The sequence below is a fragment of the Diabrotica virgifera genome, chromosome 6 (genome assembly GCF_917563875.1).
Source record: "Diabrotica virgifera virgifera chromosome 6, PGI_DIABVI_V3a".
In the NCBI taxonomy this organism is placed as follows: domain Eukaryota; kingdom Metazoa; phylum Arthropoda; class Insecta; order Coleoptera; family Chrysomelidae; genus Diabrotica; species Diabrotica virgifera.
The window spans coordinates 37,314,445-37,891,160 of NC_065448.1; the positions used below are offsets into that span (position 1 = coordinate 37,314,445).

At 32.9% G+C, this 576,716-nt stretch overlaps 6 protein-coding genes and 1 long non-coding RNA gene across 16 annotated transcripts; 1 reads left to right on the forward strand and 6 right to left on the reverse strand.

Annotated features, from left to right (window-relative positions):
* Positions 1 to 7,623: 7,623 nt before the first annotated feature.
* LOC126886055 (zinc finger protein 235-like) lies at positions 7,624 to 16,785 on the reverse strand. Its single transcript, XM_050652895.1, has 3 exons — positions 16,416 to 16,785; positions 8,329 to 8,459; positions 7,624 to 8,160 (listed from the first exon to the last, which is right to left on the reverse strand). The coding sequence occupies exons 1-3, from the start codon at positions 16,783 to 16,785 to the stop codon at positions 7,624 to 7,626; spliced, it is 1,038 nt and encodes a 345-aa protein (XP_050508852.1).
* A 5,027-nt stretch (positions 16,786 to 21,812) lies between these two features.
* LOC126886861 (zinc finger protein OZF-like) lies at positions 21,813 to 67,267 on the reverse strand. The gene is made up of 2 exons (XM_050653973.1): positions 66,952 to 67,267; positions 21,813 to 26,105 (listed from the first exon to the last, which is right to left on the reverse strand). The coding sequence occupies exons 1-2, from the start codon at positions 67,190 to 67,192 to the stop codon at positions 24,757 to 24,759; spliced, it is 1,590 nt and encodes a 529-aa protein (XP_050509930.1). The 5' UTR covers positions 67,193 to 67,267; the 3' UTR covers positions 21,813 to 24,756.
* On the reverse strand, positions 58,847 to 63,064 carry LOC126886866 (uncharacterized). 2 transcript variants are annotated; one of them, XR_007698796.1, is made up of 3 exons: positions 62,086 to 63,061; positions 61,833 to 62,027; positions 58,847 to 59,028 (listed from the first exon to the last, which is right to left on the reverse strand). It is a non-coding gene; the product is annotated as an uncharacterized LOC126886866 (long non-coding RNA). The 2 variants fall into 2 exon arrangements; XR_007698795.1 differs by having other exon boundaries at positions 61,833 to 63,064.
* Positions 67,268 to 94,737: 27,470 nt separating the features above from the next.
* Positions 94,738 to 139,844, forward strand: LOC126886863 (zinc finger protein 501-like). 4 transcript variants are annotated; one of them, XM_050653974.1, is made up of 2 exons: positions 94,738 to 95,614; positions 138,171 to 139,844. In XM_050653974.1, exons 1-2 carry the CDS (start codon positions 95,374 to 95,376, stop codon positions 139,514 to 139,516), a joined length of 1,587 nt encoding a protein of 528 aa, XP_050509931.1. In that variant the 5' UTR covers positions 94,738 to 95,373; the 3' UTR covers positions 139,517 to 139,844. The 4 variants fall into 4 exon arrangements, with proteins under 4 accessions (XP_050509931.1, XP_050509932.1, XP_050509934.1 ...); XM_050653975.1 differs by lacking the exon at positions 138,171 to 139,844 and adding an exon at positions 126,134 to 128,112; XM_050653977.1 differs by lacking the exon at positions 138,171 to 139,844 and adding an exon at positions 120,397 to 125,046.
* A 29,798-nt stretch (positions 139,845 to 169,642) lies between these two features.
* LOC114333789 (CLIP-associating protein) lies at positions 169,643 to 440,791 on the reverse strand. 4 transcript variants are annotated; one of them, XM_050653965.1, is made up of 23 exons: positions 440,612 to 440,791; positions 422,195 to 422,397; positions 351,611 to 351,888; positions 341,861 to 342,117; positions 332,495 to 332,620; positions 328,407 to 328,451; positions 312,477 to 312,628; positions 303,623 to 303,859; positions 297,361 to 297,617; positions 291,620 to 291,804; positions 266,428 to 266,553; positions 256,900 to 256,920; positions 252,505 to 252,591; positions 245,621 to 245,898; positions 236,817 to 236,951; positions 232,911 to 232,970; positions 217,738 to 218,148; positions 212,956 to 213,388; positions 207,472 to 207,696; positions 198,480 to 198,630; positions 196,791 to 196,962; positions 187,622 to 187,825; positions 169,643 to 185,957 (listed from the first exon to the last, which is right to left on the reverse strand). In XM_050653965.1, the coding sequence occupies exons 2-23, from the start codon at positions 422,384 to 422,386 to the stop codon at positions 185,757 to 185,759; spliced, it is 4,233 nt and encodes a 1,410-aa protein (XP_050509922.1). In that variant the 5' UTR covers positions 422,387 to 422,397; positions 440,612 to 440,791; the 3' UTR covers positions 169,643 to 185,756. The 4 variants fall into 4 exon arrangements, with proteins under 4 accessions (XP_050509922.1, XP_050509924.1, XP_050509923.1 ...); XM_050653967.1 differs by lacking the exon at positions 328,407 to 328,451; XM_050653966.1 differs by lacking the exon at positions 256,900 to 256,920.
* Positions 435,523 to 436,315, reverse strand: LOC126886865 (uncharacterized). The gene is made up of 2 exons (XM_050653985.1): positions 435,903 to 436,315; positions 435,523 to 435,814 (listed from the first exon to the last, which is right to left on the reverse strand). Exons 1-2 carry the CDS (start codon positions 436,147 to 436,149, stop codon positions 435,597 to 435,599), a joined length of 465 nt encoding a protein of 154 aa, XP_050509942.1. The 5' UTR covers positions 436,150 to 436,315; the 3' UTR covers positions 435,523 to 435,596.
* Positions 440,792 to 450,771: 9,980 nt separating the features above from the next.
* On the reverse strand, positions 450,772 to 562,046 carry LOC114333790 (cuticlin-3). 3 transcript variants are annotated; one of them, XM_028283795.2, is made up of 7 exons: positions 561,796 to 562,046; positions 478,852 to 479,105; positions 476,771 to 477,032; positions 474,454 to 474,644; positions 472,223 to 472,476; positions 463,247 to 463,415; positions 450,772 to 457,291 (listed from the first exon to the last, which is right to left on the reverse strand). In XM_028283795.2, the coding sequence occupies exons 2-7, from the start codon at positions 479,090 to 479,092 to the stop codon at positions 456,984 to 456,986; spliced, it is 1,425 nt and encodes a 474-aa protein (XP_028139596.1). In that variant the 5' UTR covers positions 479,093 to 479,105; positions 561,796 to 562,046; the 3' UTR covers positions 450,772 to 456,983. The 3 variants fall into 3 exon arrangements, with proteins under 3 accessions (XP_028139596.1, XP_050509938.1, XP_050509937.1); XM_050653981.1 differs by lacking the exon at positions 561,796 to 562,046 and adding an exon at positions 489,485 to 489,592; XM_050653980.1 differs by lacking the exon at positions 561,796 to 562,046 and adding an exon at positions 487,998 to 488,307.
* Between the last annotated feature and the right edge of the window lie 14,670 nt (positions 562,047 to 576,716).

Below are 576,716 nucleotides of genomic sequence, written 5' to 3' on the forward strand. Positions count from 1 at the left end.
AAGAAGAGCAAGTAGAACGTCGAGATTGGACCGGGTTAGAAATGAGGAAGTAAAGCGAAGAATGAATTTACAGGAAACGGTTGTAGAGTGCATTGAGAAAAAACAATTAGCGTGGTACGGACATGTTCAGAGAATGGGGGAGGAGAGACTGCCAAAGAAAATTATGAAATGGACACCTACAGAAAACAGAAAAAGAGGAAGGCCAAGAACGACATGGATACAAGGAGTAAGACGATCAATGAGTGTACGAGGATTAGGAGATGAAAACTGCAATGATAGAATATATTGGCAACAAGGCATCGGACAACGTCGGAGGACGTTTTGAACCCGAATTTATATATATATATATATATATATATATATATATATATATATATATATATATATATATATATATATATATATATATATATATATATTTGTACAAATATTATCTACCGTACTGTGTTAAATAGTAATGTTTGAATAAATAAATAGAGTTTTCTTTCAACTGACCGAATTGCCGTTATTCAAACATTACTATATATATTGATGTGATCTTGATTATTGATATGAGATAATATTCTTATTTGTCATTTAATTTAATCAATGCATTAATAATAATTTAATTAATTAACCAGATCACATATCAATATGTTTTCAATCTCAGGGCGAATTATAAAATTAATTACTTACTTACGTGGCTTCTCAGTATTTCTCAATGGTTCCTAATCGGGATAGGAAAGAAAGGAGTAAAATAATACACACATATGGGTTACAATTATAATCAAAATATTGTTTATTTTATTTAAATGGCAATCACTGCTTAATATGTGCTAGATCTTATTATTCTTAAACATAACATTTACAAATGGGAATTTTATTTCCTTTTGGTTTCCAATTGAAAGTTTTTATTAACATTTAACTATTAGGATTTATTAGCAACAATTCTATTTAAGTTTGATGAAGCTTTTCTGATATTATTGATTATGTTCTTCAATTTATAATGTGGTATTTAATACGAAAAACCCATACATTCATGTCCAAACAAATGAGACTGACCTTTTTCTGGTGAACTGAGAATGTCTTTACACAAAACCCGTTTCCTGCTATCCTTGGCTGCAATCAAAACCTCGTCCTGGCTTTCAGTAATGTTCTCCTTTGAAGATTAGCTCGTATAGCTCTCGCTCCTGCTTCTGTCGTGATGCTGTGTTCTACCTTTTTCGAAACTGCAATCAGCTACCGGGACACTCTTGGCTCAAGGAGGTTCTTTACTCTCAACCTGGCCTACCTCTCGTTCCACGATAGATCTCCACACTCACGGAACTACACCGGCTTTCTCACTCTCCGTACACTACCGTCTACTACTCGACTTCACTTCTCGACAGCCCAAAACATTCTCCTCTCTCTTTTCAGTCATTCACCTACTTTCTAAATATCCCTTCCAGATTCACAAATCAACCTTCCACCACCAACTCTCATTCGCAGTATTCCTCAAAACCAATTTTTAATCTTTCTAAATATGCTTAATGGTTTTCAAAAAAGAAATAGTTAATTCCCATTCTAAAATTAATTTCTACTATTTACAAAATTTAATGACCTATTCTCTATTTCCACTAAGTCTTATTTAGCATCGGCTAATGATCGAACCTTCCGCGAACAACGATAATGACCTATTATCGATTCCAACTGAGTCTTATTTAGCATAGGCTAATGATCGAACCTTCCGCGAACAACGATAATGGTACGCGCCATTCACTTTGTTTATTCTAAGCGCATTTTCCCGAGTTTCGTTTAATCACTTCTTAAAATTAAATATAACAATTTGTTGTATACAGGTTGTTCCTCATTTATATGCCCGTGGTTGAGAAAATTGAAAATATTTTATATTAAATTGAATCCTTTTTATAATTATCAAAATTTAATTTTCATATCAACTAGAAATATAACAATATATATATATATATATATATATATATATATATATATATATATATATATATATATATATATATATATATATAACATAAGATGTAGATCTTTGAAACACACTCAGTGAACCAAAGATCCAAGGTTATTGGTTTAACGACCACTCGTACGAAATCAAATAGATGAAATAGAGAATGTGGAAAAATCCCCTTACGAACAATTCACACATCCACCATTTCGGGCTGGGAAAAATTTTTCGAATAGAATCAAAGATCCAAACACCAGTTCTTAGAAATGTGTTTCGCCCTCTTCAACCTCTCTGGGCTCGTCGGTAAAGATTACGCACCTTCTATGTCTAGGTCTCGAATGTTGTTTTTTGATTAGAATGTGTCTAAAGATATTCAACCTCTTGTCTTTACCGACGAGCCCAGAGAGGTTGAAGAGGGCGAAACACATTTCTAAGAACTGGTGTTTGGATCTTTGATTCTATTCGAAAAATTTTTCCCAGCCCGAAATGGTGGATGTGTGAATTGTTCGTAAGGGGATTTTTCCACATTCTCTATTTCATCTATTTGATATATATATATATATATATATATATATATATATATATATATATATATATATATATATATATATATATTTACCAATGTTTCTTGGGTTTAGGTTCATAAAAAAAGCTTGTCTATGATGTTATGACCATATTTATTGATATATTATCCGACGTTTCGGCAGGAAATCCATGCCTTTTTCAAGGATTGACTAAAACAACATTTATTGAAAGCTACAATACAATTTAAAAGAAAATCGACTTACCATGCAATCGTAAATTTAGTTTTGAAACAAGTACACAAATAGACGTCACAATTAAAACAATGTTAAAATGTTAAAGCATAGGAACGGACCCACTAAGTCATTGCGTTAAGAGAGTAATGAACTGTGTCAAAAATTATTATGGTGTTTATTGATGTTTGATTTTATGTTAAGTCAAAATAGTTGTCTTCGTCTCATAGGCGTGCTGAAATATTATATAGTTAATTTTAGATTAAGTTGAAATATACCCTATTAAGGTTTTTGACATCCCGTTTATCATTGACAGCTTTGTTATTTTTTTTAATTTCTATGGACTCTAGCAGTTCCCTCTTTTTTTTGTTGGGTTCACTTTTTAGGATTTTAGTTTTATCGAAATCAAACCTAAATTTACCTAAACTTCAACTCTCATCACCCGTTGTCCCAGAAGAAATCAGTAGTTATTGGCCTAGCCGACAGAGCCATCAGATTGTCTGATCCCATCAATAGACCTCATGCTATAAAAAAAGCAAAAACAGCACTAACACTTAATTCATACCCACATCACCTCATTGAAAACACCTTCAAGTCACGACTACATACATTTTACAACAACAAAAACAACAACAAAAATAATAAGGAAAAGAAGAAATATATGTCTTTGCCTTACATACAAGATTTATCTGAACAACTTTCGAATCTTCTAGCCAAGCATAACATTACAGTTGCTCACAAAGGATATAATCTCTTGAAAAGGAATTTTACTAAACTTAAAACTAAAACCCCGCAATCAAAAAAATCACATGTTGTATATGAAATTCCTTGTTCAAATTGCGATGGGGTATATATCGGACAAACCAGCCAGCTACTAAACTCTAGAATTCGGTCTCACAAATATGACAAAAATAACACTACAGCCCTCACAAAACATGAAAACGAAAAGAAACACAAATTTGATTTCGATAAAACTAAAATCCTAAAAAGTGAACCCAACAAAAAAAGAGGGAACTGCTAGAGTCCATAGAAATTAAAAAAAATAACAAAGCTGTCAATGATAAACGGGATGTCAAAAACCTTAATAGGGTATATTTCAACTTAATCTAAAATTAACTATATAATATTTCAGCACGCCTATGAGACGAAGACAACTATTTTGACTTAACATAAAATCAAACATCAATAAACACCATAATAATTTTTGACACAGTTCATTACTCTCTTAACGCAATGACTTAGTGGGTCCGTTCCTATGCTTTAACATTTTAACATTGTTTTAATTGTGACGTCTATTTGTGTACTTGTTTCAAAACTAAATTTACGATTGCATGGTAAGTCGATTTTCTTTTAAATTGTATTGTAGCTTTCAATAAATGTTGTTTTAGTCAATCCTTGAAAAAGGCATGGATTTCCTGCCGAAACGTCGGATAATATATCAATAAATATGGTCATAACATCATAGACAAGCTTTTTTTATGAACCTAAACCCAAGAAACATTGGTAAAAAAATATATCAAGGTTCAAGAATTAAACTCAAACTATATATATATATATATATATATATATATATATATATATATATATATATATATATATATATATATATATATATATATATATATACTGGATATTAGTGACTGTCAATATCAAACAAACAAGTGGTTTATTAGGGTTGCAGTCAGAAGTTTGACCAGGATATCAAAGAAACACTCTTTTGACTTTTTGTCTAGCTTTCGGGGTTGTTTGACCCCTTTATCAAGACTTAGTCGTTGGGATTATTAAAAAGAAGCTTGATGATGCTCAACATTTCAATATGTGTGAATTTGAAATGTTGAGCATCATCAAGCTTTTTTTTAATAATCTCAACGACTAAGTCTTGATAAAGGGGTCAAACAACCCCGAAAGCTAGACAAAAAGTCAAAAGAGTGTTGCTTTGATATCCTGGTCAAACTTCTGACTCCAACCCTAATAAACCACTTGTTTGTTATATATATATATATATATATATATATATATATATATATATATATATATATATATATATATATATATATATATATGTTTAAAAACATGAGATGTAGATCCTTGAAACACACTCAGTGATCAAAAGATCCAAGCTTAATGGTTTGACGACCACTCGTACGAAATCAAACAGATGAAATAGAGAATGTGGAAAAATCCCCTTACGAACAATTCACACATCCACCATTTCGGGTTGGGAAAAATTTTTCGAATCTTTGATTCTATTCGAAAAATTTTTCTTAACCCGAAATGGTGGATGTGTGAATTGTTCGTAAGGGGATTTTTCCACATTCTCTATTTCATCTGTTTGATTATATATATATATATATATATATATATATATATATATATATATATATATATATATATATATATATATATATATATTTAACCCAGAACTCATCACGATGATGTAGCTGCATGGCGAGTTCCACCCGCCCACTATGAGATGTATGTAATCTTCTGCATCGAAATTGATTTAGGGATTTAGGATACTATGAAAAAGCAATTTTTTTACCAGCCTTCCTATATTTTAAAATTTTTCTGACAGCAACCTCTCTAATACGTTAACGTGAATCTGTTAACATACAAATTTGAATGACTTCCGTTTGCGCAAATTGCAAAGCATTGTCTGGAATAACTTTATTGATAAATTGATGAGACATTACTCGGAAAATCTCTCGAGGCCTGTATTAATTTGCATAGATGCCTGACACCATATTTTAATCTTGGCCGAGTTTTTATCTCAAACCTCATACGAGAATATACTTATCTTGTAATACAAACTCAGCTAAAATCTTTAAGCTTTCACAAGGATCAGTTGCAGCTACATAAACTCTAAGAATGCGGTCCGCTGTCGTGAACCAACGTGTTTGTGCCATCTTCTCTGGACTTCTCTCTGTCAAACTTTGAGAACATATTCCATCTCAAATTATTATTATTATTATAATTGGAGAAAACTATATAATTATATAGTTTGAATAAATACTATTGATCTGGACTTAGATCATTTTCGTTTACAAGAGGCAGGATAGCTTCTATGGGTTTAAATTTAATAACAGGCATTTTTTTTTCGAAATTGGGAAGAGGGGATCCAATCAGCTCAGAATATGAATAGGGACCTTTTGTGTGGGCATCTAGTTTTTGCAGCAAATATCGCAAGGCAAGTTCAGTAGCATGCAACGGGCATACATTCCACTGTACTGGTTTATGCACTCGCCTTTCTATAATTCCAATGATTCCACCTTCCAGCCGTATTGACATTTGTACCATCACATCCCATAACACTTAAACTGCTTAGATCTATGGTATGGCTTTGTAAGTAATAATAGATATTCCTTCAACAATATCTATGACACGAGACTGGCTAAGAGCTAAGTACCCAAAATATAAATTACCGGGTCCTTAGATTAAAGCTATATGGTCTTCAGTTTTCATAATTTGTCTCGCGTTTCCGAAGACCATGGTTTGATATTTTCTTTCATCACAGTATAGCCCTTTAATTGACTTGTTTAAATTTTTATTCTCGCGCTGGAGTTGCCGTCTGTTTTCCTTAACTCCTCTCCGAGGAGTTCTGCGGGGTCCTTTCCTAATATAAAATTTATGTTGTTTCATCCTAAACCAACTACCCTGTGAAGTGAAACTGGAAAGAGATATGTAATAAGCAAAACGAATTTTAATAAATTATTTATTACAAGTATAATAGTTAGAATACAATTATAAAAATGAAAGTTTACAATGGTAGGGGAGCAAAGTATGCTAAATGTGCAGTCACTCGAGCGTTATGGGGACCTATTGGGTTGTGAAGAGTAGTTCCTAAAACCAAAAAAAGTTAAGTAAAGTTTTCCATTTTAGTGGGCGCTTGCCATTTTTTAATTTAATTTTCCATTTCCAACAACCGTTTTTTTCCGATTATAACGCCATCTATCCATAATTCGAAAAAATGTTTCGAATAAAAGTTACTTATTTTTACGTAACAAATCCAAATCTGCAATAAAAATGGGGGCTCCTATTTAAGATTTTAAAGTAACCTCCCACCCCACCTCCGTGGGTTGTCGTGTTTGATGCCATTCGATAGACTTTTCAAAAATATTGAATAAGTGTATTTTACATTTTTTCGATCTGATATTCATTTCGCGAAATATCGCGGGATTGGTAATTAAAATATTAAATTTACCCCTCACCCCTCTCCGTGGGAAGTCGTGTTTGGTATTATTTGATAGATTCTTAAAAAATATTGAGCACATATTTTTTAGTTTTTCGATCTGTCATTCATTTCGCGAAATATTTGCTTTTTTCTTGTGAAATTTTGGGACTCGCCCATTTCCTTACGCCCGGCTTAAATCGTCAGATTTTTGAAATATACACTCTTTTGTATGCACTTAACTTACCCTATCTTAATCTGACAATTTCGAGTATTTCTAAGGATAGATTTTTTTTCGGGCCCCCCTTAACGAACTCCCCTGTGTTAAGAGCCAATATATGGTAGAGGTACATTTGCAGGGTACCAGGTTTCTCCCCATATGATAATCTGACGCGCTCGAGTAACTGCAAAAATCCCCGCTTGGGCTCCCCTACTGTTGATAAGTACATATGGTTGCATAGATACAAAATAGTTTTTAATTAACTGAAAATAAAATTCCTAAGATTCATTTAATGGTTTAAAAAAGGTAGCATAACATTACTTGCGTTTGTACTGTTCAATCCAAAGTTAAAAATTTGTTATGTGAAAACTGATTTCGCACGTATAAGGTTTTCTAGAGTATGCACAGTCATATATTTTTCAAATTACTTGCTGCTTAACTGCCAAAAACAAATTTGAAATTTGCAAGCTTTGTTCCAGTGTCAACTATCGTATGTTCAAAGCTAAAGAACTGTTCTAAGTTAGTTAAAACAAATTGCGCACTTTTAAGGTTTTTCTTCAGTGTGCAATCTCATATGATGTTTCAAAGAAACTTTCCAAGAAAACCGCACAAAACAAATTTCACACTTGTGAGGTTTTTCCCCAGTGTGCGTTCTCATGTGTTGTTTCAAATACCATGCTAGAATAAACTGTTTATCACAAATTTCGCACTTGTATAGCTTTTCTCCAGTATGAACTTTCGTATGTTGATTTAAATGAGTTTTCTGAGTAAACGACTTAAAACAAATTTGGCACTTATAAGGTTTTTCTCCGGTGTGCGATCTCATATGCTGTTTCAAAGAACTTGCATGGGAAAATTGCCCAAAACAAATTTCACACTTATGAGGCTTTTCTCCAGTATGAACTCTTATATGTTCATTTAAATTTTCTTTACGAGCAAACTGTTTATGACAAATTTCGCACTTATGAGGTTTTTCTCCAGTATGAACTTTTATATGTTGATTTAAATTAAATTTCTGAGCAAACGAATTGAAACAAATTTGGCACTTATAAGGTTTTTCTCCGGTGTGCGATCTCATATGCTGTTTCAAACAACTTACATGAGAAAATTGCACAAAACAAATTTCACATTTGTGAGGTTTTTCTCCAGTGTGTACTCTCTTATTATGTGTTTTTAAATTACCTGCTTTATTAAATTGTTTAAAACAAATTTCACACTTGTGAGGATTTTCTCCAGTATGAACTCTTACATGTCTATCTAAATGATATTTACGAGCAAACTGTTTATGACAAATTTCGCACTGGTAAGGTTTCTCTTCAGTGTGATTTGAGTGTGCATGTATTGTCAATATTTCCAATGTGCGCGCTTCTTGTGGGCAGTCTAAAATAAAAACCAAATTATAAATTTTCAATTATACGCAATTATCTTTCATTAAACATTACATAGTCAATATTAATTTCAACAATTCCTAAGATTCTCTCACATTTATTTATTTACATTAAAAACACTATAAACTAATAGTAATTACATGTAAAGTGCTAACCAAAACTATAAACGTACAACTAATAAAATAAATGAAAGAAAAGAGAACATCTATTTTATTAGGCAGCGTTTAGACGCCGCGATACATCCGAGTAATTTATCGTCGGGTCTAAACGGCAGCGGCGGCCCGTCAGGTTAGCCAAGGTAGGCGCCGCCTAACCTCTTCAAATGTACCGGGTGTCCCAATAAGAATGGCTCTCGGCCATATCTCATACTACTCATACTCTTATACTACAGCTTTGGGAAAAAAATTATAACAAAAGTTGCCCCGAGAATAGCCTGGACATTATTTTCATAATTGTAAGTCCACCGCTAGAGGGCGTAATTGAATATCAAAAATTAAAAAATCGAAATTTTACAAAATTTTCCTAATGAAAGGGCACTAGAAATCTAATCATCGTATTCTTCATACAATTCTGTGCATATTTTATTTCACAAGTTTAAGTCTACCTGTGCAAATAAGAGGTGGGGGTGAGTGGGAACCTTGTTATGAAAAAATCGCTGTAAGTCCGGTTCTGCTTAATCGATTTTTACAAACTTGGTCTTGTTCAAAACAGCTCTTTTTCGTCAATGTAATAGTTATAATTTGGAAACAGCCTACTACGTAATCTGCCGGCTAGAAGACGCTATTTATTTTTTTTGAAATCTAGTTTTCTTTGGAAAATAATAAATACTAGTATGTATTTTTTTCCTGTATTACAAAATTAGACCAAATTAGCAACAGAATACCGAAAACCGCATGTCGATACCTTTGTTTTATCTCGAGATATCTTAAGAAACGTGTAAATTTTAAACATAACTGTTGCTGTCATATAAGCGGAAATAGAAGCACGTAGTGTGCTATGGAAAAAAACAAAGGAACATTGTCCAGATGTCACCGTGTATAATGAATCAAAACAACAATAAGACAAATAACACTATGAAATATAACGAAAAAAGAGTGTGTGTACTTTGTACGCGAGTAAGAAGTTATACTTCTATTATTATGATTTTAACGAAATAAATATATTTTAAACAGTTTAATTTTATTTTTACTTAAATATTACATCAATTTTAATACTTAAAACAATACCAAAAAAATAGCGTTAATATGTAAATTTTTATGAATTTGTTGCCTCCGCGCATTTGCTTTTCTCCCGATGAATCGTAGAAAATGTAAAAACGTCAGATTTTCTACACATTTTTAATTTTTATTTAATTATATTTTAATATCAATTATCCTATTCCTAACTAAGATAAATACATATACCCTATTCCACGAACATACGCCTATTTTGGATTACTTCAACAACGAATATTTTACTGTGCAAAATAAGAAGAACGAAAGTGAATTGCAAATTACATTGTTGTTTATTGGAATAATTATTAGCGCCATTTACTTTCGTACTTCTTATGTTGCACAGTAAAATATTCGTTGTGGAAATAATCCAAAACAGGCGTATGTTCGTTAAATGGCCCATAACTGTTATTGTCACCGGTAAACTAAGTTAAGGAAGTAAAAGTGGAAACAAGTAGTGTGCTATGGAAAAAATAGAACTATTAGAAGTATTAACTTCAAGAAGTCATCATGTGTCAAATTATGTGTCAAATCAGTAAAACATAAAAGTTTGTTCATTGATGGTTTGTTGCGGTTTTTTTCTGTTAAATTTTATATAAAATTTATACAGCGTGAAATTCAAGATGATTCTTACAAACTAAGAAGCATTTGACATGATAGCCACATTCTTTGAATGCTAAAGAAATGCAACTGTTGCAGCTAGAATATATGCAATGAAATATCCCCAAAGACGTCACCCCAGTAGTAGAGTTCTTCATATTTTGTTTTAATTTATTATATACGGTGACATCTGGAAAATGTTTCTTTGTTTTTTCCATAGCACACTACTTGCTTCTATATATTTGCACTTATATGACAGCAACAGTTATGTTTAAAATTTACAGGTTTATTAAGATATCTCGAGATAGAAAAAAGGTATAGACATGCGGTTTTCGGTATTCTGTTGCTAATTTGGTCTAATTTTGTAATACAGGAAAAAAATACATACTTGTATTTAATATTTTCCAAAGACAACTAGATTTCTAAAAAGAAAATATATAGCGCCTCCTAGCCGGCATATTACTTAATAGGCTGTTTCCAAATTATAACTATTACATTGACGAAAAAGAGCTGTTTTCAACAAGACCAAGTTTGCAAAAATCGATTAAGCAGAACCGGACTTCTAGCGATTTTTTCATAACAAGGTTCCCACTCACCCCCACCTCTTATTTGCACAGGTAGACTTAAATTTGTGAAATAAAATTTGCGCAGGATTTTATGAAGAATACGATAATCGGATTTCCAGTGCCCTTTTATTAGGCAAATTTTGTAAAATTTCGATTTTTTATTTTTGATATTCAATTACGCCCTCTAGTGGTGGACTTACAATTATGAAAATAATTGCCAGGCTTTTCTCGAGGCAACTTTTGTTATAATTTTTTTTTCCCAAAGCTGTACTATAAACGGTTCCTGAGATATGGCCGAGCGCCATTCTTATTGGGACACCCGGTACAATAATACATTATTTATTAATATACATTATTTAAAAATTGTGATTTATAATTTTTGACATCACACCTATTTAAAATAAAAAAGCTATTTTTTATAATATGTATTCTCTCCTTAGTTGTAACTATCTCCTTCTTTTTCTCTCCTCGTATACGCAGTTTGCCAGCTCCTCTTTGTGAATACTCACACTCGCATACATAGGTAGTTAGGCTCCCAAAATTCTCGCCTCAGAATAGAATAGAATGTATATATATATATATATATATATATATATATATATATATATATATATATATATATATATATATATATAAAAATCAAACAGATGAAATAGAGAATGTGGAAAAATCCCCTTACGAACAATTCACACATCCACCATTTCGGGTTGGGAAAAATTTTTCGAATAGAATCAAAGATCCAAACACCAGTTCTTAGAAATGTGTTTCGCCCTCTTCAACCTCTCTGGGCTTATCAATAAAGATGAGAGGTTGAATATCTTTAGACACATTCCAATCAAAAAACAACATATATATATATATATATATATATATATATATATATATATATATATATATATATATATATATATATATATATATATATGAAAGGAAACGGCAATTGCATTTTATTTCACTTCGACCACCACCGATATTCTACACGACGTGTTTCGAGCTCATGTCAAGCTCTCGTCAGGAACATCTAGGTGGATGGTCGAGGTGTAAGAAAATGCTTTTGGCCTTTCTGGTAATAATAAAATAACCAGACTTCAGTACACTTGGTACGACATCTATATTAATTAAACGAAAAGATTTCTCTGGTATACAGAAGAAATCTTTTCCGTAGCGGACGCGAAAATGTAAATTTCAAAGTCTTCATAAAAGACGATGAACGACAAAAGACACCTCTTTGTGTCACAGATTTGTCTACAAAGCCACGTTATTCGCTACACATTCGTCAATAACGGAGAAGAACCGTGATATGAAAGGAAACGGCAAAAGTCTTTTATGAAGACTTTGAAATTTACATTTTCGCGTCCGCTACGGAAAAGATTTCTTCTGTATACCAGAGAAATCTTTTCGTTTAATTAATATATATATATATACATATATATATATATATATATATATATATATATATATATATATATATATATATATATATATATATCAAACAAATGAAATAGAGAATGTGGAATATTTCATTTGTTTGATTTAGTTACGTTTGGTCGGTAAACCAATAACTTAGATCTTTTGATCACTGAGTGTGTTTCAAAGATTTACATCTTTTATATATATATATATATATATATATATATATATATATATATATATAAAATGATGTTGGATAATCGAGTACAAATATAAAAATAAATAAGCAAAATCATTGGCTAATACTCGTAAAGTGAATGTGAATTTAGTTGGAAATATATAAAATGATGAAGGGTCATCATTCCATACATTTCTGTGCAACTATATACACCGGTGTTTCGGCCTATTTGGGCTTCGTCAGTATAGTGTAGCAAGTTAAAAAAGTTGTTTGTTAACTTGTAAAAGGATTACTACAGGAGCAAGGTTACCAATTTTGGTCAGGTTGTTAGAAGACCCGCAGTCGCAAGGCTACAACTAACATTGCCAAGGAGGTAAAGCTACCTGAGGAAATGAAAAGCCATAACATTATTAAATAAAATGATGTTGGATAATCGAGTACAAATATAAAAATAAATAAGCAAAATCATTGGCTAATACTCGTAAAGTGAATGTGAATTTAGTTGGAAATATATAAAATGATGAAGGGTCATCATTCCATACATTTCTGTGCAACTATATACACCGGTGTTTCGGTGTATATAGTTGTATATATTTATATATAAAGTTTATATATTTATAGCCTTGCGACTGCGGGTCTTCTAACAACCTGACCAAAATTGGTAACCTTGCTCCTGTAGTAATCCTTTTACAAGTTAACAAACAACTTTTTTAACTTGCTACACTATACTGACGAAGCCCAAATAGGCCGAAACACCGGTGTATATAGTTGCACAGAAATGTATGGAATGATGACCCTTCATCATTTTATATATTTCCAACTAAATTCACATTCACTTTACGAGTATTAGCCAATGATTTTGCTTATTTATTTTTATATTTGTACTCGATTATCCAACATCATTTTATTTAATAATGTTATGGCTTTTCATTTCCTCAGGTAGCTTTACCTCCTTGGCAATGTTAGTTGTAGCCTTGCGACTGCGGGTCTTCTAACAACCTGACCAAAATTGGTAACCTTGCTCCTGTAGTAATCCTTTTACAAGTTAACAAACAACTTTTTTAACTTGCTACACTATACTGACGAAGCCCAAATAGGCCGAAACACCGGTGTATATAGTTGCACAGAAATGTATGGAATGATGACCCTTCATCATTTTATATATTTCCAACTAAATTCACATTCACTTTACGAGTATTAGCCAATGATTTTGCTTATTTATTTTTATATTTGTACTCGATTATCCAACATCATTTTATTTAATAATGTTATGGCTTTTCATTTCCTCAGGTAGCTTTACCTCCTTGGCAATGTTAGTTGTAGCCTTGCGACTGCGGGTCTTCTAACAACCTGACCAAAATTGGTAACCTTGCTCCTGTAGTAATCCTTTTACAAGTTAACAAACAACTTTTTTAACTTGCTACACTATACTGACGAAGCCCAAATAGGCCGAAACACCGGTGTATATAGTTGCACAGAAATGTATGGAATGATGACCCTTCATCATTTTATATATTTCCAACTAAATTCACATTCACTTTACGAGTATTAGCCAATGATTTTGCTTATTTATTTTTATATTTGTACTCGATTATCCAACATCATTTTATTTAATAATGTTATGGCTTTTCATTTCCTCAGGTAGCTTTACCTCCTTGGCAATGTTAGTTGTAGCCTTGCGACTGCGGGTCTTCTAACAACCTGACCAAAATTGGTAACCTTGCTCCTGTAGTAATCCTTTTACAAGTTAACAAACAACTTTTTTAACTTGCTACACTATACTGACGAAGCCCAAATAGGCCGAAACACCGGTGTATATAGTTGCACAGAAATGTATGGAATGATGACCCTTCATCATTTTATATATTTCCAACTAAATTCACATTCACTTTACGAGTATTAGCCAATGATTTTGCTTATTTATTTATATATATATATATATATATATATATATATATATATATATATATATATATATATATATATATATATATATATATATATATACAGGGTGTAACAAAAATACAGGTCATAAATTAAATCACATATTCTGGGATCAAAAATAGTTCGATTGACCTAACTTACCTTAGTACAAATATGCACACAAAAAAAGTTACAGCCATTTGAAGTTACACGATAAAAATCGATTTTTTCCGAAATATCGAGAACTATTCGAGATTTTTTAATGAAAATGGACACGTGGTATTATTATGGCAGCAAAATTTTAAAAATAAATTATAGTTAAATTTGTGCACCCCATAAAAATTTTATGGGGGTTTTGTTCCCTTAAACCCCCCCAAACTTTTTTGTACGTTCCACTTAAATTATTATTGTGGTACCCTTAGTTAAACACAATGTTTTTAAAACTTTCTTGCCTCTTAATATTTTTTCGATAAACCAGTTTTAATCGACATGCGGCTTCTTTTTTAATATGTTTACATAAAAATTTTATGGGGGTTCTGTGCCTTTAAACCCCCCAAGTGTTTGTGTACGTTTCAATTAAACTATTATTGCGGTACCATTAGTTAAACAGGATGTTTTTAAAACTTTTTTGCCTCTTAGTATTTTTCCGAGGAGGCACCTTTTATCGAGATGTGGTGTCTTTTCTAATATGGTTCAAAATATACCTCAAACTGTAATTAATAAAAAAAATTTCATATTATTACCAGGTCTCTACAATCGTACGTAACAGTACACAAATATGTGGTGGATTTGACAAATATTCAAAATATCTCGATAAAAACTAGCTTTTCCAAAAAGTACTAAGAGGTAAAAAAGTTTTAAAAACATCCTGTTTAACTAATGGTACCACAACAATAATTTAATTGGAACGTACAAAAAAGTTTGGGGGGGTTTAAGGTAACAAAACCCCATAAAATTTGTATGGGGTGCACAAATTTAACTATAATTTATTTTTAAAATGTTCCTGCCATAAGAATGCCACGTGTCCATTTTCATTAAAAAATCTCTAATAGTTTTCGATATATCGGAAAAAATCGATTTTTATCTTATAACTTCAAAGGGATATAACTTTTTTTGTATGCTCATTTGGACTAAGGTAAGTTAGGTTCAATCGAACTATTTTTGGTCCTAGAATATGTGATTTAATTTATGACCTGTATTTTTGTTACACCCTGTATGTATATATATATATATATATATGTATCTCTCTCTGTCTCTAATACGCTCACGCGCAAGCACTGAACGACATTTAAGTCAGCGAAATTCTTCCCTTGTTAGGCGCTATCTTCGTGCGCCTTTCGGAAAGTCTCGCATTCGCAGTCGGGATGAAATTCAATTCTTCAAATATGGGTAACTGAAATTTTTGATTTTGCTGTTAAATTGGGAAATCCAGGATCATATTGAAAAAATAGAAGGGGCGTCCATGGATTTTAATCAGCAAGACAATAGATTGTCTTGCTGATTACCTACATAAAAATGAAATTTCAAGAGAAATTACTGGCATAAAAGAAAATTCACAGTGAACTTTAACAATCCGTTTTGTTAACACAATTGGTCAGGTAACATAAATATTGTTGGGGTTTTCTGATATTAGTCGAATGAATGAGTGAGACGGAAACGTTCCGGGGAGAAGATCAAGAGGACGATCACCAACTAGAGGGTCCGACCAAATAAAGAATTCAGCTGAAAACTCATTCTGCGAAGCTCTTAGAGCAGCTGAAGATAGAGACCAATGGAGAAACATTGTTAGGAATATTGGAAGAAATCACGATCCTCAGTAATGGGAAAACGACAAGAGATATTTTCCATAAGATGTGTTATATTTTTATATTTTCCTTATAAGTGTGCGGTGTCCTTTGTAAGGTTTGTTAAAATGTGAATTATCGTATGTTCAGCTAAAAAACTATTCTGAGTAAATTGTTTAAAACAAATTGCGCACTTTTAAGGTTTTTTTTCAGCGTGCAATCTCATATGATGCTTCAAAGAAACTTTCCAAGAAAACCGCACAAAACAAATTTCACACTTGTAAGGTTTTTCTCCAGTATGAACTTTCGTATGTTGACTTAAATGAGTTTTCTGAGTAAACTCTTTAAAACAAATTTGGCACTTATATGGTTTTTCTCCGGTGTGCGCTCTCGTATGCTGTTTCAAAGAACTTGCATAAGGAAATTGCCTAAAACAAATTTCACACTTGTGAGGTTTTTCTCCAGTATGAACTCTTACATGTTCATTTACATGAGCTTTACGTGTAAACTGTTTATGACAAATTTCGCATTTGTGAGGTTTTTCTCCAGTATGAACTTTTATATGTTGATTTAAATTTGTTTTCTGAGTAAACTCTTTAAAACAAATTTGACACTTGTAAGGTTTTTCTCCGGTGTGCGATCTCATATGCTGTTTCAAAGAATTTGCATGAGAAAATTGCACAAAACAAATTTGACACTTGTGAGGTTTTTCTCCAGTGTGTACTCTCAAATGTTGTTTTAAATGAACTGCTTCACTAAACTGCTTAAAACAAATTTCACACTTATGAGGTTTTCTCCAGTATGACCTCTTACATGTTCATTTAAATAATCTTTACGAACAAACTGTTTATGACTAATTTCGCACTTATAAGGTTTTTCTCCAGTATGAACTTTTATATGTTGATTTAAAGTAATTTTATGAGCAAACGACTTAAAGCAAATTTGACACTTATAAGGTTTCTCTCCAGTGTGCGATCTCATATGCCGTTTCAAAAAACTTGCATGAGAAAATTGCAAAAAACAAATATTACACTTGTGAGGTTTCTCTCCAGTGTGTACTTTCTTATGTATTTTTAAATGACCTGCTTCACTAAACTGCTTAAAACAAATTTCACCCTTGTGAGAATTTTTTCCAGTATGAACTCTTACATGTCTATCTAAATGATATTTACGAGCAAACTGTTTATGACAAATTTCGCACTTGTAAGGTTTCTCTTCAGTGTGATTTGAATGTGCATGTATTGTTGGCAAAATTTCCAATGTGCGCGCTTCTTGTGGGCAGTCTAAAATAAAAAGCAAATGATAAGTTTTCAATTATACGCAATTATCTTTCATTAACCTTTTCACTGCGGGAACCGGATATACACGTAAAATAATTTCGGGCCCGTACAACGGGAACCGGATAAATACGCGAAGCCTTTTTCGACCTTCGCTACGGCAACCGCGTGAATCAGATATTGTTTGCGAATTTTATGTTGCCCATAAAAGAGAGTGAGGCATGATATATCAAACTTTACAATACATTTAAAAATTTATACATTTTAAGAATCTAACACCAACAAATTAACAGTCACAACCGGGTTGATCAGCACAGGCATGAAACAGCCGTACTGGAGACCATACTACCTTTATAACTAGCCGCAGTGAAAAGGTTAAACATTACATAGTGAATATTATTTTCAACAATTCTCAGGATTCTCTTACATTTATTTATTTACCTTACTAACACTATAAACTAATAGTAATTAAATGTAAAGTACTAACCAAAACTATAAACGTACAACTAATAAAATAAATGAAAGAAACGAGTACATGTATTTTATTATTTTATCGGAATTGGATTGCATCAATTTATTGTAACTATCGAGTTGTTTCAGTTTATAGTCAATCGCGACAATATATCGCAACGTCTAAACAAGCTTTAAAAAATCAATAAATCGTAGTAATTTATCGTCACAATAAATTGCCCGCATTTATTGCCGCGTCTAAACGCTGCTTTAAACCCCTTAAACCTAGCTCTGATGCGCAAGCGATGTCTTTCACTGATTTTGACATTAAATATATCTACATGAGTCAGTCTATTAAATACTTCATTACAAATTTTTAACATATTATTTGCTGGTGACGTGATTCAATAGGAATTTGTAAAAAATAGATCTATACTAAATTTACAATCAAGATGCAGTAGAAATAAACAAACCAAGACACGTTAAATGCTACCAGGAGCACTCCCGAATCATAATTTACAATGTATAAACTTTGGAAATCATGATTTGGGATTTACAATGTATATAGGGTGAGGGAGATAACTGGCCTATTATAAATATCTCGAGAACTAAAGGCAGCAGAATCATGAAAATTGGAATAAAGGGGTTTCGAAGGATGATCTATTAAATGAAAATATTTTCATCTCTTTGCAACTTCCGGTTATACCGGAAGTTGCTTATAACTTCGTTTTTTAAATGGGACACCCTGTATATTTTTACAATTTTTGGATTCTCCTCAATATCTTATTTCTTAAAATATGAGGTTTTGTAATATTATACAGGGTATTTTAAGAGAAAGGACATCGCACACATCTTATGGAAAATATAATGTCACTCAAATTCAATAAAATTTATACCAATAGATTCGTTTTAAATTAACGATCAAATCTTATCATTGCGGCAACTCTCTATTTTCAAAAGTAAGAGCAGAAATTGATATAAATAAATCTGAAATCAAATGGGTAGGTACACCTGGTTCCAAAAAAAACTGATACGACTCTTGACGCATATTTTGTAGAAAATTGAGCAGTGTATTTTGAAGGATAAATACTTAATATTTACATACTGTCAATGTCACTGCCAAATCTTAAAATTTGTCAGATAGCTTATTCTGTTCCACGGTTATTAGACTTTATTATTAATCTTTATTATTAATACTTTCTCCGCAACTGAGGGTATCAACTGTATTGTTTTTAAACAATAGATGATAAAATAAAAATATTGACAGTTCAAAAATGTGAACATTATTGCATTGTGTGTGGCCTAAGTTTGGGCTGAAAACTGAAATATATTACATTTTTACAAAATTTTGGAATATGTTTAATTACGTAGACCAATTTTAACAGTTGTTTTCAATACAGATTTGAATCATCTACAAATAGTTTCTAATGTCTTTTGATGTCAAATAATTAGGGAAGCTGGAATTCAACAGTTTAGAATTTTACATTGAGTTAATGCAAAATTGTGACGCATGTCAAAATTCTCAATGTATTTTAATTGTATTCATTTTTTTTTCGAATCCTGAGAAAGCTAATAAATATTTTTGAAAAATTTAAACTCAGAATGAAAGACTACATTATTACCGAGGGCTGAAAGTCCCTGAAAACTTCTATAATATTTATTTTAATAAGTTACAGGGCTGAAAATAAAAAAAAAGTGTGATATTTAATTTCAAATATTTCATTCAATAGAAACTGCTTGTTTATTCTAAGGGGCTTTCCGCCCTCGGTAATAATGTAATCTTTCATCCTGCGTTTAAATTTTTCTAAAATACCTATTAGTTTTTTCATGAATCAGTTGTTTGTTGTTTGTTTATTTTATTATTTGTGTGTCATAATAAATATAATGTCAGATCAATCAAATACACTGCTCAACATGATGAAATCTTGCTAAGAGTCGTATCAGTTTTTTTAGGAACCGGCTGTACAGCCAGCTGATCATCTGCTGTTTGACTTTAAGAGGCGTAACACCGAATCGAAGAGAAAATGCCGATAGTCTAATTTTTTTTTAACGGTGAAAGAAATTTGTATTGTGGTAACAAGTAGTGAAATTAAAAGTGTTGAAAGCTGTGAGTTGCAGTGTAAACAAGTTGGCAGTATTTGTAAGTAGAAGTCATTTACTATTATTGGAGTGAAGCACAGATGAGGAGCATTTTGGCCCAACAGGAGCAGTAAACGTTGATTAGAAGTTTTTGTCTAGAGTTTGGTTTTTGTGAGCAGAACCAGAGGAGTTTGTTTTGATAGGGAACTGTCTGCAGTTTTAGTTTGTACAGCAGAACCAGTGAAGGAGTTTGTTTGATAGGGAAATAATTAAAGCACATTATTTTAAAAGGGTACAGAAAAAAATTATGTAAAATAGACATTGAAGAACTAACTTTATTTTGAAATTTTTGTTAATTATATAACATGCAACAGGTTGCTTTAGGGAAACATTTTATTTATAAGGTAATTATTTCATGTATGAAAATCTACTACGTATATCATTATATTTTATTTTATTGCACAAATTGATTTCCTTTATTTATTTACTTCGACTCCTCTTTTTCTTTAAACACTATTGACAGGAAAGGTATTTTGTGAACTCAATTAAGAACCATGAGATAAAAAAAAGCATATATTTATTAATCTGGCGTCTGAAATAAAAATTTATTAAATTACCTTTTGTTTGAATTTGCTAATTGGATCATAATTAATTTGTTTATTGTTTTATCGAATTTAAAAATTACAATATCATTAACTGACACCAACGTAGAGGGTCGGAAAGAAATACCTAGTGGATAGTGTAGGATGAAACAGGAGTAGAAGCATATATGTTATATGATTTAATATTCTTCTTTTTCTATAAAATTCAAAACAATTGATACGCGTGAATTTACAAATATTCTACAGATTTATTTAAAGGCATTTAGTATATTTACAAATATTTGATAAAATTCGGGAAAACTTTAATCGAAGTGAAAGGTTTGCTTTGGTTTTTTTTAAACAATTTTTTTGGATACTAGAAAATTTGGCTAAACGAAAAATGTCGGTCACAAGAAAACAAAGTAAAAAGCAGGAAAGGAAAGAGGATAACAATGAGGAAGAAATAAATTCAGAAGTGGAATCTGATAAGGAACAAAATGACACTGTAACTGAGGAAAAACAAGAAACAGGAATGTTAGAAAAATTAATGATGATGATGAAAACGCAACAAGCGCAACAGGAAACAATGATGAACACACAGGAATCAATGATGAAAAAACAGCAGGAAGAAACCAGAACAATGATGAAAGTACAACAAGAAAATAAAAAAATGACAAGCCAAATAGAAAAGAAATTAGACAAATATGAACACGAAGTGAAAGGTTATCTACAACAAATACAAAAAGAAGTCGACAGAATAGCGGAGGAAACACAAATAAAACTAGAAAATCAGAGGAAAACAATAGAAAATTTACAAGAACAAATAGAACATGTGGAAGAGAAGACATATAAAAAATTAGAAGCGTGGATGGAAAAGATGGAAAAGAAACTAGACAGAACTTTACAAAAAGACAAGTTTGAAACAAAGAAGGAAATTAAAGAAATCCAGAAGATAGTAGAAGAAATGGGAAAAAGAAATGCTGTCCGGGAAAATCGAGAAGGTATCATACAAACTTCTAGTGACATTAAAATCAAATTTGGTGGCGACGTAAGAAAACAACATCCAGTGACTTTCATTAGAATAATTAAAAATCAATTTCAACAAATCAGTAATTTTGAAGATTGCAAAGAAGCTATCAGAAGTTATTTAACGGATGGAGCATCGCTGTGGTTCGAAATCAAGGAAAACACATTAGTCTCATGGATGGATTTTGAGAAGAAATTTTTGAAATACTTTTGGGAAAAAAAACAGATGGAAATTAATAATGAATTACAAAATGGAAAGTTCGATGAAAGGAAAGGAATATCAGAAGAGAGGCATGCTCTACAAATTTATAACAATGCACAACATCTAGAATATAATTATTCACAAGAACAATTGGTGGAATTGATAGCGCGTCATTTTGATGAAACCATGGAAGATTATGTGACGCTACAAAACTATCGTGATATAGACAGCCTGTGACAATTTTTACAGGTGCGGGAAGCACGTAGAAAAGAAAGAAAGGAGCGGAGAATTCACGACAGGAATCGAACAACACAACCTGCGAATAGATTTCGAAATAACGACCATTTCAATAGACCACAAGATAAATTTGATAATAATTTTGGAAATCATAGGCTCCAGGACAATCCTGAAAACCATAGACAAAATCGAAATGGTAACACTTTTAATCATAGACAAATAGACCGAGCTGCAGGAAATGAAAGGAATAGGGATATTTATTATGAAAACAATGGGAATGGACAACACCAAGTTTACAGGGATGACTATTATCATGAAAATAATAGGAATGGACAATACCAAGTTTTCAAGGATGACAATTATCATGAAAATAACAGGAATGGACAACACCAATTTTACGGGGAGGACTATTACAGATGTGGAATCAACAGATCACGAAGAAAAGAGTTAAACACCCACACGAATTCATCAAACTAAAGGAAACATGAAAACAGGAATCGAACATGATCGGAAAAGTCATGAATAGAGCAAGCATAAGTTCATTTTTTTTATTTCGTTGCGTATATACATTGGTGGGGAAAATTAATGAATAATATAGTTTGATTTTAAATAAAATTATTTCTTGTTTCTAGAGAAAAAGAAAAATTTGTATACAAAATCAAAGGTGGGGAAGTTATTATGATTGGAAATGGTATATAAAAAAAATGAACAGAGAAAAGGAAGAAAAGAAATTTGTAAAATTATTTTACTCTTATATTATATGTAGACTTACAGTTTAAATTTATTGTGTTGGTGCAGTGTAAAAGAGACTTTAGAAATTATATTTCGGTGCAGTGTAAAAGAGACTTTAGATTTATTTTTTGAAAGGGGTTTTCCTAATTATGTAAACCACTAGATGTAAGAATAGTTAAGGCAAATAATATGTTGCATTATAAACCTACCGTTTTCAAGGATTAATTTACCTTACCACGAAACAAGTCATTAAGTCGTATTAGGAGAAAGTTTAAGGTCTTTTGTTTGTTGCAGCATTGGTAAATAAATATGAAAAGAAAAAAAGTATCTAGTTGAATTTTGAGAATTTAGGAATTTGTTTTGAATGTTAAAAAGAAAGAATGAGTCAATTGGTTAAAAAAAAATGATGGAAGGGATGGAGACGAAAAATGATGTTTGAAGCGACGGAGAGATCATCTGCTGTTTGACTTTAAGAGGCGTAACACCGAATCGAAGAGAAAATGCCGATAGTCTAATTTTTTTTAAAACGGTGAAAGAAATTTGTATTGTGGTAACAAGTAGTGAAATTAAAAGTGTTGAAAGCTGTGAGTTGCAGTGTGAAAAAGTTGGCAGTATTTGTAAGTAGAAGTCATTTACTATTATTGGAGTGAAGCATAGATGAGGAGCATTTTGGCCCAACAGGAGCAGTAAACGTTGATTAGAAGTTTTTGTCTAGAGTTTGGTTTTTGTGAGCAGGACCAGAGGAGTTTGTTTTGATAGGGAACTGTCTGCAGTTTTAGTTTGTACAGCAGAACCAGTGAAGGAGTTTGTTTGATAGGGAAATAATTAAAGCACATTATTTTAAAAGGGTACAGAAAAAAAATATGTAAAATAGACATTGAAGAACTAACTTTATTTTGAAATTTTTGTTAATTATACAGGGTGTTTCATTGGGAAACGGAAATACTTTAATGGTGAATAGAGGTCACCAAGGCGGTTCTAGGTATACTACATTTTTTGCCCTACCGACTTTTATATCCGAGTTACAGGGTGTTTTATCGATTTTGCTCATTTCTTTCCTAAGCCATAACTTTAGAACCACCCTGTATATTTTTTTAATATTTGGTACACATATCTCTCATTCAAAACCCAAACGACCGACATACTAATCACAAGAAAAATCCAGGTCCGTATTAACAAAAAATTGTAAAATAATTGTGACCTTAAAACAACACCCTGTATATTGAAATTTTGAAAATCTGTTTGCATATTTGAAAAGAGCACAAAAAACTAAGTTTAATAGTTCGCTTCGATTTTTCGGCCAGACAATTTTTTGACTTTAATTTTGAAATTATATTGAATTTTTTTAAGATTTCCACATTAAAAAGCAGGTATTATTAACTTTTAATTATAAATTATTAAATTTATTGAATAAATACTCATTTTAAAATGAATCAATATTTATTTACCACATTGGAAAGACCCAATTATTAATCACAAGAAAAATCCAGGTCCGGATTAACAAAAACAATAAAGTAATTGTGATCTTGAAACAACACCCTGTATATTGAAATTTTCAAGATTTGTTTGCATATTTGAGAAGAGCACAAAAATCTGAGTTTATCGGTTTGATTTAATTTTTCGTGAAGGAAATTTAATGGCTTTAATTTTGAAATTAAATATATTGATAATTTTAAGAACACTGAAGTTAAAAAGCCGATTTTTAAAGCACTTTTAACAATAAATTATTAAAGTTATTAAATAAATACCCATTTTAAAAATAATCAATACTTATTTACGACATTCGAATGACCCACTTACAAATCACAATAAAAATCCAGGTCCGGATTAACAAAACAATATCACATATGATGATTTACAAATTTTATAAATTGTAAATCATGATTCAGGAGTGCTCCTTGTAACAGTTAACGCGTCTCGGTTTGTTTACTTCTACTGCATCTTGATTGTGAATGTAGAATAAGATTTTTCTCCAATATGCGTTCAAATATGTTCAAACGAAATGTTACACCTAACTGATTATCACAAATTTCTCACTTGCAAGGCTTTTCTACCGTGTGGACTTTTGTATGCCTATTCAAAGAATATTTCTTAGTAAACTGTTTAAAACAAATTTCACACTTATAAGGTTTTTCCCCAGTGTGTGTTATAATGTGTTGTTTCAAATGATAAGGTACACGAAACTGTTTATCACAAATTTTGCACTTGTAGGGCTTTTCTCCAGTATGAATTTTTATATGTTGATTTAAATGAAATTTCTGAATAAACGACTTAAAACAAATTTGGCACTTATAAGGTTTTTCTACGGTGTGCGATCTCATATGCTGTTTCAAATAAAATGCTACACCAAACTGTTTTTCACAAATTTCGCACATGTAAGGTTTTTCCCTAGCGTGTGTTATCATGTGTTGTTTCAAATGATAAGGTACACGAAACTGTTTATCACAAATTTCACACTTATAAGGTTTTTCACTAGTATGAACTTTTATATGTTGATTTAAATGAATTTTCTGAGCAAACGACTTAAAACAAATTTGGCACTTATATGGTTTTTCTCCGGTGTGCAATCTCATAATATGCTGTTTCAAAGAACTTACACGAGTAAATTGCCCAAAACAAATTTCACACTTATGAGGTTTTTCTCCAGTATGAACTCTTACATGTTCATTTAAAACATCTTTACGAACAAATTGTTTATCACAAATTTCGCACTTGTATGGATTTTCTCCAGTATGAACTTTTATATGATCATTTAAACGATTTTTATGAGTAAATGACTTAAAACAAATTTGGCACTTATATGGTTTTTCTCCAGTATGAACTTTTATATGTTGAACTAAATAAATTTTCTGAGTAAACGACTTAAAACAAATTTGGCACTTATAAGGTTTTTCTCCGGTATGCGATCTCATATGCTGTTTCAAATAAAATGCTACACCAAACGATTTATTACAAATTTCGCACTTGTAAGGTTTTTCTCCAGTGTGCACTCTCAAATGCCTTTCCAAATAACTTTCTCGAGCAAACTGCTTTAAACAAATTTCACACTTTTGAGGTTTTTCTCCAGTATGAACTTTTATATGATGTTTTAAATTAGTTTTCTGAGTAAATGACTTAAAACAAATTTGGCACTTATATGGTTTTTCTCCAGTATGAACTTTTATATGTTGATCTAAATTAATTTTCTGAGTAAACGACTTAAAACAAATTTGGCACTTATAAGGTTTTTCTCCAGTGTGCAATCTCATATGCAGTTTCAAAGAACTTGCATGAGAAAATTGCCCAAAACAAATTTCGCACTTGTAAGGTTTTTCTCCAGTGTGACTTGAATGTACATGTATCGTTTTCCTAATTTCCAATGTGTGCGTCTCTTGTGGAAATTCTAAAATAAAAACCAAAATATAAATTTGCAATTATCTCTCATTAAACATTACATAGTCAATATTAATTTCAACAATTCCCAAAATTCCCTTACATCTACATATATCTTTATAAGGTTACTACACTGTGCGTCATAGAAAACGGGCACCCTAAAAAATGGGTCATTTTTGATGTTACGTATCTCCTACCTGTTGTCCGATTTAAGTGATTTTTTGAATATTATGTTACAACCTTATTCTTTGTCAATAACCCTGTAATAATATTTTTGCTTAACAGGTAAATTTTCATTGTATACCGGGTGTACGAATCAAACTGTGTTTTTTTCTCAAAGTTCGCAACAACCTATTGAATATTCTAGCATTTATAAAATATTGAAATTAAAACCCAACTATAGTCTCAGGTTTTCTTAACATTTTGTTTTTTGATTCATTAGTTTATGTTGGATTGGATAATATACTACATTCGCTCTCGCGAGATTTTTTTTGACACTGACGTTAGTAATTTCTTTTTTGAAAAGTTCAGTTGTCAGAAGTGACTGGAAATTAGTACAAAACCAACGCACCTGCTCATATCCAATATTATAAATAGTAAACACAGTAAACAGACATAAAAATAACATAAACCTTACGCCAATCAATAATTATTTATTTAAACCGTTATAATGTATTAATAGCAAATGAGAAAATTATTTATTGTACAAAATAAAAATATTTTGTAGAAATAAACTTCACAAAATTTTATGAGATTAGTAGACACTCCCACTATTTCTAATAATTCTTCTTTTTTTAATAAAAGATTAAAAGTTGATTTGAGTTGATTTTAGCAGTTAATAGTGTGAAGTAGGAATTTTTGTGTTGTATGTTTCCTATTCCGAATGTGTCAAAAAAAATCTCGCGAGAGCGAATGTAGTATACAAAAATTATATACTTTAACAACTAGGCATGCTCTTTATCAGTACAGTACAAGAGGACTTTGTACCTCAGGGCAGTGTCCTAGGGCCATTACTTTTTATTCTCTACTTGAATGATATAGATCTGTTTGTTGATTGTGAGTTTGTTAATTTTTTTGCTGACGATACGTTAATAGCTTGTAGTGATGTATGCTTGGAAAATGCAGTGGCAACAAGCTGAAAATGCGAGCATTATCATAACGAAAACTGTGTATATATGTATTTAAATTCATAATATAGAAAATTGCTATTAGGAAAAGCTGTTTAGAATTAAAAATTATGTTTTAATGTGCAAATATATCATTCTAATTTAAATCTTGTGAACTATAAAGATACTTTACTCGAAATTCATATTTTTTACATACCTCGTATAAAATTAATAAAATTTGATTCATCATAAATCTTAGACCAAGAAGAGATTTTTATGAAGAATAACTTTTCTTCGTCAAATTAAAAATACAAGAGTTATAAATGAAAATGATGTTGGTATCCAGAATTTGAGAAAATTCGTCAAATATTTTTTTCCATTAGAAGGATGTAATTTCATATATCAGAACATACTTTTTTATTCCAAACCACATTTTAAATAACAATTTTCCAATATTGTAAAATAAATAATACATACATGATAAAGATACTTTTTACTGATGAACTTTACTTGGATCTACAGATCGAGCGAGTCTCGTAAATTCCACGGATTTGCGCCACGCTTCACGCAACCGTATTTACGTACTTGTGTTTTGAGTTGTGTGGTCGTGCGCTGGTCGAGTGGAGTTATAATTTACCAAATTTAAATATAATCGTTTCTACTGATTCATTATTAATATAGTATAATATGTATTATTGCTTTCAAAATATACTCAAATTGTATTTTTATACATTTATTACACATATTATTTTATATAATAATTAAATTCAATATAAAATGTCATTTATATTTTATTAATAGCTAAATAATTTAAAATTTAATTTGACATTCACGAAGTGTCAAACTCAAATTTAAATAATAACATTTGCTTTGCTTAACAAATTCAGATTAAAAAAGTAGCCTACTTCCTAATCAAAGATTTCAGCTGATGTTTAGTGCGTGGTAGGAAATAACCGGATTGTGACGTCACATTTTAGAGTTTGAGGTCGATTATCTCGAAGACGGTTAGAGATATCGAAATTCAGATTTGGATTCAGAAGACAAAACTACATAAAAATCCATCGATAGATCTAAGTTTTGCAGGAGCGGCAACGCAATAACACACAGACTTTTGCAAATTTATAAACGAAAAGTTTTCGTTGAAAATGAATTAAATTCTGGAGGCTGTTTATAATTAGAGAGAGAGATATACTTTATTGATACAATGTAACAAAAGGCCATCGACCGAAGTCTTTCAGCCAATTTACACAATTAATATACATTAATACAGTATATGTTTTTTGTTAATATTAATACAATACAATAATTAAAAAAAAATATTTTTATGTGGCGGTAATCACAATATCACTGACAATTAGTTACAATACAGATGATGATTTAAATAGAGTTATTTATTGTCTTGATGTGTAGCAGATTTCTTCAAAAAGAGTTCTTCCTGGATATCTACGGGCACTGTCCTCTGGTATCTTCACAATGTGGGGCTCAATCAAATTTCTGTTATTGTCATTAATAAAGAGATATTTAAACAGCGTATTGAGTCTCTCATTAATAGGTTCAATTCCAGTTTTCTCGTACAGCATTCTGTTGGATGGATTATGAAGTGGATTATCAGGATGACGCATTCTAGTAATTTGTCGAAGGCTAGTTGTTTCAGCCACTTTTATATTATTTTTTGCAGGACCTTTAGAATTATAGAAAATTGCAGAACCATACTCCAGCATGGGCCTGCAAATCATTTTATAAATATTGGCTGCTGTTTCAATCGTAATTCCCTCATTCTTGTATGTTAAACTTCTGAAGTGTTTTGCTCTAGTTATAATTTTCCTTTTTATAACTGCTGTGTGGTGGTTGAACTTCAATTTGTTATCTATTTCTATTCCCAAATACTTAACAGTTTGGGAGGGTTTAATAATATTGTCGCATATGTTTATAGTTGGTGAGTGATCTTGGATTCTATCGTTAAATATTATTAGTTTTGTTTTAGAAGGATTTATTGTTAATCTCCATTTATTCATCCAAGATATTGTGTCATCCACCTGCCTCTGCAATAAGTCCATTGTCTTTATTAAATTTTTTCCATATGATATCACTGTACTGTCATCAGCAAATTGTAGCAAATTAGTATTGGTTAGTCTCTTGTCGCATATATATCACTGCAATAGAGATTATACAATAGAGGGGAGAGTGGTGAATCTTGTGGAACTCCTTGTTGCACTGAAAATGAATGGGAATATGTTTCATTGATCTTAACTATACACCTGCGTCTTCTAAGAAATTCGTCAATAATCCATATTAGAGAAGGGGAGCATTTTATTCTGTGAAGTTTATATAACAATCCTCTATGCCAAACGGAGTCAAAAGCCTTCTTGATGTCCAAGAAAACTCCAGCGGCCTTTAGTCGTTGCAATCTTGCTGCCTGTATATTGGATGTTACTATTGAAAGAGGAAGGATTTTAGATGATTTTTCTCTAAATCCAAACTGGTGTGCCGGAATATGTTGGTTTAATTCATTAAATAATCTTCCTTGGATAATTTTCTCAAAATTTTTTCCAATTACGGGGATAAGGGTGATTGGACGGTAATTTTGGGGTAGTTGATGGTTAGTATAAGGTTTAGGAATAACTATTACAATGCCTGTCTTCCACTCATCAGGGAAGAAATGATTCATGATACAATAGTTATATATGCTCATTATCTCCTTATGAATATCTGGATCTAGTTGTCTAAGGATTTTACGATTGATGGAATCTTTGCCTGGAGCTGTATTTTTTCATTTATATAGAGCCTCGTCATATTCATCTTCTGTGATGTCCTGAAGAGCATTCAGATTACGACTATTTTCATAAAAACTTCCAAACCAAATATTCACCTCCTCTACCAAGGTATCTCTATCAAAATTGTTATCCTCATTAAATTTGTAGTTTCTTCAAAGTACACCTCAAAAGCACTACATTTTTCTTCATCTATACTATATGCTGGCCATCATAAATATCAGTTCTGAAATCTGTTGTCTAAACGATTTATATTTAGACAGTTTTTTATTTCATTCCAGTATGTTTTTCCTTTCATGGAGTTTATACTTTTACATCCATTTATGTTGTTTAAATTGTGATATACGTTTGTGAATATCTTTGTTTAGTTCATTAAATTGTGATTTTAATGCGCGTGTCTCATTTTTTGGATCTGCCTGAGTAACTGTCTCTTCAATTTAATCAGAGACAAAATGGAGGATGGAAGATTGTAATTAAATGGTGATTTCTTCTGCTTGGGCCAATTTTATATTATTAATTTAGACAACATAGTGTTGAAATTTTTAGTGTAATTTGGGCAAATGTCATGCCTTATATTCAAAAATTCTTTCATTCTACTATTTACATTTTGTACATTACATTTTGCTATATTGGGAAGATTAATTTCATTAATGTGGTCAGGATCATGGTGTAGATTAAAATCAAATTGCAAAGCCAAGTGATCACTTCCCAGATCTGGAGTTACAAGTATATTTGTGATATTATTTATAATATTTTTAGAACAAAATAATATATCTGGAGTTGTGCTTGGGTTACCTGCCATTATAAACATAGGAGGAGTAGGTATTTGATAAAAATTAGAATTTTGAAGAAAACATTTGATTTGCTTCATATGTGAGGGGCTCGATTTTGGGTTAAAATCGCCAATGATTATTGAATAATCATAAAGGGATGCTTTAATGAAGATAGTTTCTTCAATTAGTGAGGAATTGTGAATATAGACTACGAAAATGTGTAATTTGGAGTCTTTAAAAGGAAATGAGACATGAATGCAGTTATTAAGAGGGTTGTTTATTCGTGGAGGATTTTCTTTGCCCATCTTCCATGTTTTTCTGGATTGTATAAGACTGCCTTCTCTGAAGTTTTGGTTTAATATATTTCCTTTTTGTTGGATTATAGACCAGTCACAATATGGGTTAATAAAATCTTTATTTTTGCTTTCCACACACATAAAGCTATCGATATTGTTAGCTTGTAAATAGTTGTATATTAAATATTTCTTTGGTTGAAAACTATTGATATTTGAATAAAGAAACCTCACCTTATGAGCCATTATCCTGAAATATTGCAAGGACTTCCTGTGGCATAGTTGGTGAGTCATTGGTTGGTTTTTCCAGATCGAACATGAGTATAAATAGTCGATTTCCGCTAAATACTGGGGTAGTATCAATGTTATATAGATGTACAAATCTCTTTTTTAGCTTAATTATGATTTCTTGACGATCTTTATTTTTAGCATTATTTAGTTTGTTAGTATATGTTTCAATAATATGATCATGATATGTCATTGGTGAATGTATTCTGCTTGTACCAGTAATTTTTGATGACATTTCCGAGGATTTTTTGTTCATAGACTTAATGCGCGCATTAGGAATTCCTTCGATAGGTTTAGTTGGTCTGTTAGGACATTTAGGTGACCATGCTTGGTGGTCTTCGGCGTTGCATGACAAACACTTTTCTGGAAGAGGAGAGGTGCACATTTGTGTTGAATGTTTTCCTTGGCATTTCCTACAGCTTATTGATGTGGTGCAGTTCTCTGTAGTGTGGGTATATAGTAAGCATTTAGAACATGGGATAGGAGAAGGTTCGGGTGGTTGACTGGGATAAACAGGATAGTGGTAGTTCTTAAAGAACACTCCCTCGCTTAATAGTTTTTGAAATGATGAGTAATCTCCCGTAATTATTCTAATCAAAGGTGTCAGTTTTCCGGTTTTTCTTGATGTAATTCTTTTGCAGTATCTGTGTGTTATTCCGATATTGGTAAGGTGGTCTTTTATATGTGTATCCTCAATATCCAATTCTACCGATGATATAACACAGGCGAAAGTTGTGTTTTGTGATTTATGTGGTGTTGATTGATTTTGGTTAGAATTTGTTTCTTTGTATTCTTTGACCACACTTGACTGGACTAATGATTTCAGCTTTGTTTTAATGTGTTTATTATCCTGATTACTTTTTAAAATAAAACCACTTCTAGTTTTTATTATAACATCGGAAGAGTTTGGATCTCCAACACTCCAATAATTAGCCAACTGTAACCTTGATGAGTTGTTAAAAAAAATGTTTATAGTTTTTATTACTGATGATTTTCATTTGAAGTGAATAGTTTTGTGTGTTGTTATTAGTTACCTTTTTTTGGTGACTCGGAGTGTTGATATCTTTTTGTGAGTTTTGCTGAGTTTGTTGTGTTATGTTTTCAGAAGATTGTGGTTCAATTATTATATCTTGCACTTGCTGTTGAGATAGTTGTGTTTGTGTGATTCTTTTTTTTTTTGCTGGATTAACCAAATGTTTTTTCTTTTTCCTTTTCACTTTTGTCCACTGTCCGGCATCATCCATTTCCATTTCTTCCTCTTCTTCTGTTTCGCTGCTCTCGGAAGCCATGATTCTTAACTATTTTTTTGTATAAATCAACTAGTTAACAACCTGCTCACTAATTGCTTTGTAATGAATGAACTCGTCTTCAATGTGTGTGCTTACTCTATGAAGGTTCCAAGCATACTGTTTATAATTATTTAACATTAAACAAGTTAAAATTAAATGTATTAAAGACAAAAGCTCTAATTGTAACCAGTAGATATAAATATAACAAAATCAATATAAATAACATTAATTTATCCATGAATGGTGAAAAGCAGGGGCGTGCGGTAAAAATTGAACCCAGGGAAGCAATTTATAAAAAATTGTAAAAACTCATTTATAATGTAATTTAACTCCCCTACCATTTTTCGCAAACTGGTCTATAACTTCAGTGTACAAACGTGGATATTGTGACATTTTTTAACCAGATTATTGTCAATTGCTAAAAGGGAATAATTAGAGAGAGAATCTGGTCCTGTCAAGTTTCGCAAAGTAAGGCTTTAGTTGTTTTAGAGTTGAAAAACCACGTTCTACAGAGGCACTAGTAGTTGGAATGGTCAGTACTAACTCGCATAATATGCCGAATATGCTTTGTCCAAAGAAGTTGGTTTTAAAAACATAAGTAACTCACTGGCATTATTTTTCCATTCAATCTGTTGGAATATTTTATCGAAAATCTGATAGTATAGTCGGCGGTAGCACGATTCAACATCTCCAAAATTAGCAGTACTCAAAACTTGCCATCATATTCCAGCATTTTTCAAATTCATCTCTCTTTTTTTTAATAACATCTTTACATTTGCTAATTTTTTTACACAGAAACCAATCTCGTTTATCTTGCTTTGCAATACATTAAAAAATTATCCGAGAATGGACATATTTCAGAAAAAACCAAGATTAAAAAATCAAAATTAAAATCATTTTTTAAACTATCCAAAAATCCGCTCGAGCTATTTATTATGCTTTCTGTATCCCAGTTTCACCATTCTCCAATACACTAATATTTATATATTATATAAATATGTCATTCAATAAAATCAATCTTCATAATTCCACAAAATCAGTCGATGAACCCACCATCCTCAAGTGCTAGTAAATCCCATTTAAATTCACTAAAATATGACTAAGTTTTCACTCTAATGGCATATAAAACAACATAATGCTATTCTACATCCCACCAGAATGAAAACAATGGGAACCTTCTCTGGTTACACCTCCGAGGCTTCTACAATTTTCAAGCCATACGGATGCTGAGACTAAGGAAGATGAGGGAATTCTACAATTTACAATTCACGTCCCATCTGCTCAGCGCGGTAAAGTTACAACGAGAGGTTCCCTTCATACTCCACACAGAGTAAATGTAAATCAAAAATGAATAACCATTTTCAATTTCGTTGCAAAACGAAAATACAGCCGAACCATATTCTAGTCCAATCAGAGAGTGCTGCAAGCACCTCTACCGGTTTCGAAACTTATTAGTCTCTCATCAGGAGGCACATATGCTGCTCTCCCTGATCCAACCAAAACAAACCCCAGCGTGCAGTCCCGGATTGCAACGAACGAAATGGCATAGATGCCCTAGCGGCAACTGCTAGCAAAAATACTCAGTTTTCACTCTAATGGCATATAAAACAACATAATGCTATTCTACATCCCACCAGAATGAAAACAATGGGAACCTTCTCTGGTTACACCTCCGAGGCTTCTACAATTTTCAAGCCATACGGATGCTGAGACTAAGGAAGATTATTATTAAGGGAATTCTACAATTTACAATTCACGTCCCATTTGCTCAGTGCGGTAAAGTTCCAACGAGAATGGTTCCCTTCATACTCCACACAGAGTAAATGTAAATCAAAAATGAATAATCATTTTAAATTTCGTTGCAAAACGAAAATACAGCCGAACCATATTCTAGTCCAATCAGAGAGTGCTGCAAGCACCTCTACCTCTATCTACCTCTACTAAAATATCTTCATGTATGCAATGGACAGAATTGCTTATATAGAATAGATATGCCCGAAGTTTAACCTCGCTACTCAACGTGTAACCCTGGCACTTTTTACATAGGCTCGGGAGAAGCAAATTTGAAATCAGGGCCCGGATTACGTACACTCGATACGCATCGTATCCGCCATGTTTACCGTAGGGAGTGATTACGAAACCTCTTTCCCTACGTTGTCGATGCGAGTCAACTCGAAGGCACTGCTCGATACCTACGACCCTGTCGAGTTGCCAACTCGAACTATCTATCTCTCTCTGATAGATCGCTGATCTCCTATAACGCTTTCTCTCTTGCCGGTCCAAGTATAAAAATTAAGAAAAGTGAATACATAATGACATAACCTACTTACTTCATACTTTGATTTTTTCAATTTAAAAATAATGTAAATTGTTAATCAAACCATATTTAGATTATACACGGTTTTGATAATAATTCTCATGTTTTGAACATTAAAAAAATATATTGTTTAAATCTCCCAGTGAGGTGTTATTACACTCATTACACGGACAGAAGTTCTCTAATACATACTTATTCCTATTTTAAAAATATGTGAAGGAAAGCTCTGAGACAGAATTCGATGAAGTGAATAGGTAGTTAGCAGTGACCATTACGACCTTTAGTAATATTTTTATATAACGTCTCCCATCTTTCCCTGGCCATTTAATCTTTAACGGTAAAAAATCATAGTTAATCTCAAATTCTACTCAAGTTCGAAAATCATATATTTATATATCTAGGTACACGTTCACTGTATCATCCTTAGAATATAAAATAAACGTTTATAACAATTAAATATGTAATAAAAACTTTATTTTATATTCTATTGTAATAATGATTGAGGTTAATGAGAGAAATTCCTTGACATATAACGTGCACATCATTCCAGTTGTTCGAAATATTATCCCGTAGGTTCAAAAATACGAAAATTGCCGATGATTTTCTGACAGTCTACTCGAACCCAGTTCGTAATCACTTTTTGGCTTCGATGCGTATTCGCATCGTGTTTGCCTACGGTTCGTTTTGCGATCTCGCATCGAGTGTTCGTAATCCCGCTGCAGATTATTATGCCGACGTAACTCCGAGTACCACCGCAAAAAGACGATCATGAGTCTGCCGGTCCACGTATTACACGTGTAGTCAAATTTAAATTTTCCGCTAATGTTAGAGGCCTTATGGTTTCGGCATATCAGCCACAAGCCCTTTGACTGACTTGATGGACAGCTGACAGATTAGGATTAGGTTAGATCTTAGACAAGGAAAGAGAGACGGAGAGGACGAGTAATCCTATGACCAAAAGTGAAGCCAAACCGCCACCAGAGATTTTGATCATCGACGTATCTTTGGGGTATTGTTATGCATTGAATATTTAAAATGAAAACATGAAATGTATTTAAAATGAAGAATTTGTGTACGGTAAATGTTTTATTAAGTTGCTCATATTACGTACATATGTTTCAATACATACATATGTTTTTATTACGAATTTTAGATGAGGATTTACTTTATTTTTTATGAAATTTTAACCTACAACGAACACCCACCACTGGCAACCCATTGTTATATTTGACGTGACCGCCATGTTTTTGGTGGCAAACAAACCAAAAACTGGCTTCACTTTTGGAACGCGTGTTAGTCTGGGCTGATTAACGGAGAATAGGCCATTTTTGGGAAAAGTTATTTCCCAGCAATTTTATTGCTGGAATCGAATTATAAGATCCTATATATTAATAATATAGGTATGCAAAGTCCTCAGATAGTGTCCTACTTTTTTTATAAACAAAATGGCACCCGAAAATCGTGTTTTTTTCAATTATTGCTCTATAACTCCGAAGATTTTACTTCTACAACAAAAACACCCAAATAAAAATTCACCGCGATTAAATACTGCACAGAGACGTGTTTTTCCCGATCTGCTCCGATGAAAATTTTTCTCGGAAAATGCAGGTTTTCCCAACAAAATCTTTAATTTTCAAATAAAGTTTTAGATAAGTAATTATCTACCAATAATTAAATCATTTGGTGACTTAAAAGCCTTCTTGGTTTAGATTGTAGTTCCAGAAGCTGATGAGAATTAAACGAATATTTTAGCAACAATTCAATTGTTAATTAATAATTTACGGTCGCAATAATAACCAAAATAATTATGATACACTGATCAAACTTTGAAATCTTATTAAGATGAGATGGCTATTTAACATTTTGTCGACAAAATATAAATTTTTTATATTTTTGTATAATCTTTTAATGTTTAAAAAAATAGTTATAAACAAATTAACGTTTCTCAGACAGTTTTTATTAGATATATTGTAATTTTAAAACAGCTAAAATGCGCATTTCAAATATCTTGAAAATGAATGCTTTAAAACTTTTTTGCAACCATTTGCAAAAAAGGTATGAAACAGCAAAGTAAACATATAATTACTACGGTGTTTATATTTTTTTTTAATTCTTTCAAAGCGTAGAAGTGAGTTTAAAGTACAAGCTAATTATTTACAAAAAATATCGATTATCAGTTTAATGGTTATATTTTAATTAAAGATTATAAATATATTTTTTTGTAATTTACACGCGCGAAAGTAGAATAATACAGTACTGTAGCTAAAATTTTCACTCGGATCGACTACCGGCCGCGCCAGACGTACACTTTTATAAATAATGTATGCTGCGTGTCAGTCGCTTCGAGTGAACATTTTAGCTCCGACTCTGTATCAGGCCTACTTTTGCGCTAAAAATTACAAAAAAAGTATTTTTAATCTTTGATTAAAATATAACCATTGCACTAATTTTTGACATTCTTTGTGAATAATTAGATTGTACCATAGACTCACTTTTAAGCTTTGAAACAATTAAAACAAATCATAAACAACGGAGAAATCGTATATTTACTTTGATGTTTCTTAACTTATTTGCAAATGGTTGGAAATTTTTTTTAAAGCATTCATTTTCAAGACCTATGAAATACGCATTTTAAGTATTTTATAAAATTAGAATATAATAAACAATTTCTGAGAAATGTTAACTTTTTTATAACAATTTTTTTATTGATTTAAAGATTATGCAAAAAATTAAAAATTAATATTTTGTCGACAAAATATTAAATAGGCATCACACCTTTATAATCTTTTTAAGTTTGATCAATGTCTCATGATTATTTTGGTTGTTATTGCGACTGTAAATTGTTAATTAACAATTGAATTGTTGCTAAAATATTCGTTTCATTTTCACCGGCTTCTGAATTTATTATCTATACCAAGAAAGCTTTTATTTCACCAAGCTATATAATTATTAATAAATAATTACTGGCCCAAAAAATTTATTTGAAAATTTGAGATTTTGTTGGGAAAACCCACATTTTCCTAAGAAAATTTTCGTCGGAGCAAATCGGAAAAAACATATCTCTATGCAAAATTTAATTGCGGTGAATTTTTATTTGAGTATTTTTGTTGTAAAGTTAAAATCTTCGGAGTTATAGAGCAATAATTGAAAAAAATACGATTTGTCGGCGCTATTTTGTTTATAAAAAAAGTAGCACACTATCTGCGGACTTTGCATACCTATATTAATAATATATAGGATCTTATAATTCGATTCCAGCAATAAAATTGCTGGTAAATAACCTTTCTTTGTACTTTACTAATTAGACCAGCGTATTATAACTATATTTTTTTTTCAAAATTTAAAGATTATGCAAAAAAAGAAAAATTTATATTTTGTCGATAAAATATTAAATAAGCATCTCATCTTTATAATCTTTATAAGTTTGATCAATGTATCATGATTATTTTGGTTATTATTGCGATCGTAAATTGTTAATTAACAATTGAATTGTTGCTAAAATATTCGTTTAATTTTCATTGGCTTCTGGAATTACAATTTATACCAAGAAAGCTTTGATGTCACTAAGTTATATAATTATTGATTAATAATTACTTACCTAAAACTTTATTTGAAAATTAGAGTTTTTGTTAGGAAAACCCGCATTTTCCGAGGAAAATTTTCGTCGGAGCAAATCGTGAAAAACATATCTATATGCAGGATTTAATTGCGGTGAATTTTTATTTGGGTGTTTTTGTTGTAAGGTTAAAATCTTCGGAGTTATAGAGCAATAATTGAAAAAAATACGATTTGTCGGCGCCATTTTGTTTATAAAAAAAGTAGCACACTATCTGCGGACTTTGCATACCTATATTATTAATATATAGGATCTTATCATTCGATTCCAGCAATAAAATTGCTGGTAAATAACTTTTCCATGAATTTTGCTAATTAGCCCAGAGTATGTATTAAATGAGTGTTACCCGTCCTCTCTCCTTCCTTGTCTAAGGGTTAGATGATGAGATTATGAGGTTAGGGAAGAACACACTTTACGATTATGATTATGAAAGTTTTATTTTTGAAACAAGACCAACAACTCAGAAGTGGGATATGGAACGAAACAGAGGACGAAGCCAATATACCGGCAGGCCGGCGAAACCAGCGCTGCAGTGCTATTGCAGGAACAGTTTACGGTAGAAGATATGATCCAGTCGACAGTAAGAGCCCTATTAGTATATCAAGACAAGTCAAAGACAATAACGAGTACAGAGCCACGAGAAAAAGAGCGGTCCTTTAGTAACAAAAAAATAGGTAACCTGTTACCGGAGTTTTCTGGTCAAAACACAGACGTTACGCTATGGCTAGAAAGACTTAATGCGGTTCAAAGTGTATATAATGTGCCTGACAATATTATGCAAATTATAGCAATGGGAAAATTGACTGGCCATGCAAAAAGCTGGTTCAATTCCAAAGTTGACTACGTTATGATGGATTGGGAAACACTAAAGGCTGAAATGAGAAAGATGTTCTCTAACCAGGCAAATATCGTGGCGCTGCGCAGAAACTTTGAAAAGCGAAGGTGGAAAGCAGGTGAGAAGTTCACTAAGTACTACCAAGAGAAAATTACCTTAGGAAATGGCAGGAGTACCAGAAGGTGAGCTAATCCAGTATATTATTGAGGGTTTTGACAATCCAACACTTCAGAGTCAAGCTAGAATGATGTTGCATGAAATTAAAACCGTTGAGGATCTATTTAGCCGAATGTCCAATGTGGTAAACGAGACTGCCCCACAGCTTAATCATAATAGATTTCCGAAGAGTACAGCTAGCACTTCACGCCAAAGAAGTTCCACACCAGCAGCACAACGTCCTGGAATCCGTTGTTTCAATTGTAATCAATAGGGACACAAAGTAAATGATTGTACCAGGCCACGCAGGGAACGAGGTTCATGCTTCAAATGTGGAAAGATGGTTCACAGACTTAGAGACTGTCCAGAGCGAGTTCAGCCAGATAGTACAACGAATGTTGTGCAAGAAGCAGGAGTGCAACCCTATATGGTAAACAGAATACTCTGTGAAAGTAGGAAGTGATCTTTCTAGTTTTAACATTATTGCATTAATAGACAGTGGTTCACCTATTAGTATTATCAAACTTAAATATGTTCCACACAATTTTATTATACCTACAACAGTGGAAAACAATTAATTTACAGGGATTAATGGGACTCCTTTGGAAATAGTAGGTACATTTCAGAAAGATGTGTGTATTAATAAAATTATGGTAAAGGACCCCGCACAAACCTTATGGAAAATAGGTCCCAGTGGATTTCGTTCATACTTTGGGAAAATACTCTTTGGAGCATCCTGATAAAAAGTTCTCATGGGCACAACTCAATCGTATGAAGGATTTTCAAGATATAGAGGCCCAAACTAGGAAAATTATAAGATTTACTGGGTATTCCAATTTCGTGAGTTACTGGTTATTTGGCAATATGTAGAAGTTTGGATCAAAGAAAAGTACTAGTAGTCTATGATTTTTTCCTGGCTATCCAATGGCGACCTTTACTTTGACCTTGACCTTCAATGGACGTCATCTTCTAGAGTTTCGAGGGTTGTCGGCATTCAATTGATATAAAAAGATTACTCATGGGTTTTTGGGATCGCTAAACACGAATATGCCATCAGAATTGCCCTCCGGATGACGTGGTGGCCAGGGCCTCTGCAAGTGACGTCATCTTCTAAAGTTTCGATGGTTTTCGGCATTTAATTGATGCAAATGAATTACTGGAGGGTTTTTCGAGGTCGCTATACAAGAATATGCCAGCAGAACTGACTTCCGGAGCACCTGATTTCCAAGGTCAATGAAAGGGGCTCCTGGAGTTTCGAGGGTCTTTGGTACTACATTAATGCAAACGGATTAGTTATAGGTTTTTGGGGTTGCTAAACACGAATACGTGATCAACACAGACACAGCAGCACCTGGTGCCAAAGACAGGTTATCTTCTGGAGTTTCGGAGAAATCAAATGGATTACTCTTAGGTTTTTGGGGTTGCTGAACATGCATACACTATCAGATCCGACCCACGAATCACGTATTCGTGTTCAGCAACCCCAAAAACCTATAATTAATCCGTTTGCATCAATGTAGTACCAAAGACCCTCGAAACTCCAGGAGCCCCTTTCATTGACCTTGGAAACCAGGTGCTCCGGGAGTCGGTTTTGGTGGCATATTCGTGTTTAGCGACCTCAAAAAACCCTCCAGTAATTAATTTGCATCAATTAAATGCTGAAACCCATCGAAACTCTAGAAGATGACGTCCCTTGCAGTGGCCCTGGCCACCACGTCATCCCGACGGCAATTCTGATGGCATATTCGTGTTTTGCGATCCCAAAAACCCATGAGTAATCTGCTTATATCAATTTAATGCCTAAAATCCTCGAAACTCTAGAAGATGACGTCCGTTGAAGGTCAAGGTCAAAGTAAAGATCGCCATTGGATAGCCAGGAAAAAATCCTAGACTACTAGTACTTTTCCTTGATCCAAACTTCTACATGTTGCCAAATAACCAGTAACTCACGGAATTGGAATACCCCGTAAATCTCATAATTTTTCGAGTTTGAACCTCTATATCTTGAAAATCCTTCATACGATTGAGTAGTGCCCATGAGAACTTTTTATCAGGATGCTTCAAAGAATATTTTCCCAAAGTATGAACGAAATCCACTGGGACCTTTTTTCCATAAGGTTTGTGCGGGGTCCTTTAAAGTTTTATTGCTATATGCTGCTATAGTAGGTAGAGATTTTATTGCACAACCCATGATACTATAAATAAAGAGATAGTATTTTCCCGTAGCGCAAATACGTCCGAGCTCGCGCATTGATGATGTAACTGGAGACCGGAAGTTGAATTTGAATTCTTGTTTAAGTTAAATGGGATTTGTATGCATTAGGTGATGAAATTATTCAATTAGCAAAATAAAATTAAACTTCAATGTATTCGAAAAAAATTTAGTGTCGAGATTCCAGTCAAAATAACTGTCAAAGAAAAATACAACCGCGAACAATTCAAAGTAATCGGACATTACGAATGATTACGAACCATTACGTGCAATATATTATCTTGTTATTTTATAGTATCATGGCACAACCAGGTATACAAGTAACTTTTTTAAAGTCAGTTGAGATTCAGACTGAGAAAGAAGTTACTGATAGATATGAATTTCCTTTTTGTGTTTTATTTATTGAAAATAAGAAAGATGATTGCCTTAATTTAGATCCAGTTTTAACGTATGCTGAATCAAACATAATTAAAGATTCTTTTACTAGAAATTATCTACATGTGAAAAGACCAGATAAACCTATAGGGGAGTGCAATTAGAACGAAAAGATACAATGTTTCGGAAAAAATCAAACAAGGTTATATTTTTCTAAAACTTTTTTTGTTAGTTTATAAATATGTTAAAGTAAAAAGTTCTACTCACAAATTTCGCCGCTAATTGTTTATTAATTGTTTAAACAATAACAATTGTTTTGTGTAAATAATGTTAAGAATATGGGTGAATTCAACATTTTATTTTGATAAAAAATGTTTTTATTTTAGTTTTGATTACGCTGAACCCGAATCGGACATTACAATTTGCAAATTCAAAATGCCGGATTCAAAATGGCGGATTTTTTCCTAAAAATCCTTAAAGTAGTTGTAAAATCCGATTTTTTTATAAGACGTGTTTGTTTGCATATATGTGGATATTTTTGAGAGGTTGCTGAACCTGAATCAAATTTTGATAATTTAAATTATAAAATGGCAGATCCAAAATGGCGGATAACTCAAAAAATAGTTGTAAAATCATAATTTATTTACAAAATGTATTTATTTCTACATAATATTTATTTTTGAGAGCTTGATATAACATACATAGAGAGCTAACATAAATGTTAACATTATAAACTATAAAATGGCGGATCCAAAATGCGGATTTTCTAAAAAGAACATAAAAAAGAACATTTTTCTAAAACATTTATTTTCTTTATTTTTAACAGGATTTTGAATCTGAATTAAAGATTAAAAATTTAAGTTTCAAAATGGCGGATCCAAAATGGCGGATATTTAAATGAAAAACAAGTAGAATCCAATCAAACAAATATGGAATTTCATTCTTAAAAAAAAAGATAAACAAATAATTTTCACAATAATATTAAAAATTAAAATGTATTAAAAAGAATATTAAAAAAAAATCAAATTTTCGATTAGAAGGATATAATTACATATTGGAACATAGTATTTAATTCCAAACAACTTTTTTTTATAAAAATTTTCGATATTGTGAAATATAAAGGTACTTGACTCTTGAGTGAAATTCATATTTTTTGACATACCTTGTACAAAATTTAAAAAAATTTGTATTTGATGGTTGCATCTTCTGTTTTATACGATGCAAAGTATTTTATAAAGAATAACTTTTTTTCGTAAAACTGATATTAAAAAAGTTATCAATAGGTTCCAAGTTACGCAGACATACTGTATAAGAGCTAAAAAAAATTTTTTTGTTGAACATTTATTATTGTTGAAGCTTATTATTAAATGTATTTTAGGTAAGTTTTACAGAAAAAAGTTTTGATCACTCTGTATATACATTTTTTCAGCTGGTAATTTTCGGTTTTTGTATTACATTTTTATCTTTCTTAGTTTTCTCAAAAAAAAATTGTTTATTTTATTTTTAAACTAAAATATTTCAGTGATTTTTAAAGACTACATCCCAAGCTTTACAAAAATAGCAAAAAAATTGTATTAGATTTATTCAAACTTGAGTAATACCGTCTTAAAGTGGTGGGAATTCTGTAAAACTACGAAGTTTTCAAAAATTACATTTTTTGAGACATCGTGTTATTTGAATTAAATTTTTGAGATTTTTTTTGAATGAAACATTGTTTAGTAAGATGATTGAGAGGTAAGTTGTGCAAATTTGAGAGTTTTATAAGTAAAATTGTATTAGTTACACATTTTTAAATCATTTTTATACAAAATTCATGTAAGGCTCACTTTCCGCCCACGCCGTACTTATGTCCATACATTTTATTTCTGTATATTACAACCATAAGATAGCTTATTATTTCATCTTCTTTCATGTCCAATTTGTAAAATTTCTTTTGATCCATTAGTTAAAGAATTACATTTAAAAAACTCAACCGTGCAATTTTTCCAACGCTAGTTTACAGTGCGTCAATGTGTGTGAGAAGGGTGACTTTAGCGTTATAAATAAAAAATTACAGAAGCTAGAGATTTAATTTTAGAAAAATCTTTATGTAAGGTTTTTTTTGTAAAATTTTCTGAATTTTTCAATGGTCAAGTCAGTTTTTTTCTAAAAATTATATTTTCGGAGTTATTCAAAAAAAACATCTAACTTCGCTGTTCATTTGTTTAATAAAAAATGAAGCACCCACTTCTCGAGTAGAACTTTTTGATATGTTGTTTATTAAACATTTCTTAAGGTGATACAGTAGCGATCAACAGGTAGCCAAAACGCGTTCCAAGATTGCAGCTGTAATTTTGAATATTTTTTCGAGATATTTGGCACGCGTATTCGTAATATAATAAAGAATGGCGGTACAGAGCCCAATTTGAAAAATATATTAATATGTGGAAATTACTCAGTAATTAAATACAATATTAAAAAAACGAGCCTGTACCGCCATTAAGAACAACAAAAAATACACATTCTTCAAATAAACTTTTTTATCCGATGCCTAGATTTTGTGTCATTTTGGAACTACTAATGAAATAAAAAATTTTAATAGTTGCAAAATGACAAAAAATCTCATCGGATAAAAAAGTTTATTTGAAGAAAGTGTATTTTTTTGTTCTTCTTAATGGCGGTACAGGCTCGTTTTTTTAATATTGTATTTAATTACAGAGTAATTTCCACATATTAATATATTTTTCAAATTGGGCTCTGTACCGCCATTCTTTATTATATTACGAATGCGTGTGCCAAATATCTCGAAAAAATATTCAAAATTACAGCCGCAATCTTGGAACGCGTTTTCGATACCTGTTGATCGCTACTGTTTCCTCTTAATGAAATTACAAAAAGTTTTATCTTGTTTGATTTTTTCCAAAGTGAAAATCTAAATGCACTCCCCTACTAAAGTTAATTTTGATATGAATTTAATTTTAAATAAATCAGAACCTTTTGCGTTTCGTCCAAGACGTATGTCATTTGAAGAAAAACAAGCTTTAAATAAAATAATTACAGAGCTTTTAGAATATTATTCAGGAAAGTAGTTCACCTTATTGTTCACCAATTTTACTTGTAAAGAAAAATACTGGAGATTATCGTTTATGTGTTGATTTTCGAACTTTAAATAAAAACTTGGTAGTAAGAGATCAGTTTCCCTTGCCATTGGTGGAAGATCAATTGGATCAATTAAAAGGCAAAAAATATTTCACAAGACTAGACTTAAAAAATGCTTTTTATCATGTTAATTTACATACTGACTCAAGAAAATATACTTCTTTTATTACTCCTAATGGGAAATATGAATTTTGCAGGATGCCATTTGGTTTGTCATCCAGTCCGTCAGTTTTTGCACGTTTTATTAATAAGGTATTTGGTGAATTGGTTAAACAGAGAAAAATTCTAATCTATTTTGATGATATACTTATTGCTACTGAATTATTTTCTGAAAATATTGAAATACTAGAGACTGTTTTGCAAATTCTAGTTGACAATTTATTAGATCTTAGACTCGACAAATGTCAATTTTTGCACAAGAAAATTGAATTTTTAGGATATCTTGTTACTGAAAAGGGTATTAGTCCAAACCCTAACAATGTTAGTGCCATAAAAAATTACCCAGTACCAACTGATGTTAAATAGGTACACCGGTTTGTGGGTATGGCAAGTTATTTTCGAAAGTTTATTAATAGTTTTTCAATTATAGCTAAACCTCTTTATGATCTACTGAGGAAAAATTCAAAATTTGAGATTAAACAAGAACATATAGCTATTGAAACAATTAAGGATACATTGATATCTCAGCCTATTTTAGCTATATATAGTCCAAATGCAGAAACTGAACTGCATTGTTATGCTAGTTCACAGTGTTACGGTTCAATATTATTACAGAAACAAACAGATGGGAAATTTCATCCTATTCGCGGTGTGCAAGTACTTGGAAGGGATACGTGAAACGATCGTGCGCGAATAGCGGAGAAATATTGCAACTTTCTTAAATAATTCATATTGTCAATTGAAATTGTCAAATTGACGTACATTTCATATCTACTGTCATTGAAGGAGAAAAATTATATGTTGCTCCACAATATTGATACGATATGCAATTATTATATAAAGGTAAATTTAATGAATTGTATTTTGCTTGCAGTACTGCATTTTAATAACTAATTTTATTTACTACATACAATTGTTTACGTTTTCATCACATAACCTGAATCTTATTTTTTCTTCTTATTATTTTTTTGGGCTATGGCCTTGACAATTATCCAGCAACCAGGACTAACGTAATTGGTCAATACAATTAAAAGTGCGAATAAAAGTGCAGAGCGTAGAAATAGGTGTCACTTTGCGCAACTTGCACGGTCCCAATATTCTTTTTCAGTAAAAGAACTACTGATTATGAAACAAAATATCACAGCTTTGAGTTAGAATGTCTTGCAATAATTTATTCTCTAAAAAGATTTCATGTGTATTTACAGGGAATTCCTTTCAAGATTTTAACTGATTGTGATAGTTTTAAGTTAGCTATGTCTAAAAAAGATATAAGCCTAGAATCATGAGATGGTGTCTTACTCTACAGCAGGGGTTCCCAACTGGTGGTACGCGTACCACTGGTGGTACGCGGAAAGATTTCAGATGGTACGCGTCGCTTGGGTGAAACGAGCGATTACGATGGGCCTTTATCTGCGGAAGTGCCAGTGCTTCTCTTCACCCCAGCACAAGTCTTCACCCGTGTCTACAAACTAAGATCAGAAGAATGCTTTTAACTGAAAAAAATAATGACATGGAAAAGTTGTTGTGTGATAAAGAATGATTGTCAAGATTGGCGTATCTAGCTGACATTTTTGACAGAACCAACACGCTGAACATGGGTCTTCAGGGAGCAAACACAACAACCTTCACAGCCAATGAGAAAATAAACTCCTGCAAGAAAAAGTTGTTTATTATGTTCTTAAATACAGGGGAAGGATGTCTCTGCATTTCCTAAAGACTGTCATCATTTTTGGACGAAAACGAAATACATATCTCAAATACCAGATGTGGTTGCTGATATAATTCTTCATTTAGAATTTCTTTAAGAAAGTTGTAACAAATATTTCTCTGAAGATTTTTCCAAACTTGACTGGATCATAAATCCAGTTGCACATCCACAAAATGAGTTGGAATTACAGGATTTACAGGAAACATTCATCGATTTCACAGAAGACAACTTTAAAGAGAAATCCTTAATTGACTTGTGAATAAAATAAAACAAGCCATCGGACACATTTCTGATATATGTTTCTAAAAAAATAGGGGCTCTTTCCACTCCATGCGCCCCACCTAACCAGGGTTTGGTGGTACGCCAAAATCTTCAAAATGTATCAGGTGGTACGCAGTTACTAGAAGGTTGGGAACCCCTGCTCTACAGGATTATAACTACACCATTGAACATAGGCCAGGTGAGCGAATGAAGCATGTTGATGCTTTAAGTAGAATAAATAGTGTACTAATCTTAGAAGGAAATACATTAGAGCAGACTTTAGCTGTCAGACAGACCACAGATGAAAATATAGTCCATATAAGAAAGCAATTAAAAGAAGCTGAGCACACATTTTTTGAATTAAGGAATGGACTAGTTTATAGAAAGATCAAAGGAAGAATTTTATTCTATGTGCCAAAGGATATGGAAAGTCATATTTTACACACATATCATAACAATATGGGTCATTTTAGTGTTGACAAGACTTATGAATTAATTACAAGAACGTATTGGTTTCCCCAAATTAAAACGAAAATTAAGGAGTATATAAAAAATTGTTTGAAATGTATTGAATACAACCCTAAATCAAGTAAACAGGAGGGCTATTTACATAATATACCTAAAGGGAATCTACCCTTTGAAGTCATTCACATAGATCACTATGGACCTCTACCAGCAGTAAGAAAACAAAAGTATATATTTGAAATTATTGATGCATTTACCAAGTATGTCAAATTTTATGCTTGTAAAAGTACAGATGCAAGTGAAGTGATTAGACATTTAACTGATTATTTTGTTATTACTTGGTTCCCAAACAGATAATCTCTGATCGAGGATCCTGTTTTACATCAGGAGAGTTTTCTGAATTTATTGATGAATATGAAATCAAGCATACACTTATTGCTACTGGTTGTCCCTGAGAAAATGGACAAATTGAGAATAAATCGTTTAACTCCCATGTTGGGTAAACTGTCAAACGAGAATCAGACAAATTGGAAAAAACACTAAGTGAGGTAGAGTTCAGCATTAATAATAGTTTAAACAGATCTACACAAGAAACACCCGCTAAACTCCTATTTGGTAGGGACCAAAGAGGTAAAGTTAGGGATAATGTTAGAGAGACATTACAGTTGTTAGATGAAGAAGAAAGATGCTTAAAAGACATTAGGGCAAATGCAGAAGAAAAAATAGAGATTTCTCAGGAACAATCTAAGAAGATGTACGATAAAAGTCATAAACCGTCTCAGGTTTATCGACCTGGACAATATGTTATGATTGGGAATTATGATACCACACCAAATGTAAATAAAAAATTTATACCCAGGTATAAAGGACATTATGTTGTGGATAAAGTTTTACCGAATGATCGATATGTAGTTGGGATATTATAGGATTTCAAAATACTCAAATTCCTTATGATTGAGTAGTAAATAGTTCACGTATGAAGCTTTATGATGGAGGTAATTAATTATGCAAGTGCAATCTATAGCTAGTATGTACTTATTTTCTTAGAGTTAATGTTTATGATTTTTATATTTTCTTTATGATTTAGTTTCATTATGATTATGAAGGCAAAGTGATTAGTTTTTATGTAACCTGTTTTAAGGTAATCTTTATGGTCGTGAGTGAGATATTATGCCAATATTATACATTATTGTTAAAACTCTTATGTTGCTGACACGTTTATGATGATATTAAATGTTCGTTCCAAGACGACACATTTGTACGATCCCTTGAACCGCCACGAAATCGATTGGACTGTTTTAATGCGCAGAATCGCCCTTGAACGGTTTTCTTTCGATCTCGAACCGATTACCGGTACGTAACCCTCTTGGAACGTATTGGTGTACCATTTCAAGTTCGAGTTGCGCCTGAGCCATTTTCAGTACGAGTACCACTAGTAGTTTGCTAGATGGTTAGAAATTAATATTTCTAACATGTTCATTAAACATCACATCAGCTTCAAAATCGTCCTCAGAATCGATATCTGACATTAAATCGTTGTCTTCTATAAAAAAAAAATAATAAATTATCCATATTTATAAGATTAATTTGAAAAAAAAAAGAATTAATAATTATTTAAACGGAAATCAAGATTCACAAGTACTAATAGCGTAAATTGTGGATTATTCTATTATTGAATCATCAGCTGATCTCGGCAGTGACCAGTAAAAATGAAAACAATCCTAACTGCGCAAGTCAGTACAGTGGCGGCTCGTACCACTTTAAGAAGGTAGTGCCACAACTCGGGCAGCCGCCAAAATTTTTAGTGACGGATTCACGATATTGTCAAAAAAAGGTATACTGACAACAAAAACTAAAAAAAATATGCGCGGATACTTTTATCTTATGTACATATCTTAAGTTTATTGATCTGAGGTGCCAAGCAATTGTCCAACATTGATCAAAACAGTTCCGTAAATTAATTAATAATAAAAACCTCTTAACCTACCACCAGCATTTACTGCTGATAGTGCTTGAAAATTGTTATTACGATTTAGTCTCTATTTACCAATTTATAAAAATAATACTATTTCATTATTCACACACATGCACAAATTTTTGTAATGTCACTTTTAAAGTTTACGATATATGAAGTTCATTCTTCTATTTTTTGGTTGCAAAGTTTTCAATGACTTTATAATTAAAATTATCAATACAATTTACAAAATGCTTTTCTGCAGATAGCATACCTAAAGCACTAGGTTTCGATGTAAACATCGAAAAACAGCGTTCTGCTTCAGATGTTGATATAGGAATGGTAACTAAAATACTTAAAAGTTTAATAGTTTCTTCAAATGTGCTTTTTGAACCTTCCCTCTACAATAAAACCGATAGCGAAACAGCCCCAGAGGTAGTACTTAATTCGTCTCGCTAATACAGTACCTACTTCTAATTCAGTTTTAAACCGAGTTTTGCTTAAAAATTAAAATTGTCTCCATGGTTCATTAAGAAGTGATTCGGAGAACTGATGCTTATAAGCAGAAAACTTCTCCGACATAAATAAATTAGAAGCAACTAAATGTCCGGAGAAGGTAGACCTTTGAAAGATCTGGTACTTTGAATAATATGAACCTTTAAGTCGTTGTCTAATTCGGCGCTAAAATTGACCAGCTCCTTATAATATGCCTCTATTTTCTGAATTTTCTTTTTCGTCGTGACATCTTAAAGCTAACTCGAAAGCTCCACAACACCTTATAACATTTGTAGTTTTTTTTTCTAGCGAAAAACCACCAAAAAAATTTTTAAAATACTAATCTTTATTGTCAATTAATAAATTAAACTTAAGAAATAATCAAAATATTATCAAAATACCCACGATCATGATGCACCAAAAGTTTAATTATAAATACAAAAACTTTTTAACAGAAAATATACATAATAAAAGCGACAAACCAGCACGTAAAGAAACTCAAAAATAAATAGACCTGGCTTCATACCCTCGTGCCTGGCACAGAGATTCTAATGTTAAGGTATACTAATAGTCCAATATAGCTCTTTCTCTGTCACTTACATATAATGCTCGTAAAATCTTTCTCTCTTTACTCGTGCCAGTACTGACTTCGGCGCGAAGGAGATTCTCCTGTCGAATACTCTCCGCTGTCGGCAGGGATTGTATTGCGCCCATAGTTGCCATATTTTATATAATTTATGAAGATCAAAAGAAATACACACAAAAAAATTAATAGGAATTAATAAGTTTTGAAGATAAAAAATATGTTTATGGATAGTTAGCAAGGTAGTGCCATGGCTCTATGACACTACCTCACGGGCCGCCACTGAGTCAGTACAAATAGTTTCTGCTTGAAGGCATGTATCAAAAAGACCGTTCAGTTACCGATTTCGAAGCGGTACATGGATCGCTTGGAACAACACGGTGTACGATACCAATCATCGTTCATGTTCGCTTGGAACGCATTTTTTATAATGCACATGACGAGGGCGGTACGAAGGACGGTTTTCATGCCCCTTGGAACGCGCCTTAGGTTGACGTTATGATTTGTTGACTAACTTTATTGGTGTAAACCATAGCCTCCTAAAGCTTACTGTAAACACATTATGTTATGTTACACATTATGTCAGTTAATTGTTACTTATGTCAAATATTAAGATGTATCATTAGGTACATACTTATTTTGAACAGAATTTTTTTATTTTAGGAACCTTTTATCTGTTGTGGTTAATTTGTATTATGTATTGGGTTATGTATTTATTATTGTATTGCTTTAGCGAGAGTTGATCGAGGTCGATCAAAGTGTCAGGTATGGCCAAGTTGTAGTCAAATTTAAATTTTCCGCTAATGTTAGAGGCCTTCATGGTTTCGGCATACCAGCCACAAGCCCTTTGACTGACTTGATGGACAGCTGACAGATTAGGATTAGGTCAGATGATGAGATTATGAGGTTAGGGAAGAACACACTTTACAATGGGGAACTTGCACATTTTTTTTTTATTACATAATAATGTTCAGCTTTGTATAAAAATGAGATTTGCAAAATTTCCCGCTTCAAAAACTCATAATAACTTAGAAATACAAATTTAAAGACTTCTTTATTTTAAAGTAGTTCAAACGGCCCGTGACGTCATATAGTTTTACATTAGTTTTTTATATGGTTATATCAGTGATGTGGGAGGGTTATATGTAAGTATATTCTTCTTCTTCTTCTTTAGTTTATTGGCCTCCACCTACTTGGGTATTTGGCCACAGCATCGTCGCGAAATATGGGAAAATATTTATATTGTAATGACATTTTTTATCGTATGTCATTGTAATAATATAAAAAATATACCAGTTTGTTGGGATTGGAGTTTACAGTTTTTGAAGGAAAAAAGAGAAAGATTAATATGGAAAATAAAGAAAAACTTTATAAGTATTGTTTAGTGACATTCTGTACAAGTACAAGCATTCAAAACCCCAATAAAAATACTTAAAAACACTCAAATATATCAGAAATAGAAATTATCAAATATATTTATAAAACTTAGTGTCAGTGTCAAAACGAATGCCAAACCTATGAGGGAACTTACACATTTTTTTATTACGTAATATTATTCAGTTTCCTTTAAAAATAATATTTCCAAACTTTCACGCGGTAAAACCTCATAATAACTTAGAAGATAATTTAAAATCTATATATTTTTTTCTGTTTTCTGGCCTTGGTTTAGAAGAACCCTTAGCCAATGTAAAATAGTTCAAACGATCAAAAACGCTTGTGACGTTACATTACTGTATTTTCTACTGACGTTTATAATGTCTAATTTAAAATTATATACAATTTTGTTTACTTTGTTGGTGCAGAATGTACATGCACAACTATATGACGTCACTATGCGTTTTGGACCACCTGTTTTAATTTGAATTTTTAATCGTCTTTAGGGGCCAAACGAAAGACAAACAAAACTTTTTTATCTTTGATACATGTTTTAAATTATGTTCTGTTGTGATTTATAACATTTTTTTCGAATTTAAAAATTTATGCAAGTTCCCTATTATGATTATGAAAGTTAAATCAAGAAATATATTAAGTTAAGAGTGCCATCTGAGTTTTATTTTTGAAACAAGACCAACACACGGAAAGCTAGAAGCAGCATGCAGCTCTGCTTCTCCTTACGAGTATTTCATCGCTTTATTTACTGTATTACAAAAATAGAGTAAAACCAGAGAAAAAGACCTGTTGGAAGACCTAAAAAGAGATGGGAAGACGAAGTCGATGAGGATGCCAGGAACTTCCTGGGAACGCGTTTATGGAAGAGAACAGCGGCAAATCGAAATGATTGGAGAAGCTTGTTGAAGGAAGCCAAGGCTCGATTTGAGCTGTAGTGTCATTGGATGGATGGATGGAAAAATAGAGTAAAATATGTTTGTCTTTTCTGGTTGCTTTCTGCTCCTACTATATAATTATTTTGTCGTATGCAACTTTAAATCCTGCTTATGTATTTGTACATTTTTTTTAATAATCTCAGTTACAAAGTTGGTACGGTATTACCTACTATGGAAACCTAGGGAAGCAATGCTTCCCTTGCTTCCATGGACTGCACGCCCCTGGTGAAAAGATTGCAATAACAACTATTAAATACTTAAGATTTCAACTTGATAACACTCTTTCATTGGAAGATCATTTTGTTTATATACACACAGCAAGAAATTATACTTTTTTACAAGAATAGCAAAAACTTTATCTTTAGAAACTAGACTTACTGTATATAATTCAATAACCCAACCTCATTTTGATTATTGTCTTATATTTGTTCAACCTAAATAAAATGGGGCAACTTCAAAAATTACAAAATCGTGGTACCTATGCATAAAATATTAAGAATGGGCCGATTGACACCAATACATTTAATGCTGAATACATTGAACTGGTTTTCGGTATATCAAAGATTTGAATATTTTGCATTGATTTTGGTTTAAAAAATTAAAAACAATATAATAAAACAATTTATTAATTTTCCTAATACATACATACACAATACTCGAAATAAAAATAACATATACTTTTCTAAAATGAATTATAGCAGCTCAATGAATTCCTTAATTAATATTTAGAGGTTTCAGAGAATTCAATGAATTGCCTAATGAATTAAAAGACTGTAGGACAGTTAAAAGTTTTAAAGATAAATTCAAGGTTTTCCTTAAAAATTTAAAGTAGTATTTGAATTGGCAGAGAATGTCCACAATATTTTTTGTTTATTTTTATTGACTTTTATTGGTTGGTGAACTTGTGGAGTTGATTATAATTTGTTATTAATTTTAAGAATAAATTAAAGGTATTTTTAGGATAAATAGTTATATTGAAGTGACAGTGAAGGTACCTACATAATTTTCGTGGATTTTTTTGTTGAATTTTTTTATTGTGAAGCATTGTATTGATTGATTTTCTTTCGTTTATATGTAAAAAAATGTATTTAAGTTAAAAAAAAAATTGTATATTTAGTGCAGTCACTGAAGGTGAATATGAGCTATTACCTCCGATTTCGTTGAACCTCCATCGATTTGCACGAAAATTGGTGAGTGGTTAGAGGATATCTCAAGGAACAAAGGTGACATGGTGCCAACTTGCGCTTTTACCCTGGGGGTGGATGCCACCCCTCCTCGGGGGTGAAAATTATTTTATAAAAAATAACCCCACAATTCGATAGAGCGACAAATTATAAGCAAAATTTGTTATATGGGTGATTCCTATATAAGAGGTATCAAGTGCATAGAGGATACGGCCAAGGAAAAAAGTTGCCGTTTTGACATTAAACCCTTATATTACGATTTTTGTCCTACTTAACTATCTTTTCACACAAGGGCAAGTCAATTTATGCATATTTTATTACTTTTTACAAAGCCAGGGTAAATATATTGGGCAGGGTAGAGACATCAAGATTATTTGGCCAGGGGAGAGAATTTGTGGCAGTAAAAGTAACAAAATTAGTAACATCAACTTTAATTAAACAGGGTATTTAACATAGAATCAGACTATCATTTTTACCAATCACATTAAACATTAATCAGATTTATTTCAGCCAAATTCTTTGTATTTGAGTCCTTTATTTTTACAAGCTAAGCATTCTCAGGAAAAGCACTGTTCGTTATACCTATTGCAACAAATTATATTATTTATTTATTGCTAATTTACAAACTACATACTTCAATAAAGTAATAAGTAAATATGATGTATGTTCTTGGCTTGTGGCAGGTGTCGTCCATTGACGACTCTCTGGAATTTACCTAGCGGCTAGGTCTTCTGGCCAAAGTCTTTTGAGGCGTCTGTCAATTAGTGGAGGGTTGAATAATTCGTCTATGAGATGATTTGGATGGTCTACGCTGCGATTCATGTATCTTCTGGAGTGGTCAGCAATCACATCATTGATGAAGGAACAAATTATATGAAGAAGATTTTGATGCTTTGTACAGAGATAATCTTAGCTTGAAATAGAGCTGTGAGCATCAGATCCATATTGGCGTGTGTAATATACAAACAAGTGTCACATTTGTCGCAATTCGGTTATACTATCCAAAATGGCTTAAGGCGACAGAAGATGATATTTTGATGTTGCAGGTCTTCATGAAACAGATATCTTAGAGTATCCACAAGAACTCTCTTTTGTTTGTTATCTCCTTTCTTCGTCACATAATCTCTTTTGCCGGCACATAACATCGTATTAGAGTCATCTTGGAGAAAATTTATAATCTTTTTCTTCATTATTTCATAACAGGCTTTGGCGTTCCATTTATTTTTCAGTAATTGTTCGTATCCAATTTTTCTTAAAGGTTTCATATTTTTTCGTACTGTAGTATGCCGTCTTTTCTCACCAGTTGTCCGCTTATCATTTTTTTGAAAATTATTTTTTCTTTATTATTTGGAAGAGAGGAATAATTTTCTTTTAGTTGTTGGTTGAGCACTTCTGCAAAAAATTTTCCTTCACTTTTTCTCTGGAACTTGGAGAATTCAACACCTGTTCTACTTTGCTGTTAGGTGTCAGTTTTTCAGGCTTTCGTAATCTTTGTAGGTAACGATTTTAGTTTTAAGTTTATGTATGGTCTCATCTTTTTTCTTATTTTGTCCTCTAGCTTGGTCTGATTTAAGTTTGGCAGCTACAACCCTTCTATGAGAATTAAAACTTTGATAATTATTATTAACATCTGATATCGATGGTGTTGCCGAAAGATTAGTTATATTTTGAAGCGCAAGTCGTTACCTTCACTCTCTTGCTTCCTTTTTCCATATCTTTTGTGCCTTACGTTGCTCTCTAAATGAGTCCTTTGATAGACAGTCTTTATAAGTCCTTTCTCCTTGTTATTTAAATATTTTTGCTTTTGCAATTCATGTTTTCCTGGATCATTTTTAATCTTTTGATATTGTAGTTTCTCTGCTTCACGTTTCTTCTGTAATCTTTCCTCACATGTTAACTTTTTCCATGGTGCCATGATCTGTAACAATATTAGACAATAATTTAATAACAATATGAACTGAGAACCACCTTTATTTTTTAGTCTTTAACTATTTACCAGAATTATTTAAATTATGTATTTAAAACAGTAACACTGATGAACATAAGCTGTATCTGACTTAGTTTGCATTAACATTATCTCCCCTGGTCAACAAGTCTCTCCCCTGGCAGTTATTTTGCCAGGGGAAATATGGCAGGGGAGAGACGTTTTCATGATAATTTCTTATGTTCTAATTGACATAAGAAATGTTTCGGTACATTATGTATCACATTTTAACTCTTACACTATTATTAAATTAGAGCAGTAAATGCAAATAAATTAGATGAATAATATAACTTTTGTGACTTACCAGTGGAGAGACACAATCACCTCGCAAAGCCACCACACTCCTGGAACTTGTTGCAACAACTAAAAAATAGCGACTCTCTCATACAAGAATCTACAGGTCGAGCAAGTCTTGTAAATTTCACGATTGCGAGCCACGTTTCACGCAACCGTGTTTGCGTACTTGTGTTTCGAGTTGCGTGGTCGTGCGGAGTTATATTTACCAATTCGCGCAATCGTACTTGAGACGTTAAACTTTTGTTTTATTTTTTTTTGTTTTGTTTGTTTTTGTTGTTGCGAATATATCGCAGAAAGTTTTTAGATGAAGTAATTGTATGATAAAGATAACACAGAAAATACAAGAGGGCAGCATACTTTGCAAAACAATTGTTACAATTTGAAATCAACAATTTGTTAAGTTGTCTTGCAGGTAAAAAAAGTGACTTTTTAAAAAAATTATATCTTGGAAACTAAAAATTATTTTTATTTATAATTGAAACATGTAAAAGTATAGTACTCTCAAAAAAATTTCAGCCAAAAATATTCATTTTTGTAGAGTTGACTGCAATTTTTCCACAACAGCCCTTTTTTGCAGTGAGCAGCATAACAAGTCCAGTCTCATCTGAAATCAAAGTTTCTTGTAGTTTATACCTCTGGCTAGTGAATGAACAAAGGATTTTTTATTAGATGAGGTCATTTTTGTTTTATAAAAAAAACTACTTTGAAAATGAGAAAAATTGGGGTCAAAAATGTGTTTAAACTTATGTAAAATCTTCAAATTTCATTTTTTTTTAATTCCTTCGTTCATATTCTAGCCAGAGGTATAAACTACAAGAAACTTTTTGATTTCAGATGAGACTAGTTATGCTGCCAACACAAAAAAACTTAAACTCTACAAAAATGAATATTTTTGGCTGAAACTTTTTTTGAGACTACCTTAAGTACTATACTTTTACATGTTCCAATTATAAATAAAAATAAATTTTAGTTTTCGAGATATAATTTTTTTAAAAAGTCACTTTTTTACCCACAAGACCTATGTAACCCCTTAAAAAAATGTTTGGAAGAATATGTTTGATGGCCAAGATGCATACATATATTTAGAAGGAAAGTTCCTGATTTCTGTAGTATAATACATAATACCGAAGAGGAAGTAGCCCTAAGCGCCGGACTCCACTTGCGATTTGTAGTTGTGAAGATTGAACACATTCTTTCAAATAGAAGTCAATCCATGATTATTTAGTCACAAATGGATTGACTTGATTTGAAACAATGTGTTCAATCTTCCTGATTACAAATCGCAAGTGGAGTGCGGCGGTAATAACACCAAACTATTCCATATAGGTCCATAGAAGGTACACAGACATTGAAAAATTCCTGGAATATCCCCGAAAACATGTTCCCTGAACATCCCAGGAAAATCCTGTGTCAGCATTTTAAACATTACCTGAATGTCTTATTGGAACATTCCATGAATGTCCACGAATGTTCTCTGGACATTCAAAATATATTTTGTAGACATTCCCTGGATATACCAGAAATACAGTGATGAGCGCTCTAATAACCGGCAAAATAGCACAAAAGATGTATTAAGTAGTGAGATAAAAAGACATGAAACTAGTTGAGCTGGGAAATTTAGCGATATTAACTTATACATTTAGATTGTATTGATTGTGTACCACCTTCAGACGTATCAGACGAGTTTGGAAACTACCACTGTCACAGTGACAGTTTTAGTTGACATACTCCTCCGATATGTGTAAAGGTGGGATCAATATAACGTAAATTTAAAGGTTAATTTCGCTAAATTTCCCAGCTCGACTAGTTTCATTTCTTTTTATCTCACAACTAAATATGTTGCCCATATTTTGCCGGTTATTAGGGCACTTATCACTGTACATCCTTGCTGATGTGACAATACCTCCTATCTGTTTTTTCATGAGTTTTGTATGAGAGATGGAAAAACATGTTTTAAGGTCACCTCCTGTGTTCATATGTAAGTTTTGACTTGTTTTGTAGTTCATAGATAGTTTAATTTACTACAAAACAAGTCAAAAAATATATGAAAACAGGAGGTGACCCTAAGACAAGTTTTTAGTCTCTCTTACAAAACTCATGAAAAAACAGATAGGATATATTATTACATCACTGACGATATGTGGCCATACCAAATAATACATCCTTGATAAATATAAACATTTTTATTGAACAAAATCTTTTCATACATTTTTTTAATGCAATTTACTGATATTCCTAAATATTTCAAAAAAATGTGTCACATTTGCTTTGTAAACCTTTCTTTTGCCTTTCGTAGCCACATATTCCGTTTCCTTCCTGGTTTTTTGTAGACCACTTCTCTCAGCTGATTCTAAAAAAAATGAAATAAATGGTAATTCTTCTATCCTTTACAATTAACAATCAGAAGAAATATTATTTACAGATAATGATATGCATAATAATAATAGGTTTGTTCTAGCATCAGTTTGAAACCATCAGCGAATAGTGGACCAGCGCGAGTAGAGGGGATCGCACTGGTGACTGTATTATGTTCTTTTACTGACCAACTGTTTGCTGATGGTTTTTGACTAGTTTGACTGTTTGCTAGAACAAACCTAATAATATAAATATTTTGTATTTTGACAATGACATCTGATGTGGAAGTCAAAACATTAATAAAATTATTTTTTCAAGTTAACTTTCACATGCGCGTCTTAAAATTGTACTTTTAATACTTATATCATAAATAACTATTAAAACTATCTTAAGAGGAAACAGTATCGATCAACAGGTAGCGAAAATGTGTTCCAAGATTGCGGCTGTAATTTTGAATATTTTTCAAGATATTTGGCACACATATTCGTAATATAATAAAGAATGGTGGTACAGAGCCCAATTTGAAAAATATATTATTATGTGGAAATTACTCTGTAATTAAATACAATATAAAAAAAACGAGCTTGTACCGCCATTAAGAAGAACAAAAAAATACACTTTCTTCAAATACAACTTTTTTATCCGATTTTGTGTTATTTTGGAACTACTAAAATTTTTTAGAGAGAGAGAGACATACTTTATTGATACAATGTACCAAAAGGCCATCAACCGAAGTCTTTCAGCCAATTTACACAATTAATATACATTATTACAATATATGTTTTTTGTTAATATTAATACAATACAATAATTAAAAAAAAAAAAACATTTGTATGTGGCGGTAATCACAATATCACTGACAATTAGTTACAATACAGATGATGACTTGAATAAAGTTGTTTATTGTCTTGATGTGTAGCAGATTTCTTCAAAAAGAGTTCTTCCTGGACATCTACGGGCACTGTCCTCTGGTATCTTCACAATGTGGGGCTCAATCAAATTTTTGTTACTGTCATTAATAAAGAGATAATTAAACAGCTTATTGAGTCTCATTAATAGGTTCAATTCCAGTTTCCTCGTACAGCATTCTGTTGGATGGATTGTGAAGTGGATTATCAGGATGACGCATTCTAGTAATTTGTCGAAGGCTAGTTGTTTCAGCCATTTTATATTATTTTTGGCAGGGCCTTTAGAATTATAGAAAATTGCAGAACCATACTCCAGCATGGGCCTGCAAATCATTTTATAAATATTGGCTGCTGTTTCAATCGTAATTCCCTCATTCTTGTATGTTAAACTTCTGAAGTGTTTTGCTCTAGTTATAATTTTCCTTTTTATAACTGCTGTGTGGTGGTTGAACGTCAATTTGTTATCTATTTCTATTCCCAAATACTTAACAGTTTGGGAGGGTTTAATAATATTGTCGCATATGTTTATAGTTGGTGAGTGATCTTGGATTCTATGGTTAAATATTATTAGTTTTGTTTTAGAAGGATTTATTGTTAATCTCCATTTATTCATCCAAGATATTGTGTCATCCACCTGCCTCTGCAATAAGTCCATTGTCTTTATTAAATTTTTTCCATATGATATCACTGCAGTGTCATCAGCAAATTGTAGCAAATTAGTGTTGGTTAGTCTATTGTCGCATATGTCACTGCAATAGAGATTATACAATAGAGGGGAGTAAAATTTTTTATTTCATTAGTAGTTCCAAAATTACACAAAATCTAGGCATCGGATAAAAAAGTTTATTTGAAGAAAGTGTATTTTTTTGTTCTTCTTAATGGCGGTACACGTTCGTTTTTTAAATATTGTATAATTACAGAGTAATTTCCACATATTAATATATTTTTCAAATTGGGCTCTGTACCGCCATTCTTTATTATTTTACGAATACATGTGCCAAATGCCTCGAAAAAATATTCAAAATTACAGTGACAATCTTGGAACACGTTTTGGCTACCTGTTTATCGCTACTGTATTACCTTAAAACATTGTAATTTGCTAAACCAGTATATTTTACTCTACTACTACTCTACTAGCTACCTCATTTTCCACTGTTTCTAAAGACTTGTTTACATGGGTAGAGTTTTGAGGAGAGTAGAGTAGTGGTAGTACTCTACCAAAAATGGCTTGATACCATTCACATGAGGAGAGTACAAGTATAGTACTGATGCTAGTATAGTGAAACCGATTTTTGTATTTTTAAACACTCTTGATTATAAGTGCACCTTAAATTCTTAATTTTTTGCTTAAGCTTGTTTACTCCAAAGCCCCCTTTGCCATTCTTTCGACGATTTCATCCTCCGCAGCTTGCTGCAAACTTTTATTTCTGTAGTATACACTACCTAAATTCCATAAACACTGGTATTCGCCGTATTATAGCTCTACAAGTTTTAAAGTTTCATCTTCGGTGAACTTCATTTTCACTATTTACACAAAACACAATTCCATCCAGAATGACAGCGCCCCCATGTACTCTCCTACCTACTCTATTCTGCCATAATTGAGCGTGTTCCATGGGTAGAGTGTGCAGCCGAGTAGACATTTTGGCAATAGTGGTGGTCATAGAGTAGTTACTTTGCAATAGGTTGCTAGTCACTCTACTTTAACTCCAACTATACACTCTACCAGCTATTCTACTGTGCTGAGCATTTTTACAGGTAGAGTTACTCTACTCTATCAAGTACTTGCATCATTACTCTACCTGTGTAAACAAGTCTTAAATCTACTGAATGAAAATCTACTTAATCTTAATCTACTCTTAATGAAAAATGTCTAAAATCATTTACCCACCTAGTATTATTGTAGAATTTAAGACAGTCCAGTGCCTTATAAATAATTTCAATATGAATATTTTTTCCTTTAATTCTCCTTTGATACCACTCCATTTTAGATTTTGGGGAACTTATTTCATTGTGTTTATAGCCCATATTTATTGAAGGAACCCAATCTGGAGATTGTTATTATCGATTAAGTCGGCTGGTTTTCCTATAAGATTAAAATGTTAACATCTTCAAAAATCGTTACTGTTGTAATTGTAACTTACCAGATATAAAATGATTACAGCAGACAGGACAGGAAAATTTTCATTTCGCTAGTAAAACCTGTACATTGTATTGCATTTAATAACCATTGTTGTCTCTCAGATACCTTATTTAGTTCAGTTTAAAAGTGAACTTTATCTTGACTTTATCACAATTACTTTGCATTTCACACTTCAAAACACAACACCAATGAAGCATATTATCTTTCTAAATTAATACTTCCAGAGAAAATGTTAAATTAATCTTTGTACAACACAAAATTACAAAGAAATACAACTAAAATTATCTAAAACTCATTAAGAACAGATAGAATAAGATTTATCTTTTACACCAAGTAGCCATATTGACATATTGATTTAATTTTGACAGCATGTTGGAACGGATTTAAATTTGGTAAATATAACTCCGCACGACCACGCAACTCGAAACACAAGTACGCAAACACGGTTGCGTGAAGCGTGGCTCGCAATCGTGAAATTTACGAGACTTGCTCGACCTGTAGATTCTTGTCTCTCTCATGGCTCGTGTGTTTTGTATTGCTAACTACACATCGATAGATAATCTTGAGCACTATTTCGAATATATCTGTTTTATATTATGTTTTTAGTAGCTGAATGAAATTTGCCAGGGTAGATACACAAAACAAAGTGGGACAAACTTTAAATTTAAAAATTATTGGAAATAAATAAATATTGTTGAATTTTTTATTAATAATAATTAAATATATTTAATGAAGTTCGTGTTTAACATATTTTAGTTTAGCAACTGATATAAAGAAGTAATGTATCGTATTCAAATTAAACTGAAGTTGGCAAGAGGACAGGCCAGGGTAGAGACATTTTTAGACTTTATAAGGAATTTCAGAAAAATATACTTGAATTGGCCATTTAACCATAATGTTATTTAATAAAGTGCATTATGGTGATGTGTTTCATAGCAAAAAATAACAACTTCTAGAACAAAATTTCTATTTTAAACTGATTGCCGCACAAGTTACCTCTTATATAAGAATTACCCATATAAAGTTATTAAAATAAATCAAAACTTTTTGAGTTATTTAAGATCAAAGATTTTAATTTTTCGTGAGAAAAATGCACGTTTTTAACCGATTTTTCATAAATAACTCAAAAACTATAAGTTTTTACAAAAAAGTTATTATTGTCAAAATTGAGGCTAATAAAAAATCAAATAAATTCCTTACTAGAAAAACCTTTCAATGTTAACTGAAAGTGAGTTATAGGTAATTGAATGTATATTTCTTTCGTCGAGTACCCAAATCTAAGTATTCAAGCTTAAATACCAGGAAAATGATGCATTTTATAACATAAACTTATTAAACATTTGTCAAAGCTCATTGAAATATCTATCAAATAAGTGTTCGAACAAGTTGATAGCATTAAAGTTTATGCACCAAAAATGTTTCAAAATGTATCTTTTAAAAAATTTTCTAAAAAATGTTATTACTTTTTTGTAAATAACTCCGTTAAATTTTAAAGTAGCAAGTTCATCTAATAACTGGTTAAAATTTTATTCCAAGAGCTATTAAAAAACGTCAAAATAGTCATTTATACCTCTTACTTTTTTAAAAATAAAAGGTTAAATGGCCCCGGTTACATGGTTCTCGCAGCAAAATTGAAATTTTATATGTTTCTATCTCGGTTATTTTTTACTCTACGAAAATAGTAAAATGGGTAAAGTATTTGCTACAGAAAAAACTAAAATTTAGTTATTTATCATTTTTTACATATATTGAGTATTTTTGGGGTTATTATCAAAAGAAAATAAAAGTACGATAATTCTAAAAATTCTGATTTTTTCAAATTATACCTTTTTTTTCAAAAATATGCATTCTAAACCGGTCAAATTTGTTGAAATAATTAACTATGATAACATAAAGAAATTCTTGTGAGGATTACTACAAATTTTAATTTTTGCGGAAATGGCGTATGTTTAGTTTTTAACTTTTTCCTAAAAAAATCGAAAGGGTTCTCTTATTTTCATCATAACTTGCTTAATTTTGATGCTATTAACTTCTACTGAAGCTCATTTGATAGGTATTCCGAAGTACTTTGACATGTGCTTAACAAGTATATTCTATAAAATTCATCGTTTTCCCGTTATGTAAGCTGGAATACTTAGATTTGAGTACTCGTCGAAAAAAATATACATTCAATTACCCATAACTCACTTTAAAATAACATTAGTTTAGTTCTTTAAGTAGGGAGTGTATTAAATTTTGTATTATCTTTAATTTTGGTAATAATAGCTTTTTTACAAAAGCTTATAGTTTTTGAGTAATACGTGAAAAACAGCTTTAAAACATGCATTTTTTTAAGAAAAAATAAAATCTTTGATATTTAATAACTCAAAAAGTATTGATTTATGTTAATAACTTTATATAACAAATTTTGCTTAGAAGTTGCCCCTCTATCGATTTCTGGTTTATCCCCTCTATCGATTATTTTTAATAAAAAAATTTCACCCCCAAGAAGGGGTGGCAATCACCCCCAGGGTAAAAGCGCAAGTTAACATCTTGTCACCTTTGTTCCTTGAAGTATCTTCTAACTACTTACCAATTTTCATGAAAATCGATGAAGGTTCAATGAAATCGGAGGTGAAAACCTTCAGTGACTCCACTAATTAGGTTCACATCACATCATCCAGCCTCAAAAGTCCACTGCTGAACATAAGCCTCCTCCCCTCGTTTCCAACCCCATCTATCCTGCACCGCTCTCATCCAATTTTTATTTACCTTTCTTAAGTTGTCAGTCCATCTTGTAGGTAGTTGACTGACGCTTCTCTTGGTCTCCATTCTAATAACCTCTTCGTCCATCGCCCATCTGTCATTCTGGCTATGTGTCCTGCCCATCTCCACTTCAACCTGGCTATCCTCTTGATGATGTCAGTCACCTTTGTTCTTCTCCTGATTTCTTCGTTTCTGATTTTGTCTCGCAGAGTTATTCCTAACATTGACCGCTCCATTCTTCTCTGAGTTACTCTTAGTTTGGTAGCCGAGGCTTTAGGTAAGGTAAGTGTTTCTAATCCGTATGTCAAGACTGGGAGGACGCACTGATCAAATACCTTTCTCTTTAGGCATGTGGGCAACTCACTTTTAAAAGTTTCTCTCAGTTTTCCAAATGCTGCCCACCCAAGACCGATTCTTCTCTTCAGCTCATGAGTCTGGTTATCCCTATATTAGGTTACCTATTGGGAAAGAAAAATATCTATCTACCTATCATACCTCTGCACTAAGGCTAGAGTACTGGCGATTGAGTTTGTCTAAGACAAATTTCATGGTTGTGTCGGCCATTATCAAAGGCCATGCAAAGAACTTCTACAGCCAGTTTCACCAGGTGAAGAGTGGCAATCGACTCATTATTGAGCACTGGCCAGCCAGCAGAGAATTTGATCACAGAATCAATGACTATCAACGTTTTATCGATGCAATCTTTTAGGCTGCAGAAATGCTCTTTGAATAAAGAGGCTAATGAAGATGTGCTGTAACTTATTTCGAATATGACACGTTTGCAGATCCGCGCTGCTGGATCCGTCAGTTTGCTGGACCCAGCATGTAAAAAAAACAACGTTAGATCCAGCTAAATGTTGGATCTACACCACATTCACATAGCAAATTCCCAACATAAACAAAGGCACGTGTTAACGATTCGTCCACTCATTCGTCAAGAAGCTATTAAATATAATTTATCGCCCTAAACGAGGCGGTTTCTCATTTTACAGGTCCTAACTTGTCAGTCTGCATCTGCAAATTCAAATTGTATTTTTTAGCGTGTTGGTTTTTAAGATAATATTATTTTGTGTTATGTTATTTTACTTTACAGTAGTTATTGTTGAGTTATTAATTAAGACTGGTCGTGTTTTATAGTTTTTTATGTTTTATAGTCGTGACATGAAATTTGGCATACATATAGGTACCTAGCTAATATGTCAAAGAAAAAAGTAATACTGTGCCGATGTGTGCTTTGGTCCTGGCAAAAAATACACATTCAAAATAAGCCCGGAAATGGATGGATGGTTTTTAGACGGTTTTTTGCAAATATTCCAAAAAGTAAATATTTTATCGAAGAAAAAAACATTCTTAGCAAAAACATAACTTATAAATAACATAACCTTATAGTATGATGCTACTTTATTGAAAATGTTCACATTGTTATGTATATCTCAGTTAATAATAATTTAATTTTACCAAATTTTTCTTAAGGACATAGGCGCAAAATTTCGCCTGTCAATGTTCAATGTGTTTTAAATGTATTCATTTTTTTCGAGTCCTGTGAAAACTAATAAATATTTTTGAAAAATTTAAAGGCAGAATGAAAGATTACATTATTATTGAGGGCCGAAAGTCCCTGAAAACTTATATAATGTTTATTTTAATAAGTTACAGGGGTGAAAATAAAAGAGAAAATTTAGGGTGAGTTTTAATTGCCAATATTTCACTAAAAAGAAACTTTTTATTCATTCTAAGGGACTCTTGACCCTCGGTAATAAGGTAATATTTTATTCTGCGGGTAAATTTTTCAAAAATACTTATTAGTTTTCTCAGGAATCGAAAAAAAAATTAATACAATTTAAAACACATTAAAAATTTTGACAGCCGATATTTTGCGCCTTTCCCCTTACAAAGAACAAAATCTTGTTTACAATTAAATTTCAAGCAATTCTTACGGTATTAGTTTCAAAAGTAAATATTTTTTAAAAAACCTATGATACACCTCAGTACGGCCCTGTTTAGCTTCCACGTGCGTTTGTTTACAGTTAAGAATTTGTAAAGTGAATGGACTGTAGCAATTGCAATCTCTACCCTACTACATACCCTTAATACTTTACTAATACCCTTGTGGTTTACTTACCTATTTTATTTGTTTGTCTTTCTTCCAATGACATCAGTTCATGTTCATCTTGTCCTATTTCAGTCTTTATGGGAATTTTCTTTAAATCTGCGTCTGCAACCTCAAATGTATCATCATGTGTAGTTTCTATTTTGGGTTCCTGCTTAAATTCAATTTTAATACCATCCAGAAGAGCATCATTCATATCACTATCTATTTCTATTTTACATGTTTCTTCACAAACTTCTTGTTTAACTTCCATTTGATTAAATAATTAGTTTTATATTTCCATATATTTCTCGCAAAAACATATGCCAAAAACCCGCACTTTTCTTTAGGTCCCCCCAACTGTCAACAATTGTCTAAATAAATGTACTCGATTCTAGACCCTGACCCGATTATTAGCGGTGTGTAATTTGTGTTGCCTATATAAACTTGAATCGCGAAACGGGCCTGTATTATCGGTGGCATATATTATTATAGGTTTGTTCCAACATGAACTTTTGGACGGTCAGGGCCCTGATTCTAAATCAAATTTCGACACTAAACAAGTCGCTTTCAATATGGCGATGGCGACTGTCGAAATTATTTGACACGGAGATGAATGAATGGCCAAAAGCGAGGTTAGGTTTAGTTTAGATGTGTTTTGTTTATTTCTTGCAAGGAAAACTAAATCAAAAGGTATTATAATATAGCTGGGTTTAATTGAAATTTGCTTGTTTTGAGGAATTAGATAGAATAGTATTAAATTAGAAATATAATAATTGAGAATGTCCACAACATGAATCATCAACTCAATGAAAGATGTGAGGTAATAATCTGGGAAAATTAGTAAAAAACAAGGAAAATTAATTACCAGCTATTTTATTGCTGGACATGCTGAAATAAAATCTTCAAGATTTCCTATATTAGTAATATAGCTGTGCAAAGTCCACAGAAAGTGTGCTATTTTGTTTATAAACAAATTAGCGCTCCGAAATCTTTTTTTTTATTATTGCTCTAAAACTCCGAAAATTTTAACTTTAAACCAAAACACTCACATAAAAATTGACAGTAATTTAATTCTGCACATTAATAATTTATTCCAATTTCCTTCGACGGAAATTTTCTTCGGAAAATTCGGGTTTTCCAAACAAAATCTTTAATTTTCAACTAAAATTTGAGGGAAGTAATTATTTATCAATAATTAAATAATTTGGTGACAGTGACATAAATCTTTTTTGTTATGAGTGTCTTGAAGATATGAAAATTTGTATGTACAAAGAAGACCGGAATTAAAAGGTATCTAATGGTTCAAAGATTAAAATCCTGTTGTTTATAACTCTGTCTCAAATGCCGGTCAAATTTGACCGGTTATACCTGGAATCACTCCTCGCAATTCAATTTGTTTTTCTTCGAAAAGGACACAGAAGCCGTGCTCTTTTCAACAGCGTTAACTTAATTTAATTTAATCTAATATTTTCTGAGGGGTTCTATTTGTTTATAAGCCAAAAAATTGTTTCTTTATAACATTCCCGAGACCGCTCAAATGGTCCAATTTCAATCCTGTAAGGTACGTTGAATAGGTATAGTGCTTTTTTATATGAAAATCATAGTTATTCTGGTGTATCATAATCTTTCTGGTTATTATTTCGACCGAAATTTTTTAATTAACATTTTAATTATTGCTAAACTATTGGTTAGATTGTCGCCGGTCTCCTGATATACAGAGAGGGGCTAAATTATGGAATAAATTCATTTTCTCTAAAATGGACGATTTTAGAGAAAAATCCCGAAACAGGTCGATTTTTATTTTTAAATTAAATTTCTTGGCATATATTTCAAACTAGTGACGTCATCCATCCGAGCGTGATGACGTAATTATTTTTTTAAATAGGAATATGGGTTCGTGTTGTAGCTCATTTACAAAGGCGTTCAATTCTCTATTCAGTATTATAAACATTAGTTTCATTATTTATACAGGGAGGCCAAGAAAAATTTTGAATTAAATTAATTGACGCAAGAAGAAGAATGCATGTAATTTATTTAACTCAAAATACATTGTATTGCTGTCAGAAAATAGAAAAAAATGTTTATTTTGCAAATAAACATTGCTTTTAGCTTAAATTAAAAGTTCAAACTGCCAATAGGTAGGAGGGAGTCTGTTTGTGATTTAATTTAAGCGAAAAGAAATGTTTATTTGTGAAATAAACCTTTTTTTCTATTTTCTGACAGCAGTACAATGTATTTTGAGTTAAATAAATTACATACATTCTTCTTTTTGCGCCAATTAATTTAATTCAAAATTTTTTTTTGGCAACCATGTATAAATACCTAATGATATTAATGTTTATATTACTGAATAGAGAATTAAACGCCCTTTCAAATGACCTACCACACGACCCCTATTCCCATTAACAAAATTATCGATTACGTCATCACGCTCAGATGGATGACGTCACTAGTATGAAATATATGCCAAAAAATTGTAATTTAAAAATAAAAATCGACCTCTTTCGGGATTTTGCTCCAAAATCGTCCGTTTTAAAGAAATGAATTTATTCCATAATTTAGCCCCTCTGTATAATCTACTATAATAAATCTTTCATGTCTTCAATTATTTAATTATTGATAAATAATTAGGTACTTCCCTAAAATTTTAATTGAAAATGGCAGATTTTTTGGGAAAACTCGGATTTTCTGAGTAAAATTTTTGTTGAAGGAAATCGGAAAAAAAATAACTTTGTGCAGAACTAAATTACGGTGAATTTTTATTTGAGTGTTTTTGGCTCAAAGGAAAAAATATAGGAGTTACAGACCACTAATTGAAAAAAAAAAAGAAGATTTAGGAGTGCTAATTTGTTTATAAATAAAATGACACACTTTCTGCGGACTTGTCATACCCCATATTACTAATATATGCAATCTTAAGATTCGATTTTATTAATAGCAATAAAATAGCTGGTAAATAATTTTTCCCAAAAATGGTATTTTTTCGATAATTTTCCCAGACTATCAACAAAATCCAAGAAACCGAAGCGCCAACCCAAATTCTGAGCAGTCTCAACATAATAAGGTTAATATCCCCAAGAATCGCGCGGTGTCGAAATGAAATTGCGACTGTCGAAATGAATTAGAATCAGGCCCCAGGGCCCTGGGCCCTGATTCTAAATCAAATTTCGACACTAAACAAGTCGCTTTCAATATGGCGACGGTTGAAATGCGATTGTGCGAGCCTTGTGGATTTTAGTTGAACTAACGAAGTGACGTCATGAAATAGCGACTATCGAAATTAATAGCGACTTTAAAAAGGGTGTTGATATTATAATTTCGACTGTCGAAATTATTTGACACGGAGATGAATGAATGGCCAAAAGCGAGGTTAGGTTTAGTTTAGATGTGTTTTGTTTATTTCTTGCAAGGAAAACTAAAGCAAAAGGTATTATAATATAGCTGGGTTGAATTGAAATTTGCTTGTTTTGAGGAATTAGATAGAATAGTATTAAATTAGAAATATAATAATTGAGAATGTCCACAACATGAATCATCAACTCAATGAAATATGTAAGGTAATAATCTGGGAAAATTAGTAAAAAACAAGAAAAATTAATTACCAGCTATTTTATTGCTGGACATGCTGAAATCAAATCTTAAGATTTCCTATATTAGTAATATAGCTGTGCAAAGTCCACAGAAAGTGTGCTATTTTGTTTATAAACAAATTAGCGCTCCGAAATCTTTTTTTTATTATTGCTCTATAACTCCGAAAATTTTAACTTTAAACCAAAACACTCACATAAAAATTGACAGTAATTTAATTCTGCACATTGATAATTTATTCCAATTTCCTTCGACGGAAATTTTCCTCGGAAAATTCGGGTTTTCCAAACAAAATCTTTAATTTTCAACTAAAATTTGAGGGAAGTAATTATTTATCAATAATTAAATAATTTGGTAACAGTGACATAAATCTTTTTTGTTATAAGTGTCTTGAAGATATGAAAATTTGTATGTACAAAGAAGACCGGAATTAAAAGGTATCTAATGGTTCAAAGATTAAAATCCTGTTGTTTATAACTCTGTCGCAAATGCCGGTCAAATTTGACCGGTTATACCTGGAATCACTCCTCGCAATTCAATTTGTTTTTCTTCGAAAAGGACACAGAAGCCGTGCCCTTTTCAACAGCGTTAACTTAATTTAATTAAATCTAATATTTTCTGAGGGGTTCTATTTGTTTATAAGCCAAAAAATTGTTTCTTTATAACATTCCTAAGACCGCTCAAATGGTCCAATTTCAATCCTGTAAGGTACGTTGAATAGATAGTGCTTTTTTATACGAAAATCATAGTTATTCTGGTGTATCATAATCTTTCTGGTTATTATTTCGACCGAAATTTTTTAATTAACATTTTAATTATTGCTAAACTATTGGTTAGATTGTCGCCTGTTTCCTGATATACAGAGAGGGGCTAAATTATGGAATAAATTCATTTTCTCTAAAATGGACGATTTTAGAGAAAAATCCCGAAACAGGTCGATTTTTATTTTTAAATTAAATTTCTTGGCATATATTTCAAACTAGTGACGTCATCCATCCGAGCGTGATGACGTAATCGATTATTTTTTTAAATAGGAATAGGGGTTCGTGTTGTAGCTCATTTACAAAGGCGTTCAATTCTCTATTCAGTATTATAAACATTAATATCATTATTTATACAGGGAGGCCAAAAAAATTTTTAAATTAAATTAATTGACGCAAGAAGAAGAATGCATGTAATTTATTTAACTCAAAATATATTCTATTGCTGTCAGAAAATAGAAAAAAATGTTTATTTTGCAAATAAACATTGCTTTTAGCTTAAATTAAATGTTCAAACTGCCAATAGGTAGGAGCATTGATTAATAAGTACGTAGGAGGGAGGCTGTTTGTGATTTAATTTAAGCGAAAAGAAATGCTTATTTGTGAAATAAACCTTTTCTTCTATTTTCTGACAGCAGTACAATGTATTTTGAGTTAAATAAATTACATACATTCTTCTTTTTGCGCCAATTAATTTAATTCAAAAATTTTTTTTGGCAACCCTGTATAAATACCTAATGAGAATAATGTTTATATTACTGAATAGAGAATTGAACGCCCTTTCAAATGACCTACCACACGACCCCTATTCCCATTAACAAAATTATCGATTACGTCATCACGCTCAGATGGATGACGTCACTAGTAAGAAATATATGCCAAAAAATTCTAATTTAAAAATAAAAATCGACCTCTTTCGGGATTTTGCTCCAAAATCGCCCGTTTTAAAGAAATGAATTTATTCCATAATTTAGCCCCTCTGTATAATCTATTATAATAAATCTTTCATGTCATCAATTATTTAATTATTGATAAATAATTAGGTACTTCCCTAAAATTTTAATTGAAAATTGCAGATTTTTTGGGAAAACTCGGACTTTCTGAGTAAAATTTTTGTTGAAGGAAATCGGAAAAAAAAATAACTTTGTGCAGAACTAAATTACGGTGAATTTTTATTTGAGTGTTTTTGGCTCAAAGGAAAAATTTTAGGAGTTACAGACCACTAATTGAAAAATAAAGAAGATTTAGAAGGGCTAATTTGTTTATAAATAAAATAACACACTTTCTGCGGACTTGTCATACCCCATATTACTAATAAAGTAACGCATAAATCCGTTATTTCGTAAACTGGTTACTTTAGGAAAATTCCCGAAACACGTCGATTTTTATTTTTAAATTACGGTTTTTTGGCATATATATCATACTAGTGAAGTCATCCATCTGGGCGTGATGACGTAATCGATGATTTTTTTAAATGAGAATAGGGGTCATATGATAGCTCATTTAAAAGGGTATTCAATTCTCTATCCAAGAATATAAACATTAACATAATTATTTATACAGTGTGTTCAAAAAACATTTTTTAATTAAAATAAGTGAGACAAAAAGAATATAATGTAATTATTTAATTCAAAATACATTTTACTACTGTCAGTAAACAGAAAAAAATTTTATTTGACAAATAAACATTGATTTTCGCTTAAACGAAATGTTCAAACTGCCAAGCGACAGGTGGGTGGCAGCTTTAACATTGAATTTAAGCAAAAAACAATATTTATTTCTCAAATAAACATTTTTTTCCTGTTTTCTGACAACAGTAAAACGTATTTTGAATTAAATAAATTACGTACATTCTTCTTTTTGTTTCAATTACTTTAATTAAAAAAATGTTTTTTGAACACCTTGTATAAATAATTAGGTAAATGTTTATATTAGTGAATAGAGAATTGAATACCCTTTCAAATGACCTATCACATGACCATTCTCATTTAAAAAAATCATCGATTACGTCATCGCGCCCAGATGGATGACGTCACTAGTATAATATATATGCCAAAAAATCTGAATCTAAAAATAAAAATCGACCCGTTTCAGGATTTTTCATTAATGTCGCTGGTTTACGAAATAATGAATTTATGCGTTACTTTATGGACGCACTGTATATGCAATCTTAAGATTCGATTTTAGCAATAAAATAGCTGGTAAATAATTTTTCCCAAAAATTGCATTTTTTTCGATAATTTTCCCAGACTATCAACAAGTTCCAATAAACGGGAGCGCCAACCCAAATTCTGAGCAGTCTCAACATGATAAGGTTAATATCCCCAGTTGTAACTAATATCGAAATGAATAAGAATCGCTATATTCTGCGGCTGTCATGGCGGTGTCGAAATGAAATTGCGACTGTCGAAATGAATTAGAATCAGGCCCCTGGGCTTGGATTCCGTGCACTGTAGATATCTACAGTCGCCTTCTATCGATGTCAATTGTCATGAAAATATTTGAATTTTTAGCTTTAATTGAATTATTTTCTAGTTTTGCTAGGTTATACTCTAATTGATGCTGAAGTGACACTTAGTAAAACAAGAAAATATTTGAATTAAAACTAAAAATTCAAATATTTTCATGACAATTGCCATCGACAGAAAGCGACTGTAGATATCTACAGTGCACGGAATCTAGGCCCTGATTCTAAATCAAATTTCGACACTAAACAAGTCGCTTTCAATATGGCGACGGTTGAAATGCGATTGTGCGAGCCTTGTGGATTTTAGTTAAACTAACGAAGTGACGTCATGAAATAGCGACTATCGAAATTAATAGCGACTTTAAAAAGGGTGTTGATATTATAATTTCGACTGTCGAAATTATTTGACACGGAGATGAATGAATGGCCAAAAGCGAGGTTAGGTTTAGTTTAGATGTGTTTTGTTTATTTCTTGCAAGGAAAACTAAAGCAAAAGGTATTATAATATAGCTGGGTTTAATTGAAATTTGCTTGTTTTGAGGAATTAGATAGAATAGTATTAAATTAGAAATATAATAATTGAGAATGTCCACAACATGAATCATCAACTCAATGAAAGATGTAAGGTAATAATCTGGGAAAATTAGTAAAAAACAAGAAAAATTAATTACCAGCTATTTTATTGCTGGACATGCTGAAATCAAATCTTAAGATTTCCTATATTAGTAATATAGCTGTGCAAAGTCCACAGAAAGTGTGCTATTTTGTTTATAAACAAATTAGCGCTCCGAAATATTTTTTTATTATTGCTCTATAACTCCGAAAATTTTAACTTTAAACCAAAACACTCACATAAAAATTGACAGTAATTCTGCACATTGATAATTTATTCCAATTTCCTTCGATGGAAATTTTCCTCGGAAAATTCGGGTTTTCCAAACAAAATCTTTAATTTTCAACTAAAATTTGAGGGAAGTAATTATTTATCAATAATTAAATTATTTGGTGACAGTGACATAAATCTTTTTTGTTATAAGTGTCTTGAAGATATGAAAATTTGTATGTACACCTGGTTCCAAAAAAAACTGATACGACTCTTGAAGCGTATTTTGTAGAAAATTGAGCAGTGTATTTTGAAGAATAAATACTTAATATTTACATACTGTCAATGTCACTGCCAAATCTTAAAATTTGTCAGATAGCTTATTCTGTTCCACGGTTATTAGACTTTATTATTAATCTTTATTATTAATACTTTCTCCGCAACTGAGAGTATCTTATCAACTGGGTTTTTTTTTAACAATAGATGATAAAATAAAAATATTGACAGTTCAAAAATGTGAACATTATTGCATTGTGTGTGGCCTAAGTTTGGGCTGAAAACTGAAATGTTACATTTTTACAAAATGTAACATTTGTAATGAATGTAACTGAAATGAAAAATTACATTTTTACAAAATTTTGGAATATGTTTAATTACGTAGACCAATTTTAACAGTTGTTTTCAATACAGATTTCAATCCTCTACAAATAGTTTCTAATGTCTTCTGATGTCAAATAATTAGGGAAGCTGGAATTTAACAGTTTAGAATTTTACATTGAGTTAATGCAAAATTGTGACGCATGTCAAAATTCTCAATGTATTTTAATTGTATTCATTTTCTTCGAATCCTGAGAAAACTAATAACTATTTTTGAAAAATTTAAACTCAGAATGAAAGACTACATTATTACCGAGGGCTGAAAGTCCCTGAAAACTTCTATAATATTTATTTTAATAAGTTACAGGGCTGAATTGAATATTAATTTGTTTTGTTGTATAATCCACGTTTACAATAATTATGTGATCTATTTGATGTAAAAACTATCATTTAGATAGTTAATATAAAAGTTTAGATAGATTTAAAATAATATAAACATTTAGACCTTAATAATTAGTACAATTTATGAATTAACATAATAGTAATCAGTTGTTTGTTGTTTGTTTATTTTATTATTTGTATGTCATAATAAATGTCAGATCAATCAAATACACTGCTCAACATGATCAAATCTTACTAAGAGTCGTATCAGTTTTTTTAGGAACCGGCTGTACAAAGAGGACCGGAATTAAAAGGTATCTAATGGTTCAAAGATTAAAATCCTGTTGTTTATAACTCTGTCGTAAATGCCGGTCAAATTTGACCGGTTATACCTGGAATCACTCCTCGCAATTCAATTTGTTTTTCTTCGAAAAGGACACAGAAGCCGTGCCCTTTTCAACAGCGTTAACTTAATTTAATTAAATCTAATATTTTCTGAGGGGTTCTATTTGTTTATAAGCCAAAAAAATGTTTCTTTATAACATTCCTGAGACCGCTCAAATGGTCCAATTTCAATCCTGTGAGGTACGTTGAATAGGTATAGTGCTTTTTTATACGAAAATCATAGTTATTCTGGTGTATCATAATCTTTCTGGTTATTATTTCGACCGAAATTTTTTAATTAACATTTTAATTATTGCTAAACTATTGGTTAGATTGTCGCCGGTCTCCTGATATACAGAGAGGGGCTAAATTATGGAATAAATTCATTTTCTCTAAAATGGACGATTTTAGAGAAAAATCCCGAAACAGGTCGATTTTTATTTTTAAATTAAATTTCTTGGCATATATTTCAAACTAGTGACGTCATCCATCCGAGCGTGATGACGTAATCGATTATTTTTTTAAATAGGAATAGGGGTTCGTGTTGTAGCTCATTTACAAAGGCGTTCAATTCTCTATTCAGTATTATAAACATTAATATCATTATTTATACAGGGAGGCCAAAAAAATTTTTGAATTAAATTAATTGACGCAAGAAGAAGAATGCATGTAATTTATTTAACTCAAAATACATTCTATTGCTGTCAGAAAATAGAAAAAAATGTTTATTTTGCAAATAAACATTGCTTTTAGCTTAAATTAAATGTTCAAACTGCCAATAGGTAGGAGGGAGGCTGTTTGTGATTTAATTTAAGCGAAAATGAATGCTTATTTGTGAAATAAACCTTTTCTTCTATTTTCTGACAGCAGTACAATGTATTTTGAGTTAAATAAATTACATACATTCTTCTTTTTGCGCCAATTAATTTAATTCAAAAAATTTTTTTGGTAACCCTGTATAAATACCTAATGATAATAATGTTTATATTACTGAATAGAGAATTGAACGCCCTTTCAAATGACCTACCACACGACCCCTATTCCCATTAACAAAATTATCGATTACGTCATCACGCTCAGATGGATGACGTTACTAGTAAGAAATATATGCCAAAAAATTGTAATTTAAAAATAAAAATCGACCTCTTTCGGGATTTTGCTCCAAAATCGTCCGTTTTAAAGAAATGAATTTATTCCATAATTTAGCCCCTCTGTATATACTATAATAAATCTTTCATGTCATCAATTATTTAATTATCGATAAATAATTAGGTACTTCCCTGAAATTTTAATTGAAAATTGCAGATTTTTTGGGAAAACTCGGATTTTCTGAGTAAAATTTTTGTTGAAGGAAATCGGAAAAAAAATAACTTTGTGCAGAACTAAATTACGGTGAATTTTTATTTGAGTGTTTTTGGCTCAAAGGAAAAATTTTAGGACCACTAATTGAAAAATAAAGAAGATTTAGAAGTGCTAATTTGTTTATAAATAAAATAACACACTTTCTGCGGACTTGTCATACCCCATATTACTAATAAAGTAACGCATAAATTCGTTATTTCGTAAACTGGTTACTTTAAGGAAAATTCCCGAAACACGTCGATTTTTATTTTTAAATTACGGTTTTTTGGCATATATATCATACTAGTGAAGTCATCCATCTGGGCGTGATGACGTAATCGATGATTTTTTTAAATGAGAATAGGGGTCATATGATAGCTCATTTAAAAGGGTATTCAATTCTCTATCCAAGAATATAAACATTAACATAATTATTTATACAGTGTGTTCAAAAAACATTTTTTAATTAAAATAAGTGAGACAAAAAAGAAGAATATAATGTAATTATTTAATTCAAAATACATTTTACTACTGTCAGTAAACAGAAAAAAATTTTATTTGACAAATAAACATTGATTTTCGCTTAAACGAAATGTTCAAACTGCCAAGCGACAGGTGGGTGGCAGCTTTAACATTGAATTTAAGCAAAAAACAATATTTATTTCTCAAATAAACATTTTTTTCCTGTTTTCTGACAACAGTAAAACGTATTTTGAATTAAATAAATTACGTACATTCTTCTTTTTGTTTCAATTATTTTAATTAAAAAAATGTTTTTTGAACACCTTGTATAAATAATTAGGTAAATGTTTATATTAGTGAATAGAGAATTGAATACCCCTTCAAATGAGCTATCACATGACCATTCTCATTTAAAAAAATCATCGATTACGTCATCGCGCCCAGATGGATGACGTCACTAGTATGATATATATGCCAAAAAATCTGAATCTAAAAATAAAAATCGACCCGTTTCAGGATTTTGCATTAATGTCGCTGGTTTACGAAATAATGAATTTATGCGTTACTTTATGGACACACTGTATATGCAATCTTAAGATTCGATTTTAGCAATAAAATAGCTGGTAAATAATTTTTCCCAAAAATGTCATTTTTTCGATAATTTTCCCAGACTATCAACAAGTTCCAATAAACGGGAGCGCCAACCCAAATTCTGAGCAGTCTCAACATGATAAGGTTAATATCCCCAGTTGTAACTAATATCGAAATGAATAAGAATCGCTATATTCTGCGGCTGTCATGGCGGTGTCGAAATGAAATTGCGACTGTCGAAATGAATTAGAATCAGGGCCCAAACCGTCACGAAACTACTTGTACCGTTTGTTGTGCGCATGTTCGTAATTGTATCGCCCAGTTATCGTCCCATGACGGTAATCATATCTTTGTCATTTTTGTTGGTGACAGCTTGTGTGCTTTTAGTCGATCAAAGGCTCAAAAACTTTAAAGAATTAAATCCTAGTGCGCAAGTCAGTCCAACCAGCACATTATGCATTTGCCCGATTACTGAAATGATCATCACGAAACCGTCACCGAAAGATCACAATTCTTGTTGGAACAGTGTGAAGGACGATCCGATGACGATCATATTTTTGTTGGAACGGATTTTGTTTACTGCGCAGAAACGTTACCGTTTCGTGACGGTTCTCGGTCGTGTTGGAACAAACCTTATGTAATTCACTATTCCTGCCCTTTTTCCGCAATAAAACTAGCATTTGTTTCAAGCTCTATTTTATTCTTCCAAGAAATAAAGTCATCATGGTTGGAAAACTCTATTGTATCGTATTGCATAGGAATGCTATGAGAAGTTTCATAAAGTTTAATAAAGTCCTTTTTAAAAGTTGCATGATAATTACACAGAGAACATTTATGATAAAATGTTTTAGTTTCTGCAGAAACTGATACTTTTGTGACATGAAGGCCCCGTCTCACCATAGCGTCATAAAGTTAGCGAAACGGTTTTTTCAAAGTCGTTATTTTGACTTCTAGCATAGCTCAAAAAATTGCACCTCGTTTGCGGATAATTGCACCATTCAAAATTTCATTTGCGGAGTTTCCGTTTTCGAGATATGAGCAAATCAAAAGTGGAGATTTCGGCGCAGCGCTAAAAATAAATGTCGATTTTCAGGGTATAAAATGCCATAAAGTCACTAAATAACCATATCAAAAAATTGCACCTCGTTTGCGGATTATGAATAAACTGGTTTTAATTGAAAATTGTGAAAATTGAAAATGTTATAAAGGAAAAACGATTTTAATGTTGGTTGCCTATACTGTAGGGGCAAAGGAATGCCAGAATAATTTTCACTTTTGGTAAACCTAAACTGTAAAGTATGTACCATAGTCAAAATAACTCCTCCTGACTTAAAGGTAATCCCTCCTTTGAAATTTCATTTGCGGATATTCCATTTTTAAGTTATGTCAAAATGAAATTTCTCGGGACAGCGCCAAAGTATATATTTCCATTATCGGGATATTTATTAAAAGCTGTAAAAATAACAATAACTATATCATTTAATTTCTTCTGGTTTGAGGATTACGAATAGACCTGGTTTAAACTAAAAATCATAAAGCTTAAAAATTTTCCGAAGAAAAAAATTTTCCATTTTGGTGGTCCTAAACTGTATTTGCAAAAGTATTATCTGTATTGTAATGGTAGGGGAGCAAAGTATGCTAAATGTGCAGTCACTCGAGCGTTATGGGGACCTATTGGGTTGTGAAGAGTAGGTCTTAAAACCAAAAAAAGTTAAGTAAAGTTTTCCATTTTAGCGAGCGCTTGCCATTTTTAAATTTAATTTTCCATTTCCAACAATCGTTTTTTCCGATTATAACGCCATCTATCCATAATTCGAAAAAATGTTTCGAATAAAAGTTACTTATTTTTACGTAAGAAATCCAAATCTGCAATAAAAAATGGGGGCTCCTATTTAAGATTTTAAAGTAACCCCCCTCCCCACCTCCGTGGGGGGTGGTGTTTGGTGCCATTAGATATATTTTTTAAAAATATTGAATAAGTGTATTTTACAGTTTTTCGATCTGATGTTCATTTCGCGAAATATCGCGGGAGTCGTATTTAAAATAATAAATTTACCCCCCACCCCTCTCCCTGGTAAGTCGTGTTTGGTATCATTCGATAGATTTTTAAAAAATATTGAGTAAGTATTTTTTAGTTTTTCGATCTGTCATTCATTTCGCGAAATATTCGCTTTTTTCTTGTGAAACTTTGGGACTCACCCATTTCCTTACGTCCGGCTCAAATCGTCAGATTTTTGAAATATATACTCTTTTGCATGTACTTAACGTACCGTATCTTAATCTGACAATTTCGAGTTTTTTTAAGGATAGATTTTTTTTTTCGGGCCCCCCTTAACGAACTCCCCTGTGTTAAGAGCCAATATAAGGTAGAGGTACATCTGCAGGGTACCAGGTTTCTCACCATATGATAATCTGACGCGCTCGAGTAACTGCAAAAATCCCCGCTTGGGCTCCCCTACCATAATGTATATCTAAAATTACTGCTTCTGACGTAAGAAAATCCCTCCATTCGAAATTTCATTTGCGGATTTTCCGTTTTCGAGATATAACCAAATAAAAAGTTGAGATTTCGAATAAATTTTCATTTTCTGGGTATAAAAAGCCGTAAAATTGCTAAATAACGTAAAATAAATTGCTAATTGCCGTAAAATTTAAAATTTTATAAAGAAAAACGATATTAATGTCGGTAGTGGTTGCCTACACTGTAGGGGCAAAGGCAAAGGAATAGTAGTGATGTTGATTATAGTTACTTTCGAGGATTCGTTACAAATCGTTACTTTTGTACAAAGTACTAATTTACAAAATAAAAATGTTTACCATTCTTATTCAGTTACAATGCGAAGGCAAAATAATCTTACTTTTCAATTAGAATACGGAGTGCAATCCAGCTCTCTGAATCGAGATTTTCGATTCTTATAGGAATCTCATCGGAGAGAGCTTAGGCTGGTTCTTCATATCCTAACTGACCAGCACCGAGAGCTTTTCCCACACATTGCAACTGAAACAAATAGGGTAGGTGACTAGCGTCATCTGGCAATTGAAAGATGAAGTTTTTCAATCCTAATAGCAACATTAATAATATTGAAAAACATTAAAAATATTACTAAACGATTTTTAAATTGAAAACTTATTGGTCCACTTCCCTGGTGACACCTCCAAGGCTTCTACAATATGCAAGCCAAATGGATGATGCAGTGAAGACAAAGGGAAGGAATTCTACACTATGCAATTCACATCCCCGTCTGCAGCTTGGTAAAGTTCCAACGGAAAATGCACCTAGTTACTCTACGGAGTAATACGACTATAAAGTAAAAATGTATACCATTTTCATCAGTTGCCATGCGAAGGCAAAACAATCTTACTTTTCAATTAGAATACGGAGTGCAATCCAGCTCTCTGAATTGCGATTTTCGATTCTTATTGGAATCTCATCGGAAAGAGCGTAGGTTTGTTCTCCATATCCTAACTGACCAGCACCGAGAGCTTTTCCCACACATTGCAACTGAAACAAATAGGGTATAGGTGACTAGCGTCATCTGGCAATTGAAAGATGAAGTTTTTCAATCCTAATAGCAACATTAATAATACGGAAAATATTAAAAATATTACTAAAAGATTTTTAAATTGAAAAACTTATTGGTACATTTTCCTGGTGACACCTCCATCCATCCATCCATCCATCCATCCATCCATCCAATGGCACTACAGCCCAAATTGAGCCTTGGCCTCCTTCAACAAGCTTCTCCAATCATTTCGATTTACCGCTGTTCTTTTCCATGAACGCGTTCCCAGGAAGTTCCTGGCATCCTCATCGGCTTCGTCTTCCCATCTCTTTTAAGGTCTTCCAACAGGTCTTTTTCCCTGCATTCTTGCATTTAGCAATTTTCTGGGGATTCAATTCTCATGCATGCGGACCACGTGCCCTGCCCACCGTAATCTCTGCAGTTTAGTGTATTGTGCTAGAATTGGTTCGCTATATTGCTCGTATATTTCTCTATTATACCTAATTCGCAAGTTGTTATTTTCACTTATTGGGCCCAGTATCCTACGGTATATTTTTCTTTCAAACATATCTAATGCATTGGCAGATTTCTGTGTCACCACCCATGTTTCGCAGCCATAACTTACTATGGCCCTGATTATTATTTTATATACCCGGAGTTTTGTTTTCCGGTGTACGTCTCGCGATTTGAATATGTGGCCCATCGCGAAATAGGCTTTATTTGCCAGCACAAGCCTTCTATTTATTTCCGGTTCTTCTTCATTGCTTGCAACCAGATCCATTCCTAGGTACGTAAATCTATTCACATGTTGTATATCGTCAATAAAGTGTTGTTGCGCCGATCTATTTGATCTGGTTTGTATGAGTAGTTTTGTTTTATTTGTATTTATTGCTAGCTCTACTGCTTCTGCACTCTGTTTCAACTCAACGTAAGGTTTCTTCCGCTGCATTTATTGTTCAGCTCATTATGTTTATATCATCTGCGTATGCTGCTAATTGGGTAGATTTGTTTGTAAGTATGTTATTTCCTCTCACCGTCAACCGACTAATTACATATTCAAGAACAAGATTAAAAAGCGTTGGAACCAGTCCGTCGCCTTGTTTCAGTCCTTGCGTTATCGTATATAAACGCATCAGTGATCTGTCCTTGAATACATACCTTTGCTTCTGTTTCTGTCATTGTCATTTGCACTAGTCGTATTAATTTTGATGGTATGCTAAATTCTTCCAATATATTAGGTAGAATTGTTCTATCTATTGAATCATAGGCTTCTTTAAAATCTACAAAGAGATTGTAAACGTCCATGTCATATTCCCATGATTTGTTTAACTGTAAATAGTTGGTCAATGGTAGATCTATTTTGCCTAAACCCTGCTTGATATTCCCCGATGATTTTTTCCGTGAGAGGTTTAAGTCTTCGATTAAGGATGTTTGTGAATATTTTGTATCCCGAACAAAGTAAAGAGATGCCTCTATAATTCTGACACAACAGTTTGTCTCCTTTTTTATGAATAGGGCAGATTATACTTTTCTTCCATTGTTGGGGGATTTCTTCTTCTATCCATATCTCTCGTATTAGCTGGTACATCTGTTGTGTCAAATTCCTTCCTCCTTGCTTGAGTAGTTCTGCCGGTATTTTATCTATTCCCGGTGCTTTATGGCTTTTTTGTATGTGGATTGCCGTTTGGACCTCCTCTAGCTTTGGGGGTCTAGTTAATTCATTTTCTTCTCCATCTTCCCCCAGTTCTTGTTGTTGTACCTCCTGCCATGTCTGCTGCTGCCTCTGTTGTTGTAATGGTGGTTGTGCCCCTTTGTTTAATACTTCCTTAAAATATGTCATCCAGGTTATCTTAATTTCGTCCATATCGCTAATGATTTCACCCTTCTTATTTTTGCAGAGGCTAGTCTTCGGTTTGTATCCCTGTCTTAAATGTTTGATAAGTTGGTATGAACTACGTGTTTCATCGTTTCCTTAAACTCCCTTTCTATATTTAGTATCCGTTGGTTTTCGTACTTTCTCTTTTTCTGCCTGCACAGTTTATCTGCTCTTCGTCTTTTGTTCTCAAATTCTGTTTTTCTCTCTCTAGTACGTCTGAGTATGTAATTCTTATGTGCTTTATTTCTTTCCTGTATAGCTTGTTTGCATTCTTCATCGAACCATGTTTCTTCTCTCCGTTGTGTCTTTGTTCCTAGGACTTCTTTCGCTGTGTTTAGTATGATACTGCTTATGGTGTTCCATTGATTTTCTATTGTGGAGTCTGCTCTGTTTTCTTCTAGTAATTTTTCATCCACTGTTCTCTCAAATCTTTCTTGTACCTCAGGGACTATTAGGTTATGTAAGGTTAGTTTTTCTTGTTTTGGATATTTTTCCTTTACCTTTCGACTGATTTTGCATCTAAACCGTGTCTGCACTAGTAGATGGTCTGAGTCACAGCTTGCGCCACATCTGCTTTTTACATCTAATATACTCGTCGCCATTCTTTTTTCAGTCAGTATATGGTCTATTTGATTTATTGTGTTTCCCTATTACCCCTATGTACTCTTCTTCTTTTCCGATGTTGGCGTTTGTGTCGCCTATCACCATTTTAATGTCGTTTCTTGGTATTGAGTCATAGATTCGTTCTAGATCTTGATAAAAGGCTACCTTAGTGTCTTCTTCCTGTTCATTTGTGGGACAGTGCACATTTATAAGGGTTATGTTAAAGAAATGCATTTTTATCCTAAGCTTGCAGATTCTTTCATTGATGGCTTGAAAATCTGTTATCAGGTGCTTCATTTTATTATCTACGATAAAGGCTACTCCAAATTCTTTATTTCCATCATCTTTACCGCTATACAGTATAGTGTGTGTTTTAGTGTCCCGGCTACGTTTTCCCAACCATTTAGTTTCTTGTACTGCAGTGATTCTAATTTTATATCTTTTCAGTTCGTGTAGAAGGATCCTCTGTGTTCCTGGTCTATTTAACATTCTGACATTCCATGTTCCCAGCATAAATTCCATATTCCGTTGCCAAAGTCGTCGTCTTGATATCCGTCCATTCCGAGGCCTATCTGAAGGTTTCGTAGTAGTACTTTTTTACAAGAATAGGTTACTGGCCTATCGCCCAACCCCCTTTTCGGAGGACCATTTCTCCCTTCCTCGTCAGCCCTTACATACTTTCCACTGGGGTTGGTTACCCAATCTCCGGTAAGGTTGCTCAGGTTCTCCAGGGTTCACCCGTCGGTGACACCTCCAAGGCTTCTACAATTTGCAAGCCAAATGGATGCTGCAGTGAAGACAAAGGGAAGAAATTCTACACTATGCAATTCACATCCCCGTCTGCAGCTTGGTAACGTTCCAAAGGAAAATGCACCTAGTTACTCTACGGAGTAATACGACTATAAAATAAAAATGTATACCATTTTTATTTAGTTGCAATGCGAAGGCAAAACAATCTTACTTTTCTTACTTCATCTTTCAATTGCCAGATGACGCTAGTCACCTACCCTATTTGTTTCAGTTGCAATGTATGGGAAAGCTCTCGTTGCTGGTCAGTTAGGATATGGATAACAAGCCTACGCTCTCTCCGATGATATTCCAATAAGAATCGAAAATCGCGATTCAGAGAGCTGGGTTGCACTCCGTATTCTAATTGAAAAGTAAAGGCCGCGTCTCACCATCAAATAATTTGATCACAGTTGCGTGACGTCACAATTGCAGTTTTTTTGAAATTCTAAAAATCTGTGCTCTCACTATCAGTCTAGTTTGATCAAATTTTTTGTATTGAGTTGTCTAACTTGTTTGTACTTTATTTAAAATTAAAATTTTTCATTATTATCCACAATGAACACTCAGGATGTGACGTCACTAACTGTCACTTTCTTGTCACTTTCAGTTTGCTCAAACCAGTTTGATCAAATTATTTGATGGTGGGACGCGGCCTTAAGATTGTTTTGCCTTCGCATTGCAACTGAAAATGGTATACATTTTTATTTAATACGCTCTGAGCTTCGCTGGTGTCGCTCCTAGCGGATTACTAATGCAACTTTTACCGGTAATTTTTAAATTTATTATTTAATTGTTATCGCTTAATTCTTACAACACAAAAAAGTAATTAAATTGTAATCGATTCTTTAAAGATTTTGCTAACCATTTTAACGTTCTATTAATGAAATATTAATTTCTTACTTCGGATACTTTCACAATTATCGTGTAGATGGCGCTTAGATTAATTTATAATTACATATTACAAAATATTAAAAAAACTTAAAATTCAGTATTTAAAACGTAAGTATATTTAAGGTAAAAATATACACCAGAGCTTTGACCAACTAATATTATTTCCTATTAATGTTTTTAATTTAAATGTTTTAAATTAATCACTTTGACATTTATGTCAAATTTCCGGTAAAGGTTTACATACTTGTCAATACTGGCGCTCGCGACTTTTTAATTATCCCATCTACCTACGAGCTCACAGCGTATAATCGTATTACTCCGTAGAGTAACTAGGTGCATTTTCCGTTGGAACTTTATACCAAGCTGCAGACGGGGATGTGAATTGCATAGTGTAGAATTCCTTCCCTTTGTCTTCACTGCAGCATCCATTTGGCTTGCAAATTGTAGAAGTCTTGGAGGTGTCACCAGGAAAATGTACCAATAAGTTTTTCAATTTAAAAATCTTTTAGTAATATTTTTAATATTTTCAATATTATTAATGTTGCTATTAGGATTGAAAACTTCATCTTTCAATTGCCAGAAGTCCCCTACCCTATTTGTTTCAGTTGCAATGTGTGGGAAAAGCTCTCGGTAGCTGGATTGCACTCCGTATTCTAATTGAAAAGCAAGATTGTTTTGCCTTCGCATTGTAACTGAATAAAAATGGTATACATTTTTATTTTGTAAATGATTATTTTATACAAAAGTAACGATTTGTAACGAATCCTCGAAAGTAACTATAATCAACATCACTACTATTCCTTTGCCTTTGCCCCTACAGTGTAGGCAACCACAACCGACATTAATATCGTTTTTCTTTATAAAATTTTCAATTTTTATTATTTTCAATTAAAGCCAGTTTATTTATAATCCGCAAACGAGGAGCAATTAGGTGATATGGTTATTTAGCAATTTTACTGCTTTTTATACCCAGAAAATGAAAATTTATTTGAAATCTCAACTTTTTATTTGGTTATATCTCGAAAACGGAAAATCCGCAAATGAAATTTCGAATGGAGGAATTATCTTCAAATCAGGAGGAATTATTTTAGATTTGGTGGATAATACTTTTGCTAATACAGTTTAGGCCCACCAAAATGGAAATCTTTTTTCTTCGGAAAATTCTTAATTTTTATGATTTTTAGTTAAAAGTTAAAAATTTTAGTTTAGTAAAAAGGTATATTCATATTCATAATCCTCAAACGAGGAGGAATTAAAAGATATGATTATTTAGTGGTTTTATAGCTTTTGATATTTACAAAAAGGAAATAAACACTTTGGTGCGGCGCCGAAAATTTGGTGCTACTTCGGTATGCGGTCTACGGCAGAGTTTCTAGTTTGGTATGCGGTCTACCGTCTGATATGCGATCTACGGCAGTTTAGCTGATTCGGCATGCGGTCTACGTACAAAAACAAATTAGAGAAACTATTACAAACTTTTTATTTATTATTTATATTTATACTTTACTTTACTTGTCATACTTGTGCTTTACTTCACACTTCACGTGTTATTCTGTCTAAATCCCGAACCGAGGATTAGCGGCGTGTAATTTGGGTTGCCTATATAAACTTGAATCAACGAAATGGGCCTTGAGTGTTAATTTAAAACGCTGAAAAGACCGTTTAGTGATAATAAAAAGGGTGGGTTGTGATTGCGCGCAGCGATCAAATACCTCCTGCCCTGCGGTTTTCTCACTCTAAAGGCCCCGTCTCACCATCAAATAATTGACAGTTATTTGATCAAACTTGACAGTTAAGGCCCCGTCTCACCATCAAATAATTGACAGTTAGTTTGATCAAACTTGACAGTTAGTGACACAAAGTGACAGTTAGTATGTATAGTTTGTGTCACTAGTCAAGTTTGACTGTCAAGTTTGATCAAATTAACTGTCAATTATTTGATGGTGAGACGGGGCCTTTAGTGACACAAAGTGACAGTTAGTATGTATAGTTTGTGTCACTAGTCAAGTTTGACTGTCAAGTTTGATCAAATAACTGTCAATTATTTGATGGTGAGACGGGGCCTTAATACCCGTAAGTTGGGTTTGGACCGAAGGGTTAAGGCCCCGTCTCACCATCAAATAATTGACAGTTATTTGATCAAACTTGACAGTCAAACTTGACTAGTGACACAAACTATACATACTAACTGTCACTTTGTGTCACTAACTGTCAAGTTTGATCAAATAACTGTCAATTATTTGATGGTGAGACGGGGCCTTTAGGTCTTCCTCCTTTCAGGCAAAAACCGATATTTACTGCGGTTGCATGATATTTAATATTAAAATAGTATTGGATGTGGTAGAATGTAGACTCTTTGTATAATTTCCAATTGAACAGTGAAGCTGTTAGTAATAATAAAATAGTAATGTTTGTAATAGTTTCTCTAATTTGTTTTTGTACGTAGACCGCATGCCGAATCAGCTAAATTGCCGTAGACCACATATTAGACGGTAGACCGCATACCGAAGTGGCACCGAAAATTTTTATTTTTTATAACTCTAAAACGGAAAATCCGCAAATGAAATTTCAAAGGAGGGATTACCTTTAAGTCAGGAGGAGTTATTTTGACTGTGGTACATACTACTTTTAGCCTTAAGGCCGCGTCCCACGATCAAATAATTTGATCAAACTGGTTTGAGCAAACTGAAAGTGACAGTTAGTGACGTCACATCCTGAGTGTTCATTGTGGATAATAATGAAAAATTTTAATTTTAAATAAAGTACAAACAAGTTAGACAGCTCAATACAAAAAATTTGATCAAACTAGACTGATAGTGAGAGCACAGATTTTTAGAATTTCAAAAAAACTGCAATTGTGACGTCACTTTGACGTACTTCCTCAAGTACTTCAAGTTTGCTCAAACTGTTTGATCAAATTATTTGATGGTGAGACGCGGCCTTTACAGTTTAAGGCCCCGTCTCACCATCAAATAATTGACAGTTATTTGATCAAACTTGACAGTTAGTGACACAAAGTGACAGTTAGTACGTATAGTTTGTGTCACTAGTCAAGTTTGACTGTCAAGTTTGATCAAATAACTGTCAATTATTTGATGGTGAGACGGGGCCTTTATTAAGGCCCCGTCTCACCATCAAATAATTGACAGTTAATTTGATCAAACTTGACAGTTAGTGACACAAAGTGACAGTTAGTATGTATAGTTTGTGTCACTAGTCAAGTTTGACTGTCAAGTTTGATCAAATAACTGTCAATTATTTGATGGTGAGACGGGGCCTTTAGGTTTACCAAAAGTGAAAATTATTCTGGATTCCTTTGCCCCTACAGTATAGGCAACCAACATTAAAATCGTTTTTCCTTTATAACATTTTCAATTTTCACAATTTTCAATTAAAACCAGTTTATTCATAATCCGCAAACGAGGTGCAATTTTTTGATATGGTTATTTAGTGACTTTACGGCATTTTATACCCTGAAAATCGACATTTATTTTTAGCGCTGCGCCGAAATCTCCACTTTTGATTTGGTTATATCTCGAAAACGGAAACTCCGCAAATGAAATTTTGATTGGTTCAATTATCCGCAAACGAGGTGCAATTTTTTCAGCTATGGTAGAAGTCAAAATAATGACTTTGAAAAAACGGTTTCGCTAACTTTATGACGCTCCTTGTCTAAGGTATATGCCAATAACGTATGACGTAGATATATTAATATTATGTGACACATGACAGAAGCTCGAAACAAATGACTGTGAATGAAAAGCCCTATACGCTGTGAGCTCGTACGTAGAGGGGATATTTACAAATTCGCGAACGCCAGTAGTGACAAGTTTGTAAACGTTTACCGGAAATTTGACATAAATGTCAAAGTGATTAATTTAAAATTAAAATTAAAAACATTAATTATAAACAATATTAGTTGGTCAAAGCTGTGGTATATATTTTTACCTTAAATATACTTACGTTTTAAATACTGAATTTAAGTTTTTTTAATGTTCCGTAATATATAATTATAAATAATCTATTATAATCTTAGCGCCATCTACACGATTATTGTCAAAGTATCCGAAGTAAGAAATTGATATTTTATCAATAGAACGTCAAAATGATTAGAAAAATCTTAAAAAAATCGATTACAATTTAATTACTTTTTTGCGTTGTAAATATTAAGCGATAACAATTAAATAATAAATTTAAAAATTACCAGTAAAAGTTGAATTAGTAACCGCTAGGAGCGACACCAGCGAAGCTCGCTCAATCATTAATTGACTTGACAGTTCATTGGGTTTTTTCTATGGAGACCTACACAGAGGAGAGGAATCGAGATAGGACGACCTTGAAATTTTTGTACACGATTTTGCCTGTTTGCTTGGTTTCTCGCTAGGGCGGCGGTGGCGTAGAGATAGATGCTACTTTTGCATTGGAGTGAATGTGAAAATTTCGAAAATAATTAATTATTCGTAGTTAATATAAGATTATTGGTTTTGGTGGTTAATATTATTTAAATATGAGTTCCAAGAAAGCTTACACTAAAAGAACTTGCTTCGTACCGGGATTTATATCGAGTTATCGTTCCGATAAAAAATTCAAAAGGGAACTTAAGGAGGTATTAGTACGCTATGGTCAAAATAGGTGGCCAATTTTTAAACTAACGTTTAACAGTTCTTTGAATAGATGGCAGCACGTACATATATTTTATTATTAAATTTAGTTCTCTGAACGACACCGCATTGATGCCATGTATTGCAACTTAGGCTCGGCACATCTCGATCTTAATCGTACTTTGTATTTACAGACGACAGTTGTTAATCCTTTCTTTACCTGCCTAGGGTAAATTCTCATTAATAGATACTAAACGTTCATTCATTTGGATATAGTTTATTATTTAATATTGTATTATACGGCAATTCGTAATTCTTTACCTGCTCAAAAGGATTTATTTCAAACTAAAGAAATTTGCAATTATTTGAAATACAAGTAAGTGCCTATCTAAATGACCAAAAAAGAATTATGCTAATTCTCAGAATGAAGATCGAGTATAAAATTAGTATTTTTAATAAATGTAAAATACGTAAGTCAATTGAAAAACAGAGTCACTACAATAACTTTTTTCATATTGAATGTTTTTTCAACAGGGAAAGTTTTTTCCTCGGAAAATTTCACATTTTCATTTCATTTCTCATTTCAACATGCGAGGCAGAATAATAATTAGCCTAATGAACCACTTACTTAAAACATTTTTAAAAGTAATATACGGCAGAATACCTATATAAAAAATGCGAAGAACAAGTATCACGGACAAAGATTTGATTCCGCAATGCCTTGCCCTTAGGCACCCGAGAGGCTCTATTGACTGTCTAAGTGCTATATATTTGTTTTATCGACTACAAAAAGGCGTTTGATAGAGTACAACATGATAAGCTGCACATACTCATAAATTATCTTGGAGGAAACTGGATTAGATGATAGATCTAAACAACATTAGATAGGTATGCCGACGACGCAGTAGTTTTTGCAGATAGCCTAGATGATTTGCAAAGAATAATGTCGCGCATATAAGACATCAGTAGTGAACATGGAATTTCAATACGAAAAAAAAAGAAAGTAATGGTAGTCATTAAGAGCGAAATATATTACATACACGGCTTTTGGTTAACCAACAACCAATTGACAGAGTGGACAGCTACACATACCTTGGTACCTACATAAACAGTCAATGAGACCACTCTAGTGAAATAAAACAACGCATAGGAAAAGCGAGATCAGCGTTCATAATGATGAAGTCTCGTTTCAGAAGTCACATTTACCACTTGTTAACAAAATTTCTATTATCAGATCCTATGTATTTTCTAGATTATTATACTGAGTAGAAGCCTGGACTCTTTCCGAAACTTCTTTAAGAAAACTCAAGGCATTCAAGATGTGGTATTACAGTCGCATTTTAAGAATTTCGTGGATGGGTCGTGTGACTAATGTTGAGGTCTTACGTAGAATGGGCAAGGAATGCGAGATTATTAACACACATTATTATCAAAGAGCGCAAAGTAGAATATCTTGGCCATGTTATGAGGAATGAATAGAGATTGCCGCTACTCATTCTTCAGGGCAAGGTATTGGGAAGAGAGGACCAGGGAGAAGAAGAATATATCTGAGAAACTGGTTCAATACCTACATCGACAAACAGACTATTCCGAATAGCAGCATGCAAAGTTAGGATAGCCATGCTGATCGCCAACATTCGGAACGAATAAGCACCGTGAGAAGAAGAATATCTCATTTTAAATTCTTCTTCTTCTTCTTCATGTGCCTCGTCCGTTGCGGACATTGGCACGTTAGTCCAAACCATTGGCGTAAGTTTTGAAGCCATGAGTGTCTTCTTCTTCTGGGTCCACGTTTGCTCTCTATTTTACTCTGTATTGTCAGTGGCAGTATACGATATTTATCATGTCTCATAATATGTACGAGGTATTCAGGTTTCCGTTTCTATTGTGAAACAGATTTCTCATTTTTGTTTTCTCCTCAGCGCAATACCTCTACGTTGGTAGTGTAAAGGCCCCGTCTCACCATCAAATAATTGACAGTTATTTGATCAAACTTGACAGTCAAACTTGACTAGTGACACAAACTATACATACTAACTGTCACTTTGTGTCACTAACTGTCAAGTTTGATCAAATAACTGTCAATTATTTGATGGTGAGACGGGGCCTTGAGTCGTCCAGGACATTTTGAGGATAAGTCGGTACACCCACATTTCGAATACCTCGAGATCTAGCCTTTTCGATAATGTTTCCGTTATTGTCCAGGTCTCTGCTCCATACAACAAGACTGGAAATACATAGCATTTTAGCAGCCGTATTTTTAGTGTGACAGATATGTCGCAATGATTGAATATATTTCTCATGTTAAATGTAGCTCTGGCCTTTTCAATTCTACATCGTATTTCGGTTGTTTGATCCCATTTCTAGTTGACGACTGTTCCAAGGTATACATATACTTCTACGTGTTGAATTGGTTTTTTATTTTCAATTGTCTGGCAGGTTTTTGAGTTTTGCTCAGCAGTGTCCATTTTTGTTTTATTTATGTTGATGGTTAAAATCTCTTTTTTCACTCGCTCTTTGTAGGTACCCGGGTATGACAGGCCTGTCGATACTGCTAGCAACCACAACTGTATCGTCTGCATATCGGTTTATCTAATTATTACTCCAGTAAATTTCAATATTTTTTTTCACTTACGGAAATATTTGACATAAATTAATCAATGATTATACAATATTGTTTTGTCTACAATTTTTTTATTAGGATAATGCCTCAACAAATACTAATGGCCATTGGCATGTGTAATGTGTGTAAAAATGTCGACGTCATCGTCTTTACAAAGAGACGCTAATTGTATCCGAACAATGCATTATTTGCGGCCCTATAAAAATTAAATTTGCCAGAAAGTGAATAAAACTGAAATTGTTTTTAGATCCGCCCCACATAACATACTAGAGCTTACTTATGTTATTTATGTATTATGTCAAAACTAGTATAATCCCCCAGTAAACACTTTGAGTCATTTTGAACCTCGTTTAACTTTCAACCATTCGTATAACGTCACGGTTTCAAGCATAAAAAATGTATATTTGTATTGTTAAGACACTGTGACGTTATACAATCATGATTGAAAGTGAAAGTCAAACAAGGTCCAAAATGCGTACTGGGAGGGGGTGGGACCACTTTTCTAAACAAAACCGCGTGATTCATCGTATTTCCGTGGTTACAAAACTCGTTTTCAATTGTTTGTAGATTTTCTTAAAATCCGGCAAACGCGCATCTGTCTCCATTTAATACATCACTGCTGCCATCTACTAAATGACACGTGAACTCATCTTCTCATCTATTAAATGACAGCGGAACTAATCTATCACTAGAAAAATGCCAACTTATTGCTGTAATTTCAACAAAATCCCCAGATTGCAGCTTTTAACTAAAATTTTTACTTTTAGGTACAGTTAATTTAAAAATTATGGCAGTATGGACAATGAAATTTTGTTTAAAATAAAGCTTTTTGCATAGTTAATCGTTTCTGGTAGTTATTTTCCACCCAAGTTCAAAAATTATTATGCAAAACGAATTTTTATAGCAAGTTACTAAGTAAGTTATGACATGGACTCCTTTATGTACAGTTATAAAAAATATACTGCTTTCTTTGGAAATTTTAACTAGATACTATTAAAATAGAAAGTCTACAGTTCACGTACATACCCCTAAGTTGAAGATTGTTTTTGAAATAGTGACGGTAACTGTACCTAAAAACTATATAAATTTTAACACTGTGTCATACCACCTTAATGAAGTTAATAAAGACTTTTTATAAATATTTGTCTTTATGTTATTTATAACGTTCATGGAATATACCTATTCGTTTGTATGTTATTTCCTTCGGTGTAAATAAAATTTGTGCCTATTATTGGTTTTTATTTTAACCTGAAAATTATAGTGATAATAGTAGGAGGATCTTGCAAAGTTTTTCTGTCGAAACAATGCATTTTTTGAGACAAAATATTTCACAAAAATTAACATTAATTTTATAAAAGTCAGACTATCGTCTGCGTAGTTTATAGACATATATTTTTATTAACTAAATTTAAACATCTGATAGGTAAGCTTTCAGAATATAGATAAATGATAGTATTCAAAACAAAAAGCAGTTTAAATTTTGATAAAAAGAATAATTAAAAAAAAATTTATCAATAAACTTCAAATGATTTAAATAACTTTTTAAACTTTTTAAAAACAATTACGTACAGTTAAGTCAATTTTTTCAACTAACAAACTTTTTGATATCAGTTACAAAGATATTAAAAAATTAATTTGCAGTTGAAATACCATTGGTATATAAATGTGGCAGTTAGATAATGTGACAAAATATTTCCGCTTCAAAATAAGCTGTCCTACATATTAAAGTAATGACAAATTTAAATTTGATGTCACATCTCGATCTACAATGGTATAAAAAGAATACACTTTTTACCACACGTCGATATGTTATAAGGTTAAAATAATTTATTTTTGGCATAAAACATATTCAGCTACAATCCACCAATAAATTAATGTCTAATTACGCTAAAAACAAAAATAAAATGAGTTAAATATTAAATAAGTCCATAAGAGCTAATGTATTTGTAGCACCTATTCGAACACTTGCGCCTCTAGCGGCGATTGCTGAAAGTTGAATTAGAGGTTGAAAAGTTAGCCCACAAACGATGCATTGCGTTTCCACTCCTTCTTACAGGTCTCCATAGTTTTTTCCAATGAACTGTCAATACGGATTGACAGTTCATTGGTTTTTTCGGTTTTTGGGATTTCGGAGAATTTATATGGAAATATGAAACTAATTATTTAATAACATGGAAGTTAAACAAGAAGTTGGTGAAGAGACATGTAAAATAGAAATAGATAGTGATATGAATGATGCTCTTCTGGATGGTATTAAAATTGAATTTAAGCAGGAACCCAAAATAGAAGCTACACATGATGATACATTTGAGGTTGCAAACGCAGATTTAAAGAAAATTCCCATAAAGACTGAAATAGAACAAGATGAACATGAACTTATGTCATTGGAAGAAAGACAAACAAATAAAAAAGGTAAGTAAACCACAAGGTTATTAAAGTATTAACCCTCTAATGCATCAATTTTTGTTGGAACTGAAAAATTCAGGAAAGTTAGATTTTGCACTTACAACACAAATGTTCTAAGACAAAAATTGATATTACTGCCAGGTTTTTCTTTGAAAGGAAAAAACAAACATCCGCCCTGAGGCGGACTTGTGCAGTAACCATGCATTAAGGTAACTGCATTGAATTTTTTTAATTATCAAACTAAGCAAAAAGAAACATACTGAAATTATTGTTTATTATGAAAATCGTAAAAACATGTTCTTGTGGTTGAACTACATAAAGATAAATTGCGTTTTATACAAAATGCTTGGGTTTCGGATGTGGATTTTGGAAATTTGCACTGTTTTTACCAGTATGATCGTGAAATACACACCAGTGGCCTATTTGATTGTAATGGATGCCCTCCATCGGAAGATACGCTCTCTTTGGTGCTCTTGCAGTGGTTTTAGGTGAACAACTATAAGGTTTGCCAACGGGTCGTTTGACTGGAGCCATGACACACAAGCAGAGCGGTTCAGCTACTTGTGTTTTGAACACTGGCGACTCAATTTTTTCTTTTTCTGCATGAATCCTATGATACAGTAGTAGTATGATAGAATTTATTCAAAAAATGACATAACCCAGACATCCAAAGTGAAAGTTATCCTACAACACCAAATTGTTCTATATAGTCCATATAATGTTAAGAAAAAAGTCACACCTTTTTGAGCGTCATGTTTGGGGGGGAGAGGGGGGAGAGGTTGGTAAATTCATAGTTTTTTAGGTTTTTTGTCAATATTTCTAAAACTATGAGGTTTAGCATGAACAACCTTCTATATAAAAATGTTCTACATTAAATTTGAAATAAAAAAGGTCCTATACATAATCCTTCTAAAATGAACGGTTCCAGAGTTACGGAGGTAGTATAGTATAATTGGTCCAAAAAAAGGCCTAACCCAGACATCCAAAGTGAAAGTTTTCCTTCAACACCAAATTGTTCTATATGGTCCACATACTGTTCAGTAAAAAGTTACACCATTTTGAGCGTCCGGTTTGGGGGGGGGGGGAGATGGAGGAGAAGTCGGTAAATTAGTATTAAGTTTTTTGTCAATATATCTAAAACTATGTTTAAGCGTAAACAATGTTCTATACAAAAACGTTCTACATAAAATTTAAAACAAAAATGGTCCTATCCATAATTGTTATAAAATCAAGGATTCCAGAGTTACGGAGGGTGAAATGTGGAGGTTTTTGATACTTTCTATATTTTTTGGGCAATTGATGATGATTTTGGGTCGTGAGGTTAACGTTTCTTAAAGGGCTTATCACTAACATACAATCGGCCACTGAAATAGCAAATCATGTTAAAAAAAATGTCTTTCAATCAGTAAAAATATTATAAATTGCCCATAAAATATAAAAAGTATCGAAAACCTTCACTTTTCACCCTCCGTTACTCTGGAATCGTTGATTTTATATCAATTATGGATAGGACCTTTTTTGTTTTAAATTTGATGTAGAACATTTTTGTATAGAACATTGTTTAAAAACATAAAAAAACTACTAATTTACTGATTTCTCCGCCATCTCCCCCCCAAACCGGACGCTTAAAATGGTGTAACTTTTTACTGAACAATATGTGGACCATATAGAACAATTTGGTGTTGGAGGAAAACTTTTACTTTTAATGTCTGGGTTAGGCCTTTTTTGGACCAATTATACTATACTACGTTCATTTTAGTAACTTTGGAACCATTCATTTTAGTAGCATTATGCATAGGACCTTTTTTGCTTCAAATTTAATGTAGAACATTTTTGTATAATGGGTTGTTCATGCTAAACCGCATAGTTTTAGAAATATTGACGAAAAACTTAAAAAACTACGAATTTACCTATTGTGATATACCCGACGCTCAAAATGGTGTGACTTTTTCTGAACATTATGTGGACCATATAGAACAATTTGGTGTTGGAGGATAACTTTCACTTTGGATGTCTGGGTTTGGATCTAGTTATACCATACTATAGGTAAGTATTGATCACCGCCACATCTATGAGGTGGTTAAAAATACGATTACTCCATTTTCTTGTCTTCATATGAATGTGATACCGATCTAATAGTCCATCCATAAAATTAACACCTCTTTATGCCGATTATATTCTTCGATGATCTGTGTTCAATCAATTTCATCGTGAACTCTTTTTTTCTGTCCCAATATCGTTTTGGGATTTTACGCTATCATTTTTGGATGCAAATGGTTGCACGCCAACATAAGTCGATCAGAATCATAGTCACCTCAACATCTGTTGCTTCAGCTTCTGCATCAGTCATTTCAGACAGTCTGAAACCCCCTTGTATCATATCTGAAAAGGAAAATGTTCTATACCACATCTCACAACGCTTCAGTAATACCCCATAAAATAAATTTTTACTACGCCAGAATGCACAAGTCCGCCTACAGGTGGAGTATGGAAAATGGAACATAACAAAAATTTCAAAATTGATACAACTCAAATCAGATAAAAAATGTGTAATAGAGGTATTTAGCTACTCACCTATAATTTTTCCTGCTTCACTTAGCGTTCCACAAACAAGTACTTGTTTTACTAAAAATGTGTATTGGGGCCAAATTTTTTTTTCACACAATACTACTAATTGTTCCCATATAACTAACCGCCTCGGCTGCTCTGTGACCGATATGAAACTACGGACATCTCTATCATATAAAACAAGTCATCCACGAAACCGTTTTAAGTATGTATGCAACGCGAATTTCGCCCGTTGATCCCAATATTACTTTGATCACAGTCCGCCTCAAGGCGGTTGTATGGATTAGAGGGTTAAGGGTAGGTAGTAGAGATTGCAATTGGATAAGCTGGATCCAGCGTCGTTTTTTATATGCTGGATCCAACAGTGAGGATCTGCAAACGTGTCATAATCGAAATAAGTTACTGCATGACTTCATTAGCCTCTTTATTCAAAAAACATTTCTACAGTCTAAGAGATTGCATCAATAAAACGTTGATAGACAATCAGTACATTCAGACGACCACAACGGCTGGACAGCTGAGCAAGCGATAGCTGTCAGACGACACTGCTGGAAGTCAGCCACTGAGAGGTTTACTAAGCTTTCCATATTAGCGTTGGATACAACACTAAGCTGGTTTGTACTGATAGCCAGCCGCTGTGGTCGTCCAAACGCACCCATTGATTCTGCAATAAAATTCTCTGCTGGGGAGTGATCAATAATAAGTCAGTCAATAAAAGAAGATCAGACCTTCTTTTCTCCCTTATCTTTTTTAATAGGTTTTTTTGATTGTTGTCCATTTTTTTATTCGCATTAAATACATTTCTAAATGCATTTAATACATTCACGGACACACCTTCACATGCACACAGTAATGTCCCTTTGTAAGTGTCTGCAAGTCTGCATATGCAATCGTGTCTGCGAATGCATTAGAACTCTTTGCATTTCCATGTTTTTTGGAAAGTAAGTGTTTAGTGCAAATGCACCCCACACCAGTGTTAACGTTTTCTATATTATTTAAAAAATTATAATTTCTCAAGTGTGTTCTCAAGGTTACAATTTTATATTTCTTTTGTTTGAAATAGTAGGGTCAGCCAGGGCCCCTAAAGGCTGCTGGCCCCTGTGTGCAAAAAAGGATTCTGACGCCCCTAAGACATTTTGGTTCATGTTTATTTATTTTTTAGAAGGTAGGTCAATAGGTAGGTGCTTGAAATAAAGCAAAAAACTAAAGTTTAGAAATCATAATAAGTTTTAATGACTTTTCCATTTTTTTTGGTTATTTCACATTGAAGTATTCAATTTGGAATTTGACGAATAAGCATGTTTTTCTCATGAGCTCCAATTTTGCTTTTACTGGGTCTATATATAAACATAATGAATACACCATTTTTTTCGTTTTTTTATAAGCTACATTTTTGGTAACAATATTTTTCGATAAAATACTTAGGTTTTGAGATATTTACGAAAAACCGTCTAAAAACGTGTTTTTTTTTTGTTGAAAAATAAACATTTTCACTCGCAAAAACTCAAAAAGTATTGATTCAATTACAAAACTTTAAAGAACAAAAGTTGCTTAGAATTAGTCAGTTTATCCATTTCTGGACTTAGTTTAAACCTATATTTTTTCACCAGCGAGAAGGGGTAATATTCACCCTCCAAGCAAAAGCAACCAACGAAACAAGTCCAACTTTGAAGTGGAGGATAAGGGTAGAACCTACATCCAAATTTTCGTGCAATTCGTTGGTCACCCTGAAAATTACACGGTATCGCCGTCTTTCACGTCCATATACTGGGCTATAGGTACAATATAAAAATAAAAAATAGCTGTTGTAGTAGTGATATTTTCTGAGACTTTGCTGTTGCAAATTCATCTATTACATCTCTAACATTTATACCATCAAAAATTTCTTGTTCAATTAATATTGTTAGCCCAGGCAATCGTTCCTAAAGCATTGTCCAAATGATTTTTAACTTTAAAAAAGATCGCTCGTCAGCAGCTGAAGATACAAGTAATGTCAAAAGAATAGGGAACTTGCACATTTTTTTTATTACATAATAATGTTCAGTTTTGTATAAAATTTAAATTTCCAAAATTTCACGCTTCAAAAACTCATAATAACTTAGAAGTACAAATTTAAAGTCTTCTTTATCTTAAAATAGTTCAAACGACCCGTGACGTCACAGAGTTTGACTATGTGGTTCGGTTTATTGGCGAGGAACCGCAAAGTGGCGATTCCTGGTGGCAAATTTTAAAAGCATCAACTCAAGGAAAACATTGACTTTGCCATTAATTTGTGTACATATTTACGGTCAGTTTATGTTGTAATTAACAATAATTTCGACTTAAAAAAACTTGCAGCGTTCCTCAGTATTCATTCCTATTATACTCTACGTAATGACCTAAATTAACCAATGCCAAATCACACATTTTGTTAATTTAACATTTGTATTAAACGTAGTATTTTTTAATGTTTAAGCGACTGCAAAATTAAATAAATAAATAAAATGTAGTATATATTCTGTACATAGAATGTACATTGTTATGCAAAATATCCCGACCACCTCGTAATTTCCAGAACACGCAATTATTATAAAATAAATTCACCTACTTAGTTTCCAACTTTCCAGTTTTTATTTAATTAAAAATTGTTATCTGTTGGTGTATAATAGTGCACATATTAATTAAATTAAAAACAAATACACGCAATTATTATAAAATAAATTCACCTACTTAGTTTCCAACTTTCCAGTTTTTATTTAATTAAAAATTGTTATCTGTTGGTGTATAATAGTGCACATATTAATTAAATTAAAAACAAAATTAGAAATCCTAAGATAAACACTCCACAATTGACCAGATCCATCGAATAGTAACTGAAATAGAAAAAGCACTGGAAGGGGACGATTTGCGTAGAGATCTTAAAATCGAATCTATTCCAAATGAAATCAAGAAAGTCGCCAGGAGACATGAAGACAGGCTCCATAAGCATCCCAACCATGAAGCACTTCAGCTTCTTGTCAACGAACCCCAGGTGCGAAGGCTCAAGAGGACTAAACCGTTCGAGCTCGTGTAATGTGTGAAGTTGTGCCGGGCTTAGTTAGTGTTGTGCATTGTATTGTAGCCACAACAAATACGTGAGCAATTAGTGAAAAGCAGAGTCAGTGCTGTGCTGTGTAGCCACAACAAAGAAGTGGACATTTCATGTAAAAAAAAGCTAGGATGGACCAGGTGACATCTAGTTTACAAACATTTTTTAGGGAAATTAGGTTAAAGAAAAAATACTGATTAATCTTGTAGATTAGGTGTATTTATATTGTTTAAATAAATAAAAAAAAAAATGTATAGTAAAAGTAGAAATCCTAAGATAGATTACTAATTTTTAGAACGCTGTGTGATTATCGAGGGCCAGATTTTTTTATGAAAAAACGGTAAAAACAAATCAGTAGTTAGCATCAAATTTTAATGAATGCATACAGATTAAACATAATTTTGAGTCGTCTTTAACTTATAAGATGTCTTAGTTGCAAAACTTAGTGGTTACTTTGGCAAAACACTCCTGTAAATGATGTTAATTTAACGTTTTAGAACTGTGAATTCAAATGACAAAATGAATTGTTTTCCTAGAGTTGTCGTCCGTCTTTGAAATTTTGAGCGCCCTCTGTTGGAATTTAATTTTGCGAATAGTTATATTTACGTATATTCTTCTTCTTCTTCTTCTTCTTTAGTTTATTGGCCTCCACCTACTTGGGTATTTAGCCAGATCGTCGTCGGGGAATAAAGGAAAAATATTTATATTCTAATGACATTTATCGTATGTCGTTGTAATAATATATACCAGTTTGTTGAGATTGCAGTTTGATTCAGTTTTTGAAAGAAAGGAAAGAAGGTTTACTATTGAAAATAAAACCATTTTGTAAAAGTACAAATTTTCTATGAATAGTTCAAACGATCAAAAACATTTGTAACGTCACATAACTGTATTTTCTACTAACGTTTATAATGTCTAATTTAAAATTAAATATACAATTGGTGTGTAGAATGTAAACATACAACCCTGTGACGTCACGACGCGTTTTGAGGTGGCTGGTATAAGTTGAATTGTTAGTCGTCTTTAGGGGCCAAACGAAAGACACAAAACTTTTTTATTTTTGATACAGGTTCTAAATTATGTTCTGTTGTGATTTATACCATTTTTTTCGAATTTAAAATTTTATGCAAGTTCCCTATTCTTAGTGAAATGCTTACGTTTGGAAGATTGAAGATTAAATTGTTTTCAAACATACAGGGTGTCCCAGACTAATTTAGCCACGCTATATCTCTTAAACGGATAGAAATTTTCGAATGGGACAAAAAGTAATATATTCTACTTGTAATACACTTTAATATGGCGTAGAAAAAAACATCCCTTAAATATTCATCCCTTAGTTACAACCCCTAACTTTAATTTTTTTAATAGCGCCCTGTATATTTTTTTATAGTTTTGGATGTGGTGTTCTATCGTCTATTCAACACATTTTTTGAAAATAAAATCGGTTCGTAAATAACGAAGAAAATATCAGCTTAGTTTTGTTAATTATGTGTCCCAGACTAATTTATCCTGGCTATATTTCTTAAACGAATAGAGATTTTCGAATGGGACAAAAACTGATCTATTCCATGTAATACACTTTGATATGGCGTAGAAAAAAGTCATCCCCTAAATATTCATCCCTAACTTACAGGGTGCTATTTAAAAAAATAAAGTTAGGGGTTGTAACTAATTGATGAATATTTAGAGGATAATTTTTTTTCTACGCCATATTAAAGTGTATTACAAATGTAATAGATCAGTTTTTATCCCATTCGAAAATCGCTATTCGTTTATGAAATATAGCCTGGATAATTTAGTCTGGGACACAAAATTAACAAAACTAAGCTGATATTTTCTTGGTTATTTACGAACCGATTTTATTTTCAGAAAATGTGTTGAATAGACGATATAAGACCCCATCCAAAACTATAAAAAAATATACAGGGTGCTATTAAAAAAATTAAAGTTAGGGGTTGTAACTAAGGGATGAATATTTAGGGGATGATTTTTTTCTACGCCATATTAAAGTGTATTACAAGTAGAATAGACTACTTTTTGTCCCATTCGAAAATCTCTATTCGTTTAAGAGATATAGCGTGGCTAAATTAGTCTGGGACACCCTGTATATTGTAAAATACTTAAGGGGTCAGTATCATCAGGTAATGAAAATGACTTTTTAATTTCATTAAACAAATCATTACGAGTCTATACCTATCCCTATTATCCTGATCTGTCAGTCATTCTTCAAGAACAAAACAACGTTTTAAAAGATCGCTGTCACTTAATTTAAATATGTTTCGTGTGTATTTATACCTAATCCTATTTAATTTCTCAACTTTTGTTTTAAAATTAATTTTTATTAAACAAATTGAAGAGTGCACGCTTAAAAAAAATTGAAGAGAGGTGTGCACGCTAACAAAAGCTACTGAAGACGCCTGAAACGGTAGAAACAGCCTGTCTAGCGGGTGTGCAACCCTCTGAATCGAAAACAAGCAAAACCATCATTTATTATTTTAATTTTTATTGTTTTTGCAAATTATTATTCAATTTTTGACCCTGGGTTTTGGCGCCCCTAAAGGATGGCGCCCGTGTGCATTGCATACTTTGCACATATGGTAGCAGGTGCCCTGGGGTCAGTTTATTAGTACAATCCGTCAGATTTTACTATAGTTGGTGTGGCTACTTATGAAGAAGGATTTATCACACTCAGAAGCCTTTGTTAGTAACTTGAATTCGCCAATACACATGTAAGAATTATTTGTTTTTCTTTCCAAGGCTAGTTGAGTGTAGTAAGCTGTTTGTGCAAGTGACACTTCGAATTTTTTATTGATCAGAGATGGCTTGTTCATCTAAATTTCATGATTCTCGACTTGACCAAAAAGTGGCAAACCAAGAAAATAGTGACAAGGAGAGTGATAGAGAATTAAACGAAGGTTTTTAATAGACATTGGTGAAAGAAAAGTTCGACAAGGTCGGTTTTATTTCTGATAGAGAAAAAAGACCGAAAGGTCCGGCATTACTGTATTGTGTGTAAAAACTTTGTATGTCTCACTCTGTGAAAAATTTCAGGTTTGTCTTGCAACAACAATTAATTTTTTTTAAGAAGAAATAAGTACTTTGTTGTTTCATAGTATAATAAACAAGTTCTAATTATCTCAAGTAAATTTTCCCAAAATTCAGATATATAAAAATTTATAATACAGATGCATCCCCACACCATTGTTTACATAAGAATCTAGGAACCATCTTACAAGGGTTAATGAATGCATAAATATATTATTCTTTACCCAGCCATGACAATATCAAACTAAAAGTCAAACAATTGGGAATGCATGTCAGATTTAATGACATAACCCACCGGTACAAACTTGACAGCAAACAAATTCAACAAATTTTTCCTTATTTAATTTTTTATCTGCCCTCTCCTCCTGCCGTAAGCAGGAAAGCGATGTTGCCAAATAAAAAATATATATTTTTAACTATTTATAATGGGAAATAAGCCACAATATTATTAAAAAATGATTTTTATTAACGTTTCGACGCCCAAATCGGGTGTCGTTGTCAAAATACAAAATACTACTAACATAAACAAAAATGTTGTTGCTTAGTAAAAAAATTCTTCTAATAATTTATTTAATTTGACTCATTTATATCAAGACCATTAAACGTTAGAATAAGTGAACATCAATCTTATATTAAAAATAGAGAATTTGATAGATCTCAAATATGTCAACACGCATGGGATAATGAACATAGAGTTCAGTGGAGAGATTCAAGTATAGTCCTGAAAGAAACAGATAGTAAAAAGAGAAAAATCAAAGAAGCGGCTCTAATTATGCTAAACGAAACCAATTGTGTCGCAAATTCCTCGGTGGAATGCAGTAGGATGTGGATACCCATACTGAAAGAGGAAGTCAATAGAGAGAAAATACCACAATTAGTAAGTCAATAGTCGAGTTAGTACATATTTTATATTTTAGTATTACTTATATATCCATGTATTATTGATATTATTTATAATTTAAACAAAATTATAGTAAAGTCAGAATTTAGTATTAATTTTGAGAGTAAATTAAATGTAAGACCAAATACTTACGATGTCGGGATAGTATTACGAGGTTTTTCCTGGTTTTCCCTCGTGATTTACTATGAGATCTCTAACGCGAGAATTTTAATGTCACCGTTGCATATGGTTGTCTTTTTAAAGACAGATCACATGCTATGATTTTTTTGTGACGGATATTCTTGAGTTGGGGTTGATTTCATGTAATCGAATGAACTATCTTTCAGTAAAGTCGTTCCAGGAACGCAACTTATAAATATTGGCAATATCATTTTAAAGTCTTCTACTTTAAAATGTATCATATATATCTGAATTGCCGATATAAATGAGTCAAATTAAATAAATTATTAGAAGAATTTTTTTACTAAGCAACAACATTTTTGTTTATGTTAATAGTATTTTGTATTTTGACAACGGCACCCGATTTGGGCGTCGAAACGTTAATAAAAATCATTTTTTAATAATATTGTGGCTTATTTCCCATTATAAATAGTTAAAATTGTAAAAATGCCACAAGAAAATAGCTTCAGAACAACATTAAAAAATATACAGAGTGTCCCAAAAGTAGTGGAACGGTCGAATATTTCGCGAACTAAACATCGGATCGAAAAACTGAGAAATACATGTTCAATCATTTTCAAAAATCTATCCAATGACATTAAACACCAACCCCCACTACACCCCCTGGAAGTGGGGTGGAGGGTAACTTTAAAATCTCAAATGGAAGCCCCTAGTTTTTCTTGCAGATTTGGATTCGGTACGTAAAAGTAAGAAACTTTTATTCAAGACATTTTTTCGAACTGTGGATAGAAGGCGCTATAATTGAGAAAAACGATTTATCCTGATACCATAGGTAAATTATAGAAACGGTCTAATATCTCGAGAAATACACTTCCAAATGAGAAACCAAAAAAAAGGTTTTTAATACTTTTCGAAAATCTATTGAATAACACTAAACATGACCCTCCAACCCACCCCCTGGATTTGGGGTGGGGGTAACTTTAAAATCTTAAATAGCAACCCCCACTTTTTATTACAGATTCGGATTCGTCATGAAAAATTAAGCAACATTTATTCGAAACATTTTTTAGAATTGTTGATAGATGGCGCTTTAATTGGAAAAATACGATTTATTAGCGCCATCTATCATCAATTTTAAAAAAATGTTTCGAATAAATGTTGCTTAATTTTTCATGACGAATTCGAATCTGCAATAAAAAGTGAGGGTTGCTATTTAAGATTTTAACTTTACCCCCACCCCGTCTCCAGGGGGTAGGTTGGAGGGTCATTTTTGGTGTTTATCGATAGGTTTTCGAAAAATATTAAAAACCTGTTTTTTGGTTTCTCATTTGGAAGTGTATTTCTCGAGATATTAGACCGTTTATATAATTTACCTATGGTATCAGGATAAATCGTTTTCCCCAATTATAGCGCCATCTATCCACAGTTCGAAAAAATGTCTTGAATAAAAGTTACTTACTTTTAGGTAACGAATTCAAATCTGCAAGAAAAACTAGGGGTTTCCATTTGAGATTTTAAAGTTACCCCCACCCCACCTCCAGGGGGTGTAGTGGGGGTTGGTGTTTGATGTCATTGGATAGATTTTTGAAAATGATTGAACGCGTATTTCTCAGTTTTTCGATCCCATGTTTAGTTCGCGAAATATTCGACCGTTCCACTACTTTTGGGACACCCTATATAATATGTATTTAAGACAGCAGCTACCGGCTACACTGTTTCTCTTTGTCTCGTAAGAGTGTGAAACAAAGATAACTATCTATAATACAGTAAAACCTGTGTTACCGGCCACCTGCCAAAATCGGCCACCTGTACTAACGGTCAGTTTAAAAATTCCCCAAACCAATTATATGTAGACTACACAAACTGGTAAAGAACGCTGCCAAAGAGACCTTGGGTCTACAAAAAAAGGTCAAATCAACTGAATTGAAGTGGTTCTATGAAGAGTGTCGTAACATAACAGAGAGAAAAAAATAATGCATATCAACGACTACAACAACGACATAGAACAAGACAGGCAGAGGAGGAATATAGAATGCTAAGGAGGGAAGAGAAGAAAATACACCGTAGAAAGAAAAGAGAACACATAGAAAAAGAAGTCCAAGAAATTGAAGAATTAAATAAACCAACAGAAACTAGAACATTCTACCAAAAACTTAACAAAAGCAGAAAAGAATTTAAACCAAGAACAATGATGTGCAGAGACATAGAAGGAGATATAGTAACTCAACAGAGTGAAATTCTACAAAGATGGACTGAATTCTTCAAATAAAAGTTTGAACAAAACGGAGATCCACTATACGATGGAATTATACTGGATCAAACGGATACCAGAGAAACAAGCCCCCTACAGTAGCTGAAATGCAAGAAGCAGTTACCAGACTGAAAAACAACAAGTCACCTGGATTGGACAACATTAGCGCAGAATTAATAAAAGAAGGCGGAGACTCTCTATTGAATGCGATACACGAACTTATAGTGAACATATGGAATAATAAACAACTGCCACAAGACTGGAATACCGGAGTAATCATTTCACTACATAAAAAGGGATATCAGCTTCAATGTAAAAACTACCAGGCAATAACGTTACTGACTGTGGCATATAAAATACTGTCAAATATTGTGTATGAGCGATTGAAACCATACGCGGAACAAATAGTTAAGGGATATCAATGTGGTTTCTGCAGGCAGAAGTCTACAATAGATCAGATCTTCGTTTTGAGACAAAACTTGGAAAAGACTAGTGAATTTAATATAGAAACACATCATCACTTCATTGACTTTGAGAGTGCCTATGATAGTATCCATCCAGAATTTCTGATCAACGCCCTGAAAGAGTTTAATATTCCAACTCAACTAATTTATATAGTAAAAGAAACACTTAAAGTACAAAGCAGGGTTCGCATTCTAAACGCACTAACAGATACAATCCATGTTAGAACAGGGCCTACGAGAGGGAGATGCCCTCTCGTGTCTTCTATTCAACATCACATTAGAGAAAATAATTAGAGAGTCAAAAGTCAACACCAGAGGAACAATAATAACAAAAAGTGTACAAATATTGGCATTTGCAGATGATGTTGATATCATAGCTAGAAGCAAAAGAGAAATGATAGAAGCATTTAATGCGATAGAAAGAGCGGCACAAAACAGTGGCCTAAATATCAATGAAATAAAAACCAAATACATGAAGGCCAGCAAATCGACAGGCCAAAGAAACCTGCAGAATCTGACAATAGGAGACTATAACATCGAAAGCTTAAAACATTTTACATATCTAGGTTCACTAGTTACCGCAGATAACAATGTCAGCGAAGAAGTTAAGAGAAGAATACATATTGCTAATAAAACATATAATGGACTAATTAAACATCTAAGATCTAACAACATCACGAGAAAAAAAAATGCAAAATATACAAAACCCTGATAAAAACGGTTCTTATATATGGATCCGAGACATGGACACTGTCGAAAAGCGATGAGAACTTATTAGGTACGTTTGAACGAAAAATCCTTAGACACATATATAAGGGGGTGAAAGAAAATGACGTATGGCGCAGAAGATATACCTAATTTTGAACTATACGCAGCATACAACGAACTCGACGTCTTAACATCCATAAAGATCGGACGTCTGCGTTGGATGGGCCATGTTGAACGAATGTTGGAGACCGAAACACCAAAACATATAAAGAGGCAAACACCAGTAGGGAGAAGGTCAAAGGGAAGACCCAAACTTAGATACATGGAGCAAGATCTGAAAACATTTGAGATTACCCACTGGAAGAACAAAGCAAGGAACAGAACAGAATGGCGGAAAATCCTAGAACAAGCCAGGACCCAAAAAGGGTTGTCGAGCTACTGATGATGATGACACAAACTGGCAATACAGGCCACCTTTCTATACCGGCCAATAGTTCTTTCATTTTTAGTGGCCGTTACTGACAGGTTTTACTGTATAAGTGTCAAAGTTATGTTGTCCTATAGAAGGTTATGTAAAATTTTTGATTGTTTATTTTTTTCACTTCTTCTTTTATGATGACCTTATGAACCTTTGGGATCTGTGCCCATTAGCCAGCAACATTTATTAAAATTAACGCCTAACTAAACCTACCATACATACAGCAAGACTATTACGAACCTAATCAACCAATCAAGGATACGGAAGGGAAAGTGGAGTTGGTTAAAAAATAAACTGTACATAGTTAAAATATAAACTTGAATAAATAAATAAAATATAATTTAAAAACACTAATTTGACATTATATTTAACCTCCAATATTATGACAGACATCAGTTACCATTTACCATCTCACCAATATAATAATGACGTCTTATATACTTGTCACTACTTCTAGCCAACGAAATAGTTTGGAGCCAAATTCGACCAATTTGGCCATGTCGATGGCGGAGGTGTAAACCGGAGCGTTGTCTTGGAGGAACAGTATTTTTTTCTTCCCCAATTGGGGCTGTTTTTGCTGAAATTCGGCGTTGAAGCAGGCTAATAATGCGGCATAGTAAAGCCTTGTGATAGTTTTGCCCTTTTCCAGGAAGTGGATATAGATCAAATCTTGTGAAACCCAGAAAATGGTGGTCATCGCCTTTAAGGCCGATCGGACAGTCTTCGCAGGGCCGTAACTACCATTGGGGCAACCGGGGCAGTGCCCATAGATTTTAACGAGGAAAATAAGAATATGTATTTTAAAAGCCGATCCCAACGAAATATTTTCCAATGACACAATTTTAAAAAGACCGCATTATAGTTTTAATTTTTCACTGGGGAAATTAGTCTTTTAGACTAAAATGCAATTGGAACAGAACAGGGCCCCTGAGGCCTGAGCTAAGCTGGGGCCGCCGAGACCTTAACATAAAAATTTAAATTATTACTTAAGAAATTAGTTATTTCGGCGTAATAAAACCTAAAATGCCATTGGAAGAGGGGGCCCTGGCTAAGCTGGGGCCCCCGAGACTTTTCGTAAACATATAAATTGTGACTGAGGAAATTAGTTATTTTGGCAAAATAAAAACTAAAATGCAACCGGAATAGGGACCCCAGCTCCCAGCTACTTTGTCTTAATCAATTTACCTCAGACCACATCTTGGTACGTGAAAGGAACCACATATTGAAAACAAATGTATATCCCGCAATTTGTTCGTCCAGCATGGATTTACTTGAAATTTTCACAGAAGGTAGGGAATAGTCCAAGAATCATTTTCTATATCATGCTGCTGTACGCTAAAACATTGGGGGTAGTTGCCACCCCATCTCGGGGGTGGGAATTTTTTATTACATTTTAACTATGTAAATTGATGTAAAAACTAATTTTAAGAAAAAAATGTTTTTTACATTTTCTTCGTAAAACTAATATTTTTCGAGTTATTCGTGGTTGAAAGTAACAGTTTTTCGACGGAAAAATCGACTTTTTTAGAGGGTTTTTTGAGAATAACTCGAAAAATATGCATTTAATCAAAAAAACTGTAGATATCAAAATTGTATGTTTTAGTAACACAAACGAAACTGTTTTTCTATAATATTTTTACGACCAATACAAACCGAGATACGGCATGTTAAAGGTTAGCTTTTTTAGTCAAATGCATAATTTGAAATAATCAAAGCCAAATAACGGGAAAACTTTGCATTTTTCCGGGAAAACTTACATGATGTTTTTTAAGCATACAATAAGATCTTAAAAAAAAATAATAAAAAGTTTCTAGCATAAAAATTGAGCAATTTATGATAAAAAAAAGTCGGTACCTATTTTTCTCTACGAAAAAAACAGTGAAACAACCCCCTACCTACCCTTGTAACTAAAAATTAGTCTTCGCCTTTCTTTAATTCCTTTTATATTTATATTATCAATACACCCAAGAAGTTTGACCTATTTAAAAGGCCTAATTTTAGAAAAAATGGAGTTTAAAGAAAAATTTATTTTTTGCAATTTTGCATTTTTTATCACTTTCTTCAAAATATCTCCGAAAATACTGGAGATACGAAAAAAATGATGGATTACTAAATTGTAGCTTTTTTAATAGCTAAAATTTCCTTATGCATAGATTTTCATTACAGTGAACAGTTAGCGAGATAGAGCTGTTTAAAACATCTATTTACGAGCAAACATCCCCTTATTCGAGCCCTTTAAACCCACCTCAATTAAAAATTAAGGGATCTTACGGAATTTAATTTATACAGTTTTATTACCCTTCAAAAATCCTGCAAAACTGTTATTGAAAAAACTTTTTATCGCCAAAAATGAAGGAGCTATGTTTAAAAAACTATTTTTTTTTCGAAAAATTCGAATAGTCCCCTTATAGAGCATTTTCAATGTACCTATATAATACCACAGAGCCGGTTCGTATACTGGATGACTAAAAAACTATTTGTATGTGTATTTTTATATATTTGTAAATTCGTATTTTTCTATAAATAAATGTTTTTGTAATTCTTTAATTCTACCTTTTTTTCTGTATAGATCTATTAAATTGTCTACTTATAAAAATTGCAATGTTATTAAGGGTGGTTTTTAAGGGTTAAAATATTATATTATATCCTAAAGCATAAAACAATCATTATTTAACCAGTCAAAACCAAATTTTACCTACATTAAAGTTTACAATGCTTTTATATAATTTTTGACAACAAGGGTAGTTATCACCCCTAAAAATAATCAACGCCCTTGAGCATGATATAGAATATGAAGTACAGGGTAAGATGATCCTAACCCCAAATTTTTATGTAAATTGATGCAAGCCGAAATTATTCTTTTAGGATAAGTAAACTTTTCATATATAGCTCCAAAAGGGTGGTTTTAAGGGTTGAAATATTGTTATATTATATCTTAAAGCACAAAACAATCATTATGTAACTAAAGCAAAATGTAAAGAAGCAAATGTTGACAATATTAAAGTTTAAAATGTTATTTTATATTTTTTACAATTAGGGGTGGTTTTCACCCTTAAAAAACCAAAAGCGTACAACGGCTCAATATAGAAAATGAACTAAAGGGTGAAATGAGCCTAATCCCAAATTTTTGTACAAATCGGTGCTGGACGAAAAAATTGCGAGGTGTTGAAATTTTTCCAGCTTCATTTCCTCGACTATAAGATAAAATGAGTACATTAGGATCAGTCCCACCAGTACACTGATCAGCTGGACTGAGTGTGCTTGGCTCACACTGCATTAGCTTAAGGTACCTTAAGGTGCTTTTAAATCAATGTGAACACGATCGAAGGAACGAATTCGTAGGTGTTCGCTTGGTTATTCGTTCGGTACAAAGTAAGACCATTTACATTGTAGCGAACGAACGCGTTCGTTGATAATCCGTCCGTAATGTCGGATAGAGATGAAGCTGTAATCATTAGCGCTGCTAATTTTATAGTTATTGCAGGACATGCTGAAAAAAAAAAGAAAGAGAGCGTGGTGTTCATATAGGAGGGAAAATGAGCTTTCACGGGGTTAACAAACATTTTTCCGGACCCCCCATTGCGCTGGGGATAAATTCCCCAGACCTTTCGGTAGGGGGGCCCCAGATAACATTTGCCCCAGGGCCCCCAACATCGTAGTTACGGTCCTGAGTCTTCGCCCTCCTCCATAGGCGTAACTAGGGGCAGGTTTTGGGGGTTATAACCCCCCTTTTGGATGTTCTTTGAGCTCTATACGTTTAACATCATTACTATTCCATTCCCCCCAGAGACCATCAAGTAGTTGTAACCCCCCCCCCTTAGGATCATCCTGGTTACACCTCTGCCCTCTTCGGAGCACGTTCGCTGGGTGACGTCCACTGTATCGACTGTTTCTTGGACTCTGGTGTATACCAGTGGAACAAAGTTTCGTTGATGGTTATGGAATAACGTAGAAACACATTTGGATTCCGCTTAAACAGCATCAGACACTGCTCTGAAGTGGTCTCATGGTTGTGTTTATTGTTCAAAGTTTTTTATGCCCAAAATTTCATGTAGCGAGATATGATCATAGCGAGCCCAATATGTCCAACGAGATCTTTTGAGATTCCTACTGTCTCAGCTATCTCACGCACCTTCAGTCGCCGGTCTATTAATACGAGATCGTGGATTTCTTTCACGTTATCCTCAGTGGTAGCCGTTTTAGATGCACCTGGGAGTGACTTTTCAAAAACCGACGTGCTACCACGTTGAAACTCGTTAAACTATTTTTTGATGGTTTCCATCGAAGGAGAAGAGTCACCGTTTACAGCATTCAAGCACTTTTTGATTTCGCTGCGTGATTTTCCTTCTAAAAACAAGAGTTGAATCCTCGACTGATATTGCTCTTTTTTCATTGTGCTAAAATCCCCAAACACGCCCGCTTACACACACGGTCAAAACAAAACTATGAGTCCGATTTGGCTGATATTTTGACATAGGCCGTCTACAAGAATGTATTACATGATGGTTAATTTCTCTTGCGACAGTGGCGCTATCGAGCTGAGAGGCTAAGTAGTTATCGAACCACCCACCGTAGAATAGTTTTTTTTTACATGATGTAAACCTTGGTGAATTTAGTAACCTCATAAAGATATCTATTATGTAGATGTAAGAGAATCTTGGGAATTCTTGAAATTAATATGGACTACAGTCGGAAAAATGAAATAATACCCATGAACGATCACATCAATCACTTATTTTGTATTTGCTGTCATTTTTTTCTATAAATAACAAACATTTGTTATAGATAAAGATAGCAAATACAAAATAAGTGATTGATGTGATCGTTCATGGGTATTCTTTCATTTTTCCAACTATATGCAATGTTTAATGAGAGATAATTGCGTAAATTTGAAAATTTATATTTTGGTTTTTATTTTAGACTGTCCACACCAGACGCACACATTGGAAAATATGACAATACATGTACATTCAAATCACACTGGAGAAAAACCTTACAAGTGCGAAATTTGTCATAAACAGTATACTCGTAAAGATCATTTAAATGCACATGTAAGAGTTCATACTGGAGAAAATCCTCACAAGTGTGAAATTTGTTTTAAGCAGTTTAGTGAAGCAGGTCATTTGAAAATACATAAGAGAGTACACAGTAGAGATAAACCTCACAAGTGTGAAATTTGTTTTAAGCTGTTTAACCAATCAAGTAATCTGAAACAACATATGAGATTGCACACTGGAGAAAAACCTTATAAGTGCCAAATTTGTTTTAAATCGTTTACTCAGAAAATTAATTTAAATCAACATATAAAAGTTCATACTGGAGAAAAACCTCACAATTGTGAAATTTGTTTTGTGCAATTTTCTCGTGCCAGTTCTTTGAAACAGCATATGAGAACGCACACCGGAGAAAAACCTAATAAGTGCCAAATTTGTTTTAAACAGTTTACTCAGAAAACTCATTTAAATCGACATATAAAAGTTCATACTGGAGAAAAACCTCACAAGTGTGAAATTTGTTTTAAGCAGTTTAACCAATCAAGTTCTTTGAAACGGCATAATATGAGATCGCACACCGGAGAAAAACCTTATAAGTGCCAAATTTGTTTGAAGTCATTTACTCAGAAAACTAATTTAAATCAACATATAAAAGTTCATACTGGAGAAAAACCTCACAAGTGTGAAATTTGTTTTAAGCAGTTTAACCAATCAAGTTCTTTGAAACGGCATAATATGAGATCGCACACCGGAGAAAAACCTTATAAGTGCCAAATTTGTTTGAAGTCGTTTACTCAGAAAACTAATTTAAATCAACATATAAAAGTTCATACTGGAGAAAAACCTCACAAGTGTGAAATTTGTTTAAAGAAGTTTGCTAGAGAAAGTGATTTGAAAAGGCATTTGAGAGTGCATACTGGAGAAAAACCTTATGAGTGCCAAATTTGTTTAAGTCGTTTGCTCAGAAAATTCATTTAAATCAACATACGAAAGTTCATACTGGAGACTTGGCTGTTTACTACAGCAACTAATTTGAAAAATATATAACTGTGCATACTGTAGAAAAACCTTTTTAAGTGCGGAATTTATATTATTCAGTTTTCACATATAGTGCAGTCACTGAAGATTTTCACCGCCGATTTTGTTGAACCTCCATCGATTTTCATGAAAATTGCTGAGTAGTTAAAGGTTACCTCACGGAACAAAGGTGACATGATTTCAACTTGCGCTATTACCTTAGTGGTGGAATCCACCGCTTTTCGGGGTGAAAATTATTTTATTAAAAATAATACCCTAAATCGATAGAGGGATAAATTCTAAGCAAAATTGGTTATATAAAGTTACTAACATAAATCAATACTTTTTGAGTTATTAAAGATCAAAGATTTTATTTTTAAAGCTGTTTTTTACGTATAACTCAAAAACTATGCGCATTTTCAAAAAAGTTATTATTACCAAAAGTAAAGACAATAAAAAACTGAATACTCTCTTCACTTAAAGAACTAAACTAATGCTAATTCAAAATGAGTTATGGGTAATTGAATGTATATTTTTTTCGACGAGTACTCAAATCTAAGTATTCAAGCTTAAATAACGGTAAAACGATGCATTCTATAAAATATACCTGCTAAACACTTGTCAAAGTACTTCGGAATACCTATCAAATGAGCTCCAGAAGAAGTTAATAACATCAAAATGTTAAGCAAGTTATGATGAAAATAAAAACCCTTTCGAATTTTTTAGGAAAAAGTGAAAAATAAAACATACGCCACTTCCACAAAAATTAAAATCTATAGTAATCCTTGCAGGAATTTCTTTCTATTAGCATAAGTAATGATTTCAACAATTTTACCAGTTTAAAATGCATATTTAAAAAAAAAATAGTAATTTAAAAAAATCGGAAGTTTTAAAATTATCGTCTTTTTCATTTTCTTTTGATAATAAACTCCAAAAATATACGTAAAAATGATATATAACCAAATTTGGTTTTTTCTATATCAAATATTTTGCTTTTTTTACTATTTCTGTAGGGTGAAAAGTAACCGAGATAGTAACGTTTAAAGCTTAAATTTTGCTGCGAGAACCATGTAACCGTGACCATTTAACCTTTGATTTGTAAAAAAGTGAATGGTATAAAAGATTAAATTCAACGCTTTTTAATAGCCTTTAGAATTATCTTTCAAATTGTTTTTAGGTAAACCTGATATCGTAAAAGTTAACGGAGGTATTTAAAAAAATCGATACCATTTTTTGGAAAAAATTTAAAAGATAAAGTTTGAAACCTTTTTGGAGCGTAAATTTTAATGCTATCAACTTGTTCGGGATCTCATTTGATACACATTTCTAAGTACTTTCTCAAATATTTTATAAGTTTGTTATAAATGCATCATTTTCCCGTAATAAGCTTGAACACTTAGATTTGGGTACTCGTCCAAAAAAAAAACATACATTCAATTACCTATAAAACTCACTTTTAGTTAATACTCAGAGGTTTTTTTAGTAAGGAGTTTATTTCACTTTTCATTAGCTTCAATTTTGGTAATCATAACTTTTTTGTAAAACATGTAGTTTTTGAGTTATTTATGAAAATCGGTGAAAAACATGCATTTTTCTCACAAAAAATTAAAATTTTTGATCTTTAATAACTCAAATAGTTTTAATTTATTTTAATAACTTTATATAACAAATTTTGCTTAGAATTTGTACCCCTATCTAATTATGGGGTTATTTTTAATAAAATAATTTTCACCCCCGAGAAGGGGTGGCATCTACCCCCAGGGTAAAAGCGCAGCTTGTCACCATGTCACCTTTGTTCCTTGATATATCCTCTAACCACTCACCAATTTTCATGCAAATCGATGGAGGTTGAACGAAATCGGAGGTAATAGCTCATATACACCTTCAGTGACTCCACTAATAGTCTAAGAGCTGGGAGCGGATTTTGTGCGTGATAAGTAATATGGAAAAACTATACGGGGATATGTTGAATTAGTTGTGTACATGACTTTCACCAACGGTCGGAAACCAGAGTTGGGGCCGAGGGTAGTTATAAGGGGTCAAAGTCGCTGTTTTTATTATCTTTTTTATGACGCTCATGATCGAGATAGTTAACCAAAATTTGGGAATAAGTAGGTCATGACGTACCTAAGTAAAATCTCTAGGGGCTCAACGCTGCGTGGCCGACAAAGTGGTGGGGGTAGGGTTGAATATAAAAAATATAAGGGGTTTTTTGCGACGTTCGTGATTGAGATAGTCCACCAAAATTTGGATATAAGTAGACCATGACATAAATAATTAAAATCCCCAAAGCCGGAAACCAGAGTGGGGAAGGAAGGTAGTTATAAGGGGTCAAAGTTCCGTTTTTTATTTTATTTTGTGACGCTCATGATCTAGATAGCGCGCCAAAATTTGGGAATAGGTAGGTCATGATGTAACTAAGTAAAATCTCCAGGAGTGGAACGCTGCGTGGCCGACAAAGGGGTGGGGCAGGGGTGAATATAAAAAATGTAAGGGGTTTTTTGCGACGTTTGTGATTGAGATAGTGCACCAAAATTTGGGAATAAGTAAACCATGACATAACTAAGTAATATTCCCAGAGGCGGAAACCAGAGGGGCGGACAAGGGTAGTTATAAGGGGTAAAATTCGGAAATTTGGGAGTAAGTATGTTATGACGTACCTAAGTAAAATCTTCAGGGGCGGAACGCTGCTTGGAGTACAAAGGGGTGGTAGGCAGGGGTGAGTATAAAAATATATGGGGGTTTTTTTGCCGTCCGTGATCGAGATAGTGCACCAAAATTTGGGAATAAGTAGATCATGACCTTACTAAGTAAAATCTCCAGGGGCGGAACGCCGCGTGGGGACAAATGTTGTGCCGTGTCACAAAAAAATAATACACACTGCGACTTTGACCCCTTAAAACTACCCTCATCCCCAACTCTGGTTTCTGGCTCTGAGGATTTTACTTAGCTAAGCCATGGTCTACTTATTCCCAAATTTTGGTGCACTATCTCAATCTAGCACGTCGCAGAAAACCCCTTATATTTTTTATATTCACACCTACCCCCAACCCTTTATCGGCCACGCAGCGTTCCACCCCTGGAGATTGTACTTAGTTACCTCATTACCTACTTATTCCCAAATTTTGGTGCACTATCTCGATCATGAGCGTCACAAAAAAAATAATAAAAACGGCGATTTTGACCCCTTATAACTACCCTCATGCCCAACTCTGGTTTCCGGCTCTAAGGATTTTACTTAGTTATGTCATGGTCTACTTAATCCCAAATTTTGGTGCACTCTCTCAGTCACGAACGTCGGAAAAAACCCCTTATATTTTTTGAATTCACCCCTGCCCCACCCCTTTGTCGGCCAAGCAGCGTGCCACCCCTGGAGATTTTACTTAGTTACGTCATGATCTACTTATTCCCAAATTTTGGTCCACTATCTCAATCACGAACGTCGCAAAAAACCCTTTATATTTTTTATATTCACCCCTACCCCTACCCCTTTGTCGGCCACGCAGCGTTCCGCCCCTAGAGATTTTACTTAGGTACGTCCATGACTTACTTATTCCCAAATTTTGGTGCACTATCTCGATCATGAGCGTCATAAAAAAAATAATAAAATCCGCGACTTTGACCCCTTATAACTACCCTCGGCCCCAACTCTGGTTTCCGGTCGTTGGTAAAAGTCATGTACATAACTAATTCAACATATCCCCGTATAGTTTTTCCATATTACTTATCACGCACAAAATCCGCTTCTATCTCTCCGACTATAATAACGAATTTTTAACTAAAAATGCAACAATTGACCATGGTAGGGAAAAAACTTTTAAGGTGTGACAATCAACAGCTTATTCATAAAGTTCTTTAAATGAACATAAGAAAGTTCACATTGGACAAGAAGCATTTCAAAGTAAGCAGTTATCAAAAGCAGGTGCTCTGAAGTAACTTACAAAATTACACATTAAAGTTTGAAATTTTCTTAGAAGTTTTTCTTAAAATGAAGTTAAATGCATATACAGTAGGAAAAATGAAAGAATACCCATGAACGAACATATAAAACACGCTGTATTTTCCTGTCACCGTGTCAGACAAAAAATTGGCCAGCGCAAGTACATGTAATAATTATTGTTACATTGTACTTGCACTGTACAATTTCCTTTGTGACACGGTGACAGGAAAATACAGCGTGTTTTATATGTTCGTTCATGGGTATTCTTTCATTTTTCCTACTGTATCTAAGTTCACCCTGGAGAAAGGTCTTAGGACTGGTATATTTGTTCTTTTATATATTAGTTCAAGTGGTTTGAAAAAAAATTTACCTTTCAAAGGAATTTTTGAGATGTTAATCATAATGTTATTAAAAAATGTTGACTTAGAATAGTTTTTTTTACATGATGTAAACCATGGTGAATATCATCATTATCATAAGTAGCTCGACAATCCGTTGTGGAACTTCCCTCCATCTTCTGACCCCTAGAATCTTTAGGTCTTCTTCCACATCATCAATCCATCTTCTTCGTGGTCGTCCTCTACTTCTTATGCCCTCTGGTGTTGAAAATGTTAATCTCTTCGTGTATTCGTGATCTGACATCCTAGCAATGTGTCCAGCTCATCTAAGTCTCTGCACTTTAACGAATTTCACAATATCTGGATCGGTGTATAACTGATACAGTTCAAAGTTATATCTTCGACGCCATAGCCCATTTTCATTTACGGCCCCAAAAATCTTTCTAAGAATTTTTCTCTCAAAAATACCAAGAAGTCTTTAATCATTTTGAGATAAGGTCCACGTTTCAGCCCCATATATCAAAACCGGTCTTATTAAGGTCTTGTATCTATTGAGCTTTACTGCACGTTTTATATTTTTATTTTTTAAATGTTTCTGGAGACCGTGAACAGTTCTGTTTGCTATTGCTATGCGTCTTTTTATTTCGTCGCTTGTCGTGTTTATTGTGTTTACTATCGATCCAAGACATGTGAAATCCTTGACTTGCTCAAAGTATAGTTCTAGTATAGATGCTAGCAGAGTAATGCCTCTATAGTTCTTACACTTGGTGAATATGGTAACCTTATAAATAGATGTAAGAGAATTTTGGGAATTGGTTAAGTTAATAGTGACTATGTAATGTTTAATAAGAGATAATTGCGTATAATTGAAAATTTATAATTTGGTTTTTATTTTAGACTCTTCACAAGAGGCGCACACATTGGAGATTATGAAAACAATACATGTACATTCAAATCACACTGGAGAAAAACATTACAAGTGCGAAATTTGTCATAAACAGTATACTCGTAAAGATCATTTAAATGCACATGTAAGAGTTCATACTGGAGAAACTCCTCACAAGTGTGAAATTTGCTTTAAGCAGTTTAGTCAATCAGGTCATTTGAAAATACATAAGAGAGTACACACTGGAGAAAAACCTCACAAGTGTGAAATTTGTTTTGTGCAATTTTCTCATGCAGATTCTTTAAAACGGCATATGAGATCGCACACCGGCGAAAAACCTTATAAGTGCCAAATTTGTTTTAAGTCGTTTACTCAGAAAGCTAATTTAAATGAACATATAAAAGTTCATACTGGAGAAAAACCTCACAAGTGTGAAATTTGTTTAAAGCAGTTTACTCGAGTAAGTGATTTGAACATTCATTTAAGGCTACACACTGGAGAAAAACCTTACAAGTGCGAAATTTGTGATAAACAGTTTGGTGTAGCGTTTTATTTGACACAGCATATGAGATCGCACACCGGAGAAAAACCGTATAAGTGCCAAATTTGTTTTAAGTCGTTTACTCAGAAAACTCATTTAAATCAACATACGAAAATTCACACTGGAGAGAAACCTCACAAGTGCCAAATTTGTTTTAAGCATTTTAGTGAATCAGGCACTTTAAAAACACATTTTAGAGTACACACTGGTGAAAAGCCTTACAACTGTGAAATTTGTTTTAAATCATTTACTCAGAAAAGTTCTTTAAATACACATATAAAAGTTCATCAATGAGATGAAGGAGAGTACTTTTGAGAAAATAATTGAATACCAAATACCCATATATTATGGCATTTATAAATTTTGAAAAGGCACTCGACTCCATAGAACACTGGGCAGTGAAACAATCACTACACAATAGCAGAGTAGATTACAGGTATATACTATACAGAACTAATCTCTAATATATACAGTAAGGTCACAATTACGATTCAACTTGAACAAAATACATACCCCATACTTATCAAAAGGGCCATTAGACAGGGAGATACGATTTCGCCGAAACTCTTCAACCACTACACTAGAAGACATTTTCAAGAGATTCCAATGGGAATAATATGCAATCATCATTAACGGCCAATACTTAAAGCACCTAAGATACTCTGACGATATCGTGCGTATCGCTACAGACAAGGAACAACTACAAATAATGATACAACAACTAGACCAAGAAGTCAGTAAAGCTGGATTAAATATGAAGTACAACAAAACAAAAGTGATAACAAATCAAGAAGATGAGTTAAGAATAGTAGTTAAACAAAACCAAATAGAAGAAGTGAATGAATACATATACTTTGGGACAAATAATAAAATTGAATAGAGACAACCAAACAGCAGAAATAAAGATACGAACGAAGTTAGCGTGGGCCTCGTTTGGTAAGCTCAGCTTCATATTGAAGAATAAAAAATATCTAAAAACGAAACTCTACGACCAATGTATTCTTCCGGTCCTTACATATGGATGTCAAAGATGGACGTTCACAAAAGCGAATTTGGACAGAATTGCGAAAACACAAAGAGCAATGGAATGACAAATGATCAACATAAGACTGTCTGAGAAAAAGGAATTCCTGGGTAAGAAATATCACAAAAGTTAAGGATGCTACTCGTCAAACAGCTAAACAAAAATGGAAATTCGGCGGTGATACTATTAGACAAAAAGACGAAAGATGGAATAAAATTATTACAGAGTGGAGACCATGGACATACAAACGAAAGAGAGGGAGACCACAGATGAGATGGGTAGATGACCTAAAACACCAAGCCGGCTCAAAATGGATGCACATTGCTCAGAATAGAGAAAGAGGGAGGAGCGAAGGGGAGGATATGTCCAATATTGGATGTCGCAAGGCTGATAGATAGGTAGATAAAAGTTCATACCGGAGATTATTTCATTCATGACCAATAGAAAGCTACAGAAATAAAAATTAAAGTGATAATTTTTGATAATATCCCGTCGTCAAGCATTATTATATTAGTTAAAATGATTTAAGAAGACAGTTTTATTCATGAAATAATCTCGGCGAATTTCCCTCGATCTCTAAAATTATTATCGACTTGTTGCCCTCATGCCACTTTGCCATAATTTCACTCCCCTTCGGGTCATGAAATTAAAACTGTCAAAGTGTCACTCGGGAAACAAATCGATAATTTTAGAGCTCTCGTGCAATTACTACTGAAAAGCCATACAATTGCGAAATGTGTGATAAACAGTTGTAACACAACATTTGAAACAACATATAGAGGAAAAACCTTACAAGTGTGAAATTTGTTTTGTGTGATTTTGTCGAAAAGTTTCTTTGAAACGTCTAATGAGATTTCACACTGAAGAAAAACCTTAAAACCTTAAATAATTTACTCAGAACAGTTCTTTAGCTTTGAACATACGATAGTTCACACTGTAACAAAGCTTACAAATTTCAAATTTGTTTTTGGCAGTTGGCAGTTTTTAGGCTTGTAAATATTGTATCTTAGATTTTAAGTTCCTTGTATAGATTTTTTAAATTTTAATTATCAGTATGAACACGAAACGAGGGTCCGTCCACGCCCAAAGGGACAGATGTGTGGGTGGAACCAATCGAAGGGTGGCGGTGCTAAGATTGTGTTTATTTTCAATCGTAGTTAAGACATAATAATAACATTCGAACCCTTTGAACCAATTTTAATAGGTTAGTTCTCAGGAGAAACGGATTAAAGCATGAAGAATAGGGATATTAGATGTAACAGTTTTTAGTCGGTGTGTGTCAATATGTTCAGTCGGTTTTACCATCAGAACCTCGACGAACGTGTTATTTGGGATAATCGAAAAATACGCAACTTAGATGCTTTAAAACGGGTATTATGACAAGCCGATTATAATCAATAATATTTAGACGCGATTATTTCCAAATACTATTAAATATTATTTTTGTAAGAACGAGTAAAATTGTGGCCGCTTTAATTTCACTTTTACATTTCGTCAACTTATCAGTAATCTATGATTGAGTTGTCTATTTTATTAATTAAAGCTGTTAAGCATAATACGGACTTTTATTACGAGTGTATTTAACGAATCCTACCAGTGGCGGCTTTTCTTTATGTGCTGCTGAGCTGCAGAACTACCAAACAACCATAGCAAATCTTAATTATTAAAGAATAATTAATATAGTTTTATTTCAAATCTGCCATATTATCATATTAAACATCAACTGTTAATAATAATTCACCAACAACGATGATTAATATTATTTTTTTTACGTATTTACTCCTCTAGTGAAACCGTATAATTTTTTTACGTATTTGGTGCTCCAGTGAAGCAATCTTTTTACGTATTTGCTGCTCCAGTGAAGCCGCGTCGATAACACTGGCAGCGGTAAAATGCATTTATTAGGCAAACGGCGATCTTAGCCGATGTGCTTCGGCAATCGGCTGATTAACGGCCTCGGAAATGTGTTTGCGAGCTGCAATTCACGACAGTTATTCGTGACCGTTGCATCTGTGCCGTGTTTAGAAATTCTTAGGTTACAATTTTGACTGTAGAGAAATTCCATGACTGAAGACCGACTTGTAGCATTAACCATGTTGTCAGTAGAAAAAACACTTATAAAAGAAATACCAAACTTTAATGAAAAAGTTATAGACAAGTTTGCTTTAAAAAAATCGACGAATCGAGCTTATTTATAAAAAAAATAATATATTTGGCTCTGTGTGTAGTTAGTTCGTAAGACCCTATAATGCAATTATTGTTGTGGCGATTTTGTTTGTAGTGTTTTTTCGTTTGCATTCCTTAGTTTCGCGTATTTATCGATAAAATTCTACTAAAAACATAAACTATAAAACAATTACTAGTGTGCCATAATGTACCATTGCTATTTTTGATATAATTGGATTTATCTTCAATTTGAAAAGAAGAAAATCGGTAAGTTCTTTATTATTTTTTAATAGATATATAATGAATAAATATATGGTGTAAAATATCAAACTAAAAGCCTCGTTGTAAAATACAACGATTAAAAGATATTGAATTAAAAAAAACCAAAAAATACTGCAGAACTACCAAATTTTTGAGTCACCAGCCGCCACTGAATCCTACACAAATAACAAATGTTTAACTAAACATGCAAAAATTGACCATGGGAGGGGCAACAATTTTTGAAGTGTGACATAATTTTAAACAGTTTATTCATAAAGTTCTTTAAATGAACATAAAAAGTTCACATTTGACAAGAACTTTTCAACGTAAGCAGTTATCAAAAGCAGGTGTTCTGATGTAACATACGAAATTACACATTAAAGTATGAAATTTGCTTACAAGTTTCTCTTAAAATGAAGTTAAATGCACATATCTAAGTCACCCTGGAGAAAGGTCTTAGGGCTGTTATATTTGTTTTTTCATGTCTTGGTCCAAGTGGTTTCAAAGAAACAATTGGAAACTTACCTTGCAAAATAATTGTTGATATGTTAATCATGTTATTAAAAAATATAGATTTAGAATAGTTTTTTTACATTATGTAAACCCTGGTTAATATAGTAATCTTATAAAGATATACAGGGTGTTTGGTAAAGAAAGGGTCATAGCTTAACCTTAGATTCCTGAGCTTAAAATAGGTCGATTGAAGCCAACTTACCTTAGTACGAAAGTTGATAATAACCGAAATACAGGGTGTCAAAGTTAAACTTTTATTTTATTTATTCTTGAATATTTCCTGACAGGCATGAGCTAACCACACGAAATTTGGTAAGCGAGAGTTTTTTGGACGGTAAATCTAAATTCGCCACCAAAAATAATGTATTACCCAGAGGGCACCACATACGTCTTTCAGCGCTCATTTCATACGTTCAATTTTTTTTATCTTCCACTCTACATACTTTTTGAATCAAAATTTTTATTCTCTTAATATTTTTATTTAAAAAAGACTACATTCATCTCGCTAACCTTAACCGTTTTCGAAATAAACGCATTTTAAATCTGCGATGCAACATAATTTTTTGCATAATATCATTGTAGTTATACCCGAAAAATAAACTTAAAATCATAATAATTGTAAGTTCTCATATTTGTTATTGCATCGCAAATTCCATTAGAAGAAATTTGCGATACATTTTTGGAAATTATTATGGCTTCAAGTTTATTTTTCGGGTGTAGCTACAATGACATTATGCAAACAATTATGTTCCATCGCAGATTTAAACTGCGTTTATTTCGAAAACGGTTAAGTTTAGCGATATGAATGCAGATTTTAGGTAAAAATATTAAGAGAATAAAAATTTTGATTCAAAGAGTATGTAGAGTGGGGGATAGAAAAAATTGAACGTATTAAAAGAGCGCTGAAAGACGTATGTGGCGCCCTCTGGACAATACATCATTTTTGGTGGCGAATTTAGATTTCTCGTCCCAAAAAACCCTCGTTTACCAAATTTCATGTTGTTAGCTCATGCCTGTCGGGAAATATTCAAGAATAAATAAAATAAAAGTTTAACTTTGGCACCCTGTATTTCAGTTCGTACTAAAGTAAGTTAGCTTTAATCGATCTACTTTAAGATCAGAAATCTAAGGTTAAGCTATGGCCCATTCTTTACCAAACACTTGGGAATTGCTGAAATTAATATTGACTATGTAATGTTTAATGAGAGATAATTGAAAATTTATATTTTGGTTTTTATTTTAGAATTTCCACAAGAGACGCACACATCGGAAATTATGAAAAGAATACATGTACATTCAAATCACACCGGAGAAAAACCTTACAAGTGCGAAATTTGTCATAAACAGTTTACTCGTAAAGATCATTTAAGTGTACATGTAAGAGTTCATACTGGAGAAAAACCTCACAAGTGTGAAATTTGTTTTACGAAGTTTCGCCAATCAAGTCATTTGAAACAACATAATATGAGGTCGCACACCAGAGAAAAACCTTACAAGTGCCAAATTTGTTTTAAGCAGTTTACTCATAAAATTCGTTTAAATGAACATATAAAACTGCATACTGGAGAAAAACCTCATAAGTGCGAAATTTGTCATAAACAGTTTGTTCGTAAAGATAATTTAAATGAACATGTAAGAGTTTATACTGAACCTCATAAGTGTGAAATTTGTTTTGTGAAATTTTCTCATGCAAATTCTTTGAAACAATATATGAGATCGCACACCGGAGAAAAACCTTATAAGTGCCAAATTTGTTTTAAGCAGTTTACTCAGAAAAAGCATTTAAATGAACATATAAAAGTTTATACAGGAGAAAAACCTCACAAGTGCAAAATTTGTCATAAACAGTTTGTTCGTAAAGATCATTTAAATACACATGGTAGAGTTCATACTGGAGAAAAACCTCATAAGTGTGAAATTTGTTTTGAACAGTTTTCTCAGTTAACTTCTTTGAAACAGCATATGAGATCGCACACCGGAGAAAAACCTTATAAGTGCCAAATTTGTTTTAAGCAGTTTACTCAAAAAATTCGTTTAAATGAACACATAAAACTTCACACCGGAGAAAAACCTCACAAGTGCGAAATTTGTCATAAACAGTTTGTTCGTAAAGATAATTTACATGAACATATAAGAATTCATACTGGAGAAAAGCCTCATAACTGTGAAATTTGTTTTGGGCAATTTTCTCATGCAAGTTCTTTGAAACAGCATATGAGATTGCACACCGGAGAAAAACCTTATAAGTGCCAAATTTGTTTTAAGTCGTTTACTCAGAAATCTACTTTAAATAAGCATACGAAAGTTCATACTGGAGAAAAGCCATACAAGTGTGAAATCTGTTTTAAGCAATTTAGTCAAACAGGTACTTTAAAAATACATTTGAGAATACACACTGGGGAAAAACCTCACAAGTGCGAAATTTGTTTTGCTCGGTTTTCTTGGAAAGTTTCTTTGAAACATCATATGAGATTGCACACTGAAGAAAAACCTTAAAAGTGCGCAATTTGTTTTAAATAATTTACTCAGAACAGTTCTTTAGCTTTGAACATACGATAATTCACGCTGGAACAAAGCTTACAAATTTCAAATTTGTTTTTGGCAGTTTAACAGCACAAGCAATTTTAAAAATATATGACTGTATACTCTAGAACAGCGGTTCTCAACCTTTTTTACTCAGCGACGCACTAACGTACTCCTTACAGATTCGCGACACCCTTATATGTACAAATTTTTGCTAGTGGTAGGGAAGTACAGATGAATATATTAAAAAGATATATATTAAAAACAGTTAGAGAGGAAACAATTACGGATTGGCACTTTATTGATTGGTATAACGTGGTATATACCTAATAGTTAAAAAAATGGTTGAATGCATGATTGGTATATTATAACAAGTAAAAAAATATAAATAAAAATATCGTATTGGTAAATCTCGCGACACACCCGATAGGTTCTTCCGGCACACCAGTGTGTCGCGACACGGTGGTTGAGAACCGCTACTCTAGAAAACCTTATACGTGCGAAATTTATATTATTCAGTTTTTACATATCAAATTTTTAACTAAACATGCAAGAATTGACCATGCAGCGGCAAAAACAAGTGTCACATCATTTTTAACAGTTTTTTCATAAAATTCTTTAAATGAACATAAAAAAGTTAACATTGGACAATGTTACAGTTACAAAGCCTCTACAAAAATATATCAGTTCCCACCTCTACACATAGTTTTTTTTGCTTGGACTATAGTCATTCAGCCAGTCTCAATCAAAAGTAAATGTATTAAAGATATTGCCAATTAGTGAAACACGGTTATTATAATAATATTACAACTTTTTACTTCTTATTTACCTACTCATTACATCTAATGTACATACTATGTTAATAAATATTATAAATATATTATAATACTTAAGGCCATGGGTACATAATTCGCAAATATTTTACGGCTATCCTTACTTTTTCTGTCTTTACACGGCAAATTACGTGTAGTAAAATTCACACTGGTATGGATATGTAAACATTACTAGAATGTCATTCTACTTAAAAATGTCATCATTAACTTACAAGAGATGGCTTTTGAATGTTCTTGGATAACTGTTATTTATATAATCGCAAATTATTAATTCAGTTAATAAATGTGATAATTTTTTCACTAACTATGTATTCAGTGATGGTAATAATTTATATGTGTACAACAAAAACTAATACTCAATCGAGAAGAGAGAAAAAGTGTTAAAGTGATTTTTTAATAATATATTGTTACTATGGAACGCTTACAATTTTGAACATCTGTAACAACAAAATACTTGGATCACAGAATATATGTTATCTTGATGTATTCTCTGCTTGGATCTTCCACAAATAATACACAATAAATAACTTTTTATTAAGTTCACGTCTTAAATCAATTATTTATCAAATACACTATATATCAATATTATTTAATCAACAACTCAAAATATTCCCGATGCCATGTCAAATATTTAAAATTGTCACTGATTGTCAATGTCTGACTGACAATATTCTATTCGACTGAGTGCGTTGTAAGACAAAGATAGATTTGGAAAATATTACCACGGACATGGTGTCCATTTTTTCGAATCCTGAAAAAACTAATAAATACTTTTAAAAAATTTAAACGCAGAATGAAAGACTAAATTATTACCGAGGGCCGAAAGTCCCTTAGAATAAATAAAAAGTTTATTTTGAATGAGATATTTGAAATTAAAAATCACATTAAATTTTCTCTTATGTTTTTCACCCCTGTAACTTATTAAAATAAACATTATAGAAGTTCTCAGGGACTTTCGGTCCTCGCTAATAACGTAATCTTTCATTCTGCGTTTAAATTTTTCAAAAATACTTATTAGTTTTCTCAGGATTCGAAAAAATTGAATAGCATTGCAGCCGAAAATACGTACCGATCCTCTTAATGTTTATCAAAAACACATAGTGTATACATTTTACAAATAAAAATATTAATGTTAATATTAAAATAAATGCATTCTTTTTTGTATTTTTTTTAGTTTTTTTTGTTTTGTTTTTTTTTTTGGTCAATACGATGTCAACCCGGTTCAATCCCTCGGAGGTTTAAATCCTATTAGTGATTTTTTTTATTAAATTATTTTTTATTTTTTTTTTGTTTAATTTTTTATTTTTTTTAAACATATTTTACAAATACCTAGAGCTAATTACAATAATATTTTACTATCTGACAAGAAAGATACCAAACAGTCAAAAATTTTCTTTTTATTCAGTGACAGAATAAAGAGAATATCTACAGGGAGTGGGATGTTCTGGTCTATAATTCTTTTAATTTGGTGATTGGTTAGGTGTTTATGCTTCTTGCATTCAAAAAATATGTGGTTCAAGTCACTTTTAACCTCACATTCTTGACAGATATTTGAATCTATTATGTTTATTTTAAATAAATGTGCAGGATAACATGCATGTCCAAATCTAATTCTACTGATGGTGGATATGTATTTGCGAGGGAGGGTGAAATTCTTATACCAAGGTTTTTCCGGAATAATCGGTTGTATCAAAATGTATTGTGTTGTTGATATGTTACAGTACTTTTCCCAGTGTGTTTTCCAGTTTTTCATCTGTTCAGTTCTTAAACAAGCAAAAGCATGTAGAATGCAGGGCTGATATATGGTTACTGTTCCATGGATGAGGGAATTTTTAGCTAATTGGTCTACATGTTCATTATGTGTAAGTCCTGAATGTGCTTTGATCCATATAAGTTGTATTTTTGGGGTGTGTTTATTAATTTCAAATAAGATTTTTTTTATTAAAGAAAATGTATGGATTAGAAGTACTACAAGGTAGTTGAGGTGTTTGAATAGCAGTAAGCACAGATAATGAATCAGATAAAATTAATGCAGAATTATAGGATGCTAACTTGAAATAAATTAAAGCCTCATATACCGCCGCAGCCTCGGCAGTAAACATGGAGAAATTTGAGGGCAGTTTAAACATTTTTTCTATAAATTTATCTGGAATATAAAAGGCACAACCAGTACCATTTAAAATTTTGGATGCATCTGTATAAATACAAACAGATTTTGACCAATTTGTAAGGTAGTTATTTAAAACAATACTGTTTAATAAAGAGTGCTCATGATAACTGGGTTGTATTATATCTACTTGATTTAGTAACTCAAAGAAATTTTCGAATTCTACCACTTTATTTGCAACTTTCAGTATTATTATTCGCAGTCTTTCGAAATGCGTCACATAACGGTGGCGAGTTTTTGTGAGCCCAATATTTATTTGTTAAATCAAAATAATTTAAAGTACTAATTTCTTTATATAAACAAGTGTTGTAACATCGGATCTTAAAAAGAAATTTTTGACTGAGATATTCCCTTCTGAATTTAGTAGGCGGTTCCATTGTTTCAACATAGAGTGGTTCAATAGGGGTAGATCTCATAGCACCTATGCAACAACGCAATACTGTGTTTAGAAAAACATCTATGCGACCTAAAATATTGTTACTAGCCGATCCATACAGTACTGAGCCATAATCTATAATAGATCGTATATATGAACGATAAAATAAAAGACATGTTTCAACATCTGCACCCCACCAAGTTTTTGCAATTGATTTAAGAAAATTTAGTGCTTTACTGCATCTATTAAGCAAAAAATCAACGTGCAGTTTCCAGGTCAATTTAGTATCCAGAATCATACCCAGATATTTTACTGATTTACAAACAGGAAAGTAATCATCATTTAATTGTATTTGTTCTCTTTGAGGTACATTGTGTCTAGTGAATATACAAATGTTAGACTTGTTGTTTGCTAACTCAAAACCATTTTTTTAAACCACTCACGGCAATGTTCATGGATATTTTCCAATGTGTTTAAGCCATCATTATATTTTTTAAATATTATGCCATTTAATATTGCCAATATTAAATGAAATATTGTCGATACTAATATTATGAAAATCAGCTGTGTAAAGATTAAATAGAAGAGGACTTAAAACTGACCCCTGTGGAAGACCTGAGCTATCAAAACGTGGTCCAATGAGTATTATTTTCAACCCTGATTTATATTTTCCTGTTTTGTAGAAATTGACAATATTTTGAGCTAGAAGAGAAGGTATTTCGAATCGATGAATCATTTTGTCTTTTAGCATATTTAAATTAACACTGTCATATGCACCTTCAATATCCAAACATAACATTGGTACATATGTATTTCGAGAATATGCATTTTGAATATGAGTTACAATAGTAGCGAGGGCATCCATAGTACCACATCCTTGTCTGTAGCCGTACTGAGAATTTGGAAGTAGATTTTTCTCATTTATCCACCATTCAAGTCTTACTTTCAGTATCCTTTCTAAAACTTTGAGAATACAAGACATAAGTGAAATTGGTCTGTATGATTGTGCCAGATTCGGATCTTTGTTTGGTTTTAAAATGGGAATGACAATGACTTCGTTAAATTCTTCCGTACCTGCATAGAGGACTTCATTAAATATTTCCAATTAAAGATCTTTAGCGATTGCAGGAAGCATATTAATCATAGGGTACTTAATATGGTCATAGCCAGGACTTGTGCTAGGACGATTGTTACTTAGTTCCGATAGTCTAATAGGTTGAAATAAAAAATGATTTTTGTCAGTAACGATTTTCTTAGATTCATTAGGCATAGATGTTGCTGTTGGTGGAGCTATTTTGTCAAAAAACTCTTCTATCCAATCATCCTCAAAAGATTTTGATTTTGTTGGTGATTTTCTGTATAACTTCCTAGCTTGAGTCCAAAGTACTGATGATGTAATTGATTTATTGAGAGAAGAAACCCAATTGACCCAGCTTTGTTTTGCAATACTTTTTAGTTGTTTTTTGGTACTTGCCATAATTGATTGACATTTTATATAGTTCTCAAAATTACGTTGTTTTTTATAATCATTGAGTGATAATTGACGCTTTTTAATAATCATGTCACATTCAGTATTCCACCACGGTGACGGATTCCGGGTTCTTGGCTTAAAAGTTATATACTGTGGTATTGCAATCTCAGCAGTATAATTTATACTATTTATTAAATATTCATATTTGCTTGATACATTATTTCGAACATAACCATTTTTATTAAAAAAGTTTTATACCAAGGAAGTATATAAAGCCCAATTCGCTTTTTTGATGTTCCATTTATTTTTTGGTAAAATTGTTTCTGTTTCGTCTTTAATGCAAATATCCACATGTATAACGAAGTGATTCGATCCAAGAGTGTCTGAAGAGACATACCATTCGGTCTTACTAACAAGATCAGGACTGCAAAGAGTAACATCAATCATTGAGTAATTCTGATTAGGTTGAGTTAGTAAAGTTGGATTTTCATTATTTAAAACTGTAAATTCAAGATCATCTGCCATTTTAATCAGTTGTATTCCAATTTCATCATTTGTAATTGAACCCCAAACAGAATGATGGGCATTAAAATCACCTCCAATTATAACTGGTTTTTGTACCTGGGAAAATATGTTCATCCAATAATTTATTGTGCATCTAATTTTAGGTGCTCTATACAGTGATATAAAACTAATTTGTCTGTTTCCATATTTAATTTTTATAGCACATAACTGTATTTCATTATTGTACTTATTATTTTCTATTTTTAGTTCAGTAAAATAAATTGATTTATTTATAAGTATAGCAACGCCACCATAACCATCAGACCTATCATTACGAACTAGATTATATCCATTAAAATTATATACCTAACACATTTTTTTTAACCATGTTTCACTAATAAGAGCTATGTCTATTTTTTTACTTACTAAGTAATGCATCATACTATTTTTATTTGAGACTACAGAACGAGCATTCCATTGTATTATTTTTAATTTAGGTTGACAAGACATTATTTATTTAATATTAATCAAAGTACCCTTCAATACCTGTTCAATGATATTGACTATTAATTTTTTATCGATTGATCGTATATCATCAAAATTTTGTATACTTTGTAAAAATTGCAATATCAAAGTAGAAAGAATTTCTGTTACATTTTTGTTAATCTCAATATTACCATAATTTGGTACGGTTGTATTAACAGGTAAAGGCTTATCAGGTCCGAAAACACAAGGAAACATCGGTTTCTCAGCAGTCGTCTGTGCACTTGGTGAATTAAATTTTCTTTTTTTATTAGTATTATTTATTTCAGGTTGAGTAAAACTAAAAGAAGTTGAATTTTTAGGAACCGGCTTAGATATCGAAATATTTTTACTAGTGGAAGGCAGACTAGGAAAATTCCTTTCATTATCTGCTAAACATTCAAAGGAGTTATTGCTTACAAAATTTGAAAAATATTTGTCACAGTAATTGCGTGCCTCTATAAAGGACATCTTATGTTCAACCTTTATATTTTTAATTTGTTTTTGTTTATCAAATTGAGGACATTTTTTGATATTGAAATATGTTCCTTACTCTTACAATGCATACAAAATATGACTTCTTTACTACAATTGTGATCTTTTTCTTTGATTTCACTGCATTGCATACAACGTACTTGTGTGCTTTTGCACTGATTGGATACGTGCCCAAATCTAAGACATTTGTAACACTGAACGACCCTTGTAATATACTGTTCTACGGGGCAAAATACCTTATTGAAGGAAACATAATTTGGCAAAACGTTGCCTTCAAAGGTGACTATTATCATTTTTTTATTGACAAGTTCAACTTTATTGTCTTTTATAATTTTACGTTTAGTTCTGTATATATTAGTGACTGTAGAAGAACATTCTATATTTTCCATTAAATAATCTACGTTAAATTTCGTATCTACATCTCGTACTATGCCCTTAATTTCTAACAAATGATTTGGTATGTAAGCCTTAAGGTTTTCTAATTTCAATGACTTATTAATCACCTAATTATTTGCCTCCAATAAGGACTTTAACATAACCTTTATGCGATTTTTTCCTAAACTTTTGATTTCTACAATGTTAGTGAGTTGTAAGTTTTTTAAATAAGATATCTGCGACACACAGGATGCAATTTGCCCAGACTACCTTCATTATTAAGTCTCTCAATATAAACCCATATATTTTGTATATTATACTTATCTGAAAGCAGGTTAAAGGTTTTCTTTGCTGGTTCCATGTAAGCATTTTTGTCCAGAGAGTCCTCACTATTTTCTACTGACATTTTCGTCAACGAAGACGTCCCTACACTTGTTTCCCCCATGGGGGAACAAAATAATGTTATACCCGTATAACACACAAAACAGAAATTTTTAGTAAATCAGTACACTTGAAAATAAGCCCGGAATATACCAAAAAACTGCCAAAATTAATATTTTTTTCGGATAAATCCAAGAAAAACGAACACGACTTTGACAGTTATTTTGACAATGAAATTATTTTTAAATTATTGGTCTACACATAGTTTAGTTTTTGTAAAAGTTGCAATTTGGTTATTATTTCGAAAGACCACTAATATCTAAATATCTGTCTTCATTTTGCTGTTGTGGCGAGCAGTCGTTTGTTAGAAGATCAATTGTACAAGGTAATTATGATTTCTTTTTCATACCGGTAAAAGTTGTCAGTGTAATTTTTCTAAATCCTAAACAATATTTTATTGTTTAAGGGTTTTAGTTGTTGGTTTTTGGCTTTTCTGCTTCTTTTCCGTACCTGGAAACTTTCCGTTTCTTCATAAGTAAATAAGTTTACTTTCATTTTTATGATTAACTATTTATATGGAAAATAAGCCACAATTAAATTGAAATGATAATTTTATTAACGTTTCGGCGCCCAAATCGGGTGTCGTCAAAATACAAAGTACTACTATATTTAAAAAAAAATAAAGGTTTACTTTCTGTTTGGATGCTGCGATTTTCTGCATCTTTCTTACCATAAATGGTCTACGGTTAGACTTTCCCGGAAATCGAATGGTTTCCTCCTATCGTGCGTGAATATATGGGTCACGTTCCATTGAATTTCGTTTCTACCAAGGTGTGGTGAACGCTGATGTGGTTATCAGCCAACTAAAATCTTCAGTGGAGACTTTATCCAGGATTTTCTATCGCTGCTGTCAAAGAGCGGTAAAATATATATTTCAAATATTCATGTAGGTTATTTTTGGCTCTATTTAACTTTGGATTGAACAGTACAAACACAAAAAGTAATGTTATGCTACCTTTTTTTTTTAAACGATCAAATGAATCTTAGGAATTTTATTTTCAGTTAATTAATAACTATTTTGTATCTATATGCAACCATATGTACTTATCAACATTGTAAACTTTCATTTATAATTAATTGTATTGTAATTGTTATACTTGTAATAAAAAATTTATTAAAATTCGTTTTGCTTATTACATATCTCTTTCCAGTTTCACTTCACAGGGTAGTAGTCCGTTCTTTAACGGTAAAATATTGCAAAACCTCTAAATTGTAAAGAACCGCTTTGATTGACACGAAATTTGGCATACACATAGCTAACAAGTCAAAGAAAAAAAGTGATATTGTGCCGATATGTGCTTTTGCCCTGGGGGTGGTTTTCACCCCCTCTTGGGGGTGAAAACATTTTCGTCCAAAGAAAGTCAGGAAATGGATGAACTGGCTAATTTTAAGTAACTTTTGTTCTATAGAGTTTTTTCACTAAGTCAATACTTTTCGAGTTATTTGGTAGTGAATATGTTCATTTTTTCAACAAAATAACCACGCTTTTAGACGGTTTTTCGCAAATAACTCAAATAGTAAGTATTTTGTCGAAAAGACATTCTTAGCAAAAATATAGCCTGTAAAAAATTTAAAAAAATGGTGTATACATCACGTCTGTACACCTAGTAGAAGCAGAGTTATAGCTAATGAAAAATAGGTTCATATTCGTCAAATTCCAAATGAAATACTTTAACGTGAAATAACCAAAAATGAAGCACATTTCGGGGAAAACTCATTACAACTTATTTAAAGTGTTTAAAAAAAAGCTTCATTTTTGTTTTATAAAAAAAAATTTCTAGCATCAAAATTAAACAAGTTACGCTCAAAGTAAAGTTAGTCCCGTTTGGTTTTGGTAAAAAATGGAGAAAATCACCCCCTAATTAGTATCTTAAATGAACGTAATCGTTACGACTTCATAAGTTTCTTGACTCCTGTATATATTGTTTATATGATCTGTAAGTTTCATCGGTTCAAAGTCCTTATTATTGAAAGGGCTTAAACGAGTCACTGATCACGAATGTATGCAAATTTAGAAACACCAAATCTTAATCAATTTTTGTCCAACAGAAAAACAAAAAAATACATGATTTCAGAAAAGCAAATCTGACTTTTTTGTTTTTCGAGATTTTTGGTATCTCTAAACAATTTTTAACATATTTTGAAAAAAAGCATATTTTTCAAAATTTAAATTTTTAAAAATTTTACTTTGAAACCAAATTTTTTCAAAAATAAGCACTTTGAATCGATGAAACTTACAGATCATATAAACACAACATAAGTAAAATAATTTGTGGAGCGGTAACGATTAATTGAATTTAAGTTGCTAAATAGGGGGTGGTCTTCCCGATTTTTTTTTGCAAAAACAAAAGGGACCAACTTTATTTTGAGCGTAACTTGCTTAAATTTAAAGCTAGAAACTTTTTGTAAAAACTGAAATAAAGCTTTTTTTAAACACTTTAAAAAAAGTTATAATAGGTTTTCCCCAAAAAGTGCTTAATTTTTGGGATATTTCACGACGAAATATTCCATTTGAAATTTGGTGAATAAGAATCTATTTTTCATTGGCTATAACTCTGGTTCTACGAGATCCAGAGACCTAATGCGTACACCATTTTTTTACTTTTTTTATAGGCTATATTTTTGCTAAGAACGTTTTTTTCGACAAAATACTTAATTTTTGAGTTATTTGCGAAAAACCGTCTAAAAATGTGGTTATTTTGTTGAAAAATGAACATATTCACGTGCAAATAACTCGAAAAGTGTCGACTTGGCGAAAAAGCTCTATAGAACAAAAGTTACTTAAAATTAGTCAGTTTACCCATTTCCGGACTTATTTTGGACGTATATTTTTTCACCCCCCAAGAAGGGGTGAAAGTCATCCCCAGGGCAAAAGCACACATCGGCACAATATCACTTTTTTTCTTTGACATGTAAGCTATATGTATGCCAAATTTCATGTCAATCCAAGCGGTTCTTTAAAATTTAGAGCAAAAACCGTGAAAGAATGGACTATAGTTGGTTTAGGATAAAACAACAGAAATTTTATATTATAAAATTTAATTTAGTTAATCCACAAATTTGTTAATTTGCTGATGAGTAAGACTGGCGCCCTCATTTTGGTTTGTTCAGTATCTGTGTCTGGTTTTATTTAACTTTCTGTTTTATTCTTCCAGCTCTCATTATTTCAGAAAGAAATCTGTTTTAATTTTATTCCTTTTTCTGGATCTCGAATCCCATCTTCTTTTTGGTCTCTTGTTTCTCGAGCTTACTTAGCCGGTGCTCTATTCTATTCTTCTTCCTTCCTTCTTTTCTATTTTACACTTTCTTTACTTTATTTCAAATTGCCTCCCAATTTCGACTTGCTCGACAATTTCGAAAAGAATTGTTGAGATTTTAATCATAAAGTTATTAAAAAATGTTGATTTGGAATAGTTTGTTCTACATGATGTACACCCTGGTGAATATAGTAACATTATAAAGATATATATGTAAGAGAATCTTGGGAATTGTTTAAATTAATATTGACTATGTAATGTTTAATGAGACATAATTGCGTATAATTGAAAATTTATAATTTGGTTTTTATTTTAGATTCTCCACAAGAGGCGCACACATTGGAGATCATGAAAACAATACATATACATCCAAATCACACTGAAGAAAAACCTTATAAGGGCGAAATTTGTCATAAACAGTATACTTGTAAAGATCGTTTAAGTGCACATGTAAAAGTTCATACTGGAGAAAAACCTCATAAGTGTGGAATTTGTTTTAAGCAGTTTAACCAATCTAGTAATTTGAAAACGCATTCGGCAATGCACACGAGAGAAAAACTTTACAAGTGTGAAGTTTGTTTTAAGCGGTTTACTCAAAAAGTTCGTTTAAATGAACATATAAAAGTTCATACTGGAGAAAAACCTCATAAGTGTGAAATTTGTTTTGGGCAATTTTTTCATGCAAGTTCTTTGAAACAGCATATGAGATCGCACACCGGAGAAAAACCTTATAAGTGCCAAGTTTGTTTTAAACAGTTTACTCAGAAATCTCATTTAAATGAACATACGAGAGTTCATACTGGAGAAAAGCCATACAAATGTGAAATCTGTTTTGGGCAGTTTTCTCAGTCATCTTCTTTCAAACAGCATATGAGATCGCACACCGGAGAAAAACCTCATAAGTGTGAAATTTGTTTTGGGCAATTTACTCGTGCAAGTTCTTTGAAACATCATATGAAATCGCACACCGGAGAAAAACCTTATAAGTGCCAAATTTGTTTTAAGTCGTTTACTCAGAAAACTATTTTAAATCAACATACGAAAGTTCATACTGGAGAAAAGCCATACAAGTGCGAAATTTGTTTTGGGAAGTTTTCTCATTCATCTAATTTGAAACAGCATATGAAATCGCACACAGGAGAAAAACCTTATAAGTGCCAAATTTGTGTTAAGCAGTTTACTAAGAAAATACATTTAAATGAACATATAAAAGTTCATACAGGAGAAACACCTCACAAATGCGAAATTTGTCATAAACAGTTTGTTCGTAAAGATAATTTAAATGAACATATAAGAGTTCATACTGGTGAAAAACCTCACAAGTGTGAAATTTGTTTTGTGCAATTTTCTCATTCAAAATCTTTGAAACCGCATATGAGATCGCACACCGGAGAAAAACCTTATAAGTGCCAAATTTGTTTTAAACAGTTTACTCAGAAAACTAATTTAAATCGACATACGAAAGTTCATACTGGAGAAAAGCCATACAAGTGTGAAATCTGTTTTAAGCAATTTAGTCAAACAGCTACTTTAAAAATACATTTGAGAATACACACTGGGGAAAAACCTCATAAGTGTGAAATTTGTTTTGTACGGTTTACTCACGCAGCTTCTTTGAAACGTCATATGAGATCGCACACTGAAGAAAAACCTAAGTGCTAAATTTGTTTTGAACAATTGACAGATAACAGTTCTTTAGTTGAACATACGAAAATTCAAATTGGAAACTCAGGGTTAAAAAAACATTGTTTAAATCATATTTTCTTAAACGAACTTAATATTACTGGTGGTTCTGCTTTTGTATTGCCTCAGGATGTTCGTTGGAAAACTTTATCGGACTGTTTAGAAAGTTACTTGGAAAACTGGCATTATTATTTTGATGTTTGCTCAAACAATACAAATAAGAATGTGTGTACCTACTTGTGCACGTAAGAAGCTATACTTCTATAATGATAATTTCAACGAAATAAATATATTTTAAACAGTCTAACTGTATTTTTATTTAAATATTAAACTAATTTTAATACTGATTATTTCACTAGACTGTTTTTCATCGTTTCCTACTGACAAAACTCCTTAGCGACGTCATTTCTCAGCGACAAAATTATGACAGATCCGTCACGAAAGTGTCTGGTAATAACAAATAAATAAAGATTATATTTCGTTGATATGGTGCATTCATTGTCTCGTGAAATAGTCTTGTCGAATATCATTCGAGAGAAAATTATTTACCGGTAAAATTTTCTCCTTATCAAGTTCGTTGCCTTTTGGTAATTTTCGCTTATGAAATTTTGACAAAATCACTCGACTGACGTCTCGTGATTTAAGTCAAAATTTAATTCGCGAAAATTGTCAGGCAACAAACTTTCATACCAGTCGAAAATATTGCTGGCACAATTTTCTCTCTTGTGATATTATATACGAAAATAAAAATAATACCAAAAATTAAAAATAACGTTAATACGTCATTTTTTATGAACTCTAACTCCCCGCAATTACTTTTCCCTTGACGAATCCTAGAAAATCTAATAACGTCAAATTTTCTACACAAATTTTTAATTTTCTTTCCATCATATGTTAATACTAATTATCCTATTCCTAACGAAGTCAAATCCAAAGACACAAAAATTATAATAAATATATTTACGTAACTTGAAAGATCTATAGCAACCAAGTTCATGTTGTAAGTGTGCGCGCAGGTACCTTCTTCATACTGTGATTTTTAGAAAAATTCACTCCCATCAATGTTTCCTAATCGCGCCTAAAGAAGTATAACTTCAATAAATACTGATTATTGATAAAGATATAAAGCTTGTAAATGAAACAAAATTAGAGACCAAACCGCAAGACTATTAAAAAAATAAAGTATGTATGTTGCTGTGGAAAAACAAAAAAAGGATACCAAATGAGACAAACAACAAGATAATCTGCTATGCAGACGATGCAATACTCTTAGCGCAGATGATTTACAACGTATGCTGCACCAGTTTAACATAACCGCCACAAAATTTAACATGTTATTTCCCCAAAAAAGACAAAATGCATGGTTATAACAGCAAATCCAATAAGATGTAAATTGGAGCTGGAGGGTCAGATAATAGAACAATAAGTGATGGAGTTTAAGTATCTAGGCATCACAGATGAGCTAAACAGACTATTTAATACCTTTTTGTAAACTTTATTATAAATTAATGTTGTTTTATAATCAAAATTTAACTCTTACGCACAAGTTGTAGTCCATGTGACTAACAACTTCAGTGAGAACTTGGGTTTATTATTATGTACTAATTGCTACAAATAAACTCGTTATCAGATTTAGCCATACGCCTCACACTCCCTCTAAGGGGGAAAATTGACTCATCCCAGATACCTACGGTATCAAAAGGATTGAGCTCTGGTGGGACTCTTTCCGTGTTATCGAGCCCTAGGTGACTTGGAATGCAGGTGTATCTCCCAGAAATTTTCGTACGCATCTGGCCGTCGCGAGTAGTACAGCTTTCTGCATGGTCTTATAAAGATGTTCATTCAGACCCAGCTTTTTTATGCTTTCGAGGAGGGTCTTCGGAATGACTCCAGTAGTAGAAATAATAATCGGTATCGTCTGGGTACTTTCCATTCTCCATTGCCTTCGTATTTGAATTTCTAGATCTCTGTATTTGGCGATCTTTTCAGTAAATTTACTACGTAGATTATTGTTAGGTATCGCCACATCAATTAGCGTTGTTTGTCTTGTTAATTTATTAACTAGTACGAGATCTGGTCTATTATGTGCCACTGTTTGGTCTGTGAGCACAGTGCGGTCCCAGTATAGCTTGTAGTTGCCATCCTCAAGCATACTCTCAGGGACGTATTGATAATACGGGAGATGGTCTGTTTGGAGAAGTCCCAGCTTAATAGCTATCTCTTGATGAAGGATTTTTCCCACTGCATCATGCCGTTCCTTGTATTCAGTTGCAGCAAATGCCTGGCAGCCCCCTGTAAGATGTTGGATGGTTTCTTGGGCTTGACATCCATATCGGCATCTGTCGTTTTGAACCTGAGGGTCTTTGATGATATATTTCAGGTAATTTCTGGTTGGTATAACCTGATCCTGAATGGCGAGTAATGAACCCTCCGTTTCAGGGAACATCTTTCCTGATGTCAACCAATAGTTCGACGCTGTATTGTCGACATAGTCTTGGCTGACCTCATTGGGATGTCGCCCGTGCAGAGGTTTACCCATCCAGGTGCGCATTTTTTCGTCTTTAGTGAGGTGGTTTATGCGCATTTCTGGTTCCCTCAGTTTGATCGGTGTTGTGTCATCTACTGCGCAAATAGCGCGATGTAGAGTAGATGTCTCAGCTTGCAGCTGAAAATAAGATCGTAAATTAGCAATTTGTTTATCTAATTGCTCACCTATATCCATAAGCCCTCTTCCTCCTATTTTCCGTGGTAATGTCGTTCTTTCTACTGCACTTTTAGGATGGTGTTTTTGTGCCTTTGTGAGGTGTGTTCGTACTTTTCGCTGAAGATTTTCTATATCTGTTTTTGTCCACTTAACAATACCAAATGAATAGCTAAGCGCGGAACAAGCGTAGGTGTTTAGTGCCTTAAACAAATTTTTACTGTTAAGCTGTGAACGAAGCAGCTGTTTTACCCTTCTTATAAACTCAGTAGTTATCTCAGTTTTCATTTGCTTATGGTCAATTTTCCGCGCCTGCTTTACTCCAAGATATTTGTATATATCGTTTTCACCCATGGCCTCGATGTTCTGGCCATTTTGCATATCGAATCCACCGGGCTGTATCTTTCCTCTGACTATATTTAAAACGCGACACTTGTCCTAGTCCAAAGTGCATATTAATATCATTAGAGAATGTTTCTACTGTTTTTAGCATTTCTTCTAGATTGTCTCGAGTAGAAGCCATTAATTTCAAATCATCCATATACAACAGATGATTAAGCTTCGCTACTACATTATTGTTGTTTTTAATGCTAAAACCTGAGTCAGTTCAATAGCTGTGATAGAGGGTTCATAGCCAAACAGAACCACAATGGACTCAGCGAGTCTCCTTGAAACAGGCCCCGGTTGATTGCGATATTTTCCGTTTCGATATTGTTTTCACCAGGTATTTGGAGGTGAATTTTAGTCTTCCAACTTGTCATTATATGCCTTAAAAAAGTCACTATGTTATCATCGACTTTGTATATTCTCAATATATCTATAAGCCATTCATGCGGGACTGAATCAAAGGCCTTTTTGTAGTCAATAAAGGCAGTAAAGAGGTTCCTTTTTTTGGTGAATGCCTGGTTAGAAATGACTTAGCGCATCCTTTCTGTTGAGGCTCTATGATATTGTTTAGAGCACAGTGTTGGTAGATACGCCGGGTTATACAGGATGTGACCAATTTATACAAAGTTGGAAGACAAGTAATTGGGCGGTACTTGGCTGGATCTTGTGTGTTATTTTGATCCTTCGGTATTAAATAAGTGGTTCCCTGAGTTAGAAATGATGGTATTTCCTGCGGGTTAGAGATAACATGATTAATTAATGTTGACAAGCACTCATCATGAATACTCCAAAACTTCTTAAGCCAGAAGTTCTGAACTCCGTCTGGTCCAGGAGATTTCCAGTTATGAAGCTCTTTGATGATATTTGAGACCTCATCGGTAGTGAATGGTTCGTAGTTAGCTGTGACGTAGTGGCGACAGTTGTGCGTCGTATCTTCTATCCAGCCAGCATTGTTGTTAAGAGCAGCTGGTGTGGAAAGTTGATTTCCCCAAAAACTCATGAATTTCCCCAAAACTCATGAATCTCTTCTTGGTTTGGGTAAGACTTGTCGACACTTTCTACAGTGGAATTGAGTTTTCGGTAGAACGCCTTCTCAGAGTTCTCAAAAAGTGCATTGTCACATTTTCGGTTGTTACTAAACTTTATACCTTCTTAATCGTCCTGAATAGACGGAGAGTTTTTGTTTTAATGTATCCAGACACTGTTGGGCTGTGTTATTTTCTGGATCGTATCTCGAGTGTCTTGCAGTGCCCCGCATTATTTCTTCAGCTCTCTTAATGACTTTTCAACTTGGGTTTATTATTATGTACTAATTGCTACAAATAAACTCTATTATTATTATTATTATTATCACACTAGCTACGCAAGGCTCGAAACAGAAGTGGAAGATCAAGTGAATAGAGCAAACAGAGCCGCAGGTTGCCTGAATGACACAATATGGAGAAATATATCGGAAAAGAAATGAAAGACAGAATTTACAAAATAGTCATCAGACCAATAATGACATACGCGGCAGAAACTCGACACGGAGAGGACAAAAAGATTGCTCGAAACAGCGGAGATGAAAAATCGATTAAGACTCTATGGGACAGAGCTAGAAGTAAATACAGATATATGACGGAGATGCAAGCAGGTGGACAACATTAATAATTGGGCAAGAAACAGAAGAATAGAATGGGATGACCACTTAAGCCGAATGACAAGAAATAGAGTAGTAAGGACAGTGAGAGACGGTTCCCCAATAGGAAGACCACGAAAACGATTGAACGACAACTTACTAGAGGCACATTGAAAAAACAGACAGAGTCATGTCTATACAAAAAGAAGAAGAGAGCTGTGGAAAAAGTCAAAACAAATACTTGCACTGTAGTCAGGCTCTGGAGAGCCTGACTACAGTGAAATCCTATAGAGTAATCCTATAGAGGTGAAACAGGAGAAAATTTAATTTTATTGCATGATAATGGACTTCTACATACCATTAGAGTGACTACAGACATCATTGAAGCAGAAGGTATCCCTTGTTTGGAGTGGCCTACTTGCTCACCCGAGCTTAATCCTATAGAGTATTTGTTGGATATGCTTAAAAGAAAAATTAGAGCTCGCCGGGATAATCCACAAAACACCGCACGGCTAGTACAAGCTGCTTTTAAAGGATGCAGCAACCTACCACAACAAAATATTGATAATTTGATTAGGAGCGTGCTCACGCAAAATGCAACTTGCATAAGGACTAGAGGTGATAACACTGACTACCACAAAAAACAAAAAAATTAATAAAAACAAGTTAAACATTATTCGTTTTACATTGAAATTTTGTATGCTGTTGACTTTAAAACAACTACTTTCAATTTGTTAAATAGTTTGTTTTATTTAATTGTTATGTATTTGTTATTAAATTGCTTTAAAATAAATATTGTTTGACTTCGTGTGTTCGTTTTTTTTTTTTTTTAATTCGCACGGAATAGTGAGAAATATCAGATGCTTCCATATAAGTTTGGGTGTGTGTAAATGAAAGCAAAACAAAACATATGGAGTGCACAAAGTCGAATCAACATGAGAATCTGAAGGTAGACAACCATACCTACGAATATGCCTCCACTTTTCCCTACCTAGGCTCAATAATAAATGACAACAACATCAGTCACGAAATACAAGCACGGATTTTAAGCGGTAATAAGTGCTTTTATGCATACAAAGACTTAATGAAGAGTAAATTACTGAATCGTGAGTCTAAGCTTAGAATCTACAAAACAGTAATGACACCAGTCGTCACATATGGATGTGAAACGTGGACCCTCTCAACCAATGATGAAAATTGTGACATTAACGAGGAACAAGGTGGACAAAGAAAAGAAGGCAAAGCCCTAAATGCCGTAGCCATAAATATGTGTGGCAATAAAATGGAAAGAAGTTGTCAACACATATGGGATGAACGAAGGCTCCGTTGCTCAGAATCGGTTAGAGATGTGGGTGTGGTTCTTTACATTTTCTTATTAGCTGGGAAATAGAGACAAAAAATAGACAAACACAAAAAGGGCAAATAGCTACTATAATTATACTACATTACTATAATATAATAGAGCTAAACTAGGATACAATGGACAAAAAAATTAATCAATATAAAGCCGAAAGGGCGTCACTTTGATCTTTTAGTTTTAAAAAGGAAGACAAAGAAAAACTCTTTAAATAAACCAAACAAATTAAAAGGTAGCTAAATAAAAATAATCATTTCAAGATAAATATAAATTCATATAAAGATATTAAAGATAAAAAAGATAAATAAAACCTACCTTATTATTTCTTACTCAGTTGACCAGAGAGAAGGGAGATGGATAATTAGTAACAAGCCAACATTATTAAAAATTAATTCTATTTATTAAACAAAAAAAATTATTAAAAAAAGAAATTAAGGTTGACCTCTTTCTGGTTTTACATTTTTTATTTTAAGAGGTATTGTCCACAAATACAAATAAATACAACATCAAGTAGGTACCTTTGTGTCTCTGCTTTAATATCCTGCAGCTTCCAACGCAAAGTCCAGATATATGGTAGTAGCACTTTTCACTTCACTACTACAAAAATACAATACTGATGTGGTACAATCTTGAATTTACAGGAGTATTTAGTTTGAAAAGTTCAGCAATGCTTTACTTGTTTTTGTAACTTATATAACTTGTTGTGACGTAAAAACACACTTCATTTCACCGTGATGGTTAATAAGAACTGCTTGACTAATATGAATTGAATTCCAAAAGAACAGGAGGTGTCACAGGAGTGTGAACAAAAGTCATTGACTACCGACCTTCAAACCCTGTAGCCAAATCGACGATCTCCATACTTGCACCTAAGTGCAAACTCTTCCCAGTGTTTTACGAACACCGGACACTGCACAATCAGAAGTTCGACCTCTCTACATCATATCATGTCATATACATGACAAAATAATTGACGAATCCAAAACCAATTACAGAAACAAGAACAGCCCTGAAAAGCACCATTGCTCCCAAATATATCACACCAGCCAATCAAAAATTAGATACCATGGTCCCAGATGACAAATATTAACCAATCATAGCAAAAATACCAAGGCCTGCTCTTTTGCATGACACAATATTTAGCGAATTAAAAGCCAATACACTAACTCTGCGTTAAGATGCCAATAAATTATAGCCATTAGTTAGAAAAATAAACGATGTAATTTGGACGATCTTTGGTGTTTATACGTCGCAATTAGATGATTCAATTCCATTTCGGCTTAACAAAAGATAGCCAATTAATCATTCCAAATGGGACTGACTTAAGTAAGAAGAACAACAAACAATCCACTTATTTCACTACTTTTAATTTCTCAATGTTTATTCCGGATTTGAATTGACATGGAAAAGGGATTAACTTTATAGCGAACGATGAAGTTGCCCACAGACACTTGTGTAAACACCAATATATATATATATATATATATATATATATATATATATATATATATATATATATATATATATATATATATATATATATTGATGTGATCTTTATTATTGATATGAGATAATATTCTTATATGTTACTTAATTTAATCAATGTATTAATACTAATCCAATTAATTAACCAGATCACATATCAATATGTTTTCAATCTCAGGGCGAATTATAAATTAATTACTTACTTCCGTGGCTTCTAAATATTTCTTAATGGTTCCTAATCGGGATAGAAAAGAAAAGAGTAAAAAAAATACACATATGGGTCACAATTATAATCAAAATATTTTTTATTTTATTTAAAAGGCAATCAATGCTTAATATTTGCTATTTCTTATTATTCTTAAACATAACATTTACAAATGGGAATCTTATTTCCTTTTGGTTTTCAATTGAAAGTTTTTATTAACATTTAACTATTAGGAGTTATTAGGAACAACTCTATTTAAGTTTGATGAAGCTTTTCTGATATTATTGATTATGTTATTCAATTTTTTATGTGGAATTTAATACGAAAAACCCATACATTCATGTCCAAACAAATGAGACTGACCTTTTCCTGGTGAACTGAAAATGTCCTCACACAAGACCCTTTCCTGCTATCCTTGGCTGCGATCAAACCTCGTCCTGGCTTCCAGTGATGTTCTCCTTTGAAAAACTAGCTCGTATAGCTCTCGTTCCTGCGTCTGTCGTGATGCTGTGTTCTACCTTTCTCGAAACTGCTATCAGCTACCGGGACACTCTTGGCTCAAGGAGGTTCTTTTACTCTCGACCTGGCCTACTTCTCGTTCCACGGTAGATACTCCACACTCACGGAACTACATCGGCTTTCTCCTCTCCGTACACTACCGTCTACTACTCGACTTCACTTCTCGACAGCTCAAAACATTCTGATCTCACTTTCTCATCCATTCCCCTACTTTCTAAATATCCCTTCCAGATTCACAAATCAATCTTCCACCACCAACTCTCATTCGTAATATTCCTCAAAACCAATTTTTAATCTTTCTAAATATGCTTAATGGATTTCAAAAGAAAATATTTAATTCCCATTCTAAAATACTTTCTAACTATTTACAAATTTTAATGACCTATTCTCTCTTTCAAATGAGTCTTATTTAGCATAGGCTAATGATCGAAACCTTCCGCGAAAAACGATAATGAACTATCATCTATTTCACTGAGTTTTATTTAGCATAGGCTAATGATCGACCTTCCGAGAAGAACGATAATGGTACGCGTCATTCACTTTGTTTATCTAAGCACATTGTTCCGAGTTTCGTACGCTTATTCTAATCACTTCTTAAAATTAAATATAACAATTTGTTGTATACAGGTTGTTCTAAATTTATATGCCCGAGGTTGAGAAAATTAAAAATATTTTATATTAAAGTGAATTTTGTTTATAATTATCAAATTTTAATTTTTATATCAAATAGAAATATAACAATATATATATATATATATATATATATATATATATATATATATATATATATATGTTACACTTGAAGTTTCCGCGGGAGCTATATGTGCTTTCTGTTGTTTTCCGGGTTTGACTCCGCGTTGAATAATTTTGGTTTTGATAAAAACCATTATTTTGACGACGTTTCGGCAAGATCTCACTTGCCATTGTCAAGTCAGGTAGTTCCGCTTCTCGCTGCTGCTTGAAGTAAACTGAATTTTTTACTCACGATACCGTCGCTTATGTAGTTGATCCTGATGCTGCTTGCCCTGCGCGAACTCTGGCTCTTGTTATTGGTCCGGTGTAGGTTGCAGTCGTCGGCGGGATGTTACGCGTGGATGTTGCGGCCTGATTTATTTTGGCCTTTTTCTTCAATACCGTTTTCCAAGTTGTAGGAAGCCGTTGCGCATCATCTCTTTGGTTTAAGCCGTTGGGATTTCTTTCAATTTCCATCGATTCTCTGATTTCCCGTTTTCTTTTTATTTCGATGTTAGCTAACATCGTTGTTTGGTTCAGGTTTATTGTGTGTCCTGTATTTGCGACATGTTGAGCCAGGGATGACGTATTTTCTCCCCTTTCGATAGCATTTCGGTGTTCTTCTCGTCTTACCTGGATTCTTCGGTTGGTCTGTCCAATGTACGACTTTCCACAATCCCCACACGGAATCTCGTATACACCTTGGCTTTCTAACGATATTTTGGTCTTTGGTGTTGGTAAAATAGTTGAGATCTTTCTGTCCGTATTAAATATCGTTTCTATGTTGTGTTTTCTCAGCACTCTCCCTATTTTCTCTGTCGTACCCTTCACATATGGCAGAATGGTTTTGCCGATCGGCTTATTGTCTTCTGTAGGGTCCTTATCTCTTCTTCGAGCATTTTGAGCTTTTTCGATGTTGTATGTTGAGAAGCCGTTTTTTCTTAACGCTGTTTTCACGTTATGCATTTCTTCATTTTGATGTTCTTGGTCTGTCAGTCTTTCGGATCTTGTAATCAAGGTTTTGATGACTGAATGCAATTGTGCAGGATGGTGGTGTGAAGCAGCATTTAGATATCTATCGGTATGTGTCGGTTTCCGATACACTGTATGGCCTATGTGTCCGTCTTGTTTCTTTATTATTAACACATCTAAGAATGGAATTTGATCGTTTTCTTCCAGTTCCATGGTAAACTGAATTTTATGGTGGATATTGTTGATGTGTTCTAAAAAAGCCTTTAGTTTTTCTTCTCCGTGGGTCCAGATAATAAAAGTGTCATCCACGTATCTAAGCCACAGTTTGGGTTTGTATTCAGCTGTTTCTATTGCCCGCTGTTCTATTTCCTTCATAAACAAGTTCGCTATTACTGGTGACAGTGGAGAACCCATCGGTGCTCCCTCAATTTGTTTATATCTTTGTTCCTTATAGATGAAATAAGTGTTATTTAAACAGTGTTTGGTTAGGTTTAGTGTATCCGGTGATATTGGATACTTTTTGCTTATGATGTCCAGTGATTCATCTATAGGAACATTCGTGAAAAGTGAGACAACATCGAAGCTGACTAGCAAATGTCCCGGCTCAAGAGTCACACCTTTTATACGCTCGATGAAGTGGCTCGCGTTCTTGACGTAAGAATCCGCTTCTTCCGCGTATGGTTGCAGCTGTTGGGCCAGAAATTTCGCCAGCGGTTGTAAGGGAGATCCGATGGAACTCACAATTGGTCGCAGTGGTAATCCTGCCTTGTGTACCTTGGGTAGGCCGTAAAATTTTGGGCATCTAGATGACTTCTCTCTAGGTATGAGATGGACCTGTTGTTCTTTATTGATATTTGAGGCTTTGATCTTGGCTTTTGTTATTTTCTCTAGATAGGTTGTCGGGTCTGACGAGATGCTTTGATATGTTGTATCATTTAAGATGTCGTTTATTTTTGTTTCGTAGTCTTGAATATTCATCACTACCGTAGCGTTGCCTTTGTCAGCTGGAAGCACGATGATTTCTTTGTTGTTCTTCAAATTATGTAAGGCTTCTTTCTTTTCCCGTGTTAAATTTCTTTTTGGTGGTTTAGCTGTTCTTAATATTTTTGATACGTCTTGGCGTATGATCTCGGCTGTTTCTGCTGGGAGATTAGTAATTGTAGTCTCTACCTCAGTAATGATGTTTTCTACGGGAATGTATGTAGGTGCAACAGCAAAATTGAAACCTTTTGCAAGAACACTATTCGTGGCTTCATCCAGTGTCAGATTTGAAAAGTTATATACTAAATTGTTTGTTTCTATTTGTGGATTTTCTTTCTTTTTTGGCCGCTGTTGTAGTAACAAATTTTCACACTTTTTAATTTGTTTGGTCTTAGTGAGATCAGCATCTGTTTCTGCTCGAAAGTTTGTCAGTTGTTCAAAGAAATTCCATAATGTTGGATGGATTGTGTTACTTAGTTTAAGATGCAGCTGTAATGATTCTGTATTCATTTTGTCGATGTCTCGTCTGGTATCATGGATTGCCTCTCTAATAAGCGCCAGGCTTGCTCTTCTTAAGATGTTTTTAGTTTTATAGTTGTTTTTGTGAAAAGTGAGCTTCATACAAGTCGGTATAATGCTTTCGTCACGGCAGCGTTCTAAAAACGTAAGGTTGCATAACAACGTCCTTCGTTTCGATCGTAGTTTTTCGTATCTTCTGATGTCTGGTAGAATTTCCTCCCCGTAGAGGTTAATTATGTTACACTTGAAGTTTCCGCGGGAGCTATATGTGCTTTCTGTTGTTTTCCGGGTTTGACTCCGCGATGAATAATTTTGGTTTTGATAAAAACCATTATTTTGACGACGTTTCGGCAAGATCTCACTTGCCATTGTCGTCAGGTAGTTCCGCTTCTCGCTGCTGCTTGAAGTAAACTGAATTTTTTACTCACGATACCGTCGCTTATGTAGTTGATCCTGATGCTGCTTGCCCTGCGCGAACTCTGGCTCTTGTTATTGGTCCGGTGTAGGTTGCAGTCGTCGGCGGGATGTTACGCGTGGATGTTGCGGCCTGATTTATTTTGGCCTTTTTCTTCAATACCGTTTTCCAAGTTGTAGGAAGCCGTTGCGCATCATCTCTTTGGTTTAAGCCGTTGGGATTTCTTTCAATTTCCATCGATTCTCTGATTTCCCGTTTTCTTTTTATTTCGATGTTAGCTAACATCGTTGTTTGGTTCAGGTTTATTGTGTGTCCTGTATTTGCGACATGTTGAGCCAGGGATGACGTATTTTCTCCCCTTTCGATAGCATTTCGGTGTTCTTCTCGTCTTACCTGGATTCTTCGGTTGGTCTGTCCAATGTACGACTTTCCACAATCCCCACACGGAATCTCGTATACACCTTGGCTTTCTAACGATATTTTGGTCTTTGGTGTTGGTAAAATAGTTGAGATCTTTCTGTCCGTATTAAATATCGTTTCTATGTTGTGTTTTCTCAGCACTCTCCCTATTTTCTCTGTCGTACCCTTCACATATGGCAGAATGGTTTTGCCGATCGGCTTATTGTCTTCTGTAGGGTCCTTATCTCTTCTTCGAGCATTTTGAGCTTTTTCGATGTTGTATGTTGAGAAGCCAGTTTTTTCTTAGAAACCAAAATTATTCAACGCGGAGTCAAACCCGGAAAACAACAGAAAGCATATATATATATATATAGAACTGGATTCGAAATCCGATGTATTTATCGACCGTGCAAGTATATTCTATAACACTATAAAACAGTGTTGAAATTATCGGGAATTGCGGTCTGTGGCTTAGATTGAAACTACATTTAATTCTGTTGAATTCGATATTTCGATGAGTATTTATTAATTTTTCATCTTCATCAGGAACAAACTACAAAATTAACTAACAGTTAGGTACAAACATAATATTACAATATATATATATATATATATATATATATATATATATATATTGATGTGATCTTGATTATTGATATGAGATAATATTTTTATATGTCATTTAATTTAATCAATGCATTAATAATAATCTAATTAATTTACCAGATCACATATCAATATGTTTTCAATCTCAGGGCTTTTTATAAAATTAATTACTTACATACGTGGCTTCTAAGTGTTTCTCAATGGTTCCTAATCGGGATAGGAAAGAAAAGAGTAAAATAATAACACATATGGGTTACAATTGTAATCAAAATATTGTTTATTTTATTTAAATGGCAATCACTGCTTAATATTTGCTATATCTTATTATTCTTAAACATAACATTTACACATGGGAATCTTATTTCCTTTTGGTTTCCAATTGAAAGTTTTTATTAACATTTAACTATTATGATTTATTAGCAACAATTCTATTTAAGTTTGATGAAGCTTTTCTGATATTATTGATTATGTTTCTTCAATTTTAAATGTGGTATTTAATACGAAAAAACCCATACATTCATGTCCAAACAAATGAGACTGACCTTTTTCTGGTGAACTGAGAATGTCTTCACACAAGACCCGTTTCCTGCTATCCTTGGCTGCAATCAAAACCTCGTCCTGGCTTCCAGTAATGTTCTCCTCTGAAACTAGCTCGTATAGCTCTCGTTTCCTGCTTCTGTCGTGATGCTGTGTTCTACCTTTTTCGAAACTGCAATCAGCAACCGGGAACTCTTGGCTCAAGGAGGTTCTTTTACTCTCAACCTGGCCTACCTCTCGTTCCACGATAGATACTCCACACTCACGGAACTACACCGGCTTTCTCACTCTCCGTACACTACCGTCTACTACTGGACTTCACTTCTCGACAGCTCAAAACATTCTGATCTCTATTTGTCATTCATTCCCCTACTTTCTAAATATCCCTTCCAGATTCACAAATCAAACTTCCACCACCAACTCTCATTCGCAGTATTCCTCAAAACCAATTTTTAATCTTTCTAAATATGCTTAATGGATTTCAAAAGAAAAATAGTTAATTCCCATTCTAAAATTACTTTCTACTAATTACAAAATTTAATGATCTATTATCGATTTCACTTGAGTTTTATTTAGCATAGGCTAATGATCGAACCTTCCGCGAACAACGATAATGGTACGCCATTCACTTTGTTTATTCTAAGCGCATTTTCCCGAGTTTCGTTTAATCACTTCTTAAAATTAAATATAACAATTTGTTGTATACAGGTTGTTCTAAATTTATATGCCCGTGGTTGAGAAAATTGAAAATATTTTATATTAAATTGAATTTTGTTTATAATTATTAAAATTTAATTTTCATATCAAATAGAAATATAACAAATCCCCGCCTTGTATTCGATAAAATTTATCTGCATTTTTAAATAAATTTTCTCGAGGCAAAACCAACTCCCTGTATATTTCCTTACTTTAATCTACGTCTTATATCCTAACTTACTATCTACTTCATGTAATTCTGTCTTTTATTCGTGATATTTGTATACATCGTGAATATTATAAATTCCTCGGATCTTTTCCGAGTTCCTGTGCCTCAACTCATAACTATTTATCCCATTTTCATTATTTACGATGTACGGGCCTTCGAAAACAGGCATCAACTTTGCGCAAATGCCCCCAGGAAGATTTGATACTCGTAATGCCCTCACGAGTACTTTTTCACCCTTTTGGAAAGTCACTGGTCTTCTTTTTCTATTTTGTTCCTGTCTTTGGATATATTTTTCGTTGCTTCGCCGTAACCTTCTCTGTACGGTTTCAATCACCTGTTGATATTCTTTTGGCTCTTGGTCTTCCCATGGCCTTATCGGCAGTACACCCTTCATGATGTATTCTGGGATCTCTTTTGTTACTGTGCTCGGAATTGTATTTAGATACCTTTCTATTTCCGCCATTTTCCTGTCCCAGTGGCGATGTTGACCATCTGTTGCAATGCGAAGAAATTTCGTCACTTCCTGTATGAATCGTTCCGACGGATTACTCTGTAGATGCCTGATGCTGACAAAATTTGTCTCTATTCCTCGTTCTCGAAGTTGTCCCTTGAAACGATCATTTCGGAAATACGTTGCATTGTCCAGTAGAATCTTTTTTGGTGTTCCTACTATGGCTATAAAATTGTCGATTTTTCTTAATATTTCTTCCCCATTTGTGGTGCGGCAACTATATAATTTTACGTATTTTGAAAACACATCCACCATTACCAGAATATGTTTGTTCCTTTTAGTGGTCATAATTAGATCGCTTAACATATCTATTGCTACAATGTCTAGTTTGTTTCGGGCTTCAATATTTTTGGCAACATTTTCGTTTTTGAAATTCCGACTCTTATATTTTTGACATACATCGCACTTCTGGGTAATTTCCTTTGCAATGCGGTAATCCTGTCGGCTGATGTAATTTTCCCTAAAAACGAGCCAAACTTTTCTGCTACCGATATGCCCATTGTCCTCATGTAATTTCTTTATTACCTTTTCGGCCAATGTCTGTGTCACTAAATATAGTTCCTTTCCGTCTATTCTCTTAAAATATATGTTATTTTCTACTTCCGCTCTTCTTTTCTCTCTTTCCTCTAGGTCTTCCTGGTTTGTCCTTATCTCATTTAATGAATATATCCCTTCTTCTTGTATTTCTATTTAGTCCCACCTGTAGAGTAATTGTTTCCTTTTTTCCGGTGTCCTCATCCCGTGTTAGAGCGTCGGCTATTATGTTGTCTTTTCCTTTTATATATCGGAACTCAAAATCATACTCCTGTAATAATAGAATGCCTCTATGTATTCTATTATTTACTAATCTATTCTTCATGATATGTACTAAAGCTGCATGGTCTGTTTCGATTGTGAATTTTGCTCCCAATAAGTAAAACCTCAATTTGTTTACGCAATATAGTACACTGGCAAACTCCAATTCTGTAACACTATATTTTCTCTCATGTGTTTTAGTCACTCGAGATATAAAACATATCGGCACTTCTTGGTCGTTTTGTATTTGAGACAGAACTCCTGCAAATTTTTGTATGGACGCATCAGTTCGGAGTATAAAAGGTAAATTGTAAATAGGGTGGTATATTTTCGTTCCTTTTGCGAATTCTCGTTTTAATGTTTCGAAAGCTTCCTCCTGTTCTTCTTTCAAATTCCATTTTATTCCTTTTTTAAGCAATTTTATCAGAGGGATTTCCTTTTGGCTCAAATCGGGAATCAGCTTTTTAAAATAATTTATCGTGCCAAGAAAACCTCTCAATGTTTTCAAATTCGTTGGTCTTGGGTATTCATCTATGAGCTTGACTCTGTCTTCGGCTAATCTTACTGTTTTGGTGTCCAATTGAAAACCCAAATACATGACTTCTTTTTGAAAAAATTGACATTTTTCAATGTTTAATTTCAATCCCGCTGTGTCCAATTCTTTCAGAATTATTTCTATGTGTTCCAGATGACTCTGAGTATCTTGTGAAAAAATTAATAAATCATCGATATAATGAACTATGAAATCTTCATGGCGATTCAAAATGGTATGTAGAGCTCGGACGAGTGCAGCACAAGCACTCTGCAATCCAAATGGCACTACCTTAAACCGGTAGACAATACCATCAATAGAAAAAGCGGTGTAGTTTCTACACTTTTCAGCTAACGGTATCAACCAAAAACTGTGTTTTAAGTCAATTTTCGAAAATATGTGTGACCCGGTGATTCTTCCAAAAATGGCCTCGACGTTTAGAGGTGATTCATATTGTGATACAGTGTGCTGGTTGATATTCCTGGCATCTAAACATAATCTCAATTCTCCATTGCTTTTCTTTACTATCACAATCGGGTTAACATACGGTGAATCACATCTTTCGATGATTTGATCTTCCAACATTTTATTTATTTCTTCTTTCACCTCTTGTCGATACTTGTATGGAATCGGGTAAGTCTTTGATCGAAAATTTCCCAAGTTTTTCACCTCAAATGAATGTTCGTACTTTTTAGCCACTCTGTTTTCCTCATTGATCAAATTTTCGTAGTTTCTTAACATCAACCGCAATTCTTTTTCTTTCCCTTCTCCACATATCAATTTTCTGTCTTTTTTTTCAGATTCTTCACACATGTTTACCATGCATTCTGCATCCTCGTTTGCATATACCTCCTCTTCAAATACCACTGTTTCAATCATATTCTTTTCACTTTCATTTTTTAGCTTTATTTCTTCTTCTCCTGAGCTCGTCTCTTCTTTTGAGGAATCCCAGGTTTCCTTTGTTTCTGATACTCTCAAATTTTCTTCTTCTGGGCTCAACTCTTCTTTTGAGGAGCCACAGGTTTCATTTTCTTTTATCCTTTTCTGACTTTTTCTCCCTTTTCTTCTTTGTCCTTGCTTCGTTGCCAAATTCATTTCCACTGTTTGTTCTTTACCTGATTCGTCCGTATTTTGTTTCTCCTGTTCCTTGTCCTGTTCCTTTTCTTTTTCTTCTGTTAGTTTCATCGTATTATTTGATCCAATTTTTGTTGTGGTTCATCCATTTTTCGTTGTGTTTCCTCCATTTTTTGATCCATTTTTGTTGTGATTCATCCATTTTCTTTGATGTTTCTCTTTGATTGTCATCCAGTTTTTGTGACTGGAGTTGCATCAGTTGTAATAGTTTATCTATTCCTGATAATTCTTGCTGTTCTGATGCCATGATTGTCGTGTCTAAAATATCTTCTTGGTCTGAATGTTCTTTTTGTTTTTTGTTGTCTTTGCTTTGGCTTCTTGTCACAGACATTTGTTTTCAAGAAGTACTGTCCCCGCCAAATATGAAATTTTACTAGTATGTTACCAAGACGACTTTTTCTCACCCAAATATTATAAATTGTCAATAAATATATCAAATGTAAATATCGTAAAAATAAAATATTAAATCAGTTATGTAAAATTTGTACCTAAAGAGATCTAAAATTTTATGTTATCAAATGTAAGTATCTCACTTTTTACCACAGGCATATAAATTTTCAAATACCGGCTTTACTCTTTCTATCCTTCAAATTTGCCACTAGAAATACTTTACAATGCTTTCCACGTTGGACGACAGTTGATGTGATCTTGATTATTGATATGAGATAATATTTTTATATGTCATTTAATTTAATCAATGCATTAATAATAATCTAATTAATTTACCAGATCACATATCAATATGTTTTCAATCTCAGGGCTTTTTATAAAATTAATTACTTACATACGTGGCTTCTAAGTGTTTCTCAATGGTTCCTAATCGGGATAGGAAAGAAAAGAGTAAAATAATAACACATATGGGTTACAATTGTAATCAAAATATTGTTTATTTTATTTAAATGGCAATCACTGCTTAATATTTGCTATATCTTATTATTCTTAAACATAACATTTACACATGGGAATCTTATTTCCTTTTGATTTCCAATTGAAAGTTTTTATTAACATTTAACTATTATGATTTATTAGCAACAATTCTATTTAAGTTTGATGAAGCTTTTCTGATATTATTGATTATGTTTCTTCAATTTTAAATGTGGTATTTAATACGAAAAAACCCATACATTCATGTCCAAACAAATGAGACTGACCTTTTTCTGGTGAACTGAGAATGTCTTCACACAAGACCCGTTTCCTGCTATCCTTGGCTGCAATCAAAACCTCGTCCTGGCTTCCAGTAATGTTCTCCTCTGAAACTAGCTCGTATAGCTCTCGTTTCCTGCTTCTGTCGTGATGCTGTGTTCTACCTTTTTCGAAACTGCAATCAGCAACCGGGAACTCTTGGCTCAAGGAGGTTCTTTTACTCTCAACCTGGCCTACCTCTCGTTCCACGATAGATACTCCACACTCACGGAACTACACCGGCTTTCTCACTCTCCGTACACTACCGTCTACTACTGGACTTCACTTCTCGACAGCTCAAAACATTCTGATCTCTATTTGTCATTCATTCCCCTACTTTCTAAATATCCCTTCCAGATTCACAAATCAAACTTCCACCACCAACTCTCATTCGCAGTATTCCTCAAAACCAATTTTTAATCTTTCTAAATATGCTTAATGGATTTCAAAAGAAAAATAGTTAATTCCCATTCTAAAATTACTTTCTACTAATTACAAAATTTAATGATCTATTATCGATTTCACTTGAGTTTTATTTAGCATAGGCTAATGATCGAACCTTCCGCGAACAACGATAATGGTACGCCATTCACTTTGTTTATTCTAAGCGCATTTTCCCGAGTTTCGTTTAATCACTTCTTTAAATTAAATATAACAATTTGTTGTATACAGGTTGTTCTAAATTTATATGCCCGTGGTTGAGAAAATTGAAAATATTTTATATTAAATTGAATTTTGTTTATAATTATTAAAATTTAATTTTCATATCAAATAGAAATATAACAATATATATAAAACAAACAAATGAAATAGAGAATGCGGAAAAATCCCCTTACGAACAATTCACACATCCACTACTTCGGGCTGTGTGAATTGTTCGTAAGGGGATTTTTCCGCATTCTCTATTTCATTTGTTTGTTTTCGTACGAGTGGTCGTCCAAACCAGTACCTGTGGATCTTTTGATCACTGAGTGTGTTTCAAAGATCTACATCTTTTGTTTTTTTTATATATATATATATATATATATATATATATATATATATATATATATATATATATATATATATATATATATATATATATATATATATATATATATATATATATATATATATATCTACGCTAAAGCGTAGAAACATTAGGATTCTACTTAGGAATTTTTTCACGGCGTAATTTTTTAACGAATATTAGATAATACGTGTATGATATACTGGGTAAAATGAAAGATGTTTTCTGCAAAAGCTGAAAACTAAAAAAAATTGAAGTGTTTTCGTATCGTTACAAAATCAACTGAGAATATTTGAGCGCAAAATACTAAGGAAGATATTTGGACCAACCCAATGCATCGATGGTTCGTTTAGAATTAAAATGAACCATGAGCTGGATGAACTAATGCAGAGCGCAGATATTGTTAGATTTGTAAAGTTACAATGACTAAACTGGCTCGGTCACCTAGAAAGAATGCCAGATAATCGAGCTGTAAAAGTAATCCAGAGATGGAAACCCCGTAAAAGATGGATAGACGACGCAGAGAGGGATCTTAAAACCATGAACATCAGGCAGTGGCGAAGGAAAGTATCCGACAGAGTAGAATGGATAAGAGCATTATTAAGCAGGCCAAGACTCACAATGGGTTGTAGCGCCATTAGAAGAAGAAGACACATTGTCCATGCACTACTGGCAAGTATATACTCCCAAAGATTACTCAAACTACAAAAGCCGGTAACGACCGGGGAAAAGCTTCGCCGCCCGGTCTCTTCGCAGTTCAGAAAAAAGTGACTCTCGGAAAAATTTGTTTATTTTACGCCTAGTAAAGTCTGGCGTAAAAATATTTTACGCCAGTCGCTTGTCTATCGTGATTCAGAACTTAGCAATTGTTTTTCAAATTACTATAGGCGGAACAGAGAAAAACGAATCGAATAGGGAGATGGTAAATAACCATCTTCGTAGCGGCATTTGGCAAATGTAAACAGACACTCATCACTCGGCTAGAGGCAATTTCCATTTCAAATAAATAATTTTATTTTGTTTCTTCTAATCTCAAGTGTTTTTCTTTCGAAGATTTTTTTTAAAACGCAAAACTTTAAGTGCTTATAGGAACTATACCGGTTTCTTATGATATACAGGGTAATAGAAAATGCTACATAATTTAAATCATTTATTAATAATTACATGAGAAGTCATCAATGAAAGTAGCAAAATTTCCTTTTCATGGAGAAGCTATCAGAAAGGTTACAAATTCCAAAACTGGCTAATACCTATTATATTATTATTTACATTTCTGTCTGGAAAATACACTATAGCACATTGTATCAATAATACATAATTTTTGGCATATAAAATATCTCATCTTTCGAAAGCTATATCTTTATACGTTTTTTTTTTCATTAAAACGGTTACAGAATTTACCTGTAGAAATCTTACTGCGCATTATGAAGATTAAACTCCAAAGATTTGTATAAAATACGTCTCTTTACTTAGCTACAGAGTTTATTTAGTAATTTAAAAAATAACATTGCCTTTGCGTTTTTAATAATTATTATACTGCATAATAATTATTACACTTTTATATAAAAAAAGAAATTTTTATAATACCACGTTTTTATTACTTATATGTAGAACACAGTATATAAAAAATATTTTTCACACAAAATGTCAATTTTAAAAACACAATGGATTTCCGATGCCGGGAATAGGGCTTTTCATCGATTGTCATTTGTTTCGAGCTTCTGTCAAATGTCGTATAATCCGTGTATAATTACGGATTATACAACATATGACAGAAGCTCGAAACAAATGACTGAATGAAAAGCCCTATAGAACCCGAGCGTCTTGCGTGAAAGCGAAAGCCAGATATCCTAGCCACTAGCACTAGACCATATTGGATGATAGGTATGGAAATAAATACTTGACATATTGTAAGTTATAGTGCAACAGTATTAAAATGACTATGATTTTTTGGAATAATAAAACTTGCATCCATGTAAAAGCTGTTGAATATTGCATTGCCATCGAGTTCGGGGCTCGGGGGTGGTATTTTCGAATTCATTAGAGCACACTTCGCATACGAAATTAGAATAAATTCGCTCGAAATCCAGTTTCTTGTATTTTTGAATACTTAGTGTACGAATTTATTCGTATACGACGACTCGAATGGGTCTAAACCATTCGAATTTTGATGATCGTATACGAACTTTGATTAAAGTAACATTCGTCATTATCTGACGTGTACGCCAGATAAGATCTCAGATGATAGTTTGTAATTGTTTTTGTGACGTCAGCAGAATAGAATGCTATTTGGCGTGCTCTCACTACTGTATCGGCTGAACAAAAAAAGAGTTAAGCGAATTTATTGCGACGCCGACGCATTAAAATGTAAGTTCAATGTAAAAATATTATACTCTTTCTACTGATCACTTACGACTTATTTCTTCCTTGTGAGCCACTTTCCTGACTAATTTGCGTATTTATATTCCGATTCGCTAATTTTTCAATATACAGTGCTAGTCAAAAGTCCGTACCCCCCTGTATCTTTTGAACGGTAATACCTATAATAGTGAAATTTGGAGGGAGGAAATAAACGGACGTAAGCTTCTTAACTAGTCATGACAGGTGACGTAATAGTGACAGATGACGTTACAAAGCCACTGTGACCGATAATTTTAAATGGGACCTTATGGCAAGTGATACCTCGTTTGGAAGGTATTCAAAATACCTATTCAGTCAATACTAATTTTTTTGGGTTTAAGTTGATTTTGATTTTAGTGAATAAATTAAATAAAATAAAATATTGTAGTTTCGCATTTAATTAATAAAAATTTAAATTTCCGCCTATGCCTTTTTTGTCAAAAAAGTTGACGTTTTTCAATTCTCTAGTAGTTTTTGCGTCAACGTCAACCTTTTTGACAAGTAATCATAGGCGGAATTTTGAATTTTTATTAATTAAATGCGAAACTATAATTTTATATTTATTTAATTTATTCATCAAAATTAGCTTAACAAACAAAATTAGTATGACTGAATAGGTATTTTCAATACCTTTCAAACGAGGTATCAGTTGACACTATTACGTCACCTGTCATGACTAGTTAAGAAGCTTACGTCCGTTTATTTCCTCCCACCAAATTTCACTATTATAGGTATAACCGTTCAAAAGATACGAGGGGGGTACGGACTAGCACTGTATATACAGTTGAGTCCGCGAATCTTTACCCGTGCGTCATCATTTAAAGCATATGAAATAAGTCGATGATAAGTCGGAAATTGAAATTTACTACACGCAACAGCAAGTCACTTACTGTCACTTGCTGTTGCGTTTGGTAAATTTCAATTTCCGACTTATCATCTACTTATTTCGTATGCTTTAAGTGATGACGCGCGGGTAAAGATTCGCGGACTCAACTGTAGGCATTGTTTAACTACACAAGACTAGTTAAACAATGACATAGGTACATCAGGATCCTGCGCAGTAAATAAAATGTGTTCCAACAAAAAAAAATGAACGTTCATCGTGTCGTTCTTCCGATTATTCCAACAAAAATTTTGTGATCGTCTAGTAACAGTTTCGTGATGATTATTTCAGTAATCGGACAAATGCAAGTATATAATACTAATTGGACTGACCGGCGCACTAGCATCGCTTTTTACATTAAAAATAAATTGATTTTTTACCAGCCTTTTTCCAAAAAAAAAATGTGCATTAAGGGGTTAAAATAAATATGTAAATGTCAAAATTGTATTTCAATATAACTTCAGTTTTAATTTATATAAAAAATACGACTTTTTAAATATCCCGGAAAGCATTTTATTGGTTTTCAAATGCAAAATTTATGGACAAGATGACGTCTGAATATTAGCATATATTACGCATATTCTTTAAAAATTTTTGCAGATTTGCGCCAATTTTGTGCATATATATGCGCATCTTTGCTCTGTTTTCTGTTGCATATAGAAAGATAATTGAATTGCTAGAAAAAAAAATATAAAATTGTATAAAACACCCAAATGACAAAAATTATTCCTAAATTACTCCACAAAAAACATTGTAGCTAAGTAACAAGGTGCAGTTGATCCAAATAATTTAGGTTAAATTTTATAATTATTTAGCAGAGTTTCTTCTGGTAAATTAACTCAACCTACTAATGAAACGTCTGTATAAAAAACTGCAGTTTATATCTAAACATATATCTATGACAAAGTACTACAACTGTGCTTGCAAAATATTAAAAATTTTATAAATCACAACAAGTTAGATTCGTAATAAAAATAACTTTTCATTTTTAACACCGTTAGAAAACGAATCAGTACCATATAAATAATTCCATTAATTTTTGATTAGATATTGGTGATCAACACACTATTTTGTAAATGTAGTATACAAACGCTACAACTTTATAACTGACTTCTTCTGGATATTTAAAATTCCTTAAGTTCTAAAAAACATTTTTTTTTGCAATTCCAACTTATTTTTAAAGTTATGCGCAGCTTGTCGTCATCATTTTCAGTTGATGCTTTAGCCCTTCGTGAGCTTTGGCCTGCCTCAAAACATTCGTCCATCCTTCCCTGTCGAGTGTCTGTCTTCTCCGTCCACTTACTCCGATCTCCCTTAAACCTCCCTGCACATCATCCCTCTTCTTCTTCTTCTTCTTCTTCCGACCGGCCTATTATAGGGCAGTCAATGAGTGTATTTGGCTCCGAATTCCATCCTACTACATCGATGTACTTGATATTTTCACAGTAAGTAGGGAATAGCTCAAGAAATAAAGTCTACCCCATGCCGATGTGCGCTTTTATCTCGGGGGTGGTTCTCACCCTTCTCGGGGGTGAAACATTTTTTGGTTAAAAGCCACGAAATAGGCTAGAGAACCAAATTTTAAGCAAAAACTGTTCTATAATTATTTTTTGAAAACTCGATACTTTTTGAGTTATTCGTGGTTGAAAATTGGCCATTTTCATTGAAAAATGACACCTTTTCGGACGGATTTTTGCGAATACCTTAAAAACTATGGATCTAACAAAAAAACTATATAAAATATTTCTGTAGGTTATAAAAAAAACAAAGAGATTCGTTCCTTCATAAATCTTCTAGTTAAAACACAAAGAGGGATATGGTAGCTAAGAAGAGTTTGTTTTTTGGTGCATGCTCAAATCGGTGTATTCAACTTGAAATAACAGAAAAACCTTGAAAAGACCTTTAAAATGAGCAATACTAAATGTCGATTACATTCAAACTAAGCGAGATATTCTGCAAAAAAGTTGATGACTAATGTATTTTAAAAAGAAATGAGAAGTATATTTAACCCCTCATCCATCCGAATTTAAATACATACATCGTTTTCCTTCTACAATACTTTTTATTATAGTGTTACTTCTCTGTTCAAAAAGTTGATAGGGCTTTTTCAGATAAAAATTTCCTTTTTATTTTTCATTACAGTACCTCTTATCATTTTCAAGTTACATGGAGAAAGAGGAAGATTTTTAAGAAAATTTAAAAATGCTCTCTATAATGTGATCTTTTTTTTTCAAAAACCATTTATTTCAAACCCGTCCAACTTTTTGAACATAGAAATAACACTATAATAAAAGATATTGTGGAAGGAAAACGATGCATTTAGATTTTGGTAGATGGGGGTTCAAATTACTTCTCATTTTTTCTTAAAATACATTAGTTATCAATTTTGCTTGCAGCATATCTCGCTTAGTTTTAATGTAATGGACCTTTAGTATAGCTCATTTTAAAGGTCTTTTCAAGCACTACAAAAGGTATTAGTAGCATTATACACCTAAAATCGACCGTTTCTCTGTTATTTCAAGTTGAATACGCCAATTGGAGAATGTACCAAAAAACAAACTATTTTCACCTACCATATCTCTTTTTGTATTATAACTAGAAGATTTATTAAGGCAAGTGTCTCTTTGTTTTTTTATAACCTACAAAAATGTTTAATATAGTTTTTTTAGTTAGATGCATAGTTTTTAAGGTATTCGCAAAGAACCGTTCGAAAAGGTATTATGTTTCAATGAAAATAGCCAATTTTCAACCACGAATATCTCAAAAAGTATTGAGTTTTCAAAAAAAAATTATAGAACAGTTTTTGCTTAGAATTAGGTTCTCTAACGAATTCCGTGGTAATTTTAACAAAAATTTTTTCCACCCCTAAGAAGGGGTGGAAACCATCCCCAAGATAAAAGCACATATCGGCATAGGGTAGACTTTGAATTAGGTGTTAAGTAGAGGCTAGGCCCAAAATTTCATTAAAATCCATGCAGTAGGGTAGAATTCGGAGGTAATATCCTATTCTTGCTATCATTGACTAGCGTATTAGGCATAGTTATTTGAGCATGATAACTTTCATCTATCTATGGAAACGTTCAAGGAAATTGATCTTGAAGCACAAAAAGAGGGCTTAAAATAAACGAAACAAAAACTAAGTACATGAACATCAAAAGAACACCTGAAAATCAAAATAATATAGCAATAGACAACTATACTATTGAACGTGTGGATGCCTTCACATATCTGGGGATAGAAATCAATCGAAATTATTCCGTAAGTAGCGAAATTAATGCACGTATTTCCAATGGAAATCGTACATCCTATGCGATATATCCTATGAGATAAAAGATTGATGACATCGAAATTATTAGACAAAAGAACCAAAATGACTACCTATAGAAAATTTAAATAACCCGTAGTAATCGTATTCCTATGCGATAAAAGATTGATGACATCGAAATTATTAGACAAAAGAACCAAAATGGCTACCTACAGAATATTGATTAGACCCGTAGTAACCCATGTTTGTGAAACCTGGGTAATGACGAAAAATGATGAAGCTCAACTCAGGACATTCGAGAGAAAGATACTGAGAAAAGTATATGGCCCGGTGCAAGAAGAAGACCGACGAGGTTAGTGAACTAAATGAAGGATATGATATTGTAAGATTTGTGTAAAGTCAAAGACTGTCATGGCTGGGACATGTTCAGCGACAAGAAGATACTAAAACGACAAAGAAGATGTGGAAGCCGGTAGGAAGGCGGAAAAAAGAAGGATCAGGACGAGATGGTTGGATGACGACCTGAAAACCATGAATATAAGAGAATGGAGGAGAAGGGCCCAAGAGAGATCTGAATGGAAGGACATAGCCAGACAGGAAAAGACCCATCGAGGATTATGATGCCAAAAGAACAACTTTCACCTATCCGAATAAAGTGGACCACCCACCCTAGGCGGTTATTTTGATGGTTTTCGCGATATCTGCATCACCATAATCTATAGTTCGAAATTATATCGCCTTCTCCACAGGCCCTATTCGTTAACTGCCATATGGTCCTCAATACTTTTCTTTCAAAGATTCGTAGTAACTCTTTATCTCGAGTCGTCATTGCCCATGTTTCCGATCCGTACGTGGACACTCGGCGTATTATTGTTTAGGCTAGGAGAACTTAGGCCAAAATAACAGCGGTTCGTCACGAATATTCTTTTTCTTATTTCTCTGGCTATGTTGTTTTTACACTCTACCAGTAACCCTAAGTAGCAGAATTCTTCCACCATTTCTATAGTTTCGTGTTGCACCTCTTAGTTAAGTTATCTTGTTGCAATCTTAATAAAGCTAGCATATATTTAGTTCTCTGGGTGTTAATCATAAGTCCGATGTTTTTGATACGTGTGAAATCTTTAACTGCTTCATTTCCGGTTCTTCCAATGATCACAATATCATCAGTAATGCTATTATTTGTATAATGGCTCTCATAACTTTTTCTAACGCTAGGTACAACAGCGTGCATGACAGCCAATCTCTCTGGCCCAGTCTTCTGTTAGTTGTACATAGATCTGAACTATCCTCTTGTACCCGCCCTTTACATTCGAATTTCCTCATTGTCATTTTAGTTAATTCTACCAATCCCTTTGGTATTCAAATAAAAGTCGAGCATAGCCGAATTTAATTGGGGTCTGTCAATAATATCGTACGTTGCTTTAAAATTTTATTCGAATTCTACGAAGATAAAATGGCAGTCTATTTCGTTTTTTCTAATATTTGTCTAATGGATGATATGTGATCAATGGTAGATCTGTTTTTCAAAAAGCCTCTGGTAGGATCCTATTATATTGTCAGGATACTCTGACAGTTATTCGTTAAGTATCCGGGACAAAATTTTGTATGCTGTGTTGAGAAATGAAATCTCTCTAAGTTGGCGCAGTCAATTGGAACAACTTTCGTCTTAAAATAACCCAAATTATTAAAAAAACGTGGTTTCGCAATGAAAAAATAAATTTTTTATTTAAAACTTTTAAACATATTAGGTCTGGTTTCACCAACAACAAATAAATCAATGAATAGTTATTCGTCGAATAAAATTTATTAGACGTTTACATTTTTATTGTTTCAATATAATTTGGATAATTTAAAGTTAAACTGACGAATTAACTTTCTTATAGATATTTACAGAGAGATTAACTTGCAAATTTATTCGAAATTGCGAGATTAAATATATAAAATAAGTCTTATTTGACGTTAGTAAAATGGAGAAGTGTCTGTTTATTGGTCGAATAACTTTATTCATAGAATAAGCTACTATTTGTCGTTGGTGAAACAGGCCATTAGTATCATAATCTATCTCTATCTTATAACATAACAGAAAGTAATAGGCTGTCAAAAATTTAGGAAGCGGAGAGTTCACAAGACGAGACACAACTGTTACCGCTCCATCGGGAACTGCTCTCTCACTTTTTAATCTCCTGAATGCAACCAATAATTTTTCGATTGATACTTTATGATAAAACATACAAATTTATTTAAATACATTTTCTAAACCTGTTGTCCGATTTGAGTGATTTTTAAATATGTTATAGCTTTATTCTTAAACAATATCGCTGTAATAAAATTGTTGCTACACAGGTAAATGTCTTTTTATACCGGGTGTAGCAATCATACTATGTTTTTTTCTTAAAGTTCGGAACACCCTATGGAATATTCTAGCACATATAAAATATTGAATTTTAAACTCAATTGTAGCCTTAGGCTTCATTAACATTTTCTTTTTTGATTAATTTGCTTATGGTGGATAATAAAAAAGTTACGTACGTTAACAATTAGCCATGTTTTTCATCAATAAATCCTTATTTTCTGCTTAGTTTAATAAACAAGCCTAAAGTAGGCTATGAGAAGTTAACAATTTCATGGATATCAAATTGTTAACAGTCAAAAAGTCTCTGGTTTGTTGCGAAAATTTGTAGATTTATTACATATTTAAGTTTCAATTAAGTCCGTATTTTTTTGTTGTTAGGTGGAAATCGAACGCGCTACAAGGAATTTGACCTGCGATGAGTGTGTTCAAGCAGTGATCTTAAATAGCGAAGGACTTAGCTACCATACTATCGGCTCTTTATATTAATAACAATTTTTTGCTAATGGACGATAATGCAAGACCTCACGTTCACGAACTGTAGCCGAATATTTACAATAGGTAAACCTTCGGACTTTAAATTGGCCATAGCACAATCCAGATTTTAACCGGATGGAACATTTGTGGGACATAATTGGCAGAAGACTACGACAGCGTTTGCCACCTCCTAGAACCTTACAAAGCGTAGAAACAGTTGCGCTTGAGATTTGGAATTATATTGATTAAGACCAAAAATCACACCTTATTTGCAATCTTCTAATTTAAATATTTTATATATGCTAGAATATTCCATAGGGTGTTCCGAACTTTAAGGAGAAAACACAGTATGATTGTTACACCCGGTATAAAATGACATTTACCTGTCTAACAACAATATTATTACATCGATTTTCTTAAATAATAAGGCTATAACATACTAAAAAACACCCAAATCGGAGAAGAGGTTTAGGAAATTCGAGACATCTAACGTGTATAATTCATCGAGTAATCCGATTTTTTTGCTCGCAAGTGTAAATACCAAATCACTATAAAATCGCTAAAATTGATATTTAAAACACCCAAGAAAAAAAACAACTATTGGGGCATAAATAGCTAATTTTTATGTTACGCAGAAGCTATATACCAAGTTTCGGATACCGAAGAATTTTTTGGGTCCAAAATCCAGTGGTTTGAGAAGAAATCGGCCTAATATATTTCGATAAATCGAGATCCTGATATTTAAACATTCTAAATAATTTACTTTGTTGTTTTGTCTGGGTTTATATGACTGCGGCTAAATAATTTATTAAACAATGCATAAAAATGTGACAAAACAAATCAAAACACAAAAGTCAAGGCATTATCAGATTAGGTTCTCGATATATAGGCCGTTTAGTGTATCATTAGATATACCCACTGAAGGAAGCCCTAAAATCGGCAACATTGCTGATGAGAATGAGCTGCACTGCCACTGTACAACGACAACTGACTGATTGAATTGCCGCCAATCAAGCGTATTAGGTGGGCAGCGGGGAAGTAATGTTGCCATTTATAGACCGTATATCTAATTTGAAACTAAACAGTCATATAAGATTTTTAGCTGTGTTTATTTTACTTGTATGTTGGAATGCAAATTACTTTTGGCAGTCTTTCTAATATGAGCAGTTATCAAAAAGTAATGGAATATTCAATAAAAACAAATAGAAATTCAGTTATTCCAACGTGTTTATTAAACAAAGAGTTACGTAACTTATCACTATAAAACATCAAAATTTATTATATACATATTTATAAAACTAATAATCACAAAATCTTTGACCGGTTCAAAATTTCTGAAAACTGCACGAGTTCTGATTGGTCACAGATTGGATTATGTTCTAGATACCACATTAATGAAGCATTATTTTCATTAAATGATTTGTGGTGTAATGAGAGAAATTATTAAGAGTTTCACACATTGTTCAGAATCTAAAGACAAAAAAGACAAAGTGACAACACTGTACACCTAGGATCGGCCGGAGAGACGCAGAACAAGGAGAGATGATCACCGACCATAGAGCGAGTCATACGCCATTTTTCATTAATTGTAACTAAATATTAAGTTTTCGTTTGTAACTGTTAAAAATAAAGTTTTATTTACCAATCACACTTCTTCATAAAGTAATTAATTCATCGACACATACAGTACGTAAATCGTTCAGCTGGACATAGGGAATACACATTGAGAGAATTGTGGCAACTGGGCTAACCTGTGTTAGTTGAAGCTTCTGTTCGAGTACGAGTTTCTGGTGCAATAGAGCTGTTAGAAAGAATAGAATGAGTGAGTTTGGCACCAAGGCTGTCCATACATAATTCAAAAACAAATTTATTTAAAAACTGATTTCAAAATTAAACAGACACCGTTTTCCCCTAGGCCAAAAATATTTAGCTAATACATTGTCATGTTTTGACGTTTATTTGTATCAGACGAAATGAATTGTCAATTTTGAGGTTAATGCCCAATGCTAACAAACATATGGTCATCGAGAGAGCGCAGTTGCAATAATTATCTCAATGTATACTCCCTATGTCCAGCTGAACGATTTACGTACTCATCATCATCATCATTCTCTTTGCCTTATCCCTATGCGGGGTCGGCTTCCCTAATTGCATTTCTCCACACAATTATATTTTGGGTCATATCAATGTTAATCCCCTTTACCAACATGTCCTGCCTTATCGTCTCCCCCCAGGTCTTCTTTGGTCTTCCTCTCCTACTCTTTCCAGGAACCTGCACTTCAGCTATTCTTCATATTGGGTGATTAATGACTCGACGTTGAACATGACCAAACCATCTTAACCTATGCTCTCTCATTTTGGCATCAATATATACACTGGGTCAAGATTGTGCATTGTATAATATACACTATGCTTTGATTTTAAACCAGGAGTAAACTAACAAGACGATTAACACCCAACAAAATCACTAGAAAAATCACCAAATACATCTTCTTTTTTGGTTGATCATGTCGGCCTTCGACGGTAATCCATAAATATTATATTATTCAAAGTGTCGCTAAAGAGTTCTAAAAACCAGTGCTTTTTTATATAAAAACAGACTATCATAAAAATCTAGAAATTAAGGAAACTGCGTTATTCTTTCAGCTTTCTTCTCTAAAGCAAACAGCACAAAATTAAATGATAAATTTTTTTCAATATTTATTTAGATATAATATTGTTGATAAGTGTTGCCAGATTGTGTCTTTTGTATTATTTCTCCTTAAATGGATACTAACATGCCAGAAAGAAAATAATTGTACATTGAATAAAATATCTTCAAACTGTGGTTAAATTTATAAAACCAAATATTACCGTCTTATGATATGTTACAAAATTAAACTGTGAACAAATTAATGTGGTTTCTAGAACAATAATATAAATATATTTATTTTTTTATATAATAAAATCAAACTTAAAAATCACTCTTTTATGTCGAAGTCAAAGTAGTAAAATAGTCTTTAATCTGAATGTGGGAATTAAAAAACAAGTCTTTCTTTGTTAATCTAACGCCAATCATAATAATAATGTATATTTCTACTATTAAATTATGTTTTAGATTTCAGTATTAACACTTTCATTACAGTGTCAGTCAGAAATAAGGCTTTACTGCGGGAAAGATTCGGTGAGCAATTTATTTGACGCTTTGGACCAGTGAATTGGCCGCCTAGATCCCGTGACGTCACATCTCTGGACTTTTTCCTTTGGGGCTACCTAAAGCCCAAAGTCTACCTCAATAAACCAGCTACGGTTGAGGTATTGGAGGCCAATATTACTTACGTCATTGGTTAAATACCAATAGAAATGCTCGAACGCTCATCGAGAATTGGAACTTCCGAATGGACCGGAAGTTCCAATAACCGCAGTCACGGCCAACATTTAAAATAAATTATCTTTAAAAAGTAATTGTAAAAAATGGTTCTTTTGTATGATAATAAAGATTTTCAAATAAAATTCATTTTTTTTATTGTTTTTTTTTTTTTGAAAAAAGTACCTCTAAATGAATCACCTATCATATTATATTTCTATTGATCTTAATTAGCCCAATAAATGACGGTTTTGGAGTGTAATTTCCAGGGGCAACTCCGAATTGCATGAAAATTTGGATTTAGGGTTCTACTTACCCTCCACTTTAAAGTTGAATTTGTGCCGTTGGTTGCTTTTACTTGGGGGTGACATTTACCCCTTCTCGGGGGGTGAAAAACGCGTGTTTAAAATAAGGCCGGAAATGGATAAATTTATTTTAAGCACCTTTTGTTCTATAAAGTTTTCTACGTAAGTCAATACTTTTCGAGTTATTCGCGATTTAAAATGTTGATTTTTCGACAAAAAAAAAACTACGTTTTCAAACCGTTTTTCCCAAATAACTCAAAAAGTAAATATTTTATGGAAAAAAATATTTTTAGCAAAAGTGTATCCTATAAAAGAACGAAAAAAATTGTGTACCAGTAAAGTCTACAAATTGAGTAGAAGCATAGTTGAAAAATACGTTCTTATTCGTCTAATTCCAAATAGAATAATTCAACGTAAAATCACCGAAGAAAGAAGCATTTTTCGGGAAAACCTTATTAACATTTTTAAAGTATCGAAAAAAAGCTTATTATTTGTTTTTTACAAAAGTTTACAGCATCAAAAATAAACGAGTTACACTGAAAAATAAAGTTGGCCTCTTTTTTTGGTAAAAAAAAATCGTGAAAACCTCCTTCTATTTAGTACCCTAAATGAAATTAATCGTTTGGCTTTACCATCTATTTTAACTATATGTGTATTATTTATATGATCTGTAAGTTTGATTGCTTTGAAGCGCTTATTTTTGAAAACATTTGGTTTTATAGTAAAAAAAATTTCTAAAAATTTTTGAAAAATTTCATTTTTTCAAAATATTTTAAAAAGTATTAGTGATAAGAAAAATCTTAAAGAGTAAAAAATGTAGGTTTTGCTATTATAAATATGCTAGTTTCATTTTGTTTCTCTGTAAGACAAAAATTGGTTAAGATATGGCTGTTAAAAATTTGCATACACTCGTGATTAGTGACCAATTCAAGCTTTCTCAATTATAACCCTTTCAAAAATAAACACTTTAAACCGGTGAGACTGACAGATCATATAAAAAATAGATAGGTAACTAATTTGTTTGTAAAGCGGTAGCGATTAATTTCATTTTGGGAGCTAAACACGGCGAGATTTTCATGATTTTTTACAAAAAAAAAGAGGGCCAACTTTATTTTGAGCGTAACTGGCTTATTTTTAATGCTAAAACTTTTGTTAACAATTAAAACAAAGCTTTTTATAAACACTTTAAAAATAAATGAGTTTTTCCCGAAAAGTGCTCAATTTTTTGGTGATTTCACCTTGAAATAATCTAATTTGGAATTAGACGAATAAGAACGTATTTTTCATGAGCTACAACTTTATTTTTATTTGATTGATAGACTACACCATTTTTTGGGTTTTTTTATAAGCTACACTTTTGCTAATAATATTTTTTTCGATACAATATTTACTTTTTGAGTTATTTGCGAGAAACCGTCTGAAAACGTAGTTTTTTTGTCGAAAAATCAACATTTTCAATGGCAAATAACTCGAAAAGTATTGAATTAGGTAAAAACTCTATAGAACAAAAGTTGCTTAAAATCAGTCAATTTATCTATTTCCGGTCTTATCTTGGACGTATGTTTTTCACCCCCGAGAAGGGGTGACTGTCACCCCCCAAGTAAAAGCAACCAACGGCACAATTTCAACTTTGAAGTGGAGGGTAAGTAGAACCTAAATCCAAATTTTCATGCAATTCGGAGTTGCCCCTGAAAATTACACGGTATCGCCGAATTTCCCGTTCATTTACTGGGCTAAATGGCCTATGACCGTAGTTATATTGTTAGGCAACCCGGACTACTACCGTAGGCATCTTTGGTTGTCTAAGGTGAAAAGTATATTAAAAAGCCTATTAATAATATTCGAAATATTACGAAACTAACAACCGTAAGTAATTTCAAAAATCTAAAACATAGTAAAATAGTAGAAAAGGTTAGTACCTATACGATAATTTTTTTCCAATGAGCCGAATAATATAATCTTAATATTAACGAAGAATGACTCAAGTATTAACAATAAAAAACATTCCTGAAGTAGTCCATACAACATTGTACATGTGCGTGAGCAGTATGTACAAATATACCTGTCAACATATTTTGGTTCAAACAGAAGAAACTTTATAAAAGTACAAAAATTTCGAACAGCTAATTTTAACATTACACAAATTACATAAATATTCTATATAATAAAATATGTATAACAAGACCAGCTATATAACTCAAAAAGATTTCGAAACAAATTATATCGATAGCTTTATTTAGCTTTCTACTGATTTCATAGTTTTATATATGTATAAAACATGAGCAGTTTTTTTAAAACTATAATCAATAAAATACGATTGATTGTTCTCTTGAATATTGTTCAAAGGCTCTTATTGTTATTGTTACTTATTTTACACTGGGTAATTCTATCCGAAAACACTTAAGAAAAGTACTTAGGGCTTTTAAATACATATTAATAATAAACAAGACATTAGGGACAAAAATTCTAAATTTGATCGTGGACATTCATCGTACTACAGTCCTAAATAGAGCCTCCAAACTCCCCTTCAAAGCTCAGTCATATCTATTGACAACCGTCGCACCAGATTTCTTAGGATCCTCAACCACTGCATTCTTCTAAGTTTTGGTCTACATCTACTTCTCCTCGAACCATGGTATAACTGTTCCTCTGGGGAACACGACAATATCTATGATAGTGTTAAATGTCTTGCCAACGTCATTCTTCGTATTTTTATGTAAGACCTCATGTCTTTTCCCCTCATATCCTGATGTATGTTTGTACATGTCAGTTATACTTTCTTAACCTAGTCCTAAACAACAAAATCAATAAGCTAACAACTTTATCAGATGAACAACAAGGATTTAGATCCGGAAGATCCTGCGTAGACGCCGTATTTGTACTAAGACAAATCACAGAAAAGGCCATCAAGTACAATAAAACAGCATATCTATGATTTATAGACCTGACAAAAGCTTTCGATCGCATCCAAGTCGAAGACCTCTTACACCTACTGTATAGAAGAAACATACCAATCAATATTATACAATCCACTGAAAACATCTAATTCTATAATCGAATACTGGCAAAGATAAATTGAAAACTAACACAGTTTATACAGTACAAAGCGGAGTCAGACAAGGTGACTCGTTAAGCCTACTGCTCTTTAATATAATAATGGACGAAATATAGAAGCAGTACGTAAAGGTCATGGTTACAGAATGGGGAACAAAGAAATCCAAATATTATGTTATGCAGACGACGCCGCATTAATCGCAGAGACAGAAGACGATCTCCAAAGATTAACACACATATTGAATATAACAGCCAAGAAATAAAATATGATAATATCAGCAGAAAAAACCAAATGTATGACATCTAAATACCCACTACGATGTAAAATCGAAATTGATGGGAAAATAATAAAGCAGGAAGCAAGGTTTAGATATCTGGGAATATATATAACTAGTTACTGCGATGTTGAAGAAGAAGTACAACAAAGCTTAAAAGCAAGTAAAGCGGCGGGGTATCTTAATGGCACAATCTGGAAGAACAAACACCTAAGACAAGACACAAAAGCAAGAATCTATAAAGCAGCAATTAGACCTATATTGACATACACGGCGGAGACAAAACCTGACACATCTAAAACGAGACGACTACTAGAAACAACAAAGATGAAAATACTTCGACGAATATCAGGGAAAAGTCTGTTAGATAGGGAGAGAAGCGAAAACATAAGAAGAGCATGCAATATAGAAGACATAAATGGATGGGGGACAAAACGGAAGCAGGAGTGGAACGAACACATTAGTAGAATGGCAGAGGATAGGATAGTACGAATAGTACGAGATAAGTCACCAAATGGACGAAGAAGTATTAACAGACCAAGAAAAAGATGGTGCGATAATTTAAACAATTTATGAGTCTAATACTGAAGAAGAAACAGGCTTTAAAGCCTACATACAAGAAGGAAGAAGAATTTATACTTTCTACTGTAGATGCAATCTTCACAATGTGACCAAATATTCCTCTCAGGATCTTTCGTCCAAAGAAAATTAAAAGGTTTTCATCTGTCTTAGAAATAATAGCCTATGTTTTGCCATCAATATTGCCCATTACATTCAATAATATAAAATAAACTTTATTATCGAAGTAGCTTTAACATACATGATCAGTGGAACCAAGGAATAGTAGTGTTTCTATGCTAACTTGAACCAGTTTTGCATCTATTGCTATATGAGGAGAAAACCAAAGAATAGACCATACTCTAAAGAAAGAGAAATATGGGACGTAGGAGGATTTCCTGATTGCGAAATTTAAGTGAGTGGTACGGGTGCAGTTTAATAAAATTGTTCAGAGCTGCAGCCAACAAAGTTAAGATTGCTGTGATGGTAGCCAACCTCCGATAGGAGACGGTACTGCAAGATGAAAGAAAAACATCTCATTCAAAACTTTTCCTTGACAAACTAGTTATGACTTTGAGGTGATACAAGTTGTAATGATTGGAGTTTCCCGTTTTCAAATGCTGGTTAAATCACTATTACACCAGGGAAGTAAGGCAAAAATATACCATGTTCGGGACACTTGAGCAGCCAGGTTGCAAATGGGTTTTTTGCGTACTATATATCTAATACATTATAAATACAAAAATGTCCGTCATAGTTCGGACGAGAATTTTAGTTATTAACAAATAAGTGTCAAAAATGGTAGTTTTTTCATTTAAATCGCCACAGGTAAAATTAGGGTAATTATGTCTTATTTATAATATTTTTCCTTTAGTAGACGGGCCAAGGTTTAAAATAGCGTTTTTTGAATTTTGGTCCGATTATTTGTTGCTTCGGATATTGCAAAATAAAACTAAAATTTCGAAAATAAAAAATTTATAAAATTTATATAAAAATTTTATAAAATTTATATAAAAATTTATTTATAGTATGCTTCTTTTAGAATTTTGGTCCGATCATTTGTTGCTTCGGATTCTTTCAAAATAAAACTAAAATTTCGAAAATAAAAAAATTACTATAACTTTTGCGACAATGACCTTAAGACTTTCAAATTGCACGAAAAGTTGAGTAAGACAGTCCATATAGTGCACAAAAAATTTTAAGACGATTCGTCAGTTAGTTTAAATTTTATTCAATTTGTTTATCCCAAAGAGCTTTTCTTTGCGATGTCATTGTTCAGAAAATTATAACGATATAGCAATTCTGTGGAAACCACATGAAAGAAAAATATTTATGTATTCAACGTATTTAAAAAAAAATCATTAAAGTCATTTTAATTATACCGAAAACATTTTACTAAAGAAGACTCATTTTTGACTTATAAACAATTTGAATAATTTTGTTAATATTGACTGCAGACTAAAGCTGCTTTAAGATGAAAAGCTGGTATTTTACACGAATTTAAAAAAAAAAAACTTTTTTTAGGTTAATTACGGTCAAAGTTATCCTCTTTTTTTATTTAATTCACAGCTACTTTATTTATAACAATTAAGGAACTTAAGTACCACCATTTTGAAGTTAAAGGTATATAGTTTATGTGTACAAATTTGAGTAAACTTTGATCTTCAACAGAGTGGTTAAAAATGACGTCCTAACGAAATCGATTCGTGGTCGGTGGAGGGGAAATATTAAAATTCGTGCATTCAAAAAATGAAATTGATTCTTCAAACATATGCTGCGATTAATATCTCCGGAGGTTGTTGATGGATTTTGATCATAATTTTTTAAATTTGCATGTACTCGTAGTCCTTTAGAAAACGTTATGTATACATACTCCTACCAAACATTACAAAATGTTAGGGGGAATCCCCCTTATCACTCAGGGATATGAAAAATCGATTGCGACCGATTCTAAGACCTACCGAATATACATATATAATTTCATAAAAATCGGTCAAGCAGTTTCGGAGGAGTATGGCAACTAACACTGTGACAGGAGAATTTTATAGATGAAATATATAGATGGCTCTTAAAAAATAGTCGTTGGAGATAGAAGAGTGAAAATTAAGGATTGTATGTATTTTTTAATGCTACATAATAAAAAATTAAGATAGACAATTTTTTCCAAAAAAATAAAAAAAAACTCAGTGGGGCACCCCCTTACAACATATGGGTATGAAAAATAGGTTAAAACCTATCCTTAGCCCTACAGGATATATGTGTAAAATTGCATAAAAATCAGTCAAGCCGTTTCGGAGAAGTATGGTAACTAGCACTGTTACAGGAGAATTTTATGTAAACAGAAGTTACTGTTGATCAAATAATAGGAATGGCTAATTTTGATTGTAATTAAGCTACAAAAAAAGTTTTTTTTGAAATTCGTGTAAAAATACTAGCTTTTGAAATCCCAAAGTAGATTTACTCTACAGTCAACATTAACAAAGCTATTCAAATTGTTTAGAAGCCAAAAAATGACTCTAGTAAAATGTTTTCGGAATGATAAAAATTACTTTTTATTGATTTTTGAAACATTTTGAAAATATAAGTATTCTTCTTTCAAGAGGTTTCCACAGAATTGCTGTATCATTATTATTTTGAATATTATTATTATCAGTATAAACGAATTGAATAAAATTTAAACTAATCGCCGAATAACCTTGAAATTTTTAGGGCATTATATATACTGGTTGACTCAACTTTTCGTACAATATCAAAGCCTTAAGTTCATTTTCGCAAGTTATAGCAAATTTTTTATTTTCAAAATTTTAGTCTTTTCTTTCAATTAGCGAAGCAACAAATGATCGGACCAAAATTCAAGAACTGCCATTTTACACCTTTGCTCATCTACTAAAAGATGAATATTCTAAACAAGATATTTAATAGCCCTATTTTTACATCTAGCGATTTAAACGAAAAAACTGCCATTTTTTGACCCTTATTTGTTAATAACTAAAATTCTCGTCCGAACTGTGACGGGCACTTTTGTATTTATAATGCATTAGGTATGTAGTACCCAAAAATTCCATTTGCAACCTGGCTCCTCAAGTGTCCCGACAAAAACCGTATTTCTCTGGACTATATACTGTCTAAATCTAGACCTAGCAGTCTTCGAAGATGGAGGTCCTGGTCTCTGTTAGGTACCGCTAATGTGAAATTATTGTAAGTGTGTGAAGTATTGACATTAATCGTCAGATAATCGAAATTTATGGGTAAAAGTACATATCTGTTCAACATAATTGCAAATAGTGTAGAGGATTCAGTGAAGGCCAAACGGAAATTCACGTAGAAGATCCGAGCGGAAGGCCTTCAGATTGCTCTACACCATTTGCGAACCTGTTGAACATAATATGTACTTTTACTCATAAACTTCGATTAACTGACGATGAATGTCAATAGATGAAATCCATTTTGCATTTAAAAACGTATCACAGCATGAATTTCGCAATGGCGGTAACAGCGACCAGGACCTCCATCTTCGAAGGCTGCTAGACCGACACTGAGCAATGTAGCGAGGCGAAAGTGGTGGATTAAGGAAGAGGGAGAGTTGATGTGTAAGGCGGTGTTGCCAGATTTCTTCCAGCACGTCGCACTTTTTCGTATTTTGTAACAAATAACTTTTTCATCAAGTAAAGAGCTAAATAAAGCTACCTCAATGCACGTCGATGTTAAAATCATTCAACAAGTAAAAATGGCACAAAGAGTGCTCCTAACTTAATAAGGAAGGAAATGGGGAAATGGCAATATCAGTAATTATTTCAATATATACAACCTTTTTAAAATAATAATAATTAAAACAGATAAAACACGTTAATTCCAATAAATTAGTTTAAGACGTAAAAATGTTGGATAATATTAAAAAATATGAATCTTAGATCTTACTATTAGGTAAAAAAAATCTACAACTTCTATTTTAAACAAAACTAATTCAAGCGTAAATTAGTAAAAGCAACATACAAGGAGCTGAAACACAATTCAGATATAAAAAATCTTTATTATTAAATTCCATTTTAGTTCACAAGTGATGAAAGTTTTATTCGATACCGTTTGAGCATGCGTTTTATATAACGTTGTATTAAAAGCGTTAAACTCTCTAACACTGAAAAATATAATCTAATGCTGAAAAAGGAAAGTAGTAAATGAAATATGTCAAACGTAATCATGTCAAACGTCAATTATGGTAAATTTTCATTGTGCAGATTGTAAAACGATACATCTTAGTGACATTGGGTAACTAATGAAGCAGATTGAGTAAAAATCTATTTGAATAGCAGATAATACTTTAGAACACTATTGAACAGTTAGCAGTACGAAACGCAGAATCCAGCTGATTCTTCCCAGCTAGTGCGTATACACAGTTTTTTACGATAAGAATGAAATGATGACATTCTAGTAACTTTTAAATGTCCAACCATACAGCAAACTCCCTATCCATAGATTCTGACATAATTAGTGACTTTTAGTGAATTATCAGTTGGCACAAATAGGGCTTTTCATCGATTGTCATTTGTTTCGAGCTTCTGTCATATGTTGTATAATCTGTGTATAATATTAATATACACGGATTACACGACATTTGACAGAAGCTCGAAACAAATGACTGTGAATGAAAAGCCCTATAGGTGCGTTCGCGGGTACAGTTGACAAATTGTCGCCGACAATTTCTAACCTCACTTAATATATATTATAATACCGTTAATAGATAAATAAGAGATAATTAATATTAATAACTAATTATTAAATTATGCTAGGTAAATATACCTTGTATATTTATCTATTAACGATATTATTTATATCATTTTAAAGTGCGCATGCGTTTTCTGACAATTTATCCAATTTTCTGATAATTTCAGGTATCCGCCAACGCAACTAATACTGCAGAATTGGCAGTGCATTTCTCGCGGCCTTTTCTTATTGTGATTGGGTGAATTGGAGGTTAGGTCGTGTTGGGTATTTACTTTGTCGTTTCAATTTTTGCGGCAAATTAAACTAAAAAAGTTTTTTGGAAAACTAATAAACTTTTATAAATTTTCAAAAATGCCTACAGCTTTAGGTAGTTGTGCCCAGAAAATTGTTTTTAAAAAAAGAAAACGAAAAGTTAGGTTATGGGTTTAAGAAGAATCGAAAATAGAAAAATAGTTTCACAACAACTCACTTGACCACTGTGTGACGTCATTTCATTCTTATCGTAAAAAAACTGTACTATAACATATAGGCGGGTGGCTTTTGAACAAGATTTTAGGAAAACGTGGCGTTGGAACGAGAATAATGTCATGGTTGCGCAATCTCAGAGAGTGGTTTATTTGCTCGTATAACCAGCTTTTTAGAGTAGCAGTGAACAGAGTTCAAATAACCATTATGTGTTCCCAAATCGAAGAGATAGCTCGAATTTCAGGAATGGTTATATTGAGCTAAGAGAAAACATGTTTTTAATTTCTAAGGAGGTTATTTATCAGACTATATGATATTTGGGAGTCATCAATAAAACATGAAGACTATTTTTGTTTTAAAGTTTTCAGAATAAAATACTGAGGGACATTGTAAATGCTCCATGGTACGTAACAAGTAGAGTTTTACACAGAGACCTAGGTGTGGAAATGGTCGCAGATATGATTAAAGTATTTGTAAAGAAGCATGAAAGCAGAATTCAATCATGCAAACGTAAATGCTATTCAACTCCTGGATCAGCATGGAATAGTGATAAGACTCAAAAGAACTAAACCCTTTGAGTTAGTGCAAATAGTTTATGTCTAAAAGTGTGTGTTAAGTGCTCTGTTTAAGCCGGTTAAAAAGATTGAGGAATAGGGAAAACGCAACAAAAAATATTAGTTTTAAAATTGTTAATAGATCGTTAGTCCTAATCTTTTGCGACTATAGACCGTTTCATGTTAAGAACGGAACCTTGCAGAGATAGGGCTATGTATTTCTTAAGGACGATTGAAACGCGCCGATGCCATGTCGTCTGATTAGAATAAACCATATATCGGCAGTCTAGTAGTAACACGTGCCTGAGTGGTTTGGCAACACTGGAACAAAGTTCCGTTCTTAACGCGAAATTAAGTATAGTTGTAAATAACCAAGGCACCGCTTACATGTTTTTTAATTTTAAATAAAAAAAAATAAAAAGAGGACATCTTTTTAGTTGTTACAGACTCACAAAAATACAGTACGAGTACAGATTGCATATACCAAATAAGGACTAAGGTTTTGAATAAAAATAGAAGTTATTGTTAACAAAAAATGTATTTATTAATCGACAATTCATTGTTTACACTGAATTGGGTGTCAGCTGGTTGTCTACAACACAAAAATGACAGTTTTTATACGAATGAACACTGAATTTAGTCTTACTTTATAATATATATTTGTTACTACAGTTTTAAACCTTAATGTAGCTTAAAGAATGATTGTTTAAGTTATACATAAAATTAAAACCAAACTACTGTTAGTGACGCATTTCACTAAACCCAGTGTTCGTCTCGAAATCAAGAGAAAAATTCTTTAACAATGGCGACTACTACTGCACAGGTCAACAAAAAAATCTTTTGAGTCTGTAATTTAGTAAATATTTTCTGTTTGTATATATCGAAACTTCAAAAAGAATAAATAAAGTTTGCTTTTGTACCTTTATGTAATGAAAAATAAATATATGTACCATGTTTTGACAGATTTTTTGAGGAGCCGTTGCATTTAAGACGAAAGAGATTGGTGAGGGGGATTGTGGGTGTGAAGCAGAAAGTACCAGACTGGCACGATAGTGTGCGCGTGAGCATTGCAAAGGAATAACGTATTTTATGTGTCGCGAGGACCCAAAGTATAAAAATGTGTAAAAAAGTGAAAAAATGACGTGGGCTCTTTTTGCTATATTTTCGGCGAATTTATGTGAAAGCAAAAAAATTTTGTTTGGCATCAATATAAAACTTGGTAAACCCTATGACACTCATTTTAACTTACCCATACAATGTCAAGTTATTGATCAAAAAACACTTTAGATGGTAACACATCATACATAACCCTGGAGAACAATTTGAAACTCAATTTATGTTGAGTTAGATTTTTTAGCTGTTTTCTATAGAATTAGGCATGCTGGTTTCAAAACTGTTTTTAGTTTTCTCCTATCACGTCACGTTCGTTTTCTATGTGGGTGCTAATGATGACTGGGAGCTGGGAATGACGCGATGATAACTTTAACTGGTCTAGACTGGCATGTCGACGGTTAAACTGCAAAACCTCGTAAGTCAGTTTTATGTAACTTTAGAGAGACGAAAAAAATTCAGTAATATTGTTTTTTTTTTCAAAGAGCGACTTACAAGGTTTTGTAACTTAATATCTTAAACTATCATTAAACTTACAAGGTTTTGTCTCATAAAAATGCTACTTACGAGGTTTTGTAACTTAAAATCTTACTTACGAGATTTTTGTAGATGTCGCTAGTACCATTAAATTTAAATATTGACTTACATGTTTTCATAGTTTAAAAGATATGTAAAAGTATAAACCAACAAAGTATAAAAGTCATAATGGACCAAAAATCGACTTACGAGGTTTTGCAGTTTAACCGTCAATGTTCAGTTACGTCTGCTATACTGTGGTGAAACGTTGTGTGTCGGTTAGCAGTATTTAGTATTTCGTTACTGAAGTGTATAGAACGACTTAGTGTGTTTGAACTGAAACGTCTCCTTATGGCTACCTCTGTTCCTACACGTCGTAAGTGTGAAAACAGCCCCGATTCGTTTTGTTATATATGCGGCAGTTTTACCATTCTCAGTCAAAGGACAAACATCCGTACATTTGTCAGACAAGCATATTTTGCCTATTTTAAAGTGAAACTTGGTAACCAAGATAAAGCATGGGCACTCAATGGGCACCTCAGTTTAAAAAGTTTACGTGATAGACAAAATTTGAGGATATTCTCAGATTCAGACGCCAAAAATTAGTCAAAAACAAGTGTCAGATCTAACTCAACAAAAAAATGTGTTCCCCAGTGTGTACATATACAAAAACATATATAGGTATGCTTCTTTTCATGAGCATTTTTCAGTGCGTCACAAATGATAGAAAAAAAGGTAAGTCCGTGATAATATACATTTTAGTGACATGACATTTTAGTTAAATCTGACAGTTGTCACATTTTATTTGCAATTTGGCATAAAATCAAACCAATTATGTTTATTGCATTTATAAAATGGTATTTTCTTTGATTTGTATAGTCTTATAAATTGTACAGATTATATTCGTAGATATATTATATAATTCGAAAATAATTTTTTTTTCGATTATAGCGCCATCTATTGAAAACTAGAATAAATGTTATAAATGTCACCGACGAAATGTGATCACCGACGTGCGTTTTTTTCTGTCATATGCAATTTAATGCGTTAGAAAGAAATCGAAAAACTGTGACGCACTGAAAGATCCTCATAAGAAAAAGCATACATATACATATATTTCTTCAACACATGCATTAAATGTGTCATTCGTTAATGAATGATGTTAATTTTTTTCCAACCTGGTACTGAGGAAAAAGAGTATGAACTTGGTGCAGTACCAAGAATATGGAGGGAGCCAGCTGATCATATCAATGATTGATCCTGAATCAATGCTGAAAATCAATGCTATTTTTATATAGTTAATCCACGTAAGCGTCGCACTGGCAAAAATTACGAAAAAAGACTCCATCCAGAGGAAATACATCGCATTTCTTCTGAATGGCGTCTTTTCACCTACAGCTCTATAACAATCTTAAAAGCAATTCTTTTTCACAATGGAAATAAAACTCTATCTAAATAAACTAACTAGAGAGAAGAGGATATGGGTTTACAGATGAGAGGAAAAAGATCTCCGAAACCGGTATAGACTCTTCCTGCACTCTCCGCTTTAACCAGAGTATTATGCAGCTGCTGCATTTTCGTTTTGCAAAGAAATTGAGAATGTTTATACATTTTTAAAATTCTATCTCTTCCTCAGGCTCGTTCTTTTAGGCCCAAAGAAAATTACGAGAGCGTTAAAAAATGGTGCTTCAAGTTTGCTTCTTATTGGTGGCAAGTGATAGGAGATTTCAAAATGGTTGTTTTTCTGGAGGGAATCCAAAAAGGATACACTAAATATCAGTGTTACCTTTGTTTATGGGATAGTAGAGCCGACGCACTTCACGATCAGCAGCACTCAACGGAGTGAGTTTCAAATAGGACCACAAACCGTCAAAAATAAACCAATTGTGGAGCCCCATCATATTTTAATGCCTCCATTACACATAAAATTAGGTCTTATGAAGCAGTTCGTAAAAGCTCTTCGTCAAGATTCTGATGCCTTTATTTAAAATCATTCTTCCCGAAACTGTCCGGAGGGTTGTAACGCCAAGGAGTAAAGTAAAGTAAATGATCGGTGACTACGTTTAGGGGCTCATACGAGAAAGTTTTTGCTTACACAAAAGAAATGCCAAAACTATCATTTTTAAAGTTTTTTTTTGTATTTTTGAGTTTTATATATGCCGTCTTAATTAAAGTTATAATTCAAAATTTTCTTGCTTTTAAATATAATTTAAATTAAAAAAGAGCTTTTTCAAAAAATTTCAAATTTCGTTCTGATAAGTACATACGCAAACTTTATTAGATAAAAATATTATTTCTTTCTTTAGTTGACATTATTAATCAAAATCAGAGGTACAGGACTCAAAATTGATGTTGACCTGTGCTATCAACACTAGTCTCACCATGGAAGATATTTTATTTGGTAGTTTTCTTTGTGGGTTAGCTACCGTTGTTTTTGGGACTTGTAGGCACGGAAGTATTAATTTCCGATCTTTCTATATATAATTTTAATAACTTGACCTTACTACCAGATAAATGAGTGATGTAAGAAGAGAGTCGTTCCTCTCCAACAGCTTTGTGTAGGGCGACCATGCAAAACACTGAGCTCTTCCTCACTGAACTCTCCGGATGATCAGTACCCTATGGTTAAAATAATTATTAATATATTGGAAAATACGATTCAATAATTGTTTCTTTCAAGAACAGTCATAGTCCAAAATTGTTTAATTCATGGTTAATTTTATAATAGGAAAATTCTACGAATCTAACGAAAAACAGCTATAATGCAATTATAATCTATTAAAGCGGGGGTGGGGGTCGTTTGGCAAAATCTATTTTTTTTTAATTGATCATGGAAAGAGCCATGATGATTTCCAACCTTTGATAGAAGATGGAAATTGAAGAAGCAGAAGGATAATCAAAAGATGCATTTTATACTTTATTGAGCTGAAAAACCGATTTAACCAATTAAATTTTAATTAGAACGACGACACAACTTTATTTAGGGTAAAACTTTTTTTTAATTTCTTACAAACTCCACTCCAAAATCGGACTGCGCTTGTTCATGTAAAGGCCACTAATTGAGTTTATAAAAGAAAATACCAGTTTTCTGATTAAAAAAATCAAAATTATTGATATATATATATATATATATATATATATATATATATATATATATATATATATATATATATATAACAAGATGTAGAACGTAAAAACATGTTCTATCACTAACAGGAAACTTGCACATTTTTGTTTTATTTGCACATAATAAAATAAATTTACATACGAATTTAAAATCTTCTGTGTATTTAAATCATTTCAAACGATCGAAAAAGTGCCCCAACACTTGTGACGTCAACAAGTTTTATTCTCTAATGACAGTTCTACTGCCTCGTATAAAAGTATAAACGGTTTTATCTACATTGGTGTTTATTACAGTTTTTGAAGAGATAGTATTAAATTGTGTGTATGCCTACTCTGGAAAATAGAAGTAAATACTGTAAGTATTGTTTAGTACTATTGCTTAAAGGTACAACCATTAAAACCTCCAATAAAATATTTGTAAGATTACCAGTCGATAAGAAACGAGTTTAAGGCATGTTGAAAGGACATTAAAGACATTTTAGTTCATTCTTAAGGTCTTCATTTATGTGAAGCTAATTTTATTGTAAGTATTTAATATTCTGTTATCTGCTTAATAGCTTTTCTATAAATCAAGTGTATTTTGAACAAAAAGAAAATAGAACTTTTGGTATATTTTGGTAGATGTAATGGTGGTAATGAATGATATTTACCTAAATAATATTTTTCTGGGACTGTTTTTACTATAAAGTTAAAATAATCTAATCATAATAATAAGCTTTTGTTCATAATGGGTAAGTTATCAGACTGTATAGAAAAACCTTCTTCGGTCATTTTAAAAAAATTGTCTTAACAAAAAAACTCAAATATGATAAAATATATAGTTCACAGCAACTATCTAAAGATTTATAAAACTGAAATACACCATAAAATGACTAATACAACAAGTAAACAAATATCAAACCTTATGAATTAATGACGCGGACCTTGAACATTTTTAACTTTATGACGTCAGGACCAATGGGACACGTTTTGGATTGGCTGCTATAATTTAAATTTTCTCTCGATTTTAATCGGTTTTAGGGGCCAAACGAAAGACAAAAACAACTTTATTTCTGTGAAATATGTACATTGTAAATTATGTTCTCTTGAGATTTATAGCATTTTTTTCGAATTTAAAATTTTATGCAAGTTCCCTATTGCTGATGCATAATTAGTACCTTTATAAGTCCTGGCATTATTTTCGCCAAATGATCATCGGTGACTTCATCTGGATGTGCCTCTATTAACTTTGCAAGCATCTTGATCGCTCCAAGTAGTACCGGATATGAAGTAGTTCTGATGATTGGTGCTAAAGTTGAAAGAATGCTCTCGAATGGACATACTGTCATCGCTGCTGCTGTTTTTTCAGCTTCTTTCATTACCTAAATAAACAATTATTTATTCATATTTTACATAGATTGGGAAATTGTGCATATACTAATACACACATCGGAAAAGTCTAGGGATATTTTTAGAAAGAGACGTCCTTCAATGTTTTTAATAAATAATAATCGATTTGAAGTAATTAGTAGTATTTAATATACAACAAAATTTGTTGAAATGTCAAAAACAACGAGATTGCATTTCAGAAATGTAAAAATATCGAGAAGCGCAATTAAAAAAAATAGGTCATCACAAAGTATGGTCGCAATAAAAAAACAAAATTAATACACAAAGTATGGAGTCTACACTAGTTTATTACTGCTCTACATCTGTCGTTCTGTCTATATCCTGTTGAGGTACGTTTGCTTCTTTTATCAGACGCTCTCGAAAACGAAACGGTTTATATGTTACCCATATGTGAAGTAATTCTTCATTGGATCATTCCCATACATGCTCGATGTGATTCAGGTCGGGAGATTGTGCTGGCCAAGGCAACACATCAATATATTTGTTGGTAATCCAGTCTGTTACTGGGCGTGCGACATGTGGACAAGCATTATCATGCATAAGGTGGAAGTTTTGATCAACCTCATCAGCAAACGGACGAACGATGATAGGTTGTAGAATGGTGTCGAGGTACTGCTCAACTGTAAGGAAGTAGTTTGGAAAAACGAGATCCGTTCTGTCACCGACTATTATTCCACTCCATACCATTACTGTGCGCATCTAAACATTCCGTATATGTATTTGGCACCTAGGAGTTTTCTATTGGTTCTTTGCAGCACGCGGTCATATTTCAACCAATAGGCGGTGAGGTGCTAAATGCGTATACGGAATGTTATTCGGTGCGAAATTCATATACGGAATGTTAAATATTCGTAGACCGAAAAAGACAACTTTTTATTAGAGTTAATTAAAAGGAGATTAATTAAAATACTTCTTGGTAATGTATTATTAAATAAAAATAAAACAATTATATAGTATTTGGAATGTAATTTGATGCGAAATTCACTCACCTTGACTCATTAAGTTGGATTTATAGATTGACGTAGCGTAGACGTAGACACAACCATGATACTATAAATAAAGAGATAGTATATTCCCGTAGCGCAAATACGTCCGAGTTCGCGAATTGATGACGTAACTGGAGACCGGAAGTTGAATTTGAATTCTTGTTAAAGTTAAATGGGATTTGTATGCATTATGTGATGAAATTATTCAATTAGCAAAATAACATTAAACTTCAATTTATTCGAAAAAAATTTAGTATCGAAATTCCAGTCAAAATAACTGTCAAAGATAAAATATAACATACACTTAGCTTACAACCGCGAACAATTCAAAGTAATCGGACATTACGAATGATTACGAAACATTACGAATTTGACGGTCTCCAGTTACGTCACGACTTTCGGATGTGCAATATATTATCTTGTTATTTATAGTATCATGGACGCAACGAAGACGCACTGGAAAAGTTCAATACCGAATTTTGTGTCCTCTTGTTTATAAATCAACGTAAGCGCATGACGGGACGTAAGAGAAACGTAACGGAACGGAAGAGATGGCCAACTTTCATCTTTTACAGTGCGTTTCTTACGTCTGGCCCAAGGTCCCTATACCATAGGTTGTATGGTAACTTTGACATTGACAAATGAAATATTGTCATCGTGACGTCACCCAGACGATCAATTTTACGAATTGTTTGTAAACATAATAGGATACGGGGTTTGGAGGCTATATTTTGTTATTAAATATCGTTATTGTTTTAATTTGTGTTTATATCTTGAGATATAATGTATCTATAGATATCATTAAGTGTTTTTAGTATAATAACTTAAACCCAAAACTCCTTTGCAAGTGTTAAGATGCATTTTAATGTGTTTGTATTAAGTACCTACTTACTTACTGGATTTTCTTTCTGCTGTATTGTATAGTAAAGGACATTCTTGTATAGAGACATTACAGTTCTGGAATGTCTCTTGCGGTTCTTCAGCTTAGACTTATTGAACAATATATCTAATTAAGTCTAAGTATAGATAATAGATCTATTATATGTATTTGTTTCATATAAAATTATAACCAATATTGCAGCCATCTGAAGATCGTTTGAATAAACAATTATAAACTAAATGAATATATAAAATGGGGAAAATTCCCTTTATTGCACTGAAATTGTATTTTTTTATAATTTACTGTTAATGTAAAACTTCGCACAGGTACCTATTGAATGGAAGCATAATGTTTTAATAGTTTTAGATATTATAATCCAGTACCTAACGTAATCAGATGCTCTTATGTTAAACTTAAGGGAAAAACTACTAATTTTGATACATAAATCTTTAGTTGAATCTCTTTTTCACCATGGTTTACATGTTAGGAGGAATTTATAATAATGTACTACATGCATTATCCCCAATTCAAAATTATTATATACCTACTCATTACTAATATATCTAGGATATTTGAATGATTTAGTCCCATATATACACAAGAAAGAATCTCCTTCTGCTTTAATTAAGTAGTAATGCTATATTCTACTGCATATATTTAATTGCAATTATATTCTATGATTTTTGTAACTCTACAGGTATCTACCACATTTTTTAAAGAATATATGAAATAAATAGTCATTAAAAATCCAAACGTATTTTTTTTAAATATACACATTTTCAATACATTCCTACTTTCCGAGTTCATTTCAATGAGTGAAGTGAATGAATTTGAATGCAGCATTCTGGGTGACGTCACTCCCGCCATTAGATTCTCGACGCTGATTGGTGGAAAGTTACCATGCAACCTGTCTATTTATGAACCTTGCGTCTGGCCAATCATAAGGAAGAATTTTATTCTGTCACTCAAAGTGGACCCGCCCCCTCATCCCTTGTGTAAAAAGGTGTTTGTCAACATATTCGAATTTTGTTAATTATTTGTTAATTGTTACAATGGACGTTGTTATTAATTTAATAAAAATATAGTGTAGTTTCAATATTTCAGATAAATATAAGTTGTTTCTTAGCCTGTTAATTCGGGGTTATCCACATATCCGATAATTATAAATCCAATGAACATTTTAAAGACCAGGAAATGAAACAACATAGTTGGAAATTCCACGGCACCAAGGAGCATACTTTCGTTTATTTCCTAATCAATTGTAACACACAAAACGGATAAATATTATAATAAATAATAGTATAAATACATAAACACAAAGTGTGTTTACGGTTCGTATAATTTATAGGCTATGTTGTTGAATTATTTCATTGTTTCTACTTTGTTTCTACTCACGCGCAAAAATTCCGCTACGTCGAATTATAAATTGACATATTATTTTCTTACGTCTCCAGTCCGTTTCTTACGTCTCCGTTGCGTCTACGTCTACGCTACGTCAAACTATAAATCCAACTTTAGCTTGTGAAAACGAGCGAATTATTAGAACGAATTTGAGGCACCGTCACTTTTGCTTTAATAAAACAGTGCAATTGACAGATTAATTCTCATGGTATACTTTGATTTGTAGGGAACAATATTTCAAATCGAATGGTATGCATTAAGCAGGGATGACACGATCCAAGTTGCATCCAAGTGTACTTAGTCAACTTGGACGCTGCGCGCGCTACTTGAAAGCTACTTTGATCGTGTAAATTACTTGGATGTCAAATAAAATAACAAATAACCATTGCAAAGATGGCGAAAGTGATTGTGGAGGGTACTCAAGTACTGCTGATATGTTAATACATGAGCTTCAGATCCAGAAAAAAGAAATTAAAAAGAAAAAAAAAAGGAAAATTTGGATTGTTAATTGGATACGTGAGGCGTTTGGAGCTTCGTCTAATTTTCTAAGTGAAGTAGTAAAAATGAAGATTAAGATACATTTAAAAAATATTTAAAAATAACTACCGAATAATTTGAACAACTATTACAAATGGTCAATCCAAAAATTTAAAAAGTTGATACAAATATGAGAGAAAAAAAAATTGTATGAACATGTGCATAAATCATATTCAATTATTATGTAGTGTAACTCACGTAATGGAACGTCAAGTAACGGATATTGTAAATACATACATAACAATACACAAAGTGTAAATAGACCAGGCCATTTAGCACTAAAAACACCCGAATAAATAGATTTTTAAATACAGCACCTAGAGATTTGCAACTTTTTGCATTATGTTCAGGATGACGTCAGAAAAAAAGTCTACTATTCAAAAATGGGTGGAAATGCATAATTGCACTATAAAGTGCATAAAATGCATCCAAAATTGCATAAATATAAAAAAAGTCAAAATCAGAATACTAAGGAACACAATTTATTATTTGGGGGATTTTGGGGTCACTGAATACGATTACGCCATCAAAATTGACCATCGGAGTACCTGGTGCTCAGGGTCGCGACAAAGACACGTCATCGTCTGGAGTTTCGATGGATTTCGGCACTAAATTGATGTAACTGGACTATTCGGGGGGATTTTGGCGTGGTTAAACACGGATATGCCATCAGAACACACATCTGGATCACCTGGTGCTCAAGGTTACTGCAAGGGACGTCATCTTCTGGAGTTTCGAAGGCTTTCGATATCAAATTTATGCAAACGGATTACTTACGGATTTTTGAGGTCGATAAACAAGAATATGCCATCAGAATTGCCATCAGGGTACCTGGTGCCCAGAGTCGCTACAAAGACACGTCATCGTCTAAAGTTTTGATGGATTTCGGCACTAAATTGATGTAACTGGATTACTCGGGGGGTTTTTGAGGTGGTTAAATATGAAGATGCCATCAGGACAGACCTTAGGATCACCTGGTGCTCAAGGTCACTGTAAGGGACGTCATCTTCTGGAGTTTCGAGGGCTTTCGGTATCAAATTGATGCAAACGGATTACTTACGGGTTTTTGAATTCGCTAAATATGAATATGCCATCAAACCCGACTCTCTGTGCACCTGGAGCCCAAAGGTCACTGCAAGGGGGTCCTCTTCGGCATTTAACTGATAAAAATGGATTACTCGGGGGTTTTTAAGTCGTTAAACACGAATATACCATCAGGACAGACCACCGGATTACCTGGTGCCCAAAGTCACTGCAAGGGACGTCATCTTCTGGAGGGCTTTAGGTATTAAATTGATACAAACGGATTACTTGGGTTTTTGGGGTGGCTAATCACGAATATGTCATCAGAATTTAATTTCGGAGCACCCGTTGTCCAGTGTCGCCACTAAGGCTCGTCATCTTCTGGATTTTCGAGGGTTTTCGGCATAAAATGGATGCAAATGGATTACTCGGGGGTTTCTGAGGTCGCCAAACAGGAATATGCCATTAGAACAAACCCACGGAGCACCTGGTGACCATGGCCACTGCAAGGGACGTCATCTTCTGGAGTTTCGGAGGGTTTCGGCATTAAATTGATGCAAACGGATTACTCATGGGTTCTTGGGGTTATTGAACACGAATGCACTACCAGAACAGACACCAGGGCACCTGGCGCCTAGGGCAGGTTATCTTCTGGAGTTTCGAGAGTTTTCGGTACAAGTTAATGCAAACGGGTTACTAACGAATTCTTGGGATTGCTGAACACAAGTACGCCATCAGAAGAGACATCGGAGTACCTATAAGCCTAAGGCACGTTACCGTCTGGTTTTTCGAGAGTTTTCGATCGAAAACACATTTCGAATACGAATACACCATCAGAACAGACACCAGAGCACCTGGTGGCTAAAGTATATCATCTTATAGAATTTCGAGAAATTTCGGTGCTAAATTGATGCAAACAAATTGCTCATAGGTTTTTGGGTTTGCTGAACACGAATATCAAATCAGAATCCCGCGTTCCTAGTGGCCAGAGTGGCTGCTACGCACATCATGTTTTAGAATTTTGAGGCATTCCGACACTAAATTGGTACACACCGAGTACTCGGAATTTTTTGACTTTCTGTTCAAAGAAAACGTTCAAATTGGTAACATTTTTGCTATTTTACTTGGACTGTTTATTAAAATAACTATGTTGTGCTATACAATTTTTTAATTCTTTACAAATATAAACTAAATTTATATCTGACAGCGTTTTTCCTTCATTTATTTCAAAATCGATTTATTATATTTTATTTTGATAGTGTGATCCTTCGTGGTCACTAGATACTCCAAAGTATTTCATCTAAGTCATATTCGTATTCACTCCAGAAGATGACGTGCCTTAGGCACCAGGTACACCGGTGTCTGTTCTGATGGCGTATTCATATTCAGTAACCCCAAAAACGTATGAGTAATCCACTTGCATCAATGTAGTACCAAAGGCACTCGAAACTCCAGAAGATGACGCCACTTGTTGTGATCCTTGGCACCAGGGGTCGGTTCTAATAGCATATTCGTCTTAAGCGACCTCAAAATCTTTTCAGCAATTCATTTGTATCAATTAAATGCCGAATACCTTTGAAACTCCAGAAAATAACGTCCCTTGCTATGATCTTAGGCACTAGGTGCTCTGGAGGTCGATTCTGATTGCGTATTCAGGTTTAGCGACTTCAAACCCCTTGAGTAATCCATTTGCATCAATTTAATGACGAAGACACTCAAAAATCCAGAAGATGACGTGCCTTAGTAGCGATCCTGGGCACCAGGTAGCCCGGAATTCAATTCTGATAGCATATTTGTGTTTAGCGACCCCAAAAAATCGTAAGCAATCCGTTTGCATCAATTTGTCGAATGCCCTAGAGGCTCCAAAAGATGATGTCTCTTGCAGTGACCTTGTCTGTTCTGACGGCATATTCGTGTTTATCGACCTCAAAAACCTCCGAGTAATTCATTTTTACTAATTTAATGCCGAAATTCCTCAAAACTCCAGAATAGGACGTCTCTTGCAGTGACCTTGGGCTCCAGGTGCAGAGGGGGTCGGTTCTAATGACATGTTCGTATGTAGAAACCTCAAAAACCCTCCAGTAATTCATTCGCATCAATTAAATGCTGAAAACTCTCGAAACCCCAAAAGACGACGTGCCTTAGTAGCGACCCTGGGCACCAGGTACTCCGGAGATCAATTCTGATCGCATATTCGTGTCTGTGTCTAGCGACCTCAAAAACCCATGAGTAATCCGTTCACATCAATTTAGTGCCAAAAATCCTCAAAATTTCAGAAGACGACGCCCTTGCAGTGACCTTGGGCACCAGATGATCCGTGGGTCGGTTTTGAGGCGTACCCGTGTTCAGTGGACAAAAAACAACTGAATAACAAAATGTGGTCCTTAGTACACTGATATTGACATGTTGATGCACTTTTGGATGCATTTTATGCACTTTAAAGTGCAATTATGCATTTCCGTCTATTTTTGATTAGTATATATTTTTTCTGACGTCATCCTGAACATAGAGCAAAAAACTGCAAGTCTCTAGGTGCTGTATTTAAAAATTGATTTATTTTGTGCTAAATGCCCTCGTCTATTATGTATATATCAAATTTATATAAACTTTATTTATATCTGACAATGTATTTAGCGACCACTAAAACCCGTTAGTAATCCGTTTGCATCGATTTAATGCCGAAAACCATCGAAACTCCAGAAGATGACGTCTCTTGCCGTGACCTTGGGCACCAGGTGATCCGGGGTTCAGTTCTGATGACGTAATCGTATTCAGTGACCCCAAATAATAAATTTTGTTCCTTAGTATACTGATTTTGACTTTATTTTTATATTTATGCAATTTTGGATGCATTTTATGCACTTTACAGTGCAATTATGCATTTCCATTTATTTTTTTATAGTAGACTTTTTTCCCGACGTCATCCTGAACATAATGCAAAAAAACTGCAAGTCTCTAGGTGCTGTATTTAACTATATATATTCTTCTATTTGTACTTATATCCCGTTTTATATTTTCCGATGCCACGCCATTGTAACTGTACTTTGATGCTACTTGGAAGAAAGTTGGCAACCGTCCTACTAGACTTGGATGCGACTTGGATAGAACCTGTTGATGGAAATATACTTAACGAGGGTAGTGACACGGTCGAAGAAGCTTCCAAGCGTTGCGCGCGCAGCGTCCAAGTAGACTAGGAGGGTGGACTTGGATGAAGATGAAACACACTTGGAACGTGTCAAACCGCTCATACGATCAAAGTAGCCTCCAAGTATTGCGCGCGCAGCATCCAAGTGGACTTAAACCAAGTACACTTGGATTGTGTCAACCCGCCTTTAAGAGGAAACAGTAGCGATCAACAGGTAGCAAAAACGCGTTCCAAGATTGCGGCTGTAATTTTGAATATTTTTTCGAGATATTTAGCACACGTATTCGTAATATAATAAAGAATGGCAGTACAGAGCCCAATTTGGAAAATATTTTAATATGTGGAAATTACTCTGTAATTAAATACAATATTAAAAAAACAAGCGTGTACCGCCATTAAGAAGAACAAAAAAATACACTTTCTTCAAATAAACTTTTTTATCCGATGCCTAGATTTTGTGTCATTTTGGAACTACTAAAATTTTTTATTTCATTAATAGTTATAAAATGACACAAAATCTAGGCATCGGATAAAAAAGTTTATTTGAAGAAAGTGTATTTTTTTGTTCTTCTTAATGGCGGTACAGGCTCGTTTTTTTAATATTGTATTTAATTACAGAGTAATTTCCACATATTAATATATTTTTCAAATTGGGCTCTGTACCGCCATTCTTTATTATATTACGAATACGTGTGCTAAATATCTAGAAAAAATATTCAAAATTACAGCCGCAATCTTGGAACGCGTTTTGCTACCTGTTGATCGCTACTGTATCACCTTAACAAAAAATTTTTATTGAAAAAAGTGGAATAATAGAAGTGTTCCTTAGACATTTTTGATGTGTGTATAATTTTTAGTATCGCCTATTCTAATGAAAGTTCTAGATAAAAGAATATTTATTTATATAGCTTTTTCGTCGTGGTTCTTTCCACTTTGTTGTATTGTAACCAATCCATTCAACTTACCTCTCTGTTGTCATCAGAATGAGCTTCAAGTACTTTCATAGTTAATAATTCCACAAAATTCTTCCAGCAGTCTTTCAGATCTGGAGATTGGAAGATAGCTCTAAGCGTTTGAAGAACGGTAACTTGAATCTCTTTTTCGTCTAGTTTATCTATTATAACACGTAGTATTTTTCTAAAAGTAGATGCAATTAAAAATCATGCAAATATAACAGAAAATAAGAAGTACAATTGTACAGAAATATCTAAAACGGCGAAGGTAGCAAATCAAGGAGAGAGTTGAACGCGTTGGTGCAAAGAGTAAACATCCATTTAAAATGCATTGTGCACGAAATCAGTGGTTTTGCGACATTGCCAAATAAAATCGTCGAATAGTTGTTTATTTAGAATAATTTTTAATATTCTTTAATAAACACAAATATTACAAGTGCAGTGAAAAACAAGACATTAAGTGCACAATCCAGTGAAATCATACAGGGTGTTTCATTACCAATGTCCAATTTTTGAGTTGTAGATTCTAGACCTCAAAATATTATGATTTAACCCAAATCGCTTAAATAAAATGTGGCTCCTTACTGAGTTACAGGGTGTTTTATTTAAAAATATTTTTGCTCAGCATTTTAAAACTATTCGACGTATCTTTTTCATACTTAGCAGAAAGTGTAGGTACTATACACCCTATGAAATTATGTTAAATAAAACATTTTTGGCTATTACCAGAGGTGTACGACAGGTGTACAATACTCTCTATGTAAATAACATACTCTTCACTCGTAACGATAAAGTAATTAGTTTTCGAGATATTTGATGTTAAACATGTAACGACACAGATATTTTGATTAATGTATTGTACCGCTTAATTTTAAACTTCAAATATCTCGAAAACTAATGATTTTATCGTTAATACTAAAGAGTATATTATTCATTCTTAACGATAAAATCATTCGTTTTCGAGATATTTGACATTAAAAATAAAGCGACACAATACATTAATCAAAATAACTGTGCCCTTACATGTTTAACTTCAAATATCTAGAAAACTAATGACTTCATCGTTATGAGTTAAGGGTGTATTATTTACATAGAGTATTGGAGAATCGAAAAATTTCGCTAAAATGGCAATTCCGCCAGTGGCGTAGAATTTGGGAAGGGTCAATCATTCACTGTCTCCTGTCGTACGCCTCTGGTAATAGCCAGAAACGTTTATTTAACATAATTTATCCTGTATTACTGTATGGATGTGAAAACTGCATTATGAAGGTTGATGAATGATGATGAACAAATTAGAAGCCTTCGAGATGTGGTCATATCGTAGAATGCTCAGAATATCATAGGTTCAATGTATTTCAAACAGAGAAGTTTTAAACAGAATAGGTCAAGGCGAAGGTGACTTAATGAAGATGATAAAAAAAAAGAAAACTTGAATATTGGTATATTATGAGACATAGCAGATACTACAGTTAATACGCAACGGAAAGATCGACGGAAAAAGAAGAATTTGTAGAAAGAAATATTCATACCTCCGAAACCTTCGTCAATACAGTGGCTTATCAGCAGATGAATTTTTACATGCCGCGCAAGATCGAGAACGATATCGGCAAATTGTCACGGAAGCTACCCACGCCTAAAATTTGGGCACGGTATTCAAAGAAGAAGAATATAAAGACTATATTTATTAAAGGAAATACTTACTTAAAATTTCGTTTGATGGGCTCTGAATATCCACTCTTAATTAATTCTTGTAATCGTAAAATCAACTTACACTGTTCTTCGGGTGTTAAATTAGCCACATAACAATTATCTATAACACTTAATATAGTTTGTTCGAGATCATTCACGTCTCCTAAAATAAAAAAAAATATGTTATTTGATAGAAGTGAATTATTAAAATATGCACGAATTAAATTTACGTGATAAACAGACATTAGAAATGTCGCTGAAAACAGTCTTGAAACAACTAATACGAGGTTTGTCTTTTCAGTTTTGCATATAGCGGCTTAGAGGGCGCCACCTATAAAACCTTCCGACATAAATGTAACCTCAACCCTTTGTTGACATAAATCCACAGTTTCATTGTAATACAAGTCGTGTAGATACAGTGAATTTTTGAAATCAGGAAGTCGGTCGAAAAATGGATCTTAGCTGAGAACATTTTCGAGCAATAATTTTTTACAATTTTCGGAGAGGATTATCCCAACAGCAATGTCTCGTTGAAATGGTTTTTGTGTTTGAGAATGAAGCATCACACCAGTCAACTATTTCCTGCTGAGTGCTGATATTGCGAATTTCAATGTGGTCGCTCTAGTCTCAGCGACGAATCCAGGCCAGGTCCACCCAAAACAGCAGTAACACAGCACAACTGCGGTTCGTCAGCTAATTGAGGATGACCACCTTGTAACCTACCGGGAGATAGCGTCATTATGGTCATTTCAAAGACCTCGGTCCAAAAGATCCTACATGAAGGACTGCGTGTTAGGAAGTTGGTTTCCCGTTGGATCACTGATTTGATCACAGAAGAGCAAAAAACGGTTCGCGCCAATTGGTGTCGAAAAAAATTGGAACGGTTCAACAAAGGAAGCTCAAAAAACGTTTATAGTATTGTTAGTGGCGATGAATCTTAGATTTAGTCGTATGAATCGGAAAATAAACGTCAATCCGCTGTGTGGGTATTTCACGATAGCAAAAACCAACAAAAGTGATCAGTTCTCGAAGTGTGTCAAAATGGTCCCAATTTTGTGTCAAAACCTGGTCATGTGGCAACAATTGCTTTAGAAGATCGAAGAACGGTTACTTCTAATTGGTATATAACCATTTCTTTACTAGAAGTTATCGCGAAACCCCGACAAAGCAACACACAACTGTGACTCATCCTACATCAGAACAATGCAATTGCTCACACTGTCCAAAAGATAATATCGAGTTTTTGGAGCTTCAAAACATCGAATTAAATTAAAAAATTAAACCATCCACCGTATAGCCCCGACCAAAGTTTTTGAAAGGCTTTGACCTTGTATTTTTTGGTTGGTTCACCATGTTCTTGTAACACTGATGATGCTCTTGTTACAGAGCGAAAACGTTTTGTTTATATGTTTGTAGCCCTTTAGGGCTTTTTAAGCTAATATACCTTTTACCAAGAGGAAAATTTCTTATCAAATTTCACTTGTAATTAATGGTATACAGCCAACTACAGGAAGTTCTTCCTTGTGGACTGGAATAACTGTTTTACATACCAATTAGTTTGAAGGTATGCAAAAGTGGCTACATCTTCCGTCCAGTTCTACTTCAGCCTAGGGATGGCAACGATGTATCGATAAATTAAATTTATCGATATATTTTAAAAGTTTATCGATATTTTTATATCGATATTCAACTTTCGATTTATCGGAAAATATATCGATATTTGAGATTCAATATATCGCCCACACAAGATTAATATGCCATATTGGCAAGATATAAAATTATAATAAAATCTTATAATATAAATCATATCCTTATTTTTTTGAGACGCTTAGTATATTATAGGTATTAAAGAAATATTCTACTACAATATAGAAATATCATAATCAAGATTTTGGACCAGTAATATTTTATTTGAATGTCGTATACCCACCCTTGCCCTTAACTTGTTGTCCAAGTTGCAGGTAGTACCATATTTTTTAACTTTTAACAATGTTTTTCAATAGGACAGGCTATGTAAACCCTAATAAAACGATCTCAAATTTACCATTTGTCACGTTCACCTAGTACGTTCTATAAAGTTTTAAAATAATTGTATTGTATTGACAAAAACCCTAAAGGCCGCGTCCCACCATCAAATAATTTGATCAAACTGGTTTGAACAAACTGAAAGTGACAGTTAGTGACGTCACATCCTGAGTGTTCATGTTGGATAATAATGAAAAATTTTAATTTTAAATAAAGTACAAGCAAGTTAGACAACTCAATACAAAAAATGTGATCAAACTAGACTGATAGTGAGAGCACAGATTTTTAGAATTTCAAAAAAACTGCAATTGTGACGTCACTTTGACGTACTTCCCGAGTTTGCTCAAACTGTTTGATCAAATTATTTGATGGTGAGACGCGGTCTTAAAACTCAAGATGTCAATGGAAGGAGCAACTGCTACCAAAACAAGGAACAGTTTAGCAGGCAAACTGTTGTCAAAATTAATATTTTTGAATTCAATGCCACAAGAATTAAATTTATTTTGAATATACATATATGTATATTCATAAATACATACATAAGACATAAATTTGTATAAAGATACATATAATTATAATTTAAGTAATTTTTAATATAATAGTTTTAAAAATTCTGTATTGATACTGTATGTACTTCTTTACTGATACTCTGTATATATTATAAATATTAAGGATTTTATACCTAAGTGCATCTTTACTTTTAAATTTTGAAAAAAACCTCATCCTTTTGTTTATTATTTTGTATAATTTACTTTTTTAGTAGTTTATTTTAGTAATTCTTTTATTTTATTTAATTATATAAGAATATATCGATATATCTTAGCTATCGATATTTTTTCGTATATATCACAAGAGAGAAAATTTTGCCGGAAATATTTTCGACTGGTATGAAAGTTTGTTGCCTGGCAATTTTCGCGAATTAAATTTTGACTTAAATCACGAGACGTCAGTCGAGTGATTTTGTCAAAATGTCATAAGCGAAAATTACCAAAAGGCAACGAACTTGAATGAAACCAGGAGAAAATTTTGCCAGAAATAATTTTCTCTCGAATGATATTCGACAAGACTATTTCACGAGACAATTAATGCACCATATCAACGAAATATAATCTTTATTTATTTGTTATTATCAGACACTTTCGTGACGGATCTGTCATAATTTTGTCGCTGAGATTTCACGTCGTTAAGGAGTTTTGTCAGTAGGAAACGAAGCGTTGCTATGCCGTTTTATCAGTTAAAAACAGTCTAGTGAAATAGTCTCTGATATACAGTGAGCACGTAAAGGTTGGAATAAATTCATTTTCTCGAGAATGGACGATTTTGGAAAAAAATCCCAAAACAGGTCAATTTTTATTTTAAAATTACGACTTATTGGCATATATATCATACTAGTGACGTCACCCATCTGGGCGTGATGACGTCATCGATGATTTTTTTAAATAAGAATATGGGTCGTGTGATAGCTCATTGAAAGGTAATTCAATTATCTATTCAGTAATATAAACATTAACATAATTATTTATACAGGGTGCCCAAAAAAATTTAGTTAAATTTATTCACATAAAAAGAAGAATGTGTGTAATTTATTTAATTCAAAATACATTTTACTGCTATCAGAAAACAGTAAAAAATGTTTGTTTGGCAAATAAATATGTATTGTTTTTTGCTTAAATTCAATATTAAAGCCGCCACCCACCAGCCTCACGACAGTTTGAACATTTAATTTAAGCGAAAAGCAATGATTATTTTTCAAATAAACTTTTTTTTTAGTTTTCCGAGAGCAGTAAAATGTATTGTAAACTAAATAAATTACATACATTATGTTAATACATTTAATCCAAAAAATTTTTTTGGACACTCTGTATAAATAATTATGTTAATGTTTATATTACTGAATAGAGAATTGAATTACCTTTCAAATGAGCTATCACACGACCCATATTCTTATTTAAAAAAATCATCGATGACGTGCGTCGTCACGCCCAGATGGGTGACGTCACTAGTATGATATATATGCCAAAAAGTCGTAATTTCAAAATAAAAATTGACCTGTTTCGGGATTTTTTTCCAAAATCATTCATTCTCGAGAAAATGAATTTATTCCAACCTTTACGTGCTCACTGTATATCGTATATCGATATCTTCATTCGATGTATTATATGATACAATATATCGATGTACAATTTGTTTTTGCCATCCCTACTTCAGCCATGCCGTCGAAAACGCTTTGAATCGTCCATGAAGGAGACCTACAAGTTCCGATGTCAATTTTGTCAACAGATGTCAACGTTTAAAAATCGCAATACAAATTATTAAACTCTGTAGTGCAGTGAATAATGAACATTGTAGTGTCTTGGGGCTCAGGAGACTGAGACCCCAGAAGCCCTGAAGATGACGTCAGAGAGGCCATCTCTGGCGCGTCAAGCTCGGCCCTGTGAATATCGACGTGCAGGTGAGTTTAATTTTAATATTAATTCTCGTAGTGGAGCCACTGAAGGTTTTCACCTCCGATTTCGTTGAACCTCCATCGATTTTCATGAAAATTGGTGATAGTTAGAGGATACCTCAAGCAACAAAGATGACATGATGCAAACTGGCGCTTTTACCTTGGGGGTTGAAGCCACCCCTTCTCTGGGGTGAAAATTATTTTATCAAAAATAATACCATAAATCAATATAAGGACAAATTCTAAGCAAAATTTGTTATATAAAGTTATTAATATAAATCAATGTTTTTTGAGTTGAGGATCAAAATTTTTATTTTTTCACAAAAAAATGCATGCTTTAAAGCTGTTTTTCACGTATAACTCAAAAACTATAAGCTTTTACAAAAAAGTAATTATGTATTACCAAAATTGAAGATAATAAAAGATTGAATACACTCCTCACTTAAAGAACTAAAATAATGTTAAGTCAAAGTGAGTTATCGGTAATTGAATGTAAATTTTTTTCGATGAGTACTCAAATCTAAGTATTGAAGCTTAAATAACGGGAAAATGATGCATTTTATAAAATTAACGTGTTAAGCACTTGTCAAAGCACTTCAGATTACCTCTCAATTCAGCTTCAGAAGAAGTTAATAGCATTAAAATTAAGAAAGTTATTATGAAAATAAAAGAACCCTTTCGAATTTTTTAGGAAAAAGTGAAAAACAAAATATACGCCATTTCCACAAAAATTAAAATTTATAGTAATCCTTACAATAATTTCTTTATATTAGCATAAGTAATGATTTCAACAATTTTGACCGGTTTAAACATTTTTGAAAAAAAGGTATAATTTTAAAAAATCTGAATTTTTAAAATCATCGTAATTTTCATTTTCTTTTGATAATAAATAAAAAAATACTCAATATACGTAAAAAATTATATCGAGTGTCCCAAAAGTAGTGGAACGGTAGAATATTTCGCGAACTAAACATCGGATCGAAAAACTGAAAAATATGTTTTCAATCATTTTCAAAAATCTACCCAATGGCACCAAACACCAATCCCCACTACACCCCCTGGAGGTGGGGTGGGAGGTAACTTTAAAATCTTAAATGTAAACCCCCAGTTTTTATTGCAAATTTGGATTCGTTACGTAAAAGTAGGCAACTTTTATTCAAGACGTTTTTTCGAACTGTGGATAGATGGCGCTATAATTGGGAAAAACGATTTATTCTGATACCATAGGTAAATTATAGAAACGGTCTAATATCTCATGAAATACACTTCCAAATGAGAAACCAAAAAACAGATTTTTAATCTTTTTTGAAAATCTATCGAATAACACCAAACATGACCCTCCAACCCACTCTCTGGATGTGGGGTGGGGATAACTTTAAAATCTTAGCAACCCCCACTTTTTATTGCAGATTCGGATTCGTCATAAAAAATTTAGCAACATTTATTCGAAACATTTTTTAAAATTTCTGATAGATGGCGCTAATAAATCGAATTTTTCCAATTAAGGCGCCATCTATTAACAATTCTAAAAAAATGTTTCGAATAAATGTTACTTAATTTTTCATGACGGATCCGAATCTGTAATAAAAAATTGAGGTTGCTATTTAAGATTTTAAAGTTACCCCCCACCCCACATTCAGGGGGTGGGTTGGAGGGTCATGTTTGGTGTTATTCGATAGGTTTTCGAAAAAGATTAAAAATCTGTTTTTTAGTTTCTCATTTGGAAGTGTACTTCGTGAGATATTAGACCGTTTCTATAATTTACCTATGGTATCAGGATAAATGGTTTTTCCCAATTATAGCGCCATCTATCCACAGTTCAAAAAAATGTCTTGAATAAAAGTTGCTTACTTTTATGTAACAAATTAAAATCTGCAAGAAAAACTGGGGCTTTCCATTTGAGATTTTAAAGTTACCCCCCACCCCACCTCCAGGGGGTGTAGTGGGGGTTGGTGTTTAGTGTCATTGGATAGATTTTTGAAAATGATTGAACAGGTATTTTTCAGTTTTTCGATCCGATGTTTAGTTCGCGAAATATTCGACCGTTCCACTACTTTTGGGACACCTTGTATATAACCAAATTTTAGTTTTTTCTGTATCAAATATTTTACCTTTTTTTATTATTTCTGTAGGGTAAAAAATAACCGAGATAGAAACGTTTAAAGCTTAAATTTTGCTGCGAGAACCATATAACCGGGGCCATTTAACCTTTTATTTTTAAAAAAGTAAGGGTTTTAAAGATTAAATTCAACGTCGTTTAATTGCTATTGGAATTAACTTTCAAATGGTTTTTAGGTGAACCTGATGTCCTAAAAATTAACGGAGGTATTTAAAAAAAACCATAACATTTTTTGGAAAAAATTTTAAAAGAAATTTTGAAAACATTTTTGGAGCATAAATTTTAATGCTATCAATTGATCGAGGACTCATTTGATAGATAATTCTAAGTACTTTGACAAATGTTTAATAAGTTTATGTTATAAAATGCATCATTTTCCCGTTATTTAAGCTTGAATACTTAGATTTGGGTACTCGCCAAAAAAATATACATTCAATTACCTATAACTCAATGTTGTTCTGAAGCTATTTTCTTGTGGCATTTTTACAATTTTAACTATTTAGAATGGGAAATAAGCCACAATATTATTAAAAAATGATTTTTATTAATTTATTTATTTTATTTTTTTTATTTTTATTTTATTTTATTTATTTATTTCTTATTTCTTATTTTATTTTATAAATAGCTTATTTCCCATTCTAAATAGTTAAAACCTATAACTCACTTTCAGTTAACATTAAAAGGTTTTTTTAGTAAGGGGTTTATTTTATATTTTATTAACTTCAAATTTGGTAATAACTTTCTCACAAAAATTAAAATCCTTGACCTTTAATAACTCAAGTTTTGATTTATTTTATTAACTTTATATAACAAATTTTGTTTAGAATTTGTCCCTCTATCGAATTATGGGATTATTTTTAATAAAATAATTTTCACCCTCGAAGAAGTGGCACCCACCCCCAGGGTAAAAGCGCAAGTTGGCACCATGTCACATTTGTTCCTTTAGATATGCTCTAACCACTCGATAACCGATTTTCCAGCAAATCGATGGAGGTTCAACGATATCGGAGGTAATAGCTCATATCCACCTTCAGTGACTGCACTATCGTACTAATGTTGATTTTCGTAAAGTATACACCTCATGAGGCGACACCTCAAAGTGCGAGAGCTGGAGACCTATAACCCTTTTATGTGTTGCGAGTAAAATAATGACTCGTATCATGCTTCATAGAATGAAAAATAAAATAGACCAAAAATTAAGAACAAATCAAGCTGGCTTTCGAGCAAATAAGTCATGTATAGATAGACCAGATCTGCACGCTCCAAATGAGCATCGAGCAGTCAGTGGAATGGCAAAGTAAACTATATCTAAACTTCATTGACTTTAGGAAGGCGTTCGATATCCTACACAGAGACAAATTGTGGGAAATAGTACAGAGTTATGGAATACCTGACAAATTCTTAACAATGATGAAGTTGTTTTATACGACGGGAATTTAACAGAACCAATCGACATTAACAGCGGCTAAAACAGGGTTGTATACTGTCTTCCACTCTGTTTATTATTATCATGGATTAGCCCATGAAAAAAAGCAGCAAAAGTAAAACTGACATACGCTGGAATACCTTTGAACAAGTAGACGATCTTGAATACGCAGATGTATGCCTACTTTCAGCAAAGAGACAAGAGCATGTAGCAAAAAAGTGAGAAATTAGCCAAAGAAGGTAAAAAAAGTATATATGGAGATAAACATGAATAAAACTGAACTCATGAAGATTAACACACTGAGAGAAATGGGCATACAAATAGAAAACTAACAGCTGAAATCAGTGGAAAGAGTCAGTTACCTAGGAAGCATACTGAACATGACAGGAGGAGCAGATGAAGATATTCAAACACGAATTGGCAATGCAGTATACTCTATGTTAAAAATAATATATGGAAATCTAATGAGATAAAACTGGACACCAAATTAAAAATCTTCAATAGTAATGTAAACGCAGTAATATTATACGCATCACAAACTCAAACTTACGGAAAAAAGCTAAACAAAAACCAATACATAAAGAAATTAGAAAGAGAAGATGGAAATGGTCTGGTCATACTTTGCAGAAACCGGACACAGACACAACAAAACAATCATTGGAATTACAACCTCCAGGAAAACGGAAACAAGGGAGGCCAATAAATACATGGAAGAAAACAATTATTAAAGAAGCAGAAAATGCCGGCATAACCTGAAAAAAAGTCGGAGAAAAGGCACAAGATCGGCAAAAATGGAGAGTGACAGTAGATGTCCTATGTTATAGTGGGAATTAAGAGAATAAGTAAGTAAGTAATACGCTTTCCAGTAAGAATCAATAGAATGAGTAACACTAAGCCATAAATTGATCCGATACACCGAATATCAGACCGACTTCTTCTAATATATCTGCTTCATTTTAATGAATAAACTAAAATAATATATACATACCTAAACTTCTAAATCCATTAGAAGAGTCAGTCTCAGTGACGCCATTAACTGCTGCATACGGCAACGATTTAGATCCTGATCTGACGTTGAAATTTGGCCTTATTGATAGTTCCTCCATTTGTTCTTCTATTAACGTGACATCTTTACCTATATCATTTCCAGCAGACATTTGGGATATGCCTGAGTCTTGTGAGGTAGTTACTTTGTCCCTGTCTAACTTAGTACCTAAAATCATATAAATTATTCGAAATATACACATATTTGTCTTTTTAACAGATCGATTCAAATAAAAAGGAATAATTATTTATGATGAGAAAAAGTCACGATAAGGCATAAAATACTGGAATCAGACAAACGCTTTAAAATACTAGTAAGACCAGACATTACTGTATGTATTGATAAGCCTAATGACATGTTTTTTCTTGGATCGATTGATTAATTAGCAAATTAGTAATTTCTTCAAAAACGTGGACGGCTACCAGTGGCGTAGGCCTATTTAATATGTATTTTTGGAAGAGAAAATACATAAAACCTAATTAAACTCAACAAATAATTAAACTGTTCGTCTACCTTTGGCTACAAGGGTAGCCCTAACAAAAAGAAACTCCTTACAGTTCACAACTTTTCAAGATGTCACAAAATATTTAGCATAATTCTACATAAACTTCCTCATATGCAACTGCACCCAAATCAACTGTTCCAAAGAGGGATCAAGCCATAGTATGTATTGCATGCCGATGAAAATTTAAAAGCGTTCGAATAGGTCCAGGCAGTAGGTGGCAAGTAAATGTTATTACATCTGATGACAATTTAAATCTGCAAACTTCATTAGTTATTCCGTTCAAAGGAAATGGAAACAGAATATTTTTGTCCAAAGACAAAATGGAATGCTTCATATTCAAGAAGTCAGGGCACATTGCATCAAATTGACCCAATCCTCCATCCAATTCTATAATATGCCAGTCTCAGCCGTACATATCAACCCACGTAATAGATCCCACGCCACCAGTCTTCTATAGAATCCAAACACTACCACATATGCCTGCTTCACAACTAAACAATGCTAAATCGACTAAAACTCCCACATATAAACGTGGCCACTCTGAAATCGAAAGTGCAAGTGAGCAGACTAATACACTCGAGAAACGTGGACGATAATAAAGAGAAAGACTGAAATAGTTTTGTACATACTTAAGACTACAGGTAAACAGGGATAAGTGTACTTTTGAAGTGTGTAAAATAAATAATTCCTAGCTGAGCGCTTTCGGCTTACAAAACCATCTTCAGAGCTATGGTCAAAAAGTTCAAAATACCACTATGAAGAGAGATGGATCCCATGTACGATATAAAAATACTTCTAATTATTATGCAGTTTTTTAATGATGGAAAGAAACCTTGTCTGTCTATTGAAAAAATTGCTCAATTTTGCTGTTGGTTTTTGTGGCCGGAAAAGTTGAAAACATCAAATACGAGCACAAAGGACTTTCACACAAAAAATTACATTACACATAACGAATATTTGATCATGGTAAGGTCATTCTGCATGCTGACACCGTACACTTCAGATGGTAGGGTTTCTTGACCTTACCATGATCAAATATTCGTTATATGTAATGTAATTTTTTGTGTGAAAGTCCTTTGTGCTCGTATTTGATGTTTTTAACTTTTCGGGCTACAAAAACCAACAGCAAAATTGAGCAATTTTTTCAACAGACAGACAAGGTTTTTTTCCATCATTCAAAAACTGCATAAGAAATAGAAGTATTTTTATATCGTACGTAGGATCCATCTCTGTTCACAGTGGTATTTTGAACTTTTTGACTAAAGCTCTGAAGATGGCTTTATAAGCCGAAAGCGCTCAGCTAGGAATTATTTATTTTACACACTTCAAAAGTACACTTCTCCCTGTTTACCTATGATAATAAAGGGTTAATGAAGAGAGATTACGTGTGTGGGAAAGAGAAACATCCTAAGGTAGATCTTTAGATAGTGTTTGATGAAGAAGCAGGACAATATAGGATAAAAACTATCACAAGAGCTCGAAGAACTATATCCAGACGCTAACAAAATAAAAGAAAAAATAGTCCAGGACACTTCAATTGGCAGGACACCTCAGAAGACATTCTGATGAAAGAATAGTAATAGGAGAGGGTAATAAGACAAAAATATACCCTGTTCGTGACACTTCCGCAGCCAGGGTACTGAAGCGTTTTTTCAACAAGTAATACCTATAGGAACAAATTATAACTATTTCCTGCGTAGGATCTGGCGGCCATTTTTATTTATAAACAATTAACTGTCAAAAAATGGCATTTCCCCATTTTTTTCGATTTCGAAACTTCGATTTTTTTAGTACAAATATCTTCGAGCTTATGGAAATAGTTATTTTCCTAACAAGTGCAGAAAGTCATACTTTTCCGCACGCGACTGCAGTTTGCCGAACGACGCGAAGCGGGAGTTCGGCAAGCAGTCGAGTGCGGAAAAGAGACTTTCTGCAAGCGTTAGGAACAATATTTTTTCTACGAGTCTTTAAAAAATGACCAAATCTTAATCAATTAATTTAATTAATATGAAAATACATAGACAAATTAATTCTTTGACAACGTTGTCAAAACCAAAGTTTCAGCATAATTGGTTAGCATGACGACGATCTTGTTTCCATGACGACGATTCAAAACCACTGTTATTGTCTACTGATTTGACTTTCGAATATTATGTCAAAATTATTTTATTTCATCGAATTCTCGCGTTAATTTCATTAAAACATGAACACAATAAGATATATTTGAAATAAATTAGTAAATAATATCTAAATATTAGTTTATTGCATGTATTATAATTACTCTAAGGCCATATTAACATATCTAAATTAACACGCATGCGGAAAAGTAAAACGCATGCGGAAACGTAAAACGCGTGCGGAAAAGTAACACGCGTGCGGAAAAGTAAAACTTTCTAAACTAAAATGCGTGCGCGAAAGTAGACATTTTTGCACGCTCGTAAAAAAAAGCTTTAAAATGACGTATTACAAAGTTTGATATACTCATTTATTGTTAATATAATTGCGAAAAAAGGTCGGAATTGCAAAAAAAAATATTTTCTCAATAACTGTTGTAAAAATTAGTGTACAGCTTTGAAATTTTTGTCAAATGAGGGTTCTTCGGTGCTTCATATGTGATAAAAATTTCAAAGTGATTCATTCAATTGTTTATATTTATTCAAATTGTTTATCCCAGAGAGCATTTTTTTTTTCAATAACATAAGTCAGAAAAAAATGACCTTAGAACCATTCCACAGGTGTCAAATGAAAGAGCATGAGCTACATTTTCAACATGGTTTAAAAAAGTGAATAAAAAATGCATTTATTAGTAATAAATAATTATGCAAAAGTATCGACAATTTTTCTTTATAAACTTTTTGAATAACTTTTTCCAAAAAAATTAACTTTTTTACCCTGTTTTAAGTGCACCACTACCAAGTAATGTTATCTGTATCATTATTGATAAAAAATTGTAATAAATATGTATAATTTCTTATATAACAAAATAAAAAGTTTATAAGGAAAGATTTACGATACTTTTGCATAATTATTTATTACTAATAAATGCATTTTTTTATTCACTTTTTTTAAACCAAGTTGAAAATATAGCTCCTGCTCTTTCATTTGACACCTGTGGAATGGTTCTAACGTCATTTTCTTCTGACTTATGTTATTGCAAAAAAAATGCTCTTTGGGATAAACAATTTGAATAAAATTTAAACAATTGAATGAAACGCTTTGAAATTTTTATCACATATTAAGCAATAAAGAATCCTTATTTGACAAAAATTTCAAAGCTGTACACTAATTTTTACAACAGTTATTGCGAAAATAATTTTTTTTGCAATTCCGACCTTTTTTCGCAATTATACCGGGTGTCCACTTATATTTTCCCCCATTTTAACTTCCTATAACTTCTAAACGGCTCAAGATAGAAATATGCGGTTTTCACTGAAATGTTTTATTTTAGTAAAAGTTTTGTCTGAATGGATGGAATTTTTTATATCGCTTTCAAATACGAAATAAAAAATGGCGGATTTTTGAAAAGAACTTTGTTGACTTTTTTTAATGGAACACCCAGTATATTCTTTTGTAAATTGATAGAAAGTTCATTCACCTATCTAGCGATATAGTTTTTCAAAATCGGTTGTCAAATCACTGAGTAATTAATTTTTAAAATGAGAGGTGCAACGTGGATATCACATACGTAAATAACATAACTAAGCAAGTTATGTGATTCTCACATTGCATCTCTCATTTTAAAAATTAATTGCTCAGTCATTTGACAACCGATTTTAAAAAAATTTTTATCGCTGGATAGATAAATGACCGTTTTTTCAAGTTTTTAGGTAAATGCCCATTTTTTATATCGCTTTTCAATAAAAAATGGCGGTTTTTAAAAAAAAAAGTTGTTAACTTTTTTTATTAAAACACCCAGTATATTTTTTTATGTCTTGAAAAAACGGTCATTTACCTATCCACCGATATAAAAATTTTTAAAATCGGTTGCCAAATGACTGAGCGATTAATTTTTAAAATGAGAGATGCAATGTGGAAATCACATAACATAATATCATTTTGCTCAGTTATGTTATTTAGGTATGTGATATCCACGTTGCACCCTTCATTTTAAAAATTAATTACTCAGTGATTTGACAGCCGATTTTGAAAAACTTTATATCGCTGGATAGGTGAATGACCTTTCTTTCGATTTACAAAAAAATATACCGGGTGTTCCATTAAAAAAAAGTCAACAAAGTTTTTTTCAAAAATCCCCCATTTTTTATTTCGTATTTGAAAACGATATAAAAAATTCAATCCATTCAGACAAAACTTTTACTAAAATAAAACATTTAAGCGAAAACCGCATATTTCTATCTTGAACCGTTTAGAAGTTATTGGCAGTTAAAATGGGGGAAAATATAAGTGGACACCCGGTATTAACAATAAATGAGTATATCAAACTTTGTAATACGTCATTTTAAAGCTTTTTCCATAATCTCGAAGATATTTATACTAAAAAGACCATAAGTTTCTCTGTTTTCCATTGATTTGAAAAAAAAAGTGAAAAATGCCATTTTTGACACTTAATTGTTTATAAATAAAAATGGCCGACAGATCCTACGCAGGAAATAGTTACAATTTGCTCTTATAGGTATTACCTGTCGAAAAAACGCTTCAGTACCCTGGCTGTTCAAGTGTCATGGAAAAAACCTTATTACCCTGGACTATAAGGCTGGTATGGGAAGAAGTCCCAACTGGAAGACCACCTGGACCCCCTTAACTCCGGTGGCGAGATAATGTAGCAGGATACCTTAATGCTACGAGCGTGGAGAATTGGATGGAGATTGCTCAAGACAGAGAGGATAGGAATGGCGGCATGTTGTCGAGTCGACTAAAACCCACGAAACGTTGTAATGCCACGGAGTAAGTAAGTAACTTACCTAGAGTTTCAAAGCTGTAATTCTGAATTTCAGCCGTAGTCCTCCTAAGTCTCCTATGGAACTCTTCCTGATCTAAACCTTCCTTGAACGGGGAAATACCCGGCGACAGAGGTTTTGGACTCCCCATCGTCATCGGACTTCCTGGCTCGCTTCCCGTGGAGCTCTTCCTCATATGACTATGTACAACGTTGGATGCCAAATCCTCCATATCTTTAGGCAACTCTGCTAGTATCATTGTTACCTGAGGAGTATTACAATTCCACAGAGCTACGATGCATTGTCTAGCGGCGTGCCTAGTTTCTGCAGATTTGGTATCTTGAGCGTATGTGATGATTTTTTGCAGCGCCTGACTAGCAGGGGGCTGAGAAATGTGCTGAACAGCATCGGGGTTGTTGCACAGTGATGAGAGAGTATTTAAGACTACATTTTTTACCTAAAAACGAAGAAAAAAAGTAAATATTGTTCGTAAATTTTACATCCAAATTACAGGGTGTTTTAAAAAAAGGTAACATCGTCTCTAGGATAGGTAAAAAACTGAAAAATAATTGGAGTTGGCTTAGTAAAAAATATGGACAGCTTGGATATTAGTGCACCCTATGTAACCCACAGCTGAATCTTATGTTTGTGCGTTACAGTGTTGCCATACTGTTCTCTTTATTTCTTTCATAATTTCAATCAATGTTAAATGTACATACCTACAATAATATAATAATTTTATAAGAACGTTTACTTCTCCGTCATTATAAAAGGTAGAATGACAAATGAGGTGTCAAATGAAAGCTTATAATCCAAGGATGGTACTAAAGGTGAGAAATTAGACCTAGGTTGTCTGTCCGTCTGACCGCGAATATAACTCCTCCGTCACTATACCAGGTAGAATGACGAATGAGATGTTAAATGAACGCTTATAATCGAAGGATGGTATAGTCGGTTCCCTAAACTCAGACACAACTTTTAGTCGGTATTTTTTTTGTTTTTTGCCAATTTTGCAAAAATTGGCACAATTACTAACTATTTAGTAATTATTTTTTGCCAATTTTACCAAAATTGGCAAAATTATTTACTAAAATCACTAGCCAGTTGTATCTGAGTTTAGCGAACGGACTATACTAAAGGTGAGAAATTTGACATAGGCTGTCTGTCCGTCCGACCGCGAATACTATTCGCGTCCGTCCGCGAATTTCTGCGACTATAATATGGCACTTCCGGTTAGAAACTTTTAACCGGAAATGATATAAAACCAAAATTCTACATTTGTTCTCATCTTGGTAAGGCACACGTCGAATGATAAAGAGATTTTAGGCCTTCTATTTTTTGACGTACGTTAAACGTAAAACGTTATGCTTGTCATGCGCACCGAGTGATAAAGAAGGGATAACGTGTTTGCTTAAAATAGTTTTTGAAACCCTTCAGAAAATACACACACACAGATTAACGTTAATTGACATTTGGCAAACGTAACCTATAAAACGGCAGTTGTGTGCTATAAGTTATTTTATTGAATTATTTGCCATAATGGAAGAAAATGTATTAAGACGTTCACCAAAGACAAATTTACTACTTTAGGAACACAAAACATCCATCCTAAGTTTAACAAGACAATTCAATCCAGTGTCAGATTTCTCAAGAAATGGTATAATTTAGAATTATTCTACCAGGGTTGCCAAGCAGATTATATTCAATTATATAATATGTTTATTACCTGATAGTTTTTAAGAAAAACAAATTTTGATTACAATTTTATACATCGTTACTATATTTTTTATTCTAGTTGTCTTTGGTTCAGCTCATATGACTTTTTTTACGTTTTTTATGATTTAGATATACGACATTTGGCAATCTTACAAATACGTAATCCCTTAATAACGTGAACCTTATTTCTACCTAAATAAGGGGATACCTTATCCGCTAATAAAGTAATACTTTATTTTTCAGTTAATGCGCATGAGCAGAATAACGTATAACGTTTAACGTTGCTGAAATAAGGGGCTTAAAAACTCTCTGATATATCGCTTATACTATTAGGAATCTAAGGTTAAGCTATGGCCCATTCTTTCCCAAACACCCTGTATATTATTAGTTAATTTTCTATCTTATTTCTCCCTTTCAAAACTCATTATTTACTTTTTCGACTAAGATAAGACGAACTTACACCTAAGTACCAGTAGTTAGTTGGAGTTTAATTGTGATTATTTTTTATTTGGCGTATGGCTAGATCACAGTTTTTGTACATAAATAAAAAGGACAATACATTGTAAATATTAATAATTAATTTTTGCATACAAAAATTTATTTGACAAAAAAATAAATAATTGTGATTAACTATTTACATGGGAAATAAGCCACAATTAAATTGAAAAAATAATTTTATTAACGTTTCGAAGCCCAAATCGGGTTTCGTTGTCAAAATACAAAATACTACTAAATTAAACAAAAACGTTGTTGCTAAGAAAAAAATTCTTCTAATAATTTATTTAATCTGACTCATCTATATCATTGGCAATTCAGACGTATATTATACATTTTAAAGTATTTTTGTTTAATTTAGTAGTATTATGTATTTTGACAACGAAACCCGATTTGGGCTTCGAAACGTTAACAAAATTATTTTTTCAATTTAATTGTGGCTTATTTCCCAGCTAAATACTTAATCATAAAAATGCCACAAGGAAATAGCTTCAGAACAACTTTAATTGTGATACATTAAACCCCAACTCACTGTGGTAGTTCGAAAGTCCTAACACCTTTAGCTTCAGATATACAGGGTGGAAGGCACTTATGGAATAAAATTATTTCTGTCTTTGTTTCAAAAAATTTTAAAAAATGCCGAAACCCGTTGATTTTTAAATAAAAATGTGCACTTTTTAAACATAAACTTAAATGTACAGGGTGATCCTTGCAAGTCTAACAGAGTCCTTAAGCTTTATTTTTAATGGAACACCCTGTATATTCTTATATTTTTAAAAGCTGCTTAACAACCTAATTTCAACAAACTATAACATGTAGGGTGTATTATGATTAATACAGGGTGAAATTTTGAAATTAAAGAGTATGGAAACCACTTATGGAATAAAATTGTTTGTGTCTTTATTTTAAAAAATTATAAAAAATACTGGACATATCAACTTTTAAATTCTAATGTGAGCTTTACAAACATAAATTAAAATATACAGAGTGATTCACGCAAGTACAGCATAGTCCATGATATTTAGTTTTATTGGATCACCCTATATATTTTTATATTTTTAGAATCTGCTAAACAACCTTATATCATAAAAGTGTATAGATACCTATTATGTAGGGCGTATTATGAATAATAGGTGAAATTTGAAAATTATGTGTAATTTTCGGCAATATGTTAAATACCTACATAAAATTTTAAAATTAATAATTTATCATGCTTTAAATAATGGTATATATTTTAAATTAGCTAAATAAAGGCATCAATTTTCTAAACTAAGTATTAAATCTATTGGGTTTTGTAATTAATGTCTTGACAAAATTTATAAATAATTTCAAAATTTCACCTTGTATTATTCATAATGGACCCTACATAATACACTTTTTGATATGACGTTGTTTAGCAGATTCTAAAAATATAAAAATGTACAGGGTGATCCATTAAAACTAAAGATCATGGACTATGCTGTACTTGCGTGAATCACCCTGTATATTTAAATTTATGTTTGTAAAGCGCTAATTTGAATTTAAAATGACGTGTCGCAGTATTTTTTATAATTTTTTAAAATAAGGACACAAACAATTTTACTCACAATCGGTTAGTAATTTATGGATTTCTAACCTTTGAAGTAATCAGGAAGCGACTTATTACTTACTTTACTTTCCCAGCTAGCCGGGAAAGTACTTTCCCGGCTAGCATCTGTCACTTTTCTACCTGCAAATGTCAAGGTAATTTTTGATTAAAAGATGGTTTAGAAAGAATAGAATTCACTCAACATTTATTTAATTAAGAAACAACAACAACAATAACAAAAAGAAAACTATTTGGAATTATAAATATTAATAGTTACATTGGAATTATGATTACTATTAACGGTTAAAGTAAGACCGTGTTGCTCAAAATTATATGTACAATTAATGGCGTCGTATATCGCCTAAATGTCAGATTCAACAAACTTGTTTTGTTACCTAGCAACGATCTCACAGGTTACTTAAAATAATTCATCTTATCACATAATGAAAATGGATACAGATATTTGAAACGAAATTATTATTGGTAGATTGTGAGTATTAGAAATCCATAAACTACTAACCGATTGTGAGTAAAATAGTATACAAACCTCGCGGGAACTCATTCTAGCCTCGCGTCTGTAGTTTAAGTTTACCTCGGTGCTTCGCACCTCGGTAAACTACCTTGCCGCTCGGCTGAAATAGAGTACTTTCCCGCTAGGTATGTAATATACTATTATTCCATCAGTGCTTTCCATACTTGTTAATTTCAAAATTTCACCCTGTATTATTCATAATACACCCTACATGATATAGTTCGTTGAAATCAAGTTGTTAAGCAGCTTTTAAAAATATAAGAATATACAGGATGTTCCATTAAAAATAAAGCATATGGACTCTGCTAGACTTGCAAGTATATTTAAATTTATGTTTAAAAAGTGCACATTTTTATTTAAAAATCGACGAGTCTCAGCGTTTTTTTATCATTTTTCGATACAAGGACAGAAATAATTTTATTCCATAAGTGCCTTCCACACTATATGGTTCAAACAATGAAAAAATATATTCCTATGCTTACTATTTCATACTTACTTTTGTATTTGGAGTTTGAGTCGCATCTATAAGAAACCGATACACGTTGGCGATGAGCAACTTGATGGAAAAACTGGTTTTGATAAGATCTAAAGTGGACATCAATTTGCCTTGAATAGAACTAAGGGTTTCGGTGCCGATTTTGATGAAGACTCGCTGCAGAAGGACGTACAGCCAGAACTCCAGATCGGACTTGTAGCATTTTATGATTTCATGCAGAGTATCCAGGAACACGCTGAGACCTTTGGTATGTGAGTCCATGAACATTCTGGTGAATATCTCGGTTAGATGTTTCAATTCTCCTGGGGAGAGAAGCACTTCGGTACTGAGGTAGTACTGTAATGACAATAAACCATCCTTCCGTTCTTGCCAGTTCGTACTTGCACATAACGCTATAATTTGGTTAATATCCTAAAATTAAAATATTAAAAGCTATTAGATACTTTTTTACTACACTGTACTAGATACTTTTCTTTAATAGACTTTTTTTTTTAATTTCGTAACATAACATAAATCAACACGACAGCTTTAAGGTACTAGTACACTTTAGAAGACCAAAAATAATCATTTTTTTCAAGATTTTTTTCTCAGAACCTTTATTAAAAATGAACATAAAACTTTTTACATATTAATATCTAACTCTTAGAGAGTACAAAAACATATATCTTTTTTCATTTATGCACGTACACTAATATTGTAGAGGGCGCTAAAGTTGAGGCCTCGAAAAATGATGGCGGACTAATCTCAGGATTAGGATATCTGAAACAAAAAAATCGTACTGCATTTGAAAAAGGAAGGTTTCTTACGTGACAATTTACCACAATTTGACCAAAAAATAAAAAATAAATATTTTTTAACCATGAAAAACTGAAGAAAATCAGTCGATTTTTTCACAAAATTTTTTAAAATTTAAAATCTTTTTTTGCGGAGTTTTTCACTAACGGTGGTAAATTGTCAAGTAAGAAACCTTCCTTTTTCAAATGCCGTACGATTTTTTTCTTTCAGAAATCCCAATCCTGAGATTAACTGTTCGCCATCGGAAATACTTTTTTTCGAGGCCTCGACTTTGGCGCCCTCTACAATATTATTGTACGTGTATAAATGAAAAAAGATATATTTTTTGTATTCTCTAAGAGTTAGATATTAATATGTAAAAAGTGTTATGTTCATTTTTAATAAAGGTTCTGAGAAAAAAAATCTTGAAAAAATGCTTATTTTTGGTCTTTTAAAGTGTACTATGGTTTGTTTTTAAACCAAGAGGAGTGATTTAAAGTTACCTCGCTGTAATGCTTGTTTGTAATTGGTCCAACCGCAGGCAAGTTTACTCCACTGTTATAAAATTTTGACACTAATGACATTTATCAAATTTTGACACAATTGGCATTTCATAGGTTAATTAAGTTATATCGGCGATTTTTTGTATTCTCTGCGTTATTCCTTTAATTTTTAGATTTTTAGTCTGCTTTTATATAAAAAGCAGTTGTTTTTAGAACTCTTTAGCGACGTGTTAATAATATATTATATATTATAATATAATATTTATGGATTACCGTCGAGGGCCGACATGACCAACCAAAAAAGAAGATGTATTTGTTGATTATTCTAGTGACTTTCTTGGGTGTGAATCTGTCTTTTTAGTTTACTCCTCCTGGTTAAAAAATAAACATTAGTACCTTAACATATACAGAAAAATTAAAGAAACAGCTATATACAAAAAAGAGGTATTGGAAATATAATGAACAAAAACAAAACAAAAATAAATGAAAGTGCAGAGAAAATAAATAGATGGAAAGGATATATTATAAAAGAGCTATTTGAAGACGACGAAAGAATGGAGACAACAGAACCAAGAGGTAGAAATGGATCTACAATTACCAAAGGGCAAATTGAAAAAGTTCTAAATCGTTTAAAAAATGATAAAGCCATAGGAACGGATGAAATACCTACAGGAATGTTAAGATTACTAACAGAGAACCACATGGATATACTAGTAGAATTATTACTTGCACGAAATTTACTATGCCGGGGAAATTCCGAAAAAATGGCTAATATCTGAGTTCATCCCAATTTTCAAAAAACTCAACGCAATGAAATGTGATGAACCATGTTTTAAAATATCTCGGTTAAGTTTTCTTGATGGTGATCCATGAACGAGTATACAAAAAAACTAGATGATAGCATAACAGGAAACCAACTGGGATTTAGAAAAGGGTTTGGCACTAGAGGGGCATTATTTACTATACAAACACTCATAATGGGTGTCGAGATGTCAACTGTGATGTATTCATAATATGTCTGGTTGACTTTGAGAAAGCCTTCGATAAAGTACAGTACTTCGACAGAAGTCTCGCAAACATATTACGGAACACAGAAATAGATGATCAGGATATGAGAATCATTACAAATTTATACGGAAATCAGAAAGCCATAATTCGAGTAGACCGACAAAAATCTAAAGAGATTCCAATAAGAAGAGGAGTACAAGGATGTGTACTATCCACTCTACTTTTTAATATGTGTCCAGAAGAGATGTTTAAAGAGGCACTAGAAGACATTAATGAAGGTATATCAATTAACGGAACACTAATCAATAATCTCAGATAAGCAGACGATACAATACTCCTTGCGAACAGCAGGGCGAAGAAAGGCAGAGAAAGAGTTGATGAGAGTGGTAAAATGAGACATATGAATGTATTAAGCCAAGCGTCCACAGACCCGCATCGTACGCAACGGATTTTAGTTTGCCTTACAATGATTGCCGATAATGCGATCCGTACGATGCGGATCAGTGGACGCGGTTACATAAGTTTCTGTACAAGGCAAACTAAAATCCGTTGCGTACGATGCATCCAATGCGTACGATGCGGGTCTGTGGACGCTTGCCTTTATAGAAATTTCTGTAAAAAATGAAATAAATCAATAAACATATTACTGAAAAATGTAATTTTGGAAGTCTCATGTAACTAGGGAATGATGACAGAGATACGAAAACCATCTTTACGACACGTATAGGAAGATGTCCATCAGAGGATGGCCCCAACAGAGATTTAATGACAATGTGAAGAGAGATTTGAAAGAGATAAATGTCATAATGTTTGAAAGAGATAAACACCTCTTGAAACACAACAAAGAATAAAAAGAAATAGCAAGGATTTGTGAAGAAGGTGAAAAGCCTCAAATGGTTATACGATCATAGAAAGTAAGTGAATATGCAACTAGTATAGGGATGTTTGCAGAAACAGACTTTTCAAAAGGTCGAAACAATGTTCTAATTGTGAATAAGACATTTTTCGTCAAAGTTTTCAATTAATTCCTTAAACGAAACACAAACTTTTAATGTTACAACGACAGTTTAATTCATAACAAAGGAGCAATTGTCATAAATCAAATAAACCTAGAAAAAAATACTAATCCAAAATTTAAATGTTCAAATACTACAAAACATATTAAAATGTTAAGATAGTCTTTCAACACCTTTATACTTAAATCATTCAAAATCAAAATGGGAGTTGCATACAAATTAGTACTATTTTACAATATTTGAAAGTGCTGTAAGGGATCAATTTACTACGGCTAGTTTTATATCTACCACCTAGAAAATTACTTGTATAAGTAAGCAAAATAGTACCTTGAACCAAGCAAAACATTATTAAGAAAGTATAAATGTTTATCTGTAGAGTGTGACATTGTAATATGAGGCATATACTTAAAAAACGTACAGCAACCTTCGGTTTCACCTGCCACTACATAAGCGTTATGCCTCAAGCCTAAGGAATCTTCAAAGTCATTTCATTGAAAGTATGTATGTATCGATTTTAGAACGTCTTTCGACGTTGTCCGATGCCTAACTTCCATGTCCTTCTATCATCCCATTGGCCATCTCTAAGATCCCTTGTACTCATTGCTTTGGTTACCCCTTTTTTCCATGTCTTTTTGGGTCTTCCTCGTTTTTTGCGGTTTAGTGGTAACCGCTGCATGACCTTTTTGGGCAATCTTGTGTCTTTCATTCTTTGAACATGACCATACCAAATCAACTGTTTCCTCTCAATGTCTGTTGTTAAGTAACTATTCCAATTCGTCGTCTTACTTCCTCATTTCGAACTCTTTCCCTACGGGATATACCTAATGATCTTCTAAACACGTCCATTTCTACAGCTTCTAATTTTTTCCTGTTGTTCTCGGTTATTCTCCAAGTTTCTGCTCCGTAAAGTAGGCTGCTTTTAAGAAGTGTTTCATAGATATTGTATTTTCGCTGTATTCCTATTTCGGAGCTCCAAAGTATTCCATTTAGGCAGCCAATTGTTCTTCTAGCTTGTGTTACCCTTTTCTTTATTTCCTCTTTTCTTTTCCCGTTCTATCGAAGATTACTCCCAGGCACGCCTATTCACTACAGGATGTGATTTCTTCATTATCCTCTAGTTCGATATTGGATAAAGCAGGCCACGCACCGAATCGGCATAGAGCGATCGGCTCGGCTAAGAGTAATCGGCAGATTTTGCTATGCATGTAAATAAATGACTCACCGCGCACCGCTTAAGAACGTTCGACTGTCTTAAAATCTGCCGATTGCTCTTAGCCGAGCCGATCGCTCTATGCCGATTCGGTGCATGTGAACCTTAAGTCAGCTCCTATGGGTAGGTATTTAGTTTTTTCCACATTAATTTCCAAGCCCCACTGTTCATATTCCTCCTTTAGTTTTCTTGCCATATACTGTAGGTCGTCTTTGTCTTTATCATTAGCTATGATGACTTGGTCAGCAGCAAATTGTAAGGTATATAAACAAACCTCTCCGAGGTCTATACCCATACCGTGGCATTTACGTTTCCAATGGTTTAGTGCTTTTGCAACATATATCTTGAACAAAGTTGATGAAATACAGCAGCCCTGGCGCAGACCCTTGTTAACTATGAACTTTTTAGATAGTGTGTTGCAAATTTTTACTTTACTCATTGAAAGTTATTTTTGATAAAAACTGGGTCGGGCCAGTTGTCGAATGTTTCCGAAACTATTATAAATATCTGGTTTTGCTTTGATACTACATGCAAATACTATTTTTAAAATGATTTAGTTTTATTACCTTACTGGCTTTACAAATATCGGTTACTACAGCTCCAAGGAGAAGGGAGACGTGCTAATTTTAAACAATTAATGGAAATTGAACGAGGTAGGATAACAGTGGTCTGGGAAAACAAAATAGGAAAATTGGTAATGGGGTTGGTAGCAATGCATCCACGGTATATCAGGAAGGAATGTCTGGACCACAGAGCCAAGACAATAATGTCTTAGAATGGAATACACAACATAAAATTTTCCATTCTTATTTTCCTGAATATGTTCTCAAGAAATTGACCCTATATTGATGTGTAGAAAGGTATTTCTCCTACCAATACTATCCTGCTATAATCAAGCTGATAGTACACTTACTTCGAACCACTTCCTTTGTATCGTTGCGTAAGTATACTTGCAATGCACCTATAACAACTAAATATACTCCCTATAAACTTATTATTGGCATAATTTTTAATTTATAACCTTTAACAATGTAAACATTTCTTTTTTAGTTTTTTTAGTAATTTTTCTTCTTCTTAAGTGTTGTCTCTTAATCGGAGGCTGGATATGATTATCACTATCTTTACTCAGAACAGTTCTGTAGAACTGTTTATTACGTATTTTGTATTTTTTGCCAATTTCTCGTAATACTTGCGTGTTCGTTTTCTTCTGTGTCCATGCTACTCTAAGCATCCTCCTGTAATACCACATTTCGAATGACTGTAGCTTCCTTATGTGTTTTTGCTTCAATGTCCAGCTTTCAAGTCCATATTGCAGTATCGAAAACACGTCTCAGAGGCAGTCCAATATCTCGGAGCTCTTACTCTCAGATCGAATCTATACTCCAGGGAAATAAGCTAGAAATAGACCATGTTCGGGACACTCAAAGATCCAGGTAGCTGACTACTTTTTTAGTTATTGTAGACCTATAGGAAGAAAACCTACCTATTTCCTGCCTAGAGTTCGCGTCCGTTTTTTAATTATTAACAATTTCGTGTAAAAATCGCGATTTTTTCGATTTTTTGCACCCCATTCAAAAGCTAAATAGTTGACATTAAATTACAAGATATAATTTTTTAGAACATTGAAAAATCTTCAAAATGCCGATTTTTGAAAGTTAAAAAGTGAATTTGTTGCTACGCAAACTGCAAACTAAGTGAAAATGGTTATTTGTTAATAACTTTTACTAAAACTACATGAGAACTTTAGTGTTTCACCCAAAGTTGGGTATTGGGGTACTTAACAAACCTTCAAAATTTGAGACCGATCCATTAATTAGTTTAAGAGTTATTCTATTTGTTTATCCCAGAGACCTTTATTTTGCAATAACATAAGACAGAAAATAATGAAGATAGGGCAATTCTGAGTATGCAAAATGAAAGTAGAAGAGTGATATAATCAAAACGTACTAAAAAAAGATAAAAAATTATCTAATATATTCAAAAATCCTAGTGCCAAATTTTTGAAATTTTGTAGTTAATAAACATTTAGAAAAGTGCGTAGAATTGTAGCGTCTGATCCAGAATGGACGGCTGATTAAACACTCACCAACACGTCTGGTAAGCGCGGTGTTTTAAGGCTAATAACCTCCCCAAAACTATGGCGAATTCTAAAACGATAGGAGTAGGTCCCCAGGTGGGTAAGTCATACAGTGTTGGCAAGTCCCACTCCTTTATAAAAAAGGACAGCTTCACGGAATCTGGGGGAAGCAAGAAATCGCTAAAAACTACAAATTTGAATATAGCAACACTCAACGTAAGGTCATTAAACAAAGATGAGAAAATCTATGAACTAGAAGAAAAAATAAAGGACCTGAACTGGGACATAATTGGTCTCGCAGAGGTAAAAAGGAAAGGCGAAGAGCGCATAACATTGCAATCAGGTAACATCTTGTATTACAAAGGGCACGATGAGCAAAGTCTAAACGGCGTAGGATTTCTGGTTTCTAAGAAATATGCTAGTAGAATAGAACAATATGTGGGAATCTCGGAAAGAATTGCAATGATTATGATGAATATACACGAGAAAATCACCCTAAAAATTATTCAAGTGTACGCCCCAACTTCAACACATCCCGATGAAGAGATAGATGAGTTCTACGAGAAAATAATAGAAACCAACACGTGCTATCACAGCACCTATACATTAATAATAGGAGATTTCAACGCTAAGATCGGACAACGACTAGAAGAAACTGAAAGCTATATTGGTGAATTCGGCTATGGTGTTAGAAATGATAGAGGAGAAACCCTTGTGAACTTCCTACATAGCAACAAATATTTTACAATGAACACATTTTATAAGAAAAAACCGCAAAGGAAGTGGACGTGGTTATCACCAAACGGAAAAACACGGAACGAAATTGATTACATCATGTGTAACAAGAAAGATATCGTAGAAGATGTAACAGTAATAAATTCGGTCTCTCTGGGAAGCGATCATAGAATGGTTAGAGCTAAACTAAGAATTGGGTATAGCAAACGTAGAACTAACTTTAAGAACACGACACAAATAGATACAGAAAAGCTAAAAGCCGATAAAGAAAAATATGCTAGTAAATTAAAAACCTCCCAAGCACTGAATCTAGAACAACTCAGCATAAATAAAATTAACTCAGTTATAACAAAAGAACTATTGAATACCAGCTCTGAAATAGCGACTCGTCATAAAAATAAAAAATCCAAAATAAGTGCAGAATCGCAGAATATGCTGAAACAACGAAGAGAGCTCTTGTCACGAAACAAAAGAAATACCACAGAATACAAGGAACATAACCGAGCCATACGAAAACAGATAAAAGACGATATTAGAAAACAGCAAGAAGACCATATAAAAGAAGTGATAGAGAAAAATCGAAGTCTGAAATATACCAAACCGAAATTAGGCAAGAAAAATATTATAGCTATAAAAAATCAACAAGGCCATCTAGAAACAAGCAAAGCTCAGATATCGAAGATAATTGAAAACTTCTATACTGAATTATACCATTCAAAAAACGATCCCCCCGACTGTTCAAAGCAAAATCTGAAAAGACAAATAACAAACGTAAACTCTGAATTAATGCCCGAAATAAGCGAAGCAGAAATAGAAAATGCACTTAAAGAAACGAAAAGAAATAAAGCACCGGGTAACGATGGAATTATGGCAGAAATGCTGAAAGACGGCGGGGAAGAAGTTATCAGATACCTAAAAATACTTTTTAATAAATGCCTATTCGAAGGAAACATACCAAAGGAATGGAATACTTGTAACACAATCTTAATACACAAAAAAGGTGACAATACAGATCTGAAAAATTATCGTCCAATATCACTACTATCACAACTTTATAAAACATTCACAAAAATAATTACAAATAGATTGACAACAAAGTTCGATGTATATCAACCAGCAGAACAAGCCGGTTTTAGAAAAGGCTTCAGTACATGCGACCATCTTCACACACTAAAGATCCTAATAGAAAAAGTTAACGAATACAATTTACCAATCTGCTTAGCATTTATAGATTACGAAAAAGCTTTTGACAGCATAGAATTATGGGCTATTGAGGAAGTCCTGGTCAATAGCAGAATCGATTCTAGATATAGGATATTAATACATAATATATACAAACATGCTGAAATGGTAGTCACGATGGATAACGACATGAAAACTAGGCCAATCAAAATCAACCGAGGAGTAAGACAGGGAGACACCATATCTCCAAAACTATTTACTGCCGCACTTGAAGACATCTTTAAATCATTAAATTGGGAAACAAAGGGACTCTCGATAAATGGAAAGTATTTAAACCACCTAAGATATGCAGATGACGTGGTACTAATAGCCGACAGCTGGAAAGAACTGAAGGTGATAATCGATGAGCTTCATAGAGAATCCTTAAAAAAAGGACTAAAAATGAACTTGAGCAAAACTAAGCTAATGTCGAACAAAGATGATCAACCAACGATAACCATCCAAGGAACAAAAGTGGAACATGTAAAAGAATATATATATCTAGGTCAGAATATCAAGGTAAACAAAGAAAACCAAACTACCGAAATAAGCAGACGGGTAAGAATGGGATTCGGAAAACTCTCATATATACTAAAAGACAAAAAGATACCACAATACCTTCGAACCAAAGTGTTCGATTCTTGTATCCTTCCCGTTCTCACTTACGGAGCTCAAACCTGGACATTCACAAAAATAAACATGGACAAGATTAGAAAAACTCAAAGAGCCATGGAACGACAGATGCTTGGTATCTCACTCATAGATCGGCAAACAAACGATGCAACCCGAAACAAAACAAAAGTAAGGGATGCCGTGGAACAAGCGGCTAAATTAAAGTGGAAATGGGCTGGACACAACGAACGTCTCGAAAATGGTAGATGGAGCAAGGAAGTTGGAAACTGGCGACCGTACAAAGCGAAGAGACCAAGAGGAAGACCTCAAATGCGCTGGAGCGATGACATCAGAAGAGTCGCAGGACCAATGTGGAAACGCCTCACACACAACAGAGATGAATGGCGAGAAATGGGAGAGGCCTTTATTCGACATTTCGAATAGAAAAAAAGGCTATAAAAAAACATTTAGAATAACTTTAAAAATATTGTCCGTAGAAAAAATCCTTTTACATATTAAAAAAGTTGGTATTTTACACGAATTTTTAAAAATGTAGTTCAATTGGCGACTAGTCGTGGTAAGTGAAGGGGGAGCTGAGAGCCGACAAATGCACGAGTTTAAAAACTAAAAAAGGCAACTTAAAACTATTATTTATCATTTTCTATACCTCGGGATCTACTGAATATATTTTCATCGTTCTTTTTTTTTAATTTGTATGTAATTTTTCTGTACATTACAAATATGCAATTTTTCTAGACTTTTATTAATTAATAAACAGTCTAATTTGTTTAAACAATTAAAAAAAATAATTTTGCTCAAAAATCTATGATTTTAATCATACTATCATAGAAAATCATAGAAAAAGTAAAGGTATACTTTAATAAATAAATTTTCTTCAATAAATAATTATCTAGTAAAAATAATTTATTTATTAAAGTGTGTTTTAACTTTTTCTATGATCATTAATGATACTATGATTAAAAAAATAGATTTTTGTAAAAAAATTACTATTCAAGAATTGTTTAAAACAAATTAAACTGTTTATTAATTAATACATTTATAAACAAATTGCATTTTTCTAATGTACGTAGAAATTACATACAAATTAAAAAAAAAAAAGATCAATATCCATTGAGTTGATCCGGAGATACAGAAAATTGTATTAGTTTGAAATTGCTTTTTCGGTATTTTAACTCGGTGGATTTGTATGTTCTCCCTAGTAATCGTTTGAACTACATTTTTAAAAAATCGTGGAGGGTGCTGTGAAGGTACAATGTTTGTGCAAATTTTTTAAGAAAAAATACAAACCCCATTATTTAAAATAGCATTTTTGATATTCCTTAATTATTATAAACAAAATAGCTGTAAATTAACAAAAACACATGGCTAACTTTGTCCCAAATGACCCCAGGCAATTTTTTTTATTTGAAAATTCGTGTTAAAATACTAACTTTTCGAATATATAAAAAGATTGTTTCTACGGAAAACATTTTTAAAGTTAAATTTAATAAAAAATTTTCTTCTTGGTAAAAGGTATACTAGTTTAAAAAGCCCTAAAGGGCTACAAACATATGAACAAAACGTTTTCACTCTGTAACAAGAGCATCATCAGTGTTACCTAAAATAAGTATAACCACATTAATTACAGCAAATGTTTAAGTAAAGCAATATCCTACTAACTATAAAAAAGTTTTTCTTCATTTACAATATTCCTCAGCATTTGATATCTCAACCCCTATTCACTTGTCTCATCATCATGCAGCCTTTTTATCAACCATCATTTGTGTTGGTTCACAAATAATACATATTAATTATCTAATTTTAACTCAAGCCGTAAAACACGCCACCTGTATTTTGGTTTGCCTATCTTCACTTCATCAATTTATAAACACCTAATTGATGATTTTGGAATTTCAAATTCGCCCATTATTTTATAAATCTTAGATAATTTATTCGCACTAAGTTCTTGTAATTTTATAATTCCAACACACTGATGTTAGCTGTTATCATTGCTTGTTCCATAAACAACTTTAAATTTAGTAGCTGGGTAACCAAAATTTCATAAAACTTCAATCATTGACAATTGTCGTCCTGACATTAGACAGATTCGCTTTTGAAGTCTCATCTATTAGTTGCCTGCCACCTCTTATAACAGAATGACCTAGTTACCTTTTGACCCACTTACAACGTGTGGGAGTCATATGTTGCCATAGGGCTATATCCTTAGGAATTTTATCCATCCTTTGGATTTTGCGATGTTATCTTTTATATAAGACTTTTGTCTGTTTTTTGAAAGGCTTTGACCTTTGTATTTTTTGGTTGGCTCACCATGTTCTTGTAAGTATAACCAAACTTTCCTTTTATCTTGGTCATCATTTTAACTTTAACATTTGCTTTAATTAATGTGGTTATACTTATTTTAGGTAACACTGATGATGCTCTTGTTACAGAGCGAAAACGTTTTGTTCATATGTTTGTAGCCCTTTAGGGCTTTTTAAACTAATATACCTTTTACCAAGAAGAAAATTTTTTATTAAATTTCACTTGTAATTAATGGTATACAGCCAACTACAGGAAGTTTTTCCTTGTGGATTTTTAAAGTTATTCCAAATGTTTATAAACTACAAAATTTTAAAAATTTTCATTTGGATTTTTGACTATATTAATTAATTTTTTTATCTTTTTTTAATACATTTTGATATTATCATTCTTCTACTTTTATTTGCATACTCAAAATTGCCCTATCTTCATTATTTTCTGTCTTATGTTATTGCAAAATAAAAGTCTCTGGGATAAACAAAAATAGAATAACTCTTCAACTAATTAATGGATCGGTCTCAAATTTTGAGGGTTTGTTAAGAACCCCAATACCCAACTTTGGGTGAAACACTAAAGTTCTAAGGTAGTTTTAGTAAAAGTTATTAACAAATAACGATTTTCACTTATTTTGCAGTTTGCGTAGCAACAAATGAACTTTTTAACTTTGAAAAATCGGCATTTTAAAGGGTTTTCAATGTTCTAAAAAATTAAATTTTTTAATTTTATGTCAACTATTTAGCTTTTGAATGGGGTGCAAAAAATCGAAAAAAATCGCGATTTTTGCACTAAATTGTTAATAATTAAAAACGGACGCGGACTCTAGGCAGGAAACAGGTAGGTTTTCTTCCTATAGGTCTACCATAACTAAAAAAGTAGTCAGCTACCTGGATCTTTGAGTGTCCCGAGAAAATTCTTATTACCCTGGACTACTAAGGTCTTTGTTGCAGAGAATTGTTTTAATTTTTTACAAACGCATTTCTGGCTATTTCTATCCTGGCCCGTATTTCTCTTGTTTAATCATTATTGTCTGAAATCCAGATTCCTAGGTATTTGTATTTATCAACCCTTTCTAAGGGTACATTTCCCAAATAAATGTTTGTATATTTGTTTTCTTAGATATTATCATGTATTTGGTCTTTTTTATATTCATTTTTAGTCCAAATTTTTCATAGAAACTGTTTGTTTTGTTTAGTAGTAATTGGAGTTGATCAGCAGAGCTTGCCATAATCACTGTGTCATCTACATACCTTATGTTGTTAATAGATCTTCCGTTAATTATTATTACTTCACTTTGAGATAGTAATGCTTCTTCAAAACGGCTCCTCCATTAAATAGTAATGGAGACATACATCCCTGCCTAACTCCTCTCCCGATTTCAATTTCTGGACTGGGTTCGTTATCTATTACAATTTGTGCTCTTTGATTCCAGTAGAAATTTGTTATTATTCGTAAGTCCCTTTTGTCTGTTTTTTTGTCTTTTGAATTTGGTCTTAATTTTTCATGTCTTACTTTGTCAAATGCTTTTTCAAAATGAACGTAACAAACATGCACATCCACATTTATATCCATGCATCTTTGAGCTATCACAATAAAAGTAAATAACGCCTCTCTGGTTCCTAGTCAGTTTCTGAAAGTTTCAGTCGTTACACAATAGTCTAAGAGCTAGTGAACCCTCCGACTAACGGTCGTCCTGTAAGGCTAGAAATTTTTCTAGTGATAATTCATAGCACACCAAGGCTAAAAACCATGACCTGGCAGGCATCAGCGGTGCACGTGTATCTACCAAGTGAATCAAAAAGTGCAAATTTGGTAAAATAAACTTTCCCCTGTAAGGTTTAAACTTAAGTATGTGTTTGAGTAAGTCATTTAGAAGAAATGTGTACAATGACAGACGATTCTGAAGAGCATAAGACCTTGCCAGGCGAGGGGAAAGATTAGGGGTTTTTCCTAAAATTATTCTTTTTGCATCAAACAATTTTTTTTAGGTTTTTTGAATCATTCCAAACAGAAAAGGTCTTTAGTGATTTTTCTCTTAAGTTAATAGTTTTTGTTATATAAGCGATTGAAAATTTTGAAAATTGCGAAATCGGCCATTCTTAACCCTAAATCGGACATTTATCTAAAAATTTCAATGTTGCCAAGGTACGTAGATATTCTTTAAACACTGATTGATGAAATCCCGAAGAGTTTTTTGCAATAAAATATCGAAAACCCCTTTGTTTTTTTAATTGCTAATCAAGCGGGCGCGACACTGTAGTACACTGTAGTATAAGTGAGGACGTTTGAGTTTGCTTAAATTCATTATCTCGAGAATGGGCAAATTTCAAGAGAAATCCTCAGACAGGTCGATTTTTATTTTTGAATTAGGACTTTTTGGCATATATATAATATTAGTGACGTCGTCCATCTGGGCGTGATGACGTAATCGATGATTTTTTTAAATAAGAGTAGGGGTTGTGTGATAGCTCATTTGAAAGGCTATTTAATTCTCTATTCAGTAATATAAACATTAACGTAATTATTTATACAGGGTGTACAAAAAAATTTTTCTTCTATTTGTCAAATTTAATCAAAGTTAATTTAATAAAAACAATTTTTTGTACACCCTGTATAAATAATTATGTTAATGTATATATTAGTGAATAGAGAATTAAATAACCTTTCAAATGAGCTACCACACAATCCCTAATCTCATTTAAAAAAATCATCGATTACGTCATCACGCTCAGATGGATGACGTCACTAGTATTATATATATGCCAAAAAGTCCTAATTTAAAAATAAACATCGACCTCTCTGAGGATTTCTCTTGAAATTTGCCCATTATCGAGATAATGAATTTATGCCAACTCAAACGTCCTCACTTATACTACAGTGTCGTGCCCGCTTGATTTGCAATTAGAAAAAAAGGCGTTTCCGATATTGTATTGCAAAAAACTCTTTGGGATTTCATCAATCAATATTTAAAGAATATCTACCTACCTTGGCAACTTTGAAATTGTTAGATAAATGTCCGATTTAGGGTTAAAAATGGCAGATTTCGCAATTTTGAAAATTTTCAAGCGCTTATATAACAAAAACTATTAACTTAGGAGAAAAATCACTAAAGACCTTTTCTGTTTGGAATTATTCAAAAAACCTAAAAAAAATTTGTTCGATGCAAAAAGAATAATTTTAGGAAAAACCCCTAATCTTTCCCCTCGCCTGGCAAGGTCTTATGCTCTTCAGAATCGCCTGTCATTGTACACATTTCTTCTAAATGACTTACTCAAACACATACTTAAATTTAAACCTTACAGGAGAAAGTTTATTTTACCCCCTAAATTTGCACTTTTCGGATTCACCTGGGAGACACACGTGCACCGCTGATGCCTGCCAGGTCATGGTTTTTAGCCTTGGTGTGCTATGAATTATCACTAGACAAATTTCTAGCCTTACAGGACGACCGTTAGTCGGAGGGTTCACTAGCTCTTAGACTACAACCTCAATCGGGAAACTGATGATGAGCTGAAAATTGTCCAAAACCGATTCTCCAAGGTATAATAAAACCTAACTGTTTCTAGTTTAGTTTATGTCTGTCTATAATAGTAACGTTGTACAATATTAGGTGCATAGAAAAAGTTATGTGGAGAACAAGCAAAAAGAAGCATGCAGCAAAAGTGAAGATGCAATCGCTAATGTTTTATGATTTTACTCACTCGAGATGGTTCCCATAAATCTCTTGATAACCTTTGCTGGGAGCCGCTCCACGAGTACGACTGGTACAAAATGAGAAATGGTATTTATAGTATAAGCACAACATGAAACACAATGCAACAAAAGCAGCGCATTAATGCAATAACATTCAAGTTGCGACAAACAATGTGATGAGAGTATGTAAAAATTTAAAGTATTCATATCCCACAATTACCTACACGAAAATGTTAAGAATTTGAGACAAATTATACTATTTGTTTTTTTTGTAAGCTGTTTTTACTATTACTTATTTTAAAACATTTTCATACAAAATCGGGCATGAGTCAGGTGGACACCGCACACATCTTATGGAAAATATAATGTCACTCAAATGCAATAACATTTACATGAATAGACTCGTCTCGAAATTACTATCATTTCATATTATTGCGCCAACTCTGAATTTTGATTAATAACGGTGTAAATTGTAATTTGAAGTCCATAAAACTGTCATTCAAAAATACTATTAGTCTAATGGCTATTGAAAACAGCTTCACCCAGCGTGCGCTAAGCATATTAAAGGAACTATATAATTTGGTCCGACTGACCAAAGTCATATACAATTACGAAATGCAATTACGAAATATTTAAACTTAATTACATTTTTGTTTTCCTTCTTTTGATAATTCTTTAGAATTTGGTGATTAATATGTGACTTCTCAGTAATTCTTTTAGATGCTGGTTAGGTAATATTGATCGGTGTTAGGATTTCACGAATTATAAAATGGAATAAAATGGTCCACATAAGTACGTTGTTCCTAATATGGAAATAATTCGACAAGCATTCTTTTTTAGGGTACCTTCTTGGATTCTGGTACAAATTTCCAAAATTCGGTATTTGGCGTCGACTTATAGTTTTATTTTCGAGCTTGATCTTCTTGCGTCTCTATTAATTTTAATTCTCCAGATGTTGTTTGAGTCATATATTGGTAATAATAAAAAATTCACCTTATGAACTATGTTCATTTCAAATGAATTCGGAAAAAAATGAAGAGACGATTTAACATATTTTAAGTCTTTAAATCTATTTTGGAGTTCGGTCAATATTCCTTCCGGCTTTTTTATATACCTACTCGTTAAGTTTTTCTAGTATAATATGTTAAAAATTTTTTTCTAAGTCGAGTAAAATGACTTAAATGCAAAATGTGTACCTAATACAAATTACATCTGTAGCAAGAGTTATACAAAAATCGGTCTGGATTCGGTTGATTACTGACCTTTACATTGCGCCACTCTTATGTAATGTTCGTTAGCGCAGTTTTCGATGTGTCATATCATTGTTATCTTGGATGGAAATGGAATTTGTTACAAAGTCTTTCATGTTTGTTGTCAGTAAATTAAAAGACATTTTGAAACACATATTATGGAACGATAATAATTTTTTTAAATCATATCTAATACAAAATTAAAAAATAACTTGGGTACAATCGAGAGCCACAAGTAATCCTTCAAAGAGCCGCATGTGGCTCGCGAGCCGCAGTTTGGCCACCCCTGATCTATAAGATAAGATTAACCTCTGCCTTAATACCTCCAGAAAGATTTATGAACTGGCAATTGCCAAAATCTATTTTTCTCTCTCTAACTAACATAGATAGCCTTTTGATTTTAGATTTATTTATATCAATTTAGGTCGTTTTTAATCAAAGTTCAGAGTTGACGCAGTGATATGAAATTATTACAATTTCGAGACGAATCTATTCATGTAAACTTTATTTCATTTGAGTGACATTATATTTTCCATAAGATATGTGCGGTGTCCTTTGCAAAAAATAATTGTGTATTTACAATAAGTGTTCCAAATGTTGAATACACTTCAAATATCGTTTTTTTCGATCGGATTAATGATCCAAGTAAGAATCGCGAGATCTGCATTGATGATATCTAACTCGATTATTATCCAATGCTTAAGATCCTCGACGTTCTCGATCTTAGCGCAAAAATTCTATTCTTACGCATGCCGCAGAGTGGGAAATCCTTAGGAGTAATGTTTGGCGACCTTGGAGGCTATAAATTCCTTTCCACGTCTACCGATCTATCCAGAAAAATGCGGGTTTATCATAATCTAGGTTCGTAATCGCTTTCCTGGCAGTAAAATGGTTTTTTAATAAAAACACAAGTTGTTATAACATAAACTTAACACTAACGTGCTCTGACCAAAAGAAACTTGTTCATAATATTTTCGTTCAAGGGAACATTCACCTTAAGGGGAACGGAGCAAAAGGCAAACGCATGTCAAAATTTTCAATGAGTTTTAAATGTATTCATTTTTTTTTTCGAATCCTGAAAAAACTAATAAGTATTTTTGAAAAATTTAAACGCAGAATGAAAGACTACTATATTAACGAGGGCCGAAAGTCCCTTAGAATAAATAAAAAGTTTCTTTTGAATGAAATATTTGCAATTAAAAATCACACTAAATTCTCTCTTTTATTTTCATCCCTGTAACTTATTAAAGTAAACATTATAGAAGTTTTCAGGGCTTTTTGGCCCTCGGTTATAATGTAATCTTTCATTCTGCGTTTAAATTTTTCAAAAATATTTATTAGTTTTCTCATGATTCGAAAAAAAATGGATACATTTAAAACACATTGATAATTTTGACACGCTTAAAAATTTTGCATTTTGCTCCGTTCCCCTTAATACGAAATAGCAGGATTTCATTTTTTTTTTGGTTCTCTGTATCTCTTCCATGTCAAAAATGTAAAATTAATAGAAAACGAGTTTTTTAAGCATAAAAAATGTAGATTTTAAGGTGATACAGTAGCGATCAACAGGTAGCCAAAACGCGTTCCAAGATTGCGGCTGTAATTTTAAATATTTTTTCGAGATATTTGGCACACGTATTCGTAATATAATAAAGAATGGCGGTACAGAGCCCAATTTGAAAAATATATTAATATGTGGAAATTACTCTGTAATTAAATAAAATATTAAAAAAACGAGCCTGTACCGCCATTAAGAAGAACAAAAAAAAAACACTTTCTTCAAATAAACTTTTTTATCCGATACCTAGATTTTGTGTCATTTTGGAACAACTAATGAAATAAAAAATTTTAGTAGTTCCAAAATGACACAAAATCTAGGCATCGGATAAAAAAGTTTATTTGAAGAAAGTGTATTTTTTTGTTCTTCTTAATGGCGTTTAATATTAATAATTTACAGGCTCGTTTTTTTTTAATATTCTATTTAATTACAGAGTAATTTCCACATATTAATATATTTTTCAAATTGGGCTCTGTACCGCCATTCTTTATTATATTACGAATACGTGTGCCAAATATCTCGAAAAAATATTCAAAATTACAGCCGCAATCTTGGAACGCGTTTTCGCTACCTGTTGATCGCTACTGTTTCCTCTTAATCCATGTTCTATCATTTATCCGTTGACAATCCTTTTAAGTTAATCATTTCTGGGCTGAATACATTAATACATTCTGCAGATACCCAAAACTTTTCAGACAAAAAATATGATCAATATTCTTATAATGATGCCTAAATGATTTTTTTATATACCCTTAAATCCTTTGCTAGATCATGGGACAACTGTGTCCCAGTAGTGTTTTATGTTGGGACAACTGTGTCCCAATAGTGTTTTATATTAAAACCAATGTCACGTAATAGTATTAATTATTAATTAGTAATACACGAATAAATTTTGAAAAAAAAACACAGAACAACGTTGTACAAGAACACCTATTTCTAGAAAATTTGAGGTTATATAATCGAATTTAAAATTCCGTGGGATATATTATAGGTGCCCACAATACCGAAAGGGTTAAGCACTTTAAAACAGACTTCCTTTTAATACAAATTCAATAAATTAATGAATGTTATAAATGTCATAATGATAAAACATCTGTGTAACTTACATCACAATGCCTTCTAAAGGAATCTAGAGACCTCTCAGATCTTTCCGAACACACACTGGAGGTTTCTGATTCATCAGACTGGTTATCGACAGATCTAATGTTCTTTCTCGGACTCCTATAATGGTCTGACGTATTCTGTAAAATAAATAGTAATGTACATTAATAGTTCTAAATCACTTAACAATTTAACAATATATTTGTTTAAAAATAAACTAATGTATAGTATTTTTACTACAAAAGCGATATTACGTAGGTCAAAATTTTTGACGTAAGAGAACTGTCAAAACATTAGAATGTGACTTTTCATTATTGCCATGTTTATTAATGTTTATTAATTAAAACATTAGAATGTGACTTTTCATTATTGCCATGTTTATTGTAAGAGAACTGTCAAAACATTAGAATGTGACTTTTCATTATTGCCATGTTTATTAATATACATGGCAATAATGAAAAGTCACATTCTAATGTTTTGACAGTTCTCTTACAATAAACATGGCAATAATGAAAAGTCACATTCTAATGTTTTGACAGTTCTCTTACGTCAAAAATTTTGACCTACGTAATATCGCTTTTGTAGTAAAAATACTATATGTAAACATTGTAACAAAAACGAATATTTTAAAACTAAGAGTGTGTTACTTAAAACGATCGAAAATATCTACCAGAACAACATAATAAAAGTAAAAGTAGAATAACTAACTGACCCAGTTGAAGCTGGCAATAGGGTATAGAGCTTTTCATCGATTGTCATTTGTTTCGAGCTTCTGTCATTTGTTGTATAAGGGAGCGTTCAAGTATTACGTAACGCAGGTGTGGGGGGGGGGGTCAAAAATAATCAAAAATTGCGTTACGCAATAGTTAAACGCCCATTACAGTGCGTTACGTAGGGGAGGAGGGAGGGTCAAAAATCTTCAAAAATCGCGTTACGTAATACTTGAACGCTCCCTAAGCTGTGTATAATATTAATATACACGGATTATATGACATATGACAGAATTTCGAAACAAATGACTGTGAATGAAAAGCCCTATTCCAAGAATTTGACGTTCATCACACCGCTGGGAGTAAAACTGTCAAACATTGTATTAGTTTATATTTGTACCACATTGTGTTTCTTGGAACTTTTTACCTTTAATAGTTTTTTAGTTGCATTTTCAGAACATTTTGTTGTTGATTTTGTGTAGTTTTTAGTTGTAGAAGTACTTGAGCGACTTTATTTAGTTTTAAGCAGTAAATAAATAAACAAGAGAGAATATTTTCGAAAGTTGTTGGTATACAATACAAATGTTGCTATAGTGGAAGTCACATTCAGATGGCAGTGTACGGATATAGGATAACAGTGTTGCCAATTCTACTGCCATTGTAAATTTTGCTATTTTAAATAAGCAGGGCCAAACTAAAAAAAAAACAGTTCACACAAATGTAGTATTTTTGCATTTTACATTCATAAATATTTTCCAAATTATAATTATTTTATTGGCGAGGAACCGCAAAGTGGGCGACGTCTGGTGGCGAATTTGAAAAGCATCAACTCTAGGAAAATATTGACTTTGTCATTAATTTGTGTACATATTTGTGGTCAGTTTATGTTGTAATTAACAATGATTTCGACTTAAAAAAACTATTGCAGTGTTCCTCAGTATTCATTCCTATTATACTCTACGTAATGACGTAAACTAACTAATGCCAAATCACACTTTTTGTTAATTTAACGTTTGTATTAAACGCGTGGCAACGTGGCATTAGATAGAAAACAAAGTGTTTTAATTTTCGCCTGCATTTTACCCGATTTTCGCGTGGTGCAGCGAACATTGAATGCTGAGTGAGTGAAAAAGGTAAGGTATAAACTGTGCCCTACCTAATGCAAGAATAATATAAGTAAAAACGGTAAAAAATAGTATAAAATACTAAACGGACAAATAAAAGTGAGGTTAACAGCTAACAGATAAGCTTATAAACACTGGCGAACGCTGGTCAAATTTCAAGCGGTGTTGCCGGATTTAAAAAAAATAGAAACACCTGCCGAAAAACAAAAGCAATTTTGGTGCGTGGATAATTGGGCATACCTCCTCGTGGTTGAAACGGGTGTGCCCAGTTAACGCTACGTACAAAATGGCTGAGAACGAGTATAGTGTGGACGAAAAGACAAGAAAAAGAGGAGATGAATCGGAAGATGAGGCAGACGATAGCAGAAGTAAAAAAGTACATCGGTCGCCTGGGAATGATAGGCAACTAGAAAAAATATTGGAGAGCCTAAATATTATCACAATGGAAATAAGGGAACTAAGAGAAGAGCAAAAAGAGTACAGAGCGGAAATGAAGGAACTCAGACAAGAAAATGAAAAGCTGAAACAGGAAAACAGAGAAACCCAACAAAAAGTGGAAGAATTGGAAAATAAAATAGACAGAATGGAAAAGGACAAAAGACGAAATAATATAATACTGCAGGGAGTAGATATGGATACCTACGATCAAAACATAACAAAAGATAACGTCCAAGATTTTTTATGCAATGCACTAAAAGTTGAGACAAAAATAAAAAGCGCAAGAAAAATTGGAAGTAAATCCTGCTTGATTGAGCTCGAAAATGCAACGGACAAAGAAGAAATTATGAAAAATAAAGGCAAATTGAGAGACATAAAGGGAAAAGAAATATATATTAATGACGACATGGACAAAAATGAACGGATGATACAGGGTAAAATCAGAACGAAGGCAAAAGAGGCTAAATTGGAAGGAAAAAACGTCAAGGTAGGATTTCAAAAAATAAAAATAAATGAGGAGGTATGGACATGGAATAAACATCAGCAACAACTCTTAAAAATAGAAAACCAAAACAGAAACCAAAAAAACTAAACGACGTAAATGAAACGGTAGCAACAACGGCAATGGACAAGGAGACGATTGGGATTAAAAACAAGAAAATGAAAACTAATTTGGGAACATGGAACGTAAGAGGCACTTATGAAACGGGAAAACTTAAAGAATTAATTAGAGAAACAAAAAGATATGAAATAGATATATTAGCTTAACAAGAAACAAAACAATTAGACACAGAAATAGTAGAAATAGATGATATAGTATTTTTTAAAAGTGGGGGGAATAACAGATTGCTAGGAACAGGCTTTATCATACAGAAAAGATGGAAAACCAGAGTGATGAATTTCAAGCCGATATCAGATAGAATGTGCACAATCAGGTTAAAAGGGAATCAACGAAACATAAGCATAATAAATGTACATGCACCAATAGAAGACGCCACCGAAGAAGACAAAGATGCATACTATGAGCAACTAGAGAGAGAATATGACAGATTACCAGCATTTGATATCAAAATAGTAATGGGAGACTGCAATGCTAAAGTGGGAAAAGAGGATATATATGAAAATATAACAGGAAAATACAGTAAACACGATGTATCAAATGATAATGGTCAACGAATTATAGGTTTTGCCACAGAAAGACAAATGGTAATAAAAAGCACATACCAACGCAGAAAAGATATACATAAAGGAACGTGGATTTCCCCTGACAAAAGGACAATAAATCAAATAGACCACATATTAATAGAGAAGAAGCACGCCCATAATATAATAAATATAAAAAGTATGAGAGGAGCGGAATGTGACTCAGATCACTTTTTGGTAAGAGCAGCCTATAGAATAAATGCTAATATAAAGAAAGACAATCAAAGGGACAAAGAAATCAAAAAACAATTCAACACAGCAATACTAAAAGATAATATGACACAGAAGAAGTACGAACAACAAATAACCAGCAGACTAAACGAAGAACCAGAAACACTAGACCCGGAAGAAAAGTGGGAAAGCATAAAAGAAGCAGTTTTAAACACCAGTAAAGAAATATTAATTAAAGGTAATAGAAAACAAAAAGCAAAAGAATGGTATGATGAGGAATGTCAAAAAATAGCAGAAGAAATTAGAAAAATAAGAATAAAAAACTTAAGAAATAATAGTGACATTAGCACACAAGAATATAGAGAATTGAAGAGAATTATGAAGAGAACATGCAGAAATAAAAAAAGAAAATACAACGAAGAAAAACTCAAAGTGATAGAGGAAAAATTCCAAAAAAAGGAAATAAGATCCTTTTACCAGGAAACAAGAAAAATGGAAAGGGGATATCAGAAACATAACCCATATATGAAAAATGAGGAAGGAATATTAATAAATGAACCCGGGGAAATAATGAGAAATTGGCAAACTTATTTTACACAACTTTTAAACAAAAACGAAGAAGAAAGGGGAACAATCCAGGAAATTGAAGATGACCATATAGTAATAGAAACACCTACGAGGGAAGAAATAGAAAATGAAATAAGAGGGCTAAAAAACAATAAAAGCCCAGGAATAACGGAAATATCGGCGGAAATGATAAAGGCAGGAGGAAAAAGACTACACAAGGAGATACATAGCCTGATAAAAAGTATATGGGAAACAGAAAGAATGCCAGGAGAATGGACCAGGGCAAGGATATGCCCCATACATAAAAAAGGTGATAAAATGAGATGTGAAAATTATAGAGGTATCGCGTTGCTAGAAGTCGTGTACAAAATATTGACAAACATCTTAAGAAAAAAGCTGAATCAATACACGGAAAAGATATTGGGCGAATATCAGGCAGGATTCAGAAGTAATAGGTCGACGACAGACCAAATATTTGCGTTAAAAGAAATCCAAACTACGTGCTACGAACATAAAATAGCAGTATACGTCCTGTTCGTCGACTTTAAACAGGCCTATGATACGGTAAAGCGGCAACAGATGTACGCACTAATGAAAGAAATGGGCATACCAAGTAAAATCGTCAGGATGGTAAAGATGACTATGGATAACTCCACAAACGAAATAGCATGGAAGGGACATAAATCAAATAATTTTGAAACAAAGGAAGGATTAAGACAAGGAGACCCACTATCAACGACTCTTTTTAATGTAATACTGGAAGGAATAATCAGGAAAAGTAAAATAAGCACACAGGAAACGATTTTTAAAAATGGCCACCAATGTATTGCATTCGCAGATGATCTAACATTATTATCGACAAGTAAGAAAGAGCTAACAAAATTAATGAGCAATATAATAAAACAAGCCAAACCTTTTGGTCTTCTCATAAATAAGGAAAAGACAAAATACATGATAATGGGAGAAACAGATAAAGAAAATGAAGACAATTTCACATTGGAGATAGAAGGAGAAAATGTATGCGCATTTAAAAGAGTTTCAGAATTTACATACCTGGGTGTAAAAGTAGATGAAAAGGGACATGGGGAAGGGGAAATAAAAGCAAGAATAGCAAAAGCAAACAAAAAGTATGGAGCATTGCGTCCATTAATGAAATCCAAAGATGTGTCAAGAAAAACAAAAATAAGAATCTACAAAACAGTTATCAGACCTACAGCTACATATGCATGTGAAACATGGGTGCTTAAAAAATCAGAAATAGACCTTTTAGAAAGATGGGAGAGGAAAATACAACGAGCAATATATGGAGGCGTGAAAATAGACGGTCAATGGAGAAGAAGAAATAATAAGGAACTTGAAGAACTATATAATGAACCAAAAATAACGACGGCAATCAAAGCACAGAGAATCCGATACTTAGGACACATAGAAAGAATGGGAAAGGCGAGAATGCCAAAAATGGTTCTATTACGTAAGCCAATACAAAAAAGAAGAATAGGAAGACCAAGAAGGAGATGGAAGGACAGCGTATATGAAGACTTAAAACAAAGTAATATTGTAAACTGGAAAGAAAAAGCTTTGGACAGAAAACAATGGAAGGAAGTGGTGAAGAAATGTATGGAAAGACTATAATGTTAAGTGTAGTATTAAGTGTTTTATACAAACAAATGTAATATTGTATATATTATAGTAGTATAGGATATAGCATTATATATAAATATGTAATAGTAATTGTAAGGAAAAATTAAATCTTTCAGCCCTAGGCCTTCACGGCCTGTTGAGCTTAATAAATATAAATATTGTATTAAACGCAGTATTTTTAAATGTTTCTTCTTCTTCAGGTGCCGTCCTCGTTCCGAAGTTTGGCTATCATCAAGGCTATGCGTATTTTTGATACCGTAGATCTAAATAATTGGCAGCTGCTGCACTTGTACCAATCTCTTAAATTTTTCAACCATGAATGTTTTCTTCTGCCAATCGACCTTTTACCTATTATTTTTCCCTGAATAATTAATTGTAGTAGCTGGTACTTTTGTCCCCTCATTATATGTCCCAAGTATTGCAGTTTGCGCTTTTTAATAGTAAGCGCAAGTTCTTTTTCTTTCTGCATCCTTCGCAACACTTCCATGTTTGTCACTCTCTCTGTCCACGATATTCTCAGTATCCTGCGGTACATCCACATCTCGAATGCTTCTATTTTCCTTGTATCGATCTTTTTCAGTGTCCAAGCTTCCATTCCATAGAAAAGAACTGACAGCACGTAACATCTCATGAGGCGAATTTTAAGATTTAAATTAAGACATTAAATGTTTAAGCGACAGCAAAATTAAATAAATAAATAAAATGTAGTATATATTCTGTACATAGAATGTACATTCTTATCCAAAATATTCCGACCACCTCATAATTTCCAAAACACAATTATTACAAAATAAATTCACCTACTTAGTTTGCAGTTTTTATTTAATTAAAAATTGTCATCTGTTAGTGTAAAATAAATTGTACTGTACCTATTAACTAAATTAAAACAAAATTAGAAATTTTACGATAGATTAATAATTTTTAAAACGGTGTGTGATTATCGGGGGGTCAGATTTTTTTATGAAAAAAAGGTAAAAACAAATCAGTAGTTAAGCATCAAATTTAAATGAATGCATACAGAAGAAACATAATTTTGAGTCGTCTTTAACCTATAAGATGTCTTAGTGGCAAAACTTAGTGGTTACTTTGGCAAAACACTCGTGTAAATGATTTTAATTTACCGTTTTAGAACTGTGGGGTCAAATGACAAAATGAATTGTTTTCCTAGAGTTATCGTCTGTCTTTGAAATTTTGAGCGCCCTCTGTTGGAATTTAATTTGGCGAATAGGAGCCGGCCCCATGACGTACGATTAAAACTTTGACACTATTAGTTATTTCTGCCATATAGAAAGCACTGGCGTATCTCTGTAACGCTGCCATCTGAATGTGAACTTCAGTATAGTCGGTACAAGCAAAAGATTGACAAAATAAATAATATAGATTCATTTTACCTCAAGGAGTCTGAATTAACCTACAGTGGAGAAAGTTTTCCAAGCGTAAGTAACATGGACATAATTAGTTATTTAGCATCTTTATAGGACATTTTATAGCATTTAACCATTATTTTTGTCTCTCAGATGATAACTTATTTAGTTCAGTTTTTATGCTTAAAATGTAGCACTGATGGCAACCGATAAAACTGAACTTTATCACGATTACTTCGCATTCCACACTTCAATACACAACAGAAATGAGTCACATTATCTTTTTAAATTAATGTTTCCAGTGAAAATGTTAAATTAATCCTGGTACACAACAAAATTACACAGAAACGTAACCAAAATGATCTAAAACACATTAAGAACTAACAGAATAACATTTATGTTTGCCTCCCAGCCGCCATATTTATCTTGACAGCATGTTGGAATGCCCTATGGGATGATAGGGGGATTTCCTAGTTAGGGAGAAGGGAAGTCCTCTCTTGTTCAACCTGATCATGGATGACATAATAAAGAGGATGATAGGGGGATTCTCTGAGTTCTCTATTGTTCAACCTGGTCATGGGTGAAATAATAAAAAAAAAGTAAGAACTAAAAAAGGATACCAAATGGGAGGAAATCAACTTGATGTAAATTAGAGCTGGACGGTCAGATAATAGAACAAGTGATGGAGTTTAAACATCTAGGTATAACATTAAAGCTCAAAACAGAAGTGCAAGATGGGGTGAAAAGAGCAAACAGAACCACAGGTTGGCATAATGAAACAACAAGGAGAGATAAAAATATCGGAAAAGAAATGAAAAGCAGACTTTACAAAACAGTCATCAGACCAATAATGATATATGCGACAGAAACACGACCTGACACAGAGAGGATAAAAAGAACGCTAGAAACAGCAGAGATGAAAACCCTTCGGAAAATTGATGGTAAGACATTATGGGACATAGCTAGAAGTACATATATACGGCGGAGATGCAAGGTGGAGAGCATGAACTGAGTAAGAAACAGAAGAGTAGGATAGAACGACCACATAAACCGAATGACAACAAATAGAGTAGTAAGGACGTAGAGAGACGGTTCCCCAATGGGAAGAAGATCAGTGGGAAGATACGATGAACAACTTACTGGACGGACATTGAAAACAGAGTCTTTTCTACACAAAAAGAAGAAGAAAAAGAATAGCCAACCGATTTGGTTGCTAATTTGGAAATCACCTATCACATTACGCAAACCATTTTTAAGTATGTGTGTCATTATTCGCGAGGAACCGCAAAGTGGGCGAACCTGGCAGTAAATTTCAAAAGCATCGACTTCGGGAAAACATTGAAACTGTCATTAATTTGTGTACATATTTGCGGCCGGTTTATATTGTAATTAACAATGACTTCGACTTCAAAAAACTATTGCAGTGTTCCTCACACGTGTAAATGATTTATATTCAACGTTTTACGGCTTCAAAATCAAATGACAAATGAATTGTTTTCCCGAAGTTATCGTCCATCTTTGAAATTTTGAGCGCCCTCTGTCGGAATTGGCTATTGCCCATATGAAACTGTTCTTGCAATTGTTTACTTACAAATACATCCGCTAATGCATTTTCCGCTTCCCTGCTCTGCTGTAAAATTTTCTGGGCCAATACCGGTCTCGATGCGGGACTCATCGGTGGTCTATCACTTCCTCTTCTAAACCTATTCATGCTTCTGTTAGGACTAGTTTCTCTCGACGTATCTCGGGAACCTTGTGTTGATCGGGGAATACCAGAAGATAATCTTCTTGGTCTTGGAGATTCGTGTTCAGGTGCTCTATGGTAGATATAAGCCAGGCGGGAGCTAGGCGATCCTGACCTACTCGTTGCTAAAATTTACAATTAAATCATATTAGTAATAATACAATTAGTAATAATAATATTTAAAAATATTAAAATATTACTAAAAGATTTTTAAATTGAAAACTTATTGGTCCATTTTCTTGGTAACACCTCCATGGCTTCTAAAATTTGCAAGCCAGATGGATGCCGAAGCGAAGAAGACAATAGGGAATTCAAAAACTTACAATTCACGACCCCGTCTGTTCAGCTGGTAAATTCCAACAGAAAATGGACCTAGTTACTCAAAGAAGTAACGACCAATATAAAAATAAAATAAAAATTCCATTTTTATTCAGTTGCAAAGCGAAGGTAAAACAATCTTATTTTTCAATTAGAATACGGAGCGCAGTCCAGCCCTCTGAATCGACGATTTTCGACTCTTGTTGGAGTCTCATCGGAGAGAACGTAGGCCTGCTACTCCATACTCCAATTTACCAACACCGAGAGTTTATCCCCCACACCGCAACTGACGTAAATGGACTAAGTGACTAGCGTCATCTGGCAATTGAAAGATGAAGTAGTTTTCAATCCTAATAGCAATATTAATATTATTTAAAAATATTAAAATATTACTAAAAGATTTTTAAATTGAAAACTTATTGGTCCATTTTCTTGGTATTAAAATAAATATTATTAATATTGCTATTAGGATTGAAAACTACTTCATCTTTCAATTGCCAGATGACGCTAGTCACCTAGTCCATTCACGTCAGTTGCGGTGTGGGGAATAAACTCTCGGTGTTGGTCAATTGGAGTATGGAGTAGCAGGCCTACGTTCTCTCCGATGAGACTCCAACAAGAGTAGAAAATCGTCGATGCAGAGGGCTGGACTGCGCTCCGTATTCTAATTGAAAAATAAGATTGTTTTGCCTTCGCATTGCAACTGAATAAAAATGGAATTTTTATTTTATTTTTATATTGGTCGTTACTTCTTTGAGTAACTAGGTCCATTTTCTGTTGGAATTTACCAGCTGAACAGACGGGGTCGTGAATTGTAAGTTTTTGAATTCTCTCTTGTCTTCTTCGCTTCAGCATCCATCTGGCTTGCAAATTTTAGAAGCCATGGAGGTGTTACCAAGAAAAGGGACCAATAAGTTTTCAATTTAAAAATCTTTTAGTAATATTTTAATATTTTTAAATATTATTAATATTGCTATTAGGATTGAAAACTACTTCATCTCTCAATTGCCAGATGACGCTAGTCACTTAGTCCATTTACGTCAGTTGCGGTGTGGGGGATAAACTCTCGGTGTTGGTCAATTGGAGTATGGAGTATTCCCCAGAGGGCTGGACTGCGCTCCGTATTCTAATTGAAAAATAAGATTGTTTTGCCTTCGCATTGCAACTGAACAAAAATGGAATTTTTATTTTATTTTTAATAATACATATCTTTATTTTATCCGTATTTGTCCAGACTTTAAGTTCATATACAGTCGGAAAAATGAAAGAATACCCATGAACGATCACATCAATCACTTATTTTGTATTTGCTGTCTTTTTCTATAAATATATTTATATTATTTGCTGTTATAGAAAAAGATAGCAAATACAAAATAAGTGATTGATGTGATCGTTCATGGGTATTCTTTCATTTTTCCGACTATAATAAGACAGAAAATATGTAGCATCTCAATATTCTAGTTCTATAGACTAGAAGGCTATAAAAAGGAATTTCTCATCCTCCTCTATCTGTTCTTCTGCGTAATGATGTAGTGGTGTCATGTAATTGGTTTGACTATTTCTGTCCAATTATCTCTCTCATGTGCGTATTATTTTGCTTCGAAAAATGAGTAACCAGTCTTTTACTTGGTCTGACCAAGACCAAGTACATTTTACATCTTACAGGAGATCTTCCTCTGGATCTTTTGTCCACTCTGTTGCCTTCAACTATCATGCATTACATGCCTTCTCTTCTTCTAGTTATATTTCCAAAATATCTCCATCGTGGTTGACAGTTGTGGTGAGTCTTGTTTTTATGTCAAATTCTGTTACTATTGAATTATTTGTGCGATGTGCGGTCTATGATATGCGCAACATTCAACAAGACGTAATTTTGTGTTTTTTGTAATTTCAGTGCTCTTCCATATTTTCGTGAGTTTAGCCGTTGCCCCTCTGGCCATTGTGATGCGTCGACGGATCTCGTCTTCACATCCTCCACTGTTAGTAATAACGGAGCCTAAGTAATTAAATTGTCTGACCGTTTCGTAACTTGCCATGTTTCTTATCTTTGTTTGATTATTTCTGATTCCATCGATGATAATTACTTTGGCTTTCTGTATATATTTATTTTCAAACCATATTCCATACTCACCGTGCCCAGCCTATTCACAATATGTTCCAGTTCTGGTGAAGACGCCAATATAACAGGGTCATCAGCATAATATAGGTTTTTCATTTTTTCCCCTCCTATAGTCGCTCCACCTTTCCATTCCTCAAAAACCTCACGCATAATATTTTCACCATATATATTGAATAGAATGGGGGATATTATACATCTCTGTTGAACTCCAGATTTTAATTTGAAGATTTTCGAAATCACATTATTGACTCTTACATTAGCGGTGTTATTTACATACAGTTCTTAAAATAAATACATTATTGCTACATTTTATCCCATTTTCCGTTATCGAGGACTTGGAGTGGTCAACAAATAGTCTAAGAGCTAGTGACCCTCCGAGTAACGGTCTTCCTGTAAGGCTAGAAATTTGTATAGTGATAATTCATAGCACACCAAGGCTAAAAACCATGACCTGGCAGGCATCAGCCCTGCACGTGTATCTACCAGGTAAATCGAAAAGTGCATAGTTTAGGGGTAAAATAAACTTTCTCCTGTAAAGTTTAAATTTAAGTATGTGTTTGAGTATGTAATTTAGAAGAAATGTGTACAATGACAGGCGATTCTGAACAGCATAAGACCTTGCCAGGCGAGGGGAAAGATTACGGTTTTTTCCTAAAATTATTTTTTTTGCACCGAACAAAGTCTTTTTAGGTTTTTTGAATCATTCGAAACAGAAAAGGTGTTTAGTAACTTTTCTCTTAGGTTAATAGTTTTTGGTTTTAATAGGAAAGAATAAGCGATTAAAAATTTAAGAATTGCGAAATCGGCCATTTTTAACCCTGAATCGGACATTTAACTGAAAATTTCAATGTTGCCAAGGTAGGTAGATATTCTTTAAACATCGATTGATGAAATCCCGAAGAGTTTTTTGCAATACAATATCGAAAAACCTTTTGTTTTTTAATTGCTAATCAAGCGGGCGCGACACTGTAGTATAAGTGAGGACGTTTGAGTTTGCATAAATTCGTTATCTCGAGAATGGGCAAATTTGAAGAAAAATCCTCAGAAAAGTCGATTTTTATTTCTAAATTAGGACTTTTTGGCATGTATATAATACTAGTGACGTCATCCATCTGGGCGTGATGACGTAATCGATTTTTGAAGTTATACTTCTTTAGGCGCGATTTCATTGAGGGTGAAATTTTATTAATCTGCGCGCATGCGCACACAGGCAGTATGGAGTTAGTTACTAAACGTTTTAATTTATGTATGTATCAGTCCAGAAAAGGTGTGGAAAGGATATATTAGTGTTTTTAAATATATTTTTCTACAAACGTGTTAAAAATGCAATTTATAGCACTCCATAGGAGCGTTAAAAATGCTACTTTAAAGCACCGGCGCTTTAAAAATTTTAAGGCACTGCAGTTAAAAGTGAATTGTCAAATTGTGAAACGTCAAAATATTTATGTTTCATTTATTAACATTAATAGATATTAATAATACAACTTGCACAATTTGAAAAAGGTGGTTTAGAAGGTTTTTTAAAATTTAATTTAAACTGTATTGCATTTTTAACACGTTTGTAGAAAAAAACTATTAAAATTTGTTAGAATATACAAAAATAAAAGTAGATGTTATTCTGGTTTACGTATTGACAGTATAGGCAGTTTTGATGTAATGTCAAGAAAAATATAAAAATGGAATGTCAGTCAAGTTGAAGTAAAAGTTTTTGTAGGTATTGTCCTGTAATTGAGAATGAATAAATTATAATTGTTGATATATAAGACGTTTGTAGAAAAAATATTGTATGATATAGGTACGTGTTAAAAAGTACATTTTTAAGGTACTCATGTGAATTGCAGAATGAGCGAAGCGAATCTTTCACACGAAACTTTCACATACGTGCCTTAAAATTGTACTTTTAACATTTATATCATAAATAACTATTATTATAATTTTTGTGTATTTGGACTAGTCTACCTCGGGAATAAAATAATAAGTAATATTTAAAGTATGTATTTTATAATTCACTTCGTCTGTGTGTCACTATGTCTGAGAAATCTTGTAGCCCGGATAATCAAAAGGGTATAGCTCAGTTGTAGAGCGTTGGACTGGAGATCAAGAGGACTCCGGTTCGAATCCTGGTGTTTTCTAATCTTTTTTTAATTTTTGATATTGTTTTAATAAAAATGTTTGGAAAGTAGTAAGTAAAAATTAATTTATTCTTTAAATAAAATACAAATAAACTGTTCGAAAGTATATTTATTTCATTGAAATCATATTTAGAAGTATAACTTCTTACGTGCGTACAAAGTACACACACACTCTTTTTTTTTAATGGGAGTAGGGGTCGTGTGATAGCTCATTTGAAAGGTTATTTAATTCTCTATTCAGTAATATAAACGTTAACATAATTATTTATACAGGGTGTGGAAACAATTTTTCTTCTTTTTGTGTACAATAATTTAATCAAAAAAATGTTTTTGTACACCTGTATAAATAATTATGTTAATGTTTACATTACTGAATAGAAAATTAAATAACCTTTCAAATGATCTATCACACAACCCCTACTCTCATTAAAAAAAATCATTGATTACGTCATCACGCCCAGATGTATGACGTCACTAGTATTATATATATGCCAAAAAGTCCTAATTTCAAAATAAAAATCGACCTGTCTGAGGATTTCTCTTCAAATTTGTCCATTCTCGAGATAATGAATTTATGCAAACTCAAACGTCCTCACTTATACTACAGTGTCGCGCCCGCTTGATTAGCAATTAAAAAACAAAAGGGTTTTCGATATTGTATTGCAAAAAACTCTTCGGGATTTCATCAATCGATGTTTATAGAATATCTACCTATATTGATAGAACCAATATTGAAATGTTCAGTTAAATGTCCGATTCAGGGTTAGAAATGCCGATTTCGCAATTTTTTAATTTTTAATCGCTTATATGTCAAAAACTATTAAACTAAGAGAAAAGTCACTAAAGACTTTCCGTTTGGAATGATTCAAAAAACCTAAAAAAACTTTAATCGATGCAAAAAAATAATTTTAGGAAAAAACCCTAATCTTTCCCCTCGCCTGGCAAGGTCTTATGCTGTTCAGAATCGCCTGTCATTGTACACATTTCTTCTAAATGACTTACTCAAACACATACTTAAATTTAAACTTTACAGGAGAAAGTTTATTTTACCCCTAAACTATGCACTTTTCGATTCACCTGGTAGATACACGTGCAGGGCTGATGCCTGCCAGGTCATTGGTTTTAGCCTTGGTGTGCTATAAATTATCACCATACAAATTTCTAGCCTTAAGCAGGTAACCCATTATGAACGCCCGGCACGGCACAGCCCGGCACGGCACAGCACAGGCCGGCACGTCCAAAAACCTATTTGTATGATCATATATTTTAAAAACTATCGTAAAATAAAAGTTTTTAAAAGACATAAACTACACAATTTTAATGAATATGCATCATGTTAAAAAAACGAATTCATGGTTAAAAGATAATGTACGTACCTGTCCATTGATCAAAATTTTCGGATATTTGTACCCATGTATTGTCCTTTTTCTTACTATCATGATAACTTGAGTCCGATGCATCATACAAAAATGGGTATTCTCTGACACTCTCAATGAAAAGTTCTTCCATATTATTTTATTTCAAAAGAAACAACGCGCTTTCAATTAAAAAAACAACAATATATCTGCTTATTACCAACAATTATGACGCACTGGCGCCGACTGGCCGTTCAGGCCGTTCGACTTCAACGGATTTTATTCTCCTCGGAGAATTTTGGCCGTTCCGTTTGCGTGCTGGCCTGTGCCGGGCCGAGCCGACCGCTCATAATGGGTTACGTTGCATTTAAAACTATACAAATGAATTTGGACTGTCCTCTGCCGGGCCGGGCTGTGCCGTGCCGGCCGTTCATAATGGGTTTCTTGCTTTACTCGCAGGGTTCACTAGCTCTTAGACTAAAAGCACAAATGTGTTTCTATGTTAAGCTCGAGAGATTGTTCGATAATATGACATATATTAAGAATGTGTTCACTTGTTCCTCTAGCTGGGACGAATCCGCATTGTTCTTGGGGAATTTGTAGTAAGAGAATTGATTTAGATGAAGAAGCGAAGATAATTACAAATGTGTAATTAGGTTTTAATTCCTATATACTTTTTAATTAACTGCACTTAATGCTCCTATAATATTTACAGCAGCACTTATTCGGCACGTGATCATTTGTCATGAAAAATTAGCAGGTAATACAAAAACAAGAAGAAAAAATTACAAAAGTTCTTATACTTACGTTGTGACTGTGAGTTTCGATTTCTTGTTCGACTCACTCGTTCAGGAGATGCTGTTACTGCAGTCTCTGGTGCTCTCTTTGGTCTCGCTAAATTAGAACAATAATTTATTCGTACGGACGTAAAGTATTCAACAAAGGGCAGTTTATTCACAGAGATGTAGCAATTTATAAGCTGTATTTACCAGTAATCCTCATGAATGAAGTACAATAAATAGAATACATTATTATATAATATTTAATTGTAATAAAAACTGCACTGCCACTGCATATCTTCCTCTAAAGTATTGTTAATTTAGTTTTTCTGTCTTTAAAATCGATGCATTTTACTACTTAGTTGGTTTGTTTGAATATATTTTCACAAAATGTCAGCTATGTTATACACCTCACAATAAACTGCCCTGCTGAATATTAAAATGATATTTATATTTACAGTACATTAAAAAAAGAAGAAATGGGTTTCATTGACCAAAATTCGGTGATACAAAATGATAATTCTAGGCATAAACAGGAAAACAATATTTCTTTGATATATATTAAGTAGGTATATATTTTTTATAAAAGCATTTTTCATTATGTAGGCAATTAAAAAATATAGTATTTTTATTTAAACCATATATAAATCTTAAATATCAAAACCTGTTGGATTTTGGTCATTCAATCGTAGAGGCTCGCCATTTTATTTGGATTGACATCTTCGAATTTTATTATCGCAGTACTATCTTTACATTTTTCAAGTTTTTAAATTTTCGAATCAATTATGACATTACAGACAATAAAACAACCTAGAATAATATCGAGAATATAATAAAACTAAAATGCCAACAAAAAAAGTGTTCATAAAACTATTTCTTAGACAAAAAAAAACAATACTGATAATGTACATTAAAATATCTAACTTGCAATTTGCAAAATATTTTGTATCACTTTTATTTTAGAAATAACGTCATTTCAATGAATTAAAAATATTACTAATATATTCGTTACCATTTCGGGTTATAACAGTATAATTAATAGTTTAAATTGTTTACGTCAGCCAATGTCTAATGTTAATTGAGACAGTGAGATACTCTTTATTAACATTTTAACAAAATCAAGTATTGCATCGTTTTAATTTGCCAAATATTTCTTTCGGTGATAATGTTTTATTATAGATATTACATAAGGATGGAATGTCTATTATCTGGTGGTCCCTACAATATATAAAAGTTTAAAATTATCACCTATTCTAGAATAAATTAAATCATAAAATCTAGAATTTACTCCAAATTTAAGTTGAAAAAATAAATTCAAAGGCTATAGCGGGATAAGATGATCAAAAATGCCCCCGCACCGATCAGCCCAGCTACTTATGTTTTCGATAAAGGATATAAAATTATGCCCTCATGCAAATTTTTAGCTACCCAGAGGTCCTAAAACCTCTTAAATCGAGAAAAGAAGTATTTTTAGGTTTTATTTTTTTGTGAGCGCAATTTTAATTTAAAAAATCTGAAAAAATTCAAGAGGATGTATATTTTGAATACAAAACAGCCTGATTTTTTTCAGATTTTTGTAATAAAAAATGAGCCCAGGAAAAATTTTTGAAATTTTCAAAACATTTTTAGGTTATGTAAATATGATTTAGCCAACTTTTAAATAGTATTTTTTATGCGTTTTTTGTCGTTCTTTTGAATGGCAGAGGCAGAATTTTTAATATCTGAGCGGAAAGAACGAAAAAATTGAAAAAACCGTTTTTGGCTGTCTCGAGATGCATCTCGGGACAGCCAATTTTATAATTTAGGATCGTGACTAAAACAACTGAAAAAACACTAAAAGTGTGAATTTTGTCATAAAATTTGGTATGTGGGCTTATAATAATATTTGGAATAACTTTTTTCGATATCTCTAACGCGAAGCAAATCGAATCGCATACTGAAAATTCACCCTGCTTGTGGATTCGCAGTAGCCCGCGTTTAAAATTTAAATTTCAGTTGACTATTTTAAAAATTGTGAACCATCAACCTGTATGAGTGAACCATCAACCTGTATGACTGTGCCAAATTTCAAATCTGTATATATTTTGATAGCCGAAATATAGGGGTGTCTTCATCTTAAATGCGACACACTGTATGTTATCAATTTGATAATTTATTGCAACTAATATAGTCGTATTTTTTATACCTAGATTCAAAATATACATTCGAAATACTGACTAATTCACTAATTTTATCATAAAAAGTTCAAATTGACTGCATTGAAGTATTGAACCAATTAATGCGTATTAATATAATATTATTATAGTAATTGTAATAATATTATAGTGTGAGTATTATAGTGAGTATTATAGTGTGAGTGTATACAGAGTGAGTTTTATGTATATAAACCCTCAATTATCTCGGAAACGTCTTGCACGATTTTTATAGGTTTTTGGTGGGTAGGGGTTTTCTAATGCAGCCGATATTATAGTGATAATTACATTGTTGTCAGATCTTCCGTTTTTCTGGAAATCTTATGACCTTTCTTATTTTAAATGGAACACCCTGTATGTCTTTTTTGTTTTGAAGTCGTTAAGTAATACCGATTATTTTCATGTTAGCCTATACCTAAATGCCATAGTTTCGGACTTATTGCTACATGTATTTAAAAAAAATTAAACAAATTATAAAAATCAATTTTTTCGGCCCGTGTAGACAATATTTTACATTCTTTGGATCATGATTTTCAAGGTTCAAAAACACAAATAAAAATATTATTTTTGAAACTGCTGAGTACCCAAATTCAAGCTAAGCTCTTCTTCTAGGCGCTGGCTATAAACCTTTTTGGCCCGTTTTATTCTAAAATATTGCTTTTTAATAATTGTTAGTGAAGCGCATATGGGAGGACGGGCGATCGGGCTGCATTAACAACTAAAAAACAATATTTTAGAATGAAACAAGCTTAAATTACTTATTGGTAACTGATAAAATAAGGCTTGAACTTGAATTTGTATACTGGGTAGTAACAAAAATAATATTTTTGATTTGTGTTTTTGAACCTTGAAAATCGTCATTATTCGATTCTTAGTTTTAAATTGTTTATAACTCGAAAACGATTAACTTTAGAGAAAAATTAAAAAAGAACTTTTTTGTTTCCAATGGTCCAAAGAACGTAAAATTATAATGTCTACCCGGGCCGAAAAAATTGATTTTTATAATTTGTTTAATTTTTTTTAAATAAATGGGGAATATGGGGAATATAACATGAAAAATAATTAGTATTTTTTAAGGACTTCAAAACGCAAAAAATATAGAGGGTATTCCAATTGAAGTAAAAAATTTAATTAGATTTTTAGAAAAACGAAAGATCTGACAACAATGTAATTATCACTAAAATATCGGCCGCATTAAAAACCCCTACCCACCAAAATTTATAAAAACCGTGCAAACCGTTTTCGAGATAATTGAGGGTTTCCGTACATAAACCTCACTCTGTATATATTATTATTACACATTAATTGGTTCAATACTTCAAAGCAAACAATTTAAACTTTTTATGATAAAATTAGTGAATTAGTCAGTATTTTAAATGTATATTTTGAATCTAGGTATAAAAAATACGACTATATCAGTTGCAATAAATTATCAAATTGATAATATATCCACAAACAGGGTGAATTTTCGATATGCGATTCGATTTGTTTCGCGTTAGAGATATCGAAAAAAGTTATTTGGAAAAGCTGTTCCAAATATTATTATAAGACAACATACCAAATTTTATGACAAAATTCACAGTTTTAGCGTTTCTTCTGTTGTTGTAGTCACGATCCTAAATCCTAAAATTGGTTGTCCCGAGATGCATCTCGAGACAGCCAAAAACGGTTTTTTCAATTTTTTCGTTCTTTCCGCTCAGATATTAAAAATTCTGCCTCTGCCATTCAAAAGAACGACAAAAACGCACAAAAAAAATACTATTTAAAAGTTGGCCAAATCATATTTACATAACCTAAAAATGTTTTGAAAATTTCAAAAATTTTTCCTGGGCTCATTTTTTATTACAAAAATCTGAAAAAAATCAGGCTGTTTTGTATTCAAAATATACATCCTCTTGAATTTTTTCAGATTTTTTAAATTAAAATTGCGCTCACAAAAAAATAAAACCTAAAAATTCTTCTTTTCTCGATTTAAGAGGTTTTAGGACCTCTGGGAAGATAAAAATTTGCATGAGGGCATAATTTTATATCCTTTATCGAAAACATAAGTAGCGGCGCTGATCGGTGCGGGGGCACTTTTGACCATCTTATCCCGCTATTGCCTTTTTGTCTAAATGATATCTGTCTGCAAAAATCATTATAAAACGCATATAAATTTACAATTTCTATATTATATAACAGCAAAATTGTAACGAACTATTTTAAATAATAACAATGTAAAAGCTATATACCTTGCTGAGCTACCTCGCCCTCTGTTATACATGAAAAAAAGCAAAAATTAGATAAAACACTACAAAAATGCATTAAAAAGGTAAAGCGCAAAATACTACACTACATATTTTAGATTTTTAGTTAAACAACAATGAATGATAAGGATTTTATGAGACCAAATTAAATATGAAACCGACTTTTCTTTTTAACCTAGGTGTAGTGAGTAATGCGACCTCTTGATATACAGAGTGAGTTTTATGTATGGATACCCTCAATTATCTCGCAAAGGGCTTGCACGATTTGTATAGATGTTGGTGGGTAAGGGTTTTCTAATGCGGCCGATATTATAGTTGTAATTACATTGTTGTCAGATCTTCTGTTTTTCTGTAAATCTAATGAACTTTCTTCTTTCAAATGGAATACTCTGTATATTTTTTGCGTTTTGAAGTTATTAAGAGATACTGATTATTTTTCATGTTATACTCCCTATACCTAAATACCATAATTTCGGAGTTATTGCTACATTTATTAAAAAAAAAAAAAAAAATTAAAAATCAATTTTTTCGGCCTGGGTAGGTATTATTTTGGGTTCTTTGGATCATTGGAAGAAAAGAGGTCTTTTGTAATTTTTCTCTAAAATTAACCGGTTCCGAGTTATAAACAATTTAAAACTGAAAGAAATCGAATAATGACGAATTTCAAGGCTCAAAAACACAAATGAAAAATATTATCTTTGAAACTACGAAGTACCTAAATTCAAGTTCTAGCCTTACTTTATCAGATACCGAAAGTAATTTGAGGTTCTCTCATTTTAAAACATTGTTTTTTAAATCCACTAGGAAAAATTTCCTGTAGCTGGCTGTATATCTTTAATTACAAGTAAAATTTAATAAAAATTTTTGGCTTGGTAAAAGGTATATTAGTTTAAAAAGCCCCTATAGGGCTACAAACATAGAAACAAAACGTTTTCGCTTTGTAACAAGAGCATCATCAGTGTTACAAGAACATGGTGAGCCAACCAAAAAATACAAAGGTCAAAGCCTTTCAAAAACAGACTAAAAGTCTTATATACGAGGCATGTTTTTTATGTAAGTACCGTTTTGCGATTCCGCCGCCGCAGCGCTACGGTCGGCGTTCCGCGCATGAGCGCTGGTTACCTACATCTCTTGTCTACGCACTGACGCCATTACAGTCTGATTCTTCATTGTATACTTGTTTACTCCAGTGTTTAAGATGCCTCCAACAATCGTGAGTCCCGCTGATTGTGAAGTACGGGCTGTTATACGATTTCTTAGTGCTAAAGGCGTAAAACCGATCTATATTCATAGCGAGATCATTGAAGTTTACGGACAAAACATTATGAGTGATGGAATGGTAAGGAAATGGGTGAGAGCATTTAAAGATGGCCGCCCAAATGTGCATGATGAAGAACGGAGTGGGCGTCCCCACTCTTTCTGCCCGGAAAATCATGTGCACAGTTTTTTGGGACAGAAAAGGAGTATTGCTAGTGGAGTTTCTGCCTCGTAATGAGACAATCAATGCAGCGTCTTATTGTGAGACATTGAAAAATCTGCGTCGTGCAATCCAGAACAAAAGACGTGGCAAGTTGAGTAAGGGTATCGTTTTGCTGCATGACAATGCCCGTCCACATGTGGCTAATCAGACCAAAGATCTCATCAAATCATTTAAATGGGAAACTCTAGATCATTCTCCATATAGCCCTGATGTGGCGCCCAGCGACTACCATTTGTTCCTGCACTTGAAGAAACACCTGGGCGGTCAGCTCTTCAAGACGATAACGAAGTCAAAACATTTGTGATGCAGTGGTTAACAAGTCAGGCGGCAGAATTTTATCAGGAGGGTATTCAAAAACTGGTGCCACGTTATGACAAGTGCCTCAATATTCACGGAAATTATGTAGAAAAGTAGATTAAGGTACAGGCTTTCATGTAAAAATAAAATTATTGCCATATCTTTGCAGGTCTTCTTCTAATTCCAAAACGGTACTTACTTAAAAAACACGCCTCGTAGATGCCAACATGGCAAAATCCAAAGGATGGATAAAATTCCTATGGCTACGGCCCTAGGGCAACATATGACTCCCACACGTGGTAAGTGGGTCAAAAGGTAACATTAGGTCATTATGTTACAACAGGTGACAGGCAACCTGTTGTAACATAATGACCTAATGTTACCTTTTGACCCACTTACCACGTGTGGGAGGCTTTTAGTCTGTTTTTGAAAGGCTTTGACCTTTATATTTTTTGGTTGGCTCACCATGTTCTTGTAACACTGATGATGCTCTTGTTACAGAGCGAAAACGTTTTGTTTCTATGTTTGTAGCCCTATAGGGGATTTTTAAACTAATATACCTTTTACCAAGCCAAAAATTTTTATTAAATTTTAATTGTTTTTTAGTTGTTAATGCCGTTCGATCGTCCTCTCATATTCATTAGAAGCGCTTCATTAACAATAATTAAAAGCAATGTTTTAGAATAAAACGTGCCAAAAAATCTTATGGTGAGATGATTGAAGAAGGTGGGCTTTAATTTAGGTATGTACTTCGTAATTTCAAAAATTATATTTTTTACTTGTGTCTTTGAACCTTGAAAATCGTCATTATTCGATTTTTTTCAGGTTTTAATTGTTTATCTCGAAAACGATTAACTTTCGAGCAAAATTGCAGAAAACCTTTTTTGTTTCCAATGATCCAAAAAATTTAGAATAATGTCTACCCGAGCCAAAAAAATTGATTTTTATAATTGGATTAAATTTTTTTTTTTAATAAATGTAGCAATAGGGAATATAACACAAAGAATCATCAGTATTTCTCAAGGACTTTAAAACGCAAAAAATATACAGGGTGTTACATTTGAAATAAGAAAGTTCATTAGATTTCCAGAAAAAACAGAAGATCTGACAACAATGTAATTACCACTATAATATCGGCCGCTTTAGAAAACCCTCACCTACCAAAGTCTATAAAAATCGTGCAAGCCATTTCCGAGATAATTGAGGGTTTCCATACATAAAACTCACTCTGTATATTGGCCGGGGATGTAAAGTCGAAGGGAGTAACTCGGTTTGGCTTTCCATAGCAGATTGCCTGATAGTAGCATCATGTGTAAACGGGACCGCTTCCTTACAATATGGAAAATATCTGAACACATTGGAATATCGTATAGGAGTGCCCAATCAATACCGAAAGGTATCAGCAAGGTGGGTTCCTCGCCTCTTAACGAAAGATGAGAACGCCAACCAACTTGCCGGGCGAGAAAGCCTTTTGGCACGATATCAAACAGAAGGAGATGATTTATTGAAGCACACTGTAACCTGAGATGGAATTTGGGTACATCATTACACCCCAGAGTCTAAGAGCTGACAGGCATGGAGTGGAGAAAACCTGAAGAAGCAGCATTACAAAAAGCCAAGATCCGTCTTCTTGCTGGGAAAGATGTAACGATTTTTTGAGACTATAGAAGCATATTGCTTGTTGATTTCCTTTATGAACGACGTACAGTTAATGCTGCGGTCTACTGCCAACTGCAGTAGACCTGTACTACTGAAACAAATACCTGTATTAATTCAAGAAAAATTTAAGAAAATTCATTAAAAAATAATGTAAAATCCTCCCTACAAGTCGGGACCTCTCGTCGTGTGACTACCATATGTGTTGGGGCACTTAAAGAAGAACTGGGAGGTCATTACTTTAAGGACAACGATGGGGTAGAAACATTCATATGTAAATGGTTACAGACGCAACAAGATTCATTCGTAGATAGAATTAAAAATGTTCTAAAGGAAAAGTCTGGGTCATATTTGATTCGACCTAGGATACAGTACTAGCGGTAAACCTTACTCTCCAATTATTCTCTGATCCATTAACTTAAATGTTTGGATAACTAGTTAGACACTTGTTCAATGTTTTTGAAGTTTTAGCGATGCAATCATTCAAAATGGCAAATGGCGATGCAATATATCATTTGACATCTTGCGTCACAATACAGGGTGTCCAGAAACTCTACAGACAAACGAAGACAGGAGATTCTTCAGATAATTTTAAGACAATTTGGCTCAATTCACCTAGTCCAAAAATGCTTCTTAAGGGAGCTAGAGCTCTTTGAAAATGGCGTCTTGTAATTAGTTTTTCTTAAATACCTCCAGAACGCTTCAATTTAGAAAAACGAAAATCGGTGTGTATAGTTATCTTCCAGGGATAAATCGATTCCACCTATTGCGAATTTCTAGTATCGATCATAGGCGTCCGTTATGGATGGGGCAACGGTTATTTTATCACATAACTTTCTTGTCTTTAACTTTGAAGCATTTTTGACCCTGGATTATTAAATTGTGAGGTATTCTTGTACTAAAAGGTACTCTTACTTTAAGTCGGTAGGACACACGGTTTTATAGAAAAATCGAATTGAAAATTTTTCGGTTTTTTAATTTGAATAAAAATTGAAAAAAATAAAAAAAAAACGGTGTATTTTACCAACTTAAAGCAACAGTAACTTTTAGTACTAGAATACCTCATAACTTAATAATCTAGACTCAAAAATGCTTAAAAATTAAAGAAAAAAAGTTATGCGATAAAATAACCGTTGACCTACCCAAAACGCACGCACGACCCGTACTAGAAATTCCCAATTAATGAAATCGATTCATCTCTGAAATATTTCGGATTTCTAAATAGTTTTTTTTTTTAATTTTTTTTTGAAAATTAAAAAAAAAGAAAAATTTTCAAATCGATTTTTCTAGAAAAAAAAACGGTGTATCCTATCGACTTAAAACAAGAGTACCTTTTAGTTCTAAAATATCGCACAATTTAATAATACAGAGTCAAAAATGCATAAAAATTAAAGATAAAAAAGTTAGGCGATAAAATAACTGTTGCCCTACCGAAAACGGACGCCTATGACCGGTACTAGAAATTCGCAATTAATGAAATCGATTCATCTCTGAAATATTTCAGATTTCTAAATAGTTTTTTTTGAATTTTTTTTTTTGGAAATTCAAAAAAAAGAAACATTTTCAAATCGATTTTTCTAGAAAAAAAAAAACGGTGTATCCTATCGACTTAAAACAAGAGTACCTTTTAGTTCTAAAATATCTCACAATTTAATAATACAGAGTCAAAAATGCATAAAAATTAAAGATAAAAAGTTATGCGATAAAATAACCGTTGACCTCCCCAAAACGGACGCATATGACACGTATTAGAAATTCCCAATGATTGAAATCGATTCATCTCTGAAATATTTCGGATTTCTAAATAGTTTTTTTGAATTTTTTTTGGAAATTAAAAAAAAAAGAAAAATTTTCAAATCGACTTTTCTAGAAAAAAAAAAAACGGTGTATCCTATCGACTTAAAACAAGAGTACCTTTTAGTTCTAAAATATCTCACAATTTAATAATACAGAGTCAAAAATGCATAAAAATTAAAGATAAAAAAGTTATGCGATAAAATAACTGTTGCCCTACCGAAAACGGACGCCTATGACCGGTACTAGAAATTCGCAAGGCATGGAATCGATTTACCTCTAGAAGATAAATATGTGTACCAATTTTTATTTTTCTCAATACAAGAGTTCTTCAGTTATTTAAGAAAAACTAATTACAAGACTAGAGCTTCCTTAGGAAGCATTTTCGGACTAGGTGAATTGGATTAAGTTAAAATATCTTAAAATTATCTGAGGAATCTCCTGTCTTCGTTTGTCGGTAGAGTTTCTGGACACCCTGTATAATGAGTAATATTAAACTTTTCAAATAGTGTCTTGTTTGTCGTATGATCTCATTGAAAATCAAATATCTGCGGCAAATTGAATGAATATCATCCCATTTTTGTGAACACATAAAAATTGAAAATTTAATTTTACAGAAAATGACACATGCTTCCAATTTTTAATATATTGCGTCATAAAAACAATGAACATTTGTCTTTAAACCAAAAATTTATTAATTTAAGTTTAATAGTCCACAAAATAGTTGGAGACAGCGTAAAGCTTAAGACTCGTACTGTAGGTACCTATATGAAATAATGTACAGTAGGAAAAATGAAAGAATACCCATGAACGAACATATAAATCATGCTGTATTTTTCTGTCACCGTGTCAAACAAAAAATTGGCCAGCGCAAGTACATGTAATAATTATTATTACATGTACTTGCGCTGGGCAATTTTCTTTGTGACACGGTGACAGGAAAATAGAGTGTGTTTTACATGTTCGTCCATGGGTATTCTTTCATTTTTCCGACTGCATGTAATGTGTAATTTCACTATACATATCTATATAGTAATGGATATATGCTAATCAGTGTAACGCACACACACATTTTATACACAAAACACTACAAATTACTGTAACCTTGCAAAATTCATCTACATAGACATAAATAACAAATAATGTAAGTTCTTTTTCATTGGTTTCTACAAGATAAATCACGGCTTAACCAATTAACGCCTAAGGGTACCATATGGAGCCAACAACTTGCGCACGCATCCAAGTCTATTTACCATATTATTAAGTAAAATTTCGCAGAGAGATTCGGCATATTTGTAGTTCAAGGTTACCTCTTCTTGAATGAATCACTCAAATTTAGTTTGATACCTATTTTCCAGTGTAATAAATTTTTGAATTTACGGTTGGTTTTGTTTGTACCAAAATATGGACATTTGTCTCGTGTAAGTGTTTTATTTATTACTTTTTGCACTAGGATCCTCGTTTTTGTTTTCAAAAGATTTTCTAAAAACTTTAAACTTGCACTTATTTTTGTAATTTTTCATCTTTTGGTTTTTTCGTAATTAGGCCAAAAATATGGGTGTTCCCAAATGGAACCGCTAGGCGGTTTGCTGGATATGTTGTTTTCACTATTCTTTTTTACTTTTCTTATTTTTAGAGGAATTTCTTTGAAAGATGTTCTCGATATAGCTTTGGAGGAAAACGAAAGTAATAACGATGTTTCTGCCGTTTACATAGCATCTTCATATACTAACATTTTGACAGACGAAAATTCGGCAGATGAAGATGACGCGGGTTTTATTGATAATTGAAATCGGAACCAGCTGTCTTCAGGCGCGGAAATTGTATTTTCGAATAATACCACCGGAGTCGAAGGCACCGATGACGACACGATCATAGAAGAAACTACTTAGATCCACCCGTACTAGCAGAGCAATTGCATCTTCCAAGAAAGGGATTTGGTTCCTACAGTGTATGATTTTCCAGACTCTGATTTCTCAAAGTATGCTGGTTAAAGCTCTTCAGAACTTTTTAGATTACATCAACTAGACCTGTTTAAAGGTTTTCAAGACAAGAGAAAACATTGTTGTTCAATACAACAAAATACAATAATAATATGGGTGGCACTGATTTGATAGATAGCGATGTATCTTGCTATCGAATTGGAATCCGTTCCAAGAAAATGGTATTGGCCTATTTTTACATACCTAGTGGATGCGAACATTAAAAATGCGTGGTAGTTGTATAGAAAATCTGGTCGTAACATTAGCCAATTGGAATTTACACGCATTAGTTTTTTAAGCCGAGGGAGAAAAGTGTGCTGCAAATATGATGTGGTCCTTTGTATTGACTGTTTTCACAATTTTCATACCAAGTAACTCTTTACGAAAACCTATCGGGTTCGCGCCTAGTGGTCCCATATGGGAACAGTTTTTATCTCAATAATTATTTCATTTACAAACAATTTGCTTCTTAGGTTTTGTACAGAATACTGTTACATTTAAAGATTTTTAATAAATTTTGTTGAAAACAAAAAATTTTTTCTCGGCGTTAATGGGTTAATGTCATTATTGACGATATCGATCTGTCTATATTTCTTAACCAATTCCAATACTTGTGGAAAGGCGTTATTCGAATAGTTTAAGTGTTACACAATGTTGGACATAATTATCGTTGGAGTGCCTCTCCCATTGAAGATCTGCATTAAGTTTGCAATATATCTCGAGTCTATCTAATCTCCTATGTTCTTAAGCGGAGAACAGTTCACACATAGTTATTTTCATTGACTTAAGTCGGCTAGTTTAATACTTTTAAGTATGTAATCAACAATTTAAACTGAACTACTGTTTGGTTTTGGGGATATTGGCGCAATTATTCCAAAGTTCACTGAAGATGGACTGGTCAGTCCGAAACCGTTCGTTCTCAGCAACTATTATAATCCATTTGCATTTTGAATTGAATATTTATACCAATTACAACAGAAGTTTTTTACTTCGATGTTAAAGTTTTTTTATTTTGATTTAGTATGTGGGAATCCCCTCAACAACTGGTTTTCAGATGCGGGCACGTTGAGTTCAAGCAACACCCCATCTTTCACTTATAAGACTTCCATGTCACAAATTGTAAGATGAACCCACAGGTCATCGATACAAAACATGATCCACGCCTAGAAGATGAATAATTACGTGGGTGAATCAAATATGAACCGACCTTTCCGTCCCCGCTTAGCATAAACTGGTGAATATGTCTAAATTAGTCCTGTGGTAAGATTATGGTCTAATGTGTGACTGCGCGCTACCGTCTGCTTTCTAATGACGTACAGTCAGTTACTGTTGCGATGAGCGAGAGTAGTGCCATGTTCAGTTGCATAACACATTGTTATCACATTCCTTGCAAAAGAAAACGTTGGTCCCGCTGAAATTTGGCGAAAATTAAAAAACCAATATGGGGAATCAACACTGTCCAGTACACAAACGAAATTTTGGCATAGACAAGTTCGTGAAGGACGAGATGCCGTGCAAAACAAAAGTCATGACGTCCAAAAATTGTCCGATAAAGGCGAAAACTCGTTTGTCTACAGGCAAAAGTATGTTTTGGGATTATCGTGGCGTTTTGTTGCTGAATTTTGTTCGTGAGAGACGACCGATTAATGCCGCTTATTACTGCAGTCTTTTGAATGGTGTTCGAGCTGCCTATAGGCCCAAAACACGGGCGATGTCCTATACGAGATGTGTTGCTCTTGCATGACAACGCCCGCCACATACAGCTGCCCTAAAACAAGAAAAAATAGCGGAAATGCATTGGACTCTCGTTGAACATCCTACATACAGTCCTGATCTTTCACCATGTGATTACCACATGTTCGGTCCATTAAAAGATGCACTAGGCGGAGCGGGTTTTGATGATGATAATCAAGTGGAGCAATTCGTGAGCAATTGGTTAGATACCCTCCCTCATTCTCTTGCCTAGTCTCTACCCTATGAAAGTATAATGCAGAAACTCCCTCGCCGCTGGGAAAAATGCATACAGATGGAAGGAATGTATATAGAAAAATGAGGTATTGTTTAATTGTTGTAATTATAATTCAATAAAAAGTTATTAGCAAAGGTCGTATCATAATTTGATTCACCTCTCGTAATTTAAAATATTCTTACTTTTACAAACGCACTCTATTCTACACAGAACACTATTCAGAGTATATGCTTTAATAGACTAATAATAAAAAGCTAACAAGTTATTGGATTAATTTCTAAAAATATACTGAGCATCAATTACACCATGCAAGAAGGCAACTTCTACAAACTTACGTAGACTGGCCGTGCCGAACTGAATCTTCGTCCTGGCCATCGCAGAATACTGCGCTCTAGCTTTCGCTCGCTGCGCCGCTTGCAGGTCAATCGCAGAATTACTTCTGAATCCCTTTTTTCCCGAATCTAAAAAGTAATAACATGTTATATAAATATACAGTACAGTATATAAAGTAATACACGAGGCTCGTTCAATTAAAACCTCTCTTTGGTCCAGAAAAAATTGATTGGTAAATATGTTTACAAATAATTACCACTACAATGAAAGCACATATCGACGGGTTTTTGACAAAACATCGTAAGCATCAGTTTTCCGAAAATGGGATTTTTATCTTAAATGGTTCCTTATGATAGTTTACAGCTAATTCAAAATTATTTTTCCCATAATAACATCCTAAGTGTCTAAAATTGAATTTAATTTTTATCGTAACCACCGCATTTCAAGCTCATTTTGTGCCTTTGGTATCGTAAACGGCAAGGTAGCACCGACAGATTATAGTAAGCGCCATAAATCTTGTCGGTTACGTTTGCATGTTTTGCCGGTTACGATAAGATTCAATGACCAAAACGACCGTTAGGAGGATTACTCGATGTTAACTTAAATGTGTTAGAACTCAGTCAGTGAAACTTTTTATTTCGCTAGAACAATTTAAAACGAAAGTAGTTGTAGTTTTGATAAATCCTCTTATTCAATAGATGCGGTAAGTTTCTAATACTTGTTTTTATGGTTTATTGTCTTTTTAATAGAATTTTAAGTCTAATTTACTAATTTGGTAATGACATAACCTATGTTTTTTAGTTGTTCTTGTGCAAATATTATTTGTGCAACAAAAATATATCAACTTGTAGTAAGTTCACTGAAACCTGAAACAACTGTAGGGGAGTCAATATAGAACGAATATTGAAACATAGTTTTTAATTTCAAACAACTTTTTTTATTAACAATTTTCGATATTGATAAAGCTACTTTACTCTTGAACAAGATTCATATTTTTTGTCATACCTCGTATGAAATTAATAAAATTTAATATCTGATAGTTTTTTTTAAACTGATAATAAAAAGTTATCAATAGGTTCCAAGTTACGCAGACATACTGTATAAGAGCTCAAAAAAGCTTGTTATTAAATGTATTTTAGGTAAGTTGTACAGAAAAAGGTTTTGATGACTGTACAAACAGTTTTTTAATTGATATTTTTGGGTTATTGTATTACATTTTTTTTATCTTTCTTAATTTTCTCAAAAAGAAGTTGTTTATTTCATGTCTAAAGCAAAACAGTTTAGTGTATTTTTAAGATTACATCTTAAGATTTAAAAACACCTATAAAATTGTAATATCTGTTCAAATTTGAGCAATACCCTCTTAAGGTGGTAGTCATTCTGTAAAACTACGAAGTTCTCAAAAATTACATTTTTTGGGACGTCGCATCATTTGAATTAAATTTTTGAGATTTTTTTGAATATTACATCATTTAGTACAGTGTCACAGATTAATATACGTATTAAATTTTATTCTTCTTTGTCGATTTTTATTATTAATAATATTTTTTCTGTTAAGATACTTACGTTATTTGTGAATATTCATTTATAGATTGATACCTTGAAACTATCGTATGTTTATCTTAAGCGACAAGCTTCAACTAAAATTATATATCGTATAATATAATATCGTATATTACATAATTTAATAAAAGAATGTTATATTACAATGTTATATTACAGTTTTTTTTCTTAAATTAATATTTTTTTATGTACTTATTTATCACAGTTTCAAAATTTTAATTACATTAACCAAAAAATCGGTAGAAGAAAAAGTCGTCTCCTGTAAAATGTGCGTTTTGTCGGTTACGATGTTTTATCAAAAACCCAACGATATCCGATTGATTAAAAAACCGATGTGTACCCTGCTTAAAGAATTGTTGTACATAGTTGCAGCTTCAAGACATCTTTTACAGCATTTTGTATTTCTTCGTATGACTGAAAATGATTACCTTTTAGCGCCTTTTTCAGTGGCCCAAACATGTCAAAATGACAAGGTAATAAATCGGGACTATAGAGTGGATGTCTTAATATCCATCATTTCTTTCGATGTAGATTTTCTTTCACTACTTTGGGAACATGAGCCCGAGCGTTGTCGTGCAGAAAAATGACACCATGTGAGAGCTTATCTGGACATATTGCTTGCTATACCCTATTCCACGAACATACGCCTGTTTTGGATTACTTCGACAACGAATATTTTACTGTGCAAAATAAGAAGATCAAAGTAAATTACAAATTACATTGTTGTTTATTGGAATAATTATTAGCGCCATTCACTTTCGTACTTCTTATGTTGCACAGTAAAATATTCGTTGTCGAAGTAATCCAAAACAGGCGTATGTTCGTGGAATGGCCCATAGCAAGAGTCTTATTGCTGCATAGCAAGATCATATACTCGTAAAAGGTAATAACGACACCTAGATTAGTCGCCAGCAATTACTGTCGAAAGAAAGTCATTGCAAAGATAAATCCATAAGCAACTTTTTTTGTCCTCTGCTAAAAGGCCAGTAACCCATTGCGCAAAAATTTTACTGTCACCCAGTTTGTATTTATTTTACTCATAAATATTGGCAATATCATTTTAAAGTCTTCTACTTTAAAATGTATCATATGTATCTGAATTGCCGATATGAGTCAAATTAAATAAATTATTAGAAGAATTTTTTTACTAAGCAACAACATTTTTGTTTATGTTAGTAGTATTTTGTATTTTGACAACGGCACCCGATTTGGGCGTCGAAACGTTAATAAAAATCATTTTTTAATAATATTGTGGCTTATTTCCCACTATAAATAGTTAAAATTGTAAAAATGCCACAAGAAAATAGCTTCAGAACAACCCAGTTTGTGTATCATACTATTATTCTGGGCTAATTAGCAAAATACAAGAAAAAGTTATTTATCAGCAATTTTATTGCTGGAATCGAATCTTATGATTGTATACATTAATAATATAGGTATGCAAAGTCCGCAGACAGACTTTTTTATAAACAAAATGGCCCCCGAAAATCGTGTTTTTTTCAATTTTTGCTCTATAAGTTCAAAGATTTTAACTTTACACCAAAAACGCCCACATAAAAATTCACCGCAATTAAATTCTGCAGAGACGTGTTTTTCCCGATTTACTTCGACGAAAAAATGCGGGTTTTTCCAACAAAATCTTTAATTTTCAACTAAAATTTTAGATAAGTAATTGTTTATCAATAATTAAATAGCTTGGTAATATAAAAGATCTTTTCGTATACATTATAATTCCAGAAGCCGATGGAAATTGAATGGACAGTTTAGCAACAATTGAATTGTTGTTTAAAAATTTATGGTCGCTGTAATAACCACAATAATTATGATGTATAAGAATACCTATGATTTTTGTATAAAAAGACACTGTACCTATCTAATTTACTTTACATAATTGAAATTGGACTGTTTAAGCGGCCTCAGGAATATTTTAAAATTATAAACAATTTTTTGACTTATAAACAAATAGAATATCTCGGGAAATATTACATTAAATTAAATCATGAAAACGGCATTAGAAAAAAAAAAGCGGCAGGAAGCTTCTTTTAAAAGAAAAAACGTTTAATTGTGATGAGTGGTTCCTGAAATAAAACCGGTCAAAGTTGACCGGCATTTACGGCAAAGATATAAACAATAGGATCATAATTTTCGAACCATCACCTTTTAATTTTTGTCCTCTTTCTCCACACAAATTTTATTATCTTTAAAATACTCAACATATATTAGTATAATAAAAACTATCGATATTACGTTATCGATATTATCTTCATTCTTTTTTTTGTTCCCAAGTAACTCGAGTAGAGCCATCTAACTAACGCATTATTAAATGTCAAACTTGCTTTTGTTTTGTTATAATAGGGTAATTTATTTATAAGAAAAGAAAACTACATATTTGTTCCTGTTGTAGATTTTTTTTAGATAAACTTAAACTTACTACAAATGTACCTTTTAACAATAAAAATACAAACATTATCATTTGAAAGCTGTATAATTATTTAAACAATCTTTATTTAAACAAATTACAAATTTTTGTTATAATAAATAAATTAATTTATTATAACAAAACAAAAGCAAGATTGACATTTAATAATGCGTTAGTTCGGTGGCTCTACTCTAGTTACTTGAGAACAAAAAAATAATGAAGAAAATTGCTCCATGGGAAGCCGAGAAAATGCATTTTTTAACGTATACCGATTTTGAACTTTGGGATTACATTTTCTCCAACCTAATTTTTGATGGGAATTTTGCTATTTTTGGCAATTTTCACTCGCAATATCGATAGTTTTTATTATAATAATATATGTTAGGTGTAATTTAAAGATATGAAAATTGGTGTGGTGAAAGAGGACCGAAAGAAAAAGGTGATGGTTCAAAAATTCTGATGCTATTGTTTATATCTTTGCCGTAAATGCCGGTCAACTTTGACCGGTTGTATCTCAGGAACCACTTATCACAATTAAATGTTTTTTCTTTTAAAAGAAGCGTCCTGCCGCTTTTTATCTAATACCGTTTTCATGATTTAATTTAATTTAATATTTCCCGAGATATTCTATTTGTTTATAAGTCAAAAAATTGTTTATAATTTTAAAATATTCCTGAGGCCGCTTAAACAGTCCAATTTCAATTATGTAAAGTAAATTAGATAGGTATAGGGTCTTTTTATACAAAAATCATAGTTATTCTTATATATCATAATTATTGTGGTTATTATAGTGACCGTAAATTTTTAATTAACAATTCAATTGTTGCTAAACTGTCCATTCAATTTCTATCGGCTTCTGGAATTATAATATATACGAAAAGAGCTTTTATATTACCAAGCTTTTTAATTATTGATAAACAATTACTTATCTAAAATTTTAGTTGAAAATTAAAGATTTTGTTGGAAAAACCCGCATTTTCCGGGAAAAATTTTCGTCGAAGTAAATCGGGAAAACACGTCTCTATGCAGAATTTAATTGCGGTGAATTTTTATTTGGGCGTTTTTGGTGTAAAGTTAAAATCTTTGGAGTTATAGAGCAAAAATTGAAGAAAAAAAACACGATTTTCGGGCGCCATTTTGTTAATAAAAAAGTAGCACACTATCTGCGGACTTTGCATACCTAAATTATTAATATATATATATATATATATATATATATATATATATATATATATATATATATATATATATATATATATAATCATAAGCTTCGATTCCAGCAATAAAATTATTGGTAAATAACTTTTCCCAAAAATGGCCTATTCTCCGAAAATCTGCCCAGACTATATGGACAGATCCTATACTCACACCAATATTTTCTGAAATTGCTCTGGTTGGCATTCGATGATTTTCTTTAACACATTCGCTGCCACTTATATTCAGTCACTTTTGTATGGAGCTAATACGAAAAGAACCTTGTTTAATTTCACAGGTTATAACGCTAAAAGGCGACAGCGGCACCTGACACAAGTAGCACAAAATGCTTTTTGGCGTCAGTGGCAGCGAATATGTTCATCAAGTCTTCCACACATGCCACATTCCTGTCTATTAATGCATTACCCAATGCATCTGGTTGCGACTGATCATTTATCTCATGTCTTCCACTTAAATTTTCGACATCATTCCTTGACAATTGGATCCGCAAAACATGTGTTTCCATACACTACTTGCCAAGGTGGCACCTTTAATTTTGAATATTTTGTCAAGTTATTTGGCACTACTTGAGAAATATGTTAGTATATCGAAATTACTCTACAATGAAATAAAATATTACAAAAACGAGTCTGTCCGCCATTATAGACCAGGACTAATCTGTAAAAAACGTGTATTTTTGGATGTGAGAGGTAGCATTCGGATTTTTGCAGATAAAGTTAGGTCACACCTACAGTAATAATAATTGACTCATGCTCCTTCTGAAATATGCCCGGAACATTAATAAAAAAATTAAAATATTTAAAAATTTCGAAAAACATCGATTTTTTTCTGCTTTTTTTGCTTATAACTTTAAAACGGTTGGATCAAAGTCGTAGAGAAATAAAATAAAGATAATTGAATTTTGACCATTAATCGGCTGAGAGCCAATCATGCTCTTACGCCATATTACATGCATAGAATCGGCTTGTCAGATACTCCCAATTGTACTTGTGGCAAAATCGGAGATCTAACACATGTCATATTAGAATGTCATTTAAACATAAATAACATAAACGACCTTTATAAGGAATTAAAAGATTTAAAATGTTTTTTCCCAATAAACCTTAATACTTTAATATTTACAAATGATATGGAAATTCTTCATCTCATTTATAAACATGTTAAATTATGTTGTTCTGAAGCTATTTTCTTGTGGCATTTTTATAATCAAGTATATTCAAATGGGAAATAAGCCACAATTTTACCTAAAAATTATTTTATTAACGTTTCGACGCCCAAGTCGGGTGTCGTTGTCAAAATACAAAATAATATTAAATAAACAAAAATGTTGTTGCTTAGTAAAAAATTCTTCTAATAATTTATTTAACCTGACTCATTTATATCGGCAATTCAGACACGTATTATACATTTTAAAGTAGACGACTTTAAAAATGATATTGCCAATATTGATGAGTTGCGTTCCTGGGACGACTTTACTAAAAGATAGTTCATTCGATTACATGAAATCAATCCCAACTCAAGAATAGCCGCCACAAAAAATCATAGCATGTGATCTGTCTTTAAAAAGACAACCAAATGCAACGGTGGTACTGAAATTCTCGCGTTAGAGATTCCATAGTAAATCACGAGGGAAAACCAGGAAAAACCTCGTGATACTATCCCGACATCGCAAGTATTTGGGTTTACATTTAGTTTACTCTCAAAACTAATACCAAATTCTGACTTGATATTTTAAATAATACTAAAATACTAAATATGTACTAACTCGATATGTTACTGATTTACTAATTGTGGTATTTTCTTTCTATTGACTTCCTCCTTTAGTATGGGTAACCACATCCTACTGCATTCTACCGAGGAATTTGCGACACAATTGGTTTCATTTAGCATAATTAGAGCCGCTTCTTTGATTTCTCTCTTTTTACTATCTGCTTCTTTTAGGACTATACTTGAATCTCTCCACTGAACTCTATGTTCATTATCCCATGCGTGTTGACATATTTAAGATCTATCAAATTCTCTATTTTTTATATAAGACTGATGTTCATTTACTCTAACGTCTAATGGTCTTGACGTTTCACCTATATAAAATTGTTCGCATTCACAAGGTATTTTATAAATACAATTCTTTGTTCTTTCTTGTTCACTGTTAGGTTTAGTTTTAGATAGAATAGATCTCAATGTGTTTGTTGTTTTGAATGTTGTTGATATGTTGAATTTATTTCCTAAAAGAGAAAAATCAAAGAAGCGGCTCTAATTATGCTAAATGAAACCAATTGTGTCGCAAATTCCTCGGTAGAATGCAGTAGGATGTGGTTACCCATACTAAAGGAGGAAGTCAATAGAAAGAAAATACCACAATTAGTAAATCAGTAACATATCGAGTTAGTACATATTTAGTATTTTAGTATTATTTAAAATTTAAAATATCAAGTCAGAATTTGGTATTAGTTTTGAGAGTAAACTAAATGTAAACCCAAATACTTGCGATGTCGGGATAGTATCACGAGGTTTTTCCTGGTTTTCCCTCGTGATTTACTATGGAATCTCTAACGCGAGAATTTCAGTACCACCGTTGCATTTGGTTGTCTTTTTAAAGACAGATCACATGCTATGATTTTTTGTGGCGGCTATTCTTGAGTTGGGATTGATTTCATGTAATCGAATGAACTATCTTTTAGTAAAGTCGTCCCAGGAACGCAACTCATCAATATTGGCAATATCATTTTTAAAGTCGTCTACTTTAAAATGTATAATACGTGTCTGAATTGCCGATATAAATGAGTCAGATTAAATAAATTATTAGAAGAATTTTTTACTAAGCAACAACATTTTTTTTTATTTAATATTATTTTGTATTTTGACAACGACACCCGACTTGGGCGTCGAAACGTTAATAAAATCATTTTTAGGTAAAATTGTGGCTTATTTCCCATTTGAATATACTTGATTATGTTAAATTATGTAAATACAAGTTGTAAACGTAATAATAGGCATAATTTGTTAATGTGGTTTGAAAAATAAAAAAAAAATATAAAAAAACACATAATAAAATAATAACACAAAAATAATATATAAAAAAAGGAAAAAAAAATAGAAACAAAAATAAAAAAAAGAATAAAAAAAGAAGTAAAAAAAGTGTTTCGCACAAATTAAAATATATATTAAAAAAACAGTAAAATAATTAAAAAAAAAAACAAAATAAAAAAAAGCTACACAATGTACCAATGTATCTATAAAAATAATATTGTAGAATGTACTTATGTTTAAGAATGTTAAGAATTATGACTATGAATCTGCAATCAATCACAAACAAGTCTGGCTAATTGGCTCTGCCAAAGCCATTTTTCAAAAAAAAAAAATAATTGAATTTTGTATGATATGACTGGTCAAAAATGTCTTAAAGTATTACATTTTCTGCAATATAGCAATAAATACAAAATAAGGGAGCAAAATACGCCTGTTGTTATTCAATGTTTCTTAACCACTTTGGTGGCACTTAGAACCTTAGTAATTCGCTTAGAAAATTCTTATAACTTACTTAAATGGTCTACCAAATTTCATTAAAATCGACCTAATAGATTTTGTATAATAAATTTGCAATGTAAATGTTTTTAAAAAAAATCAAATTTTTTAAAATCTTTCTGAACAGAAAGTAGACCATTTAGAAGTTGGCTAATTTTTTTACATATAAAGAGATGCTCTACCTATCTAATACACTTTACAGAATTAAAATCGGATTATTTAAGGGGCCTCTGCAATGTTTTAAAATTATAAACAATTTTTTGGCTTATAAACAAATAGCTTTGTTTCACAATAAAAAAAATTAATTTTTAGCAATGCAAATAATTAAAACCGGTATAATTTGACTTAAAAACTTTCAAATGCTGTCAGCAGAATTGCCATTTTATTTTTTAATCAAAAAAGTTATTCTCGTTCAAAAATTGCAATTTTTCGATTTTTTGAATGTTCCACCGCGTTTATCTCGAAAACTATGCATCCTAGAAAAACTTGTAAGTACATTTTTTTAAAAATGTTTTATTTTGCGAAAAACCGATGTTATGTAATTCCTCAAGTTCTTTGTTTATAACAATCTTATCGGCATCCGGATCAACTGTTACCCAAAAAATTCGTGTTCTACTGGTCAAAATACATAAAAAAACTTGGGTAAGTCCATCTAAATAAAGGAGCCCGTAGCACCCCCTCCTGGACAGAGCACTAATTTGTTTATAAGCCAAAAAATTGTTTATAACTTTAAAACATTGCCGAGGCTGCTTAAATAATCCGATTTCAATTCGGTAAAGTGCATTAGATAGGGGGAGTGCTTCTTTATATGTAAAAAATTGACAAATCTTTGTATGTTCTAGTTTTTGTTGTGTGTGTTTGTTTAAGATTTTAAAAAATTTTAATGTAAAAAAAAGTTTAGATTGCAAAATCTAGTAAGTCAATTTTAATGAAATTTGGTGGACGGTTTAACCCTTTCAGCACCAGAGGACGTACGACGTACGTCCACTTACTATACTTCAGGACGTATTGTCCTTTTCATGATCATTTTTCAGTGCGTAACAAATGATAGGAAAAAGGGTAAGTCCGTGATAATACACATTTATGACATTTATTCTAACATGACATTTTAGTTAAATCTGACAGTTGTCACATTTTATTTTCAATTTGGAATAAAAACAAATCAAATGTGTTTCTTGCATTTATAAAATGGTATTTTCATTGATTTGTATAGTCTTATAAATTATACAGATTATATTTGTAATATTATTATCTAATTAAAAAAAATTATTTTTTTACTATGGCGCCATCTATCGACAACAACTAGAATAACCACCGAACTAGAATAATTACCAAAGTAATCACCGACGTGCCTTTTTTTCTGTCACATACAATTTAATGCGTTAGAAAGAAATCGAAAAACTGTGACGCACTGAAAGATGATCATGAGAAAAAGAATACGACAGTGGAACCTCCATAAGATTAATCGGGACCGCGGCCGATCCGGGTTAGCCTGAGAATATGGTAAAAATTAATAAAATACGGTACTCTTACAGATAAACTTAATTATAATTGATAATTGCCAAAAAAATGAAATACTTATGTCCAGTACATCTAAATTACGTACAGTTGTATACATTATTGTTTATTTCTGGGTAAAAAAACTCAGTCAAAGTGAAAATTTTTTTATTTTATCCGATGAAAATCGATCCGGGTTATCGGAGGCCGACTTATCGGGGTTCCACTGTAAATAAATATTGAAAATTAGTATCTGTCTTCAATTATTTAGTTTAGTCACAGTTTAGTATATCGTGGGTCGACCCCTTTTCAAACAAACAATTTTGTCCAAAGATTAGACCGGTAGAAAAATAAGCGACCTTTATATTTAGTAATAGTTAATCAGAATTAGTACTAAGTACATTTTGGGAAAACCTATTTTATGATTGTTAAATACTGAGTTTTAAAAAAGTTTCATTAGATTTCAGGTATATTTACCCAAAATTTGAATACAATAATTAAATAAACTTTCCAACAGGTAAACACTGAATTAGATCCAGATAAGAATGTATATTTTGCAGGTATGTACAGAGTTTCTTGAGGATTAAATTAATAATCCGGAGGAAAGCTTATGTGTCCCTGCTGATAGGCTACTTATGGTTAAAATAAATAAATAAAATCGAAAAGATATTAGTTTTCGATTTAGTTTCAAACTTTAGTTCGAAGTGCAGTCTTCTTTGAAATTATTTTATATTATCTCTAAAACTGCTAAAACTCTCAAAACTATTTCTTATCATGAGTGACAGTGATTCAGACCCCGATTTTTTGTTCGACAATATTACGTCCGGCACTGAAAGTGAATATTTTGATAGTAGTGATGATGATTTTTATCAGACAATAGTGATGCTTCTGTTGGTAACAATCCACCTGCGTGGAATATGATAGGTGGATCCATTTGGAGATATTCGACCTGATAATGTGCCAGAATTCCTTGGGATTCCAGGTCCAAATCCAGATGTGTTTCCTGACAAGATGTATCTTTTACAAGGTGTGTATATGCCTTTTTACCAGTTGACTTGTTTCATTTTATTGTGCAATGCACAAATTCTAAAGCACAATTTTGTGGTACATGACTCAAAAAGATCAAGAACCGCTTATCTATAGCAAGAAATCGAACTTAATTGACTGATTTGGCAACATTTAGCGCGCCTATGAGTATATTATTATTACAATATTGTGCCTTCGTCTTTGATAGTGTCACGTACTGCCGACGCACTGTTGCCAAAGGTTCCCAGAACTTTCGAAAAACGGTGCGACTACTATCTCTCGAATTAATATTGATGACGCGCTGATTGTAGCCGCATAAGTCACATTACTTATCTAATCACAGTCAAATGTGTGACGTTTACAAACATTGCAGGTCAGTTGAGTGATTACAATTGTTTCTAATTTGACCAAAGATGTGTTTCAATTGAACAAGAGTATAGTTAAACTATGTAGGATTGACTGACGGATAAAAAAACACAAATTTTTTAAAACATGATACATACTGTCTCTAGTAAGAACAGGTATGCCACTTCGTTGTCTGTAGCTACGAGGCAACGAAGGAACTCTTTGCAGAAGACTGCCAGTTGCAGCCAAATTATCTGTACTTCCTGTTTTCCGTTAAAAGCAGCGTGGGGAAACAAACTACGCTAATAAATTGTTATATACAACAGACTATTAAAATAAAAACAAGACAAGTCCCAAATATTTTGTATTATTTAATAAACATAGTAAGAAGAACCTTTTTTTCTTAATATTAAAATTTACATTAAAAGGAGACTTTCTCAGGAACAATTTTCAAAAAATCAACTTTTTTACAGATCGATTGCACTTTTTATTACATTCAAAAATTACCTCCTAAAATTTTGAAAAGATATTCCCACTAGAAGAAAAGTTACAGTTCTATAGGAAAAGTCAAACAATAAGGAATGCACGTAATTTTCCCCTTGTTGCCATATTCTAAATTTGAAAAAATATACACTCGGAAAAATGAAAGAATACCCATGAACGATCATATCAAGCACATATTTTGGATTTGCTGCCTTTTTCTATAAATAACAAACGAGAGAGATAGATTATTAAGTGTTGTCTACAAAGCAAAAACGTTATCGAAGACATACGCAGTTACATATTTATAATTGACAGTTGTCTGTCAAGTCTCTTAGTGATTAGACGTGTTTGATTTAAAAGTCGATTCACTAATTGCCGCAAAAAATACACAGTTTGTTTACCTTTTACTCATTTATTTGGTTAAGTTTTTTGGATTTCTACAAGTAAGTCGATTCATTACTTAATTTATCCTGGGAAATTATACTTAAAAATCCGACATCTGTCTGGGACGGATGTCGGGAACTTCACCTGGCGGCGGGAAGCCGCCGCGATCTTCAAATATAAGAATCGAGGATATCAGGGTTCTGGATGGCATGGAACTCGACGATTCAAATGTAAATATTAATCAAGATGGTTTTCGCGGATTTACAGAAGCCGATAAGAATAATATTGCAACAGGGGACAAAAATCAAGTTTTTCCAGCAGATAATGATAACAATAAAAGCTCATTAACAACAACAGCAAGTAATTTAGACCAGCCAAACCAGTCTTTCAAACGCGATATTTCCATTAATAATCGATTTACGTCAAGAGATACAGGTCCGTACTTAATTTTTGTGGAACACGAAGTTTTGAATGTGGGAAGATTGCATCCAATGAGACTTGGTGAAAAACTGTTAGCACTTTCGGAATACGAAAAATCGATCTTAGAAATTAGTAGCGTGGGCCGTAATAGACTTAAAATTGAAGTTAATTCAGGGTTAGTTGCGAACAAATTAGTGGAAAATTCGGTATTCAAAGACAATAAACTGATAGCTTATATCCCCTCACATTTAACTGAAAAAAAAGGTATTGTGAGATCGGTCGATACATATCTGACTGAAAATGATCTTGTTAAAGTTATAAAATCAGAGTGTTCTGTTCGTAAGGTGCAAAGAATGTTTCGAAAAGTAATAAAAGACGGAGTGATTGAAAAAATCCCCCGTCAAATGATAATTGTCACATTTGCAGGGAACAAAATTCCCCAATTTATTTATATAAATAAAGTGAGATGTCCTGTAGACACGTACGTTCATCCTGTTATGCAGTGTTACAATTGTCTTCGTTACGGTCACTCTGCATCTCAATGTAAAGGAAAAAAGAAATGCCGAAACTGCGGCAAAGAAAATGATAACGAATGCACTCAATGTGATAACTTCTGCATTTTTTGTAACTCTAATTCACACAACTCGACAAATCGAGATTGTTCAGAGTATAAAAAACAAAAACGAACTAAGGAAGCAATGGCACACCTTAATATTTCTTTCAAAGAGGCCGAAAAAGTTATTGACAATCCTGCCTACACTAGTATTGTTCAAAAAAACAGATTTGCTCCGTTACTGTCATCCACTACTGAATTCCCTTCATTAGTTTCCAGGCCAAATACCTATTCCAATATTGCTCAAAGCTCATCAAAACATTTGCCTTCCATTGCAAATATTTCAAATACTGCAGCTTCTACTAGAAAAAAACGAAAAATACACCCATCGTCTCCTACGCTTATTACCGCTCCAAGCGAATTTAGCTTTTGTGCTAGCCCCGTATTCCAGTTCGGAAACTATAATAAAAATGTATCTAAAAATAACGATGAACATCTTAAAAATGAATTCGCTACTACTTTGAAGGATTCAATCAATAATTTCTTTTCAGACATTCCTGCTCGAAACCCTGCGATTAATAGTTCAGTTCCCTCTATACAAGATGTAGAAAATATAATTAACAGCGTGATTAAACATTTCTTTACCTGATATGGCCGGTTTAAAAATTGTCCAGTGGAACGCTAGATCAGCGTATTCTAATAAAAACTCTATTACGCAACTTTTTACAGAAGAACACTTTGATATAGCTCTTATTTCGGAAACTTGGTACAAACCTAAGTATGAAATGTCCTTACAGGGATTTAATATTGTTAGAAAAGATAGACGTAATAAACGAGGTGGAGGTGTTAGCATAATTATCTCTAATAATATTAAATACAATAATATAGTATTCAACCAAACATTTAATAAAAATATTGAAGTTTGTGGCATTGATATTGATGTCAATGGCACCAAAATATCTGTGGTTAGTATTTATCGTCCGGGTAGCATTGCAGTCACAGTGAACGACTATGTTTCTCTTTTTCAACAAATTCCGCATAATTTTATTATTGGTGGCGACTTTAACGCCCATCATGGAGCCTGGGGCTCTATAAACAATGATCATAGCGGTAACATACTCATGGAAGCTTTAGAATACTTCGACAACTTTATCATTGCAAATGACGGATCTCCTACCAGAGTATCTGCCCCTGGCTCTCCTCCATCATGTGTTGATCTTACCCTCATTTCGTCCAACTTTAGCTCACAATTCTCTTGGTCTGTTAAAGCAGATACGTATGGCTCTGACCATTATGCTATCACATTTGTGTTACAACAACTCAGAATTGATAATATTAATATTACCCCCATTCATAAATGGTCTATGCGAGAAGCTGATTGGGCATTGTTTCAAACAAAAATTGATAAAGATTTCTCCGAGATTCCGCTTTTCAACAATACTAACGAAATGATTAACTTTATCACCAATTCAATGACATCCTCGGCGGATTCAGCTCTTAAAAAAACTTACCCCTTCTCTCCTAAAAAGGCTCCTCATCCCCCTTGGTGGGATGAGGAATGTCAACAGTTAGTTACCCAAAGGAAGGAAGCTTACAAAACGTACAAGCGCAATATGATAACTTCAAATTATATCAATGTAAAAAAAATAGATGCGCTCTGCAAAAGAACCTTCAAATTTAAAGCCAAACAGGCTTGGGCAGACTATTGTACTCAACTCAATAGGAATTCAAATCCCTCGGAAATTTGGCGCCGGATTAATAGATTTCAAAAGAAGAAAAATGATATCCAACCATGTGAAGAAAATGAGGCGGAAATACTTTTTCATAAATTGGCTCCAAGTTTTGTTAGTCCTTACATTCACTACACACCCACCAGTAATCATGATCATTCTCTTCTAGCCCCAGTTACACTAAGAGAGTTAGAACTTAATATCAAATCGTCAAAACTTACTGCTCCAGGCTTAGATGGCATCAATTATATGATGATTAAAAAGCTCCCTGACTCGGCGAAACACTTTCTTTGCAAAATATATAACAATATACTTTCAGGAGATACGGATTACCCCTCACTAAAACAGTGTCTAATTATTCCTATTCCTAAGGCCAGTGACAACAAAGCTCTGCGACCCATTTCTCTAATGTCTTGTGTATTAAAAACTTTGGAAAGAATTATCAAACTCAGATTAGAATGGTGGTTAGAAAATAATAACATCCTCCCCCAATCCCAGTTTGGTTTTCGGCGAGGTAAAGGTACTCTCGACTGTGCAGCCAATCTTGCAACGGAAATTCAGTTGGCTTTTTCAGAAAACCATTATTCAGCTGCCTTATTTTTAGATATCTCTAGTGCTTATGAAAGTGTGCTGTTGGATTGTTTATATGAAAAGTTAACATACATCCATATACCACCACAATTTGCATTTGTTCTTATTAATATGTTCCTCAGACGACAGATCTTTATAAAATGCAATACAAATACTCTAGGTCCTAGAGAGGTTAACTCGGGTCTGCCACAGGGGTCGGTGTTGAGCCCGCTTCTATTTAATATCTATACCCTCGATGTTCACAACCTTGGTATGAACGCAAGAATTTTACAATATGCTGACGATTTTTCTATATACACTACTCATAAAAACTACTCTCAATGTGTTAGTAATCTTAAGTATATAGTACATTGCTGCTTTAAATACTTTCCTGGACAGGGATTTGAAATATCACCTCATAAATCTGCTATTGTATTTTTTACCAGACACCAATTGCCAGAACTTAATAGCCTTACAATTCAAAATCACACTATACCTGTTTGCAAAACATACACATATTTGGGTATCACATTTGATTGCAAACTGACCTGGTCCGATCACATATCAAGATGCATTAAGAAAAGTGAAAAAAGTCTTAATATCCTAAGAGCAATTAACAGATATCATTGGGGCGCTGACCCTAACATTAACTTGATTTTCTACCGAGCGTACACTCGATCTATCCTAGATTATGGTTGTTTCTTGTATGGATCAGCCACTAATTCCAGACTTTCACAAATAGATAGGGTACAGTTCAAGGCTCTACGCATTGTTCTTGGTGCATTTAAATCCACTCCCACAGCTGCTCTCCTTGCAGAGTGTGGCGAACCCCCCATGCAACTTCGACGACAGTTACTAGCTGAAAAATTCGTCGTTAAACAAAAACGATTTACACACAACGACCTTATTAAAAATTTAGGCATCTTAACTGCATATAGCTACACTAATAGATACTGGCACAACAGAAACTGTCCCCCTCTAGCTGATGCATTTGCAACAGTCTCAAACATCGAACTACGTGATGATTCTGGTTTGCCGTTCTTCACGGCTAAATTCGATATATGTCTTACACAACCAAATATTATTTTTCCAGAATATAATGATAACCCAGCAATTAATAACATATCTATGCAAATAGAATTAGAGAAATTAGGTAATGTACATAAATTTTTTACAGACGGATCCAAATCCCCTACTGGAACAGGATGTGCAGTGTACAGGGAAAACACAAACGAAAGTTTGTTGTTTAAACTAAACAAAAACTCTACAATCTTTACAGCAGAGGCACTTGCTATATTTAAGGCTTTGGATTGGGCAAACAATTCACTGCTACCCTTGTCAAACTTGGCTATAATATCGGATTCGAAATCTGTTTTATCAGCTCTGGTGTACCCGGTTACCTCCATATACAATAACTCAATAATCGTGGAAATTTTGACAACCTTAAGAGCCTTAGATTATAAACAGATAAATACATTCTTCATATGGGCCAAAGGGCATTCCTCCATAACGGGAAACGAAACAGCTGACAAACTGGCAAAAAGAGCTATCACTGATGGCAAACAAGCCCCCGAATTAACGCTACAAGACGCATTATCTATATGTAAGCAAAACTTAAGAACTAAATGGGCAGACAAATGGACAACAATTAGATCTAACAATGCATTTCAGTACTGCACGCTTTTTCCAACACTTCCTTCTACAAAGCTTGCTAAAAGAAGCCATCCCAATAGAAAAATTAACACCAAATACATTAGGTGCCTCTTTGGACACGGAGCAGTCAACTCCAAGCTTTATAAGATGAAATTGGCCACATCCCCCCTCTGTGACTGCAGTGACAGTTTTGACGACTTTAATCACTGGATTTTTCAATGCAGTCATAATTCTAATGCCACCTCTTACCTTATTGCGGAATTAACTAAATTAAAAATCCCGTTTCCTCAAAATTATCTTTCCATTATGCTGGAGTGCATCCATAATCCCGAAGTAAGAGCTATTTTTTGTAACTTTTTGGGTCGTACGAGGAGACGCTTATAATTTCCTCAACTTTTAGGTCTGTATCGACCAATCCAAATTGTATTCAGTTAGGTATTAAATATATATGTATAGATTTGTAAAAACTGTATTTGTACCAAATAATTGTATTCAGTTACTGTATTTATATGTACAGATTTGTAAAAATTGTATTTGTACCAAATTTTGTTCAGTTATATGTATAGACTTTTAAATGTTATAAATTTTCGTGGCAAAACGGGTTCTTCCCAAAGCCAATAAACCAAAAAAAAAAAAAAAAAAAAATAATTGACAGAGTGAGAAGGCGATACAATTGTTCAACGTAGTTATATTAATTTAGTAGAAAATTTAAACTCACACTTGACTATTTCTGTACTTCTAATGTCATTCTTAGAAAAACATTCAACATCAGTAGAGATAATGATTGTATAAACTACTATTCGAGTAATCGTGATGGTCAACTATAATCTGACAGATTTCATTTCTGTCACTTTGACAGTGAAACTGGGTTAGGTTCGGTAAAGTTTATAAATTTTAATAATCAGTCTTATTTACTTAAATACACTCAGTTCTTTTAAAAGCTATTTTGATATTATATTGTATTTTTGGTTTGGTAAGTATTTATTTAATTAAAATAAGTCAATAAAATTTGTAAGTAATCATCTGTTAATATGGTTAACTTCTGTCTATGAGTTTGCCAAACGTGTATATATTACTCTGACTTTTCAATCATAGTGTATAACTAATGGTGTATAAAATTACAGATTAGTATATTTTTACTGTACATTTATTTGCAGATAATGTCTGGAAAATGATCTGGATGCCAAAATGATCTGAATTCATTAAGTTTACTTTCATTTAAGTCACTTAATGCAGCCGACATAAACGACATTTTTTAAATTCCTGTTACTATTTACGTCCGGCAACTTTAACATGGAGAAATTCATAAAACTGTATTTGCTTACTCATTATTTTTGTATTATTAATCTATATCAAATAATTAATTACGGTAGTAAAAGTAACATTTATTACCAATAAATATATGGGTATTATCAGAAAAAGAATAACATCACAAAAATTTTTTGACACATTTACGTAGCGAAAAATAGTACGGTGGGGTAGTAGTCACATCCGTTTTTTTTTACAGTATTAACTTATTTTAGTAGACGTTGTTTTGACTAGAAATTTTTGATTTGATTCGTATGCATATCATCGATGACGCATGGGAATTCTTTCATTTTTCCTACTGTATACGGAATAATCACATTTTTTGACATGCCATTCCTATTACAGCGAGCATTTCATTGGCTAAAATTAGTGACGAATTTATATGACGTCATTATTATGTTTGGTGAGGTTGTAAATGATAACTGACGTCTGTTATACTATTGTAGGTTAAATAATATAATGCCAAATCATTGTTTTCAAATTATATATTATTTTTTAGTTTATATATTAACGACAGTTTATTTTTTAACCCTTTCCCTTCCTTATTCTTGATTGGTCCACTAGGCTCGTAATAGTTTTGTTGTATGGTAGGTTTAGTAAGGCGTTAATTTTAAGAAATGTTGCTGGCTAAATGGGCACAGCTCCCAAAGGCCATAAAAGAAGAGGAAAAAAATAAAAAACAAAAATTTTACATAACCTTTTATAGAACAACATGACTTTGACACTTATATTACAGATAGTTATCTTTGTCTCACACTCTTAAAGACAAAGAGAAACAGTGTAGCCAGTAGTAAATACATATATGTTTTTTATTTTGGCAACAGCGCTTTCTTGCCAAACTTGACGGCAGCGAAAAAACTAATGAGGAAAAATTTGTTTGTCGTCAAGTTTGTACCGGTGGCGTATTTCCGCTTACGTGTCCATTTCAAGACATTGAGGTTTGAAACGGACACTGAAACGGTGATACATATCTAGTTCCAAAAAGGTGTTGATTTGAAAGCGCCAACCCCCGAAATGTGCACGGGTTTGTACCGAAACATGTGGCGTTGGAATTCTACAAATAAGTGCATAGAACTAATAGGTCTATTATCATTTGCCGTCTAATTTGTCGCAACTAAAAACTCCATCGAATATTATATCATTTATTTGTGAAAATAATATTATAAGAAGATCTCGAAAAATCCGTGTATGTAGATGTACAGCCTACATCGATCGCTCGACGCAAAGATAGAGGCTTACCTTGTAGTGGAAGAATTCAATCAGGCAGACCTACAAAAGCAGAATCCAGAAAAAGAAAACATAATATTTCATTAAACATTAAAACAATGAATCTGTTGCAGAAATGTTGAATGCAGAATGTTGAAGAAACATTAATACTATTGTTATAATGTACGTTTGTAAAAAAAATTACTTTCAAATAAATGTACCTATTTGTGTTTCATACTACATACTTCAAACATTTTTACACCATTAGGTATAACAAACCGACTCCTTACTACCAATACCTCCTATATACCAATTTTATGCAAAATGATATATTTACATAAAAAAATTATGATTTTTCCCTCGATATCTAGCCTTCCTATTGTATGTTGCTTAGCATGAACTAACTGCTTAACTAATCATGAACTTGGTTTTCTTAACGTTCATTCGTAGTTCATATTTTATACTGATTTGATGTAATATATTTAGGTACTAATCGTTGCAGTGCTTTTAAACTGTCTGCAAAAATAGCGGTGTCGTCTGCGAATCTAATGTTTTTCAAGATTTTTCCGTTTATTGATATACCCTGTTCTTTCTCTGATATTGCTAAATAGCTAAATATATAAAATAAAAATGTATACCATTTTTATTCATATTTATATTTTTATTCATATTTATATTTATGTATTTTTATTTTATAGTCGTATTACTCCGTAGAGTAACTAGGTGCATTTTTCCGTTGGAATTTTACCAGCTGCAGAAAGGGGGTTGGGAATTGCATAGTGTAGAATTCCTTCCCTCTCGTCTTCACTGCAGCATCCATTTGACTTGCAAATTGTAGAAGTCTTGGAGGTGTCACCAGGAAAGTGTACCAATAAGTTTTCAATTTAAAAATCTTTTAGTAATATTTTTAATATTTTCAATATTAATAATTTACTATTAGGATTGAAAACTACTTCGTCTAGCTAAATATATGTTTGCTGAACAATAATTGTTTAGCTGAAACTAAAATATGTTTTTAATATAACACTTTTAGTACCTACCTATATTGTTGTGCATTACTACAAAATGTATACGACGTATCGTAACAGTTTATTTTGACAGGATATTTTGGCACTACTTTGAGTTTTTTGAACAATTATAAAGAAAAAAAGAAGGTAACTTTGGCAACAAAAAACAAAATTGTTTTATTTCCACAGATCCAATGAATGATAATTTGTTATTCTGCAGATAGGCGCTATTTGTAATAAACAGTTCAAATAAAATAAAATAATGTTGCAACTTAACACGTATTTGTGATAATTTTACGCGCGAAGTTCTTTTACAAACCAGTGCGCATTTCAAAATTAGACGTCTTGAAATGGGCACGTATTTGAAAGCAGATATGCTCCGCCGTTTACGTGCCGATTTCAAAACTACCCGGTCTTGAAATGAACACGGAAACGTAAATACGCGTACCGGTGGGTTATGATGTTATTAAATCTATGACGTGCATTCCTAATTGTTTAACTTTTAGTTTATTAGTAACGATATCTGCGCATGAAGTCTGCGAACGAATGGATAAAAATTGGTTACTATTCACCCGTCAAGCGCGACGTTCCAGTTGTTCTTTTCCTTTTGTATATTGCGTATGTATTAGTGATGTATTTTTAAATAGTATACTCTTACACAGTTATTGAGTATGTTTCTTAGAGCTAACACCTGCTTTATTTTCGCAAAATTTATAAATTCGACAAATGGTTGGAAAAATGCCTCAATCAAGTGGTCATTGCAAAGACAGACGAAGTAATCCTCGTTTTAGAAGGAAAACTAAAAAAAGAATGTGTGTGTACTTTGTACGCACGTAAGAAGTTATACTTCTATTATATGATTTCAACGAAATAAATATACTTTCAACAGGTTATTTGTATTTAAAGATTAAACTAATTTTTACTTACTACTTTCCAAAAATTTTTACTCAAACAATACTAAAAATGAAAAAAAGTTAGATAACACACGGAATTGAACCAGGGACCTCTCGATCTCCGGTCGAACGCGCTACCACCGAGCCAAACTCCCTTTGCTTTGACAGCTTACAAGATTTCTTATACATACTGACAAATTCAATAGAAATTCAATAGAAAAATAATTTAAAATTTAAAGTAAATATACTTACTATTATTATAAAATATTTTATTCCCGAGGACGACAAATCAAAAGACACAAAAATTATAATAAATAATACATTTACTAAAAACACTAATATATTCTTTTAATGACTTATTTGCGCTGATACATACCTACATAATTTGAAAGATTAGCAACGAACTACATACTGTCTGTCTGCGCATGCGCCAGGCAAATAAAAAATTTCACCCTCGATCGTAAAGAAGTATAACTTCAAAAAGACGATTTAAAGGTAATCAGGTTACCCCAGAAAGTAATCGTGACTTACCACGTTCCTCTTCGAAAAAATTAAAAACCAGAGTTCTCTCCTGTATGTGATTTTGTAAATATGTAAAGTGTAAAAAAATGTAACAGTGATATTTCATTTGACCAATAAAAAGACAAAGATCTTGGGTTTAAAGTGTGTGTTGAGTGTTCGAGTGGTAGAAAATTTATTGATTCTGTCCAAAGTATAACTCAAAATATGATCAAAATATAACTCAAAATTTGAAATAAATCAGAGATTTATATTCGGTATGAGAGTTCTTAGCTTGGGCTATAATGCTTGAAAACATTCACAAGTTTAATGGTTACTTCTTCGTAGATCAATCTCTACTATGGTGCAATACCAAGAATGCATAAAGCCTCCAAACAATGTTTTGATTTTGTAACTCAAAAGGCAGTCAAAGAAGAAATTCAACTAAATGAAGAGGTTGTAAATGAAGTTAACGTTTGACTGTATCGGGTGACGGCACGTGGGCAAAGAGTGGTTTTTCCTCGTTGATGAGTGTTTTTTCAATCATAGGAAAATTTACGAGCAGTTATTGACGAGGAGGTTAAATTTTCGTTTTGTCTTCCCTCTAATGTAAATAAACATCAGCTAAGAGAGGCAGATTTTTCCATGAGCTACGACGAACATAAATCCAAATATTTTTGAAGTTATATTTCTTTAGGCTCGATTGGGAGTGAATGTAAATGTGCGCGAATTCGTCAAAAAATTTTGGTGCTGCGCGCAGATACATTATACGTTCGCTCTGATTGGGTATTCCAATGACATCTTAAAAATTATTAAATATGGTGGCTGTGGTTAAAGAATGTGTTATTGTGATTTTAATTATTATGGTTATGGTTGTTAAGTTGTGGTTTAAAAGTTGTGAGAAAAGAGACAAAAGTGAGTATATAGGTGTACTGACTTTTTAAATAGTTTTTATATAAATATACACTAAGCATCAAAATTAACGCACCACCTTAAAAATGGGACCTTTTTGATGACTCGTATTTGCTAAACCTGTTTTTCGATTTTAGTGATTTTTTAGTATATTATAGCTTTATTCTTCAAGAATATCGATGTAGTAATAGTATTGCTAAACAGGTGACTGCCATTGTATACCAGGTGTAACAATGATAGTGTGTTTTTTCCTCAAAGTTTGAAACACCCTGTGAAATATTCTAGCGTATATAAAATATTGAAATTAAAACTCAACTATAGCCTTAGGCTTTCTAAACATTTTGCTTTTTGATTCATTCGCTTATGTTGGATAATAAAAATGTTAGGTACTTTAACAACTAGCCATGTTATTCATGAATACAGGGTGTTTCTAAATAAGTGCAACAAACTTCAAGGGGTAATTCTGCATAAAAAAATAACCGTTTGCTTTATAAACATATGTCCACAAATGCTTCGTTTCCGAGATACGGGATGTATTGCTCTAAAACCGGTTGAGATATGCAAATGAAATTTGGTAGGTTTTAAGAGGTAGTTATTGCGCATTTTTTGACAAACAATCAAGAGTTTTATATTCACCATTGGCGTGCATACGGGATGTATCTAAAATGTTTATACCCGTATGCACGCCAATGGTGAATATAAAATTCTTAATTGTATGTCAAAAAATGCACAATAACTACCCCTTAAAACCTACCAAATTTCATTTGTATATCTCAACCAGTTTTAGAGAAATAATAAAATCGTCAGTTTGTAAGAAAAAATTAAACACCCCGTTACTTCGGAAACAAAGCATTTGCGGACATACATCTGTTTATAAAGCAAACGGTCATAATTTTTTCATGCAGAATTACCCCTTAAAGTTTTACCCCTGTATTGATGAATATAATTGCTAGTTGTTAAAATACCTAACTTTTTTATTGTCCAACATAAGCGAATGAATCAAAAAGCAAAATGTTAAGAGGCTACAGCTAAGTTTTAATTTCAATATTTTATTTTATATATTATAAAATAATATTATATTATATTGTTCCAAACTTTGAGGAAAAAACGCAATATCATTGTTACACACGGTATACAATGACACTTATCTCTTTAGGAATAATATTATTACATCGATATTCCTGAAGAATAAAGCTTTAACATACTAATAAAATCACTCAAATCGGACAACAGGTTTAAGAAATACGAGACATCAAAAGTGTCCCATTTTTTAGGTGGTGCGTTAATTTTGATGCTTAGTGTATTTTTGGACTTAATAATATAGAAAAAAAAAAAGAATGTTTGTGTACTTTCTATGAACGTTAGAAGTTATACGTCTATTAAAATTGTGTAGAAAATCTGACGTTTTTTAGATTTTGTATGAGTCCTCAAGGGAAAAGCAATTGCTGGTACGCTCCAGTTCGTCAAAAAATGACGGATTAACATTATTTTTTCGAGAATTTACCATTTTTAATGATTTTAAAATTATGGTAAAAATGGGCCCGTGAAAAAATTATAGTCTAAATTTTTTACTTTTTTTTTTTTTAGAGTTTATACGATTCCTCACGAGAAAAGCATTGCGGGGAAGCTCCAGTTCATAAAAACGACGTATTAACGTTATTTTTAATTTTTGGTATTATTTTAAGTATTAAAATCAGTTAAATATTTAAATAAAAATACAATTAAAATGTTTAAAATTTATTTGTTTCGTTGAAATCATAAAAATAGCAGTATAACTTCTTACGTGCGTACAAGTAAACACACATTTTTTTATGTACTCAAACTTATGTTTAATAATACCCAAAAGAAATTTTGTTAATAAAGTTAGTTTCTTTAAAAAGATCTGAAAAATGTATCTTTTTTTTAAATTCATGAGAAAGTCCCCTTAAATTGATGATAATTATTATACCATAATTAAGATGTTACATTAGTCTGACGAATTTTTTACCTGTTGTACTAGCCGCTGTGGATCTACCATACATCTTGGGCGTTTTGAATCCACTGGCAAGGTTGTTCTGGGACGAACTTGCAGACATTCCCTCTCCTTGAAGTGCTTTTCTGTAGCTCGGATCCAGAGATTGTATTAAATGTTCCGCATGATCAGGGAAATGTTCTTTGAATCCTTTAAATGCTCTACAATAAAGATTTTTCATTTAAATACAATTGTTTGGAATCTACGGACTAAAGAAACAACGTGACAACAGTGTGCGTAAAACGGGTACCGTCATTTCGGACGGCGCATCCGCACAGAAAGAATCATCGGCCATAGAACAACACACACGCCTTTCATTAATTGTAATTCAATATTTTGTTTTTCGTTATATATCAGTTAGAAATAAATTTTATTTACAAATCATAAGTCTTCAGTAAAGTTAATTTATTCATCCACAACAATGCAACGGCGTAACCAGGAAGATACTAAGGGGCGGGGGGGGGGCGGGGGGGGGGGGGGGGGTTACAACTACTGGAGAGTAGATAGATAGATTTACATATTTAACTACTTTACAAAAAAATATTGTTTGTAACAAGTCAAAAATACAGAGTATATAAAATAGTAATATAAAACATAACTAATAAACATCACCACAAACAAGAACATAGATTAACAGAAAATATTTTGTGTAGCGGTAAGCAGTTCAGTGGATGTTTTGCAATGCGTCATATATTCTTCTGAGCAGTAAAAGTTTTAGCAGATATTTTTGTATAACTTTTTTGAAACTGTTAAAGGTTAGCTGTTTAATATTTTCTGGTAAAATATTGTAATAGTTATACACTCCTGGCCAAAAAAATGGGACACCTTAAATGGGTCATTTTTGATGTCTCGAATCTCCTAAACCTGTTGTCCGATTTTAGTGATTTTTTTAATATGTTATAGCCTTATTCTCTAAGAATATGAATGTAGTAATAGTGTTGCTGAACATGTAAATGTCATTATATACCGGATGTATCAATAATACTGTGTATTTTCCTGAAAGTTCGTAACACCCTGTGGAATATTCTAGCATTTAAAAAATATTGAAATTAAAACTCAATTGTAGCCTTAGCCTTTCTTAACATTCTGCTTGTTGACTCATTCACTTATGTTGGATAATAAAAAAGTTAGGTACTTTGAGAACTAGCCATGTTCTTCATCAATACGGGGTGTTTCTAAATAAGTGCGACAAATTTTAAGGGTTAATTCTGCATGAAAAAATAATGACAGTTTGCTTTATAAACATATGTCCGCAAATGCTTCGTTTCCGAGATAAGGGATGTTGAATTTTTTCTTACAAACTGACGATTTATTTATTGCTCTAACACCAGTTGAGATATGCAAATGAAATTTGGTAGGTTTTAAGAGGTAGTTATTTCACATTTTTTGACATACAACTAAAAATTTTATATTCGCCATTGGCGTGCATACAGGTAATATGACCCGTATGCACGCCAATGGTGAATATAAAATACATAATTGTACGTCAAAAAATGCGGAATGACTGCCTCTTAAAACCCACCAAATTTCATTTGCATATCTCAACCTGTATTAGAGCAATAAATAAATCATCAGTGTGTAAGAAAAAATTGAACACCCGGTATCTCGGAAATGAAGCATTTGCAGACATATTTTTATAAATCAAACGGTCAATATTTTTTCATTCAGAATTACCCCTTAAAGTTTGTCGCACTTATTTAGAAACACCCTATATTGATGAAGAACATGGCTACTTGTCAAAGTACCTAACTTTTTCGTTATGCAACATAAGTGAATGAGTCAAAAAGCAGAATGTTGAGAGGCTGGGGCTACAACTGAGTTTTAATTTAAATATTTTTTAAATGCTAGAATATTCCACAGGGTGTTACGAACTTTCAGGAAAAAACACAGTATTACTGTTACACGCGGTATACAATGACGTTTACTTGATCAGCAACACTATTACTACATCCATATTCTTAGAGAATAAGGCTATAACATATTAAAAAAATCACTAAAATCGGACAACAGGTTTAGGAGATTCGAGACATCAAAAATGACCCATTTTTAAGGTGTCCCGGTTTTTTTGGCCAGGAGTGTAGTTAAGACAATTTTTATTTGAAAGACGCAATCTACATCGATTTGTTCGTAAGTAGTGAGAGTTTCGCGTATTGTGAACATCAGACTGCTTTATTACATGGGCTCGTTTTCTGTGAATTTCAGTCAGAACTTGATATACAACAGAGTAGATAGCGGCATAATTTTTAATTTCATGAAGAAAGGTCGGCAATGTTCCAGATAACTAACCCCTGCTAAAATCCTAATAGCTTTCTTTTGCATTCTGAAAATTTGAAGAGCATTTGTTGAATTGGCCCATAAGATTAATCCACAGCTTAGGTATGAGTGAAATAAAGAAAAATGTTTCACTTTTAATGTCTCAAAGTTGACAACCCTTGCAAGTTGACGAATAAGAAACAATGAACTTGACAACTTTTTCTTTATTTGTGAAATGTGAGCCGACCAGTTCAATCGATTGTCTATGGTTATCCCTAATAGTTTAGCAGTCACTTTGTCATCTGTGTCACTCTTTGTGTGGGTATGGTGTTAAGTGTATAGACTTTAAAGTACATCCAAATGGAGGGTATAACCTCCTAAAACCTCCCCTGGTTACGCCACTGCAGCAATGATTAAAAAAGGCTTACGTATACACGTAAGGATTTTTAAACGATTTATTCTACAGGCCAATCAACTCAACTAGCTGCTTTAAAATGTTAACAAATTTTAATCTTACATAACTTTTTTATTTATGTCCAATTTTGATAATTTTTTGGTCAAGCAGAATCAGAATAATCTCAGATTGATTCACATTATTTAGATTTCCGAATAAGGTCCAATTTATACAAATTATACGAGGAAAAAGAAAATTATGTATCCACAACCTAGAATTAAGACGACACACTGTGGTGAAATACAACTTTTGGATGTTACTGAGCATAATCTTGTATGCAAGTTTGAGCCATTCCCTTTATATTGTTTTATCATATGCATTATCATATCGTGTGGTACCACAAAGTTCAGTGTTGTACCAAAAAAATGGTATCACTAATTTAAAAATCGATGGAAAATTTTTTCGGTGTGTTGATGATACCAGTATCAATTGGGGCAACTCTAATATTGCAGCTATAACTTTTGATCCACTTACAATAAAAACCTGGTCCTACTCTAATTTACTCTCTTTTAACGTGGATAAGACAGTAAAAGAGCTCTTCTACCCTTGCTTCTTAATAACAGCCAGAGCAGTACATTGATTCTGTAAAATTTGTTTTTATTTTTATAGACAGCATCCTTAAAGGTCGTATCGATTTATTAAGTAAAAGAAACTAGCCTCACCTTGCTATGTAATAAGGTCTGTTTCGAAGGAAATCAATTTAGCATCTTCCAATATACTTTTCTTTGTTCGAGTCTCATCTTCGATATGGTCTTCCTTTTTGGGGTTCTAGTCAGTCAAGCAATCTTGATTGTCAAATTGTTGCATGACAAAATTTCGAGGAAAAATCGAGATATTAAAATGTATGATAAAACAATATAAAGGGAATGACTCAAACTTGCATACACGATAATTTTCAGTGACATCCAAAAGCTGTATTATACAATGTTTTTGAGACTAGAGTCAGTATCATTTGCCCTAACCAGTTGTTTCCTGTTCTTCAAGTAAGAGTGGAACCAATTCAAAGACATACCCCTCGCATTCCGTAATACCATAGAAATTTAGTTTTTTTTTGTTAAAATGTCGTGATTTACACAATCAAAAACTTTGGCATAGTCACAAAAAAAGTGGCAGTGTAAAGATTATTGTTTGGTGGTAAACCTCATGTAGCACAGAAAACATGGCATCAGTAGTACATTTGTTAGCTAACTATTATTATAGGAAATAAGCCACAATTAAATTGAAAAAAAAAAAAATATTACCGTTTCAATGCCCAAATCGGGTGTCGTTGTCAAAATACAAAATACTACTGAAATAAACAAAAATGTTGTTGCTAAGTAAAATATTCTTCTAATAATTTATTTAATCTGACTCATTTATATTGGCAATTCAGACATACATATATTATACATTTTAAAGTAGAAGACTTTAAAATGATATTGCCAATATTTATGAGTTGCGTTCCTGGGACGACTTTACTGAAAGATAGTTCATTCGATTACATGAAATCATCTACAACTCAAGAATATCAAGGAAAAAAAAACCTCGTGATAATATCCCGTCATCGTAAGTATTTGGTCTTACATTTAATTTACTCTCAAGAAACTAATACCAAATTCTGACTTTAATATGTTTAAATTATAAATAATATTAATAATACATAGATATACAATAAGTAATACTAAAATATAAAATATGTACTAACTCGATATGTTATTGACGTACTAATCGTTTTATTTTCTTTCTATTGACTTCCTCTTTCAGTATGGGTAACCACATCCTACTGCATTCTACCGAGGAATTTGCGACACAATTGGTTTCATTTAGCATAATTAGAGCCGCTTCTTTGATTTTTCTCTTTTTACTACATATCTGATTCTTTCAGGACTATACTTGAATCTATCCACTGAACACAATGTTCATTATCCCATGCGTGTTGACATATTTGAGATCTATCAAATTTTCTATTTTTAATATAAGACTGATGTTCACTTATTCTAACGTTGAATGGTCTTGACGTTTCACCTAAATAAAATTGTTCGTATTCACAATTTTCCCTCATGATTTACTCTGGAATCTCTAACACAAGAATTTTACTGTCATCGTTGCATTTGGTTGTCTTCTTAAAGACAGATCACATGCTATAATTTTTTGTGACGGATATTCTTGAGTTGAGGTTGATTTCATGTAATCGAATGAACTATCTTTCAGTAAAGTCGTCCCAGGAACGCAACTCATAAATATTGGCAATATCATTTTAAAGTCTTCTACTTTAAAATGTATAATATATGTATGTCTGAATTGCCAATATAAATGAGTCAGATTAAATGAATTATTAGAAGAATATTTTACTTAGCAACAACATTTTTGTTTATTTTAGTAGTATTTTGTATTTTGACAACGACACCCGATTTGGGCGTCGAAACGTTAATAAAATTATTTTTTTCAATTTAATTGTGGCTTATTTCCCATAAAAATAGTTAATCATAAAAATGCCACAAGGAAATAGCTTCAGAACAACATTTGTTAGCTAGAAAGCCGAACTGATTTTGTGATAAAATGTTGTTTTCAACGGGAAAGGATATAAGTCGGGCTTTTATAAGTCTCTCAATAATTTTGGAGAGTACCGGTTGTAAGGCAATAGGTCTATAGTTGCAGGCATTAGATTTTTCACCACTCTTATGAAAAGAAATAATAATGGCAGTCTTTAGGTACTCTGGAAATTTACCTTAATCAAATGAATCATTAATTAGGAAGACCAGGACTTCCAACACATTCTCTGAGAGATTTGGAAAAATTTTAATGGTTAGTCCATCAGTACTACAGGAAAATTGGCTTTGGATACTATTTATTGTTTGGATCAGTGCAGATTTATCAACTGGTATTATAAAGAATGAATTCAAGACCTTGTTTGAATTAGGGAGATAGGAAATATGATCTTGTTGCGACAAAATCCTTGATGTTATATTTTTACTCATATTAACGAAGTATTCATTTAGATTTTCAGGTTTTCCAGTTAAAAATTACTTACTTTCTGGAACTCACACGTGCATCAGGATCAGCATCAGCAACTCCTGTTTTAACAGCTTCTTGCAACGCTGGAATCTGTCTTTCTAATGGCTGCTTGGGCCATTGCGTCAATATCATTTCTAGAAATTCACAACACGCCCTTCGAATGTCCTTACTTTTAGACCGCGTCGAATTACTAGTTATTATTGGAATTAATCTAGCACTAGAAATATTTTGAATTATAAATTTCACTGTGATTTGTCCAGATGTAGCAATCACCTAAAACAGAAAAATCAATATTTCGAATAACTTTATATAAGGTGCGCCAACCCTGTGGTTTTCTTTTGCTACGACTAAACTGTGGTGTATATAAAAAATGTTTATAACCAAGATATCAGATTATACAGAACAACGTCAGGTTGTGTTTTTTTTTTACATGAAACACCCTGTATATTAAACAATTTTTGAATATATTTTTAAAAAATATGCTACTTGCTTCTGCTATTGTTTTCCCCTTCCGTTGAATAATTTTCGCGTCTGCTGTATCCCAATCTTCTCTAGGTCTTCTTCTATTTCATTTCTTTTATATCCCGGCTTCTCATATTTTCTTCACCGCTACGTTGTCTTTTTCATTCTTTCCACGTGCCTCCACCAACTTAGTTGTTTTTCTTCAATATACTCAAGTACTGATTTCGTCTTAAGGTCTATCCGTATATCTGTGTTTCATATTCTGTCTCTCATTGTCACTCATCTACTTCTTCGTAAATATTTCATCTCTAGAGCTTGTATCTTACTGTTTAATATTCTTGTTAATATTCATGATTCGCAGCCGTATGTAAGAACTGATCTATATGGTTTTAAACACAGTTAACTTGGTTTTCCTCATAATTTATGTTCCGTGGGTGTTCGGGAACGATTAACTTAAATTAAAATAAGTGTAAAAACAACAACTAGTCAATAATATATTTATTTGTGTCGGTAAAATAGCGTGAATATTTCTCGAAAGAGGGTTTGTTATTCTTTGCGAGTATGGTGGTGTGTCCGCGCCGGGTGGTTGCTGTGACTATACTGAAAAAAAAACCACAAACGCTAATATGTTTGTGTTTCTACCATCTGGCCAGAAAGGCGATACATTATTTAGATCTGGCGTTTAAAAGTTGAAACATTTCTGCAGTTTTAAGAAACGTCTTCGAATGCATTTTCAAAGTGAGTTATTGACATAAGGTCTGATAAGGTAATTAATTTATGGGGAATTTAGTTTGTTAAACTGAACACACCAAAAACATCTGGTTAGGGATACATTTCGTTTCGTAAAACTTAACGGGCCCTTCTTAGCATCTGGTTTGTATATTAAATGTGAATTTTATATGACCCATATTATTTCGTTTTGAGAAAAGAAAGTTAATATTTAAAATTAGCAATTAAAAAAAAATAAATGAAGCGTGTCGCTATATTTATTTATTGCTTACGAAGTTATTTTTTATTGCATGAATAGTTTTGATGTTTTACTAAGGCTAAGGCTCCACGGGCGAGAAATTCACGCTAGCAGTAGCCGTAAAACGAACTTAAGGTTCCATGGAACGGAATAGGAATAGCCGAACTGAACCGACTACGCACAAGTCCTGTAGTCGGTACAGTTCGGCTATTCCTATTCCGTTCTGCGGAACCTTAAGTTCATTTTGCGGCTACTGCTAGCGTCAATTTCCAGCCCGTGGAGCCGTAGCCTAAGTCTCTATTCAATGTCTTTGTCCTGCCTTCCATTATTTTCAATTGTAACCGATAATTGGTTTGGAAATGGTTCACTTGTTATATTTCCTCTCTCCATTAATTTGTATATTTATTATGAGTTGTTTTGAGATTGTCACAGTCTTTGTTTTATATGTCTGTATTGATCTTCATACCATGTTTACACAATGTATGTGTTATTTTACGTGTGCAGGTTATTTGCAAGTCTTATTCCTTTTCTGACATAACAACTACGACATCTGCGAATGCATATTCCGAAATGCTTACACTTTGTAGATTCCTGTACCCTATATAAGCAAATATTTCTTTTCGAAATATTTACACTTTTATTGAAAAAAAAAAGGTAATATTTAAAGGGCTGTGGATTAGGTTTCCAAGGTAATACAAAAATGTGAATAACATTTTCAAAGTTTTTATAGTGTAGTGTCATTTAATAAAAATTTTTATTGCATTGAAATCTTAATCTACAGTCCTTTAAATATTAGCATTTTTCTTAATAAAAGTGTAAATATTTTGAAAATTATTAACTTTAAACCTATAAAACCTTATACAAATTTTTCATATTTGTAAAAGATGTATTCAAAAATGTTTTAATAAACATTATGTTCCATTAAGAAAACATACCTTTGGTTCATTCTGTTGTTCCGGACGACCCAGTATAATCGAAAATAATTTTAAATTAAACATATCTTTGACATACATAAGTTTTTTTATAGTCGGTTCGCTAAACTCGGACACAATTGGCTAATGATTTTAGTAAGTAATAATGGCAATTTGGCAAAATTGGCAAAAAAAAAATAAATTACCTACTAACTAGCCAGTTGTGTCTGCGTTTAGCGAACCAACTATATAAACATTTTTTACATACTCTATAGTTAACCGTAGTAAAAGAAAACCAGAAGTTTGGCGCACCTTGTATACAGCGATTAGTACAGAATAAATATAGCTGCATTTACCTCTTTTTAAACTGTTGCCAGCCTTATAGACAGAGATCAGTTCAATAACATGCTGGAGATATTAACAAAAAAGCTCTAAACGAATATTAAACCACGTAAATACCAACAATGGCACAACAATAAAATCAAATACCGAAATCATATGAAATATATCAACACACAGAGTGATTAGATATGAGGGAGCCTCAGTCGAAATATATTTAACAATAGAAAATCTACAGTTTCGTTTTGATTTAAATTTGTCTTCTGCCATCCCCCGATAGTACTATTTCTAGGTCTATACGATGTCAAGGAGGCTCTGCAGAAGACAAATTTACGCCAACACGTCCGTAGTTTCTCGGTATAAAATAAAACTATTTATACCGCAGTATGGTTAGAACGCCCTCTAACGGGGAATAAGTGAAATGAATGTAACCATACTGCGGTATAAATAGTTTAATTTTATACAGAGAAACTACGGACGTGTTGGTGTAAATTTGTCTTCTGCAGAGCCTCCTTGAGAACTGGTAAACCTAGAAATAGTACTATCGGGGGATGTCAGGAGACAAATTTAAATCAAAACGAAACCGTAGATTTTCTATTTTTAATAATTCCATGCTCTGTATTAGAGTACAAAGACTCGATTCATACAAGTTTTCTGAACCGCAAATTGGAATATTTTCCTAGCGGTGCCTTTTGGTATTGTCATACCTGGGTTACACAGAGAACTTGAATCGAGTCGACATTCATTTCACTTATTCCCCGTTAGAGGGCGTTCTAACCATACTGCGGTATAGTTTTATTTTATACCGAGAAACTACGGACGTGTTGGTGTAAATTTGTCTTCTGCAGAGCCTCCTTGACAACGGGTAGACCTAGAAATAGTACTATCGGGGGATGGCAGGAGACAAATTTAAATCAAAACGAAACCGTAGATTTTCTATTTTTAATAATTCCATACTCTGTATTAGAGTACAAAGACTTGATTCATACAGGTTCTCTGGACCGCAAATTGGAATATTTTCCTAGCGGTGCCTTTTGGTATTGTCATACCTGGGTTACACAGAGAACTTGAATCGAGTCGACATTCATTTCACTTATTCGCCGTTAGAGGGCGTTCTAACCATACTGCGGTATAGTTTTATTTTATACCGAGAAACTACGGACGTGTTGGTGTAAATTTGTCTTCTACAGAACCTCCTTGACAACGGGTAGACCTAGAAATAGTACTATCGGGGGATGGCAGGAGACAAATTTAAATCAAAACGAAACCGTAGATTTTCTATTTTTAATAATTCCATACTCTGTATTAGAGTACAAAGACTCGATTCATACAAGTTTTCTGAACCGCAAATTGGAATATTTTCCTAGTGGTGCCTTTTGGTATTGTCATACCTGGGTTAAACAGAGAACTTGAATCGAGTAGACATTCATTTGAAATATATTTAATGTAATCCTGAATAAAATAATATATAATTCTCTCCCAACTTAGGACATAAATTGAAGAACAACTGGGTAAGCAGTGTTTGCTATGATGCAAGTACTCAGATACAGTTACAGCTCCCGGAGCGAACCATGACCGATGAGAGAAATCCTCTCTGCATAGAGTTTAGGTGGATGTACGACCGACAACAGCGTTTCTCATCGGGCATGGTTCGCTCCGGGAGCTGTACTTGGAATGTGAGTGAAATGAATAATGGGACAGTAGCTTTGAAATAAAACGACGCATTTAAATGACCAGAAGCGTTTTCAATAAGATAAAAGCAGTTTTATGCAATGGAAAAGGAGTTGTATATCCTGTAATGTATCCTATATGCAATGTATAAAGAAGAGGAGTTGTTGTGTTATATGGAGTTGTATCCTGGGCAATTTACGGATACAACTGCAAAAATGCTTGTTACCTTTGAGATTGAGATGTGGTATGATAAAGTATGTCGAAAATATCACAATCACAATATATAACAAACACGGAAACCTTAAGAAAGATGAACAAAGAAAAAGGAATACTCAACACCATCAAGGACAGAAAAATGAGCTAATTGAGTCAGATACGAAGAAATGAAAAATATGAAGCAGTGGAATAAAATAACAATAGAATTAATTGATGGATTCGACCGTTACTTGATGGAAGTTCATTTTATCTAACAATAAAACACTGAAAACGTTTGTTTTCTATACTTCCACAAAATTTATTACAACTATGTGACTACAGCTGTTTCGGCAGAGTGCCTTTCTCAAGTGATTTAGTTTACTATGTGTTTGTCTTTTTAAAGTCTTTGACTGAAGAGGTTGAGGAGTGGGGAGCTGTTTGTCTTGAGTTGGTCATTCAGAATTATATCTTTATTTTTCAATTTATTAATTTCCATAGATTCTAATAAATATAGCTTAAGGCCTTTATTTTGAATATGCAGAATTTGAAACTGTTCATTAAAAGAATGATTATGATCTAGAAGGTGAAGTGCGTATGTAGACGTGTCTGTTTTTCTAGCGTTGAAAGCCCTTTTGTGTTCTGCTATCCTTTTGTCAAAGGTTCTGCCAGTTTGACCGATGTAAGTTTTCGGGCAGTCACAAGTTAGTTTGTAAACACCCCTCTGTAGTTGTTTTCTCCCTCGGCTTTTATTGTTCTTAATATATTTGCTAAGTTGTTGTTAGTTCTGAAAGCTGGTGTTATTTCTTTTCATATTCCATATTCAAAAGGAATACCACCAGCTTTCAGTCAATTACTTTTAATGGGAAATAAGCCACAATTTTACCAAAAAATGATTTTATTAACGTTTCGAAAAGGTAGTATTTTGTATTTTGACAACGAAACCCAATTTGGGCTTCGAAACGTTAATAAAATAATTTTTTTTGGTAAAATTGTGGCTTATTTCCCATTAAAAGTAATTGATTATAAAAATGCCACAAGATAATAGCTTCAGAACCACACCAGCTTTCAGAACTAACAACAACTTAAGCAAATATATTAAGAACAATAAAAGCCGAGGGAGAAAACAACTACAGAGTGGTGTTTACAAACTAACTTGTGGTGACTGTCCGAAAACTTACATCGGTCAAACTGGCAGAACCTTTGACAAACGGATAGCAGAACACAAAAGGGCTTTCAACAATAGAAAAACAGACACGTCTACATACGCACTTCACCTTCTAGATCATAATCATTCTTTTAATGAACAGTTTCAAATTCTGCATATTCAAAATAAAGGCCTTAAGCTATCTTTATTAGAATCTATGGAAATTAATAAATTGAAAAATAAAGATCCCCACTCCTCAACCTCTTCAGTTAAAGACTTTAAAAAGGCAAACACATAGTAAACTAAATCACTTGAGAAAGGCACTCTGCCGAAACAGCTGTAGTCACATAGGTGTAATAAATTTTGTGGAAGTATAGAAAACAAACGTTTTCAGTGTTTTATTGTTAGAACAATAGAATTCTTCAGAATTGCTGCAGACAAAGTAAAATGGGATGTGATGATCGCCAATATTCTTAAAGGATGAGGCACACCACGAAGAAAATCGATGAAAGAATAATGGGTGACATAGAGGATAACCAGATTGCGGGACAGTTCATAGTTATACCTACAATACATATCTAATTCTTACCTTAGCTGAATTCTGTATTAAATTAATTAAATGCTGTAGCAGCATCTCTGCTGTTTTGTCAAATTTGTTTCCTAAAATCATGGACAGATACGAAATGGTAACGCACGCCTCTCTCACGACCTGTGACCGCAGGTCTTTCAACGTCCCTTGCAACGGTATTTCTAAATTTTTTAAACCTACGTGGAATTCTTCGTGACTGATCGCTCCCGCAATGACTAGAGATCTGATTTTCTTTAACTAAAACAAAATAACACAATGTCAATACACCGTTTTTTTTTGCAAAATTACAAAAACATCTACTCTTATAAAAGCTTAGGAAGACACGTCAAGAGAAAACGCTGTTTGTCTGGGGCAATAACTCCCGGATAATTTTATTATTTATTTATTATTTATATTTTAAACAAATTATATAGTTACGTTTTATTAAAGTACAGTAAAACTTGCCATATCCGGACCTGTCATATCCGGGCATGTCATATCCGGACATGTCATATCCGGACCTCCCCATATCCAGACGGTTCTGCGCCGTCCGGATCTACCGAAATCTACCGAGAAAGGCAGTCCTGCTGTTGGACAACGCACTAATAGTCTGGGCTGATTATCGGAGAATAGGCCATTTTTGGGAAAAGTTATTTACCAGCAATTTTATTGCTGGAATCGAATCTTATGATTGTATATATTAATAATATAGATATGCAAAGTCCGCAGATAGTGTGCTACTTTATTTATAAACAAAATGGCGCCCGAAAATCGTGTTTTTTTTAAATTTTTGCTCTATAACTCCAAAGATTTTAATTTTAACTTTAGACCAAAAACATCCAAATAAAAATTCACCGCAATTAAATTCTGCATAGAGACGTGTTTTTTCCGATTTACTTCGACGAAAACTTTCCCCGGAAAAAGCGGGTTTTTCCAACAAAATCTTTAATTTTCAACTAAACTTTTAGATAAGTAGTTGTTAATCAATAATTAAATAACTTGGTAAGGTAAAAGCCCTTTCCGTATATATTATAATTCCAGAAGCCGATGTAAATTGAATGAACAGTTTAGCAACAATTGAAATGTTAATTAAAAATTTACGGTCGCTATAATAACGACAATGCTTATGATGCATAAGAATAACTATGATTTTTTCATAAAAAGACACTATACCTAGCTAATGTACTTTACAGAATTGAAATTGGACTATTTAAGCGGCCTCAGGAATATTTTAAAATTATAAACAATTTTTTGACTTATAAACAAATAGAATATGTCGGGAAATGTTAAACTAAATTAAATTGTGAAAACGGTATTCGAAAGACAGCAGCAGAACGCTTCTTTTAAAAGAAAAAACGTTTAATTATGACGAGTGGTTCCTGAGATACAACCGGTCAAAGTTGACCGAAATTTACGGCAAAGATATAAACAATAGGATCATAATTTTCGAACCATTACCTTTTTATTTTTGTCCTATTTCTCCACACCAATTTTCATAATCTTTAAAATCCTCATAACATATATTATTATAATAAAAACTATCGATAATACGTGTGAAAATTGCCAAAAATGGCAAAATTCCAATCAAAAATTGGGTTGGAGAAAATGTAACCCTCAAAGTTCAAAATCGGTATACGTTAAAAAAATGCATTTTCTCGGCTTCCCATGGAGCAATTTCCTTCATTCTTTTTTTGTTCCCAAGTAACTCGAGTAGAGCCATCGAACTAACGCATTATTAAATGTCAAACTTGCTTTTGTTTTGTTATAATAAATTAATTTATTTATTATAACACAATATTTTAATTTGTTTAAATAAAAATTGTTTAAATAATTATACAGCTTTCAAATGAGAATATTTATGTTTTTAACTTTAAAAGGTACACTTGTAGAAAGTTTATCTAAAAAAAGCCTACATCTGGAAAAAATATGTAATTTTCTGTTCTTATAAATAAATTAATCTATTATAACAAAACAAAAGCAAGTTTGACATTTATTAATGCGTTAGTTCGATGGCTCTACTCGAGTTATTAGGGAACAAAAAAAAGAATGAAGGAAATTGGTCCATGGGAAGCCGAGAAAATGCATTTTGTTAACGTATACCGATTTTGAACTTTGAGGGTTACATTTTCTCCAACCTAATTTTTGATTGGAATATTGCTATTTTTGGCAATTTTCACACGTATTATCGATAGTTTTTATTATAATAATAATATATGTTATGAGGATTTTAAAGATATGAAAATTGGTGTGGAGAAAGAGGACAAAAACAAAAGGTGATGGTTTGAAAATTATGATCCTATTGTTTATATCTTTGCCGTAAATTCCGGTCAACTTTGACCGGTTGTATCTCAGGAACCACTCGTCATAATTAAACGTTTTTTCTTTTAAAAGAAGCGTCCTGTCGCTGTCTTTCGAATACCGTTTTCACAATTTAATTTAGTTTAATATTTCCCGAGATATTCTATTTGTTTATAAACCAAAAAATTGTTTATAATTTTAAAATATTCCTGAGGCCGCTTAAATAGTCCAATTTCAATTCTGTACAGTACATTAGATAGGTATAGTGTCCTTTTATGAAAAAATCATAGTTATTCTTATGCATCATAATTATTGTCGTTATTATAGCGACCGTAAATTTTTAATTAACATTTTAATTGTTGCTAAACTGTTCATTCAATTTCCATAGACTTCCGGAATTATAATATATACGGAAAGGGCTTTTACGTTACCCAGTTATTTAATTATTGATTAACAACTACTTATCTAAAAGTTTAGTTGAAAATTAAAGATTTTGTTGGAAAAATCCGCTTTTTCCGGGGAAAGTTTTCGTCAAAGTAAATTGGAAAAAACAAGTCTCTATGCAGAATTTAATTGCTGTGAATTTTTATTTTTGTGTTTTTGGTCTAAAGTTAAAATCTTTGGAGTTATAGAGTAAAAATTGAAAAAAACACGATTTTCGGGCGCCATTTTGTTTATAAAAAAAGTAGCACACTATCTGCGAACTTTGCATATCTATATTATTAATACATACAATAATAAGATTCGATTCCAGCAATAAAATTGCTGGTAAATAACTTTTCCTTGTATTTTGCTAATTAACCCAGAGTATAAAAGAAGAACTAAAAGATGGCGAAATAATGTATTGTAGAATCTATAAAACGTGTCTTTCGACGAAAGTTATTAACGGCGTTGATTACTGGAATGTATGAAGGTGAAAACGTTTCAGAGACTATAAAAGAAGTAGTGGTCTTGATATCCAGATTTTTTCATATCCGGATCGGTCTGTCGCCACATTGATCCGGATATGGCAGGTTTTACTGTAATATTTTTAAAATTAAATAAATTTTCATATGATTTTCAACAAATTACTCGCAACACTTGCGAGCAAAAGAATCGGGTCATTCTATGAATTATACACGTTAGATGTCTCGATTTTCCTAAACCTATTGTCCGATTTGAGTGATTTTTTAGTATAATCGATGTCATCATATTGTTGCTAGACAGATAAATGTCATTTTATACCAGGTGTGGTATTATAATATCACCCTGTACAAAATATGTTTAAAACTCATTCAAAGTCATTAATCCATGTAGTATCTGTTCTTGTATCAATAACCGCAAGTAACATTGAATTGTCATGTTTTGTTATTATTTAAATGTGTATATAAACATTAACTCGGTGGAGAAAGATTATTGTACTCACTATTTAATTATTGTACTAGGTCGTTACTGTTATATGTAAACACGTTGTTATAGTTAGTCATTGATGGAGTTGAGTGTAAATATAATGTATCTGAACCAAGAAAGAGAGTTTTAATTAATTTGGACCTAAAAGGCATTATACATCACACTATTTAATACATGGCTGATCCTGCAGACTAGTGGAGAATCTTCTGTAAGGAACAAAGATGGCGGCACCAGCTTGGAAGTATAGACGGCGAAAACAGACCAGGAGAGGAAGAATGCAGAGAACCCAGTGAACAAAGACAAAGTGGAAATAAAATGTAAGTAAGAATGTCTATCTTTATTAAAAATGCTTCCCTCGTTTTATATTATTATTGAACATTGAATATTTATCTTTGCTGATTTTTGAATAATTTATGAAGTATCGATTTTTTTTTAAGAATATCTATGAATTTTGAAACATGAAGTGATTTTTGAATTGAATATTTTTATAGAAGTTTATTATATCTGCTATTATTGAATTTTTATTGAATTTGAATTTTTATTGAATCTATTTGAAAATCTCTATCCGATTTCGATTTTTAGTACGGTTATTTTTGAATATTTTATGGAATATCGAATTTTTTCCAAAAATTTTGAGATATAAACTTATTTTGAATATTTTTATCTAACTTTTGCATATGCTATTTTTGAATTTTTATCGAATTTTTGTCGAATATGTATACTATTCTTGAATTTTTATTAGCCAGTTATCTTATTACATATTGATATTTATTGAGTATATTTAGTACATTTTCATCGATTTTGTGTTAAATTTTGTATGATATGAACCTGAATTAATAATTTTTGTGTGATAAATGATATATAAATGATTTTTTTTTAATGAATAATGATTAGTGATGACATACGTTGATATAAGAGCTTTAAGACAAACATTGCTATAAGCAAGAGATATATTTTTAACGAACCGACCTGAAGAGTCGAGATAAAGAATTTGGAGAGAAACTATATAGATAAGAAGAAGAACTAACAATAGTATAAGCTAAATATTATGAGACAACTTGAGACAATAAGAAACCCACTGCTCTTGTCAAATTGGGAAGGTACTAAATGATTTATAGAAGCTTGAAAGCTTATTAGAGACCCACTCTGTGTTTTGAGAGTACCTATTTTATTCATGATTATTCGTGAATAAACAACGGCCTCAAAGCAAGGGATTGAGGTTGTGAAATTTGTAAAAGAATTTGATCTAGCCAACGATGTTATACCCGCTTCTGTTAAGGTAGATTGTAGAGGTTTCGTGGCTAGTATTGAGTATTATGATTGTTATATGGAATATGTAGAAGAATTGGAACTTTTCTCTCGAGTAAAGCCACTTTGATTAGTCGAACGTAGGCATTGAGGGATAAGTAAAGGAAGTGATTATTATGATGTTACATTATGAAATGATATATTGATGATTAAATGACAAATGATTATGAATTATGTGCACTGTAGAAGTGTTATATGTGGAGAAAAATGAAAAAATATATAGTGTAGTACCAGACAAGAAGAAGAAGAGAAAAAAAAAGAGAATTTTTAATAAAATATGTGGGAAAAATGAAAGAAGAAACATAAAAAATGCCAAAATAAACAAGCAAAATTAAGAAGATACTAAGCAAATAAGTAGCTAATCATTGAATTTTTGTCTAAGAATTAAAGTTGTAATTTTTTTTCTAAAGTAACGTAAATTATAAATAACTTATTTTTAAATGTAGATAATGAATTCAGGTTAAATTTTCGCGGAAAATGGAAGTGTTTGAATTAAGGATAGACAATATCTTACAATAAGTGTTAGTAGATAGTAAGCAAAGGGACACAAAAAGTGAAGTTCTTAGATAGATTAAATATTTATTATAGGTACAAGAGAGTTATTAGAAGTTTTTTTAGAGACATATTAAAAGTTTTAGAGAGATTACATTTCTATTATAGGTACAATATTCTAAAGTTAGTAAGGTGTATATAAATAAATCAAAATAAGACTGAAATAATAAGATGAAATAGCAAAGTAACGTTAAATTATTTTTTTATACCATAATATATATACTATTTAATAGAAGTTTAGGTAATATTTAGCTTAGCTTAGGAAGTATTAAAGTCGAGATTTTATCACAATTAAATTAGTTACGGCTTATAGGCACTAAAAGACTATTTAAAAGTTAGGATCAATTTCATTCACTGTGGACACTGTTTTGATGAAGTGAATTAGTGAACGAAAAAAAAAGGACGAAAAGACACGACGTGAAAGTACGTGAACTAGTAATAGGTTATAAAATACCAGTTTTAGTATAGGGAAAATATGAACTTTTGTGTAAAATAGGAAAAAGAATATACATGTTTAGGGAAAAATCGATTGATCTGAAATGTACCATGTTACAGTTAGTTAGGATAGTTAGGAAATTTAATTTTTGAAAATAGTATTAGGTAATCATAAACACTCTGTGAAAGGGAAAGAGGGATATACACTCAGATATTCTTCTTCTCTTCTTAGGACTTTCTTTTTTTTAAAAAAACGGCGATGATAGACAATCAATCTTATTTTAAAAATATGTAATCTTAACAAAACGGGGAGGTGTGGTATTATAATATCACCCTGTACAAAATATGTTTAAAACTCATTCAAAGTCATTAATCCATGTAGTATCTGTTCTTGTATCAATAACCGCAAGTAACATTGAATTGTCATGTTTTGTTATTATTTAAATGTGTATATAAACATTAACTCGGTGGAGAAAGATTATTGTACTCACTATTTAATTATTGTACTAGGTCGTTACTGTTATATGTAAACACGTTGTTATAGTTAGTCATTGATGGAGTTGAGTGTAAATATAATGTATCTGAACCAAGAAAGAGAGTTTTAATTAATTTGGACCTAAAAGGCATTATACATCACACTATTTAATACACAGGTGTAACAATCATACTGCGGTTTTCCCTTAAAGTTCGGAATAGGTACCCTGTGGAATATTCTTGCATATATAAAATACTTAAATTAAAAGTCAATTGTAGTCTTAGGCTTTCTTAACAATTTGCTTTTTGATTCATTCGCTTATGATGGATAATAAAAGAGATATACAGTCCCTGGCCATATTATTATGACTACCTATGAATTTTTACAAAAATCAACTATTCCACTAAGTACGTTTTGTTTAAAATATGATTTTTAAATTTAATTTTGTTATGCAATGTTAATGTTATTCTTCTTCCTCTTTAGGTGCCGTGTCTGTATTCAGACGTTGGCCGTCATCATGTTTACAATTTCCTGAAACCTCTCTCTATCGGCTGCTGCGCGAAATAATTCTTCTACTGTGCAGCCACACCATTGTCTAATATTACGCAGCCATGAAAGTTTCTTTTGATCAATCCATCTCTTTTCCTCCACTTTTCCTTGTATTATAAGGCGAAGCAGATGGTATTTAGGTCCTCGACTTATATGGCCGAAGAATTCTGTTTTTCTCCTCTTTATGATGTTCGATCCGGTTAAGATCTGGACTATGCGATGGCCAATTTCAAAGCCCGAAGATTTACCTCTTGTAAATATTCGGCTACAGTTCGTGAAGGTGAGCTCTTGCATTATCGTGCATTAGCAAAAATTGTTACCAATATAAGGAGTCCATACCGTGGTAGCTAAGTCCTTCGCTATGTAAGATCACTGCGTGAACACACTCATCGTTGGTCAAATTCCTTATAGTGCGTTCCATTTCCACCAAACAACAAAAAATACGGACTTAATTGAAACTTTAAATAATAAATCTACTAATTTTCACAACAAACCAGACATTTCTTGACTGTTAACAACTTGACATCCATTAAATTGTTAATTTGTTATAGCCTACTTTAGGCTTGTTTATTAAACTAAGCAGAAAATGAGGAATTATTGATGAAAAAGATGGCTAGTTTTTAACCTAACTTTCTTATTATCCAACATAAGCAAATTAATAAAAAAAGAAAATGTTAACAAAGCCTAAGGCTATAATTGAGTTTTAATTTCAATATTTTACACATGCTAGAATATTCCACAAGGTTGTAATGATACGCCGATACGTCGAACACGCATCGACACTTAGAACCGTGCGAGTTTCACAAATCGCGCAAATGCCCCACTCAGTTCCACTTCTCCAAAATAAAACACTGGCAGAGGGATATTTAAGGAGACCACAAGCAGAGATCCGCGATCCGCCAGTCTTGAAGCGACAGCTCTGGGCTCCACTACCAACCAAGCGAGGTGAGCTAGGCAGGCCGATCTGAGTACCGAGGCACCGCTGGTGAAGTGATCTCGCAAGCTAAGGCAGGCCAACTCGAACCGCAAGGTGCACCGTGAGCTCCCGATAAATTTATATATTTGAATAGCATGACTGTTTTGTAAACTTACACTGTGCTGAGGTGTAAGAACATTTCGTATTATTGTTAATTTTGCTCTTCTTTTTCAGACGTCTATCCGAAGGAGGACTTCGCTGCGACTCGGCGACGAATAGAATGATATTTTATTTTGATCTCTTTTGACCTGTAAATAATTAGATCGAATATATTTATTTTGTTTTGAGCTGTTCCGAACTTTAAGGAAAAACACAGTATGATTGTTACACCCGGTATAAAATGACATTTACCTGTCTAGCAACAATATTATTACATCGATTTTCTTAAATAATAAGGCTATAACATACTAAAAAAATCACTCACATAGGACAAGAGGTTTAGGAAATTCGAGACATCTAACGTGTATAATTCACCGAGCGACCCGATTTTTTTGATCGCAATTGTATTAAAATTATTCTATAAATTATTATGTTTGATCCTAACGCCACCTGCTAACGTATCAACAAAGCATACGCTGTTTACTTTTGGCAGAACTGCAAAGTCAAACTAAATGTACAATTATTAATAAAATATAAATACCCGGATATTTCGATACACAGGAGATGATACTCCTTTTCTATTGACCTCCCCCAGATATTCCAGTTAAAAAATAGCGCCCAATAATATTTGCAATAATTTTTTGGTTTATAAACATTTTTTAATTTAGAAAATCTAATTTTAAAGAGCAAGTATTTTCAAGAAAGTTGTCTGGTGAACGTTTTCATCTACAATGCGTAGTTTTTTTTACAATATTGAAATTAATAAAAAAAAGTAGCGTTTTTGTTTAACTTACAGCTTCCACCCTCTTGTTCCATTCTTTATTAGGATCGGAGATTGTATCTTGAATATTCTTCAAAGTTTCTGTTACCTCACGCGAAGAAAAAATCTGTACAGTCGGGCAGTCTTCGAAACTTTTTGTAAAAGATTCTTCATCCATAGCACCCGCTAAAAAATATACATACATAAATTATCAGCGTTCAATACAACTTCAACATATCAATACAAAATTTATAATTTTACGATGTTTTTACTCCACGTTCAAGTTTAAGACGTAAAAAGAATTATGGCTTATAACTTATTAGTTTTTTTAGCAAATTAAAAAAAATCATAAAACTATAATCTAAGTTTAGTTCCTAATGAGGACTATTATCTAGTCTTCGTTTGATGGCGTTACGTCATAGCGAATTGCTCTCGTCATTTGCCACACAGCGCATGATGCCAGTCAAAATTTTAAACAAATACAAAAAACAATAGCGCTGGACAGACTGGGCGGACAGTTTTCATTTCAAACATATTGCGTTCCAGTGATTAACTGGGAATGTCCTATGCTAATACAGAACCTAGGACAGATTATAACCAAATAAACACCACACAGCCGTACCACAAGTGACTCTAATAGGCTATTGATTACGTATTTTAGAAAGGAACTACAACGTTAACGGGGTTTTATTGTTTCATATAGTCAATGAACCTCTAGATATGAAAAAACCGCGAAGTGCTACCGTTTAGTGGGGTGCGTTTTTGAGAAAGGGATGAATTAGTCCCTAGGCACAGGTCGAATTAGGGTGAGTTCTATGCACGTTTGGTACAAAGATGTCGACAGGAAAAATTTTGCAGGTTAAATTTACTATCGAAATATCACATTTTAAAGTCAAAAATATTTTTTTTTACAGAAATATATTCAAAAGAAAAGCAAGGAAAAACACCTAAGGTAGCATTTTTTTTTCTTGCCCTATAACTTTTTTTCACTGTGATATAGGTATATACATTGCTTCATAGAAAAAAAACTTCCATCCTTTCTCTTTAAAATGACCTTTAGTGTAAGTCTCTATGATTTATAGCTTCCAAAATATGATTTTTTAAATTTCGCCGCTCACAGCGATTTTGGGCCATTTTCCTTGTTACTTCGCAAACATTGTTCTGTAACTATTTTTAACGCAGCTTTAGGTATATGCAATGTTACATTTAGTAGGAAGAAAAGTCAATTACCTTTAAAATGGTCTATCGTAGAAGACTGTATGACTATTTTTAAGCAGGATATAGTTTTTCAAAATTTTATACTTTTAATGATTTTTGATATATTTTACGATTCTTTTTAAATTTCTCATTATAACTTTTTTTATTGTATATTTATACATTGTCTAATAAAAAAGACAGCCTATTTTCTTGACTTTAAAATGGTTTAATATAAAAAATTCTAGGTCTATTTTTGAACAAGATATGCTTTTTCAAAGTTTGGCATATACACATACAATAGGTCCCACTAAGTTGGAACCATATGGAAAATATTTTATTATTAACTTTATGAAAAAAATTATTATTTATAAAATGCTCTGCATAGTCTAAAACCTAAGATGTAATCATCAGATATAAAATTTTATCAATAGTGTACCAGGCATGTTAAAAAATATCAATTTCGCTCAAGAGTAAAGTACCTTTATATTTCACAATATCGAAAAGTGTTAATAAGAAAAGTTATTTGGAACTAAAAATTATATTACAATATGCAATTATATTCTTCTAATTGAAAAAATAAAATTTTTTAAAGTTTTTCTCAAATTACGAATACCCTTCGATATCCTACGGATATCTTGTTTAAAAATAGTGCTAGAGGAGTTTGCAATACACCATTTTAAAGTAAACAAGCTATTTTTATTCCAAAATGTCTCTACCTAAATTTACAAGAAAAAAAGTCATAATGAGAAATTTAAAAAATAATCATAAAAAATATCAAAAATCATTATAAGTATAAAACCTTGAAAAAGCATAACTTGTTTAAAAAAAGGCGTACAGCCTTATACAATAGACCATTTTAAAGGCAATTGACTTCTCTTTCTACTAAATATACCATTGCATATACCTAGAAATGCGTAAAAAAAAAGTTACAGAACAATGTTTGCGAAATAATGGGGAAAATGGCTCAAAAATTCTGTGAGCGGCAAATTTTGAAAAATCCTACTTCGAAAACTATAAATCCTAGAGACTTCTTCTAAACGTCATTTTAAAGAGAAAGGATGGAAGTTATTTTTCGCTGAAGCAATGCCTATACCTTTATCGCTGTGGAAAAAAGTTATGGGGCAAAAAATAAAATTGCTTTCTTTCGTGTTTTTTTCTTGCTTTTCTTTTGAATATATTTTTGTAAAAAAAATACTTTGGACTTTAAGATATGCTATTTCGATAGTAAATTTAATCTGGAACAATTTTCCTGTAGAAGTGTTTGTACCAAAAGTGAATAGAACTCACCCTAATTCGCCCTGTGCCTAGGGACTAATTCACCCCTTTCTCAAAAACGCACCCATTTAAATGGTAGCACTCTGCGGTTTTTTCAAACTTAGAGGCCCATTAACCATATGAGATAATAAAATCCCATTAACGTTGTAGTTCCTTTTAGCTCTCTTATTTTGAACATAATCAATAGCCGGGTAAGAACAGAACAAGTGGGTCGCGGTTGATGTCGATATCCATGTAATACAAACACATTGTAGTGAATGGAAGAGAACAGAGCAGGTAAGTCGCGGTGGAGGTTTAGCGTGATGCCATCCAGGAGGTTTACATCGATGCTTTTGAAAATAAAATGAGTTTGTTTTACATGGATGTCTACTGAGCGGCCTACAAGGATGCTTCCCTGTGATTGATCCGTTCGAAGCCAAGTTGTTATTACCTGCGCTATCTGAGTTGATACTTTTTATAAATTTCCTTTTTGACACAACATCGCCAGTGCCGGATTTAGGGTACTTGCGGCCCTAGGCCAAATTACCCCGAGCGGCCCCCGATAACTTCACGATTATGTAATTAAAGCGTAAAGCACATAATATTAATAAAATATTTTACTTTTTAAAATTGATACAACATTGGTACTAGAAAAAGTACATTGGTAAATCACATTAAACATTTTGACAGGCGACATTTTGCACCTCTGTCCTTAATTGTTAAAATTAAAAGCATTTGTTTCATCCGGGGGAAAAGTAGATACAGGTGGCAGCAAAAGACTAAAAAAAGCCGAGTTGAAAAGACTTTATAAGTAAAAGAAAAAGCAAAATAATATGAACTGTATAACAGTAAAAGGCTACGCTACGGTACTGAAAAATAAAAATATTAAGAATACCACAAATAAACTTTTAGATCGTTAAATTCTCACATTATTCTCTTATACTGAAAAGCGTCATTGAACAACGTCATGTTCTTAATTTGGATAAAGTTGGATTAGTGATCAACATTGACACTCGCTCCACTCCATACTCATAATAAATCTCATATCTAAACTCTAAACATTCACTTTTCTAGCTTTTTTTTTGCTGCAAAATCTTTATTCAAATCGTTAGGGGATGGGCACGTAGTTTCGGCTCTAATGCTATTTAAATGGGATTCATTTTTTCAAATCCTGAGAAAACTAATAAGTATTTTTAAAAAATTGAAACGCAGAATGAAAGATTACGTTCTTACCGAGGACCGAAAGTTCCTGAAAACTTCTGTAATGTTTATTTTAATAAGCTACAGGGGTGAAAAACTAAAAGAAAATGTAGTGTAATTTTTAATTTCAAATATCTCGTTCAAAGAAACTTTTTATTTATTCTAAGGGACTTTCGGCCCTCGATAATAATTTAGTCTTTCATTCTGCGTTTAAATTTTTTAAAAAGATTCATTAGTTTTTTCAGGATTTGAAAAAAATTTACTCCATGTCCGTGGTGATATTTTCCATATCGAACATTCGCTTTCTTTGTCATACAACGCACCGAGTCAAATAGAATATGATGACAAGACAGTGACAATTTTAAATATTTGACATGGCATCGGAAATATTTTGAGTTGATTAAATAATATTGATAATGTATTTGATAAATAATTGATTTAAGACGTGAACTTAATAAAAAGTGAATTGTTTGTTATTTATGGACGATCCAAGGAGAGAATTGACCAGGATATATTCTGTGATCAAAGTATTTTGTTGTTAAAGATGTTCAAAATTGTAAGCGTTCCATAGTAACAATATATTATTAAAAAATCACTTTAACACTCTTTCTCTTTTCTCGATTGAGTATTAGTTTTTGTTGTACAGTATATAAATTATTACGATCACTGAATGCATAACTAGTGAAAAAATAATCATATTTATTAACTGAATTAATAATTTGCAATTATACAATTAACAGTTATCCAAGAACATTCAAAAGCCACCTCTTTAAAGTTAATGATGACATTGTCAAGTAGTAATATTTACATATCCATACCAGTGAAAATTTTACTACACGTAATTTGCCGTGTAAAGACAGAATACCCGTAAAAATAGGGATAGCCGTAAAATATTTGCGTACCGATGTACCATTATGTACCGATGGCCTTAAAGTCTAAGGCTTGAAAAAGCTCTTAGCATTTGAAACAAAACTAACTAAACTAGACAATCTAGAATCTTCGTCAATTTTTGATTGTTTTCAACACGCTGAATATCTTTCTCCAGATGCATTAGATGTCATTATGCATAGTATAATGCGCAAAGCCGTGTCCATATTCGGACACGGCTTTTTTACACATTTCTTTACCAAAAAAGTTTTTTTTACAAAACGCTGCGGCCCCCTTTTGCTTGCGGCCCTAGGCCGCGGCCTAGTCGGCCTAGTGGCAAATCCGGCACTGAACATCGCAAAAGCACAGTCTTTTTGTCATTCAAATTTCATTAAACTACTTCACTTGATAGTGGTTCTAGCTCGACTGACAGCGCAGGTGACCTCCTTGCTATGTGCTGTCGACATCGACCGCGACTTAACTAGTAGCATCTACCGCGACCTACACCTCCACCTCGACCCACTTGTTCTGTTCTTGCCCTTAATATGTTGAGATTTGCCTTGCGACTACTGGGCTCTCAATCCAGAGCTTTAAACACCATCGAGTTCAGGGGATGAAAAGATTTACAAATCGGGAAAAGTGTTGACTAAGTGATAACCCAGACATCTAGCAAAATTTGGTGGATTATAAGCCTTGGCATAGTATGGGACCGCTACCAATACACTAACTAGCAGAGACGGATGAACCTTCATCACAGTTTGGAAGTAGTTTCGTAGAACTACCGTTCGACGTCGATGGGTATACCAGAGTCAAACAAAAATGCCTGTCTGGTATTGGCGGAGAGTTTATATATAGCAGATCTGCTGAGGTTTGTAGGTGTGTATAATAGTTACTGGAAGATATACAAATCGCGGAGATACAGTACTACCGGTGTAGACCAGACGACTTACAGAGAATAAAAAAAAAGCAAAAACAACAATTCATTTTTTTAATAGTCAGCTAATGGAAGCAACTATTGTTTTTAGAAAATTAGAAAAAAACGGAAGGTTCAGAGATTCAAAATTCAAGGTTCAGTGATTCAGCTTCACTCAAAAACGTTAATGCATCGTTAATAATATTACGGTTTTGTTCTTCTGTCGATGCCTTTGCAAGAATTGCCTCCGTTGTGCTGATTTCCTTTAGAAGCAGCATTAGAAATGTAGTGATACAGTACATACAGTACATACGTCGGTAGGCTATATTGGCTAGTAGATCTGGATCCCGCGTATGAAAAAAAGTTGAATAATAGCAAGCTGAAAATTTGTTAATAGCTTAAGAGTGTCTAGTCGGATAAACTTTGATGTATGGGAACACTGGAACAGGGGCAGTTTTAATTGTGGAACAGGTTAAAAATTTGGAACGGTCACACCACGAAAACGGCACATTTATTTTGTCCCACAGAACAAACTTAAACTCTCCGAACAGAGATTAAACTCTCATGCAAAAATCAGAGTGCTATTTATCACCAAATGGGCGTTTTAATGAGTGGAACATGTAGAATATGTCAAATGACAGCAATTATGACAGGTGATAAATAGCAGTCTGATATTTGCATGAGAGTTTAATCTCTGTTCGGTAAGTTTAAGTCTGTTCTGTCGGACAAAATAAATGTGCCGTTTTCGTGGTGTGACCGTTCCAAATTTTTAACCTGTTCCACAATTAAAACTGCCCCTGTTCCAGTGTTCCCATATACCAAAGTTTATCCTACTAGACACCCTTAAGCTATTAACAAATTTTCAGCTTGCTATTAATCAACTTTTTTTTCATACGCGGGATCCAGACCTATAGTATATTAGACAAAATATTTTGCAAGAAATCCAACTAAAGTATCTGTCATCAGTGCACTAAAGAAATGGAGGCCATTACTGTGAATTAAAGGACTATTATCTAGTCTTCTTATTATCTAGTCTGCGAATGGAATTCACGAATATTATGGGGATTTTCGACTACACAAGTTTTTCGGAGTTGCGTGAGTTATTTATTGCACCCTTCGTAAATTGGGGTTCGTCAGTAAATATAGTCCTATGCAATAAACGCATACTATTAGCAATTCAAAATACATATAACAAGAATATAACTAGAATCATGTTTAAAAAACTTGAAAGCATTAGTAGCACAAAAACTAAAACTTTGTAAGTAAATGAAATAAAAACACTGCGTTAGTAGTAATACATAGCATACCATGAATTTTTGTAGAAAAAGGTACAATAATATGTTAGTAACAAGTGATATAGGATAGTACTTACTATTTAGATAATGCAGGAATGAGACAGTACTACATTATATAGAATATTAATAAAAAAATTAACGCATATTTAAAAAGTAAATATTAATTATACAATATTGGAAATGAGTATAGTCATTCTATCAAATGTAGTTCTGTTCAGTAAGAGTTTTGGAGTTATAATAATGTGTGTCTGATAATATACAAGGTATCAAATTGTCTTCATAAACTTTCAATAATTATCAACATAAAGATTACCTGTTTAAAATTTTTCATAAAAAACATTGCCATAACCCAGTTCAACAGAGTTTCCATTGACACTCCATTTGATAGAACGAAACCTAGGACATAAAGTCTATCGAAAACCAACACACACATACGGACTGTTTGAACTTTTATTAAGTAACTCGAATTATCACATAAAAAAAATCACAAGTGGTCATAAAAACATATCATCAATTCAAGATATCCAGATATCAAGCGTCCAAAAAAAGTAAACAGTAATATCAAAAAACGAGAACTAAAAGTACATTATACATAACATATTACAGATTTAGTCGACAAAATCTTAGAAAAACTTGACGTAAAGTCGATAATCAAACTAACGCAGACGGTACAAGGAGCTCTAAGATTGAGACTGAACCCGCCATATAGTTCTTTACCGGTGACTTTTTTTCGCTTAATCCAAAGAACCGCACTTTTGCCAGGCTGTCACACTAACAAAATATGCTCTGCTGTATCTTCCTCTAGGTGACAATATCAGCATAGGTCGTCATCGGCCAATCCCATCAGGTTCAACTGCCTATTCAGCTTACAGTGTCCTGTTAGCAGACCTACTATGGCTTTAACTGCTTTACTGTCTCAAGCAGGCCGCGCACTGAATCGGCTAAGAGCAATCGGCAGATTTTGCTATACATGGAAATAAATAAGCCACCGCGCACCGCCTAAGAACGTTTGACTCGGAACGGTCAGATCGCTTCCGCGGAGAATGATAGCAGAGGCAAAACCCGCCGAATGGCCCAATGCCGTTTGCGCCGTTGTGTATGTTTTAAGTAGTATTTTATGCATTGCAAGGTACACGTCTATAATTTTTAAGAAACGCAAATTCCTATTCTTTATTAACTGCATCATATAAATCTTGATACTTATGTTGTTTTGACTTCAACGCCATTTCTTTCATAAGTATAGAAATACAATGTACACGGTTATTCACTATATTTTGACCCCCCTGTAAACTGCTTTATTTACAGAATTAGAAAAAAATGATAAATACAAAAGTTATTCGATTTTTAAATTATGATTTTTTGACATATATATCGTACTAGTGAAGTCATCCATTTGGGCGTGATGACGTAATCGACTATTTTTTTAAATGGGAATAGGGGTCGAGTGCTAGCTTATTTGAAAGCTTATTCAATTCCCTATTCAGTAATATAAACATTAATATGATTAATTATACAGGGTGTCCAAAATTTTTTTTGAATTAAATTAATTGACACAAAAAGAAGAATGTATGTAATTTATTTAATTTAAAAACCATTTTACTGCTGTTACAAAACATAAATAAAAGTTTTTTGCACAAATAAACATTGATTTTTGCTTAAATTCAATGTTCAAACTGCCAAGAGGCAGATGGGTGGCAGCTTGAACATTGAATTTAAGTGAAAAGTAATGTTTATTTGTTCAATAAACATTTATTTCTGTTTTCTGACGGCAGCCGAATGTATTTTGAATTAAATAAATTACATACATTCTTCTTTTTATGTCAATTAATTTTATGTAAAAATTTTTTAAAGTTTAATTAATCATGTTAATGTTTATATTACTGAATAGGGAATTGGATAACCTTTCAAATGAGCTAGCACTCGATCCCTATTCCCATTTAAAAAAATAGTCGATTACGTCATCACGCCCAAATGGATGACGTCACTAGTACGACATATATGTCAAAAAATCATAATTTAAAAATCGAATAACTTTTGTATTTTATATTTTTTTCTAATTCTGCAAATAAAGCAATTTACAGGGCGGTCAAAATATAGTGAATAACCCTGTACCTACTAACTAAATGGAATATTTTATTTCTATTCATTCTTTTAAAAATTGTTTCACACAGAATATTCAGTAAATAAATGAACAACAGTTTAATAACTATTGCTGCCAGACGTTCGGTACAAAAGTGCTATATGGTAACATGACTGCGACTGATAAAAAGGAAATATGAAACGCAATGAAAAGTATGCGATAAATGTAATATAAATTCTTGTTTATTCTAAAATAGGGTATAATTATATTCGTGAACCTTTTGTTTAAATTAAATTTAAATATACCAAACAATACCACACACATAATAAAAATATACGACGTACACCGTCGTAATAAACAAAGTCCCCCTCCCCCTTTTTCCAGTTTATGGATGTCCCCTTAGTACTAGATACCTACATATATTTATCTATTAATACTTCAAAGTTTGACTGATTAATTGAAAATGTGCTAATTTTATTGTACTTATACAGTGCGCTGGAATAAGTGTTACCCTCCAGATTAACTTACTTATTTTCAGCACATAAGCAAAACGCTCAGACAGGCCGATTTTTAAAATAATCATAGTATATTATAGCATCAATGTTTCAAACTTTACGCGATTCGTCTTCAGGTGACAGTCATAACTTTGATTTTTTTAAATAGGAAGGTACGTCATGTGACACCTCATTTAAAAGCTTTTGAAATACTGATTATAAAAGTGTATAATAATATATTTGAAATTAAAAATCATACTAAATTTTCTCTTCGTTTTCATCTCTATAACTTATTAAAATAAACGTTATATAAATTGTTAGTGACTTTCGGTCCTCGGTAATAATGCAATCGTTCATTCTGCGTTTAAATTTTTAAAAAATTCTTATTAGTTTTCTCAGGATTCGAAAAAATGGATGCATATAAAAAGCAGTGGACCTAAATTTTGCCGAATTGGATTTCGTTTTTGTAATTCATTGCACGTTAAGGCAATCATAACATCTTCTTCAGAATCTGATGAACTATTGGAACTCATTTTTAAAATGACTGAAGTCTATATCACACGGTTGCCGACACGAAACTGCAGTCGCGGTGCGAAACTGCCGACGTGCCGATGCCGAGGTGACCGAGTCAGTGCGCGGGTACACTTTGCCGATCGTACAATTACGAGCCGACCGCTTTATGCCGATTCAGTGCGTGGGCTCCTTCAGATTATTAGATCGACCATTACTCGTATGCGTGCCAATGATGAATAAAAAATCCTTAATTGTATAGCAAAAAACGAGCAAAAATTGCCTCTTAAAACCCATTCTCAACCAGTTTCAGAGCAATACATAAATCGGGAGTTTGTAAGAAAAAATCCCACCCCAAATTTAGGAAAACGGAGCATTTGCGGATATATGTTTATAAAGCAAACTGTCATTTCTTCAGGGAAACTGCCACGTCTGCATTTTTATGCAGAATCACTCCCTGAAGTTTGTTGCACGTATTTGCAATAACACTCTGTATATTATACCAAATATGTATTATTCTAATCGACACTTTGAATCAGTTCAGAACTTTGTAGCTCAGAAACAATTGATTTCTGGGTCTTGCAGCAATGAGAACTTTTGATCAACATTTGGCCAAAATTACCTCTCTGCAAAGTATCAGTCAATTTAACTGAAACCTCTTTTATACAAGAAAAATGTCGGTGTACTTCAGGGAACTTCAAAAGATGGGGTCACACAAAAAAAAATAAAATGCAAAGGGGTGCTCAACGATATTAAAATAAATATCAGCAAAAAAGGGGCAAAAAAGGGGCAAAACAAAACCGTATCATTCAATCTGCGATAATATATTGCTCAATACCAAACATTTGAACGTAAAATACCAAATACAACAATCTCTATAGTTCAACAAGATCTGATATGAAAATTACGTTTGTGGACTCTTACCTGCCTGTGTTTAAAAATTTACTTTTTCAGGTGCCTATTTTATCACAAGGCTAACAATCAAGGACTGCTGCTGTTACAGGAAGTCATTGGGTTGAATCTGGACATTATTCTTAAAGTACCCCGCACAAACCTTATGGAATTAGGTCCCAGTGGATTTCGTTCATACTTTGGGAAAGTACTCTTTGAAGCCTTCTGATAAAAAGTTCTCATGGGCACAACTCAATCGTATGAAGGATTTTCAAGACATAGAGGCACAAACTTGGAAAATTATAAGATTTACTGGGTACTACAAGTAGTCTAGGATTTTTTCCTGGCTATCCAATGGCGACTTTTATTTTGACCTTGACCTTCAACGGACGTCATCTTCTAGAGTTTCGAGGGTTTTCGGCATTAAATTGATATAAACAGATTACTCATGGGTTTTTGGGATCGCTAAACACGAATATATGCCATCAGAATTGACCTCAAGAAGACGTGGTGGCCAGGGCCACTGCAAGGGACGTCATCTTCTAGAGTTTCGATGGTTTTCGGCATTTAATTGACGCAAATGAATTACTGGATGGTTTTTTTTAGGGGTCGCTAAACACGAATATGCCACCAGAACCGACTCCCGGAGCACCTGGTTTCCAAGGTCAATGAAAGGGGCTCTGGAGTTTCGAGGATCTTTGGTACTAAGTACTACATTAATGCAAACGGATTAGTTATAGATTTTTGGGGTCGCTGAACACGAATACGTGATCAGCACAGACACAGGAGCACCTGATGCCTAAGACAGGTTATTCCTGGAGTTTCGAAGGAATCAGATGGAGGAATCAAATGGATTACTCTTAGGTTTTTAACTCCAGAAGATAACCTGTCTTAGGTACCAGGTGCTCCTGAGTCTGTGCTGATCACGTATTCGTGTTCATCAACCCCAAAAACCTATAACTAATCCGTTTGCATTAATGTATTACCAAAGACCCTCGAAACTTCAGGAGCGCCTTTCATTGACCTTGGAAACCAGGTGCTCCGGGAGTCTGTTCTGGTGGCATATTCGTGTTTAGCAACCACAAAAAACCCTCCAGTAATTCATTTGCATCAATTAAATGCCGAAAACCATCGAAACTCTAGAAGATGACGTCCCGTGACCCTGGCCACCACGTCCTCCGGAGGTCAATTCTGATGGCATATTCGTGTTTAGTGATCCCAATTCAATTGTTTTTACTGTATCAAAAATAAAAAACTTCATTATGCAAAAGTGTTCTTTCGAAAACAATTCAAAACTTATATACAAGTAATGGCGACGGCGAAATGGCTCGACGGCGAAACGGCGACGGCGAAATGGCTCGACGGCGAAGGCAAAATGGCGACGGCGAAACGGCGACGGCGAAATGTCCTAGACCCTAATTAATCCGTTTGCATCAATGTAGTACCAAAGACCCTCGAAACTCCAGGAGCCCCTTTCATTGACCTTGGAAACCAGGTGCTCCGGGAGTCGGTTTTGGTGGCATATTCGTGTTTAGCGACCTCAAAAAACCCTCCAGTAATTCATTTGCATCAATTAAATGCTGAAACCCATCGAAACTCTAGAAGATGACGTCCCTTGCAGTGGCCCTGGCCACCACGTCATCCCGAAGGCAATTCTGATGGCATATTCGTGTTTTGCGATCCCAAAAACCCATGAGTAATCTGTTTATATCAATTTAATGCCGAAAACCCTCGAAACTCTAGAAGATGACGTCCGTTGAAGGTCAAAATCAAAGTAAAGGTCGCCATTGGATAGCCAGGAAAAAATCCTAGACTACTAGTACTTTTCCTTGATCCAAACTTCTACATGTTTCCAGATAATCAGTAACTCATAGAATTGGAGTATAATAAAAAGGGAAATAGCCAAAGCAGTAATAGGATTTACGCCCATATCAGATAGAGTTATGCTATTGAAGATTAATTCAAGTCCCTCTAATATAAATATCATTCAGGTCTACGCACCGACATCCGAATCAACCGAAGAAGAAATAGAAAATTTCTACCAGACTCTAGAAAACTCTCTAAAGCTGACAAAAAAACATGAGATAACTATCATCATGGGCGATTTCAACGCCAAAATAGGACAAGGTACAGTCGAGAATGTTGTGGGGTCATATGGTCTTGGCACAAGAAACGAAAGAGGAGAAAGACTGATACAATTCTGCCAAGAGACGGATATGGTTGTAATGAACACATTCTTTAAATTACATCCAAGAAGGCTTTATACATGGAAAGCACCCGGTGATACCCCAGGGAAAATCATAAGAAACCAAATTGATTTTATTAACATAAGCAAAAGGTTTAGAAATTCTGTCACCTCAACAAAAACATATCCAGGCGCCGATGTCTTCTCAGATCATAGTCTGTTAGTTGCAAATATCAACATACGACTCAAAATAATTCAAAAGAAAATAAGACCCAAGATAGATATAAAACTACTGAAAGAAAATAGCATCCAGGAAAAAGTAAGAACAGAGATTAATAAGAATTTTGCGAAAATAGTTGAAGATGCTCCTAGTGGCGTAGAAGAACAATGGAACGAAATGAAGACATCTATCAACACACTTTCGCATGAATATCTTAAATCAAAAAGAGAAAAGAAGCAAGAATGGATGACAGATAAAATATTGCAGATGATGGAAGAGCGAAGGAAATTAAAAGGTAGAAATGACAATGAATACAAAAAGTTGCATAAGAGTATACTAAGAGAAATAAAAGGGGCAAAAGAAGCATGGCTGATGGAGAAATGTACAGAAATTGAAACACTGCAACGCAAACATGACGATTTCCATATGCACAAAAAGATTAAAGAAGTACAGAACATCAGAAAACAACGCAATATAGGCATAGTCGTAGACGTCGAAGGTCAAATTTTGACTACAATTGAAGATAAATTAAGAAGATGGAAAGAATATATGCAAGAATTATTCGAAGATGCTGCACGAAGTCCGTATGAAATAGACAATCCCTATGGCCCAGAAATAACAAACGAAGAAGTAACTATGGCCATTAAGCGGATTAAAGATGGGAAATCACCAGGACCTGATGAGGTGCATGGTGAAATTTTAAAGCTATTAGAGGCACAACAAATTACAGCTCTTACGAAGTTATTCAACAACATATACGAGACGGGTTACTTACCAAAAGACTGGCCTACTATCAATATTCATTCCACTTCCCAAAAAAGCCAACGCTAGAAAATGTGAAGAACATAGATTAATTAGTTTGATGAGCCATGTACTTAAAGTACTCCTTACTATCATTCACTCGCGCATATACACCAAATTAGAAGAACAGCTGAGTGAAGTTCAATTTGGATTCAGATCAGGACTCGGAACGAGGGAAGCACTTTTCAGCTTGCAAGTTCTAATACAGAGAGCCAGGGATGTCAATTGCGATGTGTATACATGTTTCATAGATTTCGAGAAGACATTTGATAAAGTCCCACATGGAAAACTAATCGATATCCTAAAAACATCAGGACTCGATCGTAAGGATATAAGACTCGTTTCAAACTTATATCTCCAACAAAAAGCAACAGTTCGATTCGAAAATGAACTGTCCGAAATCTTCACGGTTGAAAAAGGAGTCAGACAGGGTTGCATACTGTCACCAACATTATTTAACATATACTCTGAAAACATCTTTAGAGAGGTCTTGGACGAATCAGAAGATGGTATTGCAGTAAATGGACAACTTATAAATAATATTAGATATGCAGACGATACAGTATTGCTGGCGGATAGTGCGCAGGGGCTCCAAAGGATCATGGATAATGTTGTAGAAGCATGTAACAAATACGGCCTAAAACTAAACTGTAAGAAGACAAAAATAATGATCATTAGTAAAAACACCAACATAAACGCCCAAATTACAGTAAACAATACACCTCTAGAGAGAGTACAGAAAATATGCTACCTGGGCTGCAACATTAAGGATACTTGGGATCATAGCTACGAAATAAAAACTCGTATTGAAAAATCCAGAAGCTCTTTTAACAGTCTTAAGAAAATTATCTGCAACTTGTCTTTAAGTATCAATATACGCATAAGAATTCTTAGATGTTACGTCTTTAGTGTCCTCCTATACGGAGTTGAAAGCTGAAGCCTGACAGAAGATGCCATAAAACGGTTAGAGGCGTTTGAAATGTGGTGCTACCGACGTATGTTGAGGGTCTCATATATACACCACACAACTAATATAACTATTCTCCAGAGGCTAGGAAAAGACAAAGAAATAATTAATACCGTAAAGAACAGAAAATTGGCTTACTTCGGCCACATTATGTGTAATGAAAAATATCGACTGCTGCAGTTGATTCTACAAGGCAAGATTGAGGGCAGGAGAGGCCCTGGACGTAGACGTATATCCTGGCTGGCCAATCTTCGGAAGTGGACTGGTCTAACGTCAACTGATCTATTTCCAGCTGCCGTAAATAGAATAAGATGGGTCAATGTGGTCGCCAACATCTCCAGAAGATAGGCACTTTTAGAAGAAGAAGAAGAAGAAGTAAATCTTATAATTTTCCGAGTTTGTGCCTCTACATCTTGAAAATCCTTCATACGATTGAGTTGTGCCCATGAGAACTTTTTATCAGGATGCTTCAAAGAGTATTTTCCCAAAGTATGAACGAAATCCACTGGGACCTAATTTCCATAAGGTTTGTGCGGGGTATCTTTTTAAAGATTCATTCATATTATAGATATAGACCAATGACGATTGTATGGTTTTGAATCTATTTTCATGTCGTGGAGTGAGAAGAGGCAGGCTCAGAGCATGATTTAAGTACCAGGTGGAGGAATACTTAACAAGTGTTGAGTACGAAATTGGAAAACCAATGCGAAAAATAGAAAGGAATTATTCTAGAGCAGGCCAAGACCCACCATGGGTTGTAGAGATAACGATAATGATGATTTTACTTCGGAATTGTCAATTATTAATTAAAAGAAAAAGTTAAAAACCTTTGAAAAAAGATATTTTGAGGAACAGTATTATTTAAAACACACGTAAAATAGGTTGCTACTTATCCATTTTGAACATTTAGCCCATATCAAAACTATATTCACGTGGAAAGTCCTTGTCGAACTATAGAGAACTACTTCACGTTTAAACTTTAGATTAAATTTTTTCAAAATCACTTTATATGCCATTCAAAATGTGTATAAAACATTTTTAAAATACAGGAGTACCACCACCACCAGAATTCTAACCAGTACCAACTTACTTGGGGCCATAGTAGAGTTTCGGAAGGAACCAACTCGGCTGAAAACTTTCATGCACAAATTAAGGCAGAGTATGAAAAAGAAAAAAATAAATAAATAAACATAAATTAAAGCAAATAGAAACATAAGCGAATCTATGTATGTACATATATTTCAAATTTCGATTTAGGCGAGGAGGCTAAACCTACCCATTTCCCGCAGCAAGATGAACATTTATTCGATTGAGGATAGTGTCAAGAAAGGTTGCGAACAAACTTCATGGTGGTAAAATAAAAATTGAATTTTGTACAGAAGAAAAAAGCATGTCAAAAGCACATAGAAAATAAAAAATTTGCAACTCGAAATATATCCACAGAAATAATTTCAATTTTATTTTCATTTACTCGTAGCCAAAGAAAGTATTCCACCTGTTGTCAATCTGGTGGTATGGGAACGATATTTATTGTCGTTTTCTGTGCTATTTCGATTGATAACTTACTCTGTTAATTTCAATTTTGTTACTCGGGGCAATCGGGGGTTTTCGAGGTCGTCGAACGCAATGATAACGACGATACTTCTTGAGCTACCTGGTGCCCAGAGTGGACCTCGTATCCTGGAGTTTAAAGTTACTTTTCAACGTGGAATGAAGTAAACACTTCTGTTGTATGTAGGCATATATGAATTTATTAAAAAATCCTTAAAATTTATCCACGAAGGAGTGGAAGTACAAATCGTTTTCGGTCAGACTGACCATCATCATCACTAAGATTAAAAAGCAAAAGGGTGAAATTTTGAGAGTTGAAAAATTTTTAAGAAAATGTGGTTACTTACGTCCAGTGTACAAGTAATTGAAACTAGCCACTTCAATACGTATAAAAACCTCTAAAATACATTATTGTTACATTCTATAATAAAAAGTGGTCAACATTAAGTCGATGTCTTAAGATTTAAAGATCACATGTGAATTTATTTCATCCTTGCTCGAAAATTGCACAAGGTAAGTACAGTAGACTCCCGTAAGTTCGGCCTCGGTTAGTACGGTCTCCGCTTAGTCCGGCCAGCTCTCTGAGCATTAGTCACACACTTTGCACATCAAAAATCATATAAAAGAAAATTCAGAAAAAAATTACTGACTTTTTTAAGTGTTTAAGAAGCCAAACCACCAATGTGCAATATTTTTAAATTTTATTAGGCCTAGAGTTCTATAAGTATTGTTTTATAGTATTTTTGTAACGGTCTATCTTTTCATAGAATATGTTAAATATATGTCAGAGTATTCCTCTGTGTTGTCTTCTACTTAATGTACAAGTGTTTTGTTTTTGCTAGATCCATACAAACAATAAATAAGCACTTTTTAGGTAGGCATCGGTTAGTTCGGCCACTTTTAAGTTCGGCCTAGGGTCCGGTCCCGAGGTGGCCGAACTTACGGGAGTCTACTGTACAGTGGAATCTCGATAACTCGGATTAATCGGGACCGCGGTCGATCCGGGTTATCTAAAATCCGGGTAAGCCGGAGAATATGGTAAAAATTAATAAAATACGGTATACTTACAGATAAACTCCGTTAGAATTGAAATAACATGAAATATTACAAATATGCACAGTACCTACACATCTAAATTACTAAAAACACGCAAACACAAATGTAAGCAAACAGAAGCGAACAATACAAGACTGTACTACACATAATACAGTCACCACAATCGGAACGATGTTATGTTACTTAAGAACGATGAAAACTAAAGACCATTGTTTACAAAAGAATTTTTTTAATAGTCTTTTAGTCTTTTTTAAACAATGCTAAGACAGTTTAAAATAAATATGTAAAGGAATACTACAGACAGGTGCCTGTTTTCTGCCGGCGTGTGCCATGAGTCATTTTTATTATCGTATAGTTCAAATTACACTAATACAAATTATCTGTCAAATATTATCTTCTCTTATAATTAACTGTTTTGAATGGAAATAAGCCACAATTAAATTGAAAAACAATTTTATTAACGTTTCGACGCCCAAATCAGGTGTCGTTGTCAAAATACAAATGTACTGAAAATCAAAATGTTTATCTGATGAAAGTCGGTCCGGGTTAGCCGGACTTCCGGGTTACCGGGGGCCGACTTATCAGGGTTCCACTGTACTTGTGTTCAGGTGAGAGGTTACGAACCAACTGATTAGACAGTGTGGTGCCAGAAATGTATGACAAGATGTCAATGGAAGTTAGGTGGATTTTTCATCTGTCGACTGAAAAATATTTTAACAAAGAGATTAATATTTAGTTTTAATTGGTATATTAAAAAATGCAGGTATTAAAAAGTTTAATGTGAGTTCTAATTAAAAATTAAGGTAATACATTCCTTAGTACAAACTGAATTAAAAAAAAACAAAAATCTGCTCCAACAATATGTGACGTCATAAACTGTTTTTCAAAATTGAAAGAGTGGAAGAATTAAATATAATTAAGTAAAGTTATGATATTGTGAAGAATGGATATTGTTGGAATTGTCCGAGAGTATTTAAAAAGTCAGAGATATTGAAAGTATGGTTAGTTGCATATGTTACAGATTTGTACTAAGGAATGTATTACCTTAATTTTTAATTAGAACTCACATTAAACTTTTTAATACCTGCATTTTTCAATATACCAATTAAAACTAAATATTAATCTCTTTGTTAAAAATTTTTTCGGTTGACCGATGAAAAATCCACCTAATTTCCTTTGACATCTTGTCATACATTTCTGGCACCACACTGTCTAATCAGTTGACTCGTAACCTCTCACCTGAACACAAGTACTTACCTTGTGCAATTTTCGAGCAAGTATGAAATACATTCACATGTGATCTTTAAATCTTAAGACATCGACTTAATGTCGACCACTTTTTATTATAGAATGTAACTTAATGTATTTTACAGGTTTTTAAACCTACTGAAGTGGCTAGTTTCAATTACTTGTACACTGGACGTAAGTAACCACATGTTCTTAAAATCTTTTCAACTGTCAAAATTTCACCCTTTTGCTTTTTAATCTTAGTGGTTTACTTATTTCCAGGTTTACACTGATGATGGTCAGTCTGACCGAAAACGTTTTGTACTTCCACTCCTTCGTGGATAAATTTTAAGGATTTTTAATAATTTCATATATGCCTACATACAACAGAAGTGTTTACTTCATTCCACGTTGTTATAATGAAGGTATACAGCCAACTACAGGGTTTACTCCCTTTTTAAAGTTTTAATGTTACTTTTATTCGAAATTAGTCTAAACTCATTATTCGGGGGGTTATGAGGTTCACTTTGGGCACAGGTAGCTCAAGTATTATCGTCGTTATCATTGTGTTCAACAATTCATTATGTTCAAAGATCTCGAAAAACCCCGAGTAACAAAACTGAACTAATTTCTGTCGATATTTTACGAGTTGCAAGTTTTTATCACTTTCTCTATCACTTTGGTTGCTGGGTTGGCTAGGTGCTACGTTTTCTCGACTTTGTTTTACGGAATGGAAGCTTGGACCTTGAATGCGGCGTCAATGAAAAAACTAGAATCATTAGATTTGTCGGTGTATAGAAGAATTCTGAAAATATCATGGACAGAACACGTCACAAACAAGGAGGTTCTGAGAAAGATGAATAAAAAAATGGAAGCCTTAAATACAATCAAAACCAGAAAATTGGAATATATCGGACATATTACACGTGGAGAGAGATACAACTTGCTCCAACTCATTATACAGGGAAAGATCCAAGGAAAAAGAAGCATAGGGAGACGTAGAATAATGGCTGCGCAACCTTAGAGATTGGTACGGATGTACATCACATGAACTTTTCAGAGCAGTCTTCTCTAAAGTCCGAATAGCTATGATGATTGCCGACCTCCGTCGCGGATATGGCACTTGAAGAAGAGAAGAAGATATCACTTTGGAGGTGCTTTTTCCTTCTACTCAAAATGCAATTTTCATTTTACCACCATGAATTTTGTACACAAACTTTCCTGACATTTTTCTCAATCGAATGCAATAAGTTGCGTAGCGATTCATCTTGCTGCTGCGGCAAATTGGTAGGTTTGGTGCTTTTTATTGCTTAATTTCCTCGCCTAATTGGAAATAATTATTACCTGGACCGCCGGAGTTTGCGCTGGAGGGGGCGAAGGTAGACCGTTTATTTACGGCGCTACCCACTAGGTGCCTCTTCGTCGGTACAATTGGTTTGGCCATCACAGCTCTGTCGGTTTCATCAGTTACTAAAAGAAAAAAATATTTTTATATATGATACAAAAGCCAACAATAGGTTTGTTCTAGCATGTAGTTTTGTATGGTTTGACAACAGATATTATACTGATTTACTGTGCATGTTCAATCCGCAAACTGTTTTTTGCTAGAACGCTTTTTTATTGGAGAAAATACCAACGTCAAATTTGACTGGTTCATGTTTGGTTTTTTTATAATTTTGAGGTTAGATTAGAAATACATTTTTCTTATAAGTATCCAAATTTTCAAGATTTATGAAAAATATTGAAAATTAATGTTGTAGACGTAAATAATGGTAAGTAATAGTCAAGACATATTATTTTCCTTTAAAATTTATAAACCTCAAACAAATAATTCCACTGCGCATGTCACAAAATTTACTTTCGTCAAAAGACGGAAAACATAATAGGTTGTGAAATAAAAAGATGAAACTATAGTCCGTCCCACCTTGACTTTACAGTATAGGGAACATAGGCAATGCAGTCCTTATGAGAGTTTTAGCGCGGTCATGCCGATTTTATCAAAAAGAATTTGTAATCGAACATTAGAGAGATTAAATTAAAACTGTTTGAAAAAGGCAATCTACAATTTTAGGATTCATATGCGTAATAACTATAGTATATCTAATAAACTTAAACGCATACGAATCCTAAAATTGTAGATTATCTTTCTAAAACAGTTTTAATTTAATCTCTCTAATGTTCGATTACAAATTCTTTTTGATAAAATCGGCATCACCGCGCTAAAAACTCTCATGGACTGCATTGCCTATGTTCCCTATACTGTAAAGTCAAGGTGGGACGGACTATAGTACTGGTGGGAAATTATCAATAGAAAGTTATAAATTTACATTCCATTATATAGTTTACTATCTTTAGACGTATCGGAGAAGTTTGGCAACTGCCACTGTGACAGGAGAATTTTACGTCTAAAAGTGGGAAACTATCAATATTATGTAATTATGTAGGTTTCTATTGATAATTTCCTACCTCTATTAGTTTCATCTGCTTTTATTACACAACGTATTATGTTTTCCTTCTTTTCTGTTATTAGCGCACTCATCACTGTATAATATGTTACACTTAAAAACCTCCGCAGGAGCTATGTGCTTTCTGTGGTCTGCCGGGTTTGACTTCGCGTTGAATAATTTTGGTTTTTAGAATAATTATTATTTTGACGACGTTTCGGCAAGGTCGCACTTGCCATTGTCAAGTCACGTTGTTCCGCTTTTCGCTGTTGCTTGAAGTAAACCGACTCTTTTTATCGATACGGTCACTTATATAGTCGATTTTGACGCGCTTCCCCCGAACGGTTTCTGGTTCTTATTATTGGCCATATAGGTTGGAGGGACAGGAGGGGTAATACTCGTCGATGTCGTTGCCTGTTTTATTTTGGTCACAGTATAAAGAGGGACAGTAGAACCACTCCCCGAAAAATTGGAAGTAAAATCTGTAGTCGCGCATGGCGACCGCGCAATGTTCCCAGTCGCTTTTGCCATACTCTCGCCTTGCTAGTCGCATAGAAACGTACGGGTTTTAACAGGGAAAACCCGCATCCACCACTGGTGAATTACCAATTGCGTACTGCCGGTATTACTTCTTGAGATCAAAGTGCCGACATGAAAGAGGTCTTACTGTCCCTCTTTATACTGTGTTTTGGTCTTTCTCTTCAGTACCGTTTTCAATGTTGTAGGAAGCCTTTGAACATCATCTCTTTGGTTTAGATTGTTGGGATTTTTTTTCTATTTCTATCGATTCTCTGAGTTCACGTTTTATTTTTTATTTCTATGTTAGCTCATCGTCGTTTGGTTCAGGTTTATTGCATGTCCTGTATTGGCGACATTTTGTACAAGGGATGACGATTTTTCTCTCCTTTCGATGGCATTTCGGTATTCTTCTCGTCTATTGTTTGTCCGCTATAACTTCTCCCATGCGTCACGATTCATTTTCAAACAAATTAAGTCAAAACATAAAGTGAAACGTACGCCGATGTCTGTAGTACTCTCTATTCGGTAGGGATACACCGGTCACGGATTAATAAAGAAACAAACGAATCGGCAGGTCGATTGTAATATTTTAGGTATACCAGTAACATAAGCGTAGATCTCGGGTGCGTAGAGGGCCAATATCTATTTAATTATTGAATTTTTAGTAATTTTTTGATTAAAATTTAATAAACAGGATAATTTAAGGAAAAATAATAAAATACAATGCACCCTTGTTAGAAATACCTTTCTTAGCAAAAACTTAATACTAACTTAGGAGTAAGATTATGCAAAACACCTGACTAGAACATTTTCCCGAGCAGATGCGAAGAGACTTCCTTGACTAAAAGAACAATTAGGATTTACCCGCAAGTAATATTTTAAATACGAAAAAATATATAGATTAGTGCCGATTCGATATGCGGTCTACCATCCAATATGCGGTCTACCATCCAATATGCGGTCTACCGCAGAGTAACTAATTCGTTATGTGGTCTATCACAGAGTAGTTATTTCGATATGCGGCCACCACTAAATAATGTTAATGCATTCAGTAAATTTTGCAACTACTCGTATATACAGTATGGTGCAAATGAAAGGAATAAATTCTTTATTTCGTAAACCGATGACATTAGGGAAAATCCCGAAACAGGTCGATTTTTGTTTTTAAATTATGATATTTTGAATGAAGTAAAAGACAGACGTACTCTCAATCATTTATTGTAACTTCCGACGACCGGTTTCGCTCTCTAAAGTATGCAGAGCATCTTCAGGTCAACGGTTACAAGTAACTAAATGATTCGGTTACAAGGAGGTACTACCTCAGTATTCATTAACATGATATATCTGCTTAAGTTATGCTAACGGGATATGGTGGAATAGACGGAGAATGTTGCAAAGGTAAAAAGTTTATGGAATTTGGGAATTTTTGAGGGTGAAGAGATAGTTGGTGAAAGACAACCAACAAATCTGTACCGGTTTTAAAGATTTTTATTTCTATTTATTAAAAGATTTTTGTTTTTATTTATATTTATTAAAGACTTCTATTTATTAGTGTATGTGTTAGTGTAAGACTAACAACGTTTGGATCAAAACGGGTCGATATCTAATATGTATGTTAGATGTGGACGTGCAGCTGTAACCTAAATTGTTAAAGTCAATACTCCTTGATGTTTTAATGAGAGGAGTAGTGGTCGTAAAAAGAATGAAAAATCGGAAAGCTTAAAAATTGTAGCTAAAAGGGTATATTAGCAGTCATATAGTAATAACAGTAATAAATGTGAATTGATAGACAACAATGTAGGTACATGAAATTGAGATATAAATTAAAGGGTGAGAATTAGAGTAGAAAAGAAAAGAAAGGAAGGGATTAAAATTCAGTTGAAAGTAATTGATTGTAAATTGAGACTATGTATTATTGATATAAGCAGTGAAGAAACATTAATAAACTATTGAAACAGATAAAAGAAAGGAATAGTAATAAAATATATTTTGGGGGTATACCTACATTGTGTTTTAAAATCTGTCAATAAACCCATTCAACATATGATATTTTGGCATATATATCATACTAGTGTCGTCATCCATCTGGGGGTGATGACGTAATCGATGATTTTTTTAAATGAGAATAGGGGTCGAGTGCTAGCTCATTTGAAAGGTCATTAAATTCACTATTTAGGCATATAAACATTTACACAATTATTTGTACAGGGCGTGCAAAAAAATTTTTAATGAAATTATTTGACAAAAAAGAAGAATGTATGTAGTTTATTTAATTCAAAATACATTTTACTGTTGCCCAGAAACAGAAAAAATGTTTATTTCAAAAATAAACATTGCTTTTCGATTAAATTCAATGTTCAAGCCAGCTCCCGCCAGCCACCTCTTTCTTAGGAAGTTTGAACATTTAATTTAAGCGAAAAACAATGTTTATTTGTGATATAAACATTTTTTTACTGATTTCTAACAGCAATAAAATGTATTTTAAATTAAATAAATTATATAGATTCTTCTTTTTTTGTCAAATAATTTAAATTAAAAAAATTTTTTGGGCGCCCTGTATAAACAATTATGTAAATGTTTATATTAATAAATAGAGAATTGAATGATCTTCCAAATGAGCTAGCACACGACCCCTATTCTCATTTAAAAAAATCATCGATTACTTCATCACGCCCATATGGATGACGTTACTAGTATGACATTTATGGCAAAATATCATAATTTAAAAATAAAAATCGACCTGTTTCAGGATTTTTCCTTAAAGTCGCCGGTTTACGAAATAACGAATTTATTCCTTTCATTTGCACCATACTGTATAGTATCAAAATAAAGCTCATTTTTTGACCTAGGTATTTTAATTACGGTACTGTCTTGGCATTTTAATTATTCAAGTGAAAGTACTTAATTACCCAAATAGGTGCAAAACCAAATTAGAGAAAGTATGACAAACTAATGCAATTTTAATAGGTAATTTAACTAAATGAGTCGACAAACAAATCAGGAATGCTATAGGAAACTATAAGGACATTTGTTATCTTCCAGTTGAATTTATTCTGTCGAATTGGTAACGCCTTATATTGTTAATTTTGTGAGAATCTGTTCGTGCTGTTTAACCGAAAATGCCAAGACGTGTTTTAGATGTAGATACTCTAATTTGTAACCTACATAAGTACTTTATTGCGGAAAAAAACAATGGTGGTCCTTAAAAATCGGTAACGTCTGTACAACAACGCGTGTGCGATGCTTTAGAAATTAGCGAATCAAAATTAAGATCTACAATTAAAAACGAGAATAGTGAAGTGCCGGAAAACGATCACCACCATACTCGCCTGTTATTAAAAACGAACAATATGTTAGAAGGACGAAAATTTCAAATTCGTAATATCATATATCAAATGCGTGCAAATAAGGAACATGTGACTTTAGGTACAATTTTACTTAAGTTAAAAGAGAGGAAATTTGGTGACATCGGCAGAACAAGTTTATGGCAAGTCCTACATAACATAGGATTCAAATTTAAAAAAGAGGATAACAGAAAAGCGCTTTGTGAAAGAAGTTCTGTTGTACACAAGAGAACTGAGTTTCTGAGAAAATAAATATAACATATTTAAAGAAGAAGGGTCAACTTTTGTATATTTAGACGAAACATGGATATTTTCTAAGGGTGCTACCAAGAGAATATGGCAAGATGACAACATAAAATCGATCAAGCATGCTAGTGGAGAAGGGAAGCGACATATAATTCTGCACGCGGGAGGGAAGACAGGCTTTATAGAAGGTGCTGATTTAATATTTTCGTCTACATCAAAAAACAGTGACTATCGTGACAATATGAACACGGAAATGTTTGTGAAATGGTTGCGTGAAAAACTTCTTCCCGGATTAAGTGAGCCCAGCGTAATTATTTTAGACAATGCGCCTTATCATTCAGAAATACTAAACAAAAGTCCAACAAATTCGTGGAATGTAGATAAGATTAAAGAATGGCTAACAAATGAACGCATATCTATTCCACAGCATATATTAAAGTCTGAGTTGTTACGTTTGGCAAAAGAACATGCAAAACCAAAAATCTTTGTGGTGGATCAGGTTACTGAAAGTTACGGGCATCAAGTTTTACGTCTTCCACCATACCACTGCCAGTTTAATCCCATCGAATATATATGGGGAATAGCAAAATAATATTACGACAACCATATTGGGCCTAATGGGTATACAGACGAAGCGGTTTGGGAAACTTGGCGAGAAGCACTTTCAATTGCAACTCCAGAAGTATGGCGGAACTGTATATACAAGTGCGAAAAATTAATTGAGGATTGGTGGATTCGTGAAAATAAAATTAACGAAATAAGCCCAATCATAATAACAATTAACGGTGACGACAGCGATGATGATGACAGCGATGGCGATGATAGTGTGAACAATAACGACTAAATCATTTTAGTAAAAAAATTGGTACGTATATTGACTTAATAATATTTAGCATTTTACTTAAATATTTGATGTTTACATAATGCCCTGCTGTAGGATTTCCGGATCCTTTTCAAGGCGTGATTTGTTTGAAATCGAAACTATTTGTAGATATTGTAGGTACATACGTAATATTATAATATTGTTTTTAATAATTTTTATTTTCGGGAAAAATACCCCATTATACATATAAACTATAAAATATACATGACTAACATAGAAAACATGCGATCTGATAAAAGAATAAAACAAGCTCAAATTAGTTTACAATGTCATATAAACGCTTTTTACACGCGTCAATTGACTTTAATTTAAAAACATCCAACGTCAATATATCACTTAAATTGATTGTGACTTTATAGAAAACCATTTTAGAGATTAAATTAAAACATCAACAATACAGCAACGTTTAGCCTTCTACCTTTTATAAGTTATAATTTGTTTTATTTTTATTATATTGATATTCATGAAACAATTAATATTAGGTATATTGATTTTTGGCTACGGATAATGAACTGTTATAAAGAATCACGAAATTATGTCGTTTAGGCTTCTGAGGCTATACAAACACCTAAAATTTAAAATTATTTGATTTATATAAGAACCTCCTCAAATAAAAAATTACTGCGCCCATGTGTAAATAGTTAAACTACAGCGGACCAGTAAATTCGTTCATTTCTTTCTTAATCCATGACCGGTGTAAGTCTACCGAATAGACTTTATATACACACACCGGTAAAATTAGCCGAACACCTTAAAAATGGGACATGTTTGATGTCTCAAATTTCCTAAACCTGTTATCCGATTTGAGTGATTCTTTAGTATATTATAGCCTTATTAGTTAAGAACATCGGTGTAATAATATTGTTGCTAGACAGGTAAATGTCATTTTATACCGGGTGTAACAATCATATTGTGTTTTTTTCTTAAAGTTCGGAACACCCTGTAGAATATTCTAGCATATATAAAATATTGAAATTAAAACTCAATAGCCTTAGGCTTTCTTAACATTTTCTTTTTTGATTCATTTGCTTATGTTGGAAAATAAAAAAGTTATGTGCTTTAACAACTAGTTAGTTTTTCATTAATAAATCCTCATAATAGGGGAGGAAAGTATGCTAAATTTGCAGTTACTCGAGCGTTATGGGGACCTATTGGATTGTGAAGAATGGGTGCTAAAACCAAAAAAGTTAAGTTAAGTTTTCCATAAAGTGTGGGACTCTCCATTTTTTAATTTATTTTTCCATTTTCACCAATCGTTTTTTCCGATTATAGCGTCATCTATCCATAATTGGAAAAAATGTTGCGAATAAAAGTTGCTTATTTTTACGTCAAGAATCCAAATCTGCAATAAAAATTGGGGGCTCCTATTTAAGATTTTAAAGTAACCCCCCACCCCACCTCCGTGGGGGGTCGTGTTGGTGCCATTCGATAGATTTTTGAAAAATATTGAATACGTGTATTTTGCAGATGGAATTCATTGAGGGACCGAAAAAAAAATCTATTCTTAGAAAAACTCGAAACCTTCAGATTAAGATAAGGTAAGTTAAGTACATGCAAAATAGTGTATATTTAAAAAATCTGACGATTTCAGCGGGGCGTAAGAAAATGGGCGAGTCACAAAGTTTCACAAAAAGAAGCGAATATTTCGCGAAATAAACGTCAGATCGAAAAACTAAAAATACTTGTTCAATTTTCAAAAAACTATCGAATAATACTAAACACGACACCCCACGGAGAGGGGTGGGGGGTAAATTAAAAATTTTAAATAAGATCCCTGCGATATTTCGCGAAATGAACATCAGATCGTAAAACTGCAAATACACGTATTCAATATTTTTCAAAAATCTATCGAATGGCACCAAACACGATCCCCCACGGAGGTGGGGTGGGGGGGGGGGGTCACTTTAAAATCTTAAATAGGAGCATCCAATTTTTATTGCAGATTTGGATTCTTGACGTAAATATAAGCAACTTTTATTCGCAACATTTTTTCCAAGTATGGATAGATAGCGCTATAATCGGAAAAAAAACGATTGTTTCAAATGGAAAATTAAATTAAAAAATGAAAAGTCCTCCACTTTATGGAAAACTTAACTTAACTTTTTTCTGGTTTTAGCATATACTCTTCATAATCCAATAGGTCCCCATAACGCTCGAGTAACTGCAAATTTAGCATACTTTCCTCTACTACTATGAGGATTTATTGATGAAAAACATGGATAGTTGTTAACGCATATAACTTTTTTATTATCCCACATAAGTAAATGAATCAAAAAGGAGAATCTTAAGAACGCCTAAGTCTACAATCGTGTTTTAATTTTAATATTTTACATATGCTAGAATATTCCACAGGGTGCTCCAAATTTTAAGAAAAAAACACAGTATGATTGGTACACCCGGTATAAAATGATATTTACCTGTCTAGCAACAATATTATTACAATGATATTCTTAAATAATACGGCTATAACATACTAAAAGAATCACTCAAATCGGACTACTAGTTTAGGAAATTCGAAACATTAAACATGTCCCATTTTTAAGGTGTTCGGCTAATTTTGCCGGTGTGTGTAGTATACAGTATACAAAATGTATATACACATCGACGTTCATTTCACTTTATGTTTTGACTTAATTTGTTTGAAAATGAATCGTGACGCATGGGAGAAAAGTTATAGCGGACGAACAATAACCTGAAATCCCCACATGGAATCTCTTATAGCCCTTGATTTTCTAACGATATTTTGGTTTTTGTTGTTGGTAAAATAGTCAAGAATTTTCTGACCGTGTTAAATATTGTTTCTATTTTGGTTTTCTCAGCACTCTACCTATTTTCTCTGTTGTACCCTTCACATATGGCAGAATGGTTTTGCCAATCTGGTTTTTCATCTTCTGTTGGGTCCGTAATTCTTCTTCGAGCATTCTGAGCTTTTTCGATAGATATGTTGATAAGCCGTTTTTTTAACGCTGTTTTTACATTAAGTACGCATTTCTTCATTTTGATGTTCTTCGTCTGTCAGTCTTTCGGATTTTGTAATCAAGGTTTTGATGACTGAATGCAATTGTGCAGGATGGTGATGTGAATAAATATGCTTTATACATAAAAGAACGGTGATCACGGTCACTGTTTAAAATCACCGTTATTCAAAAATCACTGTCACTGATCACGGCGTGATTTAAAAATCACCACATTAACCATCACTAATACCTAAACTTATAAAGTACGAACAAACAATTCTAATGATCCTAAAAAAGATAAATAATTCAAAACTTACAATCTACTCCTTTGGAAGCCGACGGTAGGAGTTCGCCTCTGGCTTTTGCCTCGTCGAATTTCGCCGAGAGCACCGGCCACTTGGTTTGGGGAACGATATTCCTTCTCTGTAAGTCTACCCTTATTTTCTCTCCGACATGTTTGTACAGGTCCACCAAGGTGTTTAAAGCTGTATCTCTGACTGTCGCAGTGGGATCGGATAACAGATTAACAATTTCGGGAATGAATTTGTTCAGCGTCAACGATTGTGCTCCATGCCTAAAAATATCGATTGCAATATAAAAGGTAAATCATAAATATTGGACAAGGGTTGGCAACAACTCAGTTTAGAAATGGACATTGTTTATTTATGTGAACATTTTCTAATGAGAGTTGACATAACAAACTGATATCGCCGCCGCCTACGAAAAGTATAACTCAGAAAAATGCCGTTAAGAGTAGAACTTTCAATGAACGCCGCGAAAAATATTATTTTCGATTATATTATTGTGAAAATTATAATCCCTGATGAAGTGTTAGCGAAAAAATTTATTTTTTGAGGAGTATAAGCAAAAAACATCATTTCTGTTTGTGGGTCCACGAAAATTATAATTACTAAAAAGTTCTCAGAAATAATTGTTTTTGTCGGCAGAAACAGAAACAGAAACAGAAAGGGAAATAATTGTTTTCGTCGGCATCTATTATGAACTAAATCTTTTCGTTATAAATATTTTAGAAGTTATAATCTTCGCGGACACGCATATAAAAAATTGTATCGCCAACACTTATCAAAGAGTTATTATTTTCACTGGAAATGTATTAGGAATCACATTAATCGTAGGTACCAGCGATATGAGTCTCGGCAGTATTTGTAGAAAATATTCGTAATATAAAACATACATGTAGTCCATTGAAAGCTTAAATTTAGGGTTGCATTGTTTAGAGGACCCAATTTTATATTTTTGATAAATATATTGGGTAGTAAGTATAAGCTTAGGTTCCAGTTTGTGGGATTGACCCCCTTCATCGTCAACTTATTCTTTGAGCAACATTCTTGAGAAGTACGTGTGTATGTACAAGAACACTAAGGACTATCCGCAAGTATAATATTTGATGGCTATTCCGAAAGTTCTGATATTGCAGGAACAAAGTCGTGGACATAAGAGCACCGTACTAACATTATCTACTAACATTATCCCAATGTTAATTTCTTGGAATAAATGCAGATACAGTCGTGATCATCCGTTCTGCGCTTGCTGCATCTCAATCCTATGATTATATGGCTATCGCAGCAGAGGAAATTGACATTTGTCTTGCTCACTGCATTAGGAAGGATGTAGGAAGGATGTCCGATGTATTTTATTAAAAACCTTCAAAAGGATGTAAACATGCTCCAAGCTTTTCAAGATGAGACACAACATCAGCAGCTTACAAGATAATTCATTAAAAGTTTACAGAAACATCCTGAGGAGCTAGCGGAACAGCATTATTTCTCAGTAAGAAAGTCGAGCCTATAGGGCTTTTCATCGATTGTCATTTGTTTCGAGCTTCTGTCATGTGTCACATAATATTAATATATCTACGCCATACGTCTTTGATTTGTATCATTGTTATATACCAATAACGTATGACGTAGATATATTAATATTACGTGACAAATGACAGAAGCTCGAAACAAATGACTGTGAATGAAAAGCCCTATTTACTCACTGTCGTTGTCACTGTTTTTTCGCCTTTTTATATGAAAATAAAGATGAATGTTACAATTCTTTCTGAAACGTATTGAAACTCTGATCTGATTTTGGTATCTTTACTATCTTTGGTGTATTAGTAAAGCTACACTTTCTTTGATCCCGTTTTCTTTTGCTACTCCACTGTAGATTTGTACGGATTGCTGTACGAAGTTTTCTAGTAGAAACACTAAGTTATTTTTTTGGGAAATTGTGAGAACGACTTCCGAAGTGAAAATTGAAACGTCAAAATAAAACTATTTAAAAGTAAAATTGTGGCTTATTCCCAATAAACATAGTAAATTGCAATATGATGCCACAAGAAAATAGCTTAACAATATTAAGCAACCGGTATGGCGCCTAGTGTCACTCAAAATTTTAGAAGATTGAAAGTTCTATACGGAAAACTGACACATTGTCAAAATTCAATTAAATTTTTACGAAGATTAATATTAAAGGGTTTGAAGTTACGCCCAGTATATTTAAGCAGAAGGTTACAAAAAATTCTACAAAAAGCCAGTTTAGCCAAGATCCAAGAAAGGTTACAAAATCATAGAACAACAATAAAAGTAAAAGTAGAAGGATTAACTGAGCGAATTGAAGTTGGAAATGGGAGGGAGAAGGATTAATAGTCGAGGAAATGAAGCATTTTGGATCGCAATTTTTTCGTCCAGCATGGATTTACTTGAAATTTTCACAGAAGGTACGGAAAAGTCCAAGGATCATTTTCTATTTCATGCTACGCTATATCATGCTGTACGCTAAAACCTTGGGGGTGGAATTTTTTTATTAAATTTTAACCATGTAAATCGACGTAAAACGTAATTAGAAAAAAAAAATGTTTTTTACATTTTTTTCGTAAAACTAATATTTTTCGAGTTATTCGCGGTTGAAAGTAACAGTTTTTCGACGAAAAAATCCACTTTATTAGAGAGATTTTTTTAGAATAACTCGAACAATATGTATTTAAATCAAAAAAACTGTAGCCATTGAAATTGTGTCTTTTAGTAACACAAACCAAATTATTTTTCTATAATATTTTTACGACCAATACAAACGGAGATACGGCATGCTAAAGGTTAGCTTTTTTCGTCAAATGTATAATTTGAAATATTCAAAGCCAAATAACGGGAAAACTTTGCATTTTTCGAGGAAAACTTAGATAATCTTTTTCAAGATACAATTAGACCTTTCGAAAGAAGAAAACAAAAAGTTTCTATCATAAAAACTGAGTGACTTATGATCAAAAAAAGGTCGGTACCTGCTTTTCTTTATGAAAAAATCAGTGAACACAACCACCTAACTACCCTCCTAATTAAAAATTGGTTTTCACCTTTCTGTAATTCCTTTTATATTTGTATTATCAATACACCCAACAAGTTTGACCCATTTAAAAGGCCTAATTTTAGAAAAAATTGGAGTTTAAAGAAAAATAGATTTTTTGCAATTTCGTATTTTTCACCATTTTCTTCAAAATATCTCCGAAAATACTAGAGATACGAAAAAAATGATAGACTACTAAATTGTAGCTTTTTTCATAACTAAAATTTTCTTGTTCATAGATTTTTATTACAGTGAATAGTTAGCGAGATATAGCTGTTTAAAACCTCTATTTACGAGCAAGCACCCCCTTATCGAGCCCTTTAAACCCACCCCAATTAAAAACTAAGGGATCTTACGGAATTTAATTTACATAGTCCTATAGCTCTTCAAAAATCTTACAAGATCATTTTTGAAAAAACTTTTTATCGCCAAAAATAAAGGAGCTGTTTATAAAACGAATTTTTTTTTCGAAAAATTCGAATAGTCCGCTTACAGAGCATTTTCAATGTATATAATACCACAGAACTAGTTCGTAAACTGGAAGATGACTAAAAAACCATTTGTACTTGTATTTGTACATATTTGTAAATTCGTAGTTTTGTGTAAATAAATATTTTTGTAATTCTTTAATTCTATTTTTTTTTTCTGTATAGATATATTAAATTATCTACTTATAAAAATTGAAATGTTATTAAGGGTGGTTTGTAAGGGTTGAAATATGATAACCTTTGATCCTTTAGCATAAAACAATCATTATTTAACCAATCAAAACTAAATTTTACCCATATTAAAGTTTACAAAGTTTGTATATAATTTTTGACAATAAGGGGTAGTTTACACCTCTAAAAATAATCAACGTCCTTGAGTATGATATAGAATATAAAGTACAAGGTGAGATGATCCTAATCTCAAATTTTTATGTAAATAGATGCAAGCCGAAATTATTCTTTTAGGATAAGTCAATTTTTTATATATAGCTCCAACAAGGGTGGTTGTAAGGGTTGAAATATTATGATATTATATCTTAAAGATATATTAATGATATATTTAATCATCGCTAGAGCAGTGGAGGAAACAAGTATCCGGAATGGGAATAGACATAGGCAGTGGTAAATGTCTAACAACTTTGTTTTTTGCAGATGATCAGGTAGTCGTAGCGAATGATGAGGAAGACATGGACTACATGTTTAGAAAACTAAAGAAAGAATATGAAAAATGGGGCCTCAATATGAATATGTCAAAGACAGAGTATCTTAAAATAGGGGATGATGAAGAAGATCCAGAGTTAGAAATTAGAACCACGAAAAGATGTAATGAATATAAATATCTCGGATCTATAATATCTAAAGAAGGCACTACCAAAAGAGACATCGAAAAGAGAACGCAGCAGGGCAAAAAAGCGGTAAACATTCTGAGCTCTCTACTGTGGTCTAAAGATATAAGGCAAGAAACGAAATTGACAATCTATCGTACCTTGGTAGAGCCTATTATGACTTATGGGGCAGAAGTTTGGCAGATGACAAAAAAAGATAGGAAAAGAATAAAAGTAGTAGAAATGGATTATCTAAGGAGAGCGTGTGGTATATCTAAAAAAGATCACATCAGGAATGAAGATATTAGAAGGAGGACACATACTGTATATTCCAGTGTAGATAAAATTGAAACTAGCCAACTAGTGTGGTATGGTCACGTGAAACGAATGAATGAAGATAGATGGCCAAAGAAAGCTTTAAATTACATACCACACCAAAGAAGAAGAAGGGGAAGACCTTCAGTTGCCTGGGAAGAAAATGTACGGCACATCATGAAAGATAGAGCCATCAAAGAAGACGAGTGGATGGACAGAAAACGATGGCGGTCGAAAGGCGAGAAGCGGCAGAGGCTGTAGGAACCTCGCTGATAGATAGATAGATATCTTAAAGCATAAAACAATCATCACGTAACTAATAAGAACCAAATGTTGACAATATTAAAGTTTAAAATGTTATTTTATAATTTTTTACAATTAGGGGTAGTTTTCACCCTTAAAAAACCAAAAGCGTACAACGGCTCAATATAGAAAATGAAATAGAGGGTGAAATGAGCCTAATCCCAAATTTTTGTACAAATCGATGCTGGACGAAAAAATTGCGATGTTTTGCCATTTTTTCAGTTTCATTTCCTCGACTATAAATGATATAAAAAAGTAACAATTAAAAAATTTACCAAATGGGATAAAAACAATCTAATATACAGACGACGCAATACTAATCTCTCAAAGTGGATGATTTACAACGTATGCTGTACCAATTTAATATAATCGGCAGAAAATTGAACATGTTAATTTCCCAAAAAAAGATAACATGCTTGGTTATAACAGTAAATCTACTAAATAATAGAACAAGTCATGGAGTTTAAATGTCTCTAGGCATCACACTATCTAGCTACGCAAAGCTCGAAACAGAAGTGGAAGGTCAAGTGAATAGAGCAAACAGATATGCAGGGTACCTGACTGAAACAATATGGAGAAATAAAAATATCGGAAAAGAAATGAAGGACAGAATTTATAGACTACAGGCCCATGTCCAAAATGGATGGGTCATATGAACCACCAGGTGACGTTTATAGGACGAGATCAGAGCATAAAATAATAAGATTCAGCACTATGCCGTCACTTGTAAGCAGTCCAACTGAGTGCTGGTGAGAATTCAAAAGTGCAGGTAGAGTGGGTACATTTTGGTCATATATTTTTGTACGGCATTTTTACCATAGATAGATCCATGAAAAATAATAAGAAAGCGCGCAGTGCCGTACAAAAATGGCGAGCCACAAAGTTGGTAAATTTTTTTTTGATTTTCTGACAATTTCCAGGGTAAATTTGGTCATTTGATACTGTACGGCATCAGTTTCATACTGTTTTAATACAACTTCTAATCCATTATTCCGCAACACCGTACAAAAATCATGCGACAAGGGGGAAAAATCGAGGGTTGCAATCCCCTCTTTTTCCGTGGTCCGGGGGGTGATTTGAAAAAGTACGGCTTCGGTTCCAAAACATTATTTAGCACTCAAAAGTACTATTAAAAATAATGCCGTCAAAAAATTATTGTTCATTTGAATGTATATTAATACTTATGTTCATTTCATGGTATACTTGATTTATAAAGCTAAAAAATCATTTGACTCTGTACGGCAATTTTTTCTTTAATATTATATTGTAAAATATAATTATTATATAGTATTGCCGTTCAAAAGAAACTGTTCTAAAAAAAATTATAGAGAAATACAAAAACAGAAATTTTTAAAAATATTGCCACAGTTTAAATATTCATAGATTAATAAAATATAGCAATTTCATACATTTATCCTTTGTTTTAAATAGTCTTAAGATAAATAAATTAGGAAAAAATGATGCCGTACATTTTAATGCATACCATATCTTTTAGGTTGATGATAATGACGCTACCATGTTAAAGGTACATAGTATTTTATGGTCATTTGATACTGTACGGTATTAACATATTTTTGAAGAGAACAATTATTATTGATAATATATGATAAAATCATTATGACGTCTAACTGAAGTGAAAGGGTGTGTAGGTATATATAATATCCAAGAATTGAAACTGTAAATCCCAGTATCGACAGATTTGTATACTTTTTGGTTTAATATATACTTCAAGCATTATTGTTACATGTATATAATTGATTTGTTTCATTGTAATGATGTGAATAAATAAAACAACTACTATTTTTTAGAAAAATTTCTACTAGAAAACGACTACTTAGCACACAGTACAGTATTATAGGCAGGTGTAGATAATATGCCTACAAATGCTAAACGTCTTAACATAACGTTGCTCTTAAGCGATATAAATATATGTAAATTATATTTATTTAATATTTTTATTACTTTTTTATTAATATGAACTTTCAGATTTGTACGGCGTTAACTTTTTATAAATTATTGCATTAACCCTTAAACGCCCAACCTATTTTAGGTTCCATGTACGCCCAAGGGTGGGTAAAAAATGTCCACCTCGAAAATAGCTAATAAATTTACTGCGAGTTGTTGGAAATGGATTAAACTTAAGATTTTCTTGCTTGATAAAACAGCTTCTTCTAAAATATTAATATAAACAATTTACTAACCTTACAACAAATGAACATCAAAATTAACATACCAGTAAAAACCAATAATTCAGTTTTGTCGATTTTCTCCACATTATTCTTTTCAGCCTCCTCATTGGCGGAAATTTATGTCGATTAATTAATTATACGTCGATAATTATTTGGATTATGGTCCTACCAACAAGAAATTATATAGAAACCTTTAGTAACAAGTTTTACCAAGGGTGTACTTTTTATTCCCACCCATATTTAACTCAAGATATTACTTTTATTTTCAAAAATATCGGTATAACCAAATTAACATTCCATAAAGGGCTGTCTTTTTAACAATAAATAATTTTTGAAAATTTTTTAAACACGTTATAAATATGTTACAAGGGAATACGCATTAGGTGGATATTTTTTACCCACCCTTGGGCGTTTAAGGGTTAAGTACAAATGAACGATCTAAATGCCGCATAAAAAAATATCGTCATAAATTTCACTTTACATTTCGTTATATGGATTTTTCGTACATTTCATTCTGTGGATTTTTCCTTGAGTGAGTGTGATTTTTCCTGTGGATTTTAATTCCTACAAACCTTTGGACCAACGAAAATGTACGGCATGTAAAATAATGTTATCTATGCATAAAATACTTTCAAAATAAATTAATTTTATGTTGTTTCAAATCACCTCCCGGACCACGGAAAGAGAGGGGATTGCAACCCTCGATTTTTTCCCCTTGTCGCATGACTTTTGTACGGCGTTGCGGAATAATGGATTAGAAGTTGTATTAAAACAGTATGAAACTGATGCCGTACAGTATCAAATGACCAAATTTACCCTGGAAATTGTCAGAAAATCAAAAAAATTTACCAACTTTGTGGCTCGCCATTTTTGTACGGCGCTGCGCGCTTTCTTATTATTTTTCATGGATCTATCTATGGTAAAAATGCCGTACAAAAATATATGACCAAAATGTACCCACTCTACCTGCACTTTTGAATTCTCACCAGCACTCAGTTGGACTGCTTACAAGTGACGGCATAGTGCTGAATCTTATTATTTTATGCTCTGATATCGTCCTATATACGTCACCTGGTGGTTCATATGACCCATCCATTTTGGACATGGGCCTGTAGTCTATTATAAAACAGTCGTCAAAATCCTTAGAAAAATCGACAGTAAGACACTATTAGTCCTTGGGCCCACATATAAAATTATTAGTTATGACCACACGGCCGAAACTATTTGTACTTGTTATTTGGGTGGAGTCAGACAAATTTGGAGCTTGGCGCATTATGGTAGTGGGGCGTTTGTCTGTCAAGATGTCACGAAGTTGTCAATTTTATGCAAGAAAAAAATCCACATTGGTCAATTTATTCTAATCAATGGTTTTTATCATATACCTAAACAGCGAAAACAATTTTGTCGTACAAAAATATTGGGCCATATGACGCGTGGGACACGCTAAATATGTCAAATTTATGAAAATAACAAATTTATTACCAAATTTATTACTAATTTTAACAGAATCTATCATAAAAGATTTTTACAATAATGTGGTAATCTTGTCGGACATTTTTCACGGGGCATATGCGTAGTCGGATGCGCCGAAGATGTCAATTTCCTGGAATTTTTTTATTTAGTACCACATCTGTCATTTTTATTTTGTACTGTTTTTTTTACATGTGTAATGCATATTAGATCACTTGTCGGACAAAAATAATGGGTCCAAAATGTTCCGAAATTTTCCCTCTTGTCGGAACTTTTTTTGAAAATTCGAGAAAAGAAACTACAGAACGATGTTTGTCATTGTTCAAGGAGTGTGTACACAAATTTTAAGATAAAAATTTTTCCAAAATTTTCCCTCTTGTAGGAAAATTTTTTGGAAAATTTTGGGTACAACTCTACGTCACGCCCTTTTAAATGTTGTACTTAGTGTGTGTACCAATTTTCAGCTAAATTGATTCAAAAGTAACCGAGAAAAACTGTTTTAAAATTTTTTTTGACAATGCCTCCTCTTAAGGGGGCGTCGATAACCTAAAAGAATTAAGTTTTCTGTTCGTTTGTCCCAACATTTTTGACAGACAATTACATTTTTTGTTTAAGAATATAATTACTTGTAACCTACTACTTTTGTCGGAAAAATGGTTGTGAAGATAAAGGATGCACGAACCCAGCATAGTTTAAAAGTATATCTTACTAATAAAAATTCAATTTTTTGTCCGACTGTCGATTTGCCCCAATATTTTTGTCGGACACTTAGATTGTTTGATTTAGAATATAACTACTTATAACCTCCTATTTTTGTCGGAAAAATGGTTGTAAATAAAAAAATTCCAGAAAATTGACATCTTACTCTCATAAGCCGAATGACAACAAATAGAATAGTAAAGATAACTGAGATGGTTCCCCAATAGGAAGACGATGAGAGGGAAAACCACGAATACGATAGAACGACAACTTACTGGTCGTCCATATGAAGAGTTTACCAATATACCGAAAAAACTAGGCTAATAGCGACGCCCTCTCTTAACGAACCACTATTGAACAGCCTATTACCAAGAGATTTCGACAGAAGGATTAAGATTGCTTGAAAAATTAAACTTACAAAAAATACTTACTCATTTAATGTATTAACTAAACATCTTAGGACTTCTTCCCTGATTTTTGCATTTTTGTGTGTAAAACCTGGATGAAGTTTTTCGATGAGCGTCTGGGGAGTTAGGACATTTCGTTCAAGTAGTTTCAGGATAAGAAGTTGAGATTTTTCCCTGACTGTGTCTTTGGCATCTCCTAATCTATCAATTACGTTCGGTAATATCGTTTGTATATATGGCTTAAAATCTGTTCCTAAACGATCTATCAGATATGTCAATACTTCTATACCATTACTTGAAACCTGGAAAGAAAAAACATCGTCAGATCATAATAGTAATAATTGTTTTAGTGTGCGACTCAATGTGAAATTGAAACAATTAGACATTCACGTCTGTCTTAAATTGCTATATAGATGAAAGTAAAGATGATTCAAATTTATTATTATTATTATTTCGGCTTTACCGTAGCCTCCTCGGAGCACCTGTTTAGAGGCATTGAACTGGAATCAAATCTTTTCATCTCTTCGGTGTAATTATTAAAATAATTACCAAAGATTACATAATTATCATCTATGAATCGTAAGTCAACTGAGTCAGGAACTAAAATTCGAATTGTTATCCTCTGATGCCTTTTAGACAAGGGGATCTATAATTGCATCCACGACCTGTCGTTCACCGTGATAAAAGTGTTTAGCGAACTATGTAGTTCCTTTTATACTCACAAAATGAATACAAATAACGTATGGTCCTAAAGTTTTGGGAAAAATTTCAAAAGCATATAACTCTGACCACAATAATCTTATATTTTTATTAAATTATTCAACAATTTAACGTAACTATCCTTATTATACATCAAAATTCAAATGACAGAAAAGGGACCATTATTTTCGATTTCCCTAATAATTCCCCTGACACGTTGCATCATCCTTTGGACGACCTCGGCGTCAATTTCTCTAATTTTTGTACATATGGGCCGTCTTAACTGTTCCTGATTTTGTGCTTCCCATCCGTTATTATAGACTTTCCGACTTAATATTGCCCAGAACTCTTCAATTGGACGAGCCTGAGGTAGGTTGGGGGGATTGTCTGCTTTCGGTACAAAGGTAATGTTGTTAGTTTCGTACCAGTCCCTTGTGATCCTCGCGTAGTGACATGAAGCAAGATCTGGCCAAAAGACTATTTGATCATTTGCATGATGTGTGTTCACAAACTGAAGCAATTAAAAAAAATTTTTTGAATATAAATATTTGCGTTTAAGGCTTCGCCTCGAACAACACCAATGTAGGGCTGTGAGATAAAGCCAGCCTCAGAAATTTCACACCATACCAAAATTTTGTCCTCAAATTTTTTCTTACTTTTGAATTTTATTTCATCAGGTACATTTTCGTAATCGTTCGTGTAAAACCCATCGTTACCCTTCATCTCAGAGTTGGACAAAGTAAAATATTTTTCATCGTCCATCACGATAAACTTGTTGACGAAATGCACTCGCCTTAACGCGCGGCAACATCTCGGAATTCTCTCTAATTGATCCTCTGTGTATTTTGGAGCTTTCCTTCTTTTCCGGTAGATAATATTGTTACTCGATAGGGTCCTGTATACTGTAGTCTTTCCAACATGAAATCTTCTGGCCAGTTTTCGCTGTGAGACCCCATTTTTTTTCTTAGCTGCTTCAATCAGTCTTGCCTCTCTTATATGGTTCAAAATCCGCGGTCGGCCACTTTTACGCAAGTTAACACATGGTATCCCTTCTTCACATTCTCTGATTGTGCGATAAATTGTCGATTTGCTTATGTTTTGATCTCGATAAATATAACAAGATCTCGTTTCGACATTCGCCCAACCATATTATAAACACCTCGACGAATATCAATTTTATAAGACATTTTGCAGAGCACAAACCAAAATATTCTGCTTTGTTTATTAAATGTCAATAACTGATGACATTTCAATTCCATGGCCTTCTTTGTTAAATGCATTTTGCTTCTCTCAATCAGACAAGATGAAATTTTTCCCAAAACTTTAGGACCATACGTTAAAATGAAAGTACAGATGGTGCAGATTTGATTACAGGACAGGGCCTCTACTATGTGCTTATACGTATTTCGGCGTTACCGTAGCCTCTTCGGAGTACCTGTGTGGGGACACTGAATTGGAATCAAATCTTTTCTATGTATTGCTTTATATTTACATCTTAAAAGGCATCAGATCAGAGGATAACAATTCGAATTTTAGTTCCTGACTCAGTTGACTTACGATGTTATCATAGATGATATTAATTTTATATTAAAAAATGATGGCTCTCCTACTTTCTTTAAAAACTTATCGAAATTGGCAATATACCTGACTATTTGTACTCCTGACTTAAACCATCTGCTTTTACATACTGCATCCCCAAATTTAAAAACTAAAAGAATCATCTTCTAGCGGAAAATACTGGTGAGATTTAGAGTGCGAAGAAGCAGTCAGAAGAAGACGGGAAAGTTCTTGTGTCAAAGATAATCTAAACCAAGAAAACCTACTAAACTATAAAAAAGATGATGCACACGTCAAGATCACTAAACTAATAGTATGGTATAACTAGACCCAAACCCAGACATCCAAAGTGAAAGTTATCCTTCAACACCAAATTGTTCTATTTGGTCCACATATTGTTCAGTCAAAAGTTACACCATTTTGAGCGTCGGGTTTGGGGAGCAGGTGGGGAAAAAGTCGGCAAATTAGTAGGTTTTCGTCAATATTTCTACAACTCTGCGGTTTAGCGTGAATGTTATATACAAAAATGTTCGACATTAAATTTTGAACCAAAAAGGTTGTATGCATAATCCACCTAAAATTAACGGTTCCAAAGTGACGGAGGTAGTATAGTATAATTGGTCCAAAAAAAGGCCTAACCGTCATCCAAAATAAAAGTTTTCCTTTAACACCAAATTGTCCTATATGGTCCACATATTGTTCTGTAAAAAGTTACACCATTTTGAGCGTCGAGTTTGGGGGAGGGGGATGGGAGAAGTCGGTAAATTAGTAGTTTTTTACGATTTTGGTAAATATTTCTAAACCTAAGCGGTTTAGCGTAAACAATATTCAATACAAAAATTTAATGTTCTACCTACATTAAATTTGAAACGAAAATTTTACTGTTGGAAAGATATTCATGCGACATTGTCCATAGAAAGTTCAGAGTGGGTTTCTTCGTACCAGAGATTTATATGGCCTAGGCTTGTAGAAGCCTCTTGGAGGTGGTGAGGTTGACGTTCCTTCAAGAGCTTATGAATAACATACCACCGGTTATTTAAATAGCAACAATCCTGTGCCAAAAATTAGTTTCCTCAGTGATAATATTATAATTTGCCCAAAAAATGTAAAAAAATGGAAACCTCCACTTTACATTCTCCATAACTCCGGAACCGTTGATTTTCGAAAAATTATGCATAGGATATTTTTCGTTTCAAATTTAATATAGAACATTTATGTATATAATATTGTTCACGCTAAACCGCTTACGTTTAGAAATATTGACGAAAAACGTAAAAAAGCACTAATTTACTGACTTCTCCCCTCTCCCTCCCCCAAACACGACGCTCAAAATGGTGCAACTTTTTACTGAACAATATCTGGACCATATAGAACAATTTGGTGTTGGAGGAAAACTTTTATTTTGGATGACGGGGTTAGGCCTTTTTTTTGAACCAATTATACTATCCTACGTCCGTAACTTTGGAACCGTTCGTTTTAGAAGGATTGTGCGTAGGACCTTTTTGTTTAAAATTCAATGTAGAACATTTTTGTATAAAACATTGTTCACGCTAAACCGCGTAGTTTTAGAAATATTGACGAAAAACTTAAAAAAAACTACTAATTTACCGACTTCTCCCCCACCTCCCCTCCAAACCCGACGCTCAAAATGGTGTAACTTTTTACTGAACAATATGTGGACCATATAGAACAATTTGGTGTTGGAGGAAAACTTTCACTTTGGATGTCTGGGTTATGCCTTATTTTGGATCAATTGTATCATACTATAAACAATCTAAAAGAAACAGCTGGAGAAATTATGCCGGGTCCTTAAATAGGTCGGTCCCTATTGAAGATGCTTGGTCAAAAGATAATCGACTAAAAAATAGAATAACTAAGAACCAAGTCCCTATAATGTTGTCGGAAACTTCGCGGATTTTTACCAAAAACTATACTAACTAAACCACCTTCGGAGTTTTACCAAAATATCACGTCTCAAGCCATGCGGCGCTTAAAAAAACGCCAAAAAGTGAAGTGGAGGGTAAGAGGGTAAATCCAAATTTTCATGCAATTCGGTGGTGACATGAAAAATTACACGATATCACCGTATTTCACATTCATTTTCTGACCTATATTGCATTATGATAAAATCACTACGAACATCGTAGATACTGAATGGGGAAGCCCTTTTGAGAATGGAAAAAGAACGAGAAATGCTTGGCAAGATAACCAAAACGATCGATATATGCCAATCCTTATCAATCTCAAATGACACCTTTTTAATAGTCTGTAAAAAGGTTAGGGCAAAACGGTTAACGATAAAAAAAGGCGGGGTCAAAGGATCAAAAGGGCTAACGATTATATGAATTTGCGTATAAAAGAATTATATCAAGCACCACGATGAAAAATAAATATGGTGCAAAATTGAAAAATGTCAAATATGAAATTTTTTATAGAATAGAACAGAAATATAAATATGCTTTATTGTCATTGAAAATTGTACACTTTTATAGACAAAGCTTACAAAGAGACAGAAAAAAAATAAGAACAAATACAATTTACTAAAATTACAAAAATCGTCAATATAAATAAAAAATGATGAAGTAAATTGCAAATTCCATAATCTACCTTTAGTCCAGAAAGCCACTGCGCATCCGCTAGGAAAAATATTCTGATTCGCATTTTTGCACAATCTTACTCAAAAAGGACCTCTTTTAACAAATTTGCATGTTGCCAGTTCCAAAAGTGAGTCAAAAATTTTTTAAACGTTTTTTTTGTTTTTTTTTCCTAAAATTACTTTTTTGCATCGAACAAAGTTTTTTTTAGGTTTTTTGGATCATTCCAAACAGAAAAGGTCTTTAGTGACTTTTCTCTAATAGGGAACCCTTTCAAGCAAGATGCTGAAAAAAAAATTGACTCAGAATATTTTTACGCATATTACATATACATACGCAACGGTTGAAAATAGTGTCGCGCCCGCTTGATTAGCAATTAAAAAACAAATGGGTTTTCGATATTGTATTTCAAAAAACTCTTCGGGATTTCATGAATCGATGTTTAAAGAATATCTACCTACCTTGGCAACATTGAAATTTTCAATTTTTCACATAGTTTATGAGGGTTAAAAATGGCCGATTTCGCAATTTTTAAATTTTTAATCGCTTATATGTCAAAAACTATCAACTTTAGAGAAAAGTCACTAAAGACCTATTCTGTTTGGAATGATCCAAAAAACCTAAATATATTTTGTTTGATGTAAAAAAAAATAATTTTAGAAAAAAAAAACAAAAAAAAACGTTTACAACATTTTTGACCAATTTTTGGACCTGGCAACATGCAAATTAGTTAAAAGGGGTCCTTTTTGAGTAAGATTGTGCAAACAATCCGAATCAGAATATTTTCCTAGCGGACGCGCAGTGGCTTTCTGGACTACTTAGGAACTCATAAGTTTAAGCTGCTGCATGACACCCAAATATAGATAAAAATACTACTTTTACATAAGGGTACTGTAATTTCGTTGTTATTTATTAAGAAACTCTCCTACTGAATAATATGGTCTTTCAGATAGATAGGTTTTTGTCGTTTTACGGAACTTGGAAAAGGTGTTGTAGATTTAAGTTGCAGAGGGAGATGGTTGTATAGTTGTTTTGCAGAATATCACATAGATTTCTTTACTAACTCAGTAGGCGGGATCGGTAAATAGACGACAAAGGTAGAATTTCTGGTAGAATAGTCATGATTAGGTTTTGCGGAAAGACATGTAGATGTTTACGAATTAAGCACACAATATTTAAAATACATACAGAAGGAAGTGTTAAAATTCCGTGATCTTTGAAGAAGCTTCTGCAATGTATTGTTCTTCTGAGGCCAAATAGATACCTTATTGCTCTTTTTTGTAATTTCAACATAACATCGGATTGGACAGCTGTACTAGAACCCAAAAAAGGAAGACCATATCGAAGATGAGACTCGAACAAATAAAAATATGTTATTTTGGAAGAAGCTAAATTGATTTCCCCCGAAACAGATTTTATTACATAGCAAGCCGAGACTAGTTTCTTACTTAACAAATCAAACAAAAAAAAGAAAGAAATTTTACAGAATCAACGGTACTGATTTGGCTGTTATTAAGAGCTTCTTTATAGATCAGAAGTTATCGTAGCATCAAGAGTTGCAATATTTGAGTTGGTCCAAGTAATATTGGTATCAGCAAAAAGAAAAATCTTTCCATCGAATTTTAAACTAGTGATGTCATTAACAAAGACAAAGAAGAGTAGAGGACCCAATACTGAACCTTGTAGTACCCCACATACAATGTTGGTAGACCGTTGCGTTAGGCGGGAATTGTTGTGCAGACGATTAATGATTCCACATAAACAGATTTAAAAAAATGAATAAGAAAAGCTGATCTCGTATGGCACAGAAAGAAAATGGTAAAAACAGCGAAGAACACCAAATAACAGACTGTACTAGTTCAAAAGTTACAGGTTTACTCCAATTTAAGGCAAAAAAAAACAGGCTAATGGTACTACCGCACCATTAGCTTGATGTCCCAAGTGCTAAAGTTGCTACTGAAAGTCATCCATAACCGAATATATCACAAACTGGACATTGACATTAATTATAAGCAATTTGAGTTTCGCAAAGGCCTAGGAACGAGTGAAGGTCTTTTTTCACTTAATATACCAATACAAAGGTGGACGTCAATCAAGATATACAGGGTGTCCCGAAAATATTGGTCATAAATTATACCACACATTCTGGAGTCAAAAATAGTTCGATTAAACTTAACTTAATCTTTGTACAAATGTGCTCATAAAAAAAGTTACAGCCCTTTGAAGTTACAAAATGAAAATCGATTTTTTTCGATAAATCGAAAACTATTAAAGATTTTTTATTGAAAATGGACATCTATCATTCTTATGGCAGGATCATCTTAAAACAAAATTATAGTGAGATTTGTTTACCTCATAAAAATTTTATGGGGGTTTTGATCCTTTAAACCCCCACAAACTTTTGTGTACGTTCCAATTAATTCATTATTATGGTACCATTAGTTAAACACAAAGTTTCTAAAACTTTTTTGCCTCTCAGTATTTTTTCGATAAGCGAGTTTTTATCGAGATGCGGCTTCTTTTTTAATATATTTACATAAAAATTTTATGGGAGTTTTGTTCCTTTAAACCCCCCAAATGTTTGTGTACGTTCCAATTAAACTATTATTGTGATACCATTAGTTAAACACAGTGTTTTTAAAACTTTTTTGCCTCTTAATCTTTTTTTGATAAGTCACCTTTTATCGAGATGTGGCTTCTTTTTCAAAATATACCTAAAAATGTAAAATATAAATACATTTTCAGATTATTAACAGGTCTCTATAATCGTACTAAACCATATACAAATATGTGGTGGATTCGATAAATATTCAAAATATATCGATAAACACTGGCTTATCGAAAAAGTTTTAAGAGGCAAAAATGTTTTAAAAACAGTATGTTTAACTAATGGTGCCACACTAATAATTAATTTGGAACGTACACAAAAGTTTGGGGGGTTTAAGGGAACAAAACCCCTTTAAAATTTTTATGGGGTACACAAATTTCACTTTAATTTTTATTTAAGATGCTGCTGCCATAAGAATGCCACATGTCCATTTTCAATGAAAAATCTCAAAGAGTTTTCGATATATGAAAAAAAATTGATTTTCATTTTGTAACTTCAAAGGGCTGTAACTTTTTTTGTGTGAACCATTGTATATAGGTAAGTGAGGTTCAATCAACCTATTTTTGACCCCAGAATCTGTGGTATAATTTATGACCAATCTTTTCGGGACACCCTGTATATGCGTGTTTTATTGACTATAGTAAAGCATTCGACAAAGTACGACATGAACAATTAATGCATGTCCTGAAATCAAAGAAGATAGACTACAATGATCTCAGGATTATATCGAATTTATACTATAAGCAACGAGCAAAAGTACGTGTTAACGATCAGCTGTCAGAAGATATTCAAATCAGACGTGGGGTGACACAGGGATGCGTGTTGTCGCCAATTCTTTTTAATGCCTACTCGGAAAATATCTTGAAAAAAAAACTCGTGAAACAGCTAAAACAAAGGGAAATGGAGTTCCCATTAACAACATTACATATTGACGGCGGAAAGGCAGGACCTCGTAACTGAAAAATTTGTATAAAATGAGTTATTTTGATTTTCGCTTTAGAATAAGGCCGGTCGTTCATTGGAAGCGTAGTCGCGCGACTCGTAGGTAGCGCGTCTACGTCCGTGTATGTGCGATCATGCGACTGAGAGACTGGTATCATCCACTGCAGACGACTGTATACTATTTAGTTCGCGACTGTCAAACTGACTGTCATCATCAAAAGAAAGTGTATTTTTGTGAATATCGTAAAATATACATAGAAAGCATTTGAAGCGTTTGAAAGGAATAATTTATTACAGTGGTTCCCAACCTTTTATATCTGGCGACCCACCTTCTGATGTTTTTTCAAATTCGCGACCCATCCCTCAGCTCCATCAGTTGTAAGCCCGATACATTTGGACCAATTAATTCCATTTTCGGGAAAAAAACTGTCCAAGGAAAAGAAAATGTCTTGGCAAGTTGGAGCGCTGTTTAGTGTGTGACAAAATAACATTTCTTCTTCAACTGATCCATTGAAACTAAACCTTACTAAGCATAACAAATTAACTTTTTCAGCAATATCTGTACTTTCGTCTAATTGTACAGAATAAGTGATGAAATTATTTCTGCCCCAGGCAAAATGAGGTTCTCGCCTGCTGTGCGTGGAGCGCTATTTTTTGCTATTAGCAAAGACAGCTGGTAAGAGGCCATGGTAATTTTATTTATTACCTTGTCACGATGCCACATTCTCCATATTCAACCGAGTCGAAATCAGTGCTTTGAAGAACAACAAACGTTTATTTAAGGCTTCGAGATTTTTGGTTGAAATGTGGTTGAAATGTAGTTTTGAAGGCTTCATACTTTCGGAAGAATGAAGGTTTAGCCAAGACATTGGGTATTGGTTCTTCTTCCGTACCTATGAACGTGAAACCTTCTTTCTTCCCTTTCGTAACATTTGACAATACCTACTGGAGGCACTTTAGCGTTATTGCTAGAATATGGACGATCATCTTGGTCAGTAGATTGCAGGTTTCTCTTAATACAAGACCAACTTTTCAGCCAGTTTTATATCGTTAAATGGTATCAAAAGTAGTGAAAATTTCACTACTTTTAAACGAAAACAACTCTAGAAACAGTATCAAGTCACTGTCGTATGTTACTACTCGGGCAAATACCAGAGCCAGACTGAGAACAAGAATCAAGTGTTTGGGTCTGAGTAAGAGAGCCAATGGGAGAAAACCGGTCTGTATGCTACTCAGCTACTGTAAGAGCCACGTCGCGACCCACCTGAAATCCGCCCGCGATCCACTAGTGGGTCGCGACCCACCGGTTGGGAAACGCTGATTTATTACACAAATATATATGTTATTTATTAACAACTTTTAAAAGGTTTCTACCTTTGTACAATGGCCTCCCCTTTAACGGGAATCGACTCTTCCATATATATTGTTGGCGATTCAAATTTACACGAAATATTTACTATACTTTATCGGTATTTAATTACATTTTTCACCAAATTGAAAAAAAAACATTAAGTAATTTGTTAATAAAAATAATTTAAAGATTTATATAACTTTATATTTACTTGGTTTAGATGTAAGACGTTTATTATTGTAAAAATTTCAAATAAAAATTCTTTCGAAAGTTTGTTAATCCTAAAACTATAAGAAGTATTCACTTCTGTCGGCACTCGCAAGTGCCACGCTCTATTTTTTTTATTTTTCGTTTACATTGTAATTATATATTATAAAATAATAATATTAAAAACTCTTATAACTAGCACCTACTTCTTCTGCAACTTTCGACCACAATTTCCTTTGAACATCACGTTAATGATATCTTGTGTCTTTCACGTTTTGTCCCACAACGGAGACTTTTTATAAACGGCACTAATCAGTTTTTCGTTATCAATTTCCATATCGAAAATAACACAATTATCGAAAATTAATACAATATCAAAAATACCTGCACAGATATTTATTGCAAACCATTGTAGCATCAACATGCGATTACCAGCGACTAATCGCATTCTAGGGGGATCGGTCGCCAGTCGCTTGTGGTCGGCCGAGCCCGGTCGCTCAAAGTCGTTTGCAGTGGACGTTGTTTAGTTACATTTTATTTGTTAGGATTAGTCGCTTCTATAAGGGCATATACGCGCTACCTTCGAGTCGTGCGACTACGCTTCCAATGGACGACCGGCCTAAGTGTAGCGGCACCTATTAACCAGCGGTTAAAGCTGGGAAAATTTCCGGAAGGCTTTAAATTTACAGAAAACGGTACTACTAAACATAATAAGATACGCCCTAAATGAAAAATGATTCGGTTTTTTGGTCTCCTGTAAAATCATCATATTGCCACTTACGAGTTCCTGCTTTTCCGCCGTCGATATGCAGATGACACTGTCATCTTAGCCGAAAATATTGGGGATCTTCAGAGGCTGGTAACCAGAATAGCTGAATTTGGACAAGAATACGGTCTAACAACGAACGTCAAGAAGACAAAATTTACTAGAATATCGAAAACTCTTCAGAGAAATAACGAGAATCTCTTCATAAACGGATCCAATGTCGAACGAGTCGACCAATTTGCATATCTTGGAACAATAATTATCAACTCCACAGGCGATTACTTACAGGAAATTAAATAGAATAGAAAAAGTTAGAGCAAAGTCCCCGCACAAACCTTATGGAAATTAGGTCCCAGTGGATTTCGTTCATACTTTGGGAATATACTCTTTGAAGCATCCTGATAAAAAGTTCTCATTGGCACATCTCAATCGTATGAAGGATTTTCAAGATATAGAGGCACAAACTCGGAAAATTATAAGATTTACTGGGTATTCCAATTCCCTGAGTTACTGGTTATCTGGCAACATGTAGAAGTTTGGATCAAGGAAAAGTACTACTAGTCTAGGATTTTTTCCTGGCTATCCAATGGCGACATTTACTTTGACCTTGACCTTCAACGGACGTCATCTTCTAGAGTTTCGAGGGTTTTCGGCATTAAATTGATATAAACAGATTACTCCAGGCCCGCCGACAAGGGGGGTCAAGGAGGGTCCGCCGACCCCCCTGGATAATTACAGCTTAAGATAATATTGATAAATTTCGTCAAGATCGAATGAGATTACAGTTTTTATTTACCGATTATCTTTTTTTGTATTATATATCATTATTAAAATATAAATTTTTCTTGTTCTTTCATTTCAGAATAGAAAAGGACTTAAAGATTTTGACCCTCCCTAATTTTTTTTCTGGCGGCGGCCCTGGATTACTCATGGGTTTTTGGGATCGCTAATCACGAAGATGCCATCATAATTGACCTCCGGAGGACATGGTGGCCAGGGCCACTGCAAGGGACGTCATCTTCTAAAGTTTTGATGGTTTTCGGCATTTAATTGATGTAAATCAATTCCTGGAGGGTTTATTGAGGTCGCTAAACACGAATATGCCACCAGAACCGACTCCCGGAGCACCTGGTTTCCAAGGTAAATGAAAGGCGCTCCTAGAGTTTCGAGGGTCTTTGGTACTACATTAATGCAAACGAATTAGTTATAGGTTTTTGGGGTTGCTGAACACGAATACGTGATCAGCACAGCCACAGGAGCACCTGGTGCCTAAGACAGGTTATCTACTGGAGTTAAAAACCTAAAAGTAATCCATTTGATTCCTCCGAAACTCCAGAAGATAACCTGTTTTAGGCACCAGGTGCTCCCGTGTCTGTGTTCACGTATTCGTGTTCAGCAACCCCAAAAACCTATAACTAATCCGTTTGCATTAATGTAGTACCAAAAATCCTCGAAACTTCAGGAGCGCCTTTCATTTACCTTGGAAACCAGGTGCTCCGGGAGTCTGTTCTGGTGGCATATTCGTGTTTAGCGACCTCAAAAAACCCTCCAGTAATTCATTTGCATCAATTAAATGCCGAAAACCATCGAAACTCTAGACGATGACGTCCCTTGCAGTGGCCCTGGCCACCACGTCCTCCGGAGGTCAATTCTGATGACATATTCGTGTTTAGCGATCCCAAAAACCCATGAGTAATCTGGTTATATCAATTTAATGCCCCTCGAAAACCCTCGAAACTCTAGAAGATGGCGTCCGTTGAAGGTCAAGGTCAAAGTACAGGTCGCCATTGGATAGCCACGAAAAAATCCTACGCTATGTACTAGTACTTTTCTTTGATCCAAACTTCTACACGTTGCCAGATAACCAGTAACTCAGGGAATTGGAATACCTAGTAAATCTTATAATTTTCCGAGTTTGTGCCTCTATACCTTGAAAATCCTTCATACGATTGAGTTGTGCCCATGAGAACTTTTTATCAGTATGTTTCAATAATATTTTCCCAAAGTAAGAACGAAATCCACTGGGACCTAATTTCCATAAGGTTTGTGCGGGGTACTTTTAACAAAATGAGAAAAGTGCTCTGCACAAGAGATTTGAAGTTGGAGCTAAGAGTTAGGTTGACTAGGTGCTGCGTTTTCTCGACTTTGTTTTATGGAATGGAAGCTTGGACCTTGAATGCGTTATCAATGAAAAAACTAGAATGATTTGAGCTGTGGGTGTACAGAAGAATTCTGAAAATATCGTGGACAGAACACGCCACAAACAAAGAGGCTCTGAGAAAGATGAATAAAGAAATGGAGATCTTAAATACCATCAAAACGAAAAAATTAGAATATCTCGGGCAAATTATATTCCGTGGAGAGATACAACTTGCTCCAATTGATTATGCAGGGAAAGATTCAAGGAAAAGAAGCATATGGAGACGCAGAATATCGTGGCTGCACAACTTGAGAGAATGGTATGGATGTACATCAAATGAACTCTTCAGGGCAGCCGTCTGTACAGTCCGAATAGCTATGATGATTGCCGACCTCCGTCGCAGAGATGGCACTTAAAGAAGAAGAAGGCAAAAAAAATTAACTTACTTTAGTCAAAAAGATGAAATAATCCAATAAATCCTTATAAATATGGCACATATTTTTCATTTTTTCTGATAGTCTCTCAGGTAGGTACGAAAGAATGTAAACTAATACGCATTGAACGCATGAATCAACTGAATCAATGTATAGAAATAATATTTCGTGTTGAAAACAATATTCACCTTTACCGAAGTGTGACAGAAACGTCTCATTTAATTCCCCGCCCATGTATTTTATTACTTTAAAACATATATGAATTATAAATTTCAATAATAGAAGGTTAGGGAATTAAGGTACTAGATTCGGGTTCAAGGATAAAACTTGGAAAAACAAAATACAATCGATATGATTGCATCCGGTTTAAGAAATTTGACTACCATTTGCAGTCCAAACTGGATTCACTTGCCTTTAACTACTAAAAAACTAAAAAATGTGCATAAGAAATGAAATGTATTAACATTAAAAGATTATCAACACCATCAAAGAGCGCAAACTAGAATATCTTGGCCATGTTATGAGGAATGAACAGAGATATGGTTTGTTGCAACTCGTTCTTCAGGGCAGGGTATTTGGAACGAGAGAACCAGGAAGAAGAATATCTTGGCTTCAAAACCTGAGAAAGTGGTTTAATACATCGGCAACCGGACTATTCAGAATAGCAGCAAGCAAAGTTAGGATAGCCATGATGATCGACAACATCCGGAACGGATAGGCACCGTAAGGGTAAGAACAGAACAAGTGGGTCGAAGTGGAGGTGTAGGTCGCGGTGGATGCTACTAGTTAAGTCGCGGTCGATGTCGACAGCACATAGCAAGGAGGTCACCTGCGCTGTCAGTCGAGCTAGAACCACTATCAAGTGAAGTAGTTTAATGAAATTTGAATGACAAACAGACTGTGCTTTTGCGATGTTGTGTCAGTCAAGTGATGATAGTGATGAAATGTCAGCTGTAAATAATCAGATCCTCCTTCATATTTCAAAAATTTACTGAATTTAATTACTTTAGAAATTCAAAAATAAACTAAATACGAAAAAGGGATTATACAAAAAGTATCAACTCAGATAGCGCAGGTAATAACAACTTGGCTTCGAACGGACCAATCACAAGGAAGCATCCTTGTAGGCCGCGCAGTAGACATCCATGTAAAACAAACTCATTTTATTTTCAAAAGCATCGATGTCAACCTCCTGGAAGGCATCGCGCTAAACCTCCACCGCGACTTACCTGCTCTGTTCGCTTCCATTCATTACAATGTGTTTGTTTTACATGGATGTCGACATCGACCGCGACACCCACCTCCACCGCGACCCACTTGTTCTGTTCTTACCCTTAGAAGAACATTAAAAGGGAAATCGGAAATCCCTCTAGTAGGCGAGAATCGGCTAATGGTGCGCGTAGAGTAACTGTGCGTATCATTGTTTCTAATCTACTATTTAATAAAAGCGTAAAAATGATATTGTCTCGTCATCTATTATTTAGCAACTACCAGATCTATCCCAGACAAACGAACGTCGGGAGATACTTTACCGGATGGTAGTTATCGTTTACAAGTTTTCGCGTGGTATGTTATTGTTTGTGTGTCTGAGAAAATAAGCGGTAAGTTTTTTTCTTGATAGAAATATCGTTTAAAAAGTACATATAGACGTTATTTATTTACCATTTTAGACATTGGTATAATTAGTTTTGCCTTATTGTTTTTTATTTTTATCCAATTTTGGATTACGTGGTGAAGTGGAAGGTCGTCTAATGGTGCCCATTGCGCATCATTAGCCGACAAGGTATAGTATTTTTACTACAAAAACGTTATTACGTAGGTCAAAATTTTTGACGTAAGAGAACTGTCAAAACATTAGAATGTGACTTTTCATTATTGCTATGTTTATTATAAACACGGCAACAGTGGCGGCCGGTGAGGTAGTGCCATGGAGTCATGGCACTACCTTATTTTTATACAGAAACATATTTTTTTTATCTTTAAACCGTTTTAATGCCCGTTCATCTTTTGTGCGTATTTCTTTTCTCTTTATAAATTATATAAAATCTGGCAACTGTGCAGTGTAGTACAACCCTCGCCACTCACAGGGGAAGGAATGATCTCATCGTGCCCCGTGCCGAAAGCTTGATGGCTCAGCTGAAAAGAGAAATATTTTACGGGCATTCTATGTAAGTGACAGAGATATAGCTATATTGCACTTTTCATACACGTTTAAATACGACTATTCGTGCCTGGCTCGACAAAGTCGACAAGGAAGATCTAATATTTTTTACTATGCTCCTCATAGTGAAAAGTGGATCGTAGATCCAAATAATTCTCGTACAGGGTAGTACATTATATTTTCGAGTGTTTTACGCGCTCGCTCGCTCGTTTTTGTATTTATAATTATTACATTTTTAATGATTGAACTTTTAATTATAAACTATTATATTTTTAAGTAATTTAAAATTGTTTAATTTTTAATAAAACCCGAGTTAAATTCGACTTATCGTGATAGTCTAATTAAACACAATGAACAAGAAGTGGATAAAGAATCGATATGTTTTGAATCAAATTAAAAATTATATCTATATGGTTTTGTGGAGATTTCGAGTTAGTTTTGAGAAATCACGACGAAAAGGAAAATTCAGAAAATAGAGGCATCTTTATGGAACTGTTCAATGTTAGCCGAATTAGACAACGACTTAGGTTCATATTCAAAGTTCCAAATCTTTAAAAGCATGTACCTCAAAACAACACAAAATAAACTCCTTCAGTGCATCTTAGATGTTTATAAAGAGGAAATAAGGAAAGAAATTGAAAATTATCTTTGTGTTGCAGTGTTTGCCGATGAAACGTCAGACGTCGCGTCGCTGGTGAATTTCAGTTAGTTATAGTTGACCGATATTTGTGTAAAGGGCGATAAGTTGAGAGATTTTGGAGATTTTACTTGTTGGACGGACATTGTGTCAAATCAATCACTGAATGCATTTTAAATGTTTAAATTTCTTGACACCCCAGAAATGGTATTATACCTATATAATGTAAAAGTATCCGTACCTATTTTTTTTTAATTTCTATTTTATACCTTTTTTGACAATATCGTGAACCCGTCACTAAAAATTTAGGCAGCTGCCCGAATTCTGGCACTACCTACTTAAAGTGATACGAGCCGCCACTGCACGGCAATAATGAAAAGTCACATTCTAATGTTTTGACAGTTCTCTTACGTCAAAAATGTTGACCTACGTAATAACGTTTTTGTAGTAAAAATACTATATACCTAATAATACAAGAAATAAAAAAAATATGAAAAAATTTTTTTAAGAATCGCTTTTCTTTAGACATTATCAATATAAAAAAATTAACTAAAAAGCCAAAAATAAAAAAAAAAATTGAAGAAATCTAACACATTCGTCAAAGAAAAGCGTGGCGCGTCTTCTTCGAATAAACGGTTTTCGCCCCACGCTTTTCTTTAACGAATGTGTAAGATTTCTTCAATTTTTTTTTAATTTTTGGCTTTTTAGTTGATTTTTTTATAATATTTTTAATGTTAGTCACTCGTAACTAAAGAAAAGCGTTTCTTAAAAATTTTTTGAAGTTATACTTCTTTAAGCGCGATTGAGAGTAAAATTTCATAATACTGCGCGCATGCGCACACAGACAGTATGGCGTTTAGTTGCTAAATCTTCCATGTATAAATATATCAGTGGAAGAAAAGGTGTGAAAAGAATATATTAGTGTTTTTAGTAAATATATTTATAATTTTTGTGTCTTTGGATTTGTCTTCCTCAGGAGTAAGATGAGTATTATTAAAACATTTTATTGTATATTTATTATACTTCACCTTTCTGTTTGTTACCGTGAATTGTCATTAGGTACGTCCGCACCGATACAGACACAGTCCTCGTAGCGTATTTGGTATAGCGTTCGGCCAGAGATCGAGAGGTCTTGAGTTCGAACCTGGAGCAATCCTATACTTTTTTTAATTTTTTTGAAAGCGGTAAGCACAAAATTAGTTTGGTGCTTAAAAAAAATTAAAACAAACTGTTTAAAGTATATTTATTTTTAAGAAATCATATAATAGTAGAAGTATAACTTCTTACGTGCGTACAAAGTACACACACATTCTTTTTTTTATATATTTTTTTATTTTTTACTTTTTAGTCTTATACTTTTCAAACATTAAAATATATCGTCATGTTTATTAAAATATGCATAAAACATATGATGTACAAACATGAAAAGTAGTCGGAATCGGCAAAAAATTTGAAACTTTATTGTTTATTAATGAAGCATAACGTAAACAATTAACGTAAAAAGTCAAATGATGTATAGTTCATATATTTAGCTACAATCTGTAAAAGTTTCAAGTTTCTTCATTGTAAAAAACAAAAGAATTTAAGCATTTTCCGTTAAAATCGTTTTTTTATTTAAACAATTAATAAACATAATTTTTTTTTATTAATTATTCTTGTATTGTTCCCGCGAATGCATATGTCTGCAAATGTTTAGTCATTTACATTGAAGAAAAGGCAGTCAAATTACCGTCCAAGGATTTGACACAAAAAGCGTTTAATTAATTAATACGCCAAAACGAATTCTAATGTTAATTGCAGCCCAAAACGTCTCTACCGATGGTTTTTATAAGACTACGATAAAAACCCGAATTTTTTTAATTCGAGTTTTGGTTGAAGTTTTGTTTCGTATCGTATTGAAATTTGACACGAATAAGCGCCGATTATTATATAAACAAATATATGAGCGTTCAAAATTTGAAACCTTATTGTTTATTTATGAAGCATAACGTAAACAATTAACGTAAAAAGTGAAATTATGTATAGTTCATATCATTAGCTACAATCCGTAGAAGTTTCAAGTTTCTTCATTGTAAAAAACAAAAGAATTTAAGCATTTTCCGTTAAAATCGTTTTTTTTTATTTAAACAATTAATAAACATAAAAAATTTTTTATTGTCTATTCGTGTATTGTTCCCACGAATGCAAATGTCTGCAAATTGTCATTCATTTGCATTGAAGAAAAGGCAGTCAAATTAACGTCTAAAGATTTGACGCAAACTATTGAACTAAATAAAAGCGTTTAATAATGATGTTGCAGTTCCAAGTACACCCAGAAGCAGCATTTTTGAAAATCTAAGTCCGCTTCCGAAATCACCCCAAACAAAAAAGAATTGTCGCAAACAAAAACAAAAAATAACAGAAAAACTTAAGATGGGAATTTAAAAAAGAAAATAAAGGCAGTATGGCCTAAACAAGCGTCAAAATGGGCAAAGGGGCAAAGAGAAAATCATGAATTTGAAAAAAAGTACAAAAAGGAAGATTTTTGAAGACAGCAGTTTCAAAGATATTTCAGAAAGTGAACTGTACGATCATGATGAGTTGGACGATATCGTGTAAGATGAAAATGACTTACGTGTATTATGTGGCGATCGTACCAAAAAAGACAAAGTATGGAACGTGTTCGATATGTAAGGGGCTCATGCCATGTGTACAGGAGATGATAGTTCAGAAGTGTATGTTTGTGACTTCTGCGATGATTGGATTTTTTTAATACACACACCCAAAATGGAATCACCATGTATTTCAAAGCAATATTTATTTCTTTTGAAAAAACTTGTTATTGTTGCGAAGAACAAGGGTTTTTATTAAACATAAACAAATCGATAAGACAATCAGATAGTACAGCTCGGTACGGTATAGGTTATTTGCTTGAGTTGCAAATTGAACGAAAATAAATAAACTAACTTTTGCGTCCAAAAACGAAAATATGCCTCATGTGGAGTTACAGAACATACAATCGGGAAAGATTATTGGTCTTATGGAGCAAGTAATGTTCTCAGAGGGACATAGCTGTAGAGCTAGGCGTAATACAGGGCCTTCTGTCCAAAACCTATGCTAGGTAACAGGAAATAGGAAGCTCAAAAATAAAGCAAGGGAAAGTCGCCAAAAAGTAATAACGGCTAGCCACGATCGTTTAATTGTCCAATCAGCTGGAAGACACCTACCCATTTCTCACCTTCATCTCCAAAGGCAGCTTTCGGAAGCTACAGGTGTAACTGTTTCAGTTGAAACGATACGAAAAGAGTTAGTGTCAAGAAGTATACAGCAGGAGACAGTTATGGGTTCTCGAGTTATCCAGGCAGCACAAGATTGATCGCCTAAGTTGGTGTCTTCACCACCAAAATTGGAACATTGAGAATTGACAAAATGTTCTATTTTCAGAAAGTCAGGATTTGTGTAAAATCAGATAACCCACGAAATCGTGTACTTAGAGGTCGAGGAAGACAAGCAAGAACGAAAATTGTCAGATCTGTTCACAAATATACAAGGGGAAGTGTAATGTTCTGGAGAGGAATTGTGATCCGTAAAAAAACTCCTATAATTTTCATCCAATAAACTTTAACTGCTCACAGGTATGTTGATAACCTGTAGTTAGACTCTGGAGAGGTGCAACAGGAGAAAATTTAATTTTCATGCATGATAATGGACCTCCACATACCATTAGAGTGACTAGAGACATCATTAAAGCAGAAGGTATCCCTTGTTTGGAGTGGCCTGCTTGCTCACCCGAGTTTAACCCTATAGTGTATTTGTGAAATTTCTTATTTCCTTGTTTATGTATGATTCTCCTATTGTTTTCAACTGTTTGTCAAGATGTTCTCTTTTCTTTTTTCTGCAGATTTGTTTTACTTCTCTTCTTGCCATTTTATATTTTTCTGTAGTATCCTGTGTATTATTTTTGTCTTTTTCTATTTTTGCTTTATTTCTACGTATCAATACTATTTTACAATCCTCGTCAAACCAGTCTCTTCGTTTCTCTGCTTGTACTTTTCCTAGACATAGTTCCGTTGCTTTTGTCATCGCTATCTGTATATTCTTCCATTCTTCATCAATATCTTCTGCGGTGGGGTAACAAAGTCTTTTATTTATCTCTGCCACAAATCTGTTTGCCGTTTTTTCTTCTTTAAGTAATTCTATCTTGTATTTTGATCTTTCTTTTGCTGTTCTTGGGTTTCTTGGCAGCTCTTGCTTAAGTTTGGCTATCGTTAGAATATGATCGCTATTGGTATATGCCCCTCTGTAGCTTCTGGAATCGGTAATTGCTCTGATATGTTTACTTTCTATTAATACGTGGTCTATCTGGTTTTTTGTCCTTCCATCTGGAGATATCCAAGTTATCTTATGAATATCCTTATGGTCAAATCTTGTGTTTACAATTTTCATTTTATTTTCTGTTGCAAATTCAATTAATTTTTTCCCATTTTCATTTGATTCCTTATGCAAACTTTTCCCACCCGTTATACTTCTGTAAATCTCTTCTCTTCCTATTTTGGCATTCATATCTCCTACGATTATCTTTATGTCTATTTCTGAATTTTATCCATCAAATTACTTAGCTTCTCATAGAACTCTGTCTTGGTTTCTAAGTCTTTTTCTTCAGTGGGGGCATGTGCATTAATGATGCTAATTTTTCTGTACTTTCCTCTTATTCTTAAATAACAGATTCTATCTGATATTGCTTGGAAGTCTATAACTAATTTACTTATTTTTTCTGTCACCATAAATCCAACTCCAAAATATCTGTTTGTCCCGCCACTCTTAAAAAAGGTTCTTTTTCCTATTTTGACTATTTCAGTTCCCAACTGTTTTGTTTCTTATATGGCCAGGATGTCTACTTTGTAATTCTCCATAATATTATCTAAATTTTTTAAGGCACCCTCTTCGTACGTACTTCGTAAATTCCAGGTTCCAATTTTTATTATTTCCTCAGGTTTTTCCTTATTTGTATCGTTTTTTTCCTCATTTTCCAACGTCGTTATCCCTTTTTTTGCCATGTCAATACCATATTTCAGCCGCTGTTCTTCGTTTATTAGTTTTTTGAATTTTCTATCAGCTGTTCTCTCTCTTCGTCCCATATCCAGATTTTGCCATTCACTATTAATTTCTTGAAGCCGATTTTCGTTTGTTTACCTTTGCTTCTTTCTTCCTTTGCTATTTTAGTTATTTCCTTTTGTATTTCTTTTTCTTTCGATGTCCAATCGTTGTTTATATAGATACGATCTTTATGCTGTTTTAGTTTACTTTTCTTGTTTAGGATTTCCATTTTATCCGTGAAGGTTTCTGTTTCTACTGCGCATATTTCTCCTATTTTTGTTGCACTTCTTAGTTTTATTTGTGCTTGCAACTCTTGGGCTATGAAATTTTCCATTTCTTCTTTTAATTTCTTATCATCATTTGTTTCTACTTTCAACCCAGTTACGATCAAGCTTTTCTTTTTGCTAAATTTCTCCAGTTGCTCCATTCTTTCATGTAGCAGTTTTACTACTTTTTTTAGTTTTTGATTCTCTACTTTTACATCCATAACTCTTTATTGGTTTGTTGTTGTTCTTTCCTTATTTGTTTTATTTCCTGCAACATTTAATCATTTTTATTCATTAGCTCTCTCATCATCGTAATCATAACATTTTCCATGTCTTCCTTTTTTCGTTGCCTGCTTTGCTTGGTGACCGTTTTGTAATTTTACTTCTATTAAGACAATCATCCAAGTTTTCTCTTTTGCGTTTCGATTCGTCATCGGTTTCACTTCCTGTGTCATTATCCTTTCTTTCCATTTTCTAAGAGTGCCCCGCTAAATGTTACAATTAGAAAAATCTGTATAGAATACAATATAAATATAAGGTTAGTTTAAAAATAAACCTATATTAGACACAATCTGTGAACTTAATTTAGAAATTAACTTTAAGCCAGTTCGTAATCACCGTAAAAATTAAAATTATTGATTTTTAATTCTCGCACTATTTTAGATTTAGTTTATTAAGTCCGACTCTGCACTGCGGAAAGAAATCAAGCCTGTTCGTCCCATCGAAACTTGAATTTCTTATCAGTGGTTTTATTTTATTTATATTGTTCTAATAATTATCGACATCTAAAATACCTGTTTACAGTAAATAATGGAGAGATCTTACTCTTTGATGCTTTGGACGATTTATTTTCACTCACTAGTGCACTTGTACTTTTATTTACACACTGTGTTAACTTGGCGATTTATCTGTTCGTAATTCCAATGGAAATTGGATTATTCACGGAACAGACGTTAATCAACCTCACAATTTGCCTACCAAATTGCTTGAAAATAACTCAAATAATAATATTTGAGTTATCCTCCCTCTCAAAAAGGTCCGGAACATTGTTTAAATAATTAAAATGTCAAAAAATGAAGAAAAATTCGATTTTTTTCTTCGTTTTTTGATTATAACTTTAAAAGTATTCATTTCCGGGAAAAGTTGTACTGACATAAAAGTTGCGTAATTAAATTTCCTACAATATAGAATTGGTTAAAAATTTAAAAAATAGTCACCCTTGTTGCAAAATAGCAATAATTGCGAAAAAACCATACAAAAATAAGTATTTGCATTTTACGTTTTTCAACCATTTATGCTACACTCAGGACCTTCATATTTCACCCAGAAAAACTTTATGATACAGTAAAATAATACTGTAAATTTCATTAAGATAGGTTTAATAGATTTTGCAATCCAGCTTTCGAAAAAAAATTCATTTTTTCAAAATGTTACAGGACTGAAAATAAAGCAGATAGCAAGTTAAAAATTTTTTTTGCTGATAGAAGTGTACTGTACCTTTCATTTACAATTTGCAAAACTAAAATCGATTAACCACCACGGCGTCAGGAATTTTTTTAAATAAACAATAATTATTGGTGCTACGCGCAGGACAGCGGATAGTTTGCTCTGATTGGGCATTCCAATGACCTTTGATAATGATTGATACATTTTAATTTTTATTACATTTCGATATAAATAAATAAATTTGTTTATTGCAAAATAAAAACACATACTCTATCCTTTGAAATAACACTTATTTTAGCAAAAACTTTCTTTGTTCATATATTTTAACTTAGAGAATAAAAGTTTATTATTTTTAAATATATGCAATTGTTTAAACAATATTTCACAAACAATAATAAAATTAGTTTGATTTTTGTGGAATTAAAATATTAAAATACAACAAAATATAGAGTAAGAAAATAATATATTAGATAAAGATTCGATGAAATTTTGGTGGAAATCAACTTGTGTGAATCAAACACCGCTGTCCTGCGCGTAGCACCAATAATTAATGTTTATTTAAAAAATTTCCTGACGCCGTGGTAAATAATCGATTTTAATTTTGCAAATTGCAAATGAAAGGTACAGTACACTTCTATAAGCAAAAAAAATTCAACTTGCTATCTGCTTTATTTTCAGTCCTGCAACATTTAAAAAAAATGAATTTTTTTTGCGAAAGCTGGATTGCAAAATTTATTTTGCAAAATCTATTACACCGATCTTAATGAAATTTACATTGTTGTTTTACCATATCATAAAGTTTTTCTGGGTAAAATATGAAGTTCCTAAGTGTAGCATAAATGGTTGAAAAACGTAAAATGCAAATACTTGTTTTTGTATGGTTTTTCTTCGCAATTATTCCTATTTTGCAACAAGGGTGACTATTTTTTAAATTTTTAACCAATTCTATATTGTAGTAAATTTAATTACGCAACTTTTATGTCAGTACAACTTTTCTCAGAAATGAATAGTTTTAAAGTTATAATAAAAAAAAAGTAAAAAAATCGAATTTTTCCTTGATATTTTGACATTTTGATTATTTAAACAATGTTCCGGACCATTTTGAGTGGGAGGATAACTCAAATATTATTACTTGAGTTATTTTCAAGCAATTTCTGCAAAAAAATTTGAGTCACCTCTCAACGTCCATCTCAAAACAGATGCGCCCTGGACTAAAAGTAGCCGATCTTTAGGGATTTTTTGAGATTTTCGGTATTTTATAGACTTCAAAAGAGATCAAATCAAGATTTTTTTATAGGTTATATATAGAATTTGAAATAAATGAGTTCGTTAGGCCATTCAAAAATTTGGAGAAACACAACCCCCAAAAAATTATGTTTTTTTCAAAACTCGCAAAAACTTTGAAAAAACATGTTTTTTGGGGGGTTAAAGGTGTTTCGCTCAATTTTTGAAAGATCTGATGGTAGAGTAGTAAAAAATATGGCGTCAGATGCGTTATGGGTCATTGTACTTGTATGCAAAGTTTCATGAATTTCGTCTTTTTCAGTTTAAAGATATTTACTTGGTTCTATACTTTATTCCACATTTAACATCCACAAACAAGTGGTAAGTATCAATTTCTTACTCATATTATATTTTTTTCCAAATCTTGTCTTAGAAGTTTGAGTAAAAATGGTTCTCCTTTAGATTCAAGATGGAGGGTAACGGGCGGCGGAATTCAGTCGCGATTTTAAATTTACTATTGATCTTCCTAAGGATAAGAATAATAAATTTTGGGGTAGCTCGTCATGCAAGGTTATGCCTTTTTTCGTCTAACCTGTCTGGACTAGACAGAAAATACTTAAATTTATAACACTTTCTAATTAAGGTATAAGAAACCTCGTATTCTCGGGATTAGAATTATGATCATTAGATAATTAATCGAATACTCTTTCTAACGCTTGATTTGTTTTAAGAAATTATTAATTCTAATATATTCGTGTATTTATGTACTTTATTTGTACAAAATTACGCTAATATATTAAACATACGTTTCACTTTCAGTGGATATTAATGGTCACGTATAGCGAATGGTTTTTTTGTATAAAGTTCTTGTCGAACTGTAACAACCGTTAGATGCTATCTAATAGGGGGTTGGGAGCAATGATTTACGGAAAATATACAGGGTTCAATAACATAAGTGAGGAAATGGCGTTTGTTTATGGATACTACACTCACCGGCACAAAATTCCGTCACCCAAAATTTTTGATTAAGTTTGACAATCTATCTTTATTATTTGTAAGAAAAAAAAGAAAATAATCGTTTCGTTTTGATTCAATTCGAGTCTCTTACCATCCTCTGACACCTGATGTTTCGGAATCTATTCCTTGTCAAAGAGGCTTTGCAAGAAGACTGAATTGGACCATAACGAAACGAAGAAGATGGTGCAAATATTAAAATATTTGCACCGGAGTATGGTTAGACTGTCCTCTAACGGGGAACGATGAAATGGGTGAAAAATAATTTCAACCACGAATCAAGTAATCTGTTAACCGAGGTACACAGTACCAAGCGGCGCCGCTAGGAGAACACTCCAATAATATGTCGCAGATTACTTATATGAAACGTGGTCATTTCGTACTCTAATACAGAGTGTATGACAAGAAAAAAAATAATCGTTTCGTTTTGATTCAATTCGAGTCTCTTGCCATCCTCTGACACCTGATGTTTCGCTGATTCGTGGTCGAAATTATTTTTCACTTATTTCATCGTTCCCCGTTAGAGAACAGTCTAACCATACTCCGGTGCAAATATTTTAATATTTGCACCATCTTCTTCGTTTCGTTATGGTCCAATTCAGTCTTCTTGCAAAGCCTCTTTTAGTCCAGAAAGCCACTGCGCATCCGCTAGGAAAAATATTCCGATTCGGATTTTTTGCACAATCTTACTCAAAAAGGACCCCTTTTAACAAATTTGCATGTTGCCAGGACCAAAAATGGGTCAAAAATTTTTTAAACTTTTTTTTTTTGTTTTTCTCCTAAAATTATTTTTTTGCATGTAACAAAGTTTTTTTTAGGTTTTTTGGATCATTCCAAACAGAAAAGGTCTTTAGTGACTTTTCTCTAAAGTTGATAGGTTTTGACATAATATAAGCGATTAAAAATTGAAAAATTGCGAAATTAATCCTAAAAAACTATGTGAAAAACTGAAAATTTGAATGTTGCCAAGGTAGGTAGATATTCTTTAAACATCGATTGATGAAATCCCGAAGAGTTTTTTGCAATGCAATATTCATAACTCCTTTGTTTTTTAATTGCTAATCAAGCGTGCGTGACACTATTTTTCACCGTTGCATGTGTATACAATATGGTGCAAATGAAAGAAATAAATTCGTTATTTCCTAAACCGGCGACTTTAAGGAAAAATCCCGAAACAGATCCCCGATCGAAATCCCGATATTGTGGCATATATAGTATACTAGTGACGTCATCCATCTGGGCGTGAGGACGTAATCGATGATTTTTTTAAATAAGAATAGGGGTCGTGTTCTAGCTCATTTGAAAGGTTCTTCAATTCTCTATTCAGTAATATAAATATTTACATAAATATTTATACAGCGTGTCCAAAATATTTTTATTAAATTAAATTATTTGACAAAAAAGAAGAATGTATGTAATTTATTTAATTCAAAATACATTTTACTGCTTTCACAAATCAGAAAACAAAGTTTATTTCACAAATAAACATTGCTTTTCGCTTAATAAATTAAATATTCAAACTTCCAAGAGGCAGGTGGCTGGCGGGAGCTGGATTGAACATTGAATTTAATCGAAAAGCAATGTTATGTTTATTGGTGAAATAAACATTTTTTAGTTTTCGGGTAAAAGTAAAACGTATTTTGAATTAAATAAATTACATACATTCTCTTTGGAGAAATAAAAACATCGGAAAAGAAGTGAAAGGCAGAATTTACAAAACAGTCATGAGACCAATAATGACATACGCGGCTGAAACACGACCTGATACAGAAAGGACAAAAAGAATGCTAGAAACAGCAGAGATGAAAACATTGCGAAAAATCGATGGTAAGACGCTGTGGGATAGAGCTAGAAGTGCAGATATACGAAGGAGATGCAAGGTGGACAACATTAATAACTGGGTGAAAAGCAGAAGAGTAGAATGGAACGACCACATAAGCCGAATGACAACAAATAGAGTAGTAAGGACGGCGAGAGACGGTTCCCCAATAGGAAGACGATCAGTGGGAAGACCACGAAAAGATGGAATGACAACTTACTGGAGGCACATTGAAAAACAGACAGAGTAATGTCTATATAAAAAGCAGAAGAAGAAGACATACATTCTTCTTTTTTTTCAAATAATTTAATTAAAAACTTTTTTTGGACACCCTGTAAAAATAATTATGTAAATGTTTATATTACTGAATAGACAATTGAAGAACCTTTCAAATTAGCTAGCACACGACCCCTATTCTTATTTAAAAAATCATCGATTACGTCCTCACGCCCAGATGGATGACGTCACTAGTATACCATATATGCCACAATATCATAACTTAAAAATAAAAATCGACCTGTTTCGGGATTTTTCCTTAAAGTCGCCGGTTTACTAAATAACGAATTTATTCCTTTCATTTGCACCATACTGTATACACATGCAACGGTGGAAATAGTGGTCGCGCACGCTTGATTTGCAATTAAAAAACAAAGGAGTTTTGAATATTGTATTGCAAAAAACTCTTCGGGATTTCATCAATCGATGTTTACAAAATATCTACCTACCTTGGCAACATTCAAATTTACAGTTTTTCACATAGTTTTTGAGGGTTAAAAATGGCCGATTTCGCAATTTTTCAATTTTTAATCGCTTATATGTCAAAAACTATCAACTTTAGAGAAAAGTCACCAAAGACCTTTTCTGTTTGGAATGATCCAAAAAACCTAAAAAAACTTTGTTCCATGCAAAAAAAATAATTTTAGGAAAAAACAAAAAAAAAAACGTTTAAAAAATTTTTGACCCACTTTTGGTCCTGGCAACATGCACATTTGTTAAAAGGGATCCTTTTTGAGTAAGATTGTGCAAAAAATCCGAATCGGAATATTTTTCCTAGCGGATGCGCAGTGGCTTTCTGGACTATTTGACAAGGAGTAGATTCCGAAACATCAGGTGTCAGAGGATGGCAAGAGACTGCCTAAGAGGTTTACCTACAACTTTGCCATTTAACTTTCTTCCAATGGTTGGAAATCGTGGTAAACCCAATCTCATACCCTTCTACTTCCCGATCTCAGATCCCCCCATTCCCCATAACTTGTTTTTAATTTTATTTTTGTTATATTTTCTTCTTTTTCCAATGGGTTCCATCCTGTCACTATTTTTTTTGGTCTCAAAAATTATCGGCCCCGGCGTATAAGTAGGTTGTCCGGCTATCTTGTACATACATTTTTATCTTAAAATCTTTGGTATGTGAGCACATAATTGAAATGAAAACGGGTAAATGATTCAAGACTATATTGCGCCTTTTATTTATTTTGGTACACCTATGACCTCACACAATCTATTATCTCCGCAATAAAGTAATAAACTTTTTGAGATATGACTGCTGATAGTACCAAATACGCCGGTTCGAATAAAACGTAAATTACTTCAATTCCCTCAGTAGAACCCATTTTGCCAGCTATTAAAATCTACCATCAGAATATACAGGGTGCGGCATTAGTGCGAGGAAGTCCAATTACAGATGTTCTATGTACAGATCGAAATAAGAGCTCTATGCACAGAGTGAAACAAAACAATTGTAACTAAAGACAAGTCATACAACAAATTTAGACAATACACAAGAAGAGTGCGGGGTGAATCGCCGCAATGAGCGAATCAGAGAGCTCTAAGTAAGAGCGGCAAACATTTCATCAGGGATGGAAGGCATGGATGATGATGATTATTTCATTCATAGGAGATTCTGACCAATAGAAAGCTACAGAAATCTGAATTAAATCGATGGGTCCCGGTGAATTCGTAACTATTTTAATCCCCCATCCTAATTACAGGCCAATTGGTAACTCTGGCACGCAGGTAATTATTCGGTAACCCACCAAATACCGGTGAATTTGTAACTTTCTTTTCTAAGTAATTACTAACGATGTTGATAATCTAATACCGGTATTCCAGGTATGTACTTGTATAAATTACCCTCTTTGAAGGTGGTGTAAAAGTTATTCATCATTTATGTATTGTCTCTTGGACGAGTTAACATGAGAAAATCGAAATAAATTTTGTTAAAATGGCTGAAATACTTGTATCAGATTTCGTAATGAGTGAACGTGGATGCCAAAGAATTGTTTATAACTTTGAAACAGTGCTGAGGCCGCTTAGATAATCCGATTTTAATTATGTAAAGTGTATTGGATAGGTAAAGTGCCTCTTTATATGTAAAAAAAATTAGCAAACTTCTGAATGGTCTACTTTTTAATAGATGAAGTTTTTCAATCCTAATAGCAACATTAAAAATATTGAAAATATAAAAAATATTACTAAAAAAATTTTAAATTGGAAAATTTATTGGTACATTCTCCTGGTGACACCTCCAAGGCTTCTACAATTTGCAAGCCAAATGGATGCTGCAGTGAAGACAATGGGAAGGAATTCTACACTATGCAATTCACATCCCCCGTCTGCAGCTTGGTAATTGAATTGCATAGTGTAGAATTCCTTCCCCTTGTCTTCACTGCAGCATCCATTTGGCTTGCAAATTGTAGAAGCCTTGGAGGTGGCACCAGGAGAATGTACCAATAAGTTTTTCAATTTAAAAATCTTTTAGTAATATTTTTAATATTTTCAATATTACTAATGTTGCTATTAGGATTGAAAAACTTCATCTTTCAATTGGCAGATGACGCTAGTCACCTACCCTATTTGTTTCAGTTGCAATGTGTAGGAAAAGCTTTCGGTGCTGGTCAATTAGGATATGGAGAACAAGCCTGCGTTCTCTCCGATGAGATTCCAATAAGAAAAATTCCAATCGAAAGTCGCGATTCAGAGAGCTGGATTGCACTCCGTATTCTAATTGAAAAGTAAGATTGTTTTGCCTTCGCATTGCAACTGAATAATAAAAATGGTATACATTTTTATTTTATGGTCTACTTTTTGTTCAGATTTTAGATTGCAAAATTATTATGCAAAATCTATTTGGTCGATTTTAATGAAATTTGGTGGACGATTTAAGTACATATGATAAGGATTTTTTATGCGAATTACGAAGGTTCTATGTGCAAACAAAGTTGTTGAAAAACACTGAAGAGGCTTATTTAGCGCCCTTATTTTGTAGTTATTGCTATTTTACAGAAAGGGTAATAATTTAAGACATTTTTAACTAGTCGTATATCATACAAAATTCAATTATCTTTATTTTATTTCCCTACGACTTTGCTCCAAAATGAATCGTTTTAAAGTTATAAGCAAAGAAAGTAGAAAAAATCAATGTTTTTCGAAATTTTTAAATATTTTAATTTTTTTATTTATTAATGTTCCGGGCATATTTGAGAAGGAGCATAAGTCAATTATTATTATTGAAGTTGTCACCTAACTTTATCTGCAAAAATCCGAATGCCACTTCGCACATCCGCAAATAGACGTTTTTTACAGATCCGCCCTGGTCTATATGCATATTATATTCAATCTGTTTCAATTATTTTATTAAGAGATTTCAATTTTTGTTATTTTTTATAGGTACATATAATACACAACATGTTTTTGAGCAAACCAAGAACCATTCGCTTACATAATATGCTATATGCCCCGTGTTGGCTTAATCCGTTACTGTTCAAATTTATTTCTTACCTTTTAACCTATCTACATGGAGTATTAGAAGTAAACAATGGTTTCAAATTCACCTGTATAAAGTTGCGAGTTGGGAGGACCAGGTAGTAGAAAAGTTACGAATTGGCCGGTGTACATTTTGATTTGAAAAAATTTGTCATTAAGAGTTACGAGTTGGCGCGTGCCCAAATCGATAATTTTTGATAATTGCCCGTCGTTAAGTATATTACGTCAGATGCCCTTCGTTGCTACGAAAAAATACATTCAGTGACATTAATGACAATTAATGTTTTAATAGTTATTTATGATATAAGTGTTAAAAGTACACGTTTAAGGCACGCATGTGAAAGTTTGCAGAATGAGCGATAGCGAATTCTGCAATTCACATGAGTGCCTTAAGAATGTACTTTGTAACACGCATATCATACAATATTTTTTCTACAAACGTAATTACAGGACAATATCTACAAAAACTTTTACTTGAACATTCTGACATTCCATTTTTATATTTTTTTGACATTACATCAAAATTGTCTATACGGTCAATACGAATTGCAGTGCCTTAAAAATATTTTTTCTACAACCACTATTCAAAGTGCACTTTTCTGCACGGTTTTATGTTAGCAAACTTGATATTTTCTCACAGTATAAGATATTTGACATTAGTGTGCAGAAAAGTGACGTTTCTGTGCAGCAAAGTGACGTTTCTGTGCCGCAAAGTTCTTTTCTGCACAGTTGACTACCTCATTCTGAGTAACGTTATATTCTGTTTACATCCGTGGACCACCGCATTCTGAGTAACGTTATATTCTGTTTACATCCGTGGTTAAACTCTAGACAAATATATAACCTATAAGACAATTATTATATTTAACTATAGCATAGAAACTAAATTATGTATGTTACAACTGTTTAATTTTACAATTTTATTCTTATTAAACATTTTACAATTATCAAATAACCAATAAGGATTTAGCAACCTGTGCAAGAGACGTCGAATGAAGTAGGTTTTGTGTAAATCCGTGACTGCATAAATATAATGTCAATAATGTGTAATAATTGTTTAAATTTAAACAAATTAAGGCAGTGCATTAATTTTTTAACTGATTTCTGTGCAATTTATTTAGGTATAAGGAATTTAAATTGATTAGTAGGTATTAATTAAATACAGTTTAAAATTTATCACATAGGTACCTATTATAATTAATCGTCGTTTGGAAATTGTGATTTTTATTTTTAGGAAAAACTGTGCTTGTAGAAAAAGTATAGTGTGAAACACGTGCAGAAAGGTAATTTCTCACTCGTTTGAATTGCGGCACTCGCTTGCGCTCGTACCGCAACTTTTCAAACTCGTGAGAAATTAGTACCTTTCTGCACTTGTTGCACAATATACTATTAAAGCACTAGTGCCCTAAAGTAGGATTTTAAACGCACGCATGGAGTGCTAAAAATTGCATTTTTAACACGGTTGTAGAAAAAAATTATAAAAGTGATGACTTTCAACCGTCAAATATTTATAAAAACTTTGTGTTTAATTGTACTAATTTGTACTTACATAAATAAATTACAATAAAGTTTTGGTTTTGAACAGTTTTATTCATGAAATAATCGCAACAAATTGCACTCGAACTCTAAAATTAATATAGAATTTTTGCCCTCGTGACACTTTGACATAATTTCACTCGCCTTTGGCTCGTGAAATTAAAACTGTCAAAGTGTCACTCGGGAAAAATTCAATAATTTTAGAGCTCTTGTGCAATTACTACTGAGAATTATCTACTGTAGAAAATTACCGATAGAATTTTTTTAAGTAGATTGTTTCTGTTTAATGGCAACCAGTTTCCTAGTTTTGACAACTGTCACATTTAAGAAAATATCCATAATATACGTATTAAAAAAATAATCCTACGAATATCACACGACAGTAAGAATAAATAAGAAAATAATGCTTCATTTTTACTCAAATTTGTTGTCATTGGGCAATAGCCACTCGAGCCCTGCGGGCTCTCGTGTCTATTGCCAGACAACAAATTTTCGAAAAACTGTCGCAATATTTTCAATTTATTCTCGCTCTCTCGTGATATTATACCCGATAATTTTTGATAATTTCCCGTCGTCAAGTATATTACGTCAAATGCCCTTCGTTGCTACGAAAAAATACATTCAGTGACATTAATGACAATTAATGTTTTAAAAATTATAAAAGTGATGACTTTCAACCGTCAAATTAATATTTATAACAACTGTTTGTTTAATTGTACTAATTTGTACTTACATAAATAAATTACAATAAAATTTTGGTTTTGAACAGTTTTATTCATGAAATAATCGCAACAAATTGCACTCGATTTCTAAAATTAATATAGAATTTTTGCCCTCGTGACACTTTAGACATAATTTCACTCGCCTTCGGCTCGTGAAATTAAAACTGTCAAAGTGTTACTCGGGAAAAATTCAATAATTTTAGAGCTCTTGTGCAATTACTACTGATAATAAAGTTACATTTAAAATGGCATGTATTGTTTTTATTATGTTATTAAGGCTCTGATATACTCTTCATAATCATCAATTACCGTGTCATAAAAATCTTTGAAGTAATATCAGAATCCACTGGTGGATCTACATTTGGGGAACTTCCAATAAAACACCAACCAAAAGACATAAAAAAAGATAAACCGAATAAATAATAAATTACCTATATGATTAAGTTCCCTTAATTTTCCTAACTAGCGGGTTTATTGGGTTGAATGTGTTTGTCTATGGTTTAAGTTTCATGGTGAGCTAATACATTTTTGTTCCAACACTCTTTTTATTTAATTTGGACCTTGTGCGGATGGAGAAAATTTCCTCTATCCCCGCCCTGTAGACATGTCACTGTCCCAATCTGTAGTTTATTAATTTTTCCCATTAGTCCAAGCTGTATCGTCGCCCCCGTTAGGTAAATTATTTTGATTCGATTTTTTTGCACAAACTTAATCACAAAGAGGTCCTCATAACAAATTCACAGACTGCCAGCCGGTACCGTGGTCGAAAAATTGTTTAGATCATTTGGATCATTCGGAGAAAAAAAGGTCTCTTGTGATTTTTCTCTAAAATTGATTGTTGTCGAGTTATACGCGATTTAAAATATGAAAAATGCGAAAATGACCATTTTCAAGCCTTAATAACTTGGTTAAAAATATTATTATGAAAGTCAGAAAGTCACCAAAGTTTAAAGTCCCCCACCCCTACAAGATCCTGAAGAAATTTTTGTCATTATTTTATTACTAAGCTGTTATTTTTAATTATTAACAATGAGCGCTAAGAGCGTACTGAGGCGGCCGTCAATGTGAGTGCGAGTGAGATGCACCATTAGACGGCCGGAACGGTGCGTCTCTTTCGCACTCACTAGTGATGGCCGCCTAATACGCGCTTAGCGCTCATTGTTAATAATTAAAAATAACCGTTTAGTAATACAATAATGACACAAATTTCTTCAGGATCTTGTAACACCTTTAAACTGTGTGCCTTTAAACTTTGATTGGTCACTTCCTGACTTTCATAATAATAATTTTTAACTGAGTTATTAAGCCTTGAAAATTGCTATTTTCACGTTTTTCAAATTTTAAATCGGGTATAACTTGACAACAATAAATTTTAGAGAAAAATTACAAGAGACATTTTTTTGCTCAGCATGACCCAAATGATCTAATAAAAATGTGTTCGAAGTAAAAAAATTATTTTTGTGAATTTGTTTAAAAAATTGTTGAAACAATTTTTCGACCACGGTACCGCCTGGCACCCTGTGGATTTGTTATAAGGACCTCTTTTAGAGTAAGTTTGTGCAAAAAATCTAATCGGAATAAAATAAAGTAAAAATGTATACCATTTTTTATTCAGTTGCAATGCGAAGGCAAAAATGTCCTATTCACTTAGAACAGAGAGCGCAATCCAGCACTCTAAATCGACGATTTTCGACTCTATTTGGAGTCATCATCAGAGAGGCGTAGGTTTGCTGCTCTCTACCTCAAGTTAAGAAACTCCGAGAGCTTATCCCCGCATTGCAACTGACGTTTATGGAGTAGGTGTCTAGCGACATCTGATAACTGAAAGTCTAAGTTTTCAACCTAATAGAAATATTAAAAATACTGAAAAATATTCCTAAAAGGTATTTAATTGAAAACTTATTGGACTATTTTCCTGGTAACACCTCCATGGCTTCTAAAAATTGCAAGCCAGATGGATGCTGAAGCGAAAAAGACAAGAGGGAATTCAAAAACTTACAATTCACGACCCCGTCTGTTCAGCTGGTAAATTCCAACGGAAAATAGATCTAGTTACTCAAAGGAGTAAAACTAATAATATAAAATAAAATAAAAATGTATACCATCTTTTATTCAGTTGCAATGCGAAGGCAAAACTGTCTTATTTTTCACTTAGAAACCAATTTTCCGTAGGTCCATTTTCCGTTGGAATTTACCAGCTGAACAGACGGGGTCGTGAATTGTAAGTTTTTGAATTCCCTATTGTCTTTTTGCTTCAGCATCCATCTGGCTTGCAATTTTTAGAAGTCATGGAGGTGTTACGAGGAAAATGGTCCAATAAGTTTTCAGTTAAATATCTTTTAGGAATATTTTTAATATTTTTCAGTATTTTTAATATTTCTATTAGGTTGAAAACTTAGACTAATCGGAATAATTTACCTAACGGGGGCGGCGATATAGCCTGAACTACATACTAATTCTATAAGATCATTATTTTTTTTATTATCGCACAACTTTAAAATTATACATGTCAACATTTTATATCTGTTTTTGTCTCTTTCTTAAAAAAATAATTACGTAAACAATTAGATAACACAGATTGTGCGAGGTCGCATATAAACCTGTAAACAGCATATCACTAAAAATATCCCACTTGGATGTTTAAATGCTAATTGCATTGTTTATAGTCCCACCTTGGGAAAATTATGGTAGGAAAATCACGAACATAAAAGTAACTGTATAACAGTAATGTCATTGTTGTATATAAACACCGTTTTTTTAGAAATCTTTTATAAAGGTGTAAATTACGTTGTTTCCTACAAATAAAAATATTTTTTCGTCTTGTTACAAAACCGGTAAAAAGTAACTTCACGAAAACAGTAACATAATAATATCGCCGCCGCCTACGAAAAGTATAACTCCGAAAAATGCCGTTAAGAGTATAACTTTCAATAAACGCCGCGAAAAATATTATTTTCGATTATATGATTGTGACAATTATAATCCCTAATAAAGTGTTAGCGAAAAAAATTATTTTTGAGGAGTATTAGCAAAAAACATCATTTCTAACAAAGTAAGTTATCAATCGAAGTAGCACAGAAAACGACAATAAATATCGTCTCGAGGAAATTAAGATGAGATAATTTTAAATAATTCACAACTCATCTGCTCAGCGTGGTAAAAGTTCCATCAAGAAAGATTCCTTAATACTCCTACAAAAGAGTAAATGAATTAAACATGCATAAACATTTTCAATTTCTTTCCAACACGAAAATGCAGCAGTTGCATAATACTCTGGTTAAATCGGAGAGTGCAGGAAGAGTCTATACGGGTTTCGGAGGTCTTTTCCCCCTCATCAGTAGTCCCATATCCTCTTCTCTCCGATTTCTCCACGTATCATACTTTGGGCCTTTCCGAATTGCAAAGAAAGAAATGTCACGGATGAACTAGAGCCATCTACCGAAAAACAAAGTAAGTTATCAATCGAAGTAGCACAGAAAACGACATAGTTCAGAGAAATAAGGAAAAAAAATAGCCTGTTGGTGACACAACCCCCTCCAGGCTGAAACCAAATTTTTTGAGTAATATGGACATCTATAATAATAACCTATATATTTCCTGCAACCGATTTTGATGATATACATAGTTATAAACAAATGAAGATCAAAAAACGGTAAATTTTCGCTTTTTTCGTCTATTACTAAGAAAATAGTCATTTTAAACAAATTTGAGAGTAAGAAACTCATAAACGGTATAAAAAACTTCAATATGGCGTTTGCTTAATATGTCTATCTTTATTGGTTGCTTAGAAAATTGCAAAATAAATAATAAATTTTGAGTTTTTATAAATATTTATAACTTATGTAAAAATTAACTTAGAACCTTCTTATTACACGGAATGCTAAGACTTATGGTGTTTAATTGATACCCTAAATTTCGAAGAAATTGGTCAAATAGTTTAAAAGTTATTTAATTTGTTTATCCCAAATTTATTTTTTTTGCAACACTGTAAGTCAGAAAATGATGAAGCTACAATAATACTTTGGATAGTTTATGGAAGAAGGAAGTTTACAGTATTAATTTAATTAAAAAAAATTACAAAAAATAATTATAAATATTGCAAAATTATTTTGCAAAAACATGTGAATTAAAAAAATGGGGGGGCTAACTTTGTCCCTAATTGTCCTAGGACAGTTGTTTTTCTTTCTAAATGAGTATAAAAATTCAGTCTTTCTAAATATGAAAAAATAATTTTTCTACAGGTAACGGTTAAAAAGTTATTCTAATTGTTTATAAGTAAGCAAAAAATCGACATGTTCTTTCAAAATAATTTTACACTGTTTAAAATTATTTTTTGTCATTTATTTTTAATAATGGTAATAGTATAAATGTTCTTCTTTCATAAACTCTCCGAAGTATGATTGTAGCCTATAATTTTCTGACTTGTAAGTGTTGCAAAAAAAATGAATTTGGGATAAACAAATTAAATAACTTTAAAACTATTTGACCAATTGCTTTGAAATTTGAAATATAATTTAAGTACAAGAAGTATCAGCATTCCGTGTAATAAGAAGGTTCTAAGTTCATTTTTACATAAGTTATGAATACTTATAAAACCTCAAAATTTATGATTTATTTTGCAATTTTCTAAGCAACCAATAAGGATAGATATATTCAGTGAACGCCATATTAAAGTTCTTTATACGATTTATGAGTTTCTCACTCTCAAATTTGTTTAAAATACTTAACTTTTTGGTTATAGACGAAAAAAGCGAAAATTTACCGTTTTTTGATCTTCATTTGTTTATAACTATGTATATCATCAAAATCGGCTGCAGGAAACATATAGGTTAATAATATAGATGTCCATACTATTCAAAAAATTTGGTTTCGGCCTGGAGGGGGATGTGTCACGAGAAAAATCTTATTTCTCTGGACTAACAATAAATATCGTTCCCATACCACCAGATTGACAACAGGTGGAATACTTTCTTTGGTTACACCTCCTGAGATTTTCAAAATTTATAAATCAAACAGGATGCCGAGGAAATTAAGATAAGAGAATTTTAAATATCCTGTTTGATTTCCTCAGGAGGTGTAACCAAAGAAAGTATTCCACTTGTTGCCAATCTGGTGGCATGGAGACGATATTTATTGTCGTTTTCTGTGCTACTTCGATTGATAACTTACTTTGTTTTTCGGTAGATGGCTCTAGTTCATCCGTGACATTTCTTTCTTTGCAATTCGGAAACGCCCGCAGTATGATACGTGGAGAAATCGGAGAGAAGAGGATATGGGACTACTGATGAGGGGGAAAAGACCTCCGAAACCGGTATAGACTCTTCCTGCACTCTCCGATTTAACCAGAGTATTATGCAGCTGCTGCATTTTCGTGTTGCAAAGAAATTGAAATTGTTTATACATTTTTAACATCATTTCTGTTTGTGGGTCCATGAAAATTATAATTACTAAAAAGTTATCGTTGAATATTAAAAAAAATTATATCGCCAACACTTATCAAAGAGTTATTATTTTCACTGAAAATGTATTAGGAATCACATTAATTATAGGTACCAGGATGTAGAGCCGGGCATTGAGAACAGAAAACACCGGAATAAATCGATTTTTAAATACAGCACATAGACTTGCAACTTTTTGCATTGTTTTCAGAATGACATTAGGAAAAAAATCTACAATAGAACAATGGGTGGCAATGCACAATTGCGTTTACAGTGCACAAAACGCATCTAAAAGTGCATAAACATGTCAAAATCGGTATATTAAAGGACATAATATTTTGTTACTCGGGTGTTTTTGGGGTCGCTGAACAAGAATACGCGATCAGAACCGACCCCCGGTGCACCTGGTGCCCAAAAGCCCTCCGAACTCCAGAAGATGACATGCTTTGACCTTGGGCACCAGGTAGTTCGTAGTATTGTTATTGAGCGACCTCAAAACCTCAGAGTAACAAAACTGGCCCTTAATATACTGATTTTGGACGTTTTATGCACTTTAAAATGTAAATATGCATTTTCACCCATTTTTCTATAGTAGACTTTTTTCCTGACCTCATCCTGAGCACAATGCAAAAGTTGCAAGTCGATAGGTTAAAATCGATTGATTGCAAGGTTAAAATCGATTTATTCAGGTGTTTTCTGTTCTAAATGGACTGGACTAAAAAGTAGCTGCAACGAAAACAGTAGTAGAATGTATAGGTAATATAATTTTATGGTAAGTAAACAACCTGAGGGTTTAAACAAAGCATTTTGTGGCTGGGTCGATTTAATGAATCGTTGTACTAATCGTTCTAATGGGAGTGTGACGACAAATCTTTTCAAAATAAAATTCTTCTATTCTATTTCTAACTATTCCAAAAATATTCATTGTGTTTTAAAATTCAAATGAATCTAAAAAAGCGAAAGACAGACATTCTTGTCTCAAACGAAAGAGACATTAATTTCCGACAGATAAACAGATCACACAAATAAATGTGAGCATTTGACCTACTGTGGCATGAATTATTGTGGTAGGGGAGCAAAGTATGCTAAATTTGCAGTCACTCGAGTGTTATGGGGACCTATTGGATTGTGATTATTAGGTCCTAAAATCAAAAAAAGTTAAGTAAAATTTTCCATTTTAGTGGGCGCTTTCCATTTTGTAATTTAATTTTCCATTTCCAAGAATCGTTTTTTCCGATTATAGCGCCATCTATACATAATTCGAAAAAATGTCTCGAATAAAAGTTGCTTATTTTTACGTAAAGAATCCAAATCTGCAATAAAAATTTGGGGGTCCCATTTAAGATTTTAAAGTAACCCCCCACCCCGCCTCCGTGGGGTGTCGTTTTTGTTACCATTCGATAGATTTTTCAAAAACATTTTGAAAGTTTATTTTGCAGTTTTTCGATCTGATGTTCATTTTGTGAAATACCGCGGGGTTTTTATTTAAAATTTTAAATTTACCCCCCCCCCTCCCCTCTACGTGGGGGGTCATGTTTAGTACCATTCGATAGATTTTTGAAAAATATTTGAAAAATATTGAAGACGCATTTTTTAGTTTTTCGATCTGACGTTCATTTCGCGAAATATTCGCTTTTTTTTGTGAAACTTTTTGACTCACCCAGTTCTTTACGCCCCGCTCAAATCGTCAGATTTGTTGAAATATACACTCTTTTGCATGTACTTAACTTACCTTATCTTAATCTGACAATTTCGAGTATTTTTAAGGATAGATTTTTTTTTCGGGCCCCCCTTAACGAACTTCCCTGTGTTAAGAGCCAATATATGGTAGATGTACATCTGCAGGGTACCAGGTTTCTCCCTATATGATAATTTGACGCGCTCGAGTAACTGAAAAAATCCCCGCTTAGGCTCCCCTACCATTGTTTATTACTTTTGATTTTCGCACCTGAATAGTTAAAGTATTTGAGTTGCTATATTTAAACACAACACGTCATTTTTCCTTCGTCATCTTAAAGAACCTAAATACAAGAATAGAGACACGATAGTATCACTCTTTAAGGTGTCATTAAAAAAAAACCTGAATGAGCATCCTTTTTCACCTCGTCCCGTCTTCTAACAAAGATTGGCGATCACTTCTTTAAGGGCTTGTCCATATGCAGGCGGTTTGCCAACGTCGACGTCGCGGTACCTGAAAAACCCAACCGCCGCGGTTCAAGTTACCATAGAAACAAATGCAACCGCTCAACATGCGTACACATGCAACCGCGAGTTTACCAGCGTTTAAACTGCGCGGCGTAACCGCCTGCATTTGTACTAAGCCTAAAAGATTCCCTATATTTTGCAACGTTGTACCATAATACATGTCAACTAGATTACGAAAAATTAAACTTAGGACACTGATACACAATCCTCGAAACCACCGTAGCTCAGTCCTGGTAGATTATGAGCGTTCTTAAAGGTTAGAAACACAAGAAAGAATATGTATAAAACAACAAAAAAAGAAACGGAAGAGAACTACTCTTAAAAAAAGGGTGCTACAGCTACTGTTTTGAAATGTTTGAATCTAAACAAAAAACAAATGGGATATTCACAAAACAAAGAAAACATGTTAATTTTAAAATAAAAGATGGTAAAATTCACTATATAAAAAATATATTCAAAATATCAAAGTATTGTATTTGAATAAAGTAAACAAATAGCGTAATTAAATATCATATCAAAAATATCAATAAAGTTATATATCATACAAAACAGGAGAACTACCAAAGTCCTCTTTGCAATGGATTAATTGTATTGAAAATACAACAAAACATGCAATTTAATGTTAAATACTCAAAAAAGAAATGAAATTACTGCTTCGTTAATCCATTTTGATTTAAAAATGTTTAGAATGAGAGATTGTACTAATATTTTTTTATATCGCTTAAATGCCTCGACATCTAATGGCCATAGGGCTTTTCATCGATTGTCACTTGTTTCGAGCTTCTGTCATGTGTCACATAATATTAATATATCTACGTCATACGTCTTTGGTTTGTGTCAAGGTATATACCAATAACGTATGACGTAGATATATTAATATTATGTGACACATGACAGAAGCTCGAAACAAATGACTGTGAATGAAAAGCCCTATTGGCATGGTACTATTGATTTCGCAATCAGATAGTATAATGTGTAGTGTGTTAACTATTTAGATGGGAATTTGTACTATTGATTTCGCAATCAGATAGTATAATGTGTAGTGTGTGTGTTGAGTAACTGTCTTGTTACTTAGTAAAGTTGACTTCATTGTCTTTACAAAGGACGCTAATTGTATCCGAACGTCTGCGGTCCCTCTGGTGAGTACCGATCCCACAATGGTAAAACTATTTTCATTTATTAATTTTTAATAAATGTAAAATTTCCTACTCAGCTGAGATTGGAACTCACAACCTTTGGATCCAAAGGTAGGCTCTCTTACCACTGAACCACAGAGGGGGGACTGATATTATTAATTAACATTAAATATGTAATAAAGAATCATGAAATATACACTATCAACATAAATAGCAAAATATTAAAAAAATAACGTCTATATCCAGTCTCTCGCATTTTATATGAACTTTCTTGGAGTTTATATCACTTGGATCAGTTGAGAAAAGAAAGAAAAAGTACACTGTAGTGGAGACCACAAGAGTACCCAAAGACCGAAGAACCAAAAGAGGAGTCCACACTTATAAAATAACAGAGGTGGTAAAAACTACGGATTGGGAAGTCGCCAGTGAGAAAGTTCTTAGTATGAACGTAAAGATAAGTAAAATCACCGTTATTGTCGAAAAGATGAATGGTATCAGAGTTAGCGAGAAGCAAACTGCTATCCCGATCACTTTCTAGTTAAAAGTAAAATTATATTTCCCTACGTCATTATATGTCAGGATATTATTAAGCTCCAACTCTAGTTCTATTCGAACTACCTGGAAGACCATCTGCATCAAATATTTTACAGCATTTCTCGAGCTGTAACGAATAATAAACCTTAACATCAACACTTGAAAGTCAGCGAGCTTATAAGCTTTATTTTATTTTTAATTTTTGCTTTTAACTATAGCAACATTGTAAATTCATGACAATGTCAGATTGACCAGCTGATCATTGACGTTATAGACCTGGATCCCGCGTAAGAAAGAAAAGTTGATTAATAGCAAGCTGAAAATTTGTTAATAGCTTAACGGTGTCTAGTCGGACAAACTTTGATGCACGGGAACACTGGAACAGGGGAAGTTTTAATTGTGGAGCATGATAAACGTGTCGTCCTGACAAGTTTATGATTGTGAAAAATAGCAAGTTGTTTTTAAGTTTATTCGATAGCCAACGTTATGTAATATATGCGAAAATGTTTGTCCGACAAAAATGTTGGGCATTTTAACGAGTCCGACACGTAGAACATGTCACATCACAGGAATTATGTTGGTGATGAATAGCAGTCTGATTTTTGCATGAGAGTTTAATGAAAGGTTAAAAAAGCAATTGGAAGTTCTGTCCGACAAAATTAATGGGAAGTTTTCGTAGTCGGACATTCTAAACAGGTAAGATATAGACAAAAATGCTGGTGATAAATAGCTTTCCGACAAAGACGAAATTTAATAAAGTAAATTATTCCTTACCAAGAATGACTGTTGTCGGAAAAAAATAAGGGGTAGATTTTGTAGTCGGACAATTTTAAAAAATAATTTTTCAAATTTCAATAAGGGGTGATTACTCTATGTCAAAAGCACCTGCAATCAATTACAATCGATATCTTTCGATTTATCTCAACATCATTTAGATACCTCACTGTAATACATTTATAGTAGATCAGGCAAATTATATTATGGATTGGGTGGTCTAGCTATCTTTGTCTGCCACATGCGCGGGATCGCTTGGTTAAAAGAGATAGATAGACCACCTATCGACTTTTTGCACTGTATTCCCTGTCTACCCTTATGTCTATGAATACATTTCCATTTAAGAAAAACTGTCACTTTTGACAATAATTCATAATCAATTGCAATCGTAACTTCAAATTTAAACTAATCGATTTATTTTGGCAGCAAATTATTTCTTGCCCTGTGACATATTAATTACATTATTTCATTTGTAGAAAGTTGAGAAAAATTACGTTATACAATTTTAGTAATAATTTATTTAGGTACCCTTTTTCAATCAAGCAAAGCATTATAGCACGAAGAATGATATTCAATAGAACTTTCACAATAATTATCTGGCAACTGAACCTCATTTAATTGATGACCAAGTATTTTACTAACTTTGTAAAATGTTCGAAAATTACTCAAAAATGTTGCGTTGAATGGTTTCACTTTTGATTTGGCGACTTAAAATTTAAACTGTTGACACTCAAAAATAGACACAAAAACACTCCATAGTTAATATAAATTTTAATTTCCAACACACGTGGCAAACAGAAACTCAGAGACCATGTACTTTCAAATACTACTTTGTATAGCACAAAGTGTCACACTGACAAATGCAGCCTTCTAATACATACTTCTAAGCATAATGTGTCATATTTACGTCTATTCTTATAAGCACCGAAGTTTTAGACTCTTCACATTTTTCAATGTCGTTTACAGGGTTAAGTATGGATTTGAGTATGGAAAAAAAAGTATACAACGTTTTTTGTAGGAAATTTTCCGTACTTTCTGATGCACCTAATTAGAAAACCCTAAGAGATTTCTTTCACATGTTCTTTGACATTTCTTATTGTCGTTTTGAGAATATCTAGAACAAACTCCACCCAAAAAAATAATTGTTTTGCAATATATACATGCATTGATACTTACCTCACTGTTTTTGGAGTGTGCATGTATATATATGCACATGCAAATATGTGAATATAAATAATAATATACAACTAAAATAGCTTTATCAATATGTGACTAATTCATTCTGAAAAAATGTTTTTTATTTATTTCCTTCGATTTGCCCAAACTTTTTGTCCGACATATAACTTTTTGCGTTACAAAATATAATTTGTACATAAACAAATCAAAATTAGCTTGTTATTTATCACCAACATTTTTGTCTATATCTTACATGTTTAGAATGTCCGACTAGGAAAATTTCCCATTCATTTTGTCCGACAGAACTTCCAATTGCTTTTTTAACCTTTCATTAAACTCTCATGCAAAAATCAGACTGCTATTCATCACCAACATAGTTCCTGTGATGTGACATGTTCTACGTGTCGGACTCGTTAAAATGCCCAACCTTTTTGTCGGACAAACATTTTTTCATATATTATATAACGTTGGCTATTGAATAAACTTAAAAACAACTTGCTATTTTTCACCATCATAAACTTGTCAGGACGACACGTTTATCATGCTTCACCGTTAAAACTTCCCCTGTTTCAGTGTTCCCGTGCATCAAAGTTTGTCCGACTAGACACCGTTAAGCTATTAACAAATTTTCAGCTTGCTATTAATCAACTTTTTTTTCTTACGCGGGATCCAGGTCTATTATACTATTATTGTAAAAAAAACGAAATAAGGACGTCTGATAACAAAATTCTCGCAGATCTAGAGAAATCTGAAAACTAACGAATCTCTTATAATCCCAGTATTGTATTAACTTTTTTTTATCACACCACCATCTTACCTTTATTAATACATATAGCTGTCCAGACGCTAACAACACAATTAATCAATCGCGAATTAGTTAATTAACGAATTTTCCGATTTTTCCGAATTAAAACCGTCACAGGAGAGATCAGCGTTCGCGACCGGCACTTAGCTTCGTAGATAGAGTAAAACAAACTCCATGTTATGTATGTACTGCCATACTAAAAATAGGCGTCTATTTTTAATGGAAAAACGTGCATTTCTCCCGTGCTACTTGCCAAAATTTATATATGTATGTAGATATATAATTACGGAAGCTGCTGTGCTAATCTGCTGACTGTTTACTTGCGCTCTCCTATTTATATAAAGCCCTTTTGGCGTAAAAAGACTAGTTGGACTTAAACAATGCTTAATAGTTATTTATGATATAAGTGTTAAAAGTACACGTAAGAAGGTTTGCGGAATGAGTGAAGCGAATTATATATCAACAATTATAATTTATTCATTCTCAATTACAGGACAATACCTACAAAAACTTTTACTTGAACTTGACTGACATTCCATTTTTATATTTTTCTTGACATACATCAAAACTGCCTATACTGTCAATACGTAAATCATAACAACCAGTGCTGTTTTTGTGACGGTACGCGCCGGTACGCCGTACCTCTTGGGACAAAAAATAAAAAAAAGACAACAAAATTATAGACAAATTCCTGAATTTTTTCCTTGCTCCCAAATAGCTTTAAAGCACCCTTATTAAAAAGTTCTCTCGAGGACGGCCCCCTTATGAACACCCCCAGACTCCCCGGAACGTTGCGTACCGGAACCTATATTGTTACAAAAACAGCACTGATAACAACTATAGAATAACATCTTACTTTTATTGTTGTATATTCTAACAAATTTTAATAGTTTTTTTTTCTACAAACGTGTTAAAAATGCAATAATACAGTTTAAATTAAATTTTAAAAAACCTTTTAAACCACCTTTTTCAAATTGCGCAAGTTATGCTATTAATATATATATATATATATATATATATATATATATATATATATATATATATATATATTTTTTTTTTTTTTTTTTTTTTTTTTTTTTTTTAAGATAACAGCTGACCTGGTAGATAAAAATGGGGTTGAGGTTTATTGGGTATACAGCTGAATAAAACCAAGTGGTACTCTGTTTAACAAATCGTTATATTTCGCTGAAATATAAAATATTATATACACCTGAAAAGCCGTATCACTTCACACAAGAGTGACAGTAGATTATATCCTGATAGATGTTCCCTTGCAAAACACGTACATGATGAACAACATGTAATGAACTACAACGAAACAAAAACCCTTACAATGGAAAATAATCTTAACAAGAGACTATTCCTCGAGATGGCATTTATCATTCAAACAGATAACTTAATAAATAAAAAATCAGACGTCGAACATCTAAGTGAAATTTATGCTTATTTATTACAATTAGAAAAACAACATCAATAAATACATATTTTAAATAAATAATTAACATACAAAAAATAATATTAAATTTTCCAACTAAAAGAAAACCGATATAATAGATTTTATTCAAATAAGCTTTTGTGACATTAACGATTTATACCTAACTTATTTCTCACATAAAACACTCAATAACATTCAATATTTAGTATATCTAGTACTTCACCTTATTGACATTCAATCAACTTCAAATCAAAAAATTTTCCTTCTTGTCAATATAAAAATAATTTAAATTAATCCTAATACATCACTATTAACAAAATTTCATCCATTTTATATCAAAATTGCAGTATCTCGATGTCATCTTAATATCTTAATACCGTTAACCTCAATTAGGTAAGATAAAAATTGTTAAAAAAAAAGATCATATTATAACATTGTACCATTTTTTAAATATTGTAGCTTTCGTCTGATGATGCTGATGAAAATCAGCGAAATATAACGATTTGTTAAACAGAGTACCACTTGGTTTTATTCAGCTGTATACCCAATAAACCTCAACCCCATTTTTATATATATATATATATATATATATATATATATATATATATATATATATATATATATATTTATGCACAGATATCAAAGTGAGGTCCTGACATTACGCGCACTTAGTGAGGACCGGTAGAAAACGTAGACATAATCGTTTCAACTCTTCATAGTGACCTTGACAAGTAAATAGCAATTAAAAAATGACGAGTATACACAAAAAAGATTACGTATATGTGCCCCGTATTGTTCAAGTATATTGCCACCCAAGTGAGGCCATTACACGCAGCTATTAAAGTGAGACTGTATATACTTTTTCGTTATGCGCACAAAGTGAGGACAACTTTACGTGTATATTTCCTTACAGCTCATCAAGTAAGGACCATACAGTGTTGTCGATAAATATGAGATTAATCGTTTCTACTGCCTTTTTCTGTATAACACAGTAAGAATTATTATTGTTTCGTTGTTTCAGTCACTTGTAGTTATAAGAAGGATGTGGACTCTTTGTTCTTGCTCGTACTGTTTGTTAATTTTATAACATTTTAGTACCTCAGCATTAAATCACGGTAGCCTTATCGGAGACTAGCGTTAATAAAGAAATAGTTTTATATTTTTTAATAATTTACGTTAAAGATGGATAGGAAAGCAAGAATTTTGAAAATAGCGTTAGTTGAGAACAATAATAATCAAAATGGAGGATACAGTGATAGTTCAGTTATGTGAAATTTATATTGAGCTTAACATATAAATATAAAAGCCCGACTTTTGATCTAAGGGGAACACAGTTTTTACGGTACATACATATCTGTCATTTGTCAACCCCCTCCCTTCCATTTCCCCCACCCCTTATTTTTAAATAGGGAATAGGGGCGTGTGCTAGCTCATTTGAAACGATATTCAATTCTCTATCCAGTATTATTAACATTGACATAATTATCTATACAGAGTGTATTTTAGTATAGGTACTGTTGCCCCTGTCGATTTTCATTTTGAAACGACAATTTTCCAACCTTAATTTTAGTATACAAGATGATTTACTTAATTTAATTAAACTTAATATACCTTTTTTACTGACTTAATTTTACAGTTATTCCACTAGATGGCAAATACAGTGAATATGATCATATGTTTTATTTCGAATAATCATTTTAAAATAGTTTTAGTTTTCTATTTTCTCTGAAAATTGTTGCAAGCTTCTTGTTCTTATACTTAAAATCATGTCACTACAAATTTATACGAGACTACATATTAAGAGTATAGAAAGTATTATAATATATGACATACATGCTTTTTTCCATTTATTGAAGATATTTCACCTTATCCTGAAACAATGCAATGTGAACAAGTGTCCTCAACTAAAAAAATATATCAGACTATTTTAATACTAAGTGTATAGTTTGTACTATAAACCGTATTGAAATAGATTGCAACATGTGTGTGTGGTTGGGATATTGACTGCGAAACCTAAGGCTTCATTCGCCTAATCATATTTACCTTTGATTCTTATAACAATAAATAAAATTAATTAACATTTTATATCAATATTATTAGTGTTTTTAAACAATATCAGTATGATATATCAGTATGATAAAGTCAAGATAAACAATACTATAATAGAAAGCTTTGAGGTCAAACAATGACTGCGGCAGGGTGATCCATTATCGTCTATAATGTTTAGCATATTACTAGAAAAGGTTATACAGGAAGCAAACATTAATAGAACAGGTCTGATCTACCACAAAAAACATCAGTGCTTGGCATTCGCAGACGATTTGGTAATCTTGGCTAGGAGCAAAATAGAACTTATAGAAACAGTCATGAAAATCGAGGAGAGGGCAGCAACCAAAGGATTGTATATAAATGAAGCAAAAACAAAGTATATGGAATGAACAAATAAGCAATTCGTTCGGGGGCAATACATAACAATGACAACAGCGAAGGGAACACAGTATAAATTCGAAGAAGTTTAGAGATTTGAGTACTTAGGAACTGTCTTCACAAGAGATCCTAACTGTGAAGAAGAAATACAAAAGAGAATTATGTCGGGCAACCGCGCTATATTTGCTTTTAATGGGTTGTTAAGAAGTAAACATATATCACGAAGAGCAAAACTAAGAACTTACAAGACCGTAATAAGGCCGATAGTAACGTATGCTTCTGAAACATGGGTCACAACAAAAAACATCAAGAGTTGTTGTTCCACCCGGTGGGAAACTGAGCTCTATCAAGATCCTAACATACTAGCAGTAATTAAGGCGCAAAGACTTAGATGGTTGGACCATGTGCAGAGGATGATTCCATCTAGAATTCCCAGAATGGTACTATCTAGTGCATTGGCAGAGAAAAGACGAAGAGGAAGACCGAGGTCACGATGGAGTAATGGAGTTAGAGAAGATATGAGAAGAATTAACTTAAGGAACTGGGAAACAAAAGCGACTGACAAAAGGGAGTGGAAAAGAATAGTACATCAAGCCATGGGCCTACTAGGCTCGTACTGCTTACATATTATAATATCAGTTTTCTAATATTATCCAGTTCCATATCCAGTTCCGAATCCAGTGGTTATATTTCTTCCGTATTGTTTAGTTTCGCTTCCAGTGATTGTATTTTTTTTCTTGTTTTTTTTTTGAAATATTTATTTATTATTTTATTACTATATTTTTTTATTGTGCTCATAATAGATTGCAACATTGTCTACAGACATGAATGCAGTAACAATAAATAAAAAAATCGGAGATCCACACCCCGGATTTGAAATCGAAACCTCTGCTTTACGAATCCGAGATCCGAGGTCTACCCACTAGGTCACTAGGCTATCGCTCTTAAGACAATATTTTTTCCTGAAACGGGGAACTTCTAAAGCCGGGTCTAGACTATGTAACAAAACATGCTTATAACAAAGTTGTACAACAAATTTGTTGTACAACTTTGTTATGTAACTTGGTATAATATAGCATGAGTATCCAGACTATATAACAAAAAACAAAACAACAACATGCGCATAAATTTTGCAGCATTTAGATGGATAGCTGGTAGGTTAGGTAGTATATAGAATTGCGTCATATAAGTATGGAGGATCTCTTCATAGCAACAGCAGCTTGTGTAATATTGTGGAGGCGACACCGGCGTGTTAAATTAATATTTTGGATGTGTCCTTCATTAGCAGCTCGAGCAAAATATAGGTAGTGGTACAGCTCTTTTAGCTGATCTGGAAAGAGATAACATAGACCCATCGACAGGAGACATTAAATGTGATGGCAGTTTTAAAAACTTCTTAAGAATAGAAAGTTCTGATTTTGAATTTCTTATAAATGACATCGGCCATAAAATAGGCAGGAAAGACATTTCGAGATGCAATTCCAATAAGAGAAAGATTAACAGTTATATTATTAGCAAAGTATATTTTTTAAACTTTTTACTCATTGTTTCAGAGAGGAAGTATAACATTTGTGTAAAATTTAATTCCTCAGTATTATCGTCTTCACCTGTTCATGATTGAGTGTCACTGTCTGTTTGAATTGGTGTAGCTGGAGAAGTAGCGGATGTAGGTGTAGTGGACGGAATAGAAAGGCTCAGATATATTGTATGATTGAGTGCCTGTTTGAGTAGCTGATGAAGCAGTCTGCATCTGTGTAGCGAATGAAGTGAATGTTACAGGTTTTATGTCTGAACACTCTGCTCTGTAGAGAATAGTATTTATGTCAAATTTAGAGTTGATTTGCACCGATTTGCTGTTAAGGTTCCGCGTACTGCTTTTCTTTTGTTGGCTTGAGTTATAGGCGTACGTGCATTAGTTTTAACTACAGTTTCTGTATCTATTTTCACTTCTATTTCAGTCTATTCATCGTGTTTTTTATTTGTTTTTTAAATCAATAAATGTAGCTCATCCCATAACAATCCCATAATACTCGTTACTTACGAAATAGCTCAATTAAATGAGTAGTCAGTTCTTTCGACAATTTCATCGCGTAAATGACCCTACGTGAACAGAGCAAAGAAAAATCTAGCACAATCACTCCAGAATGAACAAGGCGATATGACTCCAACGGTTGCTGCTCGCGTAGGTACTATGCCAGAGAATGTTTCAATAACATGTTTTTAGGTGTAGATCAGTCGCGGTGCGGTTTTATAACTTTCTTTGATGTTTACCGACATCTGTTGGATAACATAAAACATGCTATATAACCAGAAAAATGTTATACAACACTGTGTTTTAAAACTTGTTTTTTTAAAATTTTGTAACAAGTTACAAAACTTTGTTATTTAACATGTTTTGTTACATAGTCTGGACCCGGCTTAACGGTAACTGCTTATAGGTAATACACTACAATTTCTGAATATTTTTTCTGAAATCTATCGAATGGTACCAAACACGGCCCCCACGGAGGTGGGGGGGGGGGGGTTACTTTAAAATATTAAATAGGAACTCCTTTTTTTATTTCAGATTTGGATTCTTTGCGTAAAAATAAGCAACTTTTATTCGAAACGTTTTTTCTAATTACGGATAGGTGGCGCTATAATCGGAGAAAACGGGTGTTGGAAATGGAAAATTAAATTAAAACATGGAAAGTCCCCACTAAAATGGAAAATTTTACTTAAATTTTTTGGTTTTAGAACCTAATAATCACAACCCAATAGGTCCCCAAAGCGCTCGAGTGACTGCACATTTAGCATACTTTGCTCCCCTACTATATGTATTATAAATAATATGCGAAGTAATTATTAACCCAAACAACAATAATTCAACTTTTATTTACTAATAAAGAACTGGACGAAAGTGTCACATCAGCTTTTATGAAACACATGAATATTTACATAAAAAGGTATGTGATCTGCTTGAAATCGATATTCCCAAAATCATCTAAAAATTGTTTATACATGAGTACTTTGAGACTCTTGTATGAAATGTGAATACCGAAATACGATTAGGAATCTCCATTATGTAATTTTTAAATAATACATAATTCTTAGGAAATGAAAGGTAATATACAAACGTGTTAAAAAATACTACCTACTGAAATTTTTTGATGGCAATAAATTATGAATTGGTTTATCGAATTTATTTTTAAGGTGATACAGTAGCGATCAACAGGTAGCCAAAACGCTTTCCAAGATTGAGGCTGTAATTTTGAATATTTTTTCGAGATATTTGGCACACGTATTTATAATATAATAAAGAATGGCGGTACAGAGCCCAATTTGAAAAATATATTAATATGTGGAAATTACTCTGTAAATAAATACAATATTAAAAAAACGAGTCTGTACCGCCATTAAGAAGAACAAAAAAATACACTTTCTTCAAATAAACTTTTTTATCAGATGCCTAGATTTTGTGTCATTTTGGAACTACTAATGAAATAAAAAATTTTAGTAGTTCCAAAATGACACAAAATCTAGGCATCGGATAAAAAAGTTTATTTGAAGAAAGTGTATTTTTTTGTTCTTCTTAGTGGCGGTACAGGCTCGTTTTTTTAATATCTATTGTATTTAATTACAGAGTAATTTCCACATATTAATATATTTTTTAAATTGGGCTCTGTACCGCCATTCTTTATTATATTACGAATACGTGTGCCACATATCTCGAAAAAATATTCAAAATTACAGCCGCAATCTTGGAACGCGTTTTCGCTACCTGTTGATCGCTACTGTTTCCTCTTAAGTAAAATATGTCATTTGGATATTTTTTTAAACTCGATAGATCCTAGGGACATGTCGGTAGATCGGTAGGATCATCACTTTTGGGAGTTTTGGGAATATCCCAATTGACAACGCAATATACACCGACGCCGTCTACAACGAGCGACGAATCAGAGATGCCAGATTGGGGTACTTTCGCCCATTTTTAGGGTAATTTGAAAGCACATGGGAAAATTTTTATAGGTTGAATTGGTTGGGGAATTTTTCGGGAGGAAAATTGAGCAAACTGAATTGCAATATAAATGTATGTAACATATAACATTATATTAACATTATAACCTATCGAGTATATAAGAAGGAAGAGAGACAGACCCCGAAAATCTTTTAGAGATAAAATGGACGAAGCAATATTAGAAAAGAAACCTGCAGGACTGGAAAAACAGAAAGAACTGAAAATAACGGTCAAGTGAAATAATACAGGAAAAACTATGGAAATCCAGGGTGGTCAAGAAAAAACAGGATGTTTCTAAATAAATGCGACAAACTTTAAAGGGTAATTCTATATGAAAAAATAATGACAGTTTGCTCTATAAGCATATGTCAGCAAATACTTCGTTTCCGAGATATGGGGTGTTGACATTTTTCTTACAAACTGACGATTTCTTTATTGTTCTAAAACAGGTTCAGATATGCAAATGAAATTGGATGTGTTTTAAGAGGTAATTATTGCGCATTTTTTGACATAAAATTAATAATTTTATATCTACTGTTGAAATGGTGTGAATTTTTTTAAAGAAAAACATAGTACGCCACTGAGATATTTCAAATAACAAATCATTTTGGAATTACTCGTTCAATTTATGATATACACAAAAATCTATTATTCCTTTTTTTCATACGTCGTTCGTGCCGTTTTTATGCAAAAAGTGAAACATCTTAACGCGTACAAAGTATTCGAAATAAATTTCTATATATTCATATTATGAAAAAGAACTTGTCAATTCTAATTCATATAGATATACCGGGTTTGTTTTTTTTTATTTCAAATTACACACCCACAGACACACGACAATGTTGATAAAGCAAAGTTTACAGAACAGGAAGACAAAACTATTTAACCATTGAGGCTATAATGACAAGCAGCAGTATAATAATATCACTGACTATTCATAAATTTGTTGATACTTCGTAAATCTGATCTTCGTGTATTTTAAGTATGTATGTATAACATTGTAATACCATAAAAGTGATAGGTATTACCTGACAAATGACCTTTAAAAGCCATAACAATTTTTAGGTTGCATTATTTTTATTAGAGAATTTTTGTGAGCTAGAAATAGTTTTCTTATTGTTACAATTATTTAATATTAATTGTCTTAGGAGTAATCTTAGCTCAAAGATAATCTATAAAGTCCAAAAAAATAATGAATATAAAAAATATTATATTTTTTTTTGTTTAGCTAATGCCTCGACAACTAATGGCCATTGGCATGGTAGGTACGGTAATTTTGAACAGTTAGGTACCTAGTGTCATGTGTAAGTAGTGTGTGTTGAGTAAGCGCCTTGTTACTTTGCAATGTCGACGTCATTGTCTTTGCAAAGAGACGCTAATTGTATCCGAACGTCTGCGGTCCCTCCGGTGAGAACCGATCCCACGAGGACAGAAACTATATTCATTTATTAATTTATAATAAATGAAAAATTTCCGACCCTGGTGAGATTCGAACCCACAACCTTTCGGATTTTTTAGATCCACAGGCAGGCGCTCTTACCACTGAGCCACGGAGGGGGGTAAATATTATATTTATATATCAGCGTCTCTCAAAATTTGGCGCCCCCAAATTCTGGCGCCCCGGGCGGTCGCCCGGCTCGCCCGCCCCTTTATCCGGCGCTGCTTTAAGGCACTAGTGCTTTAAAATTTTTATGGCACTGCAATTCGTATTGATCGTATAGGCAATTTTGATGTAATGTCAAAAAAATATAAAAATGGAATGTCAGTCAAGTTCAAGTAAAAGTTTTTGTAGATATTGTCCTGTAATTACGTTTGTAGAAAAAATATTGCATGATATGTCTGTTAAAAAGTACATTTTTAAGGCACTCATGTGAATTGCAGAACTCGCTGTCGCTCATTCTGCAAACTTTCACATGCGTGCCTTAAACGTGTACTTTTAACACTTATATCATAAATAACTATTGAAATACTGATTACAAAAATTTATAGTATTTTAAGCCTTTCTGAGAGCATATGCGCAAAAATTTCGCTCGAATTATTTTTAAATGCGTTCATTTTTTTCGAATACTGAGAAAACCTTAAGTATTTTTAAAAAATTTAAACGCAGAAAGAAATATTACTGTATTATCCATGGTCGAAAGTCCTTGAGAAATTCTATAAATATTTATTTTAATAAGTCACAGGGGTGAAAAAAAATAGTCTGATTTTTAATTTTTAATATATCATTCAAAAGAAACTTTTTGTTCATTATAAGGGAGTTTCTGCCCTCGGGAATAATGTAGTTTTCTATTTTGCGTTTAAATTTTTTTAAAATACCTATTAGTTATCTCAGGATTCGAAAAAAATAAATGCGTTTAAAAAGAACTCGACCGAAATTTTGCGCCTACGCTCTCAAAAAGGATTAAAGTATTAAACATTTTTGTACTGTTTGAATTTATGCGACGATTGACGATCCACTGTTTTAAAGATTGGTTGAACAGATGTTGCCAGTTGTATGGTCCTCACTATGTGTATCGTAAGTTATTCAACAGGGCATAGAATATACATGTGTAGAAAATATACGCCAAAGTCAGCGCCTCTATGCGGAAAATCTCTGAACTAAAAATTGATGTGGACCATACAAAGTGAGGTCCCACTTTTTTTTGTAAAAAAACAGTGTTTGCTGTCAGTACATGTCTACGAAAAAGTCTTACATTGATTGACTAAGTGAGGTCCGTATACTGGACCTCACTTTGTACAGGACCTCACTTCAACCGCAGTTTCTTTTGATATGTGGCTCACTTCATACGCTGGGAGTAAATATATATATATATATATATATATATATATATATATATATATATATATATATATATATATATATATATAACAAAGGAGCACTCGTAAGTGTAGGGTTTTATCGGTCAAGTGGGTGAAAAAAGAGACAAAGAATTCAGCTACTTCATCTATTTATTGAAGACGTTTCGTCTACTGCTCAGTAGACATCATCAGTTCATCTACAAAAAGAGTGGTATAAGAGACAACATCCAAAAGAGAGGTAAACAAGCACTAGCGTTACCTTAAAAAGACATGTAGCAAACGATAAGATGTACATAGTAAAAAAAACCTTATCCATGAACCAACGTAATGTAAAAGTATATAACATTTAAGTGTATAGTTAATATTTAAAAAACTTTAGTACAGCCAAAGACAAGACCATGTGGTAACAGTCATATATAAAAAACAAGTGGAAAAAGCCGGCTTGCTTTTTTTGAAGTCAAGAATGAACCAAGAAAAAACCAGATTCACTTCCAAAAACTTAGTAGTATTTAAGCATACTTCATTTTAACTTTAGGTAACATCATTAAATGAGTAGAATGCTAATATGCAACTTTAAAAATTTTAAGGTCAAATAGTTACCAGCAGGTCATCCTAGCCCAACCGACACACAAAAGAAAATGGAGTTTGAATTATCAGGTGTAAACTCCATTTTCTTTTGTGTGTCGGTTGGGCTAGGATGACCTGCTGGTAACTATTTGACCTTAAAATTTTTAAAGTTGCATATTAGCATTCTACTCATTTAATGATGTTACCTAAAGTTAAAATGAAGTATGCTTAAATACTACTAAGTTTTTGGAAGTGAATCTGGTTTTTTCTTGGTTCATTCTTGACTTCAAAAAAAGCAAGCCGGCTTTTTCCACTTGTTTTTTATATATGACTGTTACCACATGGTCTTGTCTTTGGCTGTACTAAAGTTTTTTAAATATTAACTATACACTTAAATGTTATATACTTTTACATTACGTTGGTTCATGGATAAGGTTTTTTTTACTATGTACATCTTATCGTTTGCTACATGTCTTTTTAAGGTAACGCTAGTGCTTGTTTACCTCTCTTTTGGATGTTGTCTCTTATACCACTCTTTTTGTAGATGAACTGATGATGTCTACTGAGCAGTAGACGAAACGTCTTCAATAAATAGATGAAGTAGCTGAATTATTTGTCTCTTTTTTCACCCACTTGACCGATAAAACCCTACACTTACGAGTGCTCCTTTGTTATATATATATATATATATATATATATATATATATATATATATATATATATATATATATAATCAAATTCCCTTCTACCTATTGGTGTCGGGATTACAATAATAACTTAGATATTGTGTACAAATTTACGCCACTGTCTTCTATTTTGTGCCAATACTTTTGCTTCTTTCCAGGATTTGCCTCTCTTTTGTAGAACTTTTCCAATAGCTTGGTCCCATGTTTCTCTTGGTCTTCCTCTCTTCCTCTTGATATTTACTTTCGCTTCCCAAATCATTTTTACCGGTCTTCTATCGTCTAGTCTTTGTAAATGTCCCCACCAGCTGATTTGTCTTTTTTCTATGAATTCTAAGATTGATTCCACCTCCAGATCCTCCCTTATCTGCTCATTTCTTACCCTGTCAAGTCTTGTAACTCCTCTGGCTCTTCTTAGGTACTTCATTTCCGTCGCTTGTATTCTGCTCTTCTGCCTCTCTGTTAATGTCCACGATTCACAACCGAAGGTGAGTATGGGTCTATATATTGCCTTAAAAACTTTCATTTTTGTACTTTGCGCTATTTCCTTTTTTCCTATAAAAGTTGTGTTCATTGCATAATATGAATTTATTGCTTTCTCTATACGTTTATCGATTTCTAAACCTTGTTGACCTGAATCTTCAATTTTTACACCCAGGTATTCGAAGCATTCAACTTGTTGTATATGTATACCATTGATCTGTATACTCACGTTTTCTTTAGTTTCTGCTACTACCATCACTTTTGTTTTTGTTAGGTTTAGTTTCATGCCACTTTCTTCTAATATTTCACTCCACGTTTGTAAGTTTTCTTGTAGGTCCTTTTCTTTTGTTGCCATTATAACGATGTCATCTGCAAAAGCACACTCTGATATTTCGATCGGTTGTAAGTTTTTGTATCCTACAAATAGGTGTTTTGTTCTCTGACTACATTTTTTAATTATTTCGTCCATAAACAACGTAAACAATGTTGGACTTGTCCTCCTCCCTGTCTTAGACCATCTTTTGTTATAAAATTTTCTGACTTGAGGTTTCTAGTTATAACACAATTCGTCATATTTTTATATAGACATTCAATATTTTTCCTTAGTTTGGTTGCTATTCCTCTTTGTTCTAGGAGCGACCATACTTTTTGCCGAGGAACAAGATCAAACGCTTTTTGTAAGTCGATAAACGCAAAATATGCTTTTCCTCTTCTGAGTTTCGTTTTCTCAATGATCTGTTTAATAGTGAAGATGTGATCTTGCACACTTCTTCCTTTTCTAAAGCCACTTTGAGTTTCTGCTAATGTTGTATCGATTATCTTTGTCAGCTTTTCTTGTAATATTTGTTCGTACAGTTTCATCGCCGAGCATAAGAGCATTATGCCTCTATAGTTTTTGCATTCTTTTTTATCTCCATTATGCTATTAATATTAATGTTAATAAGTGAAATATAAATATTTTGACGTTTCACAATTTGACAATTTACTTTTAACTGCAGTGCCTTAAAATTTTTAAAGCACTAGTGCTTTAAAGTAACGCTCCTATGGAGTGCTAAAATAGTTATTTATGAAACAGTTCGTGAAGTATGCTTTTTGCGAACGCACGCGATATTTAGAGCACGAGCGACAGCAGAGCGAGTGCTATACATCGCGTAAGTTCGCAAAAAGTACTTCACGCACAGTTTCATACAATATTTTATCTACTCGTCACTGGAATTCATTTCTATTCTACAATTTTTAGAACTTTGACATTTAAAAATTCTAACTTCTTTCAAACCACAAAACTGTCAAAACTTTTGTCGTAATTTATTGCTCATTATGTCATCACCATGACAACGCGAAAGTTAAGGACATTTGATTATATGAAAGTGTGTTAAAAACAGTGCGAAAAAGTAAGTCCCATTTAAAATACATTGTTACTTCACGCACACTTTAAACACTTCACGCACTGCTATCTATAATGACAGTTTTCACAAACTAAAAACTAACACATAATATGACATAGAGTAGATAAATTGCATTTTTAACACGGTTGTAGAAAAAATGTATTTATATGTAAGTCAAAGCAATTTATACATATCGCAAGCCACTTGGAAAATAATTTTGGCAAATGAAATGGTACAGGACACAGGATATGATATGCTTGGATTGTCAGCAGCACTAAAGTCTAGCCGCTGAAAAGATGGACTGATCACGTGAACGGCACGCACTCTTAAACGTTCCTTTCCCGATGTCACCACTTTTCCCACGTTTACACAGCTGAACAAAACCGAATTTTAAGCACTGCCTAACGAAATTCACCATCGTAAGTGCGAAACACAAACAGTGACGGTGTAAACAGTTCTTAGAAGGTCTGGCTTCGGTGGCTTCGAACGACCGGTCGGTGCTGGCACGCGACCTTGGATTCCATCTTTTAAGCGACTCCAGTATAGATATGGTTTTTTTTATCACATATTTTACAGAATATTGTACAGCTAACAAAGAAAACATAATGGATCAATAAAAGAAAACGTGGGAAAAAACATAAAAAACGTGGGATCAAGAACTAAGAACTAAAACATAATAAAGTTCCAGGACACGACGATATAATTGCCGATCTTTTGAAAACAAGCAAGAAAATGACAATCCCGATAGTAAGAGAGCTATTTAATAGATGTCTTCATAATAGCAAAATGCCCAAAGATTTGAAGGAGAGTCTAGTAATGCTCCTACACAAAAAAGGCAAAAAAATGTGACCTAGATTTATATGCCTATATTGTTGCTCAGTCAAGTGTACAAATTGTTTATGATAATATCGAGGGAGACGAAGACTCAGATACAAAGTTTACTGTAACAATTAAAAATAATTGAAATACACTAATAGACAATATTTCAAATCTAAGATATTTTTGTCAAAAGAAACTACTTTCTGGTTGCATCCTGAATCTCCGGCTTTAAAAATTTATAAGCACGGAGAAGACGAATATAGAAGAAAGCAGAAAGGACAACGGTCACGTATATACTCTCTATTCGTCTAGGAAAAGAGCCGAAAGACAGTTTCGAGTACTCAAAAATCTGAGTAAAGATGAACAAGGGGGAAAGACAGTTTTTATTTTTATTTGATTCAGAGTTGGACCACCATCTCCAGATAGCTATTTCTGCCTCTCAGGCATTATCGGTGGAGCTATGCAGTCACAACTCTGAATCAAACATCAACAAGCCTACCTTTTAACCCCTTCGCGCCGGAGCGTCATACGGCAAGTCGCACCTATATACGGATTCGCTCGTACTTACCGAGTCGATTCGCGCATTTCGCGCGCTGACTGTTACGGGTTAAAATACAGTATCACACAACAACTAATTAAATGTGGGTTTCCCCTGCTTTAGATCTGAATAAGAACATTCGGATCAAACAAAAAATCCTTAAATATGATGCAGACGGCTGCACCGCCGTATATGGCGAACGCAAGCTCATGATGCACCCGTGTGCATCACCGTACGTAGTAGACAGTCAAGTATGATGCACACGGGTGCATCACCGTATGGAAGGGGTTAAGGGAAATTACCGCGATGCAATAATTACAACTTTGAGACGCAAATCAGCGACATCTTTCGTAAAAACGAGGCAGAAACGAAAAGACTCAGATACAAAGAAACTTACATACTCACTTTACGAATGTATACCTTGGCACCAACGGAAATGCAAAATGGGAAGAGGCCACAGAAATTATTAAGGCGTGAATAGAACGAGCTAGAACAGTATTTAACAATATTAAAAAGAAAATGAAAATAAACGATTTCGTTTATCGGGTTCCTTGCCGTCTCCCGACACATGTTTCTAGGTTTACCCTGCTCGGTAAACGCCCGTTCTGCTCGGTATAAATAATTTATACCGGAGTATTGTATAAATAATATTTCATAATATTTCATTATTTATACCGAGCAGAACGGGCGTTTTAATCATCGGTCGAATTAGTCAGAAGTGCCGCAAGCAAGATCAGAATTGCCATGTTAATAAGTAGTACACGTTCGCAATGGACAGGACACTAGAAGAAGAAGAAGAAGAAGAAGAAGAAGAAAAATAGAATGGTTTTGACAACTTTTCAAATAATAAAAGGACGATATAGTTATTTTCCTAACAAGTGCGGAAAGTCATACTTTTCCGCACGCGATTGCAGTTTGCCGAACGACGCGAAGCGGAGTTCGGCAAGCAGTCGAGTGCGGTAAAGAGACTTTCCGCAAGAGTTAGGAACAATATTTTTTCTATGGGCGTTTAAAAAATGACCAAATCTTAATAAAGCCACAAAAAATAGAGTCATAACAACTTTTATTTAGAAGTGAAAAAACATAAATTCATTCTTTGACAAGGTTGTCAAAACCAAACTTTCAATATAATGGGTTACCACGACGACGATATTGGTTTTCATGACGACGATTCAAAACCATTGTAATTGTCTACTGATTTGACTTTTATAAATATTATGTCAAAATAATTTTTTTTTCATCGAATTATTGCGTTAATTTAATTAAAACATGAACACAATAAGATACATTTGAAATAAATCAGTAAATAATATCTAAATATTAGTTTATTGTATGTATTATAGTATATTATAATGCCATATTAGAAGGTATTCTACTTTCCCGCACGGCGTGCGGGAAAGGGCAACTTTCGGAAACGAAATGCGTGCTTGAAAATGGCTGTTTTAGCATGACCGTAGAAAAAATTAGTTTTCAATGTCATTATAGATATAAAAATACACTCTGGGCCAAAATTAACGGGCCACCTTAAAAATGGGTCATTTTTGATGTCTTATATCTCCTAAACCTGTTGTCCGATTTAAGTGATTTTTTAATACGTTATAGCCTAATTCCTTGACAATATCGTTATAATAATATTGTTGCTAAACAGGTAAATTTTCATTGTATACCGGGTGTACCAATCAAATAGTGTTTTTTTCTTAAAGTTTGCATCACCCTGTGGAATATTCTAGCATTTATAAAAAATTGAAATTAAAACCTAACTATAGCCCCATATTTTCTCAGCATTCTGTTTTTTGATTCATTCGCTTATGTTGGATAATAAAAAAGGTAGGTAGTTTAACAACTAGCCATGTTTTTCATTAATACAGACGATTTAACTCACCAGCAAAATTAACCCCGCCACCTTAATTATTGTTTTGTTTACATTATCTGTGACAGTTTGTTTCCTAAATTTGTGTCATTGAAAGATTTTTGACATATAGTCGTTGTACGACATTGTTGCAAATCTGTTTCCGTGTTAACAACAATTCTTGAAAAATCCCTGTAATTTCATATCATTGTGAGCGAATATTGTTTAAGTTAAAATTTTAGTGCTTATTTATTGTTTGTGATTTTAAAAATGCCACTCGCTCCAACAGATGCTGCTAGGGCAGTGGCTTTAGTTGATGCTGGTTACAGTCAACGTCATATCGCCCGTACGCTCGATTTATCCAGAACTACGGTACAAAATGCTATCAGACGATTTCGGGAGACAGGATTGTACAACCGCAGGCCAGGTCAAGGCCGACAACGATGCACTTCAGTTCGAGATGACCGCTTCATTGCCACCACAGTATTGAGAAATCGCTTTTGCACCGCTCCTGAAGCTCGTAGGTCTCTTTTTGAGGTGAGAAACGTTAGTGTGAGTAGACAAACGATTAGAAGAAGACTGTCAGAAATAAACTTGAGGGCTTTCCGTTCAGCTCGCGCACCACAACTGCTCCCACAACACCGTAGGGATAGACTTCATTTTGCGCGAGAATATGCTAACTGGACTATGGCGGAATGGAAGAATATACTGTTCTCAGATGAGAGCAGAATAGCCCTAAAAGGTCCAGATGGACGCCAACGTGTCTATAGGCGTCAAAATGAAAGGTTTGCTCCATACGCTATAACCGAAACAGTGGCTTACCGAGGAGGGTCAATAATAATTTGGGGAGGTATTGCTTACGAAGCGCGTACTGATCTTGTTGTGTTCGGTAGAGGCAGTGTGAATGCCCAAGTATACGTGCAAGAAGTTCTCCAAGATCATGTCATGCCTTTTGCACCATTCATTGGTGATCACTTCAGACTAATGCATGACAATGCACGTTGCTATACAGCAAGATCTACCCGTGAGTACCTTAATGAAGTCGGGATTCAAGTTCTACCATGGCCACCACACAGTCCCGATCTTAACCCAATTGAGCATATCTGGGACAACCTCAAAAGACGGGTAAGAGCGAGAGTACCAGATCCTGCATTCCTTGAAGAGCTGAAGACAGCTGCGGTAGAGCAGTGGCAAAATATCCCCCAATCTGATATCCAGGATATCATGAATGGATTGCCAAACCGGCTCCAAGAAGTCCTAAGGGCTAGAGGCGGCAACACTCATTATTGATACCCAATTTTTTTTTCAATTAGACTTTTATTTCCAAAATATTGTTAATTTGAATTTTCTTCGAAGATTTTCTTCATTGGATTTTTGCTGTAACAAACGACTTTTTAAAAAAATTATTATTTCTCTTCCGCGGAGGTAGTTTTCACCGTATCCTTCATAAAATGTGGTCCAAGGAAAACAATTTCTGCAAATTGAAAGAAATGCAAGGTGGGCGGTTAATTTTGTAGGTGAGTTTATTTATTACTTTAAAACCGGTTGATACATGCACATGAAATTTGGTGGGTTTTAAGATGTAGTTATTGCACATTTTTTGGCATACAATTAAGCATTTAATATTCATCATTGGCGCCCATACGGGTAATATGAACCATCATATTACCCGTATGGGCGTCAATGGTGAAAATTAAAATCTTAATTGTATGTCAAAAAATATGCAATAACTACGTCATAAAACCCACTAAATTGAATTTTCTTCGAAGATTTTTTTCATTGGATTTTTGCTGTAACAAACGACTTTTTTCAAAAAATTATTATTTCTCTTCCGCGGAGGTAGTTTTCACCGTATCCTTCATAAAATGTGGTCCAAGGAAAACAATTTCTGCAAATTGAAAGAAATGCAAGGTGGGCGGTTAATTTTGTAGGTGAGTTTATTTATTACTTTAAAACCGGTTGAGACATGCACATGAAATTTGGTGGGTTTTAAGATGTAGTTATTGCACATTTTTTGGCATACAATTAACCATTTAATATTCATCATTGGCGCCCATACGGGCGTCAATGTTGAAAATTAAATTTTTAATTGTATGTCAAAAAATATGCAATAACTACGTCATAAAACCCACTAAATTGCATTTGCATACCTCAACCGGTTTTAAAGTAATAAATAAATCGTCAGTTGGTCAAAAACACCCCCTATCTCGGAAACGAAGCATTTGCGGACATAAGTTTATAAAGCAAACTGTCATTATTTTTTCATGCAGAATTACCCCTTAAAATTTTTGATAAAAAAGTGTTGATAAAAAACATGTCTAGTTGTTAAAGCACCTAACTTTTTTATTATCCAACATAAGCGAATCAATCAAAAAACAAAATGTTGAGAAAGCATGAGGCTATAGTTGGGTTTTAATTTCAGTATTCTACAAATGCTACAATATTCCACAGGGTGATGCAAACTTTAAGAAAAAAACCCAGTTTGATTCGTACACCCGGTATACAATGAAAATCTACCTGTTTAGCAACAATATTATTATAATGAGATTGTCAAGGAATAAGGCTACAACATATTAAAAAATCACTTAAATCAGATAACAGGTTTAGGAGAAATAAGACATCAAAAATGACCTATTTTTAAGGTGGCCCGTTAATTTTGGCCCAGAGTGTATGTAATGAGTATCCCTTTATATAAATTAGCGTTATGTATGAATAAATACATTATAAACGGAAATATAGGAAATGGTCTTCCCTGCATGGGAAAACCAAAAATAAAATGTTAGATAGTGGCTGACGTTAAATTCACGGTAACCACAGTATCAGTAATCGAGACGTATAACTCAAAGGGAGTGACAAAAAATGATTAAAATATGTAATTAAAAAGAAATGAAGTTCAATATGCCAAAGGGGAAACTATTAAGAAGTAGAAACCTTCTTTATATTAGAAATAAATGTTGCAAAATATTTATTATAATAAAGGGAAAATAAAAAATAATTAAAGTAAAAAAATAAGAGTAAAGTGCTTTTAAAGATGAATTCAAAATGATTAAGTACGAGAGTGTATCACAATCTCGTATACGACTGGAAAAAACTAAAATCTGATAGTTGCTATTTCGGTTTTAAGGCTTGCAGAACTATTTATGAAGAATCACTTTCTTTCGAAAAATTAATAATAAAGGAAGATTCCATCCATTTGTTGCTAAATTTTTCAGACATATTGCTCCATATTTTTCTAAATTTTCTTAATTTCTAGGGGATTCAGGTCCGGAGAGCTTGGAGGCCAAGCAACGCCCACAAATCTTTCAAGTACTTTTCTGTTCAAATTTTTTTCTTTTCTAAATTGTGAAATACACTGTATATAAGCTGATAATCAATTTTAAGCTCATTTTATTTTCGTATTTATAGCACAGCCGACTTATCCTAAACAGATTAAAAGCAGGAATAAATCCACAAAATTGGATTCCATTTAATCAGTTTGGATTTCGACGATACGATTGAAGAGTGTCTTTCGTGACGTATAAATATTATGATTCATCCATTTGAAAATCAACAATAATACTGTGTACAGTTTCCTTTTTAGTCATCAGCAAGGCTGTTAAAAACATGGAGCCCCGGTTTAATGTACAAGAAATCTTTTAGCTGTCTACGTCAACCTACTAACGTCTTATTCGCGGAAAGATGTATTTGAAAGAAAGCTTATTATTCAACTACATCTAAGGTGTATATTGTTAATAATTGGTATTATTTTATAGCAATAAATAGCAGATTCAGAAACCATAATATCTTACGGTTTATCCAATGGTGTTTCATTATTTTATGACATTATCATTATGACATATACATTATAATTGCATTAATCAGCACAATGCATAATTTTAAACATATTCCCTATTTTTACTTCTAAACACGAGACTCTAATCGAGATAGAGCCTCAATATTTGTATGATTACAGAGCTGTTGCACGGTCCTCTGCAAATCTTCTGATTACTGTATAGATAAGGCGAAAACGGCGGGTTCGTTGGAAAAAATATTCCCATGAGACATAATCTTTTTGCATGATCTGCATGAGACTTTCTGCATAATCACATTCGTGAGACACCCCAGACTAAGGTTCAAAAAGTCGCCCACGCGAAAAGTGGTCCAAATTTTTTTAAACATTTTTTTAAACAAATTGAAAAAATCATTGTTTTCGGTCCGAGTCATTTTTTTTTAGATTTTTTTGACCATTCTGGACAAAAAAGGTCTCTTATAATTTTTTTCTAAAGTTGATCGTTTTAGAGTTATAAGCAATTTAAAATTTGAAAAACGCGAAAATGGCCATTTTTAAGACTTAATTAACTCGGTTAAACATTATTATTATGAAAGTCAGAAAGTTACTAAATCAAAGCTTAAAGCCCCCCTACATGATCCTGAATAAATTTGTGTCATTAATTTATTACTAAGCTGTTATTTTTAATTATTAACAATAAGCGGTAAGATCGTATTGACGCGGCTGTAAATGTGAGTGCGAGTAAGATGCACCATTGAACTGCCGGAATGGCATCTCTTTCGCACTCACCATTGACGGCCGCCTAATACGTGCATGGCGCTCATTATTATTACTTAAAAATAACAGCTTAGTAATCAAATAATGACAAAATTTTCTTCAGGATCATGTAGGGGGGGGGGGATATAAACTTTGATTTAGTCACTTTCTGACTTTCATAATAATAACTTTTATCGAGTTATTAAGCCTTGAAAATCGCCATTTTTCGTTTTTTCAATTTTAAATTGCTTATAACTCGAAAACGATCAACTTTAGAGGAAAATTATAAGAGACCTTTTTTGTCCAGAATAGTTCGAAAAGCCTAAAACAATTGTTTACAAAAATTAGATTATGCAAAAAAATCTCATAGGAATATTTTTTCCAACGAGCCCGAAATTTTCGCCTTGTCAGGTACTGATTCCTACAGATGTCAGGTTTTCTAATTTCTCAAGGAGCATTTAGGCCCTCTAACGCAAATGTGAACCTCAACTTCACGTGGTACGCCCTTTTAAAGAACTAGCAAGGTTCTGACCATCGAGTGACTACCGGAATAAGAGTCCCTTGCCAGTCAACATCTTCGACAAAAAGAACTCACAAGTCGTAGGGCACTTTGATGCCCCGAAACTGAGAAATTAATCTCAAAGGCGGAATAACTAAGAAAATATCAATGACATAAGGATTACAAGACTAGAAGAAACCACTACATTGAAGATCCTTATACAGTGTGTCAAAGCCAAATGGAATAAATTAATTATTTCGTGAATGACCAATTTTTGAATTAAATCCCGAAACAGGTCGATTTTTATTTTTATGTTATGATTTTTTTGGCATATACAGGGTGGGGCATTAGTGTGACAAAGTCCAATTACTCTTTTGTCGTAAGAGATACGAAAAAAAGTTATTTAGGTAAAAGTTGGGGAACAGATAAGACCATAATTTAAAAATATTTTCAAATATACAGGGTAACCCGTATTGACACAAACTTATGTTTTTTAAATGGAACACCCTGTATATTTTTACATTTTTGGATTCTCCTCGACGTCTTCTTTCATAAAATACAGGATTTTATAATATTATACAATATAGTATTATACAATACTATACAGGGTTGGTCGAAACTCGGAATGAGTATTTTCAGAGTTTTCTTAAATTTTAGTATTTTAGTATTGTAATGAAATTATATTTTACAGTACTTTTTTATTTCTTAAGCATTCCCTATACCTAAGTGCTTTCATTTGTCAGTTATTTGTGATTCTTTAAGCCAAACATTAATTGCAACAAAAATTTCGTGAAATTTTATTAGATGGCCGTGAAAATATTCAATCAAAAATATTTTTTCGAAAAAAAAAATACATATTAATCTAGACTGATCCTTAATTTATTAATATTGGATGAGATATCCAAATATATTCGTAGTTAAGATTGTTATTGCGTAAAATATTAATAAAACATATGGTTTTTGTGCTGGGAGAGTATAACAAAAATGAGCTACTAGCTACTAGCAATAAACATTTATCATCAGCAATTCCCTGACAGACGACAACCAAGAAGAGGAACTTGTGAAAGTATACTAAAACGGTTTCAACAGACTAAATACTTAGATTATAAGAACGGTCGTACTAATATGCAATAGTTTTTGTTCTATCAGATTTATCGTAATATCAGTGTCCAGTCCGTTGAAACCGTTCTAGTATATTTTCAAAAGTTTCTCTTCTTGGTTGTCGTCTATCAGGAAATTGCTGATGAAAAATTCTTTTTGCTAGTAGCACATTTTTGTTATACTCCACTAGGAAAAAAAGCATATTAATCAGTTCCTGATTAGAAAAAATTCATATTAGTAATGGCAACAAAGCAAACGGAACTGTAAATATAGTATAATGTCAAATTTTTAAGCAAATTTTGTGGCATAGCCAACTAGGGAGAATATTGTATATGTTATTAATATTTCTCGCACCAACAATCTTAACTACGAATGTATTTGGATATCTCATCCCATATTAATAAATTATGAATCAGTCTAGATTATTATGTATTTCTTTTTTTTCGAAAAATTGTTTTTGATTTTCACGGCCACCTAATAAAATTTCCCGTAATTTTTGTTGAAATTAATGTTTGACTTAAATATTCACGAATAACTTACAAATTAAAGCACTTAGGTATAGGGAGTGCTTAAGAAATAAAAAAGAAACATAAAATATCATTTCATTACAATACTTAAATACAGGGTGTTCCATTTAAGAAAAGTCAGATAATACTCATTCCGAGTTTTGACCAACCTGTATACTGAAATTAAACGCTTCGCTATACTATTAATGCTTAACAATAATAGACTGTATTAAAAATCGTTTGAACATGAATAGAAATTTTGATGTCAAATCACTACAATTCTACAGGGTGTGAATATTGCTACGAAATTAACAAAAAAACGTAATCATCTTTTAAACTAACTCGTATAATATTACAAAACCCTATATTTTAAGAAGGAAAACATAGAGGAGAATCTAAAAATGTAAAAATATTAAAAATATACAGGATGTTCCATTTAAAAAAACATAAGTTTGTATCACCTTGTAAATACGGGTGGCCGTGTATATTTGAAAATATTTTAAAATAATGGTCCTATCTGTGCCCCACCTTTTACCTAAATAACTTTTTTTCGTATCTCTTACGACAAACGAGTAATTGGACTTTGTCACACTAATGCCCCACCCTGTATATCATACTAGTGACGTCATCCATCTGGGCGTGATGACGTAATCTATTATTTAAATGAGAATAGGGGGTCGTGTGCTAGCTCATTTAAAAGGTTATTAAATTATGTAATATAAACATTAACATAATTATTTATACAGGATGTCCAACAATTTTGGACAAAGAAGAACGTATGTAATTTATTTAATTCAAAATACATTGTACTGCTGTCAGAAAACAGAAAAATGTTTAGTTGACAAATAAACATTGCTTTTCGCTTAAATTAGATTTAAAACTGCCAAGAGGTAAATAAATTACATACACATTCTTCTTTTTGTGTCAATTAATTTATTTCGAAATAAATTGGACACTGCGTTCTCGAATAATGATTTTACTATATATAAGAGAAATTAAATTGTAGGGAGTTAGTTGATAATATAAATTTGTATCATTAAGTAAATAAATGTTATAATTTAATTGTGTTTTAGTGTTAGTGTTAGAAGACTGTAAAAATTGGAAGATAGAGAACTAAATTCTGTTGGGACAAGTCAAACCAAACTCAACAACACACAAGAAAGATCTAAAAACTGAATCTATAAAATACCCTGTGAATTCAACAAGTTCTAGTGGGAGAAACTGCAAGAGCACTGTCAAGCTAAACGAGTATAATCAAGAACAGAGACTTCAAGAAATCCCAGATATGCAAACATGCCTGAGACAACGAGCATAGAGTACAATGGAAATATGCATCAATAATCATAAAAAAAAAGAGAAAAGACAAAGAAGCTGCCCTCATCCTACTTAACGAAGAAAAATGTGTATCAAACTCATCGACAGAATGCAGGCTTTGTTTGTCAATACTAAAAGAAGAAGTCTATAACAAGAACATGCCAACAATAGAAGAGTAAAGTTACAAAATCAATCTACGATATAGATTACACAAACAAACTAACAAATAACACACAAAAACAGTCAGAATGTGATATCCCTACGGTAATATCACCACCCTCAAATTTTTTTTCAACCACACACTTACTGTTTTCTACAAGATCTAGGCCAAGTATATTAACTGTTGAAAATACATACATAACCTAATAAAACCAGGTTATACAACATTCCAGAAAATGTTTTAAATGATCTTTATTGAGAACGATTTCCGGAGTGGAAATCGTTCATGTTTGGAACCGTCAAACAATGGTCAATTAAAAATGTAATTTTCATTACACCAATAATTGTGGCGTAGTCCCATATAAACTTAATATGTACTTAATTGTTTTCTTCTTTCTTTTAGTATTATTCACATCTAGTTTATTGTGTGCTATAAATGATAACTTGTTATTAATAATTATATAAGAGAAGGTATGATTCTTAATTGCCTTACCTTATAATTACTACTTTGCATCCATGGGATTATTCCGTCTACAAACAGACCAATATCTTGACAGTCAATAGGATTCGACGGCTCAGCCAAAAAAGTTAGAAGATCGGTACCTACTTGCTGTCGAAATTTTGTGTCTGGTTTTGCTAAATGGGCATAAAACCCATCCATGTCCTTTGGACGAGTGTACGCCATGGTTGGCTAAACTGTAACAAAAAAAAACTATTTTAATTTATAATATACAAATATACTTAAAACAAAAATGCATGTAAAACTGCAAACTACCCATTGAGATCTAATCACGCTCTTACCCCCTTCATATGTACAGTTTGGGTCTTACAGAGTCACCTAACTGTGAGTGTAGAAAAGAAGGTGATCTACTACATATTCTCCTCGAATGTTCACATCAATCAATATAAATGTTCACATCAATATAAACAAATTTTATGATAATCTTAATATATTAAAAATTCCACTTCACATCAATATAAACAAATTGAATGTTCACATCAATATAAACAAATTTTATGATAATCTTAATATATTAAAAATTCCACTTCCCGTCTATCTGAACAATTTGATTTTTTATGAAGATATTAATACATTAAAAACAATTTACGAACATATAAAAAAATGTAAATATAAATTTTAGCAATAAAATTTACCCTGTATTTAAGTAATTTTGTTAAAACTAAACAGGCATGTTTGTTAAAACAAAACAAACATGTTTGTTTTGTTGTTATTTTTAAACCCTGTAATATAAGCAATTATTGTATATTATAATTGAAAAAAAAAAAGAAAAAAATAAGAAAAAAAAGCAAAAAAAAGAAAAAAAAAAGCAAAAAAAAAAGAAAAAAAAAAGAAAAAAAACTAAGATGTAAACCTCCGAGATGTTGTATCGGGTTTATGTCTTAGCGTAGTAAAAAAACAATTAATACAAAATAATAATAAAATAATAAAAAAACAAATTAAAAATATAATAAAAAATACAAAAAAAATAAATATTTACAGAAAAATATTTACAACCAAAACAGTGTATTATTTAGATTATAATTTGTAGTATGTTAGTTTGTTATGTATTTAGAGTTAGAAATACATACAGAAAAAATTCCTCTGATTGAAAAAAAATGTGTTCTTAAAATAACAAAATGTCTGGCTAATTGGCTCGTCCAAGGCCATCAAATTCACACAAAAAAACTACTGATTTTGATATTTGGATTAAAGGACTCTGTCCCTTTTTTCATGTAAAAGTAGTTTCAGTTAAATTGGCTGAAATTTACGAGCACACCAATTTCAGTCATTTCTAGTTCGTCGTCATAATGGCAACCGACGCGCGACGTCAGATGATTAGTTTCGTAGGGAAAACCAGTTTTCCGGTTTTTCCAATCCAGTCTTCTGGTAAGTTATTTTAATTTTTTTGCCCCCATTCATTTAAACATAATATAAGAAATATATTTATCTTCTTCCAAGGGTTTCATTCCCTGACTAGTTATTGAGCCTGCCCTTATACATTATTTCATCAAATTCCGCATTGCCGTCTTTCTGCCAATTAACAGACGAAGAGACTTCAATCCTTTGGGGTCTTATTCCTGCCTTTTTGCGTTGACATAGATATGGGCCCAGGAGGTGAATGACTTTCATTTCACTGCTGGCAGATATTAAAGTAAGTGCGTACATGTTAGATAGACTATTTTTGCTTTTTTTTATGGCCAATTAATTCATTTTATTATCGAATTCGTACTTATTTTAATTATTAAGAAGTTCCGCATTTTTGAGAATATTATGTATTTTAATAGATATAAATAAATAAATGAATAAATAAATATTGATATATTATATGAGTTAGAGAATATTATGAGAATGTTATGTGTCATTTTTTTTGTAGTTGGTAATATTATAACATGAACCTAAAAAGCTTTTTCCGGTTTGACAGATTGTAGTTCTTACCTATTAATTTTGAAGTTTTAAGAAGTAATTAATTTACCTTAGGAATAATCATTTATGTTGATTTGATCGAGGATTATGATTTTATTTTATTGACTGTTTTTTGCTTTATATAGGTAGCAGGTTAACATTAATAGTTTAGTTTAAGTAATAAATAAATACAGTTTTTGGAAGTTTTTTCTTTTCTTGGTGATTTTATTTTATTGAAGATATAACTTGTTTGCATTCTATAGGTAATCATGTCAATGTCAGTAGTTTTGCTTATGTAATTCTTTGATATGTTTTTGACGATTTTGTTGTCGAAAAAGCTTATAACGATAGGAAATAAATTCAACAATTCAACAACATTCCAAACACCAAATAAAACACGTTGAGATTTTTTTGTGAGTATTATGGAATTGGCGGAGCCAATTTAGTCGGAGAGATAGAAGCGGATTTTGTGCGTGATAAGTAATATGGAAAAACTATATGGGGATATGTTAAACTAGTTGTGTACATTACTTTCCCCAACGGCCGGAAACCAGAGTTGGGGCCGAGGGTAGATATAAGGGGTCAAAGTCCCGGTTTTTATTATTTTTTTTGTGACGCTCTTGATAGAGATAGTGCACCAAAATTTGGGAATAAGTAGGTCATGACGTAACTAATTAAAATCTCCAGGGGCGGAACGCTGCGTGGCCGACAAAGGGGTGGGGGAAGGGTTGAATATAAAAATTATAATTGGGTTTTTGTGACGTTCCTGATCGAAATAGTGCACCAAAATTTGGGATTAAGTAGACCATGACATAACTAAGTAAAATCCCCAGAGCCGGAAAACAGATTGGGGGACGAGGGTAGTTATAGGAGGTTAAAGTCGCGGTTTTTATTATTTTTTTTGTTACGCTTATGATCGAGATAGTGCACCAAAATTTGGGAATTAGTAGGTCATGACGTAACTAATTTAAATCTCCAGGGGCGGAACGCCGCGTGGCCGACAATGGGGTGGGGGAGGGGTGAATATAAAAATTATAATTGAGTTTTTTGTGACGTTCCTGATCGAGATAGTGCACCAAAATTTGGGAATAAGTAGACCATGACATAACTAAGTTAAATCCTTAGAGCCGGAAACCAGAGTGGGGGACGAGGGTAGTTATAAGGGGTCAAAGTCGCGGTTTTTATTATTTTTTTTTGTGACGTTCATGATCGAGATAGTGCACCAAAATTTGGGAATAAGTAGACCATGGTGTAAAGAATGAAAATCTCCAGGGGCGGAACGCAGCGTGGCCGACAAAGGGGTGAGGACAGGGGTGAATATAAAAATTAAAAGGGGTTTTTTGTGACGTTCCTGATCAAAATAGTGCACCAAAATTTGGGAATAAATAGACCATGATCTAACTAAGTAAAATCCCCAAAGCCGAAAACCAGAGTGGGGAACGAGGGTAGTTATAAGGGGTCAAAGTCGCGGTTTTTATTATTTTTTTTCTGACGCTCATGATCGAGATAGTGCACCAAAATTTGGGAATAAGTAGGTCATGACCTAACCAATTAAAATCTCCAGGGGTGAACGCGACGTGGCCGACAAAGGGGTGAAGACAGGGGTGAATATAAAAATTATAAGGGGTTTTTTGTGACGCTCATGATCGAGGTAGTGCACCATAATTAGGGAATAAGTAGGTCATGACGTAACTAATTAAAATCTCCAGGGGCGGAACGCTGCGGGGCCGACAAAGGGGTGGAGACAGGGGTGAATATAAAAATTATAAGGGGTTTTTTGTGACGCTCATGATCGAGGTAGTGCACCATAATTAGGGAATAAGTAGGTCATGACGTAACTAATTAAAATCTCCAGGGGCGGAACGCTGCGGGGCCGACAAAGGGGTGGAGACAGGGGTGAATATAAAAATTATAAGGGGTTTTTTGTGACGTTCCTGATCGAGATAGTGCACTAAAATTTGGGAATAAGTAGACCATCACATTACTAAGTAAAATCCCCAGAGCCGGAAACTAGAGGGGGGACGAGGGTAGTTATAAAGGATCAAATTCGCGGCTTTTACTATTTTTTTCTGACGCTTATAATCGAGATAATGTACCAAAATTTTGGAATAACTAGTTCATGACGTAACTAAGTAAAATACCCAGGTGCAGAATGCTGCTTTTGTGGACAATGGGGTAGGGGCAGGGGCAGGGGTGAATATATAAATTATAAGGAGTTTTTTGTGACGTTCTTGATAGAAATAGTGCACCAACATTTGGGAATAAATAGGTCATGACGTAGCTAAACAAAATATATACGGGCGGAACGCTGTGTGGGGAACAAAGGGGTAAGGGTAGGAGTGTGTATTAAATTTATAAGAGGTTTTTGTGGCGTTCGTGATCGGGATAGTGCACCAAAATTTGGGAATAAGTAAATCATGACGTAACTTAGCAAAATCTCTAGAGACGTAATGCTGCATGGGGGACCAAAGGGGTCAATATGCAAAACTTTTGAGTGATGATCGTCCTCGAGAATATGTCTGCAATTTGCACAATTGATTAATTTAAATGTCTATGATCAAAATCCAGAAGGGCACAGAGCTAGGTGGGGGTTATTTTTCCTAAAAATTTACCAATTTAAAAAAAATTCCAACTGGACAACATTATATTTAAATAGTTAAAGCTATATTTAAAATTTCCTACCGAAATTAAATTTTGAATTTCCTGCGTCATCATCCGCTTGGGTTAGTTCCGACACGAATCTCTTGGAGCGTTGAATTTGATATCCAAATAACGATATTTGATATCCTTGCATGTAACGCCTATGTAACGCCTGTGATTTTTGAGTGAACGGTTGTATTGTTGTATTCAAAAATGGATGAAAACGTTATTGCTTCGTGTGTTCTAAAAATTGCTTGTAACGAAAATGATAGAATTATTTTGTTCAATGAAGATTCTTTAAAATATTGCAGAGATATATTGGATATTAGAAAAGCGTGTAAACTCAAATATCAAGAAATTATTTTGCCGGATAATTATAATTATAATTATTTATAATTATAATTATAATTATAAATAATTATAATTATTTGCATAAATCAATGTTATAATGTTATTTTGAAAAATATAAAAAAATTTAGTTTTTCTCTACATTATTTATGAAAATATTGTGACACCGTTTTTAACAAAACTAGCTGACCCCACCTAGCTGTCCGCTCTTTTGGATTTTGATTCTACAATAAATGAATTGTGCAAGTTACGGACATATTCTCGTTGACGAGCATCACCCAAAAATTTTGCGTATACACCCTTGTCCGCCCCCTGGAGATTTTATTTAGTTTTTTCATGATCTACTTATTCCCAAATTTTGGTACACTATCTCGTTAACGAAGGTCACAAAAACCCCTATATTTGTATATTCAACCGTACCCACCACCCCTTTATACCCAAGCAGCGTTCCGCCCCTGGAGATTTTAGTTAGTTATGTCATGATCTACTATTGCCAAATTTTGGCGTACCATATCCATCACGAACGTCACAAAAAAACCCCTATAATTTTTACATTCACCTCTGCCCCCACCCATTTGTCCCCCACACAGTGTTCCGCCCCTGGAGATTTTACTTAGTTATGCCATAATCTAATTATTCCCAAATTTTGGGGCACCAACTCGATCACAAATGTCACAAAAAACCACTTATAATTTATATATTCACCCCTGCAGCCCCACCCCTTTGTCGGACACGCAGCGTTCGCCCATAGAGATTTTACTTAGTTACGTCATGAACTAGTTATCCCCAAATTTTGGTGCACTATCTCGATCATTAGCGTCAGAAAAAAAAAAATAGAAAAAACCGCGACTTTGACCCCTTATAACTACCCTCGTCCCCCACTCTGGTTTCCGGCTCTAAGGATTTAACTTAGTTATGTCATGGTCTACTTATTCCCAAATTTTGGTGCACTATCTCGATCAGGAACGTCACAAAGAACTCAATTATAATTTTTATATTCACCCCTCCCCCACCCCATTGTCGGCCACGCAGCGTTCCGCCCCTGGAGATTTAAATTAGTTACGTCATGACCTACTAATTCCCAAATTTTGGTGCACTATCTCGATCATAAGCGTAACAAAAAAAATAATAAAAACCGCGACTTTAACCTCCTATAACTACCCTCGTCCCCCAATCTGTTTTCCGGCTCTGGGGATTTTACTTAGTTATGTCATGGTCTACTTAATCCCAAATTTTGGTGCACTATTTCGATCAGGAACGTCACAAAAACCCAATTATAATTTTAATATTCAACCCTTCCCCCACCCCTTTGTCGGCCACGCAGCGTTCCGCCCCTGGAGATTTAAATTAGTTACGTCATGACCTACTAATTCCCAAATTTTGGTGCACTATCTCTATCAAAAGCGTCACAAAAAAAATAATAAAAACCGGGACTTTGACCCCTTATATCTACCCTCGGCCCCAACTCTGGTTTCCGGCCGTTGGGGAGAGTAATGTACACAACTAGTTCAACATATCCCCATATAGTTTTTCCATATTACTTATCACGCACAAAATCCGCTCCCAGCTCTTAGACTAATTAGCTAGACATCGTTATATTTTAAAACAAACAATTTTTTGCAATTAGAGGAATTTCTAACTCTAAATAATTAACATACTACAATTATTTAAATAATTCACTGTCTTGGTTGTATACAATGATGAGCGCGATAATCGAAAAAATAACGCAAAAGATGGAAAACATAATACATTGTGAAATATAAAAAGAGATGAAACTAATAGAGGTGGAAATTATCGATATAAATTAACATTACATTACAAAGTTTCCCACTTTTAGACATCTGTGACAGGAGTAATTTATAAAATTCTCCTGCCACATTGACAAGTTGTCATATTCCTCCGATATGTCTCAAGTTGTGAAACAATGTAATGTTAATTTATACGTTTATATCGATAATTTCGACCTCTACTAGTTTTATCCCTTTTTACTTCGCAATGTATTGTTTTCCATCTTTTGTGTTCATTTGCCGGTTATTAGCACGCTCATCACTGTATTTTTTTGTAATTACATTTGTAATTCTTTTTATTTAATTATATTTTGAATTTGTTTTTATTTATTTTTTATTATTATTTTTTATTAATTTTTTTTTACTACGTTAAGATATAAACCAGATTCGACATCTCGGTGGTTTACATCTTCTTAGTTTTTTTTCTTTTTATTTTATCTAAAATTAAACTTATCAATGAACAAAAAAGAACAAAGAATTGTATTTGTAAAATACATTGTGTATCACGAGGTTTTTTCCTCATGATTTACCATGGGATCACTAATAGGAGAATTGTAATGCCATTATTGCCGTTTTAAATACAAATCACATGCTATGATTTTTCTGACGGATATTATTAAAAGTTAAAGTTTACTTTATGTAATGAATCTTCCAATAAGTCGTCCCAGAACGCAACTCAAAAACATTGATAATATCATTTTAAAGTAATCTCCTTTAAAATGTATATGTTCGAATTATCCATAGAATGAGTCAAATAAAATAATTAAATTATTATAATTTTTTTTACAAAGTAACGAAAACAAAATTTGTTTAATTTACTAATGTTTGAGAACGACTTCCGAAGCGGAAATCCAAACGTCATCCAAACTTAATTTTAAAGTAAAATTGAGGCTTATTCCAAAAAACAATAGTAAATTGAAGAAATAAATACCAACGACGTAAAAAATAATAAATAAATTAAAAAGTTTGCCTTTTTGAAATAATAGTCATGAGCTCTTGGTCTATAAATCTGATAACATGTTCTATATTTAGATTATAAATGTTTATTGATTTCGGAAGTGTGCTGTTTTACATTTTTTATGTCACCTCCATTGTTGATATACCAACCTTCACATGTGCAGATAAAAGGGATTCAAATATTAATAGAATAAATTACATACTAAATATTAAAATCAAACTTTTTTTAGAGTGAGACAAAGTAAAAACAAATTCCCATCGGTACATTAAAATTGTTCAATGAATGAACATTTACTAGAAAATAAAAATAAACTAAAATCACATATATGATTTAACAGTGTTATAGGAGAGCCAAACGGTGGGAGTGATACATTAATGAAATGATAAATGGGAAAGTCTAATATTATCAATTGAAACTGTAACATTGATATACAAGTGTCATTCACAATGTTATCTACCGCTTCCAATCAAACTAAGGTTTAATTTTAGCTCACTGACAAAGTACAGAGTAAATTGTAAGGTTATTCATCAAGCTAGAAATAAACAACATTTCTTTAGTCATAAGATTTAACAGTTAATGCTCTTGTCCGAATGAATAAGTAGGTAGCTAACTTATTTTAGTGATTTTTTAGGAGTACCAAAACAATGTTTATGGGGTTATGCAAATAATAAAATAACCTTCGAATAATTCAAATATTTTCGGCGATAACAATCTTATTCTACAAATACATCATTATTATTTGACAAAATAGAATGCAACTCGATTTTACAGATAGGATAATCCCTGCATGTCTTTTAAAGTATATTTATATGTTGATTATTCCTATAGACTTTGTTTTTTTATAGATTAGCAAATTTTAATCCTGTTTACTGTCCGGTATCTTTTTGCACTAAACAGTGTGATGAATACAAGTACCTGGGCATGAAGATAACTCACGATGGAACACTCGATGCTGCTACAAAAGACAGAAACATAAAGGGTAGAAAAGCCATATCCATGAAGAACGTCATTCTGTGGGACCAAACAATATCTAAAGCGAACAAACAGCTCATATTATAAAATACCATACTTAAAAGTGTAATCACATACAGGGTGGGGCATTAGTGGGACAAAGTCCAATTACTCGTTTGTCGTAAGAGATACAAAAAAAAGTTATTTATATAAAAGTTGGGGCACGGATAGGACCATAATTTAAAAGTATTTTCAGATATACAGAGTCACCCGTATTGACAGGGTGACACAAACTTATGTTTTTTTTAAGGAATACCCTATATTTTTACAGTTCTGGATTCTCCTCGATGTCTTCTTTCTCAAAATATAGGGTTTTGTAATATTATACGAGTTAGTTTAAAAGATAATTCCGTTTTATTGTTAATTTTGTAGCAAGATTCACACCCTGTAGAATTGTGGTGATTTGACGTCAAAGTTTCTATTTATGGTCAAACCATTTTTAATGTAGTCTACTATTGCTAAACATTAATAATGTAGCGAAAAGTTTAATATTAATATACAGGGTTGGTCAAAACTCGGAATGAGTATTTTCTGAGTTTTCTTAAATGGAAAACCCTGTATTTTAGTATTCTAATGAAATGATATTTTATGGTACTTTTTTATTTCTTAAGCATTTCCTATACCTAAGTGCTTTAATTTTTGAGTTATTCGTGATTCTTTAATCCAAACATTAATTTTGCAGCAAAAATTACGTGAAATTTTATTAGGTGGCTGTGCAAATATTCAATCAAAAATAATTTTTCGAAAAAAAAAGTAGATATTAATCTATACTGATCCTTAGTTTATAATAAACTAATAAATTAATAATAAATAATTAATAATTAATATAAATAATACTAATATTAATATAAATATAACTAATACTAATAATAAATTAATAATTAATTTTGGATGAGATATACAAATACCTACGTAGTTAAGATTGTTGGTGCGTAAAATATTAATAAAAACATACAAGATTCTACCTAGTTGGCTATTTTTACTACCTAGTTTTCTATACCAGTATTTCTACCTAGTTGGCTATACCATTATACTATTTTTATAGTTCCAGTTGCTTTATTACCATTACTAATCAATCAGGTTTCTGGTAATTTAAGTATCCAGTCCGTTGAAACCATTTTAGTATACTTTCAAAAGTGTCTCTTCTTGGTTTTTGTTTATCAGAGAATTAATCAGAGAATCAATAGCATTCCAAACACTTTAACCCATAATGGGCAAACCAGTTCCGATGGTCCTACCATAGCCAAGATGTTGGCTCAGTACTTTGCTGCAGTGTATAGTGAGGACGAATGTCCTATTCCAAATAGTGCAAGGGCTAACACTAGTTTCAACATTACTGGTTGTGACTTATCTATTTCAGAGGTATATACCAAATTATCTCAGCTAAACATACATAAGGGTCCAGGGCCTGATGGAATCCCACCCAAGTTACTGAAATACTGTAGTTTTAATCTTGCTCGTCCCTTATTCTTTATTTTTGAAAAATCATTACAAACGAGTGAATTCCCTCCTGTTTGGAAAGTTAGTTTTCCATCCATCCATCCAATGGCACTACAGCCCAAATCGAGCCTTGGCCTCCTTCAACAAGCTTCTCCAATCATTTCGATTTACCGCTGTTCTTTTCCATGAATGCATTCCCAGGAAGTTCCTGGCATCCTCATCGACTTCGTCTTCCCATCTCTTTTTAGGTCTTCCAACAGGTCTTCTTCCCTGCATTCTTGCATTCAGCAATTTTCTGGGGATTCTATTCTCATGCATGCGGATCACGTGCCCTGCCCACCATAATCTCTGCAGTTTAGTGTATTGGTATTGGTATTTAGTGTATTGGTATTTAGTTGGTTCGCTATATTGCTCGTATATTTCTCTATTATACATAATTCGCCAGTTGTTATTTTCACATATTGGGCCCAGTATCCTACGTAATACTTTTCTTTCAAACACATCTAATGCATTGGCAGATTTCTGTGTCACCACCCATGTTGCTATGGCACCACCCATAAATTAAAGAATTGCTAATGAAAAATTCTTAGTGCTAGTATCACATTTTTGTTATACTCTCCTAGCAAAAAAACCATTTTAATCAGTTACTTATTAAAAAAATTAATATTAGTAATGGTAACAAAGCAACTGGAACTTTAAAAACAGTATAATGTCAAATATTTTAGCAAATTTATTGTCATAGCCAACTAGGTAGAATCTTGTATGTTTTTATTCATATTTTACGCACCAACACGTAACTCTAGTTATTAACTATGTAGGTGTTTGGATATCTCATTAAATATTAATAAATTAAGGATCAGTCTAGAGTCTAGATTAATATCTACATTTATTTTGAAAAATTATTTTTGATTGAATATTTGCACAGCCACCTAATAAAATTTCACATAATTTTTGTTGCAAAAACTTTGATGTCAAATCACTACAATTCTACAGTGTGTGAATGTTGCTACGAAATTAACAATAAAACGTAATTATCTTTTAAACAACCTCATATAATATTACAAAATCCTATATTTTGAGAAAGAAGAGATCGAGAAGAATCCAAAAATGTAAAAATATACAAGGTGTTCTATTTAAAAAAACATAAGTTTGTGTCACTCTGTCAATACGGGTGACCCTGTATATCTAAAAATATTTTTAGAATATGGTCCTATCTGTGTCCCAACTTTTATCGAAATAACTTTTTTTTTGTATCCCTTACGGCAAACGGGTAATTGGACTTGTGTCACACTAATGCCCCACCCTGTATTTATGGAGGTGAAGTTTGGCAAATGAAACAAAGAACAGAGAAAATGATACTAATAACAGAAATAAATAACAGAATGATAACAGAAATGGATTTCTGGAGAAGAGCAACAGGCAATTAAGAATAGATCGGATACCAAATGAGAGAATATGAGAAATGATGGGAGTCACACATACAATAATTAATGACATAAAAACAGAGAATGTCACGTCATTTTTGACATTGGATTATTAAATTTTGAGGCACTATAGTACTAAAAGGTACTCTTGCTTTCAGTCGGTAGGATACACCCTTTTATAGAAAAATTGATTTGAAAATTTTTCGATATAAATTTTTAGCATTTTTAATGCTTTCGGAAATAACTGCCTCAATTGACCTTCCAGAACACTTAGCAACATTGGTGTCTGTATAAACCTGTTTAAATTCAGCACACCACAGTTTAATAGTTGTACCTAATCGATGGGCATTGTTCTGATAACTTTTTTTGAGCCATTGCTCAGTTTGGACGGTATTTTCCCATTCAAAATTCAAAATATGGATTTAAAAAAATTTAATCTCACTTGAAATACTGGAGACCATTAGACATAACTTTTCTGTATATAAAAATGTACACATAGAGAGAAGGAAACATCATCTACTAATTAAGAATGCCATCAGATGAAAGCAAGAAACTGAAAACCAAGGGGACGACCAACAGAGAGGTCCTGAAAATGAGAAACTGGCGGGAACTATGTACATATCGAAATGAGTGGAAGAAAATTATAATGAAAACCAAGTCATACAACAAACTTTGAGAATATCAGAGAGCTCCAAGTAAGAGCAGCAAACAGCAAACATCTCACTTGAATTACTGCAGACCATTAGACATACATTTTCTGTATATAAAAAGTATCTTCTTCTTCAACGTCCACTGCTGGAAAGACGGCAAAGCTCCTGGACCTGACAATGCATAATATTCTGAATTAATAAAACTATTTAACATGGACGGTCCTCAACGCCTCACCAAAATATGTAATGACATACATTTATGCGGAGTAATACCAAGAACATGGCTGAATAAGGCCTCTTCCATTTGCTTCCATTGATTTCTACTCTTGGCAATCCTCATCCACTGCTTGCCCGTGATTTGTTTGATATCTTCTGTCCACCTCTTCTGCGGTCTGCCTACACCTCGCATGTTCTCTCTTGGTCTCCAGTTTCTTAATCTGTGTCCATTTTTAAGAGATTATCTTGAGCAAAATGCCCAACCCATTGCCACTTGAGCCTTGCTATATGTTCTGCAACATCAGTAATTTTTGTTCTTTCACTATTGTCGATATTTCTAATCCTGTCTCTCAAACTAATCCCTAGCATGGCCCTCTCTATCGCTCTTTGGATTGTACCGAGCTGCTCTAAGGTTTTCTTGTAAATGCAGTTGTCTCCAGTTCATTCGACGCATCCAACGAAGACTGTACTAACTCAATTTTTGGCGTTTTTGAGTTACACCCCTGACAAATTAGATAACCGTGATGCCTTTCACCGAACAAAGTTCTATGTTAATTTGTTTACGTTTAGGCAACCAATTTTGCACTTCGATATTGTACTAACTTATATATCTTTACATTATCCCACGAAAACTATCCTATCTCCTATCTGGGTGTTTCTTCCAAAATAATTTTTTTGGGCTTGACTAGATTTAAAAAAAAATATTGTTGTTAAATTTTTGAAAATAATGTATAAAGCACTTTGAGAGGTTCTTAATTAAATGTGATAGAAAGTTGAGCTTAATTCTTTTTATATATAGGTTTTTTGACAAAAAATGTCCATTCTAATGATTTACCTGCCACTCTAATGATAAAAAATAAAACAACCCCTAAGTTTACATCAAAAATCAACTTATATTAAAAGAAAAAAGAACATTTCATTTTAACATTTTGCCCCAAAAAAATGTAGAAATAATAAAAAAGAAACATCAGCTATGTGAAACCATTCACTTGATTTCATTCCTTTACCATACAACATCTAAACTGAAGATTTAAATAAATTATCAATATAGTCATATTCTTGTATTTTGTAGAATCTATTGGAAACTGGTTCAGGTGGATGCACTAGCTGACATAAGATTCCATTTCTAGTAGTCACAGTTTGACGATCAGCGATATCTGGCCAGAAAAAACTTTTACCATTTTTCATCATAAAGTTAACAGTCATAATGTTTCGATCAATTTTTTCAATGATTCCTGAAAAAAAGTGTATAGCTTAATAAAATTTAACAATTAAATTTTAAAGTAAAGAAAAGCAGTATAGTAAAAAACTGTAGTCTCTTACCTGGATACCAATCATTATCAAAAATAGCTGTAACCCAGGTATCTTCACTAAATTCTTCTATTCCTGTAGGCCGAGCAGTGGCTCTTCCATTGTCATTTTCCTCACTTAAATATGAAGACTGTAGCGGCGCTACTTTATTTTCAATCGCATAATGAATACAATTCTCAAAGCTGCATTTAAAGCAGCTTAAAGTTCTAAAACTCAGCTCTCGAGTAATGTGATTCCAAGTTACTTGATGTGTTTGCATTGTCCCTTTATATGGTTTTAGTAGTGGAGGCAGAAAAGCATCAAATTTTTCAATATTATTTTCATTAAGACATTTGATATGTATATTGTTGATGTTTTCTTGAATACATTTCACAAAGACATCAAAGTTATTTATGTCATGGTTAAATGTTATGAGTTGATCTGCAGTTCTTTTAATGGTTGCACCAATACCATCTGGAGCTCCCTTTCCATGTCCTGCCTCTGAATAGTTCCAAGAAATATGTTGGATTTGTGGAAATATTTTTGGTAAGACTTGCTGTAGGTAAAAGAACATTTTTTTATTTCGATACTGGCTGCTTGGACTGTCTGAGAGAAAATGAATTGTTTTAAATTCAGTTTCTAACTCATGCTGGTAATGGTTTATAATTATTTCCATATGTGCCATTATGGAGGCAGGATCATGTCTTAAGGACTTGGAGACGGTACAAAAACCCTCTTTTTTTGATTTATGGTACATCATACCAGTATGAAGTGTTATTTGGTCTCGGGATGCTCCAAAATGCACAGACTGTGCTTCATTTGCATACTTGCAGAGAAAATTTTCGGAAAAATCTATATGAAATAGAATTTCATTTTCAGTTAGGCTTTCTTTTAATGTCTTCATTACTGAATATTGATGGTTAATTGTCAAAATATGTCGTAAAATTTTATTTTGATACAGTTCTAATTTCTGAATTAGTGTTGCTGGATTAGACCTCACTTTCTCCTTTTTGGTAATCTGAACAAGAATGTCCTTTTTAGTTTTGACACTAATTCGTTTTTCTTTTAGCGTAATCCACCTCTCATATTCAAATTTTCTTATCCACATTTCATCTTCCACATGGTAGAATATCTTCTTAAATTTGCAATTTTCACATTTTCGTTCCAAACATGCTTCATTGTATTTTGAACAGCACAAAGTTTCAAGAAGTGTATCTATGTCCTTTTCCAATATTATTTTATTTGTAAATAAACTTGTTATAAGCAATTTTACATTTTCATGCAGTATACAAAGGCATGTATCCCTTCCCGTTAATTTCTGAGAGATGACCCAAAATGGGCGAACTTTACAAAATAAGGCATATGACACTTTCAATGATGGATACTCTGACTGAAACTTGTGAAATAAATTCTTTAAGGTATTGTTTAGGTATCTTTTTTGCATTTTTTGGCATTTTCTTGTAACTGTATCTTTTTTACCAGGGCATATACGAGAGTTTTCTTCTTGTAAGTAGAAGTCATGTATGGTCTTTTTTAAAAAGCTAAAACCAGTAAATGATTTTCTTTCGTATTTAAAAACTTCTGTTCTATTCCTATTGGCCCTCCTTAAACCTGGAGGAAGGAATTGTTTGGCATCTTTCAGTAGTTTATATTTTCTCAAGTTGGGACCCTCTATTGCCTTTGTAAATATTTGTTTGGACTTGTCATCTTTTAGGGATAAAAATTTAGAAGAAAGATCTTTTAGAGCTTCTCCAAAAAGTAATTGTCTTTTTACTTCCTTAGGGACTGTTGGTGAATTTTTAAGTAGTTCTGTAACCTTTGACTGAGGAGATAAAACCGACTTTTTTTTTCTTAATGGCTCTGTAAAATCTTTTTTTATACATTTCAAATTTACATTTTAATTTTTTATTTTCCTGTTGAGTTTTTTTTAGTTCCCTAAATAATTTCGTTTGGTTTCGTCTTTTAACCCTTTTTCCTTCCCTTTTTTGTCTGCTTACACTGCTAATAGGTGTACTACTAAATGACGAAGCAAACCTAGTGGACGGTTCATTTTCCTCAAAATTTACTTCTGGGTTTTGTTCTTCAGGCTCACCATTCTCACTGACTGGAGGTGTATTGTCATTTAAATTTTTGAAAAATTTCTGCCGGTTTCTATATTTTTTTGAATTCTCCTTCCAAGATTTCCTTTTTGCTTTTAGTTCCCTGCGACTTAAATCCTCTTTTAATTTAACAATGCCCTTTTCCTTAGCTTTTTCATATATTTGATGTTTTTTTTCCTGCTCTATTTTATATCTTTCTGCGTTATTTTTAATTTTTTGTCTCCTTTTTTTTCGCATTCCATTTTTTTACGTTTTCTTTCTTCTTCACTTTGCTTTTTGCGTGCCATTATTTACTAGTCAAAGTTAGTTTTTCAAAGTAATCTACAAAGATAAAAAATAAATCATTAGCATGGCATAACATCATTAGCGTGGTTTAATTTGTGCACGCTAATGACGAAAATAAATAGCCACTCTAATGACAAAATGTGTATATTTTCTTATAAAAATTCCCTCAGTATTTTTTGAATAAAGAAAGATATTCTAATTAAAAGCTTATTTATTAGTGCCAAATATGATCATAAGTTAACTTTTTTAATTTTGATTTTTTCTGAAAAACTTACCTCCACTCTAATCACGAAGCTTAATACACGACCACGTGCACATACTTTTTAACACGTATCTCTGAAGACTAAATAAATATTGCGCAGGAAAAATACCTTAAGTGTATTGTTGGAGGGGATAGAAATTTAAATATAAACGGTAATTTCCGGTTGGGTATATCACGCGGGAATTTTAAACTGTTAACTGTTGGTCCACGCTAATGACGCGGACAGTTGGGGACAAACTTTAAGCTGTCATATTAAGTTATTTATATTACATTTTAAAACTGTTGTTGTATGGTTGGAATAAGTGGTTATTAGGGTACATGTAAACTATTACAAAATAAGTTATTAAACCTCCATGATGAAAATATTGCTATGGATTCATTGAAAAATCAGGTCGGGGACATCCACGCTAATGATTTTTAAAATTTATTTATTTTTTTTTAATAAGAAAAAGAGCAAAATATATAAGTTTTTATAAATTGTTTAAATTATTCTAAGGTCAAATGTTCTAACAAAGCAAAAAAATTGGTTTCTATTAGTTATTTAAAAAAAAAAACAAGAGGGACCTTAAAATGTTAGCTTGGGGAGAAAATACCATCTGAGATAGGTAATAAGCTATCTCAATCAAAGTTAGTATAGTCTTCCTCGGCATTCCGAACGGAATCGTCATTGTCTCGTGAGTTAGTATAGTTTTCGCATTTTAAGGTTAAGTCAAATACGCCTACATGAACAACATTGTTTACGTTTTAAAAGTTGTACAGCGTATAAATTTCTATTAGATAAAAATAATACACGTGAATAGAAGGTGCATTTTATAAGTATAAATAAGTATCCAGGATGTACTATCCAGGATTTTCTCGATTTTTTCCAGCGAATACTGTACTAACTCATTCAAAAACCATATAAAGAAAAAAAATTGACATGTTCAAAAGCACAAATAGAACAATATGGTAAACACAATGGATAAATATAAAAACAATTTAGAAAATAAGAAGCCACTGATTTTTTGCATTAATCAAAACTTTATCTTGCTTTATTCGAAAACTTAAAAAAATGAGTTAGTACAGTCTTCGCTGAATGAGTCGAGTCGAATGTAGTTACAGGCAAGATACATTTGTCATAAACTCTACGTTTTAGACACATAAAAAGTATCAGACAACAAGATTATTTTAAGATACTTCAACAAACAAGGTTTAAAAATGTTATATTGAAGTTTAAACTTCATGTTTATTGATTTTTTTGAATAATAATCATTTGTATTCCCCTTGTACTTATTAAAACAACAATGACATCATTTTATGAACTTATTGTGAAGTAAAAACAATTTATTCTTACACTTAAATATTAAATATGAGTAAATTCTTTTGTTGTATAACAATTCTTACTAATAATCACAAGGGTATGTGATATTACTCAGAAGAAATGAAACTCAGACACTCATACATTAAATTTGTTATATTTAGATATAATGAACTAATATAAACTTAATGTTTTAGAGTTCAAGTATGCTAATTTTAGATACAGAAAATGTTTTGGCAAGAAACAAAAATTTGAATTCATAGGTTAGGGATATAACTAAAACATGTTTTCTCTACATGTTTACTAATATGTAATGTCTTGAATTTGCTTCTTTTATCTATGTAATTAAACATGTGCAAAAATCGCCAGAAAAATATCAGAAGTAAGTAGGTGTGTTTAGCCTTAACATTCTCCTTAATTTTTGGTCTGTTGGGTGTTGTAGGAAACTAATAGCAACTAAATTCGATCAAGCCAAATCGAAATATTACAATACGAATACTTAAGTAATTTATAAATACAGCCTAACGTGACTCCTATTTGATGTTCAATTCAACTTCTTAAAATGTCATATTTTCATATAAGGATCCTTGCTCCATAAAAAGCAAAAGTTATATTGCATATTTTTACACAAACACTGAATATAATTATCAATTTACCTTCTGCAGACCTTGAGATGCTAAAGTTATAATAGAAAATTAAACATAAAAACAGTTAAAAAGCCGAAAAGGTGAAAAGAAACGATATAAATAATACCTTATGTATTTCTTACATAGATGAAAATCAATGATTGCCGACTTACCAATTATGTAATAAAAACTATCATCGACGAAAAACTTTACGAAATTTACCACTTACAACACACAAATCGTTTTTATTACACTTTTAACATCACAACCTAAACGTCATTAAACACTACAATTTGACGCAGCCATATTTCTTTCTCAACAATTTCATCGCACACACATGTTCCATGTTCGAAACAATAATATGCAGGAATCTGTAATATCTACAAAAGCAGATGTTCGTGGAAAATCCGCACGGGATCTGTGGTTTTAGAATTTCTATGGATTTTTTTGTATTTCGATAATATTCGTATGAAATAATTTACATAATACATTATTATTTCAAGTTTAATATTGTATTGATGTATTGTTTAAAATATTTTTTCGTTGTTTAATGCGTTTTCGTTTCGGTTCGATTCTACTACAAGATAGGCAATATATTATACAATTTGGGCATATTTTGGTGTCCTACAAAATGTTTGTTGTACAGTGCGTCCAGTATACTTACCGTTACACGTCATCCGCGCCATAGCCCGTGACATCACATGATACCAACACGAAATATTTAGGCGGTAGGCCTGTTGCTTTTTAAAATCATTAGCCGCGTACACTGGAATCACAGCCACTAAAACATATTTTATTATATACGCTTAGAAATAATATTGGAAGATTTCTATTAATGTACATTTATAGAAACATACCCCTAATAACTTGTTTCATTTAACTTGTATAAGTAGAATATAATTATAACCGAATTTTTTTGTATTGTTTGTGAAAGACAAGTTACATTTTCCTACTATCTTTTATATACTTATTTTTTATATGGCCTGGAGGGGGGTTTAACCCCCAAACCCCCCGGGTGCGTCACTGTGTTTTATTTGTTCTAAGGGGTGTAAAGCTAGTTCGCGTCTTCAAATATCACAGAAAATCTTTCCAGAAATGACACTTGTAAATGGACCTTATCAGGACCACTTGACCAAAGAACTCGGACCAAGCATACGAGTTTGCCATTTTAATATAGAAGGCATAAGCAGGGCAAGATGACAAATCCTGCACAGACTTTTAAAAGACAACGAAGTTGACCTAGTAGCACTTCAGGAAACGCACACAGAAAACGAACGTCAACTAAGCTCAAGAGGAAAAATCCCCGGCTATGATCTTTTGGGCGCTACCTACGATAGAGCTTACGGAGTGGCAACATATGTCCGTTCAAACATAGAAAATGCAGCATTAATCGCCACTTCTACCGAGAACAACATCCACGAGGTAACTGTGAAAATAGGCAATGTCATAATAGCTAACATATACAAACCTCCTGCTATTACCTGGCCTGTTCAAGTTCTTAATCCCTATGAACACCCAGCCATATACGTAGGGGATTTCAACAGCCACCATGAGATGTGGAAATACTCAGACACTGACAGAAATGGCACGTCCCTTGTGGAATGTGGTGCCCACCTTCTATTCGACGCCAAAGATAGAGGCACTTTCAGATCTGCGGCCTGGAGGAGAGAATATAACCCTGATCTCTGTTTTGTTACCATTGACAACAAAGGCCAACCGCTAGCAGCATCACGAAGGGTTATGCCTGACTTTCCACATAGTCAACATCGCCCCGTCCTAATCAAGATCGGTATCAGCATTCCGATTATAAGATCGTTCCCACGCCCCAGATGGAACTTCAAGAAAGCTAACCGGTCTGCTTTCACCAGTAACCTTGACAAATGCCTAGGATGGATTCCACCAAAGAGCCAGAACTACGGGAGACTAACAGGAGCAATAATCACCTCAGCAAAAGCGACAATCCCTAGAGGATACCGCAAAAATATATCCCTGGTTGGACAGAACAGAGCGAAAAACTGTATGAAGAATATTGCGAAGATGGAAAGCAGGAGATTGCAGACGAACTACTCCACAGCATTGATGCTGCCAGGCGTGAAAAATGGACCCAGACAGTAGAAAACCTAGACTTTCAGAAGTCAAGTCGACAAGCTTGGTCCCTACTACGGAAACTCGGAAGTAGCAACCCACCCGCTCGCCAAACCAACCTAGTAACTCCAGACCAAATAGCTACGCACATAGTGTCAACCTCTAGGGCACCTCAAAATCGTTTACATACAATTAAAGTAAAAAAAGACCTCAAAACCATAAAATCTAGTCTTGCACACTCAACAGAATATTCCAACCCATTTACGCATGAAGAAATATCGCAAGCCCTAAATGAAATGAAAACAGGAAAAGCGCCGGGTTTCGACGCCATTCACGCTGAGTTCCTCAAACATAGTGGCAGATTCACTAGGCAATGGCTCGCAAAATTCTTTTCTGACATCCTTCAAACGGGAAACGTCCCCCACCAACTCAAAAATGCAAAAATCGTCGCCATTTTAAAACCAGGGAAAAGTAATAATTCACCGAAAAACTACCGCCCCATCGCACTCTTAAGTATGGTGTACAAATTGTTCGAAAGACTGTTGTATAATAGAATCAGCAAAACCATATTCCAACACTTACCGGTGGAACAGGCAGGATTTCGGCCAAACCGCAGCTGCACAGACCAGGTACTCGCCCTGACCAATTATGTGGAATCAAACTTTCAAAAGCAATTAAAAACAACCGCTGTCTTCATCGATCTATCTGCTGCTTACGACACTGTGTGGCGACAAGGGGCAATATATAAATTAATGCGAATAATCCCATGCAGAAAGACCACTGAGGTTATTAACGCCATGCTATCCAACAGATGTTTTAAAGTTATATTGGGAGACAAGACTAGTACCCAAAGAAAACTGAATAATGGACTTCCATAAGGATCCGTGCTGGCTCCCATGCTTTTCAGCCTCTACATAGCAGACATGCCAGAAACCACATCAAAAAAGTTTGGATACGCAGACGACTGGACGCTTGCCGCAAGTCATAAAGAATTCGAGGTCACTGAACGCATTCTAACAAACGATATAAATGCCCTAGGGAATTATTTCCGCAAATGGAGATTGCAACCCAATCCAACTAAGACAGAAGTGTCCTGCTTCCATTTGAACAACAAGATGGCCAACTATCAACCTCAAATCCATTTTGAGGACAGACTCCTTAACTATAATAAACACCCAAAATACTTAGGTGTTACACTTGACAGAACGCTAAACTTTAAAGAGCATCTTACTAAGACTGCTGCAAAACTCCGAACTCGTAACAACATCCTGCAAAAGCTCTGCGGCACTACATGGGGCTCCTCAGCACCCACACTTAGATCGACAGCATTAGGACTGGTATACCCCGTAGCGGAATACTGTGCACCAGTATGGATAAACAGTCCACATACTCACCGTGTTGATGTCCAACTCAACCAAGCCATGCGAATTATATCGGGCACAATCAAGGCCACGCCCACTTACTGGTTACCAGCTTTGTACATGCCCTTGTCAGAGAATTTACAAAAATCAGTACTGATCCTGAGCTCCGCTACCAAGTCGGAACTTCCGCCAGAGACATAAATAGGCTCCGTTCAAGACACCCGCCTCTAAAAACAGCAAAAAGGCTAGTAGATCAAAACTTTAATGTAACTGAACGGTGGAGAGAACAATGGGAGAATAACGCTGCACCAGCTAACTGGAACATGCCATGTATTACAAGCAAACCTGAGGGCTTCAACCAACCGAGACGAATTTGGACCACACTCAATAGAATAAGGACGAACTGTGGCAGATGTTCCGACTCACTTTTCAGATGGGGAAAAATACAATCACCAAATTGCGACTGCGGCGCCGAAAGGCAAACAGTAAAACACATGGTAGAGGAATGCCCGATTAGATCCTATAAAGGCAACCCTTCGGATTTCCTGGTTGCTACAAAAGAGTCAATCGAATATATTTATAATCTAGATGTTTGTTTGTAGAATATTTTTGTATTTACTGTTGTTTGTAATTTATATATATGTATATATATGAACCTGTGATGTAGCCATACGCTAAATAAATATTTGTTCTAAATAAAGTAGGTACCTAAATTAAATGTTAGGTGTTTTGTTAGTTGAAAACAAAAATAATACATTTTGAAAAATCATAATAAATAAAGGCGTCCGATTAATTTCTTATATACAGCTTAACAAGGCTTAAAGGCCCATAGCTTAAAATTTCTCCACGGTTTTTCTCCATTTTCTTCTGTCCCTTTCCGCAGTTCTCCAATTTGTTTTCGCGATTGTTTCCAAGTCTTTCCTTACACGCTTCTAGCCCCTTTTTCCGTGGTCGTCCTCTTCTCTTTTTTCTTTTCCTTTCAGCAGCGAGTCCTTTAACCACCTTCCGTCAGCCATTCTCGCAAGAGGACCTAACCGTCTAAATCTGTTTGGTCTGACGATCTGGCTAATTTCTGATTTCCGGTACAGCTCTTTGATCTCTGCATTTGTTCGTCTCCTTCAAACGTCTTCATCTTCTTTTACTTCCCCGAATATCTTCCTTAGGACACTCCGCTCCCAGATGCTCAGCACATTTTCTTGGTTTTTGTACATAACCCATCTTTAGCTTACATAAAGGACTGTGGACTGGATCACTGTTCGGTATAGTCTCAATTTTACCTCTCCCAAGATGTTTTTTTTTCTCTTAGTAGTTTGTGTGGGCCGGGCCCCGACAGTCTTCCTTCCTCTCGAAATTGGCTTTTCAATTTCTTGGATTTCTTCCAATTTATTTGTTAGAGTTAATCCTTGATACTCAAACTGCGTCACCTTTTTGAAGCAATATTCTTTACTCTGGTTGTTTGTGGTAGTCTTTAGTTGTATGTCTTCATATATGTGGTCTGCCCTATTTCCATATACTTTGTTTTTTTCCTCATTAATACTCAGTCCATACTGCTTAACCTTCGCTTCAAAGAGTTTGAAACTCCTCAGCAGTTTCTTTTCAGCTCCATTGACATTAACACTACATCGTCCGCAGTTGCCAGAACCTGGCTTCTGTTCTCATAGATCATACCAACAAAGAATACTGTGGATCTTCCTGTTTTAATCCCCTTATTTAACTTCAATGTTTCTGTTAGGATTTCCTGTATCCTTTCTCTATTGTCGACCCTTCTGACCATCTTTTTCGGAATTTCAAATATTCTCAGGGCCTGGTACAGAAGACTTCTTAAACATAATTGTAAGCTTGTTTGAAATCTATAAAGAGGAGGCTTAGCTTTAACTGTTACTCATAGGTACTGCTCTGAATCAATTTCAACACAAATATTTAACTACGGTCGATCTGCCCTTTTTGAATCCTTCTTGGTATTCACCAACCTGCTAGTTTAAGTTTTAAGTGCCTTTCCATTCAGCTTTTTATGACCGGCGAGTACCTTATACGTTACATCTAGAGAGTCATACCCCTGTAGTTTTCTCAAACTTTTCTATCACCCTTCTTATGAATGGGACATACTATTGCCTCTCTCCATACTTCGGGCATTTCCTCTCGCTCCCAGATTTTCGTCAGCAGGCTACATATCGGTGTTGTTATAAGTGCTTCTCCCCCATGCTTGATTAATTCTGCAGTAATATCTACCATTGCTGCCTGCACTTTTATTGTTTTTATGCTATGTATGATCAGTGGCTCACCGAGAATTCTCCTCTGGGAGGGGTTGGATTGAACACCGAATTTTTTTTGTATTGTTTGTGAAAAACAAGTTACATTTTCCTGTAGGCGAGAATATAAAGCATTACGTTATGAAACCTTTGCGTTCGATTCGAGAGATCATTAGGAAAATTCTTGAATGCTCGGCATGAGGTACAGCTGGTTCCTAAAAAAACTGATACGACTCTTAGTAAGATTTGTTCATTTTGGGCAGTGTATGATTGGTCTGACATTATATTATATTTATTATGACAGACAAATAATAATATAAACAAACAAACAACCATTTTTTGAGGTTGAAGTTATCTGACAAATTTTAAGATTTGGCAGTGACAGTGGCAGTATGTAAATAATAAGCATTTATCCTTCAAAATATAATAAATTAAATATAATTAAACTCATATTCTTTATATCAGACCTCATTAAAAGCTTTTTACAAGAACATAGTCAGCGATTTTGATATGGCTTAGAGCCAGACTACATCAAGATCGCCAATAAATCGTGCTGGTTATTGCATTGCAGCGAGACCAAAAACAAAAAGAAGAAGAAGAAGAAAGTACACTGCTCAATTTTCTACAAAATACGCTTTAAGAGTCGTATCAGTTTTTTTTGGAACCAGCTGTACAAATAAAAATTGCATTGTTGTAAACAGAATAGCTATTTATGAAACAGTTCGTGAAGTATGCTTTTTACGAACGCACGCGATGTTTAGAGCACGAGCGACAGCGGAGCGAGCCGCAAAAAGTTCGCAAAAAGTACTTCACGCACAGTTTCATACAATATTTTATCTACGACAAACAAATAAAAAACTGTAACTTTGTAACTCTTCGTCACTGGAATTCATTTCTATTCTACAACTGTCAAAACTTTTGTTGTAATTTATTGCTCATTATGTCATCACCATGACAAAGCAAAAGTTAAGGATATTTGATTATATGAAAGTGTGCCAAAAAACAGTGCGAAAAAGTAAATCCCATTTAAAATACATAGTTAATACTTCACGCACACTTTACGAACTGCGATCTATACTATAATGACAGTTTTCACAAACTAAAAACTTATACATAATATGACATAGAGTAGATAAAATGTATTTTCCAAAATGCTTCTTAAAGTGTCAAAAAAAAAATTCTCAACTCAGAAAATAATCATGGAAATGAGTTATATTTTTATACTCGGGAGTTTTGAGGTCGCTAAACAAGGAATGTGGGTTCGGCGAAGCTGTAAGAGGTACCTGGTGCCCGTTATCCCAGTAGGCACGTCATCTCCTGGAGTTTTATGGAAATTCATTATGAAAATCATTGAAATTTATTCCGAGGTTATTGAGGTCGCTGAACCCGAATATTGCTTCGACGATGCTGTACGAGGTACCTGGTGCCCGGTATCTATATTATCTCCTGGGGTTTTGCAATAAATATTGCATGGAAGATGCTGTCTGAGTATGAGTTACCTGGTGCCCGGACTCTACTTCGTCTTCTGGAGTTTTATAGAAATTCGTTATAAAATTCAACGGTGAATAACAATAACAGTAAGTTAATTTAGTTCAGAGCGAAAATTATGAAAAAAAAATAATTCGAAATTTTTTTTCACTATTAATAATAATTTTTTTAGATATAGAGATGCCAGAACCTCGAGTATATGATTAAAACTCTTAGTTACCTTAAAAACCCCGGAATAACAAGTTGCAACAAATTTTATTACGAATTTTCATACAATTCCCAGAGACGACGTAGATACAGGGCACCAGGTATCTCGTTACAGCATCTTCGTTGCAATATTCTTGTTCAGCGATCTTAAAACCCCGAGATAATAAATTATTTTCAATAACGAATTTCTATAAAACTCCTAGAGATGACGTAGATTCCTGGCACCAGGTACCTCTGCAGCTTCGCCGACCCCATATTCCTCTTTAACGACCTCAAAATCCTCCGAATATGAAAATTAAACTCATTCTCATGATTAGTTTCCAAGTTGTGAATTTTTATTGTGTAAACACTTTGAGATGCACTTTGGAAAATGGATTTTCCGCCTATAAGAATGCAATTCTCATTTGTAATTATTCATGCCAAGTATTCAAGGATTTCCCTGAAGCTATCCCGAATCGAAACAAAAGGTTTCATAATCCGTCTTACTTTAAAAAAGTTAGAAGTTTAGCCGATTTTAGTGCTTTAATACTATTCTTTATATATCTTTGTTATATGCCCTGGGAGGGGTTTTAACCCCCAAAACCCCCCACTGGGTGCGCCACTGTGTATGATTTCCCTTATTTCCGCCGACTCATTAACATCCTCTGCCATTTCTACTTGTCTCTCATCACTTTCATCTGGTTCATCATTAAGCAGTTCTCTAAAATTTACCAATTACCACACCCAAATCGTTCTTATTATACTGAAAGTCCCCTCTTTCAGTGACATCTGCCTTATACAGGGTGTTTGGTAAAGAATGGGCCATAGCTTAACCTTAGATTCCTGAGCTTAAAATAAGTCGATTAACTTACCTTAGTACAAAAGTTGATAATAACCTAAATACAGGCTGTCAAAATTAAACTTTTATTTTATTTATTTTTGATATATTAGCATAATACATTAATCAAAATAAGTGTGCCTTTCCATTTTTAACTTCAAATATCTCGAAAACTAATGACTTTATCGTTATGAATAAAAAGTAAATTTTTTGCATAGAAAGTACTGGAGAATCTAAAAATTATGCTAAAATAGCAGTTTCATCAGTGACGTAGAATTTGGGGTCAACCATTCACTTTCACCTGTCGTGTCGTACGCCTCTGGTATTAACCACAAACGATTATTTAACATAATTTAGTAGGGTGTACAGCACCTACACTTTCTGCCAAGTACCATAAGGATATGTCAAATAGTTTTATAGTACCGGGCACACATGTTTCTTAACATTTTAAATAAAGAATAAATTATTAAAAAAAAGAATACTTTAAAATAATTTGACATATCCGTGTGATACTTGGCAGAAAGTGTAGGCACTGTACACCCTACTAAATTCTGTTATATAATCGTTTCTAGCTACTACCAGAGGCGTACGACAGGGGAAAGTGAATGGTTGACCCTTCCCAAATTCTATGCCACGGATGAAACTGCCATTTTAGCATAATTTTTAGATTCTGGAAAACTTTCTATGCAAATAATATACTCTTCATTCGTAACGATAAAGTCATTAGTTTTTGAGATATTTGAAGTTAAATATGAAAAGGCACACTTATTTTTGATTAATGTATTATGCTCCTTCGTTTTTAGCTTCAAATATCTCGAAAACTAATGGCTTTATCGTTACGAATGAAGAGTATGTTTTTTACATATAAAGTGTTGGAAAGTCAAAAAATTGCACTAAAATAGCAATTCCGCCAGTGGCGTAGAATTTGGGAAGGGTTAACCATTCACGTTCCCCCGTCCTACGCGTCTGGTAGTAGCCAGAATTGTTTGTTTAACATAATTTAGTAGATTATACAATACCAGCACCACTTACCAAATTTCGTGTTATTGTCCTATGGCTGTCAGGAAATATTCAAAAATAAATAAAATTAAAGTTTAACTTTGACACTCTGTATTTCGGTTATTATCAACTTTTGTACTAAGGTAACTTGGCTTAAATCGACCTATTTTAAGCTCAGGAATCTAAGGTTAAGCTATGGCCCATTCTTTACCAAACACCCTGTATATGTCTACTATCAATCTATCTAATTAGTCTTCTTTGGTCCATCTGTCGCTACAGTCATCCACTTAGAGCCCACGTGCTTCTTGATATCATCTGCCCATCTCATTTGAGGCTTTCCTCTGCTTCGTTTATGTTCCCACGGACTCCAATTTATAAGAATTTTGTTCCATCGGTCTTTTTTTGTCTTATATTGTGTCCGGCAAATCTCCATTTCAATTTTGCAACTTCTTGTCTAACATCCCTTACTTTTGTTTCTCTCTTATCCACTCGTTTCTCTTTTTATACATTAGTCTTATGTGCAACATTTGTCTTTCCAGTGCTCTTTGCGTTTTTATGATTTTGTCCACGTTTGCTATTGTAAACGTCCACGTTTGGGAACCATAAGTGAGAACAGGGAGTACTCATTGATTGTATACGTTGGTCTTAAGATGTTGTGGATATCTCTTGTTTTTAAGGATGTAGCTTAGTTTGCCAAATGCCGCCCATGCCAGTCTAACTCGTCTTTTGATCTCTGCTGTTTGATTTTTGTTGTTAACTATTATATTTACAAGTCGATAAGTACTTAATTGATTCTGTCGTTCTTTAATATTTGACTTACCTATCTCAGTTAATTTTTTAATCTTTCTCATTGTGATTGGGTCATTCACTATCGGTATAAATATGTTTTTGTAGAACATACAAAATACAAGATACTAACTTGTACTATACTTTAGTGTTTTTCTATTCTTCCCGAGAAGATTTCCCAATGCTAGTATTTAACATTTCTTAGTAGTATTAATATACGATTTCAAGCTCCTTGTACGATCTGCAAGGCATGCTTGGTTTCCTCCTTACAACTTGTATTTAACTTTTGGACAGATACGAGGTTTTGTATGTATGACCAAATTCAATTAAACGATACCAAATAATAAAAATGTCTTTATTTATTAAAATTGTCTTACACTATCTTCATTTACAATATAAAAATATACCAACACCATTTTACCATTGATTTCATACAGGGTGTTTAAAAGTTAACGTTATATGTTGCACTAAAATAGTATAAGTACATGATTAAAAGAAATAACATAAATTATAGGTTGAAATATTCAAGTAACCTTTTGAGTGACAAATATTCAGTAGTTAATATCTTTTCATGAAGAATTCACTATCTAATATCGTCTAATATAAAGAAAAATGTAACATTACTCCCATTCATTAACAAATGCGAATAATTAATTACAAACAAATGAGATCAAAAGCTATTTTAAAAATCACTGGAAACATAACAGATAAGAGAGTAACGCGTGGTTGCACCAAGATATCTGAAGCTTAAGACGTGCTTTAAGCTCAGCTTACGAAACACACGCGTTGCAGCTTTGAGTCTTAGATCAATTTTCAGCTTACCACAATTGATTGTCACGTGGATTGCTCAGATAAAAATCGAAAATTATGGTGCAATGTGAGACTTAAGACTGCTATCTAGCTGAGCTGGAGCTTAAGATTTGTTGGTGCAACCAGACATAAAAGTAACATGACAATATTTATTTTCAAGATCAGTCAAAACCAAATACAGGCTAATATGTTTAGTACAACTCATTAAATTTCTTAAACAACCTGTACAATAAAAATCTTCTTCCGTCGAACTTAAAAAAAATGACATTTTAGTATATATTTTCGAAAAGAAAAAATGTCACTTTTTCAGACATAATACTTTTTTCATCCGCTGTTATTATGACACTGAAACCGTTTGGATTTAATTTTTAGCATTTTTATCAATGTTTACAATTATTACAGATATAAATCATTGCTAAATTAGTTGTTATTATTGTAACGGAAACGTTCTAAGCTTCTTGCAGACTGGAATAGTACTTCCGCTCAAACGTTTAGTTACAGTCAAACCAGAATGCGAATAGACATGAATATATTGTGCGCGCTACTAGATTTCAAATGAAGGCACATAGCACTCAGTTGATCGAGAACCGCTTAGTTCTTTATGTGGATAGTTTCCTTTAGTTAACTCGGCTCACAGTCTCAGAGGCTCATTGGATTAAGTAGCACTTTAAAAATGTTTCAAAACTTCATGAACCTTCAAAATATGTAGGTATGCATACCCGAAAAAAAAATGAACCCAAAAAACATTAACCATTTCAATTTCATACTGAATTCGATATACAGGGTGTCCCGAAAAGATTGGTCATAAATTATACCACAGATTCAGGGGTCAAAAATAGGTTGATTGAACCTCACTTACCTATATACAATAGTGCACACAAAAAAAGTTACAGCCCTTTGAAGTTACAAAATTAAAATCGATTTTTTTCATATATGTATCGAAAACTCTTAGAGATTTTTTATTGAAAATGGACATGTGGCATTCTTATGGCAGCAACATCTTAAAAAAAATTAAAGTGAAAAGTTTATGGGGGTTTTGATCCTTTAAATCCCCAAACTTTTGTGTACGTTCCAATTAAATTATGATTGTGGCACCATTAGTTAAACACAATATTTTTAAAACTTTTTTGCCTCTTAGTACTTTTTCGATATGCCAGTGTTTATCGACATATTTTGAATATTTGTCGATGTGCCACCACATATTTGTATATGGTTAAGGACGATTATAGAGTCCTCTTAATAATCTGACAATTTATTTATAATTTACATTTTTAGGTATATTTTGAAAAAGAAGCCACATCTCAATAAAAGGAGACTTGTCAAAAAAAAATTAAGAGGCAAAAAAGTTTTAAAAACACTGTGTTTAATTAATGGTACCACACTAATGGTTTAATTGGAACGTACACAGTACACAAACATTTGGGGGGTTTAATAATGGAACAAAATTCCAATAACATTTGTATGTAAATATATTAAAAAAGAAGCCGCATCTCGATAAAAACTGGCTTATCGAAAAGATACTAAGAGGCAAAAAGTTTCAAAAACGTTATATTTAACTAATGGTACCACAATAATGAATTAATTGGAACGTACACAAAAGTTTGGGGGGGTTTAAGGGAACAAAACCCCCATAAAATTTTATGGGGTGAACAAATTTCACTATAATTTTGTTTTAAGATGTTCCTTCCATAAGAATGATACGTGTCCATTTTCAATAAAAAATCTCTAATAGTTTTCGATATATTGAAAAAAATCGATTTTCATTTTGTAACTTCAAAGGGCTGTAACTTTTTTTATGAGCACATTTGTACTAAGGTAAGTTAGGTTCAATCGAACTATTTTTGACCTCAGAATGTGTGGTATAATTTATGACCAATCTTTTCGGGACACCTTGTATATACCTACAGTATGGGAAACGATTGTAAGAACAAAAAACAGTAAATGCGCCAAGTTACTAAGGCAAAAAATAGTTTGACTCTTGATTTGATAACGCACTGCAAACTAATAATAATGTTTTCGCCAATGTGGGATTTTATAGTTTCGTTCTTAGATTGATGTCACCAAATGAATGGTCATGTTCATGAAATTCTGTAAGGCCAATACTAGTAGTTTGGAATCTATAATTACGTCGTTACAACACATGCCTAAAAACTTATAGGAGTCCGAAGAAAAATAATATTATACTGCCAACAATTGGTTGATCTAAGGCTAATAATAATTTTTATTGTCTTGCATTATCAGATTGATAAACTAAGAAAATTGGCACGAGAAAAAGAAAATATTAACTTTTTTTAGTTCTCCCACCTACGAGGCTTGTCCAATTGAAAGTCATCTTTTACCCAGAAAAAAATTATTGGTAAATATATCTACAAATAGTTACCACAACAATAAAGGCACATATCTTCGTACTTCGATTTTGTGCTTCTTCATCCGACTGAAAACGATTATCTTTAGATATGTTTTTCAGTGGCCGAAATATGTGAAAATCACAAGGCGATAAATCGGAGCTATAAGGTGGATGCTCTAATATCCTCCATTTTGGCCGATCATTGTGGTGCAGACGAATGATATGATGTCAAGATAATATAAAATAAGAATGATATATTACCAGCTTACCTGTATTCCGTGAGACGTTGCAAAGATAAATCCATATGAAAGTTTTTTGGTCCTTCAACAAAAGATAAGGAACCCATTGCGCAGAAACTTTGGTGAAACCCAGTTTTTGTGTAACCCAGTTTGTGTACGATACTATGAACAGATCCTTACTCACATGAAATTGCTATGATTGAAATTCGACGATTTTCTCTAACCAAGTCTACCACACATACACTTGACTCCACGAGTCTTTACCCGTGCGTCATTAATACCTGGCGAGATAAAACACATACTTTTTATCTATCATTCTCTTCCACGCATGAAACTAATCAAAAACCAGTGCCGCCTGTTATTAAGTAAAAACACATGTTATTTTTATGAACGATTTAGACTCAGTGCATTGAAAAGAGATAGGTACAGAGAAAGACGATTGGGGATGTTTTCATATACCTATTTTAAGTACAATTTCTGACGATTTGGTTTGTTTACTTTTGTGGCTGTCAGTTTGTTGAATTTTTTGCTGTTATTTTGTCGAATTTTTGCGTTTTGAAGTTTTTTATAGTATACAAACAGTTGTTTTCACAAATAATTCTATGTTGGGGTAAATATTCTTTCAGAGTAAAGATTAAAAATTAGGGGGGACAAAATTCAGCCTTGCCTCACTCCAAGCATAATTTTCACATATTCGGTGTATTCACCGTCAACTCTGAGGTTTGCAGTCTGATTCCAGTAAAGGTTTCTAATTATTTTCAGATCTTGGTTGTTAATTCCTGCTTCTTTTAGTATTTGCATCATCTTGGCGTGTTGTACTCTATCAAACGCTTTCTTGTTAATCAACCAGACATGCGGATACGTTGCAATTGACGTCTCTGCGTCTCTGGAATAAGACTTGTATTGAAAACAAAGCATCTCTCGTACCAACAGCATTTATGAACCAGAACTGGTTGGGCGAAATTTGACTTTCACATAGCTTGTAAATTCTCGTATGGATCACCTTTAGGAATAATTTTAGGAGATGACTCATCAGGCTTATCGTACGGTATTCTTCGCATTTTTTGGCTCCTGTTTCTTTGGAAGTGCAATAAACTCAGACTTCAGCCATTCTGTTGGTACCTATTTCTCCAGAGTTGTATGTGTTGTTGAATATCTGTGTGATTATTGCTATTGATTCGTTGTTCATTAGTTTGAGTAGTTCTGCTTGTATATTATCGGGACCTGCTGCTTTGCCATCATTTAGCTGTGTTATGGCAGAATAAACTTCTTGTTGTAATATTATTGGTCCATCATTTACAAGGTGTTATCTCTTTGGTCTTCAAATAGTTTTTCTAGATATTCTTTCCACTTTCTAATGATGTTTCCGTCAGAATCAGTTAGATTTCCTTTCTGTCTCCGCCTTAGTCCACCTGTGAGTTCTTTAACTTTCCTATGTACATTGTGAGTATCGTACTTTGACTGTAGAGTCTCAATTTCTTGGCATCTCTCCATTGCTTCTTTCTCTTTCGCTTCTCTAATTTTCCTTCTTATTGATATATTGATTGATTTATATGTGTTGGGGTCATATTTGGCATTTCTTCTTTCGTTCATTAGTCTCAGGATCTCATCTGTCATACATGATTTCTTCTTGGTTAATTTATCTGCCTTTAAGTGTTTATCCTTTACATTTTTACCTATTTCGGTCATCTGTTTGATCATTTTTTCTTCGTTCGATTCGTCTCTAATTGAAGTCACTTGCTTATTTAACGTGGCTTGAACCCTCATTTTCGTATCAGGGTCTTTTAGCATACGTAGGTCGTATGATTGTGATTTCTTTTTCTGCACTATTATGAGTTTGACCCGAAATACTCCCACCAGTGGAACGTGGTCCGTCTCTAAGTCTGCTCCAGGAAAAGTCTTGACAGATGTAAAGCTGTTTCTGAATCTTTTGTTTACTAAAATATAATCTATTTGATTTCTAATAATTCTCCCTGGTTTGTTTTAAGAGGATTTCCAAGTGTACAGCTTTCGAGGTGGTAATTGGAAAAGTGTGTTGGTGACAACGAGTTCTGAGTCTTCTGCGAATTTTTCTAGGAGGTGTCCTCTGTCGTTTCTGACTTCAAGTCCATGTGCGCCGATGTACTGCTTTATTGTGCTATTCCATGTGCGGCCTACTTTATTCAGATGGACTTACCCAAGTTTTTTTATGTATTTTGTTCCGTAGAGCACGAATTTTTTGGTTAACAGTTGATCCGGATGTCGATAAGATTGTTATAAACAAAGAACTTAAGGAATTACATATCAGCGATTCTTAGCAAAACAAACCTTTTTTTCTATTTTTTTGGGTTATTCTAAGTAAAAAATGTTGTTACAATTTTTTTCGTAGGATGCTTAGTTTTCGAGATAAACGCGGTTGAACTTTCAAAATATCGAAAAATTGCAATTTTTGAACCCGAGTAACTTTTGATTAAAAAATAAAATAGCAATTCTGCTTACCGCATTTGAAAGTTCATGTCAAATTATACCGGTTTTGATTATTTGCATTGCTAAAAATTAATTTGTTTATTGTTAAACAAAGCTATAAACACATAGTGCTTGAGTAATGCTTTCAATGCATCTCTCATTTAAAATCGAACGAGTAGGCGCGCCAACAAACAGGCAATTTCTACGTATCATGCATTAAAAAACTCATGCATTGGGCACAGGTCAAAACGCTCAAACATACTTATAATAGTAATATGTCACATTACGCCTGATGTAAAATAAAGAATATTTTTAACACATTTCCAAACATTATTCAAAGAACCTAACAATCTTATTTAAATAAAACATTCTGCTTGAATTTTTTTTTCGCAAAAATGGTACATGTTTGAAGGCCGGCTACTAGAGAATTGCCCAGGGCGTCATTTTTTGACCTAAACGCGGCCTGCTTTCAAGGCTAACCTGACCAAAGATGCCTGTCAATTGAACAAGTGTATATTTGAAAGATGATACAACGCTTTACCTATAGCCTTAACCGTATACAATTGAATATTTCTGATACAATATCCAATGAAAATAATATAGCAAAATTTCTTTCCTCGTGCTTAAAACATGTCAATTTTCATAGTTTTACCAATTTCATTAAGTCTCAGTTCAAACTCAGTTCTTAAAACGAAAAATATATATCCTATTTTTATAAAATTCGCCCGTATTGCATTCCTCTTGAATGGGGATAAGGACTGTTTCTCAGACTCGGACTATCTCTTAAGAAGATTTTGCTGCCGAATAGTGATCCGCTAGAGCTACTTCCGGAGAAAAGGCTTCGTGAGTAAAAGGCAATGCCTTTTCCGTCTCTTTTTGATTTTATCATGGAACATGCGGTGATGATAATCGCCAAAAAGAAGATGAAGCCTAGAATGCAAAAAGCTGTAGCCATTTTATCGTGAGAAACGCAGAATGTCCTATCTCCGGGAATATTCATGAATGAATATGACACTGGACCTGTAAAAAATAAGGAAATATTAAGTCTTGATGAATAGATATAGTTGGTCTCGAGAAGATGGCCACCTAAAATATTTCACTTCTGAATTAAGGTCTATCTAGTCCTAGTCCAGACATGGGCAAAGATTTTCATTGCGTTCTAAATACGGTGTTATAGCCTTTGTAACATATAGGGAAAATATATTTTTTTCTTAGTACTGCTCTGTGTATATTTTTTTCTCGACCAAGATAATCCTGGTCTGTACTATATTTTCATTCATTATATTTAGTTAGCTCGCTAAAAAGGTTGAGATTTTCGTTAAATGTCTTTGTTTTTTACCTCATAAAACTCTCAAATTTATTATCTCAAGACTCTGTCATCTAAATAAAGATTATTTACATCTTCTTCTTTTTGTGTAGATAGGACTCTGTCTGTTTTTCAATGTGCCTCCAGTAAGTTGTCATCCCATCGCTTTCGTGGTCTTCCCACTGATCGTCTTCCTATTGGGAAACCGTCTCTCGCCGTCCTTATTACTTCATTTATTGTCATTCGGCTTATGTGGTCGTTTCATTCTACTCTTCTGTTTTTCACCCAGTTATTAATGTGGTCCACCTTGCATCTCTGTCGTATATCTGCACTTCTAGCTCTATCCCATAGTGTCTTATCAACGATTTTTCGGTGTTTTCATCTCTGCTCTTTCTAGCATTCTTTTTGTCCTTTCTGTATCAGGTCGTGTTTCTGCCTCGTATATCATTATTGGTCTGATGACTGTTTTGTAAATTCTGCCTTTCACTTCTTTTCCGATGTTCTTATTTCTCAATATTGTATCGTTCAGGCAGACTGCGGCTCTGTTTGCTTTATTCACCTGATATTCCACTTCGGTTTTGAGCTTTCCGTAGCTAGTAGTGTGATGAGTAGATATTTAAACCCCATGACTTGTTCTATTATCTGACCCTCCAGCTCTAATTTACACCTTATCAGATTTGCTGTTTTAACCATGCATTTAGTCTTTTTTTGTGGAAATTAACATGTTAAATTTTCTAGCGGTTATATTAAATTGGTGCAGCATACGTTGTAAATCATCTTCACTTTGTGAAGATCATCAATGGTGCTACAGCCCTATGAAAGAGCCTCGACCTTCCCAAGTCTATTACGCCAGTCAGTCCTATCCATTGCCAACCGTTGCCAGTTTGCTGCGCCTATTTTTCTCCCATCCTCATCCACACCATCCTTCCATCTCAGTTTTGGCCTACCCCTATTTCTACGTCCCACAGGTTGTGACATAAGGATTCTTCTAGGAGGGTTGTTCTGCTGTGATCTTGCTAGATGTCCTGCCCATATTAGTCTTCCTATTCTTATAAGAGATACTACGTCTTTACCACCAAATTTTTGTTTATATCTGTGGTATACCTCGTAGTTGTACATCCTCCTCCAGACACAATTTTCACAGATGCCACCGAATATTCCTCTCAGGATCCTTCGTTCAAATATAAGCAGAATGTTTTCATCTGCCTTGGAAATGGTTCATGCCTCTGATCCATATGTCAACACTAGTTGTATAAGGGTTTTGTATATGGTTATTTTTGTTTTTTTTTTAAGTTTCTGCTTCTCATATGTCTACTCAGTCCAAAATAATATTTCTTTGCTAGAATTATCCTTCGCTTGATTTCTTCCGTCATGACGTTCTCCTTGATGATCAGGGAGCCTAAGTATGTGAATTTGTCCACCACTTCAAAGGTAGAGTTATCAACCGTGAATTGGTGACCGATGTTTCTGGATCTATTGTTGGGTGTTGATGCCATCATCTTAGTTTTCTCCTCGTTTACTTCCAGGCCCATATTTTTTGAGGCATTTGATAAGGTGGTATACATTTCTTCTAGCTTGCGTGTTGTGCGGGCAACTAGGTCCACGTCATCTGCATATGCCAAAATTTGGAATGATTTATTAAAAATATGCGTCGTCTGCACAGCAGATTATTTTAAGTTGTTTTTCTCCCATTTGGTATCCTTTCTTTGTTCTCACTTTTTTTATTATTTCATCCATGATCAGGTTGAATAATAGAGGACTCAGGGAGTCTCCCTGTCTTATCTCATTGCCAGCTTCAATTGGGTCAGTAAGTTCTTCATCATTATTTACATGATATCTATACATGAGTTCAAGTTGTATAAAAAACAATGAATTTACCTTTTATGTAGGTACACACCTGCATGTTGTGTTCTCTCACATCCACAGTTAGGACATTTGCATCTTAGAACAACTTAAAAAGTTCAATATCTGCAGTAATAAGTAGTCCTATTTTCATTCATCACCTCGATCAAGTCCTAGTCTATCATCCCCAGACTTACCATTTATGACCTTAATAATGTTTCAATATTTACAAACATTTTCATAATCACAAAATAATTAATGTAGGTATTTTTGTGGATAGATGATTTATAGTCGGAGAGATAGAAGCGGATTTTGTGCGTGATAAGTAATATGGAAAAACTATACGGGGATATGTTGAATTAGTTGTGTACATGACTTTCACCAACGGCCGGAAACCAGAGTTGGAGCCGAGGGTAGGTATAAGGGGTCAAAGTCGCGGATTTTATTATTTTTTTTATGACGCTCATGATCGAGATAGTGCACCAAAATTTGGGAATAAGTAGGTCATGACGTAACTAAGTAAAATCTCTAGGGGCGGAACGCTGCGTGGCCGACAAAGGGGTGGGGTTAGGGGTGAATATAAAAAATATAAAGGGTTTTTTGCGCTGTTCGTGATTGAGATAGTGGACCAAAATTTGGAAATAAGTAGATCATGACATTATTAAGTAAAATCCTCAGAGCCGGAAACCAGAGTTGGAGATGAGGATAGTTATAAGGGGTCAAATTCGCCGTTTTTATTATTTTTTTTCTGACGCTCATGATCGAGAGAGTGCACCAAAATTTGGGAATAAGTCGGTCATGACGTAACTAAGTAAAATCTTCAGGGGTGGCACGCTGCGTGGCCAACAAAGGGGTGGGGCAGGGGTGAATACAAAAAATATAAGGGGTTTATTTGCGACGTTCGTGATTGAGAGAGTGCACCAAAATTTGGGAATAAGTAGACCATGATATAACTAAGTAAAATCCTCAGAGCCGGAAACCAAAGTTGGGCATGAGGGTAGTTATAAGGGGCCAAATTCGCCGTTTTTATTATTTTTTTTTGTGACGCTCTTGATCGAGATAGTGCACCAAAATTTGGGAATTCGTAGGTCATGAGGTAACTAAGTACAATCTCCAGGGGTGGAACGCTGCGTGCCCGATAAAGGTGTGGGGGTAGGTGTGAATATAAAAAATATAAGGGGTTTTTTGCGACGTGCTAGATTGAGATAGTGCACCAAAATTTGGAAATAAGTAGACCATGACTTAGCTAAGTAAAATCCCCAGAGCCGTAAACCAGAGTTGGGGATGAGGGTAGTTTTAAGGGGTCAAAATCACAGTGTTTATTATTTTTTTTGTGACCCGGCACAACATTTGTCCCCCACATAGCGTTTCGCCCCTGTAGATTTTACTTAGTAATGTCATGATCTACTTATTCCCAAATTTTGGTGCACTATCTCCATCACGAACGGCAAAAAAACCCCCATATATTTTTATACTCACCCCTGCCTACCACACCTTTGTACCCCAAGCAGCGTTCCACCCCTGAAGATTTTACTTAGTTACGTCATAACCTACTTACTCCCAAATTTTGGTGCACTATCTCCATCATGAGCGCCACAAAAAAAAATAATAAAAACCGCGAATTTTACCCCTTATAACTACCCTCGTCTGCCACTCTGGTTTCCGCCTCTGGGGATATTACTTAGTTATGTCATGGTCTACTTATTCCCAAATTTTGGTGCACTATCTTCATCACGAACGTCGCAAAAAACCACTTAAATTTTTTATATTCACCCCTGCCTCACGCCTTTGTCGACCACACAGCGTTCCACTCCTGGAGATTTTACTTAGTTACATCCTGACCTACTTATTCCCAAATTTTGGCGCGCTATGTCGATCATGTGCGTGACAAAAAAAAATAATAAAAAACGGAACTTTGACCCCTTATAACTACCTTTCTTCCCCACTCTGGTTTCCGGCTCTGGAGATTTCAATTATTTATGTCATAGTCTACTTATACCCAAATTTTGGTGCACTATCTCAATCGCGAACGTCGCAAAAAACCCCTCATATTTTTTATATTCACCCCTACCCACACCCCTTTGTCGGCCACGCAGCGTTGAGCCCCTAGAGATTTTAGTTAGGTACGTCATGACCTACTTATTCCCAAATTTTGGTGCACTATCTCGATCATGAGCGTCATAAAAAAAATAATAAAATCCGCGACTTTGACCCCTTATAACTACCCTCGGCCCCAACTCTGGTTTCCGGGCGTTGGTGAAAATCATGTACACAACTAATTCAACATATCCCCGTATAGTTTTTCCATATTACTTATCACTCACAAAATCCGCTCCCAGCTCTTAGACTATTATTACTTACCTGGAAATAACAATCTGCCCTTTGGAATTTATTATGAAAAGTCTGGACTTTCTAAAGTAACCTAAGAGTACCCCCGTTAAGATAGGCAAAATGCCCTCAATTCAGAATTCAATTTTTTCATTTTTTACTTGATTTACATTTTTCTGATTAAAAATAAGACTCAGCGCCATTTTACACCCTCCACCCTTCTCCCACCTACAAAAACCTCATTTTTTCGTTTATATTAGGTGGGATGCAATCAATTTAAAAATTTCAAAAAATTCACATGCATACTTGAGGATTTTACAAAACATGTCTATTTTTATATGTTGAGTGTACATAACCGCAAAATACGTTTTTTAATTATTTTGTTTTTTTTTAAAGATGTTTATAACCTTTTTTGGAGATGGCTGCCGGTCTATTTTTTTTATTTTTAATTTTGTTTTTCAAGATTTTTCGTAAGGTGCGCAACCTTCAACAATAAGAAAAACCTTTTTTTCTGGGTATTTTTGGGGATTTTCCACAATTTATAGACTTCAAAAATGATCAAATCACGGTTTTATTTATAGGTTAGATATATATGATTAAGTAACTGAGTCCTTTAGTTCGTTGATAAATGGAAGAAACCCGTTAAAACCCCCCAAATAGACCCCAAAAACATCTCCCCGTTTTTGGGGGGTTTGAACGATTTTCTCCGATTTTTGAATGTCCTAAAGGACTCAGTTACTTTACATTTTATGTAATCTGTAAAAAAGCCATAATTTGATCCATTTTGAAGTCTATAAAACGGGGAAAATCCCCGAAAACCCTCTAAAAAACCAGTTTTTTCTGATTTTTGAAGGTGACCAGAAATATTCAGAAAAAAAAATTAGAAATATAGTTTTTGATAAAATACACAAAATAAAAAAATATACCTACCTACAGCCATTTCCAAAAAATATACGCTTTTTTCAAAAAAAAAAATAAATAAATAAAAATGCATTTTGAGGTTATAAATACACTCAACCTACGAACGGATCTATAAAAAACCATAGATATATAATACTATAAAAAAACAGACATGTTTTGTAAAAGCCTCAACCATGCATGTGAATTTTTGGAAGTATTTACATTCATTCCATCCCTCCAAAATAAAATAAAAACGAAAAAATGTTTTTTTTTTGTTGGTGAGGAGAGGTAAAGGGGGTTGGAGGGTTAAAATTGAGCTGAGTGTTATTATTTAATCACATAGAAGGAAAAAATGAAAAAAAAATTAATTCTGGCAGTGAGATCATTTTGCCTATCTTAAGAGGGGGTAACCTTTAAATATTTACAAAAGTGTTCTAAATTGGGTGCAAAGAAGAGGAGAAAAAGAGAATAGACAAATACCAGTGCAAATTTATATTTATATACAAAAATGTACAAGTATCTATTATATACAAAAACAATGGTGAATTTATAGAAATAACTATGTACACATGCTGTCCAGTTGTTGATCCTCCACTTACCGCTAGATTCGAACGAGTCTTTGGCCCGTAAATCATCAATTTCTGGTGCCAGTACTTCCACGCTATTAAAAACTTCCAATCTGTCAAGAATTTCTCCGTCCAGCAAATCTGAAAATCCTCTTCCACTTCTATTATTTTCATCTGATGATTTGTCGTTATTGCAATTTACCTGAAACCAAATTTTTGATATATAAGAAAGAAGTTTGCAATCTATACAAAAATGTGCAGAAACAATCTTAGGAAAGAAAGTTTTATGTTAATGTCAATAGTAAAACTATATTTCTAGTACATAATACCAATTCTAGCTCTACTGCCATGTAATATGAATGTAATTCTCTATTAATAAATTCTTGTAGTAGGTACATATTTAATTAATTCTAAACCAGTTAATATACTCAGGTATACGCACCTAAAGTTTATAAACCAGATAACGAAGCGGACAATTCGAAATTCAGACAAATAGAAGACGTTCAAACAGTTTCGGATACCTTTCTAAATCCAGCAAAAACAAAAAAGTAAATCATGGATGACAGATGAGATACTCTGCATTATGTAGATTAAAGGCATGGCCTAACTTCAAATGCAACAGCAAAATATTTGAAAATAAACAGAACTATTAAATAAAAATACAAACAAGCTAAAGAAAATTGAGAAATTTCCAAATGACGGAAGCGAAAACCCTACATGCTCTGCACGACGAAATAACTTTCATGTAAACATTGACGAAATTATGGGTATCACAAAATAACACCTTCATCTTTGAAACATGATAAAAAGTTGGTCTTGGAAACGGAAGAGCTATGAAACGCATGGAAAAGATATGCCCAATAGCTATTTGAAGACCAGAGAGATGCTACACAACCTGTCAACCGGCAAGAATGGTGTAGGCAAACCAGAAATTCTTGAAACTGAGATTCAACAAGTTTTGAGAGCAATGGAGCTTTATTTGATAAATGGTCTTGCGTCTTTATATTTCTTTTGTCGCACATGTCACTTCTGCCCCTTTCGATTTTTTACATTTGGAACTATTATGTGAAGCCACCCCGCCTATGGTAGTGTTTCGCGATGTATTAGGACCAGTTGTGATCTGAACTGAATTCTTGTAAATAGCATTTTTAAGTATGTATTGCCTTTTGAATTTCGCCGCAGGCCGCAGCTGCGAACCTAACAGAGGTGGAGGTGGTAGTTTTTCCCGTTTTTTCTCTCTTTAGTATTTTGGTTTTGCTTTCTTCTGTAACGGGATTATAGCTAATCATTTCTCTCCTTTTAAGTAGAATCTATTGCTTCTCATTTATTCTTGTGTTTCAGAGCTTTTTTTCTTGCTTCTAATCAGTGGCGACGTGTGACTTTTTCTAAAGTGTTACCAAAACCAGATGCAAAAAATCTTATTTAAAAAAATAGGCTATGGCTAAATGTGTACATAGCTTCAATAATATCATTTTGTATATCACTTGAAACTCTCGAAAAAACAGTTGATGTTTCTAGATGTTGGCAAAATTTTTGATCTTTTTTGGCAATTAATGTTAACAATTCCCTGTAATTGCCTCGATTGTCGGAGTCGTCGCCCTCAAAATGACCACGAAACGCTAATTCTTGTTTTGCCAAAAAACATACGGTATCTATTAGAAGTGTGCTTAGGATATACCTATCTATTTTTTGAACAAACTCGTTATGTTTAGCAATATTTGCTTTAAAAGCTTTTAAGAGCATACAGTAGCGATCAACAGGTAGCAACAAACGCGGTCCAAGATTGCGGCTGTAATTTTGAATATTTTGTCGAGATATTTGGCACACATATTCGTAATATAATAAAGAATGGCGGTACAGAGAGCCCAATTTGAGAAATATGTTAGTATGTGGAAATTACTCTTTAACTAAATAAAATATTGCGAAAAGGAGCCTGTACCGCCATTAAGAAAGACAAAAAAATACACGTTCTTCAAATAAACTTTTTTATCCCATGCCTAGATTTTGTGTCACATTGGATCTACTAAAAATCTATTTTCTATAACAATAAATCGAACGTGACTGACTCGGCAACATTTCGCGCCTATGAGTATAAAAATTATTGTTTTTGATAGTATAGATGTCAATGTCGAATTGCCGGACGCACTGTTGCCTCTCTGTTAAAAGTTCGCAGAACTTTCGAAAAACAAAAATATTGATGACGCGCTACTGTTTACTCTTAAGTGAACTTTCGATTCTTGTTTTGCCAAACTGAATCAAATTGGGTATACATCCTACATGTAGGTAACAGAGAAATTTCATGTCTCCTTTTTAAAACTCTAAAACTATTTAAATCGTGAACCTGGTCCTCCCATTTTTTCTGTAGAAACCAGAAGACATGGCCAACAGTACAGTCTATTTTCCTTGCAACCACATAACCAAGGATTTTCACTGTACCAACTAACTTTAAAACATCGAACTACTTTTTTTGATTCCTTTTTATAGGAAGTAGGTCTTTTATTTTCAATAATCTCATTTTTTTCTTCAAAATTATACAAAGAGAATTACTTTTCAAGTAGTTGATCGATTACGCAGCGACACTCATCCATGGTTAACTGCAAGCACACTTTTTATAGGTACTATAATTTATATTTGTAACCAAATTTAAATCTGCTAACAGGGCTACTGATATACACAGCGCGCTCACGCCGTCGCTGCTTCAAAATTTTCAGACACTAGCCGGTCCCGAGCGACAGCGATGATGTAACCATTGTAACCACAAATGAAACTGGTAACAGAGTAGGTGCCTATAATAAAGTGCAAGTGAGTCACATAAACTCGCCAATATTTTCGGGTGTCTACGAGTAGTTGGCTATTTACTCAATTAGGTACTATTAACACATAATATAATAATATATTTCTATTGGTAAAAGAGGTAGTACAAAGAGGAGCAGAATGCGACAGCGACCATAGACTACTGATAGCAAGATTAGAACTACCATAGGTACACCAAAGTGCACAGAGTAACCAAGAACCACCTAAAGAATTACCAACAGAAAAAAGACTGAAGATACACTTACTTCAGGACGACTCCATAAGAAACTTGTACCAAAGAAGATTAGATCAGAAGCTAGTGGAATTTCGTTTTTAGGAGAATATCAACAGTACATACGAACACATAAGAGAAAGCATAATACAAGCAGGTCTGGAAGCGCTAGGAGAAATAGAAAATACAAGAGATAAAAATTACAAATGGGAATTCCACGAAGACACCTTAGAGAAAATAAAAGAAAAAAAAAAGAACTATACCATAAATACCTAAGCACAAAAGATCCACAAGACCTCCGTAAATATAGAGATAAGAACAGAGAAGTTAGGGCTACTACAACGAAAGAAAAAAATGAATAATGGGAAAGGTCATGTAGAAGTATAGAACAGAATATGGGAGGAACAAGAAGTTCAGAAGCCTGGAAAATTGTGAAATCATTACGAACTAACAGGAAAGAGAAAACTTTTATACAATACATACAAGACGACGAGTGGGAGAACCACTATAAAAATCTACTGATAGAGCAAAGACCAGAATTCAGCATCGATGGAGACGAACAAAAAATAATGACCACAGAGGAAGAAAAAATAGTCATAACAGACAAAGAGATGAACAAGCAATAAATTCCATGAAGAGCAATAAAGCTGGAGGACCAGGAGGAATTGTGCCGGAACTAATCAAATACGAAACAGAGAAATTAAGAAGAATGATATGCCGAATCATGGAAAGAGCAATAAATGGAGAGCACATCCCTAAACAATGGCAGGAAGCCTACATAACATCGATATACAAAAAAGGTAACAGAAAAGATTGCGAAAATTACAGGGGGATAAGCGTCATCGCTACAATGGGAAGACTGTATGGCAGGATCCTCAGGAACAAAATAGAGAAAAATATAGAAGGTAAAATCAGAGAAGAACAAGCAGGTTTCACAGCAGGGAAATCATGTCTAGATCATATCCATACAATACAACAGACAATAGAGAAAAAAGGAGCTAAGAACAAAGATGTACACATGGCGTTTATAGACCTTAGGAAGGCATACTACACCGTGCCTAGGAAAGAACTGTACAAAGCAATGACTAAAATAGGGATACCACCTAACCTAACACAAGCAATCAAAAACATGTACAGTGGAAATGAAGTAAATATAAAAATCGGAAACAAGGTAGTTGCTAACTTCAAAACAACAAAAGGATTACTACAGGGATGCCCAACGTCACCGACTCTATTTAAAATATTTTTAGAACACGCACTAACAACTTGGAAGACAAAGTGTAGGGGTATGGGAATACCGATAAGGGACGATTATCTCTACACATTGTGTTTAGCAGACGATCAGGTGATGATGGCTCAAGATGAAGAGGATATCAGTTACATGGTAAGAAAACTAAAAGAGGAATACAAAAAGGTGGGCCTGGAAATAAATATGAAGAAAACGGAATACTTAGTAATATTGGAAGAAGACGTAAAAAACTTAGAAGTAGAAGAACAAGTTGAAATAAAAGGAACGAAGAATTTTAAATATTTGGGCTTTATAATGTCGAAAAACGGAACAACAGAAGCAGAAATAAAAAGTAGATTGGGACACACAAGATCTTGCATTAGACAACTCCATAATGTAATCTGGAATAAGAACATCAAGGGAAAAACAAAAAGAATGATATACCAAACAATAGCAAGAAGCATCATGACATATGACGCAGAAATTTGGGTCATAAACAAAAAAACCCAAAAAAGCATTCTGGCAACCGAAATGGAATACTGGAGAAGATGCTGTGGTCTCACCAAAAGAGACAGAATAACAAATGAGGAGATAAGGAGAAGAGTGCAAGTGGAAAAATATGCCCTGAAATATATAGACGAGAGAAGACTGAAATGGTACGGCCACGTACGCAGAGCAGAAAACACTTGGATAAACAAGGTTGCAGAATGGAGCCCAAGAGGAACGAGAAGCAGAGGACGATCGAGAAGATCTTTTAAAAATGAAGTCGACGAAGCCATGTCTAAGAAAGGATTGGAAGACGGAGACTGAGAAGATCGAAAAAAATGGAAGTCCTGGCTGACGGAAGGGAAACGGCATTAGCTGTAGACAACCCTTTAGATATATATATGTATATGTATATATGGTAAAAATATAGGTAAATGGAATTATTCATCGTCATAAAATATTTATTTGCAAGATTTTTAACTGTTACCATTGGGTGTTTTTAATCAATGCTGTTACCAATGGTAACAGTGGTTACATGGACGCTTCGCCAGTGCTTCTAATCAAAGTAGATAATATCTTTCTTTTTTCATGACTGTGTACCTATTAATAATTCTTCTAGATTTCTAAATTGTTTGTCATGGAGAAGATATCAATTGTGAGCTATTCGAGACGCTTGTTCTTGCTGCTGACACGTAAGCGTTTTAAGATATTTAAATATCGCTCAGATTGAATACTAGGTTCTTTAAAAACCAAGACAAGCAATATTGTTAATAAAGAATACGGTCATAATTACTTTTTATACCAAAGGTTGCGACATACATTACTTTGGGCATTACTTGGGATATTACTGATGCTTCCATTGTATAATCTTGTAAAGTGCTGTATGTAATAGTAAAGCCGGACGCAAATTGTTCTCTTATCAGTAAGTAGTAGTGGAATGAGCAGAACAGCAACTATATTTGATGACTATGACTATGAATTAGACAATTAGAAAATAAATAGTTCCTATGCTGATATTCAACATCTGAAAAAATTAAAGCCGGCCACTCAGGCTGATTATGAATTAGACAATTAGAAAATAAATAGTTCCTATGCTTCAAGATTCAACATCTGAAAAAATTAAAGCCGGCCACTCACGATTCTGCGGCGTCGTTCAGTTTTGTCGAATTCGACTAATTGTTAAAAATTTTGATCGTGTGTGACCGTGCATTCAACAATTTGACCACAAAGCGAGACTGATCTGTCTGCTGCAGTACTGCAGAATTGATATCAACGACGATTTTGTCGAACGACACCGCAGTACCGTGAGTGGCCGGCTTAACTCGCTTTAATTATACACCAAATCAGGACGAATCAAGTCATTAGTGGATTCTCTTTCTTGTCGAAATTTTATACACAGCCAAATAAGAATAATTATTATGATGACCAGATACATGTTTCGTTTTTGTATAAATGTCCATTCAGCTAACAAAAACTGAATTACAGCCCTCATATAATTTTTGGATGTATTTTCTATAATGAATATCAATTTGTATCTCGTAAACAATCCGATCGAAATATTTGTGATATTATATAGGTAATGCAGTATTAATACTTCAACAAACAAAAAACGCTAATAAATTACATTACAGTAGGAAAGAACTGAAATGGGATTGCATCAATACCCTGATATGTTTTCACTAAATAATTATGGTAATAATAATAACTAAAACTATATAATAATAGTCTCCCGTTTTATGCCGGTGTGGCTTTGGGAGGCTGCTATACAGGGTGAGGCAGATAACTGGCCTATTAGAAATATCTCGAGAACTAAAAGCAACAGAATCATGAAAATTGGAATACAGGGGTTTTGAAGGATGATCTATTAAATGAAAATATTTTCATCTATTTGCAACTTCCGGTTATACCGGAAGTTGCTTATAACTTCGTTTTTTTAAATGGGACACGCTGTATATTTTTACATTTTTGGATTCTCTTCGATGTCTTCTTTCTTAAAATATGAGGATTTGTAATGTTATACAGGGTATTTTAAAAGATAATTACGTTTGTTAATTTCGTAGCAATATTCACACCCTGTAGAATTGTAGTAGTTCGTCAACTAAAACTCTACTTAGGTTCAAATGATTTTTAATATAGTCTACTATTATTAAGAATCATTAGTATAGCTAAATTTTTAATTATAGTATACAGGGTTGGTCGAAACTCGGAATGAGTATTTTCTGAGTTTTCTTAAATGGAACACCCTGTATTTTAGTATTGTAATGAAATGATATTTTATGGTACTTTTTTATTTCTTAAGCATTCCCTATACCTAACTGCTTTAATTTGTGCTTAATTGTTAGTCGCACCAACAATCTTAACTACGTAGCTATTTTGATAGCTAAACCATTATTGGTAATTTTAAGGATCGGTCTGGATTAATATGTATTTATTTCTGAAAAATTGTTTGTGGTTGAATATTTTCATGGCCAACCTAATAAAATTTTACGTATTTTTTGTTGCAATTAATGTTGAGCTTGAATCACCAATAACTCACAAATTAAAGCAGTTAGGTATAGGGAATACTTATAAAATAAAAAAGTACTATGAAATATCATTTCATTACAATACTAAAATACAGGGTGTTCTATTTAAGAAAACTCAGAAAATATTCATTCCGAGTTTCGACCAACCCTGTATACTAATATTTCAAAATTAGCTATACTAATGATTCTTAACGATAATAGACTATATTGAAAATCACTTGAACGTAAGCAGAGTTTTTAATGTCAAACTATTACAATTCTACAGGGTGTGAATGTTGCTACGAAATTAATAAAAAAACGTAAATATCTTTTAAAATACCCTGTATAATATTACAAAATCTCATATTTTAAGAAAGAAGATATTGAGGAGAATTCAAAAATGTAAAAATATACAGGGTGTCCCATTTAAAAAAACCAACTTATAAGCAACTTCCGGTATAACCGGAAGTTGCAAAGAGATGAAGATATTTTCATTTAATAGATCATCCCTCCCTCAAAACCCCTTTATTCCAATTTTCATGATTCTGTTGCCTTTAGTTCTCGAGATATTTCTAATAGGCCAGTTATCTGCCTCACCCTATATACAGGGTGTCCCAGACTAATTTAGCCACGCTATATCTCTTAAATGAATAGGGATTTTTGAATGGTACAAAAAGTGGTCTGTTCTACTTGTAATACACTTTAATATGGCGTAGAAAAAAATCATCCCCTAAATATTCATCCCTTAGTTACAACCCCTAAGTTTAATTTTTTTAATAGCACCCTGTATATTTTTTTATAGTTTTGGATGTGGTCTTCTATCGTCTATTCAACATATTTTTTGAAAATAAAATCGGTTCGTAAATAACCAAGAAAATATCAGTTTAGTTTTGTTAATTATGTGTCCCAGACTAATTTATCCAGGCTATATTTCTTAAACCAATAGAGATTTTCGAATGGGACAAAAACTGATCTATTACATTCGTAATACACTTTAATATGGCGTAGAAAAAAGATTATCCCCTAAATATTCATCCCTTAGTTACAACCCCTAACTTTATTTTTTTTAATAGCACCCTGTAAGTTAGGTATGAATATTTAGGGGATGAATTTTTTCTATGCTATATGAAAGTGTATTACAAATGGAATAGATCAGTTTTTGCCCCATTCGAAAATCTCTATTCGTTTAAGAAATATAGCCTGGATAAATTAGTCTGGGACACACAATTAACAAAAATAAACTGATAGTTTCTTGTTTATTTACGAACCGATTTTATTTTCAAAAAATGTGTTGAATAGACGATAAAAGACCACATCCAAAACTATAAAAAAATATACAGGGTGCTATTAAAAAAATTAAAGTTAGGGGTTGTAACTAAGGGATGAATATTTAGGGGATGATTTTTTTGTACGCCATATTAAAGTGTATTACAAGTAGAATATATCACTTTTTGTCCCATTCGAAAATCTCTATTCGTTTAAGAGATATAGCGTGGCTAAATTAGTCTGGGACACCCTGTATAGGGCCTACGGTATACAAGGAAGGTAACAGGGCCAGTGTTACGCTTCAACCGCCTATTATTACCCTTGGTTTTACCCAAGGTACTCATTTTATTCAGGCTGAGTCGACCTGGGGCCTATAGACATTTTAAAAATGTCTAGTTGTTCTTGCCGGCGGTAGGATTTGAACTCCGGACCACCGGCATGCGAGCCAAGCACATTACCACGTAGCTACGCCGACCCTAAAACTAAAACTAAAAAATTACCCTTGGGCATAGTCCTTTACACAACTGTAGTCCACAAGAAACGTGTAGCGTATCTCTATCAGGAAACTTAAAGGCAGGAAACCTGGTAACTGCTTGTTGGTTCTGCATCAAAGCGATCGGTCTTATTGGACCGTACTGAAGAGAAGGCATCAGGAATTCATCTATTGGACATCCGTTTTCGTTTAAAAGCTTTTGCGAAGAGTCACCTAGTCCATCATGGGCAAGGCAATCCACTACACGCCAACCAATACCAGCTGCAAAAAATAAAAATAGATTGTATAAAATATAAATTAACAATATGTAAATTAAATATAACAATACCAGGCCCAGAAAAATATAAGAATATAAAACCCTAACCATACCATAGAAAATATTGATTTACACGATATTATGTAGGTATGTATATCTGGGCCATGTCATCAAACTGGGAAACCAAATCAAGATGCTGGAATTACAAGAACACTACTGGCATGGGCCACTTTCGGTAAACTAGCATATATCTTATATACTTCCATTCCTATAAACTTAAAGAAAAATGTGGAAAACACATGTATAATACCAATTTACACCTACGGTTTGGAGACCGTAGTCCTCACCAGAAAATCTGCTAAAAAACTAAAAATAACGCAAAGGACAATGGAAAGAAATATGCTTGGAACATCTCTGAGAAACACGATTAGGAACACCGAGATAAGACGTAGAACGAAGATCACGGATATAGTGGAAGAAATTACAAAAATGAAATGGCGCTGGGTAGGTTACATAGCCAGATATGATGACAACATCTGGACACGGTGAATCCTAAAATTGAGACCAAGAAGGACGACAAGAAGCATGGCAAGATCTCAAGAGAGATGGGTTAGATAACATAAGAGCACTGACAGGCAAACGGTGGATTAGATTAGCGCAAGATAGAGAAAGATGGAAGCAATTGGGAGAGAACTACATTCAGGAGTGAATGGAAAATGGTTGACGAAAAAGAAGATAGGTTAAAAAATGTTTTTGTGCTATGCTTTACCTCAATTAAACGAAGTTAGAGTAACAGTTTAGAGCAACAATTTATAGTAAAAAATTAAGGTTTTATGAATGTATCCATATTCAGAAAAATTAGCTACATCACAGATATTCGATAAGGATGATAGAGCCTGCTATATTTGTAAAGAAAGGAAATATTTGAAGCAAGATGGTACAAGGAATGCAAAAATGATAAGGAATGAAGGGACTAGGAAGGCATAAATAAACATTTATTTAGTATTAGAATCAGCATGGAAAGAAAATGGTAAAGAAAAAGTTAACTTAAGAAGAATAAATAGAATATTGCAATGATTTGGTCACGTTAGACGTAGAAATGAAACCTATGTTGGACAAAGGATAGAGCTGTTAGAAGTTAATGGAGGGAGAGATAGAGGACAACCGAGGAGAAGATGGAAGGACCCTGCTGCAGAGGACTTAAGGGAGAGAATGGATAGAAATTAGTGGCCAAGAAGAGTAAAGAACAGTGACCCCTGAAAAGGGAAAAGCTGAAAAAGAAGAAGAAGATAGAATATTTAAAACTTTTCCTTGCATCTATATCCGTATCCGTGTACTTATTGTGCTATGTTTTATAGGAGAACCACTATAAATGACTTTTATTAATAAAGTTCCAATAAGGTGAAACGTACGTAAGAGGATATGGTGTTTGCCTTTGAAACAGAATGAAATATTAACTGTCTATCACTTTCCCTTAGTTTAACTCATATTTTAAGTACAAGGAAGCAATATTCGATGGAATTTTACCTAGATAAATAGACGATAGATTTACAGAATTCTGGTTCCAATGTTAGAAGTTTTAGATTTTCTGATTAGACTTCTCGTTGTGTTAAATAGAGGTCGCTACAGCATCTACCAATAAATTATTTCGTACAATTTTGCTTACTAAGACAGTTGGTTTTCGTTTTGATTTAAAGCCAACCACAGGCCTTTGAAGATTCTAATAAGGAGAAAAGTGCGTAACAGTATGGTGGTTTCCTTTGAAACAAAATGAAATAGTGACCGTCCTTCATTTTCTCTTAGTTATACTTATATTTTGACTATTTTGAGTAAAAGGAATTAAAATTCATTGAAATTTTTCCTAGATAAATTGACGGGCTGTGGAATGCAATTTTAGATTCCCCCTAGTCTACTTCATTTATCGTTCGTTTGCCTTGAAAATTTTAGAAGGCACATTTCTAATTTTATATACACAAATTTACCTGGTAGCGTTGCTTTAATGCTTAAGGAAGCCGTTTCCCCAACTTGCAAAGTTCCAGATGTTTTCTCCTCGTTGTTTTCTGGCACAATTTCCATCCATGCTCTTGCTGCTGATAAAGCTTCGTCTATTTCTTCATCAAGTTGTTGTCCATCCAGTTCTTTGGACCATCCTTCCTTTTTCATTCTACCAACCCTAAAATGGTATTTAGAAACATTAATTTCAACTTTTAATCACACACGGAATGACAATTCCATCTTCAGTGCTGCTTAGAAGCATATAGCTTGTAAGCAGCATTGAAGATGGAATTTCTGTTCCGAAAACGTTCTTTTTAATAAATATAGCTTTTATAAAAGATCTTTTAATAAATTATTCAAAGAAATCATTTATAATACCCTACGAGGAAAATCGTAAAAAATCAAAGACAAATGACATCGAAAAGTTATTTTATAAGGCCGTCGGTACATAATTCGCAAATATTTTACGGCTATCCCTACTTTTTCTGTCTTTACACGGCAAATTACGTGTAGTAAAATTTACACTGGTATGGATATGTAAACATTACTAGAATGTCATTCTACTTGAAAATGTGATCATTAACTTAAAGAGATGGCTTTTGAATGTTCTTGGATAATATGGAATGCTCTTGTAATAATTTATACGTACAACAAAAACTAATACTCAATCGAGAAAAGAGGAAAAGTGTTAAAGTGATTTTTTAATAATATATTGTTACTATGGAACGCTTACAATTTTAAACATCTTTAACAACAAAATACTTGGATTACAGAATATATTATGATGTATTCTCTGCTTGGATCTTCCACAAATAATACACAATAAATAACTTTTTATTAAGTTCACGTCTTAAATCAATTATTTATCAAATACACTATATATCAATATTATTTAATCAACAACTCAAAATATTACCGATGCCATGTCAAATATTTAAAATTGTCACTGATTGTCACTGTCTGACTGACAATATGCTGACAATATTCTATTCGACTGAGTGCATTGTAAGATAAAGATAGATTTGGAAAATATTACCACCGACATTGTGTTCATTTTTTTCGAATCCTGAAAAAACCAATGAAAGACTAAATTATTACCGAGGGCCGAAAGTCCCTTAGAATAAATAAAAAGTTTATTTTGAATGAGATATTTGAAATTACAAATCACACTAAATTTTCTCTTTTATTTTCACCCCTGTAACTTATTAAAATAAACATTATAGAAGTTCTCAGGGACTTTCGGCCCTCGCTAATAACGTAATCTTTCATTCTGCGTTTAAATTTTTCAAAAATACTTGATAGTTTTCTCAGGATTCGAAAAAAATGAATCCCCATTTGAATAGCATTGCAGCCGAAAATACGTACCCATCCCCTTAAATCAAATATTCAAAATGACAACTATTAGCTAGATTATAGTAGTCAATTCGACGTTCGAATACATCAGTGATTTTTGACTTATAAATAATCGCACAACCAAAAATCTAAGGAGCTTAAATCTGGAGAACCAGGTGGCCATTCAATAAACCATCTTCTAGCTATCCATCGATTTAAAAATATTTATTAAAAATCATTTTGTACATCATTCTTAAAATGAGGCACCATCTTTTTGAAATCAGAGAGTATTAGAAATTAGAAGGTTCATTCGGATCTTCTGCACTAGGGAACATGACTGCCATGCTGGCATAAGATCAAGACGTAAGAAGTCTAATTAACTATCTGCATTCAAGGGGTTTTAAAATGATTTCTTGTGGCATGTTTGAGTTAAAATATTATTTTATATGGGATTAAATCAAAAGATTCATTCAAAATCCGGTTCGAAGGTGGCCAACAAAAACGGCAGAAGATGTTCAACAAAAATTTAGGAAGATGAACAATATGGAAGTAGTAATAAATAGTACTAATAAACTTAATTAATCATAAGCCTTTGCGAAACGTGTAGCGTTTAAACTGTAAGCGAGACACACAATAACTATATAAAATAAGTGAGAGTGGTAACTCTAAACTAATAAATGCGACGTCCTCTCTGAACAAATTCTAACTTGATACTAAATACGCGAGAGTAATAACTCTAAAATGCGCCGACCAGACTGGTTGATTTCTAGATTGATACTAACTGCTTAAAATTATAATTGCAATATCTACCAAGGGGTTGGCGAGGGAAAACTTCGAAATTTCTATTAGTTATGTAAAACCACCTTTTGAATGTTTTCTACCCGGGATTCCTTGGGTACAGTTTACTCACTAGGTTTTATGAAGGTAGAAATTATTTTGTTACCAGTGGCGTAGCAATACAATAAATCTTACCTTAAGTGTAGCTTGTCCTTTTTAAAATCGTTTTTAACAGTTTTCGTTAAAGCTTTGCTTCTAATCAAAAGGTCATCGTCCTCCAAATTACAGCTGACGATTCTCTCTTTGTCACTAATTTGTCGTAAATATCTATCTTGTTGGACAATCAGGTGTACAGTATAAAACATTTGTACTGCTCCATTTTCACTATAAGCAGAATTGAGCCTCACACCACAGCCGGAAGTGGGTAGACTGATTTGAACTTTATTGGATAAGTTTCCTATAAAAAGATAAGCAATAATAATTAATAGTAATACAATGGACAAGAAGTTTATAATATATTACAATTTTGGAAAATTGTTAATAATAATAATATCGTATGGTATTTTTGCCGGGGAGATCCTTTCGGACAGTTCCGGCGCCATTTACATCTTTAACCCTGTTTTAAGTAACTAGTGCCGATGTACACTAGCCCAGGGGGACCGACGGCTTAACGTGCTCTCCGAGGCACGGTGAGACGGCTCGTGTCATTATTGGAAATGAAAATGGTTTGTTTTTGGCAGGGCTCGAACCCACGTGCACTGGCGTATGAGGCCAGCGATTATGCCGTTACTCCACGGCCGCTCAATTGTTAAAAGTGATGAATAAAAATGTTAGTAATAAACTCAATATTTTTCAACATTTTTATCTACATTATAAATAGCGTTGAATTTAATCCTCCTTCTTGCCTCAAATTCTCGTTTGTAGTAAATGATTTTGATGTTATTTTTTGACTGATGACATAATTCATACTGGTATTGTAAATGTTCTTAATTACCCTTATCATTTTGTTATTAATACATCTCTTCTCCAATATTTCCCATAATTTTTGCCTTGGCACCATGTCAATACCCTTTTCAAGTTCTATATATGCTAGATTTTTCATTTTTTGTAGTAGCTTCTTGCAGCTCATTTATGGTTACAGAATCTACATTATCATTTTCTATTCTTTGGTTTAACAGGTTGTTTTCTTCTTGATAGCAGTGATACATTTTGCCCAGTCCTTGACGTTTTTCACCTTGCATCTCCATCGTATATCTGTATTTCCAGCTCCGATGGAGTCTTACCATCGATTTTTCTAAAGGTTTTCATTTCTGCTGTTCTGCTGTCTTTTTGTTCTGTCTATGTCAGGTGGTGCTTCTGCTGCGAATGTCATTATGTGTATGATGGCTGTTACGTAAATGATGCCTTTCATTTCTTTTCCAATATTCTTTTCTCCATATTGTTTCATTCATACAATATGTGACTGTTTGCTCTATTCTCTTGATTTTCCACTTCTGTTTCGAGCTTTCCGTTGCTAGATAATGTGATGCCTAGATATTTGAACTCCAACAATTTTATTATCTGATTGGTTTGTTGTTATAACCATGCATTTTGTCTTTTTGGGGAAATTAACATGTTAAATTTTCACTTAATCTTCACTATGAGAGACACTTCGTCTGCACAGGAGATTGTTGTTTTTCTCCCATTTGGAATCCTTTTTTAATGTTTACTTTTATTATTATTTGATCCATGATCAGGTTGAACAATAGAGAACTCAGGGAGTTCCATTGTTTCATCCCAATCCCACCTTCAATTGGGTCAGTTAGTTTTTCTCCTACTTTTAGTTTTAGTGTGTTGTTCGTGAAGATATTTTCAATCAATTTGATTATTCCTAGAGATTATTCCTATTCTCTTGCCTCATTATAATTATAGCGTCGGTGCATGAGCTTCCCAACCTAAAACCGTGTTGTTCTTCTGCTAATGTTATAATTTCATTCAGTTTATTTGTTATCACTTTAGTTATTAATTTTAATTTGTTTAATAAATAAATTCCTCTTGTTTAGAATACCATTCTTGTGGTATTCTGTTTTGTTCTATAATTTTTTAGATCTGATCCTCTCTAATTTAGGAGTTTATTCGGTATTCTGTCCTCTCCTGGTGATTTTATATTTTTTAGTTTCTCTCCTTCCCATCTCAATTTGCGATTTATTTCTTCGTATGTCGTCATTGTTTATTTAGATGTGGTGATAAAATATTACAAGCCATGTATATCATAGATAAAAATTTTTAGTGCTTACCTACAGATTTACATTCTTGTGCAAAATCTCTGGCAAAAAGCAGTCCTTTAAAAGGCGATTTCATTGAAAATGTTATGTTGAAGTTTTCCGAGTCGCATGTAAAATTCACTTGAATAACTTTATTGATATTCACCGGAAGTGGGTACCTTAAACTAGGAGGGAATGCCAACTCTACGGGTACTGCCAATATTGTTAATACGTGGTATATCCATGATGAGAAACGTGTATTGGCCATGGCCATATTACATTGGAATCTGAAAAAAATGCTTTAATTTAGAAATTTAATATGCAAATTCATATATAGTCGAGGAAATGAAGCTGGAAAAATGGCAAAACCTCGAAATTTTTTCGTCCAGCATCGATTTGTACCAAAATTTGGGATTAGGCTCATTTTACCCTCTAGTTCATTTTCTATATTGAGCCGTTGTACGCTTTTGGTTTTTTAAGGGTGAAAACCACCCCTAATTGTAAAAAATTATAAAATAACATTTTAAACTTTAATATTGTCAACATTTGCTTCTTATTAGTTACATAATGATTGTTTTGTGCTTTAAGATATAATATCACAATATTTCAACCCTTAAAACCACCCTAGTTGGAGCTATATATGAAAAGTTTACTTATCCTAAAAGAATGATTTCGGCTTGCATCAATTTAAATAAAAAATTGGGGTTAGGATCATCTTACCCTGTACTTCATATTCTATATCGTGCTCAAGGGCGTTGATTATTTTTAGGGGTGTAAACTACCCTTATTGTCAAAAATTATATAAAAATATTGTAAACTTTAATATAGGTAAAATTTGGTTTTGACTGGTTAAATAATGATTGTTTTATGCTTTAGGATATAATATCATAATATTTCAACCCTTAAAAAGCACCCTTAATAACATTGCAATTTTTATAAGTAGACAATTTAATAGATCTATACAAAAAAAGTAGAATTAAAGAATTACAAAAACTGTATTTACACAAAAATACGAATTTACAAATATATAAAAATACACATACAAATAGTTTTTTAGTCATCTAGTATACGAACCGGCTCTGTGGTATTATAATAGGTACATTGAAAATGCTCTATAAGGGGACTATTCGAATTTTTCGAAAAAAAAAATTAGTTTTATAAACATAGCTCCTTCATTTTTGACGATAAAAAGTTTTTTCAATAATAGTTTTGCAGGATTTTTGAATAGTAATAAGACTGTGTAAATTAAATTCCGTAAGATCCCTTAATTTTTAATTAAGGTGGGTTTAAAGGGCTCGAATAAGGGGATGTTTGCTCGTAAATAGATGTTTTAAACAGCTCTATCTCGCTAACTGTTCACTGTAATGAAAATCTATGCATAAGGAAATTTTAGCTATTAAAAAAGCTACAATTTAGTAGTCTATAATTTTTTTCGTATCTCCAGTATCTTCGGAGATATTTTGAAGAAAATGATAAAAAATGCAAAATTGCAAAAATCAATTTTTCTTTAAACTCCAATTTTTCTAAAATTAGGCATTTTAAATAGGTCAAACTTCTTGGGTGTATTGATAATATAAATATAAAAGGAATTACAGAAAGGCCAAGACCAATCTTTAGTTACAAGGGTAGTTAGGGGGTTGTTTTCACTGTTTTTTTTTCGTAGAGAAAAACAGGTGCCGATTTTTTTTTTGATCATAAGTTGCTCAATTTTTATGCTAGAAACTTTTTATTATTTTTTTTGAAAGATATTCTTGTATGCTTTAAAAAACATCAGGTAAGTTTTCCTGGAAAAATGCAAAGTTTTCCCGTTATTTGGCTTTGATTATTTCAAATTATGTATTTGACGAAAAAAGCTAACCTTTAACATGCCGTATCTCGGTTTGTATTGGTCGTAAAAATATTGTAGAAAAACAGTTTCGTTTGTGTTACCAAAAGATACAATTTTGATATCTAGTTTTTTTTATTAAATGCATATTTTTCGAGTTATTCTCAAAAAATCCTCTAAAAAAGCCGATTTTTACGTCGAAAAACTGTTACTTTCAACCACGAATAACCCTAAAAATATTAGTTTTACCAAGAAAATGTAGAAAACATTTTTTTCTTAAAATTAATTTTTACATCGATTTACATGGTTAAAATGTAATAAAAAATTCCCACCCCCGAGATGGGGTGGCAACTACCCCAAGGTTTTAGCGTACAGCAGCATAATATAGAAAATGATCCTTGGACTATTTCCTACCTTCTGTGAAAACTTCAAGTAAATCCATGCTGGACGAAAAAATTGCGAGCCAAAATGCTTCATTTCCTCGACTAATAATAAATAAGCTTTAAATTCATACTCTTCTTGATAAAATGTCTGATAGAGTAATATTCCTTCAACTTCATACAAAAACTGTAAATCTTAATATAATACAGGTCTATGCTCCTACTGCAGAAAAATCAGATGAAGAGGTTGAGGAATTCTATGAACAAATTAACCATGTTCTAAAATCTATAAAGCCAAGAGACGTCACAATTATCCTTGGTGATTTTAATTCCAAAATTGGGGAAGGAAAAAGCGGCAAATATGTAGGAAATTATGGTCTCGGGTTAAGGAACGAGAGAGGAGACCGAATGTTACAGTTCTGCCAAGAAAACGATATGATTATTTCAAACACATTTTTTAAACTCCCCAAAAGAAGGCTTTATACGTGGACATCACCTCAACATAACGCACAGAAAATAGTTAGAAATCAAATAGACTTTGTGTTGATAAATGAAAGATACAAAAAGGCATAAAATCGGTTAAGGCGTACCCAGCCGCAGATGTTTCCTCGGACCACAATCCCTTGATAGCGCGTGTAAGCATTAAACTTAAGAAACCTTCACAAAGGGTAAAACCAGATTACATAGATACCAGCCGCTTACAGAACTCAAAAATCAAAGAAGAATTAAAGCAACAGATAAACGGTAACCTAAGAATGTTGTCTACAAAGGAACCAAACACGCGCGTAGAAAACAAGTGGCAAGACTTAAAAGAAGCCCTAATAAAACCCGCTCAGAATATCCTTAGCAGAGGAAATACGACAAAAAGACAAGAATGGATGACAGAGAAAATTTTAAGTCTCATGGAGGAACGAAGACAGTTTAAGGGAAAATGCAAACAAAAATACAACGAGATACACAAGCAAATTAGAGATGAAATAAGGTCAGCGAAAGAAAACTTTTACAAAAGAAAATGTGAAGAAATTGAAGAACTGCAATTAAAACATGACACGTTTAACCTACATAAAAAGGTAAAAGAATTGGCAGGTATACAAAAAAGGAAGCATCACAATGTGCTATACAACGCAAATGGACAAATAATAACTGACGTATAAGAAAAGCTTACAACCTGGAAGAATTATATAGAAGAACTCTTTGCCGATGAAAGAGAGGATCATGATATTGGTAACATACAAGGTGAGGAAGGACCAAAAATCTCTAAAGAAGAAATACTATATGCTATAAAAACAATGAAAAATGGCAAATCACCGGGTCCAGATGGACTTCCATCGGAACTTCTTAAGCTTGTGGAAGATGAAACAGTAAATGTTTTGGTTGACCTCTTTAACTGCATTTATAAAACAGGAGAAATACCTAAGGAATGGCTTCTGTCAACTTTTGTAACTATTCCAAAGAAAACAAACGCAAAACTGTGCACCGACCATCGCACAATAAGCTTAATGGGACACACACTAAAAGTATTTCTTAAAGTGATACATACAAGAATTCACAAAAAACTAGACGCTGACATCAGTGATACTCAGTTCGGGTTTCGAAACGGGCTTGGAACAAGGGAAGCACTATTTGCACTTAATATCATGTGCCAAAGATGCCTGGATGTTAACCAGGATATATATATGTGCTTTATTGACTACAACAAGGCGTTCGATAAAGTTCGCCACGAACACCTGATGAGACTGTTGGTAGAGAAAAACTTGGATAAAAGGGACGTCAGAATTATCTTCAATATTTACTATAACCAGAAGGCGAATATTAGAGTAGAACGGGAAACAACCGAGGAACTGGAGATCAAAAAAGGCGTAAGGCAGGGATGCATACTTTCACCAACCTTGTTTAACTTATATTCAGAAGATATTATAAACAGAGCCCTTGCTGACCAAGATATAGGGGTTAGAATAAATGGCACTTTAATAAACAATTTGAGATACGCTGATGACACAGTATTAATAGCAGACACCCCGGAAGATCTCCAAACACTGATAAACAGAATAGTAGAGTGCAGCGAAAAGTTCGGTTTATCACTTAACATCAAAAAAACAAAAATAATGATGGTGTCGAAATCTCCACAAAATTTTTCTGACATAACCGTACATGATCAAAGAATTGAGCGTGTTAGAAAATATAATTACCTGGGAACTGTTATTAATGAAAACAACGACAACTCTGAAGAAATCAAGATCAGAATAGAAAAAGCTAGAGCTACTTTTACCAAAATGAAAACAGTTTTATGCGGAAGAGAGCTAAGTTTAAATCTTAAAATTCGCCTGATGAGATGTTACGTGCTGTCAGTTCTTTTCTATGGAATGGAAGCTTGGACACTGAAAAAGATCGATACAAGGAAAATAGAAGCATTCGAGATGTGGATGTACCGCAGGATACTGAGAATATCGTGGACAGAGAGAGTGACAAACATGGAAGTGTTGCGAAGGATGCAGAAAGAAAAAGAACTTGCGCTTACTATTAAAAGCGCAAACTGCAATACTTGGGACATATAATGAGGGGACAAAAGTACCAGCTACTACAATTAATTATTCAGGGAAAAATAATAGGTAAAAGATCCATTGGCAGAAGAAAACATTCATGGTTGAAGAATTTAAGAGATTGGTACAAGTGCAGCAGCTGCCAATTATTTAGATCTACGGTATCAAAAATACGCATAGCCTTGATGATAGCCAAACTTCGGAACGAGGACGGCACCTGAAGAAGAAGAAGAATTGAACTTGAAGTTCTAGGTTTTCATCCAACGTGACCGGAATTAGAACCGGACGTCGATATTTGAACTCTTCGTGTAGGTAACTCTAGGTCGGTTGACTTACGATTTCATAATTTTGAACCATTTTTGAGAAACTTCCAGATTTATGTTACTTCGCAGACTAGACAAATCTTGTAGTAAGCGAAGATAAATATATGCGTAGAAACAAGCTCCATAGACCAGGCAATGGCAAAAAAATACCTAGCTCATGAGATTCGCATAGGGAAAGATAACCAAAAACGTTGAGTCTCTCCGTCGTATAAGACTAGGGCTTCCAATCCCGCAGCCTGAGTTCAATCTCGGTATTTGCGGGATTACGAATTTTCAATCCCGCGGGATCTCGGTATTTGCGCGATCCCGCATATTGAAAATAGTCCTATTTTCATATAGTCATATATTCAAACAATAACAAATACTGAAAAAACAAAAAATCTATCTTCTTCAAAAAATACACCAACAAAATTTTAAAAATCAACCAAAAAAACCCATTTTCAATTAAAACCGGGAGCATAAACTCCGAGTACGTTCTCATGAGTATGAGCATAATGTATAAAGTTTATACCACGGTTATTAGACTTTATTACGGTTGTCTTGTCCGACGGTGGTGGGGAGACTTATATTTTTGACTTTACGTCACAAGAGTTTACTCATATTTTTAAATTATTTTCGATCATTGAATGTGTGTTATTGTGTCTATATGTGTATTATTTGTGTTACTATGAAATAATAAGACAAATAGTACACATTTTATCTTATACCGGGTGGCGAATCGTAAAAAGGGCCATAGGAAACTCAATGTAAAGTTCTGAATTGTTGAATTCCTGCTTCTCCAATTATTCTACATCAAAAGTCATGAGAGAATACTTGTAGAGAATTAAAATCTGTATTAAAATCAAAAGTTAAAATTGTTCTACAATTTAAATGCAGCATTCCAAAATTTTGAAAAATATGATACATTTGCCACAATAGGTATGCGTGTAAAAGTAAGGCCACACGTTACTATTTAACTGACAGTGCTCACACCATTGACTGAATAAAAAAATCTTTATTATTAATCCTTTCTCCGCAACTGAGGATATCTTATCAACTGTATTGTTTTTAAACAATAGATGATAAAATAAAAATATTGACAGTTCAAAAATGTGAACATTATTGCATTGTGTGTGGCCTAAGTTTGGGCTGAAAACTAAAATGTATTTCATTTTTACAAAATTTTGGAATATGTTTAATTACGTAGACCAATTTTAACAGTTATTTCCAATACAGATTTCAATCCTCTTCAAATAGTTTCTAATGTGTTTTGATGTAAAATAATTATTAGGGAAGCTGGAATTCAACAGTTCAGAATTTTACATTGAGTTAATGCAAAACTTTGACGAATGTCAAAATTCTCAATGTGTTTTAATTGTATTCATTTTTTTCGAATCCTGAGAAAACTAATAAATATTTTTGAAAAATTTAAACTCAAAATGAAAGACTACATTATTACCGAGGGCTGAAAGTCCCTGAAAACTTCTATAATGTTTATTTTAATAAGTTACAGGGCTGAAAATAAAAGAGAAGTGTGATATTTAATTTCAAATATTTCATTCAATAGAATCTGCTTGTTTATTCTAAGGGGCTTTCCGCCCTCGGTAATAATGTAATCTTGCATCCTGCGTTTAAATTTTTCTAAAATACTTGGTTTTCTCAGGATTCGAAAAAAATCATATTACGATTCAAATGACAGTAAACTCTCGTGACGCCACATCGCACCCTTAATGTTCATTGGTTAGTCGATTTAGGCAACCGTAGTAATGTCTAAGAACCGTGAGTTTATACTACATTTCACATGAATAAAAATATGTTGATGTGATGAGTTTCTACCATAGATATAATAACCTGTAGATTAGGCTAGCTATGGGCCGCTCTGTGCATCGAGGTGTAACGCCGATATCAAGGACGCCATTGGTCAATATTCATTTTGAGTGGTCTAGCCATCTTTGTCCGTCATATGAGCGGTATCGCTTAGTAAAAGAGATCGATAGACCACCGATCAACTGTCGCACGTTACGCTTTTTTGCTCAGTATGCATTATCTACGGTTAACATGTCTCTGGTTTCTACTCACACTCAGCGTACATAAGAGTAGATACTACCGCGTGGAGTATGTACTCCAAAATTTGGAGTATAAACTACATTCTCATTTTTATTCATACGAGCCAATATCTAAATCTAAACTGTCATCTGCCAAACTCCTGCGTATTTTAGACACAATATAGCCAGCAGCAGAAAATGCCCTTTCGGTTTCCATACGTCGACGGTATTCCTTTTTAGGCTTTATATGTAAATGTAAGATATTTTCCCATTGACTCGCTAGGTTCATTTCTATTTTAATAATTTGTATTTGTTTCTATTTGTATAACAAGGGAGGAAAGTGCTACTTTTCCTCCCGAGAATGAAGTTTACTGCCCGACGCGTAGCGGAGGGCAGTAATCATTCAAGGGAGGAAAAGGCACTTTACTCCCATGTTATACATATGGTTTTTCCACCTTCCTCAAATTAATAACAAGTCATTTTTCATTTTTACTTAATTTATTTATGTAACTAACCAACAAAACCTATTAAAAGTAAAACTAACAAGTAGGTACAATATAACTGTCAACTGTCAAATATAAGTCAAATTATTAATGTAACCATTGTTAAATCAAAATAACAATTTACTGTTTTTTACCATTTAGCAAAATACAGGGTGTTTTATAAATAAACGTTAAAATGTATAGATACTTACGAAATAGAAAATAGATATTGTACAGGTCGTCAATAAGTTATATTTCATGAATGAAATACCATGACGTCACTTTTACTTTTCCTCCCTAGGGAGGAAAAGTACAACTTTGCTCCCTACAATCAGGTCCGGAAAAGTATACTTTCGGTAGAGGTAGGTGGAAAAATACATTACATGCTGACGATATAGCAAACTCTAACTCCTGTTCCAATGTAAGATCAAGATCGGAACCCGATGATAGAACCTCTACATTGTTTCTCACGTGTTTCTTACTTGATCAGCCTCTTCGTCATAATTGCTCTCGGATGAATTTAAAAGTTCATTCCCGTTATAAAATCATTAATTTCTTTTCGAAGTAAACTTTTCGGTGGGAGGAAAAGTGTCATCGTCACAAGAGGCTTGGTAACTACGACGCTTTTGGAGATAAATCAGTAGTGCAGTCACATTTCTATGTCATTGTAAAATACGGCGCAAAGACAGTTTTTTGATAATTTTGAGCGTAGCTACAGCAGTAATGTACGCTTTTTTTTAGTCCCGCAAATCCCGCGGGTCCCGCGGGACTGACTTGGACAGCCTTCGGCAAGTTGAGCCTCATTTTTAAATCGCCCGGTATACCAAGTTTTTTTATATCAAAATATTTTTGCCGTAATAAAATTATTAGTAAGCATTTTCTCCTCTTATCAACGTCTATGGTAAATATTATTTAAATCTTACAAAAATTTGGTTATAGAATTATTCATGTGATAGTGGTAGAAAAAGGTAAAAATATTATTTGTTTATTAGGCAATGACCGCACATGCAACGATAAAATCAACATATTTCTGTATTACCGCAAATGCTACGACCGCATCTGCAACGACACCAAAAACACCCCAAAAAAGTCTTCTGTGTAGAGATGTTTTAAAATTTATCCATGAAGCACTGAATGAGATGTTTGAACAAAGTTGCATTAATTTTTGGTGAATTTGGTGGATGTATCTGGTGAATATTCTAATTACCTACTGACGTAAAAGATAGAAAATCAGTTTTTGTGGTCAACGTACCAGAGACAAAAACAGACAAAACGCACGGTTTTATCATTATTGACGAAGACAAAATCTATACTTTGAAGCAGTGGCGTGCTGGCCATATAAATGAATCGGTGCAATCACCGAGAGGCCGCGGCTTCTTGAGGCCGGTCAAATAGGTTTTCACAAAAATTTTTAGATGTAAAAAAAAAATATTTGTTTAATTTCTAATCGGATGTCAATTTTGTTAATAATATTAATAAAACATTAAAAAAAATAAAAATATTTTTTTTTAATTGTGAAATACAGCTTAAGTAAATGAATAAGACTCTACAGTCTATATACATAAATAGATTGCTACAGATAATATTATTTATTTTCATACATACCTACAAGTATATTTAATGGTTTTCCAATTCCCTTCAAACATGTAGGTATGTACCCTGCAGAATTAAAAAATGGAAAAACGTCTTCCACATTTTTGACTGAATTATTGGAAGTATCGAAAAACGATTTGATCAAGACAAATCAAATCGTTTTATTATGATCTAAGCACTCTACATCCTAGAAATTTTGATACAATAAAAAATGGTATACTGAAAAATTAAGAAATTTTTATCTTACCATATCTGCGACTGCAATTGGAGAAGAACTCGTGGATTTTTCTGATAAATGGATTGTATTAAAAATAGGATTTTGCAAAATACATACTGAGATTATCGAAGATCGAGTTCATGATGAATATGTTAAGTCTACAGAAAATATGAAGAATGATAATATGATAAATATTATTAATTTAAGTGATAATGAACATGAAGTAACAAATGACAATGTTGATATCATAAAAACTTCACCTCCGTGTGGTACTAAAAAGTTTCAAGATTGAATAGCTTGCTGTTACGCTGTTTTGCATAAGTACAACTTATATCAGTGTGCTGTGTGCTTATCCAAATTTAAATAGTATAATATAAAGCATTTATTAACTCTTTCAGTGACACCAGTATCTTGCAAAAAAAGCTTTTCAACATTGAAATACATAAAAAAATCGGTTAAGAAGTACTTTAACACAAGATCACTTTTATGCTAATGGCTATAGAAAAAGAAGCTTTGTATGAGTTTAAAAATGATGGAATAATCGACGTATTTGCTCAAAAATCTACTTTAATGCGGAAATTATTGATCAAGAGTTAAGTAATTATTTTATAAAATAATCGCAAAATAATATTTAGATTATTGCTTTGTATTAACATTTTAAATATTTTTAAATTAAAGTATTTGCACTCTACTTGCACTTGAACTCTCTTGTATAATTAATTTACTAAAATTGAGCTTAATACATAATTGAAAAATTCTCAAAATTTTATTTTACTTTTATCTTAATTACATCAAATTCATATTATATTTATTCAGGAAATTATGGTTTCTGCGTTACTGGATATAATATTGTCATACATGTCATTTATTATTTGTAAGATTATTATTCTATGAAAAAATATAGCAAATTAAAAACGTCATTGAATTCGAAGTTTTATGTTTGATTCAAAAATAATTTATATTTTTGTTTTTTTTTAAATAACAAATAAAACATCCTGATAATAGAAGGTAAAATGAGGATGGGAGGCCGCTTTTCTATAAAATCACCGGGCCGCTTGAAAAGTTCCAGCACGCCACTGCTTTGAAGCTAATAAAAGATTACAGGTCTTTACGGCCATGTGGTTGTTCCGAAAAAATATTACAATTTTTTTTATTCATACATGGTTAAGATAGCCTCTTATACAAGTCGACTCTTCATTAGCAGTCTTAATTTGTATCTTTTCCCAATCCGCACTTAGCATTAAATTGAATTCTAAATGCTTAGTTATTGTTAAAGACTTACCGTTTTAGAACAAAGATTTCATTTTAGTTTTACGCCAAACAGGTAGATAAAAGATTTCTTTCTCACAGGAAACGCATTCTATCCATCATTACAATGCAAATTCGAAACAATGAAAAATAAAATCATTCTAATTGTTTTCCTTCGAGGTCGTCGCACCACTAATTGGCGAAGATGACGATTATTCTATTAAAATTTTGGCATCTATTGTTCGCGAGAATATATACGTATGTTGATTTATTTCATCTTGCAAAAGAGAAAGTAAAGACGTTTAGCTAATGATTAATTATACGTTAGAATTCAAGATACTCATATTAGTCTGGGCTGATTATCGGAGAATAGGCCATTTTTGGGAAAAGTTATTTACCAGCAATTTTATTGCTGGAATCGAATTATAAGATCCTATATATTAATATTATAGGTATGCGAAGTCCTGAGATAGTGTGCTACTTTTTTTATAAACAAAATGGCGCCCGAAAATCGTGTTTTTTTCAATTATTGCTCTATAACTCCGAAGATTTTAACTTTACAACAAAAACACCCAAATAAAAATTTACTGTGATTAAATTCTGCATAGAGACCTGTTTTTCCCGATCTGCTCCGACGAAAATTTTCCTCGGAAAATGCGGGTTTTCCCAACAAAATCTTTAATTTTCAAATAAAGTTTTAGATAAGTAATTATTTACCAATAATTAAATAATTTGGTGACTTAAAAGCCTTCTTGGTTTAGATCATAGTTCCAGAAGCTGGTGAAAATTAAACGAATATTTTAGCAACAATTCAATTGTTAATTAATAATTTACGGTCGCAATAATAACCAAAATAATTAAGATACACTGATCAAACTTTGAAATCTTATAAAGATGAGATGCCTATTTAACATTTTGTCGACAAAATATCAATTTTCTATTTTTTTGCATAATCTTTAAATGTTTAAACAAAATAGATATAAACAAATTAACGTTTCTCAGAAAGTTTTTATTATATTATAATTTTAAAAAATAGCTAAAATGCGCATTTCAAATATCTTGAAAATGAATGCTTTAAAACTTTTTTGCAACCATTTGCAAAAAAGTTATGAAACAGCAAAGTAAACATACGATTACTAAGGTGTTTATAATTCTTTTTAATTCTTTCAAAGCGTAGAAGTGAGTTTAAAGTACAAGCTAATTATTTATAAAAAAAATATCGATTATCAGTTTAACGGTTACATTGTAATTAAAGATTATAAATATATTTTTTTGTAATTTACACGCGCGAAAGTAGAATAATACAGTACTGTAGCTACCCGCCCACATAAACAACTCGCGCGAGTTTAAGCGTGTCAGTCGCTTCGAGTGAACATTTGATCTCCGGCTCTGTATCAAGCCTACTTTCGCGGTAAAAATTACAAAAAAAGTATTTTTAATCTTTGATTAAAATATAACCATTGCACTAATTTTTGACATTCTTTGTGAGTAATTAGATTGTACCATAGACTCACTTTTAAGCTTTGAAACAATTAAAACAAATTATAAACAATGGAGAAATCGTATATTTATTTTGCTGTTTCATAACTTTTTTGCAAATGGTTGGAAAATTTTTTTAAAACATTCATTTTCAAGACCTATGAAATACGCATTTTAAGTATTTTTTAAAATTAGAATATAATAAACAATTTCTAAGAAATGTTAATTTGTTTATAACAATTTTTTTTAAACATTTAAAGATTATGCAAAAAAATGAAAAATTTATATTTTGTCGACAAAATATTAAATAGGCAGCACACCTTTATAATCTTTCTAAGTTTGATCAATGTCTCATGATTATTTTGGTTGTTATTGCTACTGTAAATTGTTAATTAACAATTGAATTGTTGCTAAAATATTCGTTTCAAAGCAAGAAAGCTTTTATCTCACCAAGCTATATAATTATTAATAAATAATTACTGGCCCAAAAAATTTATTTGAAAATTAGAGATTTTGTTGGGAAAACCCACATTTTCCGAGGAAAATTTTCGTCGGAGCAAATCGGGAAAAACATGCCTCTATGTAGAATTAAATTGGGGTGAATTTTTATTTGAGTGTTTTTGGTGTAAAGTTAAAATCTTCGGAGTTATAAAGCAATAATTGAAAAAAATACGATTTGTCGGCGCCATTTTGTTTATAAAAAAAGTAGCACACTATCTGTGGACTTTGCTTACCTACATTAATAATATATAGGATCTTATAATTCTATTAAAGCAATAAAATTGCTGGTAAATAACCTTTCTTTGTACTTTACTAATTAGACCAGCGTATTATAACTATTTTTTTTTCAGAATTTAAAGATTATGCAAAAAAAAGAAGAATTTATATTTTGTCGATAAAATATTAAATAAGCATCTCATCTTTATAATCTTTATAAGTTTGATCAATGTATCATGATTATTTTGGTTATTATTGCGATCGTAAATTGTTAATTAACAATTGAATTGTTGCTAAAATATTCGTTTAATTTTCACCGGCTTCTGGAATTACAATCTATACCAAGAAAGCTTTATTGTCACTAAGTTATTTAATTATTGATTAATAATTACTTACCTAAAACTTTATTTGAAAACTAGGAAAATTATCATCGGAGCAAATAGTGAAAAACATATCTCTATGCAAAATTTAATTGTGGTGAATTTTTATTTGGGTGTTTTTGTTGTAAAGTTAAAATCTTCGGAGTTATAGAGCAATAATTGAAAAAAATACGATTTGACGGCGCCATTTTGTTTATAAAAAAAGTAGCACACTATCTGCGGACTTTGCATACCTATATTATTAATATATAGGATCTTATAATTCGATTCCAGCAATAAAATTGCTGGTAAATAACTTTTCCATGAATTTTGCTAATTAGCCCAGAGTATATAGTATAAAAGTATTAGTGCAGTCACTGAAGATTTTCACCTCCAATTTTTCATTGAACCTCTATCGATTTTCATGAAAATTGGTGATAGGTTAGAGAATGCCTAAAAAGCAAAAGTGACATGGTTCCAACTTGCGTCTTTTCCCTGCGAGTGGATGCCACCCCTTCTCGGGAACGAAAATTATTTTATTAAAAATAATTCCATAAATCGATAGAGAGACAAATTATAAGCAAAATTTGTTATACAGTATGTTCCAACGAAAATTTGACCCCCTCCGCCAGAAACTCAGAAACCTAAAAAACACGTCAATTCCCTACTGTCCCGCATCAACCCCCAGTTTTTTTAAATAACAAATGTAGTCGATTGGCACGGTTCTTAGACATTACTACGGTTGCCTAAATCGACTAACCAATGAACATTAAGGGTGAGATTACGTCACGAGAGTTTACTGTCATTTGAATCGTAATATGATTTTTTTCGAATCCTGAGAAAACCAAGTATTTTAGAAAAATTTAAACGCAGGATGCAAGATTACATTATTACCGAGGGCTGAAAGCCCCTTAGAATAAACAAGCAGATTCTATTGAATGAAATATTTGAAATTAAATATCACACTTCTCTTTTATTTTCAGCCCTGTAACTTATTAAAATAAACATTATAGAAGTTTTCAGGGACTTTCAGCCCTCGGTAATAATGTAGTCTTTCATTCTGAGTTTAAATTTTTCAAAAATATTTATTAGTTTTCTCAGGATTCGAAAAAAATTAATACAATTAAAACACATTGAGAATTTTGATATGCGTCAAAATTTTGCATTAACTCAATGTAAAATTCTGAACTGTTGAATTCCAGCTTCCCTAATAATTATTGTACATCAAAAGACATTAGAAACTATTTGTAGAGGATTGAAATCTGTATTGGAAATAACTGTTAAAATTGGTCTACGTAATTAAACATATTACAAAATTTTGTAAAAATGTAATACATTTTAGTTTTCAGCCCAAACTTAGGCCACACACAATGCAATAATGTTCACATTTTTGAACTGTTAATATTTTTATTTTATCATCTATTGTTTAAAAACAATACAGTTGATAAGATACCCTCAGTTACGGAGAAAGGATTAATAATAAAGATTTTTTTATTCAGTCAATGGTGTGAGCACTGTCAGTTAAATAAATGCATTTAAATCGTAGAACAATTTTAACTTTTGATTTTAATACAGATTTGAATTCTCTACAAGTATTCTCTCATGACTTTTGATGTAAAATAATTAGGGAAGCAGGAATTCAACAATTCAGAATTTTATATTGAGTTTCCTATGGCTCTTTTTACGATTCACCACCCGGTATAAGATAAAATGTGTACTATTTGTCTAATTATTTCATAATAACACAAATAATACACATATATACACAATAACACACATTCAATGATCGAAAATCATTTAAAAATATGGGAATGTAAACTCTTGTGACGTAAAGTCAAAAATATAAGTCTCCCCACCACCGTCGGACAAGACAACCGTAATAAAGTCTAATAACCGTGGTCGATTGGCACATCATTTGAAAGGTATTTTTTTTTCTACACGACGCTCTATTTTTTTTTTAATTTGCGGAATAACTTTAAAAATAATTTTGGATTTAACTAATTTATAATAAATTTGTTAAGTCCAAAATTACCTTTAAACTTATAACGTAAATTACAAAAAATAAAGTATCGTGTAGAGAAAAAAATTACCTTTCAAATGATGTGCCACTCGTCCACACTTGCCATTAAGGCTATGGGTACATAATTCGCAAATATTTTACGTGTATCCCTACTATTTCTGTCTTTACACGGCAAATTACGTGTAGTAAAATTCACACTGGCATGGATATTGTAGACATTACTATTAGAATGCCATTCTACTTGAAAATGTCATCATTAATTTAAAGAGATGGCTTTTGAATGTTCTTGAATAACTGTTATTTTTATAATTGCAAATTATTAATTCAGTTAATAAATGTGATAATTTTTTCACTAACTATGTATTCAGTGATTTTAATAATTTATTTGTACAACAAAAACTAATATTCAATCGAAAAAAGGGGAAAAGTGATTTTTTAATAATATTATTACGGAACGGTTACAATTTTGAACATCTTTAACAACAAAATACTTGGATCACAGAATATATTATCCTGATGTATTCTCTGCTTGGATCTTCCACAAATAATACACAATAAATAACTTTTTATTAAGTGCACGTCTTAAATCAATTATTTATCAAATACAAATATCAATTATTATTTATCAATAATATTTAATCAATAACTCAAAATATTCCCGATGCAATGTCAAATATTTAAAATTGTCACTGATTGTCAGTCCAAATCACACAACACTTTTTTCTATGTTGTCAGTGTCTATGACTGACAATATATGCTGACAATATTATATTCGGCTGAGTGCGTTGTAAGACAAAGATAGATTTGGAAAATATTACCACGGCATTGTGTTCATTTTTTTTCGTATCCCGAAAAAACCAGTAAATATTTTTGAAAAATTTAAACGCAGAATAAAAGACTAAATTATTATCGAGGGCCGAAAGTACCTTAGAATAAATAAAAAGTTTATTTTGAATGAGATATTTGAAATTAAAAATCACACTAAATTTTCTCTTAGTTTTTCACACCTGTAACTTATTAAAATAAACATTATAGAAGTTCTCAGGGACTTTCGGCCCTCGCTAATAACGTAATCTTTCATTCTGAGTTTAAATTTTTGAAAAATACTTATTAGTTTTCTCAGGATTCGAAACAAATGAATCCCCATTTGAATAGCATTGCAGCCGAAAATACGTACCGACCCTCTTAAGAAAAGTGTGGTTTGATGCTGGGCATTAGGCAGTGCCGGTTTAACCTAACTTCGGGCCCTGGGCACTAGAGATTTAGGGGTCCCCTTTATTGCTATTTTTAAAAATTAAAAAAAAAGATTTTTAAAACAAACGAGAAAAATAGCAAATGTAAAAAATATTCAAAAAAATACATTTAAAAATATAAAAAAAAACAGAAAGTTCTACAGAACAACACATGACAAACAAAAAAACATATTCTAGAAAATATATAAGACAAAAATTAGCTCACTTTTTTTCTTGACTAGGCATTAGCAAACTGCCATATTAATACTATCAAAGTTCAGTTACTCCACTTCTTCATTTTTTACAATACGATAGTGACAATGCGTCTTGGTTTTCTTGATCCTTTGACCTTTAATAATATGTGTCTTTATTCTTTTTAAAGCCAAACAAGACAGCTCGCCTGATGCATTAGGAATTGGTATCTTCCAGCGTTGTATTCCATCCGTGTATTCAATCAACGCTTACAGTAAAGTTAAAAATTGGCAAAAGTTGCCTTTACATCCTCATCCTGGATGACACCAAATTTTCAAATGTTTATTGAAATTTTGGCATAACGTTATATTATAATGAATAATTTCATTATGCAAGTTCTCTTTGGTTTCATCAACATCTTTTTTATATTCCTCGCATAAAATATTAATTCACTTTTTGACTTCTTCTTCATTTAGCGTAAAAAAAACATCTACCAGCTGATGTAACATTTTTGTAGCATTATAATATATTTTTTTTAAATCTTGAGAAATATTGTGGCATATGACATTAAATAGGTACTTCAATTCTGAATATCTCTTGCCCCTTTAAAATTGTTTCACTTTCAACTGCTTCATCGAAAAATGTTTTTTTCTTTGTTTTTGAAGGCCAATTCTATAGAATATGTTTGAGATTATTGCCTTTACAAAAAATATTTTTGGGTTCTAGTTCATTTTCGCTTAATTTATTTCTTACGTCTCCAACAAAGCTCAAAAATGTCATTTTGATATATATATATATATATATATATACTACTCCAATTGACACGTCCAAGTCCAGTTTCTAACGTTTTGCTTGTTGCACTCACTCGTTTTAACCCTCGGATGACCAAGGGGGTAAATTTGGACCCAATGCATGTTTTTATTTAATAAATTCAGAATAGATACCCTCATATTTTGTAATAAAAAAAATTCCCTATATTTTACGAAAAAATTTTTTTCTGAATTTGGTGTTAAAGACGAACTCCCTTGGTCTTCCATATTCCAATTTTATATTAAGTAAATACCGTCTATTATGTGGAATTGTATGTAAGAAACATTTCAATATTGAAAAAAATTGTTTTGCTAAACCTGTGGCGACGTGATTAGTGTATATTTGAAAATTTCTTTAATTCTAAGTTCAGAATAATGATTCCTGTTTTTGTTCAGTTGTAATTAGAAGTATGTTTTGCTAATGTTTATTTATAATCTATTGATACAATAGTAACATTAAAATTACGAATACATTATTACATTTCTTAAAACAACTTTATTTATTTGTCAATTGTCATTTTTGACTTGGGGTCATTTTTTACCCCCGTTGGTCATCCGTGTAACAAAAAAAGGTTGGTCATCGGAAGGTTAAAATCCTTGCCCAAATCAGTGTCAATAGAGTATCCAAGTTAACCTGTCTCAAAGATATCCGTAGTTTTTAAGTAAAGCATTTACATTACAGCGTCAAAAGTTTCTACATGTTTTGTTTTCATCGCTTCCAGGAATTCATTGCAAGTTTGGTCAGACACTAACTGAACCTTTTTCTTTATTCGCATTTCGCTGTAAATGCTGAGCTAAGAAGTTGTCAAAAGCAAAATATACAAGACAACTTAAGTAATTTCCCTTATGACGACTCGTTAAATTCTCATGGGATCAACGAAAAGCTAGTCCAAGAGAAGCAAGTAATTTAATGGTGACAACAACTCTTCTTAGGTCTTAGGACCTTTACTCAATAGTCAGCTTCGCGTTCTACTTGATCTTTCAAGCCAGCGTCTATAACTCCAATTTAACTGATGATTTATCTAACTCCAACTGATGATCTTGTTATTAATGTAACCATAGAGTTCAGATGTAATTTACTTTCTTCGTGAGATTTGAGTAAACTATTCAAATATTTCTAGTGGGTAAAATATATCCAAAATCAGTTAAACTATTTTTTTTTCAATTGAAAATAATTTGCACTGGTAACAATAAACAACTTTAACACTTCTCATCGCCTCCATTGGGTTTTACTCTATAAGAGTTGCTTTCATTTAATCTTCTATAATAAGCTTTGTCTCCAGCTTCATACATTTTTTTACAATTATCTAAGGAATCACTCTTTGGTTTAAAAGTTGTCACAGTCCTTATTTATCACTCTTAAATCAGATCATATCGAAATCGCAGATAGTTCGTAGTCTTTTTCTCTTTTTAAAAAATATGGTCCTCGATTATTTAGCGGATTTTAATTTTTTATTAATAAAAGGAAGCGTCCCTACGGGGGGGCCCTGGGCGCCCGCCCAAAGCGCCCAATGGATAAAACGGCACTGGCATTAGGGGGTTATATTTGAGGGCCCCTCCCAATATAAATTGACGTGTTTTTTTTTTAAATTTTGAAGAAGCTCTTTATTTTTGAGTTTCTGTGGGGGGGGGGGGGTCAAATTTTCGTTGGAACAGACTGTATAAAGTTATTAAAATAAATCAACACTTTTTAAGTTATTAAAGATCAAAAATTTTAATTTTTCATGAAAAAATGCTTTTTTTAAAACGGTTTTAAATAAATGACTCAAAAACTATAAGTTTTTATACAAAAGTTATCATTACCGAAATTGAAGTTAATAAAAATTAAATTAAAATTCTTACTTGAAAAACCTTAGTATTAATTCTAAGTGAGTTATAGGTAATTGAATGTATATTTTTTTTTTCGGTGAGCACTCAAATCTAGTATTCCATAACGGAAAAACGATGCATTTTATAAAATATAATTTTACAAAACAGTCAAAGCACTCACGAATACCTATTAAATGAGCCCCAAAGTTGATAGAATTAACCAACTTATGATGAAAATAAGAGTATCGTTTTGATTTTTTTAGGAAAAAGTGACAAATGAAACATATTGCATTTCCACAAAAATTAAAATTTATGGTAATCCCTATACAAGTTTTTTTACTTTAGCATAAGTAATTACCTCAAACATTTTGACCGGTTTAGAATGCATATTTTTGAAAACAAAAATATGATCTAAAAAATCAGAATTTTCCAGATTATCGTAAATTTCATTTTCTTTTGATGATAACTACGAAAATACTCGATAGGTATACGTAAAAAGTAATACGGAAAGAAATTGGAGTTTTTTTAATAAAGATTTTTCTTGTTTTTTTTTTTGATAAAAATAACCGAGATAGAAACGTTTAAAGCCTAAATTTTACTGCGGGAACCATGTAACCGGTGCCCTGTAACCTTTTATCTAAAAAAAAAGTTTCAAAGATTAAATTTAACAAGATTTTATAGCCCTTGAAATTACCTTTAAATGGTTTTTGAATGAATCTGATATCATAAAAATTAACGGTCATTCTAAAAGAAAACAATAAAATTTTATCTATTAACAACAAAACACTGAAAACTTTTGTTTTCAATACTTCCACAAAATTTATTATAACTATGTCACTACAGCTGTTTCGGCAGAGTGCCTTTCTCAAGTAATTTATTTTACTATGTGTCTGCATTTTAAAGTCTCTTGGAACTCTCTACATGGAACGATTTCGTAGTTTTACTTTCCAAATTTTTAACCTGTTCCACAATTAAAACTTCCCCCATTCCAATGTTCCCATACATCAAAGTTTGTCCCACTAGACACTGTTGAGCTATTAACAAATTTTCCGCTTGCTATTAATTAACTTTTTTTGGTACGTGGGATCCAGGTCTATAAAAAAATGGGATAAACTACAATAAATAAAAAGTTCAATACATTCATTTTGCTTTTATTAATAAATATATTTACAATCTACCAAAGTGTTCATTTATTAACACAGTTTGTATATTGTTTTCTGAAATATTTTCATTCTGTTTTATCAGTTGTAATTATTCATCGTTTGCTTCATCTTCAGTTTTATTCACAGGAAAATTATCATCCATATAAATTCCAATATTATGAAGCACTCTAGTTGCAACAATCACAGTCATGTTTTCTAATTGTAGTCTCATTCCTAAGCGGAGTATAGTAAATCTTCATTTCCACAACCCATAGTACTATATTCCTTGTTCGTCACTGTCACCAACCATTATGTAATGGCCAAAGATACCACTTTCAAAATTCAGGGGCTTAGGGTCACACAAACATAACTACATTAAACTTCTTATTTAAGATTCACATGAGTGTATGTCCACCTGCTTTAGTTCTGATTTGCACATGCATACCTAGGTACATATAACGTTCAGTTACTGTATCAGTTACTGTAACCCTAATATTTCTGTAGACGAAAATAAAACAAAATGTAGCTACGTTTGTGTGATTCTTGTGTGTGTGTTTGAGCATTATTGGCTTCGGAGTCAATGTCCATTCGCCATCCTACCTTTTTGGGATTATTTGTATTATTTATGCGGAAGCTCCAAAGGAGTGCTTCCTGCTTTCTACTGATTTGTTCAGGTATGTATCCAATCACAATCCTGCTCCAATTTTACAAAGAACTATTTTATATACCTATATCTAATTTTCAACGATTTTTGTTTTTATTTGGAATTATTTCTTTTCATTTTGATTTTTTTTTATCATTTTTTTATGTATTTTTTTTTATTTATTTATTTTTTTTTTTATTTTTTTTTTTTTATATATATATATTTTTTTTGATATATTTTTTTTTTATTTTTCATTGTCTTTTTCAATATAATTTGGGATATTAGACTAGGACACAATTTGACGCTCAGGGGTCGATCAGAGCATTTAGACGAGACAGGTGGACCTCGGATAGGCGTAGGGCTTAACACGAAAGGAAAAAAAAAACATAGGTTATAAACTTAATCTAATACATAAAATATGTTTGTACAAAATTTGATAAACATTGAAATCTTCTGCTCTTAATAGTTGAGTTAGGTTATATGGTCTGGTGATTTTGGGTATTTTGGCCATTTCTTCATTTAATAATTTAACCTCGTTTATTATTCTAGAACAGCCTAGGATCATGTGCTCCGCTGTACCTTCTTCTCCACATGAACAATTAGGAGAATCACTCAATTTTATTTTATATTTGTACTGGGGAGTTAAAACATGGTTGAACCTTAACCTGCACAAAACAGAGAAAAACCGCTTGCTTCCCGACAGTCTTGAGAACCAAGACTGGCCAGGAGGCTTGGTAACTATGTTTTTATAAAATTTTCCCTTTGGACTGTTACTATACATTTCTCTCCATTCGGCTAGTATTATGGGTTTTACGTGGCAGGCAATTTCACTGTGGGGACATTTATAACTTAAAAGCTCTCCAGTTCTACTTCCTTTCTTAGCATCTTCGTCCACTTCTTCATTCTCTTTTATTCCACAATGTCCTTTAATCCAAACTAATGATACATTGATTTTTTTTGTTTGTAATTCTTGAAGTTTAATAATTATAGTAGTCAAAATATAATTTCTACTGACTTGGTGGATATTTTTTATTTTCATAATAGCACTTTTACTATCAGAACAAATTGCAAATGATTCTGCTGTAATTTTCATATTACTTATATACAGGAGAGCTTCTAATATGGCTATTAATTCTGCAGTATATATTGTAAGCTTTTCATTTAATTTAAAGGATTTTTTATGATTTTTATGTGGATCAAATATAGCGCAACCTACTTTCTTGTTGTTCTTTGATGCATCCGTGAATATATATTGACATCTGGGAAGATACTTTTCTAAATCCTCCTCAAATATGTATTGTCTAATCCTTGGGTGAAATTTTGAATAGTCTTGGAGAAAAACACAGTTAATTGGATGGATGTTATAAATATTTATGCTATATAATGGATCTATATCTGAAGAGTATATTTCTTCTATTACGTTATTTATTACATAATATGACTCAGTAATAGTTAAACTTTTTTTCAACTTCCAATAACTATGGGTAAGATCCGATGTAAACAGTATATTGATTTTTTGGACTAAGTTGCTATTTTTAGAACTTAATTTAGCTATAAAATTGGAAGCTAAAATCTTTCGGCGATATTTTAGTGGAGTTTCTGCTACTTCGGCAAATAAGCAATCAATTGGTGTACTTTTTAAAGCCCCTAGGCATAGCCTTAGACACTTATTTACTACGTGATCTATTTTTTCTAGTTGACTTTTGGAAGCTTGGTCATAGAAGAAACTACCATAATCCAGTATTGACCTAATGTAGGATTTGTACAAAAGGATTGCTACGTTTGGATCTGATCCCCATTTTGTTCCACACACTGACCGTAAGATGTTAATTCCTTTTTCAGTTTTCTTGATTAAATAATCTATGTGGTTTTTCCATGTCATTTTTTTATCCAGATACATTCCTAGGTATTTTACAGATGCCCGTACACTATACTTTGTTGTATCCAATGTTATTTCTGTTGGAATGTGTTTTCTTTTCCTCGTAAAAATGCAGACTTCTGTTTTTTTCCTGGAAATTTTTAGGCCATTTTCATTGCACCATTTATTAAGGTTCTTATAGGCTATATTTAATTTTTTGCACCCTTCTTCAATATACTGGCATGGGGAATATATACAAATGTCATCGGCAAATTGTAGTATAGAAACGGTCTCACTACATTTAATTTTACTTTCCAGATCTGCTGTATATATTAAGTATAGTACAGGGCTTAGTATACCTCCTTGTGGTAACCCAATATTGGTCGTTTTAGGTCCCAATGTTTCATCATTTATATTTATTGACACTGACCTATCGGAATATAGTAATCTTATACGTGAGGTCAAAGATTGGGAGATTCCCATTTTTTCCATTTTTTCATAGAGAATGTCTAATATGACGTTATCATATGCTGATTCTATGTCTACGAAAATTGCTGGAACGGAGTTGTTATTAGTAAAGGCGATATTTATATCACTTACTAGGTTGCCGATATTTTCAATAGTTGAGCATCCTCTTCTGAAGCCAAACTGTAATTTAGGTAATTTTTTATTATTTTCGAGCCAATGAACTAGTCTGACTTTGATCATTCTTTCTACAGTTTTTAATACACAAGAAGCTAGAGAAATTGCTCTATATGACTCTGGATCTTCCGCATCTCTATTTGGTTTCAGAATTGGGATTGCTTTATATTCCTTCCAGCTTGTTGGAAATTCTGCCCGATTCCATATTGAGTTAATTATGTTGCGAAAAATTTCAATACTTGATTCTGACAAACTAGCGAGCATTTTATAATAAATGTTATCAACTCCAGGTGCTGTGTTATTGTTTGTTTTAAGGCTTTGTTTTATTTCCATACTTGAAAATTCACTATCTATATCATCCGTGCTTAGTGAAATAGTCGGCCGAATATTTGTTTCCACCCAACTTGGAGCAATTTTATTAAAGAATGTTTCTACCCACTCACCTATTTGGATCCTATTTCTTGGGGGATTAAATGTATTTTTTATTTTCTTTATATACTTCCATATATCTTTTATTGGTGTGTTTCTGTTAAGTTGTTTGCAAAAATCTTGCCAAGAATCTTTTTTGCTTTGTAATATTATTTTTTTGGCTACTGCTACTGAATTTTTATATTTTAAATAGTTAGTTAAATTTGACTGCCTTTTATAAAGCAAAAAAGCTTCTTGTTGACATTTAATAGCATTTGCACATCTCTGATTCCACCAAACTTTGCTAAATTCTGATTTGATCTCTGTTCTCTTCTGTGGGATTGCTAGTTTTGTAGCATGATTTATTGACTCTATAAAACTTTTATATGACCTTTCGTTATTACTTCCATCTAATTGTTCATCTACTATCTGAGAGAAAAAAGACCAGTCAGCTTTATTTAAATTAACTTGGTTTTTACACTTAAAGGATAATTTAGTAGTATTAAAATGTGTTTCAATTAGAACAGGAAAATGATTGGAAGTACCTAATGGTGTAATATCAGTTTTCCAATCACAATTTAAAGTTATATCTCTAGAGCATATTGTAATATCTATAGCAGATTTGTTATTACTTCCAAATCTAGGTATTAATGTTTCGCTTCCTGTATTTAAATAATTTAAGTTACACTCCTCTATAGCACCGAGAAGACTTGAACCCGCTATGTCTGAATAACTATTTCCCCATGCAGTATGATGACAATTGAAATCTCCTCCTACCAAAAATGGCTTTTCTAAGCTATCAAAAAAGGTAACCCAATCTGTTTCTCTAATGTTTAGTTTTGGTTTGGCATATATAGAGTATAGATGGATTTTTATATTTTTATTTATTGAAACTGATACCGACACACATTCGACATCCTTTATCGGAGTAAATTTTGGCTTAGGAAAAAAGGTAAAGTATTTTCTTAATAAGATTGCAACTCCTCCAAAATTGTCATTACGGTCCTGTCTAAATATATTAAAATTATTAACAAAAAAATGTGAAGATTTCTTTAACCAAGTTTCCGAAAGCAAAACTACATTAATTTTATTGTCGAAAATGTATTTTTCAAAGTGACCTTTATTACACAAAATTGATCTAGCATTCCATTGCAGTATATTTAAGTTACTCATAGTCAGATAAAATTTGCGTTATACTGTCTTTTATGTTTTCAATAAGTGTACTATTTTTAATTTCTACATTTGAAAAAGTTAAAATATCTTTGATAAGGTTTAATAATGATTCGCAAGTTTTTATCTGTTTATTTACCGTGTTAGAGTCATCACAACCATTATTATAATTTGGTATATTTTTAAACTTATTGAAAACAGGTTCTGTTAAAGTTTTTGGATTTGAAATTATTTCTTTACGTTTTTCGAATGTTTCATCGATCTCTGGGGACATAGCTAACCTCCTTCTTTTTAAAGTAACAGTATAACGGTTAGAATTTGTGTTATTTTTTGCTACACTTGAAAAACTTGTTTCATGCTTAGAAGACGCCTCGGCGTATGATAGGTTTTCATATACCATAGTTCTTTTTATATTCTTCTGTCTAATAAATTCTGAACAATTTTTTTTATCAGTAGCGCAATGCTTTTCTTTACAATAAATGCATATTGGTTCATTTTTTTGGCAGCTTTCTGCCTTATGATCTTCTCCACAGTTTTTACAACGTTCTTTTGATCTACATTGCAGACTGACGTGCCCAAATCTTAAACAATTCAGGCACTGAATTATTCTTGGCACGTATTTTTCGACATCATACACCATTTTTTCTATTATTACCTTTGTGGGTAAAAGTTGACCTCTAAATGTAACTATAATAGTAGTTGTTGGAACAATTTCATTTTGGTCATTTTTACGTGAAATTCTTTTTACGTGACTTACTTCAAAATTGTTGCCCAATTTCGGTTTAATAATTTCTTTTAATTCCTGTTCCGATAATTCTAAGTCTATTTGTCTTACGACCCCCCTTACATGTGTAAAAAACATTGGGATGTATGTATCGTATTTATCTTTTAAGGTCTGTGCTGTTAATAATTTATTTGCGCTTGTATAAGAAGTTAATTCGACCTTTATTTTATTAGCTCCTATTATTGATATGTTAGCTATGTCCTGTTTAATTTCTGGAACAGAATTAATAATCAGTCTAGAGGTAGCTACCCTATGGAGATTCCCTATTCTCCCTGTTTTACTTTGAACATAAACAAAAAATGGAGCATTATCTTTAGAAGAATATTGATTAATATTTTTAATGACCGTATTTACGTCTACATTTTTCCCGGAAACATTATCAGAATCATTAACAGTACTTATCTGTGAATTGGGATTTTGGAATCCTCTAAATTCCTCCACTGGAGAAGCTGGAAGATCCGGCACTGGCGAAGCTGGATGATCCGGACGGGACACATCCATTGCACACTCTAACTCATCTTTATCGGGGGGTTGTCCACCCCCGCTATTAACGCTCATGATTTAAAACCACTTAGATTTCACTTTTTTAATATCGATATGTGTACTTTAATATGAATAACTAGTTTTTTAATTACGAGGTGAAAACACCGATTTCTTTAATTAGATTTTAAGTATCGCACGTCTTATCAATTTGAGGAACCGAAACAGACTGTTGTGTGATTCTTATCCCCTGAATTATGCTTCAGCCTACTATTATTAAAAATGTCTTATTTGATGGCCACAGTACAACAATATCTCTAATTTTAAATTTTTCATCACTGACTGAACATTAAACGCAAAAAATCTGGACCTGAAAATTTCTGCATCCTGGACACCTGCAGAATCTATTTTAATTAAAGTATAACCCATTGCACTCATTATTCTAGGGAATACAGCAATCTTGTAAAAATCTTCAACAGCTTTCCATCTCTTGATGATTCTTGCAATTGTAAAGGATACTATTTTTATAATTCTACTTGCTGAACCTCTGGACACTGCCGTAAAATCAGCTACATATTTAATTGCATACTTTACTTCCTGATGCATATGTTTTCAACTCAACAAAATAGGTTATGTACACTTTAAAGGAGACTTTAGCAACTTAAAGGTCAGAAATCTGCACTTTAAAGTTAAAGACGGCTTTTGATAAAAAGGACCCTTTAACTTGATTATGAAATGAAAAGCAACTTTAAATTTAAAGCCTCCTTTAACTTCATTATGAAATCGGCCGTAACTAAATAGGTTGAGGAGTGGGGAGTGTTTTTGTCTAAAGTTGGTCATTCAGAATTCTATCTGTATTTTTCAATTTATTAATTTCCATTGATTCTAATAAAAATAGCTTAAGGTCTCTATTTTGAATATGAAGAATTTGAAACGGTCCATTAAAAGGATGATTATGATCTAGAAGGTGAAATGCGTATCTATGTAGAATCTGTTTTTCTACCGTTGAATGCCTTTTTGTGTTCTGCTACCCGTTTGTCAAAGGTTATATCAGTTTGACCGATGTAAGTTTTTGGACAGTCACCACATGTCAGTTTATAAACACCAAATCTGTAATAATTTTGTTGAAAAAATTTTATAAAAAATTTTTTGGAAAAAAAGAGCATACATTTTGTTGCCATCAACTCTTCTGGAGCTCATTTGATAGGTATTTTTGAGTACGTTGACAAGTGTTTAGTAAGTATATGTTATAAAATGCATCGTTTTTCGTTATTTAAGCTTAAATAAGTACATTTGAGTATCCGCCGAAAAAAAAATACATTTAATTACCTATCCTATAACTCACTTTAGTGCAGCCGATATGTGAAACAATTGTGCATTTAATGATAGAAGCATATAATTTGGACCATATATACAACACATATAAAGGTTCAAATTTAGATACGAGGCCATCTCAGATTTTGCCTTTTTCAAAAATGGCGGGCATTCAAAATGGCGACTATATATATATGTGACTAATATCACGATAACTTTTGAACGAGACGTCCGATTTCAACCCAATTTAGTGTATAGGTTATTTTTTTGATGTGTAAGGTCGAGGTCTTGAACCGGAAGAATCGGTTTACCAACATTTGTGTTTTTCCTGATTTTTATGTAAAAATATGTTGTTTTTTATTCCAATTCTTTCACCCTGAATATATTAATTTTTCAAAAAGCTAATATAGCCATTGAAAATAGCGTGAAAATATTTTTAGTAAATATTTTGAACTTTTTAGTTATGTTAATTACCATTTAATAAATACATAACGTATCTTCACATGTACCTATGTATGTACGGCAGATTCGTGCAAATATTATAAGAATTATTGTGCATTTAATGGTAGAAGCATATAATTTGGACCACATATACTATACATATAAAGGTTCAAATTTAGATATAAGGCCATCTCAGAGTTTGTCTTTTACAAAAATGGCGGGCATTTAAAATGGCGACTATACATATGTGACTAATAGCACGATAACTTTTGAACGAAAAGTCCGATTTCAGCCAAATTTAGTGTATAGGTTATTTTTTTGATGTGTAAGGTCGAGGTCTTGAACCGGAAGAATCGGTTTACCAACATTTGTGTTTTTCCTGATTTTTATGTAAAAATATGTTGTTTTTTATTCCAATTCTTTCACCCTGAATATATTAATTTTTCAAAAAGCTAATATAGCCATTGAAAATAGCGTGAAAATATTTTTAGTAAATATTTTGAACTTTTTAGTTATGTTAATTACCATTTAATAAATGCATAACGTATCTTCACATGTACCTATGTATGTACGGCAGATTCGTGCAAATATTATAAGAATTATTGTGCATTTAATGGTAGAAGCATATAATTTGGACCACATATACTATACATATAAAGGTTCAAATTTAGATATAAGGCCATCTCAGAGTTTGTCTTTTACAAAAATGGCGGGCATTTAAAATGGCGACTATACATATGTGACTAATAGCACGATAACTTTTGAACGAAAAGTCCGATTTCAGCCAAATTTGGCATCAAGCTTCTTTTTTTGATGAATAAGATCGAGGTCTTGAATCGGAAAAATCGGTTTACCAGAAGTTGTGTTTTTACTGTTTTTAAAAATATTTTGTTTTTTTTTCAATTCTTTCACCCTGCATATATTAATTTTTCAAAAAGCTAATACCGCCGTTGAAAAGAGAGTAAAAATATTTTTTAGGAAATATTTTGAACTTTTTAACTATGTTAATTACCGTTTAATAAATGCATAACGTATCTTCACATGTACCTATGTGCGGCAGATTCATTTTAAATGCCCGCCATTTTTTTAAGATAGAATCTGAGATGGTCTCATATCTAAATTTGAATCTTGTATGTGTAGTGTGTGTGGTCCAAATTATATGCTTCTACCATTAAATGCACAATAATTCTTATATTATTTGCACGAATCTGCCGCACATAGGTTCATAGGTACATGTGAAGATACGTTATACATTTATTAATTGGTAATTAACATAACTAAAGAGTTAAAAATATTTCCTAAAAAATATTTTTACGCTCTTTTCAAAGCCGGTATTACCTTTTTGAAAAATTAATATATACAGGGTGAAAAAATTGACAAATAAACAACATACTTTTACATAAAAAATCAGGAAAAACACAACTTTTTGTAAACCTATTCTTCCGGTTCAAGACCTCGATCTTTTACGTCAAAAAAAGAACCTATATACCCAATTTGGTTGAAATCGGACTTTTTGTTCAAAAGTTATCGTGCTATTAGTCACATATGTATAGTCGCCATTTTGAAGGTCCGCCGTTTTTGTAACTGTCAAAATCTGAGATGGCCTCATATCTAAGTTTGAACCTTTGTATGTATAGTATATGTGGTCCAAATTATATGCTTCTACCATTAAATGCACAATAATTCTTATAATATTTGAACGAATCTGCCGCACATAGGTACATGTGAAGGTAAGTTATGCATTTATTAAATGGTAATTAACATAACTAAAAAGTTCAAAATATTTTCTAAAAAATATTTTTACGTTCTTTTTAATGCCGGTATTACCTTTTTGAAAAATTAATATATACAGGGTGAAAGAATTGAAAAAATAGAATGTGTGTGTACTTTGTACGCACGTAAGAAGATATTCTTCTATTATATAATAGGTAATTTAAACGAAGTAAATATACTTAAAAGGTTATTTGTATGTACTTATTTGATTTAAAAATCAAACTAACTTTCTTATCTACCACTTTCAAAAAAGAAGAATATCTTCAAAAATTATATAATAATATACTTACAATCATAAAAGCTATAAAATAAAATAAAAAAATAATAACTTGCTTGGGGCTTGAACCCACTTCACGTCTACCGCGCCGTACGAAAGTTGACGCCATTTCAAACTGCACCAAACTCTCGTATACGTCATGTGGAAATATACACAAACTAAACGTTTACACCATAAATTTGTATGAATTTAATAAAATTATTAGTTTGATATTTGTCGAAATAAAATACAACAAAATATAGAGTAAGAAAACGATATATGAGATGAAGATTTGTAGAAAGTTTGTTCGTAATCAGATTATGTAAATTAAAGCATTGCCTACTAATAGGTAACTACATTATTTTGTTTACATTTTCCAAATAGATAGGTATTGAAACTATTAGGTATTTCCAACTGAAACATTTAGAATTACGTACCTGCGGCTTTTCAAAACTATTTAAAAAGTCAGTATAATTATAAATTTGATTTTATTTCTGTCCACACATCAATAAAAACTAATATTATACAATATTTTTGTTTACCGATAACCTCCATATTGAACAATTATTGACAGATCATTTCACAATTTCAACACCCAATCAGAGCCCGTATAACAACTAATACCATACTGTCGGTGTGCGCATGCGCGCGGATCAATCAAATTTTACCCTCAATTGATTCGCCGCTAAAGAAGAATATCTTCAAAAAATAACATATTTTTACATAAAAAATCAGGAAAAACACAACTTCTGGTAAACATATTCTTCCGGTTCAAGACCTCGATCTTTTACTTCAGAAAAGAACCTATATACTCAATTTGGTTAAAATCGGACTTTTCGTTCAAAAGTTATCGTGCTATTAGTGACATATGTATTGTCGCCATTTTGAATGCCTGCCATTTTTGTAAAAAGTAAAATCTGAGATGGCTTCCTATCTAATTTTGAACCTTTATATGTGTAGTATGTGTGGTCCAAATTATATGATAATATTTGCACGAATCTGCCGCACGACTTTGAATTAATATTAAAAGGGTTTTGCCCCTTTTAGAATTGATTCCACTATTTATTTATATTTTTATTTTTAATAAAATAATTTTCACCCCCGAGAAGGAGTGGCATCCCTCTTCAGGGTAAAAGCGCAAGTTGACACCATTTCACTTTTATTTCCTGAGGTAACCTCTAACCACTCACCAATGTTCATGAAAATCGATGTAGTTTCACTGTACTATTTAGCTAATGATTAATAATTATACGTTAGAACTCAAAAGAAATACTCATATGATATAAAAGTATGATTTGTGTCCGTTTGAAGACCAGCTGTGAAAAGATTTATGAAATTAATTAGATTTAATAAAGCATAATAGGTTTTATTATGATGGTATTCACTTGAATACAGTTGCTTGATTAAGAGCTTTAAAAATACTGTACCTATATAACAGTACTTACTAGCTAAAAGACAGCAGTGTTCTACTAAAATGTGTACTGTTTTTTTTTGATAGAGTGTTATGGCTTACATATTACTGAAATGAAACATTACATTAGCGGGAAATAAAAAATGAATTGACAGGAGAGTGGAGAAGGCGCCACAATGCTGAATTGGTGACTGGTGAAAAACTGGTCATGTGGTAGGATCAGAAGAAGACAGAGTGTTAAAGACAGTCTTTTTTGAAAAACCAGACGGTAGAAGAGCAGTTAGCCGTCCCAGAAAAGATGGAAAGATGATATTGAAGTCGATTTATCTAGGATTGGGGTAAAACAATGGGAAATGGAAGCGCAAAATCGTAGAAGATGGAGGACTATTAAGTATAGTTGATGCGGTAAAGACTCAGCCCGAGTTGCAAAGCCAGTCAAGAAGAAGAAGAAGAAGAAGAAGAAGAAGAAGAAGAAGAAGAAGAAGAAGAAGAAGGAGCCGAAGAAGAAGAAGAAGAAGTTATGACTTATTATGGTAAAAAACTTAAATTGATCTAGCAATAGTGGCGACTACATCATACAATCTCTTGGTAATTTTACACATACTTAGTAAAATATTCTAAGAAAAAAGTTGAAAGATACTACCCTTGTTGAAAACATCAGTGGATTGAAATACCAATTTCTGTTTAAATTTGAAGCAAAGAACTAGCCAAACTCAGGAGAAAACATTCTGAGGTATCATATCCTCAAAATACTAATATACAGCAGCACTTACGCAAATATAATTTAGAATCGAAACGACAAAAATATATGCTAATATATGAATATCCGCAAAAAAAGTTATCCACAACATCGTTGTTTTATCCAGACGAATGGCGTGTTCTAATTTTTTTTTAATTTATTCGTTGCTCCAATAACAGCACAATAAGGCAAAATAATGGTCCTAAAAATTAACTTACACCTTTTTGTTTACTCCCAAAAGGGGGTCTTATAGTGCTTAGCAAACCATTAAAATTTTAGCTTGATCAATCACTTAGTTTAAAAATTATTCAAGTTCAGGTAATTTTTTTGAAATAACATAATAAGACATAAAGAAGATACAATAAATCTACGGAAACCATATTAATATGAAAGGTAAAGATTTTATTTTTAACTTTAATTTAAGTAGGTAGGTACATACGAATTAAAAAATAGGATCAAAATACATTAACTAGAACCGGAGATACAAAAACTTACAATATAAAAAATAGCCTCGTCGAAAAAGCTCGACAAAATAGCCCCGACAAAATAATCCCGACAAAAAAGCTCCCTTCAAAATTCATCATGAAATTATCCCTTAAAAATAAATTTTTTCGGAAATGGTAATTATTCTCTATTCAGATGTTTATCTTAACCACATTAAATAAAAATGGGCTTTTCAGAGAACTCGGACCCAGTCTTCTGTTTTGATTAAATGTGTTGCTTTTCAATTAAATTCAATGTTCAAGCCAGCTCCCGCCAACCATTTGCCTCTTGGAAGTTTTAACATTTAAATTTAAGTAAGTTTATTTGTGATATAAACATTTTTGTCTGATTTCTGACAGCAGTAAAATGTATTTTGAATTAAATAAATTACATACATTCTTCTTTTTTTTGTCAAATAATTTAAATTAAAAAAAAAGTTCATGGACACCTTGTATAAATAATTATGTAAATGTTTAGATTACTGAATAGAGAATTAAATAACCTTTCAAATGAGCTAGCACACGACCCCTATTCTCATTAAAAAAAATCATCGATTACGTCATCACGCCCAGACGGATGAAACGTCGCGGGTTTACAAAATAACGAATTTATTCCTTTCATTTGCACAAATGTAAAACTTTTTATTGGGGGTGTTTTAGCTGGGGCTGTCTTGACCGGGGCTATTTTCTGTGCGATCTACATTGTCGGGGCTATTTTGTTTACGGGCTATTTTGTCGAGGCTATTTTGTACCGTTGACGGGGCTTTTTGACGGGGCTGTTTTGACTGGGCCATTTTAACGGGTCACGTTCAATTTGTTGTTTCTCCTTAACATGATCCGACTAATCTTCATTTTCGCCTGATTTTTGATACTGTTTAAGTTTAATAAAATATTATCCTTAGTTTTTATCTAATCGTCCTAGAACAACTTATTTTGTTTTTAAGTTAAAAATAACAGTAATTTTGCAAATTGATTTTTCTTTATAAAAATGATTTTTTAAACTTTTTAGATGCATAGTAAAATTAAATTCTTCGCCTTTTACATGGTATCATTAGAATTAAAATATAACGTTTTCATTATTTTTTGTGTTATGTTCTTGCAAAAAAATGACCTTAGAGATAATAAAATTAAATAATTTTCGAAGTAATTGATGAATCGAGCTGAAATTTTGAGGGCTTGTTAAGAACTAAAGAGCTTTCCGCTTTGTGATCAGTCACAAAAGTCTAAGTTGATTTTTACAAAAGTTAGAAACAATTAAAACCTTTTTTGCACGATTGATCATTTTAGACTGTTTACCGTGACAGATTTTACGTCAGTAGGTGACATTTACTAGCAACTCGACGGTAAGTAATCCAACTCGACGGTAAGTACTCCAACTCGACGATAAGTAATTCACTTACCGTCGAGTTAAAAAATCTCTTAATTTTAATTTATTTTTTGAAAGAATAAAGAAAACTAACGAATTATTTATTAATATTGAAACTTATGGTACAATTTGTTAAATTATTTAATGAAATCCCACTTGTTTGGGCTGTGGTTTCACTTCTAACAGAAACTCCTGCAGAATCGCATACATTAGTAGTATCCAACATTTTTTCTCTTCAAATACGCGATCAAAGTTGAAAACTTGGAAATATCAATGCCATCATAAAGAAAAACGGTGGATTTAATCATTGAATATTCTGCCCAGAGGCTTCCAGGAGCTTTCAACTGCATATGTCTTTGAACGAAATATGCCAATAGAGTCTTTTCTTCGATTCTTAAATTCTTGCCTTCGCACCATTTTTTAAAATTTTGGTAGGTATTTTGATAACGGATTTTGGATTTTTCGGGAATAATTGCGTAACACCCTTCTTCCCAACAGTGGCGTGCTGGCCATATAAATGAATCGGTGCAATCACCGAGAGGCCGCGGCCTCTTGAGGCCGGTCAAATAGGTTTTCACAAAAATTTTTAGATGTAACAAAAAAAAATTTTTTAATGTCTAATCGGTTAATTTTGCTAATAATATTAATAAAATATTTAAAAAAAATCTAATTTTTTGTTAATTGTGTAGTACAGTTTAAGTAAATGAGTAAGATTCTATAGTCTATATACATAAATAGATTGCTACAGATAATATTATTTATTTTCATACATACAAGTATATTTATGGTTTTCCAATTTCCGTCAAACATGTATGTACTCTGCATAATTAAAAAATGGGAAAAACGTCTTGCTCATTTTTGACCGAATTATTGAAAGTATCTAAAAGCGATTTGATCAAGACAAATCAAATTGTTTTATAATGATATAAGCACTCTACATCCTAGAAATTTTGATACAATAAAAAAATGGTATACTTTTGATGGCATTTAAATCATTTAATGAAAAATTAAGAAAGTTTTATCCTACCATATTATCATCTGTGACTGCAATTAGAGAAGAACTTATGGATTTTGCTGATAAATGGATTATACTAAAAATAGGATTTTGCAAAATAATGAGATTATAGAAGATGGAGTTAATGATGAATATGTTCAGCCTACAGAAAATATGAAGGATGATATTATTAATCCAAGTGATAATGAACATGAAGTAACAAATGACAATGTTGATATCGTGAAAACCTCACCTCCGTGTGGTACTAAAATGTGTAAATATTGTATAGCTTGCTGTTACGCTGTTTTGCATAAGTCTAACTTACATCAGTGTGCTTATTCAAATTTAAATAGTATAATATAAAGCATTTATTAACTCTTTCATTGACACAAGTATCTTGAGAAAAAAGCTTTCAACATTGAAATACATAAAAAATCGGTTAAGACGTACTTTAACACAAGATCACTTTTATGCTAATAGCTATAGAAAAATAAGCTTTGTATGAGCTTAAAAATGATGAAATAATCGACGAATTTGCTCAAAAATCTATTTTAATGCGGAAATTATTGATCGAGAGTTAAGTAATTATTTTATAAAATAATTGCAAAAGAATATTTAGATTATTGCGTTCTATTAACATTTTAAATATTGTCAAATTAAAGTATTTGCACTGTACTTGTATTTGTACTCTCTTGTATAATTGATTTACTAAAATGCAACCTAATACATACATAATTGAAAAATTCTCAATTTTATTTTACATGTACCTTAATTACATCAAATTCATATTATATTTATTTAGGAAATTATGGTTTCTGCCTTACTGCATACAATATTGTCATACATGCCAATTATTATTTGTAAGATTTATTATTCTTAAATGAAAAAATATAGCAAATTAAGAAAAAAATCATTGAATTCAAAGTTTTATGTTTGATTCAAAAATAATTTATATTTTTGCTTTTTTTTGTTTTTTTAAATACCCAATAAAACATCCTGATAATAGAAGGTAAAATGAGGACGGGAGGCCGCTTTTCTATAAAATCACCGGGCCGCTTGAAAAATTCCAGCACGCCACTGCTTCCCAAGCCCGTTCAATTTCTTCAAATTCACTTTCGCTCATATTTTAATTTATAATAATCAAAATTGTACTTAAAATTATTGACAACTAAATAAAAACTCAATTCTCCATTGTTGTTATGCACCCTAGTTACTACCTAACAACCAAAGTATCTATCTTGATAAAATGAATGAAACTAGTCAATATGACGAAAATGTTTAATTTTATAATTTATAATGGTATCAATCGTGCAAAAAAACGTTATAAGCATGTCGAACGTTAAGGGTAACCGATCTCAGACACCCGTGTTGAGCTGCCCCCCCCCCCACTTGCAAAAATTAAAAAACGAATAGCCCTGATTTATGAGCTATTTATGAGCTCTCATATTCCGCAAACTAAAAATTTTGAGCTCGTTCCACTGAGCAGGAATTTAATACTTTAGTGGGGGGGGGGGGGGGGGCTGAGTCAGCTTAAAAATAGGAATACTGAATCGGTTTTTGCGGCAGAATTACGAGCTATTTATGAGCTCTTGAAATTATATAATAGTTTCGATTTTTGAGCTCATCCCCTTCATCCCCAAACAACCCTTTAATTGATTTAACTTAAGAGAAAATGCTGAGAAAACTTAAAATATATCGTATTGCGGATATAATTTCTATAGCGTATATACTCTAAGAATAAACTATTAAATCACGTGCATTTCGATTATTGAGCTACAACCCCTTCGCAAGAAAACCACCCTATCTTTCCGGCTTAAGAGGAAGTTGTACTTAAAATGCGTTAAATTAATTATTTGGCGACTACATATCATTTAATAATATATAAGCTTTCAAATTACGCGCATTTAAATCAGTAAATTGCAATTTATTTTATATAGTGCAGTCACTGAAAGTAAAAATAAACGATTACCTTCAATTTCGGTGAACCTTCATCGATTTTCACGAAAATTGGTCAGTGGTTAGAGGATACGTCAAGAAACAAAGGTGACATGGTACCACCTTGCGCCTTTACCCTGAGGGTGGATACCGCCCCTTCTCGGGGGTGAAAAATTATTTTATAAAAAATAACTGCACAAATCTATAAAAGAACAAATTATAAGCAAAATGTATTATATAAAGTTATTAAAATAAGTCAATACTTTTTAAGTTATTAAAGATCAAAAATTTTAATTACTCGTGAAAAAATGCATGTTTTGAAGCGGTTTTTCGTAAATCACTGAAAAACTGTAAGTTTTTTACAAAAAAGTTAATAGTAGTTTTATTCGTATAGCTTATATTCTAAGAATAAACTCTTAAATCACGCGCCTTTCGATTATTGAGCTACAACCCCTTCGCAAGAAAACCATACCAGAGAAAGTTGTACTTAAAATAATTTAAATTAATTATTTGTCGACTAGATATCGTTTAATAATTTATGAGCTCGCAAAATTATTATAATCTCAATTATTGAATTGCCATTTTTTTCTATAGTGCAGTGTTTGAGTTATTTATGAAAAATCGCCTGCATGCATTTTTTTTCACAAAAATTAAAATTATTGATCTTTAATAACTCAAAAAGTATTGATTAATTTTAATCACATTATATAACAAATGCTTACAATTTGTCCCTCTCTCGATTTGTGGGGTTATTTTTAATAAAGTAATTTTCATCCCCGAGAAGGGGTGACATATACCCCAGGTTTAAAACCCAAATTGTTATTGTTAATTCGTGAAAATGAATGGAGATTTACCGAAATCGAAGGTCATAGTTGATTTTTACCTTCAGTGACTACACTATAGAAAGAAAATGGCAATTCAATAATTGAGATGCGTATATTTTGCAAGCTCATAAATTATTAAACGATATGTAGTCGCCAAATAATGAATTTAAATTATTTTAAGTACAACTCTCTCTTAAGCCGGGAATATGGGATGGTTTCTTTGCGAAGGGGTTGTAGCTCTATAATCGAAAGGCGCGTGATTTAAGAGTTTATTCTTAGAATATAAGCTATACGAATTAAACTACTATTAATTTTTTTGTAAAAACTTAGTTTTTTAGTGATTTACGAAAAACCGCTTCATAACATGCATTTTTTTCACGAATAATTAAAATCTTTGATCTTTAATAACTTAAAAATATTGACTTATTTTATTGACTTTATATAATAAATTTTGCTTTTAATTTGTTCTTTTATTGATTTGTGCAGTTATTTTTAATAAAATAATTTTCACCCCCGAGAAGGGGCGGTATCCACCCGCAGAGTAAAGGCGCAAGGTGGTACCATGTCACCTTTGTTTCTTGACGTATCCTCTAACCACTGACCAATTTTCGTGAAAATCGATGAAGGTTCACCGAAATTGAAGGTAATCGTTGATTTTTACCTTCAGTGACTGCACTATACAAAATAAATTGCAATTTACTTATCTAAATGCGCGTAATTTGGAAGCTTATAAATTATTCAATGATATGTAGTCGCCAAATAATTAGTTTAATGCATTTTAAGTACAACTTTCTCTTAATCCGGGAAGATAGGGTGGTTTTCTTGCGAAGGGGTTGTAGCTCAATAATCGAAATGCACGTGATTTAATAGTTTATTCTTAGAGTATATAAGTTATAGGAATTATATCCGCAATACGATATATTTTAAGTTTTCTCAGCATTTTTCTCTTAAGTTAAATCAGTTAAAGAGTTGTTTGGGGGTGAAGGGGATGAGCTCAAAAATCGAAACTATATAATTTCAAGAGCTCATAAATAGCTCGTAATTCTGCCGCAAAACCGATTCAATATTCCTATTTTTAAGTAGTGGGGGGGGGGCTGACTCAGCTCCCCCCCACTAAAGTATCAAATTCCTGCTCGGTGGAACGAGCTCAAAATTTTTAGTTTGCGGAATATGAGTGCTCATAAATAGCTCATAAATCAGGGCTATTTGTTTTTTGATTTTTGCAAGTGGGGGGGGGGGGCAGCTCAACACGGGTATCTCACCCAATAATTGGAGTCGTCGCTCCGCTCCTCCTCCAAACAATTGTCTTCGATCGGTATAAAACCCTTACCGTTCTCCATACTTAATATACTATTTACCGTCTATTCCTGATTTTTGAGCATCAAATTATTTTGAAAAATATTAGAATACGCTATTTTGAAGGGTTTTATATTCCTTAAAAGTTTTTTAATGATAAGCGAAATTTCGAATAAATCTCATTTTTTGCACTAAATTGTTAATAATTAAAAAACCAGACCGAAATTCCTGCAGACAACATGCTGGTTTACTCAGGTAACATAGGTATATTTTATTAGAAATATTCATCATATACCTGGTTGTTGAAATGTCCTGAGAAAACTTATTTCCTTGGACTACTACACCAGGTGTATGATAAAGCATAAATAAATAAATAAAAGTACATATAAAAATTACTCGATACTCAAAACAAAACTCAATCATGCTACGAAGATAGTAAATACAGGACTTAAAAATTAACAATGGAACCATTAAGAAACATCTATAGTTCTCGACCCCATTTATCTTTGCAGAATCATATACTGCACTCCAAGTTGAATCTAAAAAGCCCCGGGTTCAATAAAATCTATAATGACCTCTTAACCCACACCGTCTTTCTTGCTAGATGGTGGCGTACAAATTTTTTTCTACCATGCAATTTACTGAGTAATACATTATTTCAGATAATCATGGATGGACGCAGCGGTAGGTGAGAGAGACTCAACAACCAACAAATTAACAGCTAACGATAGGAAGACAGATAATTTTATAATTAACTTTGCCAGGGTGCAAAGCTTTACTTATGTAGGTATATCCCAACAGAACGGCAGTTCTTGCCAATGGTGCACAAGCCCCCTACACGCGACACTATACAGGGACTCTACCAGAAACTCTACCGACAAACGAAGACAGGAGATTCCTTAGATAATTTTAAGACAATTTAACCCAATTCACCTAGTCCGAAAATGATTCTAAGGGAGCTAGAGCTCTTTGAAGACGGCGTCATGAAATTAGTTTTTCTTAAATACCTCCAGAACGTTTCTATTTAGAAAAACGAAAATTGGTATGCTTATTAACTTTTCAGAGATGAATCGATTCCATCCATTGCAAATTTCTGGTACCGGTCATAGGCGTCCGTTTTGGGTAGAGTAACGGGTATTTTATCGCATAACTTTTTTGTCATTAACTTTTCTGCATTTTTGACACCGGATTATTAAATTGTGAGGTATTCTAGTACTAAAAGGTACTCTTCCTTTAAGTCGGTAGGACACACCGTTTTCTAGGAAAATCGATTTTAAAGTTTATCGTTTTTGGAATTTGAAAAAAAGAATTTGAAAGATTGAAAGAACTTTTCAACAAAAAACGAAGTATTTTACCAACATAAAGTAAGAGTAACTTTTAGTACTCGAATACCTCATAATTTAATAATCTAGTGTCAAAAATGCTCAAAAATTCAAGACAAAAAGTTATGCTATAAAATAACTGTTGACCTACTCAAAACGGACGCCTATGAGCAGTACTCGAAATTCGCAATTAATGAAATCGATTTATCTCTGGAATATAAATAAATGTACCAGTTTTCGTCTTTCTAAAAAGTTTTTTTTTGAATTATTTTTTTAATTCAAAAAGCGAAAAATTTTCAAATCCATTTTTCTAGAAAACGGTGTGTCCTACCGATTTAAAACAAGAGTACCTTTTAGTACTAGAATACTTTACAATTTCATAATCCAGTGTCAGAAATGCATAAAAGTTAAAGCTAAAAAAGTTATGCGATAAAATAACTGTTGCCCTACCCAAAACGGACGCCTATGACTGGTACTAGAAATTGACTCTGGATGGAATCGATTTATCTCTGGAAGGTAAATACGTGTACCAATTTTTGTTTTTATAACTAGAAACGTTCTGGAGGTATTTAAGAAAAACTAATTACAAGACGTCATCTTCAAAGAGCTCTAGCTCCCTTAGGAATCATTTACGGACTAAGTGAATTGAGTTAAATTATCTTAAAATTATCTGAAGAATCTCCTGTCTTCGTTTCTGGACACCCTGTATACACGAAATTTTCGATTTTCTAAATCATGACTAAATTGAAAATTGGGCCAAATCCCACCTTAAAGTTCAGGAAAAAACTCACCCATCCATATGTCATCCATCCATTTTTGTGCAAGGGTGTGGATTTTACGGCCCTTCCTATTTAGGGTCTGTTTTTCGTTCTCGTCCCCAAAACTCCCAAAAATTTCGAAAATTTAAGTCCGACCTTTGCGGCTTGTGATTGTGCTGATCATTACAGTTGATATTGATTGGAAAGAGGAAAAAGCGAGAGCCCGGTGAAGATCACTAAAATGGTATGTGGACCACATTATAAAAGAGCTCGGAGCTCCACTAACCTTTGTTTTAGAGTTACAGAGAATAGAGAGAGATGGAGACAGTTTAAGAGAAATCATTGGAAATTCAAGGCGACACGATATTCGAATCCGACGATCGACTAGGAAGAAGAAGATAATGGGAAGCAGAATTTTACTTGCATGTGACATAAGAACTATTGTTTTGTAGTTGAGACAGATTGTAGGTGATGATAATGATAGTTTCTTGTGAAATGGTATGTATATTGACGCAAACCATTTCTTCGGCTACTACTATTTACCAAATCATGTCACATAGCTTATGGATTGTTTCGACATATATCTGACAGGAATAGTGCGGCAGATTCGTGCAAATATTATAAGAATTGTGCATTTAATGATAGAAGCATATAATTTGGACCACATATACTACACATACAAAGGTTCAAAATTTGATGCGGTATGTGCGGTAGATTTCTTGCAAATATTATAAGAATTATTGTATATTTAATGGTAGAAGTATATAATTTGGACCACATATACTACACGTACAAAGGTTCAAATTTAGCTATGAGGCCATCTCAGATTTTGCCTTTTACAAAAAAGCGGGCATTCAAAATGGCGACTATACATATTATGTGACTAATAGCACGATAACTTTTGAACGAAAAGTCCGTTTTCAACCAAATTTGGTATATAGGTTATTTTTTTTATGTATAAGATCGGGCTCTTAAACTGGAAGCATCGGTTTACCAGAAGTTGTGGTTTTCCTGATTTTTTTGTAAAAATATGTTGTTTATTTTTTCAATTCTTTCACCCTGTATATATTAATTGTTCAAAAAGGTAATACCGGCGTTGAAAAGAGCGTAAAAATATTTTTTAGGAAATATTTTGAACTCTTTAGTTTTATTAATTCTTCTTCTTCTTCAGGTGCCATCTCCGCTACGGAGGTTGGCAATCATCATAGCTATTTTAATTTTTGAGGCAGTAGCTCTAAATAGTTGTTTTGAGCTGCATCCAAACCATTCTCGCAGGTTCTTCAGCCATGAAATTCGTCTTCTTCCGATGTTTCTTCTGCCATCTATCTTTCCTTGCATTATGAGTCGCAGGATGCCATACTTCTCGCCCCGCATCACATGTTACGTTATATCAATTACCATTTAATAAATGCATAACGTATCTTCACATGCAGGTACCTATGTGCGGTAGATTTGTACAAATAATAATATAAGAAATATTGTGCATTTAATGGTAGAAGCATATAATTTAGACCACACATACTACACATACAAAGATTCAAATTTAGATATGAGGCCATCTCAGATTTTGTCTTTTACAAAAATGGCGGGCAGTCAAAATGAATCTTCCGCCCATAGGTGCATGTGAACATACGTTATGCATTTATTAAATGGCAATTAACATAACTAAAAAGTTCAATTTAGTTCCATAATTTCCAAAAAATATGTTTACACTCTTTTCAATGGCGGTATTACCTTTTTGAAAAAATTATAATATCTTCCGGGTGAAAGAATTGAAAAAGAAACAACATATTTTTACATCAAAAAACAGTAAAAACACAACTTCTGGTAAACCGATTCTTCCGGTTCAAGACCTCGATCTTATTAATCAAAAAAACAACCTAAAGGAACAAAAACTGAGATGGCCTCATATTTAAATTTGAACCTTTATATGTGTAGTATATGTGGTTAAAATTATATGCTTCTACCGTTAAATGCACAATGATTCTTATAATATTTGCACGAATCTTCCGCACATAGGTACATGTGAAGATACGTTATGCATTTATTAAATGGTAATTAACATAACTAAAAAGTTCAAAATGTTTCCTAAAAAATATTTTTACGCTCTTTTCAATGGCGTTATTAACTTTTTGAAAAATTAATACATACAGGGTGAAAAAATTGAAAAAAAAAACAACATATTTTTACATAAAAACCAGGACAAACATAATTTCTGGTAAACCGATTCTTCTGGTTCAAAACTTCGATCTTATAAATCAAAAAATAACCTATATACCAAATTTGGTTAAAATCTGACGTCTCGTTCAAGAGATATCGTGATATTAGTCACATATGTATAGTGGCCATTTTGAATACCCGCCATTTTTGTAAAAGGCAAAATCTGAGATGGCCTCATATCTAAATTTGAGCCTTTATATGTGTAGTATATGTGGTCCAAATTATACACTTCTATCATTAAACGCACAATTGTTTCACATATCGGCTGCACTAGAACGATAAAATTGATCCATAGATAATTCCTAAAATGACGTTTTCATAATAGGCCTGGATCTCGCGTATTAAAAAAGTCTATTAATAACAAGCTGAAAATTTGTTAATAACTTAACGGTGTCTAATCGGACAAACTTTGATGTATGGGAACACTGGAACAGGGAAAGTTTTAATTGTGGAACGTCATTTTAATTGTGGAACTTGGTATCCTGACAAGTTTATGACTGTGAAAACTAGCAGGTTGTTTTTAAGTTTATTCAATAGCAAACGTTATATAATATATGTATTATAAAAAAATGTTTGTCCGACAAATATGTTGCGCATTTGAATAAGTCCTACATGTAGAACATGTCAAATGACAGGAATTATGTCGGTGATAAATAGCAGTCTGATTTTTGCATGAGAGTTTAATGAAAGGGTAACAAATCAATTGGAAATCCTGTCCGACAAAATACATGGGACGTTTTCGTAGTCTGACGTTCGAAACCTGTAACCTGTTTCACAATGAAAAGTTTGTCTATTCCAGTGTTCTCGTACATCAAAGTTTGTCCGACTAGACACCGTTAAGCTGTTAACAAATTTTCAGCTTGCTATTAATAAACTTTTTTGGTACGCAGTACGCGGGATCCAGGCCTATAACCTTTTAATTGTAGGTACATACTTTTAAACTGTACTTTTAAAACTTTTAATTGTACAGGAAAAGTGGAGTTACGTGTTGATCACGATGCGCGATGTTTTGATTTGTTATAAAAAACGAAACTGCTTATATTACATATACGGCGAACAATAGTTTCTCGGCAATTTTAACAAAGAAAGTTGCGCTTAGTATGCATTAATATTATTATAAAAGAACAATTAGTTCCAGCCGGTAATCAATTGCGATTTAGAAACAAAATACTTTTAAATAATTAATTGAAGATTGCAAGTGAAATAGTAAAATCGTTATTCATGTTGTTTATGAAATATTATAACAGCACTTTTGTTTTTCAAACAATCATTTAAAGAGTCGTGGAAAACTCCCTATTCGCTTATTTCCTTATTTTAATTAAGATACAATAAAAAAATTTAATCTTTCAGGTAATAAAAGAACTAGGAATATAAACAACAAAATCCCAGTAGCTGACTGTATACCATAGTTTAAAAAAAATAACAGTGAAGTAAAAAACTTCTAGTGTAAATGGTACCTACTTATATATACAGCGTGTCTACTTAAGGTGAAACAGTAGCGATCAACAGGTAGCGAAAACGCGTTCCAAGATTGCGGCTGTAATTTTGAATATTTTTCGAGATATTTGGCACACTTATTCGTAATATAATAAAGAATGGCGGTACAGAGCCCAATTTGAAAAATATATTAATATGTGGATTTGACTCGGTAATTAAATACATTATTAAAAAACGAGCCTGTACCGCCATTAAGAAGAAGAAAAAAATACACTTTCTTCAAATAAACTTTTTTATCCGATGCCTAGATTTTGTGTCATTTTGGAACTACTAATGAAATAAAAAATTTTAGTAGTTCCAAAATGACACAAAATCTAGGCATTGGATAAAAAAGTTTATTTGAAGAAAGTGTATTTTTTTGTTCTTCTTAATGGCGGTACAGGCTCGTTTTTTTAATATTGTATTTAATTACAGATTAATTTCCACATATTAATATATTTTTCAAATTGGGCTCTGTACCGCCATTCTTTATTATATTACGAATACCTGTGCCAAATATCGCGAAAAAATATTCAAAATTACAGCCGCAATCTTGGAACGCGTTTTTGCTACCTGTTGATCGCTACTGTTTCCTCTTAAGTTTGAGACATATGGGAAACTTTTTTATTATTAATTTTACGAAAAAAAGTTATTCTTTATAAAAAGTTCTGCATGCCCCAAAACCTAAGATTCAATCATCAGATATCAAATTTTCTCAATATTATACGAGGTATGTCAAAAAATATGAATTTCGGTCAAGGGTAAAGTACCTTTATTTCTCTCAATATCGAAAATTCTTATGAAAAAAAGTGGTTTGGAATTAAAAACTAAGATCAAATATGCAATTACATGCTTCTTACTGAAAAAAAAAAATTTCCCAAATTTATGGATATCCAACATCGTTTTTAATTATTACAAAAAATATGATAACTCTTTTATTATTCATTTTACGAAAAAACGTTATTCTTCATAAAAAGCTCTGCATGGTCTAAAATCTGAGACACAACCATGATATATCAACTTTTATTAATTTTATACGAGGTGTGTCAAAAAATATGAAATTCGCTCAAGATTATAGTACCTTTATATTTCACAATATTTCAATTAGAAGGATGTAATTGCATATTGAAACACAGCTTTTAATTCTAAACAACTTTTTTTAATAACCATTTTCAATATTGTGAAAAATAAAGGTACTTTACTCTTAAGTGAAATTCATATTTTTTGACATACCTCGTATAAAATTAATAAAATGTGATATCTGATGGTTGCATCTTCGGTCTTAGAACATACAGAGCTTTTTACAAAGAATACCTTTTTTTCGCAAAAGTAATAATAAAAGACTTATCGTATGTGTAATAAATAAAAACGAAGTTAAGTATCAATAAAAAGAAAAATTTGGAAAATATTTTTTTCCAATTAGAAGCATATAATTGCATATTTTATCTTAGTTTTTATTTACAAACAACTTTTCATAATAAGAATTTTCGATATTGAGAGAAATAAAGGTACTTTACTCTTGAACGAAGTTCATATTTTTTGACATACCTCGTATAATATTGACAAAATTTGATATCTGATGATTGAATCTTAGGTTTTAGAGCATGCAGAACTTTTTATAAAGAATAACTTTTTTTCGTAAAATGAATAACAAAAAAGTTTCCCATATGTTTCCAACTTAAGTAGACACGCTGTATATTTTTAAAATTATTTTTCTAAAAATTCAAATTATCCAAGCGGATTAAAATTTCAGAACGTTTTCGGCCTTATCAGACCATCATCAGTAAAAACATACTTAACAATTGAATCTATAGCCACTTGAAAAGGTGTAAACACCCTGGATTGCATATTAAAGGTATTGAAAATTAAAATTAATATGACATGGGGTCGATGTTATAAGATTTCACTTTAGGGGAACATACTGAACCTTGCTCGAAACAAGAACTATGTATATCTATGTGCGTCCTAGGGAAGATACAAGCCAACTGGTATTGATTTCTTGGTTTGAATTGGCTGGTATCTTCCCATGGACGTAGATATATTCCTTGTTTCGAGTAATATTGTAAAATGTACTAATTACATTCTCGTATGCAATTTGAATATGTAAATATGATAGTTCGTAAAACCTAGGATGAGATTAGGTGATGCTGAAAACATACTTCTGAGCAATATAGCATTTGCTTGGAATAATTTTAAAAGTATATTCTTCCCACATACTAAAAATATGTGCAGTCCACTAATATTATAAGTATATAAATAGAAGGTTTATAGCACTTCCTTGGAATATTTTAAAAAGTATATACTTGGTATATACTGAAAAGAAGTGCGGTAGTACATTCTAAGTATATAAATAGAACGTTTAAGTACTGTAATGTAGTATATTCGCGGTGTGCAAGTACTTGGAAGGGAATTGAGAAACGATCGTGCGCGAATAGCGGAGAAATATTGCAACTTTCTTAAATAATTCATATTGTCAATTGAAATTGTCAAATTGACGTACATTTCATATCTACTGTCATTGAAGAAGAAAAATTATATGTTGCTCCACAATATTGATATGATATGCAATTTTTATATAAAGGTAAATTTAATTAATTGTATTTTGCTTGCAGTACTGCATTTTAATAACTAATTTTATTTACTACATACAATTGTTTACGTTTTAATAACATAACCTGAATCTTATTTTTTCTTCTTATTATTTTTTTTGGACTATGGCCTTGACAATTATCCAGTAACCAGGACTAATATAATTGGCCAATATAATTAAAAGTGCGAATAAAGTTGCAGAACGTAGAAATAGGTGTCGCTTTGCCGAACTTGCACGGTCCCAATACTCAGCATCTGCTCTGCACATTCGTAATGGTAATTACGCATATTCTCAGCATATACTTTTTCTGAAAAGTATGATCTATGAATCTACTAAGAACATCAAATTGTTATGTGGGTAGTCACTTGAAAAGGTGTAAACACCTTGGATTACATATTAAAGGTATTAAAAATTAAAATTAATACGACATGGGGTCGATGTTAAAAGATTTCACTCGAAACGAGAACTATATCTAGGTGCGTCCTAGAGAAGATACAAGCCAACTGGTATTGGTTTCTTGGTTTTAATTGGCTGGTATCTTCCCATGGACGTAGATATTATTCCTTGTTTCGAGTAGGGTTAGGCCAGGATCAGGATGTTCGTTTAAAGTGAAATATTTTAATATATATAATGTCCGACTGGTATGTTATTTGACAAATAATGACATGATTTTGAAGTCAGTTAAGTATGATATAATGCCCTAGGGCGTTATTTTGAAAAATAACGCCCTAGGGCATTAGATTTAAATAACTAGTTAAATACTGTCAAGTTGACAAATAACAACCTAAGTAAAACTATGGCTACCACAATTACAGTTGAGTCCCTGAATCTTTACCCGTGCGTCATCATTTAAAGCATACGAAATAAGTCGATGATAAGTCGGAAATTGAAACAATTACAAAACGCAACAGCAAGTGACAGTAAAGGCTAAGGCTCCACGGGCGACAATTTTACGCCAGCAGTAGCCGTAAAACGAACTTAAGGTTCCGCGGAACGGAATAGGAATAGCCGAACTCAACCGACTACAGGACTTTTGTGCGTAGTTGGTTCAGTTCGGCTATTCCTATTCCGTTCCGCGGAACCTTAAGTTCGTTTTACGGCTACTGCTGGCGTAAAATTGTCGCCCGTGGAGCCTTGGCCTAAGGGACTTTCTGTTGTGTTTAGTAAATTTCAATTTTCGGCTGATCGACTTATTTCGTATACATACTTTAAATGATGACGCACGGGTAAAGATTCAGGGACTCAACTGTACGTTAGGACTATTGCTGGTAAATGTGCTTATTTGAAAATTAATTAATTTTAAATTCATTCAAATTTCTTGCATATCAAGAATATCTTCGTCGAACATTAAACGTTGAAGGCACCACGGGTATTATAGATAATAACGCTTTCGGTCAACGTATATCCCTCGGGCCAAAGGCCCTCGGCATATACACCATTGACCTCAAGCATTATTACCCTTACAATACCCTTGGTACCTTAATAACTATAATGTAATCCAAAGGTTATTACACCTTTTCAAGTGGCTAGTGTCAATTATTGTGAACTATTTTTTCACGGATGATGATCTGATAAGATCGTAAATGTTCTAAAAATTTTAATCCATTTGGATAACTTCATGTTTTATAAAAATATTTTTTAAATACATACAATGAGGACGCTTGAGTTGGAATAAATTCATTTTCTCGAGAATGGGCGACTCTGAAGATAAATCCCGAAACAGGTCAATTTTTATTTTTTAATTATAATTTTTTGGCATATATATCTTACTAGTGACGTCATCCATCTGGGCGTGATGAAGTAATCGATAATTTTTTTTAAATGAGAATAGGGGTCGTGTGATAGCTCATTCGAAAGTTTATTCCTTTTTCTATTATATGTACAGGGTTATTCACTATATTTTGACCCCCCTGTAAACTGCTTTATTTACAGAATTAGAAAAAAATGTAAAATACAAAAGTTATTCGATTTTTTAATTATGATTTTTTAACATATATATCGTACTAGTGACGTCATCCATTTGGGCGTGATGACGTAATCTACTATTTTTTTTAAATGCGAATAGGGGAGTGTCAGCTCATTTGAAAGGTTATTCAATTCCCTATTCAGTAATATAAACATTAACATGTATAATTATACAGGGTGTCCAAAAAAATTTTTTTAATTAAATTAATTGACACAAAAAGAAGAATGTATGCAATTTATTTAATTTAGAATACATTTTACTGCTTTTAGAAAACAGAAATAAAAGTTTATTGCACAAATAAACATTGATTTTTTGCTTAAATTCAATGTTCAAACTGCCAAGAGGCAGATGGGTGGCAGCTTGAACATTGAATTTAAGTCAAAAGTAATGTTTATTTGTTCAATAAATATTTATTTCTGTTTTCTGGCAGCAGTAGAATGTATTTTGAATTAAATAAATTACATACATCCTTCTTTTTGTGTCAATTAATTTAATTAAAAAATTTTTTTGGACACCCTGTATAATTAATCATGTTAATGTTTATATTACTGAATAGGAAATTGAATAACCTTTCAAATGAGCTAGCACTCGACCCATATTCCTATTTAAAAAATAGTCGATTACGTAGTCACGCCCAAATGGATGACGTCACTAGTACGATATATATATGTCAAAAAATCATAATTTAAAAATCGAATAACTTTTGTATTTAACATTTTTTTTTAATTCTGTAAATAAAGCAGTTTACAGGGGGGTCAAAATATAGTGAATAACCCTGTACATACATTTATATTATTATACATATTATATTATACATTTACATATTTATTTATACAGGGCGCCCAAAAAAATTTCTTTGAATTAAATTAATTCAGGTATTTCAGTACTTTGAATACATACAGTGAGGACGTTTAGGTTGGAATAAATTCATTTTCTCGAAAATGGATGATTTTGAAGATAAATCCCGAAATAGGTCGATTTTTATTTTTAAATTATAAATTTTTGTAATCATACTAGTGACGTCATGGTAGTAACCTATGGTTGTGAAACCTGGGTAATGACTAAAAAAGATGAAGCCCAACTCAGGATATTCGAGAGAAAGATACTGAGAAAAGTATATGGCTCGGTGCAAGAGGAAGACGGCACATGGAGAATCACGAAATGAACTGAATAAAGGGTATGACATTGTAAGATTTGTGAAAAGTCAAAGACTGTCATGGCTGGGACATGTTCAGCGACAAGTAGACATGAAAACGACAAAGAAGATGTTACAGTGGAAACCGGTAGGAAGGCGAAAAAAGGAAGGCCCAGGACGAGATGGTTGGATGACGTGGAAGACGACCTGAAAACCATGAATATAAGACAATGGAGGAGAAGAGCCCAAGAGAGATCTGAATGGAAGGACATAGCCAGACAGGCAAATACCCATCCAGGGTTACGATGCCAAAAGAAGAAGAAGAAGAAGAAGAAGACTAGTGACGTCATCTACTTCGGCATGATGGCGTAATCGATGATTTTTTAAATGAGAATAAGGATTGTATGATAGGTCATTTAAAAGGTTATTTAATTCTCTATTCAGTAATATAAACATTAACATAATCATTTATACAGGGTGCTCAAAAAATTTGTTTTTAAATTAAATTAATTGAGACAAAAACAACCTAAACGTTCTTACAGTATAATAATTATTATAATGTATACAGGGTGAGTCATGAGGAACTGTACATACTCCTACCTCGTATAGAGGCTCCTATGGGGAATAACAAATGACCATTAAAAAGTGTCCCATTGTTTAATAATATACAGGGCGAGTTTCGCATTTTGACAGAAATTTGTATTCGTCATAATTTTTGAACGGTCAGATCGATGTGTCTCTTATTTTGGTCAATCGTTACACTATTACCACCTAATCAACTGATTTATTCAAACTAGAAAAAAATCAGGTCCGGCTTTAAAAAATTAGTTCGTCTTAGAAAAAATTTCACCCTGTATACGCTTTTTGAAAACTCTAATAAGAATTTTACAAATTAGACAAATAGGCAATTAAAATGGCATATTTATTTTTTTCCCCACATGATTACTTAATTTTTTTATTAAAAAATCAAATTTGTCAAAATCGGAATTTTAACCTAAAAATGGAAAAAAAAATGAAATCACGGTTTAACTCGCTACAACTCTGTTCCATTTTAATATTTTTGTTCTGAAATTTTTACAGCACATATCTCTTACCATTGTGAAGACTATGAAAATGGTTGTAGACTTCCAGTCTTCTTCTCGTAAAAGTTATGAATTTAAAAAAATAAAAGGTGCAGATTCGTGAATTGCAAAGTTAAATCGCAAAAATTAAGTGAAAAAATTTAAAATTTATCTATTTGATCACGCCTATGTTAAACTATAGAGTCCGAAAGAAGTGTTATGGGGAGTTTTAGATCTAGACGTGTTATAGAAAAAAAAAGGTAAAACTTTTAATTTTAAGAAAACGTTGTTTAATTTTTGTAAAAAAAGTTAATTTTTTTAAATCTATGCAAAAACTTTGCCAAACTTTTTATGCATTTTCAAATTTGATTTTTTAATAAAAAATTATGTAATCGTGTGGGGAAAAATAAATATGCCATTTTAATTGCCTATTTGTCTAATTTGTAAAATTTATATTAGAGTTTTCAAAAAGCGTATACAGGGTGAAATTTTTTCTAAGACCCAAACGAACTTACTGACTTTTTTCTAGTTTGAATAAATCAGTTGATTGGGTGGTAACATAAATTAAATATTTGTTAAAAAAAAATAATTTTTGTAATAAAAGTTAATTTTTTTAAATCTATGGTTCACTTTACCAACCTTTTAATTATTCATAGTCAAATTTGATTTTTTTATAAAAAATTAAGTAATCGTGTGGAGAAGAAAATAAATATGCCATTTTAATTGCCTATTTGTCAAATTTGTAAAATTCATATTAAAGTTTTCAAAAAGCGTATACAGGGTGAAATTTTTTCTAAGACCAAAACGAACTTATTTTTTAAATCCGGGCCTGATTTTTTTCTAGTTTGAATAAATCAGTTGATTGGGAGGTAACATAAATTAAATATTTGTTCAAAATAAACTAATTTTTGTAATAAAAGTTAATTTTTTTAAATCTATGGTTCACTTTACCAAACTTTTAATCTATAGTCAAATTTGGTTTTTTTATAAAAAATTAAGTAATCGTGTGCGGAAAAAAAATAAATATGCCATTTTAATTACCCATTTGTCTAATTTGTAAAATTCATATTAGAGTTTTCAAAAAGCGTATACAGGGTGAAATTTTTCCTAAGACCCAACCGAACTAATTTTTTTAAAGCCGGACCTGATTTTTTTCTAGTTTGAATAAATTAGTTGATTAGGTGGTAATAGTGTAACGACTGACCAAAATAAGAGACACATCGATCTGACCATTCAAAAATTATGACGAATACAAATTTCTGTCAAAATGCGAAATTCGCCCTGTATATTATTAAACAATGGGAGCAGACACTTTTTAATGGTCATTTGTTATTCCCCATAGGGGCCTCTATACGAGGTAGGAGTATGTACAGTTCCTCATGACTCACCCTGTCTGTATAAGTGGGTAAATATAGAAGGTATATCTTAAGAGGATCGGTACGTATTTTCGGCTGCAATGCTATTCAAATGGGGATTCATTTTTTTCGAATCCTGAGAAAACTAATAAGTATTTTTGAAAAATTTAAATGCAGAATGAAAGATTACGTTATTAGCGAGGGCCGAAAGTTCCTGAGAACTTCTATAATGTTTATTTTAATAAGTTACAGGGGTGAAAAACTAAGGGAAAATTTAGTGTGATTTTTAATTTCAAATATCTTATTCAAAATAAACTTTTTATTTATTCTAAGGGACTTTCGGCCCTCGGTAATAATTTATTCTTTCATTCTGCGTTTAAATTTTTTAAAAATATTTATTGGTTTTTTCAGGATTCGAAAAAAATGAACACAATGCCGTGGTAATATTTTCCAAATCTGTCTTTGTCTTACAACGCACTCAGCCGAATATAATATTGTCAGCATATATTGTCAGTCACACACTGACAATCAGTGACAATTTTAAATATTTGATATTGCATCGGGAATATTTTGAGAAATTGATTAAATATTATTGATATATATATATATATATATATATATATATATATATATATATATATATATATATATATATATATATATATATATATATATATATATGTCAAACGATGAGTCCCGGGACATTCTAAGCGACCTAACGATGACTTCAGGGACATTTGCTGAATTCCGGGTCTGGCCGGAATTCCTATACGTCTAATGATGACTTCCAGGACTGTCCCGGAAATCAATTTATGTATAATGCCTGCTTCCGGTACAAATCAGTTTTAAGGATTTTGCAAAAATAGTCATCAATCTAGTAGGATACTTATTTTTATGAGCTCATATAAGTTATAAATGTAAGAAAAAAATTCATTTTCTGTTCAAATTTAAAATTCTCCTTTATACCCAATACTTAAAATTATAATTTCGAGTTCTAGCATCCTTGACAGTTACATGTTTCAAGTTTCGTTTTAACTAATCTTGACGACTTTATTTGAAGCTAGAGGAGAAGAGAATAAACTTGATAATGCCTATATTGTGAATACCATTTACTTATTAGGTTTAATGAACATATACGATAACGATACTCTAACTTAACCTATAATCTATGCTAGTTTAATTGATACTGAAGGCTTACAGCTCATGTTCCTTTTTGATACTATGGTCATAAAATATGGAAAAACTAAATTTGAAAAATTCGAATCATCAAAACCACAGGCTCTGCTTGATTTATGTTACAACATTTAACACATTTTAGTTTATTATAACTGTCGGAGGGCGTCTATAACTCGACCTTCCGTCGTGGGGCCCACTATCCTTAGTGGTGCTAGCAGCACCCAACCTATACGATATCATATTGGATAGGTTCATTGCAATGAACCTATGTAAGATGTTTAAATAAAATTTGTAAAAAAATTAATTATATAATATACCAAGTACAACACAATCAATATACTGAAACATGAATCGACTAGGTCAATAGTACTTATTAGTAACATAAATACTGTTTATTACTACTGCAATATAAGCCATAGGTATACAGGGTGTATAGTGTATACTATTTCATACGGAGAGTATTGGTACCTCGTAAAATAGAAAAGATAGGGAAATGTTGAAATCGGGAAAAAGTTGCGTATTTATGAAACAATAGTTATTTTCCTAACAAGTGCAGAAAGTCATACTTTTCCGGACGCGACTGCAGTTTGCCGAAAGACGCGAAGCGAGAGTTCGGCAAGCAGTCGAGTGCGGAAAAGAGACTTTCTGCAAGAGTTAGGAATAATATTTTTTCTATGTCTTTAAAAAATGCCCAAATCTTAATCAATTAATTTAATTATTATGAAAATACATACACAAATGAATTCTTTGACAAGGTTGTCAAAACCAAACTTTCAATATAATTAGTTAGCATGACGACGATCTTGCTTTCCATGACGATGATCTAAAACGACTGTTATTGTCTACCGATTTGACTTTCGAATATTAATAGGTCTGGATCCCGCGTATGAAAAAAAAGTTGATTAATAGCAAGCTGAAAATTTGTTAATAGCTTAAGGGTGTCTAGTCGGACAAACTTTGATGCATGGGAACACTGGAACAGGGGAAGTTTTAATTGTGGAACAGGTTAAAAATTTGGAACGGTCACACCACGAAAACGGCACATGTATTTTGTCCGACAGAACACACTTAAACTCTCCGAACAGAGATTAAACTCTCACGCAAAAATCAGACTGCTATTTATCACCAAATGGGGGTTTTAATGAGTGGAACATGTAGAATATGTCAAATGACAGGAATTATGACAGGTGATAAATAGCAGTCTGATTTTTGCATGAGAGTTTAATCTCTGTTCGGAGAGTTTAAGTCTATTCTGTCGGACAAAATAAATTTGCCGTTTTCGTGGTCTGACCGTTCCAAATTTTTAAACTGTTCCACAATTAAAACTGCCCCTGTTCCAGTGTTCCCATATATCAAAGTTTATCCGACTAGACACCCTTAAGCTATTAACAAATTTTGAGCTTGCTATTAATCAACTTTTTTTTCATACGCGGGATCCAGACCTATAAGTCAAAATAATTTTATTTCATCGAATTGTCGCGTTAATTTCATTAAAACAGGAACACAATAAGATACATTTGAAATAAAATAGTAAATAATATCTAAATATTAGTTTATTGCATGTATTATAATTATTTTAAGGCCATATTAAAATATCTACACGCGTGCGGAAAAGTAAAACGCGTGCGAAAAAGTGAAACTTTCTAAACTAAAACGCGTGCGAGAAAGTAGACATTTTTGCACGCTCGTAGAAAAATAAATTTGCTAAATCAGCATTAAGGAAACCAGATCCGTATTTAATATTTAAAAATAATTAAAAAGTCCCGTTTTCTAATGTTTGTCCTAACTCCTTTATTTCACAAAATATTAAAAAAAACACTTGAGAAATAAGACATTGATACGTGTTTAGTTTTATAATACAATGTTTCGTACTTTCAGGACCACCATCGACATTCGTTTTTTAAATACGAACCTGGAAGGTAGGTAAAAGAAATAAATAAAATAAATGTCCTACGAGACGTTTTCAAGTATTTTTAATATTAATTACCAAACCATGAGATCAAAGATTCCAATGACACCAATTTGTATAGTCTACTGACTAGTGATGTTGATTATAGTTACTTTCGAGTATTCGTTACAAATCGTTACTTTTGTATAACGTAATCATGTACAGTATTCGTCACTTTGATTACTATAATTACTTTTGTTACTGTTGTATTTGAGTACCGGTAATCATATCGAAAATCGTATTTCTCAGTAGGTAGGTATTTTGTATAGGTATTCCGATATAAAAACTACAATAGTCGTCGTCGTTGCTCGCTTTGATACGATTGGTACGAAATAACGAAGTAATCAGAATAATCAAAGTAGATATGATAGTCGTTACTCGCTCTAATACGATTGGTACGAAGTAATGAAGTAATCAGAGTAATCAAAGTAGATACAATAGTCGTTACTCGCTCTAATACGATTGGTACAAAGTAACGAAGTAATCAGAGTAATCAAAGTATCAAAGTAACGGTTTGCCTCTCTGTATAGTAATCGTTACTTTCAGTATTCGTAAGTACCGAGTACTTTGTAACGAATAGTTACTTTTTCAACATAACTACTACTGACATTCTATTTTACTAAAAAGTTTCTTGAACCAAACTTTTAATCAATAATAGGTACTAAAAACACTTTCAGACATTCATAAAATCGCATCGCCCAAGAAATGGTTAATATTTGAATCGTTGATAAATCACTATCAGTTACGAAAAATTATCGCCTGCATGTACAGCTAGCTCAAGAAGTAACTACCCACTAAAAAAATTCCCCTACTTTACGAGATACCAATACTGTCCCTATGAAATAGTACACCTACACCCTGTATGGACGGTAATTAGAAACCGTGAGAACTGCAGTTCTATAATTAGCATCCAAATTAATACGAGTTTTAACAAATGTGGTGCTTCAGCAAACACATACTTCAGGTGACTAAAAAATGACTTCTCTATCAACCTGCACTTCAGACCACACCCATACTGATTTTCCTTCAACTGAGCCTGGCAAAGCTGTTGCCGTTAATTATTTATCAATCATATAAAAGTGTTTTGACTTGCAAGACATTTTAAATATATGGATATATACACGACTACCGGGACATTCGCCCACGAAAATTTTGCCGCTAGCGGTTTACGTAGATATTATAAGATTAGTTATTTTCAACTATTTGTAAAGGAAGGTCTATTACGTACAAATTAAAAATTGGCACCTACATATTGAAGATTTCGGTTCCTATTCGAAAGTACGGGAATCGAGTTGATTACTGAAATAAATTCGAATTAACGAAAATATTTTGAATCATCCAATAAATTAAAAATTGTGTCATGGAAGCGATCAATAGAACATAAACGTATGTATGGTGATTAGTTCAGGGTCAGTTCTTTTTGCTTAGATTAGACCTGTGATTCACAAACATTTGGCGAACATTTATTACCTACAGAGTCTATCGTTGACTTTGCTTTTTTCCTTAACCTTCGGATGACCAAGCGGGGGAAATTGTGACCCAAGCGTATGTTTTTGTTTAATAAATTCAAAATTTTTTTTAATTTTTAACTCATTATTTTTTTATTTGACTTTAATATCATTCTAGATATCCTCATATTTTGAAATAAAAAAAAATCCCTATATTTTACGAATAAAAAATATATTCTGAAGTTGATCTTTAATAAAATAGCGTCTATTATGTGTAATTACAAGTAGTTTTACGCTAATGACGTCGACTTTGCAAAGTAACAAGACACTTACTCAACATACACGCTACACATGACACTTATACTCATTTTGTAACTGGATGCCAAACAAAATTAAAAATTAAAAAAAAAACTTTATTTTTTGTTAATTGTCATTTTTGACCTGGGGTCATTTTCCCCCCTCTTGGTCATCCGTATAACAAAAAAAGGTTGGTCATCGGAAGGTTAATAACTGGTGGTAATAAGGAGTAAGAGAGTAATGACATCATTGAAGTTGTACATATTATAGGTGGCGAACATTTACCGACAAAGTCTATCGCTGACTTTGTTTTTTTTTTTCGTTAACGACTGGTGGTAATAAGAAATAAGAGTAATGACATCATTGAAGTTGTACATATTTCATAAGTATGTACCTTGCACAACAGAACTAAGTACCTACATAACAAAAATTCGTTCGAAAAAATTTGCCATATACAATCTTCCATCAAATTCTAGTCGATAAATAGTAGTGTTATCGAGAAACTGATTGATGAGAAAAATAAATACTTATCTTTATAAAGTTTAAAACAAATTCCTCGTTAATTAGTTTATAGAGAACGGATATCGTCCGGTTATTTCAGGTTAACCTGTGAATGAAACATAAAGATGGGAATGGGAATTGCTTTGTATTTATCACGGTTATATAAACTTCACCTGTCTGTCCTCACTCTGCTACAAATCTGACGATCATTTTTTCACTAACTTCCGAATGTTCCATCGAGTCTTAATTGAACTCTGTTTCTCGCGACCCCATAATCCACAATATTACTTTTCGTTAAATAAGCAATGTATTGTTAACATAGTATATATGAGTACCATTATATTTAAATTACGGGTTACTAGTTATCTACTTCTTCACTGTTATTGCAATAGGTACTCTAAGTTGTGTTCTAGATTCAGCCATATTTATAATACCTATATCACACTTGAATACGTCACCAACAACTAAACCGCTTTCGTCCTAGCGGTCAAAAACTGACTCATCGATGAATATGCGGTATGGCCAATTTCAACGGACTGCAGTATTTGCGGTAATTTCTACACGCCCTTTTGTCTGAGTTTACTGTTATCCTTTCGTTAAACACGAATGCACTTTGCACGAAAGATAAGTTGACAGTCTTCAATGCGGTTTTCATAGACATAAAGATAAGTAAACAGGTAACCGGTCTCTAAATATTAAACAATCTAACCCCATAAGGGGTGGTTATGGGCCTCAATTTTTATTAGTAAAACAACTATCTAACCACACAAGGGGTGGTTATGGCCCTCAATTCTTGCGCAAGAAATTGTGCAATTAATTGCGCAATTACTTGCATCGTGTAAAGTGGCTATAAATTTCTAATAAGCAGTCCACCATACCGAATCCACTATTTTGGATTTTAAATCTGACAAAATCGTAATTTAGTCACTCCAAAAAACCCCAATTAATTTTTCTTTAGAAAAAAGTGGTAACCTCTTTTTAGTTATATCACGAGTTCCCGATTACAACTCTGATTTTTACAAATTGACCGAACGAAATCCGCTCTCTATTAATTAAATAAATATGTTACCAGAAAAAAATTAAAATATGCCAGAACTTATCAACATATGAGAAACTCAAAATTATTACGTTTTTTTTAAGTATATAGTGTACCGTGTAGAAAGTAGTAATGTATTCAAGATTTTGAGTATGTATTTATATCTTAATACTAATTAACTAAATACGTTACCTGAAAAAAAATCAAATGTACCGGAACTCACCAAAATATGAGAAGCTCAAAAATATTACCGTTTTTTAAAAAGTATATAGCGTACCATATAGAAAATAGTAATGTACACAAGATGTCGGGTCTCTATTTACACCTTAATACTAATTAACTAAATAAGTTACCTGAACAAAGTTTAAAATGTACCGGAACTCATCAATACATGATAAACTCAAAAATATTACCGTTTTTTTAAGTATATAGTGTACCGTGCAGAGGCGGCTTAAGCTCATGTAGCGCCCGTGTGCAGTCGATGCCCTGGCGCCCTTTGGTAAACGCGCAGTCAAAACGGAATAGTCGAATAGGTACCTACTAAGCATGGGCGCCCATATAAAAGTTTTTAGGGTGGGGCAGATGTAAAGATGTTGCACAATACATTTTGTATACATTGGATGACTATAGTTTAAAGCACCCGAAAAGCCAGGGGGCCACAGCCCCCTGCCCATAGTTATGGGCGCCTATGCTACCTAGTACTAGTACATAGGGTATTAGAGGGCATTAGGTACGCTTATAATGTAAACAAAAATCCAGATGCAAATAGTGCAATATTAAATGATGTCGGGAGCTAATAGGTATTCACCTACCCAAATCTGTTAAATTTTTTTTATTAAAAATGAACTTTTTTATCTATGAGGTAAGGTTGAAAATTGGTTGAGGAAATTTGACAGGTTTGAGTACACAAGTAAATAGTACTTTTAGGAAAGAATTGGTTAGTTAATTGGTAGTCAGCTGAAAGTCGCAATAATTGTGGTAGTAATAAAAGAAAACTTCCTTTTAAATAATTTAATGCAAAATACAAGCCGCTTTATTTTATATTTACATGTTAACTTAAATATATTACTTAATCCATTCCGTCAAAACTTATTTTGCAAAATTACCTTGCGACACGCATACTCACGCCTTTGAAAATGCCCGGCAAGTCCCAAGAAATTTGACCTTTACAGGTTCCACAACCGATTCCGGAATAATTGTGGGTATGTCTTCAAACGAATCAAAAGATTGTCGCCCGTCCGTTGAACGGACAGCCGGGCGGGAGGCAATCTATAAATCGCGCTTAACTGCCACTGTAATTGTTCATTAATCGTTTTAAAGTATATTTTATGGTGAAACAAAGTAAAGGACCCGCTCTTTGGCGCTAGGCGCCCCCAACATCCCGGCGCCCGTGTGCACCGCACACCCTGCACAATAGGAAAAGCCGCCTCTGGTACCGTGTAGAAAATAGTAATGTACTCAAGATTTTGGGTCTGTATTTACACCTTAATACTAATTAACTAAATATGTTAACTACCTGAAAAAAATTAAAATGTACCGGAACTCATCAATATATGAGAAACTCAAAAATATTACGTTTTTTTTAAGTATATAATGTACCGTGTAGAAAGTAGTAATGTACTCAAGATTTTGGGCTCTATTTACACCTTGATACTAATTAACTAAATACGTTACCTGAAAAAAGTTGAAAATGTACCGGAACTCATCAATATATGAGAAACTCAAAAATATTACCGTTTTTGTAAAAGTATATAGTGTACCGTGTAGAAAATTGTAATGTACTTAAGATTTTGGATTTGTATTTACACCTTAATACTAATTAACTAAATATGTTACCTACCTCAAAAAAATTAAAATGTACCGAAACTCATCAATATATGAGAAACTCAAAAATATTACGTTTTTCTTTTAAGTATGTAGTGTCCCGTGTAGAAAGTATTAATGTACTCAAAATTTTGGGTCTCTATTTACACCTTAATACTAATTAACTAAATACGTTACCTGAAAAAAGGTTAAAATGTACCGGAACTTATCAATATATGAGAAACTCAAAAATATTACGTTTTGTTTTAAAGTATATAGTGTACCGTGTAGAAAGTAGTAATGTACTCAAGATTTTGGGTCTGTATTTACACTGTAATACTAATTAACTAAATACGTTACCAGAAAAAAATTAAAATGTACCGGAACTCATCAATATATGAGAAAATCAAAAATATTACCGTTTTTTTAAAAGTATATAGTGTACCTACCAAACAGAAAATAGTAAGATCTCTATTTATACCTTAATACTAATGAACTAAATACGTTACCAAAACAAACTGCTGTATTATTTATTTTTTCCTAAAAAGTTGGTTGCGAGTGTTTATGGGATTTTTGTAAACACGTTGTTTCATTACTCCCTATACACCACCATACACCAAAATCGGGCGGATTAAATTCTGGGCTACGTCGTGGCCAACGAAAATGACTACCACGACCAATCCAGCGTTCAGGAAATTCGGTATTTGGGTATGTTCTCACTGCCCTCGTATAATGTGGGGGTGTTTCATCTTGCAAGAACCACAAATGTTGCCTTAAGTTTAATGACAATTCTTCCAACAAATTAATAAGGTCATTTTGTAAAAAATGTAAATAGTTCTCGCCATTCAAATTACAAGGGTAACTCGCATGGCTGATTTGAAAAATGCGATTAGCTCGAAAACTGTTGAGTTTTAAAGTTATTAACAAGTTTACCTTTTTTCCACACAAATAGCGATAACTTGAAAAACAATAAAGTTAAGCCCAAAATTTATGCCATATACGTGTCATATGTGGCGGCCTATATAAGCTACATCAATGTATGTATCAAATTATAATTGCACATACTCAGAAGCCTCCAGTCATAAATTTTTATATGTAAATGTCCACATTCATGAAAGTTATAGCAAAAAAATTTAAAATTGCAATTTCAACACCCTGTATAATTCTTAATATCAACATTTTATTAAAACAAGTTGGCTTAAATCGCAATATTTTAAAGTGTAGAGTCTACTGTTTCTTTATACACTATATACTGGTTTTTAAAAAGTATATAGTGTACCGTGTAGAAAATAGTAATGTACTCAAGATTTTGATCTGTACTCGTATAGACACCTTAAAAGAAGTCCCGGTAGTCATCGTTTGACATATAATTAACTAAATACGTTACCTGAAAAAAATTCAAATGTACCGGAACTCATCAATATATGAGAAAATCAAAAATATTACAGTTTTTTCAAAAGTATATAGTGTACCTACCAAACAGGACATAGTAAGAGATTGTGGGTCTGTATTTACACCTTAATACTAATTAACTAAATAAGTTACCTGAAAAAAATTAAAATGTACCGGAACTCACCAATATATGAGAAACTCAAAAATATTACAGTTTGTTAAAAAGTTTATAGTGTACTCTGTAGAAAATAGTAATGTACTCAAGATTTTAGGTCTGTATACAGGGTTGTCCTTAAGTAATTGTACAAAAATAAACAGTAGATTCTACACTTTAAAATATTATAATGTTAATATTAAGAAAGATACAGGGTGTTGAAATTGCAATTTAAAATTTTATTTTTCGCTATAACTTTAATGAATGTGGATATTTATGTATAAAAATATACTTGTATACTTGTTAATAACTTCAAAACTTAACAGTTTTCGAGTTAATCGTATTTTTCAGAGCAGCTGCATAACACGGCTTAAATGCAATTACTGCAGGCAACAAAGGAAAAAAACAAAAACAATAATACTTGTGAATACGAGTACTTTTGACTAAATTGATAGTTTCCAAAAGATTGACGATAAAAATAGTATACGCTAATATTTTTTACATACATCAGTAGGATACTTAATAACGTTTTATAGGATTTGATATCAAACATTTTACGTTTCAAATTAAATTAAAGTCATAATAAAATACATTTTATTTATAAACCAAAGTAAGAAGTAATTAAACTGAATAACATTAAACTTTTTTTCAAAGTAAGTGTTCGATATATCCACCAATTTCTTCAATGTATTTAGGTATCAATACGTTGCATAAAAGATCGTCTCATATTAAATAGCATCGTTGGTTCAAAACAAACTGCTGTATTATCTGTTTCTTCCCAAAGTTGGTTTGCGAATAAAGTTGGTTTGCGAGTGTATATGGGATTCTTGTAAACACGTTATTTCTTTGCTCCCTATGTACCACCATACACCACGACCAATCCAGCGTTCAGGAAATTCGGTATTTAGGTATGTTTTCACTGCCCTCGTATAATGTGGGGGTGAATCATCTTGCATGAACCACAAATTTTGTCTTAAGTTTAATGGCAATTCTACCAACAAATCAATAACATCATTTTGTAAAAAATTTAAATAGTTCTCACCATTCAAATTACGAGGTAACCCGCATGGCTGATTTGAAAAATGCGATTAGCTCGAAAACTGTTGAGTTTTGAAGTTATTAACAAGTTTTTTCACACAAATAGCGATAACTTGAAAAGCAAAAAGTTAAGCCCAAATTTATTCCGTATACGTGGCATATGTGGCGGCCTATATAAGCTACATCAACGTATGTATCAAATTATAGTTGCACATACTCAGACGCCTCCAGTCATAAATTTTTATACATAAATGTCCACATTCATGAAAGTTGTAGCAAAAAAAATTTAAAATTGCACAACACCCTGTATAATTCTTAATACATATCAACATTTTATTAAAGTAAGTTGGCTTAAATCGCAATATTTCAAAGTGTAGATGATTCGCAATGATTCTTTATACACTGTATACTGTTTTTAAAAAATATATAGTGTACCGTGTAGAAAATAGTAATGGACTCAAGATTTTGGTCTGTATAGACACCTTAAAAGAAGTCTCGGTAGTCATCGTTTGACATATAATTAACTAAATACGTTACCAGAAAAAAATTCAAATGTACCGGAACTCATCAATATATGAGAAACTCAAACATATTACCGTTTTTTTAAAGTATATAGTGTTCCGTGTAGAAAACAGTAATGTACTCAAGATTTTGGGTCTGGATAGATACCTTAAAAGAAGTCCCGGTAGTCATCGTTTGACATAAATAATTAACTAAATACGTTACCTGAGAAAAATTAAAATGTACCGGAACTCATCAATATATGAGAAACTCAAAAATATTACAGTTTTTTAAAAAGTATATAGTGTACCGTGTAGAAAATAGTAATGTATTCAAAATTTTGGGTCTGTATATACACCTTAAAAAAAGTCCCGGTAGTCATCGTTTGACATATATATATATATATATATATATATATATATATATATATATATATATATATATATATATATTATGCACAGATATCAAAGTGAGGTCCTGACATTACGCGCACTTAGTGAGGACCGGTAGAAAACGTAGACATAATCGTTTCAACTCTTCATAGTGACCTTGACAAGTAAATAGCAATTAAAAAATGCCGAGTATACACAAAAAAAATTACGTATATGTGCCCCGTATTGTTCAAGTATATTGCCACCCAAGTGAGGCCATTATACGCAGCTATTAAAGTGAGACTGTATATACTTTTTCGTTATGCGCACAAAGTGAGGACAACTTTACGTGTATATTTCCTTACAGCTCATCAAGTGAGGACCATACAGTGTTGTCGATAAATATGAGATTAATCGTTTCTACTGCATTTTTCTGTATAACACAGTAAGAATTATTATTGTTTCGATGTTTCAGTCACTTGTAGTTATAAGAAGATGTGGACTCTTTGTTCTTGCTCGTACTGTTTGTTAATTTTATAACATTTTAGTACCTCAGCATTAAATCACGGTAGCCTTATCGGAGACTAGCGTTAATAAAGAAATAGTTTTATATTTTTTAATAATTTACGTTAAAGATGGATAGGAAAGCAAGAATTTTGAAAATAGCGTTAGTTGAGAACACTAATAATCAAAATGGAGGACACAGTGATAGTTCAGTTATGTGAAATTTATATTGAACTTAACATATAAATATAAAAGCCCGACTTTTGATCTAAGGGGAACACAGTTTTTACGGTACATACATATCTGTCATTTGTCAACCCCCTCCCTTCCATTTCCCCCACCCCTTATTTTTAAATAGGGAAGAGGGGCGTGTGCTAGCTCATTTGAAAGGATATTCAATTCTCTATCCAGTATTATTAACATTGACATAATTATCTATACAGAGTGTATTTTAGTATAGGTACTGTTGCCCCTGTCGATTTTCATTTTGAAATGAAAATTTTAGAACCTTAATTTTAGTATACAAGATGATTTACTTAATTTAATTAAACTTAATGTACCTTTTTTACTGACTTAATTTTACAGTTATTCCACTAGATGGCAAATACAGTGAATATTTGCATATGTTTTATTTCGAATAATCATTTTAAAATAGTTTTAGTTTTCTATTTTCTCTGAAAATTGTTGCAAGCTTCTTGTTCTTATACTTAAAATCATGTCACTACAAATTTATACGAGACTACATATTAAGAGTATAGAAAGTATTATAATATATGACATACATGCTTTTTTCCATTTATTGAAGATATTTCACCTTATCCTGAAACAATGCAATGTGACCAAGTGTCCTCAACTAAAAAAATATATCCCACTATTTTGATATTAAATGTATATTTTGTACTATAAACCGTATTGAAATAGATTGCAAATTGCAACATGTGTGCGTGGTTGGGATATTGACTGCGAAACCTAAGGCTTCATTCGCCTAATCATATTTACCTTTGATTCTTATAACAATAAATAAAATTGATTAACATTTTATATCAATATTATTAGTGTTTTTAAACAATATCAGTATGATATATCAGTATGATAAAGTCAAGATAAACAATACTATAACAGAAAGCTTTGAGGTCAAACAAGGACTGCGACAGGGTGATCCATTATCGCCTATAATGTTTAGCATATTACTAGAAAAGGTTATACAGGAATCAAACATTAATAGAACAGGTCTGATCTACCACAAAAAACATCAGTGCTTGGCATTCGCAGACGATTTGGTAATCTTGGCTAGGAGCAAAATAGAACTTATAGAAACACTCATGAAACTCGAGGAGAGGGCAGCAACCAAAGGATTGTATATAAATGAAGCAAAAACAAAGTATATGGAATGGACAAATAAGCAATTCGTTCGGGGGCAATACATAACAATGACAACAGCGAAGGGAACACAGTATAAATTCGAAGAAGTTGAGAGATTTGAGTACTTAAGAACTGTCTTCACAAGAGATCCTAACTGTGAAGAAAAAATACAAAAGAGAATTATGTCGGACAACCGCGCTATATTTGCTTTTAATGGGTTGTTAAGAAGTAAACATATATCACGAAGAGCAAAACTAAGAACTTACAAGACCGTAATAAGGCCGATAGTAACATCACAGTAAAAACATCAAGAGTTGTTATTAGTTTGGGAGAGGAAAATGCTGCGCAAAATCTTCGGTGGGAAAAACTTAAATGGACAATGGGTAAGAAGAACAAATAAGGAACTAACTGAGCTCTATCAAGATCCTAACACACTAGCAGTAATTAAGGCGCAAAGACTTAGATGGTTGGGCCATGTGCAGAGGATGATTCCATCTAGAATTCCCAGAATGGTACTATCTAGTGCATTGGCAGGGAAAAGACGAAGAGGAAGACCGAGGTCACGATGGAGTAATGGTGTTAGAGAAGATATGAGAAGAATTAACTTAAGGAACTGGGAAACAAAAGCGACTGACAAAAGGGAGTGGAAAAGAATAGTACATCAAGCCATGGGCCTACTAGGCTCGTAGTGCTTACATATTATAATATCAGTTTTCTAATATTATCCAGTTCCATATCCAGTTCCGAATCCAGTGGTTATATTTCTTCCGTATTGTTTAGTTTCGCTTCCAGTGATTGTATTTTTTTTCTTGTTTTTTTTTTGAAATATTTATTTATTATTTTATTACTATATTTTTTTATTGTGCTCATAATAGATTGCAACATTGTCTACAGACATGAATGCAGTAACAATAAATAAAAAAATCGGAGATCCACACCCCGGATTTGAAATCGAAACCTCTGCTTTACGAATCCGAGATCCGAGGTCTACCCACTAGGTCACTAGGCTATCGCTCTTAGACAATATTTTTTCCTGAAACGGGGAACTTTTAAAGCCGGGTCTAGACTATGTAAAAAAACATGCTAATAACAAAGTTGTACAACAAATTTGTTGTACAACTTTGTTATGTAACTTGTTAATAGCATGAGTATCCAGACTATATAACAAAAAACAAAACAACAACATGAGCATAAAGTTTGCAGCATTTTAGATGGATAGCTGGTGGGTTAGGTAGTATATAAAATTGCGTCATATAAGTATGGAGGATCTCTTCATAGCAACAGCAGCTTGTGTAATATTGTGGAGGCGACACCGGCGTGTTAAATTAATATTTTGGATGTGTCCTTCATTAGCAGCTCGAGCAAAATATAGGTAGTGGTACAGCTCTTTTAGCTGATCTGGAAAGAGATAACATAGACCCATCGACAGGAGACATTAAATGTGATGGCAGTTTTAAAAACTTCTTAAGAATAGAAAGTTCTGATTTTGAATTTCTTATAAATGAAATCGGCCATAAAATAGGCAGGAAAGACATTTCGAGATGCAATTCCAGTAAGAGAAAGATTAACAGTTATATTATTAGCAAAGTATATGAGGCGTTCTTTGCAAAAACCCCAGTTGCCCTTTTTTTTTCGGAAATGGACTTATGGCTTCTATGGATTGAAGGACTAATTACCTACGTTCCTTGCGTAAGAAACTTGCATTAAAATTACAGTAGTTCAAAATATAAGCGACAAAAATATAGGCGATTCCGCCTAAACCCCATATGTCAAGCGCAATTCCCTTCAAAACCATAGTTGTTATTGGTGTTTTTGCGGGAAACTTTATCGCTTGGCTGTCAGAACCGTGGGCTGTCAGTAGGTTTTTATAGGTTAAATATCCTTCGAATAGTTGTGTTGCGTGATATTATAAGTAAACACCATTTTTCGTTCATTTTTTATTTTGGTTTATTACTATAAATATCGTTTTTCCTATAAATTAATGAAAAATTCCTGCAAAAACCCCATATGTCAAATGAATAAATGTCCTTCATAAATAAACAAAAGGAAAAAATAATGTTATTTGTATTGTAAACTGTGTGTAATCATCAAAATAATAAATCACTAATTTGAGAATTTCCGTAAACTTAATAGGGTTCAATTAAATAACTTTTTTTTAAATATCTCCGATGTTGTAAAAAGTGACATATGGGGTTTTTGCAAAGAACGCCTCATATTTTTAAACTTTTTACTCATTGTTTCAGAGAGGAAGTATAACATTTCTGTAGAATTTAATTCCTCAGTATTATCGTCTTCACCTGTTCATGATTGAGTGTCACTGTCTGTTTGAATTGGTGTAGCTGGAGAAGTAGCGGATGTAGGTGTAGTGGACGGAATAGAAAGGCTCAGATATATTGTATGATTGAGTGCCTGTTTGAGTAGCTGATGAAGCAGTCTGCATCTGTGTAGCGAATGAAGTGAATGTTACAGGTTTTATGTCTGAACACTCTGCTCTGTAGAGAATAGTATTTATGTCAAATTTAGAGTTGATTTTCACCGATTTGCTGTTAAGGTTCCGCGTACTGCTTTTCTTTTGTTGGCTTGAGTTATAGGCGTACGTGCATTGCATTAGTTTTAACTACAGTTTCTGTATCTATTTTCACTTCTATTTCAGTCTATTCATCGTGTTTTTTATTTGTTTTTTAAATCAATAAATGTAGCTCATCCCATAGCAATCCCATAATACTCGTTACTTACGAAATAGCTCAATTAAATGAGTAGTCAGTTCTTTCGACAATTTCATCGCGTAAATAACCCTACGTGAACAGAGCAAAGAAAAATCTAGCACAATCACTCCAGAATGAACAAGGCGATATGACTCCAACGGTTGCTGCTCGCGTAGGTACTATGCCAGAGAAATGTTTCAATAACATGTTTTTAGGTGTAGATCAGTCGCGGTGCGGTTTTATAACTTTCTTTGATGTTTACCGACATCTGTTGGATAACATAAAACATGCTATATAACCAGAAAAATGTTATACAACACTGTGTTTTAAAACTTGTTTATTTAAAATTTTGTAACAAGTTACAAAACTTTGTTATTTAACATGTTTTGTTACATAGTCTGGACCCGGCTTAACGGTAACTTCTTATAGGTAATACACTACAATTTCTGAATATTTTTTCTGAAATCTATCGAATGGTACCAAACACGACCCCACGGAGGTGGGGGGGGGGGTTACTTTAAAATCTTAAATAGGAACTCCTTTTTTTTTTATTTCAGATTTGGATTCTTTGCGTAAAAATAAGCAACTTTTATTCGAAACGTTTTTTCTAATTACGGATAGGTGGCGCTATAATCGGAGAAAACGGGTGTTGGAAATGGAAAATTAAATTAAAATATGGAAAGTCCCCACTAAAATGGAAAATTTTACTTAACTTTTTTGGTTTTAGAACCTAATAATCACAACCCAATAGGTCCCCAAAGCGCTCGAGTGACTGCACATTTAGCATACTTTGCTCCCCTACTATATATGTATTATAAATAATATGCGAAGTAATTATTAACCCAAACAACCATAATTCAACTTTTATTTACTAATAAAGAACTGGACGAAAGTGTCACATCAGCTTTTATGAAACACATGAATATTTACATAAAAAGGTAAGTGATCTGCTTGAAATCGATATTCCCAAAATCATCTAAAAATTGTTTATACTTGAGTACTTTGAGACTCTTGTATGAAATGTGAATACCGAAATACGATTAGGAATCTCCATTATGTAATTTTTAAATAATACATAATTCTTAGGAAATGAAAGGTATTATACAAATGTGTTAAAAAATACTACCTACTGAAATTTTTTGATGGCAATAAATGATGAATTGGTTTATCGAATTTATTTTTAAGGTGATACAGTAGCGATCAACAGGTAGCCAAAACGCGTTCCAAGATTGAGGCTGTAATTTTGAATATTTTTTCGAGATATTTGGCACACGTATTTGTAATATAATAAAGAATGGCGGTACAGAGCCCAATTTGAAAAATATATTAATATGTGGAAATTACTCTGTAAATAAATACAATATTAAAAAAACGAGTCTGTACCGCCATTAAGAAGAACAAAAAAATACACTTTCTTCAAATAAACTTTTTTATCAGATGCCTAGACTTTGTGTCATTTTGGAACTACTAATGAAATAAAAAATTTTAGTAGTTCCAAAATGACACAAAATCTAGGCATCGGATAAAAAAGTTTATTTGAAGAAAATGTATTTTTTTGTTCTTCTTAGTGGCGGTACAGGCTCGTTTTTTTAATATTGTATTTAATTACAGAGTAATTTCCACATATTAATATATTTTTTAAATTGGGCTCTGTACCGCCATTCTTTATTATATTACGAATACGTGTGCCACATATCTCGAAAAAATATTCAAAATTACAGCCGCAATCTTGGAACGCGTTTTCGCTACCTGTTGATCGCTACTGTTTCCTCTTAAGTAAAATATGTCATTTGGATATTTTTTTAAACTCGATAGATCCTAGGGACATGTCGGTAGATCGGTAGGATCATCACTTTTGGGAGTTTTGGGAATATCCCAATTGACAACGCAATATACACCGACGCCGTCTACAACGAGCGACGAATCAGAGATGCCAGATTGGGGTACTTTCGCCCATTTTTAGGGTAATTTGAAAGCATATGGGAAAATTTTTATAGGTTGAATTGGTTGGGGAATTTTTCGAGAGGAAAATTGAGCAAACTGAATTGCAATATAAATGTATTGTTATGATCTGCTTTTTATTAATTATATATTAATTATTATTTATCTGATTAATTATTTAATTGTCGCAAATCATACATAAAAATGAATAAAAAATCTCAGGGTGCCTTTTTATACTATAAAAAAAATCTAAATTATCTCACGTTATACTTATCTTCTCTCGTGGGTTCAGTATCTCTTAGTTGATCCTAATCGGGATAAAATAGGTAAAAGAAATAAAGCAAAATATTAAAATAAACATACAGAATTGTCTTTTATTTGTCAAAATCAATACTCTAAACTCTATCAAATCTAAAACCTGTGGACACAGATGTCTGAATGAAATCTTTACCACTTAAATTTATTATAGTTAAAAAAAAAACAATTTATCGGTTTGTTCCCGATGACTTTGGTAAAACAAACTAAACAAAACAAATTTATGTATTCGCAAGATTAGCTATACTTCCTATTTACTTTTAGAAATATTGGAATTTTAATTCATATGCCTTTTACTCAAAATTTTAGTTTCCGAACATAAAAATATCTTTCACATAAGTTGACTGACCTTTTGCTTCACTCACTCATGTCTTCTCGTGACCCAAAACAGCTCTCCCTCGTTGACTATGTTAAAGGCTACTCATCAAAGCCCTCTCCGTTCTCCAGCTTCAAAACTATCAGCATACCAGCACCAATTCTTCAACAAGCCGGGCCTCTTTTGACACGTACTCGATTCAAACAAAACTCCAAAAATTCTCTGCTCTCCTTCTCACAATAATACAGAATCAAAGAGGTATTTCGTCTCAATTTGATCTGTCTCTCGTTCCACTTTTCAACACTATTCTCCACTATCAAACAGCCACTGGTATCTGCTAACTATCTATCCACTAAAACGTCGAACCGGTCCTCAGCGATGCCAAAAACATAATGACTTCCCCTTCAAACTCTCTTAATCATTCAAACTACTTTTCCCCTTCCACGTTGCCAAGAATCTGAAACATCGACTTTTCCATTCGACAAACAAAACAGTCACCCTCAAAACCATTCCGACCATCCTAATTACCTTCTGAGAACTATACAACATTTACTCGTGTTGAAACAAAGATACTAAAATTCCAAACTTTCTCCTAAAACCACTTTTCTAGAAATTGATAATTACCTCTACCCTAAACAATCTTTTTCCATTTTAAATCAAAATACATCGTTATTTTCACTTTAATTATTCACAAAAGTCTTTAATGGTTCATCGGAAAGCTCATTAAAAAAAGAAATCCACTTACATCCAAACTAAATTCTAATAAATATTTACAGATCAATATACAGGGTGTATCAAATTTATGTGCCCGCGTTATTAAAAAAAAATTAATTTAATTTTTATTTTGCCTTTGATTGATAAAATTGAAAACACAATATTATGTAACACATAACATTATATTAACATTATAACCTATCGAGTATTTGCTTCTGATTAAAAAAACCGAAAAATGGTTTTTGGAACAACCGCTTTTTTTGACCAGTTATAACCGCCAGGTTAAACCGTAAGTAAAAAACCGGTATAACCGAAAACCGGTTTTTTGTTCAACAACCGCCATCCCTACCTTGGTTGTTACAAATACAGTTCGCTGGAATAAGTTTTACCCCCCTTATTAACTTATTTATTTTTAGCACATAAGAAAAACGCTCGGATAGGTCGATTTTTAAAATAATCATAGTATATTATAGCGTAAATGTTTCGAACTTTACGCGATCCCTCTTCTTCAGGTGACAGGCACAACTTTGATTTTTTTAAATAGGAAAGTAAGTACATCATGTGACACCTCATTTAAAGGCTTTTTTCTACAACCGTGTTAAAAATGCAATTTTTAGAACTCCATACGTGCGTTAAAAATGCTACTTTAAGGCAGGGCCGGTTTTAAGGTTCTGAGCGCCCCTGGCAAAATAAAATTTGGCGCCCCTTCATATAAGAATATACAAATTTACTGCAAATATAAAAAAATAGGAAAAAATCAAAATTTTACCATAAAGAACTATGTAAAAATATATTTATTTAAAAAATAGTAGGATAGTTATTACTTATAACTTATCCAACATAGGGCATAGCATAGCGAGCACATTTTAAGTTCAAGCGACGAAGAAGCGAGGTAAAAGATAAATGCACATTATCAACAACCAGTAAAAAATGTGTATAAATAACTATTTAGATGGAAAATAAGCCACAATTAAATTGAAAAAAATAATTTTATTATCGTTTCGACGCCCAAATCGGGTGTCGTTGTCAAAATACTACTAAATTAAACAAAAATGTTGTTGCTTAGTAAAAAATTCGTCTAATAATTTATTTAATCTGACTCATTTATATCATTTAGTGTGTATAAATCTTCTACAAGACCAAAAAACATGTTGATTGTGCGCAAGATATAGCTGCATCCCCAATAACTAAATTGAGGGAGTGGCATCCACTTAGCATAAAATAACATGCGGATATTCTTTGCAAACGCGAGCTTGTACATCTTTATTTTTTCTCTTCCTTTTAGAGCCGTTGTGATATCCTTGGCCTTACAATCATCTATGCAAATTCAAATAAAATCATTCATTATTTTTTTTTTATTATCTCATGAGCTTTTTATTATCTCTATGACTCGATACCTATAGAACCAAACTATGGTTTTAGGTATCGAGTTACTAGGACAAAAAATATGCTGCATACTAAAATTAAACCCGGTACTGTGGGATAAGAACATCAGTATAAAAACAAAAAGAAGAATATAATATAACACCATGACAAAAAGTATTCTGAATAATGGGTGTGAAAATTGAATAAAAAATACGAAAACCAAATGCAAAATAAGAGCAACAGATATCGAATACCTAAGTAGAAGCTGTAGAAGGGATAGAATAAATAACATAGAGATTAAGAAAATAATGGTAATGAATTCAAGGGATAATAGACAACATAGAACAAAAGAGATTAACCTGGTACGGACATGGCAGAAGAGCAGACCAAAATCGTTGATAAACAGAATAACAGATTGGAGCCCGATAGGAAGAAGGAAGAGAGACAGACCCCGAAAATCTTTTAGAGATAAAATGGACGAAGCAATATTAGAAAAGAAACCTGCAGGACTGGAAAAACAGAAAGAACTGAAAATAACGGTCAAGTGAAATAATACAGGAAAAACTATGGAAATCCAGGGTGGTCAAGAAAAAACAGGATCTTTCTAAATAAATGCAACAAACTTTAAAGGGTAATTCTATATGTCAGGGTAATTCTAAGCGTATGTCAGCAAATACTTCGTTTCCGAGATATGGGGTGTTGACATTTTTCTTACAAACTGACGATTTCTTTATTGTTCTAAAACCGGTTCAGATATGCAAATGAAATTTGATGTGTTTTAAGAGGTAATTATTGCGCATTTTTTGACATAAAATTAATAATTTTATATCTACTGTTGAAATGGTGTGAATTTTTTAAAGAAAAACATAGTACGCCACTGAGATATTTCAAATAACAAATCATTTTGGAATTACTCGTTCAATTTATGATATATACAAAAATCTATTATTCCTTTTTTTCATACGTCGTTCGTGCCGTTTTTATGCAAAAAGTGAAACATCTTAACGCGTACAAAGTATTCGAAATAAATTTCTATATATTCATATTATGAAAAAGAACTTGTCAATTCTAATTCATATAGATATACCTGGTTTGTTTTTTTTTATTTAAAATTACACACCCACGGACACACGACAATGTTGATAAAGCAAAGTTTACAGAACAGGAAGACAAAACTATCTAACCATTGAGGCTATAATGACAAGTAGCAGTATAATAATATCACTGACTATTCATAAATTTGTTGATACTTCGTAAATCTGATCTTCGTGTATTTAAGTATGTATGTATAACATTGTAATACCATAAAAGTGATAGGTATTACCTGACAAAAATGACCTTTAAAAGCCATAACAGTTTTTAGGTTGCATTATTTTTATTAGAGAATTTTTGTGAGCTAGAAATAGTTTTCTTATTGTTACAATTATTTAATATTAATTGTCTTAGGAGTAATCTTAGCCCAAAGATAATCTATAAAGTCCAAAAAAATAGTGAATGTAAAAAATATTATATATTTTTTTGTTTAGCTAATGCCTCGACAACTAATGGCCATTGGCATGGTAGGTACGGTAATTTTGAACAGTTAGGTACCTAGTGTCATGTGTAAGTAGTGTGGGTGTTGAGTAAGTGGCTTGTTACTTTGCAATGTCGACGTCATTGTCTTTGCAAAGAGACGCTAATTGTATCCGAACGTCTGCGGTCCCTCCGGTGAGAACCGATCCCACGAGGACAGAAACTATATTCATTTATTAATTTATAATAAATGAAAAATTTCCGACCCTGGTGAGATTCGAACCCACAACCTTTCGGATTTTTTCGATCCAAAGGCAGGCGCTCTTACCACTGAGCCACGGAGGGGGGTAAATATTATATTTATATATCAGCGTCTCTCAAAATTTGGCGCCCCCAAATTCTGGCGCCCCGGGCGGTCGCCCGGCTCGCCCGCCCCTTTATCCGGCGCTGCTTTAAGGCACTAGTGCTTTAAAATTTTTATGGCACTGCAATTCGTATTGATCGTATAGGCAATTTTGATGTAATGTCAAAAAAATATAAAAATGGAATGTCAGTCAAGTTCAAGTAAAAGTTTTTGTAGATATTGTCCTGTAATTACGTTTGTAGAAAAAATATTGCATGATATGCGTGTTAAAAAGTGCATTTTTAAGGCACTCATGTGAACTGCAGAACTCGCTGTCGCTCATTCTGCAAACTTTCACATGCGTGCCTTAAACGTGTACTTTTAACACTTATATCATAAATAACTATTGAAATACTGATTACAAAAAATTATAGTATTTTAAGCCTTTCTGAGAGCATATGCGCAAAAATTTCGCTCGAATTATTTTTAAATGCGTTCATTTTTTTCGAATACTGAGAAAACCTTAAGTATTTTTAAAAAATTTAAACGCAGAAAGAAATATTACTGTATTATCCATGGTCGAAAGTCCTTGAGAACTTCTATAATATTTATTTTAATAAGTCACAGGGGTGAAAAAAAATAGTCTGATTTTTAATTTTAAATATATATTACAAAAGAAACTTTTTGTTCATTATAAGGGACTTTCTGCCCTCGGGAATAATGTAGTCTTCTATTTTGCGTTTAAATATTTTAAAAATACCTATTAGTTATCTCAGGATTCGAAAAAAATAAATGCGTTTAAAAAGAACTCGACCGAAATTTTGCGCCTACGCTCTCAAAAAGGATTAAAGTATTAAACATTTTTGTACTGTTTGAATTTATGCGACGATTGACGATCCACTGTTTTAAAGATTGGTTGAACAGATGTTGCCAGTTGTATGGTCCTCACTATGTGTATCGTAAGTTATTCAACAGGGCATAGAATATACATGGTTAGAAAATATACGCCAAAGTCAGCGCCTCTATGCGGAAAATCTCTGAACTAAAAATTGATGTGGACCATACAAAGTGAGGTCCCACTTTTTTTTGTAAAAAAACAGTGTTTGCTATCAGTACATGTCTACGAAAAAGTCTTACATTGATTGACTAAGTGAGGTCCGTATACTGGACCTCACTTTGTACAGGACCTCACTTCAACCGCAGTTTCTTTTGATATGTGGCTCACTTCATACGCTGGGAGTAAATATATATATATATATATATATATATATATATATATATATATATATATATATATATATATATATATAAGATGTAGATCTTTGAAACACACTCAGTGAACCAAAGATCCAAGGTTATTGGTTTAACGACCACTCGTACGAAATCAAATAGATGAAATAGAGAATGTGGAAAAATCCCCTTACGAACAATTCACACATCCACATCCATATATATATATATATATATATATATATATATATATATATATATATATATATATATATATATATATAGTGTATTTGATAAATACTTGATTAAAGACGTGAACTTAATAAAAAGTTATTTATTGTGTATTATTTGTGGAAGATCCAAGCAGAGAATACATCAGATATATCCTGTGATCCAAGTATTTTGTTGTTAGAGATGTTCAAAATTGTAAGCGTTCCATAATAACAATATATTATTAAAAAATCACTTTAACACTTTTCCTCTTTTCTTGATTGATTATTAGTTTTTCTTGTACAAATAAATTATTACAATCACTGAAAACATAGTTAGTGAAAAAATTATCACATTTATTAACTGAATTAATAATTTGCAATTATAAAAATAACAGTTATCCAAGAACATTCAAAAGCCATCTTTTTAAATTAATTATGACATTTTCAAGTAGAATGACATTCTAGTAATGTTTACATATCCACACCAGTGTGAATTTTACTACACGTAATTTGCCGTGTAAAGACAGAAAAAGTAGGGATACACGTAAAATATTTGCGAATTATGTACCCATAGCCTTAAGAGCCTGATCTTAACAAACTATTTTATGTAGAGCCTATTATGAATAAGAAAAGGTGAAATTTTGAAATTACATATGTATAATTTTCATCTATAAATTAGATACAAAACCCAATAACACTTAGTTTAGAAAATGAATGTCTGTATTTAGCTAATTTTAAAAAATTTCATTAAATTTAAAGTTTAATAAATTATTACTTTCAAAATTGTATGTACTTAATGTCTTGACGAAAATTATACCTAAAGGCACGTATCCATTACGTTGGTGCTCCGTGTAACTGCTCCAGTGGATACGGCATGCGCTCCTCTACATATAAACCGCCATCGATTGGATCGCCGAGGGTGAGCATCGAGCGGGAGCACCAACGTATCCACTATGTGGAGCAGTTACACGGAGCCCCAACGTAATGGATACGTACCTTTAGAAGTGAAGCGTAAAGGCCCGTATCCATTTATGTGCGCGAACTTCTCGCACTCTGTCCTCCAGCAACTGCTCCAACGGTTACGGTATGCGCTCCTCTACATATAAATCGCCACCAATTAGAGCGGCATCTTGTAAAAAGTTGAATGTACACCGAATGAATCAAAGAAAACTTACAAATTTGAAACATTAAACAGTGTGATAAGTAATCCTAAAATACACTAAATGTCTTTTTCAACGGAGATCAGTTCAGTACTTTTTATATGAAAAATTATAATAAACTTCTTCGTTTTCTTTTAAGGAAACAATAAATGAAGAGAAAAATTGAAATGAGACAATATTCAAAGACTTATTGATTTTATTCAACCGGTTTACCACGAGTTCTAAAAGAAGCTTCTCCATGATCACAAAAATAACAAATACAGTGGAACCTCGATAAGTCGGCCCCCGATAACCCGGAAGTCCGGCTAACCCGGACCGATTTTCATCAGACAAACATTCAACAATAAAAATGTATGTATTACCTATGTTAAAACATTTTATCTGTAGCCGCTTCTGGAATGTCTTAAAAATATCGAGTTTCATTGATAAAACTTGGCTTTGACCATAATATAATGTAAAAATGACTCATGGCACACGGCGGCAGAACGTTCATTATCCATTATCGGGCTATCGCAAACAACAGGCATCTTTTATTCCTTTATTTATTTTCAACTGTCTTTTAAAAAATTATTTTTAGAACAATGGTCTTTTAAACTTTAAACAATGAAAGAGCCACTGTTCTTAAATAACATAACATCGCATGGCAGACGAAATTGACACAACCGAAACTGACTGAGTTTTTTTACCTAGAAATGAACAATACTCTATCTATACTGTCTATACTACAACTATAATAGGTAAGGTAGATGTGTAATATGCATATATAATTCATGTTGTTTTAATTATAACGGACTTTATCTATAAGTATACCGTATTTTATTAATTTTTACAATGCTCTCCGGCTAACCCGGATTTTCGATAACCCGGATCGGCCGCGGTCCCGATTAATCCGAGTTATCGAGGTTCCACTGTACTCACAACTGAGACAACTGCCTGGAAGAGAGTTTTAAGATTAAACTGAAACGTTGCAGTCAGCATCGCAGCAATCTAAGTTTGGCTAAGATAATAGTGCAGATTATACCTAAACGTTACTTTTGTCGTTTTTCTTTATTTTGCACTGTTTCATATTATAAATAAACAAGAATAAAAAACCGCTAAACGCCGTAAAAATGAGTGGCTCATACAATATTCCAGCTACAAAAGATCTGATATGAATATTACGTGGCGCGAAAATGTATTTTCATTTTGATGCAAAACAAAATTTTAGTTTTATTTTAAAAGATTTTTCCATAATATTTGCTCAATTTGAAGTAAAACGAGCCCCAAAAGAGTAACTTTGATACAGTTTGAATCTTGAAACTCTTTTGTGGCGCGTTTACTTCAAATTTAGCAAATATTATAGAAAAATCTTTTAAAATAAAACTAGAATTTTGTTTTGCATTAAAATGAAAATACATTTTCGCGCCACGTAATATTCACATCAGATCTTTGTAGCTGGAATATTGTATGCGCCACTCATTTTTACGGCGTTTAGCGGTTTTTTTATTCTTGTATCAGGAGTTTTTCAAAGTTATTTATAAATTAAATGTATGGAGTTGAATGTAATGTTTCTCGATTACACGTTAAGCTTTAAAAATTGTCGCCTTTGTCGCATTACCCCCCAAATGACCTAGTGTCCATCGAATGTACACTAGATTTTTTTCTATTCGAAATAGATTGAAAAAAAAAATATTGGGATGGCCGGTAAATAAACTCGTATTGCCCGTTGCCAGATCAGATTTAGCGGTAACCACTACGACTACATAAACCATTTCGGGAATAATCGTTAATTGGATTATATTTTTGTAGCTTAATACCTTCTAAACGGCTTAACCGATTTTGATCACTAAACATGAGTTTGAAACGTATGGACAAGTAGTATCTGATGCATTTAAGGTCAAGTATGATAACTGAAGCTATTACAGGAATTATTGAGCTTGAAAACCCGTTTTCTCCATAGATAATAGATTTGATCATACTTATGAAGCCTATAACTTAAAAATTCGAATTTTTTCGGATATGAGGTATACACCGTTAGATTCGTCTAGAGTCCTTATACAAACGCTCAGTTATTGGCGCAATTCGTAGGTTGAAATTGTGAGTAATTGTCGAAAAACCAAAATTTACAAAGTTTAGTTTTTCAGTTTTTCGGCTATACTGAGCTGTGTGTATGTCTGATCGTGACATCTTACACACCATTTGAAAGCTTAACTCAACACCATGATACTATGACAAGAGTATCATGACTCAACACTATTGATTTGGTGTATTTGCGGTTCTCCTGTCTCTTCTTGAACCGAAGATATATTATATCCCCAAGAAATATGCCGCTTTGTACCTAATAAGTCCTATAGTTGGCTTATGGGTGGTCAAAAGTCACAAACTACACCGGTTCTGAATCGGCCCTGACCCCCTCTTCAAACACACAAAAAAATTCAGTTCGGTTTAACTTTTCCAGTCACATACATACATACATACATATCCACAAACATTTTCCCTGTTTTAAATAGAAATTGAGTCATATTTCTGAGCTCGGTAACTTTTGAATGATATAACTGATTTTTAAAATTAGACATGCGTTGGAAAAGTAATGAGCAGTACTATTAGAAGCCGCAAAGGTCGGACTTAAATTTTTGAAGTTTTTGGGAATTTTGGGGACGAGAACGAAAAACAGACCCTAAATAGGAAGGGTCGTAAAATCCACACCCTTGGACCAACATGGATGGTTGACATAGGAATGGGTGAGTCTTTTCCTGAACTTTAAGATGGGAGTTGGCCCAATTTTCAGTTCAGTCAGATTTACAAAATCCAAAATTTCGTGTATATATAGGGTGAGGCAGATAACTGGCCTATTAGAAATATCTCGAGAACTAAAGGCAACAGAATCATGAAAATTTTAACAAAGGGGTTTTGAAGGATGATCTATACGGATGGTTATACCGGAAGTTGCTTATAACTTCGTTTTTTTAATGGGACACCCTGTATATTTTTACATTTTTGGATTCTCTTCGATGTCTTCTTTCTTAAAATATAAGGTTTTGTAATATTATACATTGTATTTTAAAAGATAATTACGTTTTTTTTTAATTTCGTAGCAACATTCACACCCTGTAGAATTGTAGTAGTTTGACATCTAAAACTCTACTTACGTTCAAATGATTTTTAATATACTCTACTATTGTTAAGAATCATTAGTATAGCTAAATTTTTAATTTTAGTAAACAGGGTTGGTCGAAACTCGGAATGAGTATTTTCTGAGTTTTCTTAAATGGAACACCCTGTATTTTTGTATTGTAGTGAAATGATATTTTATAGTACTTTTTTATTTCTTAAGCATTCCCTATACCTAACTGCTTTAATTTGTGAGTTATTGGTGATTCAAGCTAAACATTAATTGCAACAAAAAATACGTAAAATTTTATTAGGTTGGCCGTGAAAATACTCAATCCCAAATAATTTTTCAGAAATAAATACATATTAATCCAAACTGGTCCTTAAAATGACCAATAATGGTTTAGCTATCGAAATACCTACTTAGTTAAGATTGTTAGTGCGATTAACAATTAAGCACAAATTAAAGCAGTTAGGTATAGGGAATGCTTAAGAAATAAAAAAGTACCATAAAATATCATTTCATTACAATACTAAAATACAGGGTGTTCCATTTAAGAAAACTCAGAAAATACTCATTCCGAGTTTCGACCAACCCTGTTTACTAAAATTAAAAATTTAGCTATACTAATGATTCTTAACAATAGTAGAGTATATTAAAAATCATTTGAACGTAAGTAGAGTTTTAGATGTCAAACTACTACAATTCTACAGGGTGTTAATTTTGCTACGAAATTAATAAAAAAAAACGTAATTATCTTTTAAAATACCCTGTATAATATTACAAAACCTCATATTTTAAGAAAGAAGACATCGAAGAGAATCCAAAAATGTAAAAATATACAGGATGTCCCATTTAAAAAAATGAAGTTATAAGCAACTTTCGGTATAACCGGAAGTTGTAAAGAGATGAAAATATTTTCATTTAATAGATCATCCTTCAAAACCCCTTAATTCAAATTTTCATGATTTTGTTGCCTTTAGTTCTCGAGATATTTCTAATAGGCCCTTTATTTGCCTCACCCTGTATAGTGTCGCGTGTAGGGGGGTGTGGGTGTGCGCCACTAGTGAGAACTGTCGTTCTCTGGTAATACTTTACCCAAATAACGCTATTAACACAAATTTTTCAAACTTCATCTTTTTTCTTGTAAATATCAAAACATTTAATCCAGATTTTTGTAAAAAATGTAATAGTGTCCCTAAGTACACATTTTACTCCGGATATTAATTACTTGGCCGATTAGAATAAGAAGAGTCGAAGTGATTTTTTTTTTCAAAATACAGCTAAACTAGTTATTATTTTTTAATTTGTATGGGTATAATTTGTTTTATGATGTACAAGGCAAGGAATTTTAATTATACAAATAACTTTAACTCATCTCAAAACTAATAAATCTGCACTTGGACCTCTTTTATTTTAAGTCCCTCAATCAATAAAAAATTATTATCTTACCTTTGTATGTTCGTATGTAAAAGTGATGAATATTAGTACTTTTCTAAAATATTCCACAAAAATCACCAAATTAAAAAATTATCCAAAAATTAAGGGTGCTGGATGCATTATTTCTTTACGACCGTTCAAGATATTCGCGTTTTTCTTCGCGTTTCTTCCGGCACGAACCGCTCACGTTCCTCACGGTGCTCGAATGTGCCCGTTACCTCTTCTTGCAAATACAGTTGTTACGGGACTTTCGTCGACTACTGTTGCTCGGTGGTCAGTGGCGTATAAAGAAGATGTAATCGAGATGAACTCTTTTCATCAATGCATGAATACATTCAATTATGTTACTTAACCCGATGACGGTTACCTCAATTTTTGGTGCATGCGTCATATGTCGATCTAATCAGTCTTTTTCTTTGTTAGCCTTTATCCTATTTTATTTTAAATAGATACCTTTTGTTATTTATTATTGAATATTATTTTAATAGAAGATCAGTAAGGATTCTGTGCTGGCAGATCTTGTGTTGATGATATATTTGCTATAATATATTTGTACTTCAACAAATTATAGAGAAAAGAACAGCCAGAAATTTACCAACTCATTTAGCGTTCGTTGAGTTAGAGAAGGGCTATGATACAGTACCCTTAAAGATTATTTGAAATATTGATAAAGGCAGGCCTAAGTAATGCATATGTTACCGGCCAAATCCGATTTCAGGACAAACTAAACTTACGTACATAGAAATCAGCCCACTTAAAAATTTGGTCATTTTTGATGTCTCATATTTCCTAACCCTGTTGGCCGATTTAAGTGATTTTTGGACATGTTATAGCCTGATTATTTAACAATACCACTGTTATAATATTGTTGCTACACAGGTAAATTTTCATTATATACCGGGTGTACCAATCAAACTGTGTTTTTTTCTCAAAGTTCGCATCATCCTGTGGATTATTCTAGCATTTATAAAATACTGAAATTAAAACCCAACTATAGCCTCAGGTTTTCTTAACATTCTGTTCTTTGATTCATTCGTTTATGTTGGATAATAAAAAAGTTAGGTACTTTAACAACTAGACATGTTCCTCACCAATACACGGTGTTTTCAAATAAGTGCGACAAACTTTAATGGGTAATTTTGCATGAAAAATAATGACAGTTGGCTTTATAAACGTATGTCCGCAAATGTTTCGTTTCCGAGATACGGGATGTTGAATTTTTTCTTACAAACTGACGATTTATTTATTGCTTTAAAACCAGTCGAGATATGCAAATGAAATTTGGTAGGTTTTAAGAGATAGTTATTGCGGATTTTTTACCATAAAATTAAGAATTTTATATTCACCATTAGCGTGCATACGGGTAATATGATCGGTCATATTACACGTATGCGCGCTAATGGTGAATATTACATTCTTAATTGTATGTCAAAAAATGTGAAATAACTACGCCTTAAAACCCACCAAATTTCATTGGCATATCTCAACCGGTTTTATAGCAATAAAATAAATCGTCAGTTTGTAAGAAAAAATTCAACATCCCGTATCTCGGAAACGAAACATTTGCGGACATACGTTTATAAAGCCAACTGTCATTATTTTTCAAGCAGAATTATCCCTTAAAGTTTGTTGCACTTATTTAGAAACACCGTGTATTGATGAAGAACATGTCTAGATGTTAAAGTACCTAACTTTTTTATTATCCAACTTAAACGAATCAGTCAAAAAGCAGAATGTTAAGAAAACCTGAGGCTATAGTTGGGTTTTAATTTTAGTACTTTATAAATGCTAGAATATTCCACAGAGTGATGCGAACTTTGAGAAAAAACACAGTTTGATTGGTACGCCCGATATTCGATGAAAATTTACCTATTTAGCAACAATATTATTACAGTGGTATTGTTAAAGAATCAGGCTATAACATGTTCAAAAAATCACTTAAATCGGCCAACAGGTTTAGGAAATATGAGACATCAAAAATGACCAAATTTTTAAGTTGGCCGATTTCTATGCACGTAAGTTTAGTTTGGCCTAGGCCAAACTAGTTTGTCCTGAACGCGTTAGGATAAACTAGTTTGGCCTAGGCCATTAGCCGAACTTATTTTTTCTCTACAGATATTTATCTCACATATTGTTATTAAAATAAGATTTTGTATTTTAAAGATATACCTAGATTCTATAACAATAAATGGATACTTTAATCTTTATCTACAAAGATACAATATTACACATTTATATACACATATCTATATCATAAATATGTATCTTCTAGTATTATTCAACATTATTCTTTATTTTATATTTTTAATTATTTTTTTATTTAATTTTTTTCCTTTTTTTGTTTTATTTTTTTAATTATTATATTATATTATATTATATTATATTATATTATATTATATTATATTATAAGGAATGTCAACAAGGAGTACTTCTGCTCAGGGGTCTTTCAGGGTATTGGATCGTCTGCATATCTCAGGTTATTCGCTAGTGTTTCGTTAATTGATATGCCTTCATTGATGTCTTCTAGTGACTCTTTAAACATCTCTTCTGAATACATATTAAAAAGTAGAGGGGATAGTACAGTATTATGGCTTTCTGATATCGGTATAAAGTAATGATTCTCACATCCTGATGATCAATTTCTCTGTTCGATAATATGTTTGCAAGCCTTCTGTGTTGTATTTTGTCGAAGGCTTTCTCAAAGCCAACTAGACATATGAATATGTCACATAATTTTTTGTGACGTCTCATAGGTACATGGATTTTTACAGAAATTTACAAATATATAACATAAAATAAACACAGAACATAATCTAGGGCTTCTAAATAGTTTTATTTTTAATATATGCTCCCCAGACATTAGATCTACAACTTGAACTTCTTGTACTATACCGGGTGTCCCAATAAGAATGGCTCTCGGCCATATCTCAGAAACCGTTTATGGTACAGCTTTGAGAAAAAAAAATTATAACAAAATTTGCCTCAGGAAAAGCTTGGAAATTATTTTCATAATTGTGGCCCCACCGCTAGAGGGCGTAATTGAATATCAAAAAGTAAAAAATCCAAATTTTACAAAAATTTTCTAATGAAGAGGCACTGGAAATCCGATCATCGTATTCTTCATAAAATTTTGCGCATATTTGATTTCACAAGTTTAAGTCTACCTTTGCAAGTAAGAGGTGGGGGGTAAGTGGGAACCTTGTTATGAAAAAATGGCTGTAAGCAGTACCGGCGCAGGGTATAAGACGCCTGCCTGCAATACTAGCATAGGCTCCCTTTGGTTTTTTTAATTCGTATTTTGTATAGCACCAGCAGGAAAAAAGCTAGTTTGGCGCCCCCCTTTATAGGGGCGCCCGCCCGCAGTGCATCCCTTGCAGGCCCGTTATCGCCGGCCCTGGCTATAAGTCTGGTTCTGCTAAATCGAATTTTGCAAACTTGGTCTTGTCTTGGTCTTGAAAACAGATCTTTTTCATCAATGTAAGAGTTATAATTTCTGACCAGCCTAATAAGTAGTATGCCAGTTAGGAGGCGTTATTTATTTTTTTTTAGAAATCTAGCTTTCTTTGGAAAATTTTAAATACAAGTATGCATTTTTAATCCTCTTATATCAGATTAAATTAAATTAGCAATAGAATAGCGAAAACCGCATGTCGATACCTTTTTTCTATCTCGAGATATCTTCAGAAACGTGTAAATTTAAAGACATAACTGTTACTGTTATCGGTAAACGAAGTTAAGGAAGAATAGTGTGCTATGGAAAAAACAAAGAAACATTTTCCAGTTGTCAACGTTAATAATAGGGCTTTTCAACACTTCTCATTTGTTTCGAGCCTCCGTCATATGTTGTGTATTAATATTATACATGGATTATAAGTTACATAACATAGCCTCGAAACAAATGAAAAGCGTTGAAAAGCCCTATTAATTAAAACAACAGTAAGACAAACAACACTATAAAAATATAACAGTTGCCTATCATTTTCGATGCAAATATTTACTCTTTCAGGAGTAGGTAGATTGAACAGCAGTCTCAATTTCTGCTATCGAAATGGTTTGAATGGCGTGTAGTATTCTCTGGCATGTTTTCTCGAGTCGTGTGTGTAGTACTGTAATGATTGCATCGAAAATGATGGGCAGGGCAACAATTTAAACATTTAGGTCGTCACTAACTAGTTGTTTTTATTTCTTTGCTATATATTGTTGTTTGTCTTATTGTTGCTTTAATTAATTATATTTATATACGTTGACATCTGGAAAATGTTTCTTTGTTGTTTCCTTAGCACATTACTTTTCCTTAACTTAGTTTACCGGCGACAGTAACAGTAGTTATATTTAAAATTTACATGTTTTTGAAGATATCTCGAGATAGAAAAACGGTATGGACATGCGGTTTTCGCTATTCTATTGCTAATTTAATCTAATTTTATAATACAGGAATAAAAATGCATACTTGTATTTAATATTTTCCAAAGAAAACTAGATTTCTGAAATTAAATTAAATAACGCCTCCTAGCTGGCACATTACTTATTAGGATGATTCGACATTATAACTCTTACATTGATGAAAAAGATCTGTCTTCAACAAGACCAAGTTTGCAAAATTCAATTTAGCAGAACCGGACTTACAGCCATTTTTTCATAACAAGGTTCCCACTCACCCCCATCTCTTATTTGCAAAAGTAGACTTAAACTTGTGAAATCAAATATGCGCAGAATTTTATGAAGAATACGATGATCGGATTTACAGTGTCCCTTCATTAGGAAAATTTTGTAAAATTTAGATTCTTTAATTTTTGATTTTCAATTACGCCCTCTAGTGGTGAACCCACAATTATGAAAATAATTTCCAGGCTTTTCCCGAGGCAACTTTTGTTATAAAATTTTTTTCTCAAAGCTGTACTATAAACGGTTCCTGAGATATGGCCGAGAGCCATTCTTATTGGGACACCCGGTACATTGGCTCCTTGAAGTTCCATAATAAACTGTTCCTTAACTCTCTATTCCATTTTGTTAATCTGTTAAAAGCTGTTTTAAGTTATTTACTTATCCGTGGTTTTACAAAGCATATTCTGTTTGCCCTTTTCTACATCCCAATCGCCAGCTCTTCTTGTCACGTATATCTTCTTCAGTGAGGTCTCTTTTTTCAATTGCAGTTTTTATTTGCCTGTTCCACTCTTATCTAGGACGTCCTCTTTTCCTCCTACTATTCGGTTTCCGTTTCCAAGTTCTCACCGGTATTATTGCCTCGTTTATTCTTCGCATATGTCCATATCAGATTGATAAATTTATCAATCAAACCTCAAAGAGTTCAAGAAAATCTGCAGACAAAAACAAAGAGCTGCTTGGAGATCCTACTGTGAGGGAATCGAAGATTTTCCGCAAGCTTCCAGGCTACAAAAAGCGCTTTCAAAAGATCCACATCGGCATATCAGCACACTAATAAAGGAAGATGGAAGTAAAACTTCCAACCTTTGCGAAAGTCCTGAGGTCCTGATGAAAACACACTTCCCCGGTTTTAGTGCTTCAAAAGCACCGAACTGGACGGAAGAAATAATCATACCCACACCAAATGGATGGCATCTTAAGCATCTTAAGAAAAGATAAGATAGGCCATATCGCGCTTCGCCCCTTTCAAGTCACCAGGGCCTGACGGCATATATCCAGCCCTACTACGGTGGGGACTGGATATCCTTTTGCCGCACCTTGTGGGAATGTTCAGAGCCTCCTTGGCTCTGAGATATATTCCTAGAAAGTGGAGAGAGATACGTGTGGTCTTCATACCAAAACCAGGTAAGATGGATTACACCCTACCGAAGGCTTTCCGACCAATTAGGCTAACATCTTTTCTCTTGAAAACGATGGAAAGCACAAACCATACATACTCATAGACTTTTCACGTAAATTGTCAAGGTCAAGACAGCAAATTAGTTACCATTCCAATCCAGAGATGTCGCTGTCAGTCAATTCTCTTGTCATATTTAACAACTGACAGTTTACAATTAAATTAATTTGTTAATTTACTTTTTATTTTACAGTTTGTGGCTTATTTATTTTATTATAGTGGTGTTACGTTTTTAATTAGATTTAATCACAATTTTAATCAAGTGTATTAACCTCCTCTCCGTTTTTATGAGTAGAATTTTTAGTTTACATTGACCATCCCGTGTTGTGTTTCTCCACATTACAAAAACAATATAAGAGATCCTGAAACAGTTTATTCCAATAGACAAGTGTGTCATCAACATTTCGGACCTATATATTTTTGGAAGTTTGTAAAAAAGGTAATATTTATCTAAACAATCATCCTACAAGAATCTTTCAAAAATTTTCATTCAACTCGATACACATCAGTGCTTTCACATGACACATAGCAGTAGTGTTTAGCATTTTGAAAACAAATTGGAATATTTGAAGTTTTCAGTAAAATATGGAATAAAACATTGAATTGTCTTTCTGTTGTTTTAATTTCCTGCGAAATTTCATCAAAAATCCCGCAAAATTTATAATTTGAAATTCTCACGTATAGTATTTTTACTACAAAAACGTTATTACGTAGGTCAAAATTTTTGACGTAAGAGAACTGTCAAAACATTAGAATGTGACTTTTCATTATTGCCGTGTTTATAATAAACATAGCAATAATGAAAAGTCATATTCTAATGTTTTGACAGTTCTCTTACGTCAAAAATTTTGGCCTACGTAATAACGTTTTTGTAGTTAAAAAAAAAAAAATAACTAAAATTTGTCAATTTAGTTCCCATTCCAATCAAGAGATGGCGTTAATTCGATCCGAAAGATTAACATGGTCGTGAAACGTCTATGAGTATGTATGGTTTGTGATGGAAAGGCTATGCGAGAGGTATATAAGGGATGAAGTTCTGGTTCATAACCCACTTCATCCAAATCAACATGCATATACTTTGGGAAGATCTACCGATTCTGCACTGCATCAAGTAGTGGGAAGAATTGAAAGATCGCTGGATAGTAAATAATTAACCCTACGTACATATATTCATAGACATTAAGGGAGCGTTTGATGAAACAACTTTCCCAACCATCACTCAACAGCTCAATGTCAGGAATGTCCCCCTGGTCGTGAGCGAATGGATATTTAGTATGCTCTCCAATAGAGTAATAAGCATAAATGTAGAAGACGTTTCGGTTAGAGGGATGGTTACGAGGGAATGTCCACAGGAGGGGTGCTATCACCACTCCTTTGGAACATAGTTTTGGATACCCTGGTTGACCAACTCAGCAAGAACGGTTTCTACACAATAGCCTATGCAGACGATATAACCGTCTTGCAAAGCGGTAAGTTTGAGAACACACTATGTGAGAGATTATAGGTTGCTCTCAGACTAATAGAAACATGGTGTAAGGAACACTCGCTGTCTATAAATCCAAAAAAGACAGAGTTGGCCCTCTTCACCAGAAAAAGATGGATCACGGGCTTAATACCACCTAGGATTCTAAACTTCAGTCTGAACTTCTATGAAGAGGTGAAGTACCTTGGTATTACTCTTGACTGGAAGTTAACATGGAACTCTCACTTAGATAGTAGAGCTAAAAGAGCATAATATATTACTTATGAACAGTGTCGGCGAACGGTCGGACGCACTTGAGGCTTTTCGCCCAGGGTAGTCGCCTGGATCTACGCTACTGTAATTAGGCCAATGCTAACTTACTGAGCTATTGCTTGGGTACCAAAAGTGCTACAGGCAACAGCGATGAACAAACTAAACCATATTCAATGGATGGCTTGCCTAAATATAACAGGTGCCATGAAAACAACACCAACTGCTGCAATGGAGTTGCTCATTGGCATCAGCCCTTTAGACATACAGTGATGAGAGCGCTAATAACCGGCAAAATATCACAAAGCATGGAAAACGTATTAAGTTGTGAGATAAAAAGAAGTGAAACTAGTCGAGCTGGGGAATTTTGCGCTATTAACCTACAAATTTACAGTACATCGATTGTTTCCCACCTTTTAAGACGAGTTTGGCAACTACCACTGTCACAGCGACAGTTTTAGTTGACATACTCCTCTGATACCTGTAACGGTAGGAAACAATCAATATAATGTAAATTTATAAGTTAATATCGTTAAATTTCCAAGCTCTACTATTTTCATTTCTTTTTATCTCACAACTTAATACGTTTTCCATCTTTTGCGCTATTTTTCCTGTTATTAGCGCGCTCATCACTGTATATATCAAAGAGGTGGCGCTGATGACGACGATGAGATTACGCTCAGCGGGTGCAAACCTTGATGTAGGAATGGGACAATTGAAATGTCGTTTCTGGCGGGGTGAGGTGGAGGCACTGCTCAAGCTTCATGCGGGCCATGGATGCGACTCAATTAAACCTACGTTTGTCTTCGACAAACCCTACAAAATCGAAACAAGACAACATAGGGAGTCAAATGTGACAAATGCATATTGCATCTACACCGATGGCTCCAAAACGGAAGAACGGAAGAAGGCTCAGGATGCGGTATATACTCCAGATCCAGATCCAGAAAAATGCCAGCGTAGTTCAGACTGAACTGGCTGGTATCTCCATAGCCGCAAAAGAAATAACCCGGAAAGGCATAGCCGGTAAAACCATAATAATCTGCACAGACAGCAGACAAGCGGCACTAACCCTGAATAGACCACGTGTCATATCAGGGCTAGTAATGGAGTGTCATGAGTCACTGGCTCAAGCTTCGGATGGTAACAACATCATACTGAGGTGGGTTAAAGGACACAACGGAAATAAAGGCAACTGCATTGCTGACCAGCTAGCTAGGAGACTCTTAGGACCTGGTGATCTTTTTGGCTGGTCAACTGCAACAATCGCGGAAATTGTCAAATGTCACTGGCAAAAATGTTTGCCCACGCGCAAACCGTGAAAAAATGGGAAGAAAGATCAAGATGTAATCTTGCCAAGGTAACACTAAGGAACCTTGGAAAGTCAGCATCAGAAAAGTACTTGAGAATGTAAGCAAAAACCTATGATTGACAGTTGGTTTTTTAACTGGCCATTGTCAACTAAGAAAACACTTCCACACAATGGGGCTAGTAGACACACCTCTATGCAAGAGGTGTGAACGAGATGACGAAACTGTCGAGCATGTCCTATGTGAATGTCCGGAGTTATCGTCAATACGAGAGTATGCGTTCGGCGAGCCTTGACCTACACGTGCCGACATAGGGGAGATGTCCCCTGGTTATTTGTCCACCTTCCTGGAAATGGCAGGATGGATAATGAACTAAGGACGACAACCCCCTGGGAGAATGCTCAATGGGTCAATTGTGGCCTAAGTGCCGTGAAACTTGACTCACCCTCCCTACTCTACAGATACAGATACAGATACATATTTCCATATCAGAGTAGTTTTCGTTTTTATATTTCATTTAGTGCCCCTTCATATTCATTACTTCTCTGATTCGTTCATTTCTCAGTCTGTCCTTCTGTTCATTAGTGTTAATCTGCACTTCTTTTCAGAAACAAAATTTTCATTGCATTTATTCTGTTTTTCATTCTTTTATTTTTCACCCCGGTCCCTGAGCCATACAGTGAGCAACTTTCTACTATATATTGTCTTAAAGATTTGCGGTGTTTATTTTTTTTTATTAATTATATCCGTTTCATCTGATCCTGTATTTGCATAAGCGTAACCAGGGGAGGTTTGGGGGTTATAACCCCCCCCATTGGAATGAACTTTAAGCTCTATACGCTTGACACCATACCCCTAGAGACTCTTCAGTAGTTGTAACCCCCTTAGGATCATCCTGGTTACGCCGTTGTGTATTTGTTAAAGTTGCTCCCAAGTATTTATATGCATTTGTTTGTTTTATTGAGTGGTTATTTATCTCCAGGTCTTCTGTTTATGTCATAATTAATTTCCAAACCACAGATTTCAAATTATTCTTCCAGCTTCTTTATTATGCAGACGATTTCGTCTTTAGGTATCACTATGTTCTTCTGAAGTTTGGAGCAATTCGCCCATTCTTTCCTTAATGATTTTTCCATACAACCTACCCACAGAAGATGTGACGCATATCCTTCTGTAATTATTGGGGTCTATTATGTTTCGCTTTTTATCAATGAAGCTTAAGTAGCCCATTTTAATTTTTGTATTAAGGCCGAAGAAGCGTGTTTTAGCAGTTCTGTAGGTATGTCTCCAGCAACGGCGTAACCAGGATGGCCCTAAGGGGGGTTACAAGGCCCTAAGGGGGGGGAAGGGGTAACAACTACTGGAAGGTCTCTAGCGGGTATGGTGTTAAGCGTATAGAGCTCAAAGTAAATCCCAATGGGGGGGTTATAACCCCCAAAAACCCCCTCGTTACGCCCCCTCGTTATGGTCTCCAGGACCAGATGCTCTGTTATATATTACTTTCCTATTTGGCACAATTCTTATTTCGTTTTCAGATATCAGATAGGTATATCTACAACTTGTGTTTGTCTGTTTCTTTTTTCGTGAATTGGGGGAGTATGTAGATATCTCTTTTGGAATAACTAATTGATAGTTTTTTACCTATTTCTCCATTTGTATTGATTCTATTTTTACCCTTTCACGGCTATTCTGTCTGAAGTTTTTTGAATGTTTTCCATGACTCCTTTGCTTTTGAACTTCCTATTAAGCTATATCTTTAGATTGTTTTGCCAGAATTGGTTTTTTTCTGCTCTTTATTTCTTGCTACTTTCGTTATCTTTCGGATATCTTTCATTTTTAATATAACCATATTACATGATTGCAAGAATAATATTGTCATGGACCGTGATAGTCGTGACGTCAAATCAATGTTGGCTACTCTGAAATGGTTTCCAAACAAAGCAAAAATTCACACAATGGTGTTTGTTTTCGTTTTTATAATTGGAATATAATAATTTTTACAAAATGGTAGTGTGTTGGGTACCCGTGATTGTAATCAATGCTCATAGTATATTTCCCACCATATTTCCAAGTAGGACTGGCTAAAAACCTGAAGAAACGCAGTAAGTACCTACTATGTAGTGTGTAAATCCTTGATTTTGTGTAAGGACATTTATAAAATTAAAAGCAATATGATTGATGTGCCTAACAAGGATTGTGTCTTTAGAAAAAATGTGCAGATTATTGTTAAAACAAAATAAAATTAAAAATGATTAAGTACACAAATCACGTGTATAATCAATTGACAGTTGCTTTGTTTGGAAACCTTTTTGACGTTTTGACGTCACACTATCACGAATCACACTATCAGTGTCCGAATTTTAGTGTCCGATGTGATATGAATCTGTATGAATCTAAGAGCATGTTGCTCCATCTGATAGAAAGTAGTGTTACTAGGTAGTAAGATTGTAAAGAATGTTATTTTTATAATAAAGAAGTATTTTAGTACTAATAGTTAGGCAACATAAATTCTACATCAAACCTAATTTAAATTATAATTTTTATGTTATTTCTCTTTTTAGTAGAGTTTTATTTATTTATAAACAAAATAAAATAATATTTATCTGCTACCAAAATAAAATAAATAAGGCACTACAGAAATAAGAAAAGATAAAAAAGACGGACACTAGATGAAAATTGAAGACAAAATAATACCGCTCAGTAAAAGATTCCTGTGGAATGTGCAATTAAAAAAATATTGAAAAACCAAAAGCAAATCAGATGATAGACAAACCGAGTAGGTACCTAATCAGCATTAATAAAAAAGAACCAAGGACAAGATACGTACAAACAAACGATACAAGGGACAAAAGAATCATATCAATGAAAAACAAAATTTCCAAAAAGCCAGTAAGATTAAGATGAAACAAAAATCCCTAGATCAACTTAAATGAAGGTTATAAAAATGATAGCAGGTCCTTTTGGAGTAAGATCAAAAAATTAAGAGGGCAAAAGAGAACAGAAATATACGGCATAAAAGATGGATATAAAATCAAGATATAGGTACCTAACATAAACAACACGAAATGTTAAAATTCTAGAGTATTTCATTCGTTAATTTTAAATTAGAAAAAGACACAAGCTTGAACTCAAATTACACATTAAATTCAACGAAAGAAGAAAACAAGAAGAAATATTGGAGAACAGAGAAAAAAGAAGTCGTTGAACAACAAAAGGGGTTAAAACGGGAATGCTGGATGGCAAGATAAAATAGAACCAAAAATAATAAAATGGATGGACGAGGAAGTCATAGACTGGTTCTGGATCATATATGTTATAATATATTGAAACCGAATAACATACCAAAAGATTGTCAAAATAATTTTGTTTTTCCAATTCATAAGAAAGGAAGAACCAACTGGTTCTTCCTTTATACTTATTATATCATCATCCAGCCTCAAAAGTCCACTGCTGAACATAGGCCTCCTCCCCTCGTCTCCAACCCCATCTATCCTGCACCGCTCTCATCCAGTTTTTATTTACCTTTCTTAAATCGTCAGTCCATCTTGTAGGCGGTCGACCGACGCTTCTCTTGTCTTCTCTTGGCCTCCATTCCAATAACCTCTTCGTCCATCGCCCATCTGTCATTCTGGCTATGTGTCCTGCTCATCTCCACTTCAACCTGGCTATCCTCTCGATGACGTCAGTCACCTTTGTTCTTCTCCTGATTTCTTCGTTTCTGATTTTGTCTCGCAGAGTTATTCCTAACATTGACCGCTCCATTCTTCTCTGCGTGACTCTTAGTTTGGTAGCCGAGGCTTTTGTTAAGGTGAGTGTTTCTGATCCGTACGTCAAGACTGGGAGGACGCACTGATCAAATACCTTTCTCTTTAGGCATGTGGGCAACTCACTTTTAAAAGTTTCTCTGTTTTCCAAATGCTGCCCACCCAAGACCTATTCTTCTCTTCAATTCATGAGTCTGGTTATCCCTGCCAATCGTAATTTCATGTCCCAGGTACTATATGACTATATCATCGGAATGATATTTATTATAGCTACAGATAAATTAAAAAAATCTAGAAGAAGGACAAACTGCGTTCAAAATTCAGAGAGAGGCAATATATATCATTTTTATATTGATAAATATAATAGGAAGAAAACTGGAGAGAGTGGAGAAACTAATGGATAGAAAAACACTTGAAAATCTTTAAAACAGCTAAAAACTCCGAGTAAACTAATACTATAATAGTAAAATCAATACATGAAAATACTAGAACGAAAATACAAATCAGGGGAGAAAGAGCAGATTTCTCATAGAAAGAGAAGTGAAACAAGGTGATAGCCTGAACCCACTACTATTTATAATAATCATGAATATATTAATAAAGCATACGAGATTTATAATGAGGACACTCCATACAACAGTTGTATACAATCGACTTACCCCTACACAAATTAAAATACTCACGAAACATTGATCTTCTGTATCACATGGTACACAAAAACTCTCGATATTGGAAGTGTATACCACTTTTCCTGAGGAAATCCTTTCCCGCCTCAAATTAAATAAAAGGAGAGTATTTGAACAATAAAATAATTTTATTAAAAGTAGTTTTTAAAATAAAAAATTTTATTATAATTTTTTAAAATAAAACATATATCTTTTAAGGGCATAGGCGCAAAATTTTGCGCCAATGTGTTTTAAATGTATTTATTTTTTCGAATCCTGAGAAAACTAATGAGTATTTTTGAATAATTTAAACGCAGAATGAAAGATTGCATTATTACCGAGGGCCGAAAGTGAAATTTAGCGTGATTTTTAATTTCAAATATCTCATTAAAAAGAAGCTTTTTGGTTATTCTAAGGGACTTTCGACCCTGGATAATAATGTGATCTTTCATTCTGCGTTTAAATTTTTCAAAAATACGTATTAGTTTTTTCAGGATTCAAAAAAATGGATGCATTCAGAACTCATTGGAGCAAATATTGCGTCTACGCCCCTAAGTTTTTTTAAAGTTTTAATCCAAACAAGGATCATAATAAAATTGGCATCATTAACGCCATCTCTTGACTCCATGAGTTAAAGAAAAGAACTTTTAACAAATTAAATAGATAGGTGTAACAAAACAGTTGACTTTCCTATTCCTATCTTTGAATGTAATGTACCTTCTAATGTATAATTTTTAATGCTCATTTATCTACTACTAAAAATTAATAATTTGGTACTATAAATTAGAAGCAAAAAATTAAGAAATTCTACAATATAATAGTAAGTCTCCATTCAACCTTAGGAGTTTTGCTGATAGATGGCACAGTTGTATAAATGAAATGCTAAAATAATTATTCAAAACGTAAATATTTTAGTTTGCTTAACATGATAATTTTGCGATGATATTGATAATATAATATTCCTCATTTTAATACAAAAGCCCGTCAAAAAAGGAATAATCTTCCCACGAAGAACATCACTGTTAATAAATTTGACCGAACAATTTACAGCTGTTACTGCGAAACTTTAATGCGAAAATGGGCTTCAAACAAGACAAGGGAGAATAGAGATAATTCGAAAGAAATGAGCGAGAGTAAAGATTACTTAATTTTGTACACCAAGAAAATCTATCCACGATGAACTCTTTTTTAGTTAAAAAGCCTCAACGCAAGTGAACATGGATAAGCCCAGATGGTGTCCAAAATAAAGTAATCTATAGTTTATCATAACGAACCGAAAAGAAATAATCAAAGAAATCGAAGTGCTCAATAAATTTTCGATACTCAAAACAAATTAAAAAGAACCAGTATATAATCTTAAAAATACGAAATTAGAAATGGATTTCCCCAGAAAACAACGACCTTTATGAAAATACACTAACCAGACATACAAGACTTGGAAGACGAAATAGAAGATATTGAACAAGCAAATACAGTGGAACCCCGATAAGTCGGCCCCCGATAACCCGGAAGTCCGGCTAACCCGGATTTTCATCAGACAAACATTTCAACAATAAACATGTACCTATGTAATATAATATTTGAGAGATAATGTGAATTTGTATAATTTGAACTATACGA

Coding starts and splice junctions, on each gene's coding strand:
- LOC126886055 (XM_050652895.1), bottom strand. CDS start 16,785: ATGAGATCGCACACCGGAGAAAAACCTTACAAGTGTCAAATTTGTTTT. Junction 8,460..16,415: donor TGGAGAAAAACCTTACAAGT/GTGAAATTTGTT, acceptor TTTTTATTTTAG/ACTGCCCACAAGAAGCGCGC. Junction 8,161..8,328: donor AATATCATTTAGATAGACAT/GTAAGAGTTCAT, acceptor TGTTTGAAACAG/CATATGAGATCGCACACCGG.
- LOC126886861 (XM_050653973.1), bottom strand. CDS start 67,192: ATGGAAGTTAAACAAGAAGTTTGTGAAGAAACATGTAAAATAGAAATA. Junction 26,106..66,951: donor AAGACAAACAAATAAAATAG/GTAAGTAAACCA, acceptor TTTTTATTTTAG/AATTTCCACAAGAGACGCAC.
- LOC126886863 (XM_050653974.1), top strand. CDS start 95,374: ATGGAAGTTAAACAAGAAGTTGGTGAAGAGACATGTAAAATAGAAATA. Junction 95,615..138,170: donor AAGACAAACAAATAAAAAAG/GTAAGTAAACCA, acceptor TTTTTATTTTAG/ATTCTCCACAAGAGGCGCAC.
- LOC114333789 (XM_050653965.1), bottom strand. CDS start 422,386: ATGGCGTACACTCGTCCAAAGGACATGGATGGGTTTTATGCCCATTTA. Junction 236,952..245,620: donor ATGCATTAGCGGATGTATTT/GTAAGTAAACAA, acceptor TTTATTTTACAG/AATACGTCAGACCATTATAG. Junction 187,826..196,790: donor ATTCTGATGACAACAGAGAG/GTAAGTTGAATG, acceptor TTGTTTATTTAG/GTAATGAAAGAAGCTGAAAA.
- LOC126886865 (XM_050653985.1), bottom strand. CDS start 436,149: ATGCAAACACATCAAGTAACTTGGAATCACATTACTCGAGAGCTGAGT. Junction 435,815..435,902: donor TGATAATGATTGGTATCCAG/GTAAGAGACTAC, acceptor ACTTTTTTTCAG/GAATCATTGAAAAAATTGAT.
- LOC114333790 (XM_050653980.1), bottom strand. CDS start 488,038: ATGTTTGAAGGGAATTGGAAAACCATTAAATATACTTGTAG. Junction 463,416..472,222: donor GTAAAGGACTATGCCCAAGG/GTAATTTTTTAG, acceptor ATTTGGTTTCAG/GTAAATTGCAATAACGACAA. Junction 457,292..463,246: donor AGACTCGTTCGAATCTAGCG/GTAAGTGGAGGA, acceptor TATTTTTTACAG/GTCCAGTGTCATATTCATTC.